This window comes from Mustelus asterias, chromosome 6 (genome assembly GCF_964213995.1).
Source record: "Mustelus asterias chromosome 6, sMusAst1.hap1.1, whole genome shotgun sequence".
Lineage (NCBI taxonomy): Eukaryota > Metazoa > Chordata > Chondrichthyes > Carcharhiniformes > Triakidae > Mustelus > Mustelus asterias.
In genome coordinates this window covers 117302214-117878929 of record NC_135806.1, presented here as the reverse complement: position 1 = coordinate 117878929, position 576716 = coordinate 117302214, and the positions used below count along the sequence as shown (strand labels likewise).

At 42.9% G+C, this 576716-nt stretch overlaps 4 protein-coding genes and 1 pseudogene across 19 annotated transcripts; all 5 read left to right on the top strand.

Annotated features, from left to right (window-relative positions):
* Positions 1–76157: 76157 nt before the first annotated feature.
* On the top strand, positions 76158–76337 carry LOC144495384 (U2 spliceosomal RNA; annotated as a pseudogene).
* A 1585-nt stretch (positions 76338–77922) lies between these two features.
* tlr3 (toll-like receptor 3) lies at positions 77923–110641 on the top strand. 2 transcript variants are annotated; one of them, XR_013498216.1, is made up of 6 exons: positions 77923–78332; positions 81917–82388; positions 96798–96989; positions 104580–106432; positions 106673–109675; positions 109708–110637. XR_013498216.1 is itself a non-coding variant. In XM_078215038.1 (5 exons), exons 2-5 carry the CDS (start codon positions 81954–81956, stop codon positions 106899–106901), a joined length of 2709 nt encoding a protein of 902 aa, XP_078071164.1. In that variant the 5' UTR covers positions 77923–78332; positions 81917–81953; the 3' UTR covers positions 106902–110641. The 2 variants fall into 2 exon arrangements, 1 of the variants encoding a protein (XP_078071164.1); XM_078215038.1 differs by having other exon boundaries at positions 106673–110641.
* An 8720-nt stretch (positions 110642–119361) lies between these two features.
* On the top strand, positions 119362–162787 carry LOC144495117 (neurolysin, mitochondrial-like). 8 transcript variants are annotated; one of them, XR_013498217.1, is made up of 14 exons: positions 119532–119787; positions 122182–122427; positions 123911–124059; positions 130832–130939; positions 131190–131292; positions 133636–133796; positions 137348–137483; positions 139210–139576; positions 147353–147554; positions 148385–148571; positions 156114–156151; positions 156663–156791; positions 158114–158250; positions 162437–162780. XR_013498217.1 is itself a non-coding variant. In XM_078215040.1 (14 exons), the coding sequence occupies exons 3-14, from the start codon at positions 122253–122255 to the stop codon at positions 162569–162571; spliced, it is 1989 nt and encodes a 662-aa protein (XP_078071166.1). In that variant the 5' UTR covers positions 119551–119787; positions 120883–120938; positions 122182–122252; the 3' UTR covers positions 162572–162787. The 8 variants fall into 8 exon arrangements, 7 of the variants coding, with proteins under 7 accessions (XP_078071167.1, XP_078071165.1, XP_078071171.1 ...); XM_078215040.1 differs by lacking the exon at positions 156114–156151 and adding an exon at positions 120883–120938 and having other exon boundaries at positions 119551–119787; positions 162437–162787; XM_078215043.1 differs by lacking the exon at positions 156114–156151 and adding an exon at positions 120883–120938 and having other exon boundaries at positions 119562–119766; positions 162437–162787.
* Positions 162788–215035: 52248 nt separating this feature from the next.
* erbin (erbb2 interacting protein) lies at positions 215036–462289 on the top strand. 3 transcript variants are annotated; one of them, XM_078215035.1, is made up of 26 exons: positions 215036–215132; positions 316389–316586; positions 318923–319040; positions 346868–346946; positions 357725–357814; positions 376465–376521; positions 393384–393447; positions 394063–394137; positions 397319–397463; positions 400953–401025; positions 401259–401388; positions 404182–404297; positions 407054–407123; positions 413868–413967; positions 416739–416860; positions 422835–423008; positions 426057–426245; positions 429252–429366; positions 433659–433833; positions 435064–436681; positions 444236–444379; positions 445977–446099; positions 451005–451229; positions 452299–452391; positions 452617–452691; positions 459367–462289. In XM_078215035.1, the coding sequence occupies exons 2-26, from the start codon at positions 316398–316400 to the stop codon at positions 459472–459474; spliced, it is 4467 nt and encodes a 1488-aa protein (XP_078071161.1). In that variant the 5' UTR covers positions 215036–215132; positions 316389–316397; the 3' UTR covers positions 459475–462289. The 3 variants fall into 3 exon arrangements, with proteins under 3 accessions (XP_078071161.1, XP_078071160.1, XP_078071162.1); XM_078215034.1 differs by lacking the exon at positions 215036–215132 and adding an exon at positions 217083–217927; XM_078215036.1 differs by lacking the exons at positions 215036–215132; positions 444236–444379 and adding an exon at positions 217083–217927.
* A 26104-nt stretch (positions 462290–488393) lies between these two features.
* srek1 (splicing regulatory glutamine/lysine-rich protein 1) lies at positions 488394–554513 on the top strand. 6 transcript variants are annotated; one of them, XM_078215031.1, is made up of 15 exons: positions 488508–488693; positions 496143–496275; positions 496371–496438; positions 505251–505384; positions 513219–513341; positions 513615–513727; positions 514329–514535; positions 517986–518164; positions 520625–520755; positions 522300–522390; positions 534355–534483; positions 543689–543829; positions 548032–548478; positions 549481–549658; positions 551766–554513. In XM_078215031.1, exons 7-15 carry the CDS (start codon positions 514359–514361, stop codon positions 552027–552029), a joined length of 1737 nt encoding a protein of 578 aa, XP_078071157.1. In that variant the 5' UTR covers positions 488508–488693; positions 496143–496275; positions 496371–496438; positions 505251–505384; positions 513219–513341; positions 513615–513727; positions 514329–514358; the 3' UTR covers positions 552030–554513. The 6 variants fall into 6 exon arrangements, with proteins under 6 accessions (XP_078071159.1, XP_078071156.1, XP_078071157.1 ...); XM_078215029.1 differs by lacking the exon at positions 513219–513341 and having other exon boundaries at positions 488509–488693; XM_078215030.1 differs by lacking the exons at positions 496143–496275; positions 513219–513341 and having other exon boundaries at positions 488399–488693.
* The last annotated feature ends 22203 nt before the right edge of the window (positions 554514–576716 follow it).

Genomic DNA, 576716 nt, shown 5'->3' with positions numbered 1-576716 from the left:
CGACTGAGGGTTACAAGTTAACAAGGAACGAGCTGAAAAAGGGGCTGAGGAGAGCTAGGAGGGGACATGAGAAGTCCTTGGCGGGTCGGATCAAGGAAAACCCCAAGGCTTTTTACGCTTATGTGAGGAATAAAAGAATGACCAGGGTGAGGTTAGGGCCGGTCAAGGACAGTGGTGGGAACTTGTGTATGAAATCAGTAGAGATAGGCGAGGTGATGAATGAATACTTTTCTTCAGTGTTCACCAAGGAGAGGGGCCATGTTTTTCAGGAAGAGAAGGTGTTACAGGCTAATAGGCTGGAGGAAATAGATGTTCGGAGGGAGGATGTATTGGCAGTTTTGAATAAACTGAAGGTCGATAAGTCCCCTGGGCCTGATGAAATGTATCCTAGGATTCTTTGGGAGGCGAGGGATGAGATTGCAGAGCCTTTGGCTTTGATCTTTGGGTCCTCGCTGTCCACGGGGATGGTGCCAGAGGACTGGAGAGTGGCAAATGTTGTTCCTCTGTTTAAGAAAGGGAATAGAAATGACCCTGGTAATTATAGACCGGTTAGTCTGACTTCGGTGGTTGGTAAATTGATGGAAAAGGTCCTTAGGGATGGGATTTACGACCATTTAGAAAGATGCGGATTAATCCGGGATAGTCAGCACGGATTTGTGAAGGGCAAATCGTGCCTCACAAATTTGATAGAATTTTTTGAGGAGGTAACTAGGTGTGTTGATGAAGGTAGGGCGGTTGATGTCATATACATGGATTTTAGTAAGGCATTTGATAAGGTCCCCCATGGTCGGCTTATGATGAAAGTAAGGAGGTGTGGGATAGAGGGAAAGTTGGCCGATTGGATAGGTAACTGGCTGTCTGATCGAAGACAGAGGGTGGTGGTGGATGGAAAATTTTCGGACTGGAGGCAGGTTGCTAGCGGAGTGCCGCAGGGATCGGTGCTTGGTCCTCTGCTCTTTGTGATTTTTATTAATGACTTAGAGGAGGGGGCTGAAGGGTGGATCAGTAAATTTGCTGATGACACCAAGATTGGTGGAGTAGTGGATGAGGTGGAGGGGTGTTGTAGGCTGCAAAGAGACATAGATAGGATGCAAAGCTGGGCTGAAAAATGGCAAATGGAGTTTAACCCTGATAAATGTGAGGTGATTCATTTTGGTAGGACTAATTTAAATGTGGATTACAGGGTCAAAGGTAGGGTTCTGAAGACTGTGGAGGAACAGAGAGATCTTGGGGTCCATATCCACACATCTCTAAAGGTTGCCACTCAAGTGGATAGAGCTGTGAAGAAGGCCTATAGTGTGTTAGCTTTTATTAACAGGGGGTTGGAGTTTAAGAGCCGTGGGGTTATGCTGCAACTGTACAGGACCTTGGTGAGACCGCATTTGGAATATTGCGTGCAGTTCTGGTCACCTCACTATAAGAAGGATGTGGAAGCGCTGGAAAGAGTGCAGAGGAGATTTACCAGGATGCTGCCTGGTTTGGAGTGTCGGTCTTATGAGGAAAGGTTGAGGGAGCTGGGGCTGTTCTCTCTGGAGCGGAGGAGATTGAGGGGAGACTTAATAGAGGTTTATAAAATGATGAAGGGGATAGATCGAGTGAACGTTCAAAGACTATTTCCTCGGGTGGATGGAGCTATTACGAGGGGGCATAACTATAGGGTTCATGGTGGGAGATATAGGAAGGATATCAGAGGTAGGTTCTTCACGCAGAGAGTGGTTGGGGTGTGGAATGGACTGCCTGCAGTGATAGTGGAGTCAGACACTTTAGGAACATTTAAGCGGTTATTGGATAGGCACATGGAGCACACCAGGATGATGGGGAGTGGGATAGCTTGATCTTGGTTTCAGATGAAGGTCGGCACAACATCGTGGGCTGAAGGGCCTGTTCTGTGCTGTACTGTTCTATGTTCTATGTTCTCTCTGATTGCATGTTTGGAGTCAAAGGGAATGTTTATTCAGATGGGAGGGTAGCAGGTGAGCACCTCACTGCCTTCCCACCTCCACCCTGGTTAAGATCTGTGTGGGGAGGCCTGGATGAATCCAGCTGCAGCCCAGGCCTGTCGCCATGCGGATGTGCACAAGTAAACCTGTGAGGGCTACTTGTTCCTCCTTCAAAGGCCTGATGTGCCGGATCGAGGGATCTGACATCGGGAAAGTGGTTCTTGCTGCCGATCCCCTCTACTCTCCCCTGCAACTCCCCTACCGCACAACCCCACCCCACAAAACCCCTGTGTCCATTATTTACCTGTGGGCTTGATCACTCCGGCATCCTGAGTGTTGGGTCCATTCATTCGTTTGAACAGATGAAGGGACAGCACTCGGTATGAGTTTAAAAATGGTTTTCTTTTATTGAACAGAACTTAAAAAGAAAATAACATGACAGAGGCAAAGAAAAGCGAACTTGGAAAATGGCTTCCCAGCCTCGCCCTATACTGAACTGAACTGACACACTGTAAAACCAAAATATATTTTGAAACATATCTCATTATTGGAAGTATTTTCCGTAGGCTGTCTTCATCTCAGAAAAACAATCCTTGCAGCTGCTGTTACATAGAACATAGAACAGTACAGCACAGAACAGACCCTTCAGCCCACGATGTTGTGCCGAGCTTTATCTGAAACCAAGATCAAGCTATCCCACTCCCTATCATCCTGGTGTGCTCCATGTGCCTATCCAATAACCGCTTAAATGTTCCTAAAGTGTCTGACTCCACTATCACTGCAGGCAGTCCATTCCACACCCCAACCACTCTCTGCGTAAAGAACCTACCTCTGATATCCTTCCTGTATCTCCCACCATGAACCCTATAGTTATGCCCTCTTGTAATAGCTCCATCCACCCGAGGAAATAGTCTTTGAACGTTCACTCTATCTATCCCCTTCATCATTTTATAAACCTCTATTAAGTCTCCCCTCAGCCTCCTTCACTCCAGAGAGAACAGCCCTAGCTCCCTCAATCTTTCCTCATAAGACCTACCTTCCAAACCAGGCAGCATCCTGGTAAATCTCCTCTGCACTCTTTCCAGCGCTTCCACATCCTTCTTATAGTAAGGTGACGAGAACTGCACATAATATTCCAAATGTGGTCTCACCAAGGTCCTGTACAGTTGCAGCATAACCCCACGGCTCTTAAACTCCAACCCCCTGTTAATAAAAGCTAACACACTATAGGCCTTCTTCACAGCTCTATCCACGTGAGTGGCAACCTTTAGAGATCTGTGGATATGGACCCCAAGATCTCTCTGTTCCTCCACAGTCTTCAGAACCCTACCTTTGACCCTGTAATCCACAGCACTGTTGTGCTGTTGTTTGCCTGCATTGTGTACCCTTCAGGAATGCAATCAATTTTCAGCGAACCCATCATGCCTTCTGATACTGCATGTAGTCAAGCCAGCTGCAACTGTTAAGCTTAGCAGAGTTAGTTGCGTAGGCAGAAATATCTTAAAATGAAGTCTTTGCACAGACTGAAGCAAACAAGGCCAAGCATGCACAGGATTTCTTACTGAGTCTCCAGTGAGTATCATCCCTGCAACAGCCAGCATTTTTCAGTGCCACTACCTAGCCAAAGAGCTGCGGCCTCTGATTGACTGGCAGCCGTCGGTAGGGGGACCACTGCCCAAGGGGTCATGATCATGCGGACAGGCCCGCCAGTGGTCTCTCAACTGCCTGATTGGCTCAAGGCTCACCAGGTCTTCCCCAAAGGCAGCAATGCTGGTCTCTCACCAGCTCCACCAGATTTCGCCCATCAAAGTCTAAGAAGAACTCTTTCACAGGGATGGTAATGCACTGGAGTAGAACTTCCATCCACTACTTTGGCATGTCATTGCCCCAAGGACTGGGTCTTTTAAACACTTGATGACTGCAGTGATTCAGCAAAGGCTTCAGGGAATTTTTCAGTCATAGTTCAGCCAGCTGGATTTTCACCCTACCTGTCCTTGACCGCCGGCTTCTCTTCTCGGCTGCTGGGAAGAATGAACCACTGCCTAAGCGAGGTAGGTATAGATTCAGCTGCGGCAATCAGTGGTGAACTGGACATAATTCCTGGAGTAGCCTGGGAACAGCCAGGATATACCCTCAAAACTTTAAAATTGAATCATACCTGGAGTGAAATACCTTCTGCTCACCAATGCAAAAATCAAATGCAAAAGTTAGCCTCTTGGCTAACGTCATAAATATGCCGAGAAGTGTCCTCCTCTCTTAGTATGCAATTTGTGGAAGGCATATGCCAGACAGATTGGGCTTCTGGTGTAGGTTCACCATTAGAAGCATAGATTCATAGAATCACTACAGTGCAGAAATTTGGCCCATCAAACCTGCACCGATAACAATCCCACCCTATCCCCATTACCCCATGTATTTACCCTGCTAATCTCCCTGAAATTAAGGGTCAATTTATCATGGCCAATCCACCTAACCCGCACATCTTTCGACTGTGGGAGGAAACCGGAGCACCCGGAGGAAACCCATGCAGACACGGGGAGAACGTGCAAACGCCACACAGACAATGATCCAAAGCCAGAATTAAACCCGAGTCCCTGGTGCTGTGAGGCAGCAGTGCTAACTACTGTGCCACCGTGCCACACAAAAGCACAGGTAAAACTTGAGATCCACATCCTGACCTGAATCGATAGCCTGGATTATTCAATACTGGAAGTTTTTCCAATTGGATAGCATCAGCCAACAACGCTGACCATCAAACTGATGAAAATGTTCAGAAGCATTGCAAAGATTTCAGATACTGGCTACGAGGATGGAAAGAGGATGCAAATAAATGTCCTGTAAAAGAGAAATTAAATAAATGAAATATTTTGTGACAATAAAAAATTGATTCTATTATTAAAAATGATGGTGGATCTGGGTAAGTTCTTTCATAGACTGAAAAGACTTTAAGTTCAAGTTTATTCATTAATGAGTCATAGAGTCAAAGAGGTTTACAGCATGGAAACAGGCCCTTCGGCCCAACTTGTCCATGCTGCCCCTTTTTTTAACTCCTAACTAGTCCCAATTGCCCGCGTTTGGTCCATATCTCTCTTTACCCATCTTACCCATGTAACTGTCTAAACGCTTTTTAAAAGACAAAATTGTACCAGCCTCTACTACCTCTGTCAGCTTGTTCCAGACACTCACCGCTCTCTGTGTGAAAAAATTAACCCTCTGGACCCTTTTGTATCTCTCCCCTCTCACCTTAAACCTATGCCCTCTAGTTTTAGACTCCCCTACCTTTGGGAAAAGATACTGACTATCTAGCTGACCTATGCCCCTCATTATTTTATAGACCTCTATAAAATTACCCCTAAGTCTCCAATGCTCCAGAGAAAAAAGTCCCAGTCTATCCACTTCTCCTTATAACTCAAACCATCAAGTCCCAGTAGCATCCTCGTAAATCCTTTCTGCACTCTTTCTAGTTTAATAATATCCTTTCTATAATAGGGTGACCAGAACTGTACACAGTATTCCAAATGTGGCCTTACCAATGTCTTGTGCAACTTCAACAAGACATTCCAACTCCTGTATTCAATGTTCTGACCAATGAAACCAAGCATGCCGAATGCCTTCTTCACCACTCTGTCCATCTGTGACCCCACTTTCAAGGAGTTATGAACCTGTACCCCTCAATCTCTTTGCTCTGTAACTCTCCCCAACACTCTACCATGAACTGAGTAAGTCCTGCCCTGATTCAATCTACCAAAATGCATCACCTCGCATTTATCTAAATTAAACTCCATCTGCCATTCGTCAGCCCACTGGCCCAATTGATCAAGATCCCATTGCAATCTTAGATATACTTCCTCACTGTCCAAAATGCCACCAATCTTGGTGTCATCTGCAAACTTACTAACCATGCCTACGAAATTTTCATCCAAATCATTAATATAAATGACAAATAACAGTGGACCCAGCACCGATCCCTGAGGCACACCGCTGGTCACAGGCCTCCAGTTTGAAAAACAACCTTCTACAACCACCCACGATCTTCTGTCATCAAGCCAATTTTATATCCATTTGGCTGTCTCACCCTGGATCCCGTGAGATTTAACCTTACGCAACAACCAAACATGTGGTAACTTGTCAAAGGCCTTGCTAAAGTCAATGTAGACAACACCAACTGCACTGCCCTCATCTACCTTCTTGGTTATCCCTTCAAAAAACTCAATCAAATTTGTGAGACATGATTTTCCACTCAGAAGCCATGTTGATTGTCCTTAATCAGTCCTTGCATCTCTAAATGCCTGTAGATCCTGTCTCTCAAAATACCTTCCAACAACGTACCCACTACAGATGTGAGGTTCACCAGCCTGTAGTTCCCAGGCTTTTCCCTGCAGCTCTTCTTAAACAAAGGCACAACATTTGCCATCCTCCAAACTTCAGGCGCCTCACCTGTGACTATCGATGATTCAAATATCTCTGCCAGGGGACCCGTAATTTCCTCCCTAGCCTCGCACAATGCCCTGGGATACACTTCATCAGATCTCGGGGATTTATCTACTTTGATGCGCTTTAAGACTTCCAGCACTTCCTTCTCTGCTATATGTACACTCCTCAAGACATGTTTTTCCCAACAGTGAATACTGATGAGAAATATTCATTTAGGATCTCACCTATCTCTTGTGGATCCGCACATTGATGACCTTGTTGATCCTTAAGAGGTCCTACTCTCTCCCTAGTTACTTTTTTGTCCTTTATGTATTTGTAGAAGCTCTTTGGATTCTCCTTTGCCTTATCTGCCAAAAACAATCTTGTGTCCCCTTTTTGCCCTCCTGATTTCTCTCTTAATTCTACGCCTACATCTCTGTACTCTTCAAGGGATCCACTTGATCCCAGCTGCCCATGCATGTCATATGCCTCCTTCTTCTTCTTGACCAGGGCTTCAATATCCCAAGTCATCCGGGGTTCCCTACTTCTACCAGCCTTGCCCTTCACTCTAAGAGGAATGTGCTTATACTGAACCTTGGTTAACACACTTTTGAAAGCGTGCCACTTACCAGATGTCCCTTTGCCTTCCCACAGACTCCCCCAGTTAACTGTTGAAAGTTCCTGCCTGTTACCATCAAAATTGGCCTTGCCCAGTTTAGAATTTTAACTTTTGGGCCACACCTATCATTCTCCATAGCTATCTTAAAACTAATGGAATTATGGTTACTGGCCCCAAAGTGATCCCTAACTAACACTCCTGTCTCCTGCCCTTCCTTATTTCCAAGAGGAGGTCAAGTTTTGCCCCCTCTCTAGTCGGGCCATCCACATATTGAATGAGAAATTCCTCCTGAATACACTCAACAAATGTCTCTCTATCCAAGCCGCTAATACTATGGCTGTCCCAGTCAATGTTGGGAAAGTTAAAATCCCGTACTATTACCATCCTTTTTTCTTGGAGCTATCTGTAATCTCCTTCCATATTTGCTCCTCAATTTCCCGCCAACTATTTGGGGGCCTATAGTACAAGTCTATCAAAGTGATTTCCCCCTTCTTATTTCTCAGTTCTACCCATATAGACTCAGTGGCCGAACCCTCGGATATATCCCCTCCCAGTACTGCCGTGATGTTTTCCTTAATCAAAAGTGCAACTCCCCCTCCTCTCTTACCTCCTGTTCTATCTTTCCTGTAGCATCTGTACCCTGGAACATTGAGCTGCCAGTCCTGTCCTTCCCTTAGCCATGTTTCAGTAATTGCTATAATATCCCAGTCCCGTGTATCCATCCATGCCCTGAGTTTTTCTGCCTTGTCCGTCAGGCCTCTTGCATTGAAATAAATGCAGTTTAATCGGGACTTCCCTTGCTCTCTGTCTTGCTTTGGCCTGATCTGTTTATTTAATTACACATTAGTGTCACAAGTAGGTTTACATTAACGCTGCAATGAAGTTACTGTGAAAATCCCCTAGTTATCACACTCCGGCACCTGTTCAGGTACACTAAGGGAGAATTTAGCCTGGCCAATACACCTAACCAGCACGTCTTTCGGAGTGTGGGGGGAAACCGAAGTACCCGGAGGAAACCCACGCAGACACGGGGAGAACGTGCAAACTCCGCACAGACAGTGACCCAAGCCGGGAATTGAACCCAGGTCCTTGGCACCGTGAGGCAGCAGTGCTAACCACTGTGAAGACTGACACAAACAGAAAAGTGACCCAAACAAAAAACTATTACAGACAAAATATATAAGACAAAACTGTTAACTTATCGAATGATCTATTGTTGAGCACAGTAAGTGAACACTTATTTAAACATTCAGAAACAAAATGGGAATATTCATTATTAAAAAGGGAACAGGGCAATATCAATTCACGGGAAAAGCAGGTGCGAAATGAAAATCTGATGTGTAAGTTGCACAGGACTCTGAATAATAGATAAATTAGATTTATTAATGACCTTTTCACAATATACCTTATGCTCTTCAATGACGTTGATTCACGATATTAAGATGGAGGAGCAAATTCTCTCCAAAGATTTACCGTTGCCACTGACACATGGGAAAGTATTAAAAATACAGCAGGAACAAGTATAACCTTTGGGGATTATTTCAAACAGATTTAAACCAGAGACATATCTGCATGTCAGAATCGCTAACATTTTCTCTTACTTAGTAAGACAAGAATTTAGAGGTTCATCTTCAGAGCAGAAACAATATATAAATGAAACTGACCATTTTCCGAGAGAAACATTTTCACTCTACAATTTAAAAAGTATGCGGATCTAGATTTTAGAGGCTTATTATTGAGGTCTAAAAGAATTACAAAATTCACTGCATATTGGCAAATTTTGGTTTGCTTTCAAAATCACCATGCTAAGCCGTTGAGAATTGGATGGTTGAATGCAATGCACTTTGACCCTTACTTTGTATTAAAGTTACCAATGTCTACCAATCCAATAATGGATCAGTTTCAGCATTGGGTCAATACCACACTGAGGTTCTCCTTACATTATGTCTAATTGCACATTAAATTATTATATATAAAATAACAGATGGCTGGAACTGTAGCCAGAATGTTGCACACTCAGGGAGTTGGGGCATAACAGCGAAGATTAAGTTTAGGGCGGCAGGGTGGCACAGTGGTTAGAACTACTGTCTCACAGCGCCAGGGACCTGGGTTTGATTCTCAGCTTGGGTCACTGTCTGTGCGGAATCTGCACATTCTCCCCGTGTCTGCATGGGTTTCCTGCGGGTGCTCCAGTTTCCTTCCACAGTTCGAAAGACGTGCTAGTTAGGTGCATTGGCCATGCTAAATTCTCCTTCAGTGTGCCCGAATAGGCGTCGGAGTGTGGCGACTAGGGGATTTTCACAGTAATTTCATTGCAGTGTTAATGTAAGCCTACTTGTGACACTAATAAATAAATTTTAAACCTGTTGGTACCGTCAATAATAAACCAAAAATGATTGCAAAACCCATTGTCATTTTCATGTATAGTGCAGTTTTTTTCCTCTTCATTATTATCCAATTTTATTGAATTAGAGTTTTGATGTTGCAAGGGAAACACCCATGACTGTGGATAACTGCACCAGTATTTCCAACAAGTTTCAGCTGATAGAAATAATATGTTTGCCAAGATTGGGAAAACTATGCAGGCTACTCAAGTGAGATTGGAAGAATGATAGAAAGGGGGGCATTTCAATGTACACTAAAATTCATGTTTTCACTGTTTATGGATTATAAAGTTTTATAAAGTTTCTTTAAATAAAGGGCCTGAAACAAACATCTTTACTGCATAAACCACAAGTTTTATTGTTCTTGCTGCAATCACAGTGGAAAACTGTGTGGAGCCGAAGGATAAAACCATATTACTGTTACTGAATATCATTGTCACAGTCTTATGCACTCTGACCCAATTTATTAATCTCAGCTTGTAATGAGAGGCAAGTGAATATATGAAATCGTTGAACCTAGGATAACTTGGATACTGTAGAGCTAAAATCCGTCACAATATCTCAATTCAGTTATTGTCGCGGCAGACATTGATGAAAAGCTAAATTTGTCAGCCTTGCACCTATGGGCGGCACTGTGGCACAGTGGTTAGCACTGCTGCCTCGCAGCGCCAGGGACCCAAGTTCAATTCCGGCCTCCAATGACTGTCTGTGTGGAGTTTACACATTCTCCTCGTGTCTGCGTGGGTTTCCTCAGGGTGCTCTGGTTTCTTCCCATACTCCAAAGATGTGCGGGTTAGGTTGATTGGCCATGGTAAATTGCCCCTTACTGTCAGGAGGATTAGTAGGGTTATAGGGATAGGCCCCGGGTGGGATTATTGTCAGTGCAGGCTCAATGGGCTGAATGACCTCCTTCTGTACTGTAGGTATTCTATAATTCTATGATATATAAATGGACAGACAGGCAGGCAAATAAACAATAAGGTATGTAAGAAGGAAAGATTGGAAAAGTCTTGCTGCCTCAAAGTTATTTTTTATACATCATCCATTGCCTTCAATAATCCAAAGCAGAGGCCAGTCTGAAACAAGAAAGGGATCCTTTGTTGCCCTAAAAGTAATGCAATGGATTAATCTGATTAATGCTCACACTGGTATTTTTATTCAAATCAGCAATTAAGAAAAACCTGTACCCCACAAGCTTTGAGAATAACAGTGTTCATTATCTTTTGATAGATGTATTTGTGGCTATCTCATGCTATCCCAGTGTAAAGGCCTGTGTATTTTTTGGGTGGATGGTAAAGTATCCGTGCTCAGGTCCTACTGGCCACAAAGGTATTCATTTACTACACAGTGAAGAGCCTGGCAGCGCATGAAGTAATTATTCCACCAAACCAGTAAGGGCAAGAGGGCAAAATACACTTTGGTCATTAACTAGGGAGGGACATAGATGATGTTTCATGATAAAAGAAAAACATTGCTGAACCTGGCCAAGACGTGATGAAAATCTTCGGCTTGAAGAGTGTAAAGAAGGGTGATTGAGACAGGAATGAACTTGTTCCTTCAAGTATCTTTCTCTATGTTACAGAGTGACCTTTTGACTATAAAGTGTTCTGATATATTTTCTTCTCTGTAATTGTTTTACTGGCATTTGTTGTTGGTGCTGAGCATGTGTAGGTTTTGGAGGGCTTTTCCATCTGTGAGTGTGTTCTGCAAGCAAGACCTGTTTTACTTGTGCTCCTGTTTTTATAGTTATTACTATTATTACTGTTCTGCTGAGTGACTGTTATCGTTAAACTTGATTATTTTATTGTACAACAAAGATCCTTCTTTTAAACAAGGCATTTGACTATCTTTATTGTGGTCTCAAGTTACCACAATCTTACTGTCACATTATCCAACCTACATTATGTCCAGGAGAGGTGATGGCCCAATGGTATTATCGCTAGACTATTAATACAGAAACTCAGCTACGATCTGGGGACCTGGGTTCAAATCCTGTCACGGCAGATGGTGGAATTTGAATTGAATAAAAAATATCTGGAATTAAGAATCTACTGATGACCATGAAACTATTGCCAATTGTCGAAAAATCCATCTGGTTCACTAATGCCCTTTAGGGAAGGAAATCTGCCATTCTTACCCGGTCTGGCCTCCATATGACTCCAGAACCACAGCAATGTGGTTGACTCTCAACTACCCTCTGAAATGGCCTAGCAAGCCACTCAGTTTTATCAATCCAAGAGCAACTGGAGATGGGCAATAGGACAGCCAGCGACGCTCATGTCCCACGAGTGAATTTTTAAAAATGACAAGAGTTGGAAAACTCATTGTTTTTCCCACAACAATTGACTTACTTTATGTTTCTGCCTTGTTGTTCCCTATTCTAACTCCAAGGTACCACTAGACAAAATTAGAATATCAGTTTTGTACCATAGCAGTAACTTGTAATTTTAAAGAACAGAAACAGGTATCTCTTGAAATTAAAATTATAGTCCCTAAAATTTGAATTAATCTTCAAATTCCTAGCTCTACAACCTATTCAAGCCTTATGCCACAACCTGGGTCTTTATATCCTTTCATCTTGGGCCTTATTGTTATCTTCTAAACTGAGATTTTGGTCACCTTTGTCTTCCCAACCACGGCTATTTTTCTGCCTCCTTTTACCATCTTTGAAGAACTTTAAAACACATTTTTGAGTTAAAAGTGTAATAGAAATGGACACAATTATTCCTCTCACCATAGGTCGCTGTCAACGTTCAGTCAATCATTAACATTTTGGTGCATCATAGGACACGATTGCTTCACCTTCCTTCAGTAGAATCTGGTAGCTAACTACCAATTTATTGGTTGATTTTGTTTCTGAAATAATTATTTTGTGACTGGAAAGGAGTAAGCAGAGCAAAAAATCTGCAGGTGTAAAAACATCTGGCCCACACCAAGGAATTTAATTTTGCTGTGAAGTTTGGTGTATGAGCAATTTGTGCTGACATAGAAGTAATGCTGATGAGTTTCTGTTGAGTATGCATGGTTGCCTGAATGTAATAGAGCATTCTCATGGTAATTTTAAATCAGTTCTGTTTGAACCTGCTTTAACCCTGCACATCAAAGTTACAAGAATATGCACTCAGACAAAAAAATCCAAAGAACTAATTGCCCGCCATCAAGTGATGCATAACCACCCACTTTCTGGGCACTATGGACCGAATTTTACCAGCATGTCCACCCGGGGTTTGTACGAACCCGCCCAGGCCAACGAGCCTCGCCCGCCCCCGGAATCAAACAACAAAGAACAAAGAACAAAGAACAGTACAGCACAGGAAACAGGCCCTTCGGCCCTCCAAGCCTGTGCCGCTCCTTGGTCCAACTAGACCAATCGTTTGTATCTCTCCATTCCCAGGCTGCTCATGTGATTATCCAGGTAAGTCTTAAACGATGTCAGCGTGCCTGCCTCCACCACCCTACTTGGCAGCGCATTCCAGGCCCCCACCACCCTCTGTGTAAAAAATGTCCCTCTGATATCTGAGTTATACTTCGCCCCTCTCACCTTGAGCCTGTGACCCCTCGTGATCGTCACCTCCGACCTGGGAAAAAGCTTCCCACTGTTCATCCTATCTATCCCCTTCAGAATCTTGTACACCTCTATTAGATCTCCCCTCATTCTCCGTCTTTCCAAGGAGAACAACCCCAGTCTACCCAATCTCTCCTCATAGCTAAGACCCTCCATACCAGGCAACATCCTGGTAAACCTTCTCTGCACTCTCTCTAATGCCTCCACGTCCTTCTGGTAGTGCGGCGACCAGAACTGGACGCAGTACTCCAAATGTGGCCTAACCAGCGTTCTATACAGCTGCATCATCAGACTCCAGCTTTTATACTCTATACCCCGTCCTATAAAGGCAAGTATACCATATGCCTTCTTCACCACCTTCTCCACCTGTGTTGCCACCTTCAAGGATTTGTGGACTTGCACACCTAGGTCCCTCTGTGTTTCTATACTCCTGATGACTCTGCCATTTATTATATAACTCCTCCCTACATTATTTCCTCCAAAATGCATCACTTCGCATTTATCCAGATTAAACTCCATCTGCCACCTCTCCGCCCAATTTTCCAGCCTATCTATATCCTGCTGTACTGCCCGACAATGCTCTTCGCTATCCGCAAGTCCAGCCATCTTCGTGTCTTCCGCAAACTTGCTGATTACACCAGTTACACCTTCTTCCAAATCATTTATATATATCACAAATAGCAGAGGTCCCAGTACAGAGCCCTGCGGAACACCACTGGTCACAGACCTCCAGCCGGAAAAAGACCCTTCGACCACTACCCTCTGTCTCCTATGGCCAAGCCAGTTCTCCACCCATCTAGCCACTTCTCCTTGTATCCCATGAGCCTTAACCTTCTTAACCAACCTGCCATGTGGGACTTTGTCAAATGCCTTACTGAAGTCCATATAGACGACATCCACGGCCCTTCCTTCATCAACCGTTTTTGTCACTTCCTCAAAAAACTCCACCAAATTTGTAAGGCACGACCTCCCTCTTACAAAACCATGCTGTCTGTCACTAATGAGATTGTTCCGTTCTAAATGCACATACATCCTGTCTCTAAGAATCCTCTCCAACAACTTCCCTACCACGGACGTCAAGCTCACCGGCCTATAATTTCCTGGGTTATCCCTGCTACCCTTCTTAAACAACGGGACCACATTTGCTATCCTCCAATCCTCAGGGACCTCACCCGTGTCCAAAGAAGCGACAAAGATTTCCGTCAGAGGCCCAGCAATTTCATCTCTCGTCTCCCTGAGCAGTCGAGGATAGATGCCATCAGGCCCTGGGGCTTTGTCAGTTTTAATGTTCCCTAAAAAACCTAACACTTCCTCTCTTATCATGGAGATTTCCTCTAACGGGTCAACACCTCCCTCCGAGACACTCCTGGTTAACACGCCCCTCTCCTTCGTGAATACCGATGCAAAGTATTCATTTAGGATCTCCCCTATTCCCTTGGGTTCTAAGCATAATTCCCCTCCTTTGTCCCTGAGAGGTCCGATTTTCTCCCTGACAACTCTTTTGTTCCTAACATATGAATAGGATGCCTTAGGATTCTCCTTAATCCTGCCTGCCAAGAACATCTCGTGACCTCTTTTTGCCCTTCTAACTCCCCGTTTGAGTTCTTTCCTACTCTCTCTGTATTCCTCCAGAGCTCCATCTGTTTTCAGTTGCCTGGACTTAACGTACGCCTCCCTTTTCATTTTAATCAGATCCTCAATTTCCCTGGTTATCCACGGCTCTCGAATCCTACCTTTCCTATCTTTCCTTTTTACAGGCACATGCCTATCCTGCAGCCTTATCAATAGTTCCTTAAAAGACTCCCACATGCCAGACACGGACGTACCCTCGAACATCCTCTCCCAATCAACATCCACCAATTCCTGCCTAATCCGGCTATAGTTAGCCTTCCCCCAATGTAGCGGGGGGGGGGGGGGGGGGCGGGGGGGCGTGCCAGTAAAATAGAGGTTCATAAAAACTGCTGGTGGGTGTCGCACCTTATAGAACATAGAACATAGAACATAGAAAGTCACAGCACAAACAGGCCCTTCGGCCCACAAGTTGCGCCGATCACATCCCCACCTCTAGGCCTATCTATAGCCCTCAATCCCATTAAATCCCATGTACTCATCCAGAAGTCTCTTAAAAGACCCCAACGAGTTTGCCTCCACCACCACCGACGTCAGCCGATTCCACTCACCCACCACCCTCTGAGTGAAAAACTTACCCCTGACATCCCCCCTGTACCTACCCCCCAGCACCTTAAACCTGTGTCCTCTCGTAGCAACCATTTCAGCCCTTGGAAATAGCCTCTGAGAGTCCACCCTATCCAGACCCCTCAACATCTTGTAAACCTCTATCAGGTCACCTCTCATCCTTCGTCTCTCCAGGGAGAAGAGACCAAGCTCCCTCAACCTATCCTCATAAGGCATGCCCCCCAATCCAGGCAACATCCTTGTAAATCTCCTCTGCACCCTTTCAATGGCTTCAACATCTTTCCTGTAATGAGGTGACCAGAACTGCGCGCAGTACTCCAAGTGGGGTCTAACCAGGGTCCTATAAAGCTGCAGCATTATCTCCCGACTCCTAAACTCAATCCCTCGATTAATGAAGGCTAGTACGCCATACGCCTTCTTGACCGCATCCTCCACCTGCGAGGCCGATTTAAGAGTCCTATGGACCCGGACCCCAAGGTCCTTCTGATCCTCTACACTGCTAAGAATGGTACCCTTCATTTTATACTGCTGCTCCATCCCATTGGATCTGCCAAAATGGATCACTACACACTATGCCATTTGGTAAGGGTGGTATTGTGCATACAGACCACCAGAAGTGTGCAGGATAGGCAGTTTGATATGTCCCGCTGACTTGAGGCTAACACTGCTACTTTAGAGCTCAAAAATTCACCTGACATTCTCTCCTGAGCATGACCGGCTGAACATTTAGTGGCAGGAAGAATACCCCCTCAGTCCTGTCTAAATGATTCCACCAATTACGTTTGGATTAGTTGCTGATTGATTTTTGTTGGCTTTTGCTATGATTGTACAAGTGTTTGATGCCTTCTAAGTTTCTTTAAAGTTGCAAGTTAGTCGGGGAGTGGTTTTGAAGGATTGGGTCCTGACCTTTTTTTAATTCATTTGTGGGACCTGGGTGTCGCTGGCCAGCTTTTATTACCCACCCCTGGTTGCCTGAGGGCAGTTCAGAGTCAACCACATTGCTGTGGATCTGGAGTCACGTGTAGGCCAGACCAGGTAAGGATGGCAGATTTCTTTCCCTAGAGGACATTAGTGAACCAGATGGGCTTCTATACAATCAGTTGCTCCCAAACCATGGGTGCACTAGTAGGCAATCCCCCCGGAACATGGGGAGATCGGGAGAATGAAGAGAGACTGCACAGAGCAAGAGAAGCTGCTGGAAGAGGGAGAATGGGGATGGGGAGAAGGGCTGTCAGTGGGCGGACATTACTGCCCAAGGTGCTGAAGGAACAATTCTCTTACCTGAACGTCAGTGAGGAACAGTGTGTCAGGTGTCTGTGTTTCTCTGAGGAGAACTTCAGTCTTCACCTGTTCTTCGCCCTTCACCTGTTGGAGCCAGAATTGCAAACTCAGAACATGGCGAAGATCATGTTTTTCAGTGGCTGTGAAGGTGACCTGGTAACTAATTTTTAAGCACTGGCTTCTCCCAGACCGAAGCTGGAGATAATATCAACACCTTATAGTTGGTTGTCAAATATTACCTAAGGGAGATCACTGATGCTCCCATCCAAGAGAGCCAATCTCATTTCAATGGTCCGAACCTCCTACTTATCTGTGCCATGATGGAGCTCCACATTTCTGACCAGGTCGCCCAATCCCAGATTCTTCAGAAATGCAGAACAGTCTTCCCTTAAACTGCTTCCTCGTAATGCTGGATTATCAGGGGGAGAGGGGAAGATAAGTCACATCCCCTTTTTACAGCACTAGCTACCTTCTTTTGGGAAGAAGCTATTATTAAAGATGTTATAGCAGGGCACTTGGAAAAATTCAAGACAATCAGGCAGAGTCCACATGGTTTTGTGAAAAGGAAATCATGTTTAACAAATTTATTAGAGTTCTTTGAAGGAGTCACGTGCAGTGGATAAAGGGGAACCAGTGGATGTACTGTACTTAGATTTCCAGAAGGCATTTGATAAGGTGCCACATCAAAAGTCATTGCATAAAATGTAACAGGGAGAATGAACAGAGGCTGCACTGTACAAGAGAAGCTGCTGGAAGGGGAAGGATGAAACTGGGGAGAAGAGTTCTCAGCGGGAGGACATATTGACATTGATAGAAGATTAGCTGACTAGCAGGAAAGGAAGAGTTGGCATAAATGGGCGTTCTACTCATTGGCAGGATGTGACAGGTGGCATGCCATGTTATATCTTCTGATTGTCGTAAACTTGAAATAACCACACTTCCCACTCAAAAGTGCTGGAACTACATCAGGTGTTGTTCTTACTGCCCTCCATGTGCCTGGTAGACTGATACATTGTTACTCAGCATATGATTGTGGTGTGACAGTGAATGTGGCACCCAGGATATATCTTCACTAACAACTAGTTCCTATTTCTTTACGAATTATAAAACAATATAACATCCCTCTTTCCTTAAAATATATCATGTATATAATATCAGTGTAACTGTTCTGATCCTTAACTTCTTTTCTTCCAACTAAAGGTTAACAATCAAATTTTATAAGAAAACTGAGCACCTCAAGAGTCTCTTATAGCTTGTTTTTTTCCTAAAAATTATTACTCACAGTTTAAGATGCTATGCCTCCATCTTGTAGATTTGGCATTCAGTTGTCTCACTCACTGATGAGTTGGTTCACTGCATGGCCAAAATAGTGGAGTGACAGGACTTTATGGAATGGTAACACAATGGAAATGCTATTGGACGTGTAATCCATCCACCTGGTTCAATGTTTTGGAGACCTGAGCTCAAACTCCATCATTATATGGAAACATACATAGAAAATAGAAACAGGAGTAGGCCATTCGGCCCTTTGAGCCTGCTCCACCATTCATTATGATCATGGCTGATCAGCAAATTCAATACCCTGAAACCGCACCCCCCCCACACCCGTATCCTTGATCCCTTTAGCCCCAAGAGTTATATCTAATTCCTTCTTGAAATCACACAACATTTTGGCTTCAACTACATTCTGTGGTGGTGGTTATTTATTAATTAAATAACTCTAGAATACAAAAAACTAAATTCTGTCACGGTGACAATGATGCTTCTGGTGTTGTACTTGATGTCGCTAATGTTGTGTCACTTGTTGGTGATGTTGTTGATGTTGGCTCGCTGGTTAGTGATGTTGCTGCTGGTGATGATCTTTTCTAACTTCTTTGGGGGGATGTTATGATCACGCCTGCCCTGAAATCAGAAATTCCCACCCGAGGTCAACAAACCTTTAACTGGTGCATCAAGTTTTCCTTCCTACCCACAACGATTCGCCCAGACTGGAAACTTTTTCTCATTATTTCTAACTTATGGGAACCAGAAGACATAACATGGTGGCAGCAGTGAAACATACGTTCACATAACAATTAGTTCCTAGCACTTTATAAATAATCTAACAAACAAAATCTCCATATGCTTCAACATTGACCTCAGGCTTTTAGCAGACCTGTTAATTCACCAAACATTTCAATGTGGTTATCTTCTGCTGTAGTTTGCCCCATTGATGTCTTTGTTTCAGTCCCCTATGGCAGAACTCATGTGTGGCCTCACACTCTGGACTGGTGATACCAGTGTCACCCTTGCACCCTGCGTAGGACAATGCAATCCAGGAATGGTAGCCTGCTGGCTATGTTACTGGCCGTGTAATCCGTAGACCTAAGTAATTCTCTAAAGACAGTGGCTCAAATCTCACAATTAATTAAATAACTCAAGAATACAAAACGCGAATCTTCATAATGGTGATAACAAAACTACCAGATTGCCACAACAAGCTCACTAATGTCGTTTACAGAAGGAAATCTGCCATCCAGAGCTGGTCTGACTGCAGAAACACAGCAATGTGGTTGACTCTTAGCTGCCCTCTGAAATGGCCGAGCAAGCCACTCAGTTATCAAACCAGTACAAAAAATGTTGAATAAGGTGAACTGGATGAACCACCCGACATTGACCTAGGTACAGGACATGACGAAGGAACGCCCAGTTCAGTCGACCTTGCAGTGTCCTCCTCACTAACATTTGCAAATGTGCCCAAGTTGGGAGTGCTGGCCTGTTCAAGCAACAGCCTGACACAGTCATACTCAGCGGATCATAGCTTACAACCAATGTCCCAGACCCCTCCATCACAATCTCAGAAGATGTCCTGTCTCACTAGCAATATGGAGCCATCAGAGGTGCCAACATAATGGTATACAGTCAGGAGGGATTGGCTCTGGGAATCGGCAACATGGTCCCCATGTTCTATTGCAGAAAGTCAGTTGGTGAAGGATGATACTGGAGCCAATATTTACGCAGTCTTAAATTTATTTGCAAACCTAACTCAACACCACCATAGTTTCACTAACTGTCTCTTTATACCCTTTTAATCAAATAATAATCAATAAATTAAACTAAAAAAATGACAGATGTGATGGCTCCTGGTGGCCACTGTAACTAAAACAAAATGTCAAAAGGAAACTTAACTGATTAAATCAAAGTACCATTCCCAGGGATGATGATGCACTCCTGCACCCCTCCCCCACCCACTGGCCATGGAAGGCCTGAAATGTGCTGGTGTACCCGTGTGCTCCCTCTCCAAGGCCATCTGGCCACGAAAGTAGCCACAGTAGAGGGGCAGAGAGTCAGGTTTGATGACCCCCCTAGACCTCCACTGCTTGGACCTATTAATGGTCAACTTGGACAAGCCCAGGAGCAGGCTTCTGAGGAAATCCCTCCGCACCGATGAAGTATCTCTTTATATGTGCTCAAATGAAACCCCAATAATGTCCACCATTAATATACAATTAACAGGATTTCATGGCATCGCATCAAATCGGGGAAAGAAAATCTCCTGCTGATTATTATCAATCACCCACCCTTAACTAACAAATCAGTACTTGTCCATGTTTAACACCACTTGGAAGAAGCGCTGAGGGTAAGAAGTTCACAGGATATACTCTGGTGGGTTGGGGGGGTGGGGGGGGCGGGGTCAACAAGGCTTTGTGAGTGGAAACTCATGTCTCACAAGTTTGATTGAATTTTTTGAAGGGGTAACCAAGAAGGTAGATGAGGGCAGTGCAGTTGATGTTGTCTACATGGACTTTAGCAAGGCCTTTGACAAGGTACCGCATGGTAGGTTGTTGCATCAAGTTAAATCTCATGGGATCCAGGGTGAGGTAGCTAAATGGATACAAAAATTGGCTTGATGACAGAAGCCAGAGGGTGGTTGTAGAGGGTTGTTTTTCAAACTGAAGGCCTGTGACCAGCCGTGTGCTGGGTCCACTGTTATTTGTCATTTATATTAATGATTTAGATGAGGATATAGGAGGTATGGTTAGTAGGTTTGCAGATGATACCAAGATTGGTGGCATAGTGGACAATAAAGAAAGGTATCTCGGATTGCAACAGGATCTTGATCAATTGGGCCAGTGGGCTGACGAATGGCAGATGGAGTTTAATTTAAATAAATGCGAGATGATGCATTTTGGTAGATTGGACCAGGGCAGGACTTACTCAGTTAATGGTAGGGCATTGGGGAGAGTTACAGAACAAAGAGGTCTACGGGCACATGTTCATAGCTCCTTGAACGTGGAGTCACAGGTGGACAGAGTGGTGAAGAAGGCATTCAGCATGCTTGGTTTCATTGCTCAGAAATTTGAACACAGAAGTTGGGACATCTTACTGAAGCTGTACAAGACATTGGTAAGGCCACACTTGGAGTATTGTGTACAGTTCTGGTCACCCTATTATAGAAAGGATATTATTAAACTAGAAAGAGTGCAGAAAAGATTTACTAGGATGCTCCCGGGACTTAATGGTTTGAGTTATAAGGAGAGGCTGGATAGGCTGGGACATTTTTCCTCTGGAGCGTGGAAGGCTGAGGGGTGATCTTATAGAGGTCTATAAAATAATGAGGGGCATAGATCAGCTAGATAGTCAATATCTTTTCCCAAAGGTAGGGGAATCTAAAACTAGAGGGCATAGGTTTAAGGTGAGAGGGGAGAGATACAAAAGTGTCCAGAGGGGCAATTTTTTCACACAGAGGGTGGTGAGTGTCTGGAACAAGCTGCCAGAGGTAGTAGTAGAGATGGGTACAATTTTGACTTTTAAAAAGCATTTAGATAGTTACATGGGTAAGGCAGGTGTAGAGGGATATGGGCCAAATGTGGGCAAGTGGTATTTGCGTCGGGGTTAAAAAAAAGGGCGGCATGGACAAGTTGGGCTGAAGGGCCTGTTTCCATGCTGTAAACATCTATGACTCTATAACTCTAAGATGGAGTAAGTTTTCCAGTGATGGGAAGCCTGATTGGTGCCTCTGACATGGCTGGAGTGGAGGGAGGTTTGTAATATTGCCAGCTTGGGCTAGGTGTATGAATCCTTGGCTTACTGGTCCATGTACATGAGAGTGCACACCAGCATATAATATCCTGTACCCATGCCGGTCTCCTGAAGTTCCCCTTTTTCTGGGTTATCCTTTCATTGCTTGGAGGTCCTGGATATTGGGTTATGTCCCTGTTGGGTGTATATTATCCCACAAAGGATCCTGCGTATTGTATAGTTCTGTCTCTGTATTCTTGTGAAACAGGGTGTACACCATGGGGCCATGTACTCATGATTGTATCCTGTTATTCTGAGATTCCCTCTGCTCTTTTATATATCCTTTCTTTATCCATACAAAAGGAGATGCTGACAATAATCATTGCGATGATTAATATTGGGAATCATTTGGAGGAATATTCACTGATCTTTTCTGTATGTTTGTATGGAATAATGGTCACTAGATTTTGTAGATTTTAGGGATTTGCTGTGTTTTGTGGTAGTCGTAAAATGGAAAACTTAAAATAAAAATATTCTTTAAAAAAATCACTGAACGGTAGCCCAGTGGTTAGCACTGCTGCCTCATAGTGCCAGGGACCTGGGTTCGATTCCCGGCTTGGGTCATTGTCTGTATGGAGTTTGCACATTCTCCTCGTGCCTGCGTGGGTTTCCTCTGGATGCTCCGGTCTCCTCCCACAGTCCAAAGATGTGCGGGTTAGGTTGATTGGCCATGTTAAATTGACCTTAGTTTCAGGGGATTAGCAGGGTAAATATGTGGGGTTATGGGGATAGGGCCTGGGTGGGATTGTGGTTGGTGCAGACTCGATGGGCCAAATGGCCTCCTTCTGCACTGTAGGGATTCCATGATTCTATAATTCATGTTGAATACAGCAAAGGCTACAAAAACTAAGAATCCTCACACAATCAACTCAGCCACTGACAGCACTATAGTTTCAGGCAGCTGCTCTGGGATTTACCGCCACAAGATACCCAACAATCTATTACAATTCCATTCAGCTTTTACAGAATCACCCGGCTTCAGAGAAACATCAGTCAACTGTAAAATTCTTCACATTATTTTCTGTGATGAGAGCAGCACTGATAAGGCTGTTCCCACCCCCAATTGCCCATGAGAAGGAGCTGGTGAGCCCACATGGTATGAGGTAATTTCATTTAAGAATTGTATTAATGTAGTTCTTTTTATTCTTGGGATATGGGCATCAGAGGGAAGACCCAGGATTTTTTTTTCATGTCCTGAGGAGACGATTATGAACCACTGCAGTCCACATGGTATGGGCATTTTGGTGCAACTAGATAGCTTACAAAGGGTCGTGAACGAAGCCCAGTCCATCACGCAAACCAGCCTCGCATCTATTGACTCTGTCTACACTTCCTGCTGCCTCGCAAAAGCAGCCAGCATAATCAAGGACCCCATGCACCCCGGACATTCTCTCTTCCACCTTCTTCCGTCGGGAAAAAGATACAAAAGTCTGAGGTCACGTACCAACCGACTCAAGAACAGCTTTTTCCCTGCTGCTGTCAGACTTTTGAATGGACCTACCTCGCCTTAAGTTGATCTTTCTCTTCACCCTAGCTATGGCTGTAGGACTACATTCTGCACCCTCTCCTTTCCTCCTCTATTAACAGTATGCTTTGTCTGCATAGCATGCAAGAAACAACACTTTTCACTGTATTGCAGTACAGGTGACAATAATAAACCAAATCACATACAAATTCACTTTAGACATGGTTAAGAGTCAACCAAGCTTTGAGAGTAGACCCACATAGAAGCTGTACTGGGAAAAGGCTATGTTTTTCCTTCATAAAGACATTGGTGAGCCTAATAGCATTTTAGCACATTCCTTTAACTTCATGGCCACATCTCTTTTTTGTATCTCCAGCTTTTAATTTCCAGACTTACTCAAATTAAATTATTTTTTTTCATGCTGCCATGGTGGGATTTGAACACACTTTCTTTGGAATGATTAGTACAGGAATAATGCCATTGCACTACCACACTCTTTGTGTACAAGATTTTGAAACAGCTAATCAATATCTGAAACAAATGCCTTTGCTGAGGTCAGATTCATGAAAAGGTTCTGTGGTTCAGTTAATTAAATGACTCCTAAAGTCAATTGGCTGTCAGGAAGGGAAAGGATATTCTGGGTGAAAGGTAAATGATGGTTAAAACGGCTGATGGTGAGGAAACCAGCAGCAAAGTGGCTCCATCTACTGAGAGAAAGGGAACAAAGTTCAGATGAAAATTGAGAAACATAAGGAAGTTTTAGGAGAGCTTCATATAACTGTGACATAAATAGTTGTAAAAGGAAATGGCTTCCATCTTGACGTTGAATTTCCCACAGAAGAAAGGCCTGCTTCAAGTAATTCCCAAGACAAAGGTAATCACTGAGTTGTTTAATCTTCACATATCCCCTTCGTCCTTTAGGAGGGCTAGAATCTGCTGTAGCCCGGCATTTAATGGCACCCGTCACAAAGTGACTGAAAAGGCGATGCAGTATTGGCAAAGCAAGAGAAAGAAAACACCTGGGACCTGAGTAAATGGGCAACTAACCGTAACTAGTGAAATTTAATGATTGGGAAATAAACAACCATACCAACAAAGGGATAGGGCAGCACGGTGGCACAGTGGTTAGTACTGCTGCTTCACAACTCCAGGGACTTGGGTTCAATTCCCGGCTTGGGTCACTGTCTGTGTGGAGTTTACATGTTCTCCCCGTGTCTGCGTGGGTTCCCTCTGGGTGCTCTGGTTTCCTCCCACACTCCAAAGAAGTGCAGGTTGGGCAGACTGGCCATGCTAAATTCCCCCTTAGTGTCCCAAGACATGTAGGTTCGTTGGATTAGCCATGGGAAATGTGTGCGGTTATGGGGATAGGGCAGGAGAGAGGTGTGGTGGACCTCAGTTGTGCCTTTGTCCTATTTGGACCACCGTTGTGTGTGTTTGTCATACCTGGACACATCCCCTGTCGGTTCGGTTCCTCCCCTCGGCACCTAGTATAAAGGTGGCTGTCTCCTCCCCCTTGTTCAGTCCAGGTCACATCAAGAGGGTGGATAAGTTACTCTGTCAGAGAGTTGGTGCAGACCCAATGGGCCGAATGGCCTTCTCTGCACTGCAGGGATTCTATGATTCTATGACATTGTGCTAATGTCACTGAACGAGTAATCAGGCTAATACTCGAGCAACGTGGGCTCAAATCCCACCACAGCAGCTGGTGGAATTTAAATTCAATTCATAAAATCTGGAAAGTAAAGCTGGTCTCAGTAATGGTGGAAGTGTCATCAATTGTTGTAAAGACACAGCTGATGTCCTTTTGGGAAGGAAACCTTGCTGTCCTGACACTGCTCTGGCCCATATGTGACTCCAATCTTAAAGTTACAAAGCCGATGCGCAGAGCAGACTAGGTGAGGACTTAATCCATCTCCTTGCTCGCTCCAAAAACTATTTCCAAATTCAAATTGAATCCAACTCACAGTCCCCAACAAGAGAGACAAACAAAATCCAAACTGACACCTGACATCAAGCTTGCACCTGATGTTGGGCGAGATCTGATGCTTGATCTTAGCCAAAAGGCCAAGAAGCGATCAACTCCCTTCTGAAATATTCAGCTCAAAGGCTGCCTACATCCCATGAAAGAATAAAGGAAAAAAATTGCATTTGAAAGCAAATTATTGGAAATCTGAAATAAAAACAGAAAATGCTGGAAATACCTAATGGGTCAGGCAGTATCTGTGGAGAAAGAAACAGTCAGTGTCAATAGATAATAGGGACTCATGCTTCAGTGATTAGTTAAATTGGCTTTGATTTGACAAACTGTCCATGGTTTGATAATTTGCCTTTGCCTCATTCTTTTTAAGGTCATCTTTCACTTCCCGCTGCACAGAATACCACAGGAACGGGAAGTCTCCTCCTTCCAGCCCAGTCTCGATTCATTATTAAATCAAAAATACTTGCATTGATATAGCATCTTTCAATGAATCATAGAATACCCACAGTGCAGAAGAGGCCATTCTGCCCATCTAGTCTGTAGCGACTCACCGACAGAGTGTCTTACCCAGGCCCTCTTCCTCGTCCTACCCCTGTAACCCCGCACATTTACCTCCCTAATCCCCCTAACCTACACATCTTGGGACATTAAGGAGCAATTTAGCATGGCCAATCCATCTAGCCTGCAAATCCTTGGCCTGTGGGAGGAAACAGGAGCACCCGGAGGAACCCCATGCAGACACGGGGAGAACATGCAGATTCATGGGACCCGGGGTCGATTCCGGCCTTGGATGATTGTCTGTGTGGAGTTTGCACGTTCTCCCCATGTCTGCATGGGTTTCCTCCCACAGTCCAAAGGTGTGCGTGTTAGGTTGATTGGCTATGCTAAATTGCCCCTTCGTGTCAGGGGAACTAGCAGGGTAAATAAAAGCAAAATACTGTGGATGCTGGAATCTGAAACAAAAACAGAAAATGCTGGAAAATCTCAACAGGTCTGACAACATCAGCGGGGAGAGAATTGAGCCAAGTTTCAAGTTTGACGAAGAGTTATCTAGACTCGAAATGTTGGCCCTATTCTTTCTCCCCCGGATGCTGTCAGACCTGCTGAGATTTTCCAGCATTTTCTGTTGTTGTCGCAGGGTAAATACATGGGTTTACCGGGATAGAGCCAGGGTGGGATTGTTGTCGGTGCAGGCTCGATGGGCCGAATGGCCTACTTCTGCACTGTAGGGATTCTATGATTCCATGATATGCCAGAATTTGCGATCAAAATAAGTGCTGGAAAGGCTAATGATACTCACTTGTTTATGGGTAAATGATGCAGTAAGTTCAGATGAGGAGCAGCTGGTTAAATGTGACAACTAAAGTTGCTCTCTCCTGTTAAGGACATGGAAATGGCAATTTATCCTTAACTTGCCCGTCCTTTTAGTGACCTGCTGTATTTGCCCATTACACTCGTTAAAGAAAGTTTGATCCTGTCTCATTTATTTGGGTTTTTTAATTTTTAAGGGGAGATTTTGAAAATGTCGCATTTTAAATCAAAAATGCATTTTTTGACATTTCTTTTCTGTCTGCTTCTTTGTATCCTTTTGCCAGTTGAAACTTTCTTTCCCCACCGCCTCTCTTTATTTCTCTTTCTGGTCATCGGCCCAAAACAATATAATTCTAGAAATGTAAAGCACTTTGGGGAAATCCTCCCCTCATGAAAGGCACTGGAAAGTATTTTTGATTTAATAGTGAATCAAGACTGGGCTGAAAGGAGAAGGTGGGGAGGGAGTCCCACTTTCCGTTCCTGTGGTATTCTGTGCAGCTGGAAGTGAAAGCTGACCTTAAAAAGGAATGAGGCAAAGGCAAATTATCAAACCATGGGAGTAATGACAGCTTGTGTCAAATCAAAGCCAATTGAAATGATCACTGAAGCATGAGTCCTTATTATCTCCCCCATTTGCAAGTCTATTGACACTGAGTAAATGTAACTGTTTACCAGGGAGGTCACTACACTGTGAAAAATGAAACCTCTTCATTCCAGTTGGACAATGCACTGCTCGAGGGAAATTTACAGTCAGCTTGTTGGTTCAAACTGAGCAATTCCGTTAGCTCAAACAAATCACAGACCATTGCACATTATCCAAATCTGACCCATTTCCTTTGTGACAGCATTTTATTTTTGTAAGATAGGTCGGAATTTTATGCTGTGAGTGAGTTGGTAGCTAAGGAGAGATGTGAATCTTTTATTCAATCATTCGTGGACATGTGCGTCACTGGCTGGGTCAGCATTTATTGCCCATCCCTAACTGCCCTCCATTTCAGAGGGCAGTTGAGAATCAACCACATTGCTGTGGATCTGGAGTCACATGTAGGCCAGAACAGATAAGGATGGCAGATTTCCTTCCCTAAAGGATATTAGTGAACCAGTTGGGTTTTTTCCGACAATCGACAATGGTTTCAAGGTCATCAGTAGATTCTTATTTACAGATATTTTTTAACCGAATTCAAATCCCACCATCTCCCGTGGCGGGATTCGAACCTGGGTCCCCAGGAATTAGCTGAGTTTCTGGATTAATGGTCTAGAGATAATGCCACTCGGTCATCGCCCCCCCCCAGGGCTTGGACTTTTACCAGCGTCAGGAGCTGTTTGGTGGCCCTCCGCACCCGGGCCAATTGAGACTCTTAAGTGAGTAGTTTGTTATCGGTGGTGAATGGGGGGTTTGGGCCTGGTAAAGTCTGGCAGCCTAGCTGTGGGCTCATTGGCAGGGAGAGTGGGGGCAGGAGTCCTGTCTGTATGGGCGCTGTGTTTCTAATGGAGTCCCTCCCCCCCAACAGAGATCTCCACCCCTGTCTGTTAACACCTCCAGATCATAACTCCCACCTGCTTTGACTGGCCTTGGCAAAACAGCCCCACCTATCTTGGCGAGCAACTCCCGGAGGTGAGACACCCTCCCATATGGGATCGAAGCTTCGTCGTGAGCCACTGAACAGCCAGCAAGTTGTAATATCATCCTTCCTAGCCCTGCAGAGACAGGGTCACCCCTTACCTTTCAGCTGGTAAGGAAAATTCTAGGTATTGTACACAAGTAAGCCTTTTAGCCCCTCAAGCCTGCTCTGCCACTCAATGATTTTTTAAAAATTTGTTGTGGGCATTACTGGCAAAGCTGGCATTTGTTGCCCACCCCTAATTGCCCTTGAGAATATGTTGGTGAGCCATTTTCTTCAACCGCTGCAGTCCATGTCCATTGAATACAGGAGTTGGGACGTCTTGTTGAATTGTACAAGGCATTGGTAAGGCCACACTTGGAATACTGTGCACAGTTCTGGTCACCCTATTATAGAAAGGATATTATTAAACTAGAAAGAGTGCAGAAGAGATTTACTAGGATGTTACCGGGACTTGATGGTTTGAGTTATAAGGAGAGACTTGATAGACTGAGACTTTTTTCTCTGGAGCGTAGAAGGCTGAGGGATGATCTTATAGAAATCTATAAAATAATGAGGGGCACAGATCAGCCAGATAGTCAATATCTTTTCCCAAAGGTAGGGGAGTCTAAAACTAGAGGGCATAGGTTTAAGGTGAAAGGGGAGAGATACAAAAGTGTCCAGAGGGACAATTTTTTCACAGAGGGTGGTGAGTGTCTGGAACAAGCTGCCAGAGGTAGTAGTAGAGATGGGTACAATTTTGACTTTTAAAAAGCATTTAGACAGTTACATGGGTAGAATCATAGAATTATAGAATCATAGAAACCCTACAGTGCAGAAGGAGGCCATTCGGCCCATTGAGTCTGCACCGACCACAATCCCACCCAGGCCCTACCCCCACATATTTTACCCACTAAACCCTCTAACCTGCGCATCTCAGGATTCTAAGGAGCAATTTTTAACCTGGCCAATCAACCTAACCCGCACGTAAGATGGGTATAGAGGGATATGGGCCAAATGCAGGCATTTGGGATTAGCTTAGGGGTTTAAAAAAAAAGGACGACATGGACAAGTTGGGCAAAAGGGCCTGTTTCAATGCTGTAAACCTCTATGACCCTATGTGGGGAAGATGTTCCCATAGTGGTTTGGGAGTGGAGTTCCAGAATTTTGAACTAGCCACTGTGAAAGAATGGCGGTATAGTTCCAGGTCAGGATGGCATTTGTTTTGGTGGGAAAGCTGGAGGTGGTGGTGTTCCCAAGCATCTGATGCCATTCCCCAAGCAATCACTAATGCTGCAACATTGACCACATTAGTACAGGGAGGGGATGGCCCAGTGGTATTATTGCTAGACTATTAATCCAGAAACTCAACTAATGTTCTGGGAACCCGGGTTTGAATCCCACCGCGGCAGATGGTAGAATTTGAATTCAATAAAAAATATCTGGAATTGAGAATCTAATGATGACCATGAAACCATTGTCGATTGTCGGAAAAACCCATCTGGTTCACTCATATCTTTTTGGGAAGGAAATCTGCCATCCTTACCTGGTCTGGCCTACATGTGACTCCAGAGCCACAGCAATATGGTTGACTCTCAACTGACCTTGGGCAACTAGGGATGGGCAATAAATGCTGGCCAGTCAGCGACGCCCATGATCCACAAATGAATAGAAAACAAGTACAAGAACATGCCCACATTCTGAAGCCAGCACATGTAGCAGCTTTACCAATCACGATGATTATCTCTGTCCTGGAAACCAAGCCAACTGTAGTTTCTTCGTGCCAAATTCACCGTTGCTCCTCGACTCTTTCTATTTATAACTTTCCTGGCTCATTTGGTAGTATTTATGGTTCAGAGTCAGAAGGCGATAATTGTGGGTGAGATTCTCCGGCCTCCCAGTGATTCTCGGTGGTGGAAGATGGCGTGCTGTTCGCTAGTGGAGGGATTCTCTGGTCCCGCTGTTGTCAATTCAAAATCCCATTGAGGTCACCCCACGCTGCTGCAAAACCAGTGGGCCGGCAAGTGCTGCTGGCGGGGCTGGAGAATCCTGCTGGCATGAATGACCGGATAATTCCGGCCTTATATTTCTATTCCAGAGACTTCAGCACATAATCCAGCCTAACATTGAGTGATGTTCTGAGGGAATACTGCGTTGTCTCGCACAGTTGAAAGGACCCATCTGCCCTCTCATGTAAGCATAATGGAGCATGTTGTACTGGTTCGAAGAACAGGAGCACAGATCTCCCTCATCCTCTGAAATGACATCATTAAAATAGGTTATCTGTTCATTTATCTCATTGGTGTTTGTGGGATCTTACTGTGCACACATTGACTGCCTTGTTCCCTACATTACACAGGGCAGCACGGTGGCACAGTGGTTAGCACTGCTACCTCACAGCTCCAGGGACCTGGGTTCGATTCCTGTCTTGGGTCACTGTCTGTGTGGAGTTTGTACATTCTCCCCGTGTTTGCGTGGGTTTCCTCCGGGTGTTCCGGTTTCCTCCCACAGTCCAAAGATTAGGTGGATTGGCCATGATAAATTGCCCCTTAGTGTCCCGGGATGTGCAGGTTAGGTGGATTAGCCATGCTAAATTGCCCTTTAGTGTCCAAAGATGTGTAGGTTAGGTGAATTGGCCATGATAAATTGCCCCTTAATGTCCTGGGATGTGTACGTTAGAGGGATTAGCAGGGTAAAATATGTGGGGTTTCGGGGATAGGGCCTGGGTGGGATTGTAGTCCGTGCAGACTCAATGGGCCGAATGGCCTCCTTCTGCAGTGTAGGGTTTCTATTACAATAATGCTCACCCTTCAAAACAAGTGCTTAACTGGCTTCGAGGTGCCCGGAGGCAGTGAGAAGTGCTGAATAAAAGCAAGTTCTTTCTCTTATCACTTTTCCCCGTGATGATTATGATCATACTCCTGCAGGAGCTTACCCTTTCCCTCCCCGCTTTTCTGAAAGCTTTATCTGAGAAAAGAAACAACGTTGTGCCTGAGAAAACCCTTCCCTTAATTTTGCTGAATGGCAGCCTCGGTCGCAGTTTGTCTCAGTAAATCGTATCCCACATCACATTTTTCCTGCTGCCAAAAGAGAAAATTGGATAATCTCAGGAGGTCTGGCAGCATCTGTAAGGAGAGAAAAGAGCTGACGTTTCGAGTCCAGATGACCCTTTGTCAGAGTTTTGTCCTTTGCCCTTTGTCACATTCTTCCTGCCGCCAATTGTTGAATGAATTTGATAACCTGAAGTTTGTTTCCTCTTACAAACATCCGAATTAGGAGCAGGTGTAGCCGAGTAGGCCCCTCGAGCCTGCTCCGCCACTCAATAAGATCATAGCGGATCTCCTTCATCCTGACGAACCTCACAATTTTTTAAGACTGTCTGTCTCATCCCGTCGAGCAATATTTCATTGCAAATGCACAAATAACTTGTTTTCCCAATCTCAATGCTCATCATCCTCCAACCACAGGTTTCATTTCCATTTATTCACACAAACGCCATCTGTTTAAGCATTTCCTTCCAGCCGACTGTGATACAGTCGTTGTGTACCACTTCATCACGTTAAAACATTCGGTGGGATTTTCCGGCCGCGTTTGCCCCAAAGCCGGAAAATCCCGTCCGAGGACAACGGATCTTTGCATGGGCCGTGTCCTGTTCACTATGATTCCTGTGGGACAGGAAAATTCCACCCATTGTGACTTAAGGATCACAAAATAATAGTTAAAATTTACATTGATCTATATCGCAGCATAACAATGCGAAACATACAGATTCCCTCATCAACCAAATCAGCCTCAAAATTGCTGTCGCTACCTTGATTAACTCTTTGCATTCTGGTCTATTATAATCTCCGAACATATTGTCTATGTGAGGATGGAAGGTGGGGGAGGGTCACAGAGAGCCAGACTTTTCAAGTGGGGCCCACAGGAGCACTTTTCCTGGTCCCTCAACAATAAGTTTCAAACATTCCTGTCAGCGCCACTTCTGATTTGCTGACAGGTTTTACAGAGCGATAGAGGGCAGTGCAGGCACTTGCTCAGTTTTGTAGTTAAAATGGCACATCTTAGGAACATCGGACTTAAGAGCAGGGTAGACTATTCAGCCCTTTGGGCCTGTTCCGCCATTGAAATAGATGATGGCTGATCTGATTGTGGTCTCAACTCCACTTTCCCTGTCTGTCCCCAAAACTTTTGACTCCCTTGACTATCAAAAACCTGTCTACCTCTGCCTTGAACAAATTCAATGTCCCAGCCTCGACTGCTTTCTGCGAAAGAGAACTCCACAGACTAATGACCCTCTGAGAGAAAAGATTTCTCCTCAGCTCCATCTTAAGAAGGAAACCTCTTATTCTTAAACTATGTCCCCTTGTTCTAGTCTTGACCACAAAAAGAAATATCTTCCCTATTAAGTCCCTTCAGGATTTTATATGCTTCAATAAGATCACCTCTCATTCTTCTAAACATCCAATGGGTATAGGCCGATCCTGGTCAACCTTTCTTTATTAGATAAGCCCCTCAAGTGAACCTTCTCTGGACTGCTTCTAATGCAATTTTTTTCCAAATAAGGAGAGGAGAATTGGACTGGTGTGTGGCTTTGGACTGCAGTAGAGTGCTAAAGTTCAAGTTTGCTGGCTGAGGAAGTTCGGTGAAGAGGAAGCGAGGTGATCCTTGTGTTATAATCAAACTTTTAATCAATGTTATTTTTTTTGTTGTTAAAAGCTAAAAAAAAGTTACGATCCTTTGATCCAGGGTTCCATTCATAGAATCATAGAAACCCTACAGTACAGAAAGATGCCAATCGGCCCATCGAGTCTGCACCGACCACAATCCCAACCAGGCCCTGCCCCCATATCCCACCCACTAATCCCTCTAACCTACGCATCTCAGGACACAAAGGGGCAATTTTAGCGTGGCCAATCAACCTAACGCGCACATCTTTGGACTCTTTCTGTCCAGTTCTGGAATCTTTCTGTCCAGTCGTAACACTAACCAGGATTGTAAGACCCTTTTAGATCTTTTGTCAATTATTTTAAATCTACGAAATTTAAAATTTAAAATCTATCATTTTGAAAACTTCTTTAGGTCACCTGATAAACATCTCTGAGACAGAAAAGTCACAGACAGACACAACGCTCAATAAGCAGACTTCCGTATGCCTCTATTATGGGACTGCATTGTCAAAGAAGATATCCAACTCCCAGTTCTTACCTTAACAAACCATTATCTACAGGGGACATAGTACTACAAATCCCTGTAATGTAACTCACTCATTCAGTGTTAGGCATAAGTGTTCTAGTAGTTAAGCATACAAAGGACCTTAGGCAGATCTCTCCATTCGAGAAAGACAATTGGTTATGTAGCTTGAGGGGCACCACACTGCAAATGTGGGGCAGGGTAAGGGGGCTTCCATGAATTATCACAGCCAGCTTTACTTCATTTATGAGACATTCAGGAAAAATGATCAACCTGTTATCTCAAGAAGAACTGAACCTGACTTCATATTGCTAGACAGGTTTTGATTCCATGAGACTGGAATAGGTGGCACAGTGATTAGCACTGCTGCCTCACAGCGCCTTACAAGACCTGGGTTCGATTCCCGGCTTGGGTCACTGTCTGTGTGGAGTCTGCCCATTCTCCCTGTGTCTGCGTGGGTTTCCTCTGGATGCTCCGGTTTCCTCCCACAGTCCGAAAGATGTCCTGGTTAGGTGCATTGGCCATGCTAAATTCTCCCTCAGTGTATCCAAACAGGCACCGGAGTGTGGTAACTAGGGGATTTCACAGTAACTCCATTGCAGCGTTAATGTAAGCCTACTTGTGACACGAATAAATAAACTTTAAACCTAAAACAGTGGTTAGCACTGCTGCCTCACAGCGCCAGGGACCCGGATTCGATTCCAGCCTGGGGCGACTGTCTGTGTGGAGTCTGCACGTTCTCCTCGTGTCTGCGTGGGGTTTCCTCCGGGGGCCCCTTTTTCCTCCCACAGTCCAAAGATGTGCAAGTTAGGTGGATTGGCTGTGCTAAATTGACTCTAGTGTCAGGGGGATTAGCAGGGTAAATATGTGTGATTCCAGGAATCGGGCCTGGGTGGGATTGTGGTCAGTGCAGACTCGATGGGACGAATGGCCTCCTTCTGCACTGTAGGGATTCTATATTTCGATGATTCTATGAGGTAAACAAATAAACGCTAAGATACATCAATAAATTATACAAAGTTTATTCAACTGCACAAAATAAAAATCATTACCGAATTAATTAAAAATTGAAGCAGACTCCAGAAGTCGTTATCACATGCTGAACCAGAGCTGCTGGTTTATGTGATAACACTGCAACACAAAGCTTATCCATTGGCAATCCAAGGGTTTTTTCCAAGGGTTTCTGTACTCACCCCTGCTCCTCCTGTCTTTAAGGTTTGACCCCCTGGAGGTATAGTTTCATAAAGTCAAGGAATCTTCTATTGTCTTGCCCAATATTCTTCTCTGAACCTAAACAGTAAATGTCAGCAGATTGTTAGTTCATTGAGGACATCATTGCATGTACGCTTATAAGATGTTCAAGTAATCTGACGTCTGCAGGAAGAACTGGTGTTGCCAGATCCTTTGTGCAGGTCATTAGACTGAAAAACTTGATGGCAATTTATCCTTCAAGCGTGCAATGTGAAGAAAGAAATCCTCGGACTAGACCAGGGGATCGACTTGCCATAGTAATGGGCAGCGCCAAAGTTTCTCATTGCACTTCCATTTTTGAGGTGTGACATCAAAGTAATCATAAATAAAGTTTAAAGTTAACATTTATTTATTAGTGTCACAAGTAGGCTTACATTAACATTGCAATGAAGTTACTGTGAAAATCCCCTAGTCGCCACACTCCGCTGCCTGTTCGGGTACACTGAGGGAGAATTTAGCATGGCCAATGTACTTAACCAGCACGTCTTTCGGACTGTGGGAGGAAACTGGAGCACCCGGAGGAAACCCGTGTAGATACGGGGAGAACGTGCAGACTCCACACAGGCCGTGACCCAAGGCTGGAGTCGAACCCAGGTCCCTGGCACTGTGAGGCAGCAGTGCTAATCACTGTGTCACCGTGGCACCCACATAGTGGGGAAAAATATTAATGGGAAAGAAACAGAAATGTAAAAATTAAGGACTATCCAGAAAAGAACAAAATAATGCATGGAAATAAGTGCAGGCAGGGGAACTTGAAGTCGCGAAGAAAAGCTCTTCATGTACCATCCTTTCATAGTTGACAGGCTCCTAGGCATCTAGTCATATACAGTGTTTATGGATGTGACTCACCTTAGTCCACCCTAAAGAAAGGCCAACATTTTAACACTAAACATTCAGGCTGATGGGCTCAATGGCCTCCCGTGTTGTATCATTCTGTCATTCCATGGTTCAAATAAAGTCCTGAATGCCAGCAGTCCAGCCTCATTATTTGACTCGTTTCATGCCTCACGCATTTGTGCCCACAATGATACCTGAGCCCAGTAAGTAGCATATGAAAGCTGGCTGATGCCACAGAGCTTTGCAAAATGTAACTGAATAGTTCCTCTTTACAAATGGAGGCTGAGGGGAGATCTAATAGAGGTCTACAAAATAATGAGAGGCACAGACAGGGTGGATAGTCAGAGGCTTTTTCCCAGGGTGGAAATGTCAATTACAAGGGTGCACAGGTTTGAGGTGAGAGGGGGAATGTTCAAGGGAGATGTGCGAGGGAAGTTTTTCATGCAGAGAGTGGTGAGTGCCTGGAACGCGCTGCCAGACGAGATCATAGGACCATAGAATCCCTACAGTGCAGAAGGAGGCCATTCGGCTCATTGAGCCTGCACAACAATCCCACCCAGGCCCTATCCCTGTAACCCTGCTAATCCCCTTAATCTACACATTTTGGGACATTAAGGGGCAATTTTGCATGGCCAGTCAACCTAACCTGCACACCTTTGGATTGTGGGAGGAAATCGGAGCACCCGGAGGAAACCCACGCAGACATGGGGAGAACATGCAAACTCCACGCAGACAGTCACCCAAAGCTGGAATTGAACCCGGGTCCCTGACACTGTGAGGCAGCAGTGCCAACTTGCCACCCTGTGCCGAGATGGTGGAAGCAGGCACATTAGCAACATTTAAGAGGCATCTGGATGGGTACATGAATAGGGAGGGAATAGAGGGATATGGTCCGAGTAAGTGCAGAGGGATTTCTTTTAGTTTTGTTAGAGCACCATGATTGGCACGGGCTTGGAGGGCCGAAGGGCCGCTGTTCCTGTGCTGTACTTTTCTTTGTCCTTTGCAAGCAGTCGCGCTCTGAGTCATAAATTGAAACTTTTAGTTTTTCCTTCCTTTCCTCATCTGTTCGCCCTCATTTCAGCAGCTATTTTCTCTCAGGTGAGTCCAGTCTAAACACTGAGGTTAAGCAGCACCATCCTGAATGAGGGTAGCAGCTTTTTCTTGAAGCTTGTGGTGATCTCCCGTGTCAGTAGCAATGACTTGGTTGGAGGATCAGCTCATTATCCGTAGCTTCATATTACAGCTATTCTCAATGATAATAATCCAGGCAAAAATGTCAACAGCTCTCAGCTGCTAACAGCTACATGCACTGTCAGAATCACATGGGCAGTCAGCAGACTCTCTCTGATATCATTCCTAATTTGCCCCACTATTTTTACACTGAGCTTTCCATAATACCAACTGCAAATCCTACTTGAAATCTCCTTGATTCACTTCTTATTTCAGAGTTGGTTCAGTGAAGATATTTATTAAAAGGTTTCAGAAAGCTGTCTGATAATAAGAAAAATGAGTCCGGCGGATTCAGAGCTCACCCAGTGTCCATCTTACTACGATGCTGGTGTCAGCCCCACCAGATGACACTTCTTGCAATACAATGACGATCATGGTATGAAAGCTCAGTTGATATTATTGCCTCATCTTTGCCTTCCACCAGTCATGAATGAAGCCCAATCCATCACATAATCCAGCCGCCCACCCATCGACTCTGTCTACACTTCCCACTGCCTCAGAAAAGCGGCCAGGTCACGTACCAACCGACTCAAGTGCAGCTTCTTCTCTGCTGCCATCAGACTTTTGAATGGGCCTACCTCGCATTAAGTTGATCTTTCTCTACACCCTAGCTATAACTGTAACACTACATTCTGCACTCTCTCCTTTCCTTCTCTATGAACGGTACGCTTTGCCGGTACAGCATGCAAGGAACAATACTTTTCACTGTATCTCCAAACACGTGACAATAATAAAACAAATCAAATCAAATCAAGTCAAAGGAATATTATTCAAGGTGTGATTTGGTATTTTGCCGACTGTTGATTCTCACTTGCCACTCTGGTGGTGAAAGATAACCACCTCCATGCCGGCACTCTGACGGCCTGGGTTCCTCATTTTTCAATGGTCTTTTTGTGTGCTGATCCAATCCTAATCTAATTCCTTACTTTTACTATTTCGCTGAATCTCTTTAACAACATCTTTGCCATCACAAATGCAAAAATAAGGGGATATTGTTGATGCCGAACCCACGCAGTGTGATTAAACTGCTTCGGAGTTACGGCATCAGAGGAATCTCCCAAAGCTTTTCAGTTAGTTTGTCAGGCATGATCTATTGCTTCCAGATCTGAGCTATCCATTGCTTATCCCCTGACTCCCCAAAGACTGTTCACCATCTACAAGGCACAATTCAGGAGTGTAATGGAATACTCTCCACTTGCCCGGATGAGTGCCGCCCCAACTACACTCTAGAAGGTCAACACCATCCAGGACTAAACAGCCTGTTTAATTTGTGCCCCTCCCATAAACATTCACTCCCGTCACCATCGACGAATAGTAACAACGTTGTCTGATATCTACAAGATGCACTGCAGGAACTCACTAATGTTCCTTAGACAATGCCTTCCAAACCCATGACTGCCAGAATCTGAAAGGACAAGAACACAAGATACCTGGGAACGCCAACACTTGGAAGCCACTCACCTTCCTGACTTGGAAATATATTGTCGTTCTTTCACTGTCCTGGGTCAAAATCCTGGAACTCCCTCCCTAACGGCACTGTGGGTGTACCAATGCCACATGGACTGCAGTGGTTCAAGAAGGCAGTTCACTCCCACCTTCTCAAGAGCAATTTAGTTCACACTGCTGCCACTATGCACCAATGGTGGAGGGAACTAATGTTTAAAGTGATGGATGTGGCACCAATCATGCGGATTCTTTGGCTTGGATAGTATCAAGCTTCTTGAACATTGTTGGAGCTGTGCTCATCCAGGCAAGTTTAGACAGTTACATGGGTAAGATGGGTATAGAGGAATATGGGCAAAACGCGGGCAATTGGGACTAGCTTGTTGATTTTAAAAAAGGGCAGCCTGGACAAGTTGGGCCGAAGGGCCTGTTTCCATGCTGTAAACCTCTATGACTTGTTGTAGGGAAATATCCCTTACCAGTGCAGAATAGACGTTGAGTCGCAAATCAAGGTTCAAAGCGTGTCTTTATTGTACAATTACTGGGATCCCAGGGAGACCCCCGTAGCCAGCTCAGAAACAGTGGCTTGGCCACGTTGATCTCAATTGGATTACATCAGCCCTGGATCTTTATAGGGCTCCAAATTTGAGCGGGAACATTTGATTATGCATCTTTTTTACACAATGTATAAAGTGGTCTGTCAGTTTCAAAAGTCCCTAGGAAGTTTCATGGATTAGCATTTGTATGGTGTGTGTTCGTGTTAATGGGATTACTTGGTCCTGCCCCGGTGTCTAAATGCGTTTCCCATTACTATCTCTATGTGTCCTCTTATTTAAATTGGTCCTATTGTTCCGTGTCTGTGTTTCCTGCTTGTGAGATTGAGTGTTAATGTCATCCTGTCCTGTTGGGTGTCTGGGGTATTTCATTCTTAACCTTTTATCCTTATCTCTTAGTTTATCAGATTTTTATGTCTGCCTTGGCCGAATTGGTAATATTTCAGTGATAGCTTGGTTTTGATAACCCACTCTGTGTCTCGTTTCATAGGGATCTTGATCGTCCTTGACCAGTTTAAAATGCAGCTACAGGCTGTTGCTAGGCAGATTAGGGATCTCCCGCAGTTTCTGAAATTCGTGAGTCTCTCAGCTGTACAGAGGGGGGACCCGATCGAATATCCATCCGGGGGTGCCCCTCTGCATTGTTGGCCCGTTATGAGTGGTGCCAATTAGTCCAATATGTAAATATGTTTGACGATGTAAAATATGGTTTTCTGTAAGATTTTCTCCTTCAGTCCCTCCTCTCGTCCAGGGGGTGCCATTCATGGCTGACCCCCCATGGACGACCTTCAGAGGAACAGTGATTTGTACAGCTGTTGTCCTTGTCGTTGCTCCTCTTCTTCTGTATCGTTGTTAAGTTCTTGCATCTGGATACTGGCAGTGGGTAGCATTCTTGATGTAATATTTGCACATATCACTTTAATACAGGTTAGGCCAAGGCAGACTGTGAACAGGATGGCTACTACTAGGATTAATCCCTTCATAATATATGCTCCCCAAACGGTGTTAAACAGCCATCCTAACCACCCATCAGTCCCTGTTAACCCCTGTTTAAAGTTATCCAATTGCTTTTGTATCCCGGACATGGCTGCTGTTATGTTTAGTGTCTCGTCGTGTACGTATGTGATGCATTTGTCCTTGATGATGGTGCATACCCCCCCTTGTCTGGCTAGCTGATAGTCCACCGCATATCTTGTTTGTTGTGTGTATAGTCTGAGTTCTGCGAGTTCTTGGTCAATTGCGCCTAATGCTTGTAGGGTGTTGTTTCCTAAAATGGTCAGTCCACATATGAAGAAGTTCCTATTACTGGCACTGATCACCCCTGCGGCGCCTCCCAGGGATAGTGTCCCCAGAAATCCATATCCTAAAGAAGACCCTAGTGTGACAGGGGCCTGCCAGTCGGAGCAAAATTCTGCGCTGATGGCCCTGGTCACTATGCGTTTCTGGACATGCCCCTCACTTGGGCATGGAACCGTGAGAGGTCTGATTGTCCCTACGGAAAAGAACCTTGGAGGCCTGTCTGTGGCCGTCATGTATACATTTTTAAATAAAAACACGTACCCGTCTTTAACCCGATAACATGCATTACCCCGGGGTCGTTTGACCGCATGGCCCCATCTTGTGGAACCTTCCCTCCCCCTGGACTGTCCACTTGATTGTACCTCTTGGTGAGAATCAAATGGATATGTCCCTGAGGCTGAGCTTACGTGGGTGCTGTTGCACTTGCCACACATAAGCTGCCTACCCGCGGTGACTGCAATGCATTTCTGTTGCTTGCAGTCACAGGTGAAGTGTCCTTCCCGGACCCGGCACTCCTGGAGAGCACAATGTGCCTCAGCGCACGAATCATTTTTAGGGACAAAGGCATGCACGCACCCCCATCCCTCTCCCTTAAAACATTGTGGGTAGTTCCCATGTGTCTCCTCCGGTTGGGGTCCCGTCCCCCTTAGAATTCCCGGCTCAGTGAGCTCTACACACCTTCCTTGTATCCCTTGCTTAAAGTACCCAATATGTTCTTTGCAGGGTGCCCCCGATGTGTCAATAGTGAATAACTCTTGTGGGAGCCACCCTGGTGTTGCTATGAATAGGGAGTTTACTGATCGCGCTGAGGGGTAACAAGCGGTCCTATTCCCATAGATCTGGATGTGTGTTTTCAGGAATAGGTTTCCTTCCATGATTGGTGGTTCTGCTCCCCTAACCCCCATATGTTGGAGTGTATTTACAATGGTCAGGGTTATTATCAGATATGTCCCTGTTCCCATATCGCTCTTTTTTTTTTCTCTTCAACAGTATTTTACAATTACAGTATATACAGAAAATAAACAGGCAATTAAATTAAAAGTAGTTGGTTCCGACGTCTTGATAGTAGATCTGGTCCTGGTTCCTGTGGAAGTTGAATGAGCAAAACGGTATTTTTTTTTTAGTTTATTTGTCCTCATATAGTTTTAATTGGGTCCAGTGTTTCCAGACCCCCTGTCCTCTTATATCTATACAGGCACAGGTATCTCCGCTAATAATGACCTCGTAAGGTCCGTGCCATCTTGGGGCAAATCCTGGTTTTGCAGGAAGCACCTTTGTTAATACCCGGCTCCCGGCTTTTGGGACTTCTGGTAGTATTTCTGAGTCCCCCTCTGCGTCGACCTGTGCCTGATTAGAAATTACGGACCGGCGCATCCCCTTCAATTGGGTGCTAAGGTCTCGGATGTATTGTCGGATCCTATCTTTTATCGGACCCACATCTGTCCAGCCTGTAATAATGTTTTCGGGTAAGTGCATTGCTCGCCCGGTCATCAGCTCGTATGGAGTCAAGCCGGTAGTTCGATTTGTGGTCGCCCTAAGCCTCATCAGAACTGCAGGTAGGACTTCTGTCCAATTTCTACCTGAGGATTGCATTGCTTTTGCCATTGTTGTTTTTAGAGTCCGATTCATCCTCTCCACCATCCCGGAACTTTGTGGGTGATAGGGGATGTGAAATTTTTTGTTTTATTCCTAATAGTTGGCAAATGTTTTTCAGAACCTTTCCTGTGAAATGTGTTCCCTGGTCCGAATCAACTTGAATTGGCATCCCCCATCCATAGCAAGCTTAGTGTGAATTAAATAACACTTTGTACTGGCCCTTTTTGGCTGCAATTGGACATCCATTCATTTGTATGTAATCTTATCAAAAGACATCGCTTTCCCCATTAAAATCACATGCCATACAGTTCCGATCTTTATATGAGTACTCTTACACTATCTCTAATTTGATCATTTGTTTGCGTGCAAGCGCTACACCACAGTACTTCACAAAATAATTATGTCTTTATCAATGCCCAATATAGTATATGAATATATCATACAAAGTTGGTTAAGGCTTTTCAGGATTTGATGTTATTCTTGTGTCTATATGGCAGTGCTATACTGTATAATAAAAATAATCAAGCGGCAGTTGTATCATACCACTTTACACATCGTACCCGTGATATCCAAACCCTTTTAATTTAAGCCGTTTCTTTTTTTTAAACTGAGCTCCAGATCGAAACCCCCGCACTCTAGGAAAAGTAACAGGCGCCGAATCAAAATCAAAGCAGGTACAATACATACCAGTTATTTGATTAGGAACATTTTGGTTTCTTAACTGGCTAGGTTTTAAGCTTTGCAGTGCTTTTATATTTGGCAAACCTTGAACCTTGATGGCTCATGAAATTCCGACGGCAGTACATAATTTTAACTAGTTCAGAATACTAAACTATCTGACGTTCGCAAATCGCGATATTCTGCGATTAATACTGTATTTCACTGACTTGATATACTTTAAACTAATTCATAGACCTCAGTCTTTTGTTCCTGCTTTTCTACCTTTCCACAAAATAACTTATTTTCTTCTCTTAACTCCTCAACTAACTCTTATAATTTCTACTTCAAGACAAAGGAAAGAGCACATGCTTCCTTCCAAGGTTTAAATCCTTTCTTAACATTAAAACAAACAACAATAAAGCATTCACGCAACCACTTTGTTTAAACACACACACATATATACACATGGAAGCTTCCAAAAGTCATTCCACAGTACATCCTTTTTCATTCAAACTTATCATTTCAGACTGGGATGAGTGTAAAACATTCAAAGAGAATACTGAACATTGATTAAGACAATCGCTTTTATTCTTCTTTCTTCCAAACTGTAATTGACTCAAAGCAGAAGTAAATTCAAGAAATCCTATCACTTGAATCTTTACAGTTTTAACACTCTCCCAGCCCCCCTGAGGCTAAACCAAGGTGCAATGTACTGCACCTACTGCCTGTAGCAAACATTCCACAGGAACAAAGAGCTCCCTGCTCTCAATCTAATTACAACAACAACTACCTACATTCGACAAGCTACCAGATCTCACAAACACACTGAAATACAAAAACTAAGATCTCTCCTATCCATCTGCTGCCTTTCCCCTGGCGTAAAAGGCTTATAGGTTGCCTTTGGTTGTGCTAACGTCCCTCCTCTCGTGACTGGCGCTAGATTATAATTGTCTATGTTTTCTTTTGATGCTGGAGTGGCTGTATGTTTCTGCACTGACTCGTATGGGCGCCGAGGGTCCGTTTCCTCTGATCTCTGCGTTATCTCCGCAGTGTGGTTTCTGTATTCTAATTCCCTCACTCTCTCCTGTAATACTTTAATTTGCTCTGTCTCTTTGTGTCTCTCCTCCATAGAGGCATTTACTTCCTCAATTAGTCCAGCTAACTGGGTCACTAATATTACTCCCATTACTTTTGTTTTGTCCCGTTTAACTCCGTCTACCCACTTTCTTTGATCTTCTAAAGTTTGTGATGCGTTCCACCCGTTCCGTTTCATCTTTGCAACAATCGCTTCTCTGGCTAACAGATACTTCAAAATGAGAGCTACTGCAGTTTCTCCCTTAACAACGTGGTCTGCCATTTTTCTGTCTAGCAGTCCTGCAACCCCCGCATGCTGGCTGCTACAGTAAAAGTGCCTCAACTCCTGTCACTGATACTGCCCCAGCACCGTCTGTATTGCTGTAGAGCCTCGTAGTGAGGTTCCAGTGGGTCTCTTTCCCCTGGGCTCCCCCAACTATTCCTGACACCTCACGCTTGGACTATTTTGTGTTGTCTTATTGGGATGTGTGCTGGTTGTTTAGTGGGTTTGTCCGCCCCTGTTCCCAGCCCCTCTAAGTACAACGCCTCCCGCTCGGCCACCACCCCCACTAGCAGGGTTGATCCGTTACCCCCCAAAACCGGGTATCCTGCTATGGGCTGTGGTGTTCCCTACAGACGAACAAGGTTATCAAACTCCGCCCGGGTCCCTAATGGATCCTCCGTCGTCGTGTCTCTTGGTCAGGATGGATCGGGTCCACTTTTCCTCAACACTTACACACCTGTACTCTGTTATCAAAGCCCCTGTTATAGTTAGTAACTGTATCGACTCTGAGGTTGTTCGTCCCTTCAGAGTCAGTGTTGTTACCCGATTTACACTGTCCGTGCCTTGCACCCTGAGTGCCTGTCCCTCTTAGCGCCCGCTTCAAAACCCAACCTTAGCGTGGGAGATTTCTCCTCTTAACGTCCAGTTTAGGGTAGGGCACCTTGAGTCAAGCACTCCCTTGTCCTATTGCCTTGGCACAGACAGCGGTTTCATTTACAATCCTGGGTTAGTTACACCAATTAGTTCTGCATGCGGTTCTTATCTTTATATTAGTCTTAATTCCTGTTATCAAATAGCCCAAAACCTGTTATCTTTACCTCTGGTCCTTTACTCCTATTAAAGTTAAAAGTTACTTACCTTCTTCCACGCGGTTGTTCTGACCTGTACCTCTTTAGTGCGGACTTCTGTTTCAATTTAAAACTTAGGCAAGATTATACAGTTCTACAAGACAACAATACTCAAAACAGACAAACCCTAACCCTTAAAGGTACCTCACTTTGAACGGAGACCTGCACTCGCCTTTGACTGCTCTGGATTTGTATCAGATTCGTTTAAATTTGATCCCGACTTTCAAACTGTGGCCATCAGTCAGAAGTCAGATATCAAATCCTGCCGTGACTACGCCATTTTGTTGTAGGGAAATATCCCTTACCAGTGCAGAATAGACGTTGAGTCGCAAATCAAGGTTCAAAGCGTGTCTTTATTGTACAATTACTGGGATCCCAGGGAGACCCCCGTAGCCAGCTCAGAAACAGTGGCTTGGCCACGTTGATCTCAATTGGATTACATCAGCCCTGGATCTTTATAGGGCTCCAAATTTGAGCGGGAACATTTGATTATGCATCTTTTTTACACAATGTATAAAGTGGTCTGTCAGTTTCAAAAGTCCCTAGGAAGTTTCATGGATTAGCATTTGTATGGTGTGTGTTCGTGTTAATGGGATTACTTGGTCCTGCCCCGGTGTCTAAATGCGTTTCCCATTACTATCTCTATGTGTCCTCTTATTTAAATTGGTCCTATTGTTCCGTGTCTGTGTTTCCTGCTTGTGAGATTGAGTGTTAATGTCATCCTGTCCTGTTGGGTGTCTGGGGTATTTCATTCTTAACCTTTTATCCTTATCTCTTAGTTTATCAGATTTTTATGTCTGCCTTGGCCGAATTGGTAATATTTCAGTGATAGCTTGGTTTTGATAACCCACTCTGTGTCTCGTTTCATAGGGATCTTGATCGTCCTTGACCAGTTTAAAATGCAGCTACAGGCTGTTGCTAGGCAGATTAGGGATCTCCCGCAGTTTCTGAAATTCGTGAGTCTCTCAGCTGTACAGGGGGGGGACCCGATCGAATATCCATCCGGGGGTGCCCCTCTGCATTGTTGGCCCGTTATGAGTGGTGCCAATTAGTCCAATATGTAAATATGTTTGACGATGTAAAATATGGTTTTCTGTAAGATTTTCTCCTTCAGACTCTATAAGTGGAATGTGTTCTGTTACATTCCTGTTTTGTGTCTCTAGACACTGGACAGGCTTTGAGAAGTCAGGAAGTGATTTACTTACTTCAGAGTTTCCAGCTCCTGCTGCTGTAGCCACAGTTTGTAAATGACTGGTCCAGTTAAGTTTCTGGTCAATGGCAACCCCCAGGATGGTTATTGTGTTCTGACAATGGTAATGCCATTAAACGTCAAGGGGAGGTACTTAGATATTTTCTTGTTGGTAAAACAAGGGCGGTGAATGTTATTTGTCACTTATCAACACAAGTCTGAACGTTGTCTGGGTCTTGCTGCCTATGGACTTGGACTGTTTCAATAACTAATTAGCAGCGGATCATGCTGAATACTGCAATTAGCAAACATCCCCGCTTCTGATCTTATGTTGGAGGGAAGGTCATTGATTAAAAAGCTGAAAATGGTTGGGCCTTGGACATTACCCTGAGGAACCACTGTAGACTCTGGGCCTCCAACAACCATGACCACCTTCCCCTGGGTTAGGTATGACACCAGACCTGAGTCATTAGCTCTGATGAAGGGTCATCCTGACTCGAAACGTTGGCTCTATTTTCTCTCTCCATAGATGCTGTCAGACCTGTTGGGTGGAAGTTTACCATTTCTAGGTGCTGCAGGCAGTGGGCTGGGCTTAATTCACAGCCAGCCTGCAGAGGGAGCTATTGCACACCTCTGGTTCTGCACATGCGCAATAGCAGCAGCAGAGGTCTGACAGGCAGAGAGAGCTGTCAAGCCCCTGCTGCTGCAGGCAGCCTGAACAAACTGCCCCCCACAATTGTCACCGATGGGCAGAGCGAGCCAGTAAAATCGCGCAAGAACTGAGAGGTCAGGATCATGCCCAATATCTCAGCTCTCCTGATCTTACGAATATTTAAAGGTATTGAAATTGTGTTTTAAACATAGAAACACAGAAGATAGGAGCAGGAGGAGGTCATTTGGCCCTTCGAGCCTGCTCTGCCATTCATTACGAACATGGCTGATCAATTTTACATGTGATCTGTGAGCCCGCCACCCAATTGTCCGGGCTCGCTTGCATTTATGGCCACGCCGGGAGAGGTTCTCTCCGGCGAAGAAAACACCTGGTCCCCATGAATGGGGAACAGTCGTGTTGCCCTCACCGGTAAATCCAAAGGCCATTGAGCCTCCACCCCCAGGGAGGCTGAGGGAAAGGGGTATCCCTTGGGCAGTGCCAACATGGCAGTGTCACCCTGGCACCTTGGCACTGCCAGCCTAGCATCTTGGTAATGCCCTCTGGGCACCTTGGCACTGGGGCAGGGCCTATGGGTGTGGGGCCTGGAGCGGGCAGGGCCTATGGGGTGGGGCTTATGGATGGCGGCCCAATCGGGGAGGCAGGGGAGCCCATTGCCTCTCTGCAGGTCCGATCGGTACGGATAGGGAGAGGTGCCCGCTGCGGGTCTGCATTGCAATCATTGGGGGGGCTGTGATTGATCTGGGTGGTGGGGGAGGGGGTGCAGTGGGGGCTGCAACCCAGGTGGCGTGGGGCTCGTGATTGACCGTGGGCCCCCACAATTGTGGGGGGGGGCAGTTTGTTCAGGCTGCCTGCAGCAGCAGGGGCCTGACAGCTCTCTCTGTCTATCAGACCTCAGTTGCTGCTATTGCGCATGTGCAGAACCAGAGGTGTGTGCAGTGCAATAGCTCCCTCTGCAGGCTGGCTGTGAATTAAGCCCAGCCGACTGTCTGCAGCACCTAGAAACAGTCCAGACCATTTTTCCATGCACTATGCGCACAGGATTGGATGTGAAAACTTGCCCAAGAAGCAGATCTACAACTCTCCCATTTTCACGCTAGCTGGACACTTGGAATCATTCTTGTAACATTTTGCCCTCTGAGTTTTTCCAGCATTTTCTGTTTTTGTTTCTAATTCCCATTGACATCAATTGTACTCAGGGCCCTTTGGTGCTACAATAAAAGGCTGTGTATCAAGGACAGTCACTCTCAATTTACCTCTGCAATTTCCAGCTCTGTATAAGGAGGTGTATAAGGAAGTGTTAGGTTTGTTAGAGAATATAAAGACTGACAAATCCCCAGGGCCTGATGGAATCTATCCAAGGCTGCTCAGGGAGACGAGAGGTGAAATCGTTGGGCCTCTGACGCAAATCTTTGTCTCGTCACTGGACGCAGGTGAGGTCCCAGAGGATTGGAGGATAGCTAATGTGGTCCCGTTATTTAAGAAGGGTAGGAAGGATAACCCGGGTAATTATAGGCCGGTGAGCTTGACGTCCGTGGTGGGGAAGTTGTTGGAGAAGATTCTTAGAGATAGGATGTATGCGCATTTAGAAAGGAATAAACTCATTAACGATAGTCAGCATGGTTTTGTGAGAGGGAGGTCATGCCTCACTAACCTGGTGGTGTTTTTTGAAGAAGTGACCAGAATGGTTGACGAAGGAAGGGCCGTGGATGTTGTCTATATGGACTTTAGTAAAGCGTTTGACAAAGTCCCTCATGGTAGGCTAGTGAAAAAGGTTGGATCTCATGGGATAAAGGGGGAGGTGGCTAGATGGGTGGAGAACTGGCTTGGTCATAGAAGACAGAGGGTGGTAGTGGAAGGGTCTTTTTCCGGCTGGAGGCCTGTGACTAGTGGTGTTCCGCAGGGCTCTGTATTGGGACCTCTGCTGTTTGTGATTTATATAAATGATCTGGAAGAAGGAGTAACTGGGGTGATCAGTAAGTTTGCGGACGACACAAAACTGGCAGGACTTGCAGATAGTGAGGAACATTGTCAGAGGCTACAGAAGGATATAGATAGGCTGGAAATTTGGGCAAAGAAATGGCAGATGGAGTTCAATCCTGATAAATGCGAAGTGATGCATTTTGGTGGGAATAATGTAGGGAGGAGCTACACGATAAATGGAAGAACCATAAAGGGTGTAGAGACGCAGAGGGACCTGGGTGTGCAAGTCCACAGATCTTTGAAGGTGGCGTCACAGGTGGAGAAGGTGGTGAAGAAGGCATATGGCATGCTTGCCTTTATAGGACGGGGCATAGAGTATAAAAGTTGGGGTCTGATGTTGCAGATGTATAGAACGTTGGTTCGGCCGCATTTGGAATACTGCATCCAGTTCTGGTCGCCACACTACCAGAAGGACGTGGAGGCTTTGGAGAGAGTACAGAGGAGGTTTACCAGGATGTTGCCTGGTATGGAGGGGCTTGGTTATGAGGAGAGATTGGGGAAACTGGGGTTGTTCCCCTTGGAAAGACGGAGGATGAGGGGAGACTTAATAGAGGTGTATAAAATTATGAAAGGCATAGATAGGGTGAACGGTGGGAAGCTTTTCCCCGGGTCGGTGGTGACGTTCACGAGAGGTCATAGGTTCAAGGTGAAGGGGGGGAGGTTTAACACAGATATCAGGAGGACATATTTTACACAGAGGGTCGTGGGGGCCTGGAATGTGTTGCCGGGCAAGGTGGTGGAGGCGGACACACTGGGAACGTTTAAGACTTATCTAGACAGCTATATGAACGGAGTGGGAATGGAGGGATACAAAAGAGTGGTCTAGTTTGGACCAGGGAGTGGCGCGGACTAATTGTTCTTTGTTTCTCGTTTCAAGGCTTCATTCTATGATCACCTTGCTGGTGCCAGTACAGAGCGAGACTGCGGATAGTTGGGAACCTGTCTCGGGGGCAGGGAATTCAGATGGTGTTCGTAAAGCAGAAGTGGAAATGAATAGGGTTGGGAAGCATTTTCTGATCAGGGCCAGTGTGATCTCCTGGACTCGTTTCGATCGCCTCAGGGGGTCGGAGAGGAATTTCCCAGATTTTCTTTTCCCCATATTGGCCCTGGGGTTTTCACTCTGGGTTTTCGCCTCTCCCTGGAGATCACATGGTCTGGAATGGGGGGTGGGGGTGAGTTAATAGGTTGTGATGAACAAAGCATTGTAGCTGTGAGGGACAGCTCGGTGGATAGGATATTAGGATGTAGATAGGCTGGAAAATTGGGCGGGGATCCTGGATTCAGGATTCAATCCTGGACCGGGGAGCGGCGCGGGCTTGGAGGGCCGAAGGGCCTGTTCCTGTGCTGTATTGTTCTTTGTTCTTTGTTCTCTTTGAACCAGGAGTTCTGTTATGTTTTTTAACACATATCAAAGTTGGAAGTAGTAGATGTGATAGCAGCCTTTACACGTCATTCTGTCTTCAGATGAAGGCCATTTGAGACCGGGTTTTTCAGTTACATTCTTACAAGGTTCATTCATACTTCAAACTCCAATTATGATCCCGAATGGATTGCTTGAAACTAAACTAATACAGGAATCTTGCTTTTCGTGAAATTTTATTGCATTTTTCTTTTGTGCTGTGTGCAAACTGACTGCCGTGTTCCCTGCATTACAGCCATAACTCCATTCCAAAAGTAATTAATTGTGCTTTGAGATATCCAGTGGTGCGAAAGGTGCTATATAAATGCAAGTCTCCCCTTTCTTTTTGCACCAAAAGCTGCAGTTAATGACACATTTGTTGGAATGGAGAAAAGGTCAAATTCCAGCCAAACTACAGCAATCAACCCAACTTTAGATTGCTGCATTCTCATCGTTATTTCAAAAAAATGCGTTGTTCGAGCTAATCCGACTGATCCGCAAACAAGTTAAGAGGGGCAAGTGGCGCCCAGCCACACGAGAGCCAGCACTAAGCTTTGTGCTTCCTGCACAAGTCTAGTGCTCCCTCTGCAGGACAGAGAGGGTGTTGTCCTCAAAGGTGAAAAAAAGAAAAATATTTATATTGTAATAAATGTGCAGGTTGGGCTTAAAATTCATACCTGGCTGCACTTTCATCTCCAGTGACTGAAGGGATTCGGGTGGGGGGTGGGTGGCTCATTAAATGGGGAAAAACATGGTTCCATCAAGATTCTCCTTTCTGGGTAAAAACAACTTCATTGAACCACAGAATCCCTACAGTGCAGAAGGAGGCCATTCGGCCCATTGAGTCTGCACCAGCTCCCCAACAGAGCATCCCACCCAGGCCCACTCCCCCTCCCCACTCTATCCCCGTAACCCCACACATTTACCCCACAAATCCTCCTAACCTACACATCTTTGGACAATTTAGAGAGGCAATTTAGCATGGCCAATCCACCTAACCTGCATATTTTTGAACTTGTATTGAATAAACTTGTGTTTATGAGACACCTTTACCATAGAAAGGCTTCTCACAGAGTTTCACAGAGGCACAATTGGACAAAAGCACTGAATGCCCTGCCAAGGCAGACTATCGCAGCTAAAGCAACTCGTCATCCTCTCTGTGGTAAATGAGGTCATAAACTTCCAGTACATTGCACTTGGTGCATTTGGCACTGCACTCGAGTATGTAAGATCACCTGACTGTTATCTCTCTACACAGATGTCTTGTAAGTAAGTTATAAGGTAGTTTTACAGGCTCAGCAAGAAAAACAGCAAGTTTTTCAGGTGCACCCTCAACTACTATTTCAAAAACCCAAGCTGTTGACAGCAATGGGACAGTCCCAACAACCCAATATGCACAGAGTAATGTCCTATGAATATCAATGAAGTAAATCTGCTTTGTGGCCGTGTTGATTGAGGAAGGATTTTTAGTTTCCATATGAACCATAGAGCAAGTGAATGAGGCCCAAGCTTGATGAGCTCCACTTGCAGCAATGCAGCAGCTTTTGAGAAATCCGACCGTGCATCAGCTTAGGTTTATTTTTATTTATTTATTTTATTTATTTATCAGTGTCACAAGTAGGCTTACATTAACACTGCAATTAAGTTACTGTGAAAATCCCCTATTCACCTGAAGTCGATGACAATCTCCTTTGTTTTGTTGACATTGAGGTAGAGATTATTGTCATCGCACCAGTTCACCAGATTCTTTATGTTACAATTGATTACAATGAGTGACTGGACTATTCCCATCATACCTGCCATGAAACCTGCTCATTCAATTCGTAAATTGTAGTGATTTTAAAACAACTATAAATCCGGTGTTGTGTTCCAGTTCCTTTAATTGAAGATTTGTTTGCTGGGTTATCAAGTTATTCTTCAAGTTGATCTTTCACAAGCTTATTTACAGATGAATGTACCCACTGAATTTCAACCATTGCTTACCATTGTTACTCATAAAGGTCTTTTTTGTTATTAAAGATTACCTTTTGGAATAACATCTGCAACAGCCCTATTCCAAAGACCAATGGATCAGATTTTAAGTGCTCTCTCTGGTGTACAATGTTACCTGGATGATATTCTAATTACAAGGTCCAGTCAAAAGGAACACTTGAATAATTTAGAAGCAATGTTGGAACGTCTTCAACCACATGGCCTGTGTACCAAAAGAAAAAAGTGTGACTTTTTCCAGATGTTAGTCTAATATTTGGTCATGTTATTGATAGTAAAGGCCGACTTAAAGCACCTAAAAAGATGAACGCTCTTTTAGAAGCACCATGTCCAATTAATGTGACGCAATTGAGGTCTTTTCTAGAATTAGTAAATTATTATTTCAAATTTGTTCCTAACTTAGCTACATTATTGAAGCCATTGCATAAATTATTAGGTGAGAAATAGTCATAGGTCGTGACACAGAATGTGAGAAAGCATACAAGGATATCAAAGATGCTTTGCAGAAATCTGAAGTATTGGTTCATTTTAATCCGAAGCTACCATTATTGCTTGCTTGCGATGCTTCACCTTATGGAGTGGGGCAGTAGTTTCACAAATTATGCCTTTGGGAGAAGAACAACCAATAGCTTTTGCTTCATGCACCCTGACTCTTACTGAATCTAACCACGATCAATTAGGAAAATAAGTACCGAGTATAATTTTAGTGTACGAAGGTTTCATCAGTATTTATATGGCCATCATTCCACATTATTGACTTATCATCAACCTTTAACTATTATCTTTGGGCCATATAAAGGCATATCATCGTTAAGGGCGGCACGGTAGCACAGTGGTTAGCACTGCTGCTTCACAGCTCCAGGGACCTGGGTTCGATTCCCGGCTTGGGTCACTGCCTGTGTGGAGTTTGCACATTCTCCTCGTGTCTGCGTGGGTTTCCTCCGGATGCTCCGGTTTCCTCCCACAGTCCAAAGATGTGCGGGTTAGGTTGATTGGCCATGCTAAAATTGCCCCTTAGTGTCCTGAGATGTGTAGGTTAGAAGGATTAGTGGGTAAATATGTCGGGATATGGGGGTAGGGCCTGGGTGGGACAGTGATCGGTGCAGACTCGATGGGCCGAATGGCCTCTTTCTGTACTGTAGGGTTTCTATGATTTCTATGAAACTGCTAGCAGATTGCAATGATGGTCACTGATCCTATCTGCGCACTCATATGATATAATGTATCATCAGTCAGAGTGCCATGCTAAGGCTTATGCATGATTACGCCTCCCTTTACCTATTGAGCAGATGGCACTAATTTGTTTTGCAAATTTTCTTTATTTTTCGCTAGTAGATCATTTGCCCGCGCCTGTGCCTGCTGCCATGTCCAGAGCGTTGTTCCTTCATCAGGTGACTCACCTGATGAAGGAGCAGCGCTCTGAAAGCTCATGGGTTCCAAATAAACCTGTTGGACTTTAACCTGGTGTTGTGAGACTTCTTACAGTGCCCACCCTAGTCCAACGCCGGCACCTCCACATCATGTTTAGAGACATACCAGAAATGATCCCGTGATGGGGTAGGTGATGGATATGGCATTGAAAGAAAGAATAGCTGGAATACACCATACAATCCTAATTTGAAACCATATGTGTCAAGAACGTTTGAGTTGACTGTCCAAGGTGGGTGTCTATTGTGGGGAATCTGAGTGATCATTCCTCCAAGTCAGTGTGGAAAGAGTTCTTGAACAACTACATGAAGGACATCTTGGTATAGTCCAGATGAAGGAATTAGCACAGTTATTTTTGGTGACAGGATTTGGAAGCTCAGATTGAAGAAAAAGTGAGACAGTGTCAACCATGTGCATGAATAAGAAATACACCATTGTTGTCTCCTTTAGACCCTTAGGAGTGGCCTAAAATGCCATGGCAATGATTACATGTAGATTTTGCTGATCCATTTGAGGGTTACATGTTCTTAGTCACAATTGATGTGCACTCAAAGTGGCCAGAAGTTGTCATCATGAGGTCTACTACATCTGAACAAGCCATTGAAAAACCCGACAACATTTTTGCAAGATTTGGCAAACCAGAAAAGATTGTTAGCAATAATGTTTCAAAATTTACTTCACAAGAGTCTGAGGATTATCTCAAAGTAGATGGTATTCAGCATCTAAAATCTGCACCTTGTCATCCGTCAACCAATGAATTAACTAAAGGATTCTTACAATCCTTGAAACATTCCTTAATAGTTCAAAAGAACAAGGTTCAATATCACGCCATGTGAATAACGTTTTAGCATCTTATGGAAACACTATTCATGCGACTGTCCAAAGTTCACCCGTAGAGGGGCAGGTAGCATTGAGGAAGCAGGGGGGCTGCAGAAGGACTTGAACAGGTTAGGAGAGTGGGCAAAGAAGTGGCAGATGGAATACAATGTCAAAGTGTGAGGTTATGCACTTTGGAAGGAGGAATGGAGGCATGGACTATTTTTTAAATGGGAAAATGCTTAAGAAATCAGAAACACAAAGGGACTAGGGAGTCATTGTTCAAGATTCTCTTAAGGTTAGCGTACAGATTCAGTCAGCAGTTCAGAAGGCAAATGCAATGTTAGCATTCATGTCAAGAGGGCCAGAATACAAGAAAAGGGATGTACTTCCGAGGCTGTATAAGACTCTGGTCAGACCCCATTTAGAGTACTGTGAGCAGTTTTGGACCCCATACCTAAGGAAGGATGTGCTAGCCTTGGAAAGGGTCCAGAGGAGGTTCACAAGAATGATCCCTGGAATGAAGTGTTCGTCGTATGAGGAACGGTTGAGGACTCTGGGTCTGTACTCACTGGAGTTTAGAAGGATGAGGGGAGATCTTATTGAAACTTACAGGCTACTGCGAGGCCTGGGTAGAATGGACGTGTAGAGGATGTTTCCACTGGTAGGAAAAACTAGAACCAAAGGGCACAACCTCAGGCTAAAGAGATGATCCGTTAAAACACAGATGAGGAGAAATTTCTTCAACCAGAGAGTGGTGAATCTGTGAAACTCTTTGCCGCAGAAGGCTGTGGAGGCCAAGTCATTAAGTATCTTTAAGACAGAGATAGATAGCTTCTTGATTAATAAGGGGATCAGGGGTTATGGGGAAAAAGCAGGAGAATGGGGACGAGAAAAATATCAGCCATGATTGAATGGCGGAACAGATTCGATGGGCCGATTGGCCTAATTCTGCTCCTATGTCTTATGGTCTTATGGTATTACTCCTTGATGCCATACTTGGTCAAATGTTGTCTTGTTGTCAAGGTTAGTCACCCTCACCTCAACCCCATTCTCCCGCCTTTTCCCTGTAACCTTTGATCCCCTTATTAATCAAGAACCTATCCACCTCTGTCTTCAATGTACTCAATTACTTGGCCTCCACAGCCCTTTGTGGTAATGAATTCCATAGATTCACCACCTTTTGGCTGAAGAAATTCCTCCACATTTCGCTTCCAAAGGGTCGTCTCTTTATTCTGAAGTAGTGCCCTCGGATCCTAGTCTCTCCTGCTAATGGAAACGTCTTTCCCACGTCCACTCTATCCAGGTTTTTCAGTATTCTGTAAGTTGCAATGAGGTCCCCTTCATCCTACTAAACTCCATCAAGTACAGACCCAGACATTCCTCATACGTCAAGCTTTTCATTCCTGGGATCATTCTAGCGAATCTCCTCTGGACCCTCACCAGGGCCAGCACATCCTTCCTCAGATATGGGGCCCAAATTTGCTCACAATACTCCAAATGTGGTCTGACCAGAGCCTTATAAGGCCTCATCAGTACATTCCTGCATTTGTATTCTAGTCCTCTCGAAATGAATGCTAACATTGCATTTGTCTTCCTAACTACCAAGTCAACCTGCAAGTTAAAACATAGAAAGAACATAGAAAAAAAATGAGCACAAACAGGCCCTTCGGCCCACAAGTTGCGCCGGTCATGTCCCTACCTACCTAGGCTTATATATAGGCTTTGTTGTAGGGAAAAATCCCTTGTACCAGTGCATTCAAGGAGGTCGAGTCTCAAGGCAAGGTTCAAAGTGTTTTTCTTTATTGTACAATTACTGGGATCCCAGGGAGACCCGCGTAGCCAGCTCAGAAACAGTGGCTTGGCCACAATGATCTCAACAGTTACACATTCGCTCTGGGTATTTATAGGAATTCAAATTCGAGCGGGAACATTTGCTCATACATTTTTACAATACCTAAAAAGTGGCGGGATTCTTTAATTGCTGCCCTGAAGATTTGGCGGGCAGTTTCGATTCGAACAGATTAACACCAAGAATATGGATCCTATCCGGTCAGGAAGTTCCCTGGTAGACTTTGTCAATTTGCATCTGTATGGTGTGTGTCCGTGTTAATGGGACTGCCTGTTCTTGCCCTGGTGTTTTAATGTGTTTCCCATTATCCTCTCGATGTGTCCCCTTATCTAAATCGACCTCCGATGTTTGTGTCTGTATTCTATGCTTGCGAGATTAGATGTTAATGTCATTTTGTCCTGCTGTGTGTAGGGGGATTTAATCTAATCTTTTATTCTTTTTATCCTGGTTTATTAAGTTTCTTTGCCTGCCTTGGCCATTTTATTCCCATAATATTTTATTTACAGTACAGTTGTGCCATATATCCCACTGCCAGGTCTTGACTCGCAGATATCCCGATCTTCTGGCCAAGGGCCGTTTTAAAATGCAGCTTCGTGCTGTTGCTGGGCAGAATAAGGATCTTCTGTCAAATTTGAATTAAAGGTCTCTCAGCTGTGCAGAGGGGGATTTAAACGAATGTCCATTCCGGTGTTCCCCTCTGCATTGTGGGCACGTTATGAATGGTGCCAATCAGTCCAATAAATGAATATGTTTAATGAGGTGAATATTGATGAGATAATAATAAAAATATGGCTTTGGAAAATGGCCTACTTCAGCTTACCTATAACCCTCAATCCTATTAAGTCCCATGTACTCATCCAGAAGTCTCTTAAAAGACCCTATCGGGTTTGCCTCCACCACCACTGACAGTAGCCGATTCCCCTCACCCACCACCCTCTGAGTGAAAAACTTACCCCTGACATCTCCTCTGTACCTACTCCCCAGCACCTTGAACCTGTGTCCTCTCGTAGCAGCCATTTCAGCCCTGGGAAAAAGCCTCCGAGAATCCACCCAATCTATACCTCTCAACATCTTGTACACCTCTATCAGGTCACCTCTCATCCTTCGTCTCTCCAAGGAGAAAAGACCGAGCTCCCTCAGCCTATCCTCATAAGGCATGCCAACCAATCCAGGCAACATCCTTGTAAATCTTCTCTGCACCCTTTCAATCATTTCCACATCCCTCCTGTAATGAGGCAACCAGAACTGAGCACAGTACTCCAAGTGGGGTCTGACGAGGGTCTTATAAAGCTGCATCAAGTTAACTGAAGAGAATCCTGAACTAGCACTCCCTTTGCACTTCCAATTTCTGAATTCTCTCCCCATTTGGAAAATAGTCTACATCTCTATTCTTCCTACAAAGTGCACAACCTCACACTTCCCTACGTTCTATTCCATCTGCCATTTCTATACCCACTCTCCTAACCTGCCCAAGTCCTTCTGCAGCCTCCCCACCTCCTCAATATACCTGTCCCTCCACCTATCTTTTTATCATCTGCGAACTTTACCACAGTGCCCTCAGTTCCTTCATCTAGATCTCTGATGTATAAAGTGAAAAGTTGTGGTCCCAACACTGATCCCTGGATACGGGGCCCAAAATTGCTCACAATATTCCAAATGTGGTCTGACCAGAGGCATATAAAGCCTCAGAAGTACATCCCTGCTTCTGTATTCTAGTCCTTTCGAAATGAATGCTAACATTGCATGTGCTTCCCTAACTACCAAGTCAACCTGCAAGTTAACCTGAAGAGAATCCACTAGTCACCGGCTGCCATCCTGAAAAGGACCCTTTTATCCGCATTCTCTGCCTTCTGCCAGTCAGACAATCTTCTCTCCATGCTAGTACCTTGCCTTTAACACCATTGGTTCTTACCTTACTCAGCAACCTCCTATGTGGCACCTTGTCAAAGGCCTTCTGGAAATCCAAGTAGCTCTCTTTTGTCTAACCTGCTCGTTATCTCCTCAAAGAATTCTAACAGATTTGCCAGGTATGACCTCACCCCTGCAAATCTCACTTTGTTAACATGTTTCTTTTCGGGTATACAGAAGATTTATCTTTATTTATGAACAGCAGTTTAGTCTTTAATCTCTCTTAGAAGATTCAAGACGTATAGCGCACAATAAACAATACTTTTCACTGTATACTAATACAGTGGCATGGTGGTACAGTGGTTAGCACTGCTGCCTCACAGTGCCAGGGACCTGGGTTCAATACCCGGCTTGGCTCACTGTCTGTGTGGAGTTTGTATGTTCTCCCCGTGTCTGCATGAGTTTCCTCCGGGTGCTCCAGTTTCCTCCCACACTCCCAAGATGTGCGGGTTAGGTGGATTGGCCATGCTAAATTGCCCCTTAGTGTCAGGGGACAAACCATGGTAAATGCATGGGGTTGTGGGGATAGGGCCTGGGTGGGATTGTGGTTGGTGCAGACTCGATGGGCCGAATGGCTTCCTTCTGCACTATATGATTCTATGTGACAGTATCAAATCAAAGTTTAGAGGAACAGATAGGATAAATTGGGAGAAACCATTTCTGTTAGTTGGGGAGGCTATGACTTGGGGGGAGAGGGGGTGGTGGGGCCTAGTCAAAACATCAGGCCAGACTTTTCAAATATAAAACTGGAAACACTTCTTTATAAAAAGGTGGCAGAAGTTTGAAGTTCTCTTCCTCAATTACAGCGAGCATGACAGCAATCACTGTTGTGCACAATTGGATAACAACTTCAGGCAAAGGGCAGCTATATTAACCACAAACATTCAAAAAATGCTGTCGGAGTTGAACTGCTTTGTCATTAGTTTCACAAAAAGTCCCAAAATGTGTCATTTGTCATGATGTTATTCCAACATTTCAAGCCTTAAGAAAACATCTGTACAGAACAGACAGCAAATAGTTGAATTTTATTTATGAACAGCAGTTTAGTCTTTAGTCTCTCTTCACATATTTGTGAGTGACTTGACCTTGCCCAATAATTTCTTTGCATTTTGTTGCTAAGAATCTACTATTCTGTGCGTTTTTTTTAATGCAAAACTGTTCTCCATGCCAAAATCCCCTCTGGTTTCAGCCGAAGATCCATGTTAATGGAACAGCTTTAAATAGCCACATGAAAATTTAATTAATTGATAAACTGGAAAATTGATGAACAGACTGACGTTTCTGTCAGCTGAATTGTACTGCACGAGTGTGCTCTATAAATTTTACCTTGGATATGTCTGTCCTTTCAGATCCTGTCACCTCAAATTGATAAAGGGCTGTGAACCAGAGCAGTTCTGACGGTGGCTATTTACTAGGCCAGCGTCACTCAGATCTATACGGTATTATCTGCTGCAATTCATTTCAACATAGTCCATTTCCTCAAATTATATCTTGGAAACATGTTGCTCTTGCTAGTCTTGTCTCCTTACAGACGCATAATTCAGCGTAGAAAAATTCTAACTACTTGTGGGAACATTTTTGAGGTCTCACATTTCTTAATTATGAGAACAAACTCAAGGACATCTTCAAAGGGTTTTCCGTGCAATAAATAACTATATAATGAATAAAAATGATCATGTCAACATTTGGGAAAGAATTAGAGATGCATTCAGATATCTTTCCTTCCTTATAACTGTAAAATGTAATGAAGTTAAACAAATGGCATTTCAATCTTCATACTGGCATAGAAATCACACTGCTTTCTGGTCACCAGCGGTGTTATTTCCCCGTCTAAGTAATGACGCTGTAAAAGCAGGCACATGTTTTGAAAAGTTGCAATTACAGGGCTTTGATGATGATTGATGTGAATACCTCTTTGGACAAGGGTAACTACAAAGCAGTATAATTGGCCCCAGAGGGTTTGGCACAATAATGGCATGAGTCAGTTGTTTCTTCTTCTAATTTATTGCTGGCTAAGCCAATATTTCTTGCCCCTCTCTAAATACCTTTTTCTTCAAATTTTTATTCAATCCAAATCCAAATTCCAATTGAATCCAATTCATGGTCCCCACAAGGGAGACAAGCAAGATCCAAGTTGACAGGATGAGGCATTGCACCCCATCCTGAGCTTGATCTAATGTTTCATCTTAGCCAAAAGACCGAGATGGCTTTGAAAAAATTATGTCAGACGATGCCTCGGTTTAACCTCATCGGCTACCCTGATCATTGACTCTACCCTAGCCTGGGAGATCAAGCTGCCTGAGCATTGACTCCCTCCTTCCAGGTAGGTGTGGCTCTGAAGTCCTGCTTGATCATTGTTTCACCCCTACCCCGCCCTAATTACTCTGGTGGTGGCGAGCCATCTTTCTGAGTGGCTTGCTAGGCCATTCCAAAGGACCGTTCGGAGTCAACCACATTGCTGTGGGTCTGGAGTCACATGTAGGCCGGACCGGGTAAGGACAGCAGATTCCCTTTCCGAAAGGACATTAATGAACAAGATAGGTTTTCACAACGATCCTGCAGTTTCATGGTCACCATTACTGATATTAGCTTTTTATTCCAGATATTTTTATTTAAATTTCCCAGCTCTGATAATGGGATTTGAACACATGTCTGTAAGGCAGAGTGATCAATTATCCCGTATTTTAAGGGATTATCGTTTATTTTGTCAGTTTGTCCCATATCCCTGAAGGGAGACTGGGCTTGGCAGTCTCAACCAAGTGATCTGAGTGACGCTGCAAGTCTGTGTGGGGTTTTTAAAAATTCATTCATGGGATCCCCAGGGTAAGGGGATTGGATGGGGAAGAGTTCGTTAGGTGTGTTCAGGAGGGTTTCCTGACACAGCATGTGGACAAGCCTACAAGAGGAGAGGCTGTACTTGATCTGATACTGACCAATGAGCCTGGACAGGTGTCAGATCTCTCAGTGGGAGAGCATCTTGGGGATAGCGATCATAACTCTATCTCCTTTATGCTTGCATTGGAAAAAGAGAGGATCAGGCAAGCTAGGAAAGCGTTTATATGGAGTAAGGGGAAATATGAAGACATTAGACAGCAAATTAGAGGAGTAAATTGGAAGGAGGTATTCTCGGGGAAATGTACTGAAGAGAGGTGGCAGTTTTTCAAGGAATGTCTGTCTAGGGTTCTACAGGACAATGTTCCGAGCAGACAGGGAGGAGTTGGTGCACGAAAGCTGTGCGGGACCTAGTCGAGAAGAAAAGGAAAGCGTACAAAGGGTTCAGAGAGCTTGGCGAAGATAGGGATCTAGATGAGTATACGGCTTGTAGGAAGGGACTAAAGAAGGAAATTAGGAGAGCCAGAAGGGGTCACGAGAAGGCCTTGGCAAGTAGAATTAAGGAAAACCCTAAGGCGGTCTATAAATATGTGAAGAGTAAAAGGATGAGACGTGAAGGAATAGGGCCTATAAAAGGTGAAGGCGGGAACATCTGTACGGAACCAGTAGAAATGGCAGAGGTGCTTAATGAGTATTTTGCCTTGGTTTTCACAGAGGAGGACATGGGTGGATGTACTGTGGGCTTGCGGTGGACTGAAAAGATTGAGTATGTGGACTTTAACAAAGAGGTTGTGCTGGAATCTTTGAATGGCATCAAGATAGATAAGTCGCCGGGTCCAGATGGGATGTACCCCAAGTTACTGTGGGAGGCGAGGGAAGAGATTGCAGAGCCTCTGGCGATGATCTTTGCATCGTCGATGGAGATGGGAGAGGTGCCGGAGGATTGGAGGATTGCGGATGTGGTTCCTATTTTCAAGAAGGGGAATAGGGATAGCCCAGGAAATTACCGACCAGTGAGTGTAACCTCAGTGGTTGGTAAGCTGATGGAGAAGATCCTGAGGGACAGGATATATGAGCATTTAGAAAGGTTTAGTATGCTCAAGAATACTCAGCATGGCTTTGTCAAAGGCAGATCGTGCCTTACGAGCCTGGTGGAGTTCTTTGAAAATGTGACTAAACACATTGACGAAGGGAAAGCGGTAGATGTGGTTTATATGGATTTTAGCAAGGCGTTCGATAAGGTCCCCCATACAAGGCTTCTAGAAAATGTGAGAGGGCATGGGATCCAAGGGGCTGCTGCCCGGTGGATCCAGAACTGGCTTGCCCAAAGGAGGCAGAGAGTGGGTATAGATGGGTCTTCTACTAAATGGAGGTCGGTCACCAGTGGTGTGTCCCAGGGATCTGTTCTGGGACCCTTGGTGTTTGTCATTTTCATAAATGACCTGGATGAGGAAGTGGAGGGATGGGTTGGTAAGTTTGCCGACCACACGAAGGTTGGTGGGGTTGTGGATAGTCTGGAGGGATGTCAGAAGTTACAGAGGGACATAGATAGGATGCAAGACTGGGCGGAGAAGTGGCAGATGGGCTTCAACCCAGATAAATGCGTAGTGGTCCATTTTGGCAGGTCAAATGGGATGAAGGAGTACAATATAAAGGGAAAGACTCTTAGTACGGTAGAGGATCAGAAGGACCTTGGGGTCCAGGTCCATAGGACTCTAAAATCGGCCCCGCAGGTGGAGGAGGCGGTTAAGAAGGCATATGGTGTGCTGGCCTTTATCAATCGAGGGATTGAGTTTAGGAGTCCGGGGATAATGATGCAGCTATATAAGACCCTCGTCAGACCCCACTTGGAGTACTGTGCTCAGTTCTGGTCGCCTCATTACAGGAAGGATGTGGAAATGATTGAAATGGTGCAGAGTAGATTTACAAGGATGTTGCCTCGATTGAGTGGCATGCCTTATGAGGATAGGCTGAGGGAGCTCGGTCTTTTCTCCTTGGAGAGGCGTAGGATGAGAGGAGACCTAATAGAGGTGTATAAGATGTGGAGAGGCATAGATCGGGTGGACTCTCAGAGGCTTTTTCCCAGGGTGGAAATAGCTGCTACGAGAGGACACAGGTTTAAGGTGCTGGGCGGTAGGTACAGGGGAAATGTTAGGGGGAAGTTTTTCACACAGAGGGTGGTGGGCGAGTGGAATCGGCTGCTGTCAGTGGTGGTGGAGGCAAACTCAATAGGGTCTTTTAAGAGACTCCTGGATGAGTACATGGGACTTAATAGGATGGAGGGTTATAGGTAGGCCTAGAAGGTAGGGATATGTTCGGCACAACGTGTGGGGCCGAAGGGCCTGTTTTGTGCTGTAGTTTTTCTATGTTTCTATGTGGGTGTTGGTGGCTGGGCCGGCATTTATTGCCCACCCCTAATTGTCCTCCTACTCAGTGGCTTGCTAGGCCATTTACAGAGGGCATTTAAGAGTCATTACTGTGGGTCTGGAGACACCAGGTGGGGACAACAGACTTCCTTCCCTAAAGGATTTCCTTCCCTAAGTACATCAGTGAACCAGGTGGGGGTTTTTATGACAATCGACAATAGTTTCATGATCATCATTGAACTTTTAATTCCAGGTGTTTTATTGAATTGAAATTTCACCATCTGGTATGTTTGAACCCAAGTCCCCAGAACATTACCCTGGGTCTCTGGACTACTACTCTAGTGGCAATACCACTACACCACCAACACCTCCCCTGGCCAGTAAAGAGGTGACAATGTTGTGACTCCACAAGATAAATTTTTATTTTTGGTTGCTTAAAACCCACAACCCTCAACAATCAACAGGCCGCCCAAAAGCTCCCCCTGCCACCTCCCTTCTCTCTTTTATGGTTACCCAAATACAACTCCCCAACCCCCATTCCACTAAATTAGTCACCAGCAAACCTCTCTCCTGGTCCCACGATCAAGGTGTCACTTCTTTTATTTCATAACACTTGATCATCCTGGCCTTTGGATTACCCAGTCAGTAACTGAACTATTATACAACCATCCTCTTTATTACATACTTCCCTGGAAAGTCTGCACTAGAATAATGGTGTATGATGCACCATCACAATGGTTTTGGTCCCCTTATTTGAGGAAAGATGTCGTGGCATTGGAGGCAGTTCAGACGAGGTTCACTAGGTTGATTCCAGAGATGAGGGGTTTGTCGTATGAAGTTTAGGCCTGTGCTCTCTGGAATTTAGAAGAATGAGAGGAGACCAAACTGAGGTATACAAGATGATAAAAGGTATGGATAAAGTAGACGTGGGGCAGATGCTTCCTCTTGTGGGGCATTCTAGGGTGAGAAGACATAGTCTTAGGATAAGGGGTAGCAAATTTAAAACAGAGTTGAGGAGAAACTACTTCTCCCAAAGGAGAACTGTGGAGTTCGCTATCCCAAAGTGCGGTGGATGCTGGGACGGTGAGTAAATTTAAAGAGGAGTGAGATAGATTTTTAATCAGTAATGGGTTGAAGGGTTATGGGGAGAAGGCAGGAAAATGGGGATGAGGAGCATATCAGCCGTGATCGAATGGCAGAGCAGATTCGATGAGCCGAATGGCCTAATTCTGCTCCTATATCTTATAAACTTATGGGTTTGCTGGAAGGTTGGGCCACGGTATTTGGTATGGCATTGGGGAAGAGTGGAACTATTGTACAGATTGTGTGACAAACAGAGGGGGCAAATATTGAGGCTGTCATTGTTTTAAAGTGTCCCGAGGGACATGCTGTCTTGTACAGAGGCTGCTTTCAGTGACAATGGAAGAAATATTTCAATAGAGCAGCAATCTATTTTTAATAGAAGGCAAAATGCTTGAGTGAATTTACAAGAATGTCAGAGTGATGTGTTTTGCTCATCTTATCGAAAACATGTGACACTCCGAAGGAAACTGGTATGGCTGAGTGAGTAGAAGCTGGAAAATGTCCCATTTTACATTCTTCAATGAAATGCGTAAGGTCACTTTAGACAAACAACCCTCAGTAAAAACACACAAGCTGTATGAAGGAATCTAAAGATACTCCCTTTGAGCACAAGATTGTCTGTTGCCCTTTTTGTCAGAGAAAGTTGCCTTATTTAAAATTCCAAACTCCAACTTTTCCCCTAAATTAGATGGAGATTTATTCTTTACTTCAGTCACAAATTAGCCAACCTCCATCATCGAGAACATTTTTTCTCATTTCCATTTCAAACCCTCCATTCTTTTTTTATTTCTGGGTCTCTTTCACAGTCTGCTCAGATTTTGGATACCATTAAGGTTCAATCTATTGCTTTTTACTGGAAGAAATCAACACTGAATTGTAAGTGGCTGGTCTACGTATTATGAGGCTGCATTAAAATTCTAGCCACCGGCGAGAGATTGGTACCCCACCCGTTCAATCACTCATCACAGGGAAGCTTAGATGCTGTGTGCTGATATACCATTTGATCAAGTAAGGCCTTGATCAGGCTGACTTCATCCAAAGATCCCATGGCGCTACTTTGAAGCAAGTTATCCCTGGTGAAAAGGCCAATTTTACTCATCAATCAACATCACAAAAATAGATTGTTTGGTCATTGTCACTTTGCGGCTGTGAGACCTTGCTGGCTGTCAATTTGCTATCATATTTCCTACATTACAACAGTGACTACACTTTAAAATGTAGTAGTATATAAATGCTGTATACGTCTTTGCCTTTTTATTTTAACTCAGAGTAAGTTTCCAGTGGGAAACCACTCCCACAGCAGGAGGCCATGAAGATTTAAATGACTGGTCCAATTCCCAGTCAGGACAATGTGTCTATGTGTGTTTGTGTGTGTGTGTGTGTTTGTGTATTTTGTTTGTGTTTGTGTGTGTATGTTTGTGTATTTTGTTTGTGTTTGTGTGTGTGTGTGTATGTGTGTGTTTTGTTTGTGTTTTGTGTGTATGTGTGTGTTTTGTTTGTGTTTTGTGTGTTTTGTTTGTGTTTTGTGTGTATGTGTGTGTGTGTTTTGTTTGTGTTTTGTGTGTATGTGTGTGTGTTTTGTTTGTGTTTTGTGTGTATGTGTGTGTTTTGTTTGTGATGTGTGTGTTTTGCATTCTGTGTGTGTTTTGTTTGTGGTGTGCTGTGTGTGTGTTTTATGTATGTGTGTGTGCTTTCATAGAATCCCTATAGTGCAGAAGGAGGCCACTTGGCCCATCGAGCCTGCACCGACCACCCAGGCCCTATCTCTTAGCCCCAAGTATTTTATGCTGCTTGTCCCTCTGACACTAGGGCGATTCAGCATGGCCAATCCACCTAACCTGCACATCTTTGGACTGTGGGAGGAAACCGAGCACCCGGAGGAAACCCACGCAGGCACGGGGAGAACGTGGGTGTGTGTGTGTGTGGGTGGTTTGAAGTGGGTAGGGGGATAGCGTTTGAGGTGAGGATGATCCCAAGGGAGGCAAAAGGGGTAATCCAGTGCAAGAGAAGCCATGCTGTTATTCTGGAATCTGAATGAACGCTCCTCCTTCCCTCTCACAGGTCCCACAAAGGCAAGTTTGAAATTTAATTGCTACAAAAGGACACCTTACCTCCAGCACTGCTAAAATACCAGCAGCGAGGTCTGGAGGGGTAGTGTTGGGGATGTGGGTGGCATGTTATGTGGCAAGGCCACCAGGCATCTTCTTGGAGCCTATTGTGGGCCCCCAGCATAGGAACTCCTGCTGTTTGGAAACCCTGTGCTGTACAGAGGGCACCACACAGTAAAAGGTGCTGCCCATGCTTGCTTCCCCACCACAGCTTCCCCCTTGAGAGGAACTGCCTGATTGATCAGGCAAGGATGCCCTCTTACCTTGTACTCCAACCTCCATGGTTGCTCCTGGTCAGGGACTGGTTGCAGTTCCAGCAGTGGCCAACACTCCCAGTGGTGCTGCTGGGACTAAAGAGCTGCCAGCCATCTGACTGGCTAGCTTAGAAGCGGGACATGCTGCCTCAGGTGGTGGAGGGTCTTAAAATCACGGTGCAGCTTCTAGGCCAGAGGAGGGGGGTTTGCCCTGACTTTTCAGCCAATGGGCAGAGCCATCACCTCCAAGATAAATCCCACCAATAGAGTCATTACAATACAGAAGGAGACCAGTGACCACCAAGCTCACGTTGACTCTCAGCAAATCAATCCAGTCTGCCCCATTCGCTATAGTCCTGCTAGTTTATTTCCCTCAAATGCACATCCAATTTCCTTTTGAAATCATTGATCATCTCCCTTGAAGGGAGTGAGTTTCAAGTCATTGCCACTTGCTGCAGAAAAAAGATTTCCTTCACATCCACCTTGGATCTCTTGCCCAAAACATTAAATCTGAGTGCCAAGTCCTTCCACCATCAGCTAATAAAACAGAAAAGAGAAGAAACGTACCTTAAACAGAAAGAGAGTGGAAAACACTAATGCTTGAGACATTCTGGTTACTTTTATATTAGAATAACAATGGTTGATCATATGACAGACTTGTAACTCTCTGTAGTTCATACACCTGTGTATTTGCCTTTTAGAATGATTCTCAGTCCTCCCCATCTTGCCTAGATAGTCAGAATATATCCTTCTGAGGAGCTTATTTCACATCAGGATGGATGAAGGTGGGTTTCAGTCTGTTTCAGATGGAAGTGGAATGTTTGTGCTTAACATAAGAACTAGGAGCAGGAGTAGGCCATCTGGCCCCTCGAGCCTGCTCCGCCATCCAATAAGATCATGGCTGATCTTTTTGTGGGCTCAGCTCCACTTACCCGCCCGCTCACCATAACCCTTAATTTCTTTACTGTTCAAAAATCTATCTATCCTTGCCTTAAAAACATGCAATGAGGTAGCCTCAACTGTTTCACTGGGCAGGGAATTCCACAGATTCACAACCCTTTGTCTGAAGAAGTTCCTCCTCAACTCAGTCCTAAAACTGCTCCCCCTTATTTTGAGGCCATGCCCCCTAGTTCTAGTTTCACCTGCCAGTGGAAACAACTTCCCTGCTTCTATCTTATCTATTCCCTTCATAATCTTATATGTTTCTATAAGATCTCCCCTCATTCTTCTGAATTCCAATGTGCATGGTCCCCAACTTAATTGCCCTATTTCAGTTGATGACAAAGTTTCATGGTCAGGTTTGGAAAGATGCAGGAACATAACTGGTAGAAATCAAAAAGTGCATGCAGGTGAAGTGTAAAGAGACACAGATAATTAAGCAATAACGCCACAGTACAATAACAGTTCTGAAAGTCTTTGAAGTGTCTGAAAGTAATTTCAATGCACGAGCAGCTTTCGCCATGGATTTAAGGGAGACGGGGGTGGGAAGAGACAGATACCAACTGCACAACCAGAGGTTGAATTGTAGCCCCCATATGGGGGCTAGTATGGAGCGGGTGGGTGCAAATACTCAAAGTGGTCTACCATCACTGTCCCGCCCTGGAGTAATTTTAACAGAGATGGGATCGATGATGGAAGGGCTACCGACCCTGAAGGGGGATGGCACGGTGGCACTGTGGTTAGCACTGCTGCCTCACTGCGCCAGGGACCCGGGTTCAATTCCGGCCTCAGGCCACTGTCTGTGTGGAGTCTGCACATTCTCCCAGCGTCTGCATGGGTTTCCTCCGGGTGCTCCGGTTTCCTCCCACAGTCCAAAGATGTGCGGGTTAGGTTGATTAGCCATGATAAATTGACCCTAGTGCCAGGGGGATTCGCAGGGTAAATATGTGGGGTTACGGGAATAGGGCCAGGGTGGGATTGTGGTCGGTGCAGGCTTGATGTGCCGAATGGCCTCCTTTTAGACTATAGGGATCCTATGATTGTATGATTCTAAGTTGAATGAGCTAATTAAGGGACACCAACGGCCTGTTAAAGTTCATTGTCAGAGGCCAACTCAAGTTTTCCAGTCAGCCTGGAGCAGGCCAGCAGCCTGAAGGCAACCTTCCAGTGGCAGAGCAGAGGACTGGTGCTCCAGGCAGGTTTCAAGGCCATACCCTATATGCTTGGCCTTTGCTCTGGCCATAGGCTACTCTATGGAGGAACTCCCCTCCACAAAGGTGGCTCAGCTCCTGAGGCCATCCTTTCATTTGAATATTTTAAACTTTGCGAAAAGGACACATTGTCTCTCTGCTCGCACAGACCTTGGGAAGGCATGTCCCCTCCACCAAAGATAATGAGAAGTCAGCTTGCCTGGGGAGCTGGCTGAGGGGAGTGGGAAATCATTTTTTATCAAGAATTCAAACACAACAACCAACTTGTATTTTTATTACACCTGAAACATAATAAAGTGCTTCACAGAAACTTAAACAAAATTCGATACAGCCAAATAAGGGAATATTGCAACAGATGACTAAAAGCTTCATGAGAGAGGTAGATTATAAGTAGCATGTTAGAGGAGGAGTGGGAGACAGGTGAAGATGTTTAGGGAGGGAATTTCAGAATCTGGAGCACTTAGCTGAAGCCATGCTTGCTAATGTTGGGGGGATTAGGGCGGCACGGTGGCACAGTGGTTAGCACCGCTGCTTGACAGCAGTGAAGATTCAATTCCAGCCTTGAGTGTCTGTCTGTGTGGAGTTGCACATTCTCCCCGTGTCTGCTTGAGTTTCTTCCTGGTGTTCTGGTTTCCTCCCACAGTCCAAAGTGTGCAGGTTAGGTTGCCCCTTAGTGTCAGGGGGACTAGCGGGGTAAATGCCCCTGATATGACCTAGCAAGCCACTCGGTTCATAAATGTTGGCCTGACGATGCCCCTATCCCATGTGAGAGCACCATGAAAGAATAAGAAATAAAGAACCACAGGTAAAAGGGTTAGAAGGTGATAAGCGATGAGTAAAGGGAAAAAAAGATAATAAACCAAAGAAAGTAAATATAGAAATCAATAATATAAAAACACAAGGAAAGCAGGAAACCCAAGGAAATGGATAAAATTAAAAACGGGAAAACTTAAAGAGGAAGTGGGAAAGGGGAGCTCAGACAGGAGATGTGAAACACAAGTAGTCTGCTGTTATTTTTCATCCGCATTAAACTCGTGACGCTCATCCCACACTTAAGTAATAAAAGCAAGTGGATCTGCTCCTGGTTTAGATGAATAGTCTGACTCGCACTAATAGGAGTTATAGCCATTACTACAAACTGGAAAAACACATTGGGTGCGATTTTACCAGCCGCTCACCGCCACATTCCTAACGTCGGACAATTTGACACTCAGCCAAATCTCCGTTCACTGCAGCGGGATGGGAAAATCCCACCTGCCATGAACGGCCGTAAGATTCCGGCCATTGTTTTGACTCAGCTTTAAAATATTTTTTAAATGTTGCACTAGAAATCCAATTGTGCAGCTTCCATTTTTCAGCTGCAATAGAGAAGAAGAAAGAAACAGTCAGAAGAGAAAGACTTTTACAACTTCTATTCTTTGTGTGGAATTACTTCGAATTTGCAGCACAGATACAGGCCATTTTGGCCCGGCCACAAAAAGACCATAATAGGAACAGGAGAAATAGGGACAGGAATAAGCCATTCAACTCCTCGAGCCTGTTCCGCCATTCAATAGGATCATGGCTGATCTGACATTCCTCATGTCCACTTGCCTGCCCTTTCCTTGTAACCCTTTCCCTTACTGATCAAGAATCTATCTATCTCAGCCTTAAATATACACCCTGCCCCCATAGATCTCTATGTCAAGGAGTTCCAAAGACTCATAATCCTCTGAGAAAAATTCCTCCTCATCTCAATCTTAAATTGTCACGTCTTTATTCTGAGACTATGCCCTCTGGTTCCAGGCTCTCCCGTGAGGAGAAAGATCCTCTCAGTATTTAAACTTTGACGCCCCTTAAGAATCCTATACGTTCCAATGAGATCACCTTTCATTCTTCGAAATTCCAATAAGTAGAATCCCAGCCTGTTTAACCTTTCCTCATAAGACAATCCCTCCATACTGGGGATCATCCGAGTGAATCTTCTCCAAACTGCCTCCAATGAAATAGTATCTATCCTTAAACAAGGGCACTAAAACTGCTCACAGTACTCCAGATGTGATCTCACCAGTACCTTGCAAAGTTGCAACAAGACTTCCCTACTCTTATACTCCAATCCCCTTGAAATAAGGACCAAAATTGCATTAGCCTTCCTGATTACCTGCTGCATCTGTGTGCTTGCTATCTAGTTTCATGGCAAGCGCCCCCAAGTCCCTTTGTGTTGCAGCCTTCTGCAGTTTTTCTCCATTTAAATAATTTTTGGTTCTTTTGTTCTCCCTTCCAAAATGACCAACTTCACATGTTCCCACATTATACTTCATTTGGCAACATTTTGCCCACTTACTTAACCTATCAACATTTCTTTGTAAACTTTTTGTATCCCTCTTGCAATTTGTGCGTCCACCTATTTTTGTGTTGTCTGCAAATCTGGCTACAGTACATTCACTTCCCTCCACCAAATCATTAATGTATATTGTAAACAGTTGTGGCCCCAGCACTGATCCCTGTGGAACCCCACAGGTTACAGGTTGCCAACCTGAAAAGAATCCCTTATACTTACTTGCTGTTTCCAGCCCATTAGCCAATTCTCTAGCTGTGCCAATATACTACATCCAACACCATGAGCTCTTATCTTATGATTTAACCTTTTGTGAGGTACCTTGCCGAATGCCTTCTGGAAGTGGTGACAACATGGTGACACAGTGATTAACGCACCAGGGACCCGGGTTTGATTCTGGACTTGGGTGGCTGTCAGTGCAGAGTTTGCACATTCTCCCCCTGTCTGCTTGGATTTCCTTCGGGTGCTCTGGGTCCTTCCTCCCACGGTCAAAAGATGTGCGGGTTAGGTGGATTGGCCATGCTAAATTGCCCCTTAGTGTCCAAAAATGTGTAGATTAGGGGGATTAGCGGAGTACATATGTAGGGTTACGGGGATAGGGCCTGGTTAAGATGCTCTGTCGGAGAGTCAGTGCAGCCTTCATGGGCTGAATGCCAGGAACAGCACCAGATTACCAAAAAAATGAGATGGCAACCTGTTGAAGCTGCAGCACTGTCGGTGACAAAGGAGCAGCACTCCGAAAGCTAATGGTATTTGCTACCAAATAAACCTGTTGGACTTTAACCTGGTGTTGTTAAAACTCTTACGGTGTACCTGCACCACAGGGACTGCAGCGGTTCGTGAAGGCAGTTCCCCTCTATCCACTCTGTTTGAGACTTCCTCAAAACACTCCAATAAATTAGTCAGACATGATTTCCCTTTCATGCTGACTCTGCTTGCTAAGATAATGATTTTCCAAATGTGCTGCTATTACTTCCCTAATAATTGATCACAACATTTTCAAACAATAAATGTTAGGCTAATCGGCCTATAGTTACCTGCTTTTTACCTCCATCCCTTTTTGAATAGCTTAGTTTAGTTTTAGTATATTTATTCACGTTACAAGTAGGCTTACATTCTCGCTGCAATGAAGTTACTGTGAAAATCCCCTAGTCACCACACTCCGGCGCCTGTTCGGGTACACTGAGAGAGAATTTAGCATGGCTAATGCATCTAACCAGCATGTCTTTTGGACTGTGGGAGGAAACCGGAGCACCCGGAGGAAACCCACACAAACATGGGGAGAACATGCAAACTGCACACAGAGAGTGACCCAAACCGGGAATTGAACCAGAGTCCCCGGCGCCGTGAGGCTGCAGTGCTAACCATCGTGCCACCCCAATGGATAGGGATGTCACATTGGTAGTTTTCCAATTCAGAATCCAACAATATTTGGAAAATTACAACCAATGCATCCATTACCTCTCGCTACTTCTTTTAGGATCCTATTATGTAAGTCATCAGATCCTATTGTGCAAGCCATAAGGGAACTTATCTGTCTTTAACCCTATTAGTTTGTCTAATACTAAATAAAAGTTTAGTTTGTCTCTGGTGACGGTGATGGTGCTTAATTCCTCCCCATATTCTTTCGTAGTATTGGAATGTTCGAAGTATCTTCCACCGTAAAGACTGATGTAAACTGATGTTTACTTCCTCTGCCATTTCCTTGTTCCCCATAACTATCTCCCCAGATTCATTTTCTAAGGGGCCTATGTTCACTTTGACCTCTCTCTTCCTTTTTATACATTTAAAGAAGCTCTTATTGTTAGTTCTTATATTGCTCACTAGTTTGCCCTCGTAGTTTACTTTCTCCCTCTTTCGTTGCTGTTTTGCTATCCTTTTGTTTACCACCACTTAAGTAATGGAGCTGGCTGTCGGAGATGTCATTGTTCAGGTAAGACAAGAAGCTAAGATTTCACCTATTCTTTTGGATGGAGATGAGAGATTCCATGGCACAATTTGCAAGAACAGCAGGGGAATTCTCCAAACACATGAATAACGAGCAGGAATAGGCCATTCAGCCCCTTGAGCCTGCTCCGCCATTTAATAATATGGCCGATATGATAGTAGCCTCAAAGCTGCATCCCGCCTACCTATCATCATCTTGCTTACCAAGAATCCAGATGCCCTGTTCAACATTTTACAGAATACAACTTTTACAGACTCACCATAGAAAGCATTCTTTCTGGTTGTATCACAGCTTGGTATGGCTCCTGCTCTGCCCAAGACCGCAAGAAACTACAAAAGGTCATGAATGTAGCCCAATCCATCACCAGGCTCCCATCCATTGACACCCTCTACACTTCCCGCTGCCTCAGAAAAGCAGCCAGCATAATCAAGGACCCCACGCACCCTGGACATTCTCTCTTCCACCTTTTTCCGTCAGGAAAAAGATACAAAAGTCTGAGGTCACATACCAACCAACTCAAGAACAGCTTCTTCCTTGCTCTTATCAGACTTTTGAATGGATCTACCTCGCACTAAGTTGATCTTTCTCTACACCCTAGCTATGACTGTGACACTCCATTCTGCACTCTCTCCTTTCCTTTCTATGAACGGTATGCTTTGTCTGTATAGCATGCAAAAAACAATACTTTTCACTGTCTATAATACATGTGACAATAATAAATCAAATCAAAATCAAATCATTTATCCCTCAACACATAAACCACTAAAACAGATGATCTGTTCATTTATCGCATTACTGTTTGTGGGACCTTGCTGCCCCTAAATTGGTATTTCACACATTGCAACAGTGACAACACGTCACAATTACTTAATTGGCTGTAAATCACTTTGGACCATTCTGGGGTTGTATAAGGGATTGTACATATCATTTTTTTTCTGTTCTTCCCACTCATTTTCAAGTTTATAAAGTTCCCCAGTCTGAGAATGAAGATGTACAATCACAGATTGAAACGTTAATTGCTTTGACCTTTAGCAGTCTCTCCTAATAGGAAAATATCCCGCACAAAGTTTTACGAATTCCTCAGGTTTAATCGTCTCTTGAGGGGAGAACTGTCACACTGCTCGGTTTAACAGAATCATAATGATATGCTGCATAGAAACTAGCTGTTCATTCAGCTGCTCCCGTGAGAGAGCTATCCACTTAGTCCTATTTCCCTATACTTTTTTATTTGAGTGTCAGTCATGGCCTACATAATGTGCTTACTTCTGAGTCACAATGTTTTGAGATTATGTCCCATTTGAGGGCTTGAGCACAATAGTCATTCCTGGTATTCCAGTGCAATAACCAGGGGATGCAATATCAAACTGAGGTCCCATCTGCCTGCTCGGGTGCATGTAAAAGATCCCATCGCCCTCTGTCAAAGAAGAGCTTTCCCCAGTGCCCTACCCAATCCAGAACACAGGAAAATGGAGTATTTATTTATTTTTTGTTCTTTCATGGGACATGGGCATCACTGACAAGGCCAGCATTTTTATTGCCCATCCTTAACTTCCCTTGAGAAGGTGGTGGTGACCCGCCTTCTTGAACTACTGCAGTCCTTATTGTGTTGGTGCTCCTACAGTGCTGTAGCTCACCAGGTTGTCACCCCATTTTTAGGGAACTTGGTGCCGTTCCTGGCATGCTTCCCCCCCACAATGACCACATTTTTGTTTGTGGGAACTTGCTGTCCCCAAATTAGCTGCGGAATGTCTTATATTACAACCGTGCTTGCACTTCCAAAGAACTTAATTGGCTGTAGAGAACTTTGAATTTCTGATGGTCACATATGGAGTGCTAAATATGACTGCATGTCTTATAAATGACACAGAAATGTATGTCTTTCTTTTCCTTTTTCTCCATGCCAATATCTCATCCAATCAAAGTCTCCTTGCCATCCAGTATAAATTGTTGTGATTGCTTGAAATTTGGTATTCTTACATTTGTCCTGATGAGTGCAAGATGGAAAACTTCAGCACCATGTCTCTATTTTAGGGAAGTCATACCAATCAATTGTTGAATAGGTTTTTTAATATGTTCTGCTGCTGTCACTGTTTCTGGTAGAACATTCCATATCATCAGGCGGCTCATCACCATCTTCTCAGGGGCCTTTAGGAATAGGTAATAAATGCTGACTTTGGCAGCGACATCCGTGTCCAATGAAAGAATATATTTTAAAGCCACACAGTAAGATTTTGATAATGCTATTATTAACTTTTATAATCTGTAATATCTATGAAATTTATTTTTTAACCATAGTTTAAAATTAAAATGGTTAGATGGGATTTCTGTTAGATAATTAACAGGCAAGGTAGTTGGGGAACAGGAAAAACAGTTGTCTGTGCAAAAACAAACTTGTTTTATTGTTTTATAGTGGAACTCTTGAGCTGAAGCTGTCTAATTGCCACAATATGAATAGTTTGTTTTTAAATCAGTTTGAAGGAATAGCTAAAGCAGCCTGAACTTAGGTTGATACTTTTGGTGTGATCTTATGAAAAAAAATCTAAGTCCAGAACGAGGGTAAAAAGGGAGAGTTCCGGATCCATTTTTTCAACGAGTCTAAATGTCGAATCTTATGCACTTCGTGCATGAAGAAATCCTGCAAACCTTTTCTCACCAGTCGGGGAAGTGGGCGGGGCCTAAATCAGGTGAAAGGTGACTGATGGCAGCAGAGGGCACCATTGCGCATGTGCAGGTCTCTGTTCTGACAGCAGCAGAGACCTGATACTGCTTCTGCTGCTGTAGCTGGCCTCTATGGCCTAGCACCCCCATCCCCGCCGTGCTACCACGAGGCTCCACGGCTGATTACAAGTCAAACCTTTGGCCCACAGGCACCACCCCCCAGCTGGACCAATCATCCCCCAAACCCCTCTCCTGGCCAAACCACTCACCCTGCACACCCCTCCCAGCCTAAACTGATCATCTCTCACCGATTGCAATTTAAATAATTTGTTCAGCCTTGCACCGGAAATGGGCGTGAGGCCAATTGCGCCGTATATCTGGTGCTGGTAAGATTGCAAGAGGCAAGAAATTGGGTGTGAACCAAAGTTCCCGGCTCACTCATGATCTTACAAGCTCGACCCGCCCATCGGCCGGTGGGGTGAAACGGTAAGATCGCCCCCCCTTATGTCTAAACAAACTATGCATTTTTGTTTAAACAGTGCAATTTTTTTAGTTTATATCCAATTCAATCCAATCAAAGTCCAATTCAAAGTTGCAGCAAATGAGACATTCCAGATTCAAGCTGACAAGACAGGCCTCTCACTTCCTGTCTTGGGCTTGATCTGCATGATCCAAGCTGATTGGAGTAGGCATTGCACCTTCTCCAAGGCTTGATCTCATTTGCATCATAGCCAAAAGACCTAGATGCCGCTTTAAAAAATTGTTTCAAATGAAGCCTCATGACTTCAACCAAGTGCAGGATGCCAAAACTACACTTGATCTTAGCCAAAGGCCGAGAAACCATGCATTTTTTTAATACTTTTCCAATTCAATCAAATCAAGTCCAATTCAGAGTCTCAACAAGTTGAGACATTTCCGATCCAAGCTGACAAGACAGGGTATGCGACCCTTTACCCTGTCTCGGGCCTGATCTACATGAGCCAAGCTGATTGGAGTAGGCGGACGTCTCCACCTCCAAGGCTTGATCTCATTTGCATCTTAGCCAAAAGGCCAAGATGCCGCTTTTAAAAATTGCTTCATATGAAAATGAAGCTTAAATGCAACCCAATGACCTCAACCAAGTGCAGCATCGCTTCTCGGCCTTTTGGCTAAGATCAAGTGTAGTATGGATCGCCTGCACTTGGTTGAGGTCATTGGGTTACACTGAGGCTTCATGTGTTTCATATGAAGCAATTTTTAAAAGCGGCATCTCGGCCTTTTGGCTAAGATGCAAATGAGCTCAAGTCTTGGAGGAGGATCCTCCCCCTTCTCCAATCAGCTTGACTCATGTAGATCAGGCCCAGGACAGGGTGGTTTTGGTCTCCCGTCCTGTCTTGTCAGCCTGGATCTGAAATGTCTCAACTTGTTGAGACTCTGAATTGGATTTGATTTGATTGAATTGGAAAAGTATAAAAAAAAATTTTTTTAAATCGGCAGACCACACTTAATCTTAGCCAAAAGGCCGAGAAACCATGCATTGCTTTAATTGATCTTTACCGGAGAGAAAACTTTTATTCTCTGATCTGATAAAAAGTGGTCTTCGCTGCTGATTTTAATAGCTTTAGTGTGGGGCTTGGTTAAGATATGTTGACAGGAGAATGGGACTTTATTTACAGCTTCTCTGCATCTGGAAGGAGATGTGAATTTGTTTGTGATGGAATGTAAACTTCTGGAGTTTATGACCAACAGAACAAGGATTGTTACAAAGGTGTCATTGGATGATTTGCATCCTACAGCCAACAGGAGGAGTGAATTTGGACCATCCCCAGAAAAGGAAGGAGGAATGGGAGACTGGGGGGAGAAAAGTAGAGAAATTGTAATTTTCATTGGCACGGTGATACCTTGGCTTCTGGGGTATGGCTCTTCAACATTCATCAAAGACAAAGAAGAGAGACATGGCTGGAATTTTACCGCCACGCCCGCCCCAGAATCAGGGTGGGCGAGGCTCGCAGAACGGAATTCTCCATTGGCCTTGGGCGGGATTTTACGAGCCTCGCCTGAGCGAGGTGGTAAAATACCAGCAATTGCCTACACTGACACCAAGAGTTCCTGGGATCTTGAAAAATGAGAACCTTCGATGTTGTCTTCACTCCTTGTTGTTAAATAGATCTAAATCTTGCTTAATCAATTCTACTTGGTTCATAAACACCAGTTACTCACACTTTGTAGGTCATGCACAACTGAAATTAAAAATTCGGACCCGTTGTGTTTGTTTTAATTAGAAAGGTTTTATATCTTTAAACCCTAAACCTTACACTGTGCATTAAAAAGTTCGTAAGAGTTTTAACAACACCATGTTAAAGTCCAACAGGTTTATTTGCTAGCTAATGGTGTTTGCTACCAAATAAACCTGTTGGACTTTAACCTGGTGTTGTTAAAACTCTTACTGTGTTTACCCCAGTCCAACGCCGGCGTCTCCACATCATTAAAAAATTCCCCAAACCTCTCTCCCTTGGGTAGTAGTCTTAATTCATGGCATTTCGTTACTAATTGACAACAAACGCGAAATGTTAGTACCACGAATGCTTTCCCAAAACTCATAATGTTGAGGTATCAGATCTATTAACGCCTCTCTAGTTGTAAAGACAGGGATTTGACACCAGACCGGCGATCAATGAATAGCACAGAAAAGATTTTCCATCCTGCACTGTGCCTTCGGCTCCTATCTGTGGCTAGCCTCCACTTTCCAGGAGGAATAACTGCCATGACCACGGTGTCCAATTGTTCCACAATTCTTTCCAACAGTGGCTGACTCACCTCCAAGCAGCCACTGATGGAGTTGGGAAAAGCGGGAGAGGAGTTCCGACATCCCAGAATGCTTCCTCACTCGAAAGTGAAAGTGGGAGAAGGGAAGAGGTGCCACAGTGAAGGTGCCAGAAATATATCCCCGCAGCCCCGAAAGGCTGTGATGCTGCGCCTATGGGACATGCTCCGAAGAGTCCTGTAAGCGAGCTTCCTCTTACTGTGGGCAGCTACTTTTAACCTTATTCCCAGCCACCCTGCAGACGCTGTGAGGGTGCAGCCAGGGCAGAGCAGAGACTGCCTGCTGTATCAGAGAGACGGGGACATGGACCAAGCTGTGACTCTCCTTGGGGCAAACTCAATGAGGGGCTGTTAGCGGAGAGGAAACTGACACTGACGGTCACTGCGGTCCGGAGCAAACTCACCAGGACAAACCTGGACAGCCGCCTCCTGCCCATTTACTGATACTCCGTGAAAGGTGAAACGGATCAAGTCAACCAAGAAGGCCCATTGTATTGTCGTGTAAGCTTAACCTCCATTTTAACATTGTTTAACGTGTGTGTGCCTGTGTTTGATAAATTCACTCAGCAGGAGCACTGACTTCCTGCACAATTGGATTTTAACTTTAGCAGTAGGAGCAAACTCGTATCTATGCCCATTTTACAAAACTGTAAGAGCCATCAGCGTCCACAGTGGTAGGAGATTTGTATGGAGATGGATTTTACATATCCAGATATAGCAGGGCGTCACAACAATATTAACAAGTCCTCGTACAACAGGGTGGGATGTTATGTCTGTCACAACAGTAGTGACAGCACAGTGTCATTGTCACTACTCTGCAATTAGAAGAAAGAACTCGCATTTTATCTCATGTCGCCTATGTTTTCAAAATGCTTCCAGAACACTTCTACCCTAATCAATTACTTTAGAACGGTAGTCAGTGTTGATTTGTGGGAAGCAGCAACATGTTGTATTGACTGAGAGTGGCACAGTGGTTAGCACTGCTGCCTCACAGCGCCAGGGACCCAGATTCAATTCCCGGCTTGGGTCATCGCCTGTGTGGAGTCTGCACGTTCTCCCCATACCTGCGTGGGTTTCCTCCGGGTGCTCCGGTTTCCTCCCACAGTTCAAAAGACGTGCTGGTTAGATGCATTGGCCATGCTAAATTCTCCCTCTAAACGGACTGTGGCGTCTAGGGGATTTTCACAGTAACTTCATTGCAGTGTTAATGTAAGCCTACTTATGACACTAATAAATAGACTTAAAACTTATCTAGCGATGTTAACATTGTAAAATGTAGGAGTTAATTTGCACACAGATAGTCCCCCCACCCGACAGCCGAGAGACACATGCTTGGGGAATCTGTCTCGGGCTGTTGGCTGAGGAATTTGTATGTTACCCGCCAATGCGAACCAGCGAGCCAGATGTTTCAGACAGGTAAAGTGTGCAGTACAAACCTGATCTGAGTCCTTTAATGGGGTGGAGACGGGGGAAAGACAGGTGAGACATGCACAATTTCCCAAAACCCTTTGACAGCCAGAGACTATAGAAAAAAATTAAAGTAAAGTTTATTTATTAGTCATGAGTAAGGCTTACATTAACACTGCAATGAAGTGAAATTCCCCTAGCCACCACACTCCGGCACCTGTTCAGGTCAATGTACCTAACCAGCACATCTTTCAGACTGTGGGAGGAAACCGGAGCACCCGGAGGAAACCCATGCAGACACGGGGAGAACGTGCAGACTCCACACAGACAGTGATCCAAGCCTGTTGAACCCAGGTCCCTGGTGCTGTGAGGCAGCTGTGCTAACCACTGTGCCACCGTGCTGCCCAGGGTGGCAGGGTCTGAAATCAGGGAATTTGGATTAAATCCCACAAGATATCAATGCATGTGCTGCCACCATATTGACAAGTTGCTGGAATGGGGAAAAGGGTTGAAGAAGGGAGTCTTCACCGTGAGATCTTCATTTAGAGCCCCAGGAGGGTGAACACATTGACTATGAGCTTAAAACAAAAACAGAAATGCCAGCAAATCTCAGCAGGTCTGACAGTATCTGTGGAGAGAGAATAGAGCTAAATAGAGATGACCCATCCTGACTTGGAACGTTGGCTCTATTCTCTCTCCACAGATGCTGTCAGATCTGCTGAGAATTTCCAGTATTTTCTGTTTTTGTTTCAGATTCCAGCATCCGCAGTATCATAGAATCCCTACAGTGCAGGAGGAGGCCATTCAGCCCATCGAGCCTGCACCAAACTGACAACAATCTCACCCAGTCCCTCTCCCCATAACCCCAGATATTTTGCCCACTAATCCCCCGACACTGAGGGGTAATTTAGCATGGCCAATCAACCTAACCTGCACATCTTTGGACTGTGGGAGGAAACCGGAGCACCTGGAGGAAACCCACGCAGACACGGGGGGAACATGCAAACTCCATACAGACAGTGACCTGAGGCTGGAATGAACCCGGGTCCTTGGCTCTGTGGGGCAGCAGTGCTAACCACTGTGGCGCCCAATTTGTTTTTAATAGAGAGTTTAATGCCTGTTAAGGACCCTTTTCAGAAATGGGTTTCCAATGGGGGATACAGGTCTTGACTATGCCCAGGAATCTTCAGTGGCCCTGGCAGCTGCCAAAGGTAGGGAGGTTTAGTAACTTTTTATATTCCTAGTCATATTTGCAGAGGAGATTTACCAGGATGTTGCCTGGTATGGTGGGAAAATCGTATGAGGAAAGGCTGAGGGGCTTGAGGTTGTTTTCGTTAGAGAGAAGAAGGTTAAGAGGTGACTTAATAGAGGCATACAAGATGATCAGAGGATTAGATAGGGTGGATAGTGAGAGCCTTTTTCCTCGGATGGTGATGGCTAGCACGAGGGGACATAGCTTTAAATTGAGGGGTGAGAGATATAGGACAGATGTTAGAGGTAGGTTCTTTACTCAGAGAGTAGTATGGGCGTGGAATGCCCTGCCTGCAGCAGTAGTAGACTCGTCAACATTAAGAGCATTCAAATGGTTATTGGATAAACATATGGATGATATTGGAATAGTGTAGATTAGAGGGGCTTTAGATTGGTTCCACTGGTCGGCGCAACATTGAGGGCCGAAGGGCCTGTACTGTGCTGTAATGTTCTATGTTCTAGTCTGCTGCGTGCAGTATGATGCTGGATTATTTTGCTAGTCTGTTGTTACAGTCTCAATACACTGTTGATACTCTGTGTCTCAATGCCTTTGGCTGCAGTCTGTAATTCGATGAGTGAGACTGAAGCTGCCACTGATTACCTTTCAGCACCTCTTTCGGAAAATATAGGAACCAAAACTGCTAATGTTGAAGAAGCGCGCGCTGGCATTTTAACTTTGCAGAAACAGATCACTTCCTCACACATTACACACTTACTTTTCATGCGTGGCTGGCCAAAATAGGCTTATATTCTCTGGAGTTTATTCAATGAGGGTGAGACCATTGAAACCAACACAATTCTGAAGGGGCTTGGTAGGATAGACGCTGAGAGATTGTTTCCATTGGTCGGGGGAACCTGAAACACAGGGACAAAGTCTCAGGGTTAGGGGATCGACCATTTAAGGCTGAGGTGTGGAATTCTCACCCCACAGGATTGTGGATTCTCCAAGGTTAAATACATTTAAGGCTGGAATAGGCAAATTGTGGGCAAATCAGGGAATTAAGGGAAGCACTTAGGAAAATGGAGTTGAATCCCCAGATCAGCCACGATCTTATTGAATGGTGGACTAGGCTTGATGGGCAGCGTGGTTTACTCCTGCTCCTATTTCTTGTGTTCTTAAATCCCCTGAATATCCTATTTCCCCTGGCTATTAGCACACTGTTCTTTCATTTGTGCCTCATTGTGAACCATTATAATCGACTTTTACACTGGACAAAATGAGGCAGTGCATTTTCTCATTTTAACCTATGATTATAAATGTGCGGTGGTATTATTTGAGTTTTATATTGGTCTATAATATTTTATTTCCTAAAAGTTTGTATAATAATAATCAATTTTGTTGACCTGCCATAAGCGCAATGCAAATACAATTTGAAGTAAGAGACTGGAATGTTAATAATTGTGCATTGTTGTGTGTTTTTTTGTAGAATGAGATGCTAGAGATTTCACATCAAACAGGTGAAAATGGATTTCCAGGCCTTCGCCTTGAGTTTTGGATTTGCTATGTTATATCATGGCGTCATGGCCTCTGTAAATCAATGTAAAATAAAGGGTCTGGTCGCTGATTGCAGTCACTTGAAGCTCTCTAACATCCCTTCAGACCTTCCGGTGAACATCACGGTACTAAATCTCTCCCACAACCAGCTGAGGGCGTTGCCGGTTTCTATACTGTCTACATACAGCCAACTCCGAACGTTGAGTTCCGGATACAACGTCATTACTAAAATCGATGAGAACCTATGCAAGGCTCTGCCATTTCTGCGCGTTCTGGGGCTGGAACACAATCAGTTGTCTCACCTGTCTGTACGTTACTTCTCTTGCTGTAGCAACCTGACTGAGCTCCACTTACAGTTCAACAGGATCAAGGAGATCACAGGTGATCCTTTCAAAAACCTTCAAGTAAGTGTTAGCACTTCTACTGTTGGCTGGAGAAAAATGCAACAGTCAGAATATACAGGACGGCAGAGAATGATAAGAAGGTTAATCAGGAGAAAGAAATTAGAGTATGAGAGGAAGCTGGCTATTAATGTAAAAACCGACAGCAAGGGGGGAGTTTCCCCATCCCATCCGCCACAGGAATCATTGTCCCTTAGATTTCAGGCGGGATTTTCTGGTTTTGGGGCGAGCGTGGCCAGGAAATCCCGCCCCAAGGGTTTCCACAGGTATTTGAGCAGGAAAAGAGTAAGTAAAGTGAGGAGTGCTGAGAGTAACTTAGCAGGAGTGCTGAGAGTAAGCTAAGAAGTGATTTAATTATTCATTTATTCATTTAAGGGTATTCCTAGTATATTTCGTGGGCTTTTTTCAGGGTTTTGAATTGAGGAAGTGAGGTCAGCTGAAGGGGATTCTGGGAGGTTGAGTCTTAGTATAAAAGGCAGTTACCTGGGGGGTTCGATCTCTTTGTTTAACTGGAGTGAGACTGGGAGAGAGAGTCTTAGCAGGAGTGCTGAGAGTAAGCTAAGAAGTGATTTAATTATTCATTTATTCATTTAAGGGTATTCCTAGTATATTTCGCGGGCTTTTTTCAGGGTTTTGAATTGAGGAAGTGAGGTCAGCTGAAGGGGATTCTGGGAGGTTGAGTCTTAGTATAAAAGGCAGTTACTTGGGGGGTTCGCCGGGAGCATAAAAAGTCGTCTGCACTATACAGCGGGCAGCGTCGGGAGCGGGCAGTGTAGTGAGTGGGAAGCAGAGTGTGAACTATAAGGGCTTTGGCTCACAGGGCTTAGGCTGAAAGGGCGAGGCAAGGCTAGTTATTTTTTTCCCAACCCTATAAAGGATAAGGGCAGGTATGAGTGATCAGCCAGTTCAGTGCTTCCGATGTGGGATGTGGGAGTTCCTGCAAACACCTAGCTTCCCAGAGGTTCACATATGTGCCAGGTGCGTGGAACTGCAGCTCTTGAGGGACCGTGTTAGGGAACTGGAGCTGCAGATCGCTGACCTTAGCCTAGTCAGGGAAAATGGGAGAAAAATTGACAGCAGTTATAGGCAACTAGTTACACCGGGGCATCGGGAGAATGACACGTGGGTCACAGTTAGGAGGAGTAAAGGGCAGAAGGGTAAAGTACAAGGGAGGACTCCAGTGGTGGTCTCTCAAAATAGGAAGGGCTTGGTGACAGGTGTGAGAGGAGAGGGGAGTGGACAGTTAGAAGAGGGGTCACCTGTGGTTGTCCCACTCCAAAACAGGTACATTGTTTTAGATAGTGTGGAGGAGTGTGCCTCTCCAGGGGTAAGACACAGTGACCAGGTCACTGGCACACAGTCAGGCTCTGTGGCCCGGAAAGGGAAGAGAGGGGTTAGGAGAGCGATAGTGGTGGGGGATGCATCAGTTAGAGGCACAGACAGGCGATTCTGTGGGGGTGAACGGGACTCCAGGATGGTAGTCTGCCTACCTGGTGCTGGGGTCACGGATGTCTCCGAGCGGATAGGAGGCATATTAAAAGGGGAAGATAAAGAAACGGATGTCATTATACACATTGGTGGAAATGACGTAGATAGGAAGAGTAGGGGGGTCCTAAGAGAGCAATTCAGGGAGTTGGGAAATAGGTTAAAAAGTAGGGTCACTAGGGTGGCCATCTCTGGGCTGCTCCCAATGCCTCGTGCCAGTGAGGCTGAGAATAGGGAGTTGGTTCAAATGAATGCCTGGCTAAAGGACTGGTCCAGGAGGGAGGGCTTTATTTTCATAGACCAATGGGAGGTTTTCAGGAGAGGATGGCACCTGTACAAGAGGGAGGGGTCACAACTAAGTTGGAAGGGCACAAATATCCTGGCTGGGAGCTTTGCTAGTGCAGTTCGGGGGGGTTTAAACTAGTATGGCAGGGGGGTGGGGATCAAACTATTAGGTCTATAAGTGTGGTGGCTGGGGACGAGCTTGGGGCTGGGACAAGGCTGGCAAAGAAGAAGAGCACTCTGGGGGAGGACGACCTCACTGAGCCTGGGGGTCTGGAGTGCTTATACTTCAATGCAAGGAGCGTAGCAGGTAAAACAGACGAACTTGGGGCCTTAATGCGCACGAGGAATTTGGATGTGGTTGCGGTGACAGAGACTTGGTTGAAAGAGGGACAGGACTGGCAGCTGAATATTCCAGGGTACAAGTGTTTTAGGCGAGACAGAGGAGGGGCCAAAAGAGGTGGGGGAGTAGCGGTATTGGTTGGAGAGCATATTACAGCGGTGCAGAGGGAGGACAATTCGGAGGAGTCGTGTAGCGAGTCACTCTGGGTGGAGCTTAGAAACAGGAAAGGCGCAGTCACTATGTTGGGGGTGTACTACAGGCCCCCCAACAGCCCAAGGGAAGTGGAAGAATGGATATGTCAGGAGATACTGGATAGGTGCAGGAAAAATAGGGTTGTTGTAGTGGGAGACTTCAATTTCCCTGGTATAGACTGGAAATCGCTGAGGGCAGGGACTCTGGATGGGGAGGAATTTGTAAAATGTGTACAGGAGGGTTCGTTGGAACAATATGTAGACAGCCCGACTAGAGAGGGGGCTATACTGGACCTGGTACTGGGGAATGAGCCCGGTCAGGTCTTCAAAGTTTTGGTTGGGGAACATGTGGCAAATAGTGACCACAATTCTGTTAGCTTTAGGATAGTGATGGAAAAGGATGAGTGGTGTCCCAAGGGTAAGGTGTTGGATTGGGGGAAGGCTAACTTTATTGGGATCAGGCAGAAATTGGCAGCTCTTGATTGGGAGAGGCTGTTTGAGGGTAAATCCACATCTGGTATGTGGCAGTCTTTTAAGGAACGGTTGTTAGGGCTACAGGACAAGCATGTGCCTGTAAAAAAGAAGGATAGGAAGGGTAGGATTAGAGAACCGTGGATAACCAGGGAAATTGAGGGACTGGTCAAAAGGAAAAGAGAGGTGTATGTTAGGTCCAAGCAGCTAAAAACGGAGGGAGCTCTGGAGGAGTACAATGAAAGTAGGAAAGTACTCAAACGGGGAATTAGAAGAGCAAAAAGGGGTCACGAAATGTTCTTGGCAGACAGGATTAAGGAGAATCCCAAGGCATTTTATTCATACGTTAGGAACAAAAGGGTTGTTAGGGAAAAAATCGGACCTCTCAGGGACAAAAGTGGGGACATATGCTTGGAGCCCAAAGAAGTAGGGGAGATCCTAAATGAATACTTTGCGTCGGTATTCACAAAGGAGAGGGATGTGTTGACTGGGAGTGTCTCGGAGGGGAGTGTTGAACCGTTGGAGAAAATCTCCATTACAAAGGAGGAAGTGTTAGGTTTGTTAGAGAATATAAAGACTGACAAATCCCCAGGGCCTGATGGAATCTATCCAAGGCTGCTCAGGGAGACGAGAGGTGAAATCGTTGGGCCTCTGACGCAAATCTTTGTCTCGTCACTGGACACAGGTGAGGTCCCAGAGGATTGGAGGATAGCCAATGTGGTCCCGTTATTTAAGAAGGGTAGGAAGGATAACCCGGGTAATTATAGGCCGGTGAGCTTGACGTCCGTGGTGGGGAAGTTGTTGGAGAAGATTCTTAGAGATAGGATGTATGCGCATTTAGAAAGGAATAAACTCATTAACGATAGTCAGCATGGTTTTGTGAGAGGGAGGTCATGCCTCACTAACCTGGTGGTGTTTTTTGAAGAAGTGACCAGAATGGTTGACGAAGGAAGGGCCGTGGATGTTGTCTATATGGACTTTAGTAAAGCGTTTGACAAAGTCCCTCATGGTAGGCTAGTGAAAAAGGTTGGATCTCATGGGATAAAGGGGGAGGTGGCTAGATGGGTGGAGAACTGGCTTGGTCATAGAAGACAGAGGGTGGTAGTGGAAGGGTCTTTTTCCGGCTGGAGGCCTGTGACTAGTGGTGTTCCGCAGGGCTCTGTATTGGGACCTCTGCTGTTTGTGATTTATATAAATGATCTGGAAGAAGGAGTAACTGGGGTGATCAGTAAGTTTGCGGACGACACAAAACTGGCAGGACTTGCAGATAGTGAGGAACATTGTCAGAGGCTACAGAAGGATATAGATAGGCTGGAAATTTGGGCAAGGAAATGGCAGATGGAGTTCAATCCTGATAAATGCGAAGTGATGCATTTTGGTGGGAATAATGTAGGGAGGAGCTACACGATAAATGGAAGAACCATAAAGGGTGTAGAATCGCAGAGGGACCTGGGTGTGCAAGTCCACAGATCTTTGAAGGTGACGTCACAGGTGGAGAAGGTGGTGAAGAAGGCATATGGCATGCTTGCCTTTATAGGACGGGGCATAGAGTATAAGAGTTGGGGTCTGATGTTGCAGATGTATAGAACGTTGGTTCGGCCGCATTTGGAATACTGCGTCCAGTTCTGGTCGCCACACTACCAGAAGGACGTGGAGGCTTTGGAGAGAGTACAGAGGAGGTTTACCAGGATGTTGCCTGGTATGGAGGGGCTTGGTTATGAGGAGAGATTGGGGAAACTGGGGTTGTTCTCCTTGGAAAGACGGAGGATGAGGGGAGACTTCATAGAGGTGTATAAAATTATGAAAGGCATAGATAGGGTGAACGGTGGGAAGCTTTTCCCCGGGTCGGTGGTGACGTTCACGAGGGGTCATAGGGTCAAGGTGAAGGGGGGGAGGTTTAACACAGATATCAGAAGGACATATTTTACACAGAGGGTCGTGGGGGCCTGGAATGTGTTGCCGGGCAAGGTGGTGGAGGCGGACACACTGGGAACGTTTAAGACTTATCTAGACAGCTATATGAACGGAGTGGGAATGGAGGGATACAAAAGAGTGGTCTAGTTTGGACCAGGGAGCGGCGCGGGCTAATTGTTCCTTGTTTCTCGTTTCAAGGCTTCATTCTATGATCATCTTGCTGGTGCCAGTACAGAGCGAGACTGCGGATAGTTGGGAACCTGTCTCGGGGGCAGGGAATTCATATGGTGTTCGTGGAAGTGGAAATGACTAGGGTTGGGAAGCATTTTCCAATCGGGGCCATTGTGATCGCCTGGACTCGTTTCGATCGCCTCAGGGGGTTGGAGAGGAATTTCCCAGATTTTGTTTCCCCATATTGGCCCTGGGGTTTTTCACTCTGGGTTTTCGCCTCTCCCTGGAGATCACATGGTCTGGAATGGGGGGGTGGGGGTGAGTTAATAGGTTGTAATGAACAAAGCATCGTAGCTGTGAGGGACAGCTCGGTGGATAGGATATTGGTATGTAGATAGGCTGGAAAATTGGGCGGGGATCCTGGTTTCAGGATTCAATCCTGGACCGGGGAGCGGCGCGGACTTGGAGGGCCGAAGGGCCTGTTCCTGTGCTGTATTGTTCTTTGTTCTTTGTGAATGCTGGCCCTCTGGAGAGGGACAATGAGTATGCATAAATGGGTCTTTTTCTGATGGGCAGCATGTGATGGTCGAGTCCCACAGGATCTGTGTTGGGACTTCAACTTTTTACAATTTACATCAATGACTTAGATATGAAGAGGATACATGGAGGTTGCGGACCATAGAACCATAGAATTGCTACAGTGGAGAAAGAGGCCATTCAGACCATCAAGTCTGCACCAAGTCTCTGAAAGAGTATCCCACCCAGGCCCATCCCCCCCCCCCCCCCCCTCCCACACTGCCCCATCCTATAACCCCACACATTTACCACATTTACCATGGCTAAACGAATATAGATAAGATGAGCGAGTGGGCAAAAATCTGACAGACGGAGTATAATGTGGGAAAATATCAAGTGGTTCACTTTGGTAGGAAGAATAAAAAGGCAGAGTGTTACTTAAGTGGAGAATGACTGCAGAATTCTGCGGTGCAGAGGGGTCTAGGTGTCCTTGTGCAGGAGTCACAATCAGTTAGTATGCAAGCGCAGCATGTAATCAAGATGGCTAATGGAATGTTATCCTTTATTGCAAGAGGAATTGAACATAAAAGTAAGGATGTTATCCTCCAGTTATTGGTGAGATCACACCTCAAATACTGTGTGCCGTTTTGGTCTCTTTACTCAACAGGCTGATCCTTGATCATCTGGTTGAATATAGCCGACAGGCTGCCAATTCTGGTGCACGCCCCTCCCAGTATTATGGGGCTGAACTCAGGGATGGGTGCCACCTATGGGCACCCACCCAATTTTACGTGCGCCCCAACCCCTGCTGAAAACAGGCAGGGTGGGGAAATGTAAAAAGCACCCTTATGTGATCCTTTTGTGTGGAACTGATTCAGCATATGTCTTTGTGAGTTTATTAATCGTGATACCTTGCATAGTGTGACAACCTCAGTAATACAATCTCAGATCGTAATCTCTATCCTCATTTTGATTTTCTGTTTGTTTGGTTTTTTCCCTCTCGTTTCTCTTTACTTCTGTGGGCAGCATGGTGGCACAGTGGGTAGCACTGCTGCCTCACAGCGCCAGGGACCCAGGTTCGATTCCCAGCTTGGGTCACTGTCTGTGTGGAGTTTGCACATTCTCCCCGTGTCTGTGTGGGTTTCCTACGGGTGCTCCGGTTTCCTCCCACAGTCTTGAAGACGTGCTGGTTAAGTGCATTGACACAAACAGGTGCTGGAGTGTGGCGACTAGGGGAATTTCACAGTAACTTCATTGCAGTGTTAATGTAAGCCTTACTTGTGACTAATAAATAAACTTTACTTTACTTTTACTTTTCCGGACAGCAGCTGTTCAGGATCCTGCCATTCACACCTCCTCTAGACACATCTCTTGTTTCTTTACTGACCCCATTACCACTCCCTTTGACCGTAAAACCTTGTCTCATTCAACTTCTTCTGCCTTTCACATATCACAGATCTTTCCTTTTATTCTCTTTCCCTCCTTTATTTTACTCAAAACTAATTTCTAACTTTACCCAGTTCTGATGAGAGAAAATGTATCCTCTATCTCTCCCTCTCTCTCTCACCCTCTTTCTCCAGAGATGCTGCCAGACCTGCTGAATCGTTCCAGCATTTTGTGTATTCCAGTTGTAAATTGCTTTATTTATTTTTGGCTAAATCTGGTGTGAGTGCGATGCGGAATATGTAATTACAATGCATAAAACATACAATAGATACATTAATTTATAACATAGCTAGTGATATTACTCATGGTTAGTCAGAGAATATGTCAATGATATCAAGAACATTATATCATTTCATTCATAATGGTTTTATTTGCACCTTTAGCTGAACGACAATCTTCACCAATCCTTCTCAGTCCTGCTGGATCTCAGGATACCTCATCCCATACTTATTCATTCTTGGATCCCAAGGTTTCCTGTCAGAGTTTTACCAATGCCCAGGCCTTATTCCGAACTCTCTTTGATCCCAGAACTATTTCCAATGCTCCTAAACCATGACAGATCCCTCTGTTGTGCGCCCAGATCCTTGGTGCTGAGATCGGCTCTTCCACCAGATTGAACCTTTGACCCTCTTGCTCTGTGGTACTCGGCTACATATTAGATAAGCCTATCAAACTCAGGTTCTTTCATTTTGACAGGGAGTCTTAGCTTCAGGCTGGTGATGAGAAGACGATGCAGATTTGGGTAGCCCCCGATAAACACATGCTGCTGGCTGTGTGTGCAGTGTTCTCCCTTTCAGGCTCTGAATTGAGTTTTAAAAAAAGCACTTTTTTTAATTCATTGGTGGGCCATGGGCGTCGCTGGCTGGCCAGCCTTTATTGCCCATCTGTAGTTGCCTGAGGGCAGTTGAGAGTCAACCACATTGCTGTGGCTCTGGAGTCACATGTAGGCCAGACCAGGTAAGGATGGCTGATTTCCTTCCCTAAAGGACATTAGTGAACCAGATGGGTTTTTCCAACAATTGGCAATGGTTTCATGGTCATCAGTGGATTCTTAATTCCAGATTTTATTTTAATTCAAATTCCACCATCTGCTGTGGAGGGATTTGAACCCGGGTCCCCAGAACATCAGCTGAGTTTCTGGACTAATAGTCTAGCAATAGTACCACTAGGCCATTGCCCCTCACCCCCCAGCAGTAACCTAATTGAGGAGTTGCAGTAATGTTCAAAGCACTGGAGGTGCTCCTGATGCAAATCCTTGTTAAGATTATCCAGAAATTTATTTTAAATAATTGTAATATTGTTGGGCAGCTGCTTCCCCCCACTCAGTAAGAAGTCTCACAACACCAGGTTAAAGTCCAACAGGTTTATTTGGTAGCAAAATACCATAAGCTTTTGGAGCGCTGCTCCTTCGTCAGTTGGAGTGGAAATGTGCTCTCAAACAGTGCACAGAGACACAAAATCAAGTCACAGAATACTGATTAGAATGCGAATCCCTACAGCCAGCCAGGTCTTAAAGATACAGACAATGTGAGTGGAGGGAGCATTAAGCACAGGTTAAAGAGATGTGTATTGTCTCCAGACAGAACAGCTAGTGAGATTCTGCAAGTCCAGGAGGCAAGCTGTGGGGGTTACTGATAATCATGTCCCCCCACTCCACCAGGCATGATAGCAGTATCCAAGGCTGGAGAACCGTGTACTTGGTGTGTACTGATGTCCTCATTCAGGGAAAAGGAAAGATTTGTATTGTCGCACCTCATCACATCACTCAGAAACACCCCAAAGCATTTTGCATGCATTGAATTAGCCTGAACTACATCCACAATTGTTGGGCAGGGAAAGGAATGGACAAATACAGTTAAATCATTGTGAAAATCTGCAGTTAATTGATAGTTTTTATTTCACAATGTTCTGCTCCAAACATGTAGGTCACGCAAGGAGTCTTATATTGCAATTGTTGTTTTGTCACTATGTAAATATTAGAACATAAGAAATAGGAGCAGGAGTAGGCCATCTAGCCCCTCGAGCCTGCCCCGCCATTCAATAAGATCATGGCTGATCTGACGTGGATCAGTACCACTTACCCGCCTGATCCCCATAACCCTTAATTCCCTTCCCGCTCAGGAATCCATCCATCCGCGCTTTAAACATATTCAGCGAGGTAGCCTCCACCACCTCAGTGGGCAGAGAATTCCAGAGATTCACCACCCTCTGGGAGAAGAAGTTCCTCCTCAACTCTGTCTTTAACCGACCCCCCTTTATTTTGAGGCTGTGTCCTCTAGTTTTAACTTCCTTACTAAGTGGAAAGAATCTCTCCGCCTCCACCCTATCCAGCCCCCGCATTATCTTATAAGTCTCCATAAGATCCCCCCTCATCCTTCTAAACTCCAACGAGTACAAACCCAATCTCCTCAGCCTCTCCTCATAATCCAAACCCCTCATCTCCGGTATCAACCTGGTGAACCTTCTCTGCACTCCCTCCAATGCCAATATATCCTTCCTCATATAAGGGGACCAATACTGCACACAGTATTCCAGCTGCGGCCTCACCAATGCCCTGTACAGGTGCATCAAGACATCCCTGCTTTTATATTCTATCCCCCTCGCAATATAGGCCAACATCCCATTTGCCTTCTTGATCACCTGTTGTACCTGCAGACTGGGCTTTTGCGTCTCATGCACAAGGACCCCCAGGTCCCTTTGCACGGTAGCATGTTTTAATTTGTTTCCATTGAGATAGTAATCCCATTTGTTATTATTTCCTCCAAAGTGTATAACCTCGCATTTATCAACGTTATACTCCATTTGCCATATCCTCGCCCACTCACTCAGCCTGTCCAAATCTCTCTGCAGATCTTCTCCGTCCTCCACACGATTCACTTTTCCACTTATCTTTGTGTCGTCTGCAAACTTCGTTACCCTACACTCCGTCCCCTCCTCCAGATCATCTATATAAATGGTAAACAGTTGCGGCCCGAGTACCGATCCCTGCGGCACGCCACTAGTTACCTTCCTCCAACCGGAAAAACACCCATTTATTCCGACTCTTTGCTTCCTGTCGGATAGCCAGTCCCCAATCCACTTTAACACACTACCCCCAACTCCGTGTGCCCTAATCTTCTTCAGCAGCCTTTTATGGGGCACCTTATCAAACGCCTTTTGGAAATCCAAAAACACCGCATCCACCGGTTCTCCTCCATCAACCGCCCTCGTCACATCTTCATAAAAATCCAACATGTTCGTCAAGCACGACTTTCCCCTCATGAATCCATGCTGCGTCTGATTGATCGAACCATTTCTATCCAGATGCCCTGCTATCTCCTCCTTAATAATGGATTCCAGCATTTTCCCTACTACAGACGTTAAGCTGACCGGCCTATAGTTACCCGCCTTTTGTCTCCTTCCTTTTTTAAACAGCGGCGTAACATTAGCCGTTTTCCAATCAACCGGCACTACCCCAGAATGCAACAAGTTTTGATAAATAATCACTAACGCATCCACTATTACCTCTGACATTTCTTTCAATACCCTGGGATGCATTCCATCCGGACCCGGGGACTTGTCCACCTTCAGTCCCATTAGTCTACCCAGCACTGCCTCTCTGGTAACATTAATCGTATTAAGTATTTCTCCTGCTGCCAACCCTCTATCGTTAATATTTGGCAAACTATTTGTGTCCTCCACCGTGAAGACCGACACAAAAAACTTATTTAAAGACTCAGCCATATCCTCATTTCCCACTATTAACTCCCCCCTCTCGTCCTCCAAGGGTCCAACATTCACTCTAGCCACTCTATTCCTTTTTATATATTTATAAAAACTTTTACTATCATTTTTTATATTAATTGCTAGCCTAGCTTCATAGTCTATCCTTCCTTTCTTTATCGCTTTCTTAGTCTCTCTTTGTTGTTTCTTAAATTTTTCCCAATCACTTGTTTCTCCACTATTTTTGGCCACTCTGTACGCAGCTGTTTTTATTTTAATACTCTCCTTTATTTCCTTCGTTATCCACGGCTGGTTCTCCCTTTTCTTACAATCCTTGTTTTTTGCTGGAATATATTTTTGCTGAGAACTGAAAAGGATCTCCTTAAAAATCCTCCACTGTTCCTCAGCTATCCTACCTGCCAGCCTGCTCTCCCAGTCTACCTTAGCCAATTCATCCCTCATCCTATCATATTTCCCTCTGTTCAAACAGAGGACACTGGTTTGAGACCAAACTTTCTCCTCTTCCATCTGAATCAGAAATTCGACCATATTGTGGTCACTAGACCCAAGAGGGTCCTTCACAATAAGATCCTTAATTCTACCTACCTCGTTACACAATACCAGATCCAAAATAGCTCGTTCCCTCGTCGGTTCCGTAACATGCTGTTCAAGGAAACTATCCCGACAGCATTCTAAGAACTCTTCCTCCATTCCACCCTTACCGACTTGAGTCTGCCAGTCAATGTGCATGTTGAAGTCCCCCATGATTATTGCCGTTCCGTTTTTACACGCATCCCTTATCTGCTTGTTTATAGCCCTCCCTACCTCAACATTATTATTCGGGGGCCTATATACCACACCTACTAGTGTCTTTCTCCCTCTACTATTCCTCATCTCTACCCATAACGATTCCACGTTTTGTTCCTCAGAGCCTATGTCATCCCTCAGTACTACCCTGATATTATCTCTTATTAATAGCGCGACCCCACCACCTTTTCCTTCCTGTCTATTCTTCCTAAACGCCTGATACCCCTGGATATTCATCTCCCAGTCCTGGTCACCTTTCAGCCACGTTTCTGTAATGGCCACTAGATCGTACCCACTTGTGCTGATTTGCACCATCAACTCATTCACCTTGTTCCGAATGCTTCGTTATTACACTTCCATCTGCTGACAACAAGTGGGAACTGCAATACCCAGAGTGTTGCAGTTTACACTTGCAGCCACTTGATGGGGCTGTAGACTTGCATAGACTTGAGAAGACCAAATCTAATTAACCTTTAGAAGTCTATTTATTCGTGTCACAAGTAGGTTTACATTAACATTGCAATGAGGTTACTGTGAAAATTCCCTAATCCGGCTTCGATTCCCATCTTAGAAACATAGAAAAACTACAGCACAAAACAGGCCCTTCGGCCCCACAAGTTGTGCCGAACATATCCCTACCTTTTAGGCCTACCTATAACCCTCCATCCTATTAAGTCCCATGTACTCATCCAGGAGTCTCTTAAAAGACCCTGTTGAGCTTGCCTCCACCACCACTGACGGCAGCCGATTCCACTCGCCCACCACCCTCTGTGTGAAAAACTTCCCCCTAACATTTCCCTTGTACCTACCCCCCAGCACCTTAAACCTGTGTCCTCGCGTAGCAGCCATTTCCACCCTGGGAAAATGTCTCTGAGAGTCCACCCGATCTATGCCTCTCAACATCTTATATACCTCTATTAGGTCTCCTCTCATCCTACGTCTCTCCAAGGAGAAAAGACTGAGCTCCCTTGACCCAAGACCCAAGCAGTCTTGGGTCACTGTCTGTGTGGAGTTAGCGTGTTCTCCCCGTGTCTGTGTGTGTTTCCACCGGATGCTCCAGTTTCCTCCCAAAGTCCGAAAGATGTGCTGATTAGGTGCATTGGCCATGCTAAATTCTCCCTCAGTGTACCCGAACAGGCACCAGAGTACGGTGACGAGGGGATTTTCACAGTAACTTCATTGCAGTGTTAATGTAAGCCTACTCGTGACACTAATAAATCAACTTTAAACACGGCGACTGTTTGGGTACACTGAGTGAGAATATACCTATCCAGCATGTCTTTTGGATTTTGGGAGAAAATTGGAGCACCCAGAGGAAACCCACGCCGACACAGGGAGAACGTGCAGACTCTGCACAGACAGTGGCCCAAGCCGAGAATGGAACCCAGGTCCCTGGCGCTGTGAGGCAGCAGGGCTAACCACTGCGCCACCTGCTAAATGTATGATTTATTAATTTTATGTTCAGGAAAACTATTTCAGTCAGGTTTTAACATTAAATTGTTGGCAAATATAAAGTCGCAGTGTGAGTTGAAAATTAGAAAGAGAAAACTTTAAATGTTGGAACTTTCAAAAAGCGGATCTGTTGCTTTGTCTCGTGGGGTCAGACCAGTTGATGTTACTGCAACAATCCTGAAATAGCAGACAATCAACTGGGAGCAGAACAGGAAATAAACGCGAGGAATTATCAGTAAAACTTTCTGGCATTTTACAGGATAAAAAGAGATGGTTCAAAAAAGTAACAAAGTGGAGAATGTGATTAGCAGGGGCAAGGAGGGGGTAAATCAGAAAAGAAAATAGTTGAAGCTGCAAAATGGGGTGCAGTCCAGTGACCCAAACTTTAATAAAACAGAAGACTAATCCTGAAAGAGGAGAAAAAAAGGTGGGGAAAGAAAGACAAGTGTGGAGTCCGAGACATGGGCAGTCAGTGGGTTCTGATTCCACCTAAATATCCTGGGGGAAGACAAATGAGGTGAGAGGCTGGGAATGCTCCCTCCCAGTTTATTAGTGTGACTTTTGACAGTCCGAGTGAAGCCTAATCTTCAGCCACTGAGGAAAGCCAGGAGATTCTGGGGCAGGCGTGGGGTTGGGGGGGTGGTGCTTTGTAATTCAGATCACAGTAGTTAGCACTGCTGCCTCACAGCGTCAGGGACCCGGGTTCGATTCCCGGCTTGGGTCATTTGTCTGTGCGGAGTTTGCACACTCTCCCTGTGTCTGCGTGAGTTTCCTCCGGGTGCTCCTGTTTCCTCCCACAGTCTGAAAGATGTGCTGGTTAGGTGGATTGGCCATGCTAAATTCCCCCTCAGTGTACCCAAACAGGTGCTGGAGTGTGGCGACTAGGGGGTTTTCATAGTAACATCATCGCAGTGTTAATGTAAGCCTACTTGTGACACTAATAAATGAACTTAAAATTTAAATCAGGTAATTGGGCAATTCCCTGTAAGCAAAGGTCAGGAAATCCAACCCATTGTAATGAGGAGAATTTGACGGGTTATCCAACAAGATGGAAATGGGCAATATTTAATTTTATTCTGGTTTGATTTGATTTATTATTGTCACATGCGTAAGTATACAGTGAAAAGTATTGTTTCTTGCACGCTATACAGACAAAGCATACCATTCATAGGGAAGGAAAGGAGAGAGTGCAGAATGTAGTGTCACAGTCATAGCTAGGGTGTAGAGAAAGATCAACTTAGATCAACTCTAGGCGGCATGGTGGCACAGTGGTTAGCACTGCTGCTTCACAGCGCCAGGGACCCAGGTTCAATTCCTGGCTTGGGTCACTGTCTGTACAGAGTCTGCACGTTCTCCCCGTGTCTGTGTGGGTTTCCTCCGGATGCTCCAGTTTCCTCCCACGGTCTGAAAGATGTGCTAGTTAGGTGCATTGACCCGAACAGGTGCCGGAGTGTGGCGACTAGGGGAAATTCACAGTAACTTCATTGCAGTGTTAATGTAAACCTTCCCTGTGACTAATAAATAAACTTTAACTTTCGTGCGAGGTAGGTCCATTCAACAGTCTGATGGCAGCAGGGAAGAAGCTGTTCTTGAGTCGGCTCTAACTTGATTGTGCTTTTCTGTTTTTTTAAGAACTTGACAGTCCTGGATGTGTCTCACAACAAATTGGTTTCTGGTAAACTGGGCACTCAGCCACAGTTGCAAAGCCTGCAGAGATTGGCGCTATCTGCAAACAAAATCACACAGCTGAAGGGCGGTGATTTTGACTTTCTCAAGAACACCACATTGGACCAGCTCGATTTGTCATCCAACAAGCTAACTGAGGTAATGATGTTTCTGTGCTGGGGAGCCAGGCCACGGCCACACTCTCCACTCGATTAATTTAAGGCATGAGGTAGGCGCGTGCAAACTGTGTGCCAGCCCAATGGAAACTGCCACGTTTCAGAATCACCAGGCTGTGTGCACCCTGGTCAGAGGAGAGAAACAGAGATGAAGATTTCGTTTCTGCTTTTGTCACTGTGGCACAGTGGTTAGCACTATTGCCTCACAGTGTCAGGGACCCAGGTTCAATTCTAGCCTTGGGTCACTGTCTGTGTGTAGTCTGCATGTTCTCCCCATGTCTGCCTGGGTTTCCTCTGGATGCTCCGGTTTCCTCCCACACGCCAAAGGTGGATTGGCCATACTTAGTGTCAGGAGGATTAGCGGGGTAAATATGTGAGAGTTACGGGGATAGAGCTTGGGTGGAACTGTTGTCAGTGCAGGTTCAATGGGCCGAATGGTCTCTTTCTGCTCTGTAGGGATTCTATAATGTGATAGAAATTCTGAAGAAAGAAGCAAACAGTCTCCAGTAACTGAGGGGATAAGAATGAGAGGCAAGATACACAAGAGACTTAGAGAGCAGAAAATGCTTCTTTGCAGTGGGAATTGTGAGGCTGAGGAATTCATTTCCAGGGTTAATGGTTAAATCAGACACTGTGCGCACATTCAAGAATGGATGAGATAAGTAGATAAAGAGAAAAAGGCTACCGGAGCAGAATAGATAAATGCAATTGGATTATTTACCTTGATCTGAACAAACAATCAATTAGAGCCATAACAAAAGGGCGATGGAGGGGATACAGAAAGGAATTATCAATGAAATGGCCAAGAATATCATAAAAGAAAAAGGAGGAAATAGATGTAAAGATACAGAAAAGCAGAGAAGATGAACAGTGGGAGCAAGAAGGAGGTAAATCTGAAGCAAAAGCAGAAGAGGCTGGTATAATAGAGTGCAGGCCAGCAACCTTATAAAAATATGTTCATACTGAGAGGATAGAAAAATGGGAAGGAAAAGTTTATTTATTAGTGTCTCAAGTAGGCTTACATTAACACTGCAATGAAGTTACTGTGAAAATCCCCCAGTCGCCACACTCTGGTGCCTGTTCGGGTACACTGAGGGAGAATTTAGCACGGCCAATGCACCTAACCAGTACGAATTTTGGACTGTGGGAGGAAACCCACGCAGACACGGGGAGAACGTGCAGACTCCGCACAGACAGTGACCGAAGCCGGGAATCGAACTGGCAATGTGAGGCAGCAGTGCTAACCACTGGGCCACCGTGCCACCCCAAAAGCTGGTAAATGCTAGCACAGACTGATTGGGCTGAAAGTCATAGAATCCCTATAGAAAGAAGCGATTCAGCCCATCGAGTCTGTACCGACCACAATCCCACCCAGGCCCCATTCCCACAACCCCACGCATTTACACTGCTAATCCCCCTGACACGAGGGTTAATTTAGCATGATCAATCAACCTAACCCCACACATCTTTGGACTGTGGGAGGAAACCGGAGCACCCGGAGGAAACCCATGCAAGACATGGGGACAACGTGCAGACTCCACACAGACAGTGACCTGCACTGTAGGATTCTGGGAGATGGTGACCTTTGCACCCTGCTCTCACCCTCTGCAATGCTGCCACTTTCTGACCAAGTCGGGCCCGGAAGGTGTGGTGCTGCAGGTTACACTATGCGACATGGAAATCTGCAGCCAAACATGTATTTAACCCCCTTTCCGGCCTGCCCCGATTTCATAGAAACATAGAAAAACTAAAGCACAAACAGGCCCTTCGGCCCACAAGTTGTGCCGAACACATCCCTACCTTCTAGACATACCTATAACCCTCCATCCTATTAAGCTCCATGTACTCATCCAGGAGTCTCTTAAAAGACCCTATTGAGTTCGCCTCCACCACCCTTGAGGGCAGCCGATTCCACTCGCCCACCACCCTCTGTGTGAAAAACTTACCCCTAACATTTCCCCTGTACCTACCCCCCAGCACCTTAAACCTGTGTCCTCTCGTAGCAGACATTTCCACCCTGGGAAAAAGCCTCTGAGAGTCCACCCGAACTATGCCTCTCAACATCTTATACACCTCTATTAGGTCTCCTCTCATCCTTCGTCTCTCCAAGGAGAAAAGACCGAGCTCCCTCAGCCTATCCTCATAAGGCATGCCAATCCAGGCAACATCCTTGTAAATCGCCTCTGCACCCTTTCAATCTTTTCCACATCCTTCCTATAGTGAGGCGACCAGAACTGAGCACAGTACTCCAAGTGGGGTCTGACGAGGGTCTTATATAGCTGCATCATTATCCCCGGACTCCTAAACTCAATCCCTCGATTGATAAAGGCCAGCACACCATACGCTGCCTTAACCACCTCCTCCACCTGCGGGGCCGATTTCAGAGTCCTATGGACCCGGACCCCAAGGTCCTTCTGATCCTCTACCGTACTAAGAGTCTTTCCCTTTATATTGTACTCCTTCATCCCATTTGTCCTACCAAAATGGACCACGACACATTTATCTGGGTTGAAGTCCATCTGCCACTTCTCCGCCCAGTCTTGCATCCTATCTATGTCCCTCTGTAACTTCTGACATCCCTCCAGACTATCCACAACCCCACCAACCTTCGTGTCGTCGGCAAACTTACCAACCCATCCCTCCGCTTCCTCATCCAGGTCATTTATGAAAATGACAAGGTCCCAGAACAGATCCCTGGGGCACACCACTGGTGACCGACCTCCATTTAGAAAAAGACCCATCTATACCCACTCTCTGCCTCCTTTGGGCAAGCCAGTTCTGGATCCACCAGGCAGCAGCCCCTTGGATCCCATGCCCTCTCACTTTTTCTAGAAGCCTTGCATGGGGGACCTTATCGAAAGCCTTGCTAAAATCCATATAAACCACATCTACCGCTTTCCCTTCATCAATGTGTTTAGTCACATTTTCGAAGAACTCCACCAGGCTCGTAAGGCACGATCTGCCCTTGACAAAGCCATGCTGAGTATTCTTGAGCATACTAAACCTCTCTAAATGCTCGTATATCCTGTCGTTCAGGATCTTCTCCATCCGTTTACCAACCACTGAGGTTAGACTCACCGGTCGGTAATTACCTGGGCTATCCCTATTCCCCTTCTTGAAAATAGGAACCACATCCGCAATCCCCCAATCCTCCGGCACCTCTCCCATCTCCATCGACGACGCAAAGATCATCGCCAGAGGCTCTGCAATCTCCTCCCTCGCCTCCTACAGTAACCTGGGGTACATCCCATCCGGACCCAGCGACTTATCTATCTTGATGCCATTCAAAGATTCCAGCACTCTTACTTAAAGTCCACATACTCAATCCTTTCAGTCCACCGCACACCCTCAGTACATCCACCTCGGTCCTTCTCCTCTGTGAAAACCGAGACAAAATACTCATTGAGCACCTCTGCCATTTCTACTGGTTCCGTACAGACTTTCGCGCCTTCACCTTTTATAGGCCCTATTCCATCACGTCTCATCCTTTTACTCTCCATATTTATAGAACGCCTTAGGGTTCTCCTTAATCCTACCTGCCAGGGCCTTCTCGTGACCCCTTCTGGCTCTCTTAATTTCCTTCTTTAGTCCCTTCCTACAAGCCGCATACTCTTCTAAATCCCTATCTTCGCCAAGCTCTCTGAGCCTTTTGTACGCTTTCCTTTTCTTCTTGACTAGGTCCCGCACAGCTTTTGTGCACCACGGTTCCTTTAACCGACCAACACCTCCGTGTCTGCTCGGAACGTTGTCCTGTAGAACTCTAGACAGACATTCCTTGAAAAACTGCCATCTCTCTTCAGTACATTTCCCCAAGAATACCTCCTTCCAATTCACTCCTCTAATTTGCTGTCTAATGTCTTCATAATTCCCCTTACTCCATATCAACACTTTCCTAGCTTGCCTGATCCTCTCTTTTTCCAATGCAAGCCTAAAGGAGATAGAGTTATGATCGCTATCCCCAAGATGCTCTCCCACAGAGATCTGACACCTGTCCAGGTTCATTGGTCAGTATCAGATCAAGTACAGCCTCTCCTCTTGTAGGCTTGTCCACATGCTGTGTCAGGAAACCCTCCTGAACACACCTAACGAACTCTTCCCCATCCAATCCCCTTACCCTAGGGATATTCCAATCTATGTTTGGGAAATTAAAGTCTCCCATCACAACAACTCTGCTATTACTGCATCTCTCCAGGATCTGTTTCCCTATCTGCTCCTCCACCTCCCTGTTACTATTGGGCGGCCTATAGAAAACTCCCAGCAAAGTGACCGGCCCCTTCCCACTCCGAACCTCCACCCACAGAGACTCGGTGGACAATCCCTCCACAGCATACACCTTCTCTACAGCTGTGACACTATCCCTGATCAGCAGTGCCACTCCACCCCCTCTCTTGCCTCCTCCCTGTCCTTCCTGAAACATCTGAATCTCGGCACCTGGAGTATCCAGTCCTGTCCCCGAGACATCCAAGTCTCCGTAATGGCCACCACATCACACTTCCAGGCATCGATCCACGCTCTGAGCTCATCCCCTTTATTCACTATACTCCTGGCATTAAAGTAAACACATCTCAATCCTTTGGTCTGAGCTCTCCCCTTCTCTATTCCCTGTCCATCCGCCCTCTTGCACCGCCTATAACCCTTCTCTGTTTGCGAGCTACCTTCCTCACTCTCAGTCACCTCATTTTGATCCCCTCCCCCCAACCTATCTAGTTTAAACTCTCCCCAGTAGCCTTAGCCAACCATCCTGCCAGGATATTGGTCCCCCTGGGATTCAAGTGCCACCCGTTTTTTGTGTACAGGTCACACCTGCCCCTGAAGAGATCCCAATGGTCCAGGAACCTGAATCCCTGCCCCCTGCACCAGTCCCTCAGCCACACATTCATCCTCCACCTCACTCCATTCCTGTCCTCACCTTCCCGTGGCACAGGCAGCAATCCTGAGATTACTACCTTTGCTTTCCTCCTCCTCAGCTGTCTCCCTAATTCCCTATACTCTCTTTTCATGACCCCTTCCCCCTTCCTTCCCACATCAGCGGTACCAATATGTACCGCTGCCTCCGGCTTCTCTCCCACCCACCTCAGGATTTCTGGGACTCGCCCAGCGACATCCTGGATCCCAGCCCCAGGGAGGCAGACCACCATGCGAGACTCCCGCCTGCCTCCGCAAAATCGCCTGTCCGTCCCCCTGACTGTCGAGTCCCCGATTAATACTGCCTTCCTCCTCTTTTCCTTAGCCCTCTGAGTTACAAGGCCGGACTCCACCCCAGAGACACGGCCACTGCTGCTTCCCCCAGATGGGCTGTCCCCCCCAACAGTACTCAGGCAGGAGTACTTGTTGTGTAGGGGCACACCCACCGGGGTGCTCTCAATCACCCGAGCTTTACCCTTCCTGGCCGTCACCCACTTGGCCTCCTCCCGTGGCCCTGGTGTGACCACCTGATGATAGCTCTTGTCTATCACCACCTCATTCTCCCTTAACAGCCTAAGATCCTCGAGCTGCAGTTCCAGCTCCCTAACACGGTCCCTCAGGAACCGCAGCTCGACACACCCCTCACAGATGTGGATGTCCGGGAGGCCAGGTGCCTCCAGGACCTCCCACATACTGCACTGCGAACAACACACTGGCTTAACACTCATATTTCACCCCTCCATCCAGACCCCTCCATCCCTGCAGACGCGACCCCACCCCCTGCAGTGCCGGCCTCCCCAGCAGGCTGACCCCCCCCCCGCCCCTCCCCCAGCTGACACCCCAAATGGCCTCCTTCTGCACTGTAGGATTCTATGATTCTAAGCCTCAGGATAGAGTATTTAAAAGTTAACTTTGGTAGCTGATGTGGCTGGCATGATAAAACAGAAAGTTACCTTAGGGAGAATAGCTAACAATTACTCGTAACTAATTATGCTGAAAATTCAATATCACCTGGTGTTTCTTAGTCTGTGCTTTTCACAGGAATCTGAAGTTACAAAATCCAAATACTAATTTCAACATAAAGTGATATATTGCCCACATTGTCTATGTGTACACAATATCCAATTCTGAACTGATTAACACCTATCGATTCCTGTTGAGTAATTTTCAAGCAGTAATACCTCGAGCTGAGTGATATTTGTGAATTAACAGTGTTCGGTTTCTTATTTCTCTTTATTTTGGAATTTGAGTGTTGTTGACGAGCCCCTTTCTTCAATTGCTGCAGTCCATATGATGTAGGTACACCCACAGTGATGTTAGGGAGGGAGTTCCAGGATTTTGACCCAGCGACAATAAAAGAACCACAATATATTTCCAAGTCAGGATGAAGGGGAATCTGCAGGTGGTGGTGTTCCCAGGCATCTGCTGCCGTTTCCCTTCCTGTTGATAAAAGTCGTGAATTTAGAAGGTGCTGTCAAAGGAGGTTTCGCAAGTTTCTGCGGTGCCTCTTGTCCCTGGTACACACAGCTGCCACTGGGCACGTGTTACGGAAAGTGAATGTTAATCGTAGTAGATGGAGTGCCAATGAGTGTCTTTGTCCTGGATGGAGTTTAGAAGGATGAGGGGGGGATCTCATTGAAACTTACAAAATAATGAACGGTCTGGATAGAGTAGGCGTGGGGAAGATGTTTCCATTAGTAGGTGATACTAGGACCCGAGGGCACAGCCTCAGAGTGATGGGACGACCCTTTAGAACTGAGATGAGGAGAAATTCCTTCAGCCAGAGGGTGGTGAATCTATGGAATTCATTGCCACAGAAGGTTGTGGAGGCCAGGTCATTGAGTATATTGAAGACAGAGATAGATAGGTTCTTGATTGGTAAAGGGATCAAAGGTAATGGGGAAAAGGAAAAAATCTGGTTGAGAAACTTATCAGCCCTGATTGAATGGCGGACCACACCTGATGGGCCGAATGGCCTAATTCTGCTCTTATATCTAATGGTCTTATGGATGGTGTTGAAATTCTTGAGTGTTGTTGGCGCTGCACTCATCCAGCCAAGTGGAGAGTATTCCAACACACTCCTGACTTGTGTCTTGTAGACGGCGGATAGATTTGAGGATTCAGGAGGTGAGTTACTGTCCACAAAATTTCCAGCCTCTGACCAGCCCTTGTAACCATAGTATTTATGTGGCTGGACCAATTCAGTTTAGGATCTATGGTAATCCCCAGGATGATACATAGTTGTGTTATATGGATGTTACTCAGGCAAAGCAACAAATTTGAGATCTTTCTGTGTGATGCGGTACCATATAAATAGAAATATTTGTATTATTATTCAAAACTATGCCAGTAGAAGGTTGCCCAGAGGGGCAAGGTTTAAAGGAGATATACGAGGCAGGTTTTTTACACAGACCGTGGTGGGTGCCTGGAACTCGCTGCCGGGGAAGGTAGTGGAAGCAGATATGATAGTGACTTCTAAGGGGCTTCTGGACAAATACATGAATAAGATGTGAATAGGGATATGGTCCCCGGAAGAGTAGGAAGTTTTAGTTCAGTCGGGCATCATCGCTGGTGCAGGCTTGGAGGGCCGAAGGGCCTGTTCCTGTGCTGAATTTTCTTTGTTCTTTGTTCTTAGAAATAAACAACATATTTCTTTGTTCTTTTCCAGTTTGACCTTCATTGTTTCGACTACATTGGAAGCTTACACGTTCTAATTATGGATGATGTTCTCCTCCATCCAAATACCACTGACCAGCTCTGTCAGGCATTGTCAGAGACTGACATCGTTGAGCTTTCTTTGAGGAACACACACCTGAAAGTACAGAACACTACCTTTGTTGGACTAAACAAAACAAACCTGACGTCCCTGGATCTGTCCAACAACAGGTTAACTACGCTGCAGGATAATTCGTTTGAGTGGTTGCGTAACTTAGAGTACCTGCACCTTGAGAACAACAGCATTGGACATATCACCCGCAAAACATTTGCTGGACTGGGAAATTTAAAGTCTCTGAACTTGAAAAAAGGCCTCAAGGGGCAGAACGTCCGGACTGAAGCAGAATCTCTCATTGACGATTACTCATTTCAGGGGCTGAAAAACCTGGTGCAACTCAATCTGGAGGGCAACAGTATAGCAGGCATAAGGGCACATACGTTCTCCGGCCTGACCAGTCTGCAATATCTTAGCCTGTACAACTGCCTGGTCGATTTAAAAACCATCAGTAATGAAACTTTCGTCTCTCTTGCCGAGTCTCCCCTTGTCAATCTCAATCTGACGAAAACAAAAATTTCCAAGCTGCATGGCGGAGCTTTCTCCTGGTTCAAGAGCCTGAAAAAACTGGACATTGGTCTCAATTCCATTGCTCAGACCCTGACGGGAGAGGAATTCCGGGGTCTCGGTGAGGTCGAGGAAATATACCTGTCGTACAACACGAAGTTAGCTTTGACCCCATCGTCCTTTGTTCATGTCCCTTCCATGAAAACCTTGATGCTGAGCAAGTCAAATATCGTCTCGCTGAACTTTCAACCCTCGCCATTTGATCCGCTTCGCAACCTCACGGTCCTTGACCTTAGCAACAATAATTTAGCCAATCTGGATAAAGATGTCTTCCGGGAGCTCCAGCAGCTTCGAGTTTTGAAGTTGCAACACAATAACTTGGCACGGCTCTGGAAGAGTATTAATCCTGGTGGTCCGGTTCTTTACCTAAGCAGAATGAAGGAGCTCCAGATACTTGATCTGCAAACCAATGGGTTGGACGAGCTCCCAGAGAAAGCGTTTCAAGGACTGTATAAACTCAGTGTTTTAGATTTAAGCTTGAACAACTTAAATTTTCTTCCAGATGGTGTTTTTAATGACTTGCGATCTCTCAAGTTACTACATCTGCAGAAAGATCTGATCACCTCTGTCGAGAAAGGTGTTTTTAGCCAAGTATTTAATAACCTAACGGCTCTCTACATGGGATTGAATCCTTTTGACTGCACTTGTGAAAGTATTTTCTGGTTTGTTACCTGGCTTAATAAGACCAATTGCAGCATCCCTCACTTAAATAGTCAATACATTTGCAACACCCCACCGAGTTACCACAACCGAACGGTCATATCTTTTGACATATCTTCCTGCAAAGACGCCGCCCCTTTTGAGGGTGCATTCATAATCTGTAGCAGCGCGATACTTGGCTTCATATTCACTGTGCTTCTGGTTCAGTTTCAGGGGTGGAGGTTCGAATTCTACTGGAACGTTTCTGTCAACCGGGTATTTGGCTTTAAGGAGATAGACCATCAGGAAGTTCAATTTGAGTACGATGCTTACATTATTCATGCCAAGAATGACGCTGACTGGGTCAACGACTACTTGTTGCCCTTGGAGCAACACGACCAAACTGTGTTCCAGTTTTGTTTGGAAGAAAGGGACTCCGAGGTCGGAATTTCTGAGCTGGAATCCATTGTGAACAGTATAAGCCAGAGCAGAAAAATCATCTTTGTCATGACTCACGAGCTTTTAAAGGACCCCTGGTGCAGAAGGTATGCTCACTTTCATTACGTATTTACAAAGTATTCACGGGAGCAAAACAGGCCGACATGTCTTTGCTGTTATCTACACGGGCCATCTCCCATCCACTGACGCTGGGCTGCCTGACAGTGATTTTCATTGCCCTGGTCCCATAACGGGAGGGCAAAGGTTCACTGGGTTGATGTGCAAATCTTATCGGGTCAGGAGAAATATCCAATGCCCTACATCATATGTTGCTTTTCTGATTGCAGGTTCAAGGTGCATCAAGCCATGCAGCAAGCTATTCTGCAAAGCCGCGATGCAATCATTTTGATATTTTTACAAGACATCCCTGATTATAAATTACACCAGATGCTCTGCCTCCGAAGAGGAATGTTCAAGTCGCACTGCATTCTGTCCTGGCCTGTGCACCAGGAGCGAATACCTGCTTTTCACCAGAAGCTTAAGATTGCGCTTGGTTCAAGTAACCAAGTCCAGTAACTTTCGAGAAATGCAATAAACACTCTTGAGTCTAATGCATGGGGTAAAAAAAGGGCTACTTTGGGGCAAGTATTAGCAACAGAAGTTTGAATAGAATCATAGAATAGTCTCCTTCTGCAGCTATTCAGCTCTTCGTATCTGTACTCTCCCTTTGCAAAAACAACTCACCAAGTGCCACTCAACGTTTCCTCCTAGCTGTGCAAATCTTTCCTCTTCCGAACATGATCCATTTCTCCTTTGAATGTTGCGATTGAACCTGCTGCCATCACACTCTCAGGCAGTGTAATCCATACCCTAACCACTCGCTCTGTAAAAAATCTTCCCCCATGTCACTTCTTTTGCCAATCACCTTAAATCGTTCCTGACAACGCCCTCTTAAATCTTCTCTGTACCTTCTCTAATGTAATTACAACCTTTCTGTAATAAGGTGACCATAAGTGCACGGAAGTATTCAAGTTGTGGCCTACAACTAATGTTTTGCATATTTCTGGCATAACCCGACCACTCGTATATTCTATGCCTCATCTAATAAAGGATTCCATATGCCTTCTTAACCATCTTATTGACCTCTCCTGCTACCTTCCAGGATCTGTAGACACTTATTCAAGGGTCTTTCACTTCCTCCACCTCTCAGTACTATCTCACTTATTATGTATTTCTTTGCATTGGTTGAACTCTCCAAGGGCTATCACCTCACATTTCTCTGGGTTGAATTCCATTTGTTACTTTTCTGCCTACTTGACCAGTCCGTTGATATCTTCCTGCAGTCTAGAGGAATCCTCCTCGATATCAACCACACAGCCTATTTTTGTGTTGTCTACAAACTTCTTGATCATTCCTACCACATTTACATTCAGATCATTAATATATATATCACAAAAAGCAGGGGACCTCATACTGAGCCTCATGGAACCCCACTGGAAACAGCTTTCCAGAATCAAGCACACCCATCAACAATTACCCTTTGTTTCCTGTAAGAAGTCTCTCAATACCAGGTTAAAGTCCAATAGGTTCATTTGGTATCACAAGCTTTCGGAGCACTGCTCTTTCATCAGGTGAGTGGTCTGAAAGCTCGTGCTACCAAATAAACCTGTTGGACTTTAACCTGGTGTTGTGAGACTTCTTACTGTGTCCACCCCAGTCCAATGCAGCATCTCCACATCATGACCTTTGTTTCCTGCCACTGGGTTAATTTTATATCCAGCTTGCTACATTCCCCTGGATCCCATGGATCAATGAGTCACAAGGTGGTAAAGGCTTAGGGCAAGTGTGCTAGGAGAGATTCTTTTCACCTGGAGGGTGTTTGGGATATGGGACTCACTGCCTGAAATTATGGTGGAGGCAGAAATCTTCAGAACATTTAAAAGGTACTTGGATATGTATTTTGAAACGCTGTAACCTACAAGGCCACAGACGAGATGCTGGAAAGTGGGGTTTGACATGGCCATTCAAGGCACAACTGAATGGCCTCCTTCTATGCTGTAAATTTCTATAATTCTATGACTCAAATCCCTTTTACAAACTCAGTAATGAATTTTGAATTGCTATTATGTCGTGTTTGGCAATACAGCAGTAAAATCGGTCATGCGCAAAACATTATTCTGTTGCCTAAGTGTTCTGGAGAATAATTAAGCAGGTTGATTGTTTATGGTACGAAGACAAATCTCCTTAACGGGACTTTATTGGGCAATTATCAGTTATAGGGAGGTGGTGGCATCATGGCAGTGTCACTAGGCTAGCATTCCAGGGATCCAGGCTAAAGCTTGGAGGACATGGGTTCAAATCTCACTATGGCAACTGGTGGAATTTAAACTCAATTCACAAAATCTGGAATATAAAGATACGCACAGTAGGGGTGACCTTGAAACTATCATTGATTGTCGTAAAAAACACATCTGGTTCACTAATGTCCTTTAGGGAAGGAAATCTGCCGTCCTTACCTGGTCTGGCCTACATTTGGTTGACTCTTAACTGCCCTCTGGTAAGTCATTGAGTTCAAGGCAATTTGGGATAAACAACAAATGCTGGCCTCACATCCCGGGTGGCACAGTGGTTAGCACCGCTACCTCACAGCACCAGGGACCCGGGTTCAATTCCGGCCTCAGGTCACCGTCAGTGTGGAGTTTGCACATTCTCCCCACGTCTGCGTGGGTTTCCTCCAGATGCTCCTGTTTCCTCCCACAGACCAAAGGTGCGCAGGTTAGGTTGATTGGCCATGTTAAATCGACCCTAGTGTCAGTGGATTAGCAGAGTAAATATGTGGGGTTATGGGAATAGGGCCTGGGGGGAAATGTGGTCGGTGCAGACTCAATGGGCCAAACGGCCTCCTTCTGCACTGTAGGGATTCTATGATTCTAAAGTATAAAACAAATTGTTTTTTGTTTCGGTGTCCCTTTAAGGGGCTAATAATTAGTTAGTTTAATTATTGGTTCATTTGTTTATTTTATTGGTACGCTGAAAATACTATGCTTCAGGGCTGCATCATCAGCCCCCAAAATGGTACTCTAATTTAATACTTGATAAGTTTCCTTGAAAGTTTAGATTTTTGGTGCAATGTCCCTTTAAGTGGCTGTTAATTAATTTATTTGTTTCTATTGTGCTCAGAAGAGTATAAAGAGATACTTTTTTTTGTTAGTATCCCTTTAAGGGGTGGTTCATTCGTTAACTCAGTAAATTGTTTTAGGTCTGTTCATAAGGGTAGAAGGAGACACTTAACGAAACCGGTTGTTGGCTGTAGAGTTCGGAGCCTTACACGTGTAGGGTGGGATTCTCTGGTCCTGCTGCAGTGAACGAAGATTTGGCTGAGTGCCAAATTCTTCGTCCTCGTTGGCAGTGGCGATGGGATGTGAATGGCTGGAGAATTCCAGCCGGGATGTTTCACTTTGTAAATAAATGCAAAGCTGAGTAAAGATTGAATTCTGGTCTCCCCCACTTCACTAACTACTGCCAGGAGTTTAATACCCAAGGTGGCAACAGAAGGGGATGTTGAAGGGACCAAGGGTGGAGGTCCGTATATTTGTGGCCGTGATGTGGAGATGGTCTGAGGTGGACAAGATGAGGGTAAAAAGAGTTTATTTCAAATAAACCTATTGGACTATAACCTGGTGTTGTGTGACCTCTCATATATTTGTGAGGGCTGCCAAAAACAGCTTCCACTGTTGCAGACATTTGGCTGGGAGAAGATTTTGCTCATTCAGATCTTAGGCCAGGAGACAGTTTTTGAGAATGATGTCAACACGGGTTTCACATAAAAGTCGGAGAGAGAAGTAATGCTGAATGTCAGCAAGGTACATATCGAAACTAACCTCATGATGCAGTGTTATTCTATCTTTCAGTATTTTATGTAAGATTTCCAAGTTTTTTAATGGTATCTTGTGATGCCAATGCTTTGTAACGTAATTGATCTATTTTCCTGCACTAAAATGTAGCATAATGTGAATATGGATGACACCACAGTGTAAAATTTATTTCTCAGTATCTAACTTAGAAAGAAACTAATGAATAAAGAGAAAAATAAATCCTTCTATCCAGAAATTCACAATTATATTTCAGTACGGGTCCAGGGAAAAAGTAAGCTGTCCCCTTCGTTTCTTGGGTATCGGGGTGTGCCAATTAACATGTCTTTGCTATTTAAACAATTGTGGAAGTTTATTAAAATTGTACTTCTGTAGTTTTTTTTTCACTGGCTTTGAGTTTTGGAGCTTTATTCATAATACTGAAATAAAGCATATTTGAAATGCTCAATCAACAATGCCTGGTGGATTTGTTCACTGAAGGGTAATATACAAAATCCTGGGATGGGACTCGAACCCAGAGCTTCTGGCTCAGAGGCAGGGTTGTTACCCACTACACCACAAGATCTGATAAAGGCAAAATACTGCGGATACTGGTATCTGAAACGAAAACAGAAAATGCTGGAGAAACTCAGCCGGTCTAACAGCAACATGGTGGCACAGTGGTTAGCACTGCTGCCTCAGTGCCAGGGACCCGGGTTCTGTTCCCGGGTCACTGTCTGTGTGGAGTTTGCATGTTCCCCCCATGTCTGCATGGGTTTCCTCCAGGTGCTCCGCTTTCCTCCCACAGTCCGAAAGACTTGCTGGTTAGGTGCATTGGCCATGCTAAATTCTCCCTCAGTGTACCCAAACAGACGTTGGAGTGTGGCGACTATGGGATTGTCACAGTAACTTCATTGCAGTGTTAATGCAAGCCTACTTATGACATGAATAAATAAACAAAACTAAGCAGCTGTGGAGAGAGAATAGAGCCAACATTTTGAGTCTGGACCAGACTCAAAACATTGGTTCTATTCTCTCTCCACAAATGGTGTCAGACCTGCTGAGTTTCTCTGGCATTTTCTGTTTTTGTGCCATAAGATCTGATGCCTTTAGCATAAAAATCTGCAAGTTTGACATATTTCTGGCTGTTTTCTCAGGTTACACAAATAGTAAAAGCCAACAGCTCTCTTAACATTGCAGATTTGAATAGAAGTTACTTGCTAAATAATGATCTATAAATGTAATATATTCCTCCCAAAACCATCTGAAGAATGCAAGTATTTGCATATTGGTGTAAAAGAAGTTTTAAAAGGTCTTGATCTTCTAAGCCACTGCTCATCTCCTCCAACATTTGAATGTGCCATCACAAAGGGGCACATAAACAGGATGTGCTTGCTTCCAACGCTTTGCTGTTTGAGATAAAACATAAGAACTAGGAGCAGGAGTAGGCCATCTGGCCCATCGAGCCTGCTCCGCCATTCAATAAGATCATGGCTGATCTTTTTGTGGACTCAGTTCCACTTACCCGCCTACTCACCATAACCCTTCATTCCTTTACTGTTCAAAAATGTATCTATCCTTGCCTTAAAAACATTCAATGAGGTAGCTTTAACTGCTTCACTGGACAGGGAATTGCACAGATTCACAACCCTTTGTGTGAAGAAGTTCCTCCTCAACTCAGTCCTAAATCTGCTTCCCCTTATTTTGAGGCCATATCCCCGAGCTCTAGTTTCACCTACCAGTGGAAATAACCTCCCTGCTTCTATCTTTCCTATTCCCTTCATAATCTTAAATGTTTCTATAAGATCTTCCCTCATTCTTCTGAATTCCAATGGGTATAGTTCCAGGCTACTCAGTCTCTACTCATAAGCCAATCCTCTGAACTCCGGAATTAGCCTAGTGAATCTCCTCTGCACCCCCTCCAGTGCCACTATATCCTTTCTCAAGTAAGGAAACCAAAACTGTACACAGTACTCTAGGTGTGGCTTCACCAGCACCTTATACAGCTGCAACATAACCTCGCTGTTTTTAAACCCCATCCTTCTAACAATGAAGGACAAAATTCCATTTGCCTTCTTAATTTGCACCTGCAAACCAACTTTTTGTGATTCATGCACAAGGACACCCAGGTCCCTCTGCACAACTGCATGCTGCAATTTTTTACTATTTAAATAATAGTCCATTTTGCTGTTATTCCTACCAAAATGGATGACCTTACATTTACCAACATTGTACTCCATCTGCCAGACCCTTACCCACTAACTTAAGACTATCTATATCCCTTTGCAGACTTTCAACATCTTCTGCACACTTTGCTCTGCCACTCATCTTAGTGTCATCTGCGAATCTTGACACACTACACTTGGTCCCCAACTCCAAATCATCTATATAAATCATAGACAATTGTGGTCCCAACACTGATCCCTGAGGCACACCACTAGTCACGAATCGCCAACCAGAAAAACACCCATTTACACCCACTCTTTGCTTTCTGTTAGTTAACTAATCCTCTACCAATGCTAATACATTACCTGTAACACCGTGAACCTTTATCTTAAGCAGCAGCCTTTGGTGCGGCACCTTGTCAAATACCTTCTGGAAATCCAGATACACCACATCCACAGGTTCCCCATTGTCCACTGCGCATGTAATGTTCTCAAAGAATTTCATCAAATTAGTCAAACATGACCTGCCCTTCATAAATCCATGCTGTGTCTTCCCAATGGGAGAATTTATATTCAGATGTCTCGATGTCTCGAAGGGGATAGATAGGGTGAACAATGGGGAGCTTTTTCCCAGGTCGGAGGTGACGATCACGAGGGGTCACGGGCTCAAGGTGAGAGGGGCGAAGTATAACTCAGATATCAGAGGGATGTTTTTTACACAGAGGGTGGTGGGGGTCTGGAATGCGCTGCCAAGTAGGGTGGTGGAGGCAGGCACGCTGACATCGTTTAAGACTTACCTGGATAGTCACATGAGCAGCCTGGGAATGGAGGGATACAAACGATTGGTCTAGTTGGACCAAGGAGCGGCACAGGCTTGGAGGGCCGAAGGGCCTGTTTCCTGTGCTGTCCTGTTCTTTGTTCTTTGTTCTATTTCTTCCTTGATGATAGATTCAAGCATTTTCCCTACTACAGAAGTTAAGCTAACCGACCTATAGTTATCCGCCTTTAGTCTACCTCCTTTTTTAAATAGTGGCGTCACATTTTCTGTTTTCCAATCTGCGGGAACCACCCGAGTCCAGCGAATTTTCCCCCACCATCTCTTTTAGAACCCTGGGATGCATTCCATCAGGGCCAGGAGACTTGACTACCTTTAGGCCCCTTAGCTTGCCCACCACTATCTCTTTAGTGATAATAGACATAGACATAGAATCCTACAGTGCAGAAAGAGGCCATTCGGCCCATCGAGTCTGCACCAACCACAATCCCACCCAGGCCCTATCCACATATCCCTACATATTTACCCACTAACCCCTCTAACCTATGCATCCTGGGACACTAAGGGGCAATTTAGAATGGCCAATCAACCTAGCCCGCACATTTTTGGACTGTGGGAGGAAACCGGAGCACCCGGAGGAAACCCACGCAGACACAGGGAGAATGTGCAAACTCCACACAGACAGCAACCCAAGCCAGGATTCGAACCCAGGTCCCTGGAGCTGTGAAGCAGCAGCACTAACCACTGTGCTAACGTGCCGCCCATAATGATAATTTCGAGGTCCTCATCAATTTTTGGCATGTTATTTGTGTTTTCCACTGTGAAGACCGACACAAAATATCTGTTCAATGCCTCAGCCATTTTCTCATTTCCAGTTATTGCATCCCCTTCTCATCCTCTAAAGGACCAATGTTTACTTTAGCCACTCTTTTTCATTTTATATATTTGTAGAAATCTTTGTTATCTATGAGATCGTACTGTCTGCTTGTCTTTATGTAAAAAATAAAATTAAATGATTTTACTGTAAATCTAAAATAATTGTAAATATTAAAAATACATAGTAGAATCATAGAAACCCTACAGTGCAGAAGGAGGCCATTCGGCCCATCGAGTCTGCACCGACCACAATCCCACCCAGGCCCTACCCCCACATATTTACCCACTAATCCCTCTAACCTACGCACCTCAGGACTCTAAGGGGCAATTTTTAACCTGGCCAATCAACCTAACCCGCACATCTTTGGACTGTGGGAGGAAACTGGAGCACCCGGAGGAAACCCACGCAGACACGAGGAGAATGTGCAAACTCCACACAGACAGTGACCCGAGCCGGGAATCGAACCCGGGACCCTGGAGCTGTGAAGCAGCAGTGCTAACCACTGTGCACAGAGAATGCAGGGAATGTTAGGTTAGCCTTTAAAGTGCAGAATCAGCATCAAAATTGTAATTTGGGGATTCAAAGCTCAATGCCCACCACACGATCATGAGTGTTTTTTTTGTATTCATTGGGCTCTTTTGCCATATCCACCTCCTCCAATGCCTCTATTCTGTTGTTGCCCAGCTTCCTAGGACTGACTCCAGGGCAAAGCAGCCTGCTTGATTAGCAACCCAAACACATTCACTTCCTTCAACACCATTGCACAGTAGCGACAGTGTGTATCATCTGCAAGATGCACTGCAGGAACTCAAGCAAGGCGTCTTAGACAGCACCTTCCAAACCCATCACACGGGTGGCACCACTGGGTGATCGGATCAAACAGCATGTTCCTTCAGTTGTTCAGCTCTCCAAATGAACAATTTATTTTGTGCCATTCTTCCATCTTCTCCCCATAACCCTGCGCATTGTTCCTTTTCAAATAATTATTACAAGATTGGAAAAAGATCCATTATCAAGATAAATACCAATGAAAGTTGGTTTAATATATTCATAAAATTATATGATACTAGTTGTCCGATCAAAAAAGACAGTAACAATGAAAATTATAAGGATTGGATTACTAAAGGATTACAGAATGCTCGTAAAATGAAAAATACAGGGCGGGATTTTCCGACCACGCTCATCCCAAAACCGGAAAATCCCGCCCAAAGTCAATGGACTTTTCGAACGTCTGCCCCTCGCCCGTTATGATTCCCATGGCGGGCGGAATAGGAAAATTCACCCCACAGTGTAGAAAGAGTTTTTTTAAACTATCAAATTAAAGGATCAGAAGAAAAATGTAAGAAACATAAAAATATTAATTTAAAAATATAAAATAATGTTTTACTAAATTACTGGAGGATAATAGAAACAATATTGAGATGTCCTGAGATGTGTAGGTTAGAGGGATTAGCGGGTAAATATGTAGGGATATGGGCGTAGGGCCTGGGTGGGATTGTGGTCGGTGCAGACTCGATGGGCCGAATGGCCTCCTTCTGCACTGTAGGGTTTCTATGATTTCTATGATATTAAAGGTACATGGAGAGTGCTTCATAGCATTACTAAAAATGATCCTCAAAACTCAAGTTACCCAAATTATTTTCTTAGAAGTTATAACATTATAAAAAATAGGAAGGAGGCCGTGGATGGCTTTAATAACTTCTATGTGAATGTTAGCTTAAATCTTGTGAAGGAAATCATTGACCCAAAGACTGAAATTGTTGCAAATTATTATATGGATGAAAATAATATATATACTATGTTTCTTGGAGGTGTTGACGAAATGATCACTGATATTGTTAAAAATTGTAAGAATTTTAAAAATTACTGATTCAAATAATATTATATGTAAATGGGGCGGCATGGTGGCAACAGTGGTTAGCACTGCTGCCTCACAGTGCCAAAGACCCAGGTTTGATTCCCAGCTTGGGTCACTATCAGTGTGGAGTTTGCACGTTCTCCCCATGTTTGCGTATGTTTCCTCCGGGCGCTCCAGTTTTCTCCCACAGTTCAAAAGACATGCTGGTTAGGTGCATTGGCCATGCTAAATTCTCCCTCCGTGTACCCGAACAGGCACCGGAGTGTGGCGACTAAGGGATTTTCACAGTAACTTCATGGCAGTATAATGTAAGCTTAACAATGTAACACTAATAAATAAACTTTAAAATTGTTAAGCAGGTTATTGATTATGCAGTAAAATCATTTACTTATATTTGAAACCTATATTTTCAAGCTGGAAAATGAAAATAGCCAAAATTATTTCATTGTTTGAAGCTGCTAATTACAGGCCAGTATCCTTACTTTCACAATGTTCTAATTTTAGAATAGTTATTTGCTAAAAGATTTGATAATTCCATTGCTAAATATGATTTACTGTTTAATAGTCAATATGTGGTCAGACCAACTAGGTGCACCTCATTAGCACTGATGGAATTAGTGGAGGAAATTACTAATGCGATAGATAAAAATGAATTTACAATAAGGATTTTTATTGAGCTTAAAAAAAACATTTGAAATAATTGATCATGGCATATTACTTTCAAAACTTGAAAGATATGGGATTAGGAGAGTAGTGAATAATTAGCTCACAAGTTATTTGGAAAATAAGCAAACATTTGTGAAAATAGATTATTGTGAATCAGATCATATGAATATTCTATTAGGGCAGCACGGTGGCACAGTGGTTAGCACTGCTGCCTCATAGAGTCAGGGACCCAGGTTCAATTCCCGGCTTGAGTCACTGACTGTGCGGAGTCTCCACATTCTCCCCGAGTATGCCTGAGTTTCCTCCGGGTGCTCTGGTTTCCTCCCACAGTCCACAGGACGTGCTGGTTAGGTGCATTGGCCGTGCTAAATTCTCCCTCAGTGTACCCGAACAGGCACCGGAGTGTCACGACTAGGGGATTTTCACAGTAACTTCACTGCAGTGTTAATGTGAGCCTCTTGTGACACTAATAAATAAACTTTATAACTTCTTTGTGGAGTCCCACAGGGATCTGTTTTGGTCCCTAAGTTGTTTATTTTATATAATAATGACATTTGTAAGGTATTAAATTTGTTTTATTTGCAGATGACACCAATATTTTTTGTTCTGGATGGAATCTTCAACAGCTTACTGAAATTGATTGCGCTGAATTAAATATATAGTCTGTCATAAATAGATTGTCATTGAATCAAAAATAAGTTTACGTTATTTAGTAATGCTAATGTAAATAAACTGGTTAATATAATCAATGTCAATATTGAAAGAGTGTTTATATATAATATATATATATTTTGGGTGTTTTAATAAACCTATGTTTTGGGGGAAACCACATATAAAATACATTCAAACAAAATTATTAAAAGAGTATTGCAGTTATGAGTAAAACCATATACATTGGATCCTGTGGGGATGATTTTGAGCCCGCACTCAGTGTGTGTGGTAATGGCGGCATGTGCTCAAAATCGGGGAGCCCTATTCACGCTGGCCAGTTGCCGGGTTTTGGCCCCTTGCCGGTGGAGCGGTGTTAAACACGCCGCAGAAAACTCATTTAATACTTTAGCGAGTACCACTAACACCTCTACCTTCTCGGGTAGCTACGGAAATTCGGCACGTCCACCACGACTCTCACCAATTTTTACAGATGCACCGTACAAAGCATTCTTTCCAGATGTATCACAGCTTGGTATGGCTCCTGCTCTGCCCAAGACCACAAGGAACTACAAAAGGTCATGAATGTAGCCCAATCCATCATGCAAACCAGCCTCACATCCATTTACTCTGTCTAAACTTCCCGCTGCCTTGGCAAAGCAGCCTGCCACGCACCCCGGACATTCTCTCTTCCACCTTCTTCCATTGGGAAAAAAATACAAAAGTCTGAGATCACGTACCAACCGACTCAAGAACAGCTTCTTCCCGGCTGCTATCATTTTTGAATGGACCTACATAAAATTAAGTTGATCTTTCGCTACACCCTAGCTATGACTGTAACGCTGCATTCTGTACCCTCTCTTTCCTTCTCCCCTATGTACTCTATGTACGGTGTGTTCTGTCTGTATAGTGCGCAAGAAACAATACTTTTCACTGTATCCCAATATGTGACAACAATAAATCAAATCACTCTCACTAGGACTTTCCCTCCCCCACCAGATATTCAGCAGCTGGCACAGATACGACAGGCCGAATGGTCTCCTGCGTTTTCATCATTCTAGGACTCAGTCCAGGTGAGAGTGCAGCAACTCAGTGTCCCCCCCCCTCAAAATAAACTGTCAAAGTACCTTTTCCACAGCTGCCCTTTATGCATGCCTCCTGTGTGTGTCTGTGACTGCAGCTGCCTGCCTGTGTGTCTGCAGGCTGCCTGCCTGTGTGTGTGCGCCTCTCTGTGTGTACCTGTGTCTGCAACCTGCCTGCCTGTGTTTGTGCCTGTCTGCAGCTTGCCTGCGTGTGTGTGTACATTGGGGAAACCATGCAGACGCTACGACAACGGATGAATGAACACCGCTCGACAATCACCAGGCAAGACTGTTCTCTTCCTGTGGGGGAGCACTTCAGCAGTCACGGGCATTCAGCCTCTGATCTTCAGGTAAGCGTACTCCAAGGCGGCCTTCACGACACACGACAGCGCAGTCGCTGACAGAAACTGATAGCCAAGTTCCGCACACATGAGGACGGCCTAAACCGGGATGTTGGATTTATGTCACATTATCAGTAACCCCCACAGCTTGCCTCCTGGACTTGCAGAATTTCACTAGCTGTTCTGTCTGGAGACAATACACATCTCTTTAACCTGTGTTGAATGCTCCCTCCACCCACATTGTCTGTACATTTAAGACCTGGCTGGCTGTAGAGATTTGCATTCTAATCAGTATTCTGTAACTTGATTTCTGTGTCTGTTTGAGAACAGATATCCACCCCATCTGACAAAGTAGCTGTGCTCCGAAAGCTTATGGTATTTGCTACCAAATAAACCTGTTGGACTTTAACCTGGTGTTGTGAGACTTCTTACTGTGCGTGTGTACCTGCAGGCTGCCTGCCTGTGTGTGTAACTGTGTCTGCAGGCCACCTGTGGGTGCGCCTGTGTCTGCAGCCTGCATGTATGTATGCCTGCAGGCTGTCTGCCTGTGTGTGCCTGTGTCTGCAAACTGCCTGCAGACTGCATGTATGTGTGCCTGTGTGTCTGCAGGCTGACTGTGTCCGCAGCTGCAGCCTGTGCATGTGTGCCTGCAGGTTGCCTGCCAGTGTCCGCAGCTGCAGCATGTGTGTGTGTGCCTGCAGGCTGTCTGCCTGTGTCTGCAGCTTCACCCTGTGTCTGCAGCCTGCCTGCGTGTGTGTCTATGACTGCAGGCTGCCTGTGTCTGCAGCTTCAGCCTGTGTCTGCAGCCTGCGTGTGTGACTGCAGGCTGCCTGTGTCCTCAGACTGCAGCCTGTGCTCTCTCGCTCTCTCTCTGCGCTCGCGGCCATTCACACAACGTTCCAGAGCGGCTCGTGTCAGTGGGCGGCGGCGGCTGCGCAGGCGCACTGCCGCGGGGCCGAGTCGGTGTTTCGGGGACGAGTCGGTTAGTGCGGCGCGGCTGCGCAGTGGGGTCGCGTGGCGCTGCCTGGCTCCCTGTCAGCGCAGCGGGGACGCGGTGTGTAAACAGCGCCCTTCCCAACCTGAGAGAGGACAATGTGGCCCCCTGGAGAACAACACAAACACCACTTGTACCGGGGTTTACTGTGAAGCGTCCGGATCTCAATCGAAGGGCATAAACTGTCATTATTGAACACCTGGGGGTGTGAAGGATTTGATTTGATTTTGATTTTCAATTTGATTTGATTTTGATTTGATTTATTATTGTCACATGTATTAACATACAGTGAAAAGTATTGTTTATTGCGTGCTATACAGACAAAGCGTACTGTTCATAGAGAAGGAAAGGAGAGAGTGCAGAATGTAGTGTTACAGTCATAGCTAGGGTGTAGAGAAAGATCAACTTAATGCAGGGTAAACAAAAGTCTGACAGCAGCAGGGAAGAAGCTGTGCTTGAGTCGGTTGGTCCGTGACCTCAGATTTTGTATCTCTTTCCTGATGGAAGAAAGTGGAAGAGCGAATGTCCGTGCTGCGTGCGGTCCTTGATTACGCTGGCTGCTTTTCCGAGGCAGTGGGAAGTGTAGACAGAGTCAATGGATGGGAGGCTGGTTTGCGTGATGGACTGGGCCACGTTCACAACCCTTTGGAAGGAGGTGTTTCCTCAAGGAAGGAATAACATAGCTTGGGTTCCGGGCTGCAAAGTTGGGATTCCGAACTTGGTTCACCACTGCTGGCCTCATCACCCTGGTTGGGAAGAATTAACCATTTGTTGCCACGGATAACCACAGCCTGCATATTGCCCAGCTCCTTTTGAACTTGGAAATTCCCGCAACCTCTTCACAAGAGGCTGAAAGAAAAATGTGGGCTTGCCTCCCCTTGCCAGAGATATAGGAGAGGTGGGGGGTCAAAAGCGAAGAGGTGGGCTTGAGGGAGGGTTTAAAGGTCCAAGACACCGAACAATATGAGGAGAGGCACGATGGCACAGTGGGTAACACTGCTGTCTCACAGCGCCTCGGATAACTGTCGATTTTGCACATTTCTCCCATGTCTGCATGGGTTTTCTCCAGGTACTCCAGTTTCCTCCCACAGCCCAATGATGTGCAGGTGATTGGCCATGCTGAATTGACCCTTAGTGTCAGGAAGATGAGCAGAGTAAATACTTGTGGTTACAGGGATAGGGCTTGGGGGGGATTGTTGTCGGTGCAGGTTTGATGAGTAGGTTTGATTGTTCCACATCCCTTTTTTGTGGAACAAAGTTTAGATTTTTAGAAAAATAATGGCCTCTTTCTGCACTGTAGGGACTTTATGACTCTGATATAAGGTTGGATGATCAGAAACTTGATGTTCCTGCCAGGTTAGTTCTTTTGACAGTGCTCAGAGAAGTTGAAACTTATTTGGATGCGTGTTGCCGATGCTTTTCGTCTTGCACTCAGACCAAATGCAAAAATGCCAAATTTCAAATGATCAGAGCAATTTGTACGACAGGAGAAAAGGATGTTGATTGGTTGGCAAGTTGACAATGATTGGCCAGGGTGTTGCCATGCTGTTCTCTGCAAATACAAGGAATAGGACCAAGCCTTGCACCTTTTTTGAATTACCCAGGAGCTTGGGAAGCCTTTGATTCCTCATTGGTAAAGTCATCATGTTGGAACTTGGCATTCTTGCATTTGTTCTGTTGAACATGTTTGGCAAAAAGACTTTGGTAACATGGCCCTCTTTTCAGCAATGTTCAAGTTCTGTACTACTATGTGGCTTTATTGGATACAGTTTGTAAGCTTGACTGTCTAAAGGACGGGTTTTGTGTAATGTGACCACATTGTTCCACATGGCTTTTTTGGAGAACAAAGTTTAGATTTTTAGAAAAATAATCTGTTGATAGCAACTGGTGTTTATTACTGGTGAATTTGCAAGTGCTACTTGGCTAATTAGTGTGTTAAGAAACAATATTAGTCACACGTTTTGAATTATTGGGCTCTACTATTTCTGATTCCTTCTTAAAGACAGTAGTGTGGGGAAGTTTTTAACAACTGTAGATCTTCCTCTTTTCCCCTGCTATGTGATCGTGCAGGGATTCATGGGCAGCAGACCTCAACCAGTTCAGAGCCAAAGCAAACATATAATTATCATGGATCAGTCAGGTCGCATAGCCTTCCGAGTTGGTACATGTTTTCAGAAGACAGCACTGGATCGCAGTGAGAGGCTTAATTGACTTTGCTTTATATCAGCCTGATTTATTGAGGCAAATTGTAATGGCTACTAGATGTCGTGCAGTTATCCGGACAGAGCCTTACCAGAAACTAGGAACTTCATGGCCTGTTGGGATCAGTATCACATTGTGCACTTCATTTACCTACTGAACCATCAAAGGAACATTGCTTTATATGAAGTTGCTCATGATCAAACAAAAAAGTAATGCACTTTTGAGTAACAGAAATGTATTGAAGTCTATTTTTTAACGAGTATGAGAAAATAGTTCTTTTTCTGAATAGTTTCACAATATACATTACATTTTATGCACCCAAAAGTGTCAAATTTTATGGAAGATATATACAAAATGCTTATCCATTCAAAATGTTTATTACTTTATTTTCTGAAAGGTTGTGTTCACAGACTTGCTCCACAGTAGCTTCAGAAACTTGCTGACTCTCAAACAAATTCATCCAAAGTAATGGCCATGAACAGGTTGCGATGGGATCTAACACCAGATCAAGTGAGATTTCAGACAGATGTTGTCATTTGTAAGACCAAGAACGTGTATGACAGAGTTGGAGCATTAGATCTTAATGAAGTCACATATGAAAACACGTTGAAGGCTCTCGCAGACGTGGAAGTTGAGTATGCTGGTAAGTCATCAGGCAATAATTAAGAATGCTGTGGCTGAGTTTGAGTTAAAATGGTTAACTAATCAATCCAACCCGCACTGAGTTTCACTGTCTCAACATCGCACCTGCAATGGTTGAATTAAGTTTCTACGTTAACTGACCCAATCCAATCTCGTAAGTAGGTACTAAGACACCTTAATAATGATAAGATTTATGTGGTGAAACATGAAGTACCGGTAATAGTAACAAACCATCCCTACGTCATCAGTGTCAAAAGTTGGTTATAGAATCATAGGTTATAGAATCAATGCCAGGTTAAAAATTGCCCCTTAGAGTCCTGAGATGCGTAGGTTAGCGGGATTAGCGGGTAAATATGTGGGGGTAGGGCCTGGGGGGATTGTGGTCAGTGCAGACTCGATGGGCCGAATGGCCTCCTTCTGCACTGTAGGGTTTCTATTCTATGAGAACCTACAATGCAGAAGGAGGCCATTTGACACATCAAGCCTGTACCGACAACAATCTCACCCAGGTCCGATCCCCCTAATCCCACACAATTACCTTCCTAATCCCCCTGACACTAATGGGCAATTTAGCACGGCCAATCAACCTAACCAACACATCTTTGGATTGTGGGAGGAAACTGGAGCACCCGGAGGAAACCCATGCAGACACGGGGAGAATGTGCAAACTCCACACAGACAGTGACCCGAGGCCGGAATTGGACCTGGGTCACTGGCGCTGTGAGGAAGCATGCTAACCACTGTGCCACCGTGCCACAGATGCCTACTTAATCATGCAACTGCCCTAGTTTCCTGAAGGCAACTTAATTTCCACTTTCTTCTGCACAATACAATGGTTTCTATGACATAATTCCACCAATAAAATTGCACATCTCCAGGAAATCCTGGGCCTTGTTGTAAACCTTCCAGTGACGACATATTAGTTCTCTAATGTCATCCCAATCACATTCCCTCCTGTAACTGGTTGCGACGGCAACTATTAGGTGAAACAAAGTTTATTTTGGAAAATAAAAGCGCAGCAATGTGAAAAAATCACTGCGTATTAAAATGCTTTTACTAGAGATGTAATGACATTTTATCTTATTCAGCTTTCAAAATTGCATAATAAAACTCTGAAACTCTTATTAATTCCACCTCCTACTTATTGTTCCTATCACGCACTCGGCTTAATGTTACTTAATCTGAGCCTTAATTATCTTCCTGTTAATGAATTAATTTGAGGCAAGTGTTGTCAAGGTCTCAATTCTCACTTAATCCATTAAACTCGACGTAACCAATTTTAAGTTTGGTAAAGTGATACTTGTTTTCCTGGCTAGCACAAATTATTCACTTAAAGTTTCATGTGAAGTGCTTTGAGGTATTCCTGAGAGAATAATAAAGATCTATATAAATATAACCACTTTTTGATCACCCACTGCTCATAGTCAGATAGTAGAATATGTTTTCCCAAACACACCATCATCCTTATTTCCTTTCTCTTACAGTGGATGAGAGCAACCTGACTTTTCTAAAACATGTTTCTGTGCACAAAGATGTGCGCGCTGCCAGCACTGAGGCAGACAAGAAGCTTTCAGACTTTGACGTGGACATGTCTATGAGATCTGATGTCTTTCAACGGGTTGAGGCTCTACAGGTGAACGCTTTGACCTATATTTTAACATAGTGACAGCTGTCCTAGATTTCAGTTGAAAGGTGCAACATTATTACGTCCTAGTAACTGAGGGAAAGTGGTAATTTTATGACTTGAAGTAAAACATAATCACTCGCTCAATGGGAACAATTCCTAGGAGCATGACCTTAAAATGGTCAGTTAGAAACCTGCATCTTTATTCAGTTATGTAATCAATAACCAGTCTTTATGGACAAACTCTGACTCATCAGGATTAGTGGCGTCAGCATTTAGGATATCAGGAATAAGGAAGAGATTAAACATAAAAACATAGAAGAGAGGAGCAGGAGGAGGCCATTTGGCCCTTCGAGCCTGCTCCGCCATTCGTTACGATCATGGCTGATCATCCAACTCAATAGCCTAATCCTGCTTTCTCCCCATAACCCTTGATCCCATTCTCCCCAAGTGCTTTATCCAGCCGCCTCTTGAATACATTCAATGTTTTGGCATCAACTACTTCCTGTAGCACAGTGGTTAGCACTGCTGCTTCACAGCTCCAGGGACCTGGGTTCGATTCCCGGCTTGGGTCACTGTCTGTGTGGAGTTTGCACATTCTCCTCGTGTCTGCGTGGGTTTCCTCCGGGTGCTCCGGTTTCCTCCCACAGTCCAAAGATGTGCGGGTTAGGTTGATTGGCCATGCTAAAATTGCCCCTTAGTATCTTGAGATGTGTAGGTTAGAGGAATTAGCGGGTAAAATATGTAGGGATATGGGGAAAGGGCCTGGGTGGGATTGTGGTCGGTGCAGACTCGATGGGCCAAATGGCCTCTTTCTGCACTGTAGGGTTTCTGTGTTTCTGTGGTAATGAATTTCATAGGCTCACCACTCTTTGGGTGAAGAAATGTCTCCTCACCTCTGTCCTAAATGGTCTACCCTGAATCCTCAGACTATGACCCCTGGTTCTGGACTCCCCCAACATCGGGAATATCTTCCCTGCATCTACCAATGGGGAGGGAGGATGAAAAAATTGATACATTCATTCAACTTTTAATATTAATAAGCTATGTTGTTTCATCAAATAAGAGTTATTTCAGTTATTAAGCATTACAGTATTTTTGACCCTGACGCACAATGAAGTTATTGCATTAGCGCACTTTAGAATCGCAACCACTAAAACAAGGGAAGGTGTTTTATCAGAAACACAATATGTTTAAGAGAGTGTCCTGTTCTACAGCACAGCATTCACTACACTAGGGGATGGAGTTTTGCTACAGAAGGGAGTAGCTTGAGTCAGAAAATTTCTTAACTCTGCAGTGCCACGCTGGAACCAATTTTTGCTTCAAGCTGGCCGGACTGTGATAGAGTCAAGTTTACCAACTCCACAAACAGGTCACAGACAGCCACAAAGATAGGCAAATGACAAGACGGGCTGGTTAAGAAAGGAATTTACTTCTCAAAATCTACAAAAAGGACTGTCCTGGTAGGCCCATTCTGTCAGCATGCTCCTGCTCCACTGAACTTTTTTCCTCTTACCTTGACTCCATCCTCACTCCCCTGGTCCATTCCCACCCCCCTACATCTGGAATTCCTCTGATGCCCTGCGTCATATTGACAGCTTCCAGTGTGTAGGCCCTAACTGCCTCCTATTCACCATGGATGTGTAATCTCTCTACACCTTCATCCCACACCAGGACGGCCTGAGAGTTCTTTGCTTCTTTCTTGGAAAGAGGCCTGAACAATTCCCATCCACCACCACTCTCCTCCGCCTGGCTGAACTCGTTCTATCTCTCAACAACTTCTCCTTTAACTCATCCCACTTTCTCCAAATCAAAGGAGTAGCAATGGGTACCCACATGGATTCTAGCTACGCTTGTCTATTTATGGATTTGTGGAACATTCCTTGTTCCTGGCCTACCCAGGTCCCCTCCCACAACTCCTTTACCGGTACATCGATGACTATTTCGGTGCCACTTCATGCTTTCGTCCAGACCTCGAAAAATTCATCAACTTCGCTTCTAGTTTCCATCCCTCCATCGCCTTCACCTGGTCCACCTCAGACACTTCCCTTCCCTGACCTTTCTGTCTCCATTTCCGGCAATAGACTACCAATATCCATTACAAGCCCTCTGACTCCCATAGCTATCTGAACTACAGCTCTTCACACCTCACACTCTGTAGGACTCCATCCCTTCCTCTCAGCTCCTTCGCCTCCGTCACATTTGTTCCGATGATGCCACTTTCCAAAGTGGTGCTTCTAATATGTGCTCCTTTTTCTTCAACCGTGGATTCCCATCTACAGTTGTCGACAGGGCCCTCGACAGTGTGCAGTCCATCTCCTGCGCCGCAAGCCTCACCCCCTCCCCTCCCAGAGCATTTCACCCCACCAGCCTCCACATGCAAAACATAATTCTCTGCCATTTTTGCCAACTCCAGCGTGGTGCCACCACCAAACATATCTTCTCTTCACTCCCTCTGTCAGCATTCCACAGAGACCGTTTCCTCCGGGATAACCTGGTCCACTTCTCCACTATACCCAACACCTCGCCCGTCACTCATGGCACCTTCCCATGCAATCGCAGGAGATGTAACACCTGCCCCTTTACCTCTTCCATGCTTATCATCCAAGGTCCAAAACACTCATTCCAGGTTAAGCAGTGTTTCACTTGCACCTCTTTCAATTTGGTCTATTGCAGTCGCTGCTCCCAATGTGGTCTCCTCTGTATCGAAGAGACCAAGCACAGACTGGGTGATTGCTTTGCTGAGCACCTTCAGTCTGTGCGCAATCGGGACCCTGACCTTCCAATTGCTTGCCATTTTAACACACAATCCCACTCCCATGCCCACAAGTCTGTCCTTGCCCTGCTGCAATGTTCCAGTGAAGCTCAACGCAAACTGGAGGAACAGCATCTCATCTTCCGGCTCGGCACTTTACAGCCTTCCGGTCTCAACATCGAATTCAGCAACTTCGGATGATTAGCTCTACCCAACCTCAACCCCTTTGTTTTCATTCTATTTTATTTAATTTTTTACTGTTCACTACCTTTTATTTCTTTTTGTCTTTCTTCATTTTTCTTCCCCCCCACTCTTTCCCCCGACTTTATCCCCCTTCCCTTACCTTTTCTCCCCCTTTGCTTCCCCCTTTCTAAATTTTATCTCTGTCCCATCCATTCCCCCCCCCCCCCCCCGCATTTCCAACATCCTCATCTGTCAAAGCTTACCCTCTGATTACAGCTTCTCTGCCGTTTGGCCATTCACACTCTTTATTCTCTCTGTGGACTGCCATTAGCAGTCATTTCCTCTGGTTTCTGTGGCTATGATTCACCTTTCATTCCCTCACCTTGCAGTATAAACATCTCCCACTTTCTATATCTTTTAGTTTTGACAAAGGGTCATCTGGACTCGAAACGTCAGCTCTTTTCTCTCCTTACAGATGCTGCCAGACCTGCTGAGATTTTCCAGCATTTTCTCTTTTGGTTTCAGATTCCAGCATCCGCAGTAATTTGCTTTTATCTTAGAAGGCTCTTCAATTGAAGTTATATGGATGGAACGTAAAAACCAAAAGGGAGCAATCATATTGCTGGGAGTGTTTTATAGGACCCCTTACAATCCAAGAGAAATAGAATAGCAGATGTGTAGGCAAATTTCAGAGAAATGTCTAAGTAATAGGGTAATGATAGTGGGGGACTTCAACTTCCTCAACATTAACTGGAGTAGTCATAGTGTGAAAGGTTTAGAGGGAGTAGAATTCTTAAAATGCATCCAGGAGAATTTTTAAGCCAGTATGTGAAAGGTCCTACAAGAGAGTGGGCAGTCCTGGACTTAATTTTAGGTAACAAAATCGGGCAAGTGGTTGAAGTATCAGTGAGGGAGCATTTTGCGGACAGCAATCATAACTCCATTAGAATCATAAGGGGGAGAAAAGCTAAGGGAAGGGGGATAAAGTAGGGGGAAAGAGTGAGGGGGGGGGGAGAAAAATGAAGAAAGACAATAAAGAAATAAAAAGTAGGGTGAACAGTAAAAAATTAAATAAACTAGAATGAAAACAAAGGGGTTGAAGTTGGGTAGAGCTAATCATCCGAAGTTGCTGAATTCGATGTTGAGACCGGAAAGCTGTAAAGTGCCGAGCCGGAAGATTGTTATGGAAAAGGACAAGGATGGGCCTGAAATCAAATTTCTAAACTGGGGTAAGGCTGATTTTAATAAGATCAGATATGATTTGGCCATAGTGGACTGGGTTTAGCTCAATTACCTGGACAGCTGGCTTGTGATGCAGAGTAAGCCCAACAGGGGGTTCAGTTCCCATAACGGCTGAGGTTATTCATGAAGGCCCCGATTTCTCAACCTTGCCCCTGGCCTCAGGTGTGGTGATCCTCTGGTTAGATCACCACCAGTCAGCCAATGGTCATCTGGGACTATAGTGACTACTTTATTTTTCAGGAAGGGTGGAAGGGATAAACCAGGAAACTACAGGACAGCCAGTCTAACTCGAACGGTAGGGAAATTATTGGAAGCAATTCTGAGAATCATAATTAATCTGCATTTGGAGAGACAGGGATTAATCAAGAACAGTCAGCATGGTTTTGTGTGAAGGGATGGTCATGTGTGACCAACTTGATTGAATTTTTCGAAGAGGTGACCGGGTGAGTAGATAAGGGCAGTGCATCTGACATCATCGACTTGGATTTCAGCCAGGCTTTTGATGAGGTCCCATGTGGGAGATTGATAGCAAAGATAAGAGCCCATGGAATCCAAGGAAATTTGGCAATTTGGATCCAGAATTAGCTGACTGGCAGGAAGCAGAAGGTGTTTGAAAGAGTTAAAAATCACACAAGTTTAAAAAATCACATAAGCTGCAACCTGAACTCAGTCACATAGGGAAAGCTCTGTGCAAATGACAGGTTTTGATTAAAGTAAGCCCAGATAACACTCAAGGATTATCTAATCGAATGATGTGCAGCTGCATTTCATGTCTGCCCATTAGAACAAGAAACAATGGAAAGGGAGGTTGAGATACCATTGGACAGAGATACGGCTATCATTTCTTAACGATTTAACATGCACAAGTTTTAATTGGACATTATACCCTTATGTATGCACTATGTAACCATAACTATGATTTGGATACAGATAACTCCTATTTTGTTATTGATATATGCTAATTACTTGTAATAAAAGCTGAATCTTTAATTGCCTATGTATTTCTGAATTTCTCACTCTTAATGCCCTGAATGGACATTCAGGGTCCTATGGCTCGCTACAGTAAAGTTCAACTTGGAACCACTCTGTTACTTTGTTTGGCTACTTGACGGGAATGATAGTTTTAAAAGACAACAAGAAAACCATCATAACAGCCCATAACAGTAATGGTCGAGGGGTGTTGTTCTGACTGGAAGCCTGTGTCCAGTGGGGTCTAACAAGGAACAGTGTTGGGCCCTTGCTGTTTGTGGTTTATATAAATTATTTAGACTTAAATGTAGGAAGATTGATCAGGAAGCTCATGGATGATACAAAAATTGGTGGGGCAGTAAATAGTGAGAAGAAGAGCCTTAGATTACAGGAGGATATGGTCAGATGAGTTGATCAGTGGCAAATAGAATTCAATCCAGATAAGTGTGAGGTAATGCACTTGGGCAGGACAAACAAGGCAAGGGAATACATGGTGAATGGCAGGACACTGGGAAGCACCGAGGATCAGAGGGATCTTGGTGCGCGTGTACGCCGGTCTCTTAAGGTAGCAAGACAGGTGGATAAAGTTACTAAGAAAACATATGGTATACTTGCCTTCATTAGTCAAGGTATAGAGTTTAAGAGCAGGGAAGTTATGCTGGAACTGTATAAATCATGTATAGGCCACAGCTAGAGTATTGTTTGCAGTTCTGGAATCTATTATAGGAGGGATGTGATAGCATTGGAAAGGACGCAGAGAAGATTTACCAGGATGTTGCCTGGGCTGGAGAGTTTTAGTTATGAAGAGAGATTGGATAGACTGGAGTTGGTTCTGTTGGATCTGTTTGACATGGAGATAAGGCTTCCACATCTTGGTCCCGCCTGCCATTTTTACAGATCTGCGCAGTCTGCCTGATTCCGCAAAAATCCGGCCCTTGGTGTCAATCGTGACTTAGTTGGTAGCATTCTCATTTCTGAATTAGAAGTGCCAATCCAGAAACCTGAGGACAAAATCTCAGCTAACATTTTAGAGCAATACTGTCAGGGTGCCACACAGTCAGAGTTGATAAGACATTAAATCGAATTCCCCTCAGGAGGATGTTAAGTAGCTATGATCTATTTGAAGAAGAGCAAAAGTTCTTGGTGTCTTAGCCAATATTTATCCCACCATCGACATAACTGAAACAGCAGATCTGGTTATCATCACATTGCTGCCTGGTAGACCTTGACTGCCATGTTTCCAATGTTACAGTAATGTCTGCAGTCTATAAGTGCTGTAAAGCACTGGGACATAATCGAGGTTATGAAATAAGCTGTACAAATGTAGGACTTTATTATGTGATGTAATGCGAGTACATAACGCAGAATTACATCTTCTGCTTGCACCACTTCTCCAGTTGGACAAAACAGAGCTTGTTGTGTCCATTTTGAAAAACATAAGCAGAACTTGCCAAGCACTGGACTATTTTTTAAGAACTGAGTGCCTTGTTACGAAGTGCAGTTTACTCCCACTGTGTCACTCTGCTTAATATAACTCTGTATTTCTTGCATCATTTTTATTTGAATTCGCAACTCTCACCTATCCCAGTTTTCAGGATCTGAAATAAATTCCTGCTTTCTGCACAATTACAGCAAAAATGTGATCCTGAGACCCTGAAACCAGAGGCCAAGCGGTACATGGAGAGACTGCTGAAACTGGGAAGAAGAGCTGGTTTACACCTGCCAAAAGAAGTCCAATCAGTAGGTTCAGTAGTGTGATTATCTTCTGTACTAAATACACATAAATGAGTTACAAATACATTAACATTCCACTGGCAGTATAACATTGGATCACGAGAGCCATCTGGAATCGTGTGCCATAGCTTTATACAGATAGTCAGTTACTGAGTTCAGAAGGTCTGTGATATTAAGCGTAATAATTGCAGAAACATCTATGTTGCTCAGCATTGGATAACACTGACTGACATTTTATCCTTTCTGCATTGCTCAGGAACTCAAAACCATCAAGAAGCAAATCAGTGAGCTTTGTATTGATTTCGAAAACAATCTCATCGAGGACACTACCGTTCTTTTGTTTACCAGGGATGAACTTGGTATGAACCATGGTTTGTGACTGGGTAGCGGGTAACTTTCTTGCATGTATATACTTGGTGGTGAGAAAACTTATTCTGCTTGGAGTAACAATTCTGTCTTGATTGGTTGAGATTACTTTCCAGGTTACTTGATTTAATGCTTCCTTTAGGGTTTGTACTTCAGCAAAAAATGAAGTAAGTCTTATAATGCTACACTGAATTTTCTGATGCATATTTGGGAAGTGAACAGTTGAAATAATTCGTCCTAGACATTTTTGGGGGAAATTAAAGAAATGCAGAGAGATAAATGGACAAAGAAAGAAAGCAAACAGAATCGAAAAGTAAATAAAATATTGGCAGAATTTTCCCAAAATTGCACAGGGTGCTGGATCAGGCAAGAAAAGCTGTGTCTTGCCGGTTTCACAGACGCCTTTGCTCGCCTGATTAAGTAGCACTCTGTGCAATTTCAGAGTGCTGACAAGAATCAGAGAGTCAGCTGGAGGGGTGGAGCCTAAACATGACAACAAAGGCGGGATTCTGAGATCAGGATGGGCTTTTTAAATGGCACCCCAATCTCAAAGTTACATTTAAGGTGCCCCCGTCATGCCACAGAGATCGGGACCCCACCCCCAAGCACAGGGGCACCCCCTGCCCCTCATGGGCATCAGGACTCTCCCCTCCCACCTCATATAAGGGGAACCATCCCCAATGGAGCAGGGTTAACCCACCTGCCAGAACCCCCTTGGCACTGTCCCCTTCATGTGTCCCCCGGCAGTGCCCCTGAGTGACATGACCAGCCTTGACTCTCACCCCAGGGGCTTCCAGGCACCTCCGCACCCCTGGCATAGTCATCAGCAATTTGCGCTGGCAGGATGACATGCCGTCGGAGGGGGAGGGTAAGTTATGGGCGCTCACTGTGGTGTAAAGCCCTTTAGTCATAGAGTTTAACAGCACAGAAAGAGGCCCATCGGCCCATTGTGTCCATGCCAGCCATCAAGCACCTTATTATTCTAATCCCATTTTCCAACACTTGGCCCGTAGCCTTGTATACTATGGCATTTCAAGTGCTCATCTAAATATTTCTCAGACGTTGTGAGGTTTCCCACTTCTATCACCCTTTCAAGCAGAGTTCTAGATTCCCACGACCTTCTGGGTGAAAAGATTTTCCTCACATCTTCTATAAACTTCCTGCCCCTTAACAAATCTATGTTCCCTGGTTATTGACCCCTCTACTAAGGGGAGAAGTTCATTCCTATCCATCCTATCTATGGCCTTCATAATATTATACACCTCAATCAGGTCCTCCCTCAGCTTTCTCTGCTCCAAGGAAAACAACCCCAGCCTATCCAATCTCCCCTGATAGCTGAAATGCTCCAGCCCAGGTAACATCCACATGTTACCATGTTACTTCCTTCCTATCGGATGGCAACCAGAGCTACACACAGTATTCCAGTTGTGGCCTAACCGATGTTTTATACAGCTCCATCATAACCTCCCTGCTCTTATATTTAATGCCTGAGTTAATAAAGGCAAGTATTCCATATGTCTTCTTAACCACCCTATCTACATGTCCTGCTATCTTCAGAGATCTGTGGACATGCATACCAAGGTCCCTCTGACCCTCTGTTCTTCCTAGGGTCCAATTATTCATTGTGTATTCCCTTGGCTTGCTAGCAGTCCCAAAATGCATTACCTCACATTTTTCAGAGTTCTATTCCATTTGCCACTCTTCTGCCCATCTAACCAGCCTGTCCATATCATCCTATAATCTAAGGATTTATTCCTCACTATTTACCACACCACCAATTCTTGTGTCATCTGTGAACTTACATTTCATGCCTCCTTATATTCAAACAAGTCAAATGAAAGGATACCTTTGCAGCTATGACGTTTCATCTATATTTATATATTAATCAACATTAATTTGGGAATAAAGAAGTACATTTTTAAGATGTTACTAATATGACCAAAGGTGCACGTAACCATATCTCTCACGACCTAAAAGCACAAAAGTCCATTGTTAGAGGATCAGTTTGGTTTAATTGCTTTTTTATTCATTTGGAGTCAGTTAACTCAGTTGGCTAGATGGCTAGAATGTGATTCAGAATGATACCAACAGCATGGGTCTGATTCTCGTTCGGGCTGAGGTAGACTTGGGACCTGCCTCCTTCCCCTGTCCCTGAAACTAGAAGGCAGTGGCAAATGATCACTGACAAAAGGCATACAATAAACCAAGGACCTGCCTTTGGGCAGAGCACGATTGATGATGATGTTTTATTTTCATTTACGTTAAGATCTAAATATGTTCTGATAATCTGCTTTGCCGTGTGCAACTGTAAAAATTGGTTTGGCTGCTACTCATAGGGGGCCTCACAGATAACTTTCTTGATGATTTGGAAAAAACTGATGATAATAAATACAAGGTGACCTTGAAGTACCCTGACTACAAGCCCATCGTTAAAGAGTGTTATGTCCCTGAAACTAGAAGAAAAATGGACATAGCTTTTAATTCCAAATGTAAAGAGGTAAGACAAAGTTGAAACGTTGCAAAAAGATTAAATGGATATTAATTTCCAGAAATTAATTTCCACTGGACTATTCAGAGCCAAAGCACCTTGGGATGTTTCATTATGTTAAAGATGCTATTTAAATATAAATTGTCGTTGTTCTATGTTGCAGTCACTGAACTGATGCTTGTAAATGATCATTTAGGAGTAAAATGCTTGAATTTAAATTGGGGCACAATTCATAGATTTTGAAATCCGGTGTAGATTTCTAAAATGACAATTGAGAGTGGACTCCAACAGTACTGTGTTTGGATTCGTACCTGGCACAAAGGAAGTTGGTTATGGATTGTGGTGTCTGGAGGTCAGTGATCTCAGTTCCAGGACATCACTGCAGGAATTCCTCGGGGTAGTGTCCTCGACCCAATTATCTGCAACTACTTCATCAATGATCTTCTTTCCATCATAAGGTTTGAAGTGACTGATGATTGTACAATATTCAGCACCATTTGTGACCCCTCAGATACTGAAGCAGTCCACGTCCAAATACAGCAAGACCTGGATAATATCCAGGCTTCGACAAGTGGCAAGTAATATTTGTACAACACAAATACCAGACAATGAACCATCTTCAACAAGAGAGAATCTAATCATTGCCCCTTAGCAGTCAATAGCATTATCATCACTGAATCCCCAACTATCAACATTTTGGACGTTACCATTGACCAGAAACTGACTGGACTAGCCATATAAGTCGGGGAGGCAGTGGTGCAGTGCTAATGTCACTGGACTAGTAATCCAGAGACCCAGGGCAAGATCTGTGGACCCGGGTTCAAATCCAGGTGAAATTTGAATTCAATAAAAAAAATCTGGAATTAATAATCTAAAGATGACTATGAAGCTCTGTCAATCTTGTTCACTAATTCCTTGATGGAAGGAAATAAGAACATAAGAAATAGGAGCAGGAGTAGGCCATCTGGCCCTTCGAGCCTGCCCCGCCATTCAACAAGATCATGGCTGATCTGAAGCGAATCAGTTCCACTTACCCGCTTGCTCTCCATATCCCCTAATTCCCTTATCGATCAGAAAACTATCTACCCGTGATTTAAACATATTCAACGAGGAAGCCTCCACCACTTCAATGGGCAGAGAATTCCAGAGATTCACTACCCTCTGAGAGAAGAAGTTCCCCCTCAACTCTGTTCTGAACCGGCCCCCCCTTATTTTGAGGCTGTGCCCTCTAGTTCTGGTTTCCCTTCTAAGTGGAAAGAATCCCTCCACCTCTACCCTATCCAGCCCCTTCATTATCTTATATGTCTCTATAAGATCACCCCTCACCCTTCTAAACTCCAACGAGTACAGACCAAATCTGTTTAATCTCTCCTCAAAAGCTACACCCCTCATCTCCGGTATCAACCTGGTGAACCTTCTCTGCACTCCCTCCAAGGCCAATATATCCTTTCGCAAATAAGGGGACCAAAACTGCACACAGTACTCCAGTTGTGGCCTCACCAGTGCCTTGTACAGTTGCAGCAAGACCTCCCTGCTTTTATATTCTATCCCCCTCGCGATAAAGGCCAACATTCCATTCGCCTTCTTGATCACCTGCTGCACCTGCAGACTGAGTTTTTGCGATTCGTGCACAAGGACCCCCGGGTCCCTCTGCACAGTCGCACGATGTAATTTTTCTCCATTTAAATAATATTCCAATTTACTATTATTTCTTCCAAAGTGGATAACCTCGCATTTGCTAACGTTATATTCCATCTGCCAGATCCTCGCCCACTCGCTCAGCCTATCCAAATCCAAAATCTGCCATCCTTACCTGGTCTGGCCTACATCTGACTCCAGATCCACAGCCCTCTCAAATGCCCTCCCAATTGAAGGGCAATTAGGGATCGGCAATAAATGAATATTGCCCATCCTGTAAATGAATTTTCTAAATATATAAATACTGCAAGAGCAGATCAGAGACTAGGAATTATGCAGCAAGTAACTCACCTACTGACTCAGGAGTGTGATGGATGTGTGCAACTCCAACAACACACAAGAAACTTGACGCCACTCAAGACAAAACAGCCCACTTGATTGGCACCCCATCCGCAGACATTCACTCCCTCCACCACAAACGCACAGTAGCAGCAGTGTATACCATTTACAAGTTGCACTGCAGGAACTCACCATGGCTCCTCTGACAGCTCCTTCCAAACCCACGATCACTACTATCTCGAAGGACAAGGGCAGTAAACACAAGGGAACGCCACCACTTGGAAATTCCCCTCCAAGCCACATACCATCCTGACTTGGAAGCATATCGCTGTTGCTTCACTGTTGCTGAATCAAGATCACTCCTTAACAGCACAGTGGTGTACCTACATCACAAGGACATGAGGGTTTAAAACAAATCTCTAAAAAACAATCAGATGAGATAGTGAAGCTCAAGATGGTGCTGTTTATAATTAACGGGATTTTTTTAAGCCTATGTAACATGCAAATGTCACAAGTTTTCCACTTCATGAAATTTTATCTGACAGATTTCATATTTAGCCTGAGTCTATTTATGGTTGTCACCAGTGTGCCAGCTGGTCACAAAGATGAATTTAACATGGAGTAATTTTACTTAGCCTAATAGTCTGTAGGGAAGCTTGTGATTCTTAAAAGAGTATTTATTACTATAAATTACTGGGACAGATCTTACCCTAAATTAGACTACCACAATGCATGCACTCCTTTGTACTTTCCCTCTATCTTGAAACAGGATGCCAGACTCCTGCTATATTTGCATCTAAACAATAAAAAGATTAAAACTAAAATTAAGGACTATTTATTACTATAAATCTCTGGGACAGGTCTTAGCAAATGTTAGACTAACGGGATGTTAGACTACGGGATGAAATGCTTTCCCTCCATTTTGAAACAGGATGGCAGAATTGTATATTTTAGTTCCTGCTGTCATTGTATCTATTCTCAACCTCAGTAGGGATCATAACGTCATATATTAGACTGGCTTTCTCATCTCTCTCCCACCCCTCCCCTTGTTTAAACTTCAAATTCCTATCTCTGCGAACCTGTCAATCTTGCATGATCTTAATGCTCTTCCAATTCTGACCTCTTGTGCATCTCCCTTCTTAATCACTGCACCCATTAGCAACAATGCTCTAAGTTCTGGAATTCCACGCTCCCTATACATCTCCGCCTTCCTCTTCTTCTTTATGATGTTCCTTCAAGCCTATCCTTTTGACCAAGCGTTTGGTCACCTGTCCTAATACCTCCTTACATTGACTTGATGTCGGATTTTGTTTGATACTGCTGTGAAGCAGCTTGGGATATTTTACTACATGAAAGGTGTTGTATAAATGCAAGTTGATTTCAAAGGATCACTGTGCAATGACCATAAATCTGTGCAGATCCAGTGGAAAATTGAAAGAAATTCTTCTTGTTCCTTAAATAAATTGAAAAATGTTTTGATGGCAGGCATTATTTACCATTAAATGTCTTAAAATTGAGGAGGAAAACTTAAATGTGCTTTTGGAAAATTTATGAAATTAATTCTCATGATATTTTATTGGCAGGAAAACACAAGAATTCTTGAAAAGCTGATCCCACTTCGAGCAAAGGCAGCACAATTATTGGGCTTTAGTTCACATGCTGACTTTGTGCTTGAGATGAACATGGCCAAAAATGTACAAAATGTTTCCAAATTCTTAGGTGTGTTCCTTTAATTGAAATTTAATGGAGTACTGAGATTTAAGATTGTTTCTGAGAGGTATTCATCAGCCAACTAATGGAATTTAAAATATCACAGCTTCCCATTATCTGGCTGATAATCTGTTTGACAAGTTCTTCTCTTTCCTACTATTGTGTATACCAATGTGACAAGTGTTTGCTTTAGATTTAAGGTTCATATCAGTTAGGAAGCACAGTGTGAAAAAGCAAAAAAAGTGGGCAAATAGCATCAAAGTTAAGTGAGTAGAGTACGGATCTGGAGAAATAATTATAGTTTGTCCAGGCTGCTGGTGCAGCCTAAATTTAGACCACTATCTATTGTTTCTGGTCACCATGTTATCAGAGAGACATCCAGGTATGGAGCGGGTGCACTGAAGGGCAACTAAATTGATAACTGAGGTTCGGCACCCAAGTCGCAAAGACGGGCAGTAAAAGTAGAGGTTATTTTACTTAGTGTTCATATTCCTAATGGGTGTCAACAAGATTAACAGCAATAACTTTACACTTGCAAAATATATTTAATGCAGAAAAACACTCTAAGGCACATCACAGAGGCATGGTCCAGAAAATGGTTACTATTCCAGAGAAGGATATATTAGGAAAGGAGACCAAAGTTTGGTCAAAAAGGTGGATTTTAAAGAGGGTCCTACAATTATGGGCGAGGAACCTGGAGGGGTAATGAGGTCTGGGGCCCAAACACATTAAAGGGACTTTGGGATCTGAAGGTACAGGCAGCAGTGGCAGAGCAAAATAAATGGGTTTACGAAAGGACAGAGAAAAAGGTCAGAGGAGTGAGGCTATGGACAGATTTAAACATATAGATTCAAATTTTAAATTTGAGGTGAACTGAATTTGTTGAGCATAGTCATAAACGCAACCTCAAACACAGAAAAGGGAGTGTAAAAAGAAAGCTTAAAGGGCGGCACGGTAGCACAATGGTTAGCACTGCTGCTTCACAGCTCCAGGGACCTGAGTTCGATTCCCTGCTTGGGTCACTGTCTGTGTGGAGTTTGCACATTCTCCTCGTGTCTGCATGGGTTTCCTCCGGGTGCTCCGGTTTCCTCCCACAGTCCAAAGATGTGCGGGTTAGGTTGATTGGCCATGCTAAAATTGTCCCTTAGTGTCCTGAGATGCTTAGGTTAGAGGGATTAGTGGGTAAAATATGTCAGGATATGGGGGTAGGACCTGGGTGGGATTATGGTCGGTGCAGACTCGATGGGCCAAATGGCCTCTTTCTGTACTGTAGGGTTTCTATGATTCTTCTATGAATTTTGCTCGGTAGTGGACAGAGATGGTTGGATAATTATCTGGAAAAGGGTATGAAAGGGTAACTGAATGTGATATTTTCATGATGGAAGGCTTTGAGCTTTTCTAATTCTATACATTGCTGCTTCAGCCAGTGCATTGTGCTGCATTCACCTTGCAAGAAGTGCTTTTGCACAACAGAAGCATGGGAATTCAGAAATTGCAGTCCACACGTCTGATTTGCAGCCTGAATAATTTCTGTCCATTCATTATAATAGAGAGGAAATAATGTGAACTAAGAGTCTAGCAAGCTGATCTTCACATCTCTGATAAACACTCCCACCACACAGTGCTCTGCACCAAGAATGTCAGTCTGAAATTTATTCTTGGGTGTGTGTAATTGCAGTGTAATTTGCAATCCAAAATCAAACTTATAATTTGTTTCTTTACTTTTGCTCGACAGATGAATTATTTCAGAGATTGAAACCTTTAGGTGAGGAGGAAAGGCAATTCATTTTCGATTTAAAGAAGAAAGAATGCGAAGAGCGTGGATTCGAGTTTGACAACAAGATAAATGCATGGGATATGGATTATTATATGACACAGACTGAGAAAATCAAATATTCCGTTGACCAGAATTATCTGAAGGAGTTCTTCCCTATGGAAGTAGTAACTGCAGCATTAATGGACATTTACCAGGAATTGTTGGGACTGATTTTCTATCAATCAAGGAATGCTCACACCTGGCATAAGAGTGTAACACTGTACACTGTCCAGGATGCTGCCACATGTGATATTCTGGGTCAATTTTATCTCGATCTCTATCCAAGGTATGTCATTTAACATCTTTGAATGTTAAATCTTGTTGAAATCTTAAGTCATTTCAGCCAACTCCATCACCATCCCTGCAGTTTGCCCTGTCCCACTGGCAGGACAGTCCCAGGAGAGGTCCCGGCACAGTGTTATACAGTCAGGAGCAAATAGCCCGTGGAGTCCTCAACATTGACTACAAGTACCATGAAGTCTCAGTCCATGACTCCAAGTACCATGAAGTCTACCAAAATGCATTTTGGTAGAACTGACGTAGGGGGGAGCTATACAATAAATGGCAGAACCATAAAGGGTGTAGATACGCAGAGGGACCTGGGTGTGCAAGTCCACAGATCCTTGAAGCTGACATCACAGGTGGAGAAGGTAGTGAAGAAGGCATATGGCATGCTTGCATTTATAGGACGGGGCATAGAGTATAAAAGTTGGGGTCTGATGTTGCAGATGTATAGAACGTTGGTTCGGCCGCATTTGGAATACTGCGTCCAGTTCTGGTCACCACACTACCAGAAGGACGTGGAGGCTTTAGAGAGAGTGCAGAGGAGGTTTACCAGGATGTTGCCTGGTATGGAAGGGCTTAGTTATGAGGAGAGATTGGGTAAACTGGGGTTGTTCTCACTGGAAAGACGGAGGATGAGGGGTGACCTAATAGAGGTGTATAAAATTATGAAAGGCATAGATAGGGTGAACGGTGGGAAGCTTTTTCCCAGGTCGGTGGTGACGTTCACGAGGGGTCATAGGTTCAAGGTGAGGGGGGGGGAGGTTTAACACGGATATCAGAAGGATGTATTTTACACAGAGGGTGGTGGGGGCCTGGAATGCGCTGCCGGGCAAGGTGGTGGAGGCGGACACACTGGGAACGTTTAAGACTTATCGAGATAGCCACATGAACGGAGTGGGAATGGAGGGATACAAAAGAATGGTCTCGTTTGGACCAGGGAGCGGCGCGGGCTTGGAGGGCCAAAGGGCCTGTTCCTGCGCTGTATTGTTCTTTGTTCTACTCCTCCATGTTAAACACATCTTGGAAAAAGCACTGAGACTAGCAAGCACATAGCATGTACTCTGGGTGGGGAGCTTCATTGTTCATCATCAGGAGTGACTCAACTGCACTGACCAACAGGCCAAGCCCTGGAAAGCATATCTGCCAAACCGGGCCTGCAACAGATGGTGAGAGAACCAACATGAAAGAAAATTCTATTTGTCACCAATGCACCATGACAGTATTGGCAATCATTCTGGGGACAAAGATCCATCTTAGTCCTGAGGACACTGTGTTTCATGGCACTACTATCGTGCTGAAATGCTTCGATTCAAAACTTAGTTAACAGCTCAAAACTAGGCATTAATGAGCCACTGTGAACCATCAGAAGGCGCAGAATTCTATTCCAGCACAAGCTGTAACCTCAAGACACAGCATACTTCGCTCAATCAACTATTGCCATCAGGCTGGAGAACAGCCTGGTTCAATGAGTGCAGGTTGGCATGTCAGGAGCAGCAGTGGGCGTATCTGAAAATTAGGTTCCAACCTGGTGAAGCTGTAGGACAGGACTGTATTCATGCTAAATAGCAGAAACAACATGTTATAGACAGAGCTTCGTGGCCCATAACCAATGGATCAGATCAAAGCTTTGCAATCCAGTTACATGCATTTGTGAATGATGGTGGACAATCAATTAATAACCCTGTTCTCAATGATGGCATAGCCCACCATGTGAATGCAAGAAACAAGACTGAGGCCTTTACAACCAGTCTCTATCCAATTCAATTTATCCATATGATATCAAGAAATGGATGAGTGGACTGGATATTGCAAAGGCTATAGATTCTAACAGCACGCCAGCAGCAGCAAAGAAGGCTTGTGCTCCAGCCAAGTTATTTCAGTATAACTACAACCGAGCAAATACCCAGCAAAATTTCTGTTTACAGAAAGCAGGAGAAATTCAGTTTGGCCAATTAGCACCTCATCAGTCTAATGTGAAGATGCTGTTGATAGTGCCAACAAGTGGCACTTACTCATCAATAACCTGTTTAATGATGCTCAGTTGGATTCCATCAGACCTTATTGCAGATCTAAACATGGACAGAAGAGCTGAATGCCAGAGGTGAGATGAGAGTGAGCATTTGCAGCATCAAGGATCTCCAGGAAAATTGAACTCAGTTGGAATCAGGAAGAAAGCATTTTCAGTGGCTGGAATTACATCTAGCACAAAGAAATGGTTGTGGTTGTTGGAGGTGATGGCCTAGTGGTATTACTGCTAGACTATTAATTCAAAATCTCAGCTAATGTTCTGGGGACCTGGGTTCAAATCCTGCCATGGCAGATGGTAGAATTTGAATTCAATAAAAAATATCTGGAATTAAGAATCTACTGATGACCATAAAACCATTGTCGATTGTTGAAAAAACCCATCTGGTTCGCTCGTGTCCTTTAGGGAAGGAAATCTGCCATCCTTACCTGGTCTGGCCTACATGTGATTCCAGAGCCACAGCAATGTGGTTGACTCTCAACTGTCCTCAGGCAACTATGGATGGGCAATAAATGCTGGTCAGCCAGCGATGCCTGTGATCCACAAATGAATAATTTTTAAAAAGGTTAGTAATTTCCGTCCCGGGACATCGTTGTAAGTGTTTCTCAGGGCAGTGTCCTAGGTCCAGCCATCTTCAGCTACTTCATTGACTTCATCAATGATCTTTCCTCCATCATGAAGTCAGAAATGGATGTGTTCATTGATGATTGCACAGTATTTTGTTCTATTCGCACCTTCTCAGATAATGAAGCAATCCATGCCCAATGCAGCAAGACCTGGACAACATTCAAGCATGGGCTAATAAGTCGCAAGTAACATTTGTCAGAAGGGCCAAGCAATGACCATCTCCAACAAGACAGAGCCTGTCCTCTCAGTAAAATTTTCATAGTTGAATTCCCCACTTTCAGTATTCTGGAGTTATCATTGACCAGAAACCTAACTGGGCCATCAACATTAGGGATAAGTAGGGAGTGTGATGGAATATTCTTCACCTGGAAGACTACAACTCTGACAACCAGGAAGCTCATCATCATCCAGGACTTGGAAATATGGTGCTATTCATTCATTGTTGTTGGGTCAAAATCCTGGAACTCCCAAACAGCACTGTGAAGATATCTTCATCACATGGAATGCAGCGGTTCAAGAAAGAACTCAGCATCTTCTCAAGAGCAAATAAAGATGGGCAATAAATGATGGCCTTACCAGCAAAGCTAACACTACATGAATGAATTTTAAATTTACTGTCACATCAGTATAGCAAATAGATGTTGGGCGGGATCTTGAGCCCACTCTCTCTGTCCGCAGAAATGGCAGGCTCAAAAAGTGGAAAATTCGGAAAAGCATGATTCTCAACGGAAAATTCACATTTTCCGATTTTGATCTAACTTTGCCGGTGGGGAGATATGGAACATGCCGAGGAATGGCACAAACCTAATTTGAATGTATCAGCATATCATTCGTGAACACTCACTCTGGATATTGAGCCTGTACCAAATACTCAACTGGCACCGGCGTGGCATGACATTGGCACCATTTACAACAGCTCTACATAAGCATGAACTTGGAACTGACCCCGCTCAGGGGGATATCGGAGGGGAGCACTTGGCAGCCATTACTTCTCAGGCAGTCCAACACACAAGGAGCACCAGCAAAAATGCTGAGGGTGCGCACAAGCACTGCTCGGGGCTGGGGGCAAGGGTCAGTGTCGCCATCGGGCGGGCAGGGTCTGTGCATCACTCAGTTGTCTTACCTTCCCTTCATATCAGGTTGCCCCTTGTTCTGAGGGGATGCGCTGGTTGCCAAGCAGGCATCACTTCCCAGTTCCTCCATGCTAAGTTAGTGTTCAAACAGTAGCTGAGTGGGTGCCCTTCCTTGTTGGAGCTACAAACTGGGTGGGAGGCAGCCATAACCGAGGGGCAGTACAGGGTGCGACTATGAGGTCCTGGGGTCCTACTTTGGGAGAGGCCAGGCTGCAAGGGTAGCCTGGAGGTATCAGTGAAGAGAAGCAGGGTTGGGACATAGTGTTTTGGGGGTGTGCAGAACGTGCAGGTCAGATGCCATGAGACAATAGAGGATCAATACTATTCATCCTGCTGGAGCACAGAGGAAGCTATGTGAGGATGTGGTTGTAGTGTCAGAGGAGGTGGTGTGAGAGAGAACAGAAATTCACACCAGGTGGAAGTCACAGATGCATGGTGCGTTGAGGGTCGGGGCACTCTGACGACTCCTCAGTGCTCATGGTGTTGTTCTCTCTCAATGCATGATTCATAAGAATCATGGAGCCTGTTGAGTTGGCCTTTCTACTGATTGGGATTGTGCAGGTCAAATGCCATGTCAGCAGCAGACATGGCCAGGACCTGCAGCATGCAGCTGTTCAGGGAGCAGGACCACACATGGAGAAGCAACGCCAGGTACAGTGTCAACCAAAAATCTTCCAGCATCGATGTTCCTACTTTCAGTTGTCTGAGCTGCAGTGCTGGAGAAGACTGTGTTTGTTCTGGGGGATAGTGGATCACCTCTGCCACACACTGCATGGGCTGACACTGCATGGAACTGGAGGACACCAAATGCCTATGGCCCTTACTGAACTTTTATGCTAGGGCAGCACAGGGGACATCTGTGGCACCTCCCAGTCTGCCAGTCACAAATGTATTAGGGAGGTGGCAGATGTCCTTTATGCCAGGGCTGCAAAGTTTATCAACTTTGACTGGGACCAGGCAAGCCAGGGCACCAGGTCAATGGCCTTTGCTCACTTAGCAGGGATGACCCAATGCAAGGTCTGATAGACTGCACCCACGTGGCTCTTTAAGTCACCATGGCGGCATATGGTGCCATTCAGGAACCACAAGGGATTCCACTCCCTCAACGTCCAACTCGTCTGCGGCCACATTTTGCGCATCATGAAGGTGTGTGCCCATTTCCCAGGATGCGCCCATGACAGTTACATCTTGGGCCACTTGTAAATTCCAGCTGTCTTTGAGGAAGAGTGGTAGCTGGAGGGATGGTTCCTCAGGGACAAGGGATACCCACTCAGGATTGGCTGATGATGCCAGTGTAGAGGCCACAAACACCAGCGGAGACTTGATATAATGAGGCTCATGCTTCAATGCGTGTGCTGGTGGAGCAGGCAATTGGACTGATGAAGATGCAGTTCCAGTGCCTGGTCTGGGCTAGTGCCCTACAATACAGGCCCCAGAGGGTATGCTCTCCACAACATAGCGCTGCAGAGGGCAGACAACCTAAACCTGGAGGATATGGACGAGCACCAGATCTCCTCGGATGTGGAGAAGGTTGAGGAGGGTGATGGGCCTGACGATGTCGAGGAGAAGGAGGAAGAATGCTGGGCAGTGGACAGAGCCAGAATTGGTCATTGAGCAAGGGATGCCCTGATCGCCTCTCTTTTTGGGGATGAGCGAGACTAACAGGTGGTGGGGTCTCTCACAATGGGTGCAAAGTCACGCCAATGATGTTGTGCCACCATTATGTTTTTTTAAATTCATTCATGGGATATAGGCGTCGCTGGCTGGCCAACATTCATTGCCCATCCCTAGTTGCCCGAGGCCAGTTGAGAGTCAACCACATTGCTGTGGCTTTGGAGTCACATGTAGATCAGAACAGGTAAGGACAACACATTTCCTTCCCTAAAGGACATTAGTGAACCAGATTAGTTTTTAACAATCGACATTGGTTTCATGGTCATCAATAGATTCTTAACTCCAGATTTTGTTTTATTGTATTCAAATTCCACCATCTGCCATGGCGGGATTCAAACTTAGGTCCCCAGGACATCAGCTGAGTTTCTGGATTGATAGTCTAACGATAATACCACTAGACCATCGCCTCCCCTTATCTAACCGTTTGGTTGCACATTTTCAATGGCAGAGGGCTGCAGCCATTGGCCTGACCCTGTAGGAGAATGATGATAATTTGCAGTGAGGACAAAGTGGTGCTTCTCTCATCCTCAATGATATGTCTGACTCCTGTCAAGCAGAGACCTGCATGTGCCCTGCCAGTGAAGGTCCATCAAAGCTGGAATGATAGTCTCAGGCACTGCAAGCCCCTCTAAGTATTTGGCCAGGTTTGCACTTTCATCTTATACCCAAGGTGGGCAGCCTCGACAGCCACTTGGCCTCTCCATTCAGAACTGCTGTAGTCCTGTTGGGTGGGGGGTTTGCTCCTTCCATAAATGGGGTCCCAGAAAGGTTGTCTGGGGGTTGGGAAAAGTGGAGATGTGATTGACTGCAACAAGGCTTCTTTGCTTTGTCCTCAGTGTGGGAGAGACATAGCACAGCCATTCTCACGTATCATTCTTGACTGAAAAGCCAACAACTTGCTCTAATGCCACTCTTAGATGGCCTGTGGGAATTGACATGAGAGTTTGTAGCCCTTTCTCTATGGGAAACATCTCTTCCTGCAGGAATGGCTAAGACAGAATACATGCCCAGATTCTCTTCATGATTTTATGACACAGCACATTGAAAGTCTTACAGTACTTGCGTCACTCCAATCTCTGACAATTCACATCAACATCAACAGTGCAGACATGATGAGAAGCTATGTATTTTATGTAAAAAGCATAAAACAGCTTTACTTGCATCTGACTTACTTAGATCAATATTTAGATTTCAGCAAAGTGATGTATATCACCACAATTAGAAATAGTGCTACTTATTATAATCAGAAGGTTGTAATTAGGAAAATGATGGTGTGATTAATGAAAGTATATAATTCCTCATAGTAGATTCAATATTCAGTACATCCAGTGCAATTATTTTAAAAATTTAGCGATGTGAAGAGTTTTGCTGCAATGACTTTAAGATGAGGTTATTTATGTCCTTCTGTATTATACCATCCTATTGCGTATGCTTATATGTGATGAAAAATTAATTATGTCTCTATGAAGTGCCTGAGGACTTGTATGGATGTTAAAGACCTCATTATAAAGACATATTGTTATGTCAATGGTAATAATATTTATTCTACTGCAATGACACAAAGTAGTGACCTTGGCCGGAATTTTCCAGCCATTCACGCTCCGCCGCCACTGCAAGTGAGTCATAGAGGTTTACAGCTTGGAAACAGGCCCTTTGGCCCAACTTGTCCATGCACCCCTTTTTTTTAAACCCCTAAGCTAATCCCAATTGCCCGCATTTGGCCCATATCCCTCTATACCCATCTTACCCATGTAACTATCTAAATGCTTTTTAAAAGACCAAATTGTACCCGCCTCTACTACTATCTCTGGCAACTTGTTCCAGACACTCACCACCCTCTGTGTGAAGAAATTGCCCCTCTAGACACTTTTGCATCTCTCCCCTCTCACCTTAAACCTATGCCCTCTAGCTTTAGACTCCCATACCTTTGGGAAAAGATATTGACTATCTAGCTGATCTGTGCCCCTCATTATTTTATAGACCTCTATAAGATCACCCCTCAGCCTCCTACGCTCCAGAGAAAAAAGTCTCAGCCTATCCAGCCTCTCTTTATAACTCAAACCATCAAGTCCGGGTAGCATCCTAGTAAATCTTTTCTTCACTCTTTCTAGTTTAATAATATCCTTTGGCAAGGACCGAGAATTTGACACTCAGCCAAATCTTCATTCACTGCAGTGGGACCAGAGAATCCCGCTGGCGTGAACGGCCGGAAAATTCCGGCCCTCATGTTTACAAGCTGTCTCTTGCCTGATTTGACTCTGTTATGATTATAAGATTAAAATGATAAAGTTAGTTACTGTCTTGAATTTTGTTACAGAGATGGTAAATATGGGCATGCAGCTTGTTTTGATCTCCAGCCTGGATGTCTACGACCCGATGGAACCAGACAAATGGCAATATCAGCTATGATAGCAAATTTTACCAAACCAACACCTGAAGCTCCCTCCCTTCTATGGCATGAGGAGGTTGGGACTTACTTCCATGAATTTGGTCATGTAATGCACCAGATCTGTGCCCAGGTACCTGCTTTACAGTTTTTTCAATCTAGGTTTTGGCTCTACCACCCGCCAGAAAATGTTATCACTGATGCTCTGGTAATTTATTAATTTGCTCTCCATGCAAAATTGGTGTCATGTTTACGGTGACTGCCGTTGGGGAATAAATTCCATTGTTTGTAAAGTATTTTGGGATATTGCATGAATTTTGCAAATGGACTTTATAAAGTCCTGCTTCATCTGTCTTCAACTTCCCACTGTTTCTGAAAGACAGTTGTAACTGTTTATTCAGTGTAGCTAGTTTTGGTTGTATTAGCATTTAGTAATCTGTTTATTCAATTTCTAATCCTCTGGGCTGATATCTCCAATTTGAGTGATACCGTAGATGCTTTGCTTCTCTGCCCAGTGGAAGAGTTCGGGCAGTTGCTGTTCACATTTGAACGATATGGCATCACCTATCTTTGCCCGATCATGTGAGAACTACCAGACTTGTGTGATTCTGATTGAGATTGACAGGATCATAGGCTCAATGTTTCAATCCTGTACGGATCATGTCCCCGAAAGTGGGAACATTATGTGAAGTGAGAAACTGGACAACCCCTAAATAGATTAACAAAACCTGTGAAACCATATCATTGTTTAAGTTCAAAAATAAAAAGCAATTACCACCCTCTGGACTACCTGCCAGAATATCTGTTTGACATCTGGTTTCATTGTTCCAAAGCTTGCTTGCTTTGTTTATTTGTTTTAAAGCCATTCTCACTTTAAATGTTCAAAATGATGCAGTGATTTTCTATAACCTATTTAAACAGCCAACATAATTTAACATGTTGATAATTCAATTTATTTTGCAGGCAGATTTTGCCATGTTCAGTGGAACTAATGTGGAGACAGATTTTGTGGAAGCCCCTTCCCAGATGTTAGAGAACTGGGTTTGGGAGAAGGAACCACTCGAGAGAATGTCACGTCATTATAAAAGTGGGCATCCTATTCCGGATGATTTACTTGAGCAACTTATTCGATCGAGACTAGCTAATGCTGGTAAGAAGCGAGTTATACAAAGGTGAACTGTAACTCCCAATTGTACTGGAATGCTTCTCCAAGTGGCAGTAATACTTGATTGGTATGAGGTAAAAGAACGCTTTCTCAGAATATGGAAATGCTGCATTCATCATCCGTCACTAGTTACCCCAAGGAGGTGGTCTGCCTTTTTGAACTGTTGCTGGCCTAGCGTGTAGTGATTGTTTCTGTTGCTAAGAGGCATGCCAGACCACTTGAGAGTGAATTAAAAATAAAACTACATTGTGTAGGCCAGACTGAAAAACATTAGTGAAACAATTCATTTTTATGCGATTCCAACAGCTTTCTCAAACATTTTTCATGATTTGAACTTGTGTTTTCTGAGTTACTCGCACAGTACCATAGCCACTATATTACCATGGGCAAAGATCATTTAGATGTGTTATCATTTGGAATATCATATTTAAAGAAATAAGTCTTCTAAAGCTGGTCAACCCTTCATTAAAATAAATCAGCCCTCAGATTCTTACTACAAATTCCATTCGCTACCCTTGAAGAACTTTTTGTATTAAACATGTGGGTAATTCCACCGAATGTTATGGTTCAAAGCCATGCAGAACACCAGATCCCAGCTTTAGTAAACAGCCAGTGGAGGATGAGATAATCTCAACCAGAGCAAAGATATATTCCTAAAGTTGGCCTCAGTGCCTCTGGGTTGGGGGGGGGGATAAAATTAGTTAGAATTGTTTCCAGCGATCCTTCGATGGCAAGGTACATAATTGCATATTTTGAGTGAGGACACTCAATTGTGAGGCCTTCCACTCGCTGTTTAGGTTTATAAAAAGCAGCCCCTTGATAAAAGCAGGGAACCGAGATTTGAGGGGGTTAGGGGGTGGGGAGGGTGGTAATAATTAAATAAATAATCCCGTTACAGTGTAGTTATAAGCAAACAACATGTTGTCACCTTCCAAAGTTAGTTCATCAAACAGGTAGGTTTACAGGGCTTCTTCGAAGGCCCCATGAGTTATTTAAATGAGTTAAACAGACAAAAAAGATGCCAAGTTTGGTTCCTAGCTTGTACAGATTTAGCTGATATAGTATAGGTTAGCACGACAATTGGCAACATCCTCACCATTTCCCAATTTGAAGACACAAAATGGTTTGCTGTACTCCCGGCACCTTATGTAAACACGTGGGCAAGTGGGAGGTCAGAAAAGGATCGGGAATGAATACTGATGCTTCCGCAGATTCCTGGGTGCATAAGCAAAGGGTGTATCCAATGCCTATGGTAAGCAGTCATCCACTCCACGAGAGGAGTGAAGACAATTGGGAAGAAAAGAATATATAGAAACAGGTGGGAATTAACATTTACATTTGCACCCTCCACAGGATAACAATATTTTGTTTTGCTTAATTTGGCTGTTGATACTGTTACAGTGTAAGTAATTAATGTAGTGTCATGTATGTGATTAACTATATTTTAAAGTGCAGAAACACTTTTACAGTACACATTTGCAAATGTGTCAACCATTCTCCACCAGCGAATGATTAATTGATCTGTTTTTGGTGGTGTTGGCTGAGAGAAAAATGTTAGCTGTGATACTACTTTATCATCTTTGAATACCGGTGACATCTTAAAGATCTGTCTTGATTTAATTTTTCGTCCAAAGATCACACTTCCTTAGGTGCAGCTCTTCATCAATACTGCCCCAGAGCCTTGATTTTGCGCTCAAGCCTTGATAATGGGGCATGAACACACACCTTCTGACTCAAAGACACGATTGCTACTAACTGAGCTAAGATTGGTTGTCACTAGTTTCATCATAGCACAGTTTAAGAAAACCCAACAAAGGAGCTTGTAGTTTCCTGAAAGCAGCACAAAAGACCAAGCAAGGATTCCTGCAACTGTTCACCATCTAGTGACCCCCTGCTCACAAGTATATGTATGTGAACATTAAGTGATGAATGGGTGAGATTTGGGATTGTAGTTCACCCCTCCCCATTCTCATTGAACAGTCTGCCTATACAGATTTTCTGGCTCCTGCATGAAGAATGGCCTCTCGGAAGCAGGTGGCAGCGGGAAACTGATGCCATGAAATTATAAACCAACAGGAGAGCCAAGCCATCAGAAATGGAACAGGGAAGAAAGTTGGCACAAAAAGAATACCGAGTAATCCATGAGCAATTTGGTTGTTCACGAATCAAGTGAAAGTATAAATAAACAAAGATGACCCGGATGGCAATTTGATAGACTGAACCGAAGGCTCCGAATAGGTAATTGAAGCTGACACCTGTACAAGCGCTGGTTACATTTTTAATGCAAAGGAAGAACCAAAAAAATTAATATTAATCTCTTGGTACATGATATTGAATCCCCTCTGCATTCTTCACATAACTTACAGATTCTTACAGATAAGGAATTTGTGACGTTTGAACAAATTGAGGATAGGAAGCCAAGTAGGTGTAGGCAAAATACTGCGGATGCTGGAATCTGAAACAAAAGCAGAAAACACGAGAAAATCTCTGCAGGTCTGACTGCCTCTGTGGAGAGAGAACAGAGCCAACGTTTCAAGTCTGGTCATCCAGGCTCAAAACGTTGGCTCTATTCTCTCTCCACAGATGCTGTCAGACCTGCTGAGATTTTCCAGCATTTTCTGTGTTAGGCCAAGTAGGTGCCTCTTTTGGGGCATTATGACGAATGTATTTTCTGCAAAGTGGGAAATGCTGAAAGCTCCATTCTGAACTCCAACTACCAACCAAGAGGTAGGTTCAAATACCTGATAGAATCTCATCACCCTAAATTTGTAATATTTCTGATATTATTAGAGGGGATGGATTTTTGGCATAAATGTACATCACATTGAAATTCCAATGCAAAGTACCCAAGGGTAGGACTGAATTGCATATTCATGGTACTACGCTCCAGAGTTTCCATCAAATGTATTTTACATATCAACTAAAAATTCATCTTGCGCTGGGTAGTGCAGATTTTAATAGGTTTTTCCAAGCAATATTTTGAGATCAAGTCCTTTTTAGTATTTCTTTCTTGCTGTGAAAGCAGACATTCAAATGGTATGCATTGATTTGGAGAGAATCTTTTGCATAATGTTACCAGTTTTGCTGCATTCTACATGCCTGAAATTCCTAGTGATATACTTTCCAGAGTTAACCTAGCAATTTTGAAAAGATTGTAATAAATACTCAAATAAGTATTTGTATCTCAATAACATGGGGCTTTATTATCTGATTGAACTGAATTTTAACTCCCATGTGGATTTACAACTGAACATCTTTCAAATTTTGAACATGAGTTATTGCAATTGAATAATGAATCCAATAAACAACAGTTTTGTGTGAATTGTTATCAGAATAAGTATTATGATCTTTTAAAGATCAATTCATATTCTGGCTTTCAGGTCTTTAGATTAGATTTTTAGGCCTCGATTCGTATCCTCGAAGCAAATAGGGGAGTGGGAAAAATTCCCAGCTTGGCAAAAGTGCCCAGAAAGGCAGGATCTTCATTGCTGTGGGCCATGTGTGAGCTGGAGTTGGGCCAGCCAACCCAGGGAGAAGTTTGGAGGCAGCCACAGGAGCTGCCAAGTTCAGAGGTGGGCTGTTTAAAAGATCTGCCTTGATGCTGTGTGACTTCCCCAGCCCCCTGCCCACCACCCCTCCATGTTCCCTCATGCCCCCTATGCATGCTCTGCCCTCCCACCCACCTCCTCAGGTCCTGCATGTCTCCTATGCCAGGCTCTGCCCTTTCACCCATTCCATATGCACATTATATCCTTCAGCTCAACCCCTATGCCAAGCTCTGGCACTTCCAAGCTTATTGACCCACTGTGCACTTTCTAGAGTGAGTGAGCACCACAGTATGTCTTTAAAACAAAGCTTTGAAAAAATGTAATCCAGTGATCACTTTTGTCCATGCTTAGAAATGACAGGTCTAGATAAGTTAAAAGAAGTTTCAATTTATCTAGGCCCTTTGAAATTTCCACAAACACGTGAAACCGCTTGACTTATGTCAACAAACATTGTGAAATTGACCACAGAGATCAGAAAACTGAGCTATCAATCAAACAATGTTTCCTATGGGGCATAAGTGTTGTGTTATTCTAACAGATGTATTGGCTCTCAGCTAAGCTTACATAAAAGGTCTCCTGATGCACACTAGGGTTCATGACTCCTCTAAAGGCCATGAACCATAATCCTTTAAAAACCTCATCTGACTCCATGAAATACCTATCCGCACATTGGAGCCAGCCAGCTCAGAAATGCTAGATGCAGGCTTCGGACAGGATGCAGGCTTTGGACAGGAAGCAGCCTGCACCCTTTCAAAGCACTCCCAAAAATTGCACAAAAATCGGGAATGAGGGCTGGAATCCCAGAATTGGGCCCTGCCTGCCATTTATAAACGGCTTCCAGATCAACTCAACTTGGAAAAAAATCCAGGCCATTGTCTTACAACCATAAAAGTTGTGATTATTGAGCGGCACAGTAGTTAGCACTGCTACCTCACAGTGCCAGGGACCTGGGTTCGATTCCGGCCTTGGGCGACTGTGTGGAGTTTGCACATTCTCCCCATGTCTGCATGGGTTTACTCCAGGTGCTCCAGTTTCCTCCCACAGCACAAAGATGTGCGGGTTAGATTGTTTGACCATGCTCAATTACCCCTTAGTGTCAGGGAGATTAGCAGGTAAATACATGGGAATAGGGCCTGGGTGGGATTGCTGTCAGTGCAGACTTGATGGGCCAAATGGCCGCTTTCTGCACTGTAGGGATTCTATGATTCTATTTAAAAAATAACCCAGTCATATGAAAGGCTTTTCTGTTATTTCCTTGAAGAGACCCAGTGTGCTATTGTTGACATGTTGGAATACTTTTGCCAAAGGGAAAATTATAAATCAAGTATCAATTTAAAGTTGACATAATAAAGATACTAGACTGTTTCTATAGGAGCAGAGAATTGAATTAGTATTTGAAGTAGAGGAAGACAAAGGGCTTTGAGGAAAGGTCATGGCAATGTACTTTTTTTGAATTGCTTAAGCAAAGAACAAGCAGAGATGATGGACTGAATGGTCACTATCTGTGCAGTAAACTGAAATGGTTAAAACATTGAAAGGAATTGCTATTTTGCCTCTATTGGGAAGCAGAGTTGAATTGAAACTTCATCAATATTAATTTGATGATAATGGCTCTGATAAATTGTTTCAAATAGGATCCCTTAATAGTTTGACCTAGTGCAGATGGCATGTGTGGGGAGTCTGAAATGAGTGATATGATTCTATATTCTGTTTGCATGTCTTAATCCCTTTGAAAGAAATTGGCACAGGTGCATAATTGGACAAATAATACCAGTGATTCAATAGAGAATTTTAGAATTATGAAGACTCTGAAAGTCTGAATAAGGAACATTTATTTGATCGGGTTGGAACATCAGTCATAGAATCATAGCGGTTTATAGCATGGAAACAGGCCTTTCAGCCCAACTTGTCCATGCCATCCAGTTTTTACCATTAAGCTAGTCATAATTACCCGTGTTTAGCCCTCTATATCCCTCTATATCAATCTTATCCATGTAACTGTCTAAATGGTTTTTAAAAGACAAAATTGTACCCGTATCCCCTACTATCTCTGGCAGCTTGTTCCAGACACTTACCACCCTCTGTGTGAAAAAATTGCCCCTCTGGTCCCTTTTGTATCTCTCCCCTCTCACCTTAAACCTATGCCCTCTAGTTTTAGACTTCCCTACCTTTGGGAAAAGATGTTGGGGGGAAATCTCCCACCCAGCTCCACCACAGGAATCGTAGCAGGCGGTGGGGTGGGGGGGGGGGGGGGGGGGGGGTGGGGGGGGGGGGGGGCGGTGCAGACCATACAAAGGTCCATTGATCTCGGGCAAGATTCTCCAGTTTTGGGGCGAGCGCGGATGAAGAATCCCACTTGTTGACTATCTTCCTTATCTATGTCGGTGCTGAGGTGTCAGATTTAAAATTGAGGAGAAAGTGGACAGGAGGAATTTCTTTACATGAGTTGTTGGAGCATGGAATGCTTTGCCATAGTGTGTTGCTGAGGCTGAGACTATTGCATCCTTTAAGGAAACTATCAATAAACAATTGAAACAGAAATATATAATGTTATGGAAAAGAACCAGGGCTACAGGACGAGATTGGAATTGTTCTGGTAAAGCACTCGCACAAACACAATAGCCGGGATTCTCCCAAAAGAATTCTAAGTTCCCAACATGTGGGAAAACGGGAGTAATTCCCGCCAGTTTTTTTTTAGCGTACTTAACAGAGCAAATCTTGAGCACTGCAGAGCGCCATAGGGTGATTCACTTTGGTAAGGGGATGGGGTCTATTCCCACCCAAGAGGCTGGCAGCATAGTGCTGAGTGGGCCTCTGTGCATGCACCGATCTGTCAGAGTGGAGATTGACGCATGCGCAGTGGCTCCCCATTTCTGGCCTCCCGATCACTGCTCTTCCTGATCGCTGGCCTTCCGATTCCCCCACCCCTCGATTGCTGCCCTCCTGGATCTCCCCAGGCCAGCCCCTATGTTTCCCCCCTACCTCCCCCCTCCCCCCACCAATCCCGATAACCAGCCTCGATGTTCCCCACTGGCCAGCCAGCCCTGTTCTCCCCCTGACAGTCCCGATTCCCCCCCCCACCCCCTCCACCTGATGGCCAGCCCCGATAACCCTCACATCCTCTTTCCCCCACCGATCCTTTTGCAGAGTTGTAGCGGGTACCACCCCCCGCCCCCCCACCAATCGTCCCCAATAGGCCCTGGCCCTCCAGTAGTTCCCGCCTCCTCTGGCCCCACCCAGGCAGTGTCAAGGTACCTGGTGGGCAATGCCACTTTGCCCCTTGGACAGTGCCAGGGTGACAAGCTGGCACTGCCATGCTGACACTGCCCAAGGGGCACATCCCCCCTTAACCCTGATCTTCCGGGGGGGACCTCAATGGCCTCTGTTCCCTACAGCAGGATTGGGCATCTGTTCCTTGTTAGTGGGGAGCAATCGTAAACGCCACTGGAGGAAACCGCTCCTTGCGTGGGGGAGATGCTAGCGGGCTCAGAGAATACCGTCCCGGGCCCGCTAATCATACGAACTGTCAATTTCCATGACATTTCCATATGATAATCAGCCGGAGTGGAGCTGATGACGCCAAAACATTTACCTTGGGAGACGTGCAGAAGCCGTAGCATCCAGTGCGAATCCTGCAGAACGGCCATTGCTGGTGTTTCCCAGCTCGCTGCGCTACCAGAGCAGCGCAGAGGGCTGGGAGAATCGCCCCCAATGGGTCCACTGGCTGCTTCTGCATTTTTTGCTGTTTTGCTGTGATTAGAGGTGGGAGGGAAATACACCCCAAAGTGTCAAAGCACAAGTCAGTTTCCCAGGGGATTTTCCTGATCATTCAGGGAGGGAGCAGTCACATAGGTGTGGTTGCCAAAATGATGGCAGGGATAACTTAAGCCTGCCAATTTGCCTTGTTTAAGGCTTGCTCAAATCAGTGTTCATTACTACTAATAGATTTCAAACAAAACTCTGTCAAACTTTTTTTCAGGCTGAGGTCACACCTCAAAACTCACCTCTACACCTAAGGTAAGCCTCCAGAAAAGGGGAAAAAAAGACTCTCCCCTTTTTTCTTTTCTCTCTCTGTCCCCTTTCATTTCAGTTTTTCTCTCTTCCCCATTTAGGCTGTCTGCTACACTTGTTTTTCTCTTTCTCTGCTTACTTTTCTCTTTTTCTTTGGTCCGCTTCCCTCTTCTTCCCGTTCTGACCTCCTTATTTCTATTTTTTGCCTCAAACATTTTCCTTTTTTTTCTCTGTGCACTTCTGCATTGCAACTGCTACATGGGAACTGCATAAGGGAGATGAGGCAGCCTAATGGATGTTCTTTTTATCTGAGAGCAGGACTTATTCCCCTCCCTAAATGGTTCTTAAATATTCTGATTGAAAAAATATAATGGAACAGCTATCCTTCCACAATATTAGTTAAAGTGCAGTATTGATAATTGAAGAATACAGAATTTTAACCCATTTTTTCACATTCCCGATCATCTACCATTTAATTTTGGAAGAAGTCTATGTAACCTCTTTTCTTCCCAAACAGGTCTTCTAAATCTGCGGCAGATTGTTTTGAGTAAGACTGACCAGTCAATCCATACAAAATCATCTGCTAACACGGCAGAGGAATATGCCAAAATCCGTGAAGAAATTCTTGGAATACCAGCATCACCAGGTACACAACCTGCATGACCAAATTCAAACCTATTTTCTTATTTTATGTATCATGGAACATAAAAGCCATTAGGCGAATACATCATCACCCCATTCCTAGTTTATTCCTTCCCCATAAAGGCTCACTGCCTTTCGGAGAAACTCACCCGAAAAGCAGAATCTTCCATCCGGGGGCAGGTGGGCTGACAGATGCAGTAGAGTCAGGCCTACTGCCCCCAGACACCGAGCAGAGGTGGCCACAGAGGCTTCCAAGTGCCGAGGTGGGCACTGTTAGCTTGTTAACTTTCTAGCTCTCACCCCTCCATGCTAACTGATGCCAGCCCATGCCCCCACAATGGCCCTTCATATTCTCCAGGACAACCCAAGCTTCCCCGAACACCCTCCTGGTCCCTTTTAACCATGTCAAGTTAATGCCAACTTATTACACCCCACTAACCACTCTTTGCCCTTACACCCTCACACAACTGATATCTGGGATGAGGGGGTTATCGTAAGAGAAATAGTTGGACATTGGTGTTTAGAAGAATAAGAGATGATCTTGTTGAAATGTATAGAGAATGAGAGATGATCTTATTGAAATGTATAAGATCTGAGGGAACTTAACAGGGTGGATGCAGAAAGGTGTTTTCCTTGTGGATTAGGAGACACAGTTTAAAAATAAGGGGTGTGTCATTTAAGATAGAAATGAAAACTGTGAACTTAGGATCCCCTATTGGGGTAATAATAGATTGTGGAAAGTAACCACCAGCATTAAGAATGATGTTAGGATAACCCTTGGGTTAATATTTGCAGGAAACATCTTGGCATGGGAGCATAGGGGCTATTTGGGGGGAGTGGGGTACAGCTTGGCATAATGGGGGCAAAAGGTCCACTCGTGTAGCCTATAATTCACAACACCACTGAGGTGCCACGAACCATCACTCTTTGAAAAACTGGCCCCCACTTCATGAAGATTGTGAAGAACTGGGACATGCCCATCACCAAAATGGAGCAGCCAAATCGGGAATGCAGGGTGCAGGCTTTTGCCCCGGACCAGATCACCTGCACCCTTATAGGCACTCCTGAAAATAAGAAACCCTGGAATGTGGAATCCCTGAATTGGGTGCTGGCCATAATTTTTAAAGAGCTCCCAAGTCATCCCAACTCTGCGAAAATCCAGCCCACCACATCCATAAGTATTCTTAAATTGGATCTTATAACACAGAATAAATAATGTACTGAATCGAAGAAATGAAAAGTATGAGAATCTAAGCTATTATATTAACATCCACACTTTCATGATAAGAAACACGAGCATTTTTATTTTCTTGATTTGTTTTCCAGGAACAAATATGCCTGCTACTTTTGAGCACCTGGTAGATGGCTATGATGGTCGGTACTATGGGTACCTATTCAGTGAAGTTTTTTCAATGGACATGTTCTACAGCCGCTTCAAAAATAATCATATAATGGATCCTATGGTAAAACATTGCAGCCCTTCGCTTTACACTGGTATTCTATTGAAGTAATATTTGGTATTTTCAGATTGTCATTAGTACAAAAAAACTATATCATTCAGCAATTACTTATTTTAACAGTTGGGGTCCTAGCACAGACCTCTGCGGTACCCTACTAGTCACTGCCTGCCAATCAGAAAAAGACCTATTTATTTCAACTCTTTGCTTCCTGTTTGTGAACCAGCTTTCTATTCATCTCAAGACACTACCCGCAATCCCATGCACTCTAACTTTACACAGTAATCTGCCATATGAGACCTTGTCGAAAGCTTTTTGAAAGTCTAAATATCCGTATCCACTAGTTGTCCCTGGTCAACTCTATTAGTTACATCCTCAAAGAATTCCAGTAGATTTGTCAACCATGATTTTCCTTTCATAAGTCAATGCTGACTTTGTCTGATTATACCATTGCTTTCCATATTCTGTGCTATGTAATCCCTGATAATGGATTCAAGCAACTTCCCTATTACCGATGTTAGGCTCACTGGTCTCAAGTTCCCTGTTTCTCTCTACCTCCCTTTTTGAATAACGGGCTTGCATTAGCTACCCTCCAATCTATAGGAACCATTCAGGAGTCCAAAGAATTTTTGAAAATGACCACCATTGGATCTACTATTTCCAGGGCCACTTCCTTAAGTACTCTGGGATGAAGATTATCAGGCTCTGGAAATTTATCCCACCTGCAATCTACTTAATTTCCCCAAAACTATTTCTCTATTAATACTGATTTCCTTCAGCTCCTCACTAAAACTCGTGCTTCTCAGAACCTCCGTTACATTCTACATGTCCTTCTTTGTGAAGACAGAAGCAAAGTACGAATTTAGTTCCTCAGCCACTTCTTTGTTCCCGTTATGAAATCCCCAGTTTCTGACTGTAAGGGGCCTACATTTATTCTTGTCAATCTTTTTCTCTTTACATACCTATAGAAACATTTACAGTCAGTTTTTATGTTCCCCATCATCTTACTTTTATACTCTATTTTCCCCTTTGTAATCAATTCCTTGGTCCGCCTTTGCAGAATTTTAAACTGCTCCCAATGCTCAGGTCTATTGCTTTTTCTTGCAAACTTATATGCTTCTTTGAATCTAATACTACCTGTAATTACCCTTGCAAGCTATGGTTTGGCCACAGTTCCCTTTCCACTCGTGCCAAATAGGAATAAACAACTTTTGGAGTTTACCTATTCGTGCCATTGCCTGTCCACAGTCCGTCCTTTCAGTTATGTTTTCCAGTCCATCACAGCCAAACTTGAATTAGACGAACCGTCCCAAAAGTATGTGACAATATGCACAAAGGCCCATATGAGTACACTCTGTGCTGTGCCATTTTCCAATGGGTCATGGAGAAAATACCCCAAGGGTTAACTCAGGTATTGGTGTACCTGGATGATGACTTGGTCACAGGAATTTCGGAACGCAAACACCTAGCAAACCTGGAAGAGGTCTTATGGCGATTCTTGGAGGTTGGGGGTAAGCCTGAAAAGAAAAAACGTGTCTTCCAAACAAGTGCCATGACCTATTTGGGCCATCGGGTGGATGGGAAAGGCCATCATCTGGTGGAGGACAAGGTGAATGCCATTAAGAAGGCGCCAACTCCAAGGAACCCCACGGAATTGAAATCATAGAATCATAGAATCTACAGTGCAGAAGGAGGTCATTTGGCCCATCAAGTCTGCACTGACCACGATCCCACCCAGGCCCTATTCTCATAACCCCACATATTTACCCTGCTAATCCCCCTGACACGAGGGGCAATTTAGCACGGCCAATCAGCCTAACCCGTACATCTTTGGAGTGTAGGAGGAAACTGGAGCACCCGGAGGAAACCCATGCAGACACAGGGAGAATGTGCAAACTGCACACAGACAGTGATCTGAGGCTGGAATTGAACCCGGGCCCACGGCGCTGTGAGGCAGCAGTGCTAACCACTGTGCCGCTGTGCCACCCTTAAAATCCTTCCCAGGTTATTGAATTACAGGAGGTTTATTCCGAATTTGCTGTCTTTACTGGCCCACTTGCATACCCTATTCCAGAAACATCAAAGGTGGCCCAGCCACAGCTGGAGACTTTAAACAGCATTAAACAGAAACTTTTGTCCTCAAATTTATTGGCCGCAAATCTGACCCCAAAAAGACCTTATCTGGACAGGTGATGCCTCCCCTTACAGGGCTGAGGTGGTAATGGCACGTCACTGGAGAAATGGAACAGAGAAGCCTATAGCGTATGCACCTCGGATGCTGAGTGGAGGGATTCCCGGGTCGAGAGAGATGGGTTGGCAGTTGTCTTTGGCATTAAAAGGTTCCATCAATACGTCTACAATAGACGCTTCATCATAGCAACTGATCATAAACCATTGCTGGGACTTTTAAGAAAGACATGGCAATACCCCTCATTACCTCAGCCCATATAAGGCATTGGACCTTGTTACTGGTGATTTATGAGTCCCTCCTAGATCGCCACCCCAGGATCTGGATAGCTAATGTCGATGCACTGAGTAGTCTTAGAATTAGAATTCGACCCTATGCCAGGCCCTACAGGTGATGATGACAAGCATTCCGAGATGGAATTGGAAGAGACCGGCCCCCCAACTGAAGCAAGACCTCAGGAAGAACCAGCATTAGTGATTTTATGATGCTCCCTTCGGAAGCGAAGGTATCCAATCCGTTTCACACCTATTGAACTGGCCCTGCCTCCAATTGACCCCAGGTCCATCGCTATGTAATGGTGGAAAAGACCCTTCCGTGGCAGGGGTGTTGGGGAAGAAATGGACTTGAGAGGGGAGTGATGTTCTGATGGCCACAGGAGGTCGTCAACCCTGTGAGCCTCATAGAATACAAGCTCCGCTATTAGGCAAATGGAGGCTCGCCCAATAGGAAGGAACAGTGGGGGGGTTTAAAACCAGCTGGCTGACCTGATCAGGGCTGATCTGTACACCGCAGCCGCTGAGCGCACTTTGAGCATGTTGTAAATAAAGGGTGATGGTGTTGGAAGACTGGCTTTGGCAAGAGTATTACAATATCTATCAATGTCTTGCAAAACTACTTTTAAGAAAACTTATAAGAAAAGAAGGAAAGCTAATCACTTCTTAGAATCTTGGGGAGAAACAAAGGATTTACAAGCAACTGCCAAGCTACAAGGGGAATGCTAATCCTTGAATAGACATCAAGATGACCCTATTTACTGAAGTCATAATTATATTGTATACAAACATTGTATACCCTTAGCAATAAAATTATTCTGTCACATGATGAAATACTGCTGTTCAAACAAACCAGCATAATCTTAGGCCTGTCATGATCAACACCAAGGGAGATTCACGGTTTAAAAAATTATCCTACCGCCAGCCTTGATGTCTGCAAGAAGGGTTAGTGGTTGACAGTATCTTGTTTGAAGCCTCTTTGTCCCATCAGTCGAAACTTACTTTGCACATTCTCTCAAATCCTTAACTAAAAATCCTTCTGTAATCCTACCTCCCAGGATAGCGCCATGTTATATGCTTCAGAAATGCAGATTCAGTTGTGCAGATTGGAAAGAAATACTGTCCTGCTATCCTGATAGCACCTGAATCTGTTGATTGCATCAGAATACCAGAAATTTTAGAATGTCGAGGCCGGTACTTGTACCTCAGAGGAATTCCAATCGACCAGTTTCATAGTTGACTGAATAAATCAAAAAATTGCCGATTGGTGGGATGAAAGCAATCTTACCGGCCGTTCACACCTTGCTGCCGCTGCAAGCAAGGATGGAGAATTTGGCGCTCAGCCAAATCTCCGTTCACTGCAGAGGGACCAGAATACCAGAATGAACGGGCAGAAGATTTTGTCCATGATCTATTCAGCCAAGGATTTTGCTGCGTACATTTCCAGCCAGTTCCCTGACCTGCTTCAACAGCAAGCACTCCAAGTAGGTAGAGAATAATAAAATTAAGATAGTTTATCTACTTTGTTACTGCCTTTATCATTTTGAATAATGTTCACCATTTACTTAATTTCCCAGCATTGAAACTGATTTTTGTCTCTTCACAAGAATTAAAGGGAGGAGTCAAGTGTAAGGGTAATATCTAGAGATGGCAAGCTTTAAATGTTAATACATTGTTGCTATGCTTTGAAAAGTAACGCATGCTGAAGTATACTCCCTTTTCCCATCAATAGGTTGGTATGAAGTACAGAGGCAGTATCCTCAGACCGGGGGGAACTTTAGATGGCATGGACATGCTCAAAAACTTCCTTGGACGTGAACCGAATCAAAAGGCTTTCCTTCTGAGCAAAGGATTTGATGATCAATAAAAAACAGTGTTCTCCTAGTAAAAGCTAAATTTATGCACCAAGAGTAAGATACATGTGCAGCTGAATGGAGCCACTGATTTCGCTGACACTATTATGCAAGTTTACCCTTTAAGTGTATTGTACCAATATTTGTTCACATTCTGGAAAGAATAATGGGTAACTGAGACTTCTGTATTAAGTAGTCAGTGGAATTAAAATAAAGAGATCACAAATAGCAACGCTCAGTTTTCTCATAATTTTCATCCAGATTTTTATCGTTATCGTCATGTAATCACACCCAGAATGTTTTATTTTTGCGTAGTTGTTTCTGTTCTGTTTAATCTTTTCCTGGCCTTCAGCAAGCATCCTGGCATATGCAGCAGTAAATAAAGACCATACTGCTGATGGTAAAAGCCAGACAGAAAGGTTAATAGTTGTGACCTCCATCACCACATGTCTATTGAGTGATTAACTGTTGGTTGCAAGTCCAGTCAGTATATTACACAAATATTTTCGTGAGAAATCCACCATAAGGAGGCATATTTTATTCCAATAGTATTAAGACAGACTTTGAGCACAGACTGTCTTTTGAAAATTTTGCATATTGTTGCAGATTTATGTTACTTAAGGCATTAACAGGAAGATGCATTCAATCACATTGGGTGGGATTTTCCGGCCGCGCTTGCTCCAAAACCGGCAAATCCCACCTGAGGTCAATGGACCTTTGCGTGGTCCGCCCCCTTACCGCAACGATTCCCATGGCGGGCAGGATGGGAATTCCCCCATTGAGTCTGATGGCATTGAGCATATAGGTTCAGTGTGTTTTTTCCATCCTTCATTAATCAGGTACAGGTGCATGAGCTACCTTTAGTGGATGGTGGGTTGAATCAATAACTGGGGTGGCATAGTGGTTAGCACTGCCACCTCACATACTTCACCCGTGCCAGGGACCCAGGCTCGATTCCCAGCTTGGGTCACTGTCTGTGTGGGGTTTGCATGTTCTTCCCATGGTTCTCTGCCATAGCAGATGGTGAAATTTGAATTGAATAAAACTCTGGAATTAAAAGTCTACTGATGACCATGAAATCATGTTGATTGTTGTAAAAAAAAACATCTGGTTCAATAATGTCCTTTAGAAAAAGAAATCTGTCATCCTCACCTGGTCTAGCCTACATGTGACTCCAAATCCACAGCAATGTGGTTGACTCTTAAATGCCCTCAGGGATGGGCAATAAATGCTGGCCGAGCTAGCGACACCCAGATCCCATAAACAAATTATATTATATGGGATTACATAATACATGTAGCATAGAAATAGGCCATTCAGTCCAAGCAGTCCATTCCAATGTTGATGCTCAACTTGAGTCTCCTCTCATCTAAATCTACCATCATACCAACATTCCCTATGTTGTCAAATGCTTATCTGGTTTCTCTTTGAATGCATCTTTACAATTCACTTCAACCAGTACCTGTTGTAGCAAGTTTCATATTCCCTCCATTCTTTGAAATTTCTGCTGAATTCCCTGGTGAATTTCTTGGTGACTGTTTTGCATTAATAGCTTCTGGTTATGCTCTTCCCAACAACTGAAAACATTCTCTCTAATTCCTCTCTATCAAAACCATTCATTACTTTAAAGTCATCACCCCTCAGCTTTTCTTTGAAGAGAAGAAAGATCCATCCAGTCAATCCTTCCCTGAAAATGTAGCCACCCATTTCTGGTACTATCTTTGTAAATCTTCCCTGCACCATCTCCAGTGCCTGTATATCCTTTTTTTAATAATGCGACCAGAACTGCACTGAACTGCTGTAAGTGTGAACTAACCAATTTTTGATACAGGTTCAGCATAACCTCGCTATTTTTCAATTCTGTCCCTCTAAAAATAATGCCTAGTGCTTGGTTTGCTTTGTTTTGATGCCTCGCTAACCTGTGGTGCAACTTTTATTGATTGGTGTATTTTTAGTCCGAGATCCTTTGGTTCCGCTATTCTTTCTAGACTTGCATCTTCCAAGTAATAAGTGACCTCCTGATTCTTCCTATCAAAGTATACTACCCCACATTTATCTGTGTTGAACTTCATTTGCCCATTCTGCAAATCCTCCTTTAATTTGTTGCAGTCGTCCTCAGTATTGACTACTTCCCCCAATTTGATTTCATGCACAAATTTAGAAGTTGTGTTTTTCATTCCTAAGTTCATACTGTTCATGTAAATTGTGAACGGCAACTCTCCCACCACTGATCCTTGTGGAAGGTCTCATCCCACCTTCTGCTACTCAGAATAACTACCCTTTATTCCCACTCTCTGCTTTCTGTTTTGAAGTGGAGATGCCGGCGTTGGACTGGGGTAAACACAGTAAGAAGTTTAACAACACCAGGTTAAAGTCCAACAGGTTTATTTGGTAGCAAAAGCTACACCCTTTTGCTAGCTTTTGGTAGCTTTTGCTACCAAATAAACCTGTTGGACTTTAACCTGGTGTTGTTAAACTTCTTATTCTGTTTTGAAGCCAGCTAGCAATCCATTCCACCACTTGTTCCCATTTCACATTCTCTAACCTTAATCATTACACTTCTGTTGAACACCTCATTGGAGGTCTGTTGAAAGTCCAAAGAACGTTCATCCACTGTATTACCATTGTCGACTGAATAAATTTATACATACTTGAAGATTGAAAATAAAGCAAAACATAAAACGTCACAAAATTTCTCTAATAGCATCTTGCAAACTTGCAACCTCTACCACCTAGGGGGAAAAGAGCAACAGGCAAATGGGAATACCACCACCTGCAAGTTTCTCTCTTGGTCACGCATCACCCTGATTTGGAAATCTATTACTGTTCCTTCATCATCGGTAAGTCAAAATCCTGGAACTCATTCCCTAACAGTACGAGGGGAATATCTTCAGAATATAGATTGTGGCAGTTCAAGAAGATGCATCGCCAGCAATTCCTCAAGAGCAATTAGAGATGGGCAATAAACATTGCTCTTACCAGCAATGTACACATCCCATGAATGAATACAAAGAAAGGTGTGCCACATTGAAACAAAAGCTTGCACACTGTCACACATTCTTGAATTATGAAAATAATGTACGTTATTAATGTCTCTTGTGGAATTAAGTTTAAGTTTATTTATTAGTGTCACAAGTAGACTTACTATTAATCCAGAAACTCAGCTAACGTTCTGGGGACCCGGGTTTGAATCCCACCACAGCAGATGGTGGAATTTGAATTCAAATAAAAAATACTTGGAATTAAAAATCGACAGATGACCATGAAGCCATTGTCGATTGTCAGATAAACCCATCTGGTTCACTAATATCCCCTTCAGGGAAGGAAATCTGCCATCCTTACCCAGTCTGGCCTACATGTGACTCCAGAGCCACAGCAATGTGGTTGACTCTTAATTGCCCTCCAAGGGCAACCTTTTGGACTGTGGGAGGAAACTGGAGCACCCAGAGGAAACCCAAGCAGACATGGAGAGAATGTGCAGACTCTGCACAGACCGTGACCCAAGCTGGGAATCGAACCCAGGCCCCTGACACTATGAGGCAGCAGTGCTAACCACTGTGCTATAAGGGTTACAATCTACATTTGTGTTTTTGATCAAAATAGAAATGTCAGATTCAAATGAATGAATATTCTTATTCTGCTTGTAAAATTATTTCTCTTTTCTAATTGCTTCTATGGTAACACGGTTATGGACCTTTGATCTCCCAACTTTTAAGTTGACCTTGTGTGTGACATTGTTCATGGGAAAACACATTCAAACAAAATTGTCTGTCTTTTTGTAAACTTGTTTTGCTTCCAGCTCTGTCTGATTCTGATTTCTGACTCTATTTTGCATCTGATTCTGTCTTTCTTCTCTCTCTGCCTCTGTCTCTGATTTGGTAGTTTCTCATTTAAGATGTCATGTCTCGCTACTTAGCTTTCACTTTTTAAAAAGATTTTTCTCACTGTGCAAGTTCTGTTCTGTGCTTTCTGTATCTCTCACAACCTCTTTGTATTGATTATAAATATTATTTTACTGATGTTACCAAACAATCTTTAAAGTACCTCGCAGTATGGTAGCCAACATTTTTTTTATTCATTCGTGGGACATGGGCATTGTTGAATGGCCAGCATTTATTGCCCATCCCTAGTTGCCCTTGAACTGAGTGGCTTGCTAGGCCATTTCAGTGGGCATTTGAAAATCAACCACATTGGTGTGGCTCTGGAGTCACATGTAGGCCAGACCAGGTAAGGATTGCAGATTTCCTTCCCTCAAGGACATTAGTGAACCAGATGGGATTAGAGGTGTGCAAAAGGAATGTAATCCTGCAGTGTGGGTGCATAACAGGTAGGTACCAGTTTATTAATTTGTTTCATCAAATTGCTTTTTTACTTTTGTTGTTAATTAATTAATTATTTTTTTGACTTAGATAAAAAAAATTCAATTTTAGATATCTTGGGATTGGATAGGGAAAGGCTGCAAGTGAGAATGAAAGTGAGTGAAGGTTTTGGAGCCAGGAAGAAATGGATTGCTACAAAATGAGTAGGCTGTGGGTTAGAACAGGGCTGGAGGTAGTCTGGAGTTTTGGTACTTGGGAATAAGATCTGGGAGCCTCAGAACTTGGGGTCATTTTGTGGAGCAGGATATTTGGACATCTGTGCATCAGTGTGTCATAACCCACAGGAAGCAAATAAGAACATAAGAAATAGGAGCAGGAGTAGGCCATCGAGCCCCTCGAGCCTGCCCTGCCATTCAATAAGATCATGGCTGATCTGAAGTGGATCAGTTCCACTTACCCGCCTAATCCCTATAACCCCTAATTCCCTTACCGATCAGGAATCCATCTATCCGTGATTTAAACATATTCAACACGGTAGCCTCCACCACTTCAGTGGGCAGAGAATTCCAGAGATTCACCACCCTCTGAGAGAAGAAGTTCCTCCTCAACTCTGTCCTAAACTGACCCCCCTTTAGTTTGAGGCTGTGCCCTCTAGATCTAGCTTCCTTTCTAAGTGGAAAGAATCTCTCCACCTCTACGCTATCCAGCCCCTTCATTATTTTACAGGTCTCTATAAGATCCCCCCTCAGCCTTCTAAATTCCAACGAGTACAAACCCAATCTGCTCAGTCTCTCCTCATAATCAACACCCCTCATCTCTGGTATCAACCTGGTGAATCTTCTCTGCACTCCCTCCAAGGCCAATATATCCTTCCGCAAATAAGGGGACCAATACTGCACACAGTATTCCAGCTGCGGCCTCACCAATGCCCTGTACAGATGCAGCAAGACATCTCTGCTTTTATATTCTATCCCCCTTGCGATATAGGCCAACATCCCATTTGCCTTCTTGATCACCTGTTGCACCTGCAGACTGGGTTTTTGCGTCTCATGCACAAGGACCCCCAGGTCCCTTTGCACAGTAGCATGTTGTAATTTTTTTCCATTTAGATAATAATCCAATTTGCTTTTATTTCCTCCAAAGTGAATAACCTCACATTTGTCAACGTTATACTCCATCTGCCAGATCCTCGCCCACTCACTCAGCCTGTCCAAATCTCTCTGCAGACCTTCTACGCCCTCCACACGATTCACTTTTCCACTTATCTTTGTGTCATCTGCAAACTTTGTTACCCTACACTCAGTCCCCTCCTCCAGATCGTCTATATAAATGGTAAATAGTTGAGGCCCCAGTCCCTGCGGCACACCACTAGTTACCATCTGCCAACCAGAAAAGCACCCATTTATTCCGACTCTCTGCTTCCTGTCGGATAGCCAATCCCCAATCCACGCTAACACCCTACCCCCAACTCCGTGTGACCCAATCTTCTTCAGCAACCTTTTGTGAGGCACCTTATCAAACGCCTTTTGGAAATCCAAAAACACCGCATCCACCAGTTCCCCTCCGTCAACCGCACTAGTCACATCTTCATAAAAATACAACAAGTTCGTCAAGCACGACTTTCCCCTCATGAATCCATGCTGCGTCTGCTTAATCGAACCATTCTTATCCAGATGGCCTGCTATTTCTTCTTTAATGATGGATTCCAGCATTTTCCCAACTACAGACATTAAGCTAACCGGCCTGTAGTTACCCGCCTTTTGTCTATTTCCTTTTTTAAACAGCGGCGTAACATTAGCCGTTTTCCAATCCGCCGGCACGACCCCAGAATCCAACGAATTTTGATAAATAACCACTAACGCATCCGCTATTACCTCTGACATTTCTTTCAGCACCCTGGGATGCATTCCATCCGGGCCCGGGGACTTTCTGAACCAGCAGAAATCAATAGCTTCACTGCCCTCATGATGGAGTCTTGAAAAGTCACTTGTGCAAGAAGGCCAGGAGATGAAAGGTGACTTGAGTACAGAGACTATCTACATTAATCCTTTGCATGAAGGGATTGACGGGATTGTAGACAAATTTGCTGATGATTTAAAGATACTGAAGAGAGCAAGTTGTGAGGAGGATACGTGGGCCAGGATATTCCAGCCCTGCTGTGGCTGGACCTGCTGCAGGGTATGTGGCGGGCCAGCCAAAATCCATTGAGTTTTGGCGGGTCCAGGCAATCCCGGCAGTGGGCAGGACAGGAAAATCCCGTTGATGGAGTCAGCAAAAGGATACAGCTAGGTTAAGTGAGTGGCCAAAACTTTGGCAAATGGAGTATTGATGCACCATCAATCAAGCAAAGACTAATTTGTATGCAAGAACAAATAGGCTTTTATTAGCAAAAGACTTAGAGCACACCCATGCCGATGAACTGGTCCAGACTGAGGCGGGGGGCGGGGAGCAGTCGCCTTTATACCTGGACCGGGGGGGGAGGAGTCTCGGGTAGGGCCGGCAGGGATGTGTCCAGGCATGTCACATATACAGGTAATAAGCTAACAGTGGTTTACCACAAGTATATTGTGGGAAAAAGGGAGGCTGTCCACTTTGGCAGGAAGAATAGAAAAGCAGAATGTTATTTAATTGGAGAGAGATAGCAGAATACTGCAATACAGAGAGACCTGGTCATCCATGTGCATGAATCACAAACCTTTAGCAAGCAGGTACAGCAAGCTTAAAGTTTAAAGTTTATTTATTAGTGTCACCAATAGGCTTACATTAACACTGCAGTGAAGTTACTATGAAAATCCCCTAGTTGCCACACTCCAGTGCCTGTTTGTGTACACTGAGGGAGAATTTAGCATGGCCAATGTACCTAACCCAGCACATCTTTTGGACTGTGGGAGGAAACTGGAGCACCAGGAGGAAACCCACGCAGACATGGGGAGAATGTACAGACTCTGCACAGACAGTGAACCAAGCTGGGAATCGAACCCGGGTCCCTGATGCTTTAAGGCAAAAGTTGGCCTTTATTGCAAGAATGGAGTATAAAAGTAGTGAAGTCTTGCTGCAATTGTACAGAACATTGGTGAGACCAGACTAGGAGTACTGTGTACAGCTTTGCTCTCCTTACATAAGGAGGGATATACTTACATTGGAAGCAGTGCAGAGAAGTTACATTAGGCTGATTACTGGAATGAAGGGGATCATACTGGGAGACATGGCTTCTTAAAAAAGCAACATTTAAGAGGCATCTTGACAGATACATGAATAGGCAGGGAATAGAGAGATACGGATCGGTTAGGGACAGAAGGTCTTTAGAAAGGTATCATATGTCGGCACAGGCTTGGTGGGCTGAAGGGCCTGTTCTTGTGCTGTACTGTTCTTTGTTCTTCATGTGAGGGAAGGTTCAGTATACTTACTGAAGTTTAGAAGAATAAGAGGTGATCTTATTGAGAAATAAAAGATTCATATAAGATTCTAAGGGGCATAGAAGGCAGAATGGAAAGTGGAGTTAAGGCCATGATCGTAATGACAGAGCAGGCTCGTTGAACTGAATGGCTGCTCCTTGTTCTATTTCTTATGAACTTGTGGCCCTAAAAATAAAACCCAACTCTGTTTTCCCTGTGCAAAGGCAATTAGAAAGCAAGCTTAAATCCTCCAAAGGGGAAGAGAATGTTGTAAGATAAATTCAGACATGACTTTGAAAGATGGGAAGAGTATTTTTTTAATGTTTCCCAGTGAATTATGTTGTTTTACAGATTTTATGACATTCAGTAGTAGTGAATGAAGGAAATAAGTGCAAGGATTTGATGGAAATGACAGCAGGAAGAACAAGAATATCAAGAAACAATGTGAGAAGCATGAGAAATAGTGGGAGAGTGATAGAGCAGCGAGAGCAAGCCGGAGGGGCAACTGCATGAGAAGCTAACAGATAAAAACAAATAGATAAAAGCTGGAAAAACAGTGGCAGACTGTCAGTGAGAGAGGAAACAGCAAGCCTGAGGGGAAACAATGTGAGTCACTCAGAACAGTAACTCAGAGTCAGAGGATGAGCTGAACACAGAACACCGAGAAAGAAAATTAAAAAGGATATAATGCAGCAGTGGGAGTGGGTAGCAGGTAAGTACTAGCTTATTAATTTGTTTCATGAAATTGTTTCACACTTTTGTTAATTAATTTGATGGTAATTATTTTTTGATTTAGATGGAAAAATCTCAACCCCACTTATTTTAGTTTCTCAGTCTTTTGCAGATTGGATTCTTCGGGATCAGTGTCATGGCTTTATAGTCATGATGTGGAGATGCTGGCGTTGGACTGGGTTGGGCACAGTAAGAAGTCTCACAACACCAGGTTAAAGTCCAACAGGTTTATTTGGAATCACGAGCTTTCGGAGCGCTGCTCCTTCATCAGGTGAGTCAGGCTGCTCCTTCACCTGATGAAGGAGCAGCGCTCTGAAAGCTCGTGATTCCAAATAAACCTGGTGTTGTGAAACTTCTTAGCATGGCTTTATAGGTCATACTCTTACACACAGCAGTGTCTTAACTTTTTAAAGTTCAATGTTAAATGTTTTATTTGTCAGGGCCTCAGTGATTTAGAGGTCCTAGGATTGACTATTGTGTAAACTAGCAAGGACCCATTCCATGCTCAACCAGTTCCACGTACCAACTTTAGGTCACTTCATGTTTCCTGGATGATCATGTGCTTGAGAAATGTTGTCAGTTGCTTAAGCTCCCGTTTTGGAGCCTGAGAGGCAACTAGTGGCACTGCAGGAATTTGAGGGTTTCCTGGATCGTGTATTCTAAGAAGTGGTCACCCACTGACATGGAAGGTGCTGGAGGTGAAGTAATGTGTGACCTCCAGGCAGCGTAGGAGGAAGGAAATCATAAGTAGGCAGTAATCCCCAAAGCTCGTGACACTCGCTAGCCAGTTTTCAATTTTGAATGCCGGAGAGGGTGATGACTCCCTGGCAGAGTGTAGGAGGTTTGACTGTGCCCAGGAAAAAGAAGGTCGAAATGCAGTAGTCGTAGAGGATTCAATAGTTAGGGCCATGGACAGTTATTTAAGAAACTGTAAATATGATTTTCAAATGACATGCTTGTTCTCTAGTGCCAAGGTAAAGGATATGGAATGGGTGCAGAACATTCTGTGAGAGGAAGAACAGTCAAAATTCATGGTTCACATTGGAACCAGTGATATAGGTCAAAAAAGTGCCATCGCCATTCAGGCGGAGTTTCAAGAGCCAAGAAAAAATAAATAAAAGAACCCTGAAGGGTTAGTTAACATCTGTCAGAGGGAAAGTGATAGAAGCTGTTATTAAAGATGTTGCAGCAGGGCACTGAGAAAAATTGAAGGTAATCAGGCAGAGTCAACATGGTTTTGTGAAAGGGAAATCACCTTTAACCGATTTCAGTGTTGCTGAAAAAAGATACCTGCCGAAGCTTTTCCTCTTGTACCCATTAGGACACTTAGCAAGAATACCAGTATAAGGGGAAAGCAATTTATACTATATGAGAAGAGAGCACTGATTATCTGACTGAAAGTTAACAGGCACAATGTGTGTACATGTTCTTTCTTTCTGCAAATAATAGGACTCTGTATACATTGATATGCCAACTTCAGCTAAACAAAATTAGTGACAGCCATCCGCTGACTTACTCATCAGGGCAAAGCATTGACCAATCAGGGTGAGGTTACGTTAAGTTACAAACACTGCTTGACAGCCAGTCACCATCAACTGTTGCATTCTCCAAAGCAATGTCTCTACCAATCAGCACTATCTTTTCACAGTGTATTTTTTTGTTTTTCCCCTTATAATGGAATTCATGCAAAATGTCCTGATGTATGCAAGATGAAAAGCTTCGCCATGTCTCTTTTTTTCAACAATGCCAAATTCTGTGCTATCAATTTATTGAAATTCTTTGAAGGAGTCACATGTGCTGTGGATGTTGATTTCCAGAAGGGATTTGATAAGGTGCCACATCAAAGGTTATTGCAGAAAATAAAAGCTCATAATGTAGGGGGTAACATTGGCACGGATAGAAGATTAGCTAGCTAACAGGAAACAGAGAGACATAAATAGGTCTTTTCTGATTGGCAGGATGTAATGAGTGGTGTGCTGGGATCTCAACTGTTTACAATTTATATAAATCTCTTGGATGAAGGGACCGAGTCTCAGCTTAATAGAATTACTTCAAAACTTTCACTTGCCTCTGAAAGTCTTCTCCCAGCTAAACATCTAGTTAAATAAAATGGCTTAATTAACTCTAATTTCTTGTTTCTCGGTTCCTTGACTTTTCTTGGATTTCTCCTAAGTATAGCTAATTCTCTATTCATTTAACTTGAGTATTCTGAAGTCTATTTTCTATCACCGTTCTCTGGGTCTGTTGAGCTGGCTCTCTTACAGTTTACTCCATTTTCAAAACCTTCCTCAACTTGAACAGAACTGAGAGACCTTTCCCCAGCTCCCTCTCTGCCCTAAAAAAAATGTACCACTCTTTGCTACACTTAAGACACGAGTACTCCAGCTCCACCCTTTCCCTCTGATTTCTAAACTCGTTGCTGGGGTTTTGGATTTCAGCAGGAACTAAAGTTAATCCCGAAATAGTAAACATTTTTTCAACATGAAATCTATCCTCGGCTTCCCTCCAGGCACAGAAATATTAAATTAAACCTACTTAAAACTGTATCTTACTTCCAACGTTTTACCCATCCAAATATAAGTCCCTTAAATCTATCTTTGGGTATTTTAACAAGGTCTGGAGTCACACTTAGGCCAGATCAGGTAAGGACAGCTGTCCTGATCCCTAAAGGATATTAGCCAGTGAACCAGATGGGTTTTTCCCACATTCGACAATGGTTTCATGATCATCATTAGATTTTTTAATTCCAGATTCTTTATTGAATTCAAATTTGAACCTGGGTCCCCAGCCATTACCATGGATCTATGGATTCCTAGTCCAGCAACAATACCACTGCGCCACTGCCTCCCTTGTGAGGGCAATTGATTACAAAAGTAGGGAGTTAATGCTTCAGTTGTGCAGCGTATTGGTGTGGCCACACCTGGACTATTGTGTGTAATGTTGGTCACCTTATTTAAGGGAAGATTTAAATGCATTGGAAGCATTTCAGTGAAGTCCTGTTCCTGCCCCACTGAACTCATCTCTCTCTATCTTGACTCCATTCTCACTCTCCTTGTCCTGTCCCTCCCCACGTACAAAGCATACCATACATAGAGAAGGAAATGAGAGAGTGCAGAATGTAGAATTACAGTCATAACTAGGGTGTAGCGAAAGATCAACTTAATGCGAAGTAGGTCCATTCAAAAGTCTGATGGCAGCAGGGCAGAAGCTGTTCTTGAGTCGGTTGGTACATATGCTCAGACTTTTGTATCATTTTCCCAATGGAAGAAGATGGAAGAGAGAATGTCCGCGTTGCGTGGGGTCCTTAATTATGCTGGCTGCTTTTCCAAGGCAGCGGGAAGTGTAGACAGTGTCAATAGGTGGGAGGCTGACTTGAGTGATGGACTGGGCTTTGTTCACAACCCTTTGTAGTTTCTTGCAGTCTTGGGCAGAGCAGGAGCCATACCAAGCTGTGATACAATCAGAAAGAATGCTTTCTATGGTGCATCTGTAAAAGTTAGTGAGAGTTGTAACTGACATGCCAAATCTCCTTAGTCTTCTGAGAAAGTAGAGGCGTTGATGGGCTTTCTTAACTATAGTGTTGGCATGGAGGGACCAGGACAGGTTGTTGGTGATCTAGACACCTAAAAACATGAAGTTCTCGACCATTTCTGCTTCATCCCCATTGATGTAGACAGGGGCATGTCCTCTGCTACGCTTCCTGAAGTTGATGACTTATCTCCTTTGTTTTGTTGTCATGGAAGGAGATACTTGATAGGCCAAGTGGCCTGCTCCTGCTCCAATTTGTAAGTCTATATGTAATAACCTCAGACCAAAAAAGAAAAGGCTGGAAAATCTCAGCAGGTCTGGCAGCATCTGTAAGGAGAGAAAAGAGCTGACGTTTTGAGTCCAGATGACCCTTTGTCAAAGCTAAGTCCGTGTCTCTCTGTCCCCTCTTGGTGTGCCCGTGTCTCTCTCTCTCTCTCTGTCCCCTCTCGGTGTGTCCGTGTCCCTCTCTCTGTCTCCTCTCGGTGTGTCCGTGTCTCTCTGTCCCCTCGCGGTGTGTCCGTGTCCCTCTCTCTGTCTCCTCTCGGTGTGTCCGTGTCCCTCTCTCTGTCTCCTCTCGGTGTGTCCGTGTCTCTCTCTCCCCTCGCGGTGTGTCCGTGTCCCTCTCTCTGTCTCCTCTCAGTGTGTCCGTGTCTCTCTGTCCCCTCTCGGTGTGTCCGTGTCTCTCTGTCCCCTCTCGGTGTGTCCGTGTCTCTCTCTCTGTCCCTCTCGGTGTGTCCGTGTCTCTCTCTCTGTCCCTCTCGGTGTGTCCGTGTCTCTCTCTCTGTCCCTCTCGGTGTGTCCGTGTCTCTCTCTCTGTCCCTCTCGGTGTGTCCGTGTCCCTCTCTCTGTCTCCTCTCGGTGTGTCCGTGTCTCTCTGTCCCCTCTCGGTGTGTCCGTGTCTCTCTCTCTGTCCCTCTCGGTGTGTCCGTGTCCCTCTCTCTGTCTCCTCTCGGTGTGTCCGTGTCTCTCTGTCCCCTCTCGGTGTGTCCGTGTCTCTCTCTCTGTCCCTCTCGGTGTGTCCGTGTCTCTCTCTCTGTCCCCTCTCGGTGTGTCCCAGTGCCACATACTAGTGAATGTAGAAACAGGGAGATAGTACGATTAAATACGTGACTTGAGGAAAGGGTGGAGGAAGGATGGTTTCTTGAACATTGGGACTGGTTATGGGAGCAGACACCTTTACAAGAAGGATGGATTACACTTGAACAAAGCCGGAACCAATGTTGCTGAGAGGGTGAGCATCACAGGAAGGGTTCACACTAATTCGTCGGACCAAAGAATAACAGAAAGGGACAGCAATTAGATCAGCTACAGCTGTAAAATTAGAATTATTGGAATAGTTGTTGAGACCAGAATGAGAAAATAACAAAGGAGATATTAAATTGTATGTACATTAGTCTAGTGCAGCAAATAAGGTTGGTGAGCTGCAGGCACAAGTCACCCTTTAGGAATGTGTGGTTGTATGGCTCAAACATGGTCTAGAATGGTTCTTCATATTCCTGGTTGGCAAGTATTCAGAAATGAGAAAGGAAAAGGAGAAAGGCATCGCAATATGGATCCATGATGATATAACAGTTCTAAATAGAAAGGATATACCAAATAGCTTTAGCATTGAATCGTCTGGCTTGTGTTTGAAACAGAAATGGGGCTGTGAGTTTTTTAATAGAACTCCAAACAGCAAGGGAAAGATCGATGAGTAAATTTGGTGACAAATTTCAAAGGCATGTAACAAAAATAGAGCAGTAATATTAGGAGACTTTAATTAGCTAATATAGACTGTGAAAACCATTCCCAGGAATGAAGGGTTTGTCATATGAGGAGGGGTTGAGGACTCTGGGCCTATACTCAATGAAGTCTAGAAGGTGACGGAGAATCTAATTGAAACTTACAGGATACTGAGAAGCCTAGATAGAGTGGACTTGGAGAGGATGTTTGCACTAGTGGGAGAAACTAGAACTCGAGGGCACAACATCAGAGTGAAGGGACGCTCCTCTAAAACTGAAATGAGGAGGAATTTCTTCAGCCAGAGGGTGGAATCTGTGGAACTCATTGCCACAGAGGACTGTGGAGGCCAGGTCATTGAGTGTCTTTAAGACAGAGATAGATAGGTTCTTGATTAATAAGGGGGGTCAAGGGTTGTGGGGAGAAGGCAGGAGAATGGGGATAAGAATCATATCAGACATGATTGAATGGCAGAGCAGACTCGATGGGGCCGAATGGCCTAATTCTGCTCAATTGTCTAATGGTCTTAAAACATATTACGAAGGGCAGGGAAAGGAACTTCCTCTCTATGGAGAAATCAACTTTCTCAATAAATGTCTCCAGTCCAGCAAGGAAATAAGGAGAGTTGGATCTGATCCAGGAAATATGTGTCAAGGCAAGTGGAGTGTCGGAGGAGACTATTTAGCTAAAAGAGCCCAGAAAACACCAATGGCAAAATCCTCAGCTGGGGAAGAGTTAATTTTAGTGATTGGAGGATGGATTAATCACAGGTGTATTGAAAAAAAATCAATAAAATCAGTCAAGCAATAAAGGGACAATGGAGGTAATTTAGGAGAGCGGTTTTTCAGATTCAAATTAGATATCTTCCTTTGAAGTGAAAAGGTAGAGCAACCAAAGCTAATGCACCCTGGATGACAAAATAAATAAGAGTTTAAAAAAAACATAAAAATGAGGCTTGTGGCAAATATGAGTAGCAAGGTTCAATTAATAACCAGGAACATTAGGAAGAATGCACAAGAGGAAATTGAGCAGCATTCTTTCTGGTTGTATCACAGCTTGGTATGGCTCCTGATCTGCCCAAGACCACAAGAAACTACAAAAGGCCATGAATGTAGCCCAATCCATCACGCAAACCAGCCTCCCATCCATTGATTCTGTTTACATCGGCAAAGCAGCCAGCATAATTAAGGACTCCACGCACCCCAGACATTCTCTCTTCCACCTTCTTCCGTCGGGGAAAAGATACAAAAGTCTGAGGTCACGGGCCAACCGATTGAAGGACAGCTTCTTCCCTGCTGCTGTCAGACTTTTGAATGGACCTACCTTGCATTAAGTTCACCTTTCTCTACTCCCTAGCTATGACTGTAACACTACATTCTGCACACTCTCATTTCCTTCTCTATGAATGGTGTGCTTTGTCTGCATAGCGTGCAAGAAGCAATACTTTTCACTGTATACTAATACATGTGACAATAATAAATCAAATCAAATCAAAAAGCTAATATGGGAGGAAAAGAGAGGTCACCAGAAAAGATTAGCAGGTAACATCAAATTGAACCATAAAACGTTTTCTAAACATATAAAGTGTAACCAGTTTGTTATGGAAAGATTGGTCCATTAAGGAGACAAATGGAGGTTTTTATGTTGAGGCAGAGAATCGCTAAAGTATAAAATAGTTTTTGTCACGAAGACAGCAGATGGTTACACCAAAAGAGATGGGGTAATTTATGGATAGGATAATAATAGAGAAAGGATGCACTAAGATTAGCATTACTGAAAGTTAGTAAGTCATCTGGTCTGGAAGGAATGCATTCTGGGTTGCTGAAAGAAGCAAAATTAGAAATAGCAGTGGCATTGGTCATAATATTTCAATCCTCATTGGATACAGAAGTAGTACCAGAGGATTCCAATGTTATTTTGTTATTCAAGATGGTGGAAAGGTCTAAGCCAGAAACATATAAGCCAGTCAGCCTACCATTAGACTGGGAAAATTATTGGAAACCAACATGAGGGAGAAATTGAGCTTTTCTTTTGAAAGACAATGGATTGCCCAAGGGGAATAAGCATAGATCTGTTAAAGACAATTTGTTAGGTAGATTGCCCATGCTAAATTGCCCTTTAGTGTGCCAGGATGTGTAGGTTAAGAGGATTGACAGATAGATAGACAAACACTTAGATAGTCTAAGTGAGTGGGCGAGGGTCTGGCAGATGGAGTACAATGTTGGTAAATGTGAGGTCATCCATTTTGGTAGGAATAACTGCAAAACGGACTATTATTTAAATGGTAAAAAATTGCAGCATGCTGCTGTGCAGAGGGACCTGGGTGTCCTTGTGCAAGAATCACAAGGAGTTGGTTTGCAGGTGCAGCAGGTAATTAAGAAGGCAAATGGTATTTTGTCCTTCATTGCAAGAGAGATGGAGTTTGAAAACAGCGAGGTTATGTTGCAGCTGTATAAGGTGCTGGTGAGGTCACACCTGGAGTACTGTGTACAGTTTTGTTCTCCTTACTCGAGAAAGGATATACTGGCACTGGAGGGGGTGCAGTGGAGATTCACATGGCTGATTCTGGAGTTGAGAGGGTTGGCTTATGAGGAGAGACTGAGTAGACTGGGGCTATATTCACTGGAATTCAGAAGAATGAGGAGAGATCTTATAGAAACATATAAAATTATGAAGGGAATAGATAAGATAGAAGCAGGGAAGTTGTTTCCACTGGCAGGTGAAACTAGAACTAGGGGGCATGGCCTCAAAATAAGGGGAAGCAGATTTAGGACTGAGTTGAGGAAGAACTTATTCACACAAAAGGTTGTGAATCTGTGAAATTCTCTGCCCAGTGAAGCAGTTAAAGCTACCTCGTTGAAAGTTTTTTAAGGCAAGGATAGATAAATTTTTGGACAGTAAAGGAATTAAGGGTTATGGTGAGTGGGCGGGTAAGTGGAGCTGAGTCCACAAAAAGATCAGCCATGATCTTATTGAATGGCAGAGCAGGCTCGAGGGGCCAGATGGTCTACTCCAGCTCTTAGTTCTTATGTTCTTATGACAGGGTTAATGCATGGGGTTACAGGGATAGGGAGTGGGCCTGGAAAAAATGTTCTATTGGAGAGTCAATGCAAATTCAATGGGCCGAATGGCCTTCTTCTGCAATCTAGGGATTCTGTGATTCTATGGGTGGAATTTTCCTGTCCCTCCCGCCATGGGAATCGTGGTGGGTGGAACAGGACCATGCAAAGGTCTGTTGACCTCGGGCGTGATTTTCCAGTTTTGGGGCGAGCGCGGCTGGAAAATCCCATCGAATGTGTCTGATTAACTTGACTTAACTCATTGGTGGAGCACCAGAGAAGGTAAATTAAAGTAATCTGTGTATACAGGGACTTTCAGAAAGCGTAACCGGAAGCTTGTCAATAAGATGGAAGACAGTAGAATTAAGGGGCAAGAGGTGGTGTGGAAACAAAATTGGCATGGTGATAAGAAACAGAGAGTGGTGGATGGATGGATGGATTTCAGAATGGGAGGTGTCCATTATTATTTTAATTAATTTTTACAAATGAATGGTATTGTTTTCATGTTCTCATAGGACATAACCATTACTGACAGCCAGCATTTGTTCCCCATTCCTCACTGCCTGCTTCAACTGCTGCCACCTTTCTATTGTAGGCACATCCACAGTGCTTGAGGAAGGGAAATCCGGATTTCTGACTCAGGCGTAGGGAGCAAATGATATGATACTTAGCAACATAGTAGATAGTGATGAGGAAAGTTGTAACCTTCATGCTGACATCAATGGGGCAGTGAAATGGAAAGAAACATGGCAGATAGAGTTCAATGCGGAGAAGTGTGAAGTGATGGACTTGCAGAGGACAGTACACCAGAAGTGGTATGATTTTGAAGGAGATGGTGATCACATTTGATGGCAAATTTCAAAAAATATAGCAAAAATTGATATGTCCTATTTGGAAACGAGTTCATTGGATATAAATTGACAAAACATAATGCTAAAAGTAGGGAAGAGGAATTTCTTCTATGTCCACATGAGAATTTTCTTGATCAATATGTTTTCAGCCCTACAAGGAAGCAGGGTTGGATCTGGTTCTGGGAAATTAAGTTAGACAATTAGGGTATGTTACAATAGGACATCGTCCAGCCAATGGTGAACATGAACTTAACTCACTTTATAATCATTAGGACAAGAGACCAGAAAATATTGAAGATAAAAATACCAAACAGGGGAATAACTACACAAAAACAGAAACTGCTGAAAAATCTCAGCAGGTCTGACAGCATCTGTGGAGAAACAATAGAGCCAACATTTCAAGTGTGGATGACCCTTCGTCAGAATTGAAATGTTGGCTCTATTCTCTCTCCACAGATGCTGTCAGACCTGCTGAGATTTTCCAGCATTTTCTGTTTTTGTTTTAGATTCCAGCATCTGTAATATTTGGTTTTGTCTTAGGGGAATAATGATTTTGGTGATTTTAATAAGGGACATGGGACAGGTAGACTGGAAAAGGTGATTGCAGGGTAAAGCAGTTACAGAGCAATGGAAGGCATTCAGGAGAGAGATAATTCATGGCACAAACTAGAAATATTCCTTTGAAGGGAACAAGGTAGAGTACATAAAATGAATGCACCTGAGTGACAAAGAAAATAAAAAAGTTATAAGCAAAGTAAAAAGGAGGCATATGGTAAATGTCAGGGGTAAGATTCAGTTAATAACCAGTATCCATAGCATATGTGACTTGGCAGTATTCACCTCCAGACAGTGCTGAAACTCAAACAAATACATAATTACATAGGGACAATTACAACCATTTGTGAAATTCACACGTCATACGTTAAGGATGGCCTATCAACAGAAAGGATCATAGCATACCTGCCAAATCATCTTTCTGCTCCACTGTAGATAATAAAGACATCAAAACTCAATGTGTGCTCGATGAATGTGAAATGGATCTCATCGACCTTACATTGTATTGTGATGGCTCCTCGTCCCAAAAATAAAAGACCTTGGCTGTCTGAAACTCTCAGAGTGTGAAAAACCACAACACCGAATGTTAACCGGTCTATCTATGTTTGGGAAAGGACTTTGGAAGTGTAGTAGGTCACATGGGTTAGGCAGCCTTGATTGTGATCTGCTTTTAAAAATAGCAGCAGAAGCTGACCTTCCTGTTGGGTGTGGGTTCCCACGGTCAGCTGGCTGTAGAGTACTGCCTTTTGGTATGTGGGACGACAAGACCGACCCAGTGAAGCTGAGCTCTGATGAACATGTTCTCGATTTCAGGTATGCAGTACTTTGCAAGAATCTCAGTACTGGGGTTTTACCCTGTCACCTGATATTGCAAACAGATCTCAGACAGTGAATTTGGAATGCTCCTGGTTGTTTGATGCTGGTAGGTAGGTTATCCAAGTCTCACATCCATGAAGAAGTGATGTAAGAACCACTGCCAGATAAGACTTTGATCTTTGCTCTGATACAAACTCCATGCTCTTTCCAAAGTCTGTGAGGGAGCCTGCCAAACACTCAGCGCTTGTTTTTGCCAGGCGATGGGTAATTTTATCATCCTCCATTGTGTTATTGGAGGAGATATTCCCAAGATACCGAAGTTTTGTACTGCTTGGAGGGATGTGTTGTTGATAATGACTGTGTGTCTTGCAGTACATGGGAGGGATGGATTGATACAAGATATCTGTCTTATTCAGGCTTGCTGTCAGGACAAAGTGTTCCGAAGCTAGGGCAAAGCAATTAACAAGCAACTGAATGTCCTCCAGAGTATGTGTTATGAGAGCACAGTCATCTGAGATCAAGAGTTCATTCAGTAGCTGTTCAGTAACCTTTGGGAAAACCTTGAGCCATTGCATGTTGCCTGAAGTGTTGCATGAAGTGGTTGCCATCATGTTGCATGAAGTGGTTGCCATCTGTTCTGAATTGAATGTGTTCTCCTGTGTCAAGATCTTTGAGTGCATGCTGGGACATGGCCAAAAAGTGTATTGCAAATAGAGCTGGAGCCAATATACAGCCATTGGTGACAGGACCACAATAACATACCACTTTGCATCATGGTGGACATCATACCATCAGAAACAAGAGAATGTAACTGATCATCTTTTCAGATGGCCATATTTGTATAGAATGTTCCACAGATCTTCGTGGTTTACTACATCAAAAGCTTTGGTCAGGTCAAAGAACACCATTTGGAGGTCTTTATTCTGTTTACAGGGTTTGAATTTGACATGCTCCCAAGATTTAAAAAGCATGTAGGTAACTTGGCTTCATAAATAAGGACATAATATAAAAGCAAAGTGATCGTTCTCAAACTACTTAAATCCATGGTTTTGTGGATAATCTGGACACCATATTTCAGGAAAGATGTTACGAGAAGAGGTTGGAATAGTTAGGATTGTTCTCCTTGAAATAGAAAAGGTTAACCTTGAAGAGATTTTCAAGATGAGTATGGGTTTTGATCGAGTACAAAAAGGTTGTCCTCTTTGGAGCAGGATTTATAATAGAGTTAAAATCATATGAAGAAGATCTAGAGGGGAGATGAGGATAAATGTTTTCACCCAGAGAATTTGGTATCCGGAACATTCTACCTGAAAGGTGATTGGAGCTGATTCCATTAATTATATCAAAATGGTGTTGGAAGGTATTTGGGGATGAGGAACTTACAGAGTTATGGGCAAAAAGCAGGATTCAGGGTCTATGGGGAAAAGGTAGGAGAATGGGGATGAAAAAAATATCAGCCATTATTGAATGGCGGAGCAGACTCGATGGGCCGAGTGGCCTAATTCTGCTCCTATGTCTTATGGTCTTAAGAACAACTACTCTTACAAAGAGCCAGTCTAGACAGGACAGATCAAGTGACTTTCTGCACTGCACGAATCTATGATTGCATTTGTGATTGGCCACTGGGTAAATCCCGAGTGAATGTGTACGGTTCTGGCGAAGTTCTAGGTTTACCAAGGTGCTAACCATCAAGCGAGTAAATGAAACAGCTTTGTTGGTATAGAATTAATATTGCAGGATTAGTTAGTATAGTCAGGAGTGTGAAGGAATACTCCCCACTTACCTGGATGAGTGCAACTCCAACAACATTCAAGAAGCTTGGCACCATCCAGGATAAAGCAGCCCACGTGATCAGCACCCCATTCACCACTTTATACATTAGTTCCCTGCACCATCGATGCACAGAGGCAGCAGTGAGTACCAAACACAAGATGCACTGCAGCAACTCGCCAATGCACCTTCGATAGCACCTTCCAAAACTGGACCTCTACCATCTAAAAAGACAAGAGCAGCAGATGCACGGGAGCACTACCTGCTGCAGGTCCCCCTCCAAACCACTCACCATCTTGGTTTGGAACTATATCGCTGTTCCTTCACTGTCACTGGGTCAAAATCCTGGAACTTGCTTCTTAAGAGCACTGTGGATGTACCTACCCAACATGGACTGCAGAAGTTCAAGAATGCAGCTCACCACCACCTTTTCAAGGGCAATTAGGGATGGGCAATAAATGCTGGCCTAGCCAGTGATGCCCATGTTCCATGAAAGAATTTTTTAAACAAAGTATTAAACATGAGGAGTGTTGAAGAACAGAGGAATCTCGGAGCACAAGTACATAGTTCATTGAAAGTGGCATCACAGGTAGACAGGGTGGTGAAGAAGGTGTTTAGCTCACTGGCCTTCATCAGTCAATGCATTGAGTATAGGAGTTGCGACATTATGTTACAGTTGTATAAGTCGTTGGTGAGGCTTGGGAGTATTGTGTACAGTTTTGGTCACCCTGTCATAGGAAATGCGTTGATAACCTGGGAAGAGTGCAAAGAAAATTTACGAGGATGTTGCCAGGACTAGTGGGCCTGAGTTATAGGGAGAGGTTGGCCAGGCTAAGACTTCATTCCTTGGAACATAGGAGAATGAGGAGTGACCTTATTGAGGTGTATAAAATCATGAGGGACATAGATAGGATGAACACACATAGTCTTTGTCCCAAGGAAGGGAAATTGAAAACTAGAGGACATAGGTTTAATGTGAGAGGGGAAAGAGTTAAAAGGGACCTGAGGGGCAACTTCTTCACGCAGAGCATGGTGCGTATATGGAATGAGCTGCCAGAGAAAGTGGTTGAGGCAGGTACAATAGTAACATTTAAAAAGCATTTGGATAAGTACAAGCATGGGAAAAGATTAGAGGGATATGGGCCAAACATGGGCAATTGGGACTCGCTGGGAGGCCATCATGGTCGGCATGGACCAGTTGGGATGAAGGCCATGTTTCCATGCTGTATTGCTCTTTGACTCTTTGACGCTAGGATTGGTATAGTCCAATCTAGACTGAAGCTTCTCCAGGGTATATCCAGCCATAGTTTGAGCTGCAGCTTAAGAGGAACACTCAAGACTCGCCCCACTTGCATTGTTCTCACACCTTCCCCTTCCCCCCACCTCTGCTGCCACTCATTTCAATTCTGACTCTCCTATCAGTCTGAGCAGGATTAAATTAAGGTCAGAGAAGGTGATAATGCTGAATTTAATCCATTGCATCAATCAATCCTTAAAACCAGTGTTCCTAACAAAGGCTGCAAATGGGAACATATCTCAAAAACATTTTTGGATAACAATGGCTGTAAATGGCTTAGTTGAAAAAATATTGACGAGCTTTAAGATGTTTTCAAAGTTAAACAGGCTGCTTTTTGAAACACCGATTTCAGCTACAATTTAGCAAATTGTATGCACTGTATGTGTTACATATGGAACCCGTGTTTTTAAAAGTGTCAAGTTGAAAAATAGTAGCCAAAAGGATTCCGATTGCCAAAGTGGAAAAAACAATTAACTACATTGTAAAGTATTGCAGACATCAGCAACTCAAATAAAAGCAACAAAATTTATTATGTTTTTCAGAACCTTTTCCAAAAAAAGAATCTCTGTTGTCAAGAGAAGGTAGTGCTTAACATGTGTCACAAAGACAATCTAAACACATTCATACAAGCAATGGAAGTTTTATTTCTCTGAAGGACTCTCTGATCTGAAGATTTGGAAGAGTATCTGAAGGCTTTGGGACGCAACATCGTAATAGAAAGTTATATTATCTGGCTTCAAGTAGGGCTAGTGATGCGCAAAACACATTTGTGAATTGGTTGCTGTGACATTAAGCAGTAATACAGCTAGATCATTACAACTTCTGAGAGGGCTGGAAGCTAAGTGGGAGTTTGAGCCCACTGCCTTGCATCTCAGTCCAGTTGCACATTAATATGTGCAGAAACCTGTGCTGTTTTACTGCCTGACATCTTGCTTGAGGAAAATTGGGGGGGTGGGGGCGGTGGGGTGGTGGCAGAAAGATGACGCCTGACCTGTTATAAAAAAACTTCTTTAATGTCAAAAACTGGGTATTTGTTTTAGATACATTTCATAATCCAGCACCCATAATTCCCTTTTATGTTTCTTATAAAGTGAAATTTTAATGGTAATGTTTTTTTTAAATTCATGAATGGGACATGGGTGTTACTGGCTAGCCAGCATTTATTGCCCATCCCTAGTTGCCCTTGAGAAGATGGTGGTGAGCTGCTTTCTTGAATCGCTGCAGTCCACGGGCTGTGGGTTGACCCACAATGCCCTTAGGGAGGGAATTCCAGGATTTTGACCCAGCGATTGCGAAGGAACAGCGATATATTTCCAAGTCAGGATGGCGAGTGGCTTGGAGGGGAACTTGCAGGTGGTGGTCTTCCCATGTATCTGCTGCAATAGTATACAAATATAGAAATAGTGTTTTTATTATAAGCAGTTTTGATGTTTCTTTTTGGAAAAGGAGCAAATTTGTTTTTATGCCTCCTAATTATTTTGTTCAAGCTCTCCATTTTGGGAGTGAGATTCTCAAAATTGCCGACATCTCTTTCCTATGATCTCTGATCAGTTAAGCTTAAAAATATTAGGTACAGCAGGTTTTTAACGTTATATTGTAAATAAGACATAATTGTATTCATAGCCATATTTAAGTACTGTAGATGATTGGGGCAAAATAAATAAATTGATTTTTAATTTTCTACTGTAGATAAAAATGTACTGAGGAAAGGGAAGCTAAGAAATGAGTGAACATTTTTATTAAACAGAATGAGGGAGCAGTTATTTTTCTCTATGCTTTTTATTTAAGATTCTTAAATGAACAACAGTAATGAAAATGCACAACACAAAGGCAAAATAACAAGACAGAGTGACCATTATAATCAGCAGTTAATATTGACCAGAACAAGCACATTCAAGTGAGGAACCAGTACCAAATGTCAACCACTCATCCTCTTGAATAACACATGATAGAAATGCAGTATTTGACAGGCAATTTATTAAGGATAGATTAGGGCTGACAGATAATTCGAACCCGAGTGTCCTGTGACGTAGAAAGCAACTAATGTAAATATGTCAGCAGGTATATACAAATTGATCCATTCCATTTGCTCTCCGCCTGAAGACAGAGAGTTGTTTCCTTGACATTTTGTTTCCTGAGATTGCCTTCTGCACTGTCGGGAACAGGGCACGGACACAGGTCCCAAGCCACAACAGGAACCTAACCCTGTTGGTGTTATTTGGAACAGCATCCTAGCTATCTAGCCAACGGAGCTACCCTATTCCGTACCCAAATGGTAATGGAGTAGAACTTTCAGAAGGGTTAATATCGGAATATATTTTGTTTAAAGCGTAGTTAACCCACACTTTCTAAATAAGCCTGAGCAGATTCAAAATTAGCAGATTCAGAACTAATGATCATAATGTAATCTGATGGATTATTACATATTAAAATGAAAATCAGAGGGAGGGGCGTATTAGTTGCCCTTCCACAGTCAGTAAGAAACTGAGGCATCACATGATTCATCAACAATGAGAATTAATTCACTATATAATACTTGCATGCATTTAGAAAGGGTCGCGAGCTCCACGTTTTTAGGTGTCCAGATCACCAACAACCTGTCCTGGTCCCCCCCCCATGCCGACACTATAGTTAAGAAAGCCCATCAACACTGTACTTGCTCAGAAGACTAAGGAAATTTGCCATGTCAGCTACGACTCTCACCAACTTTTACAGATGCACCATTTTGGGCGGCACGGTAGCACAGTGGTTAGCACTGCTGCTTCACAGCTCCAGGGACCTGGATTCGATTCCCGGCTTGGGTCACTGTCTGCGTGGAGTTTGCACATTCTCCTCGTGTATGCGTGGGTTTCCTCTGGGTTCTCCGGTTTCCTCCCACATTCCAAAGACGTGCGGGTTAGGTTGATTGGCCATGCTTAAATTGCCCCTTAGTGTCTTGAGATGCGTAGGTTAGAGGGATTAGTGGGTAAAATATGTAGGGATATGGGGGTAGGGCCTGGGTGGGATTGTGGTCGGTGCAGACTCAATGGGCCGAATAGCCTCTTTCTGTACTGTAGGGTTTCTATGATTTCCATGATTTCTATAGAAAGCATTCTTCCTGGTTGTATCAAGTTTGGTATGGCTCCTGCTCTGCCCAAGATTGTAAGGAACTACAAAACGTTGTGAATGTAGCCCAATCAATCACGCAAACCAGCCTCCCATCCATTGACTCTGTCTACACTTCCCACTGCCTCGGAAAAGCAGCCAGCATAATTAAAGACCCCATGCACCCCGGACATTCTCTCTTTCACCTTCTTCCATCGGGAAAAAGATACAAAAGTTTGAGGTCACATACCAACCGACTCAAGAGCAGCTTCTTCCCTGCTGCTGTCAGACTTTTGAATGGACTTACCTTGCATGAAGTTGATCTTTCTCTACACCCTAGCTATGACTGTAACACTACATCCTGCACTCTCTCGTTTCCTTCTCTACGGACGGTATGTTATGTTTGTATAGCACGCAAGAAACAATACTTTTCACTGTATGTTAATACATGTGACATTAATAAATTAAATCAAACCAAATCATTTTTCTTTGATGGGCACTTGATCTGCTTTAGTTCATACCCCCCATTAGGGGAAGTGGGAGGCACCTTCCCAGAGGCGTTGGGTTACCCAATACTATTTCAAGGAAAATAGAGCCTCTCAAGTTTGCCTTCTGATAACCATCTAAGAATTGTACCAGCAGATACCAGATAGGAATTTGCAACTGTCTGCACGTGTAGAAGATAAAACATGATATTACATGATATTTACATTAAAGGAGGAAATGAGCCAGAGAATAAAGTTTTTTTAAAGTTTATTTATTAGTGTCACAAGTAGGCTTACATTAACACTGCAATGAAGTGACAGTGAAAATCCCCTAGTTGCCACACTCTGGCGCCTGTTCAGGTATACAGAGGGAGAATTCAGCATGGCCAATTCACCTAACCAGCACATATAGCGGACTGTGGGAGGAAACTGGAGCAGCCAGAGGAAACCCACGCAGACATGGGGAGAATGTGCAAATTCCACACAGACAGTGACCCAAGGCTGGAATTGAACCCAGGTCCCTGGCACTGTCAGGCAGCAGTGCTAACCACTGTGCCACCGTGCTGCCCTATGAAAACTCTTTCAAGGAGACTGAACTGCTTGAATATTAATCAAGGAGTCCAATTTACAAAGAATTAAAGGCAAAAGTTGAGATTGCTACATCAGATTTTTTTTAATGTGTTAGACACAATGGTGATACCAGAAGTCTGGAACACAGTTAATTTCGATCTTCAGCTGAAGCGTTTTGTGATTTCCATTTTAATCAATGAAAGGGCTCTGCGGCTTTGGAAACATTAAACATTAGACCCATGAACCTCTGAAATCTTGTAATGTTAGCTGAACTTCAGTTGAAGATAAAATATTGGAAACTGTTAAAAAGAACAATTTAAGAGTAAATCAAGTCTGCATGGATTATGAAAAGTGGGTTTAAAGATTTAAGGATTTAACAGCAAGTACAATAACATGGCTGATCTATACATCTTTCAGGAAACATTTGATGAGCTCCATCACCAGATTTTATACATAAAGTGCTGTCTCCTGAGAACAGGGATGAAGTTGTAAATTAGATAACTGCAGTCTATCATCTAGTTAATTATCAATTGCAATTGTTCTAATTGTACTGAGGCCTACAGGGAATTAGCAATGGAAAGTGGCATTTAACATTGTGAAAAGTGAAGTGTTGGATGCTAACTTTCAAAGGAGCAAATATGATTGCACATTAACAGTGGTGAACCCATAAGCACCATGGTACGGTTGGTTGTCTGCTGGATAGTTGTTTGTGATCTCTAACGTATTGCCACAAAGGTTGGTGGAAGCAGTTTCAACAGTAACATTCAAGGAAGCTTTGGATAAGATAGAGAGCTGATTTAGCAAGGCCTATTGGAGGACCATGACAAGTACTTGCGGGCAAAAGACTGGTTAGACAATGGTCTGGAGTTTGCAGTCAGTAACAAAGTGATGATGATGATGTTGCTGATCTTAAAGCTGCCCACAAGATCCAGTGAGCTTAGTGATATGAATTGCACCTTTCCTGATGTTCATTCCATTCTGGTCCCAGCTTTATGAGTTCTCCAGCATCCAGCAATCATCAAGCCAGTTTTGCAACCAATCATGCTAAAGAATTCTCACAGACAGCAACCAAAGAACAAAGAATGAAGAACATTACAGCACAGGAACAGGCCGTTCGGCCCTCCAAGCCTGCACTGACCATGCTGCCCGACTTAACTAAAACCCCCTACCCTTCTGGGGACCATATCCCTCTATTCCCATCTTATTCATATATTTGTCAAGACGCCCCTTAAAAGTCACCAGGAAATAACAAGCAGGTTTTATCATTCACTTTGTGAAATGATCAGAAACTGATTAACTATTAGGACGTGCACATGGGAATAAGATAAAAGCTGAAATGTTATTTTTAAATGTTTAAAAATTAATGTTTATTATTTTGAAAATCTATGGCATTTTTATCATGGAACCTAGAAATTTGACATTCCAGAAAATGAGCTGTTTAGGACTGGAGAGGTTGTTCAGCTCTTATAATGACTTATGATGCATTTGAATGATAGTGCATAAAGTGGAAGTTCATCTCAATTGATCTCTCATACAATAGATAAATGCATGTTACTCAGACACTATGAAGTAGATCTTGGTATCAAGCGTCACTCCATGAAGGGAGCTTGCATTTGTATATTGTCTTATCACATTCTCAGGACACCTCAAAGCATGAATTGTAGTGAATTTGCGATTAAAACCATAAGAAATAGGGACAAGAGTGGGCTATTTGGCCCCTCAAGCCTGATCAACCATTCAATAGGATCATGGCTGATCCCATATTCTTCACATCCACTTTCATGCCATTTCCCTGTAACCCTTTATTCACTATATGAGTCTTTAATATACACAATGACTCTACCCCGACATCTCCCTGTGGCAAGGAGTTCCAAAGACTCACCGTCCTCTGAGAGAAGAAATTCCTCCTCATCTCGGATTTAAATTGCCGTCCCTTTATTCTGAGACTATGCCTGCTGGTCCTAGACTCTCTCATGAGGGGAAACATCCTCTCAGTATTCACCCTATGTGACAATACAGTGCCTTTAAGAAATGTATTTTTAATCACATTTCTTTACAGGTTTTTCAAGCAATTCGTGGCATTTTATTGGCACCGTTTTGTCTGTAACCAATGTCCTCTAATTGTTACTGAAGCAACATATGGACATCATATTTATTTTTAATCTGGCCTAACACAGTGTTCTGGGGTTTTATGATCCTTTGGGGATTGCTGAGTGGAGCCTGATTTGGGATGATTGATAGGTCAGGTGTTGCCTGGGGCAGTTTTTTTTCACAGAAAAGTCCAAGTTTTAGGTTTTGGTTTCATTGCTGTTCAAAGCTGGTGGAAGCAGGCAGTCTCTCTCTCTCTCTCTCCCTCTTTCTCTCTCTCTCTCTCCAGAGGCTTTTTGGAAAGCACCAGGACTGGGAGCCTCAGAGATTTATTCCATCATTCAAAGGACCAATTCATAGCAGGTATTAAAAAGCTGAAAACCCAGTATCATGTGAGCACACTTGCTTTTTGTGCCAAGCCTATAAAGGGATATTTGTGGGATGTTGTTTGACTTGGAACATCATAGATAGCTAGCTGTTAAGGTTTGTATTGTGTCATGTTTGAATCTTGTAATTGGTAAAAGTTATGCTAATTCTTTTTATTATATTTTAACTGTGTTCTTAAATAAACTTTGTTTGATAAAAGCTTCCTAGTGGGTCACTTGAATTATACCTGGAGTGAAACACCTTATACTCACCCGTGCCAAATTCAAATGTAAAAACTTAAGATCTAGGCCATCTTCATAAACCACCTTGGAGTTTCTGGCCTGGGTCTTAACACCTGTCAAGACCCTTAAGAATCTTATATCTTTCAATGAAATCATCTCTCATTCTTCTAAATTCCAATGATTTCATTCTTATACGGGGAGTGAAAATTGACAATGTGGCAGAGGTGGAAATAAAAAGGAGAGAATGTGGGATTTGAAGTTAGGCTCAGGGTGGAAAACAGTTTTGTGCAGATTAAGACAATGGTGGGAGTAAGGTCAGAGAGTAGAGCTTAAACCAGATGTGAAGGACAGCCCTGCTACCTATTTAAAGGTTGTGTCGGTGACATAAATGCCAACAGGTACTCTGACAGAAAGGGAAGCAGAGGACGGTAGGGCTTGGTTATTAGCATAAGCACTGAAGCTGACCATGTCAGCAGATGATGCATATAGAGAAAGAGGGGAGATATGTGTAACAGCATCATCAAATATATGGTGAATGCACATCTAAATATAATTTCATAAAATATATGTATAAGTGTATACCCAGATGTATAATGGATTCATAATATATGATGTGGAGATGCTGGTGTTGGACTGGGGTAAACACAGTAAGAAGTCTCACAACGCCAGGTTAAAGTCCAACAGGTTTATTTGGTAGCAAAATCCACTAGCTTTCGGAGCGCTGCTCCTTCGTCAGCGCTCCGAAAGCTAGTGGATTTTGCTACCAAATAAACCTGTTGGACTTTAACCTGGTGTTGTGAGACTTCTTACTTCATAATATATATCAGATGTTTGAAAAATCGTTTTTATTCTTGTTCTTTCAATGGCAAAGTACTCTTATCTGCATTGCAAAAAATAAAGATTTCAAAGAAAAAGATGGGATTAAGGGCTACCTGAGGAGATTTTAGAGTGATGACGTGGGCAAGTAAGGAGAAGCCATTGCTGCAGATATGCTGAGTGGATCGGGGATCAGCAATGGAAGGGGACCTTAAGACCATAAGACTCTAAGACATAGGAGCAGAATTAGGCCACTCGGCCCATCGAGTCCACTCCGCCATTCAATCATGGCTGATATTTTTCTCATCCCCGTTCTCCTGCCTTTTCCCCATAACCCCTGATCCCCTTATTAATCAAGAACCTATTCATCTCTGTCTTAAAGACACTCAATGACCCGGCCTCCACAGCCTTCTGCGGCAAAGAGTTCCACAGATTCACCACTCTCGGGCTGAAGAAATTCCTCCCCATCTCTGTTTTAAAGCATCGTCCCTTTAGTCTGAAGTTGTGCCCTCTGGTTCTAGTTTCTCCTACTAGTCTCCATATCCTACATCCTCTCCACATCCAATCTATCCAGGCCTCGCATTATCCTGTAAGTTTCAATAAGTTCCCCCCTCCTTCTAAACTCCAACGAGTACAGACCCAGAGTCCTCAACTGTTCCTCATATGGCAAGCTCTTCATTCCAGGGATCATTCTTGTGAACCTCCTCTGGACCCTTTCTAAGGCCAGCATATCCTTCCTTAACTGCCGACTGAACCTGCATGTTAACCTTAAGAGAATCTTGAACAAGAACTTCCAAGTCCCTTTGTGATTCTGATTTCCTAAGCATTTTCCCATTTAGAAAATAGTCTATGCCTCCATTCCTCCTTCCAAAGTGCATAACCTCACACTTTTCCACATTGTATTCCATCTGCCACTTCTTTGCCCACTCTCCTGACCTGTCCAAATCCTTCTGCAGCCTCCCTGCTTCCTCAATACTACCTGTTCCTCTACATATTTTTGTATCATCTCCAAACTTAGCAACAGTGCCTTCAGTTCCTTCTTCCAAATTGTTAATGCACATTGTGAAAAGTTGTGGCCCCAACACCGACCCCTGAGGCACACCACTAGTCACCAGCTGCCATCCTGAAAAAGACCCCTTTATCACCACTCTCTATCTTCTGCCAGTCAGCCAATCTTCTATCCATGCCAGGCTCTTACCCTTAACACCATGGGCTCTTAACTTATTTCACAGTCTCCTATGCAGCACCTTGTCAAAGGCCTTCTGGAAATCTAAATAAATCACATCCACTGGTTCTCCTTTATCTATGTTATGTTACCTCCTCAAAGAACTCTAACAGATTTGTCAGACATTACTTCCCCTTGACAAAGCCGTGCTGACTCAGTCCTATTTTATCATGCACTTCCAAGAACTCCATGATCTCATCTTTAATAATGGACTCTAAAATCTTGCCAATGATCGAAGTCAGGCTAACCGGCCTATAATTTCCCATCTGCTGCCTCCCTCCCTTTTTAAACTGCGACGTTACATTAGCTACTTTCCAGTCTTCTGGGACCCTCCCTGCCTCCAGTGATTCCTGAAAGATCACCACCAGTGTCTCCACAATTTCCTTAAAATTTCCTCTTTTAGAACCCAGGACCTTAACAATGATGGAAAATGGAGATGGAACAATGGAGAAAAATGTCACAATAAATTGTCAAATGACACAGGATATGGAAATTGACAGGCAGAGATAATGCACTGTAGTCACAGTCATTCATAATTTGCAATGATGAACAAACAGAAATATAATAAAAACAGGAAATGCTGCAAAAACTCAGCAAGTCTGGCAGCATCTGTGGTGAGAGAAACAGAGTTGACGTTTCAAGTCCATACAACTCTTCTTCAGAACCTTCTATAGGGAAAGAAGGGCATTGACATTCCAATCTAATTTACAGCCAATTAAGTACTTTTGATGTGGGATTGTGCTATGATGCAGAGAAATGTATCAGCTTATTTGTATAAGTCTCACTAACAGCATTGAGATAAATGGTCAGGTAACCTGTTTAAGTTGGGGCATTCATTGAGGGATAAATGTTGATTGGGCCACCTCCCTTGCTATTGTTTGCCAAGTGGCATGAGATCCTTAACACTCACCTCAGAGGACAGGCAAGACCTTGATTTAGCATCTTATTTGATTTGATTTGACTCATTACTGTCACATGAATTGGGATACAGTGGAAAAGTATTGTTTCTTGCACTATACAAACAAAGCATACCATTCAGCTTCTTCCCTGCTGACGTCACAACTTTGAATGGACCTTCCATATATTAAGCTGATTTTTCTCTACACCCTATCTGTAACTGTAACATTATATTCTGCATAAGGGAGAAGGAAAGGAAAGGATGCAGAATATAATGTTACAGTTACAGATAGGGTGTAGAGAAGGATCAGCTTAATATATGGTAGGTCCATTCAAATGTCGTGATGGCAGCAAGGAAGAAGCTGTTCTTATGTCGTATGGTACATTTTCTCAGATTTTTGTACAAATCTGTAAGAGATTTAAAGAGAGCATTATTAGAAAGTTTAAAGGAGTTAGAGTTAAGTTTTAAGAGCATAGAATGAGAGTAAAAGATGGAATTAAAGGGTATGCTGGGGACAGGGTGCGAGAAGCCACCTCACTCAAGCACCATCTTTTTATTATTGTTATTATTATTATTATAAAGGCAGGATCTCCACCAGTGGAGGACTCCATCAGTATTGGAAATTAAAAAATTAAACTCACCTTTTATGAATTTGATTCTTAATTCAAATCTGACCAAGTCCAGCCTCTCTTCCAGTTCGGGTTGTTTATCATCAATAGCCTTCCCAGCCATCGTTAACATTGTCCTCCATTATTGCACAGGTACAATAAAGAAAAGAGGTACAAGGCCATCTTCTACCAACTGTACACATTACATTATAAGCTAATTTCAACTTTTCAATGTTTGAGTTAAGGGAATAAGCTTTAGAAGAATAAAAAGTTGCTCATCCTCAGCAATTTCCTGGGCAAAAACATTTAGCTTTCAACACTAGATCCAAAATCCATCATTTTCATAATCATTTTCTTTAGACTAAGGTGTGCCTCAATTTGTTTATAGGATGATGTTTAATTTCTGCAATATTAGTTTTAGCACATTGCCTTAAATGAACCGTCCACTCTTCCACAAATAACATCTAACTAGCATAACAATTCCACAAAAACAGTGTTCATTAGTTATTACAGGAATCCTTCCAAAAAAAAAGGTGTCTGAAGTGAATAAAGCTTTACCAACTCTGTAATTCTTTTTGGCAATATATTTTATTTCCACTGTAGACCTTTTCTTTTCATCTATATATCTCTTATTTGCCTAGATCAATCTTAAAAAATAATCATAACTAAATATCTGCAGGCATCGTGTGAAAAATATTCTTTGAAACAGACTCCATCTCAATCCACACGAGGGAGATGTATTGTAGATTAATGACTAATTTTGCTAAATTGACTGGTATAGTTGCAATAATTTTAGCAGAAGACAACTTGTTCAAATTTATTGTAAATTAAATCCAGTTTTATTTATGTCCAAGCTCAAGTAGATAAGTGAAAAATATCACACCTCACTTTTCACTGGAATTACTAATAAATGCCCATTCATTATTGCAAGGGAACCATTCTTGTTCAACCCTAGCCGAAGGCAGTCAATGAAGAACCAATTGAAGCATTGTGGAAGAATAGATCACAGTGCGTACTGATATTCCACTGAGCTATGAAATAATAAGATATCGCCTCACTCCTGCAATTCTAAACATGATGTTGTGAAGGCGATCACAAGAGCTGCTGGGTGTCTGAGAGGTAGGAGGGATGATAATTTCAAGACATTAACTAGAATAATCAACTCTCGTACACCTTGTACCATTTTTCCTACAGTTATTTCCCTTCCCTTCCCTCATGACCTAAAAAAAAATTTGTCACGTAACTTCAAATTCCTGTTGCAGTTTTTGCTGCATTCTGAACCACTCAAACCAGCCTCCCACCCATTGACTCTGTCTACACATCCCGCTGCCTCAGAAAAGCAGCCAGCATAATTAAGGACCCCAGGCACCCCGGACATGATCTCTTCCACCTTCTTCCGTTGGGAAGAAGATACAAAAACCTGAAGACATGTACCAACCGACTCAAGAACAACTTCTTCCCTGCTGCCATCAGACCTTTGAATGGACCTACCTCATATTAAGTTGATCTTTCTTTACACCCTAGCTATGACTGTAATGGTACATTCTGCACTCTCTCCTTTCCTTCTCTATGTATGGTATACTTTGTCTGTATAGTGCACAAGAAACAATGCTTTTCAATTAATGTTAATACATGTGACAATAATAATGAATCACACACCCTAGGTAGTTCTGATAAAGAGTCATCCAAACTTGAAACGTTAGCTCTGTTCCCTCTCCACAGAAGCTATCAGACCTACTGAGATTTTCCAGCATTTTCTGTTTTTGTTTCAGATTCCAGCATCTGCAGTAAGCTGCTTTTATCTTAGCTCTTTTTATACAGTATCTACAAGTACAGTACCAACAGCGTTTCAACAAAAGTGGAACCACACTATCTAGTTATACCATGCAGTGCAACAGTGGAGATGTAAAAACTGCCACTTTAACTCACTTGCCCCCAAAAAGAGTTGTGTTCTGGCCTTCAGCTCAACTTATTATGGCAAGAAATAGACAAGACAACCTTAAGGTAGATACAGATGAAGTAAGCAATTTAACTAAATTGATCTTATCCTACCAGATTGCCAATCATATTTCTAGCATCTGGCTGTTTCTACATGAATCCATTGGTCATTCTGGCAATCTGTTCCAATGATAAATCATCCCCAGTGTTAAGAAATACAAAAGTCACATTTCAACACCTGTTGACTTGCTGCTTTGGGATGTCCAATAACTGTAAAGATTATTTAAGGTAAACACTGGCCAGAATATATTGTACACTTTCAGCATAATTTTAGGGGTTTGAAAAATGGGTTGGAATTCTCCCAAAAAGGTTCTAAGTTCGCAACGTGCGGGAAAATGGGAGTAATTCCTGCCAGTTTTTTTACCGTACTTACCAGAGCGAACCCCCGACATGTGTCTCACAGCATGCCCAAGCAGAATTCACCCTGAAAAGTAGGGGGTGGGGGCCTATTCCCGCCTGAGAGGCCGGCAACATAGCGCTGAGTGGGCCCCTTCACATGTGCCGCCGATCTGTCAGCGCAGAGATCAGTGCATGCACAGTGCACCCCCCCTCCCCCCCCCCCCCATTGCCAGCCACCCGATCACTGGCCTTCCCGATCGCTGGCCAGCCCTGCAATCCCCCTATTGCTGGCCTCTTGGATCTCACCAGGCCAGCCCCTATGCCCTCCATTCCCCCCTCCCCTCCCCCTCTCTGGCAGCCCAAATGTTCCCTCACCCTGAGGGCCAGCCCTGATAACCTCCTCCCTCCCTCCCCCACCGATCCTGATTGCGGAGTGGCAGCAGACCCCTCCCCCAGTAGTCCCCTCCAACATCTGGCCCCGCCCCCTTGGCAGTGCCAGGGTGCCAGACTGGCACTGACAGGCTGGCACTGTCCAAGGGGCAACCCTCCCTTACCTCTGACCACCTGAGGGAACCTCAATGGTCTTTGTTCCCTCCAGCACAGTTGGGCGCATGTTCCCCATTAGTGGGAGCAGTCGTAAATGTCGCTGGAGGGAACCACTCCCATGGGGCGGGGGGAGATGCTTGTGGCCTGGGGAATACTGTCCTGGGCCCACTAATCATATGGAAATGTCAATTTTGATGATATTTCCATATGATAATCAGCTCCACGCCCATTTCCAATGGGGAGCTGATGATGCCAAAAAACATATGTTGGGATACGCGCTGAGGCCATGGTGCCCAGTGTGAATCCCATGAATTGGCCGTGACAGATGTCTCCCAGCCCGCTGCGCTGCTCTGGTAGCGCAGCGGGCTGGGAGAATTGCCCCCATGGTGTTTGCTTTTCTATTGCCACTTTTTTCTGGACATTATGAGGGATAAGTCAACTACAATCCAAGGTTTCTTTCAATTTCTGCCATTCCCTGCAACATATGCCTCCATTTTTGCTTTGAATATGTATTACTCTGCGTATTCTCCACATTTACAATCATTTATTCAGCTTCTGATGAGTTTCTTAAGACCCTCCTCTGCTTCTTCGCTTTAGTCAATTATTAATCCATGTCACCATCTTTCTCTGGAACCCCTCTGATCTTAGCTCGGAAAGCAATCTCAGATGAAATGCTTTATTAAATCTTTTTTGAAAGATTTGATGCATATGAGGTCAGGCAAGGCATTCTCTAGCTGTAGTGGCTATGTTTATATAAAATCACAATGTACAGCACAGAAAAAAGCCATTCAATCCAGCAGATCCATGCCAGTGTTTCTGCTCCACACATGCCTTCTCCCACTTCACATCAGCTAACCTTATAGCATAACCTTCTATTCCTTTCTCCCTTGCTAGCTTCATCTTAAATTCCTGTATTCTATTTGCCTCAACAATACCTTGTGGTGGCAAGAGTAAAGATTCACTGGAATTTCCTTTAGGATTTAATAATGACTGCTTTATATTTATGGCCACTAGTTTTAGTCTACCCTATGTGTGGAAACATTGGGCAGAATTCTCCCATTTTGAGACCAAATGCAGGGGCAGGAGTAGGACATGAAGCGTTTCCCACTGTGGAAGCCGGCAGAAAGACATGCCTATTCTTCAAGCCCCAACCTCATTAATTATGCATCTGGGTGTTTGATGCATATTCATGACGGGGCAGGCCTAAATGGCGCATAGTGTGCCGCTGTGTCTGGGGTGCCATATTGAACAAGTTTCTGACATCACTGATCCACTATTGAAGAAAGGTGGACTCCCTGAAAATGAAGTTAGATCGCTGGGAGCAAGTGGAGACCAGAAGATGGACTTCCTGAGAACAAAGATGGATCTCCTGGAGCATTCTGATACTTGAAGATTGACTCCTTCCAGGACACTTTCTCTGAAAGGTCCACCTGCAGATACTTCCCTGAACCACCGCTGTGGCGGTCCAGGGTTGCGGGTGGCCTCTATCTTGAACTCCAGAGGTAGCACCATGTATTGTTCAGGTAACTCTCAACCTCTGCACCTCATGTTGTTCTGAATGTTTGTCACACCAGTGTGTTTCCCGCCAGCATCAGAGAAAATCTGGCGTGGGTGGTTGGGGAGGTTCAGGCCATCATCCGTATCCTTTTAACAGGATGCAAATGAGTTTCATGCCGATCTTAGGCAGGTTTTCTGAGCCACCTAAGTCGTGTTGTTATTTCCACAGACCAATCTGTCTCACAACATGTCGTTCAGGGGTGCCCCGAATTTACAGTGCTCTGCCAATTTCCGTAACCTGGTCAAAAATTCAGTGACTGATTCCCCAGGGATTCATGCTGCTATGTTAAAGCAGTAATGCTGGAATATTATAGAGGGTTTTGGGTCATAGTAACCTTTAACCATGTCTACTAATTCATTCAAGGTTTTTGAGTCATGGACATCTGAATAGATCAGGCTTTTTATCAAGCTGAATGTCGGTACCCCGCATGTCATCAGCAGGACTATTTTCTGCTTTTCATCTCCGTTAATGTTATTAGCCCAGAGAAAATAATGCATGTGCTCTGCATGTTGGGCCCAGTCTTCTATGCTTGCATGATAGGTTTCACGTTTACCGAGGAGAGGCATTTTTCTTACGGGAGGATTACTTGTTTTGACAAGGAAGGTTGTCTGGAGGGAAGAAATGAACTCAGTTTACTCCTCGTCAATTAAATAATCTCGCCAGGTCAGTCTACTGTCACCAACACCCTTTATTTACATAGTGAATAAAGCACTGTTTCTGTGGCTACAGTGCACAGGCCAAACCCAGGGGCCCTTTGGCTGCTGGCCCGCGTCGGGACAGCTAGTTTTAAACTCCTGCTGCTCCTTTCTTATTGGGCAAGCCTCCACTCGCTCATACTCCACAAGGCCTAGGGGGAGATCTATTGACAATCCCCCGTGGCCATGATAACAAACAAAAGATTATTTCAGTTGGCCATCAATTGGATCTGTTGATGTTTGCTTGTGTCTAACATGTATTAAAATACAAATGAGTATTCATTCACAAAGATTACTGGCAGCCATTTTCACCCCCTCATTCACATTGCATATGCAGCAGTGGTTTCTGTGACAACAGTTACCTGGCTTTAACTTCAATATTTGTGTATAATATTTTGGAGACATAAATAAAGGTTGTAAACATGTGAAGAGGGCACTCAGTAGAGTGTATACTTATCTCCGCCATGATGTGTTCAGGCCACATCATTACAATTACACCACGCTTCCTCAAGGCTTTTCCCTGCCTGGTTAATGTTTATTTTTTATTCATTTATGGAATGTGGGTGTCGCTGGCTGGCCAGCATTTATTGCCCATCCCAAGTTGCCCTTGAGAAGGTGGTCATGAGCTGCCTTGTTGAACCGATGCAGTTCATGTGCTGTAGGTGTCTGCATTGTGCTATTTAGGAAGGGAGTTCCAGGATTTTAGCCCAGTGACAGTGATGGAACAGTGATATAGTTCCAAGTCAGCATGGTGTATGGCTAGGAAAGGCATTGCAGGTGGTGGTCTTCCCAAGCATCTGCTGCCCTTGTCCTTTTAGATGGTTTGCAAGGTGCTGTTCAAGAAGTCTTGTTGAGTTGCTCTAGTGCATCTTGTAGAAGGTACCCAGTGCTGCTCCTGTCTGTCGGTCGTGAAGGGAGTGGAAGGTGGTAGATGGGCTGTCAGTCAGGCAGGCTGCTTTGCCCTAGATTATGTCGTTTTTCTTGAGTGTTCTTGGACCTGCATCCATTCGGCAAGTAGAGACACACTCCGCACACTCCTGACCTGTGCCTTGTAGATAGTGGACAGGCTTTGGGAAGTCAGGAGGTAAGTTACTCACCACAGAATTTACAGCTTCTGACATGTTCTTGTAACAACAGTATTTGTATGGCTGGTCCGAGCCAGTCTTTGGGTGAGGGATTCAGTGATGGTAATGCCATTGAATGTCAAGGGGAGATGATTAGATTCACTCCTGTTGGAGATTATCATTGCCTGGCACATTGTAGCACTAATGTTACTTTCCACTTAATCGCTCAAGCCTGAATTTTGTCCATATCTTGCTGCGTATTGACACAGACTGCTTTGTTATCTGTGGAATCACAAATGGTACTGAACATTGTGGAATCATCAGCGAACGTCCTCACTTCTGACCGATGGAGGGTTGAAGTAGCTGAAGATGGTTGGGGCTAGGACGCTACCCTTGAGGAACTCTTGATGAGATGTCCTGGAGCTGAAATGATTGACCTCCAACAACCACAATCATCTCCCTTTGTGCCAGGTAAGACTCCACCAAAAGGAAAGTTTTCCCTCTGATTCCCATTGATTCCAGTTTTGCTAGGGCTCCTTGATGCCACACTCAGTCAAATGCTTCCCTGATGTAAAGGGCAGTCACTCTCACCTCACCTCTTCAGCTCCTTTTTCTATGTTTGAACCAAGGCTGTAATGAGGTCTGGAACTGAGTGGCCCTGGTGGAATCCAAACTGAGCACTAGTGAGAAGGATATTGCTGGGAGATGTTGTTTGATACTCTTGTCGACACTGCCTTCCATCACTTGACTGATGATTAAGAGTGGACTGATGCGTGGTAATTGGCCGGGTTAGATCTTTTAGTAGACAAGAAATACCCAGGAAATTTTCCACAATGTTGGGTAAATGCCAGTGTTGTAACTGCACTGGAACAGCTTGACTATGGGTGCCAAAAGTTCTGGAGCACAAGTCTTCAGTACTATTGTCGGACTATTGTCAGGGCCCATAGACTTTGCAGTATCCAGTGCCTTCAGCTGTTTCTTGATATCACATGGAGTGAATCGAATTGGCTGGAGACTGGCATCTGTGATGTTGGGAACCACTGGAGGAAGCCGAGATGGATCATCCACTCGGCACTTCTGGCTGAAGATGGTTGCAAATGCTTCAGTCTTGCCTTTTGCACTGATGTGCTGGGCTCCTCCATCATTGAGGATGGGGATATTTGTGCAGCCTCCTTCTCCTGTTAGTTGTTTAATTGGCTGTGACCATTCACAACTGAATGTTGCAGGATAGCAGAGCTAAGATATGATCACTTGCTTGTGGGATCTTTTAGCTCTGTCTATTTCATGTTGCTTTCACTGTTTGTAATGCAAGTAATCCTGTGTAGTAGCTTCACCAGGTTGGCATCTAATTTTCAGGTATGCTTGATGCTTCTTCTGGCATGTCCTCTTGCACTCTTCATTGAACCAGGGTTGTTCTCCTGGCTTGTTAGTAATGACAGATTCTGTTGCTGGTGATGGCTCATAAGCGTTTTATTGATGCCCAATTTGGAGCTGCTAGACTCAGAGGTAGATGGTAATCAGAAGGAGGTTTCCTTGCCCATGTTTGATTTGATACCATGAGAGCTCATGGGGTCCAGAGTTGATGTTGAGAATTCCCATGCCAACTCCCTCCCAGCGTATACCATTGTGCCACCATTTCTGCTGGGTCTATCCTGCTGGTGGGACAGGGCATATGCAGTGATGGTGATGGCGGTGTTTAGGACATTGTCTTTAAGGTATGATTTAGTGAGTCTAACTATGTCAGGCTGTTGCTCATCTAGTTCTGAAGAAGTGTCATATTGGACTCAAAACATTAACTCTGTTTCTCTCTCCAGCGACGCTGCCAGACCTGCTGAGTTTTTCTCACATTTTCTGTTTTTATTTCAGTATTTTGCTTTTATTATGTTGCTTGACCTACACTGTGGGATGTTCTCCAAATTTTGTCACAAACTCCCAGTATGAACTATCCTGGTTGGGGGAGCAAATACTGGCCACGACTCCCTGTTCAATGCTTTGGCCTCCACTCTCCAGCACTGTCTGAAATGGGCTTTGAGATTCTTCATCCTCTGACTCAAAGGTGGGAGTGATACCTCTAACTCAAAGGCTTGCTCCCACTTAACCTTGATGAGCACCTAGAAATCCAAAAAATCTGTACTTTTTAAAGTGAAGTAATTTCTCTCAGAAAACTGTTAGTGGGAGTGCACAATGAAAGAGTGTGACTGGAGCTATTAAGTACCATTACCACAATCCAAGATTAGCGAATATACCCAATCCCAGTGGTTTGACTGGCATGTCTTAGTGAAGATCAGGCTCCTCTTGCAGAACCTCTGCCTTCTCCCTCTCTTGTTGGTTCCTTCTTGTCACATCATCATCCTGAAGTTGAATTCCCCTTTGCAAAGCAACATTGTGAAGAATGCAGCAGGCTATTATTATTCTGGACCTGCAAGCTGTGTTAGGGATGGGTTAACTGCAACCTTGCACTTTCATAGAATCATAGAATCCCTACAGTGCGGAAGGAGACCATTCGGCCCATCGAGTCTGCACTGACTACAATCCCACCCAGGTCCTATCCTCATGTATTTTCCCTGCTAGTCCCCCTGACACTGAGAGGCAATTTAGCATGGCCAGTCCACCTAACCCGCACATCTTTGGAGTGTGGGAGGAAACCAGAGCACCCGGAGGAAATGCACGCAGACACGGGGAGAATGTGCAAACTCCACACAGACAGTGACCCAAGCCAGGAATTGAACCCGAGTCCCTGGTGCTGTGAGGCAGCAGTGCTAACCACTGTGCCACCGTGCTGCCCCAACTTTAGACCTAATTTGTATGTTAAAGGTTTAATAGTACTCACTGGGATATATAAAGAGGTTACAGGTGGCACTGGGTGTTGGGTGTGTATGTGGAGTCGTAAAAGGGAATAAAGTGAGTTTGTGAAGAAGTCGAACTTGCATCATCTTTTATTATGGACTGCAATTGAGAAGCTCAACAAGCTGGAGGATATTGAGGAACTTCATAAGATCAGTCTGGGTACCAAAATCTAGATTTGTGCATTCCTAAAATGTGTTCAACAATAACCTTAACGGATGTGTGGACCTCACTGTACCCCAGTGGAAGTGCAAGGAATCCTGACTTCAAGCAGCCTTCCACTCAACTACTTTGTACCTTTAAAAAGTGCCAGAACAGAGAACTGCTTTGTAATGAAGGCATTGTGCCAATTTCTGGGATACCTAACATTAATATGTAGGATCTTATTCCCCTAGTCACAAACCAGTTGTACGTTAAAAAGTGGAGTCACTTTATATTAATCTATGCAATTATCTTGTCAACTGCAGCTCTGAAGGCAACATGACTATAGTCTGCAGCCTCTTGCACTCTTGGGAAGTCTACCACTTTGATGAAGTCCAAAGTCATCTCACTAAATTCCTCGACTTCAATGAACAATGTATCAGTCACATACTTGATGTGTCAATGTACTAATGAGATATGTTGAACACAACACATGCACTAATGTGAAATGATCAGCCTAAACTTCCATAGACAGGGTGGTGATTTCCCAAGAGGGTGTTCTCAGTTCAATTTCCAACATCCTATAAAAGTCACAGGGTGCAGCTCAAGGTTAAAGGAACCATCTCAGCCATTGCTCCTTGGATAGCCAGAGGATAGAGCTTCTGATCGACACTGTCTTCCTTCTGGCCAATTCTTTACTCTCCTCACTCACCTCTGATATTCATATCCTTCCCTGATGCAAACACTCTATCTCCTCCATATCAAGGAATATGAAATATAATGGTATACTCATCGGTTGTGCTGTTCTGTCAATCTCCCCCAGGGGGATTCCTTTCAAATCCTTACTCACTGCAATTGCTTTTTCAGAGAGGCTGAATATCCAGCCTCCAGTGTCTTGCCTTTTTAAAACACATTTTTAACAGCACATTCAATGTACATATATATACTTCCCAAAATGTTTTAATATTGTCTGGAGACCACCAATGACAGTTGAAGCGTGATGTGGCTGGAGTTAGGTACAGAACTGTCAATCCAGTACATTTTCCTTTCTGACCTGGACAGTGATATTTTCTCCTTTTCTTTGTCAGAGCAGGGACCCTAATTTTTATCATTTTTTAATGATATTTTACACAAACCGATCTGTGAAGGGAAAACTCATTTGAAGTGACCTGTGATGAATGGTTGATGGCAGCTTGTTTATATTGCGCATCAAGGAAATAAGAGTATAAAACAGGCACCATGTCAAACGTGCCTTATATCGTGTCCAGGAACAGAAGATTGCTTTTAACTGAGAAGAAAGGAACAAAAAAGCTTCTGTTTTCCCATGGTTTGGATTAATCTGCAGATGTTGCTCCTTACCATTCCGCAGCAACAGCTGCTATATGTGAGACCAAAGTTTCAAATGGTTAGGACCTGTGACTAAAGTTTAGCACACTGAAGGCGATGCAAGGCTTTAATATCACTGCCTCTGATTCCATTGACAGTGGCAGCATAATTTGCTTTCTTAATAATTCCTTTTCATTTTAAGCAGGAGATAGTTTTCTTTAAAAACACAACTTCACAATGGCTCGTTAGGCCAACTTATTGTGTGGCATGCCACTGAAACATCGAAGCCTAGCTTTTGGAATCAGTTATCAGACATGAAGTGGGTGTAGCTAATTGGAAAAAGGAACGGATATCCATTCCATTTAATGCCACATCCAAATTCAAAATAGCATCCCAGGAAATGCCTGTTGGTTTGTCAGCAGATGTATGGCAATAAGGCTACAATGACAATTGTGTATGCAATTTTCCCCTTATCCATGCTGGCATTGTACTGATTCTTCAACTCATTTATATAAAATAAGTGCCCTTTGTTTCTAGGGGCCAAGCTGTTTACAGAGTGAATATAAAGAACTCTATATGAAGATTTCCTTGTCTTTTTGTTTTGTTCATGTTTCTGTAAATCTCGATCCTATTTTCTTCCAGCCTCCACAATGTTTTTTGTTTAACGAGAATGTCCCTTGTGATTTTTTGGGGGAAGAAGAGGAAGACCAATGGAAGAATGCCAGGCAGGTAGTACTTCACCAATCTGTGCACACACGCTGGTACCCGCACACCCACATCGACAGCCAGGAGTGCATCACATCTTGATTTGGAAGAAAAGAGAAGTCATGCTTGTGTCGTGCCAGGCATGACACTGCCAAAGATTGCCAACGTTAAGAGCAATTAATTTTGCAAATGGACAGTACCTTTAATGTGTTGAAACAACTCCAGGCATGCCGCAAGATATAAAAAATTGATATTGAGCCAAAGAAAAAATTATTTGGACATGTGATCAAATGCTTTGTTGGTGAGGTCTCAGAAGGGAAGAGACTGGTACAGAGTATAGGACAGGGGAGGGAACTCCAGAGGTTATGGCCCATACTGCTCAAGCACGGTCACCAATGGTGGAACAAAGGAGATAAGGGATGCGCAAGCACACTTAACTGTCATGCTTTGGAATCATTCCTGGCGACCCCTATTAATATTTGTAATAAAGTCAATCAGCTGTTCATGAATGTACTAAGCAAGTTCCTGATCCCATATTCGTTTAACAAGTAACTTCATCTCCTTTCCCATGACCAAACAACGGTAGCTGTATGAACTGTATAGAGTTGCAGGATGTTGAAGTTACAAAGCATTAAAGGTTGCACACACATCACCCTGCCTGTCTTTACACAAGACACAAACGAAATGAAAAGGATTGCACTCTATGTTGGTTTTCAACTATCAGTAATGGATAATGAATATTAATTCTTAATTTCCCGTCAATGAATTTTTAAAGAAGTAACAGGCAGTGTTACAGACGTGGAAATAGGAGATCTTAGCGACAACGTGGCTATGTGGTGAAAAGTTAAAGTAAAGTTTATTTATTAGTGTCACAAGTAGGCTTACATCAACACTGCAATGGAGTTACTGTGAAAATCCCCTAGTCATACACCATTGCCTGTTCAGGCACACTGAGGGGACATTTAGCGTGGTCAATGCACCTAACCAGCACGTCTTTCAGACTGTGGGAGAAAACTGGAGCACCCAGAGGAAACCCACACGGACATGGGGAGAATGTGCAGACTCCACACAGTGAATCAAGGCTGGAATTGAACCCAGGCCCCTGGCGCTGTGAGGCAGCAGTGCTAACCATTGTGCCACATCATGGGGTCAAATATGACAATGAGGTTGCAAAGAGTCTCATTCAGCTCCAGATAGTTGTGAGGAAGAGGGATGGAACTGATGGCCAGGGAGCAGAGTTTGTGGTGGGCCTGAAGGAAATAGCTTCAATCATCCCAATATTTAATTGGAGAAAATCCCTTCTCATCCAGTACTGAATGTTGGATTAGCAATGTGATAATTTAGGGACAGTGGAGGGGTCGAGAGAAGTGGTGGTAATCCATAAAGGAAAGTAATAAGGTGGGTCTTGGAAGACCAAGGCTACTCCCTGGAGGCTTAGATGCTGCAAATTCTGCAATGCAAGAACGCCAGCTGGAAATAGATACAAGAAGTTACACAGAGTAATCGTAGAGTATGCCATTGGCATGGAGAAACAGTGCTCTGGATGTCCTACATTAAAGCTCAGCTAAAATATCATAGAATCATAGAATCCGTACAGTACCATTCGGCCCATCGAGTCTGCACCGACCACAATCCCACCCAGGCCCTACCCCCATATGCCTACATATTTATCCACTAATCCCTCTAACCTACGCATCTCAGGACACTAAGGGCAATTTATTTTTTAGCATGGCCAATCAACCTAACCTGCACATCTTTGGACTGTGGGAGGAAACCGGAGCACCCGGAGGAAACCCACGCAGACACGAGGAGAATGTGCAAACTCCACACAGACAGTGACCCAAGCCGGGAATCGAACCCAGGTCCCTGGAGCTGTGAAGCAGCAGTGCTAACCACTGTGCTACCGTGTCGCCCCAGATTGTAGTAATCACTGTATGCTGCACAACTTTTTGTATAGCAAGGCAGCATCGTCCTAAAGGTGGATGCCACCAGACCAAGTAAGAGGAACCTGAAGAGACTTCAGAATTATATCTCTCATTGATTACAAAATTCATTCAGCAAGTTCCAGTGGAGACCTTTTTCTAATTTGGAAATATGTGCCACTGCAATAACAAACCTGTTTATTTCTTTCCAATCCAGTAATATATTTTCACTTATGTCAGATGGAATCCAATATTGGAGGAGGTGCTAACAAGGCACTCACCAGATGTCTATTGACTTCACTGGAAAGGAAAATAGGGCAAGCTGTCTGACTGATAGCCATACTGCTGCCATCCATTTTGCACCTCTTCGAAAATTGAATTCCATTCCCATAGCGTCTGCAATTTCTCACTGAACTCATATTTTTGGCACATAGTCCAACAAACCTGATCAAGAATATTCTCTGGGAATGCCACAATTTCTGTGCTTGTTTTCAATGTGATGTTTGGGAGCATGTACTGATACTTTCACGCTGTTTTCATTTGATGACATTGTGTAAATAATGTCCTACCTACCTTGCACTTCATCTCAGTGCAATGCCAGTAGCAGGACTTGGTGAGATGGTTGCAAGCCTATTAAGATCCTTCGGAAAAAAAAAATAATCCATGATGCTCTCCATGGTGGTTGTGCCTCAAGACAGATCAGTTGTAAGACCTTCTAGTTTTGAAACTGTAGTAGGGGATGCCTAATTCTGTCTATATTCTGACACATGTGTAGACATTAGAATTATCAGGAGAGTCCAGGTGCTTTGATGTCTGGAGAAATACTACAATTATCTACTATTACTCCAAAAAGAAACTGAAAGATTTATATTTTTTGTTGCTTGGCAGTACAGAATTTGAGTATTGGTAAAAAAGAGAGATGCTGTAGAAGCTTATCATCTTGCACTCCTCAGGACAGACACAAGAACTGAAATCTTGCTGCCGTTCATGCCGGTGGGATCTTATGGCACCACTGACGGTGCACCCCTGCTGCAGGTTTTCCATCGCCGAGGGGTGCATTCAATTGGAAACTCCTTTGACAACGGTGGGACCATAAGATCCAGCTGCAAGTGAGCGGCGCACTGCCTCCTGCACCGCGAAACATGCCACACCCAATTTTGCCAAATTTCAAAGGCAGCAGCAATTTATACTGCTTGAGAAAAGGGTGCTGACTGGTTGTTAAGTCAGCTCTGATTGTTTGAGGTGTTACCATGGAGAATGCACCAGGGAACGATTGTCCTCCATGGTTTTGTTGAACTCAAAAGAAGGCATGTTCCTTTTGCCTTCAGAGAACAGGTCCCTGCATATGAATGAATATACATAGCTTCTAGTAAGCATAAAGTGAGTTACAGTGTGAGCCTAACTTAAATAATCTTAAATTGAATTTTAGTGTAACACATAACACACTCAGCGTTGTTCAGCAGGTGTAGCCGAATCATGGAATCTCATCTAATGTAAGACATTATGTTCCCGCATTTTGCAAGCACAGGCTAGTTGGGTATGCTCAACAGTCTGTCTATTACAAACAATTGAAGGGACATGCTGTTTGATCAGTGCTGCCAGTCATTGGGACGCAAGGCCTACATTCCTGGCATCGCACTAGCACTGAAAATCACACAGCATGACTTTCAAATGGAGTTATGCCGACCAGAAAATTTATGTCATAAAACCCAAGTAGGATCCCTGGTTCACAGAATGACATGCTGGCCATCATTGGTTGGGGCATTGAGTACAGGAATTGGAAAGTCATGTTGCAGCTGTATAAGACTTTGGTTAGGCCGCACTTGGAGTATTGTGTACAATTCAAATTGCCACATTACTGGAACGATGTTGATGCATTGGGAAGGGCGCAGAAGAGATTTACTAGGATGTTGCCTGATTTGGAGGATATGGACTCTGAAGAAAAGTTCAACAAACTTGAGTTGTTTTCGTTGGCGTGTCGGAGGATGAGGGGGGACCTGATAGAGGTTTACATGATTGTGACAGACTTGGATAGAGTGGATGATCAGTCTTTTTCTCACTTTTTCCTTGCCAGAGGAGGTGGTGGAAGCAGAATCTATAATAACATTCAGGAGGTATCTGGATGGATGCGTGAATAGGCAGGGAATTGAGGAGTATGGACCATGTAGAGGCAAGAAAATATTAGGCAAGAAAATATTAGAGAGGTATCTATGTCGGCACAGACCTGGTGGGCCGAAGGGCCTGTTCCTGTGCTGTATTGTTGTTTGTTTATAATACAGAAGGGAGGCCAGTTGACCCATCAGGTCTGCACTGTCTCTCTGAAAGAGCATTCTACCTAGTCCCATTCCCCTAACTAATCCCTGTAATCTTGCGCATTCTCTTTTCAGATGGTAATAAAACTTTCTTTTGAATATCTCGATCGAACCCGCCTCCATCACCTGCTCATTCCAAACTCCAACCACCATGTGGGTGAAAAACAAATTCCTCACATCACTTTTACTTCTTTTGCCAATTATTTTGAATCTGTTCCCTCTAGTTTTTGATGCTCTCTTCTGGGAACAATTTCTCATTATTTACCCTGTCTATGCCCCTCAAGATTTTGAATACCTTTATCAAGTCTTCTCTCAGCCTATTTTTCTCCAAGCAAAACAGTCCCAACCTCTCCAATCTATTCTCATAGCTACAGTTCTTTATTCTTGGAATCATTCTTGTGAAGCTCCTCTACTACTCTCTCCAATGTCTTTACATCCTTCCTCCTATTAGTAAAGCCTGATATGCTGTAGGCTTATTAACTGCTCTCGCAAAATGCCTTGTCACCTTCAATGGCTTATGTCCATATAAACTGAGGTCCCTCTGTTCCTGAACCTCTTTCTAAGTTTCTCCCTGCATTTTATTCTGTCTCTCCATATTCTTCCTTCCAAAATGAATCACCTCAGACTTCTCTGCATTGAATTTCATCTGAAACCTGTCTGCCCAATCCAACATTTCTGTCCTTTTGAAGTTCAAAACTGTCTTCATCATAGGTGACATTTTCAAACTTTGTATCATTTGCAAATTTTGAAATCATGCCCTGAATATTGAAGGCTAGGTCATGAATATATATTAGGAAGAGCAAATGTCCCGACACTGACCTCTGGGGAACTCCTCTAAAAACCTTCCTTCAATCTGAAAAACACCCATTCCTCACTACTCTGTTTACTGTCACTCAACTATCTAAGTGCCTATTTTCCCTTTTATTGAGCTCGAATTTTGCTCGCAAGTCTGTGGTGTGGCACTGTATCAAATGTCTTTTGAAATTCCACCTACACCACATCAACAGCATTGCCCTTGTCAACCTTCTCTGTTAACTCCTCAAAAATACTCCAGCAAGTTAGTTAAATGAATCCGTGCTAGGTTTCCTTAATTTCCTGCACTTGTCTAAATGACATTTGCTTTTGTCCCGAACTATAGTTTCCAGAAGTTTCCTTACTGAAGTCAAACTGATCGATCTGCAATTGCCAGCATTATCCTTGCCCACCCCCACTCCCCCCACCAATTTTTAACAAGGGTGTAACATTCACAATTTTCCAGTCATCCAGCACCGCCCCTGTATCTAAGGAAGACTGGAAGATTATCATTATTGCCTCTGACATTTCCACTCTCACCGTGGGTGACACAGTAGTTAGCACTGCTGCCTAATAGCACCAGGAAATCAGGTTCGATTCCTGGCTTGGGTCACTGTCTATGCAGAGTCTGCACGTTCTCCCTGTGTCTGCGTTTCCTCTGGGTGCTCTGGTCTCCTCCCACAGTCCGAAAGACATGCTGGTTAGGTGCATTGGCCATGCTAAATTCTCCCTCCGTGTACCCGAACAAGCTCCGGAGTGTGGCGACAAGGGGAGTTTCACAGTAGCTTCATTGCAGTGTTATTGTAAGCCTACTTGTGACTAATAAATAAACTTTTCCTGAGTACCCTCAGTGGTCTTGCATAGACACAGTAGCTGTAAAATAATGAAATGAGTTTGAACACAAACTAATTACCTTTTATTAGTTTATTAGGGCGGCACAGTAGCACAGTGGTTAGCACTGCTGCTTCACAGCTCCAGGGTCCCGGGTTCGATTCCCGGCTCGGGTCACTGTCTGTGTGGAGTTTGCACATTCTCCTCGTGTCTGAGTGGGTGTGCTCCGGTTTCCTCCCACAGTCCAAAGATGTGCAGGTTAGGTTGATTGGCCAGGTTAAAAATTGTCCCTTAGAGTCCTGAGATGCGTAGGTTAGAGGGATTAGCGGGTAAAATATGTGGGGGTAGGGCCTGGGTGGGATTGTGGTCGGTGCAGACTCGATGGGCCGAATGGCCTCCTTCTGCACTGTAGGGTTTCTATGTTTCTACGTTTATCTCTATTGTCTGAGTCATCCAGGGAGCCATACTCTAAAGAGAAATTAGGTTGAACATCGTTTAAATCATTTGCAGGTCCAGGATAAAGCAAATATGCATGCCACCTTGCTCATTAACATGCACCCAAAGTTTTGAACTGAATTGATTGACAGTTTTTTATTCTGAAGACCATACTCAATGGAGTTGAATGTCTGCAGCGGCTCTCTCAATAGTCCACCATAACATCAGCAAACAATCTGTCTAAAACCTGGAGGTTTCTGCAGAGACTGTGTGACATTCCACATGTTCTCTAATGCAGGCTATTGGGATGAAGCGTATTTGTTAGTCCTTTGATGGAAGGCAGAAATGTTCTGTTTTAACTCTACTGTCATTTGCAAACTGTCTTCTTGTCATGAAAGGTATTTGCAGAAGGCCAACATTTGAATATATTGAATTCGGGGGAGGCGATGGCCTAGTGGTATTATCGCCAGACTATTAATCCAGGACCTGGGTTCGAATCCTGCCACAGCAGATGATGGAATTTAAATACAATCAAAAATATCTGGAATTAAGAATCTACTGATGGCCATGAAACCATTGTTGATTGTCAGAAAAACCCATCTGGTTCACTTATGTCCTTTAGGGAAGGATATCTGCTGTCCTGGTCTGGTCTACATGTGACTCCAGAGCCACAGCAATGTGGTTGACTCTCAACAGCCCTCTGAAATGGCCTAGCAAGCCATTCAGTTGTATCAATCAAGGGCAACAAGGGATGGGCAATAAATGCTGGCCAGCCATCGACACCCATGTCCTATGAATAAAAAAAAATCAGAGTAGTCCAAAGGAAAAGATATTTTCTGAGACGCTTACGCTGTGCCTTATATGTAATTCGGTTAAGTTGATGCAGTCTTGTCATTGTGAGATCAAGCCCGACTCCAGATCCGCAAAATCTAGGCCAATATTTGGCGCACTGCTGAAGGAATGTCACATTGTCAGAGGTACTGTCTTTTGGATGAAACACTAAATCAGAGTCCCATGAGCTTGTTCAGTATTGAAGAGCAAGAATTGTATAGGTGTTCTGGCCAATATTTACCCATCAACTGATATGGCTGAAATAAACTGGATTTACCTTACCTCCAGGTTTTGGGGTCCTGCTGTGAACAAACCAATTTGCTTCATTTGCCAACAGTTAATTGCTTTGCAGTTAATTGGTTTTGAAGAACATTGGAATATCCTGAAGGCATGAAAAGTGCTAGATAAGTATAGATTCTTTCTGACCTAATAAATAATTTTGACAGTTGGTTTATTGTGATATCTCCCTTGCATTAGGGTCAGAGGAATGTCATTAATGGAGTAGTTGAGTGGCATGGCATAAATTCACTTGAAGGTGTTATGATCCAACAGGTGATAAGTGCCGTATGAACCTAATCCCAAAAAGGGGAACTTTACAAGATGTGCCATTGCCATCCTTGTGGTGATAATGTCCTCTCCCAAAGAATTGTGAATCTGTGGAATTCGCTACCCCAAAGTGTGATGGATGCTGGGACAGTGAGTAAATTTAAGGAGGAGTTAGACAGATTTTTAATTGGTAACGGGTTGAAGGGTTATGGGGAGAAGGCAGGAAAATGGGGATGAGGAGCATATCAGCCATCATTGAATGGCGGAGCGGACTCGATGGGCAGAATGGCCTAATTCTGTTCCTATATCTTATGAATTATATTACATGCTTTCATCTTGGTGCACAGCTGCCAAGTTGAACAGTTTGCCATGCAGCAGATGCTCCCATCTGAGTTGCCGAGGGTGACTGTTAGCCAGTGGTGGGAGCTGAAAGCAAGAGGTGACGAGCAGACTAGCAACTTGATGCATCACACCAATCGGAGGCACACACAACAGCAATAACACTATGGTAATACCACATCTCCTCTGCTGCCTCACAGCGCCAGGGACCCGGGTTCGATTCCCAGCTTCGCTCACTGTCTGTGCGGAGTCTGCATGTTCTCCCCATGTCTGAATGGGTTTCCTCCGGGCACTGCAGTTTTCTCCCACAGTCCGAAGGACGCGCTGGTTAAGTGCATTGACCATGCTAAATTCTCCCTCAGTGTACCCGAACATGCGGCGGAGTGTGGCGACTAGGGAATTTTCACAGTAACGTCATTGCAGTGTTAATGTGAGTCTACTTGTGACACTAACAAATAAACTTTATTAAAATTTTAACTGATACACTACTACCCTGCCTTGAATACATCCTCCCCTCCTTTGTTACTAGATTAAAATCCTACAATTTTTCCTAACACCAATATGAGGACATTATCACAAGGATGGCAATGGTTCAAGGAGGAAGACTGCAACCATCTTCTCTAAGGGGGGGGGGGGGAGCGGAGTGCTAAGGATGGAAATAAAATCTGCCTTGTCAGCATTCCTCTCATTCTGTGAATATATTATAGACCACCGTAGACCCGGATCCAATTCCTGATTTATACACAAGTGACCTGATCTCAACTTCTCTGATTGCAATCAGATCACTGGCTGTGTAAAAAAAAGCTCGGCCGTGGAATAACTTGATGTCAAAGGTGGAGCAGCACACATTTACACAACAGTCGAAAATCCTCGCCGAATTCAGTTTTATAGCATCCGAGGCATATAAAATGGTGGGACGTGTAATAAGGTATCTATTTGTAAAGTTTTGATTTACAGAATAGCCTCGGCACTCAGAACCGCCCCCTCCTCAGTCCCACTACATCGCTTACACTAAAATGGGAGGTTAGAAACTTGCTTCAACGCAATGGCGCAGATTCGAGACAGTTTTTTTTCCTCTGGCAGATTTTGAGATTGTACGATTGTTAGAAGCTTATGGCAGGGCGCAGACAGGAAAGTATTCAGGAAGGAAGGGTTACACCGATGCTTCAGTTGCGAAGACAGATTGTGATAAGGCGGTGTGTAACATTAAGGGGAGAATCGGGAACAGTGTTGTTGCAAAGCAATTACCTCCGAAATGGGGCTGCACAGCAAGCTCTGAATGCTTGAGGTCTCCATTTCTGGAGGGAAAGCATTAGGACCCCATACTGTGACACTATAACAGAGGATCGCAGCACCGTTTCGACAGGGAGACGATAACGGCTAACTGAACGCTTTCAATTAGAAGCCACAATGTTCGAATAGATGTCGGTTCCCCTTCATCAGGAAGCAGATGAGAACCAATTCGACATGAATTGCTGGTCAATATGATTTCTTTGACTCAAATTCACTTTGTTCACATTAACAGTATATCCACGCCAAGTGTGAAACAAAAAAGAACAGATTCCACACAGTAGACAAGGCAGAATCTGTAATTAGAGCAGATAAATGTTTCAGGTTACAGCTTTTAATCAGAACTCTGCTAACTAACATGCAGCATTTTCTGTTTCATATGTATTCTTTTTTTTCATGTTAGAGAATTTAAACGACCCATGATAAAATCACAGGCGCCTGTACAGAAACAAAACTTAGCTCCCTCCCTTAGTTGGCTGTAAAATAAAATTAGCACTTTCCTATTTCAGTTAGAGCACAACCAGTTCTGGATTGCGATTATAACACAAACCGCGGGTAAATGCACTTGGCAATGATATTGTAAAGCGGACTGTGTAGTGGTCGAGTCAGAACAAACGCAGTCTGATCAAAGCAGAATGGCGATCAGTCTGCTCAGCGGCAAGTTCCAATAGCGTCTGTGCCAAAAAAAAATAGTTCGAAGTCGGGCACTATATCTCCTTATCCAACCTGAGTTTTACTTTGCGTGAAACAATGGCACTTCTACGGATTTGCAGTGTCACACGCTAGTGAGCTGAAACCTCTTTTTGTTTCAAGAACGTTTCCACGAAAGTAAATCGGTTTTTTTTTTGGGGGGGGGGGTCTGGTTGGGGAATTATTAACAGTAGGTGGGAGAGATTGGAGAGGCACATAATGAGGGTGACTTTAACTGGCACGGCGAGCCTCGCCGGTCCCCACATTTAAAGTGGGGTGGAAAAGGGGTGTGTGTCTGTGCCAAAAGACAACATGAACTAAACCTCCCTCCCCCCCCCCCAAAAATACTTTATTCATAAATCTGTGAACACATTCCACAATGACCATTATACAAAAAACGCGATAACATTCAGGTTCTTTACATACATCAAGCAGACTCGAAAAGGGCTGGATTTGCCTACTTGTGCTGCTAATTCCTATGTAAGTAACATTCTGAGATGCTGCAATACAGTGAGGGAAACGTTTCAGACATTTTAACAATGGTCTTACTCCCTTCCCAACCCAGAAAGGAGGAAAAGAAAAAGCAACATGGGGGGGGGGGGAAGAAATGCAACTTTAAAGCCAGAAGGTGGAAGGAAGTCCCTCTCCCCACTGCCGGGTCCAGTGATTGGGGGAATGAGTGACTGGGGAAGGAGGGTGTGTGGTTGTGTGAAGTGTCAATCAAAGGCGGCTGCTACACAGTGTGGCCCGCTGGATACACTGTGTCCGCTGGGGAAGGCTGGCGCTGTTGCTTCACTGTGTCGGTGCATTTGTGGTCTGCTACACTTCACTCCCTCCTCCAACAAACACACACCACACCACATCTCAGTCAGTGTGCTCAGTCTGAAGACGCAGAGCGGTTGGTGCTGGCTGCTTTCTTCCCTCCCCACCCCCCTCCTCCTCCTCCCTCTTTAATTATTTGCCCGAAGCTCTGGGGAGTTGAGCTGAAATCTGGAACGATGCGCCGCTGACACAGTATGCATCGTTAGCAGAGAGAGAGAGAGGAGACATTCATTTCGGATGGGTGCGGCAATCCGACTGTAAAAGAAAGGAGGTAGAGGAGGGGGGGTTACTAAAAAAGCTGCGGGAGGAGGAAGAAGCAGCTTTCCTTCCTGGAGGTGAAAGTGTACAATAGGGGACATTTCCCCCCCCCCCCCCACCTCCTCTCTCTCCTGTTGCAAAGTCTTTTACTTCTTGGGAATGCCGGGGATTGCCCGCCGTTCCCTCTTTTGAAAGGACTTGGTACTTTTTTTCACCCCCTCCCTCTCTCCCCTTCCACGGCGCCGTCGTCTTTTACTCCATTTTAAATTATATATATTTTTTATATATACACACACACACACGAAGAACACAACCTTTAAGTTGAGCGAAGGGACAGAAAGTAACTTTTTTTAAAAGCCGACGGAAAATAAGACTCGGTTGCAACACGGGGAGAGAGGAGAAAAAAAAAGAACTTGAAACAACTTCGGCGCACAAAGACATGGCGAAGATTTAATTGGAGTAGCTGCGGCGGACAGATCGGAGCACTTTTGGGTTGCGGGCTGAAGAGTTTTGAAGACAAAATAAATTGTTTGGACTTTTCCCACAAAGTCCACATAAACCACCCCCCTTCCCCTCGGCCGGAGCCCACCCTTGTGGAGTGTGTTGGTTTTTAAAGTTGAAACCCAAGCCGATGAAGATTGTCTGGATCAGAGGCGAGTGAAGGTAAAATGGCTTGTGTTTTGAAATGTTTTTTTTCTTCGGCTCGCCTTTCTGAGGGAAGGCCCCACACTCTCTTCTCCCCCCTCTCTTCTGCTGCTCCGACCACTTAATGAACATGGATTCAAACCGGCTAAATATGTATATATATAATATATTTCACACAGTAATCTAAATGATAAATAAGTTTGGTTCATTGGGAAAGGAAGTTTTAGTGTGTTTTTTGTGTGTGTGTGAGGTGTTTGAAACCTGAACCAGTTGAAGGCGTTCAAGGTCTGAACGTATCGCACAGAGATCCCTTTGTTTAACTTCAGGGCCTGAACCGAAGCGGCTATTGCAGCAAACTCTGGTAATGTACACAGTAACGGCGTTAAAAGATAAAGTGCTGTATTTACCTGCTGGGATAATTGACTCCATATCACAAAGAGGTAACCAGCATCTTTTGGATGACAGGAAGCCAAATGTTAACCTGGCTTCCACACCCTCCTTCCCTCCATTTCTGACGGAAGCCTGACCTCGTTTCTCCTCCACCGCCCCCCCCCCAAATCTTAACGTTGGAAAAATATTCACACGAAGTCCATCTTTGTGTCTGTCTCAATAGCCAAGTGTTTATTTATTGACAGAACAGTACTGCAAACATATATGTGTACACGCTTGTGTTGATCTCAAGGTTACCCAGGTAGTTTGACATCCGAAATCAAGTCACTGTCATGACTGTACTTTTGAGTTAACACAAGGGTGCGTGTATTTTCTTTTTGAAGCTTTTTGTTTCGAGTTGCAGTTCCTTAGAGTTTAACTCCGAAGTAGAGTTTTGGGACTCTGTGGTTAATAATTCACTGAAGTGTGAAGCCATTGATACTTTCATTATTATTATTCTTGCCTCAGTTTTGCTCCTATGCAAGATTCCCAGAGTTATGCTTTGGACAAGAACTATAATTGAATCTGGGAAAAGGTTGCATAAACAAGTTAACCATATTTTGCCTTTCAGAATGATGGCTGCTTGTGTGTAATGGTGAGGAGGAGGGGTTCAATGTGGGTGGTGAGGGGTGGCAATGTTTGGTGGTGAGTGATCTGGTTCACTTGGAGTCCAAATTGCCGTGACAACTTGCACTTTTACATGTATGTTGTAATCTGCAGTTATGTATGGTGGAGGCTCCAATGTTATTTTAATCATATGGCTGACCAGGCATCTCTCCAGTTCTTACTGCATGCCATTGGCATGTGTTTGAAGGATTTTTAGGTTGATAGCTAGCCTGTTTGACCATGTTATAAACACAGTTGGCGTGCAACTCATCCAGAACTTCTGGCTTAGAGGCTATCCACTGTACCACATAACTCAGAAATATTGTTTAGGACTCTTTAAAATTAAAGACACGCAGCATGCTTTGCCAAAGGTACCGATGCTACTTTTGGAAGACAATTTTGGAAGAGAATTCCCCTTGCCCCAGATTTTACATATTTTAACTTCCCCTTCTATGTAGTGAATATACACAACAATGGAAGTGTTATTTTACAAAAACATACAGGGTGTTGGCGATTTCTTTAAAAATAGATGGTCTTTTGTGATTTGTGTTTGATCTAGTGGAGGGAATTATCACAAATACGTTTCTTCTTAAATGAAGCTGAACTCCATTGCTGATCATCAGGGATCCAAAGTACAAACATGGGTTCTGGAATTTGTGTTCAAGTGGAAAGATCGGGATCCTCCCTTGAAAAAGGGTACAATATGGTTATCCACCTTTCGGTGTTTATATCAAGCAGTGGCTTTGCAAAGGTCATCAGTGTTCATTCCAAGTATTGCAGATCTACTTGGGGATCTAGTGTGCTTCACACGCCATCAGGAACAGTGGTTTGTCTTAATGGGTGCGATGAGTGCCATATGATACTAATTTAAGATATTTGACAAAATAACCAGTAGAGATGCTGTTTTTTTTTATGATTTGAAATAAACTACCTAAAAAGATGGTGAAACAAATTCAATTGTAACATTTTCAAAGTAATTGGATATATATCTGGAAAAAAAATTGCAGAACTATGGAGAAAAAGCAGGAGAATGAAACTAATTGGACAGATCTTTTGATGAAGTGGCATATGTGTCATGGACCAAATGGCCTTTTGATTTGGTGGTGCATGTATGTTGCAATAGATTTGGGATATCTAAAACCAGAAATTGCCTAGTGAATTGTGAGTTAGCCACTTGGTCTTCCAAATGACTGATGAAAGATGGCCTCCGGTTTGGAATGACTGCTGCTGTAAGGTGTTGATACAAAATGCAGTCAGGTACCCAGTTGTGGAATAAAAGATAACTGATTTCTTCAGGGTCAAGCTGGCTCATTAAAACCTGTCAGGCAATGGAAGATTCGAACAAAGTCAAATTTTCATGATCGAATAGTTTGAAACTTTACTCGAGCCAATAAGTTAACAATGCTGGAGGGGTGGATATGTCACTGGAATCCATAGTGTTTTCCATGCGGTATCACAGTGAATATCCAAAGAGCTGCAGTGATCCTAGTAAGGTATGATCAGCTACTGGATCAACATTGGACTAGTAATCCAGAGGGTTCAAGCCCACTATGGAAAATTGTTGAAAAAAAATCTGTTAATTTGTAGGCTGACAGTAGAGAACTAACCCATATAAATAAGAGTTTTGTTGTTGAAAATCCAATTGGGCCAAACTGTAAAAGGGTTAAAAGTCATAGAATCATAGAGTGCAGAAGAGGCACTTCAGCCTATCAAGTCTGCACTGACACATTAGAAACACCTGAACTCCCATCTGCCAGCACTTGGCCCGTAGCCCTGAATGTTATGATGTGCCAAATGCCCATCCAGATACTTTTTAAAGGATGTGAGGCAACCCGCCTCTACCACACTCCCAGGTAGCGCATTCCAGACCGCCGCCATCTTCTGGGTAAGAACTATTTCCTCACATCCCCCTAACCCTCCTGCCCCTCACCTTGAACCTATGTCCCCTCGTGACTGACCCTTCAACTAAGGGGAACAGCTGCTCCTTATCCACTCTGTCCATGCTCCTCATTATCTTCTACACCTCGATCAGGTTGCCTCTGTTCGATCAGTCGTCTCTGCTCCAAAAAAACAACCCAAGCCTACCCAATCTCTCTTCATAACTTAGATATTCCATCCCAGACAGCATCCTGGTGAATCTGCTCTGTACCCTCTCCAGTGTAATCACATCCTTCCTATAATGTGGCGATCAGAACCGCACACAGTACTCGAGCTGTGGCCTCACCAAAGTCCTAGACAATTCCAACTTGACTTCCCTACTTTTGTGATCTATACCTCGATTGATAAAGGCAAATGTCCCATTTGCTTTTTTCACCACCCTACTAACATGCCGTTCCGCCTTTAGTGGTTTGCTTTGTGCTGATGAGTTTTATGGTTTTAGCCAGATAAACTCCAGGTGAATCCTTTTGTATTTTGAAAGTCGTTAGTTTAATGTACCTAAATGTAGAATTGTGCAGGCTGCTGAGGGGAATGCAAGTTTTCTGCAAATATTATAAATACTGTTGGTATAAGGTAATGGAAAAAGCACAGTTATAGTTAGACTAACAATAACCAAAGCCCTGTTCTTCAGAATTATCCAAGCAGTTTGAGTGAAGCTGCATTACTGGCATCTATCCAACAAAGAGGGAAATTGTTCAGGTACGTCTTCTGCACAAAACACAGGACAAATTCAGTTCAGTCCAATCAATTTCCACCTTAACAGTCCACTTTCAGTCATCAGCAAAGTGATGGAATGGATTGTCAACAGTGCTGTAAGTGGCACTTACTCAGCAATAACCTGCTCACCGACGCTCAGTTTGAGTTCCATCAGGACCACTTGGCTCCAGATCGCATTGCAGTCTTGTTCCAAACATGTCATTCGGGAGCTCTAATAAAAGTGAAGTTGTACCTATCACAAATATGGTTGGGGTTGTTAAAGGTCAATCATCTCGCCCCAAGGGCATTGTTGCAGGAGTTCCACAGGGTAGTGTCCTCGGCCAAACTATCTTCAACTGCTTCATTATTGACCTTCCGGCGACTATCTTATTGTCAGAGATGGGGACGTACACAGGTGATTTCATGTTGTTTAGTTTGATTCTGGGCTTCTCAGATACTGAAGCTTTCTGGTCACATGCATCAATACCTGGGCAACACCTAGGCTTGAACTGATCAGTGGCAAGTAACCACACAAACGTCAGGCAATGACTGTCTCCGACAAAAGAAATGTGTCTCCACTCAATGGCGTTACCATCGCTGAATTCCCCCCACCATCAGCATCCCGTGGGTTACTATTGATCAGCAACTTAACTAGATCATTTGCATAAATAGTGTGGCTAAAGGGCAGATCAGAGTTTTGGAACTCAGCATGAGTGATTTACTTGCTGACTTGTTAAAGCCTTTCCAGCATTGACTAGGTACAAGTCAGGAGTGTGATGGAATAGTCCCCACTTGCCTGAATGAGTGCAGCTCCAGTAACACTCCAGAAGCTCAATGTCATTCAGGACAAAGCAACCTGCTTGATTGGGATCATGTGAAGCAAAGCATGCAAACATTTTTATTCTTTTTTTTTAATAACAGTTATCTGATTTGTCTTGCTACCTTGGATGTCGGTCAAATGGCCACAATCTTAGATTCTCTATTTTGGTTTTGAAATGTACACACACTTTCTTGTATGAATGAAGGTACAAGAAGAAGATTAAAATGGACACTGTAGACAGCATTTAATACTCTAACAGCAAACACCCCACACAAAAGGAAACATCCTAAAGATCACTGTGTGGCTGTTTGGTTCCATTATTTTTGTAAGTGTGGTCAGCTCTGAAAGAGCTGCAATTCTTTTCATTTTGGATTAAATTTGTGGCTACCAAAAATTGGGCTTCAGAATCCAAATGGTTAATCATTTGATTGTCCAGGTGTACAACACTGTTCCTCCAAATCCCTGACAATATTGCCAAAAATGGCAGCATGCCAACTGCCAGTTGTAAAGGTATCTCACATCTCAGGTTATTAAGCAAATGAACAATCTTTCATGAAAAAATGATTAACCCTGTTCCTCTAGTTTCAACAAGGTACTTTTTACTCTTTCATTGCAACAGCATGGCGATGTATGCAATGCAATCTAGTACATGTGGCAAAATAAAAATCACTTTGGTCCTTGTAACTGAAGGTAGGCATTCTTTTAAAGTCATTAAATTGAAGACAAGATGTGGTCCTGATCTATGACCAGATGTGCTCTAGTAACTACTCCACCCTATCTTAAAACAGTATAAAATCCATCGCATTTCTTCTTTTTAGCTCTGGAGGTGTGTCATACTGACTTGAAATGTTATCTCAGTTTCTCTCTCTCCACAGATGCTGCTGGATCTGCTGAGTTTTTCCAGCATTTTCTGTTATTTCAGTGTTCCAGCATCTGCAGTATTTTGCTTTTACCTTTGTTCCAGTAGCTATCTGGGCCAGTGATTTGGACTCTGCAACTAAGTTTTACAGTTGATGTTAAACCTGGGGAGTATTCCGTCTAATGAGGATGTGTGAAGCAACACTGATTGTTTTATGAAATTCAATGCTGTAGTTTTAGTATGGATAATGTACTCAATGGCGTTACCATCGCTGAATTCCCCCCACCATCAGCATCCCGTGGGTTACTATTGATCAGCAACTTAACTAGATCATTTGCATAAATAGTGTGGCTAAAGGGCAGATCAGAGTTTTGGAACTCAGCATGAGTGATTTACTTGCTGACTTGTTAAAGCCTTTCCAGCATTGACTAGGTACAAGTCAGGAGTGTGATGGAATAGTCCCCACTTGCCTGAATGAGTGCAGCTCCAGTAACACTCCAGAAGCTCAATGTCATCCAGGACAAAGCAACCTGCTTGATTGGGATCATGTGAAGCAAAGCATGCAAACATTTTTATTCTTTTTTTTTAATAACAGTTATCTGATTTGTCTTGCTACCTTGGATGTCGGTCAAATGGCCACAATCTTAGATTCTCTATTTTGGTTTTGAAATGTACACACACTTTCTTGTATGAATGAAGGTACAAGAAGAAGATTAAAATGGACACTGTAGACAGCATTTAATACTCTAACAGCAAACACCCCACACAAAGCAACAAAATGACATGCACATACCCAGAATGATGGATAAGGAGGTGTTGAAAAAGACAGGAGTGTTAGATTCAGCATTTTATATGTCAAATCATATAGAGCGCTATTCATTAACATGAGTATAATTACGAACTGCTTAACTTAATTTGAGTTTAAATCTGAGGATAAGTTGGTGAAACTATTATTAGTCCTTGTTGCACTTTGGTAAATGAGACACCAGAGTAACATTGCAGCACAGAAAAAATAGAGAAACTCGAGACTTTTCAACATTGAAGGAAAGAGGCTAAAATAGGAGTTTGCAGAGGTGCTCGTAAGTTGAGACTTGAGCACTGCTTTGAAGTAAATTTTGCAGAACGAAAGATTACAATTTCAAACTGGTGACATTCTCCTCCCTTTTCCCACACCCCCCCAAAATGGATTTATTAATGGAGAACAATGGTGGTTCTAAATTGCTATATTTGAGCTTGTTAAATATACAGAGTTGGATTTGATCAAGCACTTTTTTCTGCTATTGGTCAATTTCTTGCTGAAATTCTCTCTTGATATGTGATCCAGAAATGCAGCACAGAAGAAGGCTTTTTGGCCCATTGTACATGTTCTGGATTTTTTTGAAGAAAACATGGAACCTTTTGCCTTTGTGTATAAGATCCCTTTGCTGATTGTGGTTCATTGGATCATTTGGGCATTTGGGAACATCATTTAGAAGAAAATAATTTTATGGAGCACCCTTTGTGACCTCCAAGTGTCCAAAGCACATTTGAGCCAATGAAGTACTTCAGAAGTCTAACCCTGTTGCAATGTACCAAGTGGACAGTATCAGGATATGACTGTGCCTTTTGTGCCAGTATGTACTTTCGAGTTCCACCTTCACCAGGGTGTCCAGTAGTTGAAGAATTTTAATGAGAAATTCACTCGGATTACTGCCATCTATGCTTTGATGAAACCCGATCAGGCTTGCATTATTTCTTCTGAAATTCTCTTGACCCTACACTGCAGCTTGTGAATATCATATTGTGCCTTCCAGCTCATAAACTTGATGGCTTAACCCAGAGCAAAGATCCTCTGAATTTGATCGATGCAGTTACAGTTCATCAACTCTTGGTGACAGTCAGATTCAGTCTTGTTAGTTTGTTTCAATTTTCTGTTTATTTCTTCCAGCACCTCAGTTTTTTTTCAAAGCTGCTATGCATGCTTTCTAACTCGTCTCAATGATGCAGTCTTGATATTTCTAAAGGATTTAATTTTTATTTGCAGAGATTTTGGTATAGTTTTTATTTATTTGCAAGACTCACAAAACAGACTGATTAAAATAAGTGTGTGAAGAATGGATATCCCATTTTTAGTCAAGTTATTTTAAAGCCTGTCAGTGACACACAGGGTGCTACCTGCTATTACTCAATCATAGTCTAATTGTCTGTCTGCTATGATATTAATTCATTTCTCATGACTATAAAATGCAACATCATTGTTGAGATTTGGAGCAATTCCCTGTAGAACAAGTGAGCGGCCTTAAGTTTTAGGCTGCTCAACGATTCCAATTATCAAACCATAGTAGGAAACTTTATTAGCTGTGCAATCTTTTTCAATAGTGCATGGTCACATTTTGCGTAACTAAGTTTTCTTGGTCATGTTTGACTTGGTCCCAATTACCTTGCAAGTCATTTTTTTAGGAGAAGAGAAAAGTTACTGTAAATTCTTTTATTTCTTTTGTGACTATGTTGAATGATGGTTTGAAGGTTTTGCGTGAAATTCTTATTTTCATGGAGGGTATTTTGTTTGGCTTTCACTCTTAACACATTTTTTAAAAAAAATTCGCCGCAACTTTGGTTTGGTTTAAGTGGTGTACTTAGTTTTTAGAAATCCTATGGCTAAACCAATGAATGCACAGGAAGATCTCTGGATTGAATATGTTTCGGAGAATTTGGGGTGACCTTGAGTTGCAGACTTCATGCGTATGCTTGTATTGCTATTCTTTACTGTTAGCCTTAGCTTGCAAGCAAATATTTAGCAATTAAAAGATAGGTGAAAGTTCCATGCTTTATTGATGTTTTGGTGTGCATGTATGTGAATTTATTTCCAGGTAAATATTAACAGGATCTCTGACTTCAGCTGAATCTACCTGTAGGTCATCTTCTCGTCCTTCTCTGCTCTTCATGTTAGACCCTGAATTTACTACTAGTTTAGTCTTGTTCTTTTATAAATTTAAGAGAAGCAGGAAAGGATTGCTATATCTGAATGAAAATGCAGTTTAAAAACCAATACTAAATGTATATTTTCATTTCACCCAGCTCTTCTGTGTTCATGAAAAGCTGATATTAATAATTTCAAATCTAGTTACTGATAAACACTGAGTTACTTGAAGCTTTCCTATACATGAAATTCAACAATTAAGTAATTTATCAATCTACCAGCTTTCTAAAATTTAGTCTGCGTTGTGTCCTCCTGACAAATGTGCTTTTTTTCATTTAGCTAGTATCTAGATATCATAAAAGCATTGAATTTCTAACACATCATAAATTGAAATGATACTCAACTGTGTGCGTTAGCTTCTAATTCTCGTACACTGCATCATTGCATACCATAGATTCCTTGGGGCCGCACATGATTTTTACATTTTTGCCCATTAATTTGCATATATTTCCCATTCTTGGCACTAACTGGCCTTTTATGTTCTAATTTTGAGCTTATCCATCATTGAGGCAATAGTGCTAAGGATGGCCTTTTACAGACCTCGCAAATTACAAAGTTTCAAATGGTACAGGGCACAAACAGAAACACGAGTAAAAGTAGGGAACAGTTATCTGTGCTTTGGAAGCTGGAATGCTGGTGCCTGTGGGGTTGCTGTGGGTCGGGAGGTCACAGAATGACACGGTGAAGAGGAGGCACTTTGGCTCACAGAGTCTGAACTGATATGTGAGAAACACCTGACCTACCCATAGCCCTGAAGATTATGATGTGCCAAGTGCTCATTCAGGTACTTTTTAAAGGATGTGAGGCAATCTGCTTCAACCACCCTCCCAGCGCGTTCCAGACCATCACTATCCTATGTCCCCTCGTGACTCCCCCTTCAACTAAGGGGAGCAGCTGTTCGCTATCCACTCTGTCCATGCTCCTCATAATCATGTACATCTCGATCAGGTTGCCCCTTCAGTGTTATTTGCTCTAATGAAAACAACCCAAGCCTTCCAACCTCTCCATGATTTAAATGTTCCATCCCAGGTAGCATCCTAGTGAATCTCTGCTGCACCCCCATCAGTTCAATCACATCCTTCCTATAATGTGGCAACCAGAACTGCACACAGTAATCCAGCTGTGGCCTCACTTAAGTTCTATACAACTCCAACATGACCTCCCTGCTTCTGTAATCTATGCATTGGTTGATAAAGGCAAGTGTCCCATATACCTTTTCACCAGCCCACTAACATGCCCTTCCACCACTGAAGATCATAGAATCCCTACAGTGCAGAAGGAGGCCGTTCAGCTCATTGAGTCTGCACCAAAAGAAAGATTGCTGGCCAGTACAGGTATTGAACCCGCGACATTGGTGTTATTAGCATCACACTCTGACCACCTGAGCTAACTGGCTACCCTCCCAGACAGCGCATTCCAGATTGTCATCATCCTCTGGGTAAGAAAAACCTTTTCCTCAAATCTTCCTAAACCTCCTGCCCCTCTCCTTGAACTCATATCTGTGGACAAACACGCCAAAGTCCTTTTGTTCCTCAGAACTTCCTAGTGTCATGTGTTCATTGAATACTTCCTTGTCAGATTAATCTTTCCAAAGTGTATCAACTCTCTTTTCAGGGTTAAATTCCATCTGGCTCTTATCTTCCTATTTGACCATCTGGTCTATATCTTCCTGTAGCCCAAGACACTGGACCTCACTGTTAACCACCCAGCCAATCCTTGTCATCTGCAAACGTACTAATCCTACCCCCAGTCATTTATGTTGTTTATATAAATGCCGAATAATAGGGGACCCAGCACAGATCCCTGTGGTACGCCACTGGCCACTGGCTTCCAGTCACTAAAGCAGGCTTCTGTCATCACCCTCTGTCTCCTACAACTAAGCCAATTTTGAATCCACTGTTTCAAATTACCCTGTATCCCATGTGCATTTACCTTCTTTATAAGTATTCCATGTAGGACCGTGTCAAAGTTGGGTGGGAGGGTGAGCTGAGGAGGAGGATGTGGAGATGCTTCAGAGGCTATCCACTTTGGTAGCAAAAATAGAAAGGCAGAGTATTATTTGAATGGTGTAAATTGAGAAAGGTGGATACTCAGCAAGACCTTGGTGCCCTCGTGCATCAGTTGCTGAAAGTAAGTGTGCAGGTACAGCAGGCGGTTAAAAAAGGCAAATGGGATGTTGGCCTTCCTAGCAAGAGGATTTAAGTAGAGGAATAGGGATGTTTTACTACAATTGTACAAGGTGTGGTGAGGCCACACCTGGATAATTGTGTGCAGTTTTGGTGTCCTTACCTGAGGAAGGATGTTCTTGCTATAGAGGGAGTACAGCGAATGTTTACCAGCTGATTCCTGGGATGGCAAATCTGTCATATGAGGAGAGACTAAGTCGGTTAGGATTGTATTCATTGGAGTTTAGAAGACCACAACCACTTCCATCTAGAAGGACAAGGGCAGCAAAAACATGGGAACATCACCACCTGCAAGTTCACCTCCAAGCTACTCATCATCCTGACTTGGAAATATATCACTGTGGGCAAAATCCTGGAATTCCCCCCCTAATGGCATTATTCCCATTCAACCCATAGCATGTGGACTGCAGAGATTCAAGAAAGTAGCTCATCACCACCTTTTCAAGGGCAACTAGGGATGGGCAATAAATGCTGGCTAGCCTGTGTCCCACGAATGAATAATTTAAAAAAGAAAGTGAGGGGATCTGGTAGGAACTTATAAAATTCTAACAGGATTAGACAGGGTAGATTCAGAAAGAATGTTCCCAACAGTGGGGGAGCCCAGAACTAAGGGTCATAGTTTGAGGATAAGGGGGAAACCTTTTAGGACTGAGGTGAGGAGAAATTTCTTCATCCAGAGAATGCTGAATGCATGGAATTCACGACCACAGAAAGTAGTTGAGGCCAAAATATTGTGTGATTTCAAGAATAAATTAGGAATAGCTCTTGGGGCTAAAGGGATCAAGCATTTTGCGGGGGAAGGAGGGGGGACTCAGGATATTGTATTTGATGATCAGCCAGGATCAAAATGAATGGCGGAGTAGGCTTGAAGGGCCGAATGGCCTACTCCTATTTTCTATGTTTTGCTGAAATCCATGTACACTACCCTCATCTACATACCTGGCCACCGCCTCAAAAATTCAGTCAAACTTGTTAGGCATGACCTCCCTCTGACAAAGCCATGCTGACTATCCCTGATCAAACCTTGCCTTTCCAAGTGGAGATGGATTCTCTCCTTCAGAATTTTCTTCATTAGTTTCCCCATCACTGACATGAGACTCACTGGTCTGTAGTTCCCTGGATTATCTCTACAACCTTTCTAAAAAAAAACAGAACCACATTAGCTGCTCTCCAGTCCTCTGGCACCTCTCCTGTGGCCAGAGAAGAATTGAAATTTTGGGTCAGAGACCCTGCAATCTCTTCCATTGCCTCCCACAACAGCCGAGGACACAGTTCATCCAGATCTTGAAAATTGTTCACATTTAAGCCTGCCACACCTCTGTCAATTTGCCCAAGAACCTCGCAGGCTCTCGCGATCGATCGCTCGCTCGCTCTCTCTCTCAGCTCCATACCTTCCTCCTCATTCTTGGGTGAAGATGGATGTCAGGTATTTGTTCAACACTCTACCGATGTCCTCTGGCTTCACCCATAGATTGTCCCCATGGTCCCTAAGGGGTCCTACTCTTTCCCTGGTTGGTATAGGGTGTAGTGTTTTGGCTTGTCCATTATATGGCCTACAGTTTGGACACGCTATGCCATAGGAATAATGGCATTATTCAGTGAAAGCTTTGAAAGTTAAAATGATGGTTTATACAGTGAATATGGAGTGAAATATTCTGAAACTGTGGTGTCAGATTTAATTACTATGATTCAAAATTCCACATGTAATTGGTGGATGATAAGACACAAATCCAACGTAAAGAACCTACTGCTTCAGCTTGCGTGTATAAGAGCCACCGACAGCTTTAACACCGTTTTCTAATTTAAAATGTGCTGATGGCAAATTCTTGGTTAAAGACTACAAAGTTTAAAAAAATTGATGCATTTTCATTGCAGCCTTTGTAATTTATATCATCTCAGCTCATGTCAGAAGTTTTGTAGGAGGTAGAACGATGTTGGTGGTTTTAGACAATAGTCTGGTGGAAAGTAACATGACTAACTCCTCAGAAATGTTAGCTAGCGCTGCAGAATTCTCCTGCTTTGGTTTTGGAGAAATGGAAACCATATGAGAAATCTACAGACCCATTTAAGACTTGAATTTTTAATGGTTTTCTTTGAAGGAAGTGGAATCTCTGAAGGAATACTGGAAATCTTGAACACTTTTAATGGGGCACAGGCTACATAATGTCTCGTCTGACAAAATAATGACAGATTTAGAGATGGCGGCTTGGTGTACACGTCCTAGGATTTTTTTTTGGAACCAGCTGCTGTGTGATTGGGTTTCCAGTTTTAGTTTAACATTATGTTGGCTTTAAAAGTATGGAATGAATTGAATCACATAGAATCATAGAATCTACAGTGCAGAAGGACGCCATTTGGCTTATTGAGTCTGCACCGACAACAATCCCACCCAGTCCTATCCCCATAACCTCACACATTTACCCTCCTAATCCCCCTGACATTAAGGGGCAATTTATCCTGACCCGCACATTTCATACACCTGCTCTTTCCCCGTAAACCTGCAAATGTTTTTATCTTTGGGTGTTTATCCAATTTCCTTTTGAAAGCCATAATTGAATCTATCCTGACCCAATCAACCTGACCCGCGCATATTTGGACTGTGGGAGGAAACTGGAGCACCCAGAGGAAACTCACGCAGACACGGAGAACGGGCAAACTGCACACAGACAGTCACCCGAGGTCGGAATTGAACCCCGGTCCCTGGCGCTGTGAGGCAGCTGTGCTAACCACTGTGCCGTTGTGCATTGAGATCTCAACAGAGTAGCCTGAGAGTTTTGTGAAGCTCTGTTCGATAGCTCAGACCATCAATGCACATAATCTAGGCTGAGAGTGTACCAAGAGAGTATTGTGCTGTATTGTTGACATTGCCATTCTTGGGTAATATAAAAGTACCCGTGCCACTGTTCAAAAATGAATAGGGAGATTTCTAGTGTCTTGGCTAATATTTATTCCTGAAGATACAAAGATTATTTGGCCATTACTTCATTCACCTGTGGTTTGTTAATTTCATGCTTGACGAGCATTCTTTTGAAAGTAATTCATTAGCTGTAAAGCATATGGACTCACCCTGAGGATGAGTAGGGTGGCACAGTGGTTAGCAGTTAGTGCTGGGGATCTGGATTCGATTCCGACCTGGGATGAGTGTCTGTGTGGAGTTTGCACATTCTCCCTGTGTCTGCATGGGTTTCCTCCCACACTCCAAAGATGTGCAGGTTAGGTGGATTAATGCAGAATTACAGGGATAGGGCGGGAGGGGTCTGGGCCTGTGTAAGATGCTCTTTCAGAGAGTTGGTGCAGATGCGATGGGCTGAATGGCCTCCTTCTGCATTGTAGAGATTCTGTATGAATAATGCATTCAATGGATGGGATAAGAAAAGGATGATGCTACCCCCAGTTTGAAACTGATTGCCATGCACGAGTATCTCCGCAGTTTGCTCTTCAGTCTCAATAAATGTTCTGTCCTATTTTCATATGCCTCGTGTACCTTTTTATTTCTGAGCAAAATTATGTATGTTACTAAATCACTTTGTGCTCCAGATGAGTATAATTATTGAAGTTGTTGCCTCGTGTGATTCACTATTCAAAAGTTAACCTTAATTTAGCAAAGCAAGACAATATTTTTAAAAACCGCATAGTAAACTCCAGGTGAAGGGTGACTTTTCAAGAATCCAGAATCTTGACCCAATTAATATGCAAGTTAGAATCATAGAATGATTACAGCACAGAGGGGGGCTTTTCAGCCCACTGTCCATGCTGGCCTTCTGCAGGAGAAAATCAGCTAGTCCCACACTCCTGTTCTTTCCCTGTAACCCTGAAAATGTTTTTATCTTCAGGTGTTTATCCAATTTCCTTTTGAAAGCCATAATTGAATCTACCTCCACCACACACTCGAGCAGTGCATTCCCGATCTTAACCACACCCTGCAGTTTAAAAAAAATAATCTCCCTACCTACTTTATCTAGACTCTTCATTATTTTGAACACCTATCAAGTGTCATCTCAACCTTTTTTGTCGAAGGAAAATAACCTAGCTTTTCCAATCCACCCACCTAACTCATGTCTGTAACTGTTACCTTTATATCCTTGCTAAAGTGCAGTGTGTAGATTGGACACAATACTGCAGTGTTTTATAAAGTTTCTTCATGTCTTCCTTGTTTCTGTACTCTCTGCCGCTGTTTAAAAAGCCCAGGATCTGGTATGCATTCTTAGCATGTCTTGCCAACCTCCACGATTTGTGTACATGTACCCTCGGGTCTCTCTTCCTGTATCCCCTTTAGAATTTTACATTTCTCTCCTCGTTCTTCACTGTTCTGTTGCTACGGTTCTGGTTCCCATTTCCTTGCCATTGGTTTAAACCCTCTCCAACAGCACCAGCAAAGTTGTTGCACAAGGGCATTGGTCCTTGCTCTGTTTGGTGCAACCCATCTAGCCTGTGTAAGTCTCACCTTCCCCCAGAAGCAATCTCAATGTCCCTACAATCTGAAGATCACCTCTCCAGCCACACATTTATCTGTCCTATTCTTCTATTTCTATACTCAATAATGTGTGGCATCAGGAGTAATCTGGAGATGACAACCTCTTTGTTGCTGGTTGCTAGCTTTCTTAGCTCCTAAAATCTGCTTGCAGGACCTCATCCTTCCTGCTACCCATGTTGTTTTTGATGATGTGGATCATGACCTCTGGCTGCTCATCCTTGGAGTGCTCTGCAGCCACTCCTTAACAACTTTGACCCTGGCCTGGTAAACAGTATTGCCATCTTGGATTCACATCTGCAGCCACAGGAACACCTGTCTGTTACCCTAACTACAGAATACCCTATCACTCTTGCTTTCCAAATCTTTTCCCTGTCGCCTGTACAGCTGTGGCATCCACAGTGTTGTGAACTTGGCTCTGCTTGCAATCCATAAATGGGCTATCACCTCCACCAGTATTCATGACTGCTTGTTGGAGATTACAATAAAGTCATTATCTACCTGGTTCTCTTTGATAGCCAGGTGATGACCGATTCTCTCTGGCTGCACATCTTTAAGCTGTGGAGTGACAACCGTTCTCTCTCTCATTGTTTCTTTTGTTCTGCTTTGCTCTCAGGACTGGGGTGAGGGACGCTTCTGTCTTCTTGTATACATCTGGTAAATTCCCATGTACTAAAATATACTCTCCACTTTCCCCCAAATAAATTAATGCAGCATGATTTTGGAAACTTCTGAGCCTGTATTGGCCCAGAGGATCTCTTTGACCATCTCAAATTGTGTAAATCCATATATACTACTTTTATTGGCTTGAGAAATCTTGTGCACAAGTGCAGTGCAGTTCATGTTTTGGGCGGTTTGGTGGGGCAGGCGGATGCTGTTGGAGAAAAGGCAGACAAGGACGTTTGATGGGAATTTACGGTTGATGTATGTTAAGGGCAGTTTTTCCTAGTGGTAGTGGCCTCCCACAAGGTTCAGTTCTAGAGCATCCTGTAGACCTCAAAGTGATGTTGATTTACAGGTACTAAATAAATATATGTGAGTGTGCATGCACGCACAAATGCTTGCATGCAGGGTGGTTAATGGCGTGGAAGAGCAACCAGATTTAGGGATACAGATTCACAGGATACCCAAGTCAACACCTTGGGTTGATGAGACTAACACGTAGAATTCTAGGTTTTATTGCTGGATGTATGGAAGGTAATATTGTGGCTTAAGAGTAGGCACAGAGTGGATTCATTGGGATCCTGTCTGATGGGAGGAAATATTAATCTGAAGAAATGTTTGTTCATTAGAATAGTGCAGAATCTGGGGCAGTGTGATTTGAGGTGTATAAAATTAGGAGAGACTGTTACAGGGATGATTAGAGAAGTTGGTTTTTTCCAATATCTGAAGGTCAAGAACAAGTTTCTTTTGTGACTTCTATGTATTTCTATTGTGATTCAATTGAATTCATGAGGACATTTGCAAGTACTGGAGAGAGGAAAAAGCTTTCATCTTGTCTGTGTGGGCTACGTTTGAATCCCTACCAGATGTGAAAGAACATTGTGTTAACTCTGTGTCGGAGTGACCCAACTGAACTTTTAATTGTAGCAACTCATGAATTGCAGTTTGATTTCAGAGTTCTATGTAGTTGGAAAATTCACTAGGATACAAGTTTGTTTCCATTAGTGACCAACTGTACTGCTTAATCATTTTTCCCATTTTTAATGATTTTGAGAGACTCTTTTGATGGTGGAGATTGGGAAGGATAGTTTATCTCTGATGCCAAGATGTAGAATCATTTAATTCAAGTCAATATTCAGCTTAAGTTAAGTGAAATTACATTATTGTATTACATGCAGATACTTGACCTAAAGTTTGATTGCACATTCCCTCCTGAACCATACAGTCTTTTGCGTGCGCTATGCTTTCCTGCTTCTGTTAAATGCATAGATTGGTCATCGATTTGAAACCAAAACCATTTAATTGTGCTGAATTAGAGAATTATTAAGTACTTTGATTTTGGAGCTTTCTGGTGGGGTGGTTCCCAGCGTAGAAATGTCAATTGCTAGGGGACATAGGTTTAAGGTTAAAGGAGGGAAAAGTTACAGGAGATGTGAGGAGGGGCAAGTTTTTCATTTACACAGAGGGCCGTAGGGTCTGTTCTGTGCTGTACTGTTCTTTGTTCTAGTTGGTCGAGGGGTGTGTGATATAGGTTCACGGGAAAGAGAAAGTTATGCAGAATGCGTGCAAGGTATTTTTTCCTTGTTAAAGATAGGCCGCAACTTATTTAAATTGTGCGCACACTCAGTTTACCATTTCTCATCGCCATTTGTTGCCTGTGCTTTTTTTTTTAATGCCTAAATGCACATATTGATACGAAACACTTGTAAATTCAACACATATAAAGGAGAAACACGAGTTACATGCCTGGAATTAAACCAGTATATGTTGGGTACAATTCCTCTTTCCTCCTTCCACATCCTGCTAGTTCCTAACAGATTAGGGAGAACTGATTTCTCATGGCTTGTCTGAAGTAATTTATGACTGTACAGGTGGTTTACTAACAGGTAGTGACACAAATCTAGACATGGAGTGCTTTTTCTGCCCTACGCATTAAAATAATTCAGTAGAATAATGTGCAATTCAATAGATTGTATCTGGCCACTTTTCATTTGTTTTGTAGAATTCTGGCAATGTCATGAATTGTTGCAGATTGTTGATTTTTTTTTTTGGACTGATTGCAGCATATTTATGGAGCTTTGCTAAGGGATGCCAGCGCAATATTGTCAGACTGTGGTGCTCGGATGCTTATTAACTTGTTCACTATTGGGTGCTGCACGGAGTTGACATGTTAAATCATTTGTGTTCCTACCGGTTTGTTACACTGCTCTGTTTACACTTTAATTGCTGCACTGAAATCACGATAAATAAATCAAGAAAAGCAGTTGTTTTAGGATGCAGTTACACTGTCACTTCTGCTTTGCTGCACAGTGGCTTCTGCTTCACAGTGAAGTATAGGCCGAGAGTTGGACACTAATCTGTATATGATAAGTCCGCTTTTCTCCGTGTTGGGTCTTGACTTTTAAAGGCGTATAACTCAGTCTGAGTGCAAGAACCTTTAGGGGGCTGTTGGATATGCTATACCATTCAATAAACAAGACCAGAAGTTCTTAATGTTTTGAGAGAACAGACAATTGGTTGTCAAAATATTCAACATTTAAGTTTTAAGTTTATTTATTAGTGTCACAAATAGGCTTAAATTAACGCAGCAAATTAAGTTACTGTGAAAATGCCCTAGTCGCCACACTCCAGCACCTATTCGGGTACACAATGAGAATTTAGCATGGCTAATGCACCCAAGCAGCATGTCTTTCTGACTGTGGGAGGAAGCCGGAGCACCCGGAGGAAGGCAACGCAGACATGGGGAGAACGTGCAGACTTGGCACAGACCAAGGCTGGAATTGAACCCAGCTCCCTGATACTGTGAGGCAGCAGTGTTAACCACTGTGCCAGCCATAAATGACAAAGTTTACATGACTGTGATAGCAGTGCCTTGTCTCTCCCTATCCCCTCCATGATGTCCAAGTTGGTCAGCCTCTCTACTTTCCTTCACTGTATCCTCTGTAGCACTATTCTAGCTTTGGGCCAATCTTGGATCTCCCATTGCAAGCTGCAGAGCATCTTGTAAAATCTTTTCTTACCACCTTGGGAGTGACCAATGCTCTAACGTTTGGTTCCTTTTAAAGCTTTGAATGCTGTCCCTCAATTATGTTACCTTGGGTATGGATATCTAAATACCACCCAACTCCATACCTTTGAACCAACCATGACTCCATATTTTGGTGACTGGCTGGCCCCTTGTCCAATATCTAGTGGTGGATGACCCAGAACAATCCATCTAGATTATGCTTGCCTCAGAAGTTGCCCCGTCTCCGCTTTTTCCTCACTCAAATTATAGCGGAAATTAAGACCAAGTCTCAGGATAAGGGGCTGATATTAGGACTGAGATGAGGAGAAAATTCTTTGTCCAGAGTGTTATAAATTTTCAGGACTTTTCTACCGGAGGGCTGTGGATACGCCATTATTGAGTATATTTGGGATTGAATGTTTAGCATCTTGGGCAATCTATGGCTATAGGAAGTGGGTAGGAAAGTGGAGTTGAGGCAGAAGAACAGCCATGGTCTACTTGTTACAATCCCTCCAGAGTCAAGACCAAAGATTTGAACTTCCAGTTGATACCTGAAAGCATCACACAACAAGATTTAATGTTTTAAGACTTCTACAATATCAAACTAAAAGTAACATTGAATAAACGCTATTTCAGTAGGCAAGCTATACTTTAAACCACCACGTCAAGTCTCCTCAGAATCTTGTGTATCAATCCAGATATGCAAATTAGGAGTAGGCCACTCGGCCCTTCGATCACCTCTCATCCTTCTAAACTCCACTGAATATATACCCAGCCTTCTCAAATTTTTCTCATAAAGTAATCCCTTTATTCCATGAATCAGTTTTGTGAGCCTTCTCTAAATTGCCACCAATGCAAGTATATCCCTCCATAAATAAGGATGCCAAGACTCCATAAATAAGTACTCCAGGTGTGGTCTCACTAATGCCCTGTATAGTTATAGCAAGACTTTCTTATTTTATAGTCAACCCCCTTGTAACTTTCCATTTGCTTTCCTAATTACTTGCTGTACTTGCATGTTAACTGTGATTCATGGACAAGGACACCCAGATCCCTCTGTACACAGCAGCATTCTAGAGTCAAGCATTTAAATAATATTCTGCTTTTCGATTGTTCCACCAAAGTGGACAACCTCACATTTTCCCCACATTATGCTCCCAATTTCTGACCACTCACTTAGCCTACTTATATCCCTTTGCAGACTCTTTGTGCCATGCACAATTTGTTTTTTCACTTTTGCCAGATTTGCTGATGATGTACAATATATTTAGTCTCTTCATCCAAGTTGGGATTGTAAATGGTTGAGGCCCCATCACTGATCCCTATGACACTCCATGGTTATGGTTTGCCAACTTAGAAATAACCCATTTATCCTGATTCTCTCTTTCCTATTAGTTAACCCAGTGGTTCTCAAACTTCTTTCACTGGGCCGCACTTTCGGAATAAAAATTTGCTCGCACCACACCGAATTTTTTATTTGATAAGAAATACATTCAAAAACAAAAAAAAAACAACTCCTAGCAGTGCTTGATTCCTAACATAGAACACAACTACTTTATAATATGATCATGGAACATCCAGAAAGTATAAAACAATGCTTGTTTAAACCATGTTTAAATGTTTATTTGATTGTCCTTGAATCTTCCTGCCACACCTGCCATCGTATCTCGCCGTACCTTTGGGGACCAGAGTTAACCGATCCTCTTTCCATGCTAATGTATTACTATCAGTAGCACCATGAGCTCTGATTTTACAAAGTAACCGTTTTATGTTGCAAATGTCTTTTAGAAGTCTAAATGCACTGTTCCCTTCTATTCATCATGCTAGTTTATCTTTAAAGAACTTTGATAAATTTGTAAAACCCTATTTCCCTTTCATAAACGTATATTGACTCCGCTTTGATTGTGTTAATGATTTTCTAATTGACCTCCCTTAATAATGGATTCCAGCATTCCAGTAATTTTTCTCTAATGATAGTGATTGTTGGAAGTTGCTCATTCCCTTTTCCTCTTGATTTTCTGCTATTCTTGGTGCATTTTGTTTTTGGAGTTAACGAGTGGAAATATGTGCTTACTCTGGGAACTTGTCATTTTTATAAAATCATAGAATCTGCAGTGCAGAAGGAGGCCATTTGGCCCATCAGGCCTGCACCAACAACAATCCCACCCAAATCCTATCCCTGTAACCCTACATATGTTCCCTCCTCATCCCCCTGATACTAAGGGACAATTTAAGAACATAATGTAAGAACTAGGAGCAGGAGTGGGCCATCTGGCCCCTCGAGCCTGCTCCGCCATTCAATAAGATCATGGCTGATCTTTTTGTGGACTCGGCTCCACTTACCCGCTCGCTCACCATAACCCTTAATTCCTTTACTGTTCAAAAATTTATCAATCCTTGCCTTAAAAACATTCAATGAGGTACCCTCAACTGCTTCACTGGGCAGGGAATTCTACAGATTCAAAGCCCTTTGTGTGAGGAAGTTCCTCCTCAACTCGATCCTAAATCTGCTTCCCCTTATTTTGAGGCCATGCTCCCTAGTTCTAGTTTCACCTGCCAGTGGAAACAACTTCCCTGCTTCTATCTTATCTATTCCCTTCATAATCTTGTATGTTTCGAGAAGATCTCCCCTAATTTTTCTGAATTCCAATGAGTATAGCCCCAGTCTACTCAGTCTCTCCTCATCAGCCAACCCTCTCAACTCCCGAATCAACCTAGTGAATCTCCTCTGCATCCCTTCCAGTGCCAGTGTATCCTTTCTCAAGTAAGGAAACCAAAACTGTACACAATACTCCAGGTGTGGCCTCACCAGCACCTTATACAGCTGCAACATAACCTTGCTGTTTTTAAACTCCATCCCTCTAGCAATGAAGAACAAAATTCCATTTGCCGCCTTAATTACCTGCTGCACCTGCAAACCAACTCCTTGTGATTCTTGCGTAAGGACACCCAGGACTGGCATGGCCAGACAACCTAACCCGCACACTTTTGGACTGTGGGAGGAAACCCACGCAGACACGGGGCGAATGTGCAAACTCCACACAGTCACCCTAGGCCAGAATTGAACCCGGGTCCCTGGTGCTGTGAGGCAGAAGTGCTCACCACTGTGCCACCTTGCCGCTCAGAGTATATGCAAAGATGTTAAGGTTGTTTTTTTGATTTAAATGGTCAGAAGACTGGATCCTTGTAGCTAGAATCAAGTGATGAATGAGTGACTTAATATTATCTCATCCAACTGAGTGCCAAATGAAAATGGGTCAGGTTTCAAATGGATAACTCCAGTCTGCTTTTGCATGTAGTGTGATGCTGACGCATTCCAAATTATTTTTTAAATCATGTTTTATAGGTGTGTGTACATTTTTCTATACATTTTATGTCCTGTTTTTATTACTAGTAAAAGTGTGATATGTGACTTGAACACCAACATTATTGTAAGACATTCCATACACCATTCTGTATGTGTGCATGATTAGCGTAAGTATTTCTGTAAAGCAACCGGATATTGCCATGATAGTGATACTTTGAGTTCAATTCTAAATAATAGATTTTTCAAGGTGTGGTTTTAATGGAATGTAACAGAACAGCTTGATGGTTTGGTGTTTAGTTAGTGATTCGTCCTCTTATTTACTTTGGAAATAACATTCAGTGATGGCACACACTGCTCACAGCAGGAATGATTTAGTGATTGGCCAAGTTTATTTGGATACCACTTAAGAAAATTAGATAACTCAATTGCTGATTTGTTTTGACACATTCAAGTACCCTTTCCCTTGCCTCGCACTGCCATAGCTCTAATGGAAGTCTGCGTCTAATGACTGAACATCATTTTAATACGTAACCTGCTTCATGAAAAACTGCAAAAGGCTTTAACTTGGGCTACATTCAAAAACTTAACTAAATTGACTTACTTATTGAAGTTGCTTCTTTTAAATGAATTTAATATTTTGCTACAACTTGTCAATTTTGAGAAAAGTTCAAAATATAGCGAGCAATTATTTTTTTTCAAGCAGAAAATTAATTTGGCTGTAAGTATTGGTATCTGTTAAGCTGCACCAGGCCCAGTTTAGTTGTTTAAAAATTCCGGATCCTAAAGTTCAGGAAACATTAGCGTGTGACGAAGAAGGAAAGGTTGCCCTTTTGAACCATTTGCTTTCAATAGTTAATGTGACAGTTAGCTGCCATGGACTCATTTAACAAGAGAGCAGGCCTTTCAAACGGAAACATAAAACTTCGACAGGAATGTCATCACAATCAGGAAAAAAAAAAGGGGGCGAGAGTAAATGAAAAATTAAACCCAAGGAACAATTCAGGGGAATGTCATGTTTTAGGCGTAGGTCGTGGTAGCAAGGCCAGTCTTTATTGCCCATTTCTGATTGCTTTTAAGCACATGATAATATACCCTTTCGTAGGTGCCTAAATAGTCCGCACAGCCATTTCAGAAGGCAGTTGAAAGTCAACCACTTTGCTGTGAGTCTGGGGTCATGTTATATTTGCCAGACCAATTAAGTACAACAGATTTCCTTCCCTGAGAGACATTAGTGAGTGAACCAAATGGGGTTTTTTTTTTAAGAACAGTCGGGTAACTTCCTGATCACCATGACTAATGGTAGCTTTTTATTACAAATTTATTTAATTAACTGTATTTAAATTCCCTGTTGTGGGATTTGAACTCGTGTTTCTGGATCATTAGTCATCTGGATTTCTTGTCCAGTGACATAACCACTATGTTACTGTACCCCACAAAAGATTATCTCTGCCAAGTCATAAACAACAGCATTGAAGAAGAAAAGGACATGAAAGTAAATAAGGAAGTTAGCAGTGCAAGGAAATGATATGTGGAAAGCTGGTATGAAAATTAGGATACAAGTATAAAATTATACTTCAGACCATGGAGTTGCAGGGCCCAGGGGTAAGGTGAGAAAGACCCCCCCCCCCCCCCCCCCCCCCGCCCCCCAGTGCTTAAACAGGCCCTTCGGCCCAACTTGTCCATGCCGCCCTTTTTTAAAAAAAAACCCCTGAGCTAATCCCAATTGCCCACATTTGGCCCATATCCCTCTATACCCGTCGTACCCATGTAACTATCTAAATGCTTTTTAAAAGACAAAATTGTACCCGCCTCTCCTACTACCTCTGGCAGCTTGTTCCAGACACTCACCACCCTCTGTGTGAAAAAATTGCCCCTCTGGACACTTTTGTATCTCTCTCCCCTCTCACCTTAAACCTATGCCCTCTAGTTTTAGACTCCCCTACCTTTGGGAAAAGATATTGACTATCTAGCTGATGTGTGCCCCTCATTATTTTATAGACCTCTATAAGATCACCCCTCAGCCTCCTACGCTCCAGAGAAAAAGGTCCCAGTCTATCCACCAAGTTTTTGGCATTGGTGGTATATTTTCAGATCAGAATGGCGTGTGACTTGGAGGGAAGCTTGCATGTGGTGGTGTTCACTTGTGCCTGCTGCCCTTGTACTTCTAGATGGTAGAGGTCACTGATTTGGGGGGGGAGATTGGTCCACTGCATCTTCTGAATGGTATCCATTAAGATGCACCAATGATGGAGGGAGTGTGAATCAAGTGGAGTGGCTTGTCCTTGATGGCATCGAACTTCTGGAGTTGTTGGAGTTGATGTATGTTTTATCGTACCAGACTTGTATTTTGTAGATAGTGGATAGGCTTTTGGGGAGTCAGGAGGTTACATCCTGGAACATACATAACCACTGCAGCCACAGTATTTATGTACTGGCCAATGCTGACCAAATGGCAGATGTTGATGGTGGCTAATTGGTAATGCCATTGAATGCCAGGGGAAGGTGGCTAGACTTGCTCTTGTTTGTCTGTCACTTCTGTAGTGTGAATTTACTTGCTATTTATCAGTCAATGGAAAAATGGGAGAGGGTGATGAAATGGAGAGCAATCAGTAGCTTGGGGGTTGCACTTGTGGACAGCAGCATTTGGTTTCTCCAATGCAGAGGAGACAGAATAGAACAATTTGCTGGTTCACACACACAAGTTCATTACAAGACCCTGAATAACTGTGTCGGTAGGTTGACAGTGAACCAGATAGGCTTTTTGCAACATGGTCACTTTGTACCCCTTTGTCATTTCCAGATTTTCCAAAACAATCTGGCCACGGTGGGATTTGAGCTCTCAGCGCTGCATTAATGGTTACCGTAGTTCTTGAACACGCTTCAATTGTGTTGCTTTTGGAGGCACATAAATGATTACTTTTGGATTTTAGTAGTGCACCGTTGTTGATTGAAGTTTTTTTCTATCAATATAGAAGATGCCTTCATTTTTACAGCTCCCCCCTCCTCCCGCATGCACGCACTCGCTTATTTGTCGTGTGTAAGGAGGATAGAATGCTTGACATATGAACCACAGTTTTATTTCCTATCTTAATGCCATAAGATAACTACTTGTAATAAGGCATGTAGAACTTTAGAAATGCAAAACTGTCCAATAATGTTCTTGGAACTTTTTCTGTGTATATTTTTCCTTTTTACAGTGTACCATTTGAATTGCCTTATTCAGCGTCCCAGTTGGCTCTCTTGTGAGACTGTCTTTGAAAGACCTAGAAAAATAATTTTCTCGTCAGACTTAAATAGGGCATTTAGGAAGGAGACTAAACTGTGTGGTATCTCAATGGCGTGAACTACTTTCAATCAAGCTGTTTGTCTGTATGGCAACGAGCTTCAGTGGGCCAACCGAGGAACTGTAACTAAATGTTGCAAACATACAAACAAGAAGCAGGAGGCCATTCAGCCCTTGAGCCTGCTCTGTCATTTAATAAAATTATGGCTGATCTGGTAATAGCCTTAGATCTGCATCCCGCTTACGCCCCGATAACCTATCACCCTCTTACTAAGAATCCATCCACCCCTGCCTTTGAAATATTCAAAGACTTTCGCCACATTTTCAGGAAGCGAGTTCCAAAGAGAATTTTTTTCTCTTGAGGGTTGTGCAACTTTGGAACTCTCATGAAGGCAATGGAAGCAGGGTCATTGCATATTTTTAAGATGGAGGTAGCTAGGTTATTGGGAATGGGGAATGTGAAACTCAACACACATAGATCAGCCATGGTCTTATCGAATGGCGGGGCAGGCTTGAGGGGCCGAATGACCTACTTAAGCTCCTATTTTATATATTGGGCGAGCGACCCTTGGTGAAAATGTTTCACCTCATCTGCGTTTTAAATGGGTGGCCCCTTGTTTTAAACATTGATCCCGAGATCTAGATTCTCCCACACGAGGCAACTATTAAAGAAATTGTAAACATTTTGAGTTCCATTTCATCAACTATTGATTTAATTGCTGTAGGGCTGAAGGCCATGGAGGATTGTAGCTGGTTTTAAATTGTCACTTTGGGTGCCTATTTGTAAAAATTGAAGCTATAGTTGGTGAATGAAATGTCAAGTGCCACAGTTTTAATTGCAGGCAATGTCCCCCGTTTAAAGCTTTTGAGGGAGCATTTGCCTGGTTTTAAAATGAACCCATAGCAACAATATGGATTCTTTATATTAGAAGTCTTACCACGTAGTGGCGCAATATGTTAGCACACCGATGAATTGTCCCTGGACTGCCTGTTTATTGATTTTTCCCTAGACTGTAACTTTCACCTGTCCACTTAACCATTGTATTTAGATTTTAAGGCTTCAAATACCATGGTCGTAATAATGAATACTCAGATTTCACTTCATGATAGAATTAACTAAATTCTTGACCAATCTGTTATAATCGCTTTTAAATGAATTTGCTTAATACAGTTCAGCTCTTAATTATGTTAAGCAATGACTTTTGTCTGTCAGCATTTGGGATGAAGATGTGTGTGATGTGCTGACTTAAATGTCAAGGCATTTGATCAAATTATTTTGTGGGAGACTCTTGCACGCCATTGGGAGTTACCTTGCTGTTCTATTATATTTCAGGAACTATGATGCAACTTGAGTAAAGTTTGAAAATCTAAACAAACTTGAAGGATGGTAGTAATAGTATCTTGGTTCCAATGCTGCGACAGAACTTACATCTCATGGATGATCAACTTACAGCTATGTTTCAATATATTGCAGTGTAGTCACTGATTATATACTGCAGATTCTGATTAGTCCATAATTGCATAGAACTGAAATTCCTCATGTAGCTCTAATTTTCATTGAAGAAGCAATTGCCCCATTATACAGTAGGTTCATAGAATCCCTACAATGCAGAAGGAGGCCATTCGGCCCACTGAGCCCGCACCACCGACAATTCCGCCCAGGCACTATCATCGAAACCTCACGTATTTGCTGTGCTAATTCCCCTGACGCTATGGCTAATCGATTTAAGCCGCATATCTTTGGATAGTGGGAGGAAACCAGAGCACCTGGAGGAAACCCATGCAGACATGGAGAGAACGTGCAAATTCCACACAGTCACCGAAGGCCGGAATTGAACCCGGGTCCCTGGTGCTGTGAGGCAGCGGTACTAACCACCGTGCCACCCTGAGCTGAGTGCTTTTTTTACAACTTTAGCTCCATGGTGCAACACTCATTTCTGAGTCAGAAGGTCCCTACTGCAGGACTTGTACAAAAAAATTGCAGCGCTGATGGACTATTCCATTGTCCCTGTGGTAAGATGTGTTAAGTCCTCTCTGAAGTGGATGCGAAGAACCCCATGGTACTACATACAGAGTCTCAAAACCAGCAACCTCACAACTGAGGTAGTGCTGGATTTAAGATCTTGCTGGATTTTGGGTTGGGCTGTTTGGGTCAAGCTGAACCAGGTAGGTTCAAGGGTTGCTCGGAGCTTGGTGATAGTCTAGCTCACAAGAGGTGAAGAGCATAGCTAGTCTGGTGCCACACAGCACCAGGCTCAACTGTACAAGTAATTTAATCAGGCTTTCTTGAGTTAAACACACAAATTTATTCATTATTAAACATGAGAAGAAAATAATAAAGTGCAGCATAAATACACAGGTTAGAAATGAGAAGTAAGTTCAAAAGTAAAAGTTTAAAAATAGATAGACAAATCAGTCTTTGACTTGTATGTAAGGCTAGATGGTGAAACATTGAGGCTGTTATGTTGGGTGATTTTTGGTAGAACTGATTTTGGCTGTTGAACAATTGGTTTGGAGATGCTTGGTTCTGCGGTTAGTTGAAAGGAGTCATCCTGTTTCCTTTTTGACCGTGGCTTTGCTGAGTTGCTTCCAGTAATCAGCGAGTGAGTGAATTTACCTGACACAACATGGGAGCCTAGGATGTTCTTCAACTGTGATCTCCACAGTACAACTAGAACACCAGACTGGCACACAGAGACCCGAGTGGCAATTGTTTTTTAATCCCTTTTCTTGTGTATCCCTGAAACCACAAATATATAAGGGATTTAACTCGCAGGAGATGGTTTCTACTGAGAAGATAATCAGCTTCCATTATCTCCACAGGAGGTTACAGTTCAGTTTTTGCATTGTGTATTTTCCTTTGCCATGTCTGCCCAAAAATGGGTGCAACATTCTGTTCTCTCTCTCGGGACTAAGTATACCCAAAATCCAGCAAGATCTTAAATGGGAATTCCAGCAAATAGTTACTTTGCAATCTCAGCCAGGTTTTGCTTGCAAGTCTTTGCTTTGCTAATCAAATGTCTTGCTTAATAGTTCAAAATGACTAAGTAACTTGGGGCTTCGATCCATTGTGATGACAAGAGTCAGAGTATCAGTGTGGTTTGTGGGGATGAGCTACAGCTAACTGGCTGCCTTTCAGATAACTAAAATTATTAGTTCTCTGAGGCATCTAGCATTTGAAGACTGAGCTGACTTATCTTTTGAAGCTTACATATTTTCTTTAAAAAGTAACCTCTTTTTCGGGAAGTCTCAAGTCTACCTCCGATTATAAAGCTGATTTTATTTTTGTATTTGAATTTTCAAGGCAAAAGGGACAAACATAAGGGAAAGATTTGGAGCGGTTGGGGTGCAGTTGGCTGCATTCATTATTGGTGCAAAGTGAATTTAATTTGTGATTCATAACAGTTATGAGTGAAAATAAATCTTCACCTTGGGCTCCAATTGGATGTAGTTCTGAAGAGGTTAAGGACAAAGCTGCAGAACGCTATTCATAATATGTTGACCCACTTCTTATATACCACAACTTCAAATTTGAAAGTATTTCACTGGAACTTTGTTATATTGCAACTTCAGTTTTTTCTTGTTTCACTCTTCCTTTCCCCCCTGGTATTAGTGTCCAATACATCGGCAAGCTCAGTGTCATCTCATCAATACCACTGTACAAACTTAATCATAGTGCATTATTTATGGTACAAATGCACAAAATAAATTTAAACAATGTGAAGGTGTGAGAATATTGGAACCATCATCGGTTAAAAGATCCAGATGCCTCTGTACAGAAAGCTGTAACTAATGTTCATTAATCATCAGTATATTGGGCTTGTAAATTGGAAATTCATATATAGTTACAATTTTAAGGATAGCTGTGAGGAGCAAAATAAACAATGTGTCTCAAAATTTATATTTCTTGCAAATTTAGGTTTCAGGGATGTAGTGGGTGGAGAGAAGGAATGAAACAATGACCTCGTATTCATGGCTAAATGCAATTTTCAAAAATGTGCTTTCAGAGCACGGACCCCTTGGCTGTTGAAAATGGCCAGCATTGCACGTTGTGAGGTGCAGAGTCCAGATTACCATGAAATAAAAATACAAAATAGAACCTAGAATGAGAAAAGGCAATTGCCCCATTTCTTCTGCAATCCACGTATGAGACAGAGGTGGGATTTATTCAGAAGCCAATGTCAAGATAGAAAATATCAGTTCTAATGGCAGATGGTATCATTTTGTCTTGCTATTCTCTGAAGGAAAACTGTCTTGTTTACTATTCTGCTTGCCTTTTCTGCCGCCTCCACTCCCTAGCAGTCCTAACTGAAATGATCCAGAACAGTCATGAATTAAAATGAATAGCACTGACCAATCTGCTTTCATACCCCCGTGGGTTTTATTTTAGATACGCTATTGGCATTGCCTTGTGGGCAAGCACATGATATGTTGATAAATTTGTGAGTTCGAATGTTAAGTGATCTGAATTGGCTGATGTTGTGAAACATTCAATGACTCTTTGTAGATAACTACAAAGAAAAATTCCCACTGGAGACGTGGAAGTGCTCAATTAAAAGTATGGAGCTTAAGAGGTTATGCTTGTTTAAGGCACAGTGTTTTCCCTTTAAAGCTAGTTATAATGATGGATCTGGTTGCTCTAGTTCCTGCTTCTGCACCTACAAGTGTGTATCTGAAATTAAAGCTAGTTATACTGGTTTAATGCATCATAGGGAAGTTGAGATCAGTAGGCATTGCTGTGTGCAAGGCTCTTCACTTTGTTTCTGAATTTGCCTTGGATGCAAAGCTTTCTCACGCAAGATCAAATGGGATGTGAAAATCATTTGCATGAATGTAATGTTTATCTGTTTACATTCATCACTCTTTTCTATATTATGATCTTTGCAATTAAATAGTTGTGAGAAACTTTGGCAAAGTTTGCTCACAAATTAGCTCCCAACCAATTGGTTGTGCATGCATCTGATCAAAGCTGAATGTTAACTTCCTATTGCAGAATTGCTAACTGTGCAGTTGACTATTGATATGGACCAATCTCATATACCATGTCTGATGTTTCAGGAAGAAAACAATCCACTTAACGGTGTATATTTAAACATTGCTACATAAATCTGTAAAATCAAATGATAAATGTGAGTGTACTTGGCATAAAATCCTCCCACACAATGATTTGCTGAGAGCTTCATGGAACAGCTCAGGAGACTATTGAGCTGTGATGTTGCTATATTCTAAATGTTACTGTTCTCCATTAGCAGTTAACTCTATCTGTTGCACTTTATGGATGTGTCTTCATAACAGGACAGCGTTACCGGCAGTTTGTTTACTAAAATATAAGAGAATGTTTACACTGGCAACTCCTGGCCCTTGATTCAAGAAGTAAAGCTGGAATTATAATCCTGTTTAATTGATTTGGCATTTCCCTAGTTTGGCTGGAAAAGGGCCCATTGTTCTCCAGGTGGTTTGGCTGGTAAGTCTTCTGTTGAAATTTACTCTTTACGTGGAAACCACCTCTAGTGATTTGCAATTGCATTCTCGATTTTTGCCTTGCATTGTATTGTGATGGTAATTACAGTTGTCCTTTGGTTTGACAATACTTTTTGGAGTGATACTTTTAGGAACATTTAAGCGGTTATTGGATAGGCACATGGAGCACACCAGGATGATAGGGAGTGGGATAGCTTGATCTTGGTTTCAGATAAAGCTCGGCACAACATCGTGGGCCGAAGGGCCTGTTCTGTGCTGTACTGTTCTGTGATACAAGACCAGTGTGTGAGATGAACGATTGAGGACTCTGGGTCTGTACTTGTTGGGGTTTAGAAGGATGAGGGGGGATCTTATTGAAACTTACAGGATACTGCGAGGCCTGGATAGAGTGGACGTGGAGAGGATGTTTCCACTAATAGGAAAAACTAAAACCAGAGAGCACAGCCTCAGGCTAAAGGGATAACCCTTTAAAACAGAGAGGAGGAGGAATTTCTTTAGCCAGAGAGTGGTGAATCTGTGGAACTCTTTGCCGCAGAAGGCTGTGGAGGCCAGGTCATCAAGTGTCTTCAAGACCGAGATAGATAGGTTCTTGATTGATAAGGGGATCAGGGGTTATGGAGAAAAAGCAGGAGAATGGGGATGAGAAAAATATCATCCCCATCCCTATGTGGCGCAGTACAACTCGCTCTTTGAAGAAAATCCTCCACACTTTATCATGTTAAGTTATTAAGTTCCTCGTCATTGGCTCTCCATTCAGAGCAAATAACCTTTTTCCATTCAGCCTGTCAAAATCTTACATAATGTTAGAAACTTCTTTTGAAACTCCCCTCACCTCATGTCCTCTAAAGTTAATGTTTATTTATTAGTCACAAGTAAGGTTTACATTTGCACTGCAATGAAGTTACTGTGAAATTCCCCTAGTCGCCACAGCCCTGTGCCTGTTCGGATCAATGCACCTAACCAACACGTCTTTCAGAATGTGGGAGGAAACCGGAGCACCCGGGGGAAACCCACACAGATACGGGGAGAACGTGGAAACTCCACACAGACAGTGACCCAAGCGGGGAATTGAACCCGGGTCCCTGGCAGCAGTGCTAGCCACCGTGCCGCCCACTATGCAAAGTAAAGTCCTGCAAAGTCCGATATTTGTTTTGCGTTGGTTGAGAGAGTAATGATGATCTAAAGAGTGTGGTGATGCATTGCTACTCTTCAGTTAGGCCAGAGAATCTTTTACCTGAATCGACAATGTCACCTCAGTTTAATATCTGAAAACACAGGTCTCATTCTCCACAGTGCTGCAGAATGTGCTAGGTTTGTCCCCTGGAGTGGAGCCTGAAACTGTAACCTCCAAGCTCACGTGAAAAGATTACTGATTGAACTAAGCTGATATTTGGAAAGGTAAAAATGGCCAGTTTATTTAACAGTTGACCTTGTGGTTTAGATTCTTATTTCTGGCTGATCAATATTGTGACATCATGTTTGTTATGATGTTCTTAGTGACAGAGGAAAATACTTGCAAAAACAATTCCCCCCCCCCCGCGCGCTGCCCCTGTATCCAGTTAGAATGAAAATATGTTTAAGTTGGCTTTGTGTTGCTGAGTTTGGTTGATTTAAATGCTTCTATGTCAAACTGACCTTTGCACACTCTGCATCAGATTTGCGAGGCAGTGTCAATCTCTTCCAATTTGCAAACAAGAAACAGGATCTGTTCTTGAATGTGGCCAAAACTAAACTCTAATATTAACCCAAATGTGGTGAGCCAAATATTCAATCTCCATGTATATGTTAAAGGAGTGACTCTGGAATATGTTGAGCAATTTCCATCCCTTGGTGATTACTTCTCTTGAAAGACCACCATTGACGAGGAGATCCAACACTGGATCAGCTATAACAGCTCAGCTTCCTACAGTCTACACAAGCAAGTATTTGAGAACATAGACCTTCATAAGTCAAAAAAGGTCCTACCATACAGAGCAGTTCCCGTCACCATACTCCAAACCTGGACTTTGCATAAGCACACAAGAGTATTAGATAAATTCCACCAGCAATGCATGGGCCACATCTGCTGGATTCAATGGGAGATCCATTGTAACTGCTAGTGTCCTCCTTGAAGCCAGCACTGCAAGCATTCAGCAAAACTTGTGCAAAATTAACTTCAGTAGACTGCACACTTGTGTCCACATGGCCGAAAAACTAGGTCATGTTTTTTCTACTCCCAACTGGCCAATGTTCCAGGGCAGGACAAAAAAAATGCTTTAAAGACACTCTGAAGCTCTTCTTGAAGCGTGGCAGCATTGGTCGTAATGAATGGGAGGAGCTTGCTACCAATTGTTCAAAATGGTGACAGCCTGTCCATCAAGCTGCGTCCTGCTTTGAGTTACAACATCTCAATGCAGTAAAGTGGCAACAGTGAAGGAAAGAGAAGGAAGCAAATCCTGAACCTTGGATCCCACTAATTCTTGGAACGTCTTGCCCCGTGTGCCCAAAGATCTGAAGAGGTGAGAATCGACCAGTTCAGCTTCGTGAAGACCATGGCAGAAGCTTGCAGCCCTGAATAGACTACTTCCTCAAATTGAGGGAGGAGTCAGTGACGACATCAGACTGATGGAATATGGCTTCATGATTCCATGTGCTTGATGTTGTGAGGAGGGAATGGGCAGAGGTCACGTCACGGAAGTTTGGTGACATCTCTGCGTGTAATGCTTCAGTTCAGGAGAGACGGTGTTGTTGTGGTAATGTCACCAGACCAGTAATTGAGAGGCCCAGATAAATGTTCTGAGGGCACAGCTGCTGCCGGTTGGCTTTTGAGGAGGTTCACCTTTGCCACCATTATCCTCAGTTTTTCTCAGGTTCTTGCTGTCATGTTCTGTGGAGGACAGCTGCTTCTTTGGCAACCTGTTCTTGTGTTCATGTAAGGATCAAGGCTATTATGATTTCTGAAGTTGCATGTTTTTGGCAGAACCCAAAGTTGTTGGGTTGGTTATTACCGGTGAACAGAAGTTGGGTGATCACTACCTGGGACAGATTTATCCACATTTTTTATGGTCAGTAGAAATGATGATGGCCTTGGTGGCACGTAGCTGTGCTTCTGTCTTCAGTTTTAGGTTTGTCTCTCTAGAGAAATACGCACCCTTTAATTATATCAATGCTCCTCAAGGCAGCACATGCAATTTCTAATTAAATTGCTTATAATAGACAACTTCTTGTAGTGGAGTTGCTGCTATGTGTAAACACTTTTTTTCCCCTGTAGTTTTTACAAGGGCTGGGGGAGGGGAACACAATGGAAATGGTCAAATAAAAAAAAGCAACTGCCATTGCTGAAGGTGCTTTCGTGCCAGTATAAAGTAATTTTGGCTGCTGACAATTAGGACATCAAACCTGACCGTGACTGGAAGTACAGCAGAATCTCCCGAGGACAACAGGATCATTTCTTCAGCAAAACGTCGCTTGTAGTGAAAGGTTGATACAAATTCTGTGCATTCAGTCAACCCTGGCCACTCACCAGCAGTGCGGTCTCCAGTGTGATGGAGGGGAGAAATGACAAAATCATCAACATTCTGACCAATGAGTGGTATCATTGTACAGCACGTAGGCACTGAGAATTTGTTAGGAGCAATAGTCCTGATCTCAGAAAAAGCAGAATTCACCTTTGTGGTCTTAAAGGGATGCACTGTGGTCTTAAAGGGAAACACCGTGTTACACACTGATACATAGTATATAAATACCCTGTTTTTAATAAAATCATGTATTGTCTGACATACTGTGAGCTGTGCCATGGGAGACCCACCAATCAAGTTATAATGTGTCTGGCTGCAATTACTTTGCTTTCTTTCATGTCAAGTAGTTATAACAATGATTGACGTGGAACTTGAATACAGTATATGTAGCAATAAATTAAATACTTCAAAGACTGTAAAAAAAAAAGTGTAATCTACTTGATACATGTTTGAACTAACTAGGATGCCCATTAGTGAATTATTCTGTTGCACCACAAATTTCATTTTTTTAAAAATTGCCTCATAACACACACATTCTTCATGGTGGCTGTTCATAGCTCATCGAATGTATATGTTTGCTTGGCTGAAAAATTTATCAGATCTTTGAAAATATCTTTTTACTATTTAATGAGGCTTTTTTGATCTCATCACCCCCTCAAAAACTTTCCATACACAAATCTACAGAAGTACCAAAGTAATTGGTTCAGGGATAGTTTTGCTTTTGCATAATTATATTCAATATGAATAGGAGGTTTGATGTATGTAAATAAGTGTCTCTGAAAATGTTTTGCAAAACACGATTTTGAACATTCCGTAAAATCATGTTGAAACAATTTTCCATTTGTTAATGGACTTCAATTCTTTTTGGAGGTAAATGAACAATTAATCACTGTACTATAATCAAATACAATAAGCTGTACTGAAGTTCTACTCTAGTTATCATGGTGTTGTGCAAGCCAAAATTATGCTGCCATTTGAAAAAATATTTCCTGATTAATTGCTTTATTTCTTGCAGTCTTGGGTGAATACTGTATCTATACTGATAAGGACTTTCTTCTCTCTCTCCCACCCCAATACAAACTTTATTAAATGAAGCCTGTAATTATGTACTGCACTAATTGTCTGTGTGAATCGATGACTGCACTGTGAAATAGTTGGGGGTATGATATTTATTGTACAGTAGTGTTGCTAATAGTGAAATTTCAGATTAATGTCTGTTATACAGTATATTGGATACAGCCGCCTTTGTTGATGAGGTGGAGCTTTTTAAAATTAAGTTTGCAGGCGGTCAGAGATGATCTGAATGAATAATTCAGCTAGTAGGAAATGAATGTTTTCTTCCCTTCAATTCTAGCTAAACAAAAACTAACCACGTTTAGAATCACAGAATCCCTACTGTGCAGAAGGAGGCCATTTTTGCCCATGTCTGCACCGGCTCTCCTACAAAGCATCTTACCCAGGCCCACTCCCCCACCCAATTCCCGTGATCCCATTTACTCCTCTTCACAGATCTACAGTGACGGTCATCATTTCCAACTAACAACAGTCAGTTCTGTTATGAGTCCAGTTAAGTGTTGAATTATTGGCATCCTTTTTTTTTTGGAAATCCCCAGCCTTTTTATCGGGATGTGTTATTGTTACATTGTGTAATGGAAGCTGTAGAGCAGTAGTCTCAAACCTTTTCATCCACAGACCACTCAGGGAGCAGAAGAGACCCAGGCGCCACCTGTCTGTTCTTCCACACCTGCTGTTGCCATCACAGCAACAAAAATCAGATTTAATGGAAAGTGGAGAGTTTCTTTTGATCAGACACCAACAAGGTTACATCTGGCTCCAAGCTGGTCAGCTTTAGTCAGCCTCGTTTCGGGCTCCACGCTCAGTCAGTTCCTCCTCTTCCTCTTTGTTTTCAACTCCAGAAGTGTTGCAAATCTGATATAGCAATTGTATCTTGCAATAGTAATGTGAATCTTGCTTACGTTGTTGCTGGGGCATATCATAGAATCCATGCAGTGCAGAAGGAGGTCATTCGGTCCATCGAGTCTGCACCAACAGCAATCCCACCTAGGCCCTATCCCCATAACCCCACGAAAGGGCAATTTTGCATGGCCAATCAGCCTAACCCGCACATCTTTGGAGTTGATGACTTGTGTCATGCATGTGGGAGCTGATCTGGTTGTGTGCCATTGTATGAGTGGTGAATTGAGCACTGTGCCCTGTTTTCCTCTCGTAGGACCTTGGCCATGGCATTGTGTGTCAATGATTTTTATCTTGGATCGCCATCCTTGATGACCACACTTTGAGGACCACTGTTGTAGCGGAGAGATGGTGGCATAGTGGTATTGTCACTGGACTAGTAATCTAGAAACTCTAGGCAATGCTCTGGCGACCCAGGTTCAAGTCCTGCCACTAGATCTGTGAAGAGGGGTAAATGAGTGGGGCTATGCGGATGGGTGGGGTGGGCCTGGGTAAGATGCTTTGTAGGAGAGTCGGTGCAGACACAATGAGCCAAATGGTCTCCTTCTGCACAGTAGGGATTCTATAATTTCTAAATGGAAGTCATCTGACTATGCAGATTGTTTCCGTTTGGTGCTAGCAGTGACTTTGTCATATCTGCTACCTCAAGAACATCACCTGCCATCGTTTTCTAACTGGAATTGTTGTTGAAGTTTTCAGTTTGAGATTTCTTACTTGATTAGTGAGCGAGGAGGGATGGTGGTGGTAGTAGTAATGTCACTAGAGGAGTAATCCTGAGATGTAGGCTAATTCCCTGGGGACAGGGGTTCATCGCAGCTGGTGGAATTTAAATTCAATCAGTAAATCTGGAATAGAAAGTTAGTTTCATGGTCACCATTTTGCATAGTCTCTATAATGGTAGCCATCATCAATTGTTGTAAAAACCCATCTGGCTCACTAATATCCTTTAGAGAATCTGTAGTTCTTACCATTCTGTTGGCCTGGCCTACAGAGGTCCAGGCTGTTGTTCTGGAGACAGGTTTTTTATGACAGTTGACGATAGTTTCATGGCATCCATTACTGTGATTAATTTTCAATTCCAGTATTTGTTTATTAATTAAATCCCAATTTCACCAGCTGCCATGGTGGTAACCCTAATCTCTGCCCTCAGAACAGCAGCATGAGCCTCTGAATGACTAGTCCAATGGCATTACCGATATGCCGCTGTTACCTCATATAATAAGGCATATGCCCCCTTTTTAAAACTTTTAAGTCCTGACAGCTTCTGAAGATTTGTCACCTCCCCAGCGCACATTATATGACAGGCTGACTTTAATCATTCCTCAGGTTCTTGTTAAAACATCTGCTGTATTCCACTGCAGCTTAGTACAGGAGAAGTTCTTTATTTACTGCTTTTCTTGATGTCGATATTTTAAAGAATTGAATGCTTCATTAGCCTCATGAATCCTTGTGAAGAGGCCCAGCTTTCTTAAAATAATAAGAATATTTGTGTTTCTCTCTGAAAATGTTTTCACTTGTTTACTTTATGGGTTTGATCTTGTTCTAAGTTTCTCGATTGCTATGTAGCAGATAGTACTCTAGTCCAGATCCCTCTGCTGAATTTGATAACTAATCATAGAATCCTACAGTGGCTTCAGAGGGACAAGGAGAAGGAGGCCATTCAGCCCATCAAATCCGCACTGACCACAATCCCACTGAGGCCCTTTCTCGATAACCCCATTTACCTAGCTAGTCCCGCTGACACTAAGGGGCAATTTAGCATGGCCAATCCACTAACCCGCACATTTTTGGACTGTGTAACCATAATGGCTACCATTATAGTCCTGCCAGCAGGACTCTGACATTACACAGTATAAACTTTAATAATAACACCAGAAAATGCAGGAAAAGCTCTGCAGGTCTGGCAGCATCTATGGAGAGAGAAACCGGAGTTAATATTTCGAGTCCAATGTGACACTTTTTCTGAGCAGAGTCATCTTAGACTTGAAATGATAATTCTCACTCTCCACAGCTTCTTCCAAACCTTCTGAGCTTTGCCAGCACTTTGGGTCTCCGGCATCCACAGTATTTTGTTCTTATAACTTTGGTAATGTTTGATTATGTAGTGGTCACCCTGTAAGTGCCCTCACTTCTCTCTTTTTCTCACCCCAGTTTGCATGACTGCCCTAAAAAATAACTTGACATTCTCACGTTTCTTCGTGATAGTCCTAAAAATATTCTGTTGAAACAGGAGCACTTTATTTATTTGTACTTGGGGTGAGGGCAAGCGTGGACATCTACCTTAGCAGAACCATGTATTAAAACTTTTAGATAATTATTTCTAGCTTAATTTAAACTTGTTAGTGAGAATTGAATAACATGTTTTATTTTTTTTTTGAAAAACAACCAATTTAGTTTGCTCAGACTTGATCTTGACCTGACCAACACATTGACCTGAATTTGAGACTAATTGGCAACCTCACTGAGCAACTAGTAAGGAAAGCTGAAAAATGTGATAATTACAATCATAGAATTTTACAGCACAGAAAGAAGCTATTCGGCCCATCGTGTCTGCATGGACTCCCGAAAGAGCTACCCAGATAGACCCATTCTCTAACCCTATCTCTTTAGCCCTCTAAATTAATCACTTTCAAATATGAGTCCAGTTCTCTTCCGAAACCTCTGATGGAATCTGCCTCCACCACTCTCCACGGCAGTGCATTCCAAATCCCAACAACTCTGAGTAAAGAAATTGCTCCTCCTCTCACTCCTAGCGCTCTCGCTGACCATTTTGAAATTGTGACCCTTAGTCACTGACATACCAACTAATTGTTCATAATTTTGAATACCTCAATAAGGTCACCTCTTGATCTTCTCTGCTCCAAAAGAATAAGCCCAATTTCTCTAATCTTTCCTTCTATCTAAAATTCCTCATTCCTGATATCATTCTTGTATATCTCCTTTACACACTCTTCAGAGCTTTAACAGCCTTCCTTAAATAAGGTGCCCAGAACTGAACACACTACTCCAAATGTGGTCATAACAATTGATTTGTAGAGATGTAGCGTCACTTCCTTGCTTTTTGCATTCTATGTGTCTACAAACCCAAGTATCCTACAAGCCTCCTTCACCTTAAAATGCCTGGCCAGAGAATTATGCATTTGAACCCCAAGGCCCCTCTGCTCCTGTACTCTCCTCAAAGTTGTACCATTGGGCTTGTATGGTCTCCCTATGGTTCTTCTACCAAAATGCATTACCTCACATTTTGCTGCATTGAAATTGAGCTGCCAGGTGTATGTCTATTTGACCAACTTGTCAGTGTCCCTCTGAAGCCACTGTGTCATCCTCACAATTCACTATTCTCCCTTGATTAATATCATCTGCAAATTTAGAGATTTTGCCATCAGCCCCCATCTCTAAATCATTCATATAAATCAGAAAAAGCAAGGGTCCCAACACTGATACCTGGAGAACACTACTTTCAACTTGTCTCCAGTCTGAGAAATACCCATCCATACTTACCCTTTGTTTCCTATCTCTTAGCCAACTTCTAATCTATGTTGCCAAGGACCAATCCCAAACATTTCTTAATTTGCTAACCAACCTGCCACGTGGCATCATATCAAATGCTTTCTGAAAGTCCAAATATACAACATCCACAGCACTACCCTCATTATTGCATGTGTCACCTTGTCAAAGAACTTAGTTTAATTTGTCACATACGACTTGCCCTTGACAAAGCCACATTGACTGTCTATTGTGAACTTATTTTTTGCTAAGTGGATATTTATTTTATCCTGTATTATGGCCTCCGTCAGTTTTCCCACTGTTGATGTCAAGCTGACAGAATTGAATTCTTCTCACGTTGGGGAATGGTGGTGGTGGATTGTTGGGGAAGAATGACCTCCGTGTTGAACGTAGCTTTGTTACGTGCATACTTGATGCTGGCATTAGATGCCCAGAATGGAAGATGTCCCATTCCCATCACAAGCATCTATTAGGGCTAGATTGTTTCTGAGTAAAGAAACGAAAAACAGGGCTATAACCAGAAATACTTTGAGATTAAACATCCATTGCACAGACCTTCTAAGTTGTGAAATGACGTATTAGTTTATGTTCTTAATCAGTTCCAACTCCTCTTCAATTACCTTGACGCTTTTAGATCTGACTAGAGCTATTCAATATTTGACGTCCATTATGATGGAAAGAACTGAATAAAAGGATACTACTATAAACCCAATATCAAAAGATGAGACTTTCATAAAACTAAATGCATGGTTTTAAGGAAGAGCTGTAGATACCAGCGTATGATTATAATGTTACTGATGTCATATTCAGCAGAAGTGAAATGTGAACAATTTATTGCTGCCTGAAACCCAGAGATAGGATTACTGAAATTGCTTGAAATTCTTTCAGACTTATCTTTTTTAATGGAGTCCATTTTGTTAGCACTGGGTGTCTTGGCATTTGCCGTTGGTGCCATCTATAATAAGAAAAAAAAAAGATCAACACTTGTCAAATGATTAATGGATTACTGAGGAGCAACACTACATGTTGGTTTTGCCTTTTTTAATGCTTTCATTTGTTGTGGCAAAGCCAGTTTGTTATCCAGCCCTAATTGCCCATGAACTGATTGGCATGCTGGATCATTTCAGAGGGTAGTTAAAGGTCAACCACATTGCTGTGGGTCTGGGGTCACAGCTTGGAGACACAAAGGGTCAATTTAACATGGCCAATCAACCTAACTTGCACACCGTTGGACTGTGGGAGGAAACCGGAGCACTCGGAGGAAACCCACGCAGACACCGGGAGAATGTGCAAACTCCACACAGACAGTCACCTAAGGCCTGAATTGGCACTGTGAGGCAGCAGTGCTAACCACTGTGCCACATGTAAGCCCGACTAGGTAAGGATGGTAGATTTCCTTCTCTGAAGGACAATAGTGAGCCAGATAGATTTTTAACAACGATTGATAGTTGAGGCTAGCTTTCAATTCCAGATTTATTACTAATTGACATGGTGAGATGTGAACCCATGTCCCCAAAGCATTAGCTTGGACCTCGGATGACATTACCATTATTCCATTGTGTTTATTCTCTTTCTCTCTCTCTCTCTCTCTCTCTCTCTCTTCCTCCCCCCCCCCCGTGTTTGAAGTTGTAGCTAAATTTTAAAATGGGTGTTTTTGCTGAACATAAACAAATGAGTCTGTCCAGTGTTTTAAATATGTGTGATGTTCATTGAGTTTGTTGTGATTTTTCTTAATAGTCTAAAATGATTTCCTAAAGCTTAAATACATTTTCCATGTGTATTATCTGGGTGAAATAGAGCCAAGTTTAATCCCGGAATTGGCTGTTGTTTGATGAGCATGGTTTAGTGCTGACCCAGCTGGCTTGCAAGGGGTTTTGTTTGTTGAGGTGAAAATCTGGAACTTTGTCATCTAGTGCTAATGTAGTTTAGAATGTAACTGGATCTGAAGATGTTTAAAATGAGCGCAGTAACCAAAAATAAATGTTTAATTATTTTTCTATTGGGGAATCTTTTATTGCCCCTTTAAACCAGCCATATAACAGTGCTTTGGTTTCAATGCCTTAATGTTTTTCATAGCAACTTTTTCTCACAAGTAATGGTAATGCATTTAAATTGTATAGAATCCAATGGATAGGATCTGTAATTCTGTAAACCTCATGTAAATGAAGTAACCACATAATTTTTCTTTCAATATGTTACATAATTTGCTCACTGTTCAATTTATATTCCGTCAAGGCCACCCTGCTCCAGGCATTATTACAGCCTTGGTTCAAACATGCACAAAGGATGCTTGAACTCCAGGTGAGAGTGACTGCCCTTGACATTTAAGACAGCATTTGGCGGGGTATGACATCAAGAAGCCCTAGCAAAACTGATGTCAATAGGAATGGGGGGAAACTCTCCACGAGTTGGAGTCGTACAATTAACACGGGGAGATTGTAATTGTTGGAGGTCAATCATCTCAATCCCAGGACATCGCTGTGGGAGTTGCTTCGGGAGTGTCGGCCCAGTCATCTTCAGCTGTTTCATCAATGACCTTCCTTCCATCGTAAGGTCAGAAATGGGGATATTTGTTGAGGATGTTCACTATTCGTGATTCTTCAGCTTCTAAAGCAGTCCATGTCCCTGTGCAGCAATACCTGGACAAGATTCAGACTTGGGCTGGCAAACGCAGGCAACATTTGTGAAATGTGAAAAAAAAAAAGAAAGGGCGGCATGGACAAGTTGGGCCGAAGGGCCTGTTTCCATGCTGTAAACCTCTATGACACACGTGCAATGACCATCTCCAACAAGAGAAAATCTAGCTATTTTGCTTGACTTTCAATAGCATAGCATCACTGAATCCCCAATTGTCAACATCCTGTGGGTTACCATTGACCAGAAACTGATTTGGACTAACCATATGAATACTGTGGTGACACGAACAGGTCAGAGGCTGAGAATCCTGCAGCAAGTAACTCACCTGCTGACTCCCCAAAGCCTGTCCTCCACCTGTGAGGCACAAATCAGGAGTGTGATGGAATAGTCTCTACTTGTCTGAATGGCTGCATCTCTGACAATACTTAAGCTGAACATTATCCAAGACAGAGCCCACTTGATTGGCACCCATGGCTGACCAGGAGTGTCTCCAGCTCTTACCACCCGCCTGTTTGACTGCATTATGAATGCATGTTCCTTGGCCTTTAAATTCTCTGCTGGGACTCGAACCAAGAGTTTCTGGCTCCAAGGTAGGGAGGTTACCCACTGCGCCGCAAGGACTTCACAAAGGCGAAGAATACTGGAGCCGTATGATGATTTTTACCTTGGAGTCAGCAGTATTTTAAAATGAACTTGCTTTCTCAAGTTCCAAATGTAGAATTATATTTTTAAGGTTCTAATTACACTGAGAAATTCTGACTTTCATTTGTCACATATCTGTGAAACTGTACATACCATCTGGTAACTTGGCTATTGTAGCTGTTGGGAAGAGACTAAAGGACTTCTCATGAGAAAAAAACATAATTTACCCTTTTACTGAAAAAACAGAGTAATCTGACTTGTATGTTTCTTTGTACTTATTGCCAATTATGATGCGAATACTGGGCTTTGACAGGAATGGTCTTTACTTTCTTGTGACAAATGGTTCCAGATTTTTCTTGCTCAGTTCCAACTTTGGGTTGATTAGATCCTTAGCCAATCACTTACTCTTCACAAATTTTAGGATCTGCTTTTTGGAAAATCAACCATCCTGTATCATTCCAGGCACCGAATTAAACCTGTCAAGAGCTGTGTAAGTCTGGAACTGTTTCTCTACGTTCATATTTGAATGAAAGTTTCACTTGTAGATAGTCTATTCTCAGATTTGTGAGACCATTTTATTTTATTTGTTTTCAGTCATGCTTCTGATTTGTTTTCCCACCGAGGTATTTGATGAGCACGTCTTGCTTTTAGAAACCTCTAATTCCAACTTGTAACAATTTAGTGTTGTTTCTGAAGTTAAATTATCTTTTGAGAAAACAAATTGAAGGCATTTCAGAGCATTTAATATATGCAAACCACCCTTTTGAGGGATTAATGGGCTTTTGTAATGCTCGAGTCCAATGAGGCTGCAACAGGAAACTAACTGGAATGTAGGAAGAATCCACATCTTCCTAGAATCTTGCATAACTCCCAGTGGTAATACTTCGGCGAACAGTCTTCACTGGAGTTTTGGTGGAACCACTGTCAAAAGGGGAATTCTGAAATACACACAATGAAACTGCTACATGAGAGGAAAGGGAACTACTAAAGTATCAGATTTAAGAGAGGATATTGGAACCATTCCATTCACACTGGGGCAGTATTATAGAATAGTGTTCAGCTTAATATCGGGAATCTAAATGTTTTCTGAGTATTATCCTTTTGGATCTGTTTCCCACATTTACACAGGTCCTATCTCCAAGTCCTGACAACCCGTGCAGTGAAAGCATTATTGAACAATGTACTTGAGTTGCAGTCTAATTTTATGAATCTATTTTCATTCTACGCAGAAACCTCACCTTTCCTTGTGCTGTTATGTGCAGGTTCCCTTTTTGTATTTAAGTCTCCTGTTTTTGCGAGCAAGGAACTGATAATGTGGTGAGAATGAGGCCTTGGTTTGGGGGGGGGGGGGCGCGGTGCGGTGAATGCAGAAGAGCTTCTAATCAATGTATAATAAAAGGGGCAGTGATTTCTGATGAATTTCCTCTTGGTGTGATTTGAGTGCAGACTGACCCTAGGTTTGTAGAATGGAGAACATGCATTTTTATTAATTGTATGAGACCGACCTACAGTGCAGCTTGTGTCAGTTAGATTAAAAACAAACAAATCTATGAGCGTGTTATTTATGCAGTTTGGGGAAAAATCACATAACTGCAGAGCAAAAAACAATGCCTGAGGGACAACTATCCCAATGACATTCTCCTTGTAGACGCAACCTAATGTCTATAAAAGATGATCAGGATTCGAAGAATAAGAATTGCAAAACTAAAAATATTTGCCCTTTCCAATGTTGCATCAGTTTTATAACACTATTTTCAAAGTCACGATTCAATATCATGGTGATATTTGCATCAATTAAAGTTTATTTATCACTTATTTATGTCACTGATCCTAGTAAGGGCCAGTAACTACTCTACGTAGCTTTTAGTTCAGCAACAAAAGTGCTTTTTGGTATACAAGTAATCCAAAGTGCTTTTGTGAGTACATCTGTCAGTCAACACTGGCACAGAATGATCAAAAGATGTGCATTCAATTCTGGAAATTAAGGTACAACAGGCTGAAAATTTGCATGTAACCAAAAAAGTAAGGTGGAACCAGCTGGTTCCTAACCTATCCCTTGTCTTTACCAAATTAAATTGATTTGATAAGCAGGCAAATTCTTGCTTCCTGCATTGTTTTTAAATGAATCTTTTGACAAATGCATGCGTGCTAAATAAACACTACGGCATGTGGAATGCTTATCAAAACAGCTAAATATCAATGCATTGAAATAAAGCACATAGTTAACATTACTCGAGTTGAGGTAGTCTGAGGGAAAGCTGCAAATATTTTAATTAAATCTTGCCTATCCATTTTCTTTCACTGCAGGATCATCTCGCATTCAGGATTCCAGCATTGTGGTTGACTGATGAGATATAATTTTAAGGGGCTTGGCATTGTCTTCTTTTCTTCTGCCAGTAAGGCACTTTTTCCAGCTAGCCTATCAATTGAAGAGGGCATTAGGTTCATATTGGGAATCTGCTGGTGGGGACCAGATGAGCTCCGATTTTAACTTGATAATTTCTGGGAAGACTTGTACTCTACATTTTAAATATGTACATAGAACCTCAGATAGGCCGCACTTGGAATATAATGTTCTATTCTGGTCGCTACACTACCAGAAGGATGTGGAGGCTTTGGAGAGGGTACAGAAAAGATTTACCAGGATGTTGCCTGGTATGGAGGGCATTAGCTATGTGGAGAGGTTGGAGAAACTTGGTTTGTTCTCACCGGAACGACAGAGGTTGAGGGCCCACCTGATAGAAGTCTACAAGATTGAGAGCATGGACAGAATGGAAAGTCAGAAGCTTTTTCTCAGGGTGGAAGAGTCAATTACTAGGGGGCACAGGTTTAAGGGGCAAGGTTTAAAGGAGAAATACGAGGCAGATTTTTTACACAGAGAGTAGTGGGTGCCTGGAACTCACTGCCAGGGGAGGTAGTGGAAGCAGGTACCATAGTGACTTTTAAGGGGCGTCTTGACAAATGCATGAATAGGATGATCCAAAGATGTGCGGGTTAGGTTGATTGGCCATGCTAAAATTGCCCCTTAGTGTCCTGAGATGCGTAGGTTAGAGGGATTTGGCTTTGATCTTTGGGTCCTCGCTGTCCACGGGGATGGTGCCGGAGGACTGGAGAGTGGCGAATGTTGTTCCTCTGTTTAAGAAAGGGAATAGAAATGACCCTGGTAATTATAGACCGGTTAGTCTGACTTCGGTGGTTGGTAAATTGATGGAAAAGGTCCTTAGGGATGGGATTTACGACCATTTAGAAAGATGCGGATTAATCCGGGATAGTCAGCACGGATTTGTGAAGGGCAAATCGTGCCTCACAAATTTGATAGAATTTTTTGAGGAGGTAACTAGGTGTGTTGATGAAGGTAGGGCGGTTGATGTCATATACATGGATTTTAGTAAGGCGTTTGATAAGGTCCCCCATGGTCGGCTTATGATGAAAGTAAGGAGGTGTGGGATAGAGGGAAAGTTGGCCGATTGGATAGGTAACTGGCTATCTGATCGAAGACAGAGGGTGGTGGTGGATGGAAAATTTTCGGACTGGAGGCAGGTTGCTAGCGGAGTGCCGCAGGGATCGGTGCTTGGTCCTCTGCTCTTTGTGATTTTTATTAATGACTTAGAGGAGGGGGCTGAAGGGTGGATCAGTAAATTTGCTGATGACACCAAGATTGGTGGAGTAGTGGATGAGGTGGAGGGGTGTTGTAGGCTGCAAAGAGACATAGATAGGATGCAAAGCTGGGCTGAAAAATGGCAAATGGAGTTTAACCCTGATAAATGTGAGGTGATTCATTTTGGTAGGACTAATTTAAATGTGGATTACAGGGTCAAAGGTAGGGTTCTGAAGACTGTGGAGGAACAGAGAGATCTTGGGGTCCATATCCACAGATCTCTAAAGGTTGCCACTCAAGTGGATAGAGCTGTGAAGAAGGCATATAGTGTGTTAGCTTTTATTAACAGGGGCTTGGAGTTTAAGAGCCGTGGGGTTATGCTGCAACTGTACAGGACCTTGGTGAGACCGCATTTGGAATATTGTGTGCAGTTCTGGTCACCTCACTATAAGAAGGATGTGGAAGCGCTGGAGAGAGTGCAGAGGAGATTTACCAGGATGCTGCCTGGTTTGGAGTGTCGGTCTTATGAGGAAAGGTTGAGGGAGCTGGGGCTGTTCTCTCTGGAGCGGAGGAGATTGAGGGGAGACTTAATAGAGGTTTATAAAATGATGAAGGGGATAGATCGAGTGAACGTTCAAAGACTATTTCCTCGGGTGGATGGAGCTATTACAAGGGGGCATAACTATAGGGTTCATGGTGGGAGATATAGGAAGGATATCAGAGGTAGGTTCTTCACGCAGAGAGTGGTTGGGGTGTGGAATGGACTGCCTGCAGTGATAGTGGAGTCAGACACTTTAGGAACATTTAAGCGGTTATTGGATAGGCACATGGAGCACACCAGGATGATGGGGAGTGGGATAGCTTGATCTTGGTTTCAGATGAAGGTCGGCACAACATCGTGGGCCGAAGGGCCTGTTCTGTGCTGTACTGTTCTATGTTCTATGATTAGCGGGTGGATATGGGGATCGGGCCTGGGGTGGGATTGTGGTCGGTGCAGACTCGATGGGCTAAATGGCCTCTTTCTGCACTGTAGGGTTTCTATGATTCTAGGATGAGAATAGAGGGATATGGTCCCCGGAAGGGTAGGGGGTTTTAGTGAAGTCAGGCAGCATGGTCGGTGCAGGCTTGGAGGGCCGAAGGGCCTGTTCCTGTGCTGCAATTTTCTTTGTTCTTTGTTCTCAAAACTGTAGCATTCAGGGAGTCTTTAGTAACACTTCGATATAAGGAAAACATTCAATTTTTTACATTTGGGAAGGAACTGTATCACAGCAGTCATGGTTTTCATGTGTGTTACATGATGCAAACAAAGCTCAAATTTCACTTAAAGTAGGGACTTTTAATAATGAATAACCTGCTTGCAACTCGGAATCAAATGAACAGCCACCACTAATTATTTTGTGGATTGCTGTCAGCAATAATTGTTTTCATTGATCTGATCCACAATACAATGGTTAATTTAAAATGGTTGCATAATGGTAATGCTACTGGACTATTAATATACAGACCCAGGGTAATGCTCCAGAAGCACAAGTTCAAATCCCACTACAGCATCTACTCGTGGAATTTAAATTCAATTAGTTGCTAAATCTACAATACAATGTTAGTCTTATTAAAAATGATCATAAATCTATCAGGTTGTTGTAAAAATCCACCTGGTGAACTATTATCCATTGTTGAGAGGTACAGGTCAGAAACCCCAAAGTGTTTTTATGGAGCCCACCTGGTTCATAGGTTTTGCATCTTGAATTTGGCTAGGATAAGCATGATATGTTTCTTCAGGTATGATTCAAATGACCCACTAGGGAGCTTTTGTCAAACACAGTTTTTATTTAAGAATATAGTTAACATGTATAGTAAGACAATCAGCAAGAACTTTTATGAATTACAAACAAGAAACCAAAACAACAACTATAATGTATAACGCTTAACAAATGTATCTAATGTGTTCCAATCAGAACCAAAACCTTCCATAGACAAAACCTTTTAAACAAGTTCAACACAGCAAACGCTCATGTGATACTGGAAATTGAGTCCTTTGGTTGAAGTCTGCAGTTCTCTGGATTCACTCAGAACAGCTTGAAATCAAAACAGCCTCTCAGAACCCCAGGGAGCAACTCTCTGGTCAAGCCACCAGCCGCAGAATCTTTGCTGCAGGAAGGCAAGACCTTGCTTTCAGATAACCAGCAGAATTTCCAAAACCAACAGGGAGAGAGAAACCACTTTGTTTCAGCTGGCTGTCCCTTCTAAAAACTCAACTGTAGCTCAGAACTGAAAATAAAAGAATTTCTGTCACCTGACCTGCCAACCAGTTTTTCTTTTGCCTCCTAACAATCCTAACAATGCAGAGTTATAAAAAATCTCAACATAAAAACAAACAGCCTCCGTTTAAGTAGCAATAAAAGACTTTCGTAGACAGCTTGGCAACAATGAGAAAAACAAACTGAAAAAGTTGACTTACAACTGCAGAGTACATGATTTTAAAAAAACACTAAAAGGTACACCAGCATCACATCATCGAGAGAAAACCTGCTCTCCTTCCCTGATCTGACCTCCACGTGACTCCAGACCCACAGCAATGTGTGTTTGACTCTTGATTGCCCGTTGAAATGGCCTAGCAAGCCACTTGTATCAAAACCACTGCAGGGTGCCGTGGGTGTCGCTACGCCACATAAATTGCAGCAGCTAATGAAGGTAGCTCACCACCGTTTGCTCAATGGCAATTAGGGAAGGGCAATAAATTTTGGCTGTCAGCAAATCCCTAAAATTTATGAAGTAAAATAAAACTTTCTGGCGGTGGTCTGAAATTTATTGTAGTGCTCAACTGTGTGCGCGCTCTACCCAAAGGCAGGCCCTTGGTTTGATGCCTGCTGATACTTCATCCTGAGCTATTTTCTAGGTAGTTATTGTCAGCGGTGGTTTGCCACTCTCTTTCACTGTTGGGGGCAGGGCAAAGAGCTATCAGCTGGAATGGGGATTGAACCAGTGCTGTTGGTGTTATTCTGAACCACAAGCTACCCAATTGGCCAACTGAGCTAACTAGCTCCCTTATAGTGTAATATTCCTTGCAAAATGCTTGAAGCAGTTTTGAATATGCATTGTTTTAAACTGTTTTAATTTGACTGAAATTATCATTAACAATTATCTTAAAACTTGATTGCTGCTTCTAGTTAGACAAGTTTTTTTCGACCTTTTGGTTCTGGTCTGCAATTTGTGGCTTGGCCTCCTGCCCAAATTTCTCAAATTAAGGCGGAAGAAAAATATAAAAATGAATAGTTACACCAGCCACTTTACTGTTGTGTCCCATCAAACATCAACATTTTCAACAAACTATTCTGGTTACATGTAATTGATCATTTGGATTAATGACTGATAAAACAATGTGTTGATAACTACCAGAATAGATTGTGGGATCTGTGTTGGTGGCCCCATGCCTAAAATTTAAATTCTAGTTTCACCTTTCCATCCTTTCGTTATCTCGTTCCACTCTATCTCTGTAACTTTTCCTCCCCTTATCTTTTCTCTTTAACCCTCCCTCCCTCAACAATCTGACCTCTTCTACTCTCCATTACACACTTTGCCATGGCTAGCTAGACCTACAGCTACATGGATCCTACTGATCCCTCCACTTCTTCAAAGCCTACCTTCCTGCATCATTTTAACTCTCAATCTCTGTTCCTGACTGGGCGTCTGTCTTCCATAGTGTAAAACCCAAATGGAGTTTTGTTTTACATTGAAGACACCATATAAATGAAAATATTCTTTGTTGTTTCAACTTTAATCCATGCTGCTAAAGGAAAATAATAACATGAATGAAAACAGAAAATGCTGGAAAAACTCAACAGGCCTGGCAGCATCTGTGAAGAGCGATACAGTTAACATTTGAGTCCAATATGACTCTTGGGAGCAATATTGTGACGATTAGTCAAATTTAAATGGACTGATTAGAAAGACTGATTATTAATAGCTTCTGACATTTCCTTTCTTGGACTCTTGATAAGCTATAAATCCATGATCACAGCATAAGATCTTTAAATAGGAGTAGGCCATTCATCCCATTGAGCCTGCTCTGCCATTAAATAAGACCATGGCTGCCCCCCCCCCCCGAACTTGAGCTGCTGGTGTTATGTATGCACAGGAGCCCCCACCATGCTGACTTGATAATAGCCCTCTTTCTAACCTTTAACTCAGCATGAACATCACTGAGACAAAATTTAAAGAAAGCTGGAAGCAGACAACTGTTCCAGCACAGAAGGGAGGCCATTCGACCCATGTCCTCACCAGCTCTCCAAATGAGCAATTTACCTAGTGTCATTCCCCTATCGTCTCCTCAGAACTTTGCACGTTCTTTATTTCCAGATAATTCAATTTCCTCTTGAATGTCTCGACTGAAACTGCCTCTACCACACTCCCTGAAAATGCATTCCCGATCCTGAGCATTTGTTGCATCGAAATGTTTCTCTGCATGTCTCCATTTTTTCTTTTGCCAATTACCTTAAATCTGTGTCCCCTTGTTCCTGATCCTTTCTTGAATGGCAGCCGTTTTCTATTCTGTCCAGACCCCTTGTGATTTTGAATACCTCTGTCAAATCCTTGAGTCTTTTCTTTTCTTAAAGGAAAACAGTCCCAATTCCTCCAATCTCTCTTCGTATCTGAACTGTTTAACCCTGGAACCATTTTCATGAATCTCCTCATCACTGGAACTATTCTCGTGAATCTTAAGCCAGGACATGTGGAGAAAATGAACATCAACTTTTCAGAAGGTTAGAGGAAGAAAAAGAATCATACAGAGAAAGTGCTACATATTTTTTTAAAAAGGCAAAACCAGAGGAGAATTGGGAGTGGAATAATGTAATAGATAATCTCAGTTTAATAAGGAATAGAAATATTAAAACATTTAAAAGATGTTTTAAAACCTGGCGATTAGAAGCCAGTTGAAATGGATTTGGGGATGAATATATTGCTAATGTGTAAAGTTACTTAGACCAAAGAGCTGCAGGATGCCTGACAGAGAGATGAGGGCCAGAACTCTCTGACCTCATCCACGGCTGGGTTCTCCAGTCCCGCTGTGTGAATGAATATTTGGCTGAGTGCCAAATTCTCCAATCTTGTTGACAGTGGTGGCAGGGCGTATGTCATCGGAAAATTCCGGCCGAGATGTATTGTTCTTAAAGTTTGCATTAAGCTTTAAACTTTGTGTTCAAATTAACTTGCCCATTTTCAAGATACATCCAAGGAATTCTCTAAACCTTTTCTACATGATGTTTCTCTACCACTGTACTCTCTATTTTAATGATGTCAACAAATTTCTAATGCTTGCATTTCCTTTCTTTACCATGTTAAGAATAGTAGCTTAGGAGGTTTGTTCAAATCTCACTCCTGAGACGTGAGCACATAACCTAGGCTGGTACTTCAGTGCAATACTGATGGAGTCCGGCATGCCAGTTGTTTTCTCAGATGAGATTTTGAACCTTATCAGTTGCTCAAGTGAACCCAAATGACCCCATGACAGCTTTCAAGGAAAAGTAAGGAATTTCTCTGTCCTGGTCGATACTAATCAAAATGACTGAAATAGATTAACTAGTGAGTATTTGTAGTTCCTTTTCTATCTAATAGAAGGAAATCCTATAGATGGTAGTGTTAGTATGTGACTGCATCACTGAATAAAACAGTTGCTAAGAATGTTGGCAACCTCAGCATCAATTAAATTCTGAGCTGAGCATCTGACATCCATGCTGTGCATCATGAAGACTACCTACTTCCATCTCTAAGATCACCACCCAGCTCAGCACATCACAATGAAACCCTTTTCTATGCCTCTGAGATCCGCAGACTCGACTGTTATATTGGCCAGCTTCACATCTTGCACACACTGAATTTCAGCTACCAAGCATTGCTGTACCAGGATCAGCCTCTCAACACCAGGTTAAAGTCCAACTGGTTCATTTGGAATCATGAGCTTTTGGAGCACTGCTCCTTCATCAGATGAGTCACTCGCCTGATGAAGGAGCAGCGCTCTGAAAGCTCGTGATTCCAAATAAACCAGTTGGAGTTTAACCTGGTGTTGTGAGACTTCTTGCTGTGCCTACCCCAGTCCAACGCTGGCATCTCCACCTGCTGCAACTGCCATTTATGACCACCTCTAGTTATGAACTCCTAATGTCCTCTGACATGAGTGATTTTTTTGTATTCTATCTTGCTTCATCCTACCATTGATATCTCTGGATTTAGCTCTGACGAAGGGCCATCTAGACTTGAAATGTTGGCTCTACTCTCTCCACAGATGCTGTCAGACCTGTTGAGATTTTCCAGCATCTTCTATTTTTGTTTCAGATTCCAGCATCCGCAGTATTTTGTGTTTATATTGTTATCTCTGCCTTCAGCTGACTGTGCCCTGTGTTCCAGTGTTTTACCTTCCTGTCCTCTTAAGACTTCTATTAAAATCCATCAGAGTAAGCTTTTGTTTACTGACACTTCAAATTGCCTCTGAAGCCCTTAATATTGCTTTTCTATTTATAGTTGTAAGAAGCAATTTTGTATGCGTGGGAAAGTTTCTGCTCTTTTGCTTAATGTGTGTATTCCTACATGTTCAAAAAGATGCGCCATCATGCAAAACATCCAGAAACTGGAGACTTTTGAGTGGTTTTGATCGTTACAAAACTTTAACGCTCAGCAGTCTAATTACAGTTTGCACCTATAGATTTTTGTAAACCGCACTTGATTTTTAAGGGTGAGAGAGAGCTCGAGTTATACCTGCCGTGCATCTTTGTCACAAGTGAAGGTTTGATCTAACCACTCTATTTTGTCAGGGTGTTTTGCAGAGCTGCCAGATGATCAAATCAACTGTTTTGTGGTCTGATGATGTCAGATTGTTAGAGTTGAGCCAAGGGTTTGAAGTTGCTGTTGACTTCTTTTGGATGGCAAAGGAAATGGAAGTGCTAGTGTCAGTGGTTTTGTGCAATCTCATCAAGTTTTAATTCAATGCTGTATCAACATCGCTGGTTTCTTTTTGTACATTAATTCTTTATAAGCTGTGGGGAAGCTAAATAAAAAGCGCAATTCATCCCATAATATTCTGGTGTACTAAAGCAGGTCACAAGACAATGAGTTGGAGGCAGACAGCTAATTTAGTTGAAATGCATTTGCCAGTGGAGGCCTAATTAGTCACTGCTCAGTGGGTACAAAGTAATACATTGCTGAACAGACTGTTTCTAAAACTGAAAATCAGATATGGGCAATAGGTGAAATAACTACCCCAACATTGAGAGTTTGTGGTGCGGCACTGATGTCTGAAAGCAGTTTTTAACACCCCCCCCCCCCCCCCCCCCTCTTTGTCCATCAGCAGTGTTAAATGTAGAATTTTAGAGCACGATATCTTGTATCTCAATTCAGGAAAAATCAGCAGCAGAAGCAACCAAAATTGTGTGCAAATTATTTCCTTTCACTTTGAGTGAAAACAAGACAATAAAAGCAAAGGAGAAAATGCTGGATAATCTCAGCAGGTCTGGCAGCATCTGTAAGGAGAGAAAAGAGCTGAGGTTTCAAGTCAGATGGTCAAGGGTCATCTGGACTCGAAACCTCAGCTCTTTTCTCTCCTTACTGATGCTGCCAGACTTGCTGAGATTATCCAGCATTTTCTCTTTTGGTTTCAGATTCCAGCATCCGCAGTAATTTGCTTTTATCCAAAAGCTAAAAGCATTCAGGAGTAGTTACTAAAATAAGACCTCTTGAAGGCAAGTTTTTTTTTGTAGAAAATTCACGTAATTATTACTCAAATGTATCAAGATAACTTTATGATGTCATGTTGGTGGTTATTTGACTTGGTGTTTGAGCTTGAACCAGGTCTGATTTTACCCACCGGGGGGTGAAGAGATAACCAACAACATTCCACTTTTTGTAACTATTATTTTAACACTAAATAAGAACCAAGGCAAATTAATCATGGATTAACAGGCAAATGCTATTTTAAATAGATAAATTTTACTTTCAATTGTTGGTACAGCGAAGATATATCTTACACAACCATAAGAAACTTGCATCACTCCTACAACAAATGAGGCACCAGGTGCAATCTATGTTTCCAACTTGATCAGTTGGCCCTCAAGTCAGATTCACAGGCAAGCATATTTCATCTGCGATCCCCAGTATGGTTAGCACTGTCATGGCGCACGTCTATCGACCTCCCCTCACTCTGGTCAAATCAGTCCTGATGGCGCAGCATTCCGGAGTGCCTTTTCAACTGACCATTTATGATATTGTTCTCTGATACAAACACTCAGCTCATTCGCATGCCTGAGTGATTTGCTACACTTTTTAGGATTTGGTCCCTTTAATCTCGCTCATCTCTCGCTTCCCAAAGAGCTTCTGCAATTTTATTATTCTTGCCAAAGGGAAAAAAACAATCTCTTTTTTGAAAAGCTTTACAGGCTTCTCCTCGCTGAGTTCTGTGCTCTCCTTTTCTGCCTCGGTTTGCTTTCTCTTTGTATTTATTTCTCTTGTGCTGATCACTCTCGCCCTCCAGCTCTCCTGCTTGTAGCTCTCCTTGTGTCTGCCAGTCGGCTTCTGGTCCTAACTTCATTCCTGTTGGTACTGCTTCCAGGTTGAGGGGTGTCTGGTCACATGAAATAATATTTATTCTTATCCAAGAAAATTACAATTGATGCAAACTCAAAGTCCTTTTCAAATATTCTTGAAAAAATAATTACAGATTCCGTGGACATTTTAACGAAATTGCAAATCTTCCTTATGATGCTGCTTCCAGGTAAAAAGTCACTGCGTAAGTATAATTTTTTTGTCTTTATGTACTTCTGAAAGCAATTTCAAAATGATGCTCCTTCTATCTATCTATCTATCTGCCCAGTGCTACAATGGTCCAAGTTGACCTGTTGCAGCTTCCACTGTGTCAGATGCAGAGTGGGCTTGGTTGTTATTGCGGAGGCAGTGTTTAAAATTTAAAAGATGCTTCCATATTACCTTAAAAAAAAACTATGCAGACACTTTGCAGTTTTATATCGCCCCTTTCATGACTTTGTGTCACTCCCAAAGCACCTTTGAGTCAATGAAGCACTTTTGAAGTGTTCTCACTGTTCTCACGGAGTGTTGGGCAGCCAGTTTGCTTCCCAGCAAAATCCCACAAACAGCAATGTGATCTGAGCAGAATATCAATTTTGTTTTTGGTGATAATTAAGGGATAAACATTGACTGAGAAACTGTGGAGAACTCAGCTGCTTTTCTTCAAATAGTGCCATGGGAATGAAAGCTTGAATTAAAAATTCTGACTTGATCTTTAAAGGGTACTTACCCCCGCCCCCGTACAACAGTGTGTCATAAGCAATTTATGTATTTCATGGTGAAACATGTCATTTGTGTGATGGTAATCTTGTGTTGATAATGGCACCTAGCTCCCACTGTAGTGTCAGGTGATGAGATTGAGCATGAGTGTTTGAGGACATAATTAAAACAATAATGTTTGAGGAGATAGCAGTGAGGAAAGTTTAGAAAAATGTAGGCTTTTTTTTTTAAAGCCTTGAGTGGATATCTATGGGAGACTGATAGTTTGGTCGACTGTTGCTTTGACTAATTTTTGTATTAAAAATGTAAATTGGCTATTGATTGATGTTAAACAGTGCTAATAAGCGCAATGGAATAATTTAGTGTGCTTCAATTCAAATTACCAGATCATTTGAATTGAGCAACATCAGATTAAATGTGGATTGTGCCTTGTAACCTTGCGGAGCTTAGCAATCATGATATCAACAGTGACCGTAAATTGACAACCCTTATGAACATTTTCACTTACCAGTGGAGATACTATGGCCATTGTTTCTATTTTCAGCACCATTTTAATGATGCTTGCGAGCTACAAGGGAACACAGCAGCTGCAGTGAGGTGTTGTGGTTTTAGTTATGCCTCAGGTACTTGTGTAATTGACTTTCTGTAGCATCGGTTTGATGTAACTAATTTGTAAGATTTTATATTGCACATAAGCAACCATAGCTCAATTCGTATTTATTTCCATCTCAATGAATTGTGTCACAAACTGGAAAAGAAAATTGCAGGAGAATGTTTATTGTAATTTGGAAAACTGTAGGTTTCTATAGATGGGGACTAAATGCAGACTGGATTGTTAATAAAGGGTAGTTTACTCACGAGAGCAGTGGAACTCGTCTTGTGTGATACTCGTGCCCCAAGTAATATTGTGCATCATTTAGGCTCAATTGTAATCATGTGGTAGGCAGGCAACCTGAAACAGTTTTTTGGAATGGAGGTATATGTCTCTGTAATTAAAAGCTTATTAAAAAATTAAGTGTGCAAAGACTAGACTCCAGTTTTTCACCGACTCAGTAATTGAGCTCCAACACCAAGTGGCTTAAGAAAACCCAAAAGAGAAAATGCTGGAACATCTCAGCAGGCCTGGCAGCATCTGTAAAGCGAGAAAAGAGCTGACGTTTCGATGACCCTTTGTCAATGCCTTTTATCCAGTGGCTTAAAAGAAAACTGACCTTGCTGTAGCCAGGGCACTCAAAACACTCGATTAGCTTCTTCTGCCTTCTAAAGTTTTAAAGTCAACTAATGAGTTTGAAACCTAAAGTGTCAAACTGTATTGATGTGTACAAATTAAATAATACTTGGCAGAAAAAAATAGTGCCTATTGGATGTTCCTGGGAATACACCACTTGAAGAAATATCCTTGCTGAATGAAAAGGCTAAAGAAGAATTCAGCATCCTGTTCAATACAGAGCAGTTCCTTACTGTGTAATCATTCTTACGAGTCACCTTTTATAGTGCAACATTGCCCTTTGTTAGATGTTAAAAGTGAAAATCTTATTTCATATTGTACTTGATCTCTTGGCCTCCACCGATGCTGTTTGGTAACGGGCATTTGAAGATATGCGAGTAGTCCTTTGTGAATTGTGTTCATAGATTTGCCGATGTTCAAAGTGGGGAAGTCGAGTATGTCCTTGCAATTGTTTCACTGGCATTGTAAACGTTGGGTAGGAACTTGCTGATACTTCATCCTCTTTTGTACTTCAGTAAAAAAAAGTGTCAAAAGAAATATTGATTTTTGAAGCCTAGTTTCGAGCTTTTTAGGAGCGTGTATAAAGCACAAGTAGACACGGACATAGAATCATACAGTGCAGAAGGAGGCCATTCGGCCCATCAAGTCTGTGCCGACTGCAATCCCACCCAGGCCCCATCCCCATAACCTCATGCATTTATCCTAGCTAATCCCCCTGACATTAAGTGGCAATTTAGCATGGCCAATCCACCTCACCCACACATCTTTGGACTGTGGGAGGAAACTGGAGCACCCAGAGGAAACCCACGCAGACACGGAGAATGTGCAAACTCCACACAGACAGTGACCAAAGCTGGGAATTGAACCTGGATCCCTGGCGCTGTGAGGCAGCAGTGCTAACCACTGTACCACCGTGCCGCCCTATTCTCCAGGTTCTCTAATGTTTTCCATCATGGAGTAGATGAGTTAAAGTTTAAAGTTCATTTATTAGTGTCACAAGTAGGGGCAGCACTGCTGCCTCACAGTGCCAGGGACCGGGTTCAATTCTGGCCTTGGGTCACTGTCTTTGTGGAGTTCGCACATTCTCCCCATGTCAGTGTGGGTTTCCTCCCACAGTCCAAAGATGTGCGGGTTAGGTTGACTGGCCATGCTAAATTGACCCTAGTGTCAGGGGATTAGTAGGGTAAATATGTGGGGTTATGGGAATAGGGCCTGGGTGGGATTGTGGTCGGTGTAGGCTCGATGGGCCGAATGGCCTCCTTCTGCACTGTAGGGATTCGATGATTCTATGAAGTAGGCTAACCTTAGCATTGCAATGAAGTTACTATGAAAATCCCCTAGACGTCACACTCAGGCACCTGTTTGGGTACACTGAAGGAGAATTTAGCATGGCCAATGCATCCTAACCTGCAGTCTTTTGGGCTGTGGGAGGAACCCAGGCAGACACGGGGAGAATGTGCAGAATCTGTACAGACAGTGACTCAAGCCAGGAATCGAATCTGCGTACCTGGTGCTGTGAGGCAGCAGTGCTAGCCACTGTGCCACCGTGCTGCCCTCATGTTATTGTCATCAATCCCTTCAAAATGTGGATGACGTCTGCCAGCGTTCATGATTGGAATGTCCTCAGGTGACTGAGCAGGCCAATTCTGGAGGCGCAGGTCTGTGCGCAAGCCCCCACCACACTCTCTCTTTCTACTTTCTTTATTTTTCCACACAGTTCATGTGGTCAGTTTCCCTGTTGCAGCTTGTTGGATGAAGTGCCACCACGTGGTTTGGTTTGTGGCAAGATTTTCCCATGCAACTGATGTCAACTTCTGCCCTTTTCAGTGAGGCCGTTAGAGAGTACTTGAAAAGATTTTTCTGCCTCCTTGAGATTGGATGCCATCTATAAGTTGTAAAATGATTTGCTTCAGAAGACAATTACCTGCTGTGTGGAAGTGTTGTCCAGACCAGTGGAAACGCTGTCCAGTTCGGCGAAGTTGACTTTGCCCAATCGTGGTTGTGGCGCTGGAACAATTGGTTTCAGCGAGGGTGCTGGAATTTGTTCACCTGTCTTCTTGTGGAGACACGCCTGGTGGGAAATTCTCCAGCGACCTGAGGTGCCTTTGGTGGGTGACTGATCCAGGTTTCACTGCTAGATAGAAGGGTGGTGACAAAACAGCATTGCAGACCAGCAGCTGTGTCTTTTATTGAGATGTCTTATCAAAGACCCAGTTGCATAATTTGTGCAAAGATGGGTTACAATGACACACAAGTCCAGCTTTGGGTGGCACAGTTGGCACAGCTGCCTCACAGCGCCAGGGATCCGAGTTCAATTCCTGGCTTGGGTCACTGTGCGGAGTATGCACACTCTCCCCGTGTCTGCATGGGTTTCCTTCAGGTGCTCCAGTTTCCTCCCACAGTCCTAAAGACGTGCTGGTTAAGTGCATTGGCCATGCTAAATTCTCCCTCAGTATGTCTGAACAGGCACCAGAGTGTGGCAACTGGGGGATTTTCACAGTAACTCCATTGCAGTGCTAATGTAAGCCTACTTGTGACACTAATAAATAAACTTTTAACAATCAAACAATCATTCCCTTCCCAGTGACGGCTGACAGCATAAATAAAACAATTGTAAATTTGTGTGAAGCAATGTGAGGCTCTAGTCTTTGGAGTTAGTCTGGCAGTTTGTGATAGATTACTGTTTTACACTTAAGAGTTTAATTTTTGGACCGTACCTTGTGGAAGATGATAACGTGAAGCCGAACATGAAAGGTAAAACCAAGTGTTTATTAATATAATGTCCTGGAAATGTAGTACGTTTTCTGGCCTGACTAAAAGTTAGATGAAAGCTTTGAGCTCTCCAGTTTTTCAGGATGTTATCAGTGTGTGTTTGGTTTAACTTGTACTACAGGGAGAGGATTGCGTGTGCAAAGTTGAAAATATTATGTAAGCAAATGTTGTGCCATATTTCTGTTTAAAAGTTCTTGATTATAATCAGTCCAGTGAATGCCGCCTTTCAACCAACATATCAACAACCCTATTTTCGGGGTTTGAATAATTACTGTAATGTTCTGGGCAAGAGAGGACCATTGGTCTGTCAAGCCTGACCAGCCAAATCACTTGGAAATTTAATAAATTTAGAACTAATAACTGTGTTTCCTTTACTAATAGTTCCTGAAATATCTGCTTAATTTGCATTAAACATTATCCTATGATGTATTAAAATTGGGCATAATTCAGCAGAGGCAATACTAAAAAAAAAATGTTTTTGCTGAATGAGGTAGGAGATATTGACCTCCTCGAGTCAATCGGCGGTATGGCAGGATGCATATTGGGAATCCTGTCTGCAAAGTGACACCTACCTCTCCACCTGTCTCTCCCAACACTGAGGCCATTGTAACAAATGGCTAATGTTCGAACTGGGATCAACAAACTTGGAACAGCAGGAATTTAACCTTGGTTGCTCTGATCGATGTGGGTTTGTTATGCCAGTTTCAATTGAACTCTTAAACAATTATTAATCTGGATCATTTTTAAAGAGAAGGTTTTGATTTTAGCTTTTTTGACCATCTTGCCCCCCCCCCCCCCCCCCCCACCACTTATTATTCACTTCGTGTCCTGTGTCACAAGGAAATGCTTGTTCTACGAATTCATTCCACTTTCTCTGCGTAACGATATTTCTGTTTACCATGAAATATGAGAAGTTGTGGCCCGCAAACTGCATGGGGGCACTGATAATGGGCATTTTACTACTTGGCAGCCTACCATACAATAACAGATACTAAAGTGATCTACTCCCCTGGCATGATCTTTGAAAATGAGAACTTCCAGAATAGGGCAGCACGGTGGCGCAATGTTTAGCATTGTGACCTCACAGCGCCAGAGAGACCCGGGTTCGATTCCTGGCTTGGATCACTGTCTGTGCAGATTCTGCACGTTCTCCCCATGTCTGCGTGGATTTTCTCTGGATGCTCCAGTTTCCTCCCACAGTCTGGAAGACGTGCTGGTTAGGTGCATTGGCCATGCTAAATTCTCCCTCAGTGTACCCGAACAGGTGCTGGAGTGTGGCGACTAGTGGATTTTCACAGTAACTTCATTGCAGTGTTAATGTAAGCCTACTTGTGAGGCCAATAAATAAACTTTAAAAATCTCCTTTTCAGTAAAAGTTGTGCCACTTTCACGTGTCTGAAATCACTGCGGTGGCTGTTTTCTTGTTACATTTAGTTAATAAACAGACTAATAACTAGATCTTTCATTTGCAACAGGAATATCTTGGAATGGGATGTTTAGGATGTGTTTGACACTGTCCACATAAAATCATCCTATTTTGTGTGTAATGCAGGTCAGAATGAAGCTTCTTCCACTTGGATGTCAGATCTTACAAAGACCATTCTTTCTTGCAACAGTGAACCTTTCCACAGTATTTTAAGAATTATCCTTGTTTTTAAAGTTTTTACTTATTGTCACAAGTAGGCTTACGTTAATGCTGCAGTGAAGTTACTGTGAAAATCTCCTCGTTGCCATACTCCAGCGCCTGTTCAGGTACACACAGAATTTAGCATGGCCAGTGCATCTAACCAGCATGTCTTTTGGACTGTGGTAGGGAAGCGGAGCACTCTGAGGAAACCCACTCAGACATGGGGAGAACATTCAGACTCTGCACAGGCAGTGACCCAAGCCAGGAATTGAACTCTGGTCCCTGGCGCTGTGAGACAGCAGTGCTAACCACTGTGCCACCGTGCCGCCCATGTGGAATGGAATTTAATAATGAGTACCAAATTAAAGACAACTTTAGCTTGTGGGTCTGTGCCAATCCAGCAGTGGAATAGTATGGACTGCTCAAACCAGTTTCACTGAAGTCTCTAATGAGGAGGAATCCAGAATGTACGTTGTGTGTGGTCCAAGTGAATTGTTCGGTGGGTAGTTTGCTTTGAATACTCCAAGACAGTAATTATAGAATGGGAAATAAGCCTGTTTTTGTAGAGGGAGAGCCTGTGTTTAACGTTGTAAATTTGGAAATGCTATGAACAATGTACTTGTATAGCACCTTTGAAGTCCTTAAAATGTCCACAAGGCATTTCATAGGAGCACAAAAAGCAAAACTTAACACTGTCACATAAGGCAATATTACAACATGTGACCAAAAAGTTGATCAATGAGGTAGGATTTAAGGAGCCTCTTTTTAGAAAAAAAGGAGAAAGTGGTTTACAGATTGAGAGATTTAGGGAGGGAATTCCAGAGCTAAGGGCCTAGGCAGCTGAAGGCATGGCCATCAATGGTGCAGTAGCTTGTGCATCTGGAGGAAATTAGAGTTAGGAAGAGATGAAACCCCATAAGGATTGGAAAAAGAGCAGGAAAATTCTAAAATCAAGGTGTTGCTTAACTGGATGCCGATGTAGTTTAGTGAGCATAGGGGTGATAGGAGTATGGGACTTGGTCCGAGTTAAGATGCAGGGAGCAGAATTTTCAATGATCTCAAGTTTACAGAGGGGAGGCAGACCAGGAGTACATTATAGTAGTCAGGTCTGCAGGTACAAAGGCATGGCTTAGGGCTTCAACTGCAGATGAGCTGAGGCCGAGGCAGAATCATACAATGTTACGGGGAGGGTAGAGAAGACAGGAGAGGGGTTTAAGAAGATTGTTTACAATGGAGAAAGAAACGAGGCTTTCCAGAATGATCCTGGAATAATGATTGGTTTTGATACTCGAGTATCGTCTGATAATGCTTTGTGGTCTGGCCCAATCTGACCGTGAACAGATATCCATGTATGCGTTTGTTGGACATAAGAGCTGTGCCATGGAATGGTCAGGGTGTGTGTGGAGAGGGAGTGTAATGGTGTCAATGGAAACTCGTACATCAAAGTTGGAGCTGAGACTGTGGTTGAGCAGATTGGTAGCTGTACAAATGCCTTAAGTACAGAGCCAAAGACTAAATAGTCGGCAATTTGAAAGTGCATTTGTAAATTAATTGGGAGAGATTTTTCCAGGAATGTAGACAGAAAGAAATAGGGTTGAGAGTGGGAGGGGAAAGGGGCATGTGGATGGAAAAATGATATAAAGTGATCAGTAATGACCTTATCTCTGATACGATGGGTGTTTTTAAGGTAACATGAGATGCCAAGGTCAAGGAGATGACTGGGAATATGGGTTGGGAATGCTAATGTGGAGAGCGAGATTATTGAAGGATAAGAGAGAATTGAGCTTGGCAGAAAGAGAACATAATGAATTGAGTTTGAAATTGCAGGGAATGAGAAGTTGTTTGACCCAGAGGCTGAGGTTAAAAAACAGTGAAGGAATTTGAAATTTTTAATGGTTCTTGGATGGACGGTAGAGATAGAGGGGTAGAAAAAGATGAGAAGCTCAAACGAGGAGAGTGCCAGAGGAGTGGGACAGAATAAGGTACGATTGCAACAGTCTCAAAGGACATAAAGGATATTTTGCTCCTTTTCCTGTTTTAAAGTTCAATGACCTCAAGTTTACAGAGGGTAGGGTGTGGGAGGCAGGCCAGGGGTACGTTATAGTAGTCAGATCTGCAGGTACAAAGGCATGGCTTAGGGTGGCAGGTGCCAACATTATAAAATTACGGTACTTCAAATATACTTTTCAAGATGTTAAGTAGCATAGGTAAGCTTCTAGAAGATTCCACCTTTATTCCTTTTCAAGCTGAAGATATTGGCTTTCCCAATCTTCCTGAATTTAACCTTTGAAATGAAAGATCTGCATCACGGTTCTTAGCATCAGCTCACCACTTAACTGTTTCCCTTCGATCTATGTCAGTGGTCCCCAAACTTTTTAGTGATACGCCACACTCCAATGAGACAAACAATTCCACGGCACATCCACTTTTTTTCGGTTGAATCGATTGCTCATCGACATCACATTTATTTAGGTTTACTATGGTTACGGTCTTCCTAGAGAGGTTTGCAATATGGTGCTTACAACAAACTAAATAAGGATTGGATGCATTAATGTTTCAGATCCACCACAGAATACACCGTCTTCGACAGCGAGCACAGACACATTTATAAAATCTTCTCAACTCCACTATCTCTAACGATTCGTAGCCCTAAATCTGTTCCACGCAGTATTCGGTTCAGGTATCTGAATTTCACCTCGTCACATTATGAATTATATATTGCATCGCGGCGTTTGCCAACTTCTCTCTGCAGATGGGGCATCTCTGTCCATGAAAATGCAAAGGCCAGATACCTGTCATTATACTGTCACTGAATAGTTAGAATCCCTACAGTGCAGAAGGAGGCCATTCAGCCCATCGAGTCAGCACCAACCACAATCCCACCCTGGCCTTATTCCCATAACCCCACATATTTACCCTGCTAATCCCCCTGACACTAAGGGGCAATTTAGCATGGCCAATCCACCTAACCCGCACATCTTTGGAGTGTGGGAGGAAACCGGAGCACCTGGAAGAAACCCACGCAGACATGGGGAGAACGTGCAGATTCCACAGAGTCACCTGCCGGAATTGAACCCGGGTCCCTAGTGAGAGGCAGCAGTGCTAACCGCTCTGCCATCGTGCCGCCCCTTCTTGCTTTTATTTTTCTTGGAGTTCAGGCGTTTCATCAACGATTGGATAAGTGGAGGAATTGCCTCTTTAGAGAACAAACCTATCCATTTCTTCTTGGGTCGGGAGATGTCAAATAGATCCAGCAAAGAAATGTGGATACCGTCAATTTTGTTGCATTTGCTAACTTGTTTTGTTTTACTATCAATAAAAAAGCGCCCAAACGCAGTTGCTTGGGTTCAGTGGTGACTAGCAAAAAACTACCACATCAGCTGAATTTTGCCCATGGTCACCTGCATTCAGAATGTTCACGTTTTAGAATAAAAAAACCGATACATCACTTTTAAAGTATTTGCTGATTAGTCTTCACGAGTTTTATGAGTTGTAATTTTGGTTGGATTGAATATTGTTTAAGGTGAATCAATATGTTTGTTTTACATTGATTTGCATTTACTTTGTACAAAATTTCACAGCATACTTGGATAGTTCTCTCAGCACACCACTGTGCCATGGCACACCAGTTGAATAACACTGATCCAGATGACCAAAGCTTAACTAGGCTTTAGGTCCAGATAGCTGTATAGATTTGACATACTGTCTTGCCACTGAAACAGAACTGACTGTAGAAATGATGACCATTTGGAAAGATGCAGCTTAATCCGGGATAGTCGATGCGGATTTGTGAAGGGTAAGTCTTGCCTCTCAAATTTGATTGAATTCTTTGAGGAGGTAACTAAGTGTGTTGATGAAGGTAGAACAGTTGATGTCGTATACATGGATTTTAGTAAGGCGTTTGATAAGGTTCCCCATGATTGGCTCATGAAGAAAGTAAGGAGGTGTGGGTTAGAGGGAAATTTGGCCAGTTGGATAAGTAACTGGCTATCTCGTAGAAGACAGAGGGTGGTGGTGGATGGAAAATTTTCAGACTGGAGACCAGTTACCAGCGGTGTACCACAGGGATCAGTGCTGGGTCCTCTGCTATTTGTGATTTTTATCAATGACTTGGAGGAGGGGGCTGAAGGGTGGGTCAGTAAATTTGCTGATGACACCAAGAATAGTGGAGTAGTGGATGAGGTGGAGGGCTGTTGTAGACTGCAAAGAGACATTGATAGGATGCAGGATGAAAAATGGCAGTTGGAGTTTAACCCTGATAAGTGCGAGGTGATTCATTTTGGGAGGACAAATTTGAATGCGGATTACAGGGTCAACGGCAGGGATCTGAGGAATGTGAAGGAACAGAGATCTTGGGGTCCATATCCACAGATCTCTGAAGGTTGCCACTCGAGTGGATAGAGCCGTAAAGAAGGCCTATAGTGTGTTAGCATTTATTAACCGGGTTTGAGTTTAAGAGCCGTGGGGTTATGCTGCAACTGTACAGGACCTTGGTGAGACCACATTTGGAATATTGTGTGCAGTTCTGGTCACCTCACTATAAGAAGGATGTGGAAGCATTGGAGAGAGTGCAGAGGAGATTTACCAGGATGCTGCCTGGTTTGGAGTGTAGGTCTTATGAGGAAAGGTTGAGGGAGCAAGGGCTTGTCTCTTTAGAGCGGAGGAGGTTGAGAGGCGACATAATAGAGGTTTATAAAATGATGAGGGGGATAGATAGAGTGGACGTTCAGAGACTATTTCCTCGGGTGGATGTAGCTGTTATTAGGGGGCATAACAATAAGGTTCATGGTGGGAGATATAGGAGGGATGTCCGAGGTAGGTTCTTTATGCAGAGAGTGGTTGGGGTGTGGAATGGACTGCCTGCTGTGATAGTGGAGTCGGACACTTTAGGAACTTTCAAGCAGTTATTGGATAGGCACATGGAGCACACCAGAATGATAGGGAGTGGGATAGCTTGATCTTGGTATCGGACAAAGCTTGGCACAACATCGAGGGCCGAAGGGCCTGTACTGTGCTGTACTGTTCTATGAACTGATAATTAAGCACGCTATTTGCTTTATTTCTGCCTCTTAGTGATTTGACATGATAAGTGCTGAATCATGCTCAGCTTCCTTTCTGTATCATTGTTAGCTACTTCTATGATCCAGGGAACACTAGCAACAATCCATTATTCCTGCTGCGATGTAGGTAAATAGTTGATGTGAAATTGAAGCATTTTCTTTATTATAATTTTTGGTCGAACAAAATGTTAAACCATTTATTGATGTCTCTTGATCTGTTTTCTACTGGGAAATGTGACACTTCAAATACAAAATAATCAATTTTGCTTAGCTGGTAAAAATTCAATTTTGTTAAGAGGGCTTCTACCTGGATTATTAGGAGATTGTAAATGATTTTAACCTGTCAAGGAGGCAGAAAGATGAAGCAAAGCACTGCGGATACTGGAAATCTGAAATGAAAACAGTCTGGCAGCACCTGTGGAGAAACAGAGTTAATGCCTTGGGTTAAAGAGTCGTTGAACGGGCTGAGTATTGCTGGTATTTTCTGCTTTTATTATGGAAAGCGAAGCAATGCACAATTGCTGGAAGGTGTCGGTTATGAAATTTGGCTCCCTTAGTCTGGTGGTCAAAGCATCACGCTTCCAATTAAGGGTATTTGATGCTTGCATCACTCCAGTCAAAAAAAAATAGTGGCATTGATAATTCTACAAAGTTCAAAGAAATTATTTCTGTCAGTTGTAATTTCCCACAGGATTCCTCTTTGCCTTTACCGTTTCTATCTGATTTTTCTTTTTCTGCTCCTCTCCTGGGGTTCATGAGTCCTATTTCCAAGGCTCTAATGTAAAGAGTATTCCCCTAGTCACGCTGCCCTTTTAAACGTTTTGGCCACTAGGGCCGGCTGAAGGGAAATTTTCATTCTTACGGTATTTAACCCTTCAAACAAACTATTGCCTCCATTGGCTTTCTGTTGACAGTACACTGACTGTCAGATGCCTGAGAGGAAAAGCCTAGATCTTTGCTGAACAAACTGGATTTAAAAAATCAACATCATATGGAATGTAAATGAATAATTGAAGCCTGCTGCAGAAAAGGAGGTAATTTTTTTTTTTACATTGTTCAAAACTTGTGATGTGTACTTTTAAATGGGAGATCCTTCAGGCTGTCTGAATGGAGTATGTATAAATTACTAGAATTGTAAAAACCTATCTGGTCTGTGTGTCAAATGAACACTTTGGGTCTTCGAAATCACCATTTAAAGTTAGTTTATTTATTAGTCACAAGTAAGGCTTACATTAACACTGCAGTGAATTTACTGTAAAATTCCCCTAGTCACCACACTCTGGCGCCTGTTCGGGTCAATGCACCTAACCAGCACGCCTTTCAGGCTGTGGGAGGAAACTGGAGCACCCGGAGGAAACCCACGCAGACACGGGGAGAACCTGCAGACTCCGCACAGACAGTGATCCAAGCTGGAACCCAGGTCCCTGGCGCTGTGAGGCAGCAATGCTAACCACTGTGCCACCCACCATTGTCTTAATCTAGATTCTGCATGTGTGTTTCAACAGCAGTTATACTTTTGACTCCTTTCTTTGCCCTCCAATCCCACCCCCCCTCCCCCCTCCCGCCACTCCTGATTCTCTCTTACTCTGCGAGTTTCATTCGTCACTACCAAGCAACTTGCTCTCAGCATTTGACCTGACTTAGATTATAGCCCTTAGTACATCTGTGAATGGATCTCAGTGCATATGGCATTGATTTTCACTGAAGATCAGGCAGTATCTGTGGCAAGCACAGGCAGCCAAAATTCTTTAGGCTTGTGTCTTTCAGGAGGATGTGAATCGGAAACATCAACTGTTCTCACCACACATGTGGACTGACTTACTGCGTGTCTGCAGTTTTTTTTGTTTTGGTTTGAGAGTAGTGTGTTAACTTTTCCTGCCCTTTGGTGGGTAAAGATACTGGGCTAGATCCTGTCGTAAAATGTTCAAGTGGAGAAATGCTGAAAAAGTAATTCTGATCAAGAAAACAACCCTATGACTAACCCATTAAAAATGATGAAAAAATGTTTTAAATGAACTGCTGGAAGAAAAGAAACTCCCTGCTGTCCAAAAACCAACTGTGACTAGGCCTGGACAAAAATTTAAGCTATTATATTAGAGCATATTTTATCCTGTATTAATCTCCATTGTATATTTAACCAGACTTTTTAAAAAAACAATCTCTGAATTTAAAGCAAAGCAGTCCTAAGAGTCATCGATCAGTAAACCAAAAAATACAATTTGGACTTCAATTATGTCCAGCATACATTTCTAATTTTGTTCTATGATGCTCCAGAATATTTTAAGATTCAAGTATCCTCTATATCTGATGAACTTCATTGACTTTAGTGTTGAATTGAAACATCCTGCTATCATCTCTGATAGCAGGAAGGATAGCACAGTGGTTAGCACTGCTACCTCACAGCGCCAGGGACCTGGGTTCGATTCCCAGCTTGGGTCACTGTCTGTGTGGAGTCTGCACGTTCTCCCCGTGTCTGCGTGGGTTTCCTCCGGGTGCTCCAGTTTCCCCCCCACATTCTGCAAGATGTGCTGGTTAGGTGCATTGACCCAAACAGGTGCCGGACTGTGACGACTAGGGGAATTTCACAATTTAATTGCAGCGTTAATGTAAGCCTTCCTTGTGACTAATAAATAAACTTTTACTTTACTTTGCTTAGATCTTGAGACTAAAGAATTTTGATGGGTCATGCAGTACTCAGTTGCATGTAACTACTCACCTATTTAAAGGTGTGTGCACGTATAGTGGGGAAAGCTATTAAAAGTTTGCAATTAGAAGCTTACTGTGGGCAGTCAGATGGATGGAGCACTGGAGATTAATCTTCAGTGTTCAGAAGAGAAGCCAGTTGCTGATCTGAGATTAAGTATTGTAATGACGGGAAGTATTTTCTCAGAGGCGATCTTTTTACGGCGCATTAAAATGCTTCACAAATTGACAGAGCAGAAACGGCCTGCCTTCGTAACGATTAGTTTATATTTTTCAAGGCAACAAATTCGTACAAATGTGATTTTTATCGTGCAGTAGGGAGGAAACTGAATATTTAAAAACGCTGCTGCCTACAATGCTCTGTATCCATTTCCACTTGCATATGGCTCGGCTATTAAAGCAAACCTTGTCATGGCTCATTTATTTTTCAGATGTGACTTGATCCCAGTGCCATGTACCAACGTAGAGGAGGATAAACTTAGACTGATGAATACATCCTGTTTGCCTGTATATATGCACACGTGGATGTGTGCGTGTTTGTTTAAATTTCTCATTCGGTTTTGAGTCGGAGACTCACTGCTGCATATCCAGTGGGAGGTAGGAAAGGTGCTTTCCCAAAGTGTGACTTTTCTTGAAGGAAGAGATAGTGGTATTGTCAACTGGACTAGTAATCCAGAGACCCACGGTAACGCCCTGGGGACCTGGGTTCAAATTTCACCACGGTAGGTGCTGCAATTTGAATTCAAACTCTAATGATGACCATGACCATTGCAGATTGTTGTAAAGAACTTATCGAGTTCACTAATGTCCTTTTAGGGAACAAAATCTGCCATTCCTAGCTGGTCTGGCCTACATGTGACTCCAGACATTTCCTGATGATTAGTGTGTTGCTTAAAACTAAAAGTTGAGTTGCAAGCTAAAAGCAAAACTTAGATATTATCCTTCTGCATGTGAATTTTTGGAGAGATGCTGCAATTTGAATTTATGTCAATGAGTTTCATTGTTCAACCAGCTCACATGCCTTCAACATGCTTTTTGTTGGATTTGATCTAAGCTGACCAAACTCTGCCAGTTCACTTGTGTTATATGATTTGCCTCAAACCAAGCTGCTGAATATCAAGTTGATTTCCAATGTCAATAAAAAAGGCAATAAATATCAAATCAGTGAAATTGGATGAAATGGTTTTGTGTGTTTTCCCCCACAACCCTGTAGAACTATAATCCCGTTTGTTTCATAACACTTTGGCTAACCAAACAGGAAAATAAATAGCAGCCAATGTTGAAAAAGGTTTCAAGCTTTGATTTTCTCTTTTTCCATTTTTTCCTGTAGCAACTGAGAAAATTGCGTATCGTAGATTTCAAGTTGGTAACAGATGTGATACATAAAAGCTTTATCATTGATAGCGATGCAGAAATTTAGCCATACTTCCATACAGCACCTTCAACATAGTAATTCATCCCAAGGCGCTACACGGGTATTAAACAACGAGCCACATAAGGACATTGTGGGAGTGGAAAGAGGTAGTTTTAAGAAGGAAGATGAGACCCTGGTCTCATCCAAAAGGTGGCACCTCTGGCTGACAGTAACCCTTTGGAGCTGCAATGAAGTTTTAGCCTAGATTATATACACAAGTCCTTGGAGGGGGCTTGATCTAGATCTATTGACATTGCAGCAAGACTATGCCAAAACTGACTGTCACCTCTGCTAGGAGAGGGGGACAGAGTGGGACAGTGCGATTAGTTTTGGATTGGTGTAGCAAAGAGCACAATAGACAAAATGACAGCCTTCTGTGTGGCAAACTATGGTTTTGCTACTCGTTTTGTTAATCTTTTGAAAATGACTGCCCTGGTTTTCATTACACCAAATGCTACAATATATTGGAGTTTTGTGTTGTCGTTTTCCTGCGACTTGGATTGAATTCCTGCCATGTAGCTGTCAGCCCGCCCACTGCCTTGAATTGCGCCATGGCACAATTTGATCTCTCAGCTGTTGAGGAATACATTGTTCAGTACTGAATACAGCGAACTGTTTGCCCAGCAGCACACTGCCTGGTGCTTGCTTTAGTTTCCTGTCTCTCTCAGGCCAAACAAATTCAACACAACTCATTGAGACTCTTCAGTGAAACTTTTAACCGGTGCGTGCTGGGAGTTTCAGTTCAGCTTTGTTGATTTAAAATAAACTTTCCCTACCATACTTTCCACTGAACTGTGTCCCTAAACCAAAATGCATGTCAGACCTTAAAAGCAAAATACTGCAAATGCTGGAAAAACTCAGCAGGTCTGGCAGCATCTGTGGAAGAGAGAAATAGAGTTAATATGCTGAGTCTGTTTGACTATTCAGAGCTAAAATGAGGAAGAAATGTGATAGATCACCGACTGTATCAGAGGAGGAGGAGTAGCTGGAACAAAGTAGAAGGTCAGTGATGGGTGGGAGCTAGGACAGATTGCAACATAGATGTGTAGCTCACGAGATAGAGGAAATGTTAATGGCAGTGTGAAGGGCTATAGAGGATGCTGGCAGTGAGTGGCTTTGGTATGATATCAGAAAGTTTTTAAAGTATATTTATTAGTGTCCCAAGTAGGCTTACATTAACACTGCAATGAAGTTAGTGAAAATCCCCTAATTGCCACACTCCAGTGCCTATCTGGGTACACTGAGGGAGAATTTAGCATGGCCAATGCACCTAACCTGCACGCCTTTCGGACTGTGGGAGGAAACCAGAGCATCTGGAGGGGACCCATGCAGACGGGGAGAATGTGTAGACTCCGCACAGTGACCCAAGCGGGAACTGAACCCGAGTCCTTGGCGTTGTGAGGCAGCAGTGCTAACCACTGTGCCATCGGCGTGGGTCACTGTCTGTATAGAGTCTGCACATTCTCCCCGAGGCTAATAGGCGAACAAAGGTCAGTACTCAGTGAAAGCAAAACTAAAGAACAAGTGACAGATGGCTCAGTGGGTTGGGGCGGGGGGGAGGGGGCGGAAGGAGGGTTTACACTGGAAAATAAATGTTTTGGTTATTTTTTTAAAAAGGGTCCGGATGGAGGGGAAAGGTCACAATCTAAAATTGCTGATCGCTGTGTTGCGTCCTGCGTGCCTCATCAGAAGATGAGGTGCTGCTCCTCCAGTTTGTGTTGGGTTTCATTAGAGCATTGCAGCAAGCTAAGGATGGACATGTGGGCATGGGAGCAGGGTGCTGAGTTGAAATGGCAAGTGTCAGGAATGTTAGGATCATGCTTCCAGACTAAGCAAAAGTGCTCCGCAAAGCGGTCACCCAGTCTGCGTTTATTCTCCCCAATGTAGAGGTGATGGCATTGGGAGCAGCGAATACAGTGGATCAAATTGAAGGTAAACTGTTCAAATGAAGCATTTAACAGGGCACTGGCAAGTGTCCACCACAAACTTGATTCCCTGGACATCAACTCCACCGTTATCCATAGCCACTGTCTGAAGCTGATCCAAACTCTCTGCAGCAGTGGAGTTCTTACTGATGCTGAAATTAATCTCCATAACATTGTCTACCTCTGGCCATGTCTCAGCTCATCTGCTGAAATCCTCACCAATGTCGGTATTAAATTTAGACTTGACTACTCATCAGTGCTCTTTTGGCCAGTGTCCTACTTTTCACCCTCTATATGCTCTTCAACTCTGCGGAAAACCTAGTGCGAGTTAGGACACAGGCAATCAGTCCCATCCCCTCTACTCGCTGATCTACAATGGCTTCCAATCCATCAACCCCTTAAATTTAAAATCCCCATTCTTGTTTACAAAATCCTCCATGTTCTCTTCCCCTTCTAGCTCTGCAATCTTAAGCCCCACAACTCTCCAAGAACTCTGCGCTTTGCCAATTTTGGTTTCCTTCAGAGTCTGCATTTTCTTTGCTCCGCCATCAGCAGTCTTGCCTAGGCTCACTGGAATTCCCTCCCTTAAAATGGAGGAACTTCATTTATGGTTGGATTCTCATAAGTTAAGCAGAAGACCTTTGTCTACAGGCATGTCACCAGCTGCCACTTTCTCACTCTGCCTTTCACTAATGGGAGTGTAAGAAAGCAATATTACAGGGATAGAGGACTTGCCGCATACATTTCTAAAAGCTGACACAGGTACGATTGGCTGAATATCCACCTCTTGTGCTTGATAATTCTTTGAAGTAGTTTTGCCAAGGTAATCTTGGGTGCATTCTTGTTAGAACAACTTGCCTCTTGTATTTAAAGAAAAAATTTATGAATATTGTTGAGCCAACTTTTCTTTATACCTGAATCAGTAGAAAATATACCCCAAGTCTGCACCAGAGTGCCGAGACGTACAAGTCAAAGGATATGGCCTGGAGGAAAGGTTGAACTATGTGCATCAGATTTCAATGAGACACATGAGATGAACCCAAAGGTTCTATGTGGTCATCAGACTCGTATCCGTGTCTGTCAAGGTGACTTGAGTATAGTGTTTTAGAGAATCTAGTAATAATTACAATGGAACAACCCGATGGGTGGCACAGTGGTTAACACTGCCTCACAGCGCCAGGGATCTGTGTTCAATTCCAGCCTTGGGTCACTGTCTGTGTGCAATTTTCACATTCTCCCCGTGTCTGCGTGGGTTTCCTCCTATACTCCAAAGCTGTGCGGGTTAGGTTGATTGGCCATGCTAAATTGCCCCTTAGCGTCAGGGGGATTAGTAAGTAAAATACTTGGGGTTACGGGGATAGGGTTTGGGTGGGATAGTTGTCGGTGCAGGCTCGATGAGCTGAATGGCGTTGTCCTGCACTGTAGGGATTCTATGATTAACAATGAAAATTAGAGCTATGTCAAATCGACTATAAACAACACTGGTGTAAACGATTGACTTTTGAAAAGTCATTGTTATACTGTGTCCAGAAGAGAGAGATTTTAAACACACTGATCCCTGATTACATCGAATTGCGTTTGAAATCTAAAATCAGAGGCTGCTGTACATAGTTCACATTGTAAAGTTTTTAAATGGAATTTCAATTGTGTTTCAGTTTAGTTTAAAACGTTGATCTTGGACTAGATTTTTGTGTCTTGTATTTGTTGATCGGAATGCCATTTCTGTTGCTGTAAATGAACAAAAAATAAACCTGCAGCATTCATGTCACAGACTTGAAGGATGACGCTGTTTCGTTTCGCAAGCTGGGATGGCCCCGGGAGTGTGTCGGCTATTGCACTAAGTTCCCCTCACCCACGCGTTTTAAGAGCAGGAACTAATTTTTAGGAACTAGAACTATTTAAGAACTGTTTTCTCTAGAGTAGAGTCTGTGCCAAACAATCACTGAGCTAAAGCAATGAAAAAAGGAACACGTTGGCATTTTTGCCAAATCGCCTACGGGAATTGGCTTTGTGTATAACATTTCCTTGAGAGAAATCAGATGATAAAGAGTCCACGCTGAGGCAGATTATACATGGCTTATGCAGGGGCCACATCACTACCGTGAATTTGAGGAACTTAAAATTAACAATTCCAAAGGTGAAACTAAACAGAGAAAAATGAAAGCTGGTGGAGTAGCAATATTGAACCCACGGGGAGGGGGTTGAGTGGGGGGGGGGGGGGGGGGGGTGGGGGAAAAGAGGTTGCCATCTGCGGGACTGTCTGGAAAATCCCACCCATTGTCGAAAATTTTCACCACTGGAATCTTATTGAAACTAACGGTTGAGTGACAATCTAACTCTTACTGCTGGCAGACTCGGGTCAAATGGAATGATTATTGGAAATGGTCACATGAGTTTTGCAGTTTGAGAGTCTGCTTTACAAATTGGGAATACATTTACAGTCAAGAACAACAGCACATGACTGCATTACTCAATAGAATTCATACTGACATTGGGATTCAGGCATTTTGAAAGAATGGCAAGTCCAGGATGATTGTTGCTGGCACTGCATACTAAAAAAGTTCAATCCCCACAACTGATGCTCCTTAAATGCAACATGGAATTCAGCCCGGCCAGGTGGTCGATGTTTCAGTAGGGGAGCATTTTGGGAACAGTGACCACAACTCAGTAAGCTTTAAGGTACTGATGGATAAAGATAAGTGTAGTCCTCAAGTTAAGGTGCTAAATTGGGGGAAGGCTAATTACAAGAATATTAGGCAGGAACTGAAGAATGTAAATTGGGGGCAGATGTTTGAGGGCAAATCAACATCTGGCATGTGGGAGGCTTTCAAGTGTAAGTTGATAGAAATCCAGGACCGGCACATTCCTGTAAGGATGAAGGATAAGTATGGCAAGTTTTGGGAACCTTGGATAATGAGAGATATTGTGAGCCTAGTCAAAGAGAAAAAGGAAGCATTTGTCAAAGCTAGGAGGCTGGGAACACATGAAGCAAGTGAGGAATACAAGGAAATTAGAAAGAAACTTAAGCAAGGAGTAAGAAGAGCTAAAAGGGGTCATGAAAAAGCATTGGCCAGCAGGATTAAGGAAAATCCCAAGGCTTTTTACACATATATAAAGAGCAGGAGGGTAACCAGGGAGAGGGTTGGCCCACTCAAGGACAAGGGAGGAAATCTATGTGTGGAGCCAGAGGAAGTGGGTGGCACGGTAGCACAGTGGTTAGCACTGCTGCTTCACAGCTCCAGGGACCTGGGTTCGATTCCCGGCTTAGGTCACTGTCTGTGTGGAGTTTGCACATTCTCCTCGTGTCTGCATGGGTTTCCTCCGGGTCCTCCGGTTTCCTCCCACATTCCAAAGATGTGCGGGTTAGGTTGATTGGCCATGCTTGAATTGCCCCTTAGTGTCCTGAGATGTGTAAGTTAGAGGGATTAGTGGGTAAAATATGTAGGGATATGGGGGTAGGGCCTGGGTGGGATTGTGGTTGGTGCAAACTCGATGGGCCGAATGGCCTCTTTCTGTACTGTAGGGTTTCTATGAAATGAGTACTTTGCGTCAGTATTCACCAAAGAGAAGGAGTTGGTGGATGATGAGTCTGGGGAAGTCTGGGTGTGTAGATAGTTTGAGTCATGTTGAGATCAAAAAGGTGGTTTTGGGGTTGTTGAGAAACATCAAGGTAGACACGTCTCCAGGGCCTGATGGGATATACTCCAGAATACTGAGAGAGGCAAGAGAGGAAATTGCTGGGGCCTTGAGAGAAATCTTTGTATCCTCACTGGCTACAGGGGAGGTCATGATGGGGAGATGCTGGCGTTGGACTGGGGTAAACACAGTAAGAAGTTTAACAACACCAGGTTAAAGTCCAACAGGTTTATTTGGTAGCAAATGCCACTAGCTTTCAGAGCGCTGCTCCTTCGTCCGGTAACTCAACTGACCAAATAAACCTGTTGGACTTTAACCTGGTGTTGTTAAACTTCTTACTGTACAGGGGAGGTCCCAGAGGATTGGAGAATAGCCAATGTTGTTCCTTTGTTTAAGAAGGGTAGCAAGAATAATCCAGGTAATTACAGGCCGGTGAGCCTTACATCAGTGGTAGGGAAATTATTGGAGAGGCTTCTTCAAGACGGGATTTATTCCCACTTGGAAATAAGTGGATGTATTAGTGAGAGGCAACATGGTTTTGTGAAGGGGAGGTCGTGTCTCTCAAACTTGATCGAGTTTTTCGAGGAAGTGACAAAGATGATTGATGAGGGTGGGGCAGTGGATGTTGTCTACATGGACTTCAGTGAAGCCTTTGACAAGGTCCCTCATGGCAGACTAATGCAGAAGGTGAAGTCGCATGGGATCAGAGGAGAGCTGGCAAGGTGGATGTAAAACTGGCTCAGTCAAAGAAGACAGAGGGTAGCAGTGGAAGGGTGCGTTTCTGAAAGGAGGGCTGTGACAAGCGGTGTTCCTCAGGGATCAGTGCTGGGACCTTTACTATTTGTAATATATATAAATGATTTGGAGGAAAATGTAACTGGATTGATTAGTAAGTTTGCGGACGACACAAAGGTTGGTGGATTTGCGGATAGCGATGAGGACCATCCGAGGATACAGCAGGATATAGATCAGTTGGAGACTTGGGCGGAGAGATGGCAAATGGAGTTTAATCCGGACAAATGTGAGGTAATACATTTTGGAAGGTCTAATACAGATAGGAAATATACAGTAAAAGGCAGAACCCTGAAGAGTATTGATAGGCAAAGGGATCTGGGTGTACAGGTACACTGGTCACTGAAAGTGGCAATGCAGGTGGAGAAGGTAGTCAAGAAGGCATACGGCATGCTTGCCTTCATCGGCTGGGGTATTGAGTTTAAAAATTGGCAAGTCATGTTGCCGCTTTATAGAACCTTAGTTAGGCCGCACTTGGAATATAGTGTTCAATTCTGGTCGCCACACTACCAGAAGGATGTGGAGGCTTTGAGAGAGGGTACAGAAAAGATTTACCAGGATGTTGCCTGGTATGGAGGGTATTAGCTATGAGGAGAGGTTGGAGAAACTTGGTTTGTTCTCACTGGAGCGACGGAGGTTGAGGGGAGACCTGATAGAAGTCTACAAGATTGAGAGGCGTGGATAGTCAGAAGCTTTTTCCCAGGGTAGAAGAGTCAATTACTAGGGGGCATAGGTTTAAGGTGCGAGGGGTAAGTTTTAAGAGATGTACGAGGCAGACTTTTTACACAGAGAGTGGTGGGTGCCTGGAACTCGTTGCCGGGGGAGGTAGTGGAAGCGGATACGGTAGTGACTTTTAAGGGGCGTCTTGACAAGTACATGAATGAGATGAGGATAGAGGGAGATGGTCCCCGGAAGGGTAGGGGGTTTTAGTTAAGTCGGGCAGCATGGTCAGTGCAGCCTTGGAGGGCCAAAGGACCTGTTCCTGTGCTATAATTTTCTTTGTTCTTTGTTCTAATAAAGTACAGCTTCCTAATAAGCTTTTTCCTTTTCACTCACCTCCCATTGTTCTACTGTAAAGGAATATATTGACCCCAGAACAACTGTCTTACCAACTCTGCTCCTTCCATTGTCCATTATTGGATAGGATCAGTCAAAAAGGCTTCATCCAAAAACCGACTGTGACTTTTGAATAAGTACTAATGGCAGGTGCACTCACTGTCAACAACCTGAATGGTATCAAAACTCATCTGAATGAGCTATCAGTTTTAAAATGCTGTTCTGTTTGAATAAAGTTTGTTTATTATTCACAAGAAAGACTTACATTAACACTGCAATGAAGTTGCTGTGGAACTCCCCTTGTCGCCACACCAGCGTCTGTTCAGGTCAGTGCACCTAACTAGCACTGTGGGAGGAAACTGGAGCATCCGGAGGAAACCCACGCAAACACGGGGAGAACGTGCAGACTGCGCACAGACAGTGACCCAAGCCGGGAATCGAACCCGGGTCCCTGGCGCTGTGAGACAGCAGTGCTAACCACTGTGCTGTCGTGCGGTCCAGGCAAAATGTTCTGCTGTGTCTTCTCTTAAGCATTTCCAGGGTCAAGGATGACATACTTCTACTCTGGTTCAGTGGGATCTGAGATGGCTGACAAGTCCAATGTGTGATCTGGAGATTCTGCTACATGTGGGGCAGGTAATGCCTGAAGGGATTGGTAGATGAGTGAGGTCTATGTCCTCCCTCTGATGCCTCCACTTCCCCCATGGCACATTTCCAACGAAGTGACCCCATCATGTTCAGTGGTTCCTGGATGAACCTTTTGGTCGGCCACAAGCCAGGGAATCCAACAACTTGGCAAGGATGTTTGACCTCTTCTGGGATGCTTTGTGGACATGCCTCAAACTTTTCAGCTGTCTTCCTTGGAGTCTCCTCTACCACTGAGTTCCAAGTAGAGCAGTTGCTTTGGGGCCAGGCATACAAGCAACATGTCCTCTCCAGTGCTTTTGCGTGATTAATGTCCCGATGCAGGGCATGTTGGCTTGGGAAAGGACACTGCTGTACAATCATCTTTCTTGCCACTGGGTTTGGAGGACCCTGCCAGGGCACCACTGGTGATACCTCCATTGTGCTTTGCGGTGTCTGCTGTGGATTGTCCAAGCCTCTGAAGCATTTAGCAGCATGCCCATAAACCATGACCTCTGTCTCTTGTTTAAGATCCTGGTGCTGAAATACACTTTTTCCTCAGTCAAGCTGAAGGCTGAGCTGGCGCATTGGAGGTGATGTCTGCCTTCAGCAAGAGTTACCTCCCATGATATGAAAAACAGTCCATATATTCCAGGATCTTGTGGTTGACCTTAATTCCTAAGAGTAGGTATTACTCTGTAAACTGGTTGGAATGGGACCGTAGTTTTTTTGGGGGTGTTTAGTGAAAGGCCCATTTTGTCATAAGCTTCGGAGAAGGAGTCGATAATGACCTGGAACTCAGTTTCTGAGTGAGCGTCACGTAAGTATTATCTGCGCACTGAAGCTCCATGGCTGATTGGAATGGTTTTGGTTTTAGATTTAAGGTGTCAGTTAAACAGTTAATAATCTACAACACAGATAAGAAACTGTTCAACCTACATTCCTGTGTATGTTCATTTATGAGGCAAAAGACTCTGACAAGTTATTAGGACAATGCCTCAGAAGGCGAGTGCCACATCCATGGCACTGTCATAATATTCAAAAAGGCAAATAGCCATCACCTCTGGGACCCTCGCACAATATAGCCCCATAGTCAAGGAAAGTCATCGACATACCAAGGCAGCAGATCTCCTGATAGGAATAGTTACAAACAGGATAAGATATGAGGGTACAGAAGAAAACAGCTATGAAGCTCATTTAAAAAGTGTTATAATTAAATGCCATTTCGTAAACCTGCACAAGGTGTGAGCTGCAATCTTATAAATGATCCTACATTTTGTGCAACCACTATCATTCTTGCACGTAGGTGTAGAAGCAATGGAGATGCTGTAGCTTTAAATATTTACCCCTGAAAATCAATGGTTCACTTGCAGGCTTTAAAAGATTATGGAAGTTCCAGTGAAATTAATTTTCTAGCCGTTAAGTTATCTAAATGATTAGTACAATGGATGAAACGCGCATAAGGAAAGATTTTCTAAAATGTGCTATTTGGGATCATTTAATTTCTTTGACTTTGTTGTGATATTAGATTCTGATATGCATGTGATTGAGCCCTGGTCTTTTATGAAGCAGACGCTGCTACACAGTGTTCAGGATTGGTTATCATTAGCTGTAGCATCATCATCCTGCAGTCTGCTTTCTTTGTTTGACTTGTTAGTTTTCCATTTGTTGCTGGTATTGTGCACGCCACCAATGAGATTTTGAGAATGCTAAACTGAATTCCCATTTGGCTGTCAACTATTAGGCAGCACTGACAGGTGGTGTGACTTGCCCCGAAGCTCTTTGGGGAAAAATATGAGAAGTTACTTCAGAGAATGAAATACTAGGGGAGTGTACTGTTTGAAAGATTAGGGGAGTATATGGTTTGAAAGATTTGGGGAGCATATGGTTTGAAATATTCTAATGTTCTCCTACGATGCAAATTGGTACAAAAATATTCATTTTTTGTTTCTAAACCTAGCTTAAATGAAGAGCTGGTGGGCTACTATGTGATAATGGGGAAACATCCCAGAACTGGGATTTTGTACTTAGTTTGAAAGCCATTTGATCTTGAAACCATATTTCTAACTGAATGTCCAGGTAGTCGTAAAGTGGATAAGTTTAAATTAAAGACTATGATTTAGCAACAAATACCGTACATTTAAGCATAACATTTAATGTTTACTTTAGTGCTTTCATTGTTTAAGTTGCAGTAACTGGACTGATAAATTGCAGTCTTGTATACTAAAGGACAAAGCAAAGGATAGTTATTGCCTATTCACTCCTGTGACTTTTCCTTTCTTCAAATTCAGAAACACAATTTTGTTTTCTGTTTTCTTATGGCGTGTGAGCAATGCTAGCAAGGCCAACATTTGTTGCCCTCTTTAATTGTCCTTGAAGGTGCTGGTGAGCCATTGCTTTCAATTGTTGCAGTCCACGTGAGATACACTGAAGGTGATGCTCGGGAGCAATGGGGTGTGCCTTGGAGGGAGATTTATAGGTGATGTTCCCATGTGTCTGCTGCCCTTGTTCTCTTTGGTGCTAGAGGTCACAGGTTTGGAAGGTAATGTCAAAGAAGGCTTGAGCAAACACTGCAGTAAGAGAGCGTGAATGTTTAAGGCGGAGGATGGGTTGATGATCAAGCTTTGTCCTCATGATGTGGAACTTCTTGAATGATTTTGGATCTGTCCTCTTCCAGGCAAGTGCAACTTTTGCCTTGTAAACAATTGCTAAGCTTTGGGGAGTCCGAAGGTGAGTAGGTCACTGCAGAATTCCTAGCCCCTGACTTACTCTTGTAGCTATAATATTTATGTGGCTGGTCCAGTTTAGTTTTTGATCAGTGGTAATCTCAGGATGACAATAGATGATGCTTCGATTCTCCCTTGTTAAAAATGGTGGTACTTGTGTGGTGCAGATGTTGCTTGTAACTCATCAGCCCAAGACTGGATGTTATCCAGGTCTTGCTGAATGTGGGCACGGACTGCTTCAGTATCTGAGGAATTGCGAATTGGTACTGAACACCATGCATTCACCAGTGAATTTCCCTACTTCTGACCTTATGATTTTCTTCTCGATAACTGATTATTGTCACATGCTGAGATTTCATACATATTCGTAGACCTTTGTTCTTTATGCAGCACCGATATATAACTTCCTTAAGATTTAAGGTTGTGTCACCATTAAAACATTTTCACTTGGTAAAATAGTTGTCCTGCGCTAGCTTATTACTCATTAACAAGTAGCTAGTGTATTCAGTAGCTTTGCACTTGCTGCAGGATTTGTGGCTTTGCACCAATAAATGGGGATCTTCAACATCACTTCTGTAATGTTAAATTTAATTGACCCTTATTCTTACACTCTTTCGTGAATAGAACAATTTGTTTTGATAGAATATATTTATATTCATTTATGGGATGTGGGCATCACTGACGAGGCCAGCATTTATTGCCCATCCCTAGTTACCCTTGAATTGAGTCGCTTACTGGACCATTTCAGAAGGTAAATAAGAGTCATCGAAAATTGCTGTGAATCTGGAGTCACATGTAGGCCAGACCAGGTAAGGACAGCAAATTTATTTTCCTAAAAGACATTAGTGAACCGGATGGTGTTTTTACGACAATCGGCAATGATTTCATGGTCATCATTAGATTTTTAATTCCAGATGTTGGTTGAATTCAAATTTCACCATCTGCCATGTTGGGGTTCAAACCTGGGTCCCCAGAGCATCACCCTGGGTTTCTGGATTACTAGTCCAGTGACAAGACCATTACGCTACCACCTTCCATACATAGAATGTTAGACTTCATTTTTGATTTAATAAATCCAGCTTCTTTCATCAGTGTTCAGTAAAAATTCCTAAGATGAATCGAAGTAAAAAAAACTCATCAAAAACAAGAGCAGAAAGATGCCGCACAGCATTTGAAACTAATTTACTTGCAAATCATTTCAAATGTGTTGTATTTTCCTCAGTGACTGTTTAACTCTGTCCTTTTTGTCCAATATATTGCGTGTCACATGTTGAATAACACAGTAAATGCACTAAGTTATACTGAAGTGCTGTTCTGAATTTAATGGCGTTATATTCACTTTATGTGGTTATTCATGTTGAGAACATAATTGGGATGTTGTTTCCAGAAAATAATTGCTTAGTATGAGTGGCATAAGTCATGTTGCAGCACAAGTATGTCTGCCACATCATGAGTAGCTTACCACAAACCATTGTATCCTGTTGTGCTCTGTTCACATTGCAGCTATGTATTTATGCATTTGGTTGTTTTTTTTTATTACTGTGTATCTGCTCACATCAAAAGTTTCAGATACATGAAAAACCAGGTCCAGAAAAGCTGTTGCAGAGCATGGTATAGGGAATGATGCAGAAGCTTGAAAAGAGAATGGAAGTTGTCTTAAGTAAAAGGTGACAATATGTTGGACAGAGCTAGAAGTTTGATGCAGATGTCTATCGGACCTTCAGAAACAGATGAGGTACAACGGCAAACCAACTAAATGTCACTTGGAGGTGGGTTGTACACCATAAAAGGTCACAAGGTAGTTTGATCAGTTGCACACTGTAAACCAGTGCTTTCGTTTTTTTCCCTGTACTCTGTGATGATATACCTAAAGTAAATTACACAATACACTCCATCATGGGAGGTTAGTTAGGAAGGTTCAGTTGCTAGGTATACATGGGGAGGTAGTAAATTGGATTAGACACTGGCTCAATGGAAGAAGCCAGAGAGTGGTTGTGGAGGATTGCTTCTCTGAGTGGAGGCCTGTGACTACTGGTGTGCCGCAGGGATCGGTATTGGGTCCATTGTTGTTTGTCATCTATATCAATGATCTGGATGATAATGTGGTAAATTGGATCAGCAAGTTTGCTGATGATACAAAGATTGGAGGTGTAGTGGACAGTGAGGAAGGTTTTCAAAGCTTGCAGAGGGATTTGGACCAACTAGAAAAATGGGCTAAAAAATGGCAAATGGAATTTAACGCAGACAAGTGTGAGAAATTGCACATTGGAAGGACAAACGAAAGTAGAACGTACAGGGTAAATGGTAGGACTCTGAAGAGTGCAGTTGAACAGAGGGATCTGGGAATACAGGTACAGAATTCCCTAAAAGTGACGTCACAGGTGAATAGGGTCGTAAAGAGTGCCTTTGGTACATTGGCCTTTATAAATCGGAGTATAGAGTATAAAAGTTGGAGTGTTATGGTAAGGTTATATAAGGCATTGGTGAGGCCGAATTTGGAGTATTGTGTACAGTTTTGGTCACCTAGTTACAGGAAGGATGTAAATAAGGTTGAAAGAGTGCAGAGAAGGTTCACAAGGATGTTGCCGGGACTTGAGAAGCTGAGTTACAGAGAGAAATTGAATAGGTTGGGACTTTATTCCCTGGAGCGTAGAAGATTGAGGGGAGATTTGATGGAGGTGTATAAGATTTTGATAGGTATAGATAGAGTGAATGCAAGCAGGCTTTTTCCGCTGAGGTTAGGGGAGAAAAAAACCAGAGGGCATGGGTTAAGGGTGAAAGGAGAAAAGTTTAAAGGGAATATTAGGGGGGGCTTCTTCACGCAGAGAGTGGTGGGAGTGTGGAATGAGCTGCTGGATAAAGTGGTAAATGCGGGGTCACTTTTAACATTTAAGAAAAACTTGGACGGGTTCATGGATGAGAGGGGTGTGGAGGGATATGGTCCAAGTGCAGGTCAGTGGGACTCGGCAAAAAATGGTTTAGCACAGACAAGAAGGGCCAAAAGGCCTGTTTCTGAGCTGTAATTTTCTATGATTCTAATATTTTTGTGAAAATTAGGATTATCCTCAGCAGATGAAACTTCAGAGTGACTCGTAATTGTGCCATGGGACATTCTTACCATTTTTAAAAGGATTATATAAATAAATGCTGTAATTGCAGAACTTGAGAACAGTAGGGTAGTCGCACAGAAGAAAGCATGCTAATTAGTTAAACCTTGTGAATATTTGATGTGCCTGACAATTTTTTATTAATGGATTAATGCAATATTTTTCTTTGGGTACTGCAATATTTTGCTGTTAGAATCCAAGGTTTGCACAGGTATGTGCCAAGATTCTAGTAATTTAGAATCCGTGGAATAACAGCCTAACAAGTTTACCATCTGATCAGTGAAGAGTTTGCCTCTTTTATGTAAGCTTGTTTGGTTTTTGGACAAGATGAAAGGCAACAGGTGAAAGGACCAACCAATGCAAAAAACCTACTCCTTATTTGACACACTCTCGTCCCTCCTGCTAGATTTCAAAATGTTCCAGCACAGTGCTCCATGCAGCTGTGTATTCCCCGCTGCTCCCTGCAACTATGAAACTCTTGAGATCAGATAACTAACATGATAATTTTGAAGGCAGTAATTTCTGCATAAATTGACTGGTGCACATGAAGGAAAAGTTTCCAGACTGGTTTTGCAATTTTTAAATTCATGTCTTCCACCCACCCCATGATTGATTCAGATTGAAGGTAGATTGCGTCAACCATTGCTCAGTTGCTAGCACACCCGCTTCTGAGTTGCAAGGTTCTGGGTTCAAGTCCCACTCCAGGCCTTGAGTGCAAAAATTAAGGCTGATTTTTCTGGTGCAGTACTGAGGGAGCAGATGAGACCTCGACCTGCTTGGGTGGATGTAAAAGATCCCATGGCCCTGTTTTGAAGAAGAGCAGGGGAGTTATCAGTGTGGATCTGGTCAATATTTATCCCTCAATTAACATTGCAAAAAACCATACCATTCAATCATTCATACATTGTTGTTTATGAGGGTTTGCTGAGCACAAATTAGCTACTGCATCTCCTACATTACATCAGAAAATATTTCATTTGGCCCCGTGCCCCGTACTTTGAGACTTCGGTGGTGGTGCAAAGCATTACATAAATGCAAGCCTCTTGTAATAACCACCTGCCTAGCTTTGCCTGATTCTGGTCCTCTATCGACGGCTGCTGAAATCCTCATTGATTTGATTTGATTTAGTATTATCACATGTATTGGGACACAGTGAAAAGTATTGTTTCTTGCATGCTTTACAGACAAAAACATACCCTTCATAGAGTACATAGGGGAGAAGTAGAGGAGAGGGTGAAGAGAAAGATCTGCTTAATATATAATAGATCCATTCAAGAGCCTGATGGCAGCAGGAAAGAAACTGTCCTTGAGTCGGTTGGTACGGTGGCACAGTGGTTAGCACTGCTGCCTCACAGCGCCAGGGACCCGGTTCAATTCCTGGCTTGTCTGTGGCGTTTGCACATTTTCCCCGTGTCTGCGTGCGTTTCATCCGGGTGCTCTGGTTTCCTCTTAAAGTAAGAAGTCTCACAACACCAGGTTAAAGTCCAACAGGTTTATTTGGTAGCAAATACCATAAGCTTTCGGAGCACTGCTCCTTCGTCAGATGGAGTGGATATCTTCCTCTTAAAGCCCAAAGATGTGCGAGTTAGGTTGATTGGCCATGCTAAATTGCCCCTTAGTGTCAGGGGGATGGGGCTTGGGTGGGATTGTGGTTGGTGTAGACTCGATGGGCCGAATGGCCTCCTTTTGCACTGTCGGAGTCAATGGTACGTGTTCTCAGACTTTTGTATCCTACTCCCGACGGAAGAACGTGGAAGAGAGTATGTCAGAGGTGCGTGGAGTCCTTGATTATGCTGGCTGCTATGCCGAGGCAGCGGGAAGTGTAGACGGAGTCGATGGATGGGTGGCTGGTTTGCGTGATGGACTGGGCTGCATTCACGACCCTTTGTAGTTTCTTGTGGTCTTGGTCAGAGCAGGAGCCATGCCAAGCTGTGATACATCCAGAAAGAATGCTTTCTATGGTGCATCTGTAAAAGTTGGTGAGAGCCGTAGCGGAAATGCTGAATTTCTTCAGCCTTTGCTATTTCCCAGATTTAATTATTCCAGTGCTTCCCTAACTGGCGTCCCACCTCCTCTGTAAACTTGAGCCCCTCCAAAAATCTGTTGTGCGTTGTATCCTAACTCGCAGCCACCCCTGCTCACCCACTGTCCCTGTACCTACGTTGGCTCTTGATCTGGAAATGCTTCAACCTTAAAATTCTCACTCGCTTTTCAAATCCTTCCGTAGCTTTGCCCCTCCCTCTGCAACTCCAGCTTTCGCCTCTCGAGCAGCTTCTAATTGCTTCACCATGGTCAGCTGTACTTTCAGCTGCCCTAGGCTCCAAGCTCTGGAATTCCCCCATTAAACCTCGCTACCTCTCTCTCTCCTACTTTTAAGACACTCCGTTAAAACTTACCTCTTTGACCAAACTTTTGGTCAGCTGTTCAAATGCCTCCTGTTGTTTGGAGCCAAATTTTGCTTATAATATTCTGGTGATTGGATGTTTTACGACCTTAAAAGGGCTTTATAATTGCAAGCTGTTTTTATTGTTGTTACCAATGCCTTTATTTAAAAGCTACCTTCCGGTGAATAAACGTTATTGAGCCCCTATCAGCTCCATTCTCATTGTAGTTGGAAGCAGCTTGGTCATTAACCAGGAATTAGACCAAAATCTATTCAGTTCCCACTTAAAAGAAGTGCAAAATAATTTCATTTCAAGCCCATGTGCACTCTGCATGTTTGTACTTTCAACTACTTTCTGCCACTCTTTAGCTTTTGAATTTCCTCCACAGTCGGGTCACTTGGTCTGGCGATCCCATGTAAGTGCACTCTGATGACGTGACTAATTGGAACACTGTTCTTTGCTACCCAGACAGGGTTTTTGACATTGTTCATTTCTTTTCTGATGCTCGGCCAAGTTCAAGCCGAGTTGGCTAAGTTGTCATCAATTATGTCTGCTGCTTTGTCTTCGGCAGCTGTTAATGTGAAACCTTGTGTTTTGGGACAGTCATGTAGGCTGTCTGCTGGCCAAATCCACCAATGCAGTCACTTGACGATATTCCAGTAATTCTTTTCTGATCTGACAAGAGACGAGCGTTTGTCGTGCTTCCAAAACCATGTTTGCCTCATCTTGTGTTTTTGTATCAGATGTGCTTGTGGACTTTTTCTCATTGCGAGATCAAGATTGAATGATTCAGATATAATTATGCATTTTGTACTTAGGAATTCCAATGTTCTTCCTCCCCTGAAGGCACCAACTCCTGCAGGGATATGAATACTTGCCCCAGATACTTTGTCTATCAACATTTTTGACCTCATTATCTCCTTTTATCTTCAATTGCCAAGATTACATTCAAAAAGATTTGTTTCTTCAATTATGGGACATGCTCTCCTTTGCATTCCTCCTGTGCACCACCACTGCCTGCTTAACAATTCTTGATTCTCGTAGCATGTCCTTCTAGCACTTAACTGTTCCAGTTATGAGGATGCTTTTCTCGTATTCTCCTTGCTCTTAGACGAGGCATTAGAAAGTTGACAGAAATAGGAACGGGCAATACAGGAAATGGTCTGTCAGCATTAGAAAATATAGGTGATCTTTGTTTCCTATTGTGTTTGCATTGTCAGCAAGCTATTTCTAAGGCTCTCTTACAGTTCTTGTACAAGTGTGATGATGGACTGTCTGTCTTCCCCCTTTCATGAATTTTTCAGTATTATTGTGATCTAAAGGGAGTTGCATTTAAATGGCATCTTTCTCCTCCTTGGGCATTTGAGACTGCTTGTACGGTATCCCAACTCATTTACTTCGCATGGGCCTGAAAACATCCTTGGACCATCCTTGCTCCTGCAACCCACAACTTGCTTCCTGTTTTACCTGGTCTAGAGGTTAGAAACCATAGAAAAGTTAAAGCACAGAAGGAGGCCATTTAGCCCATTTTGTCCATGCCAGCCTGAGGACACCCAGGTGCCCTTTCTAATTCCACCTTCCTGCACTTGGCCCATAGCCCTGTAGCTTACAGCACTTAAGGTGCAGATCCAAGGTACTTTTTAAGAGTTTGGGGTTTCTGCCTTCACCACCAACTTGGGCAGTGAATTCCAGACACCTCACACTCTGCGTAAAAAAAAATCTTTTCTCATCAATTGTACATGTTAATTTCATCTTGGTGCAATGTTACTTCAGCCTTTCACCTTGGAACACAACTTAAAATGTGATTGGAAGGAATCCTTTTCATAGATTATTAATAGTTTGTACTGTAAATCTTCCACTGTTTTTGTCCATTGTCTGCCAGAAAAAATGCCCTTTATCAGAGGTGTGCTTTTTTGTTTAGCGTTGCTTTGAATTTTGTTGCAAGTTGAAATAACAGACATTGGACAGAATGGGCAGCTAATAATTGCATGAGGGCTGATTTCCATATAGGCTTCTACTGTTTACCACTGATGCATGATATTGCTCTCCGGCCAACCATTCCACAGCCGTTTATAATTAACACTGAAACAGATGACTGCTTCCTGAGGTACCTCTCGCGACTGTTCTCACAGTGCTCTTTCCCCGATGAACTCCCAAGATTTAAGGTTCTGGGAAACTTCGGGCAATTTCACAATCATTGCCTCTCTTCTGTTTAAGTGTTCCCAGCATTATTATGAAAACGTGCATTTAATAAATGCCACTTAATATATCAGATTACAATATTTGTATAAACCGAGTGCTTGCGGTGAGTGCTCAAACTTGCTCTAATTATAGGTGTGAGGGTGACACAGTGGAAACTTGTTCTTGAGTTAGCACTTCCTCTTAATACCTCAATAGATTCATTTGCCTATTCATATTGCCTATCAGATTACCGTTGTGCAAAAGTAACAAATTTGCTGCAATTGCTACCTTTCTTTAAGAACACGAAATTGGGGCAGGGTAGACTACACGGCCCATCGAGCCTGCTGTACCATTCAATACCATCATGGCTGATCTTGCCAACTCCACTTTCCTACCTATTTCCTGTTTTCCTTGATTCCCTGAGAGACCAAAGACCTGTCAATCCAGTCTTTAATGTATTCACAACCCGCTGGGTAGAGAATTCCAAAGATTCACAATCCTTTGAGTAATTTCTCCTCATTGCAGTCCCAAACGATCTATCCTGAGATTGTGCCCCTTTGTTCTACACTCCCAGACCAGCAGAAACAAGCTCTCGGCATCCGCCCCTTTAGATTCTTGTATGCTTAAATGAGATTGCCCTTCATGCTTCTAAACTCGGAGATTATGTGCTCAATTTACTCAAGGGGCAATGTTACCAAAAAATTCTAAGTGCCGAACCCACTCCCCTGCCGCCACCGGTCGCTGTCCCGGACATCACAATATTTCAGTATTTCTGTACAAACGCAGCAGGACCTATTTATTCTTCTACTCTAATCCCTTCGCAATAAAGGCCAACATGCAATTTGCCTTCCTAATGCTTGCTGGGGAGGCGACAGCCTCGTGCTAGACTTTTAATAGCTCACTGATATCCTTTAGGGAAGGAAATCTGCCACCCTTACCTGGTCTGGCCTACATGTGACTCCAGAGCCACAGCAATGTGATTGACTCGCAACTGTCCTCGGGCAACTAGGGATGGTTAATAAATGCTGATGTGGAGATGCCGGCATTGGACTGGGGTAAACACAGTAAGAAGTCTCAACACCAGGTTAAAGTCCAACAGGTTTATTTGGTAGCAACTGCCACTAGCTTTCGGAGCGCTGCTCCTTCGTCAGGTTCGTCACCCGGCGAAGGAGCAGCGTTCCGAAAGCTAGTGGCGTTTGCTACCAAATAAACCTGTTGGACTTGGTGTTGTGAGACTTACTGTAATAAATGCTGGCCAGTGTGCAACACCCATGTCCCACAAATGAATTTTTTAAAAACCTGCATGCTAACTCTGTTCCTTGTATGAGCATATCCAAGTTTCTTTCAACACCAACACTTAAAAGTTTCTAATTTTTTACGAAAATACTTTACTTTTCTCCAAACCAAAGTGAATAACTTCACACTTCCTTGTATTATATTATTGGCGAGGCAGAGATAAGGTATTGTTGCTAGATTAGTAACCAGGGTAATGCTCTTGGGGTCCAGATTTGGACCGCACCATGGCAGGTAGTGAAATTTGAATTCAGTAAATTATTGATTGTCATAAATAATATTGAAAATTGAAAGAAAAAAATTAATTATTGCGTGTGAAACAATAGAAAACTAATATCACACCAGCATCCCTTTTGAAACACCCTGTTTTACTACTACGCAGAACTGATTAGCTTGGTGAGTATTGGAAAAATCTGAATCTTCAAAGAGCTAATGTGTGAAAATTAACTTGTTCTTGCATCAATAGTTTGGTATAGTGCAACAGGAAGTATGCGTTTGCTGCCTGGGGGGGGGTTGGGGTGTTGCCGCTTGTCTTCTGGAACCAGTCCAGCTCGAGAGTTTGACTAAGTGAATTTTCTACGCAGTCGTTTTAATTTATTTCAAGCTTTAACTTGTGGAAAATATCGCAACCGGAGCCTTGTTTGGTGCATGGCTGATGAATAAAACGTTTTGAATTTGCCTTGAGCAGTCTACCTCTTCACCAAACTTGAAATTAATTTAGGAAATTGTGCTCAAGGTGGGCCTGCACCTGAAAGGTTGGCCCAGCTGTGCTCTCTCCAGTCGCTGGCTGGCCTGCCGAATGTTTGCAGCATTTTCTGTTTTCTTTGATTTCCAATGTTTGTTTGTTGATCAGGAATTGTTTCTGGTAACTCTCGAAAATGGGATTGTTAAAAAGAAAACACTATTTTTCATTTACCCAGTTTCAGAATCTTAAGGTATAATACCAAATAATTAAAGATCTTAGAATGCTGTCTACAGCTGTGTATAGCAGGACGCAAATTGATTGGGAGGATAGACATTACCTTAGTTTGGAGAATTTCCTAATTCGTCCTTGCCAAGTGCAAGAATCAATGTTTTCTATTCTATCACTTGACTGGACTCTTTTTTTTGAAGAAGAAGTCATGCTTGGTTGTATTGTTTTCCAGTCATCTTTTAGCATCTAAAACATTATCATCATGTGCCCATTTCCTTACTTTTGCCTTTTCCCCCCACTTGCTTGCTGTCCTGAAGGTGATGGATCCTATCGAAGCATAGTCTCGAGGGTTATCAACAGTTCACTTGTATCTTAACCAGTGCTCACAATTTTGGCATGTTAGAGAAAGTCAAGAATGCCAAACATCATAGTGGAGCCACTTTAGATTTTCCACAGATGCTCTTGCTTTCCACAGAGAGAAACTGGATTGAATTAGTAGCATTAGTTTGGGCAGTCCACTTTTATTCTGTGCCTACGGTGTGTAGTCACTGTGGTGATTGTGATTCCAAGTTAATATTGATAGATTCCGTTGAACCATAGAAAATTACAGCTCAGAAACAGGCCCTTTGGCCCTTCTTGCCTGTGCCGAACCATTTTTTGCCTGGTCCCACTGACCTGCACTTGGACCATATCCCTCCACACCCCTCTCATCCATGAACCCGTCCAAGTTTTTCTTAAATGTTAGAAGTGCTGGTTAGACATGCTGGTTAGGTGCATTGGCCGTGCTAAATTCTCCCTCGGTGTACCCAAACAGGCACCGGAACGTGGGGACTAGGTCTGACACAGCTTCATTATACATCTACTCTCTTCCCCTCCCTGGCTCCATTGGCCATGCTAAGTTCTCCCTCAGTGTATCCGAACAGGCACCGGAATGTAGTGCCTCAGAGATTTTCACAGTAACTTCATTGTTAATGCAAGTTACTTGTAACACTAATAAATAAACTTAAACTTAATCCAAGATGTGACAATGTTGGGAGTTCTACAAATGCATTTACCACTTTATCCGGCAGCTCATTCCACACTCCCACCACTCTCTGCGTGAAGAAGCCCCCCCTAATATTCCCTTTAAACTTTTCTCCTTTCACCCTTAACCCATGCCCTCTGGTTTTTTTCTCCCCTAGCCTCAGTGGAAAAAGCCTACTTGCATTCACTCTATACCCATCAAAATCTTATACACCTCTATCAAATCTCCCCTCATTCTTCTACGCTCCAGGGAATAAAGTCCCAATCTATTCAATCACATTCATAGACTAGAATGTGGGGTCTTGCTGTCTCAATGGCCCACCACATGCTGAATTTAGCAGCTTAAGCCATTAGAAAACCTGGTTTCCCTGTAGTAAACTGGATGTAGTAATCCATTGCTACATGTCTTTTTTTCAAATGCCTTGGATTATCTGTGGAAAAGCATTTTCTCAAATTCCTGCGAAATGCCTTTTGTGACGTAAAACACTCCTAACTTCAAAGCACTGGGCCATAAGCAGGGAGAATGAGAGTTAGTCCCTATTGTGTCCCATGCAAGCTTGCAAGTCATAGTCAAGATGCCAGAGACCAGCAACTCTGAAAAGGGTAGAACAATTATTTCACCGTATTTATCCTGGTCAGCACTTTCCATGGCACCAAGTCAAATCACTAGAAGTCTGTTGGCATATTAAAATATTGTGCGCACGTCATCAGGGCTAGGAAGCTGTCAACTCTGAAAATCAAAGGGAGGATGAGTTATTTTGTATTTGCAAAATAAAAATGCCTGCCATAATCTGCTATTTGTGTAGTTCCTAAGAATGTGAAGTTTTTGTGCAGTTGGTCAGAATTGGCTCTTTTTGGCTTTAGGGGCTTAAATGCCCTAATTACTTGATTAAGAGCGTGGTAGAAGATCAAAGAACGATGACTGCGTTGGTCTGTTCGTGTTTCAATGGAAATAATTTCATGGTCTGACACAGAGGAATGTGGAACAAGAAGTCACGGAAGTCCAAAAAATGACTTGTCACAGAAAGGGATCCAGATGATTGAAGCAGTCAAGCTAGTTCATGTGCGGATCGCAACAAAGTTGAGTAACTTTATCTCATCGTCATGGCTGAGCCAATGGAATGGAATTTCGGAATAGAAGTAGAATTATAAGAGTCATTACACCACAGAAGGACCCATCAGGCAAAATGAATAACAAAATGATTGCTGTGCGGGTGTTGATGGCCTACAAGGCAAACTTTATGCTAGCCTTTGATTTTGTTTAGCAAATTAATGCTGGAAATCCAGAGCTTCCATGTTAGCTTGGCTAGTTTAATTAGTAAGCAGCTGTTCAAAGTGCGCCAAAATATCTTGTATTTGAACAATGAAGTTAATGATTCAGTTGGTACAGTGATTAGCACTACTGCCAGGACCACGGGTTCGATTCCCGGCTTGGGTCACTGTCTGTGTGGAGTCTGCATGTTCTCCCCATGTCTGCATGGGTTTCCTCCGGGTGCTCCGGTTTCCTCCCACAGTCCAAAAGACATGCTGGTTAGGCGCATTGGCCATGCTAAATTCTCCCTCGGTGTACCCAAACAGGCACCGGAACGTGGGGACTAGGTCTGACACAGCTTCATTATACTACTCTCTTCCCCTCCCTGGCTCCATTGGCCATGCTAAGTTCTCCCTCAGTGTATCCGAACAGGCACCGGAATGTAGTGCCTCAGAGATTTTCACAGTAACTTCATTGTTAATGCAAATTACTTGTAACACTAATAAATAAACTTAAACTTAATCCAGGATGTGACAATGTTGGGAGTTCTACAAATGGCCTTGGTGTTGCAGGAGGGAATTAACAAAGGTCCCTACTATTTCTATAGATAATTGTGGAGACAGATCATGAAGGTGTTGCATAAATAATGACCAGTTTGCCTAAAACCTGACAGGGTGTGATGACATACACCTGAATAAGAGGTCAACAGTTTGACGATGGGAGAAGGTGGGAAAATTTTGTTTGTGACATAACCAATTGAAATTTGTTTAATAGTTGCTGCACAGAAGTTTGAGTGAGTTTTGAGAGTTTGAGCTGTACTTTGCCCCTGATTGTGCAAAGCAGTATTGTAAAGCAATAGAACAGCAATTTAACTAACAAGAAAACCTACAATTTACTGTTAAACAAATTACGTTCTGGTGTTACGATCCTGGCAGAAATTGATACTATTGAAAGATGTTTGTTCCCAGTGATCAATTTAAAGGAGTTGCATGACAAGATTTAAAGTTTTAAGACATTTACTGTAACGTTAAAACTAAAAGCCATATTGACCGAACATTGCTTGTTGGACAACTGCTACTAAACTACAAGAAAAGTAACCTTTATTAAACTTTAACATTTACCAATAACGTCGGCTGCATAATTATACATTACAACACAGTTCACAGAATGGCAGTCTTTATTGGAAAGCTGAATTTGGAGCAAATCACATGACCCTTTTCAATCCTCCATTTTGCCTTGAATTAAATAGACAGCCCAAATCTTCAAAATCCTCACATTCCAAACACAGGGTGGCACAGTGGTTAGCACTGCTGCTTCACAGTGCCAGGGACCTGGATTCAATTCCGGCCTTGGGTCACTCTCTGTGCGGAGTTTGTATGTTCCCCCTGTGTCTGCATGGATTTCCTCCGGGTGATCCAGTTTCCTCCCACACTCCAAAGATGTGCGGGTTAGGTGGATTGGCCATGCTAAATTATCCGTTTTTGTCAGGGGGACTAGCTAGGGTAAATACCTGGGGTTACAGGGATGGTCCTGGGTGGGATTGTGGTCGGTTGAAAGTGACATTTTAACTAAGAATTAAAATCAAGCAATTATTCCATTCTTGAAAACGTTGCTGTCTCTCTCCAACACAAGTGCAATCCTACTGGGTGCTATGAATTAGCATTATGCTGATGATGGGTGGATCCACTGAAATGCCTTTTCGCAATGTCCATTGTTTTGCCAGCTCACTCCAGGATATGTGTGAAATAGTGGGTTTGTATTCATGAGCTTTTGTTGGCATGCTTTCAAAAGTGCCCATGTCAGTTATGCCACTCTTAACCTGTGCGCGTGTGTGTTTTTTGTTAGAACAGCAATTTTCCCTTTTCTAGCCTGTTTTGCATATATTCATCAATTTTGGCAAATGCTGTACAGAAAATTTCAGTCGGTGGTTTGAAAGAGCAGCTTGCATTTTCTTCCTGGCCTTTCCTCCATAGTGAGACACAGCGGGAGTTGCAATTTGATGTATGCCAGTTTGCAAAAAATGACCCATTAGCCCACCATTCTGTAGTACAGTGGATTGAGATTTGATTTATTATTGTGACATGTATTGGGATAGAGTGAAAAGTGTTGTTTTTGTGCGCTACACAGACAAAACATACCGATCATAGAGTACAGAGGGGAGAAGAAAAGGAGAGGGTGCAGAATATAGTGTTGTAGTTACAGGTAGGGTGTAGGGAGAGATGAGCCTAATACGAGGTAGGTCCATTCAAAAGTCTGATGGCAGCAGGAAAGAAGCTGTTCTTGAGTCTGTACGTGATCTTAGACTTCTGTATCTTTTCCCCGACGGAAGAAGGTGGAAGAGAGAATGTCCGGGGTACGTGGGGTCCTTGATAATGCTGGCTGCTTTTCCGAGGCAGCGGGGCCACTTGCTGGTGATATTTTAAATTGAAGGTACAATTTTCACTATTTTAAAATGGGTATATGGATTGTACTTCGATAAAAGACTGTGTTCAGATTACGTGACAAAAGTAAACCTCCTGCCTCGTTATGAAAGTGGTTTTTTACAAATGGTAAAAGGGCTGACTTTATTTCAGGGCCAAGAGTTTCATAGTTTTGGCTCTCCGACAGCTGATTATTGATGGCTGATGTGGCAGCACACACTGCAGGAAATGGAAACCTCATTTTTTTTACTTGATCTACGTCAATAAGCTCTCGGAACCGGATTTGCCCACACCTCTTGTGCTGCATGACGAGTGTTGTTCAACATGTCATAAGATCTGAAGCACAAATTTAATTTCTGCTGCTCCAAAATCTTTCAATGTTTTCAAATTACCCTCTTTTGAAATGTAACATGTAATCAATTTGCAATGTAAGGTGGGAGAGACTTGGTAGGAGAGGTTGGGTGAATGAAGAAAGCTTGCCTCTGCAGTTACTTCTTCTACTTGGGCACTATGTTACATGATCAGCAGGGAAACAATGCCACCAGGATTTATTTTTTAAAAAAAAAGCAAACTTAACATCTGCCTTCCTCAAGTCAAGGGTTCCACTCATACAGGGGACCAAGTCAATACTAATGCACTCGTAAGTGTTAAAACAAGAACTGTTTATCTTTGTCAAAGCATGGTGCGTTCGACACTGCCCACTGGTCATGTAACGCTTCAGAAACTCCGGTGCACACCCTGGTATCCTGTCCCACAGTTTTCCCAGGCTCGCATGAAAGTTTGGAAGAGTGTCACAGAATCCCTGTAGTAGAGGAGGAGGTCATTCGGCCCATTGAGCCGACACTAACAATCCCAAGTCCTATCCCTGTAACCCCCACGTATTAACCCTGCTCATTCCCCTGACACTCAGGGACAATTTTGCATGGCTAATCCACCTAACCTGTGGGAGGAAACCGGGGCACTCGAAGGAAACCTACGCAGACACGGGGAGATTGTGTAAACTCCACACAGACAGTGACCCGAAGCCGGAATTGAACCTGGGTCCCTGGCGCTGTGAGGCAGCAGTGCTAACCACTGTGCAACCATGCTGCTGTCCAGCAGTGGGAGTAACTCTTCCCATGACTTATCCACATCCTTGACCTGCGACCAAATAATTTTTGCCTGGCCTTGAAGCAAGCCACCCAATGTTTTTGCACCCATGTACTGGGTCACCAAAGATGAAAATTGTAGGGCAAAATGAATCTGCAAATTGAAGAACAGTCTCACCCAGGAAAGGGGTTTAAAAAAAAAAGATGGTTTTGATTGCTGGCATTGAGCACCAGTGTCGATGGTAGTCATGATGTGGAAATGCTGGCGTTGGACTGGGGTAAACACAGTAAGAAGTTTAACAACAGGTTGTTGTTAAACTTCTTATTGAGCACCAGTACAAACAAGCTGCTTTGACCTGGCCTCAAAATGAGTATCCACCAAAATGACCAGTGCCGCCATCCTGTGGAAGCTTTGTCGCCCAGGTCCCCAATCGAGCTGGGAAGAATCACTGAATAGTTGATTCAGGTGAACTGCTCCTTTTAGCACTGAGATCTCACTCGAACTCTATTCTAGATTTGGTACAGCTTATGGGTAAATCATATTCTGAGAGAAGACATGAAGAAGCAATGCTTTTTATTTTTCTCTTTCCCCCTTTCCTCTTTTCCAGCTCTGGATCACATTTGGTTTTTATAGAATTTAAAATAAACATGCATATTTGTCGAGATGTATATAGTGATTTGACTTGTCAAACTGATCTCTTCAACAAAGGCCACTCTTTGATGTATTGCGCAAATCAACCTTTTGCTAAATCGTGAATGCAGCTCTTTCCCAATAAGGTGATCTTGATCTTATTCCCAGTCCCAAGTGCCAAATTATTTGATGCAACTGCCCTTTAGTATAACATAGTTAGCCAAAAAAATAGTACTTTGGACTGAACATTAGGATTGCTTTCAACAATCTATTGACATAGATGCTCCAAGCATGCAGATTTTTAGTGCATGATGTCAGTGGAATGTGAAGTATTTTTCATTTATCCACCCTCTGTTTGAGGAACACTGGGTAAAATAAAAAACATTATTCTAATGCTGGCTGTGTACATATTTTTGCCGTGAACTGTGTCGTTGAGTGATAGACCTGTTCCAAATTGATGTTCTTGTAATAAGCTGTTGTCTTTTAGCTAGTTGTTGAACAACCTTCATTAAATTAATTCGAGGATGACTTTTCTTGGAATTTGTTGCTCATATAATTATTTCTAAATACCAATTGATACTGAACATGCAACTGGCGAACATTTAAACAAGAAGCAATTCAAAGTGACTTGTACTTTATGGGGAAATCTGCACTGCCATTGATGTCGTTGGAGCTTCATGTACATTTTCTTCCAAGATTTTTGGCATGAAATGGAGTGCGCACAAATAATTTTTCTGCAGCTACAAAGCCTGATTGAATCTCTCTTTTGTTTGCAGTGCTTAATCATGACGACAAAGCGTAATTTGTTTGGAAGGCTGGTGCCATGTCGCTGTCTAAGGGGAGAAGAAGAAGCTGTCACTGTGTTGGACTATTCTCACTGCAGTTTGGAACAGGTGCCCAAAGAGATTTTCCCTTTCGACAAGACCTTGGAGGAACTTTACTTAGATGCTAACCAGATTGAAGAGCTTCCAAAGGTGAGATATTTATCTTCAGGAAAGCTTTAGCTGCTCTACGTGATTCGCAGAATTGAACCCCTTGTCTGAAAAATTGACCTTCATTGCTGAAATGCAGAACACGTTGAGAATGTTCCTGTACTTTGCTTTCTCCGGGTGTCATTCTTTTATTGTTTGTCTCCCATACCAACTTAACTTGACGTGTGTGAAAATCTGATTACATAACAGGGCATATGAATCAATAAATCATCCTGGAAAACAAAACTCAATCGAGTGGTGGTTTTCTGCTGCTTGACAAAGTCGTTAACCGTTTACGGAATTGTTGTGGTGCAGAAGGGGGCCATTCGGCCCATCGTGTCTGCACCAACTCTCCAAATGAACATAATAGCTTAGTGGCATTCCCCTGCCCTTTTTCCCTCCCCTTGCACATTGTTTCTATTGATATTGAGCCAGATGTTTTCTATCTCTAAAGTTGGAATTATTATCACTTTACAAAATGGCGGTTGCTAACAGAACTCATTTGACCTCTGATACAGTGGAATCTCAACCATATGTGTTCCTTACAATTGCATTGTTTCTATTGACAGTAAGGGCAGAAGATTTTTTTTGTAGTTTAATTAGGGCATCATGATCAGCACGGGCTTGGAGGGCCGAAGGGTCTGTTCCTGTGCTGTACTTTTCTTTGTTCTTTGATATAATCTTTGAATGCCTCAATTGAACCTGCCTTCACCACAATTCCAGGCCATGCATTCCAGACCCGAACCATTCGCTGTGTGAAAAAGTTTTTTTTCTCTCTCATCACATTTTCTTCTTTTGCAAGTGATTTTAAATCCCCCTCATTCTTGATTCCTTTACGAATGGGAACAGTTTCTCCCTATCTACTCTGTCCAGCCCCTTCATGATTTTGAACATCTCCACCAAACCTCATCTTAGCCTTCTTTTCTCCAAGGAGAACAGTCCCAAATTTTCCAATCCATCCTCATACCTGAAGTTTCTCATCCCTGGAATCATTCTTGTAAGCTTTTTCTGCACACACTCCAATGCATTCACACCCTTCCTGTAGAGACCAAAACCATGTGGCATAGATTTAAAATAGTCACTAACAAATCTTACAGGAAATCGAGGAGCAAACATCTTTATCAAGATTGTGGTTAGAAAATGAAACTTGTTGCCACCAGGGAAACTCAAGTAAATGTGAAGGGTAAGAGGTTGTGCTGATAGTGTTCGATGAGGAAATATGGGAGAAGGCTTTTTAGAGCATAAATTCTGATATGGGCCAGTTGGGCTGAAAAACCTATTTCTGTTTATTCTATATAAGTTGCATAACTTCTGTAGTTAGTGAGAAAAGCTAAAGATGAATGCTATAATTATTGCACAGTTTTCATTCTGTTACTTGTCCTTGGAAGGAATTGGGGAACCTCCACTCCTGTAAAAATATAATATTAATGCGGCTACTCACTCGATCCACTATTGTTAAATTTGTTTTGTTATTAAAGCCTAAAACAAGATTCTAGTTGGGTTGTTTAGCCACTTGGGTATGTAGGGGAAGGATCCCTCAGAGAGATGTGATAAAGATATCAGATATATTGAGACACCAGACATATTGAGACAATCTGCAACAAGATAATATTTCCCCGGTCAGCTCCAAATTGATGTATCCTGTGGGAGCATAAACACTCTGCGAAGTAGGGACTTTGGGACTCATTGATGAGTAGCCTGAAACACCTGAGAGTAAAACTATGTAGAATTCATACAAAAAACCCACAATTATGCTGGAATACAAACCCACATTCCCAAAGAGCCTCGGTTCCATTCCAGTCTCTCTTGGAGCCTGGGTTTGTGTTCTGACAACTGTTAACGTTTTTGGTTTCTTTTATTAATTCTAGCTCACGAGGGGTTGAAGCAAGAGGTTATGTAGAATGTTAGACCACAATCTTCCAGGTCACAGGGAACAAGGGATCACCCTGTAGCATGGTTAAGATGCAGAACTCGAGAGAAAATGCCTAGAGTTTGAAGTCTAAAATGTAATGACGTCATGTAAATGTGGAAAATAACTTGCTCATGAGGCAGTGGAAATGGAAACCAAAGAATCTTTAAAGTAAACTCAGCGTGTATTTTAAAAGGACCAAGGATGAAATGAAAGTGCTTAACTATCCCTTAGTTTCTAGTGAATCACAAAATATTGCAGATGCTCAAATATAAGGGCTTCACTTGTGGACTTATTGCTTCCTTTGACGTTTTAGCCATAGGTGAAAGAATACTGGTTGGTTACATATTTTAAGGTAAATGCTTGCTTACTGATTTTATTTTTATGGCATCTTGCTTTGATTTAACTCTTTTTTTGTTTTACCATACAGCAACTGTTCAATTGCCAGTCTTTACACAAGCTGAGCATGCCGGATAATGATCTAACTGTGTTGCCAGCATCCATCGCAAATCTCATCAATCTCAGGGAATTGGATGTCAGCAAGAACGGTAAGGAGTTTTTGTTGTACCTTTAAAGAGGCTTGAATATCATATGCTAGATATTTATTGTAATGCAACTCGAAAAACTATCAAAGTCATTACTAAACTTGGGAATGGCACAATTTTTTCTGCATGATCTGGTTTGGATAAATATTTTCATTCCCTGATGCCTCAGTGGACGAGTGGAAATCAAATGTTGTGGGCACTGAAGCATTGCAGGCCCAAGATGTTGCCTGGTTGAGATGTTGCCTGACCAGCCTAGTGTTTTCACGCATTGGTAGATTCCTTCTCCTTTTCCCATCGACCTTGATAAGAACAAGGTTAAAATAGTTCAAAGCTGAATACCAATCAGTACAATCCTTGTGGAGTAAAATCTTGTTTGCTGCAACCAAATACCGTTTCAGATCCGGGTCAGGATCTGAAATCCAGTCTGCAATGCAGTTCTTTAGATTAGTCTTTGAATTTGTGTTGAAATTGCAGCAATTCCAAATTGAGCCAGATGTTTTTCTGTCTCTAAAGTTGGATTATTATCACTTTACAAAATGGTGATTGCTAACAGAACTCATTTGACCTCTGATACAGTGAAATCTCAACTGTGTGTGTGTGTGCTCTTTACAATGGCCTCCCTCTGAGAATGTGCACTCTGTATCTAATCTGGAATATATACTTTATAAACATTCTTGCAGGATGGTAAAACGTTTTGACCAAAGATATCCGTTTTCATTCATAAACTGCATTCCTTTGCTTAGAAGAAAGTGGAAGATACCGGAGGTATTTTTGTAAGAGCTGGTAATGGGTTCCTTGTAATGGAAGGGCACCCAAGTATCTATCTTGGCTTCCTCCTCATTCTCATCGCTGTGCTGTCCTGTAGCAACATGATCTGATGGCATATGGGCAGCATTTGTGTGGAACACTCAGCACTACCTCTCAGTCGCATCTCCTAATCCTTTCTTTGCCTCCATGTTATCTAAACTGCTTACTTGATATCCAGTCCTAAATAAGCTGAATTTTCTTCAAGTTTAACATGAAGAAACCCAAAACTGCTGCCTTCATCTCCTATCGCACACACTCTTGTCACTGGTTATCCCTCTTTTCATTGTATCTGTTGTCATCCCCCCTCTCTTCAACAAACAACCCTTGAACCCTCTGTCCTTGCAAACTATCTCCAACTCCCTTTCCCATCGAACATGTTACCTTCCAAATCCATTTCCATCTTTCCCGCAACTCTTTGAATCCCTTGAATTCTATCCCTGCCGCAATATCAAAACCGGCTCTTACCAAACTCTTAAATGGCATCCTATGTGACTGTGACAGAGAAAAACTTTTCCTCCTCATCCTTCTCGACCTCTGTGCAGTCTTTTGACATGGTTGATCGCACCTTTCTCATTTCAGTAGGTAGCATTGCTGTCATGTGATTGCATTTTAATCAGTCGAATCGAGCCAGAAGATCACTTGCAATGGCTTCTCATTCTGCTCCTGCATTGCTACCCCTGGTGTCTTGCAAGGATTGATCCTTGGTCCCTTCCTGTTCCTCGTTGGCATCACCCAGCACACGATTAGTTTTCACATGTATGCTGATGACACCCAGTTCTACCTCACCAGCACCTCTCTTGCTTCCTCCACTTATTGAATTATCAGACTGTATATCTGACATCCTGGTGCTGGATATGTAGAAATTTCCTCTAGTTATAGTTAAGTATTGGGAAGACTGAAGCCAACCTCTTCCGATCTCAATTCCTGAACTACAGACTCCATCCATCTCCCTGACAACAATCTGAGATTAAGCCAGTCTGTTTGCAACCGTTGTCTGTTTGTCAGCCAAAATATGTGTTTCTCATCCCAAACCAAGTCCCCACTCACCTGTCAGCCTGATCTTAATAATTCAAATTCTCACTCTTGCATTTAAACTGACTTAATGGCCTCACTCATATGTGTCTACACCTTTTTACAGCACTCTTAGAACTCTGCTCCTCTAACTGTAACCTCTTGCACGTCCCTCACCCCTTTCGATCCACTATTGGCAGTTGTACCTTCTGTTATCTTGGCCCATGGCTCGGGAATTGTCTCCATAAACCTCTCCAATTCACTGTACTTTTTAAGTCTCTTAAAATGCAACTCTTCCTCATTGCCCATGTCTCCTTTTCCAGTTTGACACAGAAATTACCTGTCATGAGCCTTGGAATGTTTTTACATGCTAAAGGGACTGTACGAATGCCAGCTGTTGCTTGTTTTTGCTTCAGCTGTGCAGTGCTTTTTATTTGTCTGCATTAAGTTGCATCTACCATTTTTCTGCTCACTCACTGAATCTGTTGGAAATTTCTGCACGGCCTGCATCAATTCTGATGCACAACCTGATTTTTTTTTATCCTTTTGCAAATCTCACCGAGTTTCCATCCTTCAATAAATCAGAAATGGTGGTGATGTCAGCACCGGAGTTGTAAGGCATCCTGTTCAATGCTGCCACCTCCCACAAACCACCAGCCACATTGTTCTCCAGACGAGATATTTTCTACCATTCAGTAAATTTTTCATACCTGTCTAAACCATAAAGCTTCAAGTTTAAGGAATAGTCAGTCGTTCACGAGCCGTATTAGTTAGCGAGCCAACATTTATCTCTCAGCCAGGATAACTAAAACAAATTGCCTGGCCCATGTCAGGCTGCCATTTGTGGGAGGTTGCTGGGTATAAATTAGCTGCTGCATTTCCTTTATTCGTTTCCTTGAAGACAGACTCTACCCCTTCTGAACCCATGTTGACTTGTAACCTAGGTTATTATCATGTAGTTAAATCATGGTTATTTCTGATACTTGATTCCATTGTTTTACATGGAATTGAGGTATGGCTAATTGCCTATCGTTGCCTGAACCTGTTTTGTTACACTTCTTTGTCCATGGGAACCATTTGGCTTGCTTCCAATCTACTTGGTAGTTCCTCGTTGTTCATTGACTCTGTAACCATGGTTGTCAAATCTCCCTAGTTTCTCCTAGTAATATGGGATATGTTTTGTTATCTTTCTGGCAGTTTTGTAATTCTTCATGACCCGTGTACCCTTCACGTTATTATTCATTCCGTAGGTGTGGTAGGTAGGTCACCCAGGGAAACATTTTCTGCATGAATTCTTGGGTGATCTCCCCAATCCTCCACTTTAATATAGGTGGCAGTAACTTTGTGAAAGTTGTATAAATACACCACAAAGTGCTCATCATTAAGTTGTAAGCTAAAGATTCTAAAACTAGAGTAAGATTTGGGGTTGACGATTCATAAAAATCTAAGCCAGTCTGCAATCAAGTCAGATTTGTAGGGGCTTTTCAAAACGAGAAATTTGGCTTCTCTTGATTGGAATCTTCAAATTGGCTAGGTGAAAGAGTGCTTCTTACGTTTTAAGATAACACTGCATCCTCACAATGAATTCCATTTTAAAATAAAAGACTTGATATCATGGGTCCAAAAAATACATATTGAGATGTGAGATAAATTTGAGTGGCCTTGCTTCTCGGATATTTTGGATCAGATATTTTACCAATCATCACATCGCAATCTTTTGAGCAATTTTACTTTTAATTCACATTCTGGATGTCGGTGATGGTACAAAGGCCAGCATTTATGGTCAGCCCCCAGTTGTCCTTCAGAAGGTGTCGTTTCTGCTGCAGTCCACCATAGTGGTTCGCACGAAGTAGTGTGGGTTATTTGGCCATTCCATAAGACACTTGAGAGTCAACTGCGTTGCTGTGGGTCTGGAGTCCCATAAAGGTCGGACCAGGTGAGGACAGTCGATTTCCATCCTTGAAGACATTAATGAACCAGTTGAGTTTATAGTTTCATGGTCACCATTATACAAGTTTCCTATTCCAGATTTATGTAATTAACTGCTGTGGCAGAATTTATGCCTCTTGAATTCTAGTCCAGGCCTCCTAACCCAGTAACATAACTATTACGCTACCATACCCGATGAACATTTTCATGTCTGTTAAGGGGAGGGTTGTTGATTCCATTATTTGCATTTGTGTTGGCCAGCAACATCTACAAGGTTAGGTGTAACATGGGCCTGATGCAGAGTAAACGGCCTTTTTGTTCCAATAGACGATCATAATTTCAACCTCAGAAGGGTGCCTAGTTGCATGAGTTTAGATTTTTCTGCGAAACTTCTACACTTAAGTAGGAATTATAATAATCCAAGAGGGAGAAGAAGAAACAAATGTCTGCCAAGGAGCATTATACCTTTTAGAACTTTGTCATGCACCTCCAGCTTGGTCAGTGATCTTCCCACCCCATCGTCTACCTGCTCTGAACTGCTTCACTAGACATAGACATAGAACAGTACAGCACAGAACAGGCCCTTCGGCCCACGATGTTGTGCCGAGCTTTATCTGAAACCAAGATCAAGCTATCCCACTCCCTATCATCCTGGTGTGCTCCATGTGCCTATCCAATAACAGCTTAAATGTTCCTAAAGTGTCTGACTCCACTATCACTGCAGGCAGTCCATTCCACACCCCAACCACTCTCTGCGTAAAGAACCTACCTCTGATATCCTTCCTGTATCTCCCACCACGAACCCTATAGTTATGCCCCCTTGTAATAGCTCCATCCACCCGAGGAAATAGTCTTTGGACGTTCACTCTATCTATCCCCTTCATCATTTTGTAAACCTCTATTAAGTCTCCCCTCAACCTCCTCCGCTCCAGAGAGAACAGCCCTAGCTCCCTCAACCTTTCCTCATAAGACCTACCCTCCAAACCAGGCAGCATCCTGGTAAATCTCCTCTGCACTCTTTCCAGCGCTTCCACATCCTTCCTATAGTGAGGTGACCAGAACTGCACACAATATTCCAAATGTGGTCTCACCAAGGTCCTGTACAGTTGCAGCATAACCCCACGGCTCTTAAACTCCAACCCCCTGTTAATAAAAGCTAACACACTATAGGCCTTCTTCACAGCTCTATCCACTTGAGTGGCAACCTTTAGAGATCTGTGGATATGAACCCCAAGATCTCTCTGTTCCTCCACAGTCTTCAGAACCTTACCTTTGACCCTGTAATCCACATTTAAATTAGTCCTACCAAAATGAATCACCTCACATTTATCAGGGTTAAACTCCATTTGCCATTTTTCAGCCCAGCTTTGCATCCTATCTATGTCTCTTTGCAGCCTACAACAGCCCTCCACCTCATCCACTACTCCACCAATCTTGGTGTCATCAGCAAATTTACTGATCCACCCTTCAGCCCCCTCGTCTAAGTCATTAATAAAAATCACAAAGAGCAGAGGACCAAGCACTGATCCCTGCGGCACTCCGCTAGCAACCTGCCTCCAATCCGAAAATTTTCCATCCACCACCACCCTCTGTCTTCGATCAGACAGCCAGTTACCTATCCAATCGGCCAACTTTCCCACTATCCCACACCTCCTCACTTTCATCATAAGCCGACCATGGGGGACCTTATCAAACGCCTTACTAAAATCCATGTATATGACATCAACTGCCCTACCTTCATCAACACACTTAGTTACCTCCTCAAAAAATTCTATCAAATTTGTGAGGCACGACTTGCCCTTCACGAATCCGTGCTGACTATCCCGCATTAATCCGCATCTTTCTAAATGGTCGTAAATCCCATCCCCAAGGACCTTTTCCATCAATTTACCAACCACCGAAGTAAGACCAACCGGGTCTATAATTACCAGGGTCATTTCTATTCCCTTTCTTAAACAGAGGAACAACATTCGCCATTCTCCAGTCTTCTGGCACCATCCTAGTGGACAGCGAGGACCCAAAGATCAAAGCCAAAGGCTCTGCAATCTCATCCCTTGCCTCCCAAAAAATCCTAGGATACATTTCGTCAGGCCCAGAGGACTTATCGACCTTCAGTTTATTCACAACTGCCAGGACATCCTCCCTCCGAACATCTATTTCCTCCAGCCTATTAGCCTGTAACACCTTCTCTTTCTCAAAAACATGGCCCCTCTCCTTGGTGAACACTGAAGAAAAGTATTCATTCATCACCTCGCCTATCTCTACTGACTCCATACACAAGTTCCCACTACTGTCCTTGACCGGCCCTAACCTCACCCTGGTCATTCTTTTATTCCTCACATAAGAGTGTTTCTTTTATCTTGGTTGGCATTGGTCTTGACTGTAAAGATAGATTAAGTGAGTGGGCAAAGACCTGGCAAATGAAATATAAAATGTGGGAAAGTGTGAAATTGTTCATTTTGGCAGGAAAAAAGGAAGCTATTATCTAAAGGGGTGGCGTGGTTAGCACAGCTGCTTCACATCTCTGATCAGTCGGGCTTGATTCCTGGCTTGGGTCACTGTGGAGTTTGCATGTTCTCCCCATGTCTGCGTGGGTTTCCTCCAGGTGCTCCGGTTTCCTCCCACATTCTGAAAGACATGCTGGTTAGGTGCATTGACCCGAGCAGGTGCCGGAGTGTGGCGACTAGGGGAATTTCACAGTAACTTCATTGCAGCGTTAATGTAAGCCTTACTTGTGACTAATAAACTTTAAACTACTACTTTAAAAGGATGAAAGATTGCAGAGGGGTCAGGGTGGCCTACTGCATGAACTGCAAAATGCTCGTATGCAGGTACAGCAAATAATTAGGAAAGCTCATAAAATGTTATAATTTATTGCGAGGGGAATTGACTACAAGAGTAGGCAAGTTATGTTTCATTTCTACAGGGCACTGGTGCGACCACGTCTGGAGTGTTGGGTACAGTTTTGGCCGAGAATGTAGTACCAGGGGCCACTTCTTAAAAATAATGGGTCGTCCATTTAAAACGGAGATGAGGAGAAATTTTCTCTGAGGGTTGTTAGTCTTTGGAATTCTTTTCCTCAAAAGGCGATGGAAACAGAATCTGTTAATATTTTTAATGCAGAGGTGGATGGATTCTTGATGTGCAAAGGGGCTAAAAGGTTATTGGAGGTAGGTTGGCAGGCAGAGTTGAGGTTACAATCCCTGATCATAAAACATAGAACATTACAGCGCAGTACAGGCCCATCGGCCCTCGATGTTGCGCCGACCTGTGAAACCAATCTAAAGCCCATCTAACCTACACTATTCCAATATCATCCATATGTTTATCCAATGACCATTTAAATGCCCTTAATGTTGGCATGTCCACTACTGCTGCAGGCAGGGCATTCCACGCCCTTACTACTCTTTGAGTAAAGAACCTACCTCTGACATCTGTCCTACATCTATCACCCCTCAATTTAAAGCTATGTCCCCTCGTGCTAGCCATCACCATCCGAGGAAAAAGGCTCTCACTATCCACCCTATCTAATCCTCTGATCATCTTGTATGCCTCTATTAAGTCACGTCTTAACCTTCTTCTCTCTAACGAAAACGACTTCAAGTCCCTCTGCCTTTGCTCATAAGACCTTCCCACCATACCAGGCAACATCCTGGTAAATCTCCTCTGCACCCTTTCCAATGCTTCCACATCCTTCCTATAATGCGGCAACCAGAACTGTACGCAATACTCAATACAAGTGCGGCTGCACCAGAGTTTTGTACAGCTGCAATATGATCAGTCATGATACTGACTGGTGGAGCAGGCTCAAGGGGCTGAAGGACCTACTCCACCTAATTCACATGTTTGTGTGATTTGTACATTAACACAGCCCAGAAAATGTCAGCTATCGCTGTTTCAGCCATCTTGCACCACTATAATTCATTGCAGTTTATTCTCACAGCTTGAAGTTAATTCTGCAGTAATTTTTCAAAATAAGTTTCATTTTAACTTGTTACCAATTCCATTTCATCAATAATAACTGTGGTAGAACCTGGTGGTGAAGGCCTGTCTTCGTTCAATTCCAGTCCATGTTTTCAGCTTCTGGCTCATGCCAGCTTCAGGTTTCACAGGTGGTGCCAAAATAACAGTGATATTCCTGCTAATGCATACATACCAAGGTTACCACCCATTGTATGACCTTTTCTAGTAAAGCAGAATGAGCTAATACGAGTTTGGTGAGCGGGGAGCTTTTATTAACAATATCTGGTCTGCAGCTGGCATTTAACTGGTATTTACTTAAAGTTAATAAACTAAAGTAAGCTTTTTCTGGCCTTAGGCAGGGATAAACAAGCTACCGGAGAGAGCTGATTAGTTAATTGGCTAACTAGTCCAATCTGGTTGCTGTAGTCTCTGCTCCAAAGACTAAATATAAAGGTCTCAGTGCAACTTTGCAAATGGAGTGGAGTTTGCAAACACAGTGTGCTGATGAGTTTGGGGAGTTAAGGGGAGAAGAAGTTGTTTTTTTCCCCACTTTATTTTAATTTGGTGCAGCGGAAGGAGTTGTTTTTGAGTAACTGGTAAGTCTATTAGGAATTCAGAAATGTATAACTCTTATAGTAAACTGTAATGTACGTAGGGATTATCCTAAGTTAATTAAGAATGTAACTAAATTAACTAAAGTAAGTAAGATTGATGGGACAGATGCTATCTTGCAGCTGTGAAATCAGGGAAGACCTGGACGCCAACATAATCCAGAACAAGCAGGTCTGCAGAAAGTGGAAGCGACTAGAGGAATTTGGATCAAGAAACTGAACTGCAGACACTGCGCAATATTAAGAAGGGGGAGAAATGCGTGGACACTTGTACCAGAAGACAGTCATGCCTCTTAGGATAGGGTCTTCTGTTTTGGTCAGTGGTGAGGGACAGAAGGGTGTGGCAGTTTTGGGACCCATACCTAAGGAAGGATGTGCTGGCCTTGGGAGGGGGTCCAGAGGAGGTTCATAAGAATGATCCCAGGAATGGTTTGTCATATGTGGAGCAGTTGAGGAGCCTAGGTCTATACTCGATGGAGTTTAGAAGGATGAGGGGGGATCTAATTGAAACTTAGAATACTGAGAGGCCTAGGCAGAGTGGACGTGGAGAGGATGTTTCCATTAGTGGGCGAGACTGGAACTTGAGGGCACAACCTCAGAGTGAAGGGATGATCCTTTAAAACTGAGACGAGGAGGAATTTCTTCAGCCCAGAGGGTGGCTGACCTGTGTAACTCATTGCCACAGAAGGCTGTGGAGGCCACATCATTGAGTGTCTTTAAGACAGAGATAAATAGGTTCTTGATCAATAAGGGGATCAAGGGTTAGGGGGAGAAGGCAGTAGAATAAGACTAAGAATCATATCAGCCATGATTGAATGGCAAAACAGGCTTGATGGGCCGAATGGCCTAATTCTGCTCCTATATCATTCTGGCCTAATGGTCTAAGATGTGGTAAATCAAGGCAAGAGAGAAAGGTATTAATATGGGAAGCGTAAGCGCACCATGACAGGAAGGTACAGAAAGTACAAATCTATGAGTGAATCAGCAGATAAGGCTAGAGGTTACAAAAATAATAAAAGGACAAATAAAGGCTGTTTCTGAATGCACGCAGCATTCAAAGCAAATCCGATGAACTGATAGTGCAAATAGAAATAAAAAAGCTTTTGATCTGATAGCTGTTACAGAGACATGGCTGCAGATGACATAGACTGGGACCTGAATGTTGAAGGGTACATGATATTTACGAAGGACAGGAAGCTAGGAAAAAGTGCAAGGGTGGCTGTTAATTAATTATGGTATTAGCATAGTAGGAATGGATGACCTAAATTCAGGAAATTGGAATGTAGAAGCAGTTTGGGCAATAAATCACTTGAGAGTGGTGTACAGGCCCCCTCTAATTGTAGGACAGGCTATAAAGAAAAGAATGAAGGGAATTTATCCGAAAGGTACGACAATAATGGGAGATTTTAATCTACATAGAGACTGAAAAGCTCAGGAGGGGCAAAAGTAGCCTAGATGTGGAATTCATAGAATGTTTTTGGGATAGATCAGTGATGGGCAACCTAGGCTGGTGAGTGGGCTGCATGAGTGGCTCTCCTTTATCTCAATGGGCTGCAAGTTTGAAATCGGGCCTTTTCACTATGAACCCATGAATAAGATTTACTACGTTTAATATACACTGAATATTTCATAAGTTATAGAAAATGCTCAATCATTCATATATTAATAGAAATGTCCAAAACTTCAAGTGGCAAAACAAAAGTAAATATTTACACTTGATAGATGCAGAGGGAGCGCACGGCACTCACAGTAAATGTTGTGTGCAATCAACGCGCATCTCACATCACGTGCCTTTGCTTTACATGCGTATCGCTTCAGTCATGCCGGTTAGCTTATGAGGATAGGTTGGAAGAATAAGAGGCAACTTGATTGAAATATGATACATGAGATCGTGAGGGGTCTTGACAAGGTGGATAGGAAAGGATGTTTACTCTTGTGTGATAACCTGGAACCAGGGTCACTGTCACCCTTTAAGACAGAGATGAGGAGAATTTCTCCTTTCCGGATCATTCGTCTTTGAAACTCTCTTCCTCGACAGACAGTGGAATAGAGTCTTTGCATATTTTTACCGCAAGGGAGGTAGATTCTTGATGAGCAAGGGAGTGAAAGGTTATCGGGGCTATGTGGGAATGTGGATTTGAGGTTTAAAATCCAATCAGCCATGATCTCCAGCAAGCTTGAGAGGCCGAGTGGCTTCTTCTTGCTACTAATTCATATGTTGATATGTAAATATGTTAATATGATCATTTTCTGGGAGGCTGTTTCTTCTAGAAGGATATTCGAATTCACCTTCTTTGGTCATTGACTCTTCTCTTTCCGTCCCTGCATGTGATCATTCTGTGGGAAAATGCAACTTTATCTGAAAATCAGATAAAGAAAAAAGAATGTATTTAAGAAGTACTTTCAGAAATGGCCTTAGAAATAATCAACCTGAGCCAATTTTGATTTTTAAATCAAAAGAGAAAACACTCAATCACTTTGGCAGTATCTGTGGGTAAAGAAACAGAGTTTACGTTTCACTGTATTGACTTTTCATCAGATCACTGAACTGAAACAGTAACTCTTGTTTTGCACTCCTCAAAAGCTGCTTGACCTGTTGAGTATTTCCAGCCATTTCTGCCTTTTTTTCTGGATTTCTAGCATCCACAGTATTTTGCTTTCAGATTTGTATCTGTTTTGCGTAAATCAACCAGGGGAAGAGGAGGAGCTGATGGGTGGTGGTACTCTCTCTACCGGACTGAGACAACCTCGCCCAGTATTGTTCACAAATCTGATTAAGTTTCAACAATTGGTCCAACCATTCAAAAGCCAGTGATTTTTATTCCATCACCTATGCAGCCTTCAAAATCAGTAAGTGACACCAAATGGATGCAGCTTCTACTCAACCCCCCCAATGAAAAGTGGTAGAGTTAAAATAATATGCAAAACAAAATGCTCATTTGAGACTTAAGGATTATTCCAGAATTGTGTCACAGCTGCAGCACTGCCCACATAAGAGGTTTTTATAGATTTTTTTTCTTCCTGTGTTCTTCATGCATGCATCCCTCTTTTCCTCATGCCACCTTCCCTTTTCCCTTCACCCAACCTTCCATCATTTCCCACTTCCAAAGATTCCCCATCCTCTGGGTGAAGAAATTCCACCTTGTCTCAGCCTTAAAAGGCTAGCCCTTATCCTAAGATTATGTCCCTTGGTTTTAGACTCACCAGCTGAGGGAAACACCCCTATCCACATCCACCCTCTCGCACCCTGTAAGAATTTTGTAAGTTTCAATGAGGTCACCCCTGATTCTTCCAGACTCTAGTGAATACCGACCCAATCTCCTCACAAAATAATCCCGCCATCCCAGGGATTAATCTGGTGAACCTCTGTTTCACTCTCTTTATGGCAACAATATCTTTCCTTGGATAAGAGAATCAAAACTGTGCGCAATACCAAAGGTCTCATCAAGGCTCTATCTAACTGCAGCAAGACATCCTTACTTACCCCTGTACGCAAATCCCTTTGCTATGAAGGCCAATGTGCTATGTGTCTTCCTAATTGCTTGCTGCACCTGCAAGCTAGCTTTTAGTGACTCGTGAACAAGGACACCAATGTATCTTTTGACACCAACACTTCCCAACCATTTAAGAAACATTCTGCCTTTGTTTTTTCTCCCAAGGTAAATAACTTAACATTTGTCCATCTACCACATTATAACCGATACACCAATTTCCCTTGAAGTCTCCTTGTATTCTCCCCACAACCTAGATTCCGTCTTAATTTTGAGTTTTGTGTCATCAGCAAATTTAGAAATATTACATCTGATCCCCACTTCCACATAATTTATATACATTGTGAACAGTGAGAGCAGGAAATGACCCCAGTCAGTGTAATGGGAAAAAACAACAGAGGAAGGAGCCTGAGTAGGACTGGAACAAGGAGTGTTCCAATTATCCTGAAAATGTAGGTATAGCTAGGACCCATATACCCATAGAATCACCTTTTAAGTTGGTGGTGGTGAGTGCAGTTAAATGAGAACAAGTTCAGCAAGGTGAAGGAGGGTGGTGTTGGATGGTGACTGGTTGGACCTCCATTTGAGGATGTAGCCGAGAGTTCTCAGATGGTCCCCACAGGGGGATGGTGGTGATAAAAATTGGATGTTCGTGATGCAGGGATGAGAAATTTAGGTTTTGGTGGAATTCCAACTTTTGATTATGGAATTTGGCCCTTTGAAATGTTTTTTTGACCCCTGCCTCCTCTTCTCCTTTGTTCTGGCAGGGGTGTATTTGAAATTTATTGTGCTTTAAATATTTAATAAAGAAAGGAACCAGTCTTGTCATTGATTCTGGTAGAGAGGGGTGTATGTGTGCATAGTGTCCCTACCTCTGGCTGCCTGAGCAATGTGTTGATGTGTGGCTTTATCGGGCATGGTGCCCAAGCATGCGCTGCCAGATGAGGAAAGATCGGATGCGGCGTGTGAACATCACAAAGTGTAGGTTCTGAGGTCAGCCCCAAGATTGCATGTGGCCTGGAACCTGAGGGAGTCAGGCTATTGACTGGGAGGGTAATCAGGTGGCTAGCAGCAGACTTCCAGAGAGCACAGTTCGCTAGCATCATACAGAGGCACAAATACGCCACTTCATTCCCCCTATCGTTTTGTCGATGGCACCTACTTTCCTGTCCTGGGTAACCCTCTATTTCTGTCACCCCCAATAGCTCCAAACTCCCTGTAGGCAACAAGTGGCGAGAACTCCCTTTCAAACAGTTCTCCACCCCTGGCCTGATGGTAGTCACCCTTGAGCCAGCCTGTGAAAATTTAGAGGTGGTAGACAGTTCAGCAGAACTTCTCCTTGCCCAAATTGTTTTCTATAAAACACTATAATCCTTACTTTTGCCCTTGCTTTATTGACCAGCAAAGAAAGTTGAACACGACTGCATAATTGAAAATTAGCATAAGCGATTGAGTTGACAGGTGACCAAGTGTGTTCAATTTGTAATTTTGTTTCCGTGCACCTTGCGAAACAAGGTCAAATATGAATTTTAGCTTAAGTGGTGGAAATTAGTTTGGAGATGTGGCTGTCACCATATGTTTTGGAAAAATCAGTTGGTGATTCTTGTGCTTAACATCAATTTGTCTGTATACTGGGGCTTTACTGTAATAAAACACACCAATGTGCACCACAGGAATATGATGAAGCAAAGTATAAGACCGAGCCACACAAGGAGAGATGAGATCGGGTGGTCAAAGCGTGGTTAAAGGGGTAAATTTTAAGGAGAGTCTCAGAGGAGGAAGCCTGGTAAGCGGAGAGCTTTAGGGAGAGAATTCCTGAGTTCCAGGCCCGGGCAGCTGAAGGCATGGCCATCCGTGGTGCAACAATTAAAACTCCGGATGCTCTTATTTAGGGATTGCAGATAAAATTTTGGCGTGCAAAATTAAAGTGGGCCAGTGTGTTGAGATGGATAGAAAACTGGTTGGCAGACATAAACAAAGAGTAGGAATAAACAGATCTTTTTCCAAATGGCAGTCAGTGATTAGTGGGGTACTGCAGGGATCAGTACTTGGACCCCAGCTATTCACAATGTACATTAATGGTTTAGATGTGGGAACTAAATGTAGTATCTCCAAATTTGCAGATGGCACAAAGTTGGGTGGGAGGATGAGCTGTGAGGAGGATGCAGAGATGCTTCAGTGTGATTTGGACAGGCTGAGTGAGTGGGTAAATGCATGGCAAATGCAGTATAATGTGGATAAATGTGAGGTTACCCACTTTGGTAACAAAAACAGGAAGGCAGATTAATGGCTATAAATTAAAAGAGGGGAATGTGCAAATGAGACTTTGGTGTCTTTGTACACTAGTCGCTGAAAGTAAGCTTGCAAGTGCAGCAAGCGGTAGAGAAGGCAAATGGTATATGAGCCTTCATACTGGGAGGATTCGAGTGCGTGATAGTTGTCTTACTGCAGTTATACTGGGCCTTGATGAGACCACAACTGGAATGTTGCGTGCAGTTTTGGCCTCCTTATCTGAGGAAGGATTTTCTAGCTATGGAGGGAGTGCAGTGAAGGTTTACTAGACTGATTTCTGGGATGGCGGGACTGACGTATGAGGAAAGATTGAGTTGGTTATTATATGCACTAGAGTTTAGAAGAATGAGGAGGGAATCTTGTTAAAACCTAGAAAATTCTAACAGGATTAGACAGGATTGTGACTAATAAATAATCTATATATCTATCTACCATCTACAAGATGTACTGCAGTAACTTACAAGGCCGTTTTGAGTTGTTCCCTTTATACCTAGGATCTGCTAAAAGACAAAACCAAACCAGTCAGTTAGAGCAGTAGTTTTTGAAAACTTTGGCATGGATTCACGAAGAAGTGCTCACGGTCATGTTCTGGTGTTAATATTTATTCCATCCTGCATTACACGTACTAACTGTATTAAAATCTGAAGTCACTTTGATGATTTTGTACAAATGTATTGGTCCAGAGTCTTGACGGTTGTAGAAGATAAACAGGGAAAACTAATGTTTCTACCCACTTGAAACCGAATAATTGCATCCATCTGAAGTGGCGTTGAAGCATTTGTATTTCATTACAGATCGTAAAAAAAATCAACATAATTTTCCAGCCCCCCTCACTGCAATGGTTTTTTTGCGTTATAATGTGTACATGATTCTTTGTCTCACAAATTTTTCAGACCTTTTTGACTTCATCTACTCTCATCCCTATGATAAAGCGGAGGTGGTTAGGGACAGAAAATTGGAGATGTAACCTGACCAGGGGCATCGGATGAGTCAGGAATGTAGGTGACAAGAGACTGGACAAGGGGAGAGAAACTAGTGTCACGATAGGAAGAAATCAGTTCATTGCGGCAAGAATAGGTTGCAACAATAGTAGGCTAGGACTGTCCTGTTTGTGGCTCTTGGGAGGTAGGCAGAAGCAGTCAGTTTGGGGTTGATCCAGCTGAGGTTGGAGGCTGTGGAAGGAAGATCTCCAGAGGAGATGAGGTTATTGACAGTCCTGATGATGATGGCTTGATGTGCTGTGGAACCATGATGTAGAGGGAGGTAGGGTGCCAGGAAGCTGACCACTGGGAGGTGGATGTCAGTTCACCGGACAAAAGCAGCGCAGCTCTTGTTAGCAGGTTTGATAATGTTGGGCTTGGACAACGGATTGCCACAAGTTGAGCAGAAATCAGGTAGAAGCTGGGACTTTCTCCTTGGAGGAGCTGCTCAAAACATGAATGATTTTGATGGACCAGGTAAGGAGAAACTGTTTCCACGTGGCAGAGGAGTTGGTGATCGGGGAACCCAATTATTGCAGTTGGCAAAAATAGAGGAAGATGAGACTTTTTTTTGCAGTGAGGTCTGACTGTAATGTGCTGCCTGAAAGGATGGTGGAAGCAGATTCAATAGTAACTTCCAAAAGGAAATTGGATAAATACCTGAGAGAAATGTTTGCAGGTCTGGGGAATGATCAGGGAAGTGGGACTAATTACACGGCTCTTTCAAAGAGCTAACACAGGCATGATGAGCCGAATGGCTTCTTTCTGTCAGGTAGCAATCTGTGATTCAGGTGCTGCAAGCATCCAGGCAACTTTCAGGGTTGACCTCCATGGTGCATCTATAGTTCTGACATTTCAGCCTTTTATCCATTAGTTTTGTAAACTTTTTAATTAAAATCCCAAAAGGGATTTTGCTGGTTTATACTCGGCTGTTCTCATTTGAGTTCCTGTTGACAGAGATCAGATTTTTGAAAACCTGTTTTTGAATCCGACTCCATAGTTAGTCACATGCTAAAATATGAAAATATTTACCTTGATTCTTGTGAACGTATTCTTTCCCATGCAAATCACTTCCTGGTGCATTGTGTAACTTTTCATGTGAGTCATATTAGTTTGTGCGTGGATTATCTATTATGCAAAGCATATATTGTACATAAGACCTGTGGATTGTCACTGATATTGTGATAGTGTGTATTACCATTGGGTGGGTATTATTTCACATTGTGTTGTCACCCAGTATTGTGTGCACAGGTGATTTCTGTGCAGCACATTAACCTGTGTTGCCTTAAGATAAACCTTTTCGAGCAATGATTTCAACAAGATCGATTGTTAAGCAGAAAAGTTACTCGAAAGCCTAACCGTTTATGAAATATGTAGTTTTTCATTCACTTGCTGTAATAATTTTGTCTAATATTTTCCCCAGTGTAGCACGCTCAATTTTTACTCATTCACGTGAACTGCACTAAGTCATCAATACTAAATAGTCAACACTTGGTCTCCAAAGTGAGTTTTGATTGTTTTTCTTTGAGACACCCCCAGCTCCATCTCCAGCCTCGCTGGAGTGATGGTCACTGTCACTGCCCAGTAATTTGTCTGATCTTTCTCTTCGCCCTGCTTGTAACTGCAACACTATATTTTGATGACAAAAGTGGAAGAAGATGGGTGAAGGTCACACATGATCGAGGCTAAACACCCATCTTTCAAAAATCCCCTCTGGTCCTGTGTACCCTCCATTTTTGCGCTGACCTGTCGTAAAATAATTGCGAAGGAAAACTAGTAAACTATCCCATAGAATGAAAGTTTTCAAAGGTGCAAGTGGGTTGGTTGAACTTTGCAATTAACATGGATAAAGTGAGGAAGGAGCTATGTGGCGTTCAATAGTTAAGAGAAAAGGCCAATTTTCCAACATTGGTGTTCTGACCATTTCCAACAGAGACGCTATACGTAGAAGACCGTAAAGACACAATGTTTCTGATGAGAGGTGTTTTGATGAAAGGTCCACTACCTGAAATGTTAAATCTCCATCGACGCTGCCAAACTGGCTGACTATATCGAGCATTTTCTGTTTTTGGTTCTGCAGTCCAGCGTTTTTGACGGCTCTTAGTCAAATGATGAGTAAATGATCTAATTTGAAAACTTAGTTGGCATGTGAGCACTTGCACCTTTATTTGAGATAGTCTTTTTGTTGAAGGTTCAGTATAGGTGTTCCGCATTGGATCTGCACTTGATTTGCTTGAGGTGTAAGCATTTTCCCACTGAACTCTCTTACTATTTTCTAAAGTCAGCTGATTCATTTTGAAATAAAGAAGGAGCAGAGGTAATTTATTCCACAACACTGCACGGTTAAATGTTTTATGCTGGGCAGCTTGAAACTAATTTGGGGAAGGATGTTTTGCATTTAAAATTTTTTAAACAAACTGCCCCATTGTCATGTGCTAACATTTGGACAATATTTCCGCAGACGCCCTTTTTATGCGGAGTGATTCTGCAGTAAATAAATGCCCTGGGCATGAAGAAATTTGCAGCATTTTCAGTAAAGCTGTATGGAATACAGCTAATTGCACTCATTTGAAGAACTGATTATTTTTAGTCATATAAATTGAATTCTTTTTGTTGTAAGCAACTATTCATTACTCCAAAGATGCTTCATAATGTATGAAATGGGAAAAAAAAAATCCTGACACTCATTGCTTGGGTCAGTATGATGCATTGTATCAAGTATCTTTGCCTATGTGCATTAATTGGATTATTTCAAGTCTCTTGTATCACAACAGCAGTTTTCCAGGATTTCCAAAAAAACTCTTGCTGTCATCAACTAAACTGAGCACCAACTAAATGACAATTAACATGGTTTCGTTCACTGTGTATAATTAATATAAAATGATTGTGGCGGTAAGTTTTTAGACTTGGACAAAAACATAGGGCCATAATTTACAGTCAAGATATAATGGTGATGTTGTTTGCCGTTACTTAAGCACCCTCGGGCGTGAATCAAGGTTGGTGTTTTTCCCTCCTGGTGCCAGGGTCAAGAATGGTCAATGAACAGCTGCAGAATACACTGAGGGGCAGGGTGAGCAGCCAGCAGCCTGGTCTATGTCAGTACTAACAATATAGCTAAAAGAAGGATGAGGTTCTATAGGCAGGGCTAGAAAAGAAGCTAGCAAACAGGACTTGAAGGTAGTAGTCTCCGGATTACTCCAGTATTGACGTGTTAGAGAATACAGCAATAGAAAGGTGGGGAAGATGAAAGCATGACTGGAGGATGGTGCAGGATATGTGTGAAAGAGGGGCAGGTGTGTGCGCTTGCGAGCGAGGGGGGAGGTGTCTGTGCATCCGTGTGAGAGGGGGATTTGGTGTGCGTGCTTGAGGAGATGTGTGTATGTGCATGAATGCGAGGGAGGAGGTGTGTGCATGTGCTTGCAAACGAGAAGTGTGTGTGTGTGTGTGTGTGTGTGTGTGTGTGTGTGTGTGTGTGTGTGTGTGTGTGTGTGTGTGTGTGTGTGTGTGTGTGTAACGGGGAGGTAGGTGTGTGTGTGTGTAACGGGGAGGTAGGTGTGTGTGTGTGTAACGGGGAGGTAGGTGTGTGTGTGTGTAACGGGGAGGTAGGTGTGTGTGTGTGTAACGGGGAGGTAGGTGTGTGTGTGTGTGACGGGGAGGTAGGTGTGTGTGTGTGTGTGACGGGGAGGTAGGTGTGTGTGTGTGTGACGGGGAGGTAGGTGTGTGTGTGTGTGTGTAACGGGGAGGTAGGTGTGTGTGTGTGTGACTGGGAGGTAGGTGTGTGTGTGTGTGTGTAACGGGGAGGTAGGTGTGTGTGTGTAACGGGGAGGTAGGTGTGTGTGTGTGTGTGTGTGTGTGTAACGGGGAGGTAGGTGTGTGTGTGTGTAATGGGGAGGTAGGTGTGTGTGTGTAACGGGGAGGTAGGTGTGTGTGTGTGTGTGTGTGTAACGGGGAGGTAGGTGTGTGTGTGTGTGTGTGTAACGGGGAGGTAGGTGTGTGTGTGTGTGTAACGGGGAGGTAGGTGTGTGTGTGTGTGTAACGGGGAGGTAGGTGTGTGTGTGTGTAACGGGGAGGTAGGTGTGTGTGTGTGTAACGGGGAGGTAGGTGTGTGTGTGTGTAACGGGGAGGTAGGTGTGTGTGTGTGTAACGGGGAGGTAGGTGTGTGTGTGTGTAACGGGGAGGTAGGTGTGTGTGTGTGTGTAACGGGGAGGTAGGTGTGTGTGTGTGTAACGGGGAGGTAGGTGTGTGTGTGTGTAACGGGGAGGTGTGTGTGTGTGTAACGGGGAGGTGTGTGTGTGTGTAACGGGGAGGTAGGTGTGTGTGTGTAACGGGGAGGTAGGTGTGTGTGTAACGGGGAGGTGTGTGTGTGTGTGTAACGGGGAGGTGTGTGTGTGTGTGTGTGTGTGTAACGGGGAGGTGTGTGTGTGTGTGTGTGTGTAACGGGGAGGTGTGTGTGTGTGTAACGGGGAGGTAGGTGTGTGTGTGTGTAACGGGGAGGTGTGTGTGTGTGTAATGGGGAGGTGTGTGTGTGTGTGTAATGGGGAGGTGTGTGTGTGTGTGTAACGGGGAGGTGTGTGTGTGTGTAACGGGGAGGTAGGTGTGTGTGTGTGTAACGGGGAGGTGTGTGTGTGTGTAATGGGGAGGTGTGTGTAACGGGGAGGTGTATGTGTGTGTAACGGGGAGGTAGGTGTGTGTGTGTGTAACGGGGAGGTGTGTGTGTGTGTAATGGGGAGGTGTGTGTGTGTGTAATGGGGAGGTGTGTGTGTGTGTAACGGGGAGGTGTGTGTGTGTGTCATGGGGAGGTGTGTGTGTGTGTAACGGGGAGGTAGGTGTGTGTGTGTGTGTGGAACGGGGAGGTGTGTGTGTGTGTGTAATGGGGAGGTGTGTGTGTGTGTAACGGGGAGGTAGGTGTGTGTGTGTGTCAGCTAGGATTTGTTTTTGGTACAGGGAGTGCAGTAAGTCCTCACTATAGGTTGTGATGTCATTTGTTTTTTTCTCTTGCTTCAGTTATCCAACCTTTTCTTCAAACATCTGCCGGTCTGCTTCACAGGGATCCTGACCTTTACTCTCCTCCCGGTCTGCTTCACAGGGATCCTGACCTGCTGCACACTCTCCTCCCGGTCTGCTTCACAGAGATCCTGACCTTTACTCTCCTCCCGGTCTGCTTCACAGAGATCCTGACCTGCAGCACACTCTCCTCCCGGTCTGCTTCACAGAGATCCTGACCTGCAGCACACTCTCCTCCCGGTCTGCTTCACAGAGATCCTGACCTGCAGCACACTCTCCTCCCGGTCTGCTTCACAGGGATCCTGACCTGCAGCACACTCTCCTCCCGGTCTGCTTCACAGAGATCCTGACCTGCAGCACACTCCTCCCGGTCTGCTTCACAGAGATCCTGACCTTTACTCTCCTCCCGGTCTGCTTCACAGAGATCCTGACCTGCAGCACACTCTCCTCCCGGTCTGCTTCACAGAGATCCTGACCTTTACTCTCCTCCCGGTCTGCTTCACAGGGATCCTGACCTGCAGCACACTCTCCTCCCGGTCTGCTTCACAGAGATCCTGACCTGCAGCACACTCCTCCCGGTCTGCTTCACAGAGATCCTGACCTGCAGCACACTCTCCTCCCGGTCTGCTTCACAGAGATCCTGACCTGCAGCACACTCTCCTCCCGGTCTGCTTCACAGAGATCCTGACCTTTACTCTCCTCCCGGTCTGCTTCACAGGGATCCTGACCTGCAGCACACTCTCCTCCCGGTCTGCTTCACAGAGATCCTGACCTGCAGCACACTCTCCTCCCGGTCTGCTTCACAGAGATCCTGACCTGCAGCACACTCTCCTCCCGGTCTGCTTCACAGAGATCCTGACCTGCAGCACACTCTCCTCCCGGTCTGCTTCACAGAGATCCTGACCTGCAGCACACTCCTCCCGGTCTGCTTCACAGGGATCCTGACCTGCAGCACACTCTCCTCCCGGTCTGCTTCACAGAGATCCTGACCTGCAGCACACACCTCCTGGTCTGCTTCACAGAGATCCTGACCTGCAGCACACTCTCCTCCCGGTCTGCTTCACAGGGATCCTGACCTGCAGCACACTCTCCTCCCGGTCTGCTTCACAGGGATCCTGACCTGCAGCACACTCCTCCCGGTCTGCTTCACAGAGATCCTGACCTGCAGCACACTCTCCCCCCGGTCTGCTTCACAGGGACCCTGACCTGCAGCACACTCTCCTCCCGGTCTGCTTCACAGAGATCCTGACCTGCAGCACACTCTCCCCCCGGTCTGCTTCACAGGGATCCTGACCTGCAGCACACTCCTCCCGGTCTGCTTCACAGAGATCCTGACCTGCAGCACACTCTCCTCCCGGTCTGCTTCACAGAGATCCTGACCTGCAGCACACTCCTCCCGGTCTGCTTCACAGAGATCCTGACCTGCAGCACACTCTCCCCCCGGTCTGCTTCACAGAGATCCTGACCTGCAGCACACACTCCTCCCGGTCTGCTTCACAGAGATCCTGACCTGCAGCACACTCTCCTCCCGGTCTGCTTCACAGAGATCCTGACCTTTACTCTCCTCCCGGTCTGCTTCACAGAGATCCTGACCTGCAGCACACACTCCTCCTGGTCTGCTTCACAGGGATCCTGACCTGCAGCACACTCTCCTCCCGGTCTGCTTCACAGAGATCCTGACCTGCAGCACACTCTCCTCCCGGTCTGCTTCACAGAGATCCTGACCTGCAGCACACTCTCCTCCCGGTCTGCTTCACAGGGATCCTGACCTGCAGCACACTCTCCTCCCGGTCTGCTTCACAGGGATCCTGACCTGCAGCACACTCTCCTCCCGGTCTGCTTCACAGGGATCCTGACCTGCAGCACACTCTCCTCCCGGTCTGCTTCACAGAGATCCTGACCTGCAGCACACTCTCCTCCCGGTCTGCTTCACAGAGATCCTGACCTTTACTCTCCTCCCGGTCTGCTTCACAGAGATCCTGACCTGCAGCACACTCCTCCTGGTCTGCTTCACAGGGATCCTGACCTGCAGCACACTCCTCCCGGTCTGCTTCACAGAGATCCTGACCTGCAGCACACACTCCTCCTGGTCTGCTTCACAGGGATCCTGACCTGCAGCACACTCTCCTCCCGGTCTGCTTCACAGGGATCCTGACCTGCAGCACACTCTCCTCCCGGTCTGCTTCACAGAGATCCTGACCTGCAGCACACTCTCCTCCCGGTCTGCTTCACAGAGATCCTGACCTGCAGCACACTCTCCTCCCGGTCTGCTTCACAGAGATCCTGACCTTTACTCTCCTCCCGGTCTGCTTCACAGAGATCCTGACCTGCAGCACACTCCCCCCGGTCTGCTTCACAGGGATCCTGACCTTTACTCTCCTCCCGGTCTGCTTCACAGGGATCCTGACCTGCAGCACACTCTCCTCCCGGTCTGCTTCACAGAGATCCTGACCTGCAGCACTCTCCTCCTGGTCTGCTTCACAGGGATCCTGACCTGCAGCACACTCTCCTCCCGGTCTGCTTCACAGAGATCCTGACCTGCAGCACTCTCCTCCTGGTCTGCTTCACAGGGATCCTGACCTGCAGCACTCTCCTCCTGGTCTGCTTCACAGAGATCCTGACCTGCAGCACTCTCCTCCCGGTCTGCTTCACAGGGATCCTGACCTGCAGCACTCTCCTCCCGGTCTGCTTCACAGAGATCCTGACCTGCAGCACTCTCCTCCTGGTCTGCTTCACAGGGATCCTGACCTGCAGCACACTCTCCTCCCGGTCTGCTTCACAGAGATCCTGACCTGCAGCACTCTCCTCCTGGTCTGCTTCACAGGGATCCTGACCTGCAGCACACTCTCCTCCCGGTCTGCTTCACAGAGATCCTGACCTGCAGCACACTCTCCTCCCGGTCTGCTTCACAGGGATCCTGACCTGCAGCACTCTCCTCCTGGTCTGCTTCACAGAGATCCTGACCTGCAGCACACTCTCCTCCTGGTCTGCTTCACAGGGATCCTGACCTGCAGCACACTCTCCTCCCGGTCTGCTTCACAGAGATCCTGACCTGCAGCACACTCTCCTCCTGGTCTGCTTCACAGGGATCCTGACCTGCAGCACACTCTCCTCCCGGTCTGCTTCACAGGGATCCTGACCTGCAGCACTCTCCTCCTGGTCTGCTTCACAGGGAACCTGACCTGCAGCACACTCTCCTCCTGGTCTGCTTCACAGGGATCCTGACCTGCAGCACTCTCCTCCCGGTCTGCTTCACAGAGATCCTGACCTGCAGCACACACTCCTCCCGGTCTGCTTCACAGGGATCCTGACCTGCAGCACACTCTCCTCCCGGTCTGCTTCACAGAGATCCTGACCTGCAGCACACTCCTCCCGGTCTGCTTCACAGGGAACCTGACCTGCAGCACACTCTCCTCCTGGTCTGCTTCACAGGGATCCTGACCTGCAGCACTCTCCTCCCGGTCTGCTTCACAGAGATCCTGACCTGCAGCACACACTCCTCCCGGTCTGCTTCACAGGGATCCTGACCTGCAGCACACTCTCCTCCCGGTCTGCTTCACAGAGATCCTGACCTGCAGCACACTCTCCTCCCGGTCTGCTTCACAGAGATCCTGACCTGCAGCACACTCTCCCCCCGGTCTGCTTCACAGGGATCCTGACCTGCAGCACACTCTCCTCCCGGTCTGCTTCACAGAGATCCTGACCTGCAGCACACTCCTCCCGGTCTGCTTCACAGAGATCCTGACCTGCAGCACACTCTCCTCCCGGTCTGCTTCACAGAGATCCTGACCTGCAGCACACTCTCCTCCCGGTCTGCTTCACAGAGATCCTGACCTGCAGCACACTCCTCCAGGTCTGCTTCACAGGGATCCTGACCTGCAGCACACTCTCCTCCCGGTCTGCTTCACAGAGATCCTGACCTGCAGCACACTCCTCCCGGTCTGCTTCACAGGGAACCTGACCTGCAGCACACTCCTCCCGGTCTGCTTCACAGAGATCCTGACCTGCAGCACACTCTCCTCCCGGTCTGCTTCACAGAGATCCTGACCTGCAGCACACTCTCCTCCCGGTCTGCTTCACAGAGATCCTGACCTTTACTCTCCTCCCGGTCTGCTTCACAGAGATCCTGACCTGCAGCACACTCCTCCAGGTCTGCTTCACAGGGAACCTGACCTGCAGCACACTCTCCTCCCGGTCTGCTTCACAGGGAACCTGACCTGCAGCACACTCCTCCTGGTCTGCTTCACAGAGATCCTGACCTGCAGCACACTCTCCTCCCGGTCTGCTTCACAGAGATCCTGACCTGCAGCACACTCTCCTCCAGGTCTGCTTCACAGGGAACCTGACCTGCAGCACACTCCTCCCGGTCTGCTTCACAGAGATCCTGACCTTTACTCTCCTCCCGGTCTGCTTCACAGAGATCCTGATCTGCAGCACACTCTCCTCCTGGTCTGCTTCACAGGGAACCTGACCTTTACTCTCCTCCCGGTCTGCTTCACAGGGATCCTGACCTGCAGCACACACCTCCCGGTCTGCTTCACAGGGAACCTGACCTTTACTCTCCTCCCGGTCTGCTTCACAGGGATCCTGACCTGCAGCACACTCTCCTCCTGGTCTGCTTCACAGGGAACCTGACCTTTACTCTCCTCCCGGTCTGCTTCACAGGGATCCTGACCTGCAGCACATTCCTCCCGGTCTGCTTCACTGAACCTGACGTTATGCATGCTTCTGGCCTGGTTCACTTGTACACTAGCCCTTTTAAGACATGAATGACTGATGCACTCCAGGGATTGGTGGTGGTCGAGAATATGCACAAAACTTTCAATTTAAGAGCAACCCGGCAAGTATTTATCTTTTACAGCTCTTCTGTGAAAGAAATAGTCTGTAATATTTGCCGTGCAATAGTTCTAATGATGTGCATGTTGCCATTTTACAAATGGTTCTATGTACCAACATGCTTCCAGCCCAGAATCAATGGGCTGGAAGGCCCCATTTAACACTATACTTTCTACGTATATTTATATTACAAGGAGTTGTAATTTAATCATCCCACATTTGAACCTAATTCAGAGTTTTTCTTGTTGAGTCACCGATTCTTATGTGCAGAATTTATTGATGAAAAGTTCAACAGAGTAACATCCTTTGCATGAAGTTTGCTGATTTACACATTACACATTAGTCAGTTTTAATTTGAATAAAGAATTGACATCTTGTAGTGCCCAGTGGTAAAGGCCGTGTATCCCTTGCCCAAAAGCCTTGGAGCCGATGCGTTTTGGTTTTCAGGCGCTGCTGTATATAGAGTAGGCCCAGACCTACTTAACTTACAATAGCCTAAGCCTCGGCATTCTACAGTCTACAAGTACAAGGTTGCTGCTTCTCCATTTGTCAACTGTCTCTCATTCTACTTCTTTCTTGTTAACACTTATTACACCTGCATTACTTTATTCACCATGCAAGTGAACTGTATGGCCATTCAAGAAGAAATTCCATTTTTGGATGTGCGGACAAAGGATATTCATTTGACTGTACTGCATATAAGTTTAATCTAACAAGACAGAACAGGCATGCCAGCTTGCAGATTCTCAGTGAGATATTTCACTGCATGGTTGGTTGATGGGTGGTGTCTGTGGTGATGTAGTATTGTACCTCTCCAACTGCTCCTTTACCATCTCTTAATTTTTTAAAGAGAGATTGTGCAACTCTCAAATTAAGCAAAGTGTGGTTCAAACTCTTATTTTTTATAATCATGTGCTCTGCTGAGCAACCTCACAGATTTTAATTCGGCTTCTGATTCAGGTTCTTGAAAAATTTAGTAGTGAAAACTGAAAGAGATTGTGCACGGTCTGTGAAAGGGGACTGCTTTGCTTGGGTCAAAGGCCACTCTCTTCCTCCTTTCCTCCTCCTCTCTAATGACCATTTGAGAGCAGATCTTTCACCTTTTCTAGTGTTTATACTCGTGAGTAAGAAGTCTCACAACAGGTTAAAGTCCAAGAGGTTTATTTGGAATCACAAGCTTTCGGAGTGCTGCTCCTTCATCAGGTGACTCATGAAATAGCAAAGCAACCTGTATTAAATCAAAAGCTATGTAGTGAAAATGCATTTTCAGTAGTCCTGCTAACTGCCCTTCATGTCACACTAATATGTGGACCAGCAGCATGCTACACTGTAATACCCTAACCAGGCCATGATGGTAATAGTAAGCAAAGAAAGCTGGCCTTCTGGTCTGCAGTACTGGTTTCTGCCATTCAGAGCTCAGAACAGGCAGTGTGAAACAGAAATTCTCATCTGTAAATACTTGGCTTCCATCCATCTGCACGCTGGGGAAAAACTCAAATTCCATACTTGATCAGCATGACCACTGATTTGCAATTTTTACTGGAAAACCAAACACACAACAAGACCCCCAAAGGTTTATGAACCACAAAAGTACATTTAATTACTTGGTTACCATAACTCATGGCCTCGCCAATCACATCACATTTCTTTTGGAAGTCGTTCTAAACGATAAACCGACAAATTGTTGGCAAGTGGATTGTGGTTTTGAATGTTCCTATTTTAGGTTATTTGGAGCTTATTTGCAATGATACTGAGTCGTTTTGCACTAACGCAATTTAGGATTTGAATGGGTTGGTTGTCTGACAGGCTAATCAAACTTGTTGAATTTAAACACATGTTTCCACTTAACTTGTGTGATACAATTGTCTGTAGTGAAACATTGTATGGAACTACAATTACTGTGCACGGTTCTGGTCACCCTATTATAGAAAGGATATTATTGAACTAGAAAGAGTGCAGAAAAGATTTACTATGATGTCACCGGGACTTGATAGATTGAGTTATAAGGAGAGGCTGGATAGACTGGGACTTTTTTCTCTGGGGCGTAGAAGGCTGAGGGGTGATCTTAAAGAGGTCTATAAAATAATGAGGGGCATAGATCCGCTAGATAGTCAATATTATTTCCCAAAGGTAGGGGAGTCTAAAACTAAAGGGTATAGATTTAAGCTGAGAGGGGAGAGATACAAAAGGGTCCAGAGAGGCAATTGTTTCACACAGTGGGAGGTGAGTATCTGGAACAAGCTGCCAGAGGTCGTAGTAGAGTGGGTACAATTTTGTATTTTAAAAAGCGTTTACATGGGTAAGATGGGTACTGGGGGATATGGGCCAAACGCGGGCAATTGGGACTAGCTTAGGGGTTAATAAAAAAGGGCAGCATGGACAAGTTGGGCCGAAGGGGCTGTTTCCATACTGTAAACCTCTGTAACTGAGTCTAGTAAGTTTCTTGTATTATCAAAAATACGAGTGACATAATGTCTTTATTTGATAGGTTGAGCATCAATAGTGCTGTAACTGAAGCCACCAGCAAGATTGTTTCTTGGCTTAATAAGGTCCGGTCATTTTGTATTGTACTGTGCACCAAGAGGAATGCAGCTTTCCTTGTGTAAATGGCTGTAAGAACAAGATTGCAGTAGTTTAATCAGTCAGATTTGCTGTTTAAAGTCATGAAGGATTTATTACAATGTAAGCACGTCTATGCTTTGTAATAGTGGTAAACACATTTCAGACTAAACTAAAATAAAAAAGTGCCCGAAGGAAGTCAGAAAGGTCACTCTAGATTTATCTGTGGCGTTTATTTATAGCCACAGTACGTCTTCATTTTGTTCTGCTGAGTCCATCTTTCATTTCGCAGAGAAATTAGTGAATGTAATGATTGCGTATATAAAACAAAATCTTGTGTCTTTCAGGGATTCAAGAATTTCCAGAAAATATCAAAAACTGCAAGGTCCTATCTGTGGTGGAGGCTAGTGTAAACCCTATATCAAAGTAAGTTTCCACTGACTTTTCCTCCAGTTGATTCATTTATGATCATCCGTTAATTTCTGTGTACATATTGACATTTTATTTGTTTTGATGCCAGTTTGGAAGATTGATTCTGCTAAAATTATTTATTTTCCAGACATCTTGCCTATTATCCACTCGATGCTTGCAGCTTACTGAGTTAGAACATGCTGTATTTACTTGAAATCTCTAAGTTGCCCTTTCTTTGCAGAAGTTTAAAGTTGTATTGGGTGAATGTGAGATATGTGCAAAAATATAAACAATATATTATAAACAAGTCTTTGACTTGTTTATAATTTTTTTTAATTTGCTGAAGGATTTAGACATCGCTGGCTGGGCAAACATTCATTGTTCATCCCTAATTGCCCTCGAGAAGGTGGTGGTGAACTGCTGCAGTCCACGTGTTGCAGGAACACCCACACTATCCCGGGACTTGCGACAATAAATCAAATCAATCACAGTGCTGTTAGGAAGGGAGTCCCAGGATTTTGACCGAGCGACCAGCATAGGAATGGCAATATAGTTCCAAGTCAGGGTGGTGAGTGGTTTGGAGGGGAACTTGCAGGTGGTCGGTTCCCATGCACCTGCTGGCCTTGTCCTTCTGGGTTGTAGAAGTTGCAGGTTTGGAAGGCACTGTCGAAGAATCCTTGGTGAATTGTTGCACTGCCTCTTGTAGATGACACACACGGCTGCCACTGTGCGTCGATGGTGTAGGGACTGAATATTGAAGGTAGCCAATCAAATGGCTGTCCTGCATGGTTGAGAGTTTCTTGAGTGTTGTTGGAGCTGCGCTCCTCCAGGCAAGTGGAAAGTATTCCATCACACTCTTGACTTGTGCCCTGCAGATGGTAACGGCTTTGAGGAGTCAGGAGGTGAGTTATTCTCTGCAAAATTCCCAGCCTCTGACTTAATCTTATAGACACAGTATTTATGTGGCTAGTCCAGTTCTGTTTCTGGTCACTGGTAACCCTCTGGTATTAGCATTGTCTCACAATTTTAGTTTCTAAAAATGGACTACGTTTTTATGAAGCCTTCCTTCCTCATTCGCAATTCTGTGTGCGAGTACTTTTTGTTCCCTTCAGTGCTTTGGGTGTTATATTTGGTTACAACTTATGACTCTGGATCAGGCTTCCAAGTTGTTGGCACAGTTCAGTTGGGGGTCAGTAAGTGTTTTTTGTAAGATAGACAATGTATGAGATGTAAGGCATTTTACTAAGGGAAACAAGCACAAGATTCAGAAGCTGGATAGTCAGAAACTTTTTCCCAGGGTGCAAGAGTCAATTACTAGGGGGTATAGGTTTAAGGTGTGAGGGGCAAAGTTTAAAGGAGATGTACGAGGCAAGTTTTTTTACACCGAGGATGGTGGGTGCCTGCAGCTTGCTGCCGGGGGAGGTAGTGGAAGCAGGTGCAATAGTGACTTTCAAGGGGCGTCTGGACATGTACATGAATAGAATGGGAATAGAGGGATATGGTCCCTGGAAGGGTAGGGGGTTTTAGTTCAGTCGGGCAGCATGGTCGGTGCAGGCTTGGAGGGCCGAAGGGCCTGTTCCTGTGCTGTAATTTTCTTTGCTCTTATTCCAGTTTTTTTGCACAAACAGAATAAACTTCAGTAATCAAGGTTAGAAAGATAAAACAATTTGCAATATCTTGTACCTCATGTCAATTCTGAATGTTAGAGCACATGCGAATTATCAGACAAACGGTCAAACACACTGCATTGCAAAATAAAAGGCACATACAACCAATTCAGATCCCGTGGATTTCTCAGCAACCATCCAGATGTCTGTAAACTTTTGAGTCAACTTGTCTTTGTTGAAAGTCTGTTTCTCTTTTGAGGGGCGGTGAGTCTTCATTCTTCCCTTCTGAAGAGCTCGCATGGGATTTCCTTCCAAAATTTCCCTACTCAGACTGTGCCAACAACTGCTCACCTTGGAGGGTTTCAGTCTCATCTTACTGAGACACTGATCCCATAGATTTCTGAATTTGCACTCTCGCACTAACTCGCAAGCACAATCCTCGCTCTTCAGCCATGCTGAGCAGAACACCACTTCTCCAAAGAGTCACCTTTGTCCCAGCATGGAATCACCAACCTATCTCCAGAACCCTCACTACTTGAAGCCTGCCAACCGCAGCACTTCCATTTTTTGGAACCTCTTTCTTCTTTCCACTGCCCGTGGTTCAAGTTGGTGGCTATCTCCCAATGGTTCCCTCCCTGCTTTGTTTTCTCTCTCTGGGTCCTCTTCCTCTCCCTTCTCCCTGGGTTCCCTTTTTATGACTTCTCCCTGTCCCCACTCAGGGACTCCTCTCTGTTTTGGCACCGCACTCCTGGGTCCTGTGATCAGGTTTTTGTGCCGTTTTCTTCATCATGAAGGCGCCCTAAGAACTTGTCCCTGGCAACTGTGCATGTGCTATCCACTGTTGATCTGCGCATGCGCGGAAATTCCCGAGGTCCGTTGGGACTTGTAGTTCCCAACCACTGCTTGTTGATAAAGTGGGGATATGGCATAAATTTACGAGGCACAAAGGTTAACAAGCGTGAAGTTGATAGGACAAAAATGTATTCAAAGTATAGCTTTGTGAATAAAAATTGACAGAAACAACTATCGAGGAACAATGGGCTGCTTAAAGAGGAGGATATTCTGGTAGTGTTGAGGTAATTCCAATGATGGACAAAAGAACCAGAGCTCCCTGGGTGACAAAAGAAATAAAGAGTAAGAAGAAGCAGGCAGAGGTTAGGGGGATCAGCGGGTTAAATACTAGGGGTTGCGGGGATATGGTGGGGGTGGGTTGGGGTAAGATACTCTGTTGGAGAGTTGGTGCAGACTCGATGCACTGTAGGGATTCTATGAAGTCTTCAATCGGCATATAAATAGAGGGTAGTAAGAGGTGAGGTGAACTGATGATTCACCAAAAAGGGAATCTGTGCCTGACAGAAGAAGGTACGATTGAAATACTAAATGAGTGCTTTGCGTCCGTCTTTGCTAAGAAGGAAGATGCTGCCAAAAGCAAAGTGATGTACTGAAAGGGCAAAAAAATTAGAGAAACCTTGAAGTTGATAAGGACTGGATGGGTTGCATCCAAAGATGCTGAGAGGAGTAAAGGTGGAAATTCCTGCAGCATTGACAATCCCATGAGGGCAGGGAAGGTAAAGAGGACATTTCATAGAATCCCTACAGTGCAGAAGGAGGCCATTTGGCCCGTTAAGTCTTCACTGACACCACAATTGCATCCCCATAACGCCACGAATTTACCCTGCGAATCCCCCTGATGCTAAGGGGCAATTTAACATAGTGTGTGTGTTTGGACTGTGGGAGGAAACTGAAGAGCCCAGGGGAAACCCACGCAGACACTGGGAGAATGTACGTGCACACGTGGAACAAAAGGGCAAGTGATGATGGCAAGATATGAAGTTTGCTGGTGGCAGGAAACAAAGTAGTGAAATTTTTGTTTAGACTAGCGCAAGATAAATAGTGGCCTTCCCCAGGAGCCAGTGCTGGGACCCATGCTTTTCTCAATATATAGTAATGGCTGAGACTTTGGTGCACAGGTCACCACTTCAGATGAGACAAGACTTGAAAGTAATGTGAACTGCGAGGGGATAATGATAGACTTCGGGGACAGACAGGCTGGTGGAATGGCATTCGAGTGACAGATAAAATCTAGTGCGGAGAAGTGTGAACTGACAAAATTTGGGAAGAAGGATGCGGGGAGTTAATATAAAATAAAGGATGCAATTCTAAAGGGGTGCAGGATCAGGGGGACCTGGGGATATATGTGCACAAATTATTAAAGGTCGCAGGGCAGAATGAAAAAGTGGTTTATAAAGTATATGGGATCACTTTTACAAATAATGAATGGAAATAATACGTAGGCCTTTTAAAGTCCTTGTACAATGATAGACTTTGGGGATAGGCCACTATTTATCTTGCGTTAGTCCAAGCAAAAATTTCACTACTTTGTTTCCTGTCACCAACCAGCTTCATATCTTGCCGTCATCACTTACCCTTTCGTCCCACGGTTTTTAACTTTGCAGGTAAGCCTATTATGTGATTTTAGATAGATGAGTAGAGGGAAACTGTTCATCAAAGAAATCACATATAAATCACTTGTTAACTCTGTGACAGCATTCTGGGCACCAGACTTTAGGAAGGATGTTATGGCCTCTGAGAGGATGCAGTGGAAATTTACCAGAATGATTCCGGGTATTGAGTGACTTTAGCGATGTGAAGCGACCCAAGTATCTGGTGGAGTAAATCAGGGAAAGTTTCCACTGCTGACGAGTTTGATAACCAGAGAACAGGGATTTAGGGTAAGTGTCAGACAACAGATACAAAAATGTCTTTTCAGAATTGTTATCTGGAATGCAGGACCTGACGGGGTGATGGGAATGGGTTCAATTGTAACTCCCAAAGCAGGACTGGATGTATATTGAAAGGAAACGTTTGCATGATTAACAGAAAAAGAGTGGGGGAGGAGAGATTGGTATTGATTGCACAGATTGTTCAAAGAATCAGAACCGGCACAGTGGACTGAATCGCTTCTTCTGCTGAAGAATTGTGGTTGAAAAGGAATTGTTTGTGGAAAAATCAAATAGATGAACACGGCAAGTACAAGGCATGTGATCTGGATGGCATGCACCATAAGCGATTGATAGAAGTCAGAGGAGATGGCGGAGGCAGTGGCCACAATTTTTAAACCTTCAAATTAGCAAATTATGCTGTGGAACTGGAGTGTAGCCAAAGTAATCTCTTTAATCAAGGAGGGAATGATGGATGAACAGCTTAAGTACAGACCAGGACACTTCACATTAATTGTGCGAGAAGCAGTACACTTGACGTTAGTTATGGGCAAACAATTATAAACCGTAATTCAAGTTCAAATTAATGAGCATTTAGATATGGTGGGTTAATCAAGGACAGCTGACATGGATTTGATAAAGGAAAATGCTGTTTGATTAACTTAACATGATGTGTCTCTTAAGAACCAAGTAAGAAAAAAAAAAAATCTAAGAGAAATATAGCAGCATGGGTATAAAACTATATAGACTGGAAACAGTGTAACTGGCTGTTTTTTCAGTTGGTGAATGGTTGGAAGTGATGTAGAACATGGAACAGTACAGCACAGAACAGGCCCTTCGGCCCACGATGTTGTGCCGAGCTTTATCTGAAACCAAGATCAAGCTATCCCACTCCCTATCATCCTGGTGTGCTCCATGTGCCTATCCAATAACCGCTTAAATGTTCCTAAAGTGTCTGACTCCACTATCACTGCAGGCAGTCCATTCCACACCCCAACCACTCTCTGAGCAAAGAACCTACCTCGGACATCTTTCCTATATCTCCCACCATGAACCCTATAGTCATGCGCCCTCGTAATAGCTCCATCCACCCGAGGAAATAGTCTTTGAACGTTCACTCTATCTATCTATCCCCTTCATCATTTTATAAACCTCTATTAAGTCTCCCCTCAACCTCCTCCGCTCCAGAGAGAACAGCCCTAGCTCCCTCAATCTTTCCTCATAAGACCTATCCTCCAAACCAGGCAGCATCCTGGTAAATCTCCTTTGCACTCTTTCCAGCGCTTCCACATCCTTCTTATAGTGAGGTGACCAGAACTGCACACACTATTCCAAATGTGGTCTCACCAAGGTCCTGTACAGTTGCAGCATAACTCCACGGCTCTTAAACTCCAACCCCCTGTTAATAAAAGCTAACACACTTCACGTCTCTGGCCTTCTGTGCTGTACTGTTCCATGTTCTACATCACTTCCAACCATTCACCAACTGAAAAAACAGCCAGTTACACTGTTTCCAGTCTATATAGTTTTATACCCATGCTGCTATATTTCTCTTAGATTATTTTTTTTTCTTACTCTTCTTAAGAGACACATCATGTTAAGTTAATCAAACAGCATTTTCCTTTATCAAATCCATGTCAGCTGTCCTTGATTATCTACTTGAGTGGCAACCTTCAGAGATCTGTGGATATGGACCTCAACATCTCTCTGTTCCTCCACAGTCTTCAGAACCCTACCTTTGACCCTGTAATCCACATTTAAATTTGTCCTACCAAAATGAAACCTTGTATCAAGCATTTGCTTTTGTTACCTTTATTTAACATGTATGTAAAATATATAATGATTTGAATTGGACATAGAACTTGCAATTTCAAAACTTGCTGACAAAACAAAACCAGAAGATTTGACAAATGACAGGACTGTAAAAAGTGCACAAATTACTTAATTATTAAGAGAGGTGAGCTGGCAGGCATATAAGGTGAGCTAGTAGGTATGTACAGTTTATGATGTGAATATGTGTGACAGTAATATTCTTTGGGGTCCAATCAAGAGATACATGTATAAAGAAAGAATGTACATTTGCAAAACTTCCTTGATGACCTCAGCAAATCGTTAAGTGCTTCTCAGCCAATTAAGTACTTCTGTATAGATGCTATGGTAACATGGCAGCTTATTTGCATTCAAACAGGTTTTAAAGCAACAAGGTGATGGGAAGATTTCTTTTTGTCTTTGGAGGCCATCTAAGTCAAAGGACATTGTTTCATTGCCATAGTTCCTTAGGGTAGAGTCCTAGGCCCAACCACCTTCAGCTGCTTCATTAATGGCCTCTTCTTCATCTGGAGGTCACAAGTGCAAATGTTCACTGATAATTGCACTGTTAGTTCTGTCCACAGTTACTTGGATAATGAACCAGTCTGGCTCTGCATGCAACAGGACCTGAACAGTATCCAGACTTAGACTGATAGGTAACGAGCAGCATCTGCAACTCTCAAATGCCAGGCAGTGATCACCTCCTGCACAAGTGATTTTAATCACCTCCCTTGAGATTCAATGATATGACCAACACTGAATTCCTCACCATCCACATTCTGGTGGTTACAATTGACGAGAAACTTAATTAGACCAACCAGTGCCACAAGCGCAGGCCAGAGACGTGATATTCAGTTGACATTGAGTTCATGGACTCATCTCGTGACTTCCCAAAGCCTTTCCACTACCTACAGGGCACAAATCAGGAGTGCAGTGAAATAATTTCCACTTGCCTAAATAAGTGCAAGAAACTTCGGCAGCATACACCACGAGAGAACAATCTACTTGATTGACTCCCCAGCCACCACTTTAAACATTCATTCTCTCCACTGTTCAATAGCACTGCCAAGTGGTGCTATAATGGTATAATTACCGTGGCTACAAAAGCAGATCGGAAGCTGGGAATTCTGCAACAAGTATCTCGCCCTACTGCCCAGGCCTGTCCACTATCTACAAGGTACAAGTGATGCAATACTTTATACTTAGGGCGGCACGATGGGACAGTAGTTAGTACTGCTTCCTCACAGCGCCAGGGACCCGGGTTTGATTCCCGACTTGGCACTGTCTGTGTGGAGTTTGCACATTCTCCCTGTGTCTGTGTGGGTTTCCTCCGGGTGCTCCAGTTTCCTCCCACAGTCAAAAGATGTGCGGCTAGGTGGATTGGCCATGCTAAAATTGTCCTTCAGTGTCAAGAGGGGCTAGCTAGGGTAAATGCACGGGGTTATGGGGATAGGGCCTGGGTGGGATTGTGGTTGGTGCAGACTCGATGCGCCAAATGGCCTCCTTCTGCACTGTAGGATTCTATGACTTGCCTGAATGAGTGCGGCTCCAACAACGCTCAAGAAGCTTGTTACCACTCAGTGTTACAAAAGTCGACCTGATTGGCACCTGATCCATTCCCTCCCTCCACCACCAATGCACAATGGCAACAGTGTGTATAATCTACAAGATGCACTGTAGGAAGGATGCTCTTTCCAAACCCGTGATGTTTACCACCTAGAAGTCCAAAGGCAGCAGATGCATGGGAACAAGTTTCCCTCCAACTTGTACACCATCCTGACTTGGAGCGATCCTGCTGTTCCTTCACTTTCAAAATCCTGGAGAACTGTGGATGACCCTACAACACATGAACTACTGTGGCTCAAGGAGGTGACACCGCCACCACCTTCATAAGGGCAATTAGGGTTGGGCAATAAGTGCTGACCTAGCCAGCGGCGCCCACACCCCATGAAGGAATACATTTTAAAAAGTTAGCACACAGTGACAGCAGTGTATACCATCTATAAGATGCACTGCTGCAACTTGCCACGGCTCCTTTGCCAGCTCCATGTAAAACAAGCAAGTTCTACTATCTGGAAGGACATGGGTGGCAGGTGCATGGAGAAACACCAATTTCTTGGAACTATATTGCTGTCCCTTCGCTGTTGTAGGGTCCAAATCCCGAAAGTGCCTACCTAATGGCGCTTTGGGAGTAATGTCATCGTTGGGCTGCAGCTGTTCAAAATGTGACTCACCATCACCATTTTGAGATCATTTGTGCATGTGCTATAATTGCTGGCCTTGCCGGCTCCCATGGCATAACAATCTTCTCAAAAAATGGCCAAATAATTTGTTTTAGCGACATGTGTTGAGAAATGAATACTAACCAGAATACAGGGAGAGATTCTCTTTGAATAGTGTTTTAGAAACCCGGGTATAGTGGGCCTCACAGCACCAGGGACCCGGGTTCGATTTCCGGCTTGGGTCACTGTCTGTGTGGAGTTTGCACGTTCTCCCTGTGTCTGCGTGGGTTTCCTCCGGGTGCTCCGGTTTCCTCCCACATTCTGAAAGAAGTGCTGGTTAAGTGCATTGACCCGAACAGGCGCCAGACTGTGGCGACTAGGGGAATTTCACAGTAACTTCATTGCAGTGTTAATGTACGCCTTACTTGTGACTAATAAATAAACTTTTACTTTAGAGGGCATGAGGTGAGGGGAGATTCAAAAGAAGTTTCTAACATTATGTAAGATTTTGACAGGCTGAATGGAAAAAGGTTATTTGCTCTGGATGGAGAGCCAATGACGAGGAACTTAATAACTTAACATGATAAAGTGTGGAGGATTTTCTTCAAAGAGCGAGTTGTGCTGCGCCAGAGGGAATGCAGAAACCATTGCATTTTTTAAGAGCACATTGAAAAATATTTGAGATATAGGAAGATGCAGAATAATTGGGAAGAGGGCTGGACAGTGTAATTAGATTTAAATTATTGAAGATGAGCCAGTGGTTGTATTCTATACTATAAACTATCTGTCATCCATTCAATCTTGTACCCATGTTAGTATGCTTTTAAATGAGAAAATGGCATTCAGCTAATCCAGTTAGTTGTCTTATTTTAAGCCGAGCATTGCCATCATTGTTTTTTGTTCGTGCCTGACCCACTCCACGTTACTTGCGTTTCAAATGAAATGGGGTGGCACAGTGGCTAGCACTGTTGCCTCACAGCGCCCGGGTCCTGGATTCAATTTCTGGCTTGGGTTACTGTTAGTGCGGAGTCTGCATATTTTCCCGTGTCTGCATGGCTTTCCTCCGAGTGCTCCAGTTTCCTCCCACAGTCCGAAAGACATGCTGATCACGTACATTGGCCATGCGAGATTCTCCCTCAGTGTACCCAAACAGGTGCCGGAGTGTGGCGACTAGGGGATTTTCACAGTAACTTCATTGCAGTATTAAGACCATAAGACCATAAGACATAGGAGCGGAAGTAAGGCCATTCGGCCCATCGAGTCCACTCCACCATTCAATCATGGTTGATTTCAACTCCATTTACCCGCTCTCTCCCCATAGCCCTTAATTCCTCGAGAAATCAAGAATTTATCAATTTCTGTCTTGAAGACGCTCAACGTCTCGGCCTCCACAGCCCTCTGTGGCAATGAATTCCACAGACCCACCACTCTCTGGCTGAAGAAATTTCTCCTCATCTCTGTTCTAAAGTGACTCCCTTTTATTCTAAGGCTGTGCCCCCGCGTCCTAGTCTCCCCTGTTAATGGAAACAACTTCCCTACGTCCATCCTATCTAAGCCGTTCATTATCTTGTAAGTTTCTATCAGATCTCCCCTCAACCTCCTAAACTCCAATGAATATAATCCCACGATCCTTATTAATGTAAGCCTACTTGTGAGACTAATAAATAAACTTTAAACTTGAAATCCACTTTAGTTGGTCCTAATCGAGTCCACAAGTCAGTGACTTGGGTGGTCATTTTCTCAATGCGAAGGTCTTAATGGGGAAAAATATATAGGTGGGATCTCTGGTCTGGAGAAACTGTGTCAATTTTGACACATGGATGTGAAACAGGAGCATGTTTTGACTGCATCTTGCTTTGTAACCTAGAGTTCCTGCCTTTGTTTTTCTCATGACCCAACTTCAGGGCACAGTAATCCAAAACTTGGAATCATTTTTGTTGCTTTTGTCTGAAAACCTTTCTCCTGCCTTTTAGACAATAGTCATCCACCTCCACCTGTGTCTATCGGTAGTGTAGTTGAAATGGAAATTTATTGCATCAAGTAATTGGCTGCATCAAGTACTATTCTAGGTAAGGTCCTGCCCAGTTTCAATTGAGGTTGCAAACAGGATGAAATAAAATGGGGTATTACTAACTATTTAATATGGTTATCCCAAGACAGGCACCAGATGTGAAGAAAGTGCAGCTGAATTATTTTCCCTTATCCTCTCTCCTTTCTTTTTGTTAAAAATATTTGCTTGAATATCGTATTGGCAACTTGGGTGGGATTCTCTGGCTGCGCTCGTCCCAAAACCGGAGAATCCCACCTGAGGTCAATGGACCTCTGCATGGTCTGCTACCCCCCCCCCCCCCGATGGGAGAATTCGCCTTGTATTAAAGTTGCCACTGGAACCCATTTGGAAAGTTGAACATCGTTTCCATTTTCTTCCCTTCTAGGCTTCCTGATGGCTTCACACAGTTGCTGAACCTGACCCAACTTTACCTAAACGATGCCTTTTTGGAGTTTTTGCCAGCAAACTTTGGAAGGTAAGCAAACTATTTTATTCCCAAATATATGTCTCCGTAGCAATTCAGACACTTCTGGATTAACTGCTTACTTTGAATCCATTGAAGCTCCACTTTGTGAATTGTGTGTTTGTTCGTTGTTGTAATATCTCCCTGTCAAACTGCTCTCCGCTGTTGCATTTCTTACTTTTCTTCTCTCTCTCAAATCATCACTTGGCAAAAAGCAAAATAGTGAATACCCCTCTCGGTCTCTGAGAGGCTGATGGAGGTGCCTATGAGTAACCTAGCGGATTCAGTCAATTTTTCCCTTGAGATAATGATGCATCATCCTCACATGCATGTTTCCTAGTTGATCGTTTCACTTTGAAAAAGTACAGATTTGTAATAGAATCAAAATATTTTTATTCATACAAGGAACCCATCACACTTGCTCAATGTTAAGATAAGAGAAAGAAAAGGAAAGAAAATAGGGGGAGCAGGTGGAGTGGGGATAGAAGGTGAAGACTGAGTTTCCAGTCTGAAGTAATTCAACTCCGATGGGAATTCATCCCTCCCAAGGTGTGTTTGCTGGCGGTGAAGGCAGCTCTCCATTGGCCGCCAACGAGATCTTCCAGTCCCGCTGAAATTGATGTTCATTTGCATTGCGCGCGCCAGCAGCGCTGCTGGGGAACCTGCAGCAGGGGTCACATTCGGCGGGACTGGAAGATCCTACCAGCAGGAAGGATCTCAATGTTAAGTCCAGAAGGTTTTAAAGTGTCTAATCGAAAGGTGAGGTGCTGTTACTCAAGCTAATGCTGAGCTTCACTGGAACAGGCTAAGGACAGAGATCTCATTGTGAGAATAGGGTGGAGAATTACATTTTCTTACTCTGTCAGCATTCCCTTTAACCCTGCAAGGCTGGTGATTCAGAAGTATCACTTCTGTCGCTGTCTCTTGCCACCCTATCACAGACCCCTTCTTTGTTCTTTTTTCCTCCACCCACCTCTTCCTCAAAACCAATTATATCTTTCACTTTTCTCAGATTGGATGAAAGGTCATCGACCTGAAGCAATATTCTGCTTGGCTTTCCACACTTGCTTCCTCCACCTACCACCCCCGCCCCACCCGCCCATTTCGCTTCCTCTTCATGTTTCAGTCTTTCTCTTCTTTTAACATTGAGCAAGTGTGATGGGTTCCTTGTATGATCAAAAATGTTTTGCTAAAGGAGTACAGTGAAGGTTTACCAGGCTGATCCCTGGGATGGCAGGTCTGTCATATAAGAAGAGACTAAGTCGGTTAGGATGATATTCACTGGAGTTTAGAAGCGTGAGAGGGGATCTCATAAAAGCTTATAAAATTGTAACAGGGTAAATTAGACAGGGTAGATTCAGAAAGCGAGTTCCCAGTTGTGGGCGAGTCCAGAATTAGGGGTCATGGTTTGAGGATAAGAGGAAAACCTTTTAGGACTGAGGTGAGGAGAAATTTCTTCACCTTGTGAGTTGAGTGGAATTCACTACCACAGAAAGTAGTTGAGGCCAAAACGTTGTCTGATTTCATGAAGAAATTAGATGTAGTTCTTGGGGTTAAAGCAATCAAGGGATATGGTGGGGATGAGGATATTGAATTTGATGATTAGTCATGATGGCGGAGCAGGCTTGAAGGGCAGAATGGCTAACTGCTGCTTCTATTTTCTGTGTCTCTATTTTGAGTCTTTTACAAATCTGTGCTTTTTCAAAGTGAAAAGATCAACTGGAAAGCATGCATGTGAGGATGATGCATCGTTATTTCACAAGGAAAACAGTGGGTGAATCCACTAGGTTACTCATGAGTGCCTCTGAGTAACTTGTCACTGAATGCTGTGAAACATCTTTTGGCTTACAACTAGTTCTTGTGGCCGGGTTTAAAAATGTAATACTTCTATAGTGGGTAGTTGAGTGTTTCCAGCATTTTCTGTTTTTATTTGGGTTCCAGCATGCGCAGTATTCTGTTTTTTGTCCAGCAATAGAAGTTGCTCTTTGAGCCAACCATGCGTCGTTCAACATGATTCAAATAAACATTGTAGATTTAATGTTGGTACCTTGTCACTGAATGCTGTGAAACATCTTTTGGCTTACAACTAGTTCTTGTGGCCGGGTTTAAAAATGTAATACTTCTATAGTGGGTAGTTAAATATGTTGCAGTTGTATATTCCCAAACAAGATTGCTTTGGTGATGGTTGTGCCCAGGTAAGCTCTGCAATGGGTATGTGTAGCAGACTACAAGTTTCACTTACCTCAATCATACTGTTTGTTCTGCTTCTCATTTTCAAAGAGCAAATGTAAATGGCAAAATGATTAATGTGGACGATGAAGAAGCTCTCTGATTCAAAATCAGAGTCTTCATGAATCTATACAGTTGTCTTTAACTTTCCATTATGGGGGGTCGGTTTAGCTGGGTTGGCTGGACAGCTGGTTAGTGTTGCAAACAGGGTGGGTGGCATGGTGGCACAGTGGTTAGCGCTGCTGCTTCACAGCTCCAGAGACCTGGGTTTGATTCCCGGCTTGGGTCACTGTCTGTGTGGAGTTTGCACGTTCTCCTCGTGTCTGCGTGGGTTTCCTCCGGGTGCTCCGGTTTCCTCCCACAGTCCAAAGATGTGCGGGTTAGGTTGATTGGCCATGCTAAAAATTGCCCCTTAGTGTCCTGGGATGCGTAGATTAGAGGGATTAGCGGGTAAAATATGTAGGGATATGGGGGTGGGGCCTGGGTGGGATTGTGGTCGGTGCAGACTTGATGGGCCGAATGGCCTCTTTCTGTACTGTAGGGTTTCTATGATTTCTATGAATTCCTGTACCAGCTAAGGTTATTTATGAAGACCCAAATGCAAACTCCACACAGACAGTGACCCAACCTTGCCCCTTGCCTGAGGTGTGGTGATCCTCAGATTAAATCACCACCAGCCTCTGGTCATCTGGGACTATGGCGACTTTACCTTTTAACTTACGCCCTATATATATAAGGAAGTTGAAGTATATAAGATCCTGAATGGTCTTGACAAGGTGGATGTGACAAAGATGTTTTCTCTTCTGGGTGAGTCCAAAACTAGGGGACACTGATTGGGGGTTGCTTGTTTAGGATAAAGATGAGGAGAATTGTTTTCTCTGATGGCTGTGCGACTTTTGAACTTTCTGCCTCTGAAGGCAAGGGAGGCGAGCTCATTGAATATTTTTAAGGCAGAGGTCAATGTGTTCTTAGACAAGGGGATCAAAGGTTATTGGAGGTAGATGGGAATGTGGAATTAGAAATACAAACAGATTAGCCATGATATTAGCGCATGGCGGAGCATGCTCAAAAGGCCGAATGGCCTACTTCTGCTCCTATTTCGTATGTTTGTATACGTTTTGCACTCTGGTGTAAAACTGATCTATTCACGCTGCTATGAAAGTTGCACTGCTTGTTTGGATTATCAAGGTAAGATCACACCAGGCTACATGTTTTTACAATCTGAATATCTAGAAAAATCTCTCTTTTGTTTAGTGGTTTTTGTGCGAGTACATTTTTATTTAAAGTTGTTTACATAGCAGGGCAGGTAAGGTTCATTAGGCTGACCCCTGAGATGAAGTGGTTGTCTCATGAGGAAAGATTGAGTCTATAATCATTGCAGTTTAGGAGAATGAAAGGTGATCTTATTGAAATAGACAACATTCTGAAGGATTTTGATGAGGTCGCTGCTCGGAGGATGTTTCCCCTTGTGGGTGAATTGGGAGTTAGTTTCAGAATATGGGGTCTCCTATTTTAAGATGGAAATGAGGAGGAATTTCTTCTTTAAGCATCATGAATCTTTGGAATTCTCCACCCCAGCGAGAAGTGGAGGCTGGTTCATTGAATATGTTCAAGGCTCCATTAGACAGATCTCCATGGGAGTCAGAGGTAATGGGGGATAGGAAGAAATGTAGAGTTAGGGCTCACAATTAGACCAGCCATCACCTTATTTCTCCTCCTGTTCCTTATGTGCTTATATTCTTGTGGGAGATAGGTGTAGGTAAAATACCACAATGGCCTTTGTAGAACATTGCTAAAACACACCTGCGACTATTTTAAATGAAGCAACATAAAAGGATGACATCATGTCTTAGTACATGTTGCAGGAGTTGCTGTTCATATCCTCTCTAACATGGGTATTTACTTCCTGGAATGGAATATATGAATAAAATCAGATTCATCCTGGAAGCATAGATCATTGGAGGATCAGGGTGGAAACAATCTGAAAGTTATTCTGTCTGGAATTCGAACATTCCCAGAGAAACAATGAATGCCAAATCACCCGAGAGGTGTGATATAAACAAAATCTTGCCTTACAGGTGAAGTATTGACTCGACAAAGCTTTGTCTATTTAAGCATTCAAATCAGCTGAAACACTCCACGCAGTTAGGAAGTTGGTGTGGACTGCCGCATTTACATAATCTACTTAACAGAAATGTGAATTATAATACAATATTTTTACCTAAATAATTGACCTGGAATGAGCCGGTTTTCACTTGACGGGATATGCAGGTGGCAGCGAGCATTTACTGTTCGATGGTGAGTTTTAACTGGATCAGAGTTTCAGTTAATAAGTTACGCACACTTTCAAGGCCATGCGACACCTTATCCATTATAATTATGACTGGCACAGAGCTTTTTTCCTTCTGTAATGGTATTCAACAGAAATAATTCTTGTAATTTGAAATGTATATTGTGCAAAGGTCATCTTCCATTTTCTGATGAAACAGCGATCAGCTTAATTGACTCTGTTCTGTGAAACAAAAGTTAGTGTGTGTCAGTTAACCTCTCCCCTTCAATTTAATGAATAAATGAATCATAAACCATACACAACATTTTATATTGAAATGTTGTAGGGCTTCTGGATTTTTTTTTTAAAAGACCTGTTAACAATCAGGTGTTTCCTCTTTGTAGTGTGGAATACTTTCTCAGCACAGATTAAAGTTTCCTTCCTAGGTTACCACCTCACAGCCATTACTGTGTTTTTCATGTTTATGGTTCACAGTGTATTCGATGTGGTTTTTTTTTGGAGCGCGTACTTGCGACTCCTTTGAGTCAGATTCTCAGGCTTCTGATCTCTCGGCTTTGTTGCATCTCAAGTTCTTCATTCTATTCCCAGCTAGGAAGGTCAATATCGTAGAATCCCTACAGTGCAGAAGGAGGCCATTCGACCCACTGAGTCTGTACTGACTCTCCAACAGAGTACCTTATCCAAACCCTACCCTTGTAACCCCATGTATTTACCCCACCAATCCCCCTAACCTACACAACTTGGGACACTAAGTGGCTATTTAGTATGGCCAATCAATTTAACGTGCACATCTTTCGATTGTGGGAGGAAACCGGAGAACCCGGAAGAGACCCACCCAGACAGAGGGGGAACGTGCAAACTCCACACAGAATAACCCAAAGCCGGAATTGAACCTGGGTCCCTGGCATTGAGGCAGCGGTGGTAACTATTGTACCACTGTGCCACCCTAAATTTCATTAACTTTGCTTCCAATTTCTGCCTCTCCTTCACCTTCACATGAGACATCTCTGACTCATCTATCTCCATTTCTGGGGAAAGACTGTTAACTGTTGTAAGCCCAATGATTCCCACATCTATATTACGCTTCCTCACAGCCTGTTTCCCATAATGACTTTACTCCATTCTTCCACTTTATCCATCTCCATTGCATCAGTTCTGACAATGCAGCCACGTATGCCAGTACTCCTGATATGTTTTCCTTATTCCTTAACTGAAGATTGTTCTCTGCTATGCTTGTCAGGACCCTTGACCGCCCTCTTTCCCATACTTCTTCCCTCCCTCCTACCTCGCTTTCCAAGAGCCAGAAATGGGGATCTCATTGTTCTCGCCTTCCTGCTCAATAGCCTCCATATACAATCAGTACTGTTCTGCCACTTCCTCCACCTCGGGCGCAATTTCACCACCAAACACACTTATCTACCAACATTTGCTCCGAACATTCTGAATGGACCATTCCACCTGCAGCGCCCTTGCCCTCTCCTTCCATTAGACCAACACCCCATTCTCTTCCCACAACACTTTCCTGTGCAAGTAAAGAATATGCAACACCTGCCTGTTCACCACCTCCTTCCCACTTCCTGAGACTCCAAACACACCTTCCAAGTTAAACAGCAATATATTTGTACTATTTTTAATTTAGTCGTGTATCCGCTGCTCAGGATGTGGTCTCCTCTGAGTTTATGCAATCTCTACTCATAGCTAATACCCTCCATGCCAGGCGGCAAGCATCCTGGTAAACATTTTCTGTACTCCCTTCAAAGCGACCAGAATTGAACACAGCATTCCAAATGTGGCCTAACCAACCTTTTATAGAACTGCAACATAATTTGTCAGCTTTTCTACTCTATGCCCTGGCTGATGAAAGCAAGCATGCCATCTGCTTTCTTCACCACCTTTTCCACCTTTGCTGCCTCTTTTAAGGATCTGTTGACCTGTACTCTCAGATCCCTCCGTGCGTTTACTCTTTCCATCTATGTCATTCGTGCCAATGTGGATAATGACATCTGTCTGATTTCCCTCCTGCTTTAGGATGTTCTGTATCCACTCGGAGACATCCAGGAACCCCCCTGGATGTCTCTTTATACCCCACCCCGGCTTGGTGCCTTTGCTCTGGCCACTGCTCTTGCTGTCCTCTATCCCTGATGGACCTTCCTCCTCATCAGTATCCAAAACGTCATGTTAGATAGGGGGACAGCCATAGGGGACCCCTGCACCAGCTGCCTACCCCGTCTGGTGGTCACTCACTCATCTATCTTCCTGCACCTTGGGTGTGACCACATCTCTCTAGCTATTATCTATAACAATTTCAACTAATCGTGTGCTCCTCAGTGCTCCCAGATGTTGAAAACGTCAGCATTTGCCATCATTACTCCACTGAAATGGAACGAAATACTCCACAGTGACTTCAAGAGCCTTGTGTTGGGCAGAATAATAGTGATCCCGAAATTGTTGTCCTTTAGGTCTATGCTGTTCCACTGGGTGTGCCACAGAGATTCGCATGAGTGCAATCGCCATTACAATCATGAATTGACAAAAACTTCCACTCTTAGTCTTGCTGTGAGAACCCTGCAGAAAGTTACACCTGTTGAATTGTTCATTCATTCAGGGGAGCTGGGCATCACTGACTCGACCAGGATTCCTTGCCCATCCCATCCCGAGGTGTAATTGAGTTTTTAATGGTGGACCAGCTTCATAACCACTGCTGAACCAGCTCGCTGACCCTGATGGGCTATATGCTTTAGAAGAGTTCCACACGGTGGCACAGTGGTTGGCACTGCTGTCTCTCAGCGCCAGGGACCCAGGTTCAATTCAGGCCTTGTTTACTGTCTGTGTGGAGTTTGCACTTCCTCCCCGTGTTCTGCATGGGTTTCCTCCGGGTGCTCTGGTTTCCTTCCACAGTCCAAAGATGTGCAGGTTCGGTTGATTGACCATGCTTAAAAAATTGACCCTAGTGTCGGGGGAATTAGCAGGGTAAATGCGTGGGGTTACTCGAATAGGGCCCGGGTGGGATTGCGGCCGGTACAGACTCAATGGGCTGAATGGCCTCCTCCTTTACTGTAGGGATTCTATGATTATTAAAAAATCTGTTTTTATTTTAGCTTCTATTTTTGAGCAATCTGAAAATTTAAGTTCAACAGTGAAGGATTTTAAGTGCTTCTAACTTCCTGGTTTGCTGCGTGTGTATACCTGCCTCCCTGCTTGCTGGCAATACAACTGGTGCATGCAAAGGCATCTCTGGATCTGGCGCCAAACCTTAAACTGCCATTGGGAAAGGAGAAATTCCCACCACAGTAATCGCTAGATCTTTGTGGTCCGCTTTCTTTGAGGTTCAGCAGCGAGCATTCTTGCTCCGCAGCTGACTGCAAAATCTGGACCACTACGTTCAACAATTTCAGATCCTAACCACTTTTTCCATTTTATTTTTGGACGGCGGGTGATGAGAATGATGTCATTTAATCACACCTGCCGATCTTAGATCTTCCCTTTTGTAGTTAACCCATTAAATTTTTATCTTTCCATTTGATGGTCATTGACTTAAAACTGTAACTCTGTAGCCCAACCTGCTGAGTGTTTGCAGCATGTTCTGTTTTTCTATGCTTTACTTCTTGTCATTTTTCCTCTGAGTGGTCAGGACGGTACTCGAGCTTTTAATTTTTTCCCGAAAGGAAGATTAATGGAGGAATGTATACACGTGTCAGATATGACCAAAGATGTGCAGGTTAGGTGGATTGGCCATGCTGAATTGCCCCATAGTGTCCAAAGGTGGTAGGTTTTGTGGATAAGCCAAAATAAATGCATGGGGTTGGGAGGGAGGGGCGGGGGTGTGCTGGGTAAGATGCTGTTTCAAAGAGTCGGTGTAGACGTGATGGGCTGAATGGCCTCCTTTCTGCACTGTTCTATGGCAGTTGAATATACAGCACCTTGGGATGTTAAATTTGTTGATTATCTCCACCTTGTCTTTCCTGTCGCTTCTAATTAGTTTCGTCCTTTCTCTGTTTGTAGGAGAAGGAGATCCTGGTTGCATTTATTTACATCCGTTAATCACTCTTGGAATTAAGTTTGTATATCAACCACTTCATTGCGGTGTTTTGGGTTAAGGTACCTCTTTCCTAGGGACTTTGTATCCGTATACTGTGGAGTGATAACTCCAGATTATACCTAAATTTGCAGCTTTAGTTGAACCTTTTCAGGAGGAGGAGCCTTTTGAAATTTATTTGCCCATCAGAATGTGTTTTGCAAAGGAACTGGAAGGTGCCCTTTGAATAAGGAAAGTCATGATATTTGCGATAACACTTTGGCTGACCTTTCAGCTTGGGTCATGGGACTCTTGCAGTCGATTGTTCTTTTTACATTTGCATCTGGTCTCCTGCAGTCTGACTAGTGGAATGTTCCATCTGCATGTTAGCTGAACTTCCCCCTCTTTTTAGAAGAAAAGGGTCAGTTTCCAATAACTTAAGTTCTCTAACGGTGATTAACTAGGATTTCAGTGAAATCACTGCCAAGAGCGGTATACAATAACATTTGAGGAAATAAAAGGGTTTAAAAAGACGTAGCAATTGAAGCTATATTGAGAGCCAATTTGTCATTCATGAGCACAGTCCGGACCCTTAAAATTCTCTCAGACATTTGTGTCTGCATGATTGCAACAAAAGCGCACAGACACCGTCTTTAGCAGACCAGAAGAGGGGGACAGTTATTCAGACTGCATATGGCAACTTTTACGGGGAAAAAGAGTGGGTCTTTTGTTGCTGCCAGCTGTATGGAGATCAGGTCAGTTAAGTTTGAGTGCCCATCCATAATGCAGCAACCTCATGTCTGTAGATGACAGTTGTTATGTCTTAAAGTACCTTTTGGGACAGGGTTGAAGCAGAGTCGCACTCTGTTTCTGCCAACTGATCGACAAAAATAGTCAATTTTATTAAAGTAATCATTTTCATCTTCCTTCGGTTGCAATATCCAGGCCTCATTTATACATCCCTGGAAAAAATTAGTGGAAGCAGCATTGTGTGAATTACTTGTGTCTCTAAGTTTTTAAGTTACTTGACTAGTAGCAAATAGCTTGCTGAATCCTGTATCCTGCTATAACTGAATTAAAGCCTTTATTTTCCTCAAATGTTTCTGTCTTTAATTCTAAATCCCAGTTTGCTTGGGGCTTGGTAAGTAATTGGGCGTGGGTGGAAAATGATTATACTTCTTAGCGGAGCTTTGTAAATGTGTGTTGGGTGGGAGAGATGGGGATGAAGTAGAGTAGGATGCACCAAGGATTAGTCATGGGATCATCATTGTTAATTTACTTAAATGACTTGGATTCGAAACCTTAACTTGAATTGGTGATAGATGTATTTGGTGATGAAGGGATAGAACTAGTGGTTTTGGAGGAAGTATCTCAAACTTCAAATTAACCAATTTGAACAGATGATGACAGATGAAATTTAATGAATGCAAGTGTAAAATGCATTTCATCCAATCCTGTTATTTGTGTGTTTAGCCTGGTCTGCCTATAAAGATTGCAATGCTAGTGACGGCGATCATTTAAGTTTGCCACATGGTACAAGAGACTAAAAAGCTTTGTTTTAAGAAAATTTACAATGTTTGCCATGTATCTTCTCCTTCCCCACACTGGCCCAGATTTTGTAGAGATAAGGGTGAGATTAACTGCATTCACTGTTATGATGGGAAAAACCTCACAGCAGCTTCTGGCATCCTGTACTTACATAGTTAGACTTGGAAACGTTAGCGAGGGGAACTTTGTGCCTTTCTCGTGCCCTGATTTGATGTTTAGGTTGTCGCCGAGTGGTTCACTTGCTTTTGCTCATGTTCTTTGCAGCAGTTTGATGCATGTGAATGGTTTGATCATCCACTTTAGGGGTGCAGTTAATGGGTCAGCCTTGCTGTTGTGGGGCTGGAATTGCTGGGATGGCAGCTTGGTTTTCATAACAATTCCACTTGGTCACTTACTAGCTGGACCTGTTCAAGCTGTCATGGTGGGATTTGAACTTGTGTTCTCTGAATTGAGAGTCCAACTTCTAGGTGCCTAGTCCAGTAATATAACCATTGAGGTGCTATCTGATCTTTTTTAGTTGGTATCTTGAAAAGGACAGATTTCTTGTCTCAAGAGGAGTTTGAATCCATCTCTGTTTGAGGAATAAGGAAGTGTAATATATGTGCGAGTGAAAGGTATGGGGATTGAAAAATTTGTAAGAAGTCTCACAACACCAGGTTAAAGTCCAACAGGTTTATTTGGTAGCACAAGCCACTAGCTTTCGGAGCGCTGCCCCTTCGTCAGGTAAGTGGGAGTTCTGTTCACAAACAGGACATATAAAGACACAAACTCAATTTACAAAATAATGGTTGGAATGCGAGTCTTTACAGGTAATCAAGTCTTAAAGGTACAGACAATGTGAGTGGAGAGAGGGTTAAACACAGGTTAAAGAGATGTGTATTGTCTCCAGCCAGGACAGTTAGAGATTTTGCAAGCCTAGGCAAGTCGTGGGGGTTACAGATAGTGTGGCATGAACCCAAGATCCCGGTTGAGGCCGTCCTCATGTGTGCGGAACTTGGCTATCAGTCTCTGCTCAGCGACTCTGCGCTGTCATGTATTGTGAAGGCCACCTTTGAGAAAGCTTACTCAAAGATCAGAGGCCGAATGCCCGTGACCGCTGAAGTGTTCCCCACCAGGAAGAGAACACTCTTGCCTGGTGATTGTCGAGCGGTGTTCATTCATCCGTTGTCGTAGCGTCTGCGTGGTCTCCCCCAATGTACCATGCCTCGAGACATCCTTTCCTGCAGCGTATCAGGTAGACAACGTTGGCCGAGTTGCAAGTGTATGTACCGTGTACCTGGTGGATGGTGTTCACACGTGAAATGATCTGGCACGTCTTGCAGAGGTTGCTGTGGCAGGGTTCTGTGGTGTCGTCGTCCCTGTTCTCCTGAAGGCTGGGTAGTTTGCTGCGGACAATGGTCTGTTTGAGGTTGTGCGGTTGTTTGAAGGCAAGAAGTGGGGGTGTGGGGATGGACTTGGCGAGATGTTTGTCATCATCAATGACATGTTGAAGGCTCCGGGGAAGATGTCATAGCCTCTCCGCTCCAGGGAAGTACTGGACGACGAAGGGTTCTCTGTCCACCGTGTCCCGTGTTTGTCTTCTGAGGAGGTCGGTGTAGTTTTTCGCTGTGGCGCGTCAGAACTGTCGATCAATGAGTCGAGCGCCATATCCTGTAAGAACACTAACTGTCCTGGCTGGAGACAATACACATCTCTTTAACCTGTGCTTAACCCTCTCTCCACTACATTGTCTGCACCTTTAAGACTTGATTACCTATAAAGACTTGCATTCCAACCATTATTTTGTAAATTGAGTTTGCGTCTTTATATGTCCTGTTTGAGAACAGAACTCCCACTTACCTGATGAAGGGGCAGCGCCCTGAAAGCTCGTGGCTTGTGCTACCAAATAAACCTGTTGGACTTTAACCTGGTGTTGTGAGACTTCTTGCTGTGTTTACCCCAGTCCAACGCCAGCATCTCCGCATCATGATTGCCACACATCTCTGACCGAGTTTTCAGTGTGTCAGGGGGCAAATTTTTACAAATGATCTCAAAGCGATGTAGGGATGGATTGTTTTCAGCAAAGAGTTGTTTAATGTTGTTTTACATGATGCTTCCCCTCCTGCTGCCCCTCATCAAAAAGTTGAATAATGGGTAATGCTTTCGAGGTATTTTTCCAACAAAGAAAATTCTCGAGTTTGCATCTGGATTGGTACAGACTTCGATTCTTGACATTTTTTTGTGCAACAATATGCTGTCTCGTATAGCATATTCCACATGAGATGATAACTATACACTTGACAAATGTGTGACGGTTCAGCACAAGTAAACAATGTTGTAACTCGTATTGGAGTACATGTCCAAAGAAAAAGACCTTTTATTTACAGTGGTACACAGCTGTAGCATTTGCTCTCAACCATAAAGGTGCTAAAAATAGAAAATTTCAGAGGCTGCTTGCACAGCACATAGTTGCAGAGTTTATTTGCTTACATGGACTTGATAATAGTTAATCTATGCTCCATCAACATATTACTGTAAGTGCGTCATTTAATTTGCGCAATTTTATTGGATTTTGTAGCTTGGTAACTTATATCATTAAACATTTGTTTGTTTATATGCCAGTGTAAATTATTGTGGCTCGAGTATTTGTCTCTGATTCTGAGACAGGAGTCTCCTTGTGCAGTTGATCGAAGGGTGTTGAACATATGTAAAGTGGGTGGTACAGTTGGCAAGTTGGGTACCCATCCCCATGTAAATATTAAATGGTGGTGAAAATAACTCTTCCGCATTTATTACTATGCCTCAAAATGGCCAATTTTTCACATGCTTTATCTTCTTGAATGGGAGAGCAGGCTTGAAGGATCGAATGGCCAACTCCTGCTGTTGAGTCCTATGCTAAGTGTTTTGGAAACTGAGATCTTGAAGGACACCCACATTAGCTTTTCCGTCAGCTTTGCAATTCATTGCTTTCCATTTCATTTAAAATTTAGAAGGCGCTATTGAATAGTGATCCAGCAGATGTACACATTTGAAACAGAATATGTTGTAAAGTGGAAACCTATGCCAGAATTACATTAAATTCCAAGTGTATCTCCTTACATTGAAAATCTTAAGTTGTGACTGAGTGTCAGTAGTTTGGATTATGTTCTATAAAATCATATGCAAATAGTACTTTGGAGACGGGTCATGGAAAATAGATCCTAAACTTTGCTTCATTTGTATTGGGCCTGTTGTATGTTGGTCTGGCAAAATAAAAATGTGGTTATATAAAACACACGGAATTTACAATTCAGTTTCCATTTTTCCCCTGAATTAGCCTTGGGCTTTGATCTGGTTTTCTCTCCCAGGGGTCTGCATGGCATGGGAGTCCATTAGTTCAGTTGGCTAAAGAGCTGGTTTGTGATGCAGAGCGACGCCAATAGCACGGGTTCAATTCCTGTACTGTCTGAGGTTATTCATGAAGGCCATGCCTCCTCAACCTTGTCCCTTGCCTCAGGTGCGGTGATCCTCGGGATAAATCACCACCAGTCATAAATCACCCCTTTGAGGGGAAGAGCAGCCAATATTCATCTGGGACTATGGAGACTTTACTTTCACATGGCATCTGTGATACGAATCTCTTATGTGATGTTTAAAGCATCGCAATGGCATGGAATGGCCTTGATGAGCCAGATTGGGTTTGCTTTTCTGATATTTGCATATATCCATTAAAGGTGATATTGCAGCAACATTTTGATGATTTTTCTCTAGAAATTCTAGAGTTCATCCTCATTTCAGACGCATAAAAGCATATGAATAAGGAGCAGGAATAGGCTGTTTGGCTCCTGGATAAGATCATGGCTGATTCGATTGTGGTCTCAACTCTACTTTTCTGTTTACCCCGAACTCAACATTAAAAAATATTCAGTGACCTCAACTATTTAATTGGTCTCCAGAAATCTATCAATTTCTGTCTGGAACATGTTCAGTGATTGAGCTTCCACAGCCTCTGGGATAGAGAATTCCAAAGATTCACCAGCTTTTGATTGAAGAAGTTTACTCCTCATCGTACTCATAAATGGCCCATTTTGAGCCTAGTCCTCTGGTTCTAGATGCAGCAGCCAGGGAAAGCATCCTATCCACATCTACTCTCTCTCATATTGTAAGAATTTTGTAAGTTTCATTGAGACCACCTTTTGTTCTTTGAAACTCAATTTCGTCAATCTCTTGCTATGGCAAGACTGTCTGTCTTTGATTAAGGAGATCCAAATTGTACACAATACTCCAGGTGCAGTCTCACCAAGGCTCTATATAATTGCAGGAAGACATCTTTACTCCTGTACACCAATCCCATAGCGATGAAGGCCAACACAGCATTTGCCTTCATGATTGCTTGCTGCTCCTGCATTCTAGCTTTTAATGACTCATGAACAAAGACACCCATATCCTCACTGGACATCAACACTTCCCAACCCCCCTCCATTTAAGAAATGCTCTGCATTTTTTCTATTGAAGTGGATATCTTCATACTTATTTATTTCATGTTCCATCTGTCATGTTCTTGCTCACGCATTTAGTCTGCCCAAGTCCTCTTGAGGCTTCCTTGCATACTCCTCACAACTTGCATTCCCATCTAATTGTGTCATCAGCAAATTTAGAAGTATTACATTTAGTCCCCACATCCAAATCATTTATACAGAGTCTAAACAGCTGTGACCTCACGACTGATCCTTGCGGTACCCCACTGGTCGCAGCCTTCCATCCTAATAATTACCCGTTTATTCCTGGTCTCAGTTTTCTGCCTGTTAACCAATTCTCAGTCCGTATCAGTATATTGCTTCCAATCCCATATGCTCTTATGTTGCTCATTAACCTTTTGCATGGGACATTATTAAAGGTCTTCCAAAAATCCACATACATCACATCCACTGGTTCTCCTTGATCTATTCTACAAGTAACATAGTTTAAAAACTCCCAACAGGTTTAGCAGACATGATTTCCCTTTCATAAATCTATGCTGACTTTGCCCAATCCTATAATTTTCTACGTGTTCAGTTTTCACATCCTCAATAACAGGGAAAGGTCAAACTACTAGGTCTGTAGTTCTCCATTCTCCCCCTCCCTCCCTCCCTTAGTGGGGTTACATTTACTACTTTCCAGTCTATAGGAACCTTTCCAGAATCTATAGGATTTTGAAAGATAACCACCAATGGATCACTTATCTCTGTAGACCCCTCCAACACTTTGGGATGTAGTTCATCTGGTCCAGATGATTTATCAGCAATCAGTTAATTTTTTGAATACTCATTATTTATTAATACTAATTTCTATCAGTTTCTCATTTGGTTCCCTAGTATCTCTGAAATTTTCTGTTGGATTTTTGTGTCTTAGAGAAATGTATATTTGTTGTAGACTGACTTTAAAAATTAGCCATTACCTGTCAACTGTCAAATCTTTTTTTATATATATGTCATATTATGGTCACTATTCCCAACAAGCTTCTTTACAGCAAGGTTAGAAACATAAAACCTAGAAGCAGGAGTAGGCCATTCAGCCCTTTGAGCCTGCTCTGCCATTCATTTTGATCCTGGCTGATCATTGAATTCAATATCCTAATTCCCCCTTTCTCCCCATATTCCTTGATCCCTTTAGCCTCCAGAGCTATATCTAATTTCTTCATGAAATCACACAACATTTTACGCTTCAACTACATTCTGAGATAGTGAATTCCACACATTCACCACCTTCTGGGCGAAGAAATTTCTCCTCCGTTCTAAAAGGTTATCCTTATCCTCAAGCTATGACCCCTAGTTCTGAACCCTTCCCACCATTAGGAACATTCTTTCTGATTCTACCCTGGCTAACCCTGTTAGAATTTTATAAGTTTCTATGAGATCCTCTCTCACTCTTCTAAACTCCAGTGAATATAATCCTAACCAGCTTAGTCTCTCCTGATGTGACAGACCTGCCATCCCAAAAATCAGCCTGGTAAACCTTCACTGTACTCCCTCTATAGCAAGGATATTATTAGTCCTTTGGTTATAAGCCCTTTCTCATTGCATAATAAATCTAAAATAGTTGGTTCTTTAATGTACTGCTCCAGCAATCCATCTTGTACACATTCCAGGAATTCATCCTCCACAGTATTAGGGGACTCCTGTACTATCTGCCTGATTCTCTTAGGCTACCCAGTTCCCTCCTGCCTGCATGTTTGGAACCTGTGCTGTGACCACATCCCGAAAAGTGCTATCCACGTAGTTCTGTGCCTCAGGGATGAACTATTGTGACTCCAGCCGCTGCTCGAGTACCAGAACCTAAGAGTTCGGGTTTCTGCAGTCGGTGACACTTCCTGCAGATGTGTTTGCCTAGGACACATGGTGCATTCATGACTTCCCCATGTCACAGGATGCACATTTCATTTGAACTGAGTGTCCTGTCACATCTTAACTTTTACGAACTACTTCTAAACACCACTTACCAGTTATTTGCCAATCAACTTCTTCCCCGTACTGAAGTTAGAACTAATTATTTGATGCTGAAAAATGTCAAGGTATCCATCACCTCTGCACTGGATTCCCTCCCCACTCGATTCCCTTTCACTCAACCAGTTTTCCTTATTGCCAGGGCAATTAGCATTCACCCCATCTGCTTCAAACTGCCAGCATTATCTCTCTCTCTCTGCCTGCCTGCCTGCGCCACCACAAAACAAATCAAGCTGACTCTCCATCTATCTCCCTGTTTGCAACCTTTCTTTGCTGCCTTCAAAGTGCTGCCTCCCACCTTTATGTATATATGCCCTGGATTTTCCTAGTATTGCAACACTGATGTAGGTTATGTCCTGAAAAGTTATGAATGGCCTCCTTTGTGATACGGCCATGGTACCCTTCCAATGCGTTTTATGGTTGATATCGCAAGATACTTCAGTACCTTTTTCTATCAGCTCGTTCTGTGTTATTGCCCTTTGCGAGTATTTTGCTCCTATCTGAATGCAAATAGTGCATTTCCAGTCATAGTTTTGCTCCCTCACCCACAGAGTAACTTCCAGCTTAGAATTGGGAAGATTGATGAGGCATCTTTCACTCCAGCTAAAAATTCCACTGTGTCACTACTGAGTGCATAACTTCTTTGATCATTTACTCATGCTGAACCAGGCAGCTTCAATCCTATCATCTGTTGAAACCCTAAAAGGAATTTTTAATGGCACATATTGTGTGTTATCAAGAGCACTTGTTTCCACTTCTGTAACAGTGGTCACCTTTGCTCCTTCCTCGGTTCTCCTGCCAGTGCAGCTCCAGTTGCAGTCCCTGCTTCAACCCCACTATCACTGAAACCCTTATACGTGCCATCTTCACCCACTATCTAAACCAGTGACGGGCAACCTAGGCTAATAAGTGAGCCGCAGGAGTGGCCTTCCTTCATCTCCAGTGGGCCGCAAGATTGAAATCAAGCTTGTTCGCTAACCATGACCCCCATGAATAAGATTAAATGCATTTGATGCATGCCAAGTATTTGATAGTGAGTTATAGAAAATGCTCAGTCATTTATATATTAATAGAACTGTCATCGACTTCAAATGGTAAGAACCAAAATAAATATTTATGCTTGATTGGATACAGAGGAAGCGCACAGCTCTCAGTCAATCAGCACGCACCTCCATTTGCTCTTTACTTGCATATCACTTCAGTTGTACCAGTAGGAAAATAGTATGGAAATCAGTGGAATGTGGAAACCCTGCAAGTGGGCAGTGGTAAACAAACTATCTCGTGGGCTGCACTTGAACCCAGATGGGCCGCATTGGGCCCCCGGGCCACAGGTTGCCCATTGCTGATCTAAACTGTTCCTGTACCGTACTTGCAGGTGTTCCATTCTCCATCTTGCATTGATTCAATTTACCCAGAGTCCTGCTGTCTATATATCCTCTTAATTCTTCCTCAGTACTAAGTTTGAAATTCTTCTACAAATCCTAACGATCAGTTTCCTTCAATCCTCTTATCACTTCCAATTTCCTTTGCTTCTCTAAGGCTCCACCTTTTGTGCATCCTTTACTTTTATCACCCAACTTGGCTCTGGTTGAGTTCTGCTTCCTGAAAACTCCCAGCCTCTTTCCACTTGATGAAAGTTAAAAACTGCTACTTCTAAAAATCCATTTCCTCAGCTGAATTTTCTGTTAAAGTAAAGGTTTATTTATTAGTCACAAGTAAGGCTTACATTAACACTGCAATGAAGTTACTGTGAAAATCCCCTAGTCGCCACAGTCTGGCGCCTGTTCAGGTCAATGCACCTAACCAACACATCTTTCAGACTGTGGGAGGAAACCGGAGCACCCGGAAGAAACCCATGCAGACGCGGGGAGAATGTGCAAACTCCACACAGACAGTGATCCAAGCCAGGTCTCTGGCGCTTGTGAAGCAGCAATGCTAACCACTGTGCTACCGTGCCGTCCAATCTTAATCTTCCTCATCTCTCTCTTCTTGGCATACCTTTTGCATGCCTTTATTTGTGAAGGGCTGTGGGTGTATTTTGTGATCAAGTTGCTACCTAAATGAATGTTATTGATTAATAAACGCCGCCACCCATGAGAATTTGATAGACGGTTTAATTGTTTGCTTTTCTACTTTTCAGATTGACCAAATTGCAAATATTGGAACTACGTGAAAATCAACTGAAGATGTTGCCAAAGTAAGAATTTTTTTCTGGATTTAATATCAGTTTGTACATCTCGAAGTTTCTTATAAGCCTATCTCATTTGCCAGCTTAGTTTTCACCTGAAGTGTTTTCCTATCAGTTCATCAAAAAATTAAAATCATCAGCATTTTTTAATCCATAGCTTCTTTTCTATCTCTGGTCAGCATCTTCACAGAGTTGTGAATTGTTGATCTTTGAGTGCTGGTAGCCTCATGAAAAGAACTGTCTGGGAGGAAATATCTTACTGGTGCATGACGGTGGAGTTATCAATTCCGCAATCTTCTTTCAACTTTGCATGTTAATGCAGTTGTTTGCGACTGGTTGGGCTCAGTAGTCTTTCCAGGTCGACACTCTGGGTGTCACTATGTGAATACCAATCAAAGAAACGCAAGCTGACCAAGTTAATCACAATTCTGCTAATGGCAAGATTGTGAGCATGCATATTAAAAATAGATTGGCGTAGAAAGGTCTGAAGTTCCAGGCATCCAACATCTGATGGGTGAGTAGAAAACCAAGCAGCAAATCACTGCCTGTCAAAAGATTGCTGGAGTAATTTATGCAATTCCCTCCCAGCACTTTGGAGTATTGGAAATAAATGTCATGCTATTCTAGTACAGAGATGTGTCCTTGATGTTGCAGTAAATTTATTGATGCAGTTCCAGAGCAGTTTACAGCTTAAAAATAATCATTCGGGTCTTACCATTGCATCATCATTTTGAAAATATCTTGGGAAGGGTTTTTTGGCCGTGGTCGCCCCAAAACCGGAAAATCCCGCCCGAGGTCAACGGATCTTTCTACGGTCCACCTTTCGTCTGCTCTGATTCCCGTGGTGGGCGGGACGGTAAAATTCGCCCCCATGAGTGTTTAGCAACCCGTGGTTAACTCCTGTGAGGTGGAAATGTCCATTGCAGCATTTTTTAAAAATTAATTCATGAGATGTGAACATCACTGGCAAGGCCAGCATTTGTTGCACATCCCTAAACGCCCTTGGGAAGGTGGTTGTGAGCTACCTCCCCGGACTGTTGCAGTCCATCTGGTGTAGACACACCCGCTGCTCTGTTAGGGTCAGAGTTTCAGGTATTGATGTGGTCCCAAGTCAGGATGGTGTGTGACTTGAAGGGGTGCTTGTGACTGCTGCCCTTGTCCTTCTAGTTGAAGAAGGTTGCAGGTTTGAAAGGTGCTGTTGAAGTAGGTTCGGCAAGTTGCTGCAGTGCACCTTGTAGCTGGTACCAATTGCTGCAACTAAGAGTTGTGGATGGTGGAGAGGCTCTGGGGAGTCAGGAGGTGAGATACTTGATGCAGTTTCCAGGCTCTGTCTGTCCTGCCCATGTTGCCACAGTACTTGAGTAACCTTAGCTTCTTGGGAAAAGTCAGAACAGATTTGATTTATTATCTGTATTAACATACAGTGAAAAGTATTGTTTCTTGCGTGCTATACAGACAAAACATACCGTTCATAGAGAAGGAAACAAGAGAGTGTAGAATGTATGTGACAGTCATAGCTAGAGTGTAGAGAAAGATCAACTTAATGCAAGGTAAATCCATTCAAAAGTGTGACAGTGGCAGGGAAGAAGCTGTTCTTGAGTCGGTTGGTATGTGACCTCAGACTTTTGTATCTTTTTCCCAAAGGAAGAAGGTGGAAGAGAGAATGTCCGGGGTGCATGGGGTCCTTAATTATGCTGGCTGCTTTGCCGAGGCAGCGGCAAGTGTAAACAGAGTCAGTGGATGGGAGGCTGGTTTGCATGATGGATTGGGCTACATTCACGACCTTTTGTAGTTCCTTGCAGTCTTGGGCAGAGCAGAAGTCATACCAAGCTGTGATACAACCAGAAAAAATGCTTTTTATGGTGCATCTGTAAAAGTTGGTGAGAGTCGTAGCTGACCTGCCAAATTTCCTTAGTCTTCTGAGAAAGTAGAGGCGTTGGTGGGCTTTAACTATAGTGTCGGCATGGAGGGACCAGGACAGATTGTTGGTGATCTGGACACCTAAAAACTTGAAGCTCTTGATCCTTGCTACTTCGTCCCCATTGATGTAGACAGGGGCATGTTCTCCTTTATGCTTCCTGAAGTCGATGACAAGCTCCTTTGTTTTGTTGACATTGAGGGAGAAATTATTGTGGCTGAACAGAGAGATCTTGGTGTCCATGTGCATAGATCCCTGAAAGTTGGCACCCAGGTTGATAGGGTTGTTAAGAAGGCGTACGGAGTGTTAGCTTTTATTGGTAGAGGGATTGAGTTTCGGAGCCAGGAGGTCATGTTGCAACTGTACAAAACTCTGGTGCGGCCGCATTTGGAGTATTGCGTACAGTTCTGGTCGCTGCATTATAGGAAGGATGTGGAAGCATTGGAAAGGGTGCAGAGGAGATTTACTAGGATGTTGTCTTGTATGGTGGGAAGATCTTATGAGGAAAGGCTGAAGGACTTGAGGTTGTTTTCATTAGAGAGAAGAAGGTAAAGAGGTGACTTAATAGAGGCATACAAGATGATCAGAGGATTAGATAGGGTGGATTGTGAGAACCTTTTTCCTCGGATGGTGATAGCTAGCACAAGGGGACATAGCTTTAAATTGAGGGGTAAGAGATATAGGACAGATGTCAGAGGTAGGTTCTTCACTCGGAGAGTAGCAAGGGCATGGAATGCCCTGCCTGCAGCAGTAGTGGACTCGCCAACATTAAGGGCATTTAAATGATCATTGGATAAACATATGGATGATATTGGAATAGTGTAGGTTAGATGGGCTTTAGATTGGTTTCACTGGTCGGTGCAACATCGAGGGCCGAAGGGCCTGTTCTGCGCTGTTATGTTCTATGCACAAGTTCACTAGATTCTCTATCTCATTCCTGTACTCTGTCTCATCATTGTTTGAGATCCGACCCACTACGGTGGCGTCGTCAGCAAACTTGGAAATCGAATTGGAATGGAATTTGGCCGCACTGAGTTGTAGATGATGAAGAGGCTTTGGGGAGTCAGGAGGTGAGATACTTGGTGCAGTTTCCAGGCTCTGTCTGACCTGCCCGTGTAGCCACAGTACTTGAGTAACCTTGGCTTCTTTGAACTTGGAACTTAAACCGGTTCCTCTCTTTACAGATGCTGCCAGATCTAAGTTTTTCCAGCACTTTCTGTTTTTGTTTCAGATCCCACTGGTCCATAGTATTTTGTTTTTATTTCAGTGGTAACCCTGGGATATTGATGGTGGATGATTCAGTCATGATAGTACCATCGAACGTCAAGGGAAAATGGTTAGACACTCTCTTGGAGTTGGCTAGTGCCTACCACTTGCATGCTGTGAATGTTTCTTCTCATTTGTCAGTCCAAACCTGAACGTTGTTCAGGTCTTGCTGCATTCAAGCATGGACTGCATCAGTATCTGAGGAGTTGTGAATGGAGTTGAACACTGCAGCCACAGTGAATATCCTCACTTCTGATCTTTTGAAAGTTGGAGGGAAGGTTGTTGATGAATGTTGGATCTTGGACATTAATTACCCTGAAGAATTCCTGCAGCGATGCCCTGGAGCTGAGATGACTGGTATCCAACAATGACAGCCCTTTTCTATTGTGCTAGCCTTGGCTGCAAGCAGCAGAAAGTTTGCCCACTGATTCCCATTGACTTGAGTTTTACCAGCTCCCCTGGATGCCACATTTGATCAAGTGTTGCACTGCTGTCAAGTGCAGTCACACTCAACTCACCGCTTGAATTCAGCTCTCTTGTTCATTTTTGGCCCAAGGCTCTGATAAGGTTTGGAGCCAGATGGTTCTGGTGGAATGCAAACTGAGCATCGGTGAGCAGCTATGCAAACAAAGTGCCTGAAATATACAGCAGGTCTGGCAGCATCTGTGGAGAGAGCAGCAAAGTTAATGTTTCAATTTGAATATGACTCTCCTTCAGACCTTTAGCACTCCCTTTGCCTTTTGTTCTTTGACATCTTTGTCATTTAATCTTTCCCTATCTTTCGCTATCATAAAGCTTTCCTTTTGGCTTCCTGCCACCTTTTGGCTTCTTTCGACAGCTTAAAACCCATCACATTTCTACTTCCTTCTGTTCTGTACATATATTTACTGTACCATCAAGGGCAAATCTTAACTCAGTCTCTCTCTCTCTCTCTCTCCATAGATACGGCCAGACTGATGTGTTTCCAGCACTTTCAGTTTGTATTTCAGATTTCCAGTATCTGCAGCACTTTGTTTTTACATTACTGAGCAGATTATTGCTAAGTGCCACTTGATAGCACTATTGATCACACTTTCCTTCACTTTGCTTGACAGTAGATTATTGGGGCTAGAATTACCTGATTGGATTTTTCCTGATTTTTGTTGACTTGATATACCTGGGCAACTTTCCACGTGTTGGTTAGATGCCAGAGTTGTAGCTGTACTGGAACAGCTTGGCTAGGGCGTGGCTAGTTCTGGACTTCAAGTCTTCAGTACTCTGGCCAGGATGTTGTTAGGCCCCATAGCTGTTGCAGTATCCAAAGCCTTCATCTGTTTCTTGATACTGCGTGAAATGAGTTGGCTGAAGACTGGCATCTGCGATGCTGGGAACCTTGGGAGGAGGCCGAGATGGATCATCCACTCAGCACTTCTGACTGAAGATAGTTGAAAATACTTCAGTTTTGTCTTTTGCACTGATGTGCTGAGCTTGCTCATCATTGAGGATGGGAATATTTGTGAAGATGCCTCTTCTGGTAAGCTATTTGATGATTCATCACCATTCACAACTGGATGTTCCTGGACTTTAGATCTGGATTGCATAGCTCTGTCACGCGCTTCTTCCACTGTTGAGCACATGTCGTCACTTCAATGCTATTAAAACTTCGCAATATAATCATAATTTGTATTTTAGCTGAGTATTGAGGTGCACAAGTATCTGCAAATGCAACAGTTCCTGATTACTGTATGGGTTTGAGTGCCAAGTGTTCCCAGATCAGGTGCAACATGCCTGCATGCAGGATAAAGCTCCCTCTGTTCTATGTTCAACTGCAAGCAAACATATTGGTGTACAGGTGTGGCATTTTTCCATTTTCCGTGATGACTTATCCTCCTGGACTCGATTCCAGAGTCCTAGATATGAGCAGAGTGTATAATTAACCTGTTGTATCACCCAGTTTGATTGAGGGTGAAAGGGTTCGGATGACAGCATTCTCACATCTAGTCAGAAGTCTGTAGGTTCATTCTCCAGTTCAGGACTGGTAAGTTAATCTAAACTGACAGACCAATGCAGTGCAGGGAGTTCTGTTATTGTCATTCAGATGAAACATCAAAAAGAATTTTTATACAGATGGACGTTTAAGATCCCCTGTCATTTTATCAAAGAAAAGTTTGGGGGAGATTCCTTCCAATCCCTTGGCCAGCTATACTCCTTCAACCAACCCTTCCAATAATAAAATTGATTAACTGGCAACTCCTCCCATTACTGCTGTTTATGAGATCGCCATAAAATGCTGCTCTTGCTGATACCATTGACTACTCCCTAAACACAATTCACGTGAAGTGCTTTCTGAATGATGTAATGAGGTAAATCACAAGTCTGTTTTTCTCTACCATGTATGTCGTCAGACAGATGCAAATTATTTTTTTTTAAGAGAAAGGAGAAACAAAGCAGCCAGTTTTCTTGGACGGTTCATTGAATCTTTCTCTGAAGCTAAGACCACTCGGTGTGGTCGAATTCAAAATGTAACCCAGTGCTCCAACTGTTCTCTCTTCTACGGGTCCCAGGGGTTTCAATTTAACTCTGACTGTTTGAAAAATTGTCTCCCTTCTCAAAATCATGGACCTTGCTCAGCAGAGTAGAAGGCAACTTAATAAATAAAAATGACAACACAGGAGAAAGATTCGTCAGGTCAGGCAGCATCTGTGGAGAGAAACAGAGCTAACATATTGGGTTGATGACCTTTCATCAGAACTCTCTGATAAATAGTCATCTACCTTGAGCATTAACTCTGTTCCTCTCCGCAGATGCTGCCCTGACCTGCTGAGTTTTTCCAGCCGGTTTTGTTGTTGTTATCCGCTTTTTGTAACTTAATAGGACTGAAATTTAAACTCTGAAAAGGCTGCCCTAAAACAGCAGGCTGGAAAGTTGTAATGATGTAAAATTCTTACCCAGTTTGTGGATAAAAGATACTTTTTCCCCGGCGTGGCACAGTGATTAGCTCTGCTGTCTCACAGTACGAGTGCCCCGGGCTCAATTCTGACCTCAAGAACATAACATAAGAAATAGGAGCAGGAGTAGGCCATCTAGCCCCTCGAGCCTGCCCCGCCATTCAATAAGATCATGGCTGATCTGAAGTGGATCAGTTCCACTTACCCGCCTGATCCCTATAACCCCTAATTCCCTTGCCGATCAGGAATCCATCTATCCGTGATTTAAACATATTCAACGGGGTAGCCTCCACCACTTCAGTGGGCAGAGAATTCCAGAGATTCACCACCCTCTGGGAGAAGAAGTTCCTACTCAACTCTGTCCTAAACTGACCCCCCCTTTATTTTGAGGCTGTGCCCTCTAGTTCTAGTTTCCTTTCTAAGTGGAAAGAATCTCTCCACCTCTACGCTATCCAGCCCCTTCATTATCTTACAGGTCTCTATAAGATCCCCCTTCAGCCTTCTAAATTCCAACGAATACAAACCCAATCTGCTCAGTCTCTCCTCATAATCAACACCCCTCATCTCTGGTATCAACCTGGTGAACCTTCTCTGCACTCCCTCCAAGGCCAATATATCCTTCCGCAAATAAGGGGACCAATACTGCACACAGTATTTCAGCTGCGGCCTCACCAATGCCCTGTACAGATGCAGCAAGACATCTCTGCTTTTATATTCTATCCCCCTTGCGATATAGGCCAACATCCCATTTGCCTTCTTGATCACCTGTTGCACCTGCAGACTGGGTTTTTGCGTCTCATGCACAAGGACCCCCAGGTCCCTCTGCACAGCAGCATGTTGTAATTTATTTCCATTTAGATAATGATCCAATTTGCTATTATTTCTTCCAAAGTGAATAACCTCGCATTTGTTAACGTTGCAGATAGTGAGGAGCATTGTCAGAAGCTACAAAAGGATATAGATAGGCTGGAAATTTGGGCAAAGAAATGGCAGATGGAGTTCAATCCTGATAAATGCGAAGTGATGCATTTTGGTAGAAATAATGTAGGGAGGAGCTATACGATAAATGGCAGAACCATAAAGGGTGTAGATACGCAGAGGGACATGGGTGTGCAAGTCCACAGATCCATGAAGGTGACGTCACAGGTGGAGAAGGTGGTGAAGAAGGCATATGGCATGCTTGCCTTTATAGGACGGGGCATAGAGTATAAAAGTTGGGGTCTGATGTTACAGATGTATAGAACGTTGGTTCGGCCGCATTTGGAATACTGCATCCAGTTCTGGTCGCCACACTACCAGAAGGACGTGGAGGCCTTGGAGAGAGTACAGAGGAGGTTTACCAGGATGTTGCCTGGTATGGAAGGGCTTAGTTATGAGGAGAGATTGGATAAACTGGGGTTGTTCTTCCTGGAAAGACAGAGAATGAGGGGAGACTTAATAGAGGTGTATAAAATTATGAAAGGCAGAGATAGGGTGAACGGTGGGAAGCTTTTCCCCAGGTCGGTGGTGACGTTCACGAGGGGTCATAGGTTCAAGGTGAAGGGGGGGGGAGTTTTAACACAGATATCAGAAGGACATATTTTACACAGAGGGTGGTGGGGGCCTGGAATGCGCTGCCGGGCAAGGTGGTGGAGGCGGACACACTGGGAACATTTAAGACTTATCTAGACAGCCATATGAATGGAGTGGGAATGGAGGGATACAAAAGAATGGTCTAGTTTGGACCAGGGAGCGGCACGGGCTTGGAGGGCTGAAGGGCCTGTTCCTGTGCTGTATTGTTCTTTGTTATACTCCATCTGTCAGATCCTCGCCCACTCACTCAGCCTGTCCAAATCAAGTCATTGTCTGTGTGAAGTTTGCACATTCTCCCCATGTCGTCTGTGGATTTCCTCTGGGTGCACCCCCTGTTTCCTCCCACAGTCCAAAGATGTGTGGGTTAGGTTGATTGGCCATGCTCATTTGCCCCTTGGTGTCAGGGGGGTTAGCTGGATTAATATGTGGGGTTATGGGGATAGGGCCTGGGTGGGACTGTTGTCGGTGCAGACTCAATAGACCAAATAGCCGCCTTCTGCACAGTAGGGTTCTATGATTCTAGGATTGTAAATGTGTTTTGGGCACTTTGCAATTAAATATCTAGCTTAATATTTTGGAAACATTCACCATAAGTTAATACTTCTCACTACCAAGACAATGAGCCATAACTTTTATTCCAGGAACGGAATCTGTTGGTGTTCTTCTAAGTAATAATTGTGAGATGATTTGGCTTTAATTTCTGTGTGTGCATGACTTCCAGTGAAGAATTTAATGGGACTTGTTCAACTGAAAGCCTATTAAAGGTAACGTGTAACTGAGCTTTTCAAGCCTGAAGGATCTCGTCTCTGCTAAGATAGCTGGTCTCAGTGGGAGTGCAAAGAATAACTCAGTTCCTTTGACTAAAAAGGTAAAATGTCAGCAAGATTTGGTGGTTGCTATCTTGTCAAACCTGACAGAAATTATAATAGGCTTGGGTGATGACTCTGCCTGATGGCTTCCCCACACTGATTATCTGCACAAGCATAAAAAGAAGGGTTATTTGGATGAGGCTTGGTATTGTTTCCTGCCCTAAACTCAAGACCTGCATTAGTTGCCATTGTATTTGTATTGATCAGATAGTTGCCACAGAATTAAATCCAGACTCTAGTTTAATAAGAACGTGTTGCTGTACTTTTGAAAGTACACTGCTGTTCTGTCACCTGTTGAGAGAAAAATGGGTTAACTTTTTATGTAAAAGTCCTCTATCAACCAAAGCCTTGCTCCATGAGTAATAGCCCAGAGTTATCTTTTAAAATCTTAAAATCTCAAATTGTTCACTAAAGCAGCAGTCCATTTCATAAATCAGCCAGTATGAGTTTAGCTTGTGGCTGGCATTTTCAATTTATTATCTTGCCCTGCATTTTACAGTAAATTATTTACTCTTCTTTAAATAATAGTCTTGGCTTTCTTAAAGCACTTGAACTTGTAGGTCAGGCTAGATATTGATGGCAAATTTCCCTAAAGGACCACAATGAACCAAATCGATTTTTGTTTACAGTAATCTGGTAGTTTCATGATCACAGTTACTGATACCAATCTTTTATTCCAAATTTATTAATTGGATTTAAATTTCCCAGTTGCCATGTTGGGATTTGAACTCTCGACTCCAGATAATTTTCCACGCCACTGGATTGCTAATCTAGAACCCAGACGGCAGGTGTGGTGCACACCAACAATGACTTGCATCATTGAAGTTTGCCTCTGACAAAATTCAGTGGAGGACCACTGAGGAAGCTCCTTTCTGGCTTGGTAATTACTGCACATGCTTAAGAAAAAGGTGGTCTAGTAACATAACTAGTTGGGTTGCTGTATCCCAATATTTCAATTGCTGTAACTATAGTTGTCAATAATTTCAATATTTGGTCAACCGTTTATTTTTCTTGCACATTAGTTATTGATTGTTTCTTTAATCATACTCGTTATTTTAACACTAATGTTACAGTTCTGCATCTTAAGTTGCTGATTTCAAAAGTGTGATTGTTTCCAAAAATATAATCTTTACATATTATTCTGACATTCGACTCTTTCACTTACATCTGTGGTACATAATTCTACTGGTGTTCTCTTGGTGCTGTGAACCATGAGCAAGTAGCTTCAGATATTTCCAAGAAGCACTCGAGAAGAAAAAGTGAATTGATTTATTATTGTCACATGTATTGGGATACAGTGAGAAGTATTGTTTCTTGCGAGCCATGCAGTAAGAATGCAAAGCACTTCATAGGATAAATATGTAATGCGTAATTTAGTATCTGCTTGCCAAAGTGTAACTTAGTGCATTGCTTAAGGCTATAGGATGTATTTGCTGAGACTTGAGGTCAATTCTTTGTTGCTAGTGGATTTTATAAACAGATACCGGTGTTTTCTTTGAAAGAATATTTGGCCTCTAATAGTATGCCGAATGTGCAAAACAAGATGGCGCCTTTGATTCAGGATACTTAGAATCATAGAATCTCTACAGTGCAGAAGTTGGCCTTTTGGCCCATCAAGTAAGCACCGACCCCAATCCCACTCGGGACTTCTACCCATAATCCCAATTACCCTAGCTAGTCCCTAAGGGGAAATTTAGCATGGCCAGTCCACCTAACCCGCACATCTCTGGACTGTGGGAGGAATGATGTGGAGATGCCGGCGTTGGACTGGGGTAAACACAGTAAGAAGTCTCATAACACCAGGTTAAAGTCCAACAGGTTTATTTGGTAACACAAGCCACTAGCTTTCGGGGCGCTGCTCCTTCATCAGGTGAGTGGGATTTCAGTTCACAAACGGGGCATATAAAGACACAAACTCAATTTACAAAATAATGGTTGGAATGCGAGTCATTACAGGTAATCAAGTCTTAAAGGTACAGACAATGTGAGTGGAGAGAGGGTTAAGCACAGGTTAAAGAGATGTGTATTGTCTCCAGCCAGGACAGTCAGTGTGATTTTGCAACCCCAGCGTGGGGTTGCAAAATCTGTCCTGGCTGGAGACTTCTTACTGAGGGAGGAAACCAGAGCACCCGGGGGAAACCTACGCAGACATGGGGAGAATGTGCAAACTCCACACAGACAGTGACCCAAACCGGGAATTGAATCCGGATCCTGGCGTTGTGATGCAGTAGTCCTAACACTGTGCCGCCCATGTACTTGCTAGTTTTTACCTGTGCTCAATGTGAAAGTAGGTTTTCATAGTATGCACAAGGCTAAATTTTGAGCTTGTGTGCTAAGTATTTAGGATAGCTGGTCTCTGGATAAACATCACGGTATGCACTGGAAATAGGGCATGCAGGCTGCAACCATGATCTCGCTAATAATGCACTACGTGATGGACTGAAAATGACAGATTAAGTTTAATTAATATCATTAGTCAGCAGCATGAGCAAAGTCAGCAGCTTTACTTGGATTGCACTGCTTCACTTAAGTTAGTGCGTGCTTCAAAAGAATAAAAGCATTTAAGCATTCTTGGTAGTTTTAGCCCACATAACTGACTAAAGTCTTAACATGGGATTTTAGCTTTCGCTGTACCATGGCTTCCTGGTGCATGGAACAGAAAATAATAAAACAAAGACTGAAGAACATTTAGCTCAGGTTTTTCTTTTGAAATTGTGTTCACCAAAAAGAGAAACAAAAATGGCATTTCCATAATTAATTGGAACTGTCAATCAAAAGGTATTTGAATGAGACATTCCCAATTGATATGAATACTGATCCATCCCATGTTCAAGTCTCTCATCCAAATGTTGCCACGATTAACATTGAATAGGATCGTAAGCTCATCAAGCCTGCGTCGCCATTCAATAAGATCATGGGCGATCTGGCTATAGCCGTAACTCCATTTTCCTGCCTGACTCCACTAACCCTCAACCTCCTTGTGGATCAAAAATCTGCCTGAACAATTAAACCTAGCTAACTGCTGGCTGAGTATAGCACCTAGTCTGCAGACTGCAGATGGGGGTGCTGTTCTACAGACTGCATTCCAGCATAAGTCCACATAAGCTTGTAAAAAATGCAGCCAGAGAGTTTTCATGAACAGAGTTGATTCAGAGGCAGCTATTCCAATATTAGAAGGATAATATCCACTCAAAAATTACACCATCACAACCCTGGCTCAATAGTCGTTGGATCCGAACCGAGACATGATATGAATTACATGTGCGTACAAAAGCTGGCCAGGTCTTTCTCTGAAAACAATAACAAGCAATTTTAATCTTATTGCAATATTGGTAAACTCTGAAAGCACTGATTTAAGACACTATGGTGGAATCTTGCGGCTGTTTCACGCCGGTGGAATTTTCTGGTCCTGCTGCTTTGAACGGAAATTTGGCTGGGCACCAAATTCTCCATCCTCGCTACAGCAACTGGTAAGATCGCGCCCAATGTAAAATCTGGGGAGTATTTAATAAACCAATCACTATTATTTGCACGGGAATATTTTGACTTTTTCCCAGATCAAACAGTTCAATCAGTATCCACGCAGAGAGAAACAGAGTTAACATTTCAAGTCCAGGATCTTACAACAGAATGAGGAAAGTTAGATATTAGGGCCTGAACTCTCCAGCGGTTCACATCAGCGGGATCTTCTGGTCCTGCTCGCTGACAGCGCATGCACGCCACGGGTTTCTGGCGACATGAGGTGGAGTCAATGGGGAATCCCTTGGGTAGAGGGGAAGGAAGAAAATAAAGATCTGTGGTATGGTGGAAAACTGGAGAGATTAAATGACAGAAGCACAATGGTGTAAGGCAAAAGGACATAGTAATGGGACAAGTAAAGATGTGTTAAGTGGTGTTGCAATTAACAGCAGCAGAATCATGACCAGCACTTGCGTGAATAATGGAGATAGTTGGTATGATCTGAAATTGATTTGATCAGAAACAGCAGCTGTTCTTCAAACTTCTGCTGAGTTTATTTGGAATAGTGCGAGAGGCTGAGGCCAGAATGGAATTAGCGCAGAGAATTCAAATAGTAAGTGACCAGAAGCTCAAGGTCTTGTGTGTGTCTGTATGAATATTTAACAGCACAACAAAGAGAAAACGCCTCAGATTGATGGATCAAGTCTGCCTTTTCACACACTCATGACCATAAAAGGATTGAAGGCACTGCTAACCCCCTAGAAGATAGATTGAAACAGGTGCTTGTTGCCATATGAATTCCACGTACAAGAACAGTACAATGCATTTGACCCATATAGCCCAATTTGGACATTAGGCAAACATTTTGCAATTGAACAGAACCTGAGCTCAAATAATTTTAATTCAATTAAATTCACAGGCTTTGTTAACATTTCGGTTCTTAAATAGTTTATTCATTTATTTTTCTGTCGAATGTAATGATGGTGATACATCATTAGGATGAGGTCTAGTATCTTAATTAATAGTCAGCGGCTTTTAAGCATTGCATTAGTCCCAAGGTTGTTTCTTGCACTCTTTATAGACGAATATTCAGCTATTTGGAATTCCAATGTTGCTGTCAGACCTGCTGAGAATTTCCAGCATTTTCTGTTTTTGTTTTAGATGCCAGGATCCGCAGTAATTTTCTTTTACCATTCCAATGGTGTTTGATATTGCCACAGTACTTATTCCACAGTGGCAACGCAGGTGCCTTGGTTCACCAGAATTTGGGCATTGTAATTTGTACAGTCTTATTTTAGGCGCTGGAACAATTTTTATCCATTTATGTTGAGCATCATCTTTGGTGTGGTGGGATGAAGGGTATCATTAATGGTACTGATTGAGGTGATAATGGGTTCTCCAATTGCTTCAGATGACGCAACTCTATTTGCATGGATTCAAACGCTTAGCCAGGTGTTAGTAAGTAAATTTCCCCATTCAAAACTCGGGATGTAAATCATCTATCAGTCTTTTAAAATTAAGGTCTCTGTTATTCAATTTGAAAGATGTGTGTGAATGAGATTGTGTAACGATAAGTTGGCTATTTCATGATTTGACCCAGTCCTAAATATAATTGGAATAATAGGTGTGCAGTGCAGTTGTTTCACAATCCATATCTGATAAGACTATAGAATATTATGCACAGTTGGGGACTATAGATTGGCTATTTCATGATTTGACCCAGTCCTAAATATAATTGGGAAAATAGGTGCGCAGTGCAGTTGTCACACAATCCATATCTGGTAAGACTATAGAATGTTATGCACGGTTTGATTCAGGCAGAGTGTAGATTCAGGCTTCCTGACTGCACAACTGAAAGGTTTTGACAGATATGTCATGAAGGGTGCTTTGTTCATTCACCAAGACGCAGCCAGCATCCCTTTTCAGACTCCTCTTTTGTCAATCTCATGATTTTGCAAGATCTATTTTTCAAATCCATTGGTTTCACAGCTGGACTTGGAGTTAACATCAGTTAAAGATCAATTATTTTTGCTCTTTGCGAGCCGGAGCATTGTCAGAGAGTGTGAAACATATAATGAAAGAGTATTATTGTGCCAAATTTTTGAGTAATGGGCGAATGAATGGCGCCTGCCCTCAGTTAGACTTGTCCTTGCCTGTTGAATTTACAAGACTTGTTCTCTAAGTTGCTGCAGCTGGATATCTGGAACCTGTGTGAGCAGTGTAAACAACCGTATATCTAGTTAATCAATCAGATTGGACTGGGGCCAATACCCTCAAGTGCTACAGCTCACCCACCTCCCATGACACCTTCACATGCAGTCGCAGAAGGCGCAATACCTGCCCCCTTGCCTCCTCCCTGCTCACCATCCCAGGGCCCAAACGCAATTTTCAGCTGAAACAAATGTATGTATTACAACAGTTATACAATTCTTTCTGGTGCAAAAATGCAACAAGAATAGCTACAACCATGGCTTACAAAAGAAACTAAGGACAGTATTAGGTCCAAAGAAGAGTCCTATAAAGTTGCGAGAAAAAGTACCCATAGTGTCAGGGGGATTAGCAAGGTAAATGTGTGGGATTATGGGAATAGGGTTTGGGTGGGATTCTTGTCGGTGCACGCTCAAGGATCCAAATGGCTTCCTGCACTGTAGTGATCCGATGATATTGAATACTGGAGCAGGCTCAAGGGGCTGAATTGTTTTATGAAGAGATTGAGCAGTTCTGGCCTATACTCACTGGAGTTTAGAAGAATGGGAGGAGACCTAATTGAGGTATATAAAACACTAAAGGGAGTTGACAGGATGGATGGAGAGTGCATGTTTCACCTTGTTTGGACATTGTAGAAAAGTTACAAAACAACCTGGGTGACCTTGTACACCAGTCACTGAAAGCAAGCCTGCAGGTGCAGCAAGCAGTTAGGAAGTCAAATGGCATGTTGGCCTTCATTGCAAGAGGACTAGAGTACAGGAGCAAGCATGTTTTACTGCAGCTGTTCAGGGCATTGGGCCATAGTGGGAGTAAAGAAGGTTCGTCAGACTGATTCCTAGGATGGCAGGATTGTCATATGAAGAGAGATTGGGTCAACTGGGCCTGTATTCACTGGAATTTTGAAGAATGAGAGGGGGGGTCTGATTGAAACACACACATCTGACCAGGCTGTGCAGACTGGATGCAGGGATCATGTTTTCTACTGGTTGGGGGTCTTGGACAAGGGGTTACAGTCTCAGGATATGGGATTAGCCATTTAGCACAGAGCTGGTGGGGCAGACTCTACCCAGGGATGTTGATGGTAGTGGTGGTGGCTGAGACATTGTCTGTATGTTATGATTCTGAGAGTATGGCTGTGGCTTGACTTATCTGTGTGACAGCTCTCCCAATTTTGGTACAAACCCCCAGATGTTAGTATGGCTGACTTTGCAGTGGTTTCTGGTGCCTGGGTCGATATCAGGAAAGCTAGGTGGTCATAAGATCCCTACATTTCAGAAGGAGGCCCCTTGACCCATCGAGCCTGCATCCACAACAATCCCACCCAGGCCCTATCCCTGTAACCCCACGTATTTACCCTGCTAATCCTCCTGACACAGTCAATTTAACGTGGCCAATCCACCTAAACCGCACATCTTTGGACTGTGGAAGGAAGCCAGAGCACCCAGAGGAAACCCAAATAGACACGGGGAGAAGGTGCAGAATTCACACACAGTCAAGCAAGGTTGGAATTAAACCTGGAATCCTAACACTCTGAGGCAGCAGTGCTAGCCACTGTGGTCTGCCGGTTTCATTTCCTTTAGACTTCATTATGTTTGATAAACCTGAGTGGCTTGCTTGACCGTCTGAGGTCACATGTAGGCCAGACCAGTTAAGGACAGCAGATTTCCTTCCCAAAAGGAGATAAGTGATCCAGATGGGCTTTTCCAACAATCACCCATGGTTTTATGGTCAGCGTTAGACTAGCTTTTAATTCCTGATTTTATTAATTGAATTTAAATTCCACCAGCTGCCGTGATGGGATTTGAACAACTGTACCCAGAGCATTAGATCGGGCCTCTGGATTGCGAGTGGAGTTGCATTACCAGTGTGGGACCACCTCCCCAGCAGTCACCTGAGGTTGCTGTCTGATTTACAAATAGCTTAATGGTGCATGACATTAGCCTCAATTATTTTGTCAGAAAAGCCTTATCCATTGCACCTAACTAATCAGCCGTTACAAGTCCGGGACTTATTTAAGTTTAATGTAGCTGCCTACAGAATTTCCCTGTAATACCCATTTTATACAAACTGCTTAAAATGTCTTTTAATGAACATCCTCTTGTTGATCAAGATTTTATCACGATGATCATCTGAACAGTTGTGTATCAATATGTTTTGCCATGGTATGTGAAAGGATTCTTGCTGTTCTTGTGTGACCCTTAAAAAGTGCTCTTTGAAGGCGCTTTGACTCTTCTTCTGTTTCAAATTACAACCTACTAGCAATGTCCGAGTAACCTGATCACCCGATTGTAAATGAATGAGAGTTGAAGCTAGAAGTAAGTGTGGTTTGGTTGTCCAAAGTGGACATCCATTCAAATGATTTTTTTTTTAAAAGCAGTTGAGGCTCTTTGATTGCTGACATTCCATTGGATTTTGTTTAGAATTGCAACACTGAAAAACTGCACCGACTTTCTCATTAACCCACCATATTCGTTTTGAAGCAGTTGTGCTTGAAATTTTTACAGTGGAAAAGTTAACTATCCCAGAATGGAAACTTTTTTAAAAAAAACTCTGAAATCTAAATCTCCAGGTTTATCTGTATGCTCAGTAATCTGCTTCATGTCAACTGCCTTGTTTTTCTGTATCTTACTTGTTGATCCTTGATCTTTGTAGAACCATGAACAAACTTACCCAGTTGGAGAGATTAGATTTGGGAAGTAATGAGTTCACAGAAGTGGTGAGTAGTCTCGACTCGTGCGCCTCGATAATTTGTAAAGCAGTTAATTGGCCCTTGGTTTTTGATAAGTTTGTGGAATGCCTCCAAGAACAGGAAGCATTGAACGATACGATTCATTCGAATTGTAGAAACAGTGACCAAAAAAGAATCAACTTTGGAATTTTTTGCAAATGAGAAGTTAAGAATATGATCTGAACTTGGAAAAGAGTTTGTGAACAGGATTTACAAAACTGGGAAGATTGGCAGCACAGTGCTTTTATAACCAAACTTTTGGCCAATTTGTTCTATTGAAAATCTCAGGATTCTCATGAAGATTTGTATTTTCTTTTTGAAAACTACCTTTGGTTTAAAAGTATTCAAAGCAAATTACCTTTTGTTTGTTCCTGTACATAATCTGTTCCATTTTAATTGCACAATGTTCATCTCAACCTACCTTGCGGCTGCATATTATCCAATCTTTTTACAACCAGACATCTCCTTTCCAAGTAGGCAGATTTGGATACCACCTATGATCAAATGATTCTGAATGATAAATCACTGTTGTTTAAAGATATATTTTTTTATTTGTTGTCTTGAGTGTTTTTAAAGGTGTCTTTTGTTCTGTTTTCCTATTAGCCTGAAGTATTAGAACAGCTGACTGGACTAAAAGAGTTTTGGATGGATGGCAATAGACTTGCAATGCTCCCAGGGGTATGTGTCATGTTCTGATGCTAATTGATGCTGCACTAGTGTATGAATTTAACCATAATCATAATGTGAACATTATATAAATTTAATTTGGGGAGGCTAAATTGGCAGCCCATTAAAACCTGGTTTTGACAAGCATTGGATCTACACTGGCGAGTATTCCCTTAAACGCTCTGCTAATTCAAGTTTTCTAATTCGGATTTGCAATAAGTAAAAGTAAATGTGTAGTGTGGTGCATGGTGGGTTTTGCAAATGAAACAATTATATTGGCCACCTTATTTTATTCAGCAGTTTTGAGGACCATAATTCTATTAGCAGGAAAACTATGGTTGATGGTTTTGCTTAATGAGCCCCAGATTTTAGCAAAATTGCGGAGACTCTGCAGATGTTTAAACATGGATTTTAAAGGCCCACCCTCATTGCCGACTGATTCCATTTTCACCGGTCGAGGAAAGGAGGCAGGATGTTACACTCACATGAGGGAAACCCAAACTCAGCAGTGCTGAGTTCAAACAGACTCCAGTCTCAATGTAGCAAAGGCCTTAACCTGCAGTGTAGAAGTCACGGATTTTTATGGGTAGACTTAAGTGCTCATGGAAGGCGGGTAAGGGCTGTAGAACTGTCAAGCTGGGAAATTATTTAAGGTCACAGTTTGATTGACAACTCAAGGAGTTTATTGAATGATTGGCTAACTTTGTGGCATTATGAATACAAAAGTATTTATTTTTTCTAAGGGGTTAAGTACTTGAGTGGATTTAATTGTTTTGAATAGGCTTTCATGAATGGGGGGTGTTTTTAAATATAGTGAAGGCTGTTATAGATATTTATATCTTTATTTGATTTAATATCAAAATGAATCCTGAGGCCTGCCCACTGGGCGAGTTAGCATGGCAGGCATAAAGGCAAAGGATATTGAGCTGGGGCATGAGTTGGCATGGGGACATTGCAATGTCGTGAGAAAGATAAGGCTAGAGGGCCAAAATTTAAGGGAACAAGTGTGATTCCATCCCATCCTACCCTGCTCCCCAGACCAGAAGGGACTCTTGCTCCCAAGGCTGGTGCAGTGAGCCAGGAACTTCCCTCACTTGCGCTGCCTGCCACAGGAGTGAAAAATCCAGCCCTTTATGTTTAAAATTGCAATTAGTTTGTCATATGACCGCATTTGGTACGTACAGGATGTGGCTTCTAGTAATTCTGTTGGAAATTTCAACAACCACCCTTCTTACATTGTTATTGAAGAATGCAGATGTGTGTTGCTCACGTAACATCAGTGGGTGATGTCTCCGTCACAGTCAGTGGCAGACATGGTGAGGGAAGGGGTTTGCAGAGGGAATAAATTACACACGTTTTACAGAATACTTGATATGCTGTGGGGCGGCACCGTTGCACAGTGGTTAGCACTGCCGCCTCACAGCCCCAGGCACCCGGGTTCTATTCCCGGGCTTGGGTCACTGACTGTGCAGAGTCTGCACGTTCTCCCCATGTCTGCGTGGGTTTCCTCTGGGTGCTCCGGTTTCCTCCCACAGTCCAAAGATGTGCTGGTTAGGTGCATTGGCCATGTTAAATTCTCCCTCTGTGTACCCGAACAGGCGCTGGAGTGTGGTGACTAGGGGAGTTTCACAGTAACATCACTGCAATGTTAATGTAAGCCTACTTGTGACACTAATAAATAAACTTTAAAAGGAAATCTTGTACACATTGACTAAAATGGCTGCAACCCTCAAAATGCATATGTGTAGGGAAATTATATCCATGTTACAATCTTGTAGTGTATCAATTTAACTTGACTCATTTTTCTCTAAAGCTGCATGTTGTAGGAGAGGTGTTTGTTTTGCTGAAGTGGTCAAAATTGCAGTCTTATTGTGTTTCAATGTGGCCGCTACAATGCATTAGACCATTTGGCTTCCACTGTCGGGTCTAAATACCGCTGTTGGTAAGCCTAAGGAGGAAAATATTGGCATTTGCAGAAAATCAAGCTTCTGAAAAGACATTTGCAGTGTCCACTTTTTTGTTAGCTGTATCTTTTCAGCCTGCTGATTTCAAAAGAGTACCACAGATATTGTGGCAAGCTTAAGTTCTAAAGTTGTGTTTCAGATATCAAATGAATTTGTTATTCCAAAGAAAATTCCGCGCACATTTCCAAATCCTCACGGTTGTTTAGCAATCTTTGGTCGTTTATAGATATGCTTTTAGTTTCAACACACCGTAGTTTAAATTGCATGAATAGTTAATCGTGATCTATGCATATTTGATCATCTCTTTCGAGGTTTTTTTTGGAAGGGAAATGTGTATGACACCAAGGAACCTATCATTCTAAAGTATATGTCGTCTTTGCATGTTAGAAATGAAGTCACGTTGGCGAATTATTATCTGTTGTAGTAGGTAACAGGAGGGTTTTATAATTGGTTCTAATATTAACCAAAAGTGGGCGGAGAATGTAGTACATAAACCTCTGAACTATTTTCACAGCATTGCCCCATTACTGGAACCCGTCCCTTTCCCCTGCCATGTTCAAATTTTTCTTTTAACAAAAATGACTATTGTTCCTAAATGGACACCCTATCATAGAAACTGATTTTACATTTGAGATTAAACTTATTGTACTCAATTGAATTTGGGCTCCAGTTTTAAGTCATTCTCCTGATTAATACTGAATTTTGGTGGGACTGAAGAAATGATGCAGAACTTTTTGAACATGGGAACTCCGACAGGAATGTCAGGTCTTTGATAAATTGAGAGTTTGGTCGCTGATGTACTGTGTTTCGACTGTTCAGTTTCTGCACTCTTTCCTAGAAGGTGTTGGGTCCTTGCTATGGCATTGTTCCATGGACACCCATTGCCCTCCACTCGTTGTTCATGTTTGAGCCTGGATGTTGAATGTTGGTCAGTTATTCAATCTGGGGACAGTTACAGCTGAGCATGATCATATCTCGTACTCGTGCATTATTCCAAAAAGGTCTGCTCTCTTTAAACTCTCTTCCTTCACCTAGGACTTTTCAGATCAGCTTTAGTTCAAGACCATTGTCCTAGCTGCACTCTGCTTGATTAGCATCAATTGGTGTTTGAATTTGGGGCTTTCTTACCGTGTTTGTCGAACCGTCAAAGGACATCTTAATTGGTGCAATCACTCAGTCGTATAGATGTGACTGAATGTTAATTTTCAATTTTTTTCCTCTCTTTTCAGTTTATTGGCAAATTAAAGCAGTTGACCTACTTGGATGTTTCCAAAAACAACGTGGAAATGGTTGACGATGCTATATCGGGTTGTGAGAACCTCCAGGACTTGCTGCTTTCTAGCAATGTGCTCCAACAACTACCCGAATCCATTGGTTTGTTACTTTTAAGTGTATAATGTATGCATGAACATTTGAATAATGAAGTGCTCTAAATCCAAAAGTATAGTTTTAGCAATACTTCATCGTACTTTGATATAAATTAAACTGTAGCATTTCAAGTGCCTGAAATAGTTTCATTGGCATTTCAATTTGTAATCCACTAGGGTGTGTTTGAAGCAGTAATAGGAAGAATGAGAACAATTTGCTTTACAAATATCAAATTATTCTAGATTTTGAACATTTCTGTACTAACATTTATTAAAAATTTCTCGTAATGACACAGCTGTAGGATAATTTTATGGCCTATTAATTTTATAATTTACATGACAATTTTTAAATTTAATATATTAGCCGTTAATGTCCCGCAAATTTCTTTGAGTGCAAATGTCAGCGTGCTTTTGATACCCAAGACAATAGTTAATTCTTTAGTAAAACTAATTGAATAAACTGGAACAAGGACATCATTGTAAAACTCTTTGGATTCAGCCAATGGTATTTACTGATACATTATGGTAAAACATGAAAACTCCCTGCAATAACTTGTGTAATGTACTTTTTTTTGAAAGCTTAGTGCCCAGGTTTTTGTCTTGCTGCCTATAAGTGATTGCCTTTTCACAGTTTTAACATATATGTGTTGTTTTCCATTAACTGTTCTGGGGAAAAAAAATCAATAGCTTGAGGTTTTGGTGAGGAAATCAAATGCAAAAGCAAAACCCAGTTCAGGAGGAAAACACACCCAAGTTTTCCTTGTTTGTTTACCTTTTAATCTGCAAGTCAATCATGCAATGTGGTATTACCTCTTTAGAGGAGCAGATTGACAAATATAAATAGTGCCAATCGTAGTTTCATAAAGCAAAGAATCCTTAAGCTGGCAGAAAATGAGAAAAAACTAAAATGGTTAATAAAATGAAACTAGGTTAGATAGAGACTTTCTCATTATCTCTTAATCCATGTTTACATTCATTCTAGACTTGAGCTGGAAAGACAGGAAATCCCAATGCAACTCCATAGTAACCAATGTGTTTTTCTACAGTGGTCACATCTTGAAATCATAAAAACAGCAGTTTAGGGGGATGGAGAGGAGAAGAGGATGTCAGTTTTTATTTATCTCTGAGCTTTTCACCTTTTGAATACTGAAATTTAGCTTAACTGTTTTTCACCCAACTCAAGTCCTGAAGAGCTGCACAGTAAAACTAAATTGGTGAATTTGTGTGTGAATTTAAGCCTTTTCCCTTGAGTACTTGAAAGTCACAAAGTGATTGCTGTATGGGTTGCTGTAAGCTTCGCCAGACTTTGTGGTAGTTAAAATCTTCGTATGTGTAATCAGAACAGAAACGATAGTACATCTGATTATCTCATGTGACCACACGATGATGCTGAGGCCAATTCTGGTCATAGTATCTTTTATTATAAGGAGTCATAAAATCAGAAAAAAAGTAAAAGAATAGAGATTAAAGTGAGCCTGACTAATGGGCTGTGAGCGAGGAATAGTCGCTTAACATCAATCTGTGGGACGGGAGGCAAGTATAAAATAACGCGATCGAAAAGATAGTTTTCATTGAGCATCAAATAAGCAAAATAACCTGGGCTTTGTTATCAGTGGCAAATGAACAACACCCACCGTTCATTGTGCTTCCAGACGTTTAGTGAGCGTTTATGTAGCAATCCAGGGTAATTAGTGAGCTATTGTAAGGCAGTGAACTTTACGGGACATCTGGGCCATGTGTATGAGTAGGCAGCATATCTTTTCAACTGATTAGATTGAAGAATCCTTGCAGAGAAATGGTCTGAGCCAGGAATGTAAATTTGAATATTTAATTCAGTGTCCACTCATGTCCAGCAAAGAAAATTTGAGAAGAAAAAGTTTTTTTTTAAAAAATCTCTTCATTATACTTTATTTTGATTCCCAGAAATAATGAATCTGAAGGAATGAGACTGCCCAATTGTATAAGTTGTGTTTTTGGTGCCAAAATTGTTTAGAAGTAATTAAGGGAGGCACTGGACTTGTAATTCAAAGATTCAGGGTAATGTTCTGGGGGCCCGGGTTCGAATCCCACCATGGCAGATGGTGAGATTGGAATTCAATAAAAATCTGGAGTTAAAAGTCTAATGATGACCGTGAAGCCATTGTCAATTGTCGTAAAAACCCATCTGGTTCACGAATGTCTTTTAGGGAAGGAAATCTGCTGTCCTTACCTGGTCGAGCCTTCATTTGACTCCAGACCCGCAACAATGTGTTTGATTCTTAAATACCCTCGGGGATGAGCAATAAATGCTGGCCCAGCCAGCAACACTCGCATCTCATGAATGAATTAAAAAGAAAGATTTATTGCTCTGTGAAAAACTTCACTTGTACTTGAATGGCCAAGTCCTATTTTTTTTCTGGCGTAATTAGTGGTAAGCACTGCAACATCATGCCTTCCAAGCGTCTAAAGCTGAATCTATTGGCGCGATATCAGTGTAGCATAGTTTATAGAAGAGCAAGATAAATCAGATAATTTCCTGATTTCTGTATTTAACGTCATGTGTGAATGAGTAAGTTGCTATGTTATTTACATTGTATAAATGGTAAAACCTGGTCATTGGAAAACTATAAATTGAAATAGAGGATTTCCCGTTGACAGTGGGTAGCATCCTTACCTCTGAGCCAGAAGCTCTGGGTTCGATTCCCACCCCAGGGCATGATGGCCACAGAAGCTGCGTTCATAATGTGGTTAAACAGGTTGAGTGTGGCAATCTGCAAATTCTTCCAACATGACGGCACGGTAGCACAGTGGTTAGCACTGCTGCTTCTCAGCTCCAGGGACCTGGGTTCGATTCCCGGCTTGGGTCACTGTCTGTGTGGAGTTTGCACATTCTCCTCGTGTCTGCGTGGGTTTCCTCCGGGTGCTCCGGTTTCCTCCCACAGTCCAAAGATGTGCGGGTTAGGTTGATTGGCCAGGTTAAAAATTGCCCCTTAGAGTCCTGAGATGTCTAAGTTAGAGGGATTAGCGGGTAAATATGTGGGGGGTAGGGCCTGGGTGGTATTGTGGTCGGTGCAGACTCGATGGGCCGAATGGCCTCCTCCTGCACTGTAGGGTTTCTATGATTTCTATGGCAGTTGTACATGACAGTGGCTGGCAGTAAGAGTGGGGGAGACTCCTGGTCAGCCAGATTTGATGTGGAGTGGCACCCTTCAAGCTGACTGCCCCAGGTGACAAACTAGTGACCTGTTCCAGGAATTACAAGCCATGGAAGCAGATAGAAGTCTGTCTTGGTGCATCACTCAGTGCGGGAAGAGAATTGGAATGGAAACTGCATATGTGTGAACCACATGGCATTTCCGTACACTTTATCTTGCATTGAACAAGATAAGTTTCTCTTCATGACGCTGTCAGTAGAATTTGAACAAATCGCAATATTCTGCAGTTTCGATCTGAAAGTCTTGTGGGGTCTCGGGTACGTCTTAATTTCTTGTTTAATCATTCATTACTATTGTTGCAGGTTCTCTTAAGAAGCTAACTGCGCTTAAAGTGGATGAGAACCAATTGATAAACTTGCCAGATTCAGTAGGAGGGTAGGTATTTCAAATCGATAGAAAATTGATTGTAGAACAATTATGTTATTGTAAACTGGCATCCTTGCCAAGGTAAGAGATAATTTTGCATACCTCTTGGTTTATTGTAGCAGTCCTTGTCAAAGGAATCTTTTGTCCGTAACTTATCTTTTCCATGGTTTTTAACTCAAATGGAACGTTTTTAAGAAAAGTATTTCAAACAACACAATGATCATGTATCTGTGTTTCTGTAGGCTTTCATGCTTAGAAGAATTTGATTGCAGTTTTAATGAACTTGAAGCTCTGCCTCCGACAATTGGGCAGTTACAAAATCAAAGAACATTTGCAGCAGATCATAACTTCATAACAGAACTTCCTTCAGAGGTAACTTTGAGTCATCAACTTTTAACTCTTGCTGTATGAACAAGATTAGAAAATCTCTTGTCATTTTACTGACATCTGCACTTCATCTTTTTATATATTTATATACTTTTTTTTATGTACATTGAAAATCTATCACTTTAACAAAGTTCTTTGAGATATTCCAGCAAGATGAAAAGCTATATCACTGCAAGTACTTATTTAACTTTCTGTAGTCTGCATTCATAGCTCAGATGTTTTATTACAAAGCAAATATCTTAGACTTAACAATTAAAATGTTTTTTCTATACTGATTTTTAGGTGCTTGCTAGATCCTATGTCTGGCCATGCCCTATATGTTTCAATTGCCTATTTTAACAACATTGGATTCCTTATTACTGGTTAGATGGAAATGGAGTCATTTTTATAACTGGAAAATGGAAATAAGGTAGAGACCAGTTATGATCCAATATAATAGTAGAACAGGGTTAAGGGGCTGACTGGCCAACTCTGCTTTCTACGTTCCGAACACATTGAGAATGACTATAATAAGCAACTTCTTATTTTACTTTGCAATATATTGCACTGAAAGGGTTAGATTGGGAAACGTTTAAAGATCAATAAAGGGTTACTAAAAGAGTAGCAAAAAGAACAAAGGTAAATTATCAAAGAAAACTAGCACAAAATATGAAAAAGGAGAGCAAAAGCTTCTCGTAGTATATAAAAAGGAAGAGTACCTAAAGTGAATGTTGGAATTATGTTTAATTAGTAATGGGTTGCAGGATTACGGAGAATGGGCAGGAAAGTAGGCTTGAGGCCAAGACAGGATCAACTATCATGGCGGAGCAGGTTCGAGGGGCTAAATTGTCTACTCCTAGTTGTGTTATGTTCTTATGTTCTTTTAAAGTAAAAAAAAAACATTCAAGGTCATTTTTAAAGTCTGTGCACAAACAGGTGTCCATTTATCTTTAATAATGCACTATATTTCACGCTAAAGTTCAGCAATATGAAAAACACCACCTCATTATCTGTTTTAGTTTGGATTCCCACAGATGGAATTTCTAAATAGTTATGTTAATACATCACCACATTCCAAGAGTAAAACATCTTCTACAAAAAAAGCAAAGACCATTTTTTTCTGTGAGGCTGGCTGCAAAGCCAGACTTGGTACTCCATTTCATATGTCATCCTCAGTAGACCTTCTTGCCAAAGATTTATCCAGCTCTATTCTAAAATTTACAATGACCTCTGCTTCCACTGCACTCTTAATAGTACATTTTCATATTATCTATGTTAGGGACCAGATTAGAATCTCCAAGGTATATTATGAAGTTAGCCTGGACCCTAATATTTCCTTTTGATTTTGGCATTAGGGTGAGTGTAAGGTATTTTGCTTTTATCAAAATAAACTTTATTTAAGAACACAGAATATAACCAAAAGAATTAGCATAATTTTTACCAATTAAAATAATTAAACATGACGAAGTATAATTCTTAATAGCTATCCGTTCCAATTTGGCAGTATCCCCATAGATATAAATCCCTTCTTCAGAAGCTGTTAGCACCAAAAGCAGATACGTGGATGCTAGATTTCAGCCTTGTAACATCTCTGAACAGAGATCCAGACAGACACCTGTCTTCTGATTTTCATACAGCAGATTCTCAGAGAACAATATATCCTCAAATAGCAGAACTTCAGAGAAATAAACCTAGTCTCTGGCAGATCCCAGGGTCCAGACTTCGGAGAGAAAAAGGACAACCTCGCTCTGCAGTTTCCAAACAGCAACGAAGCTTGAGTTCTCTGTGAAAGCCTAGCTCCACCCAGTCACCTAATATTATTGTCAATCAACCCAATCAATCCTACTCGGAAAACCAGCAGGGGAAATCACTGAAGTCATCAGATCAGCATTAGTCCAAATTAAAACAAACAATCTAGAAATTCAGAACAATTATGCCACTGCTGTAACAAAAGAGGATGCCAGTTATAGACAAAATAATGCTGATAAAATGGAAGGGACTGCTAAAAAACATCCTGCACAGAAACATGACTAAAATTCATTTCTTAAAGACACAGTATCATCACATCTATCCCCGATATGGAAAAGAATCAGTAGTTACAACATGGTTACAATTTTTCCACAAGAGTTGTAAAACCTGCACGGAAACTGTTCATTGAGGAAAATATTTGAATGATCTGCTACTTAGCTCATTAGTTAAAGTATTTTCACTGAGCTGCCTGCTTATACCACACATTAGAGATGTGGGCATATTGACAGTTTGGTTCTGAGTTTAGAGAAAGCTATGCAGGTGAAGGGGATCTTCATACTTTTGTAGGTAATTTGAGTTTCTTGTCCTCTAAGCCCATCGAAACAGATTAGCTTGAGATAACGTAACATAGTGAATTCCTTTCCGAAACAGCAGAGCTTTTACTGCATGGTGATTAAATAAAGGCAAAACTTTGTGATCTATTGGAATTCACCCAGTGGTACAGAATTAATTTGTACCATTTCTGCTCTGTACCTTTCGGAGTTGTTCATATTCTGCTCAAAGGAACTGTGTCATTGAAACACCAGTGGCATGTTTACTGTATGGCTGCAGTGCCTACAATACAGTCCACCTTGTTATTTAACCTTCACGCTGTCTCTGAGATACTCTGCTACATAAAAATTCTTCTGCAAGTCATGACTTCATCTGAAGCACCAAACTTGTAACTTAATTCCAGTCTATGTCTTCGTGTTGTTCGAACACTAGTGCTTTAATTTATGCTGTCCTCATGTAAATAAATGTCTCAAATTGTAACAATTTGATTTACCTCAGATTGGTAACTGGAAGAACGTGACAGTGCTGTTTCTTCATTCCAACAAGTTGGAGTACTTGCCTGAAGAAATGGGAGAAATGCAGAAACTGAAAGTCATTAATCTCAGTGACAACCGGTTAGTATTTCAGAATTAAGTGATTCTTGACAGAAATGCAGATGTTTTCCAAACTACCTTTGACTGTAATTCAGGGAGAATTTGAGAGAAGATTATATGATTCATTCTTATGCAATTTTTAATATTTCCAGCTGTGTAATTTACATTTCAATGTCGATGTGTTCAAATTAAGCTGCCTTTTGATTTTCTTTTAAAAATATGCTTAAATGGGATGATGGAATGGAAGTACCACAATCTGAGTAGAGTGGTGAGGTGTTGCAGTAATTTCAGTGCAGGTTATATTTAGATATTTCTATTCGTATTACAAGGGAGAATCAGTACATGTTTTGCATGCTTCAAGGACTTTGACCTCCTTGGATTCGCATGGAAGTTAATTGTTTGCTTGTCACCCTAAATATCTCATCATCTTGGTGCTGGAGAAAAATGATTTTTGCTTTGAAAGTGTAATGCTTCAAAGTGTGTGATAAATTGAGCTGTGTGAATTTTTACTCTGAGCAGCAGACGGTGGGAACCCAAAGCAGAAAATTTAAAAAGACTATATCTGACCTGTATGACTGTCTGAATCTTATCTTTTTCTTTTAAGCACAGTTTATTACTACCAGTAAGGTGTGTTAAGTATTAGCAAGATTTATCTGTATTTGTCAAGCTTATTAATAGTAGCAACATCCTGTGCTCTGTGTAAACTCCTTTGCATGTCCTGGTTAACCATTTGTGCAGGAAGTGTAATGAATTGCAGCAGCTTGAGCTTTGGGCTTTGTAACTTAACCCAGCAGCTGGCGTCACTGCGATGAATCAGTCAGGTTGAAAGCTTCGTGGATAACATGTTGAGGGATGTCACCCCGCAGCTTAAGAGTATGCAGGGGGCAAGGGAATGTGTGACCAGTAGGCAGTCCAAAAAGCAACAGGCAGGCAGCGCAAGAGTCCCCTGGGTGTCTCCTACTCTCCAACCCGTATTCAGTTCTGAACAGTGATGTAAGAGATCGTTCATCTGGGAAGTGCAGCCAGAGCCACGTCTACGTGCACACAAATCCAGCCATCCTTATCTGGTCTGGTCTACACATTTCCACAGAAATATGATTGCCTTCTGAAATGGCCTAGCAAGTCACTCTGTTCAAGTGCAATAACGGATGGGTAACCAGTGCTGGCCTTGCCATCCCAGAAAAGAATAAAAATAATTTATTCATTGTAATAGAAACTAGAAACAAGAGTAGGCCATTCAGCCCTTCAAGCCTACTCTGCCATTCATTATGATCATGGCTGATCAACAAATTCAATATCCTGATCCCCCTTTCCACCCATATGCCTTGATCCCTTTAGCCCCCAAGAGCTATATCTAATTCCTTCTTGAAATCACACAACTACTTTCTGTGGTAGTGAATTCCACACATTCACCACTCTGGGTGAAGAAATTTCTCCTCGCCTCAGTTGGCGGCATGGTAGCACAGTGGTTAGCACTGCTGCTTCACAGCTCCAGGGACCTGGGTTCGATTCCCGGCTTGGGTCACGGTCTGTGTGGAGTTTGCACATTCTCCTCGTGTCTGCGTGGGTTTCCTCCGGGTGCTCCGGTTTCCTCCCACAGTCCAAAGATGTGCGGGTTAGGTTGATTGGCCATGCTAAAAGTTGCCCCTTAGTGTCCTGAGATGTGTAGGTTAGAGGGATTAGTGGGTAAAATATGTCGGGATATGGGAGTAGGGCCTGGGTGGGTTTGTGGTCGGTGCAGACTCAATGGGCCGAATGGCCTCTTTCTGTACTGTAGGATTTCTATGATTATCCTCCAACTATGATCCCTAGTTCTGGACTCCCCAACATAACAGATGAATAAAGTCAATCCCTCACTTCATTCTGCACTCTTATTGTGAGCTAGTGCTATACCAGCTATTCTGCCGATTTGCAGCACTCTTACAATTATTGCTCCTGTGCTTTTAAAAAGTACGTCGATATTTCATTGACATTCATTACTGATGGCTTAGTAAGAGACTAAAAACCTTGCTGATATTCAGTGGGTGCATGAGGGAATCAAATGTTGGAGAAATCAACTATTCCAGCACTTGATCAGAATATCTGATGATTTGGCAAGGAGGCAGCAAAAAATGAATCTCTGACTCTGACAGTCAGATGAACATTTGGAATATTTGTTTGCTGGGGAAAGCGGAGCACTGGTGTGAGACCCCCAGCCATCACCAAACTGACATCAATTATATAATTGAAGAGTAGAATTGCAAGTTAAAACATTCCTCAAATCGCATCAGATGTTTTGTCAAATCTTTGACACCAGTTCAAGTTCCACCCAGTTCTCTGCCTTCCCAAACAATGGTTATTTCTGGATGATCAAAAGAGGACTTGCTGTTATATGTTTGTAACAATTTTAGCTGCTGTGCCACGTTACTTATTCTGATCAATGCAAAATCATCCTGTTGTTCTTGGGAGTGATTCCTCCAAGTTCCTAAACGTTGTTCCACTGCTCCATCTGTTGCTCAGTTTCACAACCCGAAGTGCCCTGTAATCTTCGGTAGGGTAATCCCTCACTTCGGCATATTTTTGTTGGAGTGTTTTGTTACTGAACCATTTTGTCAGACCTGTGTCTCTGAAGTAATTGAATAACTGCTGCGTCTTGTGCACCACCCACAAAAAAATTGATGCCTCTGCAAGTATCAGGATGCTGTTAACTCGAAACACTTGGTTCAGTCTATAATTTACGTTGTGGATTAAATTACAGTTTTCCTGTCAACCGACGTACCTTCATTATGTTTCCTCAGATTAAAGAATCTGCCATTTAGTTTCACAAAACTGCAAGAGCTAACAGCGATGTGGCTGTCTGAAAACCAGGTGAGTCAGTGCACCCAATTTTTAAATGACACCCCTGGAAAATTAGAGCAGTATGTAAACTTATTTTCAGAGGAAGAAAGGTCAGTGGGATTTACATGTAAAAATAGATATGACCTGCTTTTTTGCGAGCGTGTCTGCATTCTAGCTGTTTTCTGACTTCTGCAGAGAACTGTCGTACTATATTTTGGATCAGTGTGTTATTGAAAAGTAACGATTAATGTTGTCAGGGTATTCTCCCGAATAATTTAAAATACATGATGTCTTCATTATTTTCCAGACTGATTTTTTATTCCAACTACTGTCATGCATTTCAAGCCAAACACACTCCATAATATTCAAGATGGTTCCTGACTGTCGTCCTTTCCCTTGCAATGCCACCCATGGGCATCCTTTACACACTTTTCTCATGGTTTCTCCTCTCCTCTACTGCTCCAGGTTCTCTGACTCCAATAGTGGATATATATCAGCCCAGATTGCACTTTCTCCTAAATCCATTCCTTCATGGCTTATCCAAACTTATCTTGTCCATGAGATCAATCAACAACTTGTTTAACCCTATTCCTACCGAATTGCTGGCCACCTAACTTCTCTCTCTAGTGTCCTATTTGACCCTGAACTGAAATTCTGAACACGTATCCTCTCTACCACCAAGACCACCTACTTCCACCTCTATATCATCGTACGACCAAGCCTTTGTTATCGTGAGGCTCAACTATTCCTATGCTCTGCTGGTCAGTCTTACCCCCCTTATAACCTCTGTAAAAATCTAAGGTCATCCAACTCTATCCTCAATCACACAAAGTCTTGTTCACCCATCACTACTGTGCTTTCTGTTGTACGCTGATTCCTGATCTGGCACATTTTCAATTTAAAAATTCTCAAGCTTGTTTTCAAGCCCTTACTTGCCCTTGCCCCTCCCTGATCTCTTTAACCTTCTCTACCCCTACAACTCTCCAAGGTCTCTGTTGTTGTCCCTGATCTGAACTCTTGTGCATTCCTGTTTTTAATCAAGGCTGTAAGCTCTGAAATGACTCTCTCTGAACCTTTCTACCTCTTGTTTCTGCTTTATGGTGATCCTCAAATTTAACTCTTATGACCAAGCTTTTGTGCATCTGTCCTAATTTCCATTTCTCTCAACTGGTGTCAAATTTTGTTGGATAACAGAAGTGCAAAGCTCTTTGCACAGCATGGTACCCATCCGTCCCCGACATTGCTTGCTCTGTAGTTTGACCATGCTCTTCATTGCTTATCTAATTTACCATCGTGGATGAGCTGCAATTTCCTCTGGTAAAACATTTGGAATACTGAACCATCAACACTGCCTCGCCAACTGCAAACTCATAGTTGTGTTCAAATCCATTAATAGACTCACCCTCTAATCTCTGTACCCTTCTTACTCAGTAAGAAGTCTCACAACACCTTCTTACTCAGGCACACAAAATTGAGGGATTTGACAGGGTAGAAGGTGATTTGATTTATTATTGTCAAGAACAAAGAGCAAAGAAAATTACAGCACAGGAACAGACCCTTCGGCCCTCCAAGCCTGCGCCGACCATGCTGCCCGACTTAACTAAAACCCCCTACCCTTCTGGGGACCATATCCCTCTATTCCCATTCTATTCAGTTAAAAGTCAAAGTTTATTTTATTAGTCACAAGTAAGGCTTACGTTAACACTGCAATGAAGTTACTGTGAAATTCCTCTACTCGCCTTTTCGGGTCAATGCACCTAACCAGCACATCTTTCAGAATGTGGGAGGAAACCCATGCAGACACGGGGAGAACGTGTAAACTCCACACGGACAGTGACCCAAGCCGGGAATCGAACTCAGGGCCCCTGGCACTGTGAAGCAGCAATGCTAATCACTGTGCTACCATGGCGCCCCATGTATTTGTCAAGACACCCCTTAAAACTCACTATCGTATCTGCTTCCCCTACCTCCCCCGGCAGCAGGTTCCAGGCGCCCACCACCCTCTGTGTAAACAAATTGCCCCATACATCTCTTTTAAACCTTGCCCCTCGCATCTTAAACTTATGCCCCCTAGTAATTGACTCTTCCACCCTGGGAAAAAGCTTCTGACTATCCACTCTGCCCATGCCCCTCATAATCTTGTAGACTTCTATCAGGTCGCCCCTCAACCTCTGTCATTCCAGTGAGAACAAACCAAATTTTTCCAATCTCTCCTCATAGCTAATGCCCTCCATACCAGGCAACATCCTGCTAAATCTTTTCTGTACCCTCTCCAATGCCTCCATATCCTTCTGGTAGTGTCACATGTATTGGTATACAGTGAAAAGTATTGCTTGTTGCACACTATACAGACCAGGCATACTGTCCATAGAGAAGGAAAAGAGAGAGTGCAGAATGTAGTGTTACGGTCATAATGATGATGGCAGCAGGGAAGAAGCTGTTCTTGAGTTGGTTGGTACATGACCTCAGATTTTTGGTGAGAGGATGTTTCCCTCTGTGGGGGAATCTAGAATGAGGGGGGGCACAGTTTCACAATAAGGGCAACCCAGCACAGCCCCACCACCAGAGTCCACAAAATATCCTCTGTGAGATCAACTCCAATTAGCAGGGAGACTCCCACAAATCCCTTGATGGCAAACTGGAACAGATTCTTGCATGTTGCTGTTGGTAGCGGTTCTGTGGTTGAATTGTGGAAAATATACTTGAAAGTAAAATGCCAGTCAATTTCCCCATAGGTAACACTTATGAACTTTTTCTACTGGGGATAACAACATGATTGTTTCAATTTTGATATGATTTTGACTTTTGTCTTTGATGGCTTTTGATTGAATTGTGGGTCCAAGCTACTAGTCATTCTTGTAAGAAGGTTTGAGATCCTACCATTCGCTCAATCTCTTGTATTTTTAATATTTCAAGTGTCAATATTGACCCTAGTTTCTCCAAGCATGGTGAGAGCAACCTCAGCAATAACTTTTCCAAGTTTAAAATTGCACAAGTGTATTGCACAATTTAACACCTTATTGAAGGTTAAAATGCCCCGATTACTCTTTTATACGTTTACCTGATGTGGGAATTTCTGGCAATTCCATTTGTCTTCCTTATTACCTTCTGCACCTGTGTACTAACTTTCTGCGATTCATGCATGAGGACACCCAAATCCCTCTGCATTGAAGCATTTTGAAGTTTCTCTCCATGGTGATAAGTTGCCTTTTCATTCCTCTGAACAAAATGGATAACCTCACACGTTAAATTTCATCTGCCAAATTTTTCAACATTCTTTGAGATGTCATGTGAAAAATCATTGCCATACGGTGGTGATATTTGCTGCTTAAGCTATCAAGATGCTGAGTAACATTTTCGCAACCGTTCAGTCCCTTGAGCCAGTCCCAAAATTCTGCAAGATAATGGCCAGTTTGTATTGTAACTCCATTTACCTGACTTGATTCCAAACCCCTAATTCCTTTGGCTAGCAATAGTCTTATCAATCTTGGATTTAAAATTCTTAGTGATTTAGTTGTTATGGCAGAGAGTTTAACATTTGTATAAAAGCGTGCTTTCTAACCTCTCTGCCCAGTGACCTGGTTTTGATTTTACGGCAATGACCACCCTTGCCCTAGATTACCCCAAAAGTTTATCTATCTTATTAAGTCCTTGCAAAAACCTCAAAACAATTAAATTAAATCATTATTTTCTGTATTCGAGGAGACGGAGCCTAGTTTATAATTTAACCAATGGTGAATTTACCGCTCTCCTTCCAAGGTCAACATACCCTTTCTCAGGTGCCCAGAATTCTATACAATGCTCTGAATGTCATCTAAACGGGGCTTTGTGTAGTTATAATTGCACCCTCTAAATATAGAGTTCTGACCTCATTTTTGTACCTGACCGCTATATTTTTGTGACATGTGTATGTGGACCCCTGCATCTCTTTGAAGCTCCACTTTTCCCAGTTTCTCACCATTTAGAAAGTGCTCTGATCAATCATTTGAAATCCATCTGCTACAGTTTTACCGACTCAGTTAATCTATCGGTGTCCCTTTTTTAAATTCATGCTCCTGTCTACTCTACGTACTATGGCATCAATCTTTGTGTCGTCAACAAGCCTGGATTTATGACTGTGTTATTTTATCTAAGTTATTAATAATTATAGTGAATAGTTGGGGCCCCAGCATGCCATCTGTTGTGGAAGACCATTACTCCTGCTATCTTCCGATTTGAGTGCACACCAATCATCCCTGCTATCTCCTTTACCACCTAACCATCTCCTAACCAATCTCTGAATCAAATCAATATTTATCTTCAATTCCATAGGCTCAAATTTAGCTAACAGTCTCTTATGTGGAATCTTGCAGGAGGCCCTGTGGAAGTTCATATAAGCTGCATCCAAAGATATTCCCTTGTCCACCACTTCAATATTGGGGTATTTTCTCAAAAATATAATTCAGTCATGTTCATTAGACGTGCTTCTTGCTTATGCCAGCTTATTGCATTGTATGGTCCTTTTTAAGATGCTGAGCATGGACACATCTCAAAGGGACTGCTGCTTGTATATAGCCTGTTTGTGTCTTCCACAGCACATTGCTTATAGCTGGGAGCTCACGCAGCTTAGTGGAAACATGGTGGGTCCTGGGGAGTTCATGTTTAATGGCATTGTTTTTTCAATCATTTTATTGTTCATGTTATCTTTGAGTTCCCGTCCTTGATTCATTATTATTTTCCCAGGAATGTCAGGTATATTTACCTCACTCCACTGTGGCGATTGACACACAGGCCAGAACTTTCCAGCCATTCACACCAGTGGGATCTTCTGGTCCTGCTGATGGCGCACCATTGCCGTGGGTTTCACGATGGCGAGTGGTGTGTTCAACGGGAAACCCCGTTGGCAATGGCAAAACCAAAAGATCCCTCTGCTGTCCAATGGTGGGCCACCTCCTCCCACCACCGCGGAACACGTGGCAGGTTGTGTGGTAAATCCTGCACACAGTGTTATTAAACTATTCTTTATTTCTGTTAGCAATTGCTCATTGCTCATTCCTATTTTTTTAAAAGGTCCCCTTGATAACCCTTTACCTTTGAATATAAATTTAAAAACCTTTTGACTTCATTTTGATACTTCACTCAAGTTTCTTTTCGTTCTCACTTCCTGACAGACTTACAAACTTCTTTGCCTTCCTTTGACTTTTGCACCACTGAAAATCCCCTGCATATACACTATTCTTTGCACTTTGATATGCCCTTTCCTTTAACTTTATTATCTTTATTATCTTTTGTCGGTCGTGGGTATTTCATTTGGTAGTTGGAATTCTTGCTCTTAATTGTAAATGCTGGTTCTGTATTTAAGTTGTATTCTTTCTTGAAAACTTCTCATTATTTTGCCTGTAGCTTATCTAGTAAGAATTTTGACTATTTTGCTGTTGTCAGTCTCTTTGTCATCTGGTTACCATTTGTTGTACCAAAATCTAGAATCTTAGTAATTGTGTTAGATTTTTCCCTTTCGGATTCAGCACTCAATTTGATCATATGATGATTATGGTTTGACAAATGTTCCCCTGCTATTAGATTATGATCTACAACTGGCTCATTACTCATTACTGAATCTTGTGTGACGTACCCTCTTGCAAGTTCTATGTTTCTTGTTGCTCTACCTCGTATTTGCTCAAATTGCCCTTCTGACTTGTGCTATTTTGCTGTTTGCAACCTATATGAAAATTAAAGTCTCTGATTAAAACAACTCTGCGTTTGCAGCAAGTCACTTTAATCCCTGCATTATTACATTCTACTACTTCATTGTCACTTATCTTCTAATATCTCCCATTACAGGTCAAAGTCCTCTCTCATTCCTCAATTCTAACCAGTATATTGTTTTTCTTTATCTCTGTCCTCGCTAACTAATATTGTAGCAGTGTACCTAATTAATAATGTTGCACCTCCTCTTCCAGTTTCCTACCCTCTCCAAAGATCTTATAGCCTGGAATGCAGTTGTCAACTCTTATTCATGTCCAGCTTTCAGACATTTCTTGACAACGGCCACTATGTCATGCACTCTAAGGCTGTATTTGAGCCTCTGATTCACTCAATTTATTTCTCGTACTTTGTGCCTTAATATTTAAATTGCCTCGATGCGGTTTTACGCTGTTTTGTTTTAACACATCCCACAATCCAAAGATGTGCAGGTCAGATGGATTGACCATGCTAAATTGCCCCTTAGCGTCCCAAGATGTGTAGGTTAAGTGAATTAGCCATGATAAACGTGTGAGGTTACAGGGGTAGGATAGGGAAGAGGGCCTGGGTAAGATACTCTGTCAGAAAGCCGGTGCAGATTTGATGGGCTGAATGACCTCTTCAGCACTGTAGGGATTCTGTGATTCTATTTCTTATTTGTTACTCCTGCTGTAACTACTTCAGTATTCCCTTCATTTGGAATATCTATATCACCATCTGTGAATGGAAATATGTTTAAATCATTAATTAAATGTAACTTACATGAGAGTTTGAGAGAAAGGAGAAATTGACCAGGGTTCCTTTTTCAGATTGCGATGCAGAAAGTACTTCTGAAAGTGAGCACTTGGCTGCCAGGTAAGAAGGTATGAGAGCTCAACTATAATGGCCCCCTGAAAGCAAGTAGCCAGCTCTCTTAGCTCTCAGTGGCAAGTGTGCAAAATATCCAGGGAGGGACTGTTGCCCATGCAATGTTGAATTGTATAATTGTCTTCAAGAGAGGGAGAATGGGGAGGAAATGGACAAAATAACTAACATTTAGCATTACTTTTGCAGTCCAAACCGCTTATTCCTCTTCAGAAAGAAAAGGATCCAGATACACAGAAGCAAGTGCTCACAAACTATATGTTCCCTCAGCAACCGAGGACAGAAGATGGTAAGTTTCAGTAAAAATTTTGGTCATTGTTACAAACGCTGTGTCAATGTCTCAGATTCAAGTCCTGTTTCAGACTGCTGCTTCGAAAACAAATTTTAAACTTGTTTCTCGCCCTTACAGCACTATCCAGTAAATTTCTGGGTGGACAATATACACTTGATCCTTTTACATGGTCCATGTCTGACTCAATCCATCTCTACCAAATTATCATAATTTTTCCTCATGCCAGATATTATTCTAGTACATCTCTTCTACACTCTCTTTAAGGCCTTGACATCCTTCCTAATGTGCAATACACAGAATTGAAAGCAATATTCCAGTTGAGGCCCAAGGTTAAATTTGTTTTCATTTTGCCCTGAACATCCCCTTGATTCAGTTTCAACTATCACCATGATGAACTTAAGTAAATCAATGCAGAATGGAACCTAGAACTGAGTGATTCTTAAAGTTCACCTACCTAACTGAGTGACTGAGCCATTGGGGGGGCCTACACAAACCAATGAATTTATTCCCCAAATTGCCATATCAAATAGATTTTGGTTTATTGTTATCTCATGAACGTTAGGATCCAGAATGCAGAGAGTGACGAGTACAGACAAGATGGATTGAAAAGCCTCCTGTGCCATACATTTCTATGATTCATTTTGCCTGGGGGGATGGAGAGAGATGGTATACATTTAATGGCACAGTTCTAAAGAATGCAGGAACAGAGAAAATGACAGCACAGGAACAGGCCCTTCGGCCCTCCAAACCTGCACCGACCGTGCTGCCCGACTGAACTAAAACCTCCTACCGTTCCAGGGACCAAATCCCTCTATTCCCATCCTATTCATGTATTTGTCCCGACACCCCTTAAAAGTCATTATCGTATCTGCTTCCACTACCTCACCCGGCAGCGAGTTCCAGGCATCCACCAATTAATTACAGAATAAAAATTTGTTTATTCTGTTCCAATTATTCTTGAAAGAGAACTACACACCAGTGTGACACTTCCATTGTCCACATCAGCCATCTTTGTGTCTTGTGACTTAACTTACAATTTGTATTGAATTGGACCCTGGAGACATATTGGTCTATTGAGTTACACAGTAAGCTTTTTTTCCTCAGACTTGACTGTTGCTATACCTGGCATGATGCTTAAAAAAAATTAAGTGCGTGGAATGGGAAAGATTTCTTAGATCTTCACTAACGTTCCTTGCTCTGACTGCAAAGAAAACTTTAAATAATTAAATGACCCTTTGTTTTGCGCACCTATTAACTCCGCTCAAACTCATTTTCATATGAAGCTTGTAGTCAGTAAAGAAACTCTGATGCCAGAACTGAAAGGTAATGTATTAATCCACTGCAGTTGTTAAAATATTATGTGGGGTTACTTGTCATATTGCGGAGAGAGCTTTTTCATACCTCCCGCCAAGCACCAGGACTGTTTGACTAATGCTTTTCACTTCTGAAAAGCATGTTAAAGTCCCAAAGGTACTTGATGCAGAAATAAGTACCTCCATGAAAACCATCTCTCCAGTCTTCTATAGAAAAAATGTTGCATTGTCACAACAGCTCCTGCAGCACAATTTGGGTGACAGCCAATTAGTGCTAATTTGATTGTACTTAAATCAGCTGCTCTTTTTGACAGGGACTCGGGTTTGGTATAAAATTCATTTTGCCGATTTGAAGTGCCAACTGAGAAACAAAAATGAGCAGCAACAATTGAGCTCTGCTTCCTATTTAAAAGTATTATAACGATTTAGCTCAATGCTATTTACAATCTATATTAATGACTTGGATGAAGGGATAGAGATTAATGTACTAAAATTTGCTAATAAACCAGATAGAAAGGTAAGCTATAGAGAGGACGCAGAGGCTGCAGAGAGATGTAGACAGGTTAAGGAGGCAACAAGATGGCGGGTGGAGTATAATGTGGAGAGTGCGAAGTTATTCACTTTGGTCATTGGAATAGAAAAGCAGATTGTTTTTTAAAAGCAGTGAAACTTGTTGATGTTTGTACAGACTTGGATATGCTTGTACGAGGAAGACAGTTAGCATGCAGGTGCAGCAAGCAATTAGGAAGGCAAGTAGCATTTTGGCCTTTATGAGAAGGGAATTGGAGTACAAGAATAAAGAAGTCCTGCTGAAATTGTACAGGGTTGTGGTGAGGCCACATTTCGAATACTGTGTGCAGTTTTGGTCTCCACATTTAATAAACGCAAGCTTGCCTTGCACTGGAGACAGTACAACAAAGGCTCATTAGATTGGTCCCTTGAATGAGGGAATTGACCTATGATGAGAGGGTAAGTGAATTGGGCTCGTGTTCTCTGGAATGTAGAAGAATGAGCGTGATTTCATTTAAATCTGCAGAATTCCGAAGGTGCTTGATCAGGTTAGCGCTGAGAGATTGTTCCTGCTGGCTGGGTGGTCTAAAATATGGGAGCACAGTCTCAGGAAAAGGGGCCGATCATGTAGGACTGAGATGGGGAGAAACCATTTCATTCAAACCTTGTGAAACTTTGGGATTCTCTACTCCATAGGGTAGAATTTTGGTGTATCAAGGTATATGGGGAGCAGGAGCGAAATTCGAGTTGAAGCCCAAGAACATCCATGATTGTATTGAATGGCGGAACAGGCTCGACTGGCATATGGTCCTCTCCTGTTTCTTGTGTTTCTTGCTTTGTTGAAGGTGCACCCTTTGTTTAAACTAATAATTAGGTGTTCCAACAAAAGTATATAGTCTGCTCCAAAGAGTTCTAATAGGAAACTGTATTCTGTTGCTTCATTAGTGTTGTTTATCTCGGACAATGAAAGTTTCAACCCTTCACTATGGGAGGAACAAAGGAAGCAGCGTGCTCAAGTGGCTTTTGAATGTGATGAGGACAAAGATGAAAGAGAGGCACCACCACGGGTGAGTTAAATAAATCGTCAAATTGATGGCATTTTAAAGTCATTAGATGTAACTTTGGGTGTTCAAATGTTACCTTTTTCACTTTGACCAGAAGATTCAGGACTTGAGTCCAAGGTCAAGGTGAGTGTAGTACCTATACTTGTGTGCAATGCTGAGGGAGCACTGCATTGTCATAGCTGAAACACTAAAATTACACTGGCACTTAAATTTTTTGGGTGGCATAGTGGCACAGTGGTTAGCACTGCTGTCTCACAGCGCCAGGTACCTGGGTTCAATTCTCCGGCTTGGGTCACTGTCTGTGTGGAGTTTGCACGATCTTCCTGTGTCTGTGTGGGTTTCCTCCGGGTGCTCTGGTTTCCTCCCACAGTCCAAAGACATGCGGGTTCAGTTGATTGGCTATGCTCAATTGCCCCTTAGTGTCAGGGCGATTAGCCGGGTAAATAAGTGGGATTACGGGGATAGGGTCTGGGTGGGATTGTTGTCGGTGCAGATTCGATGGGCTGAATGGCCTTTTTCTGTACTGTTGGGATTCTATAATAAAATAAGGTAATCTCTGCCTGTTCTATGTTCAAACGGATATCAAATTGAGAATGTTAAGTAGTTCATGTCACTGTTTAAAGTCCAGGGAATTTCTCCTAAGCAACCAAAACTATGTGAAAACAGAATGGTCATTTGTTCATAGAATCCCCACAGTGCAGAAGTAGGCCATTCGGCCCATTGAACTTGCACCAACAACAATCCCACCCAGGTCCTATCCCCTTAACCCCACATTTATCCTGCTAGTCCCCCGACACTAAGAAACAATTTGGCATGGCCAATTAACCTGACCCACACATCTTTGGAGTGTGGGAAGAACCACACTGTGCTGCCCCCACTGAAACCACTTTTATATCCCATAGAATCAGTGCAGTGCAGAAGGAAGCCATTTGGATTTGGAATATGTTTGTTCATATACCTACTTTTATATGCCACAGAATCCCTACAGTGCAGAAGGAGGCCAATTGCCCCATCAAATCTGCACCAACAAGGTGCAATTTAGCATGGCCAATCCATGCACAACTGCACATCTTTAGACTGTGGGATGAAACTAGAGCACCCGGAGGGATCCCATGCAGGCATGGAGAGAATTTGCAAGCCCCACACAATCACCCAAGGCTGGAATTGAACCTGGGTCCTTGGCACTGAGAGGCAGCAGTGCTAACCATTGTGCCACCATGTCAATTCCATGTTCCCATGGGATTTGGGTGGTGGAGAATTGCATTTAGTTGTAAAAGCCACTGGATGGCAAACTATTCATATAAAGTACTTTGCAATGCCACGTCCCAGGTGCTCTGCAAATATGTTGCTGCACTGAATTGCGGATAGTGACTGCGAAGTCAATAATGTGCAAGTTAGCACTCACTTGAATTAATTACCAGTCACAAACCCTCAGACATGCATACTAATGCATCAAAGTTAAATAATTACTTTGCTCCCATTTAAAATTGCCATCTCATTGTGTGAAGTATTTTAAAAAGGGAGGTTTTCCATTAATGTCATTTAAATAATAAGGAAAAAATATGTTAAGCAATAGTATGCTGTCATATACTGGAGCCCTTGGGGGCATGACACAATGGAGTGGAAGATGTGGCGAAATGCCTCCTGTAGTGAGAAAGGGCTGTTGTTTTCAGGCCGCCATTTGTAGTTGGCAGGGTGGTGGTGGGTAGGTGGAGGAGGAGGAGTGGGGAACCAGGATATAATAGCATACCTTAAATCACTCGCATTACAATTAACATTTATTAACTCCTTATATGCAAAGCATTTGTGATTGCTATGCAGGTAACAAGATTTTATTTTTTTTAACTAAGAATTGAAGTGCGGAAAAGTAATATTATTGTTGTAAAATTTATTTTTTTAAATGATAAATAATAGGGAAGTCGTCAAAGCTTTCAGTCCAAGTAATACTGGAGGCACAGCCTTTAATTTGTATGATTTTTGTGGAGCTTGCATGATAACCTAGAGCCTAATTTTATGTTAGCTGGTAAATGCTCAGTTGTGGCGAAGCATGGTTTCAAATGAAATAGTAGAAATATTGAATGTAGAAATATGAAGTTAATTTTTATTGCAATTAAAACTTTATTGGAATATGTTTGTTCAAGAGATTGACAAGTAAGTAATAACTTTTAATTGGTGGGTGAACAGTTCCCTATTTTGCACAATATGCATTTTCTACTCAGTGACTCATCAATTGCCTGACGTGTGATATGGAGCTGTGTCGCCTGCAAGAACTATAGCATCACCGTGTGGACACCTTTATTGTTGTAACAACTCCATGACGGGAATACTGTCAAAGCTTTGTACTTTACATCCCCCCACTGTTATGCTTTAGAAATAACTATTTTGAAAAAACAGCCTGATGTCTGGGACGTGATTTGTGTGGAAACCATTAATTTGGAAAGAGATCCTTTATTTCCCCTATAGGTAACATTTGATTGTCAGTGTACTGGTAAATGTTCACACTATTTGCACATTTGCATTTTTTTCTAGTCCTTTGTGGGAAAAGCCAGATTATTTAAAACTGTGTTTACCACAGAATATTTTGTAAAGCAAGGGTCGCTGCTAATTTTATCTGAACGTAGCCCCTAGTTATTAATTCTCCAGCTGCCAAGCCTGATCTTTATTTTAAATTGCTTTTCATCCGTATCTCTGGTTACATGAAGTCTTGGTTACACTTTAATACCTACTTCCTTCTCAAGCGAGTTGTTCCGTTGAGAATTTCGGAATGCAAGCAAACAAAAACTGTGCAGTTCTTAGACTGCACTTTCAATATTTGCTCTTTTAACATCTGTACATGGTTACCAAGACATTAAGGAGAATAGTTGAGATCTAGCATGTTGCATCCATGGGATTGCAAATAATCGAATTACGAGGAAAAGCGGGCTTCAGTAACTTTGAAGAGAGGCAGCAGATAGGCGATCTTGTAGAAGAATGCAAGTTAATTAAGGGCTTCAATTATGTTAGTCTGGATAAAGGCTGACCGTAATAATAGCATGAAGTAAAATTTGTAAAAGGGGAGTTTAGAGAAGGAAACCTCCAGATGTCCTACACTGCCTTACAACCAATTGTGCATTTCTAAAAAGTAGTAACTTGCAGATAATTGTGGCAGCCAAGTTCCCACGAACAGTAATCAGATACATTACCGGATCTGTTCTAGATATTCATAGAATGATACAGAGCAGAAGGAGAATACTTAGCCCACTGCCCAATTAATCCCAGCTCCCTTCCTTTTGCCCATTGCCCTGGGAGCACAGAATCATATAGCACAGAAAGACATATTGTGCTTGCTGTTTGGTAGAGCTACCCATTTAAACCCACTTCCTGTTGTTTCTTCATGGCCCTGTGTTTTTGTTCCAGTAAATTATTTATCCAACTTGCTACAATTGAATCTGCTTCCACCATACTTCCAGGTAGTGCATTTCAGATTACAGCAACTTGCTGGCCATGTATAAAAGAAATCCTCATGTTGTACCTGGTTCTTTTGCTGATCATAAATCCGTGTCCTCTCTCTGGTTATGACGCATGTGTCATTAGAAACAATCCCTCCTTTATTTACTCTAATAAAAACCATTCACAGTATTAAACGCATCTGTCTAATCTCCCTACCGTCCCTGCTGTAAGCAGAACCGCCTGAGCCTCTCCAATCTCTCCACATTACTGAAGTCACTCATCCAGGTGCCATTCTAGCAAATCCCTTCTGTACCTTGTCAGCCTTCATCAAGTTTACATTCTGTACCCTCTCCTTTCCTTGTCCCCTATGTACTCTATGAACAGTATGCTTTGTCTGTAAAGCACGCAAGAAACAATACTTTCCACTGTGTACCAATACATGTGACAAATCCAATCAAATCAAAAAAAGTTTGGTTCCCAGAATTGAACTCATTACTGTAGCTGAGGCCTGATCGTTATTTTATAAAAGTTTAGCATAACATCCTTGTATTTGTGCACTATTCCTCTATTATCTAAACCAAAGATCCAACATGTTTTTTCAATTGTCTTATCGACTTGACAGGCCATGTTCAAAAATTTGAATTTATGCAGCCTCTGATCTCCCAGTTCCAGCATCCCGTTCAAAATTGTCCTTTGCTGCCCTTTTTGTTAACTACGTTTCTTGGTCTTGAATCATCTGCATACTTTGAAATTCGGATCTGTACTCCAGTCCAGGTTATTTTATGCATATCAGAAAGAGCAATGGTGATAATAATCCTCGGGGGACACCACTGCACACTTTGCTTCCAATCTGAAAATAAAATGGTGCACTCCACTACACTCTGCCTCTTGGCCAATTTTGCTGTCACTGTGTATTTAATGCCATGAGACTTAATTTTGCAGAGGGTGTGGTAATTTGTTAAACACCTCTTAAAGTCCATGTAGACAATATCAACTGCGCTACCCTCATCAACCCTTTTATTTATTTCATCAAATAACTTCAAGTTAAACAAGATTTGTCCTTAGCAAATTTGTGACGATTGGCATTTTGAAAATGAAAATTAATTTTGTCCTGGTCGTTGTGTCTCAGAGTTTCTCTTTCACCGACGATGGGCTGACTGGTCTGAGGTGGTTGGGTTTATCTCTGTCCCCTTTTATTAAATGGATGGTGGAACATCTCCAATGCGCCGGTCCTCTGGAACCACCCTATATTAGAGATGGACTGAGAGATTGTGGCCAGAGCTTGTGTAATTCTCATTCCTGCTTCCTTCAGTAAGTTATGAAGCATCCCATCTGGATTGGCGACTTTTCTTATTTGAGAACTGCTAACTTTTAAAGTGCATTTTTTCAGCGTTGGTTGAATCTTCAGTGTGTTCCAGATCCCAGCAACCAGCTAGGCATACATGTAAAATAAATCCTCGTGTTGTACCTGGCTCTTCTACTAATCACCTTTAAAATCTGTGTCCTTTCTCCTGTTATGACACTTCTACCACTGGAAACAGTCCCTCCTGGGACTTTTAGAAAATGACCGTGTAACAAACTTCTCAGCAAAATTAAATTCTATTGATTAAAGAGACAGTAGCAACCAAAATTAGCCAAGTGGCTGGAAAGAGCACTTTACCCACACTCCCCCCTGCTGCATCCGTGTAACACCGCGCATTTACCATGACCAATCCAATCCACCTAGCCTACACACCGTTGGACATTGGTGGCAATTTAGCATGGCCAATCCACCGAACTTGTACATCTTTCAGAATGTGGGAGGAAACCGGAGCATCTGGAGGAAACAGACACAGGGGGAACGTGCAAATTTCACACAGTTGCCCAAGGTCAGAGTTGAATCCGAGTCCCTAGTGCTGTGAGGCAGCAGTGCTAACCCCTGCTGCCCTAATATTGTCAATGGACTAATAATCCAGAGACCCAAGGTAATACTCTGGGGACCTGCGTTGAAATCCCACTATGACAGATGACAAAACTTATCAGAAATACTTGTGATGAATTGATCTTTGGCTATATGAAAGATGTACTGTATCCCCATTGCGCAAACTTTTTATGACATTGAAAAGTAGTTGGAAATAATTGTTCCATGTAAAAAATTTAAAGGTTTTCTTTTAAATAGTTTATTAAATAAACTAGCTGATGGTGTCCACAGTAGCTAAAGAATTACATTCGAGTATTTACTTGGGCTGTTTTTTATTTTAATTGTTATAGGAGCTTGAATAGTCCAGGAGTCCTAAGTATTGGTATGCATCAGGCTTATGACAAGTTAACTTTTGTACTATTGGTTGTGTTTTTATATAGAGTGTAAGAGAAGCTAAGATGAGAACAATTAAGACCCTGGTTTAACCAATTAATAGTCCAGTTGTTAAGTACAGAACAGAAGCTGTCGGCCAATAAAGTATCTACACATTTGTTTGAAGTGTACTGAACGCAGGAAAAATTGTTGACCAATTTGCAAAACCATTAAGGTTTCAGTGGAATCTTTATTACCTTTTTTGTTCACATACAGGAAGGTAACTTGAAACGGTATCCAACGCCATATCCTGATGAACTCAAAAACATGGTTAAAACTGCACAAAGTGTGGTGCATAGATTAAAGGACGATGGAACATCAGATGATTCCGGAACTGAAATGAAGCAGAACGACGACCGATCAGCCACAACAAAAAATTCTGGTGTAGAGGTGAGAAATGCTAAATCACAGCACTAGAAATTGCAATGTAAATATAACTTTGTAGCTCAGTCAGCAGTTTACTAATGAATTACCATGGATGGTGGTGTGTAAGACTACCTCAATCTTCAGCCCTAAAAATTGGCTTGTAAGTCGGTTCACACCCACTTTCCTGCCATGTATTTGTTGTATTCATGGTCAGCCTTGATTTTTCACCCCTCAAATGGATGTTTTACTGACAGTATCTTCGAACTGGGTGCCAGGGATCAAGCGGGCTATGCTGCTAAAATTTGCAGGAGTTTAAGACATGCCCACACAAGGCACAGCTGATAGGATGCAGAAAGTGTCAAATTGAAAATGTGTTTGTACATGTATAGGAGAAATTATTTTAAAGGGACTAATGCATTTCCTTCCATTTGGATTTTTTTTTGTTGCTTATCACCTATCTCAAAATACATATATAAACACACGGGAGGGGGCGGGGGGGGCACATGCATTAGGATGGGAAGTGGTGGCCTAGTGATATTGCCAATGGACTAGTAATCCAGGGATCAAGTGTAATGCTCGGGGACCCGGGTTCAAATCCCATTATAGTAGATGGTGGAATATGAATTCAACAAGTATCTGGAATTAAAAAGTCTAAAGGTGACCATTAAACCATTGTGGATTGTTGTAAAAACCCATCTAGATCACTCATGTCCTTTAAAGAAGGAAATCTGCCACCCTTACAAGGTCCGGACTATATACGGCTCCGGACCCAGCAATGTGGTTGACTCTTTAAATGAACTGGTTGACTCTTTAAATGAACTGGTCTAACAAGCCATAAGTGCTGGCCCAGCCAGTGATATCCACCACCCTGAATGAATAAAAAAATGTGGAACCACACTACCAGAAGGGCGTGGAAGCTTTGGGGAGAATGCAAAGAAGGTTCACCAGAATGTTGCCTTGTCTCGAGGGTGTTGGCTTTGAGGAGAGGTTGAATAACCTAGGATTATTTTCACTGGAAAGACGGAGGTTATGGGGAGAACTGATGTCTACAAAATTATGAGAGGCATAGACAGGGTGGATAGTAAGAGGCTTTTTTTTTTCAAGGGTGGAAGTATCAATTACAAGGGGGCACAGGTTCAGAGTGATGGGGGGAAAGTTTAAGGAAGATGTGCGGGGGAAGTTTTTTAATGCAGAGTGATGTGGGTGCCTGGAACGCACTGCCAGAGGAGGTGGTGGAAGCAGGCACATTAGCAACATTTAAGAGGCATTTGGATGGGTACATGAATAGGGGGATATGGACCAAGTAAAGGCAGAAGTTTTTTTTTTAAGTTCAGTTAGGGCATCATGATCTGCACAGGCTTGGAGGGCCAAAGGGTCTGTTCCTGTGCTATACTTTTCTTTGTTCTTTATTCTAACTTGCTAAATTTGGTTGGATTGTTTCATTGATGATACGTTTTCCTGAAGTCAATAGAAGTTTTTTTTTCTTTATTACACTTGTGTGAATGATAAATAGAACATTACAGTACAGTACAGGCCCTTCGGCCCTCTGTTGCGCCGACCAGTGGAACCAATCTAAAGCCCCTCTAATCTACACTATTCCAATATCATCCATATGTTTATCCAATGACCATTTGAATGCTCTTAATGTTGACGAGTCCACTACTGCTGCAGGCAGGGCATTCCATGCCCTTACTACTCTCTGAGTAAAGAACCTACTTCTAACATCTGTCCTATATCTCTCACCCCTCAGTTTAAAGCTATGTCCCCTCGTGCTAGCCATCACCATCCGAGGAAAAAGGCTCTCACTATCCACCCTATCTAATCCTCTGATCATCTTGGATGCCTCTATTAAGTCACCTCTTAACCTCCTTCTCTCTAACGAAAACAGCCTCAAGCCCCTCAGCCTTTCCTCATATGATTTTCCCACCATACCAGGCAACATCCTGGTAAATCTCCTCTGCACCCTTTCCAACACTTCCACGTCTTTCCTATAATACAGCGACCAGAACTGTACGCAATACTCCAAATGCGGCCACACCAGAGTTTTGTACAGTTGCAGCATGACCTCCTGGCTCCGAAACTCAATCCCTCTACCAATAAAAGCTAACACACCGTACGCCTTCTTAACAACCCTATCAACCTGGGTGCCAACTTTCAGGGATCTATGCACATGGACACCCAGATCCCTCTGTTCATCCACACTACCAAGTATCTTACCATTAGCCCAGTACTCTGTATTCCTGTTACTCCTTCCAAAGTGAATCACCTCACACTTTTCCGCATTAAACCCCATTTGCCACCTCTCAGCCCAGCTCTGCAGCTTATCTATGTCCCTCTATAACTTGCCACTTCCCTCCGCACTGTCTACAACTCCACCGACTTTAGTGTCATCCGCAAATTTACTAATCCATCCTTCCACACCCTCATCCAAGTCATTAATAAAAATGACAAACAGCAGTGGCCCCAAAACAGATCCTTGCGGTACACCACTAGTAACTGAACTCCAGGATGAATATTTCCCATCAACCACCACCCTCTGTTTTCTTCCAGTTAGCCAATTCCTGATCCAAACCACTAAATCACCCTCAATCCCATGTGTCCGTATTTTCTGCAAAAGCTTACCATGGGGAACCTTATCAAATGCTTTGCTGAAATCCATATACACCACATCAACTGCTTTACCCTCATCCACCTCTTTGGTCACCTTCTCAAAGAACTCAATAAGGTTTGTGAGGCACGACCTACCCTTCACAAAACCGTGCTGACTATCCCTAATCAATTTATTCCTTTCTAGGTGATTATAAATCCTATATATGTATACTTTAGGAATTTACATAGTGCTTCAATAGAAACTTTAAGTTGCACTGACAAGTTATATCCTGCCTGTACCAAAATGCTGCTGTTGATTTGTTAATAGTATTCTTCTTTTTCTTTGGATGTAATTTTTGTGAAAGACATATTTGAATAAAAGTGCTCTGTTTTGCATTGCAATGTTCTAAATTGCAAGAAATATAAAACTGACTTAACCACTAAAGACCCGCACCTAGTAACGAGGAAAATATCAATGCTTAGGTAACGGAGTGTGCTGTAGAATACATCAAATCAACAGAAAATGTTGAATTGAATATGGTGGAAAATTGCACAAAGCGCAACATGGAGCAAGACCTGCGGGTCAATGTGGAAAACACCCAGACAAATGCAGTTGTGGATGATGATGCTGAGGATATAAGCACAGCTGCCAACGATGAAGATGTGCTTGAGGTATATTGGCAAATGTTGATCTCATTGTTCACAATGTTGTCACTAAATTATTTTCTGAAAATTAAGGACAAAATGATTTTAGAACTATGCTAATGTCAGTTAATTGTCAAGCTGCTCTGATTTTCACTTCCTTTTAGTAAATACTGGAACTTGTTCCTTTGCTATTTATTGTTACAACTGAGCCATTTATAAGCCGTCTTTTTGGGACAGAGGCACATTATGTTCTGTGCACCCCAACCATTCTTGCACCCTGATTCTAAATATGTGAGCAAAGGTGAACCCCCAATTAATGCCCAAGTGCAATTAACCCCCAGTTGATATTGGCGGCACGGTGGCATAATGGTTACCACAGCTGCCTTACAGTGCCAGAGACCCGGGTTCACTCCTGGCCTCGGTCACTGTGTTTTTGGATTTTGCACGTTCTCCCCGTGTCTGCGTGGGTTTCGTCCGGGTGCTCCGGTTTCCTCCCACGTCCAAAGATGTGCGGCTTAGGTTGATTGGCCATGCTAAATTGACCCTAGTGTCGGGATTAGCAGGCTGAATATGTGGGGTTATGGGGATTGGCCTGGGTGGGATTGTGGTTGGTGCAGACTCGATGGGCCGAATGGCCTCCTTCTGCACAATAGAGATTTTATGATATCCAATTAATATTTGTACAATCCTCTACATTCTCTCTCTTTATATTTCTGATTCTACTTTGCTCGCTTTGACTGTCTGATTTTGTTGCTTTTGCGCATTTCCAGCATTTTGCTGTGGATTTTAAACTTTAAATAGAACTGATATGTGCTGTTGCTGATACTTTAGTAATGTCTGTAATTGTGATGAATTCACATTTCAATTAATATACAAATTGCAATGTACAGATGGCCGGGAGCAGTGTTCTGGTGCATTATTTCACCACAAACCCTATTGATTTTTAGTTCTAGATTATGTTTATAATTAAGAAAGCAAGATGCACCATCATCCACATACCACATGTATCAATGTTTAGTTAAATTGATATGCAAGCACAAAGATAATGACAAATTCACCAGAGTCATATTTATTTGAAAGAACTTTATTTCTATGCTTAAACAATCTCAAAGTAAAAGAAAGAACCTTAGTTTATACAGCAGCTTTATTTCCTTTAGATGTTTCACAGGTAATGAATAACTGCACTTCAAAATTCAATGTTATAAATTGTGTATAGCAAGGCCCCACAAATTATTTTTTTATTTATTCGTGGGACATGCGCATCACTGGCTGGCCAGAATTTATTGCCCACCCCTAGTTGAGAGTCAACCACATCGCTGTGGTTCTGGAGTCACACATTGGCCAGACCAGGTATGTACTGCAGATTTCCTTCCCTAAAGGACAATAGTGAACAAGATGGGTTTTTCCGACAATCGACAATGGTTTCATGGTCATCAGTAGATTCTTAATTCAGATTTTTTTTTATTGAATTCAAATTCCACCATCTGCCGTGGCAGAATTTGAACCTGGGCCCCCAGAGCATTAGCTGAGTCTCTGGATTAATAGTCCAGCAATAATACCACTAGGCCATCAACTCCCTTATATAATAAACTGCCAGCTTCTATGTTTGGTAGAGTTGTTTATGGAATAAATGTTGGCCAGGAAACAAGAAAAGCTTCTCTCTGTTCCTCAACTAATATCATATGACACATTTTGCTCACATGAGTAAACGGACAGGACCGTAGTTAAGCATACTATCTGAAAGATTAATTAGTTAAATTAAGAAACATTGGGAACAAAGATGCTGTATGACTCTACAGTTTTAGCTGAACTAGACTTTTGTAATTTTGTTAATCTGAGGCTGAAAGTTCGAATTTAATTGTTGCGATCTGATTTGAAATTTGACTGTCTACGGGATTCTGGAGAACTTAATAGTTGATATCAATGCACAATTTAGACAATGCCTTTGAGAGTTAAAGTGTAGTTAAGTGTTGAGGGTTTAGCATATTAAAGACTGTATCTTGTATCAAGGGGGATTTTGCATTAGCTAGGCAACAACTGTTCTTTCAGAACAAGGAGAGCTGCAGAGATTTTTTTTTAAATTCATTGGGCATGGGCATCGCTGGCTGGCCAGCATTTATTGCCATCCCAAGTTGCCCAAGGGCAGTTGAGAGTCAACCACATTGCTGTGGATCTGGAGTCACATGTAGGCTTGGGTAAGGACAGCAGATTTTCTTCCCTGAAGGACATTAATGAATGAGATGAGTTTTTTCGACAATGGTTTCCATCTTCATCAGTAGATTCTTAATTCCAGATATTTTTTTGAATTCAAATTCCACGATCTGCCATGGTGGGATTCAAAACCAGGTCCCCAGAATATTAGCTGAGTTTCTGTAGTATTAGTTGAGCAATTAATACTACTTGACCATCGCCTCCCCTTCATGGGACATGGGCAGGGGGGCCAGCTTTTGTTGCCCATCCCTATTTGCCCTTGATTAGATGGTGGTGAGCTGCCTTCTTGAAACACTGCAGCCCACATGCTGTGGGTTAACCCACAATGCCAACTGGATCCCACAATCCAAAGAACTGGGCTCCTATATATAGATATAGTGTGTGTAGGGGAATATCATTTGAACAGCAGCTAATCTGATAAATCGGCTGATCCCAAGATGTACAGTTGCTCTAAGTCATGTAGCTTCCTTTGAATTTGTAAGAAGTGTGATGAAGTGGGTTCAGTAGATTGATGTACCTCTTGGTGCAGAGCTCCCAACATACCAGGTGATCTGAAATTGCTACTGATCTTAACCAGTATGGAGTAATAGCTCCAGGGGATGCTAAGAAAATGGGAGAGGGGAGAAAAAGTGCGCACATTTAATATATGCCATCGTTTAGTTTATTCCCAATGGAACATGTTTTTAAGTTTGCCTCTTGTTTTTTTTAAAGTCAATCTTTATAATGTGAAATGCATCCTGAGGTTCTGTGTGTGTGCTTTAGAAATTACCTTTTGACCTGTATGTCATTCAACAAGCTTTCTGTCTTATTCTGGATTGGTAGGATACTGAAAACACTTCATCAGACGAGGAGATGAAGATGGCAGAATTGAGGCCACCTTTGATTGCGATACCAATCACTCAACCAAAAGTTGTTGCACTGAGTAAAGAGAAAAGAGGTTGGTTAAGATTGGCTGAACTAACATCCAAATTAAATATTGATAAATCTGTCAGAATCTGTTGGTTGTGGGTAAGTCATTGAAGAGCCTTTGCCAATATTTTAGAAAATGTGATTGCTCACAATGATCTGGAGCTGCATAGGTGCATTAAAAATGTATTTCATACACTTCAATCAAGGACAGCCATAGGAAGTTAGTTTCCTTAAGTATGATTTGCTGTTAAGATCAATTGGCTTCACTTTTGGTTTGTCTCTAGTGTTCTCTGTGTGCGCTTCAAGCAATTTGGATGACTGCTTTGAATTCTGATTTTCATATGCATTCTGATCCAGCTGATAAGTTGGAGAACGTGGTGAGAACATAATATGTGGTGTAAAGGAATCAAATCCGATGCCCTTAAAAAGAATGAATTTGCATTCGTATAGTGCCTCCCGTGTCCTTGGGATTCTGCAAAGAGCCAATTGATTACCTTTGTTCACAGCCACATTTGTCTGCAGCCAAGTTCCAGTTGATGGTCTTGATTGGCACCCACATAACTATATCCATAGAGCCTTGTCTTAAAGGCTGAAAGATTACACCTCCTAAATGCCAGCCTAGGTAATCTGGTGAAGCCTTAGAGCAGGGCTTGAACTAATGACCATCTGACTCAAGTGGGAGTGCTTACCACAGAGCCAGTTCAATTTGATTGCTCTTGAACCTGTAACTGTTTTACTTATGGTCAATTCCATTTTTCTCAGAATAGTCTGTCCAGAGTTTGGTATATACTTCTAATACAGCAGAATAGTCTTGAGTTAAGTTATACCCACATGTTAGTTGTTGCCAATGGCTCCTTGCGTTATAGGATATTGATGATCACCTTTGGTAACTTTCCAGAAAGCACTTATTATAAACAGTGGCCATTTCTTTGAGAGGGCAAAAGTGGAAATATTAAAGGAGCTCTCTGGCTGTTGTAAATAAAAACAGAAAATGCTGAAAATAGTCCAATCTGGCAGCATCTGTGGAGAGTGGAAGAGAGTTCGCATTTTCAGGTCAATGGTCTTTCATCAGAACTGTTTTTCATTCAGAGCTTTGCTTCACTGCCTTGTTCAAATAGAGAAGTTGGGCCTTACTGCACTTGGGTGAATGAGCTAATTGGTAAAACTATATTAAGAGTTCATGAGCTAAACCGTGTGAGCAGGCTGAATCAACATAGCACAATTTAACCAGGGAAACCCACTGATTTTATTACTGTGCACTGATTTTCCATGCATACAATTAGCTCCGTATTTCTTTATTTGTTATTTAGTTATGTGATGTGGGTGTTGTTGAATGCGCCAGCATTTATCACCCCTAGCTAATTGCCCTTGAGAAAATGTTGGTGAATCACTGCCTTGATTAAAACTGGGTGGGTGGTTTTCTGGATCGTTTTGGAAATAGGTTGCTGCGGCCTGAAGTCATGTGTAGGCCAGACTGCTTTATTTTCTGCCCTCACAAATAATAGTGAACCAGTTGAGTTTGTAAAACAACCCTATAGGAACAAAGAACTAGGAGCACAAGTCAGCCATTGGGTCCTTCAAACCTGCCCCACCATTCAATAAGATCATGGTTGACTTGACTGTGGACTTGACTCCACTTTTCTTCCTGCCCCCAATAACCCTTGACATTCTTCTCATCTAAAATCTATCGAACACAACTGTGAATAAATTTAATGACCCAACCTCCATTGATTTTTTTTCCTTATAACTGAAAATCTCTACCACTGTACTAACATCGCTATTACAACCGTAGAATTGTTATCCAGCAAGCCCTGGACAATATTCAGGCTTGGACTGATAAGTAGCAAGTAACATTTGCACCACACAAGTGTCAGGTAATGATCATCTCCAAGAACCAGGATGCTGCCTGGTTTAACCAGGATGCTGCCTGGTTTGAAGGGTAGGTCTTATGAGGAAAGGTTGAGGGAGCTAGGGCTGTTCTCTCTGGAGCGGAGGAGGCTGAGGGGAGACTTAATAGAGGTTTATAAAATGATGAAGGGGATAGATAGAGTGAACGTTCAAAGACTATTTCCTCGGGTGGATGGAGCTATTACAAGGGGGCATAACTATAGGGTTCGTGGTGGGAGATATAGGAAGGATATCAGAGGTAGGTTCTTTACGCAGAGAGTGGTTGGGGTGTGGAATGGACTGCCTGCAGTGATAGTGGAGTCAGACACTTTAGGAACATTTAAGCGGTTATTGGATAGGCACATGGAGCACACCAGGATGATGGGGAGTGGGATAGCTTGATCTTGGTTTCAGATAAAGCTCGGCACAACATCGTGGGCCGAAGGGCCTGTCCTGTGCTGTTCTATGTTCTAAGAAGGAATCCAACCATCTCCCCATTCCATTCAATGACATTCCCATCACTCATCCTCCACTATCATCACCCTGGGGGTTACCATTGACCAGAAACTGAACTGGACTAGCCATATAAATAGTGTGGCTAAAAGAGAATGTCAGAGGCTGGGAATTCTGCAGAGAGTAACTTGTTTCCTGACTCCTCAAAGCCCGTCCACCTTCTACAAGGGACAAGTCAGGAGTGTGCTGGAATACACTCCACTTGCCTGGATGAATGCAGCTGTAACACACAAGACTTGGATTTCTGTCTGAAAAGAATGAATGTGCAAGGTTATGTAAATATAGTAGAGGAATGGGGCTAGGTAGAATGCTCTCTGAGTTGGGGTGCAGACTCAGTGGACCAAATGGCCTCCTGCACTGTAAAGATTCTATGATTCTGTGAGCATCCAGGACAAAGCAGCCCACTTGATTGGTACCCCATCCACCACAATAAACATTCACTCCCTCCACCTCTGACACACAGTGGCAGCAGTGTGTGCCATGTACAAGATGCACTGCAGAAGCTCAACAAGACTCCTTCGGTAACACCTTTCAATGCCGTGATCTCTACCACCAAGCAGGACAAGGACAGCTGATTAATGGGAACATCACCACTTGCAAGTTCTCCTTCAAGTCACACGCCATTCTGATTTTGAAATGTATCGCCATTCCTTCACTGTTGCTGGGTCAAAATCCTAGAGCTCCCTCCCCATAAGCACTGTGGGTCTCCCTACACAGCATGGACCACCACAGTTCAAGAAGGCAGCACGCCACTCCTACCTCAAGGGCAATTGGGGATGGCAATAAATGCTGGCCTAGCCAGCGATACCCACACCCATCAAATAAAATAATACGGCAAGGAAAACTACAAAAAAAGTAATCAATCACTTGACTGTTTCCCTGTGACATCACACTTTGATTTCCTCAGAATGTTGTTGTTCTGCTCTGTAGTTACAGGCTGATATAGTTATTTTAAACCACTCAGCCACTGTATCTCTTCACACTCTTTTAAACTGGTCAGCTATTCCCCCTCTTTACACACTTCCACAAGAAATAGGAGCAGAAGTCGAGTCCGCTATTCATTCCAATCATCTTGGGCTACATCTCGACCTTCCTGCTGCAGCCCATACCCCTTGATTCCCTGAGGGACCAAATATCTGTCTGTCCCCAGCCTCAAATTTTTTGATGGTGGAGCTTCCACAACCCCCTGCCTAAAGAATTCCAAATATTTGCAGTACAGTAAATTCACCTCACTGCAGTCCTCCATGATTGGCTTCTTAACCTAAGACTGCACCCCATGTTTTAGATTCCCCAACCAGCAGAAACAGTCTGTCAGCAAATGGCTATCAGTTTCACTTTTGTAATGATGGCAACGGCTGAAGATTTCACTGTCATTGCAACCGCAAGATTTGAGCCACGGCAAGATACTAAAACACAGCGAAACATTTTAGTTTTCGCCTTGGGTATAAGTAAACAATGCTACCCTGAAGTTTCATTTCATTAAGTAGCCAAGTTTGCCCACTGTTTTTCTAGAAAATTACAACCATGGAACTGTGAACATCAGCCTTTCTGATCAGTGAGTTTAGGCAGTGGGAACAGCTCTTGGCACAAAAATAAACCCAGCAGTTTATGCATAGTTTAAAGTACTTTACATATTTAGGATCATGCAAGTGATTTTGAATAGAATCTTACCTCTGCGTTCAGGTATTTGTTTGACCTTGTAGTTTGAGATCAGCATGACATCTTTATATAAGTAACCATCTTCCTAAAAGTGGTGCCTTGCATTGTTTTATGGTTCTGTTTTTTTTTGCACCTCACCCTGTTCGTCCACGCATGAGGCTTGGGCGAGGTGTTTCAGTGGATTAGGAGAACCATCATTGAGTGTGTTTGTGTGTAACTTATCCAATTGCATTTAAATACTTTCTCCTCTGTCAAAAAAAGATGATGCAGATTCCTTATTTGAGGAGATAATTCCAAACAGTAATCAGAACAACAGCAATTGTTCGTCGCCATCCAGGATATCAGACACCGTTTCCTTCAACACGGAAAGCAGCCAGGAGACTTTGCAGTCGACCCCTGATAAAGATGCGAAAACTGCTATCCCACTTTTTAAAAGGTAAAAGCCATTGTCCCGTTTACAGAAATTACCCTTTACCTATGGGCACAGTGAAAGGAAGACTGGATGGCATATTCATGGATGACCCACACTTTCTCAAATGGGTTTCCATTTTGTATGAATTATTGAGGAAATTGTGCACATTTCTTTTAAGAGGTCTTTACATTAAAATTGCCCCCTCCCTCCCACAGATGAGTAGGCTAACCAATCATTTAATGCCCATTTGTCATTTTTATGATTTATTTTAAATCTATTGGGCGGAATTCTCCCATGCTCCCGCAGGCAGTTTCAATGGGTGGGGGGTAGAACTCAGCGGGAGTCCAAAAGTCAGTTTTATACCAGCTCGAATTTTCTGCGGGATCTTCCGCCGGTGCTTGCCACCATGGTAGATCAGAAAAACCGCTGCAGGCTGACGTCTCTTTCCCCCCCCCCAGTCCAGAACACATCTGGAACAACGCAGTGTGCAGAAGTAAGGATTCACCTGGACGTTGCCAGGGACTGCCTCTTGGGTTCGAAACGGAGGTCGCCAGCCACCCTGCACCAGCAGTGGTGGGGGGAGGCATCTTTCAAGTGGACCACCTTGCTTCAATGTCATCGTGGAGGATTGCTGTAGGTCCGGAGCCTCGTGTATCACGGTCACCATTACCGAGATTGTCAGTGTGGAGTTTGCACATTCTCCCCATGTCTGTGTGGTTCTCCTCCGGGTGCTCCGGTTTCCTCCGACAGTCCAAAGATGTGCAGGTTAGGTGGATCGGTCATGTTAAATTGCCCCTTAATGTCAGGGAGATTAGCAGGGTAAATATGTGGGGTGATGGGATAGTGCCTGGGTGGGATTGTTGTTGGTGCAAACTCTATGGTGCAGTCTCATAGAAACCCTACAGTACAGAATGGCCTCCTTCTGCACTGTAGGGTTTTTATGAGACTAGCTTCATATTCAAGGCTCACTTCTTGATTTTAAATTTTATCAGCTGCCATGATTGAATTTGAACCCACGTCCCCAGGACATTATCCTGGATCCCTGGGTCACTAGTCCAGTACCATTACCTTTACACTCTCATCTCCATTTTACAATGGCAGGATGTTATATAGTTTGTCCATTTTTTTTTTATTGTCGATTGTCATTGTGGAATGTGACATCCCATGTATGAAAAAGCTTCTGGGTACAGAAACTGGTTGTTTTCATTTTTGCTGCTGTTATTGTTTTCAAGTTGGTGTTAACGTTATTTGCAGGAGCAATCGAGGTGGCCTTCGTGAAACATCTCCACTGCTACAAAATGGAACAAGATCGAGCACACCAATTCAAGGCAATGTGAAAACCCATGAGATTGATTCAATCATTGATTCTCCTACAGGGAACAAAGAAGCCATTAAATTGTCTGAATTTGAATTCAATGTTGAGGAGAAGCTAGCGCTCCTGGAAAGAGAGATTGATCTGAATAGTAATACACAGCAGTACCAGAAATTACTCCGGATTGGTGTGAATAAAAATGAATTTGCGGCGGAGGACGCGGTTCAGAGATTAGATGCGGTAACTAAATATAAAAGTAGCGTTGATGGAGGGGTGAATGTCTTTGAACAATCATCAGATAATATGTTGGAAGGTAGTGCAACAGAAATAACTGAGTATTTAAAGAATGGGAATGAAGTACCGAATGATTTGCCTCAAAATCAAATAAATGGACGGCCAGAGGATGTTAAACAATATCAATTCCACACTGAAGCAGGACAACAGAATTCGTCTGGTCCATTTTCAAGTGTTGATGCTGCTATCTCTCGGAGCAATGAAGAGCTCTCTCCACATCGAGAGTGTTCTCAAGGACCGGTTGTCAAATCTCACAGTATAACACACATTGAAACAGGGGGGTTAAAACTTTATGATATCAATGACAATGGACCACATGAGCAAGGTTTAATGGTAAGAGCGCCACCTATAGCTGGACCAGGACAAAATATTATCCGCAGCAAGTCTGCCAGTCTTCTGAGCGACCAGTCATTACAGCCGTTTGCTGGAAATTCTGCGTCGTCGTCGTCAGATCTTGTGTCATGCAAAAAGGCAGTGTACACGTTTGATCAAAACTTCAACCCTCAAGGCATCAGTTTAAAGAGAGGAGCTATAGCTGTCGCACAGATGCCTTCAGTACCTCAGTACAATGTCCAATACAGCAGCAGTGGGATAACCAAAGAGAATGTGTGGCCACAGAGGCAGGCGTTTCAAACAGAGCAAGGTAATATAGGATCCCATCACCTTCAGAGGTCGGAGACGCTTGACAATGCCAATTATGTTAAGCATACTGCAAACATGAACTTCTCCAATCGTAATAATTCCCAATCCAACATATCTTACAACATGCCGCCAAGGATTGGGCCTCGACCAGTGGAAATGTGGGGAGGCCCTCCAGGTGAGAGAATGGTTCAGGCCAGTCAGAGGTCCACCTTACAGAGACAGAGCAGTGTTTCGTCCACTTCCTCTGTTACCCTTCCTGAAGCCCATCACTGTCGGCGAGTCCCAGCATCTGAGGCCGATTATATGACTTACAGGGATTTACATACACTTGGAAGAGGGCCCCAGGTAGTTCAAGGCTCGCAAAGACCTCTATCTGCAAGGACTTATAGTGTTGATTGTCCAACTGCATCTAGGCCACATAGTGCACGCCCACATATAACTGAAGTTCCAGAGAGAACAATGTCTATCAGTGATTTTAATTACTCACGGACTAGTCCAACTAAAAGACCCAATGTGAGGGTGAAATCTGAGCATTCACTTCTGGATGCGCAGGGGACCAATAAGGTGCCATCTGATTGGAGGGAGCAGGTGTTACGTCACATTGAAGCCAAAAAGTTAGAAAAGGTAGGTACTCTTTAATTGCGATAGTCCAACCTTCATGTTAGATGACAAGAATCAGTGATAAGACTATTATTAGTGTCAAAATGTCAAAAGTTAATGCTATTGAAACATTTACAGGTGTAATTTCAATCTCTGTGTACTTGATAAACTAATTATTATTGTATATTGTTCACCTTTCTGTCTTTTCTAATAACTGGATGTTAACTGGGACAAACTTTTGCTCGTGCAGTGTATATAGATTTGGTGCAGTTTTAGTACGAGTGCATTTTTAATAGTTGAATGTTTGAAAAGTTCTGAGACATTTTAAAATTGCAGCATTCACTTTAAAATGGACAAGCTACTTGCTTGAAGTTTTTTTTTCTGTAGTTATCTTTTAATCTTTTCAATCAATTGTGCGAGCAAGTATGAGATGAGTATCAATGTTGCTGTACAGCTGTAAGTATCACTTGTTCCACTCAAACCACCATGGTGGTGCTGTGCCAGAGATACAAAATTGCTGGAAAATCTCAGCAGGTCTGACAGCATCTGTGGAGAGAGAACAGAGCTAATGTTTCGAGTTTGGATGACTCTTCGTCAGAGCTCGGTCAGAGCTGGTGGTATGCCTCTTTTAACCAAATCACACCTTGACTGTCCCAGCCTCCTCCAACATCATCTACTTTTGAGCATCTCACCTTGTTCCACCTAGCTCGCCTGGCATTTAAAATCCTCATTTTGTATCACCGACTCGAGTACCATGCCAATTTTCTTAGTAAGACAGCTTCACTTCTTCCATCCCCAGACTCTGCACTGATTCAACTTCTTATCCTCAGTGATTTCCACCTCCACCGCAACTCATCATAATCTGTCTGATCTGAGTTCATTGTCCCCCCCTCCCCGACACAAGTTCATGGCTACCCCATTGACCTTGCCATCTCACCTAGCCTCACTACTTCCATAATGTTAGCCACAGATAAAGCTAACTATGATCATGTACTGCTATTGCTCTCCACCCACATGTTTTACCCTCCAAGCTCTTTATCCTTCTGTGGCCATCCCTGGAGGGGAAAAAACTCTCCCAGTTCAGTTTCAAGTTTATTTATTAGTGTCACAAGTAGGCTTACATTAACACTGCAATGAAATTACTGTGAAAATCCCCTAGTCGCCACACTCTGATGCCTGTTTGGGTACACTGAGGGAGAATTTAGCACGACCAATGCACCTAACCAGCACTTCTTTCAGACTGTGGGAAGAAACCGGAGCACCCGGAGGAAACCCACGCAGACCTGGAGAGAATGTGCAGACTCAACACAGTGACCCAAACTGGGAATCGAACCCAGGTCCCTGACGCTGTGGGGCAGCAGTGTTAACCATGCCGCCAAAATACTAACTGTCAAGTCTTTGCAACTATTGATTTGCTTAACCATGTACTCGCCTCTACCTTTTGATGCCCTCGTGCCCATTAAAATAATTGCACACTCACCCTGGCCATTCCCCTGGTACTGCCCTCATCTTCATTCCCTTATGTCCACGGGACACAGACTTGAACATGTATGACAGAAAGCTCATCCAGCTATTTGTCACCTGACCACTTTTGGAGCACTTTAGAAACACACATGCTGTCAATGATGGCAATCAGAAGTAGAATCAGCACATGTTGGACTGGAAGCATCAGTGGATAGACAAAAGTTAATTTTTTCAGGTCAGTGACCTTTCATCAGAATGCTATTGAGCCCTGTTCTCTTCTGCCAAAACCGCTCACTATTTCAGGAAAATCCTGGAATGGCTTCTCCTCTGTACTGCCAACCAGTCTTAAACTCAGCTCTCCTACCTCCTCTGCCCTGGTACTGAAAGAGCTTTTATTGAAGTCACAAGTGACATCCTACATGACTGTGACCAGAGTAAGCTATTCCTCATCATCATTCATGACTTGCCTGCAATCTTAGACATGGTTGTCCATACAGTCTTTCCCTGTGCTTCTCTGTTCATCTTGGATTGAACTTGCCAGGTTTCATTTTTACTTATCAAAATTGTGGCCAGAGAATCACCTGCAATGCCTTCTCTTCCCATTCCCACATTTACTACTGGTATACCCTAAGGGTATGTATATCCTATTTCTCATGCTGTCCCTCAGTGACACCATTTGAAAATGCAGCATCAGGTTCCGCGTGTACGCCCTGTTCTACCTCGCCAGCACCTCCCTTGTCTGCTAATTATCAGATTGCTTGTCTGACATGCAATACTGAATGAGCAGAAATTTCATTAAACAAACATCATTGCCTTGGAACCCGCCACAAACTCCAATCCCTAGCCACTGACTTCATCCCTCTCCCTGTCTGAGGCTGAACCAGACGATTTGTAACCTTGGTGTTGTATTTGACCCTGGGATGAGGTTTCAGCCACACATCTATGCCCTCACTTGAGACCGATAGCGTCACCTGAAACCACCCATCTCCAAGTCATTTACTGCTGAAACCATTATTAACAAAAGTTTACTATTTCAGTGCATTTCTGGCTTGATTCCTATCTTATACCCTTAAATTCAAAATTCCGCTACCTGTATCCTAACTCACACCCAGTCAATGTCACCCTGTGCTCACTGACATAACTTTTGTTTTAAAGTTCCCATTCTTGTTTTCAAATCCTCCTTGGCTCCTCCAGTTTTAGCCTCTTGAGCATCTCTGATTTTAATCACGCTGCCACCCAGGCTTTCAACTGCTGAGGCTGGAGCTCTGGAATTCTCCGACTCTCTGTCCCCACTCTCTCCTCCTTTTAGATCCCTTTCAAAATTGCCTCAAGCATTTGGCGATCTGTCCTAACACTTTACATGGCTCCATGTCAAACGTTTTCCGTTGAGGCTCCTTTGATGCACCTTGGGGACATTCCACTACGTTAAAGGCACTATATAAATGCAAGTTATTGTGCTGTTTCTATTTTCATCAGATTTTAAAGTAATTGCACTTTTAAGAATGTTGCTTTTACAAAAGTGCTTGTTGAGTGCTCCATTTCCACCAGTGGAAGAAATTAAAATTTAGCTCCTAAAGCAAACCAGAGGTTAAAAACACCACCTCATTTCCGGAACCCTAATTGAATGTCTCATTCATAGTGATTATTTTTCAATTGCCACGCTTTTCTTGTTCAAATGTTCAAGCTTACAAGTTCTCTGTTGCCCATAATACCGAATTCAAAACATAGTGAAGTCTGCTTTGCAATACCTGTATTCCTTTTCATATACAAGTATACTATATTCACATTTTTGAGTTGGCAGGTCTGAGGATTTGATGGTTGCTTTTAATGCTAGATCCAGAATGAACTAGGAGTTTATAAATGCCGCAGGTCTGTTTTTGAAGCAGCTTTTATGTATTATTTGGACATGTGTGCATCTTTTGGATTGTTTTTGGAATTATTATCATAGCCATTTCTAGCAACATACTTCAACAAATGTATCACTTTCAGACTTGACAGTTGTTATTATAACAGAAAACACATGCCTTTCGTGGAATAGGTATATAATACATATAGTTGCTTGGTAGTACAGAACTTGTGTTGCTAACAAAGGAGGCAAGTTGTCAAAGCTTTTTTGACCTGCACTCATCAGGACAGACGCAAGAATGCCAAATTTTAAAAGGGGCAACATTTTATACTGCATGAGAGGAAGATGCTGATTTGTTGGCATGTTGGTTCTGATTGGTCAAGATGTTGCCATGGAGGATACACCAGGGAGTTACTGTCCCCCATACTTTATTTAATTCAAAAAAGATTCAATGTTCAATGCTGCACATGTTCTTGATGTTTACAAAGGACCGATTCTTGTCTATAAATATATGTCGCTTCTGGCAAACAGAAGTGAGCCACATTGCGAGCCTGACTGATGATCTAAAATTGGTTGTAAATGTAGTTCTTGGCACACTCGGGAGTGTTCAGCAAGCGCTGGCCAAACACAGAATTAAATCTAATGTTGGACATTAAGTGCATGGTCTGGTTAAGCACTCAGTTACTCTGCATGTTGCGTACAGCCCAAGGGGCATGCTTTTCGATATAATGTGCCAATTGGGATATACGACCTACTTGTTTGGCATTGCACCAGCACTGAAATTCATCTGCTGCATTACTTCACCCTGCACCCAAATTCACCGTTGAAATGGAGCAGTCTAACAAGTTCCCTTTCCTCACATACTAGTTAAGCAATCCACTAATGGGTTCTGTTTACTGCAAGCCCGCCTTCATTAATCAACACATCAACAGGGACTCCTAAAGCTCCATGCACTATAAGATTGGCCTTTTTGGCAATATTCTAAGTAAAGCCTGACCCGTTGTGCAAGCCTGACATTGAAATAGTGCACATCAAAATACCTTGAGGGATAATGGCTACTCCAATCAGATCATTGCTCACTGTGTATCATGCACATGCACTAATTACCCTGAAAGGGTAAAGTATCTCAAAACTTGAGATGAAACTAACCATTTCATGCTGCGACTATGTAGTAACAACTCGAGTGGGTATTTTCTAGTAATAGGATGCCACCGTCAAGCCCAAAAGGCGTACTGCCTACCACACAAATGAACAATAGATGAATTTCAGTGCCGGTGCAATGTCAAGTATGTAGGTCACATATCCCAACAAGTGACAGATCATATCAAACAGCGTGTCCCTTTTGCTGTCTGTAATAGGCAGAGTACTGACCGTACTCAACCAGCCCACATCAAAACTAAGAACATTAATGTCTAACATCACGCGTGATTCTGTGATTTGGACAGCACCTGCTGAACAATCCTGACTGTGCTAGAAAATTACACTAACAGCCAATTTAAGATTATCAGTCAGGCTCACAGTGTAAGCTAACTTTATGCTTGCTAGAAGCTACATATGCCCCTATGCATGGATCTGTCCTCTGAAGGCAAAAAAAAACAGGTTCCGACGTTGTGCATTTTAAAACATTTAACAAAAGCTTGGGGGGCAATAGCTCCCTGGTGCGTTTTCAATGGCAGTGCCTCGATCAACCAGAGTAGACTGGCCAACCAATCCACACCCTTTCCTAATACATTGTAAATAATTAACCCCATGAAATTTAGCATTCTTGTATCTGTCCTGATGAGTGCAAGATAAAAAGCTTCAGCAACATAGCTCTTTTTCAGCAATATAATGCATGGTTAAATGTTCTTTTTAAAGATCATGAATTATTCAAAAATAATTCGTATTATTTTAATAGGTTAGAGAAAGTTGTTCAGCAATTTCAATATATCATTGATTACACCCTTTTACTTCAAATCTTTATTCCAAAATATTGCATGAACAAATCATCTTGTTGTTAACTGCATGTACTACTAACAGTTCTTAACCTTCCCTGTTCTGTGAAACACAATTTATGTTCAGATATTTGAGAGAACAGTTTCCAAAGGTATATAAAGGAAGGCATTTGACAAGGTGCCGCACCAAAGACTGCTACATAAGATAAAGGTGCACAGTGTTACGGGTAATGTATTAGCACAGATAGAGGATTGGTTACCTAACAGAAAGCAAAGAGTGGGGGTAAATGGGTGTTTTTCTGGTTGGCGATCAGTGACAAGTGGTGTGCCTCAGGGATCAGTGTTGGGACCGCAATTGTTTACGATTTACATAGATGATTGGGAGTTGGGGACCAAGTGTAGTGTGTCAAAATTTGCAGATGATACTAAGATGAGTGGCAGAGCAAAGTGTGCAGAAGATGCTGAAAGTCTGCAAAGGGATATAGATAGTCTAAGTGAGTGGGCAAGGGTCTGGCAGATGGAATACAATGTTGGTAAATGTGAGGTTATCCATTTTGGTAGGAATAACCGCAAAATGGATTATTACTTAAATGGTAAAAAATTGCAGCATGCTGCTGTGCAGAGGAACCTGAGTGTCCTTGTGCAAGAATCACAAGGAGTTGGTTTGCAGGTGCAACAGGTAATTTAAGGCGGCAAATGGAATTTTGTCCTTCATTGCTAGAGGGATGGAATTTAAAAACAGCGAGGTTATGTTGCAGCTGTATAAGGTGCTGGTGAGGCCACACCTGGAATACTGTGTACAGTTTTGGTCTCCTTACTTGAGAAAGGATATACTGGCACTGGAGGAGGTGCAGAGGAGATTCACTAGGTTGATTCCGGAGTTGAGGGTTGGCTCATGAGGAGAGACTGAATAGACTGGGGCTATACTCATTGGAATTCAGAAGAATGAGGGGAGATCTTCTAGAAACATATAAGATTATGAAGGGAATAGATAAGATAGAAGCAGGGAAGTTGTTTCCACTGGCAGGTGAAACTAGAACTTAGGGGGCATGGCCTCAAAATAAGGGGAAGCAGATTTAGGACTGAGTTGAGCAGGAACTTTTTCACCCAAAGGGTTGTGAATCTGCGGAATTCCCAGCCCAGTGAAGCAGTTGAGGCTACCTCATTGAATGTTTTTGAGGCAAGGATAGATAAATATTTGAACAGTGAACGAATCAAGGGTTATGATTGTGAGTGGGCGGGTAAGTGGAGCTAAGTCCACAAAAAGATCAGCCATGACCTTACTGAATGGCGGAGCAGACTTGAGGAGCCAGATGGCCCACTCCTGCTCCTAGTTCTTATATTCTTGTGAAGTTCGAAAATCATCTTTCTTTTCTTTTAAATGTGAAAGATTTGCTCAGGATGAAATCTATTGTTCAGCCTCATAGTTACATAGTTTTCATATTCATCCCTGTAACCATATATAAACATGCTCATTTGAAGTAAATACGCTTAACATTTAGAAACATCGGCTCCTTGGCTATCAGCAATGTTGAGATCCTTGCATGTTTAACTAGCAATTGCTCACCATCAGGTAACGCCTGCAGAAAATATTGAATGTAACTAACTGGAACTATGTTTTTTAAATACCTCTTTCATTTCATTGCAATCATTTTCAACTTGCATTGCTTCATCATTTGTTGGAAGTACACCTAATGTGTAATCCTAGATTGTTTCACTTTTATATTTATATTTTTATATTCCCCAAAAGCCCCACACATTTCAAACCACCTTTGCTTCTCTTTTGAACTACCATCTCAAGTAGCGGCCAAGCAAATTTCTCCCAAGTAATTAAAAGAAAAGGTGCTGGAAATACTCAAAAGGCCAGGCACCATCTGTGTAGAGAAACCATGTAGCGAAACATTGAAGTTTCTCCCAAGCTTTTGACAATATCACTCTTGTGTCATCAGCCAGAAGGACTTCTAGCAGTCAATTTACATTTTTTGGCCAGCTTAATTTACATGGCAGCAATATTGTAAGTCAAAATTATTGCATTGAAATAATAAAAATTGTTTCTAAAATTTAACCCAAGGTCCAAAGTCGGGTCACCTTTGCTTGCATATTTGCTGAATGTTTTTAGAAAGCTATACTGAAAACACGGGTGCATATTCAGATTAACCTTAACGACAGTTGTTGGGTCTAAGTACATGTTTTGTGTTTTGCATGCTGTTTCTTTTTGCATGATGCCTCAAATCTTTGGGGGAAAATGTTGTCTCTTGCAATTTATCCTGTTACTGCATGCTGCACTAATCTCTGTGTTAAAGCTGTGGAATTTTCTTGTCCCTCTTTATTCAGAGCATGCTGTCTAGATCGTTTAATTTCAATTACGCTGCTTTTAGCAGCATGCACTCTGGAAGCTGTAGGGAACTGCACGACAGCCAGGGCAACGTTGCCTTGAGTGTTGCAGACGGAAGGAATTCCGGAGTGCACATGTTCCGTGTGAGTACTAATAACGGGCCAGTTACGATGAATGAGTTTTGTGGCAAGTACTCGAGCAATCTTAGCTACAAGTAATCAGTTTTTATATTAAATGTCAGTCATCGGGTTACATCGAACTAAAAGTTCTTCCCCCCTCTCTGTGGTTGTATGTGAAAATTCTTTATCAGAGCAGGTAAATCCACAGCTCCATGCATTTCCAGATCTTAAAACAATATATAAGTTACTTTGGCAAATTTATAGCATTCATTACATGTCGTAAAAAGATCTTGAGGTTTTAATTAAGTATTCCACCCCCCCACTGTATTATTCCATTTTCTCCACTTCTCTCATGAGCATGTGATTCAAACTGAATTAGAACTCTGTTGGTGTGGCAGCTATCTGTTGTCTCACATCAATGGCTGTTCTTCATGTTTAAGCTTGGGCAGAGTACCTAGGATGACTGTTCTGTCAAGTAGGAGGGGGGTCCATTGTAGTCAAACTCGCTTAATGTCCGCATACATACGTTCTCCAGTGGGGATCATTGAATAGCAATCATGTGGGCAGAATCTGGTTGATATGCCCGATATCCAGCAGGAGATGGGGCCCATCGCGAGATCCTTGTTGCTGCCCTGGCCGAAATGATTCAAGTCAGCAGAGAGACAACCTGAACTTTTCAAGTTATCGTATGTAAAGGAAACAGCCCCACTCCGAAACGCTGTCATTGGAAATGCTGACGATCCTTTCAATAACATTCGCAGTGTTCACATCTTGAAAATTCTTATTTCTTTTGACCTGTTTGGCCGTGAAGCTAAAATGTTTAAGTTTGCTGTAGAATTACTTTACTTCATAAAGACATGTACAGACAAACATATGAATGTACAAATTTGGAAGAAAGAGTAGGCCACTCGGCCCCTTGAGTTTGCTCTACCATTCAGTAAGATCATGGCTGTCCTGGTTGCAACCTCAACTCAGCATTCCCACCTACCCCTAATAACCTTCCACCCCCTTGCTTATGAAGAATCCTTTGCCTTAAAAATATTCAAAGACTCTGCTCCCAACATCTTTGAGGAAAAGTTGCAAAGACTCAGTAACCTGCTGAGATTTTTTAAAATCTCCTAATCTCGGTCTTAACTTGATGATCCCTCCATTTTTAAACAATATTAGTGGAGACTTTATGAAAAAGTGTTTTGTAGAATACCTTCCTGTCCCATTCCTTGTTTTTTGTCAATGTGCTGTTGCTGTGTGATTCAGTTCAAAATTATTTAATGTTATAAGTATGCGTGTTTGAAGTGGAACACTCATTCAGCCCAGGCTTTTGTTGCTTGCTTAGCTTTTGTCAAATTAATGAAACTAAGCTCCTGAGCTCTTGATTTACACATGGGTTGAAAATGACTTAACTCACTATCGAAAATGATTCTAATCCAAGAGGCCCGTTTGTTCTAATCTTGCTCTTTTTTGACACAATAGGAACAAACTTTGTTTTTGCTAAACATAAGCTTTAAACATTTTCTTCAACTAGAATTTTGAGTATTTTTTTTTAATGAAAACCGACCGTCATTTTATCAGTTCTTTATGATCATTGTCCAAAGTGGTTGATGTTTGCCCATTTTCATCATAGTATCCATCACAAGGTAACAGTATCGGGGACCCAAGTCAAGATGATGTCTTCAGTGTTGGGCAGCAGAGTTACTCAGCTGGCACACATGTGATGAAGGATATTCCTCCAGACAGCATTAGAAAAGTAAGTGCTCTACAAGCGATCAGTGGTAAGAGTATTTTACAGCATAATTCAACGGAAGGTTGTTACCCTTTTTAATATTCTGCACTGTACACATTTTCCTTGCTGTGCACCTGGTTTTAATTTTGTTACAGCATTTTTGATATAGATTGAAAATATATCTTTGGTGTGTAATGGATACCATTAATGACGGCAGTGGCATTGTGCTCTATTTTACATTCCAGTTCAGTTCAGGATAATGAGGCAAAACCCCGCAACATATTCATTGCCTAATTGTGCTGCAATTTTACTTTTAATGATCAAATGTGGTTAATCAGAATTGCTAAATAAAAAAAATTTCCTAATTTTCCCACTTAAATTAGGAAGATCTTGATCAGGATTTCTGTTTGGTCATAAAATGTGCAGGTGCTTTTTTAAAAATCGGGTATTAGCTTTCAATACAAACTCTGATTTTAGTTCTGCAATCATATCTTGTAATTTTGCATTGCCTGAGATGCATTAGCCTCATAGTTCCTCGCCACTGGAATGCCACTGAACCCAAAAAAGCATTGAAGCTGTTCACGTCAGTTTTCCCTTATACACTTATCTAGTTGAGTAATTAAGTCACACATGGTAACAGATATCAATGCTGCTCATTATTTAATTGATAAGTGTCCTTGCTGTAGAATGAAATCACACCTATTTACAGTGGATTTCACTTCTGATCAAGTAATGACTGCAAAATATGTAGATTCTAATGCATTGTAGAACAGATGTCAATGCAAAACCAGGACCATGAACAAAACCTCAGCTAGCTGTTCCTCATATCAGCAAACAGATTTGAACTGTGAAGCAACACTGACCGTAGCAGCACAGGTTTAATTGAAAATTAACTTAGAAACATTCGTCCATCATTATGAAATGCTTCGAAAGGTTAGTCATGGCAGGATTCAATTCCGGCCTCCCAGATTGCCTGAATCCACTACAGTTCACCTACCGCTGCTACAGGTCCACAGCCGATGCCATCTCCCTGGCCCTGCACTCAACCCTGGAACACCTAGATAACGAAGAAACCTATGTCAGAGTCCTATTTATCGACTACAGCTCAGCCTTTAACACTATTATTCCTACGAAACTCATCTCCAAACTCCGTGGCCTGGGGCTCAGCTCCTCCCTCTGCGACGGGATCCTGAACTTTCTAACCCACAGACCACAATCAATAAGGATAGGCAACAACCCCTCCACAATTATCCTCAACACCAGGTTTAAAAGGTGGCAGATGGACTTCAACCCGGATACATGTGTAGTGGTCCATTTTGGCAGGTCAAATGGGATGAAGGAGTATAACATCAAGGGTAAGACTCTTAGCAGTGTAGAGCATCGGAAGGATCTTGGGGTCCGGGTCCATAGGACTCTAAAATCGGCCTCGCAGGTAGAGGAGGTGGTTAAGAAGGCGTATGGTGTGCTGGCCTTCATCAATCGAGGGATTGAGTTTAGGACTTGGGAGATAATGATGCAGCTTTATAGGACCCTCGTCAGACCCCACTTGGAGTACTGTGCTCAGTTCTGGTCGCCTCATTACGGGAGGGATGTGGAAAAGATTGAAAGGGTGCAGAGAAGATTTACAAGGATGTTGCCTGGATTGGTTGGCATGCCTTAAGAGGATAGGCTGAGGGAGCTCAGTCTTTTCTCCTTGGAGAGACGAAGGATGAGAGGTGACCTGATAGAGGTGTACAAGATGTTGAGAGGTATAGATCAGGTGGATTCTCGGAGGCTTTTTCCCAGGGCTGAAATGGCTGCTACGAGAGGACACAGGTTTAAGGTGCTGGGGAGTAGGTACAGAGGAGATGTCAGGGGTAAGTTTTTCACACAGAGGGTGGTGGGCGAGTGGAATCGGCTGCCGTCAGTGGTGGCGGAGGCAAACTCGATAGGGTCTTTTAAGAGACTCCTGGATGAGTACATGGAACTTAATAAGATTGAGGGTTATAGGTAAGCCTATATATAAGCCTAGGTAGGTAGGGACATGACCGGCGCAACTTGTGGGCCGAAGGGCCTGTTTGTGCTGTATTTTTTCTATGTTCTATGAAACGTAGTGGAGAACATGCCCCTGTCTACATCAATGGGGACGAAGTAGAAATGGTCGAGAGCTTCAAGTTTATAGGTGGGCAGATCACCAACAACCTGTCCTGGTCCCCCACATGCCAACGATATAGTTAAGAAAACCTACCAATGCTTCTACTTTCTCAGAAGACGAAGGAAATTTGGCATGTCCGCTACAACTCTCTCCAACTTTTACAGATGCACCATAGAAAGCATTCTTTCCAGTTGTATCACAATTTGGTATGACTCCTGCTCTGCTCAAGATTGCAAGAAACTACAATGGGTTGTGAACGAAGTTTAGTCCATTACTCAAACCAGCCTCCCACCCATCGACACTGTCTACACTTCCCGCTGCCTCGGCAAAGCAGCCAGCATAATTAAGGACCCCATGCACCCCGGACATTCTCTCTTCCACCACCTTCCGTCAGGAAAAAGATACAAAAGTCTGAGGACACATACCAACCAACCCAAGAGCAGCTTTTTCTCTGCTGCCATCAGACTTTTGAATGGACCTACCTTATTAAGTTTATCATTCTCTACACCCTCACTATGACTGTATGACATCCCTTCCTGAGATCTGACCATCACTGGCAGAGCAACCATTTGTTACTCATCCCTACCTGCCCTTGATTTCCCTCCACCTGAGTTACCATCATTGTCCGCATAATAAGTATCCAGCATTGAGTGTACCTATTAGACATCTTCACATCCTCAAGAGTTCGCTGTTTTGTCTCTGTTGAGAGCCCTCTTCCTATGACTTAACTATTCCTCTCTAGTGGTGAGTTCATCACCTCTTGCGAGCCTAACTCCTATCAACTGTTTCTCTACTTTAAACTTGATTACATCACAAGGCAATTGCTAATATAGAAGACCATCCTAGTTTATCCACCCGAAATTGCTCTAATATTAATCTAAGCTTTTCTTTTATTAATTGGAATATCTATCCCTTGCACCACTAGTTATTTAATTTAAAATTTGACCTTTCCCATCCATTTCTAACACTCTATAAATCACCTCCAGAAACTAATTTTCACAGTTGAAAAGCCCAAGTCTCTCCGTTCTTTGCTCTTAATGGAAACCTCTGCATCAGCTGAATTAACTGAGCACTCTGCTTCCACTGGCTTTTCCGGAAGAGGGTCTTTGGATATTTTTAGACGGAGGTGGATAGATTCTTGGTAAACAAGGGAGTGATAGGTTATTGGGGATAGCCAGCGTGCAGACTTAAGGTTACTATCCAATCAGCCATGATCATATTAAATGTCGGATCGGGCTCAAGGGGCTGAATGGCCAACCCCTGTTCCTTGTTCGTGTGTTCAAAACATTGGCTTGGATTTTCACTGAGCCAGGTTGACTTGGGGACCCTTGAAAAATGGTGACAGGTCTGCATTCCAGATTTTCCCCCCCCCCTCCATTCCCAGGAAACTGGAGCACCCGGAGGAAACCCACGTAGCCGCAGAGTGAACGTGCAAACTCCACAGAGTGACCCAAGCCAGGAATCGAACATGGGTCTCTGGCGCTGAGATGCAGCAGTGCTAACCACTGTGCCACTTGTGGTGGAAGCAGCAATTTTAAAATGATTCTGTAACCTGGGTACAAAAATATTTGTTCTTTTGGTATCAGAAGCTCCCAGATTGAAGCCTAGGAAATAGAAATATTTTAAATGATTAATTATCCCAAAACCATTCTCGATGTGTGTCAGCCTGTCTTGCTTTTTCATTTCATAATATGTTATAACTTGCTGCATGTTCTGCCCCCGAAGGTATTCCTTAAACAGCTTTCAGATCTTTGCATCTGTAAAAATATATCTGCTGAAAAAGTAAACTCTTTTCTCCTGCCGGCACCCCCACCCTGAACATCTGTTGAGAAACACCGTTACTGATACCTCGGCTGCGAAACTGTAAGCAGCTGGTGTGTACAGCTGAAACACGTGTCATCTTTACCCAGTGTGTTTTGGGAGGGGTTCAGTGTTTAAATTATTCACTTCTACTTTTTGTGGCAAAAGATGACTTTGGAAAAGGAGGTTTTGTTTTTTAATTGACACCAACCACTAAATATACCCATGTGCCAGTTGTAATTACATTTTTATGTCCTGATTTTTTTTTGTGTGTTATTCTTGGGAGGAAAAAGTTATGTAATTTTCTACAGCAGACTGCATTCAGAGTATTGAATTAATCTTGGTGCAACAAATTCGTCCAGTGCACTGGCGCATTAAGTGTCACATGATTGGAATGAACTGAGTTCATTCTCACAATCTCCCACATCTTTGAGTCCCTAATTCAATCTGTCACTTTCCAGAGAGTGGAGTAGGAGCATGTTTTCCACAAGTGAGAGAGAGCAATGTCACCAGACTTCATTTGTATATTTTAAATACTTATTCACAATTTGGTTGATAAATATGCGTAATCTGGTTGTCTTAAAGTTGGCGTGCCCTAGGAAACTGCCATCTGGTGCAATAAATATGAAATTGAAGATTTCAGCAGGGGATTGGATCTGTTCTTGAGTTAAGAAATATGGATTCAAGGTAGAAAAAGACGGAGATGGCACAGATTGGGTCCCCAAAGAGATCCAAGATGATGAAGTAAGATAGATTGGATGAGTGGTCTCTTCTGAAAAATCTCAGAAACAGGATCGCAAGCTCACTCGGAAATGTTTCAAAACTATGGGTGGGATTTTCCGGCTTCGAAACCGGAAATCCCACCCGAGGTCGACAGACCTTTCCACAGTCCGCCCCTCGCCCGTTCCAATTCCCGTGGCGGGCAGGACAGTGAAATCCGTCTCATAGGTTTGAAGCAAATGTTTTGAAGTTTTCATTGCTACTTTGCTACTCAGGTGCCTTTGACAAATGGCCAGATGTACCAGTCTTCAAGAGTTCCAATAAACTGCAGCCAACCACATCACACAATGTCCCAAGTAACTATTGGGAGACATCCTTCTCGGGAGCAGCTGATTGATTATTTAATGCTAAAAGTATCGCATCAACCACCATACTGTCCAACACAAGGGGCAACAACAAGCCATCTGATGAGACAGGGTCGTGATATTGTACAGCAAGAGGTAAGAATTAATTATAGGATCTTTCTCCTCATACTCCTAATATTTCCCCCATTTTTTTCTCTCCTTGACCTTGTTACAATTTCTACAGAGGCTGTTAACTTGTAAAAAGATACTTTAATTTCCAGTTCTTTCAGAATTTCAGACTTGAAGAACCATGCAATGAAAGTAAAAGCCTGAACTTGTTTATGAACAAGCAAACTAAAAGCAACATTGTCCAAACAATATTCAATAGACAACTTAGACTAGAAACTACAGAAAAGATCGTCCATTTAACTTTGAAATGAACAAAAATCCGCCCTGTTTTTACTTTATTTACTCTGTCCCTTAATTGACTGCTTCATTCTCCAGGATCCAATCCAAAGCTATTCCCAGCTCCTCATGGCTATAGCTTCCTTTTCTAGTCTGGTAACTGCTAATAATTTGTTTTTGGAGTGTAGTAGTGTAGAAAAAATCTGATGGTAAGCAGTATGATGGATCACCAAATCCGTTTGTGCTTGATGCTTGTGATTGAAGTAGAAATATTGATGAAAACGGTGAGAGATCTCCCTTATTTCTCTGAAGTCCATCTGAACTATTGTAGGCAGATCCTTGTTTTGAAATCTCATCTAAAGGGCATACGTTTTCAACTCCACTCTCTCTTAGTCTGGATCACAGGCTGAAGTCCTACTCCAAGTCCACAGATTACTACTTGGAGATGAAAGCGTTAACAGTTAAACCAAGTTGACAATTTAACATAAACTGTACAAATGCCAGTCAGTAAAATTTGCTTTAGAAATATTTATGGAGATTGCGAAAAACCCATGCGCTTGAAACGTTCTGTCCAGTGGGAACTGTGTTGAGATTGCCAGAGTGCACTGTAATTAGGATTATCTCTTGGAGAACTGCATGCTTTCATTCCCAGTGTGCAGGCGAGACGTGTGCTCAAATCCCAGAGGTACAAATGATGAAAAGGATTTTAATCTACTTTTTTGTTTTTTCCCCTCCCAGTTTAAATTACGGACGTCAGTTTAAGTAACAGCAAACTATCTCCATTTAATTGAAAGTGGTTTCCTTTGTCCTGCTTTTCCAGATGCACGTTAGAATAGATAAGAATCCTGAGCTGGGTTTCAGTATATCTGGAGGTATTGGAGGTCGAGGGAACCCCTTCAGACCTGATGATAACGTGAGTATTTAACTATCTTATTACTTCAACTGGACTTTGGCCACTTAAGAGGAAAATAAATCTTGAGCTAACCACATGTTAACTCTTAATAGTTTAAGTAATTACAGTAGATTTTAATAGAAAATCACTGAACCTTGTTTCAATTGGAATTACCCCTGATGTCTTCCAAGTTGTATACATTGAGAAACATGTTTTACACTTTTTGACGCTTTATTCATTATTTAGGGTATATTTGTGACTAGAGTTCAACCAGAAGGACCTGCTTCAAAACTGTTGCAGCCTGGAGATAAAATAGTTCAGGTAATTTCTTGTTAAGCTCACTTGATTCTCTGATCTCCACATTGCCTTAAAGAATTGTGCTCTGTCTCGTTTGTTTCCTCCTGCTGTCTCGCGCACTCAATCTCTTTCTCTTGCATTCGCTTATCATGCACGCTCTCGTGCATGTGCTCCAGATATTTAAGTTTTGCTCATTGGTTAATATTTCTTGCCTTAAAGAAATCATCTCGATATCGTTTACTCTCTGTCAATAGCGGGTTACCTTTTAATGCTGTACTGTGATAGCTTCATCTATTGTTGCTAGCTCAGTACTCGTGTACAGGAGCAGGGATGTCTTGCTGCAGTTATGCAGGGCCTTGGTGAAGCCCCACCTGGAATATTGTGTGCAGTTTTGGTCCCCTTATCCGAGGGAAGGATGTAATAATAATCCAATCAAGATAAGTTAGAAGATGGCACGGCCAAGAAAAGTAGTCAGCTTGAGGATTGGAAGAATTTTAGAATTCAACGAAGAGATAATGTCACCCAGGAGGTTGTGACCCAGTGGCCAGTTCACCTACGGTAGCTCTTTGGGTATACCGCTGTCACCCATCTGATGAATGACCTAGCACAGTTGTCATTGGCTCAGCTATTAGTGCATCTTGGTGGAATTGGCACACTCCAGGACCTCTGTATTAGTGATCTTGTCCTACCAAGAGATGCTGAGGATATGTCTGACACAGCAAAGGTGGAAACTATTCATTCTTCTGCCGAGCAAGAGTTGTCTGGGCCTCACCATTGAGGAGTGCGCTTGAGGTCACAGGCTTTGTAACTGAGCATTTTGATCTCGATTAGGTTGCTGTTTTACACTCTCTCACTCAGCTTGGACACAACAGCTGCAGCTTTTGTGGTGCCCGTGTTGATATAAACATCAAGTGACTGATTGGAGATTGTGAGGCCTAGATAGTGTGAAGCTATCAACAGCCTCCAGCATCACATTGCCATGCTGCCACCTATCAGCATTGGCAACACCCTGGACCATGATATTTGTCTCCCTGATGCTGATGGTCAAACCAAACTCTACAGGCGTTTGCTGCTGAAGGTATTATTCAGTATGGAATGCTAGTGCAGCATCAGTGTACAGCAACTCTAATGAGAACTTATCTTGGATCTCGGGTAAGCAAGACAGTCAGTTCTGGTAGATCAGTGGACACCCTCTGTGAATGACCTGAAGCTATGTGATGATAGCAAAGGGAAGAATATTCCAAAGAGTGTCAGTGCCAGACACAACCCTGTTTGACGCCATCATGGATTTCAAACAGTTCCAATGTTCCCCCCTCATAGCTGACCTTACCCATCACGTTGTCATGGGAATACACAGCAGTTTTGGTGGAGAGCCAACTTTCTCCAGTAGCTTAAATCGACCGCCTCTGCTCACATGGTTGGTGCGGTCAGTGAAGCAATATATCGTGGTGTCCTTTGTTCACAGCGTTTCTCTTGCAGCTGCCAGGTTAAGAACTTGTCAATTCTGGATCTTCCAGTTTGAAACCACACTCAGGGTCGATGTGTTCAGCCAGGATCTGCAGTCTGGTAAGGGCAGCACAGGCTAAATACTTCTCCCACGACGTTCAACAGGAAGATGCCCCGAAAGTTGCTGCAATCACTGCCATCACCCATGATCTTGTCACAATCCTTGCACCTTGCATATCCTGGAGCACTGGCGCCTCCCAGTACATAGAACATAGAACAGTACAGCACAGAACAGGCCCTTCGGCCCACGATGTTGTGCCGAGCTTTATCTGAAACCAAGATCAAGCTATCATCCCTATGATAGCTTGATCTATGATCACTCCCTATCATCCTGGTGTGCTCCATGTGCCTATCCAATAACTGCTTAAATGTTCCTAAAGTGTCTGACTCCACTCTCACTGCAGGCAGTCCATTCCACACCCCAACCACTCTCTGCGTAAAGAACCTACCTCTGATATCCTTCCTATATCTCCCACCACGAACCCTATAGTTATGCCCCCTTGTAATAGCTCCATCCACCCGAGGAAATAGTCTTTGAACGTTCACTCTATCTATCCCCTTCATCATTTTATAAACCTCTATTAAGTCTCCCCACAGCCTCCTCCGCTCCAGAGAGAACAGCCCTTGAACAGGTGGAACAGTACCAGAGACGGAGAAGGTTTCCAATGCTTGATGTGTTCAGGTGGGATAGCATCAGCACCTAGAGCTTTGCCCATGGCAAGTGAGTCAACAGATTTGCTAAATTCCACCACTGTAGGTTCAATATCCAGCTCTGCTGAGACAGACAGGTTTCCTACGGTGCCTCAAGCTTCCTCTCTGATACTGTTGTCCCTGGAGTAGAACTCAAATTAATGTTCCACCCGTCTCTCTGACTGTTTATTGCAGTCGTTGATGATCTCCCCCTGCCTTTTGAAGGCAGTGGAACTGTTTTCTTTGTTGATTACATGCCCCTGACATCCCCTGGTATCCAAGGAACCTAGATATTCTGGCAGAGTTGTAACAAGTAGACATTGATGCATTGCCTAAACCTGTAGGACTTTACTTTGAGTGGCTATTGGTACATTTATAATCTTCTTCCTTGGATCTGTTTTGTAATTAATGAGAGCAGACCACTTGCTTCAATGACGCCTAACATCGCACTGATGCTAGCCTTGCAGTGTCAGCATTTTTCTATTCTTGCTTCCCATGTGCTGAAAGTGCGGAATTGTGGATGGTTTCCGAAGTATGTTCCATTTCACTCCTGTGCTCCATGTGGGAATAGCAGAGATTGCTCGTTCAGTCGAGTCAAGGAACTGCTTGTTGGTTTTAATCTCCCTGGTGTTGATATGAGGATCAACTGAAGTATAGGATCTGTACAGCTGACGTTGATATGAGAATGACACTTCTGCTTTGAATGGAGAAACCCTCGGGGGGGGGGGGGGGGTTGCATCCTAACCCCGGTGCACACTGGGGAGTGATCTGTATCACAGTCAGCACTGTGGTAGCTGTGACTGTTGGGGATGCTGTTCAGAGAATCACGTCTGATGATCGGAATGCTGAGCTGCTGCCCTGAACCAGGACCATCACGTGGCAGGGTTTGTTCTGAAAGGTTTTAGCTACACAAAGCTCATGGTAGCAACAAAGCTCGGTCCATTCACATTTATCTTTCCCAGGCCAAGATGTCTGAGAAAGGAGGGCCATGCCTCATGGTCCACATCCACTCATGAATTGAAATCCCCCCCAGGAGGTAAAAATGTTCTGACTCGGGGATTCTGCTAATAGCAGAGTCAAGTTCCTCTTGGAACTGGCCTTTCAGCCCTATAGTGGAGAACGTTGTTGAAGCATAGATACTCATGAGGTGAACTGGTCCTGGTTGCCAGGCAAGATGGAGAGAACAGACTTTGAATCATTTGTTGGGGGTAGGGGGTTCTAGCCTGGCATAAATGGTAAAATGCAAGAATCTGTTACTAGGTACTCTTAGAAAGCATAAATGATTCGAGCGAGTCAACAGAGATTTATGAAAAGGAAATCATTTATGACAATTGTGTTGGTTATTTGAGGCTGTAACTATTAGGGAAGATAATGGAGAACCAGTAAATCGATGGTTCAATGTTGGGTTGGCAACCTGTGACCAGTAGAGTACTGCATAGATTCATGCCTGGGCCCCAGCTATTTATAATCAATATCAGTAATTTATATGAGGGTTCTGAAACTAATGTATCCACGTATCCCTCAAAGATAACTGGGATTTCAGAGCGGCCTAAGATGTCATGGACGCTCCCTGGGAAATGGGCGTGCGCCTGTATGAAGCGCATTATGTAGTCACAGATGAGTTGGATGTTAAGGGAGTGGAATTCCTGTGGTTCCTGAATGGCACCATATGCTGCCAATGGTGACTTAAGAGCCATGTGGGTGCAGTCTATCAGATCTTGCAGCTGGTGCACTCCTGCTAGGTGGGTGAAGTCCTTGACCCTGGTGTCCTGGCTCACCTGATCAAAGTTAATAAACAGTTCAGCCCTGGCACAGAGGGCATCAGTCACCTCGCTGATTCATGTGAGAGTGGCTTGGCTGAGAGATGCCACAGATGTCTCCTGTGCTGCGCTGGAATGAACCGCTAGCATACAAATTCAGAGCGGTTGTAAGTTTAAGGGCCAGAGGCATTGGGTGTCTTCCAGTTCCATGCGGTGTCAGCTCTTCCTATATGTGGTAGAGGGATCCACTGTCCCCCGAACGGACGCAGTCTTCTGCAGCACTGCAGCTCAAACAGCTGAAAGTAGTAACACCAGCGCTGGATGATTCTTGGCTGCCACATTAGCCGATGCTGTTCCTCCATGTGTGGCCCTGCTCCCTGAACAGCTGCAGCCGCCGGTCCTGGCCATGTAAGCAACACGTCGCTGTCTCTGCTGCTGATCAATCCCAATCAGCAGAATGGCCAACTCAACAGGCACCATGATTCTCATGAATCATACACTGAGAGAGTGAGAACACCACCGTGAACGCTGAGGACTTGTCACAGAGCCCTGACCCTCAACACTCCATGTGTCTGTGACTTCCACCCCAGTGCTTCCCATTACCTGTGTTAATTTCTGCTCTGCCTCTCAACATCCCCTCTGACACTACAGCCACATCTAGGATGAATGGTGTTGAGCCTATATTGTCTCATGGCATCTGACCCACACATTTGTCATTCCCCCCCACCCCCACCTCCCTGACCTACACTAATGAACATGTCCTGACCCTGCACAGCGCTGAAGTGCAACCAACAGAATGCATGACACCAAGCTTTGCATCCTGACGGTGCACCTCAAAAATTGTGCCAGTCCTGATGTTGAACAGGGGGAGTAGTGCCAGCTCTCACCATCCTACCTTGCCAGGGGGTTCTCCACAGTGTGAGCTGTGTACTGCTAAGGTTTGAATTGATAGACGCAAATACATTCTTGGGGCATGGTATTCCAAAGAATTAACCTTTGTCCCCAGACTGTGCAATTAGATCTAGCTCTGGGTGTTAAACTGGCATGCTGGACTCCTCCAAGATTCGTCAGTTAGTCACTCTCACTTTGATGAGACACAGCTGATTCCTAAGAAGTTTGCAATTGGTTTTTCAAACAATTCCCTGGAGGACAGTCTCATTCTCCTGGCTCTTCGATGCTGTGCAGTTGAGCAGCATTGCAAGAGAACAATCTGCACACTTTCACTGCTGGACCTGACACTCCGGGTTCACAGAGAAGTGGACTTGAACTTCTTGTCCAGTAATCTCCACTGGCTTCATACCATTGAGAGTGAGAGTTGTAGGTTTCACTGCACTCCCCTTCCCCCAAGTGAGGGTCTTTATGCCTCCTGACGTAGGGTAGCTCCCCATCAGGCTTTGCAGCCTGGCCTCTCCCAAAGCAGGGCCTCGTAGTTTGACCCTGTGCTGCCTCTCTGTTGTGGCTGTCTTCCAACCAGGAAGAGCACTCACTCAGCTCCTGTCGGAACACTAACCCAGCATGGAGGAGCCGAGAAGTGATGCCTGCTTGGCAACCAGCGCATCCCCTTGGAGCAAGGGGCAGCCCGATATGAGCACCACACATACACACACACACACACCCCCAGTTGTGACCATGACCCTCACCCCCGGCCCCGAGCTGCTCTTGTGTGCGTCCCCAGCATTCTCCCTGGTGCCCCTTGTGTGTTAGGCAGCCACTACTTCTCGGGCAGTCCAAGCGCTCATCTCCGATATCCCTGATACCAGAAGTGACGGCACCAGGTTTGCATTTAGGTAGAGCTGTTGTAAATGGCTCCGATGTGACATTACATCGGCTGGATATTTGGTCCGGGCTTGATATCCAGTGACTGCCTGCTAATGATATCCTCATGCGTTCAAATTAGGTTCCCGCCCTTCCCCAACATGTTCCCCATCATTGAAACCCCCCCACACTGCCCTTGCGGACTGGGCTCCCCCAGAGCAGGATGCCAGGATCTCATAGTCGCAACCAGTACTGCCCCTCTGTTGTGGTTGCCTCCTGAGCTGGCACTCAGCCAGCAAGGTTAGCTCAAAATCAGAAAACAAAATCTCGCCGGCGAGAGTCACGCTTTTCAGAACTCTCCGCGTTTTGAGCCCGTGCCACTATTCCTGCGAAACAGCGAACGCAGGCTCAAGATCCCACCCCTTATTACAAAGGGCTTGGAGTGCAAGAGTTGGGGCGACATGGTGGCACAGTGGTTAGCACTGCTGCCTCACAGCGCCAGGGACCCGGGTTCAATTCCAGCCTCGGTCACTGTCTGTGTGGAGTTTGCACATTCCACCCGTGTCTGCATGGGTTTCCTCCGGGTGCTCCGGTTTCCTCCCACAGTCTGAAAGACATACGGGTTAGGTTGATTGGCCATGCTAAATTGACCCTTAGTGTTGGGGGATTAGCAGCATAAATGCGTGGGGGTTCAGGAGTAGATCCTGGGTGGGATTGTGGTCGGTACAAACTCAGTGGGCCAAATGGCCTCCTCCTGTATTGTAGGGGTTCTATGGTTCTAAAGAAATAATCTTATTACAGAGTGAAGCAGGCTCAAAGGGGCAAATAGTTTATTCCTGCGTCTTGTTCTTCTGTTCTTAGTTCAGTCAAATCGCTGAATCATCATTTTGCAAGTGGACAACTTTATTTTTTGTAACTTTGGTTAAATTTTGCTGTTTGTACATTTTTAAAAAAATATACATTATTAATAAATATGTTTCTTTTCCAGGCTAATGGATACAATTTCGTAAATATTGAGCATGGACAAGCCGTGTCACTATTAAAAACCTTCCAGAGTGCAGTGGACTTAATTATCCTGAGGGAAGTTGCATCCTAATGATGTGAATCATGGAGAAAAAGAAGAAATCAACCATTGTGACCAGTTTTTTTTTAAATAAGTAATTCCATAGCAAAAAAAAATGCAGCTGATATCACTTTTTACTGGGAGTTGGGAGAGGGAATCAAAGGACTGATAAAATGGTCAGATGAGTTTAGGCTGTAAAGTAATGTATTGGCAATTTAGAGCTTTGGTATAAGGGGCACAACCACTCTGTATAATGATAGGGGTGTGGATGCAGGGTCTGGAATAGGTAATGGAAGCAAATATTGCAGGGTGAAGAATTAATATAGTAAACATCAAAATCACTCTTAATATGAACAAACCTGTGTGCTTTTCTGTACAGAATTTAGGTTTTATTTTTGGATAATCTTATACATTACTAAATAAATTGTACAAGGCTTAAGTAGTGAGCCTGATTTTAGCTCATGGACAGGTGGCAGGGCTATCTGTTCCATAGATGTATGCCTTTATTTTTAATCACCTTTGTATAATTGTTAAACGCTGAAACCTCTGGGTATGATATACAGGAGCTGGAAAATGGATGTCTGCGCATTGTTTAGACGAATGGGTAGCTGAGTGGCTTGAGCGTATACAAGAAAGTGACCTTGCTGGGAGTCGATGGTAAAACTGATCAAGGGGCTAGGTTACCAAAGTAAATGTACGATAGTGCGGTTCAATGATGGAGGAGTTGTTATTCGCAGTTGGATTGGGGAAAGAGAGAGCAAATGAAACCTGTCTGTCTGAGATGGTGTGTTTACTGCAAGAATGTTCTGAAATGTGAATTGGATTCTTACAAGAACAGTCATTATTAAAGGTTTCTTAGTGTTTTTACAAAGAGCGAGGATTGTGGTTATGCTGCCTATTACTGTATGAGAATGTTATTTTATTACACTGTTATCATTTCTAGTACATTTGGCCAACATTTTAAAACGAACCTTTCTATCTTTACTAAAAAATGGGTATAATTAACAATACTGATGCATACTGGTCAACTTTGTGTATCACAATGGAAGTGCCATAGGAGAGCGAGAATTAAGTTTTTAATACAGATTCAAACTGTGCAAAGAAGCAATACTGTATGTATATTTAGCAGACAAGATCTGGGGTTTTATGAATTTAGTAATGTGCTTAACTTTTAAAATCTCAAGTCCCTGTAAGATTTCTATATAAATATAAGCATTAAATCTGTCGATTTATTTTATAACATGTTCACTCTGAAAAAGATTATTTGAAACAAAACCCTTTCAATGCTCCCGTGATGGTGCTAAAAGGTTATTTTCCTCACATTGGAACCAAATTTATCAATAAAGTTGCTCCAAGGGTTTTGGCAGAAATATTTGTGTACATAAGCAAAAATAAAACCCTGCTGGAGTATTTTCTGTATGTTGAAGCAGCTCATAGCTTCATGCTTCTTGGTCACTGGTATTCTGTAGCAGCGTTCCCATTGAGGTAACTTGTATGAAATTTTGTTGTGTGTTGAGAACTTCAAAGATTTTCTTTTTGTTTTTAAGTTTGAAGCAAGGTCACAAGCTGTGTTGATTGCTAACTTTCTATTTTAAAAGATTTTTACCCATAGTTTCAGGCATGGTTTTCAAAAGTGTGGAAGCAGTTTTTAAAAAAAAAATAAGTAAGGAATTATTTGACCTGTTGGGGAATAATGTCGTTCAGCTGCGTGGTAACACTGTAACGGGAAAGAGTTAATATTTGAATGAAATAGCCTGTTGGTAAGAATTGAAGTTTGTAAAATGTTTCAAGCTAGAATTGCCTTTCATGAACTTGGTGATCATAAAGCTACCACTCTTTGAAATCCTTGCATCGTGTAAGCGGTTTCAAATTATATTTTGATGGGTCAAAAAGAGCTTTTTCATTTTCACATTTGCCTCAGCAATTTTCAGTTTCTGGGTACACTTGGGATTGATTGTTTCTGCAGGTCACATCAAATCAATCTTGAAGCCAAATTTCAACCAGTGTCAATAAGTCCGTTGATTGGCCCGGATCAGGACAGCGGATGTGACGCTAGCCACTTGTCAAAAATAAAGTCAAGTCTCACCTGTCTTTAGTAAGCCATATCCTGTAAAATGTCTGACTTTGGACGAAGAGGGTTGATTTTTAAATCGATTAGTTTCTGTTTCATTTCCATCTTTTACGTAAAAATTCGCTATTTTTTTTTGTGTGATAGCCGGTTTACAAAGTCAGTGGTTTGGTACAAGGCCAGTAGTGTTTTAGTAACTGTTGAATCTCTTGTTGATGGCCAATACATGAAAGGTGTAATTCTGCTGCGTATGTAAACCAGAAATAAATTGAAAAGTCTTAAACATTCCCTCATATTTATTATGTAACTTATTTATTTAGGTGGTTTCTTGTGGACTGGATTTTTCTAAAGTTTGTATATAGTTGAACACGTCCTTGATTATAACAAATTTAAAATGAACCAGCAGTAGCCACTGTGCTTAACTCGGTCCCCGCAGTAACACTGTATTCCTGATTATATTTTGAACCATTGCCTTTTTATTGAGCAAGTCTGTAATGATGTTGAAAACAGCTGCATTTGTTCAACATTCCACATTTTGTATATAACTAGATGGTTTCTGACATAATCTGTGGTAATTAGGGTAAACTAATACTCTTCGCAGTCTGATTTACTTTGTACAGTTTTAGTTTTAATGAAGGCAGTCTGTTGTACATGAAATCAGTCAAAATCGCTGTGTCCCACTGACAACTGAAACTGATTTATAAATCCACTCAATTTACAAAAATGCAAATTGCTTCTCTATGTTCCTATTGTGGTTTATTAAAAAAATCCAATCACTTACTTTACTTGACCACATTTTGTGCTTTTTTAAAAAAAAATCTTCAAGTAATTTCTATACTGCACCAAAACACTTTATGGTTTCAATATCATCTAAGCAGTACCTATTGTGATGTGAACCATATCAAGAGGATTCCTAAACAGTAATCTCAATTAAAAGCTTATTACTAAATCAAAAAGTCAAGTCACCTTTTCAGTCTCAAATTCCAGATTGTTTATATATCATTGATTTGGGATTTTATTACCTTCCGCTATATGTTGCAATCAAATTTCCATGCATTAGACGCACAAAGGTTTATTCATTTACATGTCATATCAAAAACCATAAACAATATGCTCTTGTAGTCCAGGCTCATGTATTTGTTCTCACTAACGCAGTGAGTTTTACTGAACAAAAAACCTAGCTTTTGATTTGGGGCGGCACAGTAGCACAGTGGTTAGCACTGCTGCTTCACAGCTCCAGGGACCTGGGTTCGATTCCCAGCTTGGGTCACTGTCTGTGTGGAGTTTGCACATTCTCCTCGTGTCTGCGTGGGTTTCCTCCGGGTGCTCCAGTTTCCTCCCACAGTCCAAAGATGTGCGGGTTAGGTTGATTGGCCATGCTAAAAGAAATTGCCCCTTAGTGTCCTGAGATGCGTAGGTTAGAGGGATTAGTGGGTAAAATATGTAGGGATATGGGGCTTAGCCTGGGTGGGATTGTGGTCGCTGCAGACTCGATGGGCCGAATGGCCTCTTTCTGTACTGTAGGGTTTCTATGATTTCCTTCAATACAAAATGACTGTCAAAAGTTTCCTTTGGCTTTGCTTCATTTATGACTCATGTCCAAGTCCTGGAGGTGCAGTCAACATTTAATTCCATACAAATATAAGTTGTTAATTGTGCATTGACATGTGCTGAACTGAACCTCTCACTTACAACTCCATATAAAAGTGAGCAAATACAGTAGGGGCAAAAAGCAGCTTAGAAGTTAGCAGAGGTGTGCCTATGGACCAAAGAAGGATAAATAATTTTAGTTGTGATGATATCACACAGCAGTAAATATTTTATTGCGCTGTTTGTGAATCTTCTTTGTCTTCATTCATCTCAATGTTAGTTAATTAAATGTGCACGGTGGTTAGCACTGCTGCCACGAAGTGTCAAGGACCCGGGTTCAATTCCAGTCTTGGGTGACTCTGCAAATTCTCCTCTTGTCTGCGTGGGTTTCCTCCCACAGTCCAAAAATGTGCGGGTTAGATGGATTTGCCTTGGTAAATTGAACCTTGGTGTTGGGGGGGGGATTAGCAAGGTAAATACGTGCGGTTATGGGGATAGGGCGTGGGTGGGATTGTTGTCACTGCAGCCTCGATGGGACGAATGACTTCCTCCTGCACTGTAGGGATTCTAAGTTCTTGCGTATCATGACCTTTCCTCATCTCGTCATACCATTGTCTGTCTCATCTTGACCATAAGACTCACTAGATGTCCTCAGAAATCATTGACAAAAAAAACTCAAACAATATTATCTTCCAGTCAGTGATACTTAGGCCTGGATCCCCCACCCGCCAACAGGATAGTCCAGTCCCATCAAAGTCGATTGCAGTTTTATATTGCTCGTTGTCTGCGCCGCTGGGGAATCCGCCTTACTTGGGACCAAGATTTCACCAGCAGAAATCCCTGCCCCGGTCTTTTTGAGGCTGTCTCTGTAAATTTTGTACACCACTTTGGATGGATTTGTATGCCATCTTAGACTGCTGCTGCCCTGTTCCAGCGCAAGCCTTGAGATTTTTTGAAACTTTTCCCTTGCCAATGGAACCAACCCCCTCCTGCTCCTATCTTCCATGTTTCTATAGCAGGATGAGACTATTGAGTTGGATGATCAGCCATGATCGTGATGAATGGCGGAGCAGGTTCGAAGGGCCAAATGGCCTCCTCCTGCTCCTATCTTCTATGTTTCTATTTATCTTGCCACTTCACTTTGAAAAAGGAGACTTTACGGATCATAAGATAAAATAATCAAGAACGAAACTCGGGCCATTTTTCTATTCTACATTCCATACAAATCCAGCAAAGCACTAATTCTTGCAAAAACAAAACCTCTATTGGGGGCCAAGTTGAGTTGCAGCAACTCTGAAGAAAATGGTGCTAATTTTGAATATGTTTTGGGATATAGCCCATGAAGGAAATGCGTTGTTAGGGATTTAGTGCATCCCATAAAAATCAAAGAATTTAAAAAAAACACAACTTCTGCATACCTTGCTTCAAGAGGAGAGAAACACTCAGTGTGGTGGGACGCAGTCATATTCTGCAGGTACATCTTTCACAATGCCTGCTCTTTCCTCCCCACACCTGCTTGAGAGGGAGAGGAAATCTTCCGTTCCTTTTTACTTGTTAGATGGTAGAATCATAGAAACTTGCATGCATTTTTTCCATTTGCGTGAGGAGACTAAAATGTTACCCTTTTATGGAACTTCCTGTTCTCTCTGCATAGTTTTGGAAATATCCTAATATCAGCAAAGCTCCCCCTTATTCACCAACACATTGTAATGCCCAAGTTCTGTTGTATATTGGGGAAACTTTACCATGATCAGGCAGTTTGTCATGTTATTTGGTCTATGAGATAATGTCACATCATTTCTTTGTATATGTTAACTTCTATTTGATAGCAGCTCCAAGCTTAAAGATTAATATAGAATCCCTACAGTGCAGAATGAGGCAGTCTGGCCCATCGAGTCTGCACCCGACTCTCCAAAAGAGCATCCCGTCCAGGATCTCCCCCACTCATTTACTGTGGCTAATCTATCTGACCTACACATCTTGGGACACTAATGGACAATTTAGCAAGGCCAACCTATCTAACCTGCACATCTTTGGACTGTCACATATATACATATATATGGAATGTTACAGATCCTTGTAACTGATTATTGACTAAATTGTTAAGTTTGCTTGATAAGTGAGTTCAAAGCAACTGTTACCTAGTAGAAGATTATCCTCACCTAAATGTGTCCCAAGTCTATTATCCAGCCTCAGGCTTTGGATTCCACATTCAAAGGAACATTCTTCAAGCCTGAGATCATCATGGGAATTGATGTGGATGCACAAGTTTCTTATTGATTATCCCAAATTGCATTGGGTAAGAGATGCTCTGCACCAATGTCTGTGCACAGATAAGGAATTTGGGGCCACTTCTGCTCAAACTATCTCTTGCAGGATTAGTTAAATGCAACACAAGACTTTTGGACATCAAAATGCAACAAATTTTTAAGGGAATAAATTGCTGCAGGATTAATACACACATGTTTTTAATTCATCATAACTTTCAGAGGTTGTTCGTGAATGGTATTGAAAGCGTTTTTTTTAAAAGTTACCATTGTCCCAGATGACCATAGGCTGAGTGTTGGTGGTTTTAACCTGAGGATCACCACACCTCAGGCAGGGTTGAGAAAGCAGGGCCTGCATGAATAGCCTCAGCTGCTATGGGACTTGAACGCACGCTATTGGCATTGCTCTGCATCATGAACCAGCTAACTGACTCCCATTAATATTACTCACCAAGGCTCCTTAGACAGCACCTTCCAATGCCACAGCTGGTACCTGGAAGTACAGGGATAGCAGACACATGGAAACACCACCACTTGGAAATTCCCCTACAAGCCACTCACTGCCCAGACTTGGAACTATATCGCTGTTCCTTCACTGTTGCTGGGTCAAAATCATGAACTTCCTCCCTGATGGTGTATCTACACCATGTGAACTCCAGCAATTGAAGAAGGCAGCTCACCAACACCTTCTGAAAGGCAATTTTGGGTTGGCAGCAGTGATGTACACATCTATGAATTAATAAGAAATAAATTACCCATTGAGAATCCCTAGCTGGACAAGCAATCTCCAACAAATTTAGGAGCAGAGCTCCCTCAAGTTACATAGGGAACTGAAAGAATCTATTTAGCTTACAGTGTTACTACTTGCTCTGTTTAGGTGACTGACCTTTTCCAGTTAGTTGTAACTGTAATTCCCTCATTACTTACTGCCTTAACTGACATTCATGGCATTGTTCACAGTGCTTTAGAGTTTTTTGAAAGATGAGGTTAATGGCTCAATTTGGGGACCAGTGGATGAACTCCTGAGAGTTCCATTTCTCAAGTTGGATCTCCTGTAGCATCTCAGCATAAGCAAAAACCGATTCACTCGGATACCAGTGAACGTCTGTGTCAGTGAAGATCCCATTCTGTATCCACTAAGTAGATTAATCTAGATAGACTTGAGAGTTTTGGCCCCCTCTTCCTCAGTTGTCAGCCACAAATTGGCCTGCACTTGAATGACTTACAGACCTAAGGAAAGATGTGTGGGTTAGGTTGATTGGCTATGCTAAATTGACCCTAGTGTCGGGATTAGTAGTGTAAATATGTAGGGTTACGGGAATAGGGCCTGGTGGTGGGTGGTGCAGACTCGATGGACCGAGTGGCCTCTTTCTGCACTGTAGGGATTCTATGATCTATACAGGATCAATTATCATAGGTCCTCCAGATGCAGATTGAACATGGAAAGTCACCAATATAAGGTATACTGAAGGCACTTGAATTGAATGCAATTTTATATATGACTAAATAATAAACAATTTTTGCTCAGGCCCCCAATCACTCATTCTGTTATCCAAGCTAATGTTGAATAGGGGGAATAATCATTTATGGATATCTTGCATAGAGATGCCAGGAGAGGGACTTACGGGATTGTTGTGGTCAGATTTTTGTGGTTGGGGATTTTTTGCTTTGTCTGAAAAGGATGTTGTAATTTTCCTGTTAACGATTCCTGATGAACCAGTTCAAACCATCTACAAAAGCTGGAGCAGAATTTGGTGGGTCAGTTCGTCTCCTTCGATGATCACTTGCTAACAATTATGATTGTCCACCTAAGAGACTCCGTGTTACTGGTCATGGGTTCTGTGTGTCCTTGTGTGGCTGATGAGCCCAGTCCGAGAGCCACATCTCTGATCAAACACTTAGCAGGAGTTTCCGGGAGGTGGGGTTGGTCCTTAAACTTGAGATCGCTGGTATTCCTTTCTCCGGTTCCTTTTCCGGGTCTCCTTTTGCTGTGGGATGTCCTCGCAGAATTGTGCCCCTTCAACAGGAGTTTCCCCCAAGTAAGTCTCTTATAGAATCCCTACAGTACAGAAGGAGGCCATTCAGCCCATCAAGCCCGCACCGACAACAACCCCACCCTATCCCTGTTACCCCACATATTTACCTTGCTAACCCTCCGAAACTAGGGTCAATTTAGCATTGTCAATCAACCTAACCCGCACCTCATTGGACTGTGGGAGGAAACCGGAGCACCCGGAAGAAATCCACGCAGACACGAGGAGAACATGCAAACTCCACACAGTCACCCAAGGCGGAATCGAACCAGATCCCCTGGCGCTGTGAGGCTAACCACTGTGCCACCCTCTTCTGAGCAAGGATCTCCCAGGTGTTCAGGTGAATGTTGCACTCCTTGAGGTAAACCTTCAGGGTATCTTTGAAATGCTTCCTTTGTCCTCCTCCTGCTCAGGAGCCTTCCCTAAGCTGGGTGAAGTAGATTGGCAGTTGGGATTGTGACATCCTAAGCACATAACTGGCCCAGCAGAGTCAGTTAGTAAAATTCCTCTAATTCAAAGTTATGAACAGTGGTGTGACCAGCCTTAAGGGTACAATTGAAGTAACACTTGAAAAATGTCAGTTCTACCTTATTTGAGCATTGCTTTCATTTAGATGAATAGAGTTATCAAATCCAATGCAATTTTTATATCATCCAAAGTAATCATCTTGAGCAAATATTAAATGCTGCCCAAACTTTATTCCTATTTCCAGATTCCTTCAGCGAATTTCATTTGCCAACGTTAATATATTAAAGGTATGATATCAGTTGCCTATTTTCCCCTCAGAAGCTTCCTGAAGGGGAATCTTAACACACAATCTTCTCAATGGGCAGTCTGTTTGAATGTGTGAACAGCTGAGTTAGAATAGGTGTTGCATCTTCCACCGGGCTACCGCATTAATCTGCATTCACTTTGGGATGAAAGCATTATCCCAAGACTAACCTAGAAACAACAGAGAGTCTGAAACGTGCTGCCAGGAAGTGCCGGAGAGACTGGTTCAATGGAGGCATTCGAGCAGGAATTAGATGATACAGTGCAAGGATGCCGGGAAATAGCAGGAAAATGGCACTAAGCCATAATGTTCAGTTGAAAAGCCAGTGCGAACACGATGGGCTGAATAGCCCCCTTTTGTGTCATAACAATTCAGTGATTCTGTGAAGTCAATCTTAAAGCAGTTTTTCCTTCACTCTTACAGCTATTGGATATGATTGATTTTTAAAATGGCAATAGATATTTTTCTAATTGCTGGACATTCTTTTCAATAAATAAGCTTCTCCATCCAAAGATGCGCGGGTTAGGTTGATTGGCTATGCTAAAATTGCCCCTTCGTGTCCTGAGGTGCGTAGGTTAGAGGGATTAGTGGGTACAATATGTAGGGATATGGGGGTAGGGCCTGGGTGGGATTGTGGTCGGTGCAGACTCGATGGGCTGAATGGCCTCTTTCTGTACTGTAGGGTTTCTATGATTTCTATCATACTCCATGAGTTGATTGAGTTGTCAGTTGGATGAGTTTGTGGCTTTATAACCTCCTGGAACTGCAAGTCTTACCAGGGCTGCTGACGGGGTTACAGGTAAATCTGAGATGGTGGCAAAAGGTACCTCTCAATAGCGGAAATTTTATTTCTAATCCAAGCAGGTGGTTCATCTTGGGTGTATTGGAAAAACCCCGTCTAGATTTAAATGAAAATTGCTCCAGGAAAGAGTTCAAATAGTGAGACATAAGAGAGAGGATTATAATCACTTTCCAGTAATTTCACATCGCCCACCTTGTATTGCTGAATACAAACCGGTTGGACATCAGTTGGCCAAGGCTGTCCTTCGATATTGGATTATAATGGCAGCCAGAGTATAACTTTCTCTTGAGTCTACTGAGGCTTCCTGCAGACTTGAGGTAAAAAAAAAAGTAATTGAATTTAATTGAGCAACTGACATCCTATAAATTTTCAGGAATCAATACTGCAGCTTGTAACCAATTCCATGGATGTCCTTGATGAGTTCATTATGGCAGGCACAATTGGCAACAGGTGTTTCCTTGACCAAGCTGGAATCACATTTTCAAGATAGTCTGCAACATGCCAATGGGATGACCGCCAGATGGCACTTTTACAACACACCAATGGCTCCACCTGCTGGACAAAATTAGATTTGCGGTAATAAATTTAGTCATTGACATAAGATTGGAAGAAATCAAAAAATACATAAAGGGATTTAAGATAGGGGGAGGTAATTAACATCCAACTTGAGATAAATTCCTGATTGCCACCACACATTAATAGAAGTTGGGGGAATAGATAGCAGAAACATGGTGTATATATCCATATGAACTTGAGGTGAAAGTCCCGGGAAAAGGAGACATTTCTTCATTCGGCATCGTGAATCTTTGGAATTACTTCAGAAGGAAGTGAATACTTAGTGATTTGAGGTGTGTTCAGAACTGAACAAAGAAAAGTACAGCACAGGAACAGGCTCTTCAGCCCTCCAAGCCCGTGCTGATCATGATGCCCCAACTAAAGTAAAAAAAACCTGCCCTTATTCAGTCTGTATCCCTCTTGCCTCCCTATTCCCATACCTATCCAGATGCCTCTTAAATGTTGCTAATGTGCCTGCTTCCACCACCACCTCTGGCAGCGCGTTCCAGGCACCCACCACTCTCTGCGTGAAAAACTTCCCCCGCACATCCCCTTAAACCTTCCCCCTCTCACCTTGAACCTGTGTCCCCTTGTAATTGACACTTCCACCCTGGGAAAAAGCCTCGGACTATCCACCCTGTCTATGCCTCTCATAATTTTGTGGACCTCCATCAGGTCTCTCCTCGGCCTCTGTCTTTCCAGTGAAAACAATCCTAGTTTATTCAACCTCTCCTCAAAGCCAACACCCTCGAGACCAGGCAACATCCTGGTGAACCTTTTCTGCACTCTCTCCAAAGCTTCCATGTCCTGGTAGTGTGGCAACCAGAACTGCACGCAGTGCTCCAAATTGAGCTGGATAATTTTTTGTATAGTAAGAAATCTCACAACACCAGGTTAAAGTCCAACAGGTTTATTTGGCAGCATGAGCTTTCGGAAAGCTAGTGCTGCCAAATAAACCTGTTGGACTTTGACCTGGTGTTGTGAGACTTCTTACTGTGCTTACCCCAGTCCAACATCAGAACACACCTCAAATCACTAAGTATTCACTTCCTTCTGAAGTAATTCCAACATCTCCACATCATAATTTTTTGTATACCAGGTGAATTGAGAGATAAGAAAGTGGAGCCTCGAGGTTGTTAACATTGATGATTAGCCATGTTCTCACTGAATGACAGAGCAGGGCTTAAGGAGCTTGATGCGCGATTAAATCACTCGGGAGGCTAGGTTGTACCCGGGAAATAAAGGGTTTTATTACTAACAAGAATGGAGCACACTATATACAATACAATCCCAGACTAAAGGGTCACCAGGCAGTGCAGTGACCTTTATACTTCCCCAGGTAGGCGGAGCCAACTGGAGTGTACCACAGAACAACATCAACAGGTAGAACAGCCCAACCCTAACCCCAACAGTGACAACAGTAACATATCTACAAACACCCCTAGTGCTGACCATCCATGGCTCAGCACTCATAGTGGTAACCAACTATGGTTCACCACAGAGCTGTATGGCCCACTCTTGCTCATATTTCCGACGGGCAGAATCTTCCGTTCTGGAATTGTAAGTTCAGTGGTGGTTGCAGAAGTCGGAGTGTTTCCCCTGGAGGGGGCAGTGGATACGAGATGGTTGACCATGTGTGATCTCTTGCGCTAGTCAGCTCATTACTTATGCATCTGGTCGGAACACAGCGATGAGGTAACTAAGTGTGTTGATGAAGGTAGGGCAGTTGATGTCATATACATGGATTTTAGTAAGGCGTTTGATAAGGTCCCCCATGGTCGGCTTATGATGAAAGTGAGGAGGTGTGGGATAGAGGGAAAGTTGGCCGATTGGATAGGTAACTGGCTGTCTGACCGAAGACAGAGGGTGGTGGTCGATGGAAAATTTTCGGATTGGAGGCAGGTTGCTAGCGGTGTGCCGCAGGGATCAGTGCTTGGTCCTCTGCTCTTTGTGATTTTTATTAATGACTTAGAGGAGGGGGCTGAAGGGTGGATCAGTAAATTTGCTGATGACACCAAGATTGGTGGAGTAGTGGATGAGGTGGAGGGCTGTTGTAGGCTGCAAAGAGACATAGATAGGATGCAAAGCTGGGCTGAAAAATGGCAAATGGAGTTTAACCCTGATAAATGTGAGGTGATTCATTTTGGTAGGACAAATTTAAATGTGGATTACAGGGTCAAAGGTAGGGTTCTGAAGACTGTGGAGGAACAGAGAGATCTTGGGGTCCATATCCACAGATCTCTAAAGGTTGCCAGTCAAGTGGATAGAGCTGTGAAGAAGGCCTATAGTGTGTTAGCTTTTATTAACAGGGGGTTGGAGTTTAAGAGCCGTGGGGTTATGCTGCAACTGTACAGGACCTTGGTGAGACCACATTTGGAATATTGTGTGCAGTTCTGGTCACCTCACTATAAGAAGGATGTGGAAGCGCTGGAAAGAGTGCAGAGGAGATTTACCAGGATGCTGCCTGGTTTGGAGGGTAGGTCATATGAGGAAAGGTTGAGGGAGCTAGGGCTGTTCTCTCTGGAGCGGAGGAGGCTGAGGGGAGACTTAATAGAGGTGTATAAAATGATGAAGGGGATAGATAGAGTGAACGTTCAAAGACTATTTCCTCGGGTGGATGGAGCTATTACAAGGGGGCATAACTATAGGGTTCGTGGTGGGAGATACAGGACGGATATCAGAGGTAGGTTCTTTACGCAGAGAGTGGTTGGGGTGTGGAATGGACTGCCTGCAGTGATAGTGGAGTCAGACACTTTAGAAACATTTAAGCGGTTATTGGATAGGCACATGGAGCACACCAGGATGATAGGGAGTGGGATAGCTTGATCTTGGTTTCAGATAAAGCTCGGCACAACATCGTGGGCCGAAGGGCCTGTTCTGTGCTGTACTGTTCTATGTTCTATGTTCTTCAGGCAAAGGCAGGCAGGAATTCACTATCCTGGCCATTACCTCATGGGGTCAGAGGTCTGGGCACCATATTAACAGGACAGCTAGACAGCTTCCCTCCCCTCTCCCCCCTCCCCCTTCCCCCACCCTTTACCTACCTCCCTGGTTCAGCCATCACTCCACACTCCACTCTTCTATCCTACCTCCCACGCCCCTATCCAGCCTTCACACAGCGTCTGCTGCCAGCTCCTGATGCGAGTCAAGTTGTAGCAATTCCCAAGAATGCAAAAGGAGTGTCTAATCATTTTGAAGTTAAGGAAGAAGTCAAGTTCGCCAGCTACATAATACTTATGTACAGTCGTAAAAATGAATGTCCTAATTTCTCGCTGGAGGGGAACTTAATTCCAGTGAGCATGCATGAGATGCTAAAGCATACAGATAGAATTCCTGACATTATTCATCAGCAAACTTTACCCGCCTTTAACTTGACTTTATAAAGTCCTGAGAACAGAATTCAAAATGTTCACCTCGATATCAGAAAACAGATTTTTGGCCTCCTGTCAAATTAATTTTGTACTCCCACCATGCTTCCCACTGCTGGTGGCTTTGGAAGATTCCATCCAATGTTTCTTATGACTGGTGGACAATTAACATGATTCCTTTATTTAAAAAGGAAGATAGATAAAGTCCATGAAACAATAGACCAATGAACTTAATGCCAGCGATAGGAAAGATAATGGAATCTTCACTCAGACATTTAAAAGAACATCTAGAAACTGAAAATCCAAAGCAAGTAATATAACATTTTTTAAAGTTTATTTATTAGTCACAAGTAAGGTTTACATTAACACTGTAATGAAGTTACTGTGAAATTCCCCTAGTAGCCACGCTCCGGTGTCTGTTCGGGTCAATGCACCTAACCAGCATGTCTTTCAGACTGTGGGAGGAAAAACGGAGCACCCGGAAGAAGCCCACGCAGACACGGGGAGAACGTGCAAACTCCACACAGACAGTGACCCAAGTCAGGAATTGAACCTCAGGTCCCTGACGCTGTGAGGCAGCAGTGCTAACCACTGTGCCAGCACGCCACCCTTTCAAAGATGTGTCTGACCAACCTTATGGCACTTAATGAAGTAACTGAAAGAGATGATGAGTGTAATACAGCAGGGTGACGTAGGAACATTCTTGGATTTGCAAAACATTTTGGATAAAGGAGACTCATATTAGACTTATGACTCGGGACTTATGACCCATAAGTAGCAGAATGGAAGGTAAGCTAGCTATGAAACAGAAAATGGTAAGGGTTTAATGGTATTTTACTCCGTGACAAAAGGTGGGATGTTGTGTTCTGCAAGGGTTGATGCTTGGATCTCTTCTCAATTTTCATTAACAATTTGAACTTAGAAATCTGGCATTAACGCTTGTGGATGATACCAATTTGGGGGGTTTAGTTGACACAGAGAATGAACATGAGTAAAGAATGGGTTTGTAGTTGACAAATGAACTTCAGTGGAAAGAAGTGCACATTTTAGGAAAAATAAGTGCCTAAACAGATTGAGCAGAGAGAGTTTTTTTTATATGACAGGTAATTTCGACCTGAAACATTAACTGTATTTTTCTCCACAGGTGCTGCCTGAACTGCTGGGTTTTCCAGCATTTTTTGTTGTTTGTAATTCAGGTTTACAACATTCCCACTTGGCTTTTTAAAAAAATTATTTCATGGGGCCGGAGCATCACTGAGAAAAGCTAACATCTGTTACCCATCCCAAATTAGAATCATAGAATCCCTACAGTGCAGAGGAGGACATTTGGCTCACCGAATCAGCACTGACCATAATGCCACCCAGGTCCTATCCCAATAACCCCATTTACCCTAGCTAGTCCCCCTGACACTAAAGGACAATTTTAGCATGGTCAATCAACCTAACCCTTTGGAGTGTGGGAGGAAACCGGAGCACCTGGAGGAAACCCACGCAGACATGGGGAGAACGTGCAAACTCCACACAGACAGTGACCCAAGCCAGGAATTGAACCTGGGTCCCTGGCGCCGTGAGGCAGCAGTGCCAACCACTGTGCCACCATGCTGTCCTAGAATTCAGTGGCTTGCAAGGCTGTTTCAGAGGACAGTTAAGAGTCCACCATAATTCTGTGGGTCTAATTAACACATAGGTCAGATCAGCTAAGGATGGCAGATTTCCTTCACTAAAGGGCATTATTGAACCAGATGGTTTCTGACAATAATCAATGATAGTTATCATTGTCACCATTACCGAGGCTAGCTTTATATCCCAGACTAATGAATTCAATTTAAATTCCACCAGCTGCCAAGGTGGGATTTGAACCCATATCCCCAGAGCATTAGTCTGGATCTCTGGATAACCGGTCCACGACACCACCATCTCCCCTCTGGTGTAGCTACACCTACAGTGCTGTTAGGAAGGGAATTCAACAGTTTTGATGCAGCAGTCGTGAACAAATGTCAATGTAGTTCCAAGTCAGGCTGGATGTGGCTTGTCGGGGAACCTCCAGGTGGTGGCATTCTCTTGTATTTGCTGTCCTTGTGTTTCAGGGTGATAGAGGTCACAGGTTTGGAAGGTGCTGATGAAGGAGCCATACATAGCAGCATGCTGTGATGCATCTTGTAGATGGTACACACAGCTGCCGCTGTGTGTCAGTGGTGGAAAGGGTGAACGTATAATTTGGTAGATGGGTGCTGATCAAGTGGGCTGCTTTGTCCTAGATTGAGTTGAGCTTCTAGAGTATTGACGAAGCAGCTCTCGATTAGGCAAGTGGGGAATATTACATTCTACTCTTGAGTTGGATGGACAGGCTTTGGAGAGTCAGAAGATTTGTTACTCACCACAGAATTTCAGCCTCTGACTTGCTCTTGTAGCCATGGTATTTATATTATTAGTCCAGTTAAATTTCTGGTCAATGTAACCCACAGGGTGCTGATAGTGGGTGATTTAGTGATGGTAATGCCTTTAAAGGTCAACAGGAAATGGTTAGATTCTCTCTTGTTGGAGGTTATCATTGCCCCGCACTTGTGTGGCACAATGTTATTTGCCACTTACCAACCCAAGCTGAGATCTTGCTGCATATGGCCATTGACTGCTTCGGTACCTGAGGGGGTATGGATGGTGCTGAACATATTGAATCATCAGCGAACATCCTAACTTCTGACTGTATGATGGAGGGAAGGTCAGCTGAAGATGGTTGAGCGTAGGACTCTCAACCCTGAGAAACTCCTACAGTGATATCCTGGGACTGAGATTATTGACCTCCAACCTTGATATATAAAGTAACCACATATAAGTTAAATGCTTTGCTTTTAAATTGATTTTCATTATTTCTCAATGATATCATTTACAGACAGTTCATTCTTTGTTATATATGCCTAATAGATTTTTATCAGATGTTTTTGTACTGTAGTTATTTGTCCGCTTTGATTAATATGTTACCTGTCTGCTCAGGTAACATATTTGTTTTATAAATTAAATTTGAGCCATTTTGGTGTATGTAACAGGAGTCTCCAAGTCTGACAGACAAAATGCGCACAAGTTGCAAGATGTGTATCTGCATGTCAGTTCCTGGGTGAGTTGGAAAATAACCTATTTTATCTTTCAATGTCTAATATGTCAGAGTTACTGATTTTCAGTGGTTTAAGAAATGGATCTGTGATTGTGGGACTGTAATTATTTACTTTTAATCTCATGTTTAAAAGCACTTGGATTATGAAGAAAAGTGGCAAGAAAACATTCCAATTGGACATAAAGTTGCAGATATTACAACCAAAAGAGAAATTGCTGGAAAATCTCAGCAGGTCTGGCAGCATCCGTAAGGTGAGAAAAGAGCTGACGTTTCGAGTTCAAATGACCCTTTGTCAGCTCTTTCCTCTCCTTACAGATGCTGCCGGACCTGCTGAGATTTTCCACCAATTTCTCTTTTGGTTTCAGATTCCAGCATCCGCAGTAATTTGCTTTTAAGCAGATACAAGTTCTTTTATTTTTTCATACAGTTGACAAAAAGGGAAATAATAGAATATGAAAGTAAACTAGCCAGGAATATAAAAACAGGTCGTCAGAAATTTTACACGTTTATAAAAAGGAAGACGGTAGCTGAAGTAAAAATTGGTCCCTTAGAAGCAGAGACAGGAGGAACTACCATGGGGGGGCTGAGGAACTGCCAGAACTGTTGAACACGTGTTTTGTGTCTGTCTTCACAGCAGACGACACAACTTACATATCAGAATAGAGGGAAGCCTAGAGACTAGCAGTTGTCTTATGAGGAAATGTAAGTTGGCCCTATACTTATTGAAGTTTACAAGAATGAGAAACAATCTTTTTGAAAGGTTCTGCGGAGGCTCTACGGGATTGATGTGGAGATTTCCTCTTGTGGGGGAATCTAGAACTAGATGGCACAGCTTCAAAATGAAGGGTTTCCTATTTAAGACTGAGATGAAAACAAAGTACAATACAGCACAGGAACAGGCCCTTCAGCTCACCAAGCCTGTGTCGATACATGGTTTCTATCCCTCTGTTTGCTCCCGCTCATGTGTCTCTCAAGATACACCTTGAATGTTACTAACGTGCCTCCTTCCATCACCTCCACTGGCAGCGCATTCCAGGCACCCACCACCCTCTGTGTGAAAAACTTTCCCACACATCTCCCTTAAACTTACCACCTCCCATTTGCCACCTATGCCCTCTTGCAGTCGACCTGGGGAAAAGGTCTCTGACTATCCACACTATCTATGCCTCTCATAATTTTGTAGACTTCTGTCAGGTTGCCCTTCAGCTTCCATCCTTCCAGTGAAAACAATCCGAGTTTATCCAAACTCTCCTCATACTTAAAACCCTCCAGACCGGGCAACATCCTGGTAAACCTTCTTTGTACATTCTCTAAAGCATCCACGTCCTTCTGGTAGTGTGGCGACCAGAACCGCACGCAATATTCCAAATGCGGCCTAACCAAAGGTTTGTACAGCTGTAACGTAACTTACCAACTTTTATATTCGATGCCCCAGCCGATGAAGGCAAGCATGCTGTCTGCCTTCTTCACCACCTTATCCACCTATGTTGCCACTTTCAGGGATCCCTGGCCCAGATCCCTCTGTATGTCAATTCTCCTAAGGGTTCTGCTATATACTGTATAATTCACATCTGAATTTGACATTCCAAAATGCATCACCTCGCATTTGTCTGGATTAAACTGCACCTGCCATTTCTCTGCCCAAGTCTGCAATCTATTTATATCCTGCTGTATCCTTTGACAATCCTTGTCACTATCTGCAATTCCGCCAGTTTTTGTGTAATCTGCCGAAGGGCCTTCTCTGCACTGTATGAGTGACTCTATGAGATGGAATTTCTTCTCTCAGAGGGTGGTTAGTCTTTGGAATGCTCTTCCATGGGCAGCAGTGGAAGCTGGGTCAGCAGCGGTGAAAGCTGGGTCAGCAGCGGTGGAAGCTGGGTCAGCAGCGGTGGAAGCTGGGTCAGCAGCGGTGGAAGCTGGGTCAGCAGCGGTGGAAGCTGGGTCATTGAATATATTCAAAGCTGAGTTAGTCAGATTTGTGGTTGACGAGAATTATATGGGACACGCAGGAAAAGTGATGTTAAGGGCACAACTATGGTAATGATATCAAAAAACAGCGCTCTGACTCTTTTGGTCCCTCACCCATCCCACACACACCATGCCATTCTATGCCACCTCATGCCCCTCTACCCATCCTCATGCCCCCCTCTGGGCCCATCATTCCCATTATTCACCTCACTTTCCCACCACCACCCCACCTCCAGTCCATCATACATCTGATGCCAACCCAAGACCCATGGATGTTCATAGTCCCTATGCCAACTTAGTACCAACTTACCTGTTCCCCTGACTCCCTCCATGTCAGCCCAATTAGTATCAACATTCTCTCAGCTCCTTCATTTCCGCCGCATCTGTCCTGATGATGCCATTTTCCAAAATAGCGCTGCCGGCATATCTTCCTTCTTCCTTAATTGTGGTTTTCCACCCACTGACAGGGCTCTCAACCATGTCCAACCCATCTCCCGGGCTACTGCTCTCACCCCGTCCCCATCCTCCCAGAGCGAGGATAGGGTCCCTCTTGTCCTCACTTTTCATCCCACCAGTCTCCGCATTCAAAGGATCATCCTCCGCCATTTCTGCCAACTCCAGCATGAGGCCATTACCCAACATATTTCCCCTCATCCCCTATGTCAGCATTCTGCAGGGACTGCTCTCTCTGGGACACCCTGCTCCACTCCTCCATCACACCCAACTCCTCCTCCCCTGCGCACGGCACCTTCCCATGCAATCTTAGAAGCTGCAACACCTGCCCCTTTACCTCCTCCCTGCTCACCACCCCAGGTCCTAAACACCCCTTTCAGGTGAAGCAGCATTTCACCTGCACCTTCTTCAATCTGGTCTATTGCATTCGCTGCTCCCATTGCCGTCTACCCTACATCGGAGAGACCAAACGCAGACTGGGTGACCATTTTGCTGAACACCTTTGGTCTGTCTGCAAGCAGGACCCATCCTTCCTCTCGCTTGCCACTTCAACACACCACCCTGCTCTCCTGTCCACATGTCCGTCCTTGGCCTTTTGCAATGTTCTAGTCAACCCCAACGCAAACTGGAGGAACAGCATCTCATCTTCTGATTGGGCACTTTACAGCTGTCTGGACTGAACATTGAGTTCAACAAGTTCAGAGCATGAACTCTCCCCTCATGGTAGGTTGGTGCAAAAGGTTGGATTTCATGGGATAAAGGGGGAGGTGGCTAGATGGGTGGAGAACTGGCTTGGTCACAGAAGACAGAGGGTGGTAGTGGAAGGGTCTTTTTCCGGCTGGAGGCCTGTGACAAGTGGTGTTCCGCAGGGCTCTGTATTGGGACCTCTGCTGTTTGTGATTTATATAAACGATCTGGAAGAAGGTGTAACTGGGGTGATCAGTAAGTTTGCGGACGACACAAAACTGGCAGGACTTGCAGATAGTGAGGAACATTGTCAGAGGCTACAGATGGATATAGATAGGCTGGAAATTTGGGCAAAGAAATGGCAGATGGAGTTCAATCCAGATAAATGCGAAGTGATGCATTTTGGTAGAGGTAATGTAGGGGGGAGCTATACGGTAAATGGCAGAACCATAAAGGATGTAGATACGCAGAGGGACCTGGGTGTGCAAGTCCACAGATCCTTGAAGGTGACGTCACAGGTGGAGAAGGTGGTGAAGAAGGCATATGGCATGCTTGCCTTTATAGGACGGGGCATAGAGTATAAAAGTTGGGGTCTGATGTTGCAGATGTATAGAACGTTGGTACGGCCGCATTTGGAATACTGTGCCCAGTTCTGGTTGCCACACTACCAGAAGGACGTGGAGGCTTTGGAGAGAGTGCAGAGGAGGTTTACCAGGATGTTGCCTGGTATGGAAGGGCTTAGTTATGAGGAGAGATTGGGTAAACTGGGGTTGTTCTCACTGGAAAGACGGAGGATGAGGGGTGACCTAATAGAGGTGTATAAAATTATGAAAGGCATAGATAGGGTGAACGGTGGGAAGCTTTTTCCCAGGTCGGTGGTGACGTTCATGAGGGGTCATAGGTTCAAGGTGAGGGGGGGAGGTTTAACACGGATATCAGAAGGACGTATTTTACACAGAGGGTGGTGGGGGCCTGGAATGCGCTGCCGGGCAAGGTGGTGGAGGCGGACACACTGGGAACGTTTAAGACTTATCTAGATAGCCACATGAACGGAGTGGGAATGGAGGGATACAAAAGAATGGTCTAGTTTGGACCAGGGAGCAGCACGGGCTTGGAGGGCCGAAGGGCCTGTTCCTGTGCTGTATTGTTCTTTGTTCTTTTGTTCTTTGTTCCCTCCACCTTCACCTCATTTCCATTCATTTTATTTCATTTCTTTTCATTCATTCATTTCATCATCCTTTTTTTCACTTCCATTTTTCCAATTTCCATTCCAGCTCTCCTTCTTGCTCCCTCTCCCACCCCTTTCAGGGCAACTGCCACATTCTTCCCTAATAATCTGCACCTCTGTTCTGCCATTCTCGCATTCAGATCACTTTAATGGACACTTCTAGCACATTCTCAGCCTTCTGTATCTTCATTTACATTCCCTTTGTCCCATTCCACCCTACTCCACCCTCATAGTATCAATCTCTGCTGATTCTCTTTGCTCTCATCACTGATGAAGGGTCATTTTAGACTCAAAACGTTGGCTCTATTCTCTCTCTACAGATGCCGTCAGACTTGCTGAGATTTTCCAGCATTTTCTGTTTTTGCTTCAGATTCCAGCATCCGCAGTATTTTGCTTTTATCAACTCGTATCCACCATGGACAAACCTCAAGAGCCATGCTGACATAAAATGAAATCCATTAATGCATCACTACTTAAAAAAAAACACTAACTGATTTTTTTTTTAAAATCAAGATTGAAATCCCTTCAGTTAATCTTTTGAAAATATAATTCTACTCTGTAAGCACTTGGAGCTCTGTACTCTGTCCCATTCTGAGCACGACATGTTATGAAGAATGCCATTACAGAAAGTGCAGATGGATGTACTGGAATGAGCACATAAAGAAGTCTCACAACACCAGGTTATCGTCCAATAGGTTTATTTGGAATCATGAGCTTTCGGAGCCGCTAAGGCCAAATAGTCTTTCTCTTCTACAATATTCAATGGCCTATTATTAAAGGCATTGTATAGATGCCAGTAGTTGTTGAGAAAGGACAGAAAGGTATTCTATCTGAAGTTTCTCCTATTGATTTGGTAGTTCCATTTTCTATTATCTCCTTCAGGAACACTTGAGATTGTTTCCAGCCAACAAAGTTCCCTCAAAACAAAATTCTCTGATATTCCGAAAGGAGATAGACAGAGTCTGGATTCCATTCCACATCTCCGAACAGTCCGGTATATGAATGAACCTTCAAGTCTCTCCATTATATTGCATGTATTATCTAACATTTTAGGTTACATTAAAAATGTTTTCAGACATTAAAGCTGTTTCTAAATTTGACACTTTCCAGCTCCTCCCTAGGGATCTCATTCACTCACCCAGTGGAATTATGCCCTTTTGCTAATCTGGAAATTTGTAAGTTCGGAGTCAACATAGAAATCATAGAAACCCTACAGTGCAGAAAGAGGCCATCTGGCCCATTGAGTCTGCACCGACCACAATCCCACCCAGGCCCTATCCCCATATCCCTACACATTTACCCACTAATCCCTCTAACCTACACATCTCAGGACACCAAGGGGCAATTTTAGAACGGCCAATCAACCTAACCCGCACATCTGTGGACTATGGGAGGAAACCGGAGCACCCGGAGGAAACCCACGCAGACACGAGGAGAATGTGCAAACTCCACACAGACAGTGACCCAAGCCAGGAATCGAACCCAGGTTCCTGGAGCTGTGAAGCAGCAGTGCTAACCACTGTGCTACCGTGCTGCCCTAACTAAGCATTAATGTTCTGTGTACAACTGATTTTGGGAATCTGACGGAAGCCAGTAGTTGTTACCTCTGTTTTTGACCGGCACACAGCTGTTGTTTTTGCTTTGGTTCAAACAAGTTCGACAAGGGAATAGCTGGGAAAACGCTGCAGGCTGTTAGTGGTATTGTTCCATTTATTGCTTTCAATCATTTGCTCAGAAATGTACAAGGTATTGCCTACCAAAGCGCTAGAATCACACTGGGAGTTTTGGACATTCTGGGGGTCTTGAGATTTTGGTTACACGATCAACACAAAAACTTTAATTCATTCCTGCAAAATTTGCAGCGAATTAAGTGTCACAAAGTGTTAACATATGGCTTATCTTGGAGTCAAGATTGTGGGGTTTAAGTTCCACTCCAGGACTGACTTAAAAATCCAGGCTGGCATTCCCATGCAGCACTGAACGTGTGCTGCACTAACAAAGAGGCGGAATTTCTGAATAAGACATTAAACTGAAGCTCTGTCTCCAGCACCCCCACCCACTTCCTAAATTGGACATCAAAGATTTGAAGAGCAGGGGAGTTAGCCTGGTGTCCTGGCCAATGTTTGTCTCTCAAACATCACATTGCACATTAAACTCTCATAAACAGCAAAAACATTGCTGCTATGTTTCTTACAACAATGAATAGACTTCAAAAGGACTTCATTAGCTGTAAAGTGCTTTGGGTTATCCTGTGGTTGGGTAACATAGAACAGTACAGCACAGAACAGGCCCTTCGGCCCACGATGTTGTGCCGAGCTTTATCTGAAACCAAGATCAAGCTATCCCACTCCCTATCATCCTGGTGTGCTCCATGTGCCTATCCAATAACTGCTTAAATGTTCCTAAAGTGTCTGACTCCGCTATCACTGCAGGCAGTCCATTCCACACCCCAACCATTCTCTGCGTAAAGAACCTACCTCTGATATCCTTCCTATATCTCCCACCATTAACCCTATAGTTATAGGTGCTATAATATAAATGTCTGGGGGGTAGCATGGTGGCACTGCTGCCTCACAACTCCAGGGACCCAGGCTCAATTCCAGGCTCAGGTAACTGTCTCTCTGGAGTTTGCACATTCTCCCTGTGTCTGCATGGGTTTCCTTTGGGTGCTCTGGTTTCCTCCCACGCTCCAAAAAGGTGCAGGTTACGTGCATTGGCCATCCTAAATTGTCCCTTAATGTCCCAAGATGTGTAGGTTAGGTGAATTAGTGGGATAAATGCGAAGGGTTATGGGGATAGAGTCTGGGTGGAATGCTCTGACGGAGTGTTGGTGCAGACTCGATGGTCCAAATGGTCTCCTTCTGCACTGTTGGGATTCTACGATAAATATATTTTTCTGAACAAAGTCTTAAAAAAAAGAGTTAAAAATAGTTGTTGTTGAAAGCAACTTCTTGTATTTGCCTTTAACGAAATGTCCCAAGGCACTTCACAGAAGCATTATAAAACAAAATATGAAACCTGGGCCACATAGGGGGATATTTGGTCAGATGATGCAAAGTTTGGTTCAAGGTATGTTTTAGGGAATGGAGTGAGGAAATCCGATACTGCTTCCTGGCGCTCCAGGTTGTGCTGTGGGAGGACTACAACCCCCAGTATTCCCGCGGTTCTGGTGCAAGTGCAGAGTGCAGCACAGGGAGAGGCAATTCATGTTCAATTCCAGGTTCCATTTGATGACTGGGGAAATAGTGTGAAATGTTTGTTCATGTGATCCTCTGTGTGGTGTGAAACGATGACCACACAACCTGTATGTGGTGTGAAATGGAGCCCATGGGATAGTTAGTTCAGCGTGGAAGAGGCGGCAGCTTAAGTGCTGTTGTTAGCTCTCTGCAACTGGGGCTCAGAGGAACCTATGGTGGGCTAGAGCTCAGAGAGGTCCGGGACCAGTTGATAACTCCATGCTGCTAGTGATTTGGGGCTCAGAGAAGCCCAGGGGGAATTGTCTGCTCCATGAAGCTGGTGGTTGGGGACCAATAGAAGCAAGTGGTGAGCAGTGATGGTCTGGAGTCATGTAGGTGGTTACATGGTGGGGTGCAGGGTGGTCAACCCAATGGAATGCAGTTTTAGATGAAGTGATTTGAGTGGCTGGGAAGTGAGTAATAGTTGGGGCAGTCTGAGCTGGAATCCAATTGCTGGACAACTTGTTGTAGGTAAAGGAAGCAAGTGAGCTTCTAGGCTGTAGTTTGAGCAGCTGTTGAGGGAAATCAGGGGCTATATCTTCAAATGAAAGGAGCTGAAATCTCCTTTGTGAAGAAGGAAAGAGTTTCAAAGAGGTTTTGTGGCACACAGTGATCACTGACATCTGGATAGGGTGCTGAAAAATATCATGGGATTTGTTTTTGGTTTTGTCTGCCATTTGTGGGTCGTGTTTGACAAATGTTAATTTATCAATTCGTCTTTACTTCATTTCAGTTCTTTTGATTTGATTTATTATTATCATGTATTAGGATACAGTGAAAAGTATTGTTTCTTGCTCGCAATACAGACAAAGCATACCGTTCATAGAGTACATAGGAGAGAAGGAAAGGATGTTGAATATACTGTTGCAGTTGCAGATAGGGTGTGAAGAAAGATCAGCTTAATATATAATAGGTCCATTCAAAAGTCTGATGGCAGCAGGGGAGACACTGTTCTGGAGTCGATTGGTATGTGTTCTCAGACTTTTGTATTGTTTTTCTAATGGAAGAAGGTGAAAGAAAGTATGTCCGGGGTGCATGGGGTCCTTGATTATGCTGGTTGCTTTTTCGAGGCAGTAGCAAGTGTAGACGGAGTCAATGGTGGAATTCTGGATGTTGTATTGACTATTTGCTTTGTTGACTCTTGTACAGTAAAATTCTTCTCTCCATTTTAAAATGTTGCGTCTTGCGGTTTTATTCTTAGTACATATCTATGATTTCAAATTCCATCCACTTAATAACAAAAGTTACTGATCCCTAACCAGATCAGAATATAGTTATTTGGAGAGTAATGAATTGATAGGTGATAGTCAGCATGGTTTTGTGGCAGGTAGGTCGTGCCTTACTAACCTTATTGAGTTTTTTGAGAAAGTGACCAAGGAGGTGGATGGGGGCAAGGCAGTGGACGTGGTATATATGGATTTTAGTAAGGCGTTTGATAAGGTTCACCATGGTAGGCTTCTGCAGAAAATGCAGATGTATGGGATTGGGGGTGATCTAGGAAATTGGATCAGGAATTGGCTAGCGGATAGGAAACAGAGGGTGGTGGTTGATAGTAAATATTCATCATGGAGTGCGGTTACAAGTGGTGTACCTCAGGGATCTGTTTTGGGGCCACTGCTGTTTGTAATATTTATTAATGATCTGGATGAGGGTATAGTTGGGTGGATTAGCAAATTTGCTGATGACACCAAAGTCGGTGGTGTGGTAGACAGTGAGGAAGGGTGTCGTAGTTTGCAGGAAGACTTAGACAGGTTGCAAAGTTGGGCCGAGAGGTGGCGGATGGAGTTTAATGCGGAGAAGTGTGAGGTAATTCACTTTGGTAGGAATAACAGATGTGTTGAGTATAGGGCTAACGGGAGGACTTTGAATAGTGTGGAGGAGCAGAGGGATCTAGGTGTATGTGTGCATAGATCCCTGAAAGTTGGGAATCAAGTAGATAAGGTTGTTAAGAAGGCATATGGTGTCTTGGCGTTTATTGGTAGGGGGATTGAATTTAGGAGTCGTAGCGTTATGTTGCAACTGTACACAACTCTGGTGCGGCCGCACTTGGAGTACTGTGTGCAGTTCTGGTCCCCACATTACAGGAAGGATGTGGAGGCTTTGGAGAGGGTGCAGAGGAGGTTTACCAGGATGTTGCCTGGTATGGAGGGGAGATCCTATGAGGAGAGGCTGAGGGATTTGGGATTGTTTTCGCTGGAAAGGCGGCGGCTAAGAGGGGATCTTATTGAAACATATAAGATGATTAGAGGTTTAGATAGGGTGGATAGTGATAGCCTTTTTCCTCTGATGGAGAAATCCAGCACGAGGGGGCATGGCTTTAAATTGAGGGGGGGTAGTTATAGAACCGATGTCAGGGGTAGGTTCTTTACCCAGAGGGTGGTGAGGGATTGGAATGCCCTGCCAGCATCAGTTGTAAATGCGCCTAGTTTGGGGGCGTTTAAGAGATCCGTAGATAGGTTCATGGACGAAAAGAAATTGGTTTAGGTTGGAGGGTCACAGTTTTTTTTTAACTGGTCGGTGCAACATCGTGGGCCGAAGGGCCTGTTCTGCGCTGTAATGTTCTATGTTCTATGTTCTAGATCATTATAGTGTCTTAAAGAAGGAAAGAGGTTTAGAGCAATAGAGAAGTATGGGGGGGGGGGGTGGGTATTCCAGAGCTTGGGGTGTGGGCAACCGAAAGTACACCACCAATATTGAAGTAATTAAGTTAGGAGATTTACAAAAGGTCAGAATTAAATGAGCACAGATATCTTGGAAGGCTGTGTGGCTGGAGGAGAATATAAAATAGGGAGGGGGAAGGACATGGAGGGATTTGAAAGTTTGGAATAGGATGTTAATTTTAAAATCAACATGTTGTTTGTCTGAGAGCAGGAATGGGACTTGCTGTGAATTAGGAGGCAGGCAGCAGAGTTTTGGATGACCTCAAATTTATAGGGGATAAAATGTGGGATACTAGTCAAAAGTACATTGGAATAGTCCAGTCGAGGGGTCAGAAAGACAAGAAAAAAGGCTTCAGCAGCAGATGATCTGAGGCAGGAATGAAGTGACTGGATTAGTAATCTATAGAGGCCCAGGAGACAAGGGTTCAAACACCATGACAACAGCTGGTGGAATTTAAATTCAATTAACAAAATCTAGAAGTGAAAACTAGTCTCTGTAATGGTTCACTAATGTCCTTCAGGGAAGGAAATTTGCCATCCTGGTCCGGCCGACATGTGACTTCAGACCCACAGCAACGTGGTTGACTCTAACTGCCCTATGAAATTTACTCGCGTGTCAATCAGTTCAAGAACAATTAGGGATGGGTAATAAATGCTGGTCTTGCCAGGGACACCCACATCCCATGAAAGAACAGAGGTGTTACAGAGGCAGAACTAAGGTGTTCTTAGTGATGGTACAAATACAAGGCGAGATAGAAGCTCAACTTGGAATCATAGAATCCTGCAATGCAGAAGGAGGCCATTCGGCCCATCGAGTCTGTATTAACCACAATCCCACCCAGGCCCTATCCCCATGCATTTATCCGAGCTAGTTCCCCCTAACACTAAGGGGCAATTTTGCATAGCCAATCCACCTAACCTGCACATCTTTGGACTGTGGCAGGATACCGGAGCACCCGGAGGAAACCCATGCAGAAATGGGGAGAATGTGCAAACCCCACACAGACAGTGACCCAAGTTGGGAATAGAACCTGGGTCCCTGGCGCTGTGAGGCAGCAGTGCTAACCACTGTGCTGCAATTTTAACATGAGTTGCAATGGAAGGCACAATTTTAATTCCAATCATCTCTATGTGGAAACTTTGAACGGTTTGGAACAGTTTTCGTAATCCACGGCTGGAAGGAGGGGGTGGGGCCAGCCGCCTGCTGCGCAGAGGGGACGGAGCTGGTTGACCGTCAATCATCGAAGGAGGCGGGATCGGGAGACTGTCAACAACCAGAGGTGCGGGGCCGGTTTACTGTTAGTCATGATGTGGAGATGCCGGCGTTGGACTGGGGTAAACACAATAAGAGTTTTAACAACACCAGGTTAAAGTCCAACAGGTTTATTTGGTAGCAAATACCATTAGCTTTCGGAGCGTTGCTCCTTCGTCAGATGGAGTGGATATCTGCTCACACATAATAGAATAGGGCCTGGGTGGGATTGTGGTTAGTACAGACTCGATGGGCCAAATGGCCTCCTTCTGTATTGTAGGATTCTATTATTCTATGATCCCAAGTTGAGCTTCTATCTCACCTTGTATATTTCTGAGCAGATATCCACTCCATCTGACGAAGGAGCAGCGCTCCGAAAGCTAATGGCATTTGCTGCCAAATAAACCTGGTGTTGTTAAAATTCTTACTGTCAGTCACCAGAGGGGGCGGGGCCGGCTGACTGTCAGTCACCAGCGGGGCAGAGGGGGCGGGGCCGGCTGACTGTCAGTCACCAGCGGGGCAGAGGGGGCGGGGCCGGCTGACTGTCACTCACCAGCGTCGATGGTAGTCATGATGTGGAGATGCCGGCGTTGGACTGGGGTAAGCACAGTAAGAAGTCTCACAACACCAGGTTAAAGTCCAACAGGTTTATTTGGTAGCAAATACCATAAGCTTTCGGAGCAATGCTCCTTCGTCAGATGGAGTGGTCACTGACGAAGGAGCATTGCTCCGAAAGCTTATGGTATTTGCTACCAAATAAACCTGTTGGACTTTAACCTGGTGTTGTGAGACTTCTTACTGTGCTCACCAGCGGGGCAGAGGGGGCGGGGCCAGCGGACTGTCAGTCACCAGCGGGGCAGAGGGGGCGGGGCCGGCTGACTGCCAGTCAACGGCTGCATTGCAAAGGCTGTCGGGAGACGGGCCTAGTGGGACGTTCGCGCAGCGCACACACAGAGAGAGAGAGAAAAGTGATTAAACAGCTAGAGAGAGAGAACCGATCGATCGGGTTTGTGAGAAAAAGAGAGGGAAAGAAAAAGAGAGAGACTCCCACAGAAAGAGAGCACAGCCTCCCTCGGGGACCCTCCATCATGTCCACCTCCGTGGTGCAGGTCACTAACATCTCCCCGGTGGCCAGTAGTGAGCAGCTGACCACCCTCTTCAGCTTCCTGGGAGAGATCGACGAGTTCCGCGTCTTCCCTTCCGAGTAAGTGATCGGGCTTTGGGCCGGAGGGCTGGGTGGGTGGCGGGCTGCGGTTTGGGACTCGAGCGGCGGCCGATGCGCTTTCTCTCAGCCGCCCCTCCCCCCCCCCCCGTGCCAGCGCTGCCGCCATTTTACGCCAAGCGTTGCGCAGCTTCTGCTGTTGGCGCCGAGTACCCCCCCCATCCTCACCCCCAGCCAGCAAAGCCACAGGTCCGGCCGGGAGGCAGCTGTAACTGGCACACTGGGCATGGTGGAAAACTGATCCACAGGTTCGCCTTGTGCAGCCTATCTCACCCTTGATTTTGATTTATTATTGTCACTTGTATTAGCATACAGTGAAAAGTATTGTTTTTTGCGCACTATACAGACAAAGCACACCGTTCATAGAGAAGGAAAGAAGAAGGTGCAAAATGTAGTGTTACAGCCATGGCTAGGGTGTAGAGAAAGATCAACGTAACATGAAGTAGGTCCATTCAAAAGTCTGATGGCAGCAGGGAAGAAGCTGTACTTGAGTCTATTCACTGTCTCATCTCGCTCTCTTTCCAGGCTCCTGACCTTTTAATAAAAAATAAAACCTTGGTTGAGTGAGTGGCAGTCGCCACTGATGCCCACTTGACAGGGAGGATATATGGATGCATAGTCTTTTTTAAAAATCACAATGAGTGATGGGGAATGTGTACAACTTGGGAGGTGAATTTTACCGTCTCTTACAGACCCACTAGGGCTGTGATTTGTGCCACCTCTTCCTTACCTTGTTTATAATAAAACTTGTTCCACATGCCAATCAAAATTTTTTTAAACCAACAGCAGGACCAGTACCGTCTATTTTCCCCTTGCTGGATAAAAAAGGGAGAATGCATCCCACGGTGCAAATGGTGTTCTGCTCCGTCATGTACATCATATAAAGAAAACCGCTTTATTGATTTTAAAGTTGTCCACATCTCACTCGAGAACATTGAATTAATAGGAGTGGGATATATGCCTTCTCTAGCCTGCTCTGCTAGTCAATAACTGTTCTTCAGCTTCAATTCCAACAGAGTATTTAGTCGGTGGGCATCTATGAGGCCACAAAATTGTGTACATGGAATCAAAGGTTTTGTGGTTTCATTATGGGTCCATTATGGGTCATGCTAGCCGAGAATGAAATGATTGGGCACTAAAGGTCCTGATCATCAAGGATATGGGCTCTATGGACTCTTGACGCTGAACCAGAGAATATGTAGTGAAGGCTCAGAATTTGTAACAGGGGTGTTTATATATTTCATCCCATGAGGCACTCCATGTCCACATGTAGCAAGTCCTGGGCTGATGCACATCAAGTAACTTTGTTACCCGGGTGTCGAGCAGTGAACATTTCCAACAGGAGGAATCGTACCACTTACCCTTGTCTTTCAATGGCATTGCCACTGAATCCCCCACCATCAACATCCTGAAGTTACCACTGACCAAAAGCTTAACAAGACCGACCACTTAAATAGCTGCAAGTACAGGTCAGGAGTTGTGAGCAACTCCTGTCCAAAGCTTATCCAACAACACATATAAATCACAAACTGGGAGCGTGTTGGATGATTGCAACTCCAGTAATACACAAGAAGCTTGACATACTTGAAGACAAAGCAGCCTGCACCCCATCAACCACTGGCGAGCACAGTTTTACCATTGTCAAGTTGCACTGCAGCACCTCCCAAACTCATAGCATCAGGAGGCACATGGAAACCCTGCCACCTACATGTTTCCCTTCAAGGCGCACACCATCTTGACTTGGAAATTTATCAGTATTCCTTCATTGGCCGATGCTGGTTCTGAAATTTCCAATCTCACAGTGTGTGCAAGTAGTTTCACCACACAGACTGCAGCAGTTTAAGAAGGCTGTTAACTGTGGCTTTCTTGGGCATGTACAGTAAAAGATACAAGCTAGAACACGGGCCTGTTCATGCCTCTGCTCAATACCGCACCCTGGGCCTTAGATCATTGTGTGGTCTGTATTGTACTCAGTCCCACATTAACCCTATATGTGCCAGACTCTTAAACTACACCCCGCCAATCTTTTTCAATGTATTTAGAGCGAGAACCACATTACAAGAAGAACATAATTACTCTGGAGATAGTATAGAAGAGATTTACAAGATTATTGCCAGGGCTGCAAAATTGCAGCAATGAGGAATCATAAAACCATAAGAAATAGGAATGGGAGTAGGCCATTCCGCTCTTTGAGCCTGCTCTGCCATTTAATAAGATCATGGCTGATCTGACACTCACTAAGTCCACTTTCCTGCCTTATCTCTGTAGCCCTTAATTCCCCTACTGATTAAAAACATATTGATCTCAGTCTTAAAATGTTTGAGCACTCAGCCTGTGCAGTAGTGGTTTCCAACCTTTTTAAGCACCAGATCACTTTCAGCATCAAAATGCAGCTCGAGAGCTGCTCTTAGAAATTCAACTACTAAAACCCACAAAATGTACTTATGCGTAACACTCATCTATTCTTAGTGTGACACCTGTGCTTGCACACGATCTGAGAGTGCCGTGAAGTCTGGGCCATAGTTTGAGATGGTCAATCTCATACAATCCATCAGATGGATATTTTGGACTTGAGGATTTTTCATCTGGGAAAAGGCCACCTTGCCGAGATACGTGGAGCCAAAGTAGGCCTTCACCTTGAATGCACATGATGCCAGCAAGTCTAACAACCGCACATTATCTGACAGCTCGCTGTACATCCCATCTCTTGCTTTGAGAAAGGTGACAATTTCAGGGAGCAGATCAAAAATGTCTGGAGGACATTTCCTCAACTTAACCACCTCATATTTGCATGAAGGATTTGTGTTGACAGTTTTGATAACTTGCTGCATGAGAAAAATAAATAGCTTTGCTCGCAGGTACATGGTGGTGGATAATACAGTGGTAATTGACAAATATGGGGAATTCAGGATCATTTCTGCCAAGTGTGTCAAAGCCTGTATTGACACCCAGCATTGACAGTGTACCATTAGTTGTGATTGAAACCAATTTCTTCATTGGAATGTTTTTCTCAGTCACATACCTTTCAGATTCGTTGTAGACATCCTCGCCTTTTGTCTTCTCTTCAGTGGCAAAAGAGTGTGGAAGTCCTTCTTTGTTGTCGCAGCTGGCCCGTATCCATCATGTCTACTGACTCATCAAACTGCAGTGAGAAACATTCACAGTCTAATAAGTCTTGGTGTATGTGCTGAGACACATCCTTGGACAACAATTTCACCCTTGGTTAAATCACCAAGCGGCATGCTGATGGCTGTCAGAATTTAACCTTTGTTTTTAAACTCTTTGAACAAGGTGTCAGCAGCAACCATCATAGCTTCCTTGATTCTCCATTGGTGAACAGATTTTTATGTTTTGCCAGCAGATGGCTAATGTGAAAAGATGCCTTTTGGCTAGCCTTGCCTTTAGACACAGGTTTTGAAAAGAGTGACTGCTGAGCTTGTAACATTCCCTTTAACTCCCCAACTTTTTGTCCAAGTGGCATTGTTTAAATGGAAATTTTCTTGAAGTTTTGTATGCATTGTCTTGTGATGCCGTCCCAAGTTACCTCTCTTACTCTAGGCCACACTCTACTGACAAATGAGACAAATGGTCTTGCCTTTGACATTCATAAAAAGAAATTTACTTTCCCATTCCTGGTGGAAAAGCTTCAAGTTTTTAGGTGTCCAGATCACCAACAACCTGTCTTGGTCCCCCTCCCACCCCCATTGCCAACTCTGTAGTTAAGAGAGCCCACCAACGTCTCTACTTTCTCAAAAGACTAAGGAAATTTAGCATGTCAGCTACGACCCTCACCAATGTTTACAGATGCACCATAGAAAGCATTCTTTCTGGTTGTATCATGGCTTGGAATGGCTCCTGCTCTGCCAAAGACTGCAAGAAACTACAAAAGGTCGTGAATGTAGCCCAATCCATCATGCAAACCAGTCTCCCATTCATTGAAGAAAATGCTGGAAAATCCCAGCAGATCTGGCAGCATCTGTAAGGAGAGAAAAGCTTTGACAAAGAGTCATCTGGACTCGAAATGTCAGCTCTTTTCTCTCCTTACAGATGCTGCCAGACCTGCTGAGATTTTCCAGTGTTTTCTCTTTTGGTTTCAGATTCCAACATCCGCAGTAATTTGCTTTTTGCCCATCCATTGACTCTGTCTATACTTCCCGCTGCCTCGGAAAAGCAGCCAGCATAATTAAGGACCCCATGCAGCCTGGACATACTGTCTTCCACCTTTTTCCAACGGGAAAATGATACAAAAGTCTGAGGTCACGCACCACCCGACTCAAGAACAGCTTCTTTCCTGCTGCCATCAGACATTTGAATGGACCTATCTAGCATTAAGTTGATCTTTCTCTACACCCTAGCAATGACTGTAACACTACATTCTGCACTCTCTATGAATGGTATGATTTGTCTGTATAATGCGCAAGAAACAATACTTTTCACTGCATACTAATACATGTGACAATAAATCAAATCAAATCCTCGCTCATTATTTTGCCTTCAGCTGTCCAGCTTAGTCCACGTTTTGGTGTCTGCACCTAGGCAGTCAATGAGATGATTCACTCATCATCATAAGATCTCAAGTTCTGTGCATTTTTGGCAGCAATTCAGCAGCCAATTTAGACGATCACCGTTTAAAACCTGTAGATGACAAAGCAACTATTTAGTGACCACTGCTTTACAGTATCCTGGAGTAACATTGTTACTATAGTATTATTGTCTCATCTCCCCATCAAGTCCTTGAATTTAAAGGTTCAGGCCATCTAGAGGTCTTAACCCTTCCATATCCTGTTCCCATTTCTGTCAATAGGAGTGGTTGTTGCTGTGTTTTTTCCTTTTGGTCCAGAGGTTGCAAAATTAGGAAAGCAAATTATTACTTGAATAGATGTGAGGCCTTGGTGTCCTCGTGCATCTGTCGCTGAAAGTAAGTGCAGGTACAGTAGGCAGTAAAGAAGACATATGGTATGTTGGCCTTCATAGCAAGAGTATTTGAGTTCAGGAATAGCGGTGTTTTATTGCAATTGTATAGGGCATCAGCGAGGCCATACCTGGAGTATTGTGTGCAGCTTTGGTGTCCTTATCTGAGGAAGGATGTCCATGCCATAGAGAGAGGGCAGCAAAGGTTTACCTGGCTGATTCCTGGGATGGAGGATTGTCATATGAGGAGAGGCTAAGTCGGTTAGGATTATATTCATTGAAGTTTAGAAGAGTGAGAGAGAATCTCATCGAAATTTATAAAATTCGAACAGGCTTAAACAGGATGGATTCAGAAAGGATGTTCCCGATGGTGGGGGAGTTCAGACTTAGGGGCCATGGTTTGAGGATAAGGGGTAAACCTTTTAGGACTGAGGTGAGGAGAAATCTCTTCACTCAAAGTGGTGGATCTGTAAAATTCACTACCACAGAAAATAGTTGAAGCCTAAATGTTGTGTTATTTTAAGAAGGAATCAGATATAGCTGTTGGGACCAAAAGGATCAATGGATATGGGAGGAAGGTGAGATCAGGTATTGAATTTGATGATCGGCCATGATCATAATGAATGGCGGAGTCGGCTTGAAGGGCCGAACGGCCTTCTGCTTCTATTTACGATGCATGTTGAACTGGCATCGAGGTATGTTTCCATTACTTTGTGTTGAACTACATTTGGTCGGTCTAGCTGTCTGTTGATTGGTGGTTGCTGCCACGCAAACTAATTTCTTGTCGGATGGATGAACATCGTGTTCATGTCCTGTCTCTTTTGCTTTTCCCGTCATTGTCTGAGTCATCTTGATGTCCTCTTTGGCTGAGGCGAAGCATTCTCGTGGCAAGAAGAAGGTTAAGTGGTATGCTCCCCTCTACTTATTGTTGTCAGTGATGGACAGCTGCTATAAGGTTCCAGCTGCTTGTGACTTTCACTTGCTGGCTGCAATTTTCAGCGTATGCACAATGGTTGCAGAGATGACCTGCTGTAATATGTGGGCCAGAGGTAGAGGCTTCTTGGAATGCTGAGGACTGTTCACCACTGGCTTGTGTCATGGTTACCTTCTGGGTGGTTGACTGGTCTGAGCATTGAGGGTTTTCCAGGACCTGCACCAAGAATAGACATCCCTGTTCAGCAGCTACTCTAGTAAGTTGAGTTGTCTTTGAGAGTTATCAGCGGAACTCTTGATATAAGTTTGACAACGGCATCTGGACACTCGGTTCTTTCTGTAATGTTGGTCACTGACTGCTGTTTAGACTCCTTCAGCTAATTCGCTGGATCCTCACTGTGTTTCTTAGAATTCTGTTTATCTGCTTGCGATGTCCAGGTTGCTGTTCCATACCACACATCACGTCCATCGTGTTGTTCAGGTTGGATTGGAGCTCAACAATTTAAGCAGTTTTGGTTACTCTGCATCCAAGGAATTATTCTGATTCTTTGGCAATTCCTTCTCCAGTTCTCGACATTTTTCACAATCTCAGCTAGAGAGATCTGAGTCCTGAAGTTCACCAAGTTACAGTTGAAGTTGTATCTTTATTGAGTTTATTTGTATTAATTCACCAATTAAGCATTTCAAGCGTTCTACTTACTTTGAGTGACACTTCAGTATTCTTGTCATTTTTCAATTTTCCTTATCAAACTTTTCTTTCGTACATGGAAGTTGATTCTCTCCACGGATTAATTGTTCTTCGGCAGAGTATAATTCCTCTGCACTATCCTTCAAGCTCACGTTCTGTAATTGCACTGAATTGTTTTTGTGATACCTCAAGCTCTTTTGTGAGAACTTCCACCTTTATTTGCCATTCTGTGTTCTTGATTTTCATCCCTTTGTATATCTATAATGTTTTTCCAGTGTTCCTTCCAAATGTGCATCCGTTTTCTTCAACACTGCAGTCTCTTTCTTGTACCTCTTGGCTTCTTCCTGGGATATAGAACAGTCCAGAATCTACTCTTCCAACTGCATCTTCAGTTCTTTCATTGCAGCATTAAATTAATTTTGTAATTTTCCAGAGGGAAAAACTTTGACTCGAGGGATTCTTGTAGTATATAAAGGTTTGTCAACAGCTTTTCCTTTTCGTTGAGAAGTTCAGTTACTCTGTCTTGAGTTTTCTTGTAATTTAACAAAGTCTCATTGAGATTTTTTCACTGTTCTGCCATTCTGCTGCTCAAGGCAGTCGTTATTCTGTCGTATTACTGAAGGGTTCTGTACTTTTTTCAAATTTGACCTCAAAGAACAGTTAGTTGTTTTTTTAACCATTTATTTCTTGTTCAGCTCCTGTCTTCTTGCTCTGTGTTTCAGTATATTGTTCTGTCACTACTGACAGTTCCAACTTAGCGTTTTTAAAAATTCCTCCCGTTTTTCTAGGAACATATATTGGTTCTTCAAGGAGTGCTTCAAGGTCGCAATTTCTTTGGGTGTCTTTTCTGTCTGTTGTTGTGCCTGGCTTTATGCCTGATTGTTTTCCCCCAACTGCAGCTTCGATTTGCCAATGTGGGACTATAGGTTGTTATTTCCTCCTGATAACCTTTGTGACCTCTCAGAAATAGTATGTTCAAATCTCAAACAATTTGGTTCATTGAAGACTTCAGTTTATTGTGTGTTTTGAAAGGTATGTACTCAGCTTGAATCCAAATTTGACAGTTTAGCTTTGATGCAGACATTTTCTGATTTTACTTAAACCTTTTATTACTCTGCCTGCTGCAGGGCTATGTCTTGCCATTCGTTGACAGCTGCTGGTTGTGTTGTAGAGACATGTCGGGGTCTTCAAAAAGGTATACCATTGGGATTTCTGGAAAGTGCCTGCCTCTCTGGTGCCCTCATGCGGTTTGTTCGGTCACTCTCCTTTCTGTTTCATCACTTTGCTTCTGGTTTTCTGTGCCTTTTTTTAAACCCAGCACGTTCCTCAACTTGCAGTTTTGTCGAAGCTTGGTTGAGGATTCATCAGTTCTATGCATTAGGATTATTTCTGCAAATTCACCAAAACAGTATTAAAAGTATTGATCTGGTTTCCTGATTTAAAAATTTTTTTTACTGAGATCTGACAAAATTCATTAGTTTTTTAAAAAATGTTCTCAATGATGCCACATTGGGTTTGGCCCTTGGATAAGTCCAAACTGATGTGCTGAGTTGGAATTTTGATCCATGGTCATTTCATTTTTTTTACAGTTACAGCTTTTAAGTGTTGTTGCCCTTGTAAGAATGGCTGTGCAGTAATCTTTTTTTTCTACATAATCTTAAAACTAAAAGTCTTGGTCCTTTGAGCTGTTGGACTCAATTTGGAGGCAATTTTTTTCTCTTTTTATTCTGCCAATTTTTGGTGGCCTCCACACAATGGTGATGGTATTCTTTTTGTAAAATGTTTTTTAACAGTGCAGACTTCTTTTGTACAGAAGTTTACTTTTTAAACTGTCAAGTCAGTCGAATTGATGTGTCTGCTTGTTCTTTTTACTGAGCTGGACTGTTGTGACATTCCCAAAATAAGGCTACGACCCTGAGATCAGGTTTTATCAATGGCTTTCTTTCAAACGACAATTCTGACACTGAATTATTTAATGAAGTTCTCAGGACTGGCTGCAGCCTGGAATTTTAAAAGATTTAGTTCAAGCTTGTGGATTCTGGTGACTCTGCACTCTGAAGCTGGGCAAAGGAAATTCAGTGAAGTCTTTTGCTTCAGTAAGGAATTTTAAATCTCTGCCTTCAGCTTCCAGGCTTTTTCTCTAGAATGTTTTCTGGCAATTTTTTCTGCTGTGCCTCTTTAGGAGTTTCTTTTCAGAATGCTTTGTTGAATATTTTTTCCGTCTTCCAGCATTTCAATTTGCCTCTGCATTTTGGTAAAGCTTGGGAGTTTTTATCCCATTTCTGCTACCATGTTGGGAGAGTGTTTCCATGCTTAGGTCGATACTTGCTTCTGCTCAACACCACACTGATCACTGGGTCATGTGCTTTCTCACATCACTGTGTGGGTGGTACTTACTCAGTCCTACATTAACATTATATACACAAGACCTTGGAATACAATTCCTGTAGGTCATTCCTCATTTTTATTTCTGCATCCATCATTCTTAAGAAATTAGCAACAGAATGCAAATAGGCAACTTAACATGGAGCCCAGCATTCAATTCAGACATTGATCAATGAAAGCTAATTCAAATTAATATATGATTCTCAAAAATTAGATTTGCATTAATTGGAAATGAAGTTATTAAATATAACAAGATTGAAAACCTTAAGTACAACTCTCAAGATTAATTGTCCATCTTTATCCAGCAAAGCTGTTGCAGAAAATTAAGTATCAAATTTATTTGCATGTAGGTAGGCATTGTTGCTGTACAGCAGACTGGATGTTGCTGGAAAAATTGAAAAAAACAGTTAAGTCTCCTCCAGTTAAGTCTCCACCTTCCACCAAAAAACCCTTTCAGAATGATTAGATATTTTTGTTTTGAAAGGATTGCTGGCATGGTATCATAGATATCTGTCACCCTTCTGGTAACCTCCCAAGTGACAATTGAAAGCTGGAGTGGTGGCAGCCCCCTGTATCTCAACCCTATTCACACTAAACCTGATCACCCAATTTCTTTTCCATTCTGACTGGTATTGTTAAGGTTCCCTCTCCTCTTTTCACACTTGCCATCATCAATCATATTTAAGAAGGGAGAGAGAGACAATATAGGGAACTGCAGACATGTTACCCGTACATCAGTAGTGAGGAAAATGCTAGATTCTGCCCTAAAGTATATCATAAATGAGCACTTGGATAATAATGAATTGATTTGGCATAAGCAACATGGATTTATGAATGGAAATTGTGTTTTGACAAACCTGTTGGAGTCTTTTGCAGATGTTGCTAATAAAATTGATAAAGGAGAATTGATGGACCTAGTGTACTTGGATTTTCAGAAGGCTTTGATCAAGTCCCACACAGGAGGTCGGTTAGCAAAATTAAAGCACACGGGATAGGAGGTAATATACTGACATGGATTAGGAATTGGTTAATGGGCTCAGCTGTTCACAATATAGATCAGTCACATGGATGTGAGGATCAAATGTATTATTTCCAAATTTCAAATGAGGCAGCTAGATGGGAATGTGTGTTGAGAGGAAGATACAAAGCGGCTTTGAGAGGATTTGGGCAGACTTAGTGTCTGGGCACGAACATGGCAGATGGAATATAATGTGGAAATGTGTGAGGTTAACCACTTTAGTCGGAGAAACAGATGTGCAGGGTATTTCTTAAAACGGTAAGAGATTAGAAAGTGTAGATGTTCAAAGGGACCTGGATGTTACTGGAAACTAATGTGCAGGTGCACTAAGCAAATAGTAAGGCTAGTGGTATGTTAGCCTTTAATCTCAAGAGGATTTGAGTACAGGAGTAGCTTTGCCTTGCTTCAGTTGTATAGAAGCTTGGTTAGCCTGCACCTGGAGTACTATGTGCAGTTTTGGTCCCCTCACCTAGGGAAGGATATTATTGCCATTGAGGGAGTACAATGAAAGTTTGCCAGACTTCTTCCCAGGATGGTCGTCACACTGTCTAATAAAGAGAGATTGTGGAAACTGGGCCTGTCTTGGTTTGGGGAGGCAATCTAGAACCAGAGGGCATGATTTCAAAATAAGGTAGAAGCCACTTAGGACTGAGATGAAGAGGCATTGTTTTACCCAGAGGGTTGTGAAAGTTTAGTCCACGAGTATGTTTAAAGCAAAAGTTGACAGATTTCTAAATACCGGTACTGGATGAACAGAAATTTCCTCCAATTAACCATTGAGACAACCAAAGTCATTGCCTTTGGCTGCTAACACAAACAGTATTCCTTAGTCATCAGCCCAATTTCTCTCATGGGACAGAGATCTCGGGATACAGGTTCATAGCTCCTTGAAAGTGGAGTCACAGGTGGACAGAGTGGCAAAGAGGGCATTCGGCATGCTTGGTTTCATTGGTCGGAACATTGAATACAGGAGTTGGGACGTCTTGTTGAAGTTGTACAAGACATTGGTATGGCCACACTTGGAATACTGGGTACAGCTCTGGTCACCCTATTATAGAAAGGATATTATTAAACTAGAAAGAGTGCAGAAACGATTTACTAGGATGCTACTGGGACTTGATGGTTTGAGTTATAAGGAGAGACTAGATAGACTGGGACTTTTTTCCCTGCAACGTAGAAGGCTGAGGGATGATCTTATAGAGGTCTACAAAATAATGAGGAGCATAGATCAGCTAGATAGTCAATATCTTTTCCCAAAGGTAGGGGAGTCTAAAAACTAAAAAAATGGCAGATGGAGTTTAATTTAGACAAATGCGAGGTGATGCATTTTGGTAGATTGAACCAGGGCAGGACTTACTCAGTTAATGGTAGGGCGTTGGGGAGAGTTACAGAACAAAGAGATCTAGGGGTACATGTTCATAACTTCTTGAAAATGGAGTCACAGGTGGACAGAGTGGTGAAGAAGGCATTCGGCATGCTTGGTTTCATCAGTCAGAACATTGAATACAGGAGTTGGGACGTCTTGTTAAAGTTGTACAAGACATTGGTAAGGCCACACTTGGAATACTGTGTGCAATTCTGGTCACCCTATTATAGAAAGGATATTATTAAACTAGAAAGAGTGCAGAAAAGATTTACTAGGCTGCTATCGGGACTTGATGGATTGAGTTATAAGGAGAGGCTGGATAGACTGGGACTTTTTTCTCTGGGCTGAGGGGTGACCTTATAGAGGTCTATAAAATAATGAGGGGCATAGACAAGGTAGATAGTCAATATCTTTGCCCAAAGGTAGGAGAGTCTAAAACTAGAAGGCATAGGTTTAAGGTGAGAGGGGAGAGATGCAAAAGTGTCCAGAGGGGCAATTTTTTCACACGCAGGATGGTGAGTGTCTGGAACAAGCTGCCAGAGGTAGTAGTAGAGGCGGGTACAATTGTATCTTTTAAAGAACATTTAGATAGTTACATGGGTACGATGGGTATAGAGGGATATGGGCCAAATGCGGGCAATTGGGATTAGCTTAGGGATTTTTAAAAAAAGGGCAGCATGGACAAGTTGGGCCGAAGGGCCTGTTTCCATGCTGTAAACCTCTATGACTCTAACATTAGGGCATAGGTTAAGGGGAGAGACACAAATGGGGCTAGAGAGGCAATTTCTTCACACACAGGGAGGTGAGTCTCTGGAATAAGCTGCCAGAGGTAGTAGTAGAGGCGGGTACAATGTTGTCTTTCAAAAAGCGTTTAGACAGTTACATGGGTAAGATGGTTATAGAGGGATATGGGTCAAATGCAGGCAATTGGGACTAGTTTAGGGGCTTTAAAAAAAAAGGGCAGCATGGACAAGTTGGGCCAAAGGGCCTGTTTCCATGCTGTAAACCTCTATTGACTGCCTGAGGTGATGTGGAGATACCGGTGTTGGACTGGGGTAAACACAGTAAGAAGTCTCACAACACCAGGTTAAAGTCCAACAGGTTTATTTGGTAGCAAAAGCCACTAGCTTTCGGAGCGCTGCCAGGACAGTTAGTGAGCTTTTGAAAGCCCTGGCAAGTCGTGGGGGTTACAGATAGTGTGACATGAATCCAAGATCCTGGTTGAGGCCGCCCTCATGTGCGGCAACGCCGGCATCTCCACATCATCTATACTGGCCATACCTTTAGCTCCATAAGTCAGGTTTTGACGTTTTTCCTAAACCTCTGTTTCTGCATCTCTGTCCTCCATTAAGAATTCTTTAAAAACTAGCTCTTGGTTCAAGCTTTGGATTGTTTGCCCAAAAGTCTCTTTGGCTTGGTGTAAACTTTGATCTAATTGTGCTCTTGTGGAGCTCCTTGGGATGTTTTTATTGTGTTACGGGCAATATATATATCTGCAAATATATCAGTTATATATTTAAAAGGGTTGCAGGTTGCTTTAAGAGTTGAACACGTGATCTGATGGTGATGTCATTAGGGTGTTGCCACAGGCTGTTGTTTAACTTTCAACTTGTAGTCTGTAGGGACATCTCTTTCAATAAAACCTGTTGTTAGTTGAATCTACATGTGCAAACCACATTCCTTTGTTCAAACCCACTACACCTTAGACAGAACATTACAATATCCCACAAAGTTTTGTTTTGAACCCGTGGTACATTGAAATGCACAAGTTTATTTATTTAAAATATATTATGTGGGTAGCTATGTTTTGTACCCTGATTGTAGATCAAAGGATAGGTATGTCATTTGTTAAGGAAATAATCAATAAGCATTGGGACTGACCAAAAATAATGATTAGAAGGAAGTTTAACATAAAAGGAACACAGGAATGGACACAAAAGCACAGATGCCTGGAATTTATTTGTTGTTGGTAGGGGGGGTTTCCTGGTCAGCCAGATTGACAAAAATCCATGCATAAATAGAATTTCTTCGATGTTCCACTAAACATCTAACAGCTGGTGGAAAGCACATCCTGAGTAAATTCTCAGTAAGAAAAAATAGAGGAAGTAAGCAGCTACGATGTCTAAAGAGCCCAGTATATTGTATTGTGATTTAGATGTATGTAATGGAAGTGCCTCTTGAGTTTGTTGAGGTGGTACTTGACCCATCACCCTCTCCTGACACCACAAAAAATAACTTTTTACCCAAGTAGGTTTTGATCAGTGATACTGATTCATTTTACCATCAAAAGGGTCAAGGTGGAATTTAAAGTGGCCTTTTGGAACTGGAGTTGGAGGAGCGTGGAGGTCGGAGAATCAGGAGGCAAGGCAGATGCTGGAGTTCCCTTAATCTTCCACACTCTTAAATTCTCTCAGCAATGGACAGGGTGGTGGATGGCATTCCTGCCCAAAGGCTGTTACTAGTTGGCAACCTGTGGCCCAAGGCCACATGCGGCCCTTGTGGGTTGAGTGTAGCCCAAGTGACATTTTGTTGACTGTTGCCCATGCACAGCGCTGCTTCATTCTGGTGATTTCCATCCACGTAATTGTTTTCCTATAGTATGACTGAAGTGATATTCACATAAAGCAAGGGCAAGTGAAGTAAGATGCATGCTGATTTCGCACAGCATTGACTTAAAACCATGTATTCCCTCCAAGTCCAAAGTATAAAAATGTCTTTTGTTTTTACCATTTGAAATTGAAAGCTCTATAATATATAAATGATTAAGCATTTTCAATTACTCGTTATGAAACATTCGGTGTATATTAAACGTATTTAATCTTATCCATGGGCTCATGGCGAATGAACAAGCCTGTTTTCAATCTTGAGCCACTCGTGCAGCCCACTCACTAGCCATCACTAAATTGTCCATCTAAGTGGCTAGTTGTGTCTTTTGACATTCTATGGCTGATTGCTCACTCTGTGGCCCTCAGCTGTGGAAACACCCACCTGACCTTAGCAATTGCTGCCCCTCCCATCACTTTGTCAGGCCCTGCTTACCTGTCCCAGTGACACTGATCTCACTTATCTTGATTCTAGGTTGGTGTCCGTGTTGCTGTTTGGTTGGGTGGTCATATTGCCAGTGTCACGCCAAGGGACTCAAGAACAGGTGGCCCGCTGTCAGAGCTCCTTCAACCCATTGAGTCCATGCTGGCTGTCTGCAAAGCAATCCAGTCAGTCCCAGCTATAAACCTGCAAGTTTATTTCCCTCAAGTGCCCATCTAATGTTGTACCATCTGCGAATGGGAACAGCTTTTCTTTGTCTGCCTAATATAAACTTGTCTTGATCTTGGTCACCTTCCAAATATCCCCTCGGTTTCTTTTGCTTTTCTAACCTAACCCAGCAGCTAAAATCCCTCATCCCTGGAACTATTCTGATAAATCTCCTCTACCCCTCTGAAGGACATCTTTCCTAAAGTGTGGTGACCAGATTGGACACAGTGTTCAAGCTGGGACTGAATAAAGCTTTACAAAAGTTCACTACAACATTTTTGCTTTTCCAGTTGCATTATTTACATAATTTTAGATGTGTCAATACATGTGAGAATTCCTTACACAACGTTTTGTAACTGTGATTTGAAGTTTAAATTTTTTACTGTACCTAAATACAATTGGGGTGATATCCAGTTAAGAGTAATGCAGATTGTTAAAAGATTACTGGCTCGAGTTTCTAAAGCTGTCAGTGATTCCTATTGAAGTAGGTTGCAATTTCTGCGATAGTATTAAAGGTGAAAACTGGCGTGCACTATGTAGATTCATGTGGGCTTGATTCTTAAATGAAGTAGAGGGGCCTACCACCATCCATGGAAATATATTGTAGCTTGAATCATTGGCTTCAGGAGAGGAGGGAGAGAGCTGGGTGACGTAATCAGACACTGGTCTTTTACTTTTGGGATTTGGATTCAAAGATTTGTCTGCTGGCTGCAGAGGTGCTGCATGAAATAAGTTCAGGTAATTTTGTGGAATTGTGTAATTGTATAGCCCAGAAGGAGATCATTCAGCCCCATCAGGCCTGCACCTTTTATTTTGAAATTCAATCCAGTTATTCACAGTTGCTCCCCATAATGAAAATTTTCTCTTTTAAGCTTTTGAGGGATCTTATTGAATCTGTTGCCGCCACTCAGACATTTTATTTCAAACGCTCACCACTCGTTCTGTTTTTTTTTATAAAAAGCTTTCCTTCAAGTCACATCTCTAACTTTTCCTAATCACTTTACATTTGCAGCCTCTTGAGTAAGCTTTCAGACATCGGGAACCATTTCTCTTTAATGATCTCAATCCTTCATGATTTTATACACATCTATCAAATCTCTTCTCAGTCCTCATTCAGGGAGCAATCCCTGCTCCTCCAGTCTTTCCATATAACTGCAGTTTTAATTTCTGCAGTTAAATGTATGGCCCTGGTTAGGGAAGTAGTATTTACATGCAAATCTCTTGAGAACTTCGTTGTTAAAGTGGTTTTTAAAAACTGACAAATATTTAATATAGGCTGGTAGTATGATACTCAAGCTAACAAAAACAACAACACTAATATCCCAACATTTTCTCCAGCACTCTTCTGACACTCTCCCTACTTTGTTGCATGCTTCTTCTGCTCTCCTATTCACAAGTAGTCCATCAGCTAGTTGTGGTACTTTAGTGGTTGTGTTCGTGTGTAATAATAGAGAATGAAAGTTCAAATCCTACCATGGTGTTTTGGCCAACTGGTTCACTAAATTCCTTTAAAGAAGGAAACCTCCCATCTCATCCAACTTAACCTATATATGACTCCAGTCCCACATTAACATGGTTGACTTGAATTACCCTCTCAAGTAGCGTAACCAGCCATTTGTTTGTATCAATCTACTTCAAGAAGGCATTGCACCACCATCTTTGGACAACTGGAGTCTGGCAATATATGCTGCTTTGCCAGTGAAGCCTACTTCCAGGAATTAATTTTCTAAAAAGCCACTTCAGCCTAACTCCTTAGAACACCCTGTCTCAGTGTTGCTACCTTGTTACCTCCTTTTCTGCCACTGCTTCAACTGTGTTTCCATTCCTATTTACAATTTCCCTTTCTCCTTCCTGCTAACAGTTCAGCATCTTGGAAAATGTCTTGAGATGTTTCGCTTTAGAAATGGCAATTACTGTAATTTTGAAGAATATGTTGTAGCATAAGTTAAACCTAATGAACTTATTCTGACCTTTTTCTTTTTGCAGCAATTCGCCTATCCCAGTTTCGTCAAGGGTATGTTACATTAAATATCACGATCCTGTGAGTGTTGGTGTGGCCCAGCATCTAACAAACGTGGTTTTTATAGACAGAGGCCTGATAGTTGTACCCTTCAACGAAGGTAGGTATTTAAGGCTTTGTTGCAAATCTATCAGCTCTCGGGTTGTTATTTTAATGTACATCCACTTTTTAGCAGAGGGAAAGAGTTTTCTAAGGATTCTTGATGGTGGACAGTGGTCTTCATTTAACACCGGTTACTCCATTGTCTGGAATGTTTATCACTGTGTTAAGCATTGGGCCTGTTTTGTGGATGTTTGAATATTGCATTAAAAGTACAGCTCAAAATTCATGACAGGCAAAATTGTCCCTTGAGAAGCAATGGAATTGGAATCAAATGTGAAAGGAGGCTTGGGTTAAAAATTGTACTGTGCAAAATTAGTAATTAATATGCTCCATTATTTTAATGAAAATGTTCATCTAGTCATTTTAAATGGATTAACAGATAAGTTAAGAGCAGGCAGTTGAATTTCAGCCGCACATATAAAGCATTAATTACTAATCTTGCATTGTGGTCCATCAATCATTTGTGCATATCAGTTGACTATGGTTTTTATTTTGTCCTTGAAATCTAACTAGCCTATCAATTTTAGTCTTGCTAAAAGCATTTTGCAATAGTGTGTGCCTCGGCTATTGGGCTGTGTCAAATAGCGCAAAGTTTGTGCAATGTGGCATAGGATTTGTTGCTAGGTTTATCTGCAACCAATCATATTGCAACCAGAAGCTAAATGATTAAACTAAAGTCGTTGATGTGAGGCATGACAATATATAATCTGTGTATGTATGCTTTTTTAATGCTTTGATGCCATGTATTAAGTCAATAACATTATACAAGCCATTTAATACTAAAGTATTAGTTTTTTAAAAACACTAGTTAGGGATATCCTGTGCTTTGACAAATATTAATACTAATTTTTATTAATTGGAATATGCTCAGTTTTGACCATCCTTTTTTTAAGCAAGCAAGAAAGTAACAGCATGAAGTATAGACAAAAAACATTGACCTGTTTTTTACAGCAGTACTGCAAGGGCAGTGCTTGCCGCTGGCCTAACTATTTATTTAGTGTGTGCGTAGTCATAGAGCCCAGCAATCACCTTGTTAGTGGCTAGTTAGAATTCTTTAAACCCACCTTCAAGGTTAGCCAATGGGTACTCCTCAACAAAATGAGTCATTGTTAGGCTTGCACCACAGTTGCAGTCTGGATGGTCTTGCCATCTTCACTGATGTTGGGTGGCTTCTCAGAGGACTTAGCCAGTCCAGAAATGGTTTAGAAGGGCCCACTATCGCTGTGCAAGATTGAAGCTGGGTGGATGAGCAGTGGGGTCTACGATGAGTGGTTTCTGGTTAATGTTTTCTCCAGTCAATGCTCCTTAAATAAAAGCTGTCCACAAAAATTTAGTGGGCTCCATAGGGTTGATTTTCTCTATTCCAGTGCGACTTTTAATCAGGTGTAGTCTTTTTGACGTTCAGCAACAGTGAAATCGTCAAGCGATCTAATCAGCTAGAAAAATTCTGACAGGAAACCAAGAAGTAAAAAGCCTGAATAGTTCATTTAAAAAAATCATTTTACAGAAAGTTTTTAAAAAAATCATTTTACAGAAAGTGAAATAAATGTTGTGACATAACCATGAAATTAGGGTAGAAAATAAAATATTATAAAAAATGGTAGAAAAGCTCAATTATGTCTCATTCAACAAAGCTGAACATTTCCAATGTTTTATTTACAGCAAGAATAGTGTGCAAAAAGTTAAGGTTGTTGTCAAATTACCATTTGTATTTATTGCACCTGTGAAGACTGCAACAATGCAAATTGTGGATGAACAGGGTTTAATTGACAGCAACCTTTGCATTGAACAATGCATGTACAGACTCTCAGTTGCTGTCAGCTTTACACAATATGATAGTAACACTGATAGTTACAGCATTGTTATTGCTGCATATTCTGGATCAATATCTTAATTTTGGCCCAGTAAACCAAAAGATGGGTTTTGAAACAAATCTTTAGATTTAATTTTTTCATTTGATTTATTCTGAGTAAATATTTTTAAGGCTAGTCAGTGGTCATTGTATTCTTGAAAGTACTATGAAGCTGATACTGTGCTCCCAGCTGCCAGGGTTGACACAGCATTGTGGCCGTGCTTTCTAACAATGCTGTAACTATCAGTGTTACTATCATATTGTGTAAAGCTGACAGCAACTGAGAGTCTGTACATGCATTGTTCAATGCAAAGGTTGTGGACACACGAGACCACAGAATTATAAGGTACCGATATTAAAGAAAATACCAACCAAGATATTATAAAGATATACATTTTATTCTATCCCTCAGAGTATTATGAATAAAAAAATTAACATACTTCCATACTAACATTTTAAGTTTTAAAGCTAATAGGTCTTACTGACTGAAGAAATGCAGAAGCTAGCCATAGACAGGATTTAAGTTTACTGTCGGAAGTTTTAGTGTCCTACTGAAATTCAGTAACTTGTTTCAACTGTTTTGTTCCATACTGATTTCATCGTGTAAAACCTAAATGTAATTGAATCTGTCACAAAAATTTCCAGTCCACACCAGAATTTATAATATTTGATCTCATTCACACATCTTTTTAAAATGCGATTCACCGGTCTGATAAACATTTTAAGGGTTTGAAAGTATATTCTCTGGAGATACTTTATAATATACATAATAACGTTGGGTAACTAATAATGTAGTGCTGTTCTACCAAAGAGAACTGAGAAAGATGTCATGGCAGATAAAGTTTGACTTTAAAATGATTATTTGAACATTAAACAAAGCTTAGAGTAATGGTCTGATTCTTGCTATATTTCTTATTTGAAATTTGTGCTTTGGCCTTTACAAATTAAAATTTATATTTTGTGACTTTATGTGCCATTTCAATAATGATAATGGAATTTGCAATCTTGTAGGAGCAAACCAAGATTTTTGCTCAGTGTACAGACATTTAAAAAACTTGAATCTGTGCAGTATCAAGTCATGTGAGCCATTTTTTAATTCCTTTAATTTATGTTGGCAACTGTTCCATTCCAATTCCAAAAGCTGGTTTAGTATTAATGGGATTATTAAGTACAAGTGGCTGCATTATCTCATATATGAGCCAAAACAGTGGCTGGTTCTTTTCCTGCAGGTATATCATGTTTTCAAGTAATTTGAAATATGTCCTAATTAATTTAAGATTTTTCTTTATTAACCATATTTAATGGTCGATGGAATCCCAGTACCAATATTAATTTGGTTTTGTATGTTTTCTCTGTGATGTGTGTGCATTAGTAGATGACTAGACTGGCGAAGGCAGACCTGTGCACTTGCCTACTGTAGGCATTGTTTGCCATGCCACTAATGCTGACACCAAGCAAAACCTTCACGGGGGGAATAATGACTGGAGACTGCCCGTCGACACCTTCCAAGATGGATACCCTGTCTTTATTTTTTTATTTGTCCCTTGTATACATCTTCTCTTTAAGCATTTTAACCTTTCTGTTTTTGTACTGTGTTGTTTATAAATGTTCTCTAACGAAGATACTGTTTAATAAATCAGTTCCTGATGTGCGTGTCTGTGTGTGTGTATGTGTGTGTGTGTGTATGTATGTATTGGGGAGTGGAGTTCTTTTTAGATGTAGTAGTTTATAATTATATCATTTTGTTTTAAGATGCTAAGATAAATTTATTCTGTTGTTACTTGATATTATAATATGATGCGAAACCTTATGTTTAAAGCCATTAGAGTTTGTTTTCAACAATTATTTGAGAGCTTTTTGGATGAGACTGAAATTTCAATTGATATATAAAGTGATTCTTTGACTGGTTCCATCACGTTTTCTGTGGTTGCTACAGTGAAATCTCTTTTTCTATTTTAGTAAATGATAGCTATATGTTAATGAGAAGCATTTTTGGAAGCAATGTTATTACATTATATAGATAATGAGTTGTGGCTATAGTGGAAAAAAACTCTGTTTTATACCACACATGACTTTACAGACTGGCATCAGACATTTTTACTAAATGATTAAAAAACAGTGGTGCTTTAATGTGCAGTATTTTAACCAAATTGTCTACAGTAATTAATATAATGCAAACCTGATTTTCCCCTGTATTCTGTGTAGTGACACTAGCACTTGTGTGCATTTAAAAGTCTCTGGAAGTAATTATTTCTGCCACCCCCCACCATTATTAAAATAAGTTCATTGTGTGGTACAAAACAGAGCATGCATTTGATCACATGAAAGTGCAGCGTACTGCATGACCTTCACCATTTTGCCCCTGAGATTTTTAATTTGGCCGTCAGTGATTTCAGGTATTAATTGAATGTCAAAACACTTCAAAGTTTTTGGGTGTAAAAGCCAGTGATATATCCTTTATAAAGTAATACTTTATATTGTCCTCAAATATAGCACGTGTTTGGACACACTTGTTCTGTTTGCCTGAAACTGCATTTCTATTTTTTAACCTAAGTTTTGGCATTTTTTTCCAATCCGTAGGTGATGACTTGTGTTACTGTACAGTTTGCTTGGGTGCCAATAGCTCTTTAGCTCTTTACTCAGAAGCATTTTTAGGTGTGCGCTCTGACAACAAACATCGCTTGGTTAATAAAAGCAGAAATTACTGGAAATATTGAGCAGGAGAGGCAACATCTGTGAAGAAAGCAACAGAGTTAATGTTTCAGATTGATAACCTTTCATTAGTATTGCCAGTTGTCTTTTGAACTATGGGGCAAAAGTAACCAGCAGGGCTGAATTTTATCCTCGCTCAGTATCCACATTTACGATTTCAAGCACAGACCACAGTGATCGAAAATGTGAACCCTAACTAATTTTCTTCACTATTTAAAGCTTATAGTCTTTCCATTCCCTTGTTCTGGCCTATCTATGGTGAGCACAAACTGGAGATTAAACCTGGGACCTTCCAATTCTGCATGACTACCAAATCACATGGTGCATTTGTTCACTCAGTTGTTGCTTTTACTGATTGTTTTTAGTAAGTAAAGTTAGGTTGAACTAATATTTTTTTTAAATTGTTTTAAACTTCTGAGCTAATAATTTCAGCAATAACCACAAGATACATTTTCAGAGATAGTGATTTAATACAAAAACTGGAGCCTGAGTATATTTGGTAGTTAACTTCTATGTCTTGTTCACTGAAATTCATACATGTTGTTGCTGCTCACAGTACGTCTGGAAGCTAAAGTTGGCATCAATAATTTGCTGCGTTTTTTATGCAGGAACGTATGGCAAAGGCCAGCTGGTCTTGTCTAGTCTGATGCATTCAGATATGGTAAAGCCTTCATGTACTATCCACTCAGCTGCAACCACCCTTAGACAATTCTCTGGGCAAGAAACAATAAACTTGGACAAATCTATGGAAAATTCTGGCAAATTCTTCCCAGGCCTCCAAAGGCACAAGGGTTGTTATAGATGACTGGTATCTGAGTTAAAGTGAAATCTTAAAACATATTCTGAAGATTTTACTATCACTACTGTCAAGTAGCACTCACATTAAGAAATACTTGAATGTAAAAAGTCATGACAGAGTCATGACAAGCTTGTTGTTGTCGCCCTTGATTTTCAGCACTGGGGAACAAAAACATCACCATGTTGTGATGCTGTGAGCAACAAAACCACAGGTCTTGATATTAACTTCTATTATAAGGTGGAGCAGATTGGGTAGGGGATTAAACTGGCATGACCTAACCCTCTGTGCATGTGCCCACTGCACTTTTAAGCTGGTGGTATCCTTGACATTTTATGATGAGATGGAACACTTCATTAACCATAGACCATAAGACATAGGATCAGAAATAGGACATTTGGCCCATCAAATCTGCTGCACCATTCAGTGAGATCATATGGTCTGATATGATAATATTTAAGTTGGACTCCAAGGATGCAGTTGGGAGCCCAATTTAAAATTGACAGGTGCTGAGTGGGTTTCACAGGGGTCAAGGAACAGGTCAAAAAAGACAGTACTGAAGTCACAAGATAATTGCCTTTACAGGGCAGGGAGTATTCGTGCTTTTTTCGTCCTTCCCTGTTCAATCACGGCTTCTCCTCGCTGTCAACTGACCTTCATCACTATTGTGCTGTGGACTGTTCCCAGGAGTATTTAACTGCAACCATCTGCAGCTGGCTTTCCTCCTGGCCACTGACCAGGTGATCCATTTGGCTGGCTGTTGGATAGAAAACTGATCCAAAAAAAACTATAATGCGGTCTAGGTTCAAAAGGATGTACATGTTTCTTCCCCTGCCAGGTTCCTTGGCCTCCCCTGCACTCTCTGTAAATATAGTAGCCATAGTATCAGCATTTTGAAAAGCCAGTCTTATTACTGGGTTTGTTGGGTTCAATAATGTATCAGAATGAGTTACAGCAGGAATAGCCAATGTTTTGTAGCTAATGGAATATCAAAATAATTCTATACTAACAAAGGATGCACAAGTTTAATTTTTTTAAATCCAATAACCTCTCTGATATTCTCATTATGACAAATTCTGTATATAAGAAACATAGACCAGCAGACATAGAAAAGCCATGAACCAGTTTATTAACACATCTATCATTTAACTACATGTAGTGACACACCAAATATTGTTGCAGTATGACTTGGCACCCATCTAATTTTTTAATCAAAATTTGCACTGTCTTCTCACATTTTGTTCGTTGAACCCCATTTCTCCTCTTCCCTTTTCTACAATTTCTACTTTTGCTCATTGTCCCTTACTTTCCAACACTTATCCATCCTACCATTTTGTCTCTACCTGCCTGCAGCTTTCTCTCATTTGATCATTCATTTATCACTCTATCATACTTGTTCCCTCTGTCTTTCTCATTTTACTTCTTTTGCTTTACTTATTACTTGCATCTCTCTTTTTCAGTGTTAATAGCAACAGTTAAGTCTTAATAACCTGAGCAGCGTATAGCTGCATGGGGGACAGGAATGGGCTTCTGCTTTGCTGCAGAAGCTTGTAAGACTAAAAGGATGTGCTTGTGGCAGTAGCAGCAGTTTTCTCACACCATCGTACCCATACCCTTTATCCTCACTCCTCCCTTTGGAGCATGCAAGGACCATTTGGTTGCTCAAAAGCTTTGTTTGTTGCAGCACTTCTGCTGGATAAAATTAATTAGTTATTTTATCAAAGGGTTGTGAAGCTCTTGTTTTTAACTCTTTCCATCACACCTCAAAATTGTCAGAAATATTAAGTCAAAGCCAGTTATTCCCTGGTAATCTTTCTGACCTTGATAACCTGGCTTCTATCTACAGGCAAGAGTCGAAGAATTATAAAATGCCACTGATCTGCAGAAGCTTAATTCAGTATTTGCCTGTTTATACCTCTTTTCCACATAGAATAATTTAGCAGTAATCTTAAAGGGACTCCGCTCTATCTTAGCAAGTAAAAATGAAAACTATACTCTAATCAATGCTACAGGAGATCAACTCTGAGTTACCTGGGTCAAGAAGAAAAGGACAGTTAAGTAACTCATCAAAGAAGCACTTCAGCTACAGAAGGGCTGCACACGATTTGAGCTGTCAGCTTTCCCCACCCAACCCCATCCCAGCTTTTTAGCACAGTAACTGGTGATCAGTTGACTGTAAAATAATTTGTGCTGATGCACATATATACTATTGTTCCATAGGCAAAGTAAACAGATGTGAAATTTTAGAGCTATAATTTATCATGGTATCCAGGACAAATTGAATTACGTGAAACAATATAATCTCATAAATAAACAATTATGGTGTCTTGCTGCGACTGTTTAACTGGTTTTTAATTTTTTAAAAAAAAATCAGTTCTTCGATTTTGGCTATGTCATTTTATTGGGGACTAAAAAAAAAGAATTTTAAAAAATGTTCTTCTTTTCTGTATCTGATGTTCTGTGTGCTAGTAGTGATGCAGCCAACATGAACGGTTGTCGTGTGTAACACAACTTTCGAACACTGAGAGTGATCGCCTGGGGAAAGCGTCCATGCTTGATATCGTATGGTACATGACCAATAAGTTTCAAGTACAGGTGACCATAGCTCAAAGTGTTAAATTATTGTCTACATTTTTAATTATTAAAACAACTTTTCCTGTAATATATGGTTGCTTACAGTTTTGACAGTTTTGCATTTTATTTTAATTTTATTACAGAGTAGGTTAAAAAGACATCTTTGTTTGTATGTTTTTGGAAGGATCTAGAAGTGAGCTCTCAGATTAGTCAATCTGTGCTTTTGAGATGGGAGAATAAACTTTTTTTTACTTGATTCCACTATCCTAAGTAATTGTTTTGTTTCTTTCACAGGTAAAATCCCAGATGAAGCCAAAGCCGTGTCCCTTTTGGCTCCTGCCGCTTCTACAGGATTGATATCTGGTGCAGGATTGCTCCCAGTCCCAACTTCAAACCCCCTTACTTCCGTATGTGACATTGTAACATTTAAAGTGCCTGTAAAACATTCCTTTCATATTTACATTGCAGTACAGTGGAAGCATAAATATAACTGACAAGCATAATATATGAAATTAGAGCAGCAACTGGATGGCCAGGTAGTTTTCTTTGTAAAATTCAGTATTAAACTTGTTTAAAGGGTAAGGGCAGCAGCCTATGAGGGGGAATTAGTGACCATTGGAAGCAAAGAAATTGGCAGCCATTGGCTGAGTTGGAACAAGAAATGCAACGTGGTGGAATTTGTATTGGGGAATGTGAATACAGCACCCTTCCCCACTTCTCTTCACCCCATCATTGGTCCATGCTCCAGAACTCACGGCCTAAACCCCTCGACCTCCCTCTCCTGCTTTAAGGCTTTCATTCAACCCACATCTTGGAGTAAGCTTGTGGTCACCTCTCCTAATAGTCTCCTTGCTCAGCTCGGTGTTGATTTTCTCTTGTAAGCTCACGTGTACATTCAGAATGTTAGGATGCAGCATGTTTTGAAACAAAATAGTTGATCTAAAAGAAATTGTTTAGTTCAATGAAAACATTTTGCTGACTAATTCCCAAATTACATTTTTTTGACAGATTACTACAGTTGAAGCAGTTGCGAGTACAATGGGAGCTGTTGTTGCTTCTGTCCCTTTTACTACACTGGGAGCACTGCAAGCGGGACTTGATCCTACCCTCACAGCATTAGGAATAAACTCTCAACCTCCAACAATGGGAAATGTGGACCCTTCCAAGATTGAAGAAATCAGAAGAACCATTTATGTTGGAAACTTGAACTCACAGGTAACTTGTTTAATTGATTTATATTGATAAAACTGTCAAGCTTTTAAATTCTCCCCTTCCTCGTAAAAATGTTTTCTGCTATTGAGAATTTAAATGAACTGGTACAATGGTTTCAACATCTATATTGAAATTATGTACACCAATCATTTGTTGCTATATGCTTGGAAATCACATGAATTGGCACCCAATTTAAATTAGCCTCAAGAAAGGGAGAGTCCATGTCATAGAGATCGCGAGATCTTAATTTGGTTTTGTTCGAGGTCAGCAATAAGTGCCTTTGCTTTACCACCGACCATGAAATTCAGGCCATTATCCTTTATGCTGTGTAATTGAGGATATTTACCAGGATTTGGAGAAAGCAGTCTAAATGCATAGTTACAGAGACATTTTTGGAAAGCTTCAATATATATTCTATTCCTTTCTCAAGTGCATTTTTATTTAGCTTCTCCATATATGTATCTAGACTAGTTGCCTGAACTACTACTATGGTAGCGAGGTCCACATTCTCGCCACACTTGGGAAAAGATGTTTCTTCCAAATTCTCTCTAGGATTTATTAGTAACTGTCTTATATTTGTGATCCCTAGTTCTAGTCTCCCCCACAAGTGAAAACGTTTTCAGTCAGCTTGTACTATCAAAACCTTTCATCATGAAATCATCTATGAAATCATCCCCTCAACCTGGAGAAAATGGCCTCAGCCTGTTCAGTGTTTCCTGATATGTATAACCTCTCAGTTCTGATATTCTAGTAAAGCATTTTCTACCTCTTCTCCAGTGCCTCAATTTTTTAATATAATGCAGAGACCAGAACAGTTCACAATACACCCAATTGTGATCTAACTGCAGTTCTGTACAACTTTGTTTTGCTTTTTAATTTGAGCCTTCTAGAAATGAATCCCATTGCTTTCCCTTTTTGATACCCCTATGAATCTGCTTTTAGTCATATGAGTATACATGTGAACAGATTAATTAGGAACACTAGTCAACTGTTTGGTTGCTTGGGCCTGCTCATCATTTGATAAGATCATGGCTGATCGGCTTGTGGCCTCCACTCTACTTCCCTTTCTACCCTTTGACTCCTTTGTCAAAAGGAATAGTTGGTGCATTTTTACTCCAGAGCGCTCTACTCCTGGTACCATGTCATGTTTCCCAACCGGAAACCATGGATGAACAGGGATATCCACTGCTTGCTGAAGTCCAGGTCTGAGGCGTTCAAGTCAGGCGACCCTGTCCTATACAAGAAAGTCAGATATGATCTACAGAGATCCATCAAAGATGCCAAAAGACAGTACCAGACCAAGCTAGAATCCCAGGCTAGCCACATGCACTCCCGCCGACTATGGCAAGGTCTCAAGACATAACAGACTACAAGATGAGGGCAGGTAAAATCATCGACTCCAATGCACCCCTCCCCGATGAGCTCAACGCATTCAATGCCCGTTTTAAGCAAGAGGCCAGCGAGAGCACATCCTCCATCTGGAAACTTTGGACGAACTGTATCTGAGATCACAATTGCCAACGTCAGAGCAGCCTTCTCGAAAGTCAACCCACGGAAAGCAACTGGCCCAGGTGGGTACCCAGACGAGCACTCGAGTCCTGCGCAGACAAGCTGGCGGGGGTATTCGCAGACATCTTCAAGCTCTCTTTATAGCAATCTGAAGTCCCCACCTGCTTCAAGAAGACAACGATCATCCCAATAGCAAAGAAAGTCCAGACAGCGTGCCTTAATGACTATCGTCCTGTGGCTCTGACATCCATCATTATGAAGTGCTTTGAAAGGTTAGTCATGGCGCAAATCAATTCCTGCTGCCTAGACTGCCTGGATCCAGTACAGTTCACCTATCGCCGCAGCAGGCGCACGGCAGCAGACACCATCACCCTGGAACACCTAGATAACAAAGGCACCTACGTCAGACTCCTATTCATACACTACATCTCAGTCTTTAACACCATTATTCCTACAAGACTCATCTCCATACTTTGTGGCCTGCGGCTCAGCTCCTCCCTCTGCAATTGGATCCTAGACTTCCTTACCCACAGACCGCAGTCAGTAAGGATGGGCAACAATACCACCTCCATGATCATCCTCCATATTGGTGCTCCACAAGGATATGTTCTCCGTCCCTTACTATATTCCTCATACACCTTTGACTGTATGGCCAAATTCCTCAATTTTCAAGTTTGCTGATGACACCACCGTTGTGGGTCAGATCTCAAACAATGACAAGACAGAGTACAGGAAAGAGATAGAGAATCTGGTGAATTGGTGCGGCGACAGTAATCTCTCCCTCAATGTCAACAAAATGAAGGAGACTTCAGGAAGTGTAGTGGAGGGCATGCCCCTGTTTACATCAATGGAGACGAAGTAGAAATGGTCGAGAACTTCAAGCTTTTAGGTGTCCAGATCGCCAACAAATTGTCCTGGTCCCTCCATGCAGACGCTATAATTAAGAAAGTTCACCAACCCCTCTAAGGAAATTTGGCATGTCTGCTACAACTCTCAACTTCTACAAATGCACCATAGAAAGCATTCTTTCCAGTTGTATCACAGCTTGGTATGGCTCCTGCTCTGTCCAAGACCACAATAAACAACAAAGGGTCGTGAACGAAACCCAGTCCATCTTGCAAACCAGCCTCCCATCCATTGACACTGTCTACACTTGCCGCTGCCTCGGAAAAGCAGCCAGCATAGTCAAGGACCCCACCCACCCTGGACATATCTCTACCACCTTCCGTTGGGAAAAAGATACAGAAGTCTGAGGTCACGTACCAACTGACTCAAAAACAGCTTTTTCTCTGGTGCCAGCAGACTTTTGAATTGACCTACCTCTCATTAAGTTGATCTTTCTCTACACCCTAGCTATGACCGAGCACTCTCTCCATTCCTTCCCTATGAACGGTATGCTTTGTCCGTATAGCATGCAAGAAACAATACTTTTCACTGTATCCTAATACATGTGACAATAATAAATCAAATCAAATTAATATGTATATTGATGTTTATTTGCTAAGTATGCAACCATTCTGCAAATTTGTTAATGTCCTCCTGCATTTTGTCTCACTCCTTCTCTGTATTCACTGCCACACCTCTCTTCCCCTGCCCCCGCCACCACCACCACCACCCCTTATTTCCCTGGCCAAAGATTTGGTATTGACCACTCATTTTGAAATTGTTGTTTTATTCCTAATTTTTTCTGTAAATTATGAATGTCACTGGTCCCAGCGCTGAGGCTTGAGTAATCTTCCTCAGCCCTAGAGCCAGCTCTGATTACCCACGCTCTAGTTCTACAGCACTTTTGTGCCGGTCTTCTGAAACATAGAACAGTTGAGCAGTGCTCCAAATCCTGGACTGGGATTGCAGGATTATTGCTGAATGAGTGGGTACATAATGGTGGGTGCATTCTTTTCTAACAGTGACAGTAATCATGTTACTTTTGTTTTTCCTTTGAAGACTACAACAGCAGATCAGTTACTAGAATTTTTCAGCCAGGTGGGCGAGGTGAAGTTTGTACGTATGGCAGGAGATGAGACACAGCCAACCCGATTTGCCTTCGTCGAATTTGCTGAGCAGCCTTCTGTACTACGAGCCTTGGCCTTCAATGGAGCCATGTTTGGGGACAGGCCTTTAAAGTAGGTTTTTAGTTGTTTAGATTATTGATTTAAAATAAGAACCAGCTGTTAACCTGAAGTGTGTACTATAAACCCAGAAATAGAGCATCAAACACTCATTAACAGCTGTCTGTGAACTTACCACTTCATTTTTTTACAGATATTCCTCCTCCCTCAAGTATTATTTTCATCTTTTGTTGTGCTATAGAATGTTGGATTTCAAATAAAAATTCCAAAGTGGAATTTTACCCCCATGTCTGGGAAAGCATTTATGAATATACAGTTTATGGGTTTAAGTTGGACAGATAGATTTAACAGGTATTGATTTAACATCTTGACTGAAAAGACATAATTTCCAACAATGCAACATTCTCCAGAAACAACTTCACATCATTGGAGTTGAACCCACAACCTTTGAGTCAAATGCAAGAATGTTTAGCTGGTACTGCAGGGAAAGTTTTGTACCTCTGGCACCAGTCTTGTTCAGGTTGATCTGGATATGTTGCATAATTTCCCTCAACTGTGTCCCTGTTGAGCCAGGCTTTTCACCAAGCCTAGAACAGAATATCTTGGAAGCAAATGGACTCTGAAATTTAATTTATCCCCTCCTATTCCAAAGTGTTGGATAGGTTAATCATAACAAACGTGATTATACTTCTATTTGGTGGGTCATGTTAGTTTAATCACCTGCTTGTCTTGTATCTAGAAATACAATAACTGCACACCTAACCACTGGTCTTGGAGCATTTTGCTGTTTTTTGAAATGTAACTTTTGGGTCTTAGGTTTGGGTAAAGTTGTGTGCCGCTGGCAAAATTCCACAATCTTCCAAAAGGCCTGCTAATTGCCTCCATAATTACTTTAATTGGCTTCCCATTGTTGACAGGCAAGTTACCATCATTGCTCTATACCTGTTTCCAAGATAAGTCAAGGAGGCAAGAACATGCCGGGAAGACATTTTCCTGAACGCTCAGAGCTGGAAAAATTCGCTTTGAGTTCACTGGAAGATTCTAGAAAAGGATAATCATTGAACATAAGAACTAGGAGCAGGAGTAGGCCATCAGGCCCCTCGAGCCTGCTCCGCCATTCAATAAGATCATGGCTAATCTTTTTGTGGACTCAGCTCCACTTAACCCGCCCGCTCACCATAACCTTTAATTCCTTTACTGTTCAAAAATTTATCTATCCTTGCCTTAAAAACATTCAATGAGGTAGCCTCAACTGCTTCACTGGGCAGGGAATTCCACAGATTCACAACCCTTTGTGTGAAGAAGTTCCTCCTCAACTCAGTCCTAAATCTGCTTCCCCTTATTTTGAGGCTATGCCCCCTAGTTCTAGTTTCACCTGCCAGTGGAAACAACTTCCCTGCTTCTATCTTATCTATTCCCTTCATAATCTTATATGTTTCTATAAGATCTCCCCTCATTCTTCTGAATTCCAATGAGTCTCCCAGTCTACTCAGTCTCTCCTCATAAGCCAACCCCCTCAACTCCGGAATCAACCTAGTGAATCTCCTCTGCCCCCCCTCCAGTGCCAGTATATCCTTTCTCAAGTAAGGAGACCAAAACTGTACACAGTATTCCAGGTGTGGCCTCACCAGCACCTTATACAGCTGCAACATAACCAAGCTGTTTTTAAACTCCATCCCTCTAGCAATAAAGGATAAAATTCCATTTGCCTTCTTAATTACCTGCTGCACCTGCAAACCAACTCCTTGAGATTCCTGCACAAGGACACCCAGGTCCCTCTGCACAGCAGCATGCTGCGATTTTTTACCATTTAAATAATAATCCATTTTGCTGTTATTCCTACCAAATGGATGACCTCACATTTGCCAACATTGTACTCCATCTGCCAGACCCTCGCCCACTCACTTAGACTTAATGCACTTGGGTTGTGCCCCAGGTGCATTTTCTGTTTGTTCATATAAATTGCTTTGTTGTGCATTATCAGAGAATCCAGTTAACAAAGGGAAGGTTTTTTCATGTTCTCTATAAGTTTTGGTCAAAGGAAGATGATTGTGAGACATGTTTTGTGTCTCAGTGGCACAGTGGTTAGCACTGCTGCCTCTCAGCGCCAGGGACCCAGGTTCAATTCCGACCTAGGGTCACTGTCTGTGTGGAGTTTGCACAATCTCCCCGTGTCTGCATAGGTTTCCTCCGGGTGCTCCGGTTTCCTCCCACACTCCAAAGAAAATTGCCCCTTAGTGTCAGGGGAACTAGGAGGGTAAATAGGTGGGGTTATGGGGATAGGGTCTGGATGGGATTGTTGTCGGTGCAGGCTTGATGGGCCAAATGGCCTCCCCCTGTACTGTAGGGATTCTATGATTCTAAGTCGGAAAGGATTGATAAAATTTACAAATGCTCTCTACTCTGAATTGACAGGGTGACTTTTAGGCCAGTAATTTACAAATGTGCCTTTCCAGAAGTGGCTTTGAATTCTTTGTTTAAAAGGATTTTTAAAAATGTATTTTTGGTGTTCAGGATCAATCATTCGAACAATGCGATTGTGAAGCCTCCTGAGATGACACCACAGGCTGCGGCCAAAGAGCTTGAAGAAGTGATGAAAAGAGTGAGAGAAGCCCAGTCCTTTATATCAGCAGTTATTGAACCAGGTATAATAAATGAGTATGAGTAAGAAGATCTCCGGTTTTCATGATTGATATTTCACATGAAACATTTTATCCACAGTAACTGTTTAATGAAATATTTACTTAACTACCTTTCACTGACTGTTGGTATTTTGGTTCATGCTTTGGGCCAAAATTAATGCTGAAGTGCTATATGTTTCTCTTCCCATTCCTACAAGGAAAAATGATAGTCACTCAAGCTGGGAGTTCAAATCAGCCCTTAGGGTAAATTTGATAATTAAATGTGCCAAAGTGAGGCAGTCACGAGGGAGTGTCATGAGCAGTTTGACAATCTGCATGTGGATATTTTCATTTAAAATAAGGCTTTTTACCGTAACAAGTTAACCAAATTGTTAGTTTTATTTGCTGAGGAAAATATAAATTTAATTTAATTACAGAAGAAACGGATGAGGTATTTGTCTTTTCAGTTTGTCAGTAGTTTGCTATCTAAAGAACAATGTAAACAGCAAGAGACAGTTTTTATTATTTGCTCTTGGGATGTAAGCGTCATTCCCAGGGCCAACATTTCTTGACCATCCCTGATTGTCTTTGAACAGGTGTGGTGAGTGCTACCAGCTGCATGAGGTACAATCCAGTACTGAGACATTTTAATACATTTCCTGCTTTACATATTTTTAATCATGTTTGAAGTGGGATATATATTCATAATATATTCTGAGTAACATTTGTGGCACACAAGTACCAGGAAATGACTGTCTCCAACAAGAGAGAATCTAACCATCACCCCTTGACCCTCAATACCATTACTATCCTCAGGTTTGCTATTGACCAGAAACTGAACTGGACTAGCCATATAAACACTGGCTACAAGAGCAGTTCAGAGACTAGGAGTCCTGCAGCAAATAGCTCACCTGACTCCCCAAAGTTTGCGCACAATCAGGTACAAGTCAGGAGTGTAATGGAATACTCTCCTCTTACCTGGATGAGTGCAGCTGCAGCAACATTCCAGAAGCTCGACACCATCCAGGACAAAGCAGCCCGCTTGACTGGCATCTCATCCACAAACATTCACTTCCTCCGACATCAACAAACAGTGATAGCAATGTGCATCATCTACAAGATGCATTGCAAGAACTCACTAAGGCTTCTTAGACAGCACCGTCCATATCCACAACTGCTAAAATCTAGAAGAACAAAGACAACAGACACACGAGAGCACCACTACTTGGAGGTTCCCCTCAAAATCACACACCATTCCTATTTGTAAATAAAGCACTGTTCCTCCACTGTTTATGGGCAAAATCCTGGAACTCCCTCCCTAACAGCACTATGGATGCCCCTATACCATAGAGGCTGCAATGGTTCAAGAAGGCAGTTCCCCACCATTTTTTCTGGGGCAATTGGGGATGGGCAATAAATGCTGGCCTAGCCAGCGATACGCACATCCCGTAAATGAATAGGAAAAAACGTTCTAGCTACATAAAAGGACCTGTGTCAGTGCTGTTGATTCTATTTATTCTATGTAACTTGCTGACTATTACTCATTGTATTTTTTATATTTACTTAAGTTGGGGAAAAGGAAGAGGATGATAAAAACAGAAGATCGCGATCCTATTCCCGATCGCGAAAGAAAAGATCTCGTTCTAGTTCAAAGCAAAGGTGAGGCATTATACAAAGTATGTTTACCTCAGATGTTTACTTCAGATATGGTTACTCTAAGGGTTTTGTATTTTATTGGATATTTTATCACCTGATATATGCAGATGTTTGTTAAAACATAAATCCCCAAGTCATTTCTAATTATAGTAACCTAGAAAAATGAAGACCACAATTAATTTCCTTACCTGGCAATCAACTTATTATCAACTCGTTTTCTTACTGTCATGTCTTGCATTGTGTCCATTTTTTCAAAAGCCCGCTGCTTTTCAGTATATATTTATGATGCATTATTGTGCTGTGCCATTTTATTGCAATTCTCAATCTTTTTTTTAAAGCGGAATGAATATAATATATATGTGAAAGCCTGCATGCAATGAAAATTTAGGCATTTAGCAGTTAAAATATTGATTTATGGCTAGGTGATGGTTAAGCAAGTATAATAATGCAATGACACATAGTTTCACATAAAATGCAAATGATTTGCAAAGAGACAACTTTTGACCAACATGTGCAATCATAATTACTATGCTATAATTTTCTGAGAAGAAGCAAAAATGCAAGTTTAAGATCTTGTAAAAGATAGAATTTGTATTGTGTAAATGTTTGACATGGATATTGCCATTATTTTCTGGAAGCATCTATAACTATGTAAAGTGGTTTAGCACAAATGTTTATTGGCATTTTATTTGAAGCTGTGTACTGGGTTGAGCTTCTCAGCATTGAATCAGCAAGAATTGAAAATGCTGATCACTATTGAACACTGAGACTGGCCACTGGATACTGTAGTTTTCTGGTGAGAAGTGGGATCTGAAATTGCAAAAATATAAACTTAAAACTCTGTCCTCTGATAATTATTTGAAGTTTGCAGAGACCAAAATCAGCCAGGGTTCAATTTAATCAAATCTTGCACTGTTCAAATAGTTGGATATAATTCATCCCAAATGTTTGTTTTAATATTTTGATTTATTCTCAGATAAAGGCAGAGGAATAATCATATTACGCATTCTGATGAATCCATAATAAGTAATCATTTTATATCAGACATTCAACATATAAAAATCGTATCCATTATTTTTATAGTTGTTTCATTTTTTTAAGCTGACTGGTTTACACAGGGAAACACTGGGCAGAGGGCTGGGCTGGGAAATGGCATACTTGCATCTGAATAGTTTTGGTTACCATATAGCCATACTATCTTACAAATGCTTCCTCCTAACTCTTTTCAGTACTTAAGTTGTTGTCCTGTTTTGTGCCTGTAGACTGATGTAATTCGAAAAGCCTCCCTCTTGAAAAAGTGATTGTGATGATGAATTTCAAAACTGTTGTCTATTATTTTGGTTTTTAGTATCATCTTGGTAGATTTTCTAATACCTATGACATTAAAGAAACATTACTTCCTGGCCCCTTTACAAAATTTGAGTATTATGTTTAATGAATACTGCCTCATATTTCTCAGCGACCTTTCTGTGATGAACCCTGAATGAAGATTTGCATTTTTACAAAAATTGAAAAAGTTAAAGATCTGTTTTGTGCAGCATTCCTCTAATTGGTAAATAATAAATTAGCCTGCCATTTTGTGGTATTTTCTTTCCCCTAACTGCAGCTGGAAGTAACTTGCTGAAACATGATACTCAGTGAGTACGATGGCGTTATGCAGGCTACCTCCATGAACTCAGAATGGCTGATCTGATGATACATGTGAGAGAAATTACAGGTTTTTGCTTGTCTTTCTTTTCAAGATCTTGAATTAGCCACAGTAAGAGTGACATAACTGCACTGTTTGAAACTTACTTCCAAATTCCTTTGATAGTAATTTTACTGTGTAAGCTTCTAAAGCGAGTTTAAAATAACAAAGAAGTTGGAGAGAAAATGTAGAAGAATCTTGTAAAAGCAGATTTAAAAAAATAACTGAAATACATTAATGAATATTAGTAAATGGCTTACAGGGGAGTTTCAGTAGCAAGCCATTGAATATGGAATTTGTCCCAGAAAATTATTACTCTTGATCGAATGTTATAGCAATAAGTGTGAATGAAACATGTCATTTGGAGATTGGCTGGCTTGGTTTGAATAGCAGCAATGGAGGTTTAAATGGTGGTTGTGGAGTTTGTCTGCATGCTTTCTAAGAGTTAAGAAGATTCTTTCTAAGAGCTGTATTTTGGATGACTGAATGAATTGGGTGCAGCCAACTGTGAAATAGATTTTGCATTTTTTTGTGGAAGGGTTGATAGTATAAATGGTGTCTCTGTCTGCTTCTCTTTGTCTCTCTCTCTCTCTGCTTTCTTCTATTCTCTTAGCAATGAGCACCAAATATCTCTTGTGTGTATTGAGTATGCACTTCTAATAACTGGGATAAATTCAATTTTCAGTGACTTACTAACCAATATTTTGTTTATACCTCAAATGTTTTGGTTATAAAATACAAAAAAATTAAGAATTCACTTATTTTGGTTGGTAGATACTGCTTGTTTTTATGTGAAACCAATTATATCTCTCAGATTTGATTTATTTTGAAAATCCTGTTTCAGGGTAGCAACGTCACAATGAAGAAAGCCCAGTGATACACTTGATTTCAATCTGGAATAGTAACCATCCTGTTTTCCTGTTGTAGCATTTAGACGCTCCTTTAAATTAAACCAGTATCCTCCCCTCAACCACCTCCTGTTGAGCAACCTCTGTAAACAACAATTTTCTGTCTTGTGTATTCATTTCTGTTCTAAACGTCTCCTTTACAAGCATGAACGGATGGTTTCTTGTCCTGGTATATAAAAATATTAATTTGAGTTCACTTTTCTGAATCCTGAAGATATTTTCTTCATTGTTTGGTCTTCAAATGTGGGCGACAATGTCAAAGTGGCACAGTGGTTAGCACTACTGCCTCACAGCGCCAGGGACCCGGGATCGATTCCTGGCTTGGGTCACTATCTGTGTGGAGTCTGCATGTTCTACCCGTGTCTGCATGGGTTTCGTCCGGGTGCTCCAGTTTCCTCTCATAGTCCGAAAGACGTGCTGGATAGGTACATTGGCCATGTTAAATTCTCCCTCCGTGTACCTGAACAGGTGCTGTAGTGTGGCGACTAGAGGATTTTCACAGTAATTTCATTGCAGTGTTAATGTAAGCCTACTTATGACACTAATAAAAATAAAATAATTTTAAAAAGCAGCATTTATTGCCTGGCTCTTGTTGTGCTGAGGGCATTAAGAATAAGCATCATAGTACAAGACTGAGGTCATTTAGGTTAGACTATGTAGGAATGCCAAATTATAGTCACTGAAGGAAGTTATTGGACAAGTTGAGTATTCAATTCAGTTTCACAACTTGGCAGGATTTAAACTCACCCTGTGCATTGCTAATTCAGTGCCATAGCCACAAAACTACCATGCTCATACCAGATTCGTTCTGAAACAGCTGTTTTTGAGCTGAAGATCTCTGGCTTTTCAAAGCATTTAACCTAGATTATCTGTTTATATTGAGATAATGCTTGTTTTTTTGCATTGTCTCTGCAGCTTGGATGGTCCCTCAAATAGTGGAGACTAAAATGCATTCAGTACTCTTGACCTTGGCCTGGAACATTGAGTACCCTGATCACCACAATAGATTCAACGTGACTTTTGGGGGAAACGAAAACAGAAAATGCTGGAAAATCTCAGCAGGTCTGACAGCATCTGTGGAGAGAGAACAGAGCCAACGTTTCGAGTCTAGATGATCCTACGTCAGAGCTCTGATGAAGGGTCATCTAGACTCGAAACGTTAGCTCTATTCTCTCTCCACAGATGCTAAGATTTTCCAGAATTTTCTGTTTTTGTTTGATTCCAGCATCTGCAGTATTTTGCTTTCATCTTAGTCATTTCTGGGGAATTTGAACTCAGCTAATTTAGCCACAGTACCCATTAACACCTTTGCCTTTTGATCACGTGGTGCTGTGTTGATATCGTGAGGAGGGGAGCTCTGCAACCGGGGAAAGGGGGTGAGCAGGGGGAACTCTGCAGAGTCCAGTAACACCAAGGACCAAAGTGGACATGTGTGGACCGCAGGAAATGGTTGAGGTTCTCAATGAATATTTCTCCTCTGTGTTAACTGTGGAGAAAGACTTGAGAACCTGGGAAAGTTAGTGGTGATGTATTGGGGACTGTTCGTATTACAGTAGAGGAGGTGATGTGTTAAAATGTATGAAGGTGATAAATCTCCTGACTCTGACCAGGTATATCCAAGAACATGCGTGAGGCTAGAGGAGAAATTGTGGGAGCCTGGCTGAGATATTTGCATCATTGTTAGCCACGGGTGAGGTACCAGAAGACTGGAGGGTAGCAAATGTTGTGCCCTTACTTAAGAAGGGCTGCAAAAAAAAAACCTGAGAATTATAGACAGGTAAGCCTAACATCTGTGGTGGGTACGTTACTAGAGAGGATTCTGAGGGGTAAGATATACAGGCATTTGGAAAGACAGGGTTTGATTGGGAGTGCTCAGCACGGCTTTGTGCATGGGAGATCATGCTTTACAAATTTGTTTGAGTTCTTTGATGCAGTGACCAGGAAGGTTGATGAGGGCGGGGCAGTAGACATAGTCTATATGGACTTCAGTGAGGCCTTTGATAAAGTTCCACATGGTAGGCTTTTCTGGAAGGTTACATTACATGGAATCCAAGGAGAAATGGCAAATTGGATATACAATTGGCTTAATGGTAGGAAGCAGAGGGTAATGGTGGAAGGATGCTTGTCGGACTGGAGGCCTATGCCTTGGGGGTCAGTGCTGGGCCCATTGGTGTTTGTTATCTATATCAACGATTTGGATGAGAATGTACAAGGCATGATCAGTAAGTTTGCAGATGACACTAAAATAGGTGATATAGTAGACAGTGAAGAAGGTTATCAAAAATTGCAGCAGGATCTTGATCAGCTGAGGAAGTGAGCCGAGAAATGGCAAATGGAGTTCAATACAGATAAGTGTGAGGTGTTGCATTTTGGAAAGTCAAATCAAGGTAAGACTTTCACAGTGAATGGTAGGACTTAGAGAGTATCGTGGAACAGAAGGACCTTGGAGTTCAGGTGCATGGTTTTCTAGAGGTGGAGTCACAGGTAGATAGGGCAGTGAAGAAGGCTTTTGGCATGCTGGCCTTCATCAGTTGGGGCATTGAGTATAGAAATTGGGACGTTAATGTTGCAGTTGTACCAGACATTGGTGAGGCCACACCTGGAGTATTGTGTTCAGTTTTGGTCACTTTGCTATGGGAAAGATGTTATTAAACTGGAGAGAGTGCAGAAGAGATTTACAAGGATGTTGTCAGGACTCGAGGGACTGAGTTATAGGTAGAGATTGGACAGGCTAGAACTTTTTTTCTTTGGAGCGTAGGAGTCTGAGGGGTGATCTTATAGAGGTGTATGAGATCATGAGAGGCATGGATAGGGTGAATGCACTCAGTCTTTTTCCCAGGGTTGGGGAATTGAGAACTAGAGGCGTTAAGTTTAAGTTAAGATGGAAAAGGATTAATGGGAACCTGAGAAGCAACTTTTTTACACAGAGGATGGTACCTATGTGGAATGAGCTGCCAGAGGAAATGGTTGAGGCAGGGACATTGACAAAATTTAAAAGACATTTGGACAGATACATGGATTGGAAAGGTTTAGAGGGATATGGGCCAAATGCAGGCAAATGGGGTTAGCTTAGATGGGTATTTTGTTCGGCATGGACCAGTTTGGGCCTAAGGGCTAGTCTCCGTGACATTGATTCTATGAATACCCTTTCCAATTTGCCATTTTTTGTGGCAAGTCCTGTTTCAATGTGGAGCAATTAGTAACACTTCTAATACCTCAAATGCATGAGACAATGTCGCTTAGTTTGAATTTCAAATAAATTTTATTAGTATAACATTGTAAAAAACGTTACTTCATTTACTTTTTGTGGACAGAGTTCTTCAGTAAAAGATTTTTTTGTAACTAGCAGTAAAGGCTGATTCTGCTATTTGATCATTTCCAAAAGTTAAAATATTTTTGTGTAAAATAGTACAACATCTTGAAAGTTATATTATAGCCTATTGAAATTGTAATGCACAATGGAAATGTATATTCATTGGCACTCATCCAAGAACATTAACTTGGCAGTTATGACATTAAACAGGACACACTAACCACTTTGCTAGACTTTGATTAATGAGCTGACTTGTTCAGTTGAAAATGGGCAAATTATAATTAAGATCCTAATGAAAAAATAGGTGATGGGTTAGCTATCCCATTACTCAATTCTTGGTTTCAACTGTACTGCTATTATAACCAGACGTTGCATGTCTGATTTACGTGCCTTGTCATGGTTCATAAGTAGGAGGAAAGTTTCTCAGGAATAATGGCTGTGCTGCTATGTGACATATTGTTGCTGAAATATTCACAGTGACAGAGACATGCATGGAGTTCAGTCATTGACGGAGCGTGATCCAGTAAAAAACTTAGGTTTTCACCAAAATTGGATCATTCTGAACATGTCCTTTTCCGGAGGGAATTCTCAGAAGGTTATTTTGTTTGAAAAATATACTAGAAATTGGCATTATTGAATTGTGCATCTATTCTGTCCTGATAAACTTGTTACAACAGTTCTGAAGGTTTTCACTAAACATGATAATGGGTATTCATTCAATTTTTTAAACTTTGACACAAATTCTTAGTGAGTGTGACACCATACCTACATTTGTAACCTCAGTAAATTAAAGCCCTTCCCAATTGCAACCAAAGCCATATGTGCATTTCTCCTATCCGTTACTGATTCTGCATTTAATTGGTGGGACCCCACTGCTTGGCTGTTACATCATGTAAATATTATGGTAAATTTGCTGCATGCAAAATATACTGAAACTTCAGCGCTATTGAACAACACACATTAGTATTGTGCAAAATCAGCAGCATGCCGAAAAATATCTGTTTAGCAAAATATGTTCTGAAATTAACTTGTGAAGATTAAAATAATTTACTCCTAAACAATGCAGTTGTAATATTTAAATTGAGATACTTTTGAAAATGAGACTAGTTTATCACTATGAATTGAGTCCAGATTTTGTAATGGTTTTGTGATATTTTTCCAACTGTCAGTTCTTTTTTCGGATTGTTCAGATTTCTATTATTTAGTCCGCTGCATTAGGGGTGCAAATTCAACAATCCTTTATCAGGAGAAGCGTTGTGAATTGGTATGGCTGACTTGCATGTCAGATTCTCCAATCCCTGCTCCCATTTAAGTGAGATTCTGCATCGGGGTGGAGGAATCGTACAAAATGTTTTGGTCTTTTTTTTTATCAATGGGTGACAAGTTCCTCCCTTTAAAATTTTGGCAGTGCTCTAGACAATGTTGTTTCTTAGTGACATCACAAGGTTATCTATATTACTTTTCATCTAGAAATTATGACAGGAAAGACACTGTCAGTTGTACTGCTCATATATTGCTGCAACAGTAGATCTCTGCTTCAGATATTGAAACTCTGCTGTATCACTACAGCACATCTCTTTTTTGCACTGTCTATATTTCGTACAATCAAACTGCACCAAATTGTGAGTGTTAAGAAAGGGATATGTGTGAATGCTGCTTGCCCTGAGATAAGAATCATCTCACACAGGGGTAAGATATGCAGGCTGACACTGAGAGAAACTTCTGGCCACATCATCAACAAGATCACCTACTTCCACCTACATAAAAACACAAAGTAGGAACAAGAAAAGGGCATTTTCACCACCGAGCCTACTTCACCATTCAATAAGATCATGGCTGATCTGAGGGTGGTCTTAATTCCACTTTCCTGCTTGTCCCTATTACCATTGATTCCCATGGAGATCAAAAATCCATCTAATTCAGCCTTGAACATATTCAATGACCTAGCCACATTTGCTCTTTGCGGTATAGAATTCCAAAGGTTAGTGACCTTCTTAGAGAGAGAAATTCTCTTAATCTTCTTAAATGGGAGACACCTTAATTTAAAACTGGCCCCAAGTTTTGGAATCTCCCCATCAACATCCATCCTGTCAACCCCTTCAGAATTTTATGGCTTAATAAGATCACCGCTCATTCTTCTAAATTCCATAGAGAATAGGCCCAGTCTTTCCTCATAAGACAACCCCTTAATCCCAGGAATTACCTTCTCTGAATTGTCTCTCGTGCAATTAAATCCCTCCTTAAGTAAGGAGACCAAGATTACGCAGTACTCCAGGTACAGTCTTGGCAGTGCATTTGCTGTTGCAGTAAGATTTCCTTATTTCTTTCCCATCCCCTTTGCAATAAAGGCTATAATTCAAGTTTACCTTCACAATTAGAATCATACAGTGCAGGAAAGGTCCTTCGGCCCATCGAGTCTGCATTGACATGTGAGAAACACCTGACCTCCCACCTAATCCCAGCACTTGGCCCATAGCCTTAAGTGTTATGATGTGTCAAGTGCTCATCCAGATACCTTTTAAAGGATGTGAGGCAACTCACCTCTACTGCTCAGCCAGGCAGCACATTCCAGACGATCACCATCCTCTGGGTAAAAAAAGTTTCTCCTCACATCCCCCCCCAAAACCTCCTTCCCCTCACCTTCAACCTATGTCCCTTCATGACTGACCCTTCAATTAAGGGGAACAGCTGCTCCTTATCCACTCTGTCCATGCCCCTCATAATCTTGGACACCTCGATCAGGTCACTTCTCAGTCTTCTCTGCTCCAACAAAAACAACCCAAGCCTTTCCAACCTCTCTTCATAATTTAATGTTCCATCCCATGCAGCATCCAGGTGAATCGCCTCTGCAACTCCTGTGCAATCGCATCCTTCTTATAATGTGGCCACAGTGCCTTCATACTAACATTTTGTGATTCATGTACGAGGACCTTCAGATCAATTTGTACTGCAGATTCTGAAGTCTCCATTTAAAAAAAATTCTGCTATTTTGTTCTCGCCAAAGTGGAGAATCTCACTTTCCCACATCCAACTCCATCTGTCAAATATTTGCCCACAAAAACCTGAAACGCTCTGCGGGCTTGTAACTTCATCTCTGCCCCACCTTAGCTCATCTGCTACTTGCATCCCCATCTGCTACCTCTGGACTTGACTGTTCCATAGGTGGACAGCCCTATAACCCTCCAATTTCTCTGCACTCTTCCAGTTCTGGCTTCTTGTGCATCCACTGTCATCACTCCACCTTTGGTTGCCATGTCTTTGTCTATGTAGGCTCTTAAGCTCTGGAATACACTCTGTAAATTTCTCCACCCCACTCCTTTGCTCTCTTCCTTAAAGATGCACTTTAAAACCTACCTCTTTGACCACCTGTCCGACTTTTCCCATTATGTGTCTCAATGTCACATTTTGACTGATTAACATACCTGTAAGCACCTTGTGATATTTCACCATGCTAAGGGTGCTATACGAATGCAAGTTGTTAATTTTGAATGCCTACTGGATTTGCAGCTGCTTTCCTTCATGTTTTCTCTCATGGCTTGTTTTGCTTATCAAATCCAATTCATATCATCCATCGGCTATTCTCTTCTAAGGTGTATGAAGAGGAAAATGTATCATCGTGCTTATTGAACTGTTCCTGCTGCGAATCTGCAATGTTAACTGGGCTACCCCATTAATTTAATCAGAGTTTCACATTCTGCATCGGGCCATGGCACTCACGATATAATGTGTCCTCAGATTTATTTTCATGAAGATGTTAATTCATATTGAGGTATAAGATACAATATCCTTTCATAGTGTCCGTTTTTCCCATGTGAACCTGAACAATGAGTGTCGGCAACATATTTGACCATAGTGCAGACATTGCAGCTGATCCCAATCCTATCCTTATCAATCTCATAGAATGGTTGCAGCACAGAAGTCTATTGACCTATCATGTCTGTGCCAGTTCTCTACAGGAACAACTTGTCTAGTCCCACTCCCCAAGCTTTCCCCAGTGTACTTACAGATTATTTTCTCTACACATTGTCCAATTATCTTTTGAAAGCCACAATTGAATATTCCTCCATTGCATTCTTAGGCAGTGCGTTCCAGTGCACATGTTGCATTACAAAAAGTTTTTCTTCATATCGCTGTTCCTCCTTTTGCCAATACCTGCCAATTGGTGCCCTCTGGTTTGCGATCCTTCCATAAATGGAAATATTCCAGCTTCTCCAATCTGTCCACAAAAATTCCTCATCCCCGGAATCATTCTTGTGAATCTTTTCTGCTCTGTCTCTAATGCCTACACAAAGTGTGGTGCCCAGAACTGGACACAATATTCCAGTCGAGGTTTATACAGGTTTATCTTAATTTCCTTGCTTTTGTACTGAATGCCCCATTTATAAAGACTAGGATTCCATAAGCTTTATCAACCAAGTTGCCCTGCTACCACAAATGATTTCTACACAATAACCCCAAGTCTCTCTGCTCTTACACCCCCTTTAGAATTCTAACCGTTGGTATATTGCCTCTCCATGTTTTTTCTGCCAAAATGAATGACTTCACACTTCCCTCTGTCACTTGCCCACTATTCCACCAGCCTGTTCATGTGCTCCTGAAGTTTATCCCTATCCTTTTCACAGTTCGCAATACTTCTATGTTTTGTGTATTCTCCAACTTTGCAATCAAGGTCCAGGTCTCAAATAGAAATTAGAAAAAGTAGGGATCCCAACACCAACCCCGGCATATACTTTCATAGAATAGAATCCCTAGAATGCAGAAGACGGCCATTTAGCCCATTGAGCCTGCACCGACGATAACCCCACCCAGGCCTTAACCCTGTAAACCCTCGTATTTAACATGTTAGTCCCCCTGACACTAAGGGGCAATTTTATATGGCCACTCAGCCTAACCTGCACATCTTTGGACCGTGGGAGGAAACTGGAGCACCCGGAGAAAACCCACGCAGACACAGGGAGAATGTGCAAATTCCACACAGACAGTAATCCAAGGCCGGAATTGAACCTGGGTCCTTGGCGCTGTGAGGCAGCAGTGCTAACCACTGTGCCACCTTGCCGCCACTTTGACACTTTGTTTCTTGTCACTCAGTGGTCAATTTCGCATTCATGTTGATACTGTCCCTTATATTCCACGGGCTCTAACTTTGCTAGAAAGTTTGTTATGTGGCACTCTTTCAAATGCCTTTTGGAAATCCGTGTACACCACGTCAAATGTATTACCTTCAACAGCCCTCGCTGTTAACTCATCAAAAAGTCAAGCAAGTTAGTTAGCAGTTTACCCTTAATAAATATGATTTGGTTTTTCTTAATTAATCCACATTTGTTAAGGTATGTTAATTTTGTCCCTAAATTATTTCCCACCACTGAGGTTAAACTGACTTGTCTGTAATTGCTGGGCTTATCCTTACACCCCTTCTTGAGCAAGGGTGCAACATGTGCAATTCTCAGTCCTCTAGCACCAACCCATGGGGGATTGGAATATCCTGGCCTGTGCCCCTGCAGTTTCCACCCTTCCTTCCCTAATTGAATGGAACTCATCCGATTCTGGTCACTTATTGATGGCAATTGGGAGCTTGAATTATTGCTGATATTTCCTCTTTTCTATGCATGAGTACTGCGGTTTATTGTGATGCTCTACTATCAGTTAAAATATTAATCCCTGAGTAAGCATCACTTGGAGGACACTTGCACACATCAAAGGTTAGATATGGACTCTAGAAACCAGTTACTGCGATATTCCATGCCGCTTATTACATTGCTCTCTGTGTTCATGGGGGGAGTATGCATTTCATAGCCATCTACTTAACGATGACTGGATTGCTAAAAATGTCTGTACTTGGTTGTTTCATCACAAACAGTTTTTTAAACTGGAATGTTTGAAACGACAGTACTTTGAAACAAAGAGTGTTTTATTTTATTTCAATTCAAAGTGGTTACAAGGCTGGTCACTAATTTTTCTGCTTTTTCTAAAATAAAAAATCTGCATGCATTCAAATTTTGAATCTCTTTGTAATTGTGTTGTTTTTTAAAAAAAACTTTATTCCCACCTTTATTCTTCAGGTGCTCCAGAAGTAGGTCGCAACACAGATCTCCCTCAAGACACAAAGACAGGCGTGATTCTAAGAGTCCTCATTCGAAGCGTTCACAATCAAAAGACAGACAGCAATCAAAAAGTTGTTCCCCATCAAGGTAAACATCCATTATTGTTTTAAATCTAAGGAGCTAAGCTTCCAACTTTCTCTTTTCAGTCTTCAATTTTAATACTTGGTTTGGTACCCAGACAGCACCTTACAACTGGATCCTATCCAGAAACTCTCAGCTAGAACATCAGTGAGCACTTTAATAGGTCTAATGCTTCACCCTGCCTTGCAACTGAATAGCATTGTAGCTGAATTTCTTGTATGGTTTTTCAGGTGGTTCCAGCTGACTTTGCCCAAAGGTGGTGAACCACTGTAAATTGCATGCTATTGAACATTATAACCCTATGTATTTAATTTCCCGCTCTGGCAGTTCGTGAACAAACTTGCGAAACAAAACTGGTGCTACACCTATCAGAGTTGCAGTGTTGATGCCGGCATTACTAAGAATTGGTTTTTATTTTTGCTTTTAAATTAGATTGGTTTTGCTGCCAGAGTACTTGTTGCAGAATGCTGCTGGTTTCTTATACTGAATGATTTTCTGCTTTTTCTGAAAAAAAGACTATTTTCAGTACAATGCTAGCTTCCATCTGGTGTTATGGCTTATTTGGAGGATGTTGAGGAGAAATGGCTGGAGTCTCCTTTACAACTTGTGAATTAATGTTAGGGGCGGCACGGTAGCACAGTGGTTAGCACTGCTGCTTCACAGCTCCAGGGACCTGGGTTCGATTCCCGGCTTGGGTCACTGTCTGTGGAGTTTGCACATTCTCCTCGTGTCTGCATGGGTTTCCTCCGGGTGCTCCGGTTTCCTCCCATAGTCCAAAGATGTGCGGGTTAGGTTGATTGGCCATGCTAAAATTGCCCCTTAGTGTCCTGAGATGAGTAGGTTAGAGGGATTAGCGGGTAAATATGTAGGGATATGGGGGCTAGGGCCTGGGTGGGATTGTGGTTGGTGCAGACTCGATGGGCCGAATGGCCTCCTTCTGCACTGTAGGGTTTCTAATGTTCCTGTCGTTGGCAACAAGCTTGACAGCCCTCCACTCCTTAACTGTAGAACTGTTTTGTATCACGTTGAATGAAATGAGAAGACTCTTAGCATCTCCTATGCATGTTACACCTCTTATTTGCACAATGACACAGTCATTTTATCAGTTTTATGCAAGGCAGATTGAATAGGCATCTCCAAAAGAGAAAATGCTGGAAAATCTCTGCAGGTCTGGCAGCATCTGTAAGGTTTATTTGGTAGCACAAGCCACTAGCTTTCGGAGCGCTGCCCCATCATCAGGTGAGTGGGAGTTCTGTTCACAAACAGGGCATATAAAGACACAAACTCAATTTACAAAATAATGGTTGGAATGCGAGTCATTACAGGTAATCAAGTCTTAAAGATGTGAGTGGAGAGGGGGTTAAGCACAGGTTAAAGAGATGTTAAAGAGATGTGTATTGTCTCCAGCCAGGACAGTTAGTGAGATTTTGCAAGCCCAGGCAAGTCGTGGGGGTTACAGATAGTGTGACATGAACCCAAGATCCTGGTTGAGGCCGTCCTCGTGTGCGGAACTTGGCTATCAGTCTCTGCTCACTAACTGTCCTGGCTGGAGACAATACACATCTCTTTAACCTGTGCCTAACGCTCTCTCCACTCACATTGTCTGTACCTTTAAGACTTGATTACCTGTAAAGACTCGCATTCCAACCATTATTTTGTAAATTGAGTTTGTGTCTTTATATGCCCTGTTTGTGAACAGAACTCCCACTCACCTGATGAAGGAGCAGTGCTCCGAAAGCTAGTGGCTTGTGCTACCAAATAAACCTGTTGGACTTTAACCTGGTGTTGTGAGACTTCTTACTGTGCTTACCCCAGTCTAACGCCGGCATCTCCATAACATAGCATCTGTAAGGAGAGAGCATCTCCTTACAGATGCTGCCAGACCTGCTGAGATTTTCCAGCGTTTTCTCTTTTGGTTTCAGATTCCAGCATCCGCAGTAATTTGCATTTATCCAGTGAATAGGTGTCTTGACTGCTATGTAGGGTTCTGCTGCCATTCCAGCAATAACACAGCAGCACAACCTTATTCACAAGGGACAGAACATTGAAATAAACGCAAAACATACTAATACTTCAATCACAGATTCTTACACACCTTAATTTATCAAAAGGTATACAGATAACATCCTTCACCCATTACTTGCATAAAATTGAGATGCACTTCTTCTGCTTTGGGCTTTAATGCCTTCATAATCATATTGCAGGATCTAAGTTTCTCCAGACCTTCCTGGCCCAATGTCCGAAAGGAAAACCTCCAGCTGTATCAAAAGTCTTTCTGACCACACAAATGAGTTCCACAACGGTATGCAGAAGCACCAGTATTGTGCATTTCTGATACATACTGCAACCCAAACAGTACTCACCCTGGCATAGCAGTTCTCAAATGTTAATTTCATTTTTAAAAATTTAATATTGCAAACATAACACCTAATCAAGCAGGAAGCCATGACTAAATTTGTCCTTGCAGACTCAAGAGCCATAAATTGCTGATGAAGTTGACTTGTTAATTAGAAATAAGAGTAAAGTTCTGGAAATGACAACAAGCCATCAAGCAGCATCTGCAAAGTTTTGATATTTTAGATTTGTATCCTTTATCAGAATTCAATCTACTTAGTCTAGATAGAGCTCACTGTTAAGGATTTCAGGTTCAACTGCGCAATTGCCAACAGTCAGTTGAACAGCAGAAATTCTGAGTAAAGAGAACACTAAATTATTTTGCTTTTAAGGTTTTTGTCATTTATAGCCTTTAATAGCTGACCAGTTCTGTGTAATTTTATCTAAATTAAGCAATGGCGTTGTCAGTTTTTTTCCAAAAGCCTGGTTTAGAATTGAGTTGATGACTTGATAAATATGACAACTTAAGTTCCTGTTACATTACATGAAACACATGATTCCAGATAATTCTCGTAGCTTTTAAATGTTATGTGCCCTTTTTAATGCACTCTGAGGTGACAAATTTTTTTAATGCACTCTGAGGTGATGCAAGACTGGGCGGAGAAGTGGCAGATGGACTTCAACCCAGATAAGTGTGTGGTGGTTCATTTTGGCAGGTCGAATACGATGAAAGAATATAATATTAAGGGTAAGACGCTTGGCAGTGTGGAAGATCAGAAGGATCTTGGGGTCCGGGTTCATAGGACGCTCAAAGCAGCGTCGCAGGTAGAGGCTGTAGTTAAGAAGGCGTATGGAATACTGGCCTTCATCAATAGAGGAATTGAGTTTAGAAATCGGGAGATAATGCTGCAGCTGTATAGGACCCTGGTCAGACCCCACCAGGAATACTGTGCCCAGTTCTGGTCGCCTCATTACAGAAAGGATGTGGAAGCCATAGAAAGGGTGCAGAGGAGATTTACAAGGATGTTGCCTGGATTAGGTGGCATGCCTTATGAGGATAGATTGAGAGAGCTAGGTCTTTTCTCCTTGGAGAGGCGAAGGATGAGAAGTGACCTGATAGAGGTGTATAAGATGTTGAGGGGTGTTGATAGAGTGGATTCTCAGAGGCTTTTACCCAGGGCTGAAATGGTTGCCACATGAGGTCTCAGGTTTAGGGTGCTGGGGAGTAGGTACAGAGGAGATGTTAGGGGTAAGTTTTTCACTCAGAGGGTGGTGGGTGCGTGGAATCGGCTGCCGGTAGTGGTGGTGGAGGCGAATTCGATAGGGTCTTTTAAGAGACTTTTGGATAAGTTCATGGAAGTTAGTAAGATAGAGGGTTATAGGTAAGCCTAGTAGGTAGGGACATGTTCGGCGCAACTTGTGGGCCGAAGGGCCTGTTTGTGCTGTAGCTTTTCTATGTTCTATGTTCTACCACATTATTAGGGAGGCTAAGACTTTTTTCTTTCCAGTACTGTCTCCTCTTCTGCAGATGTTGTTCCTTTTTTATGTCCAGTTCTGTGGGTAACATCACCACCTGGTCCTAGATACAAATGGTCTTTGCAAGTCTTAGCAGTAGTTGTGGGCATATAATGGGAGCATTCCATATAAACAAAATTTTTCCCATATTTACATTTCAAACCATGATTACTGGATTGTGATCAGAAGCAGGAATTTTACCTCTGGTATGCTGAGGAGAGTTTTAGTGCCTCTACTAGCGATCATAACTCTATCTCCTTTATGCTTGCATTGGAAAAAGAGAGGATCAGGCAAGCTAGGAAAGCGTTTATATGGAGTAAGGGGAAAGATGAAGACATAAGGCAGCAAATTAGAGGAGTAAATTGGAAGGAGGTATCCTCGAGGAAATGTACTGAAGAGAGGTGGCAGTTTTTCAAGGAATGTCTGTCTAGAGTTCTACAGGACAACGTTCCGAGCAGACAGGGAGGAGTTGGTAGGTTAAAGGAACCGTGGTGCACGAAAGCTGTGCAGGACCTAGTCGAGAAGAAAAGGAAAATGTACAAAAGGTTCAGAGAGCTTGGCGAAGATAGGGATCTGAATGAGTATACGGCTTGTAGGAAGGGACTAAAGAAGGAAATTAGGAGAGCCAGAAGGGGTCACGAGAAGGCCTTGGCAGGTAGGATTAAGGAAAACCCTAAGGCATTCTATAAATATGTGAAGAGTAAAAGGATGAGACATGAAGGAATAGGGCCTATAAAAGGTGAAGGTGGGAAAATCTGTACGGAACCAGTAGAAATGGCAGAGGTGCTTAATGAGTATTTTGCCTCGGTTTTCACAGAGGAGAAGGACCTGGGTGGATGTACTGTAGGCTTCCGGTGGACTGAAAAGATTGAGTATGTGGACTTTAAGAAAGAGGTTGTGCTGGAATCTTTGAATGGCATCAAGATAGATAAGTCGCCGGGTCCAGATGGGATGTACCCCAGGTTACTGTGGGAGACGAGGGAACAGATTGCAGAGCCTCTGGCGATGATCTTTGCGTCGTCGATGGAGACGGGAGAGGTGCCGGAGGATTGCGGATGTGGTTCCTATTTTCAAGAAGGGGAATAGGGATAGCCCAGGAAATTACCGACCGGTGAGTCTAACCTCAGTAGTTGGTAAGCTGATGGAGAAGATCCTGAGGGACAAGATTTATGAGCATTTAGAGAGGTTTAGTATGCTCAAGAATACTCAGCATGGCTTTGTCAAAGGCAGATCGTGCCTTATGAGCCTGGTGGAGTTCTTCGAAAATATGACTAAACACATTGACGAAGGGAAAGCGGTAGATGTGGTTTATATGGATTTTAGCAAGGCGTTCGATAAGGTCCCCCATGCAAGGCTTCTAGAAAAAGTGAGAGGGCATTGGATCCAAGGTGCTGCTGCCCGGTGGATCCAGAACTGTCTTGCCCAAAGGAGGCAGAGAGTGTGTATAGATGGGTCTTTTTCTAAATGGAGGTCGGTCACCAGTGGTGTGCCCCAGGGATCTGTTCTGGGACCCTTGCTGTTTGTCATTTTCATAAATGACCTGGATGAGGAAGTGGAGGGATGGGTTGGTAAGTTCGCCGATGACACGAAGGTTGGTGGGGTTGTGGATAGTCTGGAGGGATGTCAGAAGTTACAGAGGGACATAGGTAGGATGCAAGACTGGGCGGACAAGTGGCAGCTGGACTTCAACCCAGATAAATGCGTCGTGGTCCATTTTGGCAGGTCAAATGGGATGAAGGAGTACAATATAAAGGGAAAGATTCTTAGTACTGTAGAGGATCAGAAGGACCTTGGGGTCCGGGTCCATAGGACTCTAAAATCGGCCCCGCAGGTGGAGGAGGTGGTTAAGAAGGCGTATGGTGTGCTGGCCTTTATCAATCGAGGGATTGAGTTTAGGAGTCCGGGGATAATGATGCAGCTGTATAAGACCCTGGTCAGACCCCACTTGGAGTACTGTGCTCAGTTCTGGTCGCCTCACTATAGGAAGGATGTGGAAAAGATTCCAAGGGTGCAGAGGCGATTTACAAGGATGTTGCCTGGATTGAGTGGCATGCCTTATGAGGATAGGCTGAGGGAGCTCGGTCTTTTCTCCTTGGAGAGACGTAGGATGAGAGGAGACCTAATAGAGGTATATAAGATGTTGAGAGGCATAGATCGGGTGGACTCTCAGAGGCTTTTTCCCAGGGTGGAAATGGCTGCTACGAGAGGACACAGGTTTAAGGTGCTGGGGGGTAGGTACAGGGGAAATGTTAGGGGTAAGTTTTTCACACACACGGTGGTGGGCGAGTGGAATCGGCTGCCGTCAGTGGTGGTGGAGGCAAACTCAGTAGGGTCTTTTAAGAGATTCCTGGATGAGTACATGGGACTTAATAGGATGGAGGGTTATAGGTAGGCCTAAAAGGTAGGGATATGTTCGGCACAGCTTGTGGGGCCGAAGGGCCTGTTTTGTGCTGTAGTTTTTCTATGTTTCTACTGTCCCAACTGAGATCAGCACAAAGCTTGGTCTGTTTCACTTAACTATTGTTAGGTAAACTCACTGAAGCATTGCAGGAACTTCTGGCTCCCTAAAAGATATATGAAGTTAGGTACAATTAAAGAAGGCAATGCAGCCAGCTAACCCACCCTTTCTTAGAAACAAACCTTTGGTCCAATGAACACAACATTCACCTACCGCTTGAATGATTCCAGAGTTACTTTCTTTTATATTTGATTTAAGTTTGTTTTCAGTTGATATGATCAGGAAAATAAGATTTTAAATATGAATGGGAAAGGACCTCTGATCCATCAAGCCTGTCCACCCAGACATGCTGCAGCCTCGGACCATCGGCCCCACCCGACCTTATCATCTGGAAGAGGCAGGAAAACAGGAAATGCCTTTGACTAATTTAGGAAAATGTTTCTGTGATTTGCCAAATAATCATGCAAGTTCCAGGAGACTGGTAACTCATTAGACCCCCATTATTTCCAATCAGCCCACAAACTGCCTATTATAACTTAACTTGAAATGGCCTCCATTTTGACAGGCTACAAGTAATTCATATTTATCACACCGGCAATTTGTTCCAGAAGTCAAAGACCTTTCTGAGAAAATAGCTACTTATAGAATTCCTACAGTGCAGAAAGAGACCATTCAGCTCATCGAACCCACATCAACAACAATCCCACCCATGCCCTGACCCCACATGTTTATCCTGCTAATCTCCCTAATACTAAGGAGCAATTGAGCGTGGCCAAATCTGCACATCTTTGGACTGTGGGAGGAAACTGAAGCACCTGAAGGAAACACACGCAGACATGGGAAGAACATGCAAACTCCACACAGTTACCTGAGGTCGGAATTGAACCCGGATCTCTGGCACTGTGAGGCAGCAGTGCTAGCCACTGTACTGCCCATTCTTAACATATAATCTAGAACTGATTACTTATTTTATACTTGTATCAAGTAATCTGTCCAATGGGCAGGGTCTAATCTCTTCATTTTGAAAACCTCAATTTATGCTTACGTTTCTGTAATTAAATTAGCCCCAATAGAATTCATTTGATCCATTCGGTTATCATCCCACAGTTTCCTACAGTTTCCTCATCACAGAATCTACCTCATGAGAGATTCCAATCTTTTGCCTCCACTGACCTGCCTAGCAGAAATGCTTACCGCAATTACTCCTGCAATTGTATTTTGCTAGTTTGTATCCATCGCTCTGTGCCCTGCAGTTATATGTCAAAAATAGTTTTCAAATAGATCTTTTCCATTTACTTAGCATTTAACTACTATATAAGCTCCCTGCTCATTTGTCTCCTTTCTTGACTGAAGTGTTCAAGTTTTTCTATGACTGAAGTGTTCAAGTTTTTCTATGACTGAAGTGTTCAAGTTTTTCTACGACTGAAGTGTTCAAGTTTTTCTACCTTAATGCTAAAATATTAAGTAGAAGCTTGTGGTCCTTCTTTGCATTTTTTCTAGGACTTAACCTATTTATTTGCGTTGTGCTTTGGGAATCAGGACTGAATGCAGTGCAAGATGCAAGTAAAGCATTATAGCACTTCAGCATTGTAGCATCAGATTTGCCAAGCCCCTGGAAGGATGAGTTAGACAAACTTTGTGATTTTGTTGGTCAGTTATTTTGTAATTGCCAGTGTGAAATCCAGCTTTCTTGTTTATGTTACTGCGTTGTATAAGTAATTGATTGGGTGAAATGATTTTAGAAAATAGGAGCAGGAATAGGCCATTCAGCCCTTCGGGTCTGCTCCACCATTTGTTATGATCATGGCTGATCATTCAAATCAGTGGCATGATTCCACCCCTGCACCCTTCCCCCATATTGTTTGATCCCCTTCGCCCCAACTCATTCTTGAAAACATAAAATGCTTTGGACTCGACTGCTTTCTGTGGTAACGAATTCCACAGGCTTACCACTCTCTGGATGAAGAAGCTTCTCCTCATCTCAGTCCTAAAAGGTTTACCCCATACCCTTAGACTATGACCTCTTGTTCTGGACACCCCACCATCGGGAACATTCTACCTGTACCTACCCTGTCTAGTTGTGTTAGAATTTTATAGGTTTCTATGAAATCTCCCCTCATTCCCCTGAACACCAGTGAATATAATCCTGATTCAATTGCTCCTCATACATTGGTCCCGCCATCCCAGGAATTAGTCTGGTAAACCCTTGCTGCACTCCCTCTATAGCAAGAGCATCCTTCCTCGGATAAGGAGACCAAAACAGCGTACAATATTCCAGGTTTGGCCTCACCAAGGCCCATGAAAATTGCATCAAGACTCCCTTGCTCCTGTACTCAAATCCTCTTGCTATGAAGGCCAATATACCATTTGCCGCCTTTACCACCTGCTGCACCTCCATACTTACCTTCAGTGAGGTATGTGAGGAAACCCAGGTCTCGTTACACATTCCCCTCTCTTATTTATAGCCATTTAAATAATCTGCCTCCTTGTTTTTGCTGCCAAAGTGGATAACCTCACAATTCACATTATACTGCATTAGTTCGATTAATGAAGTGCTATGTAAGTGCAAATCTTTTAAGTAAAAGTGGCCACAGTCAGTCTACGCTTTTGGAAAAAATGGATCTGGTTTTTTAAAACCTGTAAATAGAATTTAGTTATTTTTCTTCTTCAAAGTGTTCACTATTATAGTTTTCAATGAAAAACTGTGTGAATTTAGATTAGTGAAACAATTGTATCTTTATAAATCTTGAGGCTTGAGGTTAAGTATTGCAGTAAAATTAACATTCTTCAAAAACAAAGTTGAGCAAACCTCCAAATTTGTATATTTCGAGTAAGTGCACGATTAATTTGTAACTTGAATATATTTTTGTTTCTGTGACTTACAAATTCTGTACATACTAACAGGGAAAAGACAACAGAAAGTGACATTAAAGTGAAAGAAGAAAACAAGGATGAAAATGGGGATAATGGGAAGGAGAAAGAAAAGAAATCCAGCACTCCACAAGAAAGAAACAGCTCATCTAGGAAATCTCGGAGCTCAAGCAGGTATGGTACCAGTACCAGATAAACTGAGACAATTATTTAATTATGTTCGGAAAATTAGATAAATGCTCTCATGTCTTTAGAATTGTCTTCAATTTGATAACCAAAGGATTTTTTTAAAAAAGAATCAAGTTGCCATCAGCAAAGATTTATAGAGACTTCACCCAGGTGATGACAGGTTATTTTTCGCACTCAAGTTGACTTGTTACTGCTTGAAGTTTCTTTTAAGATGTTGAATAGGATATAGAGGAGGTGGCTAAAGGGATGGCAATACTCAAAATAGAAAAGTCTAGATTGCAAAGGCTCAGATCACAGTCTTCCAATTCTCACTAGATATGGGAGTGATGCCAGAAGAATAGAGGATTGCAAATGTTAGATTTCTGATCAAAGGGGAGGAGGGTGCAATGACAAAACTTTAAGGGACAGTAATCCAGAACAAATTTAAATGGAGTGGAAAATTATAGAGTAATAAATGCAAGCTGATTTATTAAAACAAATCATTTTTGACTGCTGACTTGATTAATTCGCTTTTTATTCTTCATGGGATGTGGGCATTGCTGACTAGACCAGCATTTATTGCCTATCTTTAATTGCCCTTGAGAAGGTGTTGGTGAGCTGTCTTTTGATCTGAGCCTTTGCAATCTAGACTTTTCTATTTTGAACTGCTGCAGTGCATATGGTGTAGGTACACCCACAATGCTGTTAGGGAGGGAACTCCAAGATTTTGACCCAGTGACCGTGAAGGAATTGCAATTTATTTCCAAGTCAGGATGATGTGTGACTTGGAGGGGAACTTCCAGGTGGTGGTGTTCCCACGTGTTTGCCAGTTTGTCCTTCCAGTTGGTAGTGCTGGTGGGTTTGGAAGGTGCTACCAAAGGACTATTGGTGAGTTCCTGCAATGCATCTTGTACACAATACTGCATGAGTACACAATTGACTATGAGACAGAAAGCAATGAACTCTGGTGAACTGAAAGAAGGTTTCCTTGTATAAGGATCACGGAAGTTTTTGATTATTAATAATTACCTGGGTTTGGGTATTCAGAGCATAATTTCAGAATTTGCAGATGACATGAAACTTGAAAATATACTAAAAGTTAGGATGATTGAAGCATATTTCAAAGTATATAGGCTGATGAAATGGGCAGGCACATAGCAAATTAAAGTTACTGCAGAGAAGTGTAAAGTGATACATAAAGTGTAAAGAAGAATGAGGAAGAGAAATATAAGCCAAATGGTACAATTTGAAGGAAGCACGGGAATAGGGGTTTGAACAATACAATTGTTCAAGAAGGCAACTCATCTCCATGTTCTCAGGAAAAAATAGGGATGAGTAGCAAATGCTGGCATTTCCAGCAACTATTACGTTGCATGAAAAAAAATTTAAAAAGCAGAGAGCTTGAGGTACATGTGCCCAAAGCTCTGAAAGTGGACGGACAAGGAATCAGCACCAATCAGGACAAAGCAGCCACTCTAACTGGCACTTGGATAATCACTCACTTTACTATCAGTGCAATGTGGCAACAGTGTCTGCCATCTATAAGATACACTGCAGCAACTCACCAAGTCTCCTTTGACAGTACCTTTTAAACCTATGACCTCTACAATCTAGAAGAATAAGGGCAGCAGGCACATGGAAACTTTTCCACCAGCAAGTTCCTCCAACTCTCACACCATCCTTTTTTTGGAACCATATTGCTGTCCCTTCACTGTTACTGGGTCAAAATCCAGGAACTCCCTTGTGGGTGTATCTATATGGCTGGGCTGCATGTTCAGGAAGGCGGTTCAACACCTTCTCAAGGGGAATTAGGTTTGGACATTATTCCCAGTGATGAATGTTTCTTTTTTTAAGTTGAGAATGCTGTTAAAAAGCATAAGGGAACCTGGGCTTTATAAGTAGGGGTATTGAATCAAGGAAGTAATGATAAACCTGTATAATACACAGGTTTGGTGTCTACTGCAGTATTGTGTCCAGTTCTGGGCACTAGACTGTAAGATTGATGTCAAGCCTTAGAGAGGATAAAGAATGAGTTTATTAGAATAATACCAAAACTTCAGTTTTGTTTTTCTGACTGGGGTTGTTGGGGCTGTTGTCCTTAGAGCTGAGAAGTTTGAGAGGAAATTTGATAGAGATGCCCAGAATCATGGATTGTTTTGATCATGAATAAGGGGAAGCTGTATCCAGTGGCAGAAGGATTAGTAACTGGTGGACACAGTTTTGAGGTAGTTGGCAAAATAATTCAAGGCAACATGAAATGCTTTTATGCAGTGGATTATTGTGATATGGAATGGACTGCCTGAAAGGCTAGTGAAACAGATTGAGTTATAGCCTTCAAAAGGGAATTGGATTAAAAACTTGAAAAGGCAACATTTGCAGGGCTATGGGGAAAGTGGAGAGGTGTGCAGCTAATTGGATTGTTCCGCCAATAAACTTGGAACAGTCACTTGGATGACTGGTGCTTGCCTGTCAGTTGAGTTGATTTATTGCTGCTTTATGTTTTTAGGATTTGATTTCACTTACTGCTGCTTATTTTTTTCCTGTTATCTATTAATCACGTACACTCGCCACTGTTTGGATTCCAAGATTAAACATGGGCTCAAACTATTACTTAAACTCACTCACCACTGATGGGGAGCAATTTTCTCCCATTTTCAATCAAAGTTCAGTGGAAGCGCTCGATGCATTCCCAAAGAAGGTCCATCTGGGGGAGGAAATAAACTAGCACAATTGCTTGTTGACCACAGGCGGACTTCTCTATAATTGCTATCAAAGTCTATATTCCCAACATTCTCGCCTCCTGTTTGAAGAAAAGACAGAAGGCACTTGAGGATCTAGAAACTCAATCACTGCTGAAAACTGGCAGATAATGGTCAAAGCGTGCAGTGCATGCATCTGCTCTCATGATCACAGGAAGTGTGTTAAATTTGTGCTGGTTAATGAGCCAGATGTGCAGCCAGCGTTAACTAAATGTTGCGTTGGTATTTCAGCCCAGTTCACTGTTATGACCTTTTAGAAGGGGCAAAAATTGGGCATTCCTGAGGCCACTGGTTTCTTCTGAACTTCTAGAACTTAACATGCAAGAAAGATGGCTTTGCATTTATAGAGCATTTTTTACATGGAAACTTCACAAATATTTTATTTTACAATGAATAATTTGAAATACAAGTCTTGAATGAACTACAATTGCCTCCATCAAAACATTGGACAGACAAATGCCATTGTCTCCAGCCCCTACCATGTGTCACCGATTACACCCCTCTCCCAGAACACTGCCTCCGGCTATACCAGCCTATTTGCAGTCTTGGTGTCTTATTCATCCCTGAAGCAAGTTTCTCTCTAATACAAAGCTTGCCTCCTTCCAGCTCTTTAACATCACCCGTCTCTGGTTTGTAACTCAGCCCATATGCTTCTATAAACCTCATCCATTTATTTGCCATCTCTAGGCTATAATATCCTCGTACTCTCCTAGCAGGCCAAACACCCTCCACCCTTCGTAAATTTCAACTTATCCAAAATTCTACAGTCTGTATCCTATCCTGCACCAAATCTTGAGCATCCATCATCCCCTTCTTCCCTGATCCACGTTGGTACCCAGTCAGCCAGCACTGCAAATTTAAAATTCTCACTCTTGTTCCAATCCCTCGTGGGCTCACTCCTTCCTTATTCTATAATCTCTTCCACTCTACAACACTCCCAGGTTCTCCATGCCCCTGACTCCAGTCTCCTGTGCATTCCTGCATTTCTCCCTTTCTCCCCACCATTGATTGTTGTACTTTCAGCTGCCAGGATTCCAAACTCTGGAACTCTCCTCATTTAAGGTCCTCTTTAAATTCCACAATCTCTGTTAAGTTTGTAATACAAATGCAAATTGTTATTAGTTAAAATATGGCAACCAGTTAACACAGTAACATATCAAATGCAGAACTGGGTGAATGACCAGTTATTCTCTTTTCGGATAGTGCTGTTGCATTTTTGTTGGGTGTTCATCTCATCCGTTAGACTGCACTTCTAGAAGTGCGGCACTCCCTCAATGCGCTGGAATTTCAGCCTAATTTATGCACTCATGTCTGGAAGACAGACTTGAACCCACCTTCTGGCCCAGGTGATGCTGCCGCTCAGGTGACTGCACGGTTTATTGGCGTTCAATGTCACTTTATACCAGGTGTTGTGAATATGGTGTGAAATTATGGTAAATATATTTGCAGAGAAAAATGTCGAAAGAAAAGCAGGAGTTTGTCAAGAAAAAAATCGAAGTCACCAAGGAAAAAGTCCAGGTCTCCGAGGAAGAAGTCCAGGTCTCCAAGGAAAAAGTCCAAGTCTCCGAGGAAGAAGTCCAGGTCTCCGAAGAGGAGGTCTAAGACACCAAGGAGGAGGTCCAGGTCTCCGAGGAGGAGGTCCAGGTCGCCGAGGAGGAGGTCCAGGTCGCCGAGGAGGAGGTCCAGGTCACCAAGGAGGAGGTCCAGGTCGCCGAGGAGGAGGTCCAGGTCGCCAAGAAGGAGGTCCAGGTCGCTGAGGCGGGTATCCAGGTCGCCAAGGAGGAGATCCAGGTCACCGAGAAGGAGATCAAGGTCACCAAGAAGGAGGTCAAGGTCACCGAGAAGGCTGCCACGGACACCAAAAAGAAGATTTTCCAGATCTCCATCTCCAAGAAGGTGACTTTACGCAAATTTCTATATATAGCAAAATTAACAAAGTTGATTTTGGACCTAATGTTTGCATTCTCTATTACTTTTTATCATTAAAACAATTTAAGTGCACTTAGGTTCTCAAGCTTTGAACTTTTATACCGCTGCTCTCTGGACCTCTTCCCATAGCCCTTCATCTTTCCTGCGCTTTAACTCGCCTTCAGTTGACTGCTCATCCCGCCTTTTTGACTGTGCCTTCAGTTATTTCCCTAATGGTTCTCTGATGGTTGATCTGTGGCTTTTCTTCCTCTTCCCATTTCTATCAAATGCTTTGGGGCACTTGGCTGTGATAAAGTTAATGTATTGGCAAGCTGTTGGTTTTCTGCCAAGTTGAGTATGCATGGCAGCTTGATTTCAAGGTTATTTTATCTGCAGTCTCTCATTTACAATGAACAATGCTAACTCCCACCCAATGCAATAGGAATGATTTGTTGGCTAATTTGTTGGAGATGGCAGTAGGCCACCGCCAGGAAAAAGACTCCATCAAAGTATATGCAAAGAAAGAGGGGCATGGGGATGAAGGGAAATTGACATTTGAGGCTGGCAAAACCCTCGGGGCCCTTGTCAGGCTCAAAGGAACACCCCTGCTCTTCCAAGCTCATAAGCAAACCTTCAAAAGACAAGGTTAAACTTAACTTATCTCAATCTCTCCTAGTGTGTGAACATGTGTATCTCCAGGGCAAATCCTCTACCAATCACAATCCACTTGTCAACCAATCAACACTCTCTTCTCAGACAGCATAAATGTGTCGTTTCCCCTTACATTGTTATCCTTGCGATTGCCCTGTTGCGTGCAAGACGAAAAGCTTTGACAAAAAGGTCTCCTTTTTTTTCAGCAATCTTCAAGTTCTGTACTACCAAAAGACCATTGATATGCTTGTTGTGTATTTAGGTGTTTGAAAGTCCCAAGATTTTTGTACATTGCATTTTCAATAGAAGTCATGAGTAAAAATGTGTCTTTTTTGTCAGAAATAAGAAAGAGAAAAGAAAAGACAAAGACCGAGGCCACAGCAGAGATAGAGTTGAGAACAGAGATAATTCAAGCAGCCAGAGCCAGGAGAAGAGCAAACGGGATCATTCTACCTCCAAGAAGAAGAAAGACAAGGAGAAAGATGGCAAAATCAAGCTGGATAAAACTGATATCAAGGTGATATTTAATGACGAATTGCCGGAACTAAAGCTGTACCATCAATCACATTTTACATGCAGTTTAAAAAGAATTGAAGAAATGCAGATCGACATTGTAGATATAAATTTTAAAAACACATCCACTAATGAGAAGCTAGTTTTCTAAACTTGACAAGCAAAAGTAAATGTTATCCCTTTACTTGAATATGTATATAGGTGTTATAAATTCAATAGGTTGTTGTAAAATAACCTTAAAATATAATGCAGCCTAAATTGATATCGTAGAACATGGAACAGTACAGCACAGAACAGGCCCTTCGGCCCACGATGTTGTGCCGAGCTTTATCTGAAACCAAGATCAAGCTATCCCACTCCCTATCATCCTGGTGTGCTCCATGTGCCTATCCAATAACCGCTTAAATGTTCCTAAAGTGTCTGACTCCACTATCACTGCAGGCAGTCCATTCCACACCCCAAGCATTCTCTGAGTAAAGAACCTACCTCGGACATCCTTCCTATATCTCCCACCATGAACCCTATAGTTATGCCCCCTTGTAATAGCTCCATCCACCCGAGGAAATAGTCTTTGAACGTTCACTCTATCTATCCCCTTCATCATTTTATAAACCTCTATTAAGTCTCCCCTCAACCTCCTCCGCTGCAGAGAGAACAGCCCTAGCTCCCTCAACCTTTCCTCATAAGACCTACCCTCCAAACCAGGCAGCATCCTGGTAAACCTCCTTTGCATTCTTTCCAGCGCTTCCACATCCTTCTTATAGTGAGGTGACCAGAACTGCACACAATATTCCAAATGTGGTCTCACCAAGGCCCTGTACAGTTGCAGCATAACCCCACGGCTCTTAAACTCCAACCCCCTGTTAATAAAAGCTAACACACTATAGGCCTTCTTCACAGCTCTATCCACTTGAGTGGCAACCTTCAGAGATCTGTGGATATGGACCCCAAGATCTCTCTCTTCCTCCACAGTCTTCAGAACCCTACCTTTGACCCTGTAATCCACATTTAAATTAGTCCTACCAAAATGAATCACCTCACATTTATTAGGGTTAAACTCCATCTGCCATTTTTCAGCCCAGTTTTCTATCCTACCCATGTCTCTCTGCAGTCTACAACAGCCCTCCACCTCATCCACTACTCCACCAATCTTGGTGTCATCAGCAAATTTACTGATCCACCCTTCAGCCCCCTCCTCTAGGTCATTAATAAAGTTAATATCAGAGGTGATCTGTTAGGCTGAATCAGATTCCTATTCTTACCCTGAATCATTGGGTCTTGAGATATAACACAAAGAAATAAGTAGGTTTTGAATAAAGATAAATTTGTGTAAAGTGAGTTCACAAAGGACAAATCTACAAAATAATGATACCTGCACACCCAGTGGAGTTCTGAAGACTTTGTTCACAGTGACAAAGGCAGTCACGGTTTAGATCAACTGTCTGGTGCAAAATGGCAACCCGTAATAACACTCTTCTGTTGCGCTCACTCCAATTTGATGTCTGAATGCTGCAATTTTACATAAGATGTGCTAGAAGCAATTAAAACAACGTCAGTTTGTAAGCTGGTCTGAGAAATTACAAACCACTTGCCCTATCCATTGGACATTCCGTTTGTACAACTGATGTGATTTTTATTTTAGTTTATTTATTAGTGTCACAAGTAGGCTTGCATTAACACTGCAATGAAGTTGCTGTGAAAATCCCCTCGTCGCCACTCTTCAGCGCCTGGTCAGCTACACTGAGGGAGGAAATCGGAGCACTCGGAGGAAACCCATGCAGACAAGGGGAGAACGTGCAGACTCCACACAGGCAGTCACCCAAACTGGGAATAGAACCCGTGTCTGTGGCGCTGTGATGCAACAGTGCTAACCACTGTGCCACCGTGCTGTTTTGGCTTAATGATAAACTGATCCAATATTATAAAACACATTACCTGTTTAGAATTGCTTTTCATCTCTCCAGGACTACCTGAACATCATATTGAGAAAGGATTTAGTTTTATCTAAGTAAATATCATGTTCTGATGGCACATGCAAACATACTTTATTTAGGTTACTATTATTGGTCATGATTTTTGTGAGGTTTTAATGGATATTTAATATTTTTCAGGTTGAAGGAGACTGCAATAATGAAGAAGTGCATAATAATGATAAAAGCAAAGAAAACACTGAAACTAGTAGTGAAGTCTTGGTTAATGTTAAAGAAAATGGCGATCATAACATAGTTCACCAAAACACAGAAGAAGACAAGTCTGAAAATACCCCTTTAGTTAGTGCTGAAGAGGAAAATGAGAAAAAAACAGACACCATATCTACAGACTTAAATGATGTGCAGAACGAATCTGTGTCTTCAGCTGAGGTAGAATGTCCTTAGCATTTAACCTAATTACACATCTGTGAGGCATTCTCCTTGATGGATCCCAGAATTGGGCACTGCTTCAATCTTTGAAAGCTGACAATGGAAGGAATCGAATGAAAAACTTGACTGCGTTCGTGATGAACCAGTGAGCATTGAATGGACGGATGAGCAATGTCACTCAGACTGAAAATGACAAAGTAGTGTGCCTTTGTCATAAAAGAATTTGTAAATATATGTACTACTTTCTTTAAACTCTCAAACACACATTTGCCTTCACAGAATGTTGTTAAGTCTGTAAGATGTCCTTACATTATTTTGCTAGCATTGTCAATGAAGGGAGGGAAGAGTGTCATACTCAATTAACAATTTCTTCATCTGGAATTTTTTCACTCCTTGCAGTTATAGACTTGGCATTTGCAGATATACTGATACAGAGAGATGAAATTATAGATAAATACACAGTTGGATCGAATAAGATTTTATTGCAGAGTGCAAGTTTTTCACGAGAAATAAAATTAATGATTCCAATCTCTGAATTTTTCTATTTGACTGATGTAGCTTTAAGTAAATGATAAGTAAACGAAATCGAGGTCTTCTGTGTATGCATCACATAGAGGCAGTGGTTTGTGATTTGATGAGTAACAACAGTGGTATCAATACTTTCACTGGAATTATAGTGTTGTTCAATTTATTCAGGGTGGCTTTTTAATTATTTTAAAAGATTGACTTATTTACTTCAATCAAGGTCAAGGACAGCACTGTTAATTTATTGACTAGTTTTTTTGAGACCCATGAATCAAATTGTAGTGTTGCTATGAATCACTTTGTTACTGAAAGCTTTAAACTATGGTCATTGTTTATTATTCTGTCTATGGGCTATCACATCTAGAATCTTACTGATTGCAGATAAACAAATGAATTTGTGAATTAAGACACCAAAACTAGACATGGGGATGTGACTCATTATTAGCTAAGTAGACAGAGCGCCTACAATGACTCAAGTGAGTAGATGCATCACTTAAAGTCATGTCAAGCTATACCGATCAGGAAGATCCCACATTCAGTGGTTAGTCTGTGCTGAATTCCCTGTGAGATGGCAGTTGGGTTTGACAGATGGTCTCAATGCTATGGAAAAGGAAGGGGAGCAAACAGCCTGGGTGCCTGGTTTTAAATGCCATTAGTAATCCTTGCAAGAAATTTGAACAGATGCAATTGGTAAATGAGGGCAAGATTCAACTTGGTTGCTCCTAAGCCCAGGATTGTTCGCAGTCGCCAAAGAGGCTCATGCATGAGGATTGGCTTCATGAAGTATCAAGGCTACATGAGGCAAGTATTGGATAACTCTTGGTGTCTGAACTATAACGTTATGAGCTATTAAGAGGAAGAGATAAAAATTGAACAGGTAAACAAAGTAGTGTCATTTATTTCTACATTTAACCCCATTATATTTAAGAAGCCAATATAGTGTTGTAGTATAGCAAGAAAACATTTCAACCTCAATCTCAACCTGATTTTGTTAGGCTAAAACACTGCAACGTAGTGCAAAAGATTTACATGTAGCTAATGGAACACTTCCGGAAAATAATGCTCACTCCTATTTCAGTAATTCTGTTATTTTTGGTGGCAGTTGATTGTTTTGGCCTCATTGGGGGGAAAAAGATTAAGCTATTTTAATTGCCCTATTATATGGCCCAGTGCAGTACAACTGATATTAGGCAGAATGCTTTGAGGCCATAATGTATCTACTTCATAGTAATATGTTATTCTAAACTACTGCTGAATTTATTTGTCTTAGCAGGAATCTGTTAACATATTTTCCATATATGACTGCTTTCCAGCCAAAGAAAATGGAGATTTGAACTCGTATTTCTGAAACCAAGACCTATAATTGAGTTCAGTACTGTACCATGATATACTGTTCTTACCAATACAAGAATTGGCCTTAACACACTACCATTCATAGTCCAAATACCCTTTTCTCCCACTTCTACAGAATGCCAGAGGGTAGGTTATTTCTTAGTTGACCTAACAATGCAGAAGTGAATAATGTCTGGTTTTTTTTTTGCTAATGGTTCTTGTTTGTTAAATATGCTCCATTTATTATGTACTGCTTACATTTTGAAAGATGCGTTGTGTTAGGAAGGTGAAGTATTTACTGACAGTTTGGAATATTTAGTGCGTGTAAAACTCTGACAGTCTGCAAAGATGCTATTTGTATGTTGTGTTAAACTGTGAAGTGCAATTTTCTATTAAAAGTTTATAGTACAAAAAGAACCATAGTACAAAATTGCAAATTGGCTAGTTGCTAATTACAATCTATTTCAGAAAATGCGGCAGAATTCATCTTTGTGGCACTAAAGGTTGTTGTGTGAAACCCATTTTAAGAATAGTCACGGATTGCTGATGTGATTATTTAGTCCAACTGTTCTTTTTAATTGTTATAAGATTAATAAATATAGTTAAACTATTAATAAAAGGTCAATTGGTTGATTCCCTCTTAAAATATGACTTAGCTTGATTACTGTGCTTTGTAATGTCTTCGGAGTCATGTTTTCTAATGATATTGATTAAGGAAATAACTTGCCTAATGCTTATTTTTGATCAGACAAAAGTAAGTTTGATTATGGTTAGTGATAGCTGTAAACTGCAGAGGATATATACATATATATAAATATGTGTGTGTATACATTAATTCCAGGTGAAAAGGGGTTGATGGGCTCCCCTCTTTTCCCTTTCCTTGTTTGACTGCAACAGGGTTTTTGTTTTTTTAAAATTTATACTTGCCAATTCACTATACTTGACTTTAAGTTTACGTGGTTGTGATTATAAAGTACAGCAGGTTTTCAGTTTTACAAAGTAAGAGGTTAGTTAAAACTGACCTGGGTAAAAATATTTTTACAAGTTCTGCAAGCACGCACACTCAAAAACAACGCATGCAAATATGGATTACAGAGTAGAAAAGGATAAATTTGGCCAAATTGGAGTTCATAAAAAGATAAATGAAGTTCATGGTTTGTAGCTTGCTGCCTTGTCCAGCTGCAGATAGGATTTTGAGAGCCTTGGCTTCAGGTGGTTTAAAGCTGTAGTTGGTGTTTTCCTCTCCTCTGGGCACACTGCTGTAAGATTGAAGTTTTCAAAGAACAGTACAGCACAGGAAACAGGCCCTTCGGCCCTCCAAGCCTGTGCCGCTCCTTGGTCCAACTAGACCAATCGTTTGTATCCCTCCATTCCCAGGCTGCTCATGTGACTATCCAGGTAAGTCTTAAACGATGTCAGCGTGCCTGCCTCCACCACCCTACTTGGCAGCGCATTCCAGGCCCCCACCACCCTCTGTGTAAAAAACATCCCTCTAATATCTGAGTTATACTTCGCCCCTCTCACCTTGAGCCCGTGACCCCTCGTGAACGTCACCTCCGACCTGGGAAAAAGCTTCCCACCGTTCACCCTATCTATCCCCTTCATAATCTTGTACACCTCTATTAGATCTCCCCTCATTCTCCGTCTTTCCAGGGAGAACAACCCCAGTTTACCCAATCTCTCCTCATAGCTAAGACCCTCCATACCAGGCAACATCCTGGTAAACCTTCTCTGCACTCTCTCTAACGCCTCCACGTCCTTCTGGTGGTGCGGCGACCAGAACTGGACGCAGTACTCCAAATGTGGCCTAACTAGCGTTCTATACAGCTGCATCATCAGACTCCAGCTTTTATACTCTATACCCTGTCCTATAAAGGCAAGCATACCATATGCCTTCTTCACCACCTTCTCCACCTGTGTTGCCACCTTCAAGGATTTGTGGACTTGCACACCTAGGTCCCTCTGTGTTTCTATACTCCTGATGACTCTGCCATTTATTGTATAACTCCTCCCTACATTATTTCTTCCAAAATGCATCACTTCACATTTATCCGGATTAAACTCCATCTGCCACCTCTCCGCCCAATTTTCCAGCCTATCTATATCCTGCTGTATTGCCTGACAATGCTCTTCGCTATCCGCAAGTCCAGCCATCTTCGTGTCATCCGCAAACTTGCTGATTACACCAGTCACACCTTCTTCCAAATCATTTATATATATCACAAATAGCAGAGGTCCCAGTACAGAGCCCTGCGGAACACCACTGGTCACAGACCTCCAGCCGGAAAAAGACCCTTCGACCACTACCCTCTGTCTCCTATGGCCAAGCCAGTTCTCCACCCATCTAGCCACTTCTCCTTGTATCCCATGAGCCTTAACCTTCTTAACCAACCTGCCATGTGGGACTTTGTCAAATGCCTTACTGAAATCCATATAGACGACATCCACGGCCCTTCCTTCATCAACCGTTTTTGTCACTTCCTCAAAAAACTCCACCAAATTTGTACGGCACGACCTCCCTCTTACAAAACCATGCTGGTTTTCCTTTAAAAGTTCTGTTCACTGCAGCAATGAAGAAACAATCAAATTTAATAGACGGGCTCAATCTTTAGGTGGAGAGAGAGCAGCAAATTTCCTTCACTCAACTGATGTCCAGCTGTCAGCTCGTGCTTCAAACACAGTAATCTTAGCTGATCAAGTGACTCCTCTCCAAATGCCAGTATTTCAAAATATTACCATATTTTCCAATGATAATTAGCTTGTTTGGAGAGCTATCTTAGAAAAATGTGTTTTGTCCAAGCAATTAACCATTGAATGGTTGATTGTTGAATACCATGGATGTCTCCATAGATGTGTCCAAAGATGTGCGGGCTAGGTTGATTGGCCATTCTAAATTGCCCCTTAGTGTCCCGGGATGCATAGGTTAGAGGGGTTAGTGGGTAAATATGTAGGGATATGTGGATAGGGCCTGGGTGGGATTGTGGTTGGTGTAGACTCGATGGGCCGAATGTCCTCTTTCTGCACTGTAGGATTCTATGATTCGATTCTATGTCCTTGGTAAGGTAGGAAGAGGGTTGTTTACAAATCCCCAGGAAAACCATCATCTGTTGGAATTTGTAGATTTGTCATCTTTGATGAAATAATTAAATTTCATCTTGTTGTAGATTTGAAATTACTTTAGTCTTGTCTCAAAGAAAATCTTATTAGAAGTTGAATATTTGATGTAAGTATATCCTCATTTTTATATGTACAATTAATACTTGTACAGACACGCAAGTGTGTGTATATATCCTTGTATGTTTGACAATGCACCTGGCTATAAAAATTATCGCGCTGAAAGTCAGGAGAGGAAAGGGGGGGAATAATGGAGGGTCGGAAAAAGTAATACTTATAAGAGTCGACTTACATTCACATGATATCTTTGATGCAGAACATACAGTGCAAGAACAAGCCCTCCAAGCCTGTGCCAATCTTGATGCTCTAGCTCAACTGAAAAAAAATCTTCTGCCCTTACTCTGTCCATATCCCTCTATTCCCTCACTATTCATGTACCCATCCAGATGCCTCTTAAATGTTGCTAATGTGCCTGCTTCCACCACCTCCTCTGGCAGCGCATTCCAGGAACCCATCATTCTCTGCGTGGAAAACTTCCCCACACACCTCCCTTAAACTTTCCCCCTCTCACTTTGGATCTGTGCCCCCTTGTAATTGATACTTCCACCCTAGGAAAAATCCTCTTGACTATCCACCCTGTCTATGCGCCTCAATTTTGTAGACCTCCATCAGATCTCCCCTCAGCCTCCAACTTTCCAGTGAAAGCATTTCTAATTTATGCAACATCTCCTCATAGTCAACACCCTAGAGACCGGACAACATCCTGGTGAACATTGTTTGTACTCTTTCCAAAGCTTTCACATTCTTCTGGTAGTGTGGAGACCAGAACTGCACGCAATACTCCAAATGCGGCCTAACCAAGATTTTATTTGGCTGCAACATGATTTCCCAACTCTTCAGTGCCCTGGCTGATGAAGGCAAGCATGTCACATGCCATTTTAATCACCTTGGCTACCTGTATTGCCACTTTTAGGGAACTGTGGACCTGCACGGGCAGATCCTTCTGTATTTTAATGTTCCTAAGGGTTCTGCCATTTACAGTATAATTCACACCTAAATATGATCATCCAAAATGCATCACCTCGCATTTATCCAGATTAAACTCCACCTGCCATTTCTGTGCCCAAATCTATCTATATCCTGTTGTATCCTCTGACGATCCCCAGCATTTATATATTACAAACAACAGAGGGCCCAGCACTGATCTTTGCAGAACACCACTAGCTACAGATCTCCATTCTGAAAAACACCTTTCCACCGCTACTCATAGAAATCATAGAAACCCTACAGTGCAGAAGGAGGCCATTCGGCCCATCGAGTCTGCACCGACCACAATCCCACCCAGGCCCTACCCCCACATATTTACCCGCTAATCCCTCTAACCTACGCATCCCAGGACTCTAAGGGGCAATTTTTAACCTGGCCAATCAACCTAACCCGCACATCTTTGGACTCTCTTGTCTTCTATGACCAAGCCACTTCTGTATCCATCTAGCCAGATTTTAGTTTTTGTACCAATCTGCCATGCGGGACCTGACCAAAAGCCTTACTAAAGTCCATATAAACTACATCCACAGCCCTTCCCTTATCAATTGTCTTTGTCCCCAAGTAAAAATGTAAGAATAAAAATGGATGCCAAGCCAAAAGACAGGAGGGGGTATAATTCAAACAGTTATGATTTCTCCGCTTGTAAACAAAATGCTGCTTTCCCTTCTATAACTAGCGGCGCTTTGACCAACCCTTCAATTTTGGTGTGTTTCAATCTTATATTAATAGCCCCACAGCAAACTCAAGATATGATGAACTCAAATGTTAGTTTATTTACACACTTTCAAACTGCAGGAGAAGGGTTGCCACATTTCCTCCTGTACACTCATACAGTAAAAGAGGAATAAAGAACAGAAAGATTACCAGGGCAAAGACCAGAGAAAATAATTATTGTTTAAGGTAGGTTCCGGAGTCCAGTATCAAAGTCCAATGAGATGTCCCTTCATGGAGGTCGACAGGTTGAAAACCTGTTCTGCAGAATTTACTTTTCAAGTGACGTAATGAGATAGACATGCAAAGATGAATCAGTCTTGTAGGCAATGGTACAGAAGTTCCAGCCAAAATAGTGTAGATGTACCCAGCTGAGCAGAGCCCCTTTTCTGAGGCTGCTTGTAGATGGTAAAATGGCAGATCGAGTTTGCAACAGAAAGACGGGGTCCATGTCACACAATGCCTACCTCTTCACAGTGAGAAAGGAGTATGTATTTGCTTTCTAGGTCCCCAAGATGGTTAAATGTCTCAACCATCATGAATTAAAAAGGAGGTGGTGGGGGCCCTTTGTTCTAGAAGGTGATTAGACTGCAGTTGGCCAACCTGGCTTATGAAATACCAATGGTCTTTGTATAGCTCTCTTTGAATTTGGTCTGTGCAGCCCACACTGTTGTTAATCTCTCTACAGAGATAGCAAGGTGCAGGTTCTTTTGAAATGGCCACAGCTTTTGTTCAAGGGTCACATGGGTCATAGCTATAGCCATTTTAAAAGATCTTTGCACAGTTTTTTAGATTTAGCAATAGCCATGAGGATATCAATATTTTATTAAAAAATACAGGGTGGAGTACTTAGTACCCTTACAGTGACCAAACCTGATAAGGTCTTAAAGGAGAAAAGAAAGTAAATATTTGGAAGGAATTAAGGGAGAATTCCAGTAGCATAGGTTGAAGGCATAGCCCTTACTAGTGTGATATTTTGGGGTACTCAAAATTTGGACTCAGAAGAATGAGGAGTTTGTGGATGGGTCATGTTGTACTGGAAATCAGAGATGTGGTAGGGAGGCAAATGTAGGTGGACGAGAGCAGGTGAACAGGACTGTGTAGAATAAGATGCATGCAGCAAGGTTTTGGCCCAGCTGAAGTTTGCAAAGATTGGGAGTAAGTGCATGTCAGGACAACACTCAATGGTCAAATTGATTGGATAGACAAGAATTGAAGAACACTTAGAGGTGGTGATGTTGTTAAAAGGTGTGGAAAACTCACTGAGAGATAATACACCACCATCACAGAATATTGTTCGTGAGTTTGGGTAGAGCTGCTGTGGGAGATAATTTGTGTACGGGCAGCACGGTGGCACAATGGTTAGCACTGCTGCCCCACAGCGCCAGGGACTCGGGTTCGATTCCCGGCTTGGGTCACTGTCTGTGTGGAGTCTGCACATTCTCCCTGTGTCTGCGTGGGTTTCCTCTGGGTGCTCCGGTTACCTCTTACGGTCTGAAAGATGTGCTGGTTAGGTGCATTGGCCCGAACAGGCACCGGAGTGTGGTGACTAGAGGAATTTTACAGTAATTTCATTGCAGTGTTAAAGTAAGTCTTACTTGTGACTAATAAATAAACTTTACTTTTAATTTAAACCTGAGCTGCCAAAATGATTGGCATGCTTTCTTGAGCTGACAATACAGTCAAGCTTTGGAGAAGAAAAGGAGATTGGAAATCACGTCATTTTTATGAATATTAGGGTCGAAGGTGGGACTTTTGCGGAGAGATGGAGTGACAATGGTGTTTTGGAGAGGGAATGCAAAGGTAGTGAGCAGAAAGATACCTTTGCACCTTATGTGGGTGCAGGGGAGATAGAGAATTACCCTATTTAGGAACAGATATTTTTGAAAAGTATGCTAGTAGAAAGAGAAACCCTGTCGTGGGAAGATATCTCTGATTTTACTTGGCTGGTCTTAGTGGGCTTGCATTATAAATCACCATAACTTTAATTTACCATAAGCACCGCCATCAGTGGTCCATTAGTAATAGATATGTATTTTACAGTTACATTGCTGCAAAGATTGCATAGGATTTTGTCTGGTTGCATGATTTCAGAATGGTTTCCAAAGGAGAATTGTTTTCTTTAACTGAATTCCATTGTATTCCACTGTACTTGGGTTAGTGTATCTTGGGTCTAATGATTGATTAATCATGAAAAGTTGTTTGTTGAAGAAGACCTGAAATGGTCATGATCACTTATCATTTAGTACAAAATAAACTATTTTTGGGGATTTTTATAGATTACGTAATGCACCAAAGTGGAAAGACGTAGAAAAGATATACAGCACATAGACTATATACCAACTGCTTTTAAATTCTTGACTACCTTTCATCTGCTGACAGAGTTCTTTTTGTCTGACCCGTGTAGCACCTCACTGTATAGAGGATTGAAGAATAGTTGCAATATCTGATAGGTATATGCAGGATCCTTTTGGTGCTGTATAGGCGCAACATCGTGAATTTGCTATCAGATCTTCAAAATTACCCAATATATTCTGTCCACAATGATATCCAATTAAAGATAGGGGGAATGGTATTGCAATCCCAAAGAGAAGATCCGATGAGATTAGTCACAGCAATCAAACTGGAGCATGTCCAATTGTTAAAAACCTGGAGGAGGAAGCACATTTATTGTTTTTTTTATACCATCACCAAGCGGCTAACATTGCACTTGAGGCTTGTAAAACCTCACAGTAGTAGTATAACATAGGACCTGTTGAGCCTGTTCCACATTCATGGTTGATCTTGGACTTCAAGTCTACTATCATGCCTTCTCCCCATATCCTTTAATTGCTTGTGGCACCAAAAATCTGTCCATTCCAGCCCTAAGAATGGAGCATTAGCAAACTCATGGGATGGAGTATTCCAAAGATTCACAACTCTTTGAAGAAATTCCTCATCTCAGCCCCAAATGATCGATCCTTTATCCTGAGACTGTGCCCCCATGTGGATTCCCCAGTCAGCAGAAATAACCCCTGTGGCTACTTGATCAAGTCCCTTCAAAATCTTTTATGTTTCAATTTTTCTAAATTCTAGACAATATAGGCCCAATTTACTCAGCCTCTCAATACAGGCCAACCCTTTCATCCCAGGGACCAACTTAGTGAGTCTCCTCTGCACTGCCTCCAACACAAGTGTATCCTTAAATATGGAGACCAAAGCTATTCCGGGTGTGGTCTCACCAAAGCCCTGTACAAGACTCTTATTCTTGGGCTCCATTCCCTAAGCAACAAAGGAGTAGTTGAAACCCAGAGGCATTCAATAGTCAACAGTACCTAGAGGACGGGTTAAAAGAGAACCTGGAGACAGTCAGCAGCACTAAGAACAGCTATTGAATCCAGAGCAGTGTGGCTGCAGTCTGAGAAAAATTAAGTGTAGCACCAAAGGAAAACCAATAACTGGTGAATATTTTGCTCATTTATTTTCAAACCTTGTACGATTTATTAGTAATTAGAAGGTTTTATTAGTTGTAATGGGGCATTTGATAAGGTGCCACATCCAATGTTATTGTGGAAAATAAAATCTCATGTTGTAGTGGGTAATGTAACGTGGAAAAAAAGATTGGCTAGCTGACAGAAAACCAATTATGCATGTGTTTTTTTTCTGATTGGCAAGATGTAATGAAGAGTCCCTCAGGGGTCTGTGCTGGGGTCTCAACTTTACAACTTATATCGATGACTTAAATGAGGGGTGTGAAGGCATGGTAGCATAATTTGTAGATAACACAAAGATAAGGAGGAAAATATGTTGTGAGTAGGAAATAAGGAGTTTCAAGTGGAGATAGGTAGCTTGAGTGAATGGGCAAAAATATAGCAGATGGCGTATGATGTGGGCAGATGGTGTATAATGTGGGAAATTGAAGTTGTTTGCTTTGGCAGAAAGAATAAAGAAGTAGAGTATTAGGTAAATGGAGAACAGTTGTATTTTGAAATGCAGAAGGATCTTGCTGTTCCAGTGTATGAATCACAAAAAGTCAGCATGCAGATACAGCAAGTAATTACGAAGGCTAATGGAATGCTATTGTTTATTATGAGAAAAATTAAACATATAAGTAAGGATGTGATGTTTCAATTATACAGGGCGTTGGTGAGCCCTCATCTCAAATACTGTCCAGTTTTGGTCTCATTTAAGGAAAGATGTAAATGCGATGGAGTCAGTTCAGAGGAGGTTTACTAACTTGATACTGGCAATGAGCTTCTTGTCTAATGAGGAAAGGTTCAACAGACTGGGATCGTTTCCACTGGAGTTCAGAAGAGTAAGGGGTAACATATTGATATAAGATCCTGAATGGTCTTGACATGGGCCGGGAAGGGTTGTTCCCTCCTGTGGATGATCCAAGGCAAACACATCTATCGTAAGGGTCTACAACCTGAGGAACTTTGGCTCAGAATTATTGAGTTGGAGGCCAAGCTGCAGACGCTGCAATGGATCGGGAGGGGAAAATTACCTGGGTACTTGTTAGCCAGAGGAAGATGCACACCTTAAGAGATGGTCTTCAGATTTGGCCAGTGGTGAAGGGTAGGAGGGTGTGACTGCAAGTGAGGTAGGTGTGTCGACCCAGAAGGTAGAAGTGGGGGAGTCTCAGCCTGTGCATTGGCTAACAGGTATGAAGTGCTTGCAACCTGTATGAGTGAAAGTGGCTGCAGGGTGGATAAGCAAACTCACCATAGTACAGGAGACAAGTGAAGTGGGGCAAGAAAATAGGAATGTAATGAATAAAGGGGGCAGTATAGTCAAGGGGATAGACACAGTTCCATGCAACTGAGAACAAGAGTCCAAAAGACTCTGTTGCCTGCCTGGTGCAAAGGTTCGGAACATCTGCTCTGGGGCAGTGGGAGGGAAAACGAACCAGTGGTCATGGTCCATGTAGGTACGAACAGCATTCGTAAGGCTAGAAAAGAGGTTCATCTTAGGGCAGCTAAAGGTTAAATTAAACAGCAGAATCTGAAAGTAATCTCTGCATTATTACCTGAGCAATGAACAAATTGATGTCGGATAAATAAGATTAGGAGTTGAATAAAGATTGGTGTGGGAGAAATGGGTTTTGATTCATGGGGCACTGGCACAGTACTGGAGAGAGTGGGAGCTGTACTGTTAGGGTGGTCTTTGCCTGAACTGTGCTGGGACTAGTGTTCTGATGAATTGTACAATTAGGAGGTAGAGAGGACTTTTTGATGGGGGCGAGGGGGTCAAGTATTAAGAACAAACAAAGAACAGTACAGCACAGGAGACAGGCCCTTCGGCCCTCCAAGCCTGTGCCGCTCATTGGTCCAACTAGACCATTCGTTTGTATCCCTCCATTCCCAGACTGCTCATGTGACTATCCAGGTAAGTCTTAAACGATGCCAGCGTGCCTGCCTCCACTACCCTACTTGGCAGCGCATTCCAGGCCCCCACCACTCTCTGTGTAAAAAACGTCCCTCTGATATCTGAGTTATACCTTGCCCCTCTCACCTTGAGCCCGTGACCCCTCGTGATCGTCACCTCCGACCTGAGAAAAAGCTTCCCACTGTTCACCCTATCTATACCCTTCATAATTTTGTACACCTCTATTAGGTCTCCCCTCATTCTCTGTCTTTCCAGGGAGAACAAGCCCAGTTTACCCAATCTCTCCTCATAGCTAAGATCCTCCATACCAGGCAACATCCTGGTAAACCTTCTCTGCACTCTCTCTAAAGCCTCCACGTCCTTCTGGTAGTGCAGCGACCAGAACTGGACGCAGTACTCCAAATGTGGCCTAACCAGCGTTATATACAGCTGCAACATCAGACTCCAGCTTTTATACTCTATACCCCATCCTATAAAGGCAAGCATACCATATGCCTTCTTCACCACCTTCTCCACCTGTGCTGCCACCTTCAAGGATTTGTGGACTTGCACACCTAGGTCTCTGTGTTTCTATACTCTTGATGGCTCTGTCATTTATTGTATAACTCTCCCCTACATTAGTTCTTCCAAAATGCATCACTTCGCATTTATCTGGATTAAATTCCATCTGCCATTTCTCCGCATATGATGTTGCAGTTATATAGAACGTTGGTTAGGCCACATTTGGAATACTGCGTCCAGTTCTGGTCGCCACACTACCAGAAGGACGTGGAGGCTTTGGAGAGAGTGCAGAAAAGGTTTACCAGGATGTTGCCTGGTATGGAGGGTATTAGCTATGAGGAGAGATTGAGTAAACTAAGAGTTGTTCTCCCTGGAAAGACGGAGGTTGAGGGGCGACCTAATAGAAGTTTATAAAATTATGAAGGGCATAGATAGGGTGAACAGTTGGAAACTTTTTCCCAGGTCAGAAATGACAAACACAAAGGGTCACAAGTTCCAAGGTAAGGGGGCGGGGGGCAAGGTTCAATACAGATATGCGGGGGACGTATTTTACACAGAGGGTGGTGGGGGCCTGGAATGCACTACCAAGCAAGGTGGTTGAGGCAGACACGCTAGGATCATTTAAGACTTATCTAGATAGCCACATGAACAGACTGGAAATAGAGGGATACAAACGGATGGTCTCGTTAGGAACACATGATCGGTGCAGGCTTGGAGGGCCGAAGGGCCTCTTCCTGTGCTGTATTGTTCTTTGTTGTTCTTTGACAGGAAGCAAGGAAAAGGTGGAGGGCAGTACAATAGAGAGACCCTTAGTTCTAAAAATCAAGATGTGAAATCAGTTTATGTAGAGAACAATAGTAAAGGAAGGAAGTCACTTGTGGGAATAGTTATAGCATAGACCCACCTAACAGTAACTGCACTGTAGGATGGAGTATACAGAAAGAAATAATGGAGCCTTATAAGAAATGTACAGCAATAGTCTTGGATGATTTTAATTTACATATAGATTGGGTGAATCAGATCGGCAACGGTAACCTGCAAAATCAGCTCATAGAGTGCTTTTGGGGCAATTTCTGGGGACAACACATGCTAGAGTCAACCAGAGAATTGGCTATTTTAGATCTGGTGATGTGCAACGTGATAGAATTAATTACTGACCTCCTAGTAAAGTGCCCTGAGGTAGCAGTGATCATAACTTAAGTGAATTTTGCATTCGGTTTGAGGGAGAATGATGCGTCTAAAACTAGTGTTTTGAACTTTAGGGCAATTTTGAGGGTATAAGACATAGCTGGCTAAAATAAACGGGAAAATTGATGCATTGACAGATATTTAAGGAGATATATCCTAACATTCAGCAAAGATGCGTTGCATTGTAAAGGAACTACTTTAGGTGAAGGATGTACTATTTATGGCGAACAAAGAAAATTAAAGATGGTATCAAATTGGAAGAAGGTGTATACAATTATGCAACGATTAGTGGCAAGTTAGAAGATTGGACAGAATATAAAAACACTAAAGAACAGCTAGAAAAATGAGGGTAAAATTAGAGTATGAGAGAAAGCTGGCTAGAAATATATTGGCTAGAAATATAATAGTTTCTACAGGTGGTTAAAAGGGAAAGAGTAAGAAAAATGAACAAAAGGTGAGTCTGGGGAATTCATTCTTTAAAAGATTATTTCATGTGATGTGGGCATTACTGGCTCGGCCAGCATTTATTGTCCATCACAAATTGCCCTCGAGAAGGTGGCCGTGAGCTGCTGCCTTGAACTGCTGCAGTCCATGAGGTGCTGTTGGGATGGAATTTTCAGGATTTTGACTCAATGACTGTGAAGGAATGGCGATGTAGTTCCAGGTCAGGATGATATGTGGCTTAAAGGGATACTTGCAGGTGGTGATTGTGATTCTATGCATCTGCTGCCCTTGCCCTTTTAACGTTGTACAGTTTTGGTCCCTTTATTTGAGGAAGGGCATAGTGGCATTTCAGAGAAGGTTCACGAGATTGATTCCAGAGACGAGGAGTTTGTCTCCTGAAGAGAGATTGAGCAGTTAAGGTCTATACTGTCTAGAGTTTAGAAGAATGAGGGGAGCTCTAATTGAGGTATGCAAGATGATAAAAGGTATTGACAAGTATGGAATATAGCAAATGCTTCCTCTTCTGGGGCAATCTAGAACAAGAGATAATAGTTTTAGGATAAGGGGTAGCAGATTTAAAACTGAGATGAGAAGAAACTACATCTTTCAAAGGGTCATGAACCTGTGGAATTCACTACCCCAGAGGATGGTGGATGCCAGGTAATTTAAGGAGGAAGTGGACAGGTTTTTACTTTGTAGTGGGTTGAAGGGTTATGGAGACAGGGCAGAAAAGTGGAGTTGAGATTAAGCTGAGATCAGGCATGATCATATTGGATGATGGAGCAGGCTCGAGGGACTGAATTGCCTACTCTTGCTCCTAGTAGAGAAAATATCGTAGGAGTTAAGGCTAGTTTCTTAGAATGATTAAATGTAGCTAGTTGTGTTGCTAGTCTGCGGCCATATCTGTCCATTGTTAATATCAATGGTTTGAATATAGGTCTATGGGGAGTGATGTTGAAAATCACAGATAAAACACAAATAGGACATATGGTTCATTCTTTAGAAAACCTAAGATACGTTGATGAGATAGGAAACTGACTTCAAATTATTGATAGAATTCAGTTTTAGTGTGAGGTGATACATTTCAGTTTAAAAAAAATAACAGCAGTAATTACACTCTGAATGGAAGTAGCCTCGAAACTGTGGAAGAACAGAGGGATTTGGGGATACAGATTCACAAGATATCAAAGGCAGTTTGTCAGGTTGATATGACCAACAAAGCTATTTTTTATTGAAGGGGGTAATAGTGAGTCCAAATAATGCTCTCAACACCAGGATCAATTCCCGGCTTGGGTCACTGTTTGTGCGGAGTTTGCACATTCTCTCCATGTCTGCGCAGGTTTCCTCCGGGTGCTCCGGTTGCCTCCAACAGCCTCAAAGACATGCTGGTTATGTGCATTGGCCATGCTAAATTTTCCCACAATGTACCCGAACAGGCGCCAGGGTGTGGCGACTAGGGAATGTTTACAGTTACTTCGTTGCAGTGTTAATGTAAGCCTACTTGTGACTCATAGACTTTAACTTCATTGGTTTCCATAGAAGGGGTATTGAACTTCTTGCAAAAGTGTCTTCGTCATTAGAACAACATAGGTTATGGTTCAATATGTTAACCGTCTTTATAGTGATGAAAGGATGGGGCAAAGTAAATAGAAGCTGACTATTTTCAATAGTTTAGGCATCTTGATCAAGAGATCATCAGGACAAGATTAAATGTAAGATTTAGAACAGAGCAGGATGAGTGACTCTGTGATTTGTGTGACTGGTTGAATTAGAAGCTGCCAACATTCAAGATGAGATTGGATAGAAGGATTTTGATAGAGGGAGTTTGCTCGCCATGTGAGCAAACTCCCTCTATCAAAATCCCTCTACCCAATCTCATCTTGAATGTTGGCAGCTTCTAATTCAACCAGTCTCACAAATCACAGAGTCACTCATCCTGCTCTGGTTAGACCGACAGGTCTGTTTTCATGGAATATGCATGTTTATAAAAAATAACTTCATCTATATATTGGTTTCAATGTTTTTTAAAAATCCATGAGGAACGGTTAAAAATAAATACAGATGAAGGAATTGGTGCCCTGTTAGGAGAGGTTGATTTGGAAAGATGCATTTTGAGATGGTTTTTAAAGTTGGAAAGTGAAGTAAGGCTAGGAGATTTTGGGAGATGAAGGTTGAGACTGTGAAAGGCACAGTGATCTATGGGGAGGCAAATAAATGGTTGTTACTCGAGGGCTGAACGATGCAAGAGAGTATATAAAGCTGCAGGAGGTTACCATGATAAGAAGGATTTGATGAGGATTTTAAAAATGTAATGATGGGAGGGAACAGGATGTGTTTTTTTTTTGAGAAGCAGGATGGTGGCTTTTCAAAAGTGGGTGCAGGGAAGTGGGAGTGTGATAACTCAATGGAGGGACCAATACCAAAATAGTGAGTTTCTGTGATCGTGGACCATGTTATAGCAAGAGAATTGTGATGGTCAGAACATGACAAAAAACAGTATTAAAATTGTTGATGGAATGAGCCCCATCTGAAAACAATAGGGCGTGACCATGCAGAAATGAAAGGTTGACAATACTCTAAATTGGCTCACTTCCACACTTACTCAGAAACCCTGCAGCATTGCACTCTTCTAAGAAATCTATGCGCTAACATTTTAGAGATTTTCAATTGATGACAGTAAGCTGTGAAAAATAATGAATGTAGATTTCTCGAGATGCTTTGCTTTCACAACAAGTTATTTCCCCCAACGGGAAGAGGTGAGCTGAAATGAACAGTTCAGCTAGCTGAGAGGAGAGCTGAGAGAAAACAGCCCATTGAAATGTGCACGTTCTCAGCCCCACTGTCTTACTCTGCAGTTTGAGAGCAGATATCCACTCCATCTGACGAAGGAGCAGCGCTCCGAAAGCTAGTGGCATTTGCTACCAAATAAACCTGTTGGACTTTAACCTGGTGGTGTTAAAACTCTTACTGTGTTTACCCTGCAGTAAGCAGGGCCGAGACGGCCATATTCCTGAGCTACACTGGCTTAATACAGCCTTGACCACGGGCGGCACAGTGGTTAGCACTGCTGCTTCACAGCGCCAGGGACCTGAGTTCGATTCCTGGCTTGGGTCAGTGTCTTTGCGGAGTTTGCATGTTCTCCCTATGTCTGCATGGGTTTCCTCCGGGTGCTCCGGTTTCCTCCCACATTCTGAAAGACGTGCTGGTTAGGTGCATTGACCCGAACTAGGTGCCGGAGTGTGGCGACTGGGAGAATTTCACAGTAACTTCATTGCAGTGTTAATGTAAGCCTTACTTGTAACTAATAAATAAACTTGACCACCATGGTGCAAATTATGTCTTGGGGAAACAGGAGGCTGCCAATGGTGAAGAAATATAGGCCACATGGGCCCATTCTGTAGCTTACAAGGTTATTTAATTAGCTAAGTTAATTTTAACTTCAAATTCTTACACCCATTATCCAGTGGCAGATAGTTACGCTGCTGACTTGAAACAAGGAAGCCGTTAGATTTGCTGAGCCTAGATTAGATAAAAGATAAATGTTGTCGCTGAATTTTGTGCAGATTTCAGGCTGTGTTAATATCAACCAGGAAGTTTCGGTGCCTATTTCCCAGAACTGATAAAATTAAATAATTCTCTTTATTCAGTTCGTAGATCAGACTTGACCTGGATTAAAAGATGCTACACACTCCCGCCCATCTGTTAAAATTCAATAGCAGCTGCTGCCTTGTTGTAACTGCAGCTTCCTTTTTTTTCATAGCGTTCATAGATGAAAAGATACTACGTAGATAAAGGTGTGCTCATTCAAAGTTGCAGCTCTGCAACTTTTGACAGGGAAAGTCCATATATAAATAAATTTGACATCTTCCTTCTCAGAATGCCACACTGTGCTCCACCATATCATGACACATTGTAGTTTCCTTCACCCGTTCTTGGCACCAGAGAATCAGAATCCAGCTTTTTTTTAAAGAGAGAAGCTTAATTCAGTGAAGGCGAGGCTTAAAGGGAATCTTTTCATCCAATAAGTTTACTGCCACATATTGAAATGTATTGGAAAGGGAAAACTCCTCTTGTTGAAGAATAATTCGTTTTCTAGGTTGTTTAGCAACCCCGCTTCCCCTTACCCCTCTTAATCACGCTTCGTGACGTTGCTGGGGATTTCCACCAATACTTGTTAGATCGGAAGAACATTTTGTAATTAACCAGGGCGAGCATGAAGTCAACATTGTCGTCCTCCACTGGTCAAATTAAGTTGATCCTTAATCAAACATAACCAATACACGTTAAATATCAATTATCAGTGTCTATTAATCTGAAAAATCTACAAATCCGTGCTATTAAATTTGTGGAGTATTACTCTGATACTTGAGATGGGAGTCACTGGCCATTTACACAGAATCGCCCTGTATCCTGGTAAATGTAACAAGCCTGTAAGTTTAAATCAAAGACTATATTTGGTATGTTCATGCCACCAAGTGATTAGTAGTGGGCCCCACTATTGGTGCTGGTCTTTTTCTGGTGAAAATCCACAGTGAAGAGCACAAAATGGTTGCTGGAAAGAATAGATATTTTTAAAGTTTATTGGTTAGTGTCACAAGTAGGCTTACATTAACACTGCAATGAAGTTACTGTGAAAATTCCCTAGTCGCCACAGTCCGGCACCTGTTCGGGTACACTGAGGGAGAATTTAGCATAGCCAATGCACCTAACCAGCGCGTCTTTGGGACTGTGGGAGTAAACCAGAGCACCCGGAGGGAACCCACACACACGGGGAAGAATGTGCAAACTCCGCACAGGATTCGATTCCCAAGCTGGGAATCGAACCCGGGTCCCTAGCACTGTGAGGTAGTAGTGCTACAACCATGACACCGTGCTGCCCCTGTCACTGCCAGAGATCCTGTATTCACTACTTGAATAACGATTCAAAACTGTTGGAACAGACATTAAAATGGTTGCTCTCTTTTCTTTTCACTGGTTTTGATGTAAAGGGGGCATTATAAGATGCCGGTCTGTAAAACAGAATGCATAATTTAGTGACGGAAAGAACAGCAGCACTGAAAAGCAGCTGCTCCTTTGAACAATCACAAGCTCTGACACTGACATTGCATCTGTGCATCGCATAGGAATGTGGTACAGCACCAGTAAAAACAGCCGACATCCTAAGCAGTCTCCTACTTGCTCATTTTAGTATTTAAGCTGCAATCTGATAAATTGTGACTTTTGTTTCAATGACACTGCAACATAGAAGCACAGAAAAGTTACAGCACAGAATGAAGCCAAGCGGCCCCTCTTGTTCGTGCCAGACCAAGGACACCCAGGTGCCCTTTCAATCCCACCTTCCTGCACTCCGCTCCATAGCCCTGTAGCTTATAACACTTGAGGTGCAGATCCAGGTACTTTTTATAAGAGTTTAGGGTCTCTGCCTCCACCGTCAACTCGGGCAGTGGATTCCTGACAACCACCACCCTTTGAATAAAAAGGTTCTTCCTCATGTCCCCTCTACACCGACTGCGCTTATCTTGACTCTATGTCCCCTGGTTCTCGAATTCTCCACCAAGGGAAACAATTTTATCCTGCCCACTCTTTTCCCCCTCATAATTTTGTACACCTCTATCAAGTCACCCCTCAGCCTTCTTTGTTCCAAGGAAAATAACCCCAACCTCACAGCTACACACTTCCAGCACTGGCAGCATTCTTGTAAACCTCCTCTGCTCTCTCTCCAGAACAATTTCGTCCTTCCTGTAATGTGGTGACCAGAACTGCACAACAATCCATCAGTGGCAGGGAATCCCACAACCAACATCCATAAAAAGACACTTTCCTAAGCTCTTTTTCTTTTTTCTTTTTGTGGTTATCTTAAGTTCCCTTAACTAAACGGGGGAATTGCATTGTTAAAAGTTGGGCACAGGAGATCTTTGCGTGTTGTTAGGAAAACAAAGGTAGTTTTCAGGGATTTATATTTCTATTGATAATGATTAGAAATAAGATATAGTTTTAAGTGGATTTAATTTCATGTTTCTGTGCCTGGAAGGGTAAAACTTATGATGGACAAAAATGTTTATATGTTTGGGGGTTGGTTTAAATTCCAACTGTGGTTGTGTTGTGCTTAGAGAGGGCGATGGCACAAGGAATAAATAGAACTAACAGACTTTGTGTAGCAACAGGAGGCTACTTCTCAGAGGGAAAGGCTTTCCTTTGTTAGTTTTAACTAGAAGCGAGAGCAGTTGGGAACAGGGCACTGGGGAGTGAACTTCTCTCAATTCTGGAGACGCTGGACAGGATTGGGCAGTGCAGTGGCACAGTGCTTAGCACTGCTGCTTCACAGCGCCAGGGATCTGGGTTTGATTCCAGCCTTGGGTGACTGCCTATATGGAGTTTGCACGTTCTCCCTGTGTCTGTGTGGATTTCCTCCAGGTGCTCCGGTTTCTTCTCATAGTTCAAAGATATGCAAGTTAGATGGATTGGCCATGATAAATTGCCCCTTAATGACTCAAGGTGTATAGGTTAGGGGGATTAGCGTGGCAAATGCATAGGATTACAGGGATAGGGAGGGGGGTAGGCCTGGGTAAGATGCTCTGTCAGGGTGTTGGTGCAGACCCAATGGGCTGAATGACCTCCTTCTATGCTAGAGATCCTATGATTCTTCTATGACAAGGGAATTGCAAAGATGCAAGCTTCCTAAAGGACAAGATATAGTCCAGATATCCAAGAATTGGGACACACAATGTTTAAGATGACTGACGTTAAGTGACCAGAGATCAAGGTATTGTTTGGAAGAATTCAAGGAAGAGTAAACAAAATGTTCTGAGTTTTTAGAGACAATTATAGAGACTGGATTCAAAGTGGAATAGCAGACTTCAGAGTACAGTTACAACGCTGGCATCTACCCAGCAAAGTAGAAAATTGCCCAGGTATGTTCTGAACACAAAAAGCTGGACAAATCCAACCCGGCCAATTACCGCCCCACCAGTCTACTCTCGATCATGAGTAAAGTGATGGAAGGGGTCATCAACAGCACCCGCTCAGCAATAACCTGCTCAGTGATGCCCAGTTTGGGTATTGCCAGGGTCACTCAGCTCCTGACCTCATTACAGCCTTGGTTCAAACATGGGCAAAAGAGCTGAATTCCAGAGGTGAGGTGAGAGTGACAGCCCTTGACATCAAGGCCACATTTGACCGAGAGTGGCATTAAGGAGCCTTAGTGAAACTGGAATCAATGGGTATCAGGGGACAAACTCTCCGCTGGTTGGAGTCATACCTGGTACATAGGAAGATGGTTGTGGTTGTGAAGGGTCAGTCATCTCAGCTCCAGGACATCTCTGCAGGAGTCCCTCAGGGTAGGAACTGGGTCTGTAGTCTTTGGAGTTTAGAAGGATGAAGGGGGATCTTATTGAAACTTACAGGATACTGCGAGGCCTGGATAGAGTGGACGTGGAGAGGGTGTTTCCACTAGTAGGAAAAACTCGAACCAGAGGGCACAACCTCAGGCTAAAGGGACGATCTTTTAAAACAGAGAAAAGAGGAATTTCTTCAGCCAGAGAGTGGCGAATCTGTGGAACTCTTTGCCGGACATATTTTACACAGAGGGTGGTGGGGGCCTGGAATGCGCTGCCAGGCAAGGTGGTGGAGGCGGACACACTGGGAACGTTTAAGACTTATCTAGACAGCCATATGAATGGAGTGGGAATGGAGGGATACAAAAGAATGGTCTAGTTTGGACCAGGGAGCGGCGCGGGCTTGGAGGGCCGAAGGGTCTGTTCCTGTGCTGTATTGTTCTTTGTTCTTAAAAGGAGTCCAGGTCATTGAATATCTTTAAGACAGAGATAGATAGGACCTTGATTAATAAGGAGATCAGGGATTATGGGAAAAAGGCAGGAGAATGGGGATGAGAAAAAAATCAGCCATGACTGAATGGCCTAATTCTGCTCCTATGTTTTATGGTCTTATAGTGTCCTAGGCCCAACAATCTTCAGCTGCTTCATCGATGACCTTCCCTCCGTCATAAGGTCAGAAGTGGGGATGTTCGCCGATGATTGCACAACGTTCAGCACCATTCGCGACTCCTCAGATACTGAAGAGTCCATGTTCAAATGCAACAAAATCGGACAATATCCAGGCTTGGGCTGACAAGTCACAAGTAACATTCGTGCCACACAAATGCCAGGCAATGACCATCATCAATAAAAGACACCTCTAACCACCGCCCCTTGACATTCAATGGTGTAACCATCACTAAATCCCCCACTGTCAACATCTTTGGGCTTACCATTGACCAGAAACTCAACTGGACTCGCCACATAAACACAGTAGCTACAAGAGCAGGTTAGAGGCTAGGAATACTGCGGCAAGTAACTCAAATTCCTAACTCTCCAAAGTCTATCCATCATCTACAAGACACAAGTCAGGAGTGTGATGGAATACTCCCCACTTGCCTGGATGGGTGCAGCTCCAACAACACTCAAGAAGTTTGACACCATCTAGGACAAAGCAGCCCGCTTGATTGGCACCACATCTACAAACATCCACTCCTTCCACCACCGACACTCAGTAGCAGCAGTGTGTACTATCTACAAACTACACTGCAGAAATTCACCAAAGATCATGAGACAGCACTTTCCAAACCCATGACCACTCCCATCTAGAAGGATGAGGGCAGCAGATAAATGGGAACACCACAACCTACAAGTTTCCCTCCAAGCCATTCACCATCCTGGCTTGGAAATATATTGCTGTTTCTCCGCAGTTGCTGGGTCAAAATCCTGGAATTCTTTCCCTAACGGCATTGTGGATCAACCCATAGAACATGGACTGCAGCGATTCAAGAAGGCAGCTCACCACCACCTTCTCAAGGGCAACTAGGGATGGGCAATAAAATGCTGGCCAGCCAGCGACACCCATGTCCTACAAATGAATAAATGAAATGTTTGATGCCATTTTAATGCAATCTGGGAACTGAGCCTTGAAACAGTTGTGACCAGTTTGCACAGCAATTAAGACAGGGAAATCTTGAAGGGGTTGGTGTAAAGTCCTGGACTGGATTTGCTATTGAAAATGGAGTGGAATCTTTGTTTAGAAATGTGATTTGGAAAACCTGGACTGGATTTTTGGAATGCAAACCGCCAAGAGAAAGCATAATTTAAAATTGTGACTTTTGAAATTGGAATTTGAAATCGCTCCTGGAGTTCAATGAGGTAAGGTGGCTCATGGTATTGGAATCATCTGGAGGGATTCTGAGGAGAAATCCACAGACACTAACTTGAGGTTCAGAGCAGAGTATGTATTTGACCACAGTCATCCTGTCTGCTTAAAAGGGACTTTGTATGTTAATGAAACCACTGTCCCTTAAGTTGTACTTTGTAATCCGTGTTAATCTTAAAACCTGTGTGTATTTGCGAAACTAAAGGGTGAGTAAAGCTGAGCCTGATGAAGGGGCAGCACTCTGAAAGCTCGTGCTACCAAATAAACCTGTTGGACTTTAACCTGGAATATGAGACTTCTTACTCAGCTGGGTATGGTTAGATTTAACAAAGTAGTTTGGAGCTCCAATGGTTCTTTGTCATTCACCCCACACCCGCAAGAAAACCCTTAAAAAGTTACTACAAGCAATTATCCATTTCAAATATGAAGATCATGTTGAAATGTATCCATTCTTGAAAAAGATTGAATCAGTTGTTTATTGCATGTGAGCCAGTGGCGCAATGGATAACATGTCTGACTTTGGATCAGAGGGTTTCAGGTTCGACTCCTGGCTGGATCGATGTCAAATCCTAACAAAGTTGGCAAACTCCATGTTAATTTCGAAGAAACAGCGCATTTCCAATAACTTTGGGGGGCACGGTGGCACAGAGGTTAGCACTGCTGACTCACAGCGCCAGGTACCCAGGTTCAATTGGGGCCTCGGGTCATTGTCTGTGTGGAGTTTACACATTCTCCCCGTGTCTTTGTGGGTTTCCTCCGGGTGCTCCAGTTTCCTCCCACACTCCAAAGATGTGCAGGTTAGGTTGATTGGCCATGCTAAATTGACCCTAGTGTCAGGGGGATTAGCAGGATAAATATGAGCGGTTATGGAATAGGACCTGGGTGGGATTGTGGTTGGCGCAGACTCGATGGGCCGAATGGCCTCCCTCTGCACTGTGGGGATTCTATTGTTGAAATAAATATTTGAGGCTAAATTCAAAGGCTTAAATTATTTCTTGGATATTTTAACAATTGCTGGAACTGTCCAAAAATGTCCCAATCAAATTCAAGAAAGATATTTCCCAGAAGCGTTATTTTGCCTGACTTAATTTGTTGTTAAGTGACCTTGATGCACCCTGTTTGAGACCAATCTTCGAAATGTTATAAGAAAACAAGATTATCCTGAAAGGCAAAACTGTGCAAATTTTCCCTGCACTGTTTCATAACAGCTATTACTTTCAGAATTGTGCTGTTTCTGTTTTGAAATGTGTATGCTGAACTGCTTCGAGGGCTTCA

Bases quoted from the DNA above. Each gene is read 5' to 3' on its own strand.
- erbin (XM_078215035.1), top strand. From the start codon at position 316,398: ATGACGACAAAGCGTAATTTGTTTGGAAGGCTGGTGCCATGTCGCTGT. The intron at 401,026-401,258 runs GTAGGTATTTCA...GTGTTTCTGTAG, and splicing joins TTGCCAGATTCAGTAGGAGG to GCTTTCATGCTTAGAAGAAT. The intron at 446,100-451,004 runs GTAAGTGCTCTA...TTTGCTACTCAG, and splicing joins CTCCAGACAGCATTAGAAAA to GTGCCTTTGACAAATGGCCA.
- srek1 (XM_078215033.1), top strand. From the start codon at position 488,578: ATGTCCACCTCCGTGGTGCAGGTCACTAACATCTCCCCGGTGGCCAGT. The intron at 518,165-520,624 runs GTAGGTTTTTAG...TTTGGTGTTCAG, and splicing joins TTTGGGGACAGGCCTTTAAA to GATCAATCATTCGAACAATG. The intron at 543,830-548,031 runs GTATGGTACCAG...ATATATTTGCAG, and splicing joins AAATCTCGGAGCTCAAGCAG to AGAAAAATGTCGAAAGAAAA.
- LOC144495117 (XM_078215041.1), top strand. From the start codon at position 122,253: ATGGCCATGAACAGGTTGCGATGGGATCTAACACCAGATCAAGTGAGA. The intron at 147,555-148,384 runs GTACCTGCTTTA...TTTATTTTGCAG, and splicing joins TGCACCAGATCTGTGCCCAG to GCAGATTTTGCCATGTTCAG. The intron at 156,792-158,113 runs GTACACAACCTG...TTTGTTTTCCAG, and splicing joins TGGAATACCAGCATCACCAG to GAACAAATATGCCTGCTACT.
- tlr3 (XM_078215038.1), top strand. From the start codon at position 81,954: ATGGATTTCCAGGCCTTCGCCTTGAGTTTTGGATTTGCTATGTTATAT. The intron at 82,389-96,797 runs GTAAGTGTTAGC...TGTTTTTTTAAG, and splicing joins ATCCTTTCAAAAACCTTCAA to AACTTGACAGTCCTGGATGT. The intron at 106,433-106,672 runs GTATGCTCACTT...TTCTGATTGCAG, and splicing joins AAGGACCCCTGGTGCAGAAG to GTTCAAGGTGCATCAAGCCA.